This window comes from Lagenorhynchus albirostris, chromosome 14 (genome assembly GCF_949774975.1).
Source record: "Lagenorhynchus albirostris chromosome 14, mLagAlb1.1, whole genome shotgun sequence".
NCBI classification, from domain to species: Eukaryota; Metazoa; Chordata; class Mammalia; order Artiodactyla; family Delphinidae; genus Lagenorhynchus; species Lagenorhynchus albirostris.
Window position 1 is genome coordinate 76,363,733 of NC_083108.1, and position 496,132 is coordinate 76,859,864.

General features: G+C 47.4%; 5 protein-coding genes, 2 long non-coding RNA genes and 1 other non-coding gene across 24 annotated transcripts; 1 reads left to right on the forward strand and 7 right to left on the reverse strand.

Annotated features, from left to right (window-relative positions):
- Nucleotides 1-6,024: 6,024 nt before the first annotated feature.
- Nucleotides 6,025-23,950, reverse strand: HRK (harakiri, BCL2 interacting protein). 3 transcript variants are annotated; one of them, XM_060121238.1, is made up of 3 exons: nucleotides 23,619-23,950; nucleotides 7,219-7,697; nucleotides 6,025-6,524 (listed from the first exon to the last, which is right to left on the reverse strand). In XM_060121238.1, the coding sequence occupies exon 1, from the start codon at nucleotides 23,948-23,950 to the stop codon at nucleotides 23,675-23,677; it is 276 nt and encodes a 91-aa protein (XP_059977221.1). In that variant the 3' UTR covers nucleotides 6,025-6,524; nucleotides 7,219-7,697; nucleotides 23,619-23,674. The 3 variants fall into 3 exon arrangements, with proteins under 3 accessions (XP_059977221.1, XP_059977222.1, XP_059977220.1); XM_060121239.1 differs by lacking the exon at nucleotides 7,219-7,697; XM_060121237.1 differs by having other exon boundaries at nucleotides 6,025-7,697.
- Nucleotides 23,951-43,646: 19,696 nt separating this feature from the next.
- FBXW8 (F-box and WD repeat domain containing 8) lies at nucleotides 43,647-157,922 on the forward strand. The gene is made up of 11 exons (XM_060121993.1): nucleotides 43,647-44,041; nucleotides 58,665-58,769; nucleotides 71,275-71,439; nucleotides 75,174-75,262; nucleotides 88,374-88,531; nucleotides 109,489-109,685; nucleotides 112,854-113,060; nucleotides 138,371-138,498; nucleotides 151,596-151,769; nucleotides 154,150-154,260; nucleotides 154,993-157,922. Exons 1-11 carry the CDS (start codon nucleotides 43,721-43,723, stop codon nucleotides 155,135-155,137), a joined length of 1,800 nt encoding a protein of 599 aa, XP_059977976.1. The 5' UTR covers nucleotides 43,647-43,720; the 3' UTR covers nucleotides 155,138-157,922.
- On the reverse strand, nucleotides 53,833-53,939 carry LOC132504571 (U6 spliceosomal RNA). The gene has a single exon (XR_009534958.1). It is a non-coding gene; the product is annotated as a U6 spliceosomal RNA (small nuclear RNA).
- Nucleotides 143,431-156,016, reverse strand: LOC132504502 (uncharacterized). The gene is made up of 5 exons (XR_009534918.1): nucleotides 154,817-156,016; nucleotides 153,485-153,573; nucleotides 151,219-151,892; nucleotides 146,966-147,034; nucleotides 143,431-146,165 (listed from the first exon to the last, which is right to left on the reverse strand). It is a non-coding gene; the product is annotated as an uncharacterized LOC132504502 (long non-coding RNA).
- Nucleotides 157,923-162,868: 4,946 nt separating the features above from the next.
- TESC (tescalcin) lies at nucleotides 162,869-237,671 on the reverse strand. Its single transcript, XM_060170532.1, is given in 11 exon segments — nucleotides 162,869-163,128; nucleotides 165,396-165,443; nucleotides 169,251-169,358; nucleotides 169,455-169,516; nucleotides 171,147-171,286; nucleotides 177,070-177,150; nucleotides 198,798-198,867; nucleotides 225,552-225,704; nucleotides 225,707-225,958; nucleotides 226,785-226,925; nucleotides 237,503-237,671. Coding segments are annotated over 11 exon segments (1,302 nt in total). The 3' UTR covers nucleotides 162,869-163,050.
- FBXO21 (F-box protein 21) lies at nucleotides 233,372-286,204 on the reverse strand. 14 transcript variants are annotated; one of them, XR_009534868.1, is made up of 15 exons: nucleotides 285,930-286,204; nucleotides 284,916-285,051; nucleotides 282,916-283,010; nucleotides 276,369-276,490; nucleotides 273,355-273,501; nucleotides 272,918-273,054; nucleotides 271,816-271,952; nucleotides 268,026-268,205; nucleotides 266,813-266,945; nucleotides 260,028-260,239; nucleotides 258,585-258,742; nucleotides 240,281-240,429; nucleotides 239,379-240,185; nucleotides 237,503-237,902; nucleotides 233,372-235,947 (listed from the first exon to the last, which is right to left on the reverse strand). XR_009534868.1 is itself a non-coding variant. In XM_060121752.1 (14 exons), exons 1-14 carry the CDS (start codon nucleotides 286,166-286,168, stop codon nucleotides 240,176-240,178), a joined length of 1,980 nt encoding a protein of 659 aa, XP_059977735.1. In that variant the 5' UTR covers nucleotides 286,169-286,204; the 3' UTR covers nucleotides 240,044-240,175. The 14 variants fall into 14 exon arrangements, 9 of the variants coding, with proteins under 9 accessions (XP_059977735.1, XP_059977738.1, XP_059977740.1 ...); XR_009534869.1 differs by lacking the exon at nucleotides 233,372-235,947 and having other exon boundaries at nucleotides 236,893-237,902; nucleotides 260,028-260,218; XR_009534870.1 differs by lacking the exon at nucleotides 233,372-235,947 and having other exon boundaries at nucleotides 236,893-237,902; nucleotides 285,935-286,065.
- Nucleotides 286,205-293,201: 6,997 nt separating this feature from the next.
- Nucleotides 293,202-295,486, reverse strand: LOC132504317 (uncharacterized). Its single transcript, XR_009534832.1, has 3 exons — nucleotides 295,349-295,486; nucleotides 294,703-294,939; nucleotides 293,202-294,259 (listed from the first exon to the last, which is right to left on the reverse strand). It is a non-coding gene; the product is annotated as an uncharacterized LOC132504317 (long non-coding RNA).
- Nucleotides 295,487-301,035: 5,549 nt separating this feature from the next.
- Nucleotides 301,036-482,230, reverse strand: NOS1 (nitric oxide synthase 1). 2 transcript variants are annotated; one of them, XM_060170349.1, is made up of 30 exons: nucleotides 481,935-482,230; nucleotides 387,962-389,103; nucleotides 373,563-373,689; nucleotides 354,083-354,211; nucleotides 352,624-352,769; nucleotides 351,257-351,419; nucleotides 350,163-350,254; nucleotides 347,058-347,199; nucleotides 344,339-344,478; nucleotides 341,962-342,136; nucleotides 338,729-338,830; nucleotides 336,699-336,893; nucleotides 336,198-336,283; nucleotides 333,727-333,871; nucleotides 332,181-332,285; nucleotides 331,585-331,643; nucleotides 330,396-330,497; nucleotides 328,073-328,189; nucleotides 323,960-324,134; nucleotides 321,135-321,273; nucleotides 320,834-320,912; nucleotides 314,047-314,240; nucleotides 312,616-312,785; nucleotides 309,972-310,182; nucleotides 309,007-309,094; nucleotides 307,469-307,590; nucleotides 306,017-306,165; nucleotides 304,396-304,590; nucleotides 302,504-302,622; nucleotides 301,036-301,528 (listed from the first exon to the last, which is right to left on the reverse strand). In XM_060170349.1, the coding sequence occupies exons 2-30, from the start codon at nucleotides 388,663-388,665 to the stop codon at nucleotides 301,513-301,515; spliced, it is 4,386 nt and encodes a 1,461-aa protein (XP_060026332.1). In that variant the 5' UTR covers nucleotides 388,666-389,103; nucleotides 481,935-482,230; the 3' UTR covers nucleotides 301,036-301,512. The 2 variants fall into 2 exon arrangements, with proteins under 2 accessions (XP_060026332.1, XP_060026333.1); XM_060170350.1 differs by lacking the exon at nucleotides 330,396-330,497.
- Nucleotides 482,231-496,132: the final 13,902 nt, after the last annotated feature.

A 496,132-nucleotide genomic window follows, 5' to 3' on the forward strand; every position in this document is an offset into this window, starting at 1 on the left:
GCCAGTATTCACATGCCCATCCTGTCCCCAAGAGATTCAGAGCATTCACCCCTGTGTGCTGTCAAGCCAGGACCTTTTCCTTTGCCTGACATCCCTGGCTATTTCCTGATACCCAGCAAGACATCCCTTCCAGGGCAGCGTGGCATCTTTCAAGCTCTGTTACTATGGCAATGGCCGCGATGTTACAATCCCACTTGCCTGGATAATCAGCTCGGAAGGGGAAGTGGAGGGAAATGGGGCCAGGCAGATTCGGCTGCTCTGTACCCCCTGCCTCGAGGAAGAACTGAAGGGAAGCAACAGGAGCTTCTGCAACTGGTTTTTATCAGAAAGATCGCCCTGCCTGCAGATGCCATCAAAGAAGCATGAGAAATTGCAGCTGGAGAAGACTTACTTATTAAAGTGGCAGCATGTGACAGAGCAGATAGATCGGTCTGTGGGGAGTCAGGCCTGGAATTCTGATTCCAAACCCTGCACGACTTTGAGAAGTCACTTCACCTCCCTGGAGCCATCTCCAGGGTGACAAAGCCTAGTGTATTGTCTACTGGAACCAGGGAAACTAACAATGTAGATTACTGGTGAATACCCCAACGGTTTTGTCAATTACACTCATGCCACCAAAAAAAACCTCTCACATTCCACAAATAATGAGCCATGTCCCTGACACTCTAAAGAGTGTCCCATGTGGGGAACACTCGGGGGCAGGTGGGATGATTTAGTTTAGGATTTTATTTATTCATCCCCTACCCTCTGGGGGGAAAGTCATGTCTGGAGGTTTTCTTTTGGGTGGGAGGATTTAACTTCTGCTTTAGGGAGGAACAGTGGCCAGGGCAGAGGTTTCCAAACATAAAGCAGCATGTTTTCCCTAGCACGAGTTTTTAGTAGAAGCAGCCAAGAGCCACCGTTGGAAAGGAAGAACAATGCCACCCTCTTTTACCTGTCTCGCTCTGCAACTCATTTGTTAGAAGCAGGATTAATCGAGTGTCAGGTCGCAGGATCCTGTTCTTAATATTTTATGACTCACTGACTCAAGTTCCATTCAGTCTTTGTAAATGACCCTCCTAACGTAAAAGGTCTTGACCATAATAAATATGAGATGAAAAAAAGCAAGCTCTGGACCTGGATGTAATAGGTTCATTACCTTCCTTAGGGGAGTGTGTATTGGGAGCCTTCCAGGCTGCCAAGACTTGGGGTTGGAAAGAGAAAATGTAAAAAGGGAGTCCTGGAATCTTTTAGTACTTTTGCTCTGGCCCAAACAGAGCTGCCTTCAGTGTTTTTAATGTCCCCTTAAGTTCCATTCTGCCAATAAATATGATCTGTCGTTGAAAGTTACATCCACGGTCTTGAGTCTCCGTTTGCCCCTTAAAGCCAGGTGGACCTGTTTTAGGACAAATTCGAAGACACACTTCATGCAGGGGGTGGTCATCTGATGGCAGGTTTTCCCCAAAGTAGATCCCGTTGAGTTGGCGCTTGATTTATTAAGGAAGTGCTCCCAGGAGAAACTAGTAAGGGAATGAGTGAAACAGAAGAGGGAGGGGATGAAGCCCAGCAAGAGGGCGACTCTCAGAGAAGTCCCAGCTCAGCTTGGTCCTGCCGGGAGTTCCGGAGCATCAGCTGCATCTCAGAGTTTGTCCCACCCTGAGGTTTCTGTGCTCCCAGCTGTGGGCCAGTGTGGGGGGTGGGAGACCTCTCAGGCACTCCACTGAGGAGGCCCAGGCCTCTGAAGGTGTCGGGTGCCACAAAGCACACAAAGGTGCAGGATGGCACCCAGAACTGGTAGAAGGGATCTTGGGGTGGCAGCTACAGAGCCCACTGTGGCCATTAACTATAGGTTGATTGGACCCCAGATGCATGGGCTGATTCAAGAAGGGTTTTCTCAGATGACAATGGATATTTAAAACGTAAACAGCATTAGGTGACAATTGGTGCCTCTCAGGGCAACGTTATGAAGCCAGACACAAAAGCATCATCAAGCAGAACTTTTTGGTTGAAATTATTTGTGAACCAAGCCAAATACAGCTTAAGTAAAAGAAGGACTTTATTTGGTTCATGTAACAGTATGGGCTTTAGGTACAGCTGGATTCAAGGGCTCCAGGGATGATAGTAGAATCATGTCTTTCCATCCCTCAAGTGTTTTCCTTTGAGATGGTTTAGTCTTCAGGCAGTCGGATCCCACGTGGTGGGAAGAGAGCCTCCAGAAGCTCTTTGCTTATGTTCTACCAGCTTCACAACCCCAGCAAAGAGAGCCCCTGCTTCCCCAAAGCTCCAGCAGGAGTTTTGAGGTTGATTCTCATTAGTTTGCCCCCAAACCAATCCACTTTAGCCTTGGGGACTCAGAGCACTGGACAAGCTTCGGTCGGCTGTTGAGCTCTGGACGTGGGAACAGAGGTGGGTGGGAAATGAAGTCCATCCCTCCAAGTCGCATGGACTGAGAGTGGGAAAGGGGTGGGTCCCCAAAGAAGAAAAAAGGATCTTTTATCTAGAAAAACCACCTGTCCTCAACCTACCATTCTTAGGAATAAACTAGAACTTGGTCTCTTGGTACAACTCAGACCAGGTAAATGCAGGTGAAAGTACCCCACCCTGAGCGGTCCATTCACCCATAGTTGGAGACATCAGCCTGCAGGCTCACTTGCTTATCTGCGTCATGTCATGCATAAACGATGCTTTTGTGCACTGACCTTGAACTGTTGGACCAGTTCCCCCAACGTGTTGCTCAACCCAAGGGTACTGCTTAGGCCAACCCTCCCCTTGGGGTGTTCCCAGGAACACAACAGGGACAGGAGATGAGTGTGTGGCCTTCTGTCCCAGGGAAGGTTGGCGTGTGTAGCCAGATCCTCCCGTAGTCTTTGGAGACCAACCTTCCAAAAGGAAATGAAAACGCAGAGGCCTTTGGCTGGAAGCACACAACCAGTTTTGTTTTGTTTTTTTTTAATAAAGTCATTACAAATATGTACAAAGCGTCTCCAAGGTATGAAATTCCTCTTACAAAAGAGCACAGCGAGCCAGCAAGGGTAGAAACCAGAACGGAATGTCCCCAAGCGTATCGCCTCTCCAGCTGAGTCAGAGGGCTCACTGAGGTTCCAGACAGCCCCACAGCCATCTCCACCGCGCACAGGCGTTCCTGGGCGCTTAGAGTGCAGAAGACCTTGAGGGGAGGAAACGGGGGTTCGGGTGGGGGAGGGGACAGGAAGGAGATGAGAAAGACTTCCCGTGTCCTAGGAAGTAGGTCAAACAGGCCTCGTTTGCAAATGAGATGCTTGTCCCAGGGACCTTACAGAAGTCAGGAACACAAAGGGCAGGGAACAAATACATAAAATCTCCAACTGAACCATCCAGGCTGTGCTGGAGTGTCCCCGAATGCAACCTAAGTTAGGCTCCCCTGCTCCTTGCTGGGCCCCAGGCACGTGCTTGCCCTGGAACTAGCAATGCCAGTGGGAACAGCTCAGGAAGGAACCCGGTGGAGCAGGAAGCTTACCTGGGGGGCTTGGAGGGAAGTGGGGCCAGGGTGGGGGTGGGCTCCACGCACACCTGAGTCCACATCTCGGCTCAGCCACTTCTCTCTTCGCGTGCAACTTTGGCCAAGTTGCATAACCTCGCTGAGCCTCAGCTTCCTCAACTGTAAAATGGGAATAATCACAGCACTGTCTTCCAGAGTGGGCGTGAGGAATAGCTAAGGGGGAAACACGTAAAGCTCTTAGCACAGTGCTGCTTTACTGTGTGAAGTAGCAAGAACCAGCCTTTTCGTGCTGGGGATGAGTGGAGGTCGTCGGCTTCTGAATTGCCTTCACGATAGTGTAGAGCTCAGTACATACAAATTCTATAGAACGATCTGCCAGCAAGGCTTGGGGTCACAGTGATGACCCGACAAATCTGTGACCCATAATGGAAAGGGACATTTGAGCATCATCTGGTGGCAAGCAGGTCCACCCCTCCATGATCAATACGTAAGTCTCTTCCCAGAGGAGATTCTACAACCTGGAACATGGTAGGTGCTCGATAAGTAGGTGCTGAATGAATTAATTAAACTTTTAAAAATAAGCTTACGATTTATACTTCAAAATGACACTTTTGATATCAACTTCCTCCATCAGCTCCCGTGGGACTAGGCCCGCCCCCTCACCCCCCCCAAACCAGCGTCTGACCCTGTGATGGGCCCAGGTGGACTTAAGGGGACATTCAGAAAAGGAAATGGTATCCACACGGAAGAACAAAACCTGTATTCTGGTCACTGCAACTTCTAATACCAGGTGGACGCTCAACAAGTCCACAATGGCAAGCCAGTGTCCCCAAAAGACACTTGGGTAGCATCAGAGGAGGACTCCCTCAATTTCCCAAGCAAGGGGAAGGGGTATTTTGTCACTGTCAGAAACATGATAATAAAGCTAGGAGTACATGAGATCAGACATATAAATTGTGAAACCAAAGTCACAGCTCCATTGTACTGTGACCGTATTGTTTAAATCACCCTTTTCCCCCTCATCAAAATAGAAAAGAATTTAAAAATGAGATCACTGGAAGAAGTGGAAAAAACGTCTCCACGATCCCAATGAAAGAGGAACAAAATGGAAATTGGGTTCTAGGAGACGTACAGCCTAGGACCATGGACAGCAGCCAGAGAGGTGCAGGGCTCCTCCAAAGAAACCGTTAATCGAACTATGCTCAAGGGACTATGAAATGGAACCCAAAACTGAAAAGGGGAAAAGAGATCTTACTTGCTCGTGGGCATTGGGGTAAGGGAGAGAACCTTCCAGAAGGGAATGGATCTAATTTGGAATGTTGAGGTCCCAAGAGCTTCCAATCCCTGTGGCTCCCGTACCCTCACCCTCTGAGAGCAACCAGAAAGGAGGAGGCCCTTCTGTTTGCTTCTCACCTCATTATGCAGCAAGCTACCTAAACGATGATCTCAGAAGCCCCCCTCTGCTTTGCACACACACACACACACACACACTGCTGTCTGCTGAAACCTGATATGAGGTCTTTTTTAAAATTTATTTCAAAGCCTCCCTCCCTCCCTCTCTCTCTCTCTCTCTTCACAGACGCTCTGCAGTGAAGCTAATCAAAATCAATGACTCCTTGGCAGCCAGAGAAAAGCCAGGGAGGGGGGGAAATGGTGCCAGCACTTTGCACACTGTGGAAATATTTTTTTTAAAAAAAACCACCACCCCACTATCTCATGCAATCCAAGTAATGCAACAGGAGAGACGGTGGAGACAATATATACATATATATCATGCTTCAATTTCCTAATACAAATGTCCATCAAGAAGTCAAATCTCATATAAAAACAAGCATTAAAAACAACCCCTTGTCAAAAATCGGGGCATTTGAGAAATGCACTCAAATTAATGATGTGCAAGAAAAAGCCAGGGTTAGATAAATACACAGTTTCTAATAATATAAGAGAATATGTACAAGGGACTTGGCTGTAAAGCTCCATGAGGAGGGTCCTGGGTGCCCGGTTCTCTCAAGCGATGTGGCTTCATGGACATCAAAATTGCCTGAAACCCCAGCATTTGGAGTTTGGATCCTCCAGCGGGAATGTCATAAGCTAGTCAGGGTCGAAAAAAAGGGTCCTCTGACCTTTAACCTGTGTCTAGGTAGTCAGCACGTCCCCACTGTGGTCTTGAAGGTTCAGCCTTAAAGCAGCAGAGAGCTACGATCGCGTACAACTACAGTAGTGAAAACCCCCTCCCCAGAAAATGGGGTCAGCTGGAAAGTCTAGCGTCTGGCTAGGAAAGTGACTAAATAAAAGCAGAGATTGTATTTCATATCATTCTAATGAATTTGCCTTCTCTGAGTTCACGGCTTGGCGGGGATGTCACCTGCTGCTCCCTGACGACCTTGCCTACACACTCATCCCCTGTAAACATAACTGCAGGAAGGGCTCCAGCCATGAAGGGAAACAAATTCTCTATAAACAAGCTTTCTTTTTGGCTTTGCCGAGTTCCAAGCTGTCGGGGGGGGGCGGCCGTGGGGAGGGGGTGGGTGGGAAGCTGCCCTCACATTCAGCAGTTCTGGGTTGCATTTTTCTTTAAAGGGCTACTTAGGAAAACATAAGGCATGGATTTATTTTTCTTTTTAAACAAAGACAGCTCTCAGCTTGCAGCAGCCCTGAAAGCCCCTGCATTCTAAAGGACCTGGTAATTTTCAGCAACGCCCATGAGAAAGAATTGCCGTTTCAGACCCATGTCAACCTGAAAACGGCTGGTCCCTCTGCTGGTTTCTTAGGACTGGAAGAGTGTCTGCAGACCAGACCAGCAGACCCCCTCTCCACAGGTACCGCGTGGTGACCTGCAAATCCAGCCTTGTAGAATGACTGAACCTGCAGCCTCGTGCCTCACCATCTCAGCTTTGAAAAGGGCAGTGTGAGCCCTGCACAGAGGAATAATACCTGTTGTTGGATATTTTTTTTAATGAAAGCAAAACATAATCATCACTCCCTGAAGAGTCTTTGCAGCCAAGTCTCAGTCCAGCACACATCTTTTTTTAGCCCTTCTAGAAACTTCTGAAAATAGTAGCTTATCCTGGGGAAAAAGAAAAAAAATCAGACCCTCAGAAAGTGAGATGCTGGTGCATTTCATTGAAATGACCCTCTCCCTCCCCCAACGTCCCTGGCTTATAATTCACCCTTGACCAGAAGGTAGCCATTTCTTGGCTCTTCAATCCATAAAACCTACGCCCTGAAATCCCCTTGGGGAGTCGGGGAGGCTGTGGTCTGAACTCGCAGGGTACTTGCGGGCAGAGGAGGCAGCAAACAAGTCACACGTGAGGTCAGTTTTCCACCCCGTAACCAGCAAGCCACTCAGTGCCATCACCCACCCTTCCTCCCTCCCAGAGCCCAAGGTTTGCTCCAAAACACCTCCGTGTATTCATCCCCACATAGAGAAAGAGAAAAGACTCTCAAGTGGCACTTTTGTGACTGATTCCTTTAAAATAAGAATCTGAAACAGCAAAATAGAAACCTCTCTCGTCCCCTGGCCTTGCAGGTCTGGCAACAGCATACCATGACAGCACCAGCAAGAACACATGTAGCACCAGCAAAATTTAAGCGAAGCACCAGAGACACCAGATTGGTAGAGGGGGTGGGGAATGCCATTTGTCTTGATGACAGTGGGACTAGCCATCTATCTAGGTAGGTAGAGAGAGGCTAGGACTTGTCAAGACTTAGAAATGGAGGTGTCCCAGACTGCCCCTACAAAATTGGCCCTGAGTCCTCACTTTTTGTTTTCTATTTTGCTTTTTGCACTTTCACCTCCTCCTCCACCGGCATCCCTTCCCAGGCAGTTGGTCGCCTCTGAGGCTAATTCCCACCAGTCTTTGCAAAATTTCTAGGTACACAGTAAGCATCTCTCTTCCAGTGCCCCAGACATGAAAGAGCATCAAAGTTCACATCGGAAGGTGCAGAAAAGGGAGGGGACCACATCCTCGACAAGGCATGCACTGAAGAATAATATTCATATTTTCTTTTTCTATATATATATAGAGCTGTATGTAAATAGCGTTGGGGTGTCTGTTTCTGCAGCTGGATATCAAAGAGGGCTTCCCCAGTCCCATTCCGCGTTGCTACTATTGCTCCAGGCGCCGTCTTTATTCTCCACTTCCTTCTCGAAGTGCCAACTGCGGCCTTTCAAGCTCTGGGCTCCCCCCTCAGGAAAATGGGAACCGGCTTTCTCCAAGGACACAGGGTTTTCACCAACCTGCAGAAATAAAGATTTGTATTTCAGTCAGTAGGCACGTGCAGACAGCCACTGGGGATGACGTCAGCGCCTTGGGCCGCTGCACAGCCAGCTCCGCTTGTCGGGAGGGGGAGGGGGATAGGCGAGAGCTGCTAGATACCAAAGCTCTGATTTGGAAGGAAAGGTTCCCCCAAAGCTAGTCTTGGTGCTGCCCCTCCCCCCAAAGCTCTGTCCATATAGCAGCCTTCCTTAAACATATATGTGCACGTGCACGCACACACACACACACACACACACACACACACACACACACACACACCTCTTGTTTTCAGACCTACACGTTTACATAGGCATCTTCTGTGATTTAAAAAGACGATGTGGAGACACATTACATTTTTTGCTCCTCCGTGTCAGGAACGGGACCATCATCTATTCATTTCATAGATCCATATTCAAGGCAGACTTGTAGGACAGTCTCTGCTGTCATCCATCCACCCACCCATCCATCCATTCATTCATTGACGAACATGCCAAGCACCATACTAGGTGTTACAGATCCAATGACACAGTTCTTACCCTTAAGGGGCTCAAAAGCCAACAAAGGGAGATGAGATGAAATCAATAATGACAGTGTCATGGGAAGAGCCTGCAATCTGGGTAGACATGGCCTATGGGAGCCCACAGGAGAGGCAGCTCATGAGGGAGGAGGGGAAGTCAGAGAAAGAGGAAGGCCCCTGCTGAGTACTGAACGATGCCAGTGAATTAGCCAGGATAAGGGGAGGTATTCCGGGGAGGTATTCCGGCAGGGCAGAGAAAAACAGTGCATACCCAAGAGAATGGAAACTATATATCCATGCAAAAGCTTGTACACAAATGTTCAGAGCAGCATATCTATAATGGTTCCAAAGTGGAAACCACCCAAATGCCCATCACCTGATGAATGCATAAATAAATAGGGTATTTCCATACAATGGAACATTATTTGACCATAAAATGGAAGGAATCGCTGACACATGCTACAACACGGATGAACCTTGAAGACATGCTGCTAAATGAAAGAAGCCAGACACGAAAGGGACAAATGTTGTAGGATTCCATTTACAGGAAATGTCTAGAATAAACAAATCTATAAAGCAAGCAAGCAGATTTGTGGTTGCCCAGGGCTGGGGAGGAATGTAAGCAATTGGGGACTAAATGCTAATGGGCACGAGGCTTCTGTTGGGGAACTGAAAATGCTCTAAAATTGATTGCGGGGACGGCTGCACAACTCTGGAAATATAATAAACACCACTGACTTGTGCTTGGGCTTCTCCACAACATGGCAGCCTCACAGTAGATGGATTCTGACCTGGTATCTTAGAGCTCCAAAGGCAAGTGTCTCGGAGGGTCAGATGGAAGCTGCCTTGCCTTTTTTGACCCAGCTTCAGACATCACTTTGGTTCAAAGCAGATCACAGGCCAGCCCAGATTTAAGGGGAGTGGAATTAGACACTACCCCATGGGGGAGTGGCAAGGTTCTAGAATAGCCAATGGGAGAGAAGATATTGCCGTGGCCATCTTTGGATTATGCAGTCTAACACAGAATTTCAGAAAGTGTTCAGGGCTCTAAAGGTAACACACGAAGATAATGGAAAAGGATGTGAAGCATATCAGGAGGAGGAGAGGAAGAGGGAGAGAAGGAGAGGGAGGGAGTACAGGAAGGGGATGAAGAGAGGAGGGGAGGAAGGGAGAAGAAACAGGACACAGAGGAAGGACATACCATGACTAGGTCAGGGAGCTCGATGAGCCGCAAGCAAAGGCTGGGCCCTGGGGCCAGGCGGGAGATGAGGTTGGAGAGTCAGCAGAGGAGATAAACACAATTCGTACATTACTCTAAAGCAGGTGGTGGGAAAACTGCCATGTGCGTGATACAAACCACATGGTGTAGGAGAGAGATGACTTTATGACCTTCAAGTGGACAAAAGTCTGGGATATTGACTTGTATGAACTGCACCAACAGCCTCCCTTGGCCTCTGGCCTCCTCCGGGGTCTGGTTCACAGAAGGCGGCAATGGCACGGCAAGACAGGGCCACAGGTCGGCCGGAGTACCTGCCAGGAAGCTCTCTGGCGCAGCTCCAGGCCCCTCTCCAGGCTCTGGGTCCTGTCCCCTCGCCTCGCCTTTAGGCCAGGGGGGCTGCCAACCTGGGAGTGGGGCTGCAGGATCCCTCACTGATTTCCTAAACCCTGCACACACTTTGCCATCGAACCTTTACTAAATTCTCCTCTGATTACTCAGTTTGGAGGTGCTCTCTGCCTCTTACTTGGACCCTGACCGATACATACAACTGCGTCCATAATCACATGGACCCCACAATCGACCTTAGCTGCTGGTCACAAGGATCTGAATCAGCAACTTCAAACCTTTTGCTTTTGACCTGCTCAGGTGGAGGGAGAAGACCCCTGCAGCCCGCCAACCACCAACCCCCACCCCGTTCCCCTCCTGTCCCATCAGGGCACAAGCGAAGAAGGCATTCTGCTTTACTGTGTAGCTGCTAGATGTTTTCATGGAGTACTGACTCAGAGTCACCGTCAACTCAACTGAGAAGCACGCTCAATTTAGTTCATGGAAACCAGCTTCTGTAACCTCTAAAAATCTCACTTGGTTGGTGTCTAGTCATACTGACCTATAGAATCAAAGTCAGTGGAACCCTGCAGCATTAGCCTGAGGTGATTATGCTGCCTTAAGCATGGGTGCAAAAAAGGAACGATGGAGGGCGAGAAAGAAACCACGTTTATTAAGCACCTACTGTGTGCTATGGAGTGTGCTGACTTCATGCTAAGCATTGTTCTCTGCACAAGATAAAGCTCAGTGCCTGCCCTCAATTGGCCTCCAGTCTTACTGGGGAAGACATGAAATGCCAGAGGCCAGGACTGTAAAAGACCATTGTCTGCAGACAATGAGTGTGCAGACACATTGGTCTGGGTGTGTTTAGAGCCCAGAAGTCGATATGCGGTTACACTCACCAGGAAACCTTCAGAGAGGAAGCAGGATTTGAACTGGGCCTTGAAGATACACAGACATTTTTTTTTTAATTAAATGGTTTCTTTGTGTATTTAATTTTATTTATTTATTTATTTATTTTTGGCTGTGTTGGGTCTTCGTTTCTGTGCGTGGGCTTTCTCTAGTTGCGGCGAGCGGGGGCCACTCTTCATCGCAGTTCGTGGGCCTCTCACTATCGCGGCCTCTCTTGTTGTGGAGCACAAGCTCCAGACGCGCAGGCTCAGTAGTTGTGGCTCAAGGGCCTAGTTGCTCCGCGGCATGTGGGATCTTCCCAGACCAGGGCTCAAACCCGTGTCCCCTGCATTGGCAGGCGGATTCTCAACCACTGCGCCACCAGGGAAGCCCCAGACAATGTTTTTGCCATATTTGGAAGAAGGCAGGATCGTTTAGGTGGGGAAAGGGCCTAAGCAAGGCGCAAGGGCAGTGACAAGTATGGCTCAAACAGGGGACCCTGACGAGCAGGGAACTGCATCTGAAAGTTGTGACAATTGAGGCTGTGTCGATACCTGAGTTGAATGCAGATGATGAAGGGAAAATAACAGTGGCATCAGGCGGGAAACTGTATTGTTTCCTTGCAAAACTAGGACCAGCAACTGATTTTCACTTTTCCTACCTGTAAATCATTGAGCGTATAATGAGTCTTTCTAAGGGTTTCTCAGGGCTGCTAAATGGACAAATTCCTGTGCCCGTTTGTGTACTGATTACCGGCTGGCGTCCACAGTGAAGGATGAACATTAGAAGCGCACCTCTGCACGGCATCAACCAGCCAGTGGACACCATGACAGCACGCTCCACAGTCAGAGGGTGGGCCTCTGTATACACTTCTGGAGGATTTGTTTGTTCGTTTTTTAGTTAGCATTTTTTTCACTTCAGGATATGTTATGTCAGTAAGTATAACTCTTTTTTTTGTTTGTTTCTTCTGGGGGACTTTAAATTGGACACCCTCCACTAGCCCACAGAAGCAGTCAGATAAATGTGCTCAAGGATGTTCCCTCCAGCTTTATTTGTAATAAATTTGGAATTTATTACAAATCTGTAGTTTGGAAACAACCCATGTGTTTATTGACAGGAGACTGGATTAACAAATTAAGCCACCTGCCTATTAGAAAGAGGTAAATCTAAATGTACTGAGACAGAAAGATGGCTATGATTTTTAATTGAAAAGAGCAAATGCCCCAGATTTTTTTCCTTTAATGAATATGTGTGTGTGCGTACACAGATAGCTATATCTATCTATATATCCATATAAAAAGTATGGCAGAGAGGCAAAATAGTATAATGGTTAAGAGCCCAGACTCTGGAGCTCGACACCTGAGTTGGAATCCTGATTCAGACACTTAAAAGCTGTGTGACCTTGGGCCAGTTATTAACCTCTCTGGGTCTCAGTTTCCTTATACGGAAAAGGTGGGGGAGTATATCGAATCTTACTGTGTTGATGTAAGGACTGAAAGTATTAACATATGTGAGGACTTAGAAGTCCAGCACATAGTAAGGTCTGCATTTGTCGTTATTATTATTGTTATTGTTGTTATATACTCCAGCCTGAAAGTTACCCCAGGGGAGTGGCTTTGGGGGTGGAGTAAAAGAACAATTACAGCGCTCTACTTGGTATACTTTACTTCTGTACTGTTTATGTTATTTTTTTCTTTTCTTTTTTTGAAAGGAGTAAGGAGTCATTGTACAATTTTAAACTAGTTTAAAAACATAAAGTCCACAGCTCCCTATGAACCACTTGAACTGCCCCTGGGATGTTTTTCCTCAAACTTGGCTCATAAAGCACTCTCTCAAATGCTGACTCACAACCAAAGCTCACAACTGAAGAGATTCATGAAACGCCTGTTCTTAAATGTCCCTATTTCCACTTTGCGCCCACAGAGTGGAGGGGCGGGGACAGAGGGGGGGAAGCCTCGAGAGACCGGCTGCCTGGGCTGGGGCGCTGCAGGTGGAGAGCTGTGAGCTGTGAATCCCACTGCACCGTTAGAGCAGGAGCCTCACCCCCTTTTCCCTACATCTGAGAAGAGTTAGGACTCTTGGGTTCCCTCCTAAGAGGTCCCAATTTTTAGTTGAAAAAAATAACTTTTTTGCTCTTGCCGTTTGCATATGTGATAAGTTAGAAGTTCAAAGAGCAGAGAAGGATATAGAAATAAACGGAAAGCCGCCTTCACTCCACCCCTAAGCCCCCCAGAATACTTTCTGTGCATTTACACACACCTTGTCTCTCCCCTTGACCCACCATTTCATCCTCAGGGCTCAGCACCGTGCCCTGCACAGAGCAGGTGTTCAATTCAACCTGTTGAGTGACAATGGCTAAGTGAGCACGTGAACAATGGTGGGAACTTCCCCACTCTTCCATCTTTGTTTTTTTTTAATTAATTTTTATTGGAGTATAGTTGATTTACAATGTTGTGTTAGTTTCTGCTGTACAGCAAAGTGAATCAGTTACACATGTACATATATCCACTCTTTTTTATTCTATTCCCATATAGGTCATTACAGAGTATTGAGTAGAGTTTCCTGTGCTAGACAGTAGGTTCTTATTACCCACTCTTCCATCTTTGGTTTCAGCGGGTTGATTTTGACCATGGAGTTCAAACGGTACCAGTGGTCGGTCGTGATGTCTAAGAATCATGGGTACAAAGCTCTCCATTTGTGGAATCCTCCTAGAGGGAAGATGCTCTGGTCCATGTTAGCATTTTAATCTCTGTCCATGTAGCTCATGCTGGCCAGTTAGGACACTGGGCTCTGAGGAGACGGTGGCTGAGGGGACTAAAAGAGCAGAAGGCTAGGTGTGGGGTGTATGAGAAAGGAAGAGGCCATTGGCAGCTCCTGGAAGATGTGCTTCCTTCTCTCTGCCTATCTATCTATTGCCCCTGTTATCTGTGAATAGTTATCAATGCTATCAGTGAAGAGTTATTGATTATATGAAGTCTGTGGAGACAGCCCAGAGACCTCAGAACTCTGCCCACTATGAAGTTCTGGCAGGTGGGCCTTGAATGCCAAACTAACTTGATATCCAAAAGAATAAGCACTGAGAAGTTGGGGGTAGCACAGCACACAATCGACACCAAACCAAATGGACAGATCCTTCTTAAAGCAATCTCGCCTTATGCATCACATGTTACAACACACATATTCTTTCACCCAAAAAGTTCACCTCTAGGAACTTCAGGGTTTTATTTTTTTGGTTCTTTTTGTTTTATTTGCGGTACGCGGGCCTCTCACTGATGTGGCCTCTCCCGCCACGGAGCACAGGCTCCGGATGCGCAGGCCCAGCGGCCATAGCTCACGGGCCCAGCCGCTCCGCGGCATGTGGGATCTTTCCGGACCGGGGCATGAACCCACGTCCCCTGCATTGGCAGGCGGACTCTCAACCACTGTGCCACCAGGGAAGCCCGGAACTTCAGTTTTTTGTGGTTTTTTTTTTGCAAAGTTGTCCAAACAAGAATGTTCACTAAACCTCACTTACGAACTATCAGAAAATGGGGAACAGCGTAAATATCCCTGGGGATGTGACCAAATAAGGAAATCGTGGTCCATCCGAGCAACGGAACACCATGCAGCCATAAAAAAAAGATGATGAAAACCTCTGTTGACATGGGAACATCTCAGCAACCTATTTTTATTGGGGAAGAAACAGATTACAAAATAGCATGAACAGTATGATCTCATTTATTTAAAATAGCATACAAGTGTGGGTGTGTCTACGCATCAAGGGAAGTCTGGCAGGGTGGTCTCCAAAACCAGAGGTCATAAACTTAAATGCATTGGCCCCAGTAACATGTGCCCAGGAGGGGCCAGGGTCACTGAAGAGTTTGTGTCCCATCTAAAGAGGTTTCTGACACTCATCTCCAGCTTTTTGCTGCCACATGGGACTTGGTATTGTTAGATCTTTCTTTTTCTTTCCAGTTTTTTCAATAAAAACTGGAAACCTGGACTTCAATATGAAAGTGCCTAATTTTTTTGTTTGTTTGTTTGTTTGTTTGCGGTACGTGGGCCTCTCACTGTTGTGGCCTCTCCCGTTGCGGAGCACAGGCTCCGGACGCACAGGCCCAGCGGCCATGGCTCACGGGCCCAGCCACTCCGCAGCATGTGGGATCCTCCCGGACCGGGGCACGAACCCGCGTCCCCTGCATCGGCAGGCGGACGCTCAACCACTGCGCCACCAGGGAAGCCCAAAGTGCCTGATTTTTAAGCGTGTGGCGGAAGATATGCAAGTCAAATAAAGCTAAATGGCAGGCCAATTACAGCCAGGAAACTACCAGGTTTCGACTTCTGCCTAGACGCTAAGACATTCTTCGACAGAGACAGCTGGCATGTAAGCCCACCTCATTTTCACCTTCAGAAGCCATCTCTGTGCCTTGGTTTCCCCATCTATAAGGTGAGGGCGTTGCGTTAGGTGGTTTCTAAAGTCCTGTCTATTTCTGGCTGTGTTTTTAGAACAGTGATCTCTTTGGGTCATACTTTTGAGATCAAAGCAATGATTTCTCTCTGAAGTCGGGGGGCGGGGGCGGCGAATAGAGGGGTATGAAGTCAGCCAGTTTTATGTCTCATTTCTGGGGGGGTGTCCCCAATTCCCTGGGCCTCTCCCAAATTCATTCATTCATTTACTCATTCATCCCTCCATTCATTCAGTAGTTAGTGAATGCCCATTCTGCACTGGTCACCATGCCAGGTGCTGGGATACAGTGATGGACAAAAAGCCAGGACTGGGGCCCTCACGGGACCTGGAGGCTAGTGTCCCCCAGGCTGGGGAGTGCTGTCCTGGAGGTTCCCCCAGCCCCGGCGCAGTGGCTTAAGAAGGCTGTTGGTGATCCACAGAGTTGGGGGCGGGGGCAGGATTAGCAACTGCTTTGTACAAAAAGCTCAGAAAAGTCCCCTAAGAGTTGCCACCATACTCTGAATATGGGCCCGTGGACTGAAATTTACACCAAATAAGAACAACACATATCCTGCACTATCATTTACCCTTTTCTGAACAGCAGTGATATGCCTTATACTGCTCAGAAGGTAGAGGGACATGCCTAAGGTCACATAACTGGGAAATGGCCGATCAGGACCGGATCTGAAAGTCAGCCTGACTCCAAAGTTCATGTCACCGTCCACCAAGCTGTCCTACCTCGGCATAAAATCCGGGTGAATTAGATAAAGTTACCAGCAGTTAAATTTTCTGAGTCAAGAATGAGGCCCCATGGTGTGCCAACAGGCTGAAACATTATAAATCTGGGCTGTCTTTGAAAACGCTACCTCTTCTTAAATCTATCCCGTGGCCCTTGACACATTCCCACCCTCTGAAGATCCCTCCAAACTCACTTTGTCTAAGTTTCCCCACCATCAATATGTTAGCATCCTACAGTATTTATTAAGTACCATGCACCAGATCCAAGTACAGCCAGGCAGGCAGAGAAGCTCTTCAAACTCTTAGTGACACCGCTATGACTTGCAGCCTTTCCCTGAAGTTGGAATGGGCATGTCAGCAGTCATCTCACTCATGCACTCCAACAATGGCTAGAGATGCGGTCCATGAAGGATATTCCATAAAAAGATAACACAGATTTAGCTGGGGATAGTAACAGCCTGCTCCACAGACAAGCCAATAATCACATTATGGATGGTGGCCAGGGACGTAAATGAGAAAAGGGAACAAGCAGCAGAGTTTATCTAGAAACTACAAGATTTTGTACTCTTCTAGACAACCTTTATAATAAAAGAAGGTTTACCTACACTTTTGATATCAAAGTTCCACTTGCGGGCATTCTTAAGAAAATCATCTGTGGTGTATCCAGAGTTACACCCAAGGATGTTCTGCATCACACTGGAAACTGTCTAAATGTCCAATAATAGCTGCCTGAGAAGGTAAATGGTGGAAGAGCTAAACAGAAATACTAAGCAACCTCTAAGAAGCATGTTGTAGGGCTTCCCTGGTGGCGCAGTGGTTGAGAGTCCGCCTGCCGATGCAGGGGACACGGGTTCGTGCCCCGGTCCGGGAATATCCCACATGCCCGGAGCGGCTGGGCCCGTGAGCCTGTGCTCTGCAACGGGAGAGGCCACAACAGTGAGAGGCCCGCATACCGCCAAAAAAAAAAAAAAAAAAAAAGAAGCGTGTCGTAGAAAATACTATAAAGCATGGAGAAATGTCCATGATATAATGACAAAGTCAAATTACAGAGAATGCATTTAGAGGGATTCTGTTTGTTAAAGTACCTCTCAGTGCATTTTTTTTTTTAAATGGAAAGAAACCTCTCAAAATGTTAACAATGGGTAGTGAGATAAAAACAATCGATTAAATCTTTCTTTTTTTCAGTATTTTCCAAGTATTTGATAACGTGCTTGTAATATTTTTTGTAATCAAGAAAAAGCTATTTTTTCTTAAAAAAGGAATATTACATTATTATTAAGTTTCCCAAAACAATTTAATTCCATCTTGCCCAAGTCCATGGCCTGTGGGGCAAAAGTTCAAAGATGGCAACACCCTGTGGGGCAGCCAATTTTCTCTCCACAGGGCAGGGAAAGGAGCTTTCTCTCTTCCTGGGTATCCAGCAGTACTAAAAGGACACATCTCACTGATGTGGCCTAAAACAGAGATCCCTCACCCAACTGCAGGGCACCAGTTTAAAGCAGGAAGGAGGGAGGGGAGACGATACGGAGTTGAATGGAAATCCAGCCAGTATCCACAAACTTCTGAGGGCACTGAGGGCTGGGCAGAGCTGACACAGGGGCCAGAATCTCTCAGACCTTGGTGGGAGGTCTCCTCCAGTGAGAGTAGGCTGGAGTGGGGGTCAGAGCCGGGGTCTCCCGCTCCTGAGGTCTAGGAGCATCTGAGGCCAGGTTCTGGGACTTACTCATCTCTGCATCCCTGCATCCTGGTGCCTAGCCCTGAGCTGGTGCTCAATTCATATTTGCAAATGCATGAGGATGAGTAGTTCATTGCATCACATCTAATTCTCCTCTTATAAAGCACCTCTTCATGTACTGTCAGCACTTGTGAATCCCTTGACAACAAAACTCAACGTCCCTACCATGGCCTGATCTGGCCCCTGCCTGCCCTCTGTCTTCCTCTCCCCCAAGTTCATGTGGTCTTAGCCCACTGCTCGTTTTCCTCCTCCTCAAGCACACGGTGCAAAGTCTCACCTCCCCAGAACACCTTTCTTCCAGGTACTCACGTGGTTGGCTCCTTTTCGTCACTCACAGCATTGGTTCCTTGGTTCCTCCTCTAAGTGACCATCTCCAACCAGTGCAGGTAAGGAGCGCTCCAGGCTCTCGCTATGAAAGGCAGACCTCGGAGATGTTTGCATTTTTTACAAATCGAAGGTTTGTGGCAACCCTGTGTCGAGCAAGTCTATTGATGCCATCTTTCTTTCCAACAGCATTTGCTCACTTCGTGTCTCTGTGTCACATTGGGATAATTCTCACAATATTTCAAATCTTTCGTCATTATTATATTTGTTACGGTGATCTGTGATCTTTGATGTGATTGTTGCAAAAAGATTATGACTTATGGAAGGTTTAGATGATGGTTAGCATTTTTTAGCAATAAAGTATTTTTTAATGGAGGTGTGTACATTGTTTTTAAAGACGTAATACTACTGCACACTTAATAGACTACAGTATCATGTAAACATAACTTTTATATGCACTGGGAAACCAAAACATTTGTGACTCGCCGTATTGCAGTGGTCTGAACCAAACCCACAGTGTCTCCGAGGTGTGCCTGGACGTTATCTTCGTGTGTTACCTTTAGAGCCCTGAACACTTTCTGAAATTCTCTGTTAGACTGCATAATCCAAAGATGGCCACGACAATATCTTCTCTCCCATTGGCTATTCTAGAACCTTGCCACTCCCCCATGGGGTAGTGTCTAATTCCACTCCCCTTAAATCTGGGCTGAACCAAAGTGATGTCTGAAGCTGGGTCAAAAAAGGCAAAGCAGCTTCCATCTGACCCTCCGAGACACTTGCCTTCGGAGCTCTAAGATACCAGGTCAGAATCCATCTACTGTGAGGCTGCCATGCTGTGGGGAAGCCCAAGCCACAAGAGGAGACTGAGTGTAGATGCTCTGACTGGCAGTCCCAGCCGGCACCCAGCATCAACAGCCAGGCCTATAAATGAAGATCCCATCACCGTGACTCCAGCCCCCAGTCAGCCTGGAACTGAGACAAGTCACCCCTGCTATGCTTTGTCTGAATTTCTAACCCACAGAATGTATGAGCCTAATTGAATAGTTGTTTTAAGCCACTAAGTTTTGGAGTAATTGGTTACACAGCAGCTGTAACCAGAACAATCTTTACTGATTTATCATCTGTCTCTTCCCACTAAAATGTAGGCTCCACGAGAGCAGGGGCTTCTATGTCTTGGTCCTTCCTGTGTCCACCATGCCCTGCACACAGTAGGAACTCAATAATTAATAGGAGAAAAAGTGAAAGAAGCCGAATTTAGGAAACACTAATGCTCACCGTGCACAGTTTCTGAATGATTCATGTATTCATCATAGTTATTTTGTATCTACTATGTGACAAGCAAGTTGCCATGGGCTAGGGACAGTGTGGGGGCAGCTCACTGTTACCATGAAATCCTGTCACACACAGTGATGACCAGAAGGGCGACAGAAGCCCCCACTCCACTCCTCCCACCCCCAATGTAGGTCTGAAAAGCTGACTTTTCAAAACCCAGAGGTGCGGTTGCCAAATCCACGCAGCCCGTATCTGCGGGTGTATTTATTTCTTCCCAGGTGGGGCTGTTTTTACATCCACAGCTCAGTCACTTGAGTCCTGGCCTCTCAGTAGGCAAGAGAGTGACTCCAGACAGCGACCATGTGGCAGGAAGGCTGCCACCGTCCTGCACATCTGGCCGCTTCCTGGGGGGGCAGCGGTGGGGGTTTCCTCCCCAACAGCTGTCTCTTCCTCCGCTCACTCCTTTCCTTCCTTGCCTAGGCTTTCAAGCTCTAAAAGTAATCCTGGCAGGGGTGCAGCAGTCTGGGAAGGAGGCCTGAGGGATGCGCCTCCAGGTTTAACCACTTAATCCCCCAAATACCTTCCAAGAACCAGTTAGCATGTCTGGCGGGCAGGCCAGACCATCATTAACTCATTAAAGCAGGCTCCTGCTGGCCCATTATCTTCCTTGCTACTGACTACGTTGCCTCTTGGGTGCGCAGAGTACCCCTTTCTCCCCTCTCCTTAGTCCTAAGGCAAGGTTCTGCCCACCCCAGCCCGAATCCTCCTCCTTCTCTTTCCCTCCCCCCCACCCCCACCCAAGGCAAGTGACACTTCTCCCTCCCACGCTTCCACCAGCCAGCGCTCACCATAAAGCATCTTTTTTTCCCTCTCCTGTATCTTGGAGCAGTGACTGGTTAAATCACACTCATTCTCCGCCAGGCCTCCCCAGCCTCCAAGGAGCTTCCCCCAAGGCTCCCTCAGAAAGGGAATCTCTCTAGTGCAGGAATTCGAGGCTCACCACCCCTTCTGCTTGCCGCCCTGGTATCATCTCCTCCCCCGCATCCCTCAAGTCATCCGACGGGCTGTGTGCTGCAGGCCTTCAAAGGCAGAGACTCCAATGCCAGTTCTGACTTTGCCATTGATCGATCCATTGGGATGACTCAGGTGGACTCTCTCTGCCTCAGTTTCCCCTTTGAATGGCATTAACCATTTCATAGCATCCTCTGACAACTGAACTAAGTGCCAGGCACTGCACTGGGCACGTGAAATAGATGCTCTCCTATCAACCTCCCAACAATCCTGATAGAGATACAGCTCCGGTTTACAGATAAAGGCTCAGAGAGGTTACGGTTCTTACCCAAAGTCACACTGCCAGAAAGTTCTTGGGCTGGGACTTAAATCCAGTTTCATCTGATCCCTAAACCCATGCTCTTAACCCCTATACTATCCTGGCCCAGGTGGCCTTGATTCCCCAAAATGGCAAGTAAGAATAGTGTGGAATCACCAGCAATGACAATGGCAAAGTGTTGTCTGCTTTCGGAAAGAAAGATATTAAATGCACAATCATAGTCATGATAGCTCACATTTATATTCACTTCTTATGTGCCAGGCACTGTTCTAGAGCTCTCTGTAAATGACTTCATTTTACCCTCTTGACAATAGCTGTGCATTTAAGTACTATTATTGTCCCCATTTTACATATGGGAAAACTGAGTCTCAGAGGAGAGGCTGGATTTTTGTTTGTTTGTTTAATGATGACTTCTAAGAAAACTATTGCTGGCTCACAGTAGAGGCTCAAAACAAGCTTGTTGAAACTGCTGTCATGCATATAGCTAAGCTCACCTTTAACCTAAGAGAATGGTCTGCTCTAGATGGCTGATTCAGGCCTCCCTGAAACCAATAAGGCACCCTGTGAGCATTCCCATTTCTCTTCTGGGGTAGGAAATGTGGAGAGGACCACACACAACTCAACAAACTGTCTTTCTCCAGGGGATTTCCTTTCACGTCTTGCTAACTTACCGAAGGCTGGGGAAAGATGGGTTTCCCCCGGTTAAGCCCAAAGCACAAGAAAGCCCCAAGGTGGAGGTAGCAGCGAGAGAAGCCAAGTCCTTGTGATAGGGGCCGAGCCTGGGAGACCCAGCAAGGCGAACCCCGGGATGGTAGTGGTACACATTCTATTCAATACCATTCTACCGGCGATCCGAGGGAGTGAGGTGCAGCGCGGCAGGAAAGCCGTGCCGGGCATCCTGGGGTCAGGGCACCCGAGGCGGGAGGACCCTAGAGGGTGTGCCTGCTGGGGACGCCCGGACGGGACACAGCAGGATGGAGGAGAACCCAGGGGTAGTCTGAGGAGGTGGCCTGGAGTCGGGACGTAGCACGGGGCTCTGGGGCTGAAGCAGAGTCAGGAAGGGGAAATAAACTCTGCGACGACAATTATCCGCTGACGCCGCACCGGCGAAAACTCCTTCCCGTCCCCCTTCCTTGTCGCGTGAGTCCTTCCTCGCGCCCGAGCTCAGAGAGACGCGCTGCGTTCGCCCCGCGCGCCCTCGCGGAGGTTTCGGGCCACCTCCAGGGCGGCAGCCTACTCCTGAGGGCCCCGGGAGCACCCCCGGCCCCGACGCGCGCCAGTCGGGCTCTGGTGGGCGCTCTCCGCCCCCTAGGTGGGACGCCCAGCATCCTGCACCGTCTAGTCCCGAGAAGGCAGCGCCTCCCCAGCCTCGCCTGGTCTCCAAGACTGGAGGAAGCGGTGTCCTAGCCCTCCTCGCCCTTTCTACTGGATTCCCCTCGCTTCCCATCTTTCTAATCCACGTTCCCACTATCTTGTTCTCTAGGAACTCTCTCTTTCTCCAGCTCCCCCGCCTTTCTTTCCTCGTCTCGCCGCCCGTTTTTTCTTTGCCTCCTTTCCCACCTTCATTCCGCCTTTCCCTAAATTACACACTTTGGGCTTCGCGTCTCTTGCTTGGCTCCCTTTTTCTGCCCCACCTCCCCGTGCCCCATCCAAAATTCTGTTCCTGCCTCTAGGATTCGGCGGCCCCAGCCTGGGCTTCTGCGGTCGAGGGCAGCCCCGGGCCTCTCCTCCGGGAGAAGGAGAATCGGATGTGACCTCCGAGCCGGGCAGAGAGCGTCCCGAAGCGCGCACCTCTCTTCGCCAGCGCCCGGGCTGCGCCGGCCCACGAGACATCTGTCGCCCGCGCTCCCGGCTCACACCCCGCGCACCCCCGCATCTCCCCGGGCGCTGCCACCCCCCACGCTCCGACTGCCGCCTCTCCCTGCGGGCGCCGCGCCAGCTTCCCAGGGTGTTGGCGCACCGCGGGGTTCAGCCGCGACCCGAGAGCTCGGTTTCTGTGGGCCACGGCATCCCGAGGCTGGCTTTCTCACCTTCGACCTTCACCTTCCGGCCCTAGACCCACCTTTGGTAAGCTCAGCCTGATTCTCTCCACTCGCACTCACTGCAGCTCTCCTCTCTATTCCAGAATCTGAAAAGACGATCCTTACACGTTTGCTCCCCTAAAGCGCCTAGCACAGTGCCAGGCGCACAGCTGGTGCTCAGTAATTCCCCAATCCCAAGGGCCTAGCGCACAGTAGGTGCTCAGTACCTTTCTCCTACTGGTACCAGACACACTAGCTCCATACTCACTCCCCACCCCCGCCGCGCAGTGCCTAGCATACTGCAGGCTCTCAAACACCTCCTCCCTCAACAAGGCCTAGCGCCCAGATAGAGCTCAGCTGATGCTCTTTCATTAAGGCTTCCCCTTGGAGTTTCCCTGAGAGCCTCGGATCCCAGCTCACTTGGGGGCATCTCCTTCATCTCAGTTCCTCCGTTTGGTGAAGAGGAGGCCAAGCTCCTCAAACGGGACACCTCGCTGGAGGGGAGAAGAAGTTGCCAGAGCGGAGGAAAACTGCAAAGTTTTAGGTAGGGAGAAAGACGGAGCCGGCCAGAAACCAGGAGGGGGAGGAAGTCGCGAGAAGTGCTCGGGGCGCCGGGAGACGGGCAACAGAAACTGGAGAAGTGACACTTAAGGAGAAGGGGGTCTGGAGCGGCGGTGATGGAAACGGTGGCGACTCTGGAGTGGCAGGCGTCTGAAAGAGGACTGAGGGCTCGTCCTGAAACCGCGATAGATTATAATTCTTTGGCTTGGCCTATAACTGTTCTCAGAGCAAGCCCAGTTTTTACTTGCACTGTGTGTTTGCTTGAGCCGCTGGTGGGGCTTACGGAGGCTAAAGTCCTCCCAAAGCCACCCCGATGGAGAGAGTGGCAAGATGCGCTTAAGGACTCGGAGAGAAGGGGCAGAAACGGTGGAGCCGGTACTTGGAAGGAGAGATGGGGACTGCCTAGGAGGGGGACCGAGATCCTTGCGGAGGAAGAAGGAGATGGGAAGAGAAGAACGCCAAACTTGAGGCTCTCCCGCTCCCAAGCCAGCCGCAAGTCTCCAGTCCCCAGACACCGCGCGCTGGCGCTCGCTCGCTAGCGTACCTGTTGCTCGCTCCGGCTGGGTCTCGGCTTCGGCCCCACCAAGAAGCCCCGCGTTCCTACAAGTTCCGCCTGCCGAGCAGCCAGGCCGCCAGCGCCGCCACCTGCGCGGCCGCGCACAGCCAGGGCCAGTAGGTGGGGAGCGCGCTGGGCGCCGGCGCCCGCCGGCTCCGCGCGCGGCGCCGCCACATGGTGCGCTGGTGCAGCTCGTCGCCGAGCGCCTTGAGCCGGGCGGCCGTGAGCTGCGCGGCGGACGAGCGCAGACCCAGGCGGCCCGCGCTGCAGGCGCACACCGCCGGCGGGCCGCGGCCGCGGTGCAGGGGGCACGGGCACATGACCGCTCGCCTCGCTCCCTCCCCGCGTCGGGCCGCCCCTCGCCTCCTCTGCCTCGGCCTCTGCGCCTGCCTCCGCCGCGCTCCAGTCGCCGGGGGCCTCCCCTGGACACCAAGTTTCTCCTTGTGTTGTGCGTTTGTTGTGCTGACGGCGCTATTATTAATTAAAGTGTCACATGGTGGAGGGGGCGGGGAGGGCGCGGGGAGGGGGGTTACATCATCCGGCCCCGGGGGGGGTTGCAGGCAGAAGAAACCGAGAGGTAACTTTTAACCCTAGCGGCGCCGGCAGTGAGGGGGCGCGCGGGTTGGGAGCAGAGGAGCGCGGGGCGCTGGGACGCCTGAAGGCGACCGGCCGCTTGGGTCTCTGGCTTCAGGGGTCGCGGGAGACCCTCGCGGAGGCGTGGAGCGCCGGGGGAGGTTTTCTCCGTCTCTTTTTCCTGAATTCAGCTCCAATTCCTATTTGGCGAGGGGGGCAGGCTTAATTGCCGTTTTGGATGAAGCCGATATCGAATTCGGCTGCATTATTCAAAAAATGTTCTGAAGCTATTGTTTGGTTTGGGGGAGGTGGGTCGATTCAAAATCTCATGAGAGGGCCGGATTCAACCCAACTTGCCTACTTTCAGGTCTGACTCCGCACCTGTAAGCTGCGGATATGAGCACACCCGACGCACAACCCCACCCCCATCTGAGATAGGCCTCCAGACCCTTAAACGCCCACAGCGCCGCTAGAAACCTTGATGGAGGCGGGGAGAGGATTAGGGGGTCGGCCCTTAGTCTCGGCTGTTCCCGGCACACCGCGCCTCCGCCCGAAAGACCCTCACAAGGGGTTTTCCAGAAGGAAACTTATTTTTGTCTGCTTCCTTTGTCAAGATTACTTTCCTACAGGGGTTAGTTTCTAGCAGTGATCCCGATTTAACGCGCAATGGCGACGCTAAGGGGTCGGCGGGGTCGGGGATGCGGGCCGCCGGCAGGGAATTTTAGCTCCTTTTTTTTTTCCAATCCGAGAACTGCCCCTATGACCCTCCAGACTAGAAAATCTGGACCTGTCCATGCTGGTGAAGGTGCAGATGGGTGAAGGGACTCTCAGGATTCTTTGGAGGAGAATGAGACCTTCACCCATCTTGAATCCATGGGGATTCAGAAAACTGGGGGAGCCCGGAGGTGGCTCCAGGCTTCTAGGTCCTGATGAGGCAGCTCGGATCCTCTTCTTCCCACCGGCAGGGTGTTGCCAAGGCCTGAGGAGTCCTTTGGTCACTTGGAAAAGATTCTTCAAGACTATGAACTTAGTTTGGGTCTGGATTTATCATGGAGAGATTTCCCCTTGACCTGCAGCACGGTCAGGGCTCAGACCCCAGCTGTGCTCTGTGATCTTGGTGGTCCTTTAGATCCACCCAACCCCAATTCTCCTATTTAATAATGGTCAACATTTACTGAGTGCCTTCTGTGTAGGTTACTGGGCTAAGGCCCCTGTCTACACTGCCTAAAGAGAGTTTCCACGTTCTAGGGTGGTAAGAGTGTGCTGTTACTATCCTGTTTTACAGATGAGGAAACTGAGGCACAGGGAGGTAAGGTCTCTTGCCAGGAGATCACAGAGTTAATGAGGAATAAACCTGGATCTAAATTAGGGCAGTCTGCCGCAGGCTTTAAACTCTTAACCATGGTTTTATACTGCCCCCTGTAATCTGGGAATAATAATACCTCCCTCCTAGGATCGGGGCAGAGATTAAATGAGAGAAATGTATGCCAAGCACCTGGCATGCAGCGGGCCCTGGATAAACCTTGGTTCCCTTTGCTTCTGGCCAGAAACCACTTCCCCATTCTCCTGGGACTCACCTCCTTAATCCCCCCTAGTCTTTGCAGAGGGGACCTGATCCGTTGCCCAGGGTAGTGTTCCAAGAATGAAGATACAGTGTCTATTTAAAAAGCCCTTTGGATTTAAATTGAACAGTTCCCTCCCCCCCACCCCCGTTTTAATCTGCACGCTTTTAACGCCTCACTTCATGGACATTAATTTTAATGGGACGATTATTACCCTGTTTGGAAGCCTGCCCCTCAAAATGCTGGGCTCGTGAGGTGCCGCTGGGTCGGGTCCCGGCAGCTTGGATGTTTTCTGTAGCAGAGAGAGTGCAGCCTTGGCCGTGGGCACTGGGGATGTGTCCTTCAGCAGAGGGAGAACAGGGGGTGATGGAAAAGTGGGGGAGAAGAGAAGACCTCCTTCTCTCCCCCCAATACTCTGCAGGTGACAGTCAGTCCCTAAATTGGCTCACCTTAGAGTGGGCCCACCAAGTTCCTCATTCACTAACTGGGGAACTTGACCTTGAGATGAGGCGTTTTGGAGCCTCCATTTCCTCAACTGTAAATTGGGAATAATAGTACCTACTTCAATAGTACCTACCTCATAAATAAGATCATACCAGGAAGCCCTGAGCACGGTGCCCAGCACACCCGTGAGCATTTAATAAATGTTGGCTACTGTTACTATTTTATAGTAGATCATGTGCTCGCTAAGCAGTGCGTTTTGAAGAATGTTGGAAGGCCCGCACCCTCAAATATATATGGTTCCCCTATTGTGAAGTGGCGATTCTGTCACTGATGTTGAGTATTGTCTAGAAAAAGCAAATTTTTGGGGAGAGTGACATGTAACACTCTCCTAACGCTTTAGTAAAAATGCATTTTTGATTTTCACGTTGAATAAACGCTTACACGGTGCTTACTCTGTGCCAGGCACTGTTCTAAGTGCCTTAGATGTTTCAACTCATTTAACGACCCTATGTAATAGGACACGTGTGATTATTAGTCCTTTATTTTGGATGAGCAAACTGAGGCAGAGCATTTAAATAATTTTTTTAACATCTTTATTGGAGTATAATTGCTTTACAATGGTGTGTTAGTTTCTGCTTTATAACAAAGTGAATCAGTTATACATATACCTATGTTCCCATATCTCTTCCCTCTTGCGTCTCCCTCCCTCCCACCCTCCCTATCCCAGCATTTAAATAATTTGACCAAAGGTCATACAGCTGTCTGGCCCCAGAGTTAATGCTCTTTGGCATTATGTCACCACTGGGGACTTAGGAAGAGGGAGGGAGGGCGGCTGTTATGGGCTGAACTGCGTCCCCCTAAAATTCCTGTGCAGAAGTCCTAAGCCCCAGGACCTCAGAATGTGACTGTATTTGGAGACAAGGCCTTTAAAGAGGTAATTAAGTTAAAATGAGGTCATTAGAGCTGGGCCCCAATCCAATATGACTGGTCTTCTTATAAGAAGAGGGAGAGACACCACGGGTACATGGCGATGTGCAAGCCAAGAAGAGAGGCCTCAGATAAAACCCACCCTGCTGACACCTTGGTCTTGGACTTCTGGCCTTCAGAGCTGTGAGAAAATAACTTCTGATGTTTAGGCCCCCCAGTCTGTAGTGCTTTGTTATGGCAGCCCTAATACAGAGGGAGTGAGAGGGAAAAAATGCCCTAAAAGGGAAGCTAGAAGCAGATATTCATCAGACTATGGCCACTTTTTTTTTCTTTTCTTTTTCCTCGACATCCCCCATTATTTTTTCTCTTTCAGGTTGCTTTATTTGCTTTTAGGCCTTACTGATTCTGAAACTGTGCACCTCAGATTGGGACTTGAACCCACGTGCCAGGACTCAAACCCGGCCAAAACCCATGGTTTTCCAACTGAGATCACACACCTGGTTTCAGGACTTAATGAAGCTCATGTTCTTGATGTCTCATCGCAGAGAGAATTCAGTGAGATACAAAGTGATAGGTAAGAAGTGGATTTATATAGAGAGAAACACACTCCCCAGGCAGAGTGTGGGCCATCTCAGAAGGTGAGAAAGGCCTATGGCCACTTTTACTGCCGAGCACGTGCCTGGCTATTTTTCTAGGACTGTTCATCCGTTTCCCTTCCTCCTCCTTCATGTCCTGTTGGAGCTCTTTAAGGGAGGAGGAGTTTAAGGGGATTATTTTGAGAAATAGTTCATGAAATCCAGTTGATACATTTATTCAGAGAAAACTTTCCATACCAATTGCAAGGATGTGCAGCCTCTCTCTTATAAAGAAATAAGATAGATTTTTCAAGTCCATGAAAACTTCCTGTGGTGCCCCAGTGCTTAAAACTGGGCTTAACCCATGGTAAGTGTTCGGTAAATGTTTGTCAAAAGGAAGAAAGAAAGCAAGGAAGAAAGGAAGGGAGGAAGAAAGAAAGAGGGAGGGAAGAAAAGAAGGAAAGAATGAGTGAATGGTAAGCATCCTGATTTGTCTTTCCCACTTTCAGACATGCATGGTGACGTACATAGAATTGTTATTATCAATAACATTAAAAAAATTTTGCCACAAATCATTCCTTTACCTCTACAGAAATCAAAACTCAAGTGTTTCTATCAGGAAGTGTATGTGTATTGGGGGGGTGGGTAGTATTTCTTTTCTTTAATTAAATCAATAATAACCTATCCTGGTGTTGGAGACCAACTGAGCCTTACCTTACGGTGTTTTAATTCATGTGGCTTCGTGAAGTGATAAATGAATGAACAGCTGTTGCCTCCTCCAAACAGCTGTGTTTCCTGAAGCCATGTATTAATGCCAGGGCCAGATTTGATGCCAGGTGTTAGCCTGGTGAACAACAGAGTTCTTGAATCTAAATCAGAGTTATAGCACAGTGGTTTGACACTCTGTGCCAGAGAAACCTGGGTTTGAACTCTAGCCCCATCATGCAATGTTGGGCCCTGCCTTGGGCATAATTTTCATCTCTCTGAGCCCCCACTTTCCCATCTGTAAAATGGGAATAATAATCAAAACACCTACCTCATGGGGTTGTTGTGAGGATTAAAAGAAAGAATGTTATCAAGCGTTCAGCATAGTGCTTGGCACTCAATAAATATGTGTTATGGCCCTTGTTGATGTATCAGGATTATTAAGCATCCACTTAAGAAACAGAACAGGGACCATGACCCAAACCCACTGGGAAAACAAGAGGATTAATATTTCAGTGAGTCCAATATTCAATTACATCACAGTTATTCCTAGGAAAGTCCCTTGCATTCAATAGAGCCAGAACAGCACGGTGCTCATCTCTCACATTTATACTATTTAACCCTCTGATACCTGGAAAGATGGGGTAATTCCTCTAGGGCTCTCCTAATTATTCATTTGCTACTTCTCCCTTAAGGATATTTTTGTTGTAAGTAAAGAGAAAACAGCAGACGAATGTCCACAGCAGGAGAGAAAAGATTAACCAGCCCATAATTATAGTCTCATCAATACTTTAAGTGTAAAGGGTAAAGCTCACTTAAATAAAACCTAATTCCTTGATTACTGGAGTCACAGGAGATAGGGCTGATTAAACTCGTACTCGCATGGGGCTTCCCTAGTGGTGCAATAGTTAAGAATCTGCCTGCCAATGCAGGGGACATGGGCTCGAGCCCTGGTCCAGGAAGATCCCACATGCGGCAGAGCAACTAAGTCCGTGTGCCACGACTGCTGAGCCTGCGCTCTAGAGCCCATGAGCCACAACTATTGAGCCCGCGGGCCACAGCTACTGAAGCCCACATGCCTAGAACCTGTGCTCCGCAACAAAGAGAAGCCACCGCAATGAGAATCCCACACACCGCAACAAAGAGTAGCCCCCGCTCGCCTCAACTAGAGAAAGCCCACGCGCAGCAACGAAGACCCAACGCAGGCAAAAAACAAATAAAATATAAATTTAAACTTGTACTCCTGCTGTGAAAATTCAGACATATTGTCCTTTGCTCAGGCAATAATCACTTTATTGTAGGCAACTGAGCTTACTTTGAACAAGTGAATCACTAGACTTGAAATTATACTGATGAGAGGATAACTACTAGAGAACAATTTGGCAGACCTGGAAAAATTGGAAATTCACATGCCCTATGACCTGCTGATTACATTTCTAGCTATTTACTCTAGATCAGTGGTTCTCAACTAAGGACAGTTTTGCTCCCCAGGAGATATCTGGCAAAGTCTGGAGATGTTTTCTGGTTGTCAAAACTGAAGGGTGCTACTAGCATCTAATGGGTAGAAGCTTGATGCTACTTAACAGCCTACAATGCACAGACAGCAAAGAATTATTTAGTCCAAAACGTCAATAGGGCCAAGTGTGGGAAACCCTGTCCTAGATATAGCAGGTGGTATACATTTGGTAGAGGCTTAAATCATAAGAGTTTTTACTATTTACTTGACAATGAGTCCAGAGCAGAAATTGGCAAACTATGGTATGTGAGCCAATCGGTCTGCTGCCTGTTTTTGTAATAATTTTATTGGAATACAGTCATGCTCATTCATTTACATATTATTTCTGGCTGCATTTCTGCTGCAACAGCAGAGCTGAATAGTTGCAACAGAAATCATATGGCCTGCAAATGGTAAAATATTATTATCTTGCCCTTTATAGAAAATGTATGTCAACCCCTGGTGTGGAGGAAGACAAGCTCAGGGTTAGGTTTGTGGTACAATTATTTCATTAAGAATCAGGCTATGTCTTTGCTTCTGCTCCACAGTCCTCAGTATTTTGGTTTTGGTCCTCAGGCTTATTGCCTCATGGCTGCAAGATGGCTGCCACAGCTCCAGATATCACTTGTGTACTGGGTTGAATAGTGTCCTCCAAAGTTTGTCTCCATCTGGAAGCTGTGAATGTGACCTTATTTGAAGATAGAGTCTTTGCACATGTAAACAAGTTAAGACAAGGTCATACCGGATTAGGGTGTGTCCAAATCCAATGACTGATGTCCTCGTAAGAGGAGGAAAATTTGGACACAGACATAAACAGAGGGAAAATGACTAAGGTACAGAGCTGTCTGTCATGGGGACCACATCATAGTTCAACTTCTCCCTGTGCCCAGTCCTGCTTCTTTCTCCTCCCTTCCCTAGGTGGCAGTCCCAAGGGTGTCCCTAACAACCCCCTGTATGCTAATCTCCATCTCAGATTGGCTTCCTGGGAAACCCTACAATAACCATGTTAAATCTTCCACTTTTGTTGAAATGAAAGTCCTGACACATAGTAAAGACAGCTATACTATGGATGGATGGCTGAATGGGTAAACAAAATGTGGTCTGTCCATACAAAGAACTATTATTCAGCCTTGAAGAGGAAGGAAATTCTGATACATGCTGCAAAGTGAATGAGTCTTGAAAACGTGCTAAGTGAAATAAGCCAGACACAAAAGGACAAGTACTGTATGATTCCACTTATATGAGGTTTCTAGAGTAGTCAGACCCACAGAGGCAGACAGTAGAATGGTGGTTGCCAGGGGCTGGGGGGAGGGGAGATGGGTATTTAGTGTTTCATGGATACAGAGTTTCATTTGGGGATGATGAAAAAGTTCTGAAGATGCATGGTGGTCGTGGTTACAACAGTGTGAATGTACTTAATGCCACTAAATTGTACACTTAAAAATGGTTAAGATGGGGGAATTCCCTGGCGGTCCAGTGGTTAGGACTCGGCACTCTCACTGCTGGGGCCTGAGGTCCCCAGTCAGGAAATTAAGATCCTGCAAGCCATGTGGCTCAGCCAAAAAAAAATGGTTAAGATGGTAAATTTTATGTCATATATATATATATATAAAATTTTTTTTTTTTTGGCCTGTTTTGGGTCTTCGTTGCTGCGCGCAGGCTTTATCTACTTGTTGCGAGCTGGGGCTACTCTTCGTTGCGGTGCGTGGGCTTCTCATTGCGGTGGCTTCTCTTGTTGTGGAGCATGGGCTCTAGGCGCACGGACTTCAGTAGTTGCAGCATGCAGGTTCAGTAGTTGTGGCGCCCAGGCTTAGATGTTCCTCGGCATGTGGGATCTTCCCGGACCAGGGATCGAACCTGTGTCCCCTACAATGGCAGGCAGATTCTTAACCACTGCGCCACCAGGGAAGTCCCAATGTTATATATATTTTAGCACAGTAAAAAAAAAAATCAAATCAACAGCAACAAAACGCCCTCATACAATCATGATTCCAAATCTAAAAACCTTTCATCGTTCTTAATCTTTTCCTTTGCTTATCCCCATGGCTTTTAGATCCATAGAATCTCAGATTTGGAAAGTCCCCAGAAATCATCTCGAAGTGTGTGTCCCTGGACCAGCAGCAATAGGATCGTCTGAAAATTTATTGGCAGTGCAAATTCTCCAGGTTTAACTAGACCAGTCAGTCAGGCACTGTGGCGTAGGGTCCCACCCCCTGTGTTTCTGATGCTCGTTAAAGTGTGAAAACTGATGGCCTAGGTTATTTTTTATATTTTGCTGATGAGGAAAGTGGGAATGATAGAGGTCAGGTGACTTGCCCAAGATCACAGAGCTAGCTCCTGGATGTGTTAGAACAGCAGCCAACGTCTTTGGGCTTCTTCTTTCCTCAACACTCTGCCTACCAGTTGTCCCCAGATTCCATACTAGATGGAGTCAGGGATTGTAGTACATGTGTTAAGTTAATTCTCTTTCCTTTATGCCACCTGATGTTCCAGGAATGCTTATCCCCAACTGCAGTAGAAGAAAGTGAGCCCAACAGAGAAAAAGAGGGAGAGAGAAGGAGGAAGAAAGAGAGAGAGAAGGAGGAAGGTGGGGGAGGAAGGCGGGGGAGTAAGAGAGATCAGAAGCCTGAGTTTACTTTACCCTTGAACTTCCCAGAGCAAAAATAGATTCTCTTTTTAGCTAAAGTCATTTTAAGTTGGGTTTCTGTTTCTGTCAACCTAAGAATCTTCCAGTATGATGAAAAGGAGTGGTAAGAGGGGATATCTTTGCCTTGTTCCTAATCTTAGTTGGAAAGCTTCTAGTTTCTCACCATTAAGTATGATGTTAGCTATAGGTTCTTTTGGTAGATATTCTTTATCAACTTGAGGAAGTTCCCCTCTTTTCTTATTTTACTGAGAGGTTTTATCATGAATGGGTGCTGGATTTTGTCGAATGCCTTTTCTGCATCTATTGACATAATCATTAGATTTTTCTTTCTTAGCCTGCTGATGTGATAAATTGCCTTAATTGACTTTTGAGTATTGAACCAGCCTTGCATAGCTGGGATAAATCCTACTTGGTCATTCTTTTGGGTTCCTGGATCCAGTTCTAACATTGGTGGGGAGGGTTCCCCCCACCAACAAGCAATTATCCAGACACCAGCAGGGTGTCCTGCGATTCAAGTCAACTCTCATGCTCTCTACCTGGAGAGAGCATCAAAGTCTACAGGTTAAGGGTTCAGTCCTACAAGGCTGCCCCCCACCTTAGTTCAGATGCCAGTCGAAAGCCTGGGTTGTTACCTGTACTTCTGACCCACTGGGCTTTAAATCAGAGGTTCCCACGACCTCCTCCTCAGGTTTGATTAATTTGCTAGAGTGGCTCACGGAACTCAGAAACGTGTTACTGGTTTATTACGAAAGGATGTAACTCAGGACCAGCCAGATGGAAGAGATGCATAGGGCAAGGTATGAGGGGAGAGAGTGTGCCCTCTCCAGGCTCATCACTCTCCCCACATCTCCACATGTTCACCAATCCAGAAGCTCTCCAAACCCCATCCTTTTGGATTTTTATGGAGGCTTGATTACATAGTCATGATTGGTGAAATCATTGGCCATTGGTGATCGAATCAAATCTCCAGACCATCTCTCTAACCTAGAGGTCAGGGGGGTAGGACTGAAAGTTCCAACCCTCTAATCACATGGTTGGTTCTATGGGCAACCAGCCCATCCTTAGGTGCCTTCCAAAAGTCACCTCATTAGCATAACAAAAGGTAACTTGTCCATTCTCTAAACTTAGGAAATTCCAAAGGTTTCAGGAGCTGTGAGCCACGAACCAAAGAGGAAAACCAAGTACGTGTGAGAAATATATTTGGTCATCCGAATGACCAATTATATTGATATGTCCTTCTTAAAAGTCACAATATCACAGTCATGGTATGTAATTCTTTTTATTCATTGGCGGATTTGATTTGCTAATATTTTGCTAAGACTATTTGCATCTATGTTCATCTATCTTCATGAGAGATATTAGTCTGTAGTTTTCTGATAATGTCTTTGTTAGGGTACTAGGGTAATGCAGGCCTCATAGAATGAGTTAGGAAGTATTCCCTCTGCTTCTATCCTCTGAAATAGATTGTGGAGAATTTGTATAATTTATTCCTTAAATGCTTGATAGAAGTCACTAGTGAACCCATCTGGGCCTGGTGCTTTCTGTTTTAGAAGGTTATTAACTACTGATTCAATTTCTTCAGTAGATGTAAGCCTATTCAGATCATCTATTTCTTCTTGTGTGGGTTCTCATCCAAGTTATCAAATTTGTGGGCATAGAGTTGTTTATAATATTCTTTTATTATCCTTTTAATATCCATGGGATCTGTAGTGCTATCCCCTCTTTCATTTCTGATATTAGTAATTTACATCCTTTCTCTTTTTTTCCCTTCTCCCATGTGGAGGCTGGAGCTGCTGGATTTGGACATTTCCCTTCCTCCAAGTCAGTTAGGTTCTGAAAATACCCTAGCAGGTTACCCTCTGGTTAACTAGTTTCTCCTAAGGGCAGGCCTGGTTAAGAAGAACAGAATACTCTGGTGTATTTCAAAATGGTTCATTTCCTGTCTCCCTGCTGGAACTATTAGGGGACTTTTCTCTGATATTTACTGTGAGACCTTGGTGGAGCTTCTGAAGGAAAACCTCAGAAAAGTGTGGAGCCCCACCGTGACTGGATCCCCTGGAGCTTTTAACTCTCAGACTTGTGCACACTGAACCTCAGGCAATTCATCAACTACAGCTCCGATTTTCCTTCCCCAGCACCGTTCTGCTTGTGAGCCTCTGCTTCAGTAAGCTGGACTCCCTGTATTCACCTGTTTCCCAATCTTGGGGGCAGTGGTTTGCTCTGTCTTCACCTGTCTTATGGATCCGAGAAGAGTTGATGATTTTTCAGTCTGTTCAGCTTTTCACTTGTTGATAGGACAGAGTGGAGACTTCAAAGCTTTTTACATGCAGAATCAGAAGTCAACCTAAGAATCTTAACTAATACAGAATCTAACCCAGCCTGGAGAAGGAAAAAGGAAAGGAAGGCTTCTTGGAGGAGGTGACCTCTAAAATGAAACCTGGTAGGAGTTAGGCAGATGCAGGTGAGAGGGGATAGGAGCACGATGGGGCGGAAAGCTCTAAGAGATTGAGATGATTAGAGCTTAGAGACTGAGGGACAGTGTTGAGAAATCAGACTACGGAGGTGAGCTAGAGACAGACTTCAGAAAGTCTTACGTGGCATTGACCTTGGAGAAATATTGTGAAAATGGACATTAAGATTCACAGCACTGACATGTCACCAAGGAACTCAGGCACATTTTAGACATTCTCGACTTCATTCTCACGACAGCTTCTGTGATGTCCATCTGCAAAGTGCTTTGAGGAAATTCTGAGTGGCTTAGGGCATTTTTCTGCTATTAAGTGCCCATATAAATTGCAACTTATTGGCTCAATTGTTTGATTTCCTATTTTTCTTTCCATTTGTGTGTCACATGTAATTAGAGTTCCAAAGTGCTCAGTGCACCAAAGTGCCCAGAGTGATTTTTCTATAAAACAGAGAGGAGAGGAGATACATGTCTTCAGCAGATTGCAAAGTGGAATAGACCAAGCAACCCTTTCTATCTCCTATATGAGCACTCATGTTGAGATTTATGACTTTCAATGACATCCCTCACTTCTTTCTTAAAGGAGTGAATTCATCTTTCTCTTACGTTGTGTGTGTGTGTGTGTGTGTGTGTGTGTGTGTGTGTAGTTGTGCATATCTTTATTACTTGCAGCCTCATCAGTGACACAAATATTTATTGAGCATCTACTATGTGTGGTCACAAACCTCAGAAACACCTTCTTCCTTCTCTTAGCTTCATCACCCATGGATTCATTCATTTTGTCGTTCATTCATTCATTCATTCATCCAACCAACCAACCAACCAACTAACTAACAATTGTCTAGCACATCCTAGGAACCAAGCTGAGAACACAAGGGTGAACAAGACAGAGATGGTCCCACCCTCAGGGAGGCTACATTCTAATGGGGGAGACACACAAACAAGTAAATAATAATGAAAACAAGTTAACTGTTAAGGTAAGGGTCCGTTTCAGTGATGGAGAAAATGGGTGCATTACTTAGATGAGGCACTTAGGGATGGCTTGTCTGAGGAGGTCCCACGTAAGCCGATAACTAAAGGGTGGATAGGGTCAGCTGCACTGAGGAATGACGTGGGAAGAGTATTTTAGCACAACAGAAGTGTGTGCAAAGGCCCCCAAAGGTAGAAAACGGCTTGCTTCTTCAGACCACAGATAGGTTTGAATGGGAAGGTGTAAAATATACATTGGACCCTCATACACTGCTGGTGGGGATGTAAAGTGACACAGCCAATTAGAAGAAATCGTGTGGCAGTTCCTCAAATGATTCAGCATGAGTAAAAATGATGTAATCCAGCAATTCCACTCTTCAGTATATACCCCAGAGAAATAAAAGCACAACTACATAAAAACCTATACATGAATGTTCATAACAGTGTTATTCATAAGAGCCAAAAGGTGGAAACAACCCAAATGCCCATCAGTGGATGGATGGATAATCAAAATGTGTTCCATTCATACAATGGAATGTTATTCAGCCATAAAAACGAATGAGTACTGACACATGCTACAACATGAATGAACCTTTAAAACACTATGCTAAGTGAAAGAAGCCAGTCGCATATGACCATATATCATATTCCATTCCTATGAACTGTGCAGAATAGAGAAATCTACACAGAAAACAGAATTGTGGTTGCCCAGGAGAGGATTAGGGGTGATGGTTAAAGGGAGTGGGGTATTTTTTTTGGGTGGTGATGTTCTAAAATGTGGTGATGGTTACGTGTATCTGTGAATATTCTAAAAGCCATCAAATTGTGCACTTACTTTATTTTATTATTATTTTTTGGCCACGCCACTCAGCTTGTGGGATCTTAGTTCCCTGATCAGGGACAGAACCTGGGCCCCATCAGTGAAAGCACCGAGTCCTAACCATTGGACCATCAGGGAATTCCCGAATTGTGCATTTTAAATGCATGAATTGTACAGTATGTGAATTTTATCTCAATAAAGCTGTTTTTAAAAATGGATTTGTTATTTCAAGAACAGGTGAGGCACCTTGAGGTGTTTTCAACAGGGGAGTGTGCTGATCTGATTCACTTTTTCTTTTTATTTTTTTTGGCCTCACTGCAGGGCATGGGGGATCTTAGTTCTCCAACCAGGTATCAAACCCATGCCCCTGCATTGGAAGTATGGAGTCTTAAGCACTGGACCGCCAGGGAAATCCATGATTCACTTTTTCAAAAGCTCTCTGTCGGTTTTTATTCATTGCCAGGAGCTAGAGTGGAGGTAGGGAGACCAGTGAGGAGATACTCCAGGTGTGATGATGATGCCTTGGGCTTTGGGCTGTCAGATTTAACAAATAAAAACAAAGGGCACCTAGTTAAACTGGAATTTCAGATAAGCAAATAATTTTTTTTAAATATAAGTATGTCCCACAGATTGCATAGGACATATTTATACTAAAAATTTATTCTTTGCTTATCTGAAATTCAAATTTTGCTTAGGCATGCTTACACTAAAAAAAAAATAAATCATTGTCTATCTGAAATTCCAATTTAACTGGGCATCAGTATTTTATCTGGCAACCCTACTTGGACCAGGATGGTGGCAGGGGCGGTGGAGAGAAGCAGACAGATTCAAGATATATTGTGAAGGTAGAATTGTCAGGACTTGCTGATGTGAGAGGAAGGGGAGAGGGACAACCAGCTTCCTGGCTGCAACGTCAGGACAGCGGCGTCATTTGCTGAGATAGGAAACACTTGGTCGGGGTTGCAGAGAAACAAGTTGGGAGGGAGGATTTGGAATTGAAGAAACGATGTCAGCGTTCCTGTCTTAACGGAGTCAGGGTCAAAGTCATGCTAACAAGAATCTGTTCCTGTGAACCCAGACGGGGACGGCTCCAGGAAAAACCCAAGCTTGCCTTGGTGTGTTGCTTCTTAAGTAGGCAGGCAAGGAAATCAGCTCCTGGAGTCTCAGAGTCTAAGCAGGAGTGAGAGCCCCCAAACCATGGCCACCTCCATTAACAGAGCGTCTCTGATGAGCCTCAGGTGGAGCTGAACTTTCAAGACAAATAACAGGGACCCAGGGATAGAACCCTGGGGAGAGTAACACCTACGGAGGGGGTGGTTTTGGAACCGGGCTGGGGAGATGAAAGGGGTGAGGGCTTCAATAAAAACAAGAGGAGACTGAGGAGAGAGAAACAGATATGGGGACTGGTGTCCATATGGGACAACCTCCTTTTAAGTGATTAAGTCTGTAACTGGCAGCTGACACTGAATTCCGTCTGTGCAACATTTTTAAAAATGGAATTATTGATGGGAGAATTCTCAAGAACAAGCAAATTGTTTCTTGCTATAGATAGTTTTTCTTTAAGACCAGAGTTGTTCCCCAAGGAATTTTATATTTTGCTATTTATGAAGGCATAAAACAGCAACAAAGGGCAATAATGCCTATAGCAACGAATACACCAGGGTCATGTTGATATGCGAAATGGCTGCTTGTAAAATTCTGATGTTTTTGTTAATGTTTCTAAACACTATACTTTGAAGTCACAATTATTTCTTTCTATTAGTTTCATGTTAGTCTCCTGGTGTCCTTCACTCATTAGTGGCCCCAAATGAGGTGTCGTTTCTCAATCCTGCTCACAAGAGCTAAAGAGGTATCTTAATGGTAAGTGGAAGGGAGCTTTGTCCTAATTGATGGATTGCTCAAGAATGAACTACCTTTGGGGTTTGGAGGCTACTGAATGCAATTTACACTTTTAATAAAAATCTTTATTCTTTAAAAATCAAAATTTGTTGCTAGTCATTAAAAATCAAGATACTGGGATTTGGAAGATTCCGATTAAGATCCAACGGCGGCTGGAGCCGAGTTTCGGTTTCCCCTCTAGATGGGCGTCCACACTCCATTTGCCGCTGTCCACACCTGCTCTACTTGCCTCATTTTGATTTCGTGGAGTCACCTGAAGGCATTTGGCTCTGTGGTCGCTGAAGGCCTTCTGTGGTAGGCCCAACAATGGCCCCCAAAGATAGCCAGGTCCTAATCTCTGGCACCTTGGAATGCCACCTTAGATGGCAAAAAGGGTTTTGCTGATATGACTAAATTAAGGGTCTTGAGGGACTTCCCTGGGGGGCCAGTGGTTAAGACTCTTCGCTTCCACTGCAGGGGCACAGGTTCCATCCCTGGTTGGGGAACTAAGATCCTGCATGCTGCGCAGTGGCCAAAAAAAAAAAAAAAAAAAAGAGTAAATTAAGGATCTTGAGATGGGGAGAGGAGGAGCCTGGATTCCCCAGGTGGGCCTTATGTAATCACAGGAATCCTTATAAGAGGGAGGCAGAGGGAGATCTGAACACAGAGACGGAAGGCAGTGTGATGGCGGAAGGAAGACGCTACTCTGCCGGCTTTGAAGATGGAGCCACGAGCCAAGGAACGCAAGGAGTGCACGTTCTAGAAGCTGGAAAAGGTAAGAAAACAGATTCTCCTCTCAAGGCGCTGAGGAAGCAGGGCCCTGCCAGCACCTTGATTTCAGCCCCACGCAATGGATCTTGGACGTCTGGCTTCTAGAACTATAAAAGAATAATTGCGTGTTGTTTTTAAGTCACTTAGTTTGTTTGTGTGTTATGAATTTTTTACAGCGGCCATGGAAACTGATAAACCCTCTTACCTTGTACATGAGAGCATCTTTGCTCCTGTCTCCCGCTGTAACTACTTTTTTGAGACCTCCCTGACTCTGCAGTGAAGAAGTTCTTGAACCCTTGTAGTCCAGCATATGAGTGGTCTGAGGAGGAGGTGTGAGGCAGGAGGTACTTGGGGAAGGGTGATGGCCATTTTTCAGCCATCTTTCTGGGGCTCTGGCAGAGCTGGGGTTTGGAGGGGAGCGTACAACATCTCGACCATGGGCAGAGGAGGTGTGCAGGCATGGGAAGCACTAAGACTGACTTCCCAGAGCCTCCTTCCTATGACAGCCTTGCAGATGTTTTAGCCTGGTCCAGTATCCCTTCCCCCTTCTGCTGTTTTGGGGAACTCTGCTGCCTCACTTCATACGGTCCTGGAAATCCACCCCACTGTAGACCCCGCTCCTTAGTCAGGGCCTGGAATGTGACCCAAACTAGGCCATTCCAGTGATCCTCTGGGATGGTGGTTCTCAAACTTGATTGTGCATCAGAGTCACCTGGAGGGACTGTTAAAGCACGGGTTGCTAGGGTTGCATCAGAGTATCTTATTCAGTAGTCTGGCCTGAGGGTTTGCATTCCTAAGGAGTCCCCAGGTGATGCTGGTCCAAGGGCCATACTCTGAGAGCTCCTGCTCTGGGATTTTGAATCCCAGAATATGGAAGACAGGTGGTGAATGTAACCAAAATGGATGGTTCAGGATTTCCTATAATGACATCTCTGAATCTGATCTGGTTCTGGGCATTCCAAGGGCCTAGGCATTCCTCTTTTCCTTTATTTCTCCGAGTTCGATTACTTTACGCTTGAGGTATCGAGATTTGATATCTGTTGCTTGCAACCAAAGATCTCTAATGGATTGGACTTGCAAGGAACACTCTTGACAGGGGAAAAGGTGAGGCTCATGGAACACTAGACGTACAGAGGATAGGTTAGACATAATCTAACTGCCAAGACCGTATTAATGTGGATCATAACGGTTATTCACAGAACGCTTGCTGTGTGCCTTATGGATGCTAGCATATGGCACATCTTATGGCATCTTACCAGTCTTACTCTGAAGGGAAGATAGCTTTACCTTTATTGTTTTTTTAATAAAGTTATTTATTTTACTTATTTACTTTTGGCTGCGTTGGGTCTTCGTTGCTGCGTGTGGTCTTTCTCCAGTTGCGGTGAGCGGGGGCTACTCTTCGTTGCGGTGCGCGGGCTTCTCATTGCGGTGCCTTTGCTTGTTGCAGAGCGCGGGCTCTAGGCGCGCGGGCTTCAGTAGTTGTGGCACGTGGGCTCAGTAGTTGTGGGTTGCGGGCTCTAGAGCGCAGGCTCAGTAGTTGTGGCGCATGGGCTTAGTGGCTCCGCAGCATGTGGGATCTCCCCGGACCGGGGCTCGAACCCGTGTCCCCTGCATTGGCAGGAGGATTCTTAACCACTGCGTCACCAGGGAAGCCCTTTACCTTTATTTTTCATTTAAGGATATGGAGGCCCAGGAATTTGCTATTTTATTGGCAAGATATAAAATCAACATGATATTCTTAGTGAATGGTAGGTAATACTGAGAAAAGGACAGTATTTCCCTTCCTCTTAGCATTTTTCTCCCCTCTTTCTTCATTTTCCCTGGGTGACTAATTGCCCCATTAGCCTGCCCCCTCAGCCCCTTAAAATTCTTTCAAAGGGGCAAGAGGAAACTGACTTTTTGACCATCAAAATTAGGCATTTAAAACTTTTTCTAGTTTGCTTTTCAAGTATTAGATGCTCCATAAGAGCCTTATTTGCCTTCTGACCCACAAGCAGATAAATAAAAACAAGTTTGATCTTTGGAATTCATATGGAAAGCATCTAGAATGAAGTGGGATGTTAGCTGAGTGTTTTGGGGGGAAAATAACTCATTTTATCTTTATAACTAAAAATACTTATTGGGCACTTCTAATGCCCTACACTACATCCTCTTGATTTGCCATTTACTTTAGCCCTGGCTGTAGCAACTGACTTGTGCCTGACAGACCCTCCTGTTAGCTGTGTAGAGTATCTCTTGCTTTTTGCCCCAGCGTCTCTTCACTGCCTTGGTGTGGGACATCCATGGGAATCTGTTTACTTATATTCAACCTGGAAGTGAAAGATTATGTAAAACCCATGGTTTAACCTTTCTCTAACGGAGGATGAGCCAGTGGATAAATGTTCCCTTCCAGCTCTTACTTCTTGGGAGGACAATCTTCAAGGCTCCTTAGAAGGTCCCAGTGAGATTGAGTGTAAGTTGCCCAGAACAGGACCAGCTCAAGAATGTTGTTTGGATTAGCTGTCCCTCCTTCCCTGTTTCAGTCTTCTCAGTCCCCCACGCTTCTTCTCTGGAATCACTCCTACAAATAACTAGCTGCCTGCAAGCCTAGGTCTCGGGCTCTGCTTTCTGGAGGAACTCAGGCTGGGACAACATTTATTGTAGCAAATTATAATATACAGATAAAGAAAAAGAACACTAAAACACCCATAATTCTGTTCTCTCTAGAGATCTCTTTTGGTAAGATTTGGGTGTATATTCTTCTTAATGCATACACTCTCTATAAGAGACACCACTGGGATCATGCCATACCTACAGTTATGTATCCTGACTTTGCTGTATTGTGAATAACTTTCACATAGTTAAGTTTTCTTCTCCAATGTAATTTAATAGTTGCACAGTTTTTCAATAGCTGCACAGTTTTTCATTTACTCATTCATTATTTGTAGTACTATGTGCCAGACACTGTTTTGAGCACTGAAGACATAGCAAAGAACAAATAGATCAGGTCTCTGCCCTCATGAAGCTGACAAGCCAGTTAGGATCTTTCTTACATTCTAATGGAGCATAACTTAATTAACCAACGCCCTATTGTCAACTACTTAGATTGCTTCTGATATTTAGCACTATAAACAACGCTTCAGTGAACCTCCTTGAAGGTTCTGATAATTAATAGGTCAGGTATGGAGTAAGAAAGAGGATTAGAATCCTGGGTCTGCAAATTACCAGCTGCGTGATCTGTGGCTATTTATCTGTAAAGTGGAGACAGTAGTTCTCACTTTAAGGGTTGTTATTAAGTAAATATTTATTGAGCTCCTATTAATCACTGGCCTTCCAAGCTAAGAACTGACAGTCCAGTAGGGAAGGGAGATGTTAGTAAGACATCACACAGATATAAAATTACAAATTGTGTTCTGTGCTATAAGTATGGGATGCTGTTAAGAATGAATAGCAGGGAGACCTGATTTGAGGGGGCGGGGTTTGGGAGGAGAACTGAGATATGAAAGATGTGTAAGAGTTAACCAGGTCAAGGTGGGGATAAAAGTCCCTGAGGAGCGAACAACAGATACAAAGCCCTTAGAAGTTGGTATGCTATTGTATGCCTCTTTCTTTCCAATCTCATAGCCCTCTCACTTGCAGTTCCTTCCGGAAAGATCTCTTCTGAGATCTGATCTTCCCATGGCTGGTTTCTCTCATTTAGCTTTTAGTTCACATGACATATCAGACAGTCCATTCTCTGACCATCCTTCTAAAAGTAATTCTCCCATCCCCGTCCCTCGCCTTGTTTTATTACCTTACCTTGTTTTAGCTTCTTCATAACGCCTCCCACGGATTCAAACGTTCTTATTCGTTTGTTGAACGCCTCCTCCTTCCCACCCCCTCACTTGAATGCAAACCCCAAGAGGGAAGAGATTATTTTTGTTGCTGCAGATTCAAATACTGAATTCTCAGCATCTGACATAGTAGTTGCTCAATGCATGTTTGAATGAAAAAACAGGGCTTGGCGCACACTCTGCGCTTGGCAAAAGCCACAAGCGGAAAGTTGAAAAGCTGGGGGCGGGGGCAGGGCACAGACCTCGGCCTGGGTTGCCGCAAGCCAAAGCGCCAGGGACAGCCGGAGGGGAGCACTGGGGGCGGGGCGGGGCGGGGCCGGGCAGGCCACCCGGAACCCGAGCGCGGCAGCGGCGGCGGTTTCCGGTGGCGGCGGACACTTCCCGCGGAGGGACCGTCCCGTGGCACCTGGTGGGCCGAGGGGGACGCGGCGGGCCAGGAGCGGCGGCGATGGCCGACCACAGTCTGGACGAGTTCCGCCGGCACTGGCAGGAGGAGCTGGCGCAGGCCCAGGCGCTGAGGAAGCGGCGGCGGCCCGAGGCTGCCGAGCGACGGCCGTGGCGGCCCGAGGTGGTCCCTGGGCGCGGCGAGCAGCAGGCCTCGGGGTACCTGGCGCTGGCCCAGGGCCTTTTGGAGGGCGCGGGGCGGCCCCCGGCGGCGCGGGCGACCCGGGCCGAGAGGCAGGAGGCGGCGAGCCGTTCCCGCTCCCCTCCGGCCCGCGAGGCTGCCGGCGGCGGGGAGCAGCTGGTGGATCAGCTCATCCGGGACCTGGTGAGTGGCCGTCGCGTCCCGCCGAGGCACGGGCTGGCCGTCGCCCCGGTACAAATGGCCTAATGAGTTGGAAAGTAACTGTGTGCCACAGTGTGGGGGTGGGGAAATGAATAGAGGTACACACCGCTGTGTTTGTGCGTGCATTGAGTATCTCTGGAAGGTGTGGTTCCCAGCTGGGGGCGATTTTGTCCCCCGTTTTGGCAGTGTCTGCAGACATTTTTAGATGCCACAATTGGGGCGGGGGTGTGTTCGCTGCAGGCGTCTAGTGGGTAGAGGCCAGGAATGCTCATGAACATTCTACAATGCACAGGACAGCACCCACAAAAAATTATCTGGTCTAAAATGTCAGCAAGTATGAGACCGAGAAATCCTGATCTAGAAGGGTTCCTAAACTTTTAACAAGGTTGCCTTTGTGGAGGAGAACTCACGACGTGGATAGGAAGGAATTTTAACTTTTCTCTATATAGTGTTTGTACAGTTCAAGTTTTTCTAACTGTTCATGTATTACTTCAGTTAAAGCAGAAAAAAAACTTTTGATAAGAACCTCCATGCTAATCATAGTGCACATTTTGTGGGGCATGAATCCCTTCCAGAATCTGGAGTAAGCTAGGAACCCTTTCTCTTAAAAAAAAAAAAAAAAAAAGCCCCTTTCACAGAGTTGTCACAATCAAGATCACCTGAAACACATTCATGTTTAAGAGTTGGAAAAAGGCAGCAGGTTTTAGTGACTTAAATTGGGCTCAAAGGCAGCGTCTATGGCTTCTCAATAGGGAGTAATTCTGTAATTGCTAAGCTGTTTCCAGAAGAAATGGCTTATTCAACATAATATGTAGTTATATTCAAATAACATTAGTAGCTATAAGATTTCACAGAGTTTCTGGTTCTGTGCTCTGCCTATCTCTAAGGTTAGATAGCAACTTTGTGTGTGTGTGTTATAAGCGTTCTCATTTAATGTGTTAATTCTTATATATGAAAATTCATATTGGCGTCATGCGTGCTTGTGTAAGAAGCGGGTCATCACTGAAGAAGTCTGACATGTAAAAATTAAATTTGTCAATGCCTTGGGAAGGTGACTTAGCACCTGATAAGTCGTTCAGGCTAGTCCAGATCTACACACAAGTTATCCCCATAAAAGTAAACTTGTAGGCTGAGGCAAGACCAGCTTTGGGGGTAAAGAGAAACAGGAATGTGGATTATTAGGACAAAGGCACATTTGGGGCCGCGCAAATCCTCCGCACTGAATGTGGCATTGTATTCAGGAGTCACAACAATCCTGGGAGGTAGGTATTGTCAGTCTCATTTTACAAACGAGGAAATGCAGGTTTTCTGTAATTTGCCCAGGGTTACCCAGCTGCAAGTTCTTGGGATTGAATTTGGATTCAGATCTGTTGAACTTTAAATTTCACCAGGTAGGAGTTCCCTAAACTTGACTTGCTGTAACAGTCACATTAAGCCTTATTAAAATATAGGTTCTGGCCCTTCCCAGCCCTGCTGCATCAGTTTCCAGAGGAGGGGCCCAGAAACCTGGTGATTGGGATGATCAGGTGAGTTTGAGACATTGTTCTCAGCTGTAAGCTTATTTTGGTTTGAAGTCTGGATTCCCTAGTCTTTCTAGTCCTAACATTCCTGAGGCACAGGCATTGATACCAAAAATAGTGGAGCCCTAACTGAAGTATCCTAAAAATGGAAGCGGCCTGCCTGCTGGAGGATCCAAGGGACTTCAGAATCTGTTTCATTTATAGTTAGAAAAAGCCTGCCCTGGAGTATATGCCCTTGATCCCTTCTGCTCCCTTTGGAATCACCACATTAGGCTCTGCTAGGCTCTAGGCTACCGTGAGGAGCATCCACACTTTGGGGCACCGCTAGTGGTTTTGTTTTTTTGTTTGTTTTTTGTACTTAGCAATCATCAGTAACACTGCTATAAATAAAAAATAAAGTAATCATAATTCATTGCGTGCTTACTTGTTTGTCTCCTGGGTATTGTCTTGTCAGGGTTTAGAGACGTCTTCTTCAGTTCTCCCAATGCCCTCACCAGTGGACAGCATTAGCCCCATATGACAGATGAGGTTTAGGAAAGTAATTGTTTTATGGGACCCACCCAGTATCTTCAGTCTGAGAAATGATGGCCACCTTTATAGAAAAGGTATTTCAGGGGTTGTAAGTCCCAAAGCCCACAGAGGGCAGGGAGGAAATGCCAATGAGTGAAGTAGGCTACATGTTACTCATTTGATCCTTTTTTCCCTAGTTCATCAGGTGTTGTGTCTTCAGATTCCAGCCATACTTTTGTAATAATTTGTTTCATAACGGCTACCGTTCTTTTTGTCACATTAAGTAGTAAACATAACGGTGTAGATATTGTCTTCACAATACCCCTAAAGAAAAATACTTAACCATTTTTTCTTGAAGCACAGCCCTCCTCTTGGTCTTGTTTCCCCACTTTTTAAAAATTAAAAAGGCAACCTCTCTATTGAAGTGTACCAACCATAAATGTACATCTTGATGTATTTCCAAGAGTGTACACATCAATGTAAACAGCACCCAGGTTACAGAACAGCATTACCAGCTTTTCAGAACCCGTATGTGTGCCATTCCACCCAAGGGTAACCACTCACCTGACTTCTAACGTTTTATTAATTTTATCTGATTTTGAAGTATATAAGTAGAATCATACAACACATACTTTTGGGTTCTTGTGCACAGCATTATGTATGAGATTTATCCCTATGAATATGCCACATCTTACTAATTCTACTGTTGATGGGCATTATTATTTATTTATTTATTTTTGCTGTACGCAGGCCTCTCACTGTTGTGGCCTCTCCCGTTGTGGAGCACAGGCTCTGGACGCACAAGCTCAGCGGCCATGGCTCACAGGCCCAGCCGCTCCACGGCATGTGGGATCTTCCCGGACTGGGGCACGAACCCGCGTCCCCTGCATCGGCAGGCGGACTCTCAACCACTGCGCCACCAGGGAAGCCCTGATGGGCATTACTGATAACTAGTTTGTTAATAGCCAGTTTGGGGCTGTCAGGAATAGTGCTGCTGTGAACATTTTGTACATCTTTTGGAACATATGTACACACTCTTCTTGGGTATTTGCTTAGGAGTGGAATTGCTGGGTTACAAGATATGTGTATGTTCAGCCTTAGTAGATAATGACCATTTTCCAAAGTGGTTGTACTTTTTTTTTCACTTTTCATAGTAACTGGAGTATGTGGAATATAGTATTTCACTTTCTTCTTTGCCATAAATATACCACCACCCAACTGAGACGACATATGGCAACTGAACGTGACCCTAGCATGGGTGAGATGATAGTGATGAATTGGAAAATGTTAAGCTGTGGCTGGGCTAAAAGCGAGAGCCTCTGCCCAGGTCAGCTGCTTGTTGCTGTGTAGGAATGTGGTCCTGGTGTTGCAGAGTCTTTAGGGATTTTTCCCCCCAAATTGCGATTATGTATTTTTATGTGGGCTCTATCAGTTTTTGCTACCAAGAAACCCCGAAAACTTTGGTTTAAGACAACCAAGATTTATTTAGCTCACCATCTTGCAGAGTGACAGTTGAGCTGGGCGTGAGTGGGCTCATGTACCTGTCTGAGGTTAACTCCTGTCAGCGAGGCAGCTCCACTTCTGGTTGTGTGTGTGTGTGTGTGTGTCTGGATTATGTGTCTCATCTTCCAGCACATTAGCCCTGGGTGGACCTTACCAGAGTTATGAGAGCAGCAAAAAGGCAAGTCCCAACGCCCAAGTGCTTTTGAAGTCTCTGCCTAGGTCATGTTTGTTATTGTCTCATTGACCAATGCAATTCATATGGCCTCACCCAGAGTCAGATACCCAAATGATTGAACACAGAGAGGCGTGAACAAATTAGGGGACTAGTTAATATAACTATCTACCGCAAAAACTCTTCCCACTTTTAGTTTTTGTTAACATATGTACACGATAGAAAACGACGCCTTTCCTTTGACTAGATTTGCCTTGGGCCATGAGTTTGTGATCTTTGCCTTATGTCTTCCCAAGAATCCTTTGATCTGTGGGAGACTCCTGAAAAGGAAAATTTAGTTCATCTGGGACTCCCCAGAAACTCTGATAGGCTCATCCAGTTGACATGAAAGGGAAATAAAAAGCCGGTACCACCTCCTAACAGCCCCTCTCCCCTTTTTTCCCCACCTTTGGAGCACTCTGTTACACCAGCACATCCTGTTGTATTTTTGGTGCAGTCTCTTTCACTTCAGTTTTCAGTATCATCACTAGAGCAAGAACAACTAGAACGTTAGCAGTCAGGTGTGAAATTGCCTCTTGATGGGCACATGAACAGCATCACCTTACAGTGTCACATGGCTGGGTACAGGCAAGACCTTTGATGGACAAGCCCAGCTGAAACGAAAACTTAGAAACGACTCCCATTGAGCCTCATCTTCTCTTGTGAAGCTTTTAGTAATAGTGCTTAGAAACCATCTGTTTCAGGTGGTGAGTTAGGGACACCTAAATTGTCTTCTTGGTGTATGGTTGAGTTAGTGAAAGAAATGATACAGCCCTGCATAGAATTTTAGAGGCAGTAGGCACTTTGTCTTTTTTGTCTTTTTTCCCTTTCTCAGTAAATTCGGGCTTCTCACAGATAGTGGAATATAATTGCAAGTATGCTGCTGCTCTCTTCACTGTGGTGGTTATGAAATCCAGTTGCTCAGTCCCGTCTCTATTTAGGTGATGTGTCAGGACTCTGGGCTGCAAGCAGTCAGCACCCAACTCAAACTGGCTTAAAAAAAACCAAACTGGGGGCTTCCCTGGTGGCGCAGTGGTTGAGAGTCCGCCTGCCGATGCGGGGGACACGGGTTCGTGCCCCGGTCCGGGAAGATCCCACATGCCGCGGTGCAGCCGGGCCTGTGAGTCATGGCCGCTGAGCCTGCGCGTCCGGAGCCTGTGCTCCGCAACGGGAGAGGCCACAACAGTGAGAGGCCCGCGTACCGCAAAAAAAAAAAAAACCAAACTGGAATCTGTTGATTCATGTAACTGAAAATTCCAGGTGTGGTCCTCGTTCTGGGTGGTTTTATGATGTAACTAGCAGTCTCTCCATCTCTCTTTTATTTGTCCTCCCCCCACCCCAGTTTTCCTGAGATATAATTGACATAGAGCACTAACAGGTACAGCACAGTAACTTGACACGTGTATATGTTACAAGATGATTACCACAGTAAGTTTAGTTAACATCAGTTACCTCAATAGTTATAAATTGTTTTTCTCTGTAGAAATCTCTCCATCTCTCAGTCCTGCTTTCCTTTTGTTGGCTTTATTCATAGCCTTGGCTTTATTCATAGAATTGGCTTTATCCCAATTTGGGATAAAATGGCTGCCAGCAACTCCAGTCTTATATTCTGTCAGCTTATCAACCCGGGGGAAAGAGAGCATCTGTTTTATGCAGCAGAAGTTATGAACTTAAATTCCCATTGATCCAGACTGGGTCATGGAGCCATCCTCAAACCAGTCACTGACGCAAACTGGCCAGGCTCATATCCACTGCCCACTCCTGAAGGTAAGAGTGGGGTCAGCCCCACCTAAGGCATGTTGACCAAGAGTGGGGTGGTTTCCTAAAAGAAAAGAGGGGATGGATGTTGGGCAGAAACGACAGATGACCACTTTAAGTGGGTAACTGTTTGAAGCGGCACTAACTGTAGCAATGTAGGTGTTTTCTGTTCATCCAACACATTTATGGATCAGCTGGGTGCCGGGGAATCAGTAGTAAGCAGAATGGACACAGTCCCTGACCTCAGAAGCCTAGTGTTGCTTCTTTTAACTGAAAGGGTAACATTAATGGAGCAGGATGGCTTTGGTTACAAGTCCAGGCTCAGAATCGGGTGGACCTGAGTTCAGGTGCGGTCTCTGCTGCGGACTTGTTGTCTGACCTTGGGCAGGTCACTGACCCTGCCTTACTTATCAGATGAGGACCAGGCTAGTATGATCTTGTGTAGAGGCTGGGACATTCTTAGTGCACCAAGCTGGCTTACAATAAGCAGACAGTAAATTAAAGCTGGTGCTATTATTATCATTAGTATTGCAGAAAAGTTCATTATACTATCTCACTTCCTCTTTGTTAAAGCTTATCCCTGGTGAGCCTCTTGCTTCAGGCCGCCTCCTGGAATCCCTGGAGGGCGGCGTCTCTTGTCTTCCTCTTGTAACCCCGCCTATGGTACTCAGTGCAGTGGGGGCCCCGTCGGCATGTGTGGAATTGAAATAGCATGGGCAGAGCTGCTGCTTCCAGCAACAGCCTCACAAGGAGGCTCTGTGATGGTTAGAACCCCTGTGAACATTCAGAGCGTTACGATTTGGGTTTTCAGGCCTGATGAAAGTTTTAATACTGTTGGCCAGTATTTATTGCTCACTTTGTCGATATTTAATTTGTCAGAGCCTACATCTATGTTGTCAGCAGGTCAATTTGATGACTTGACGTTCCTCTTTTTTTAAAGTTAGAAACAAGTAGGGGAACTGACTAATACAAAATGAGAAGGCAACCGAGTCAAATGTGAGCTCATGCACTGGCTTACCTGGAGTGACTTTCCTTCCTCTTTCTGTCCTTTGCCTTCCTTCCTTTTAAGGCTTAACTTGATTCTTGTTCCTATGTTAACTCTCCCCTGATCCCTCCAGCCCAAGGTTCTCTGCCTTTTCCTTTACTCCAACTAAAATGTTTTCTTGTCAGTGCCATGTATTTTTTTCCTGTTACGAGTGAGCACATGTCTACTTGGACATGTTTTGTAATGGTCTCTGTGTACACTAGAACAACTTGTAACTTAGGACGTCTGTTTGTTGAAAGGTTCTGCTGCTTGAAGCAGCCTGGGCTCCATTCATTCACTCCTCAAGTACTCATTAGGTGGCTTCTTGGTACCAGGTACTCTTCTAGGCACTGAGGCTACAGCAGTGAACAAGTCAGAAAAAATTCATGCTCTTATAAAGCCCACATTCTGGGCAAGAGGGAGATGGACAATGAGCAAATAATTGTCAGGTAATAGATGCCCTGGAGAAGAAGAAAGCAGGTGGAAGGGACAGAGTGTGTATGTGTTGGGGATAGTGCTAGCCAAGAGGCCTTCCTAGGAAGGTCATGCTTATGGAAGAGGTGAGGGAGCAAGTGTGCAGAGATTGGGGGGGGGCATTCTAGGCAGAGAATGGCAAGTGCAAAGGTTCTGTGGTGGCCAGGGCCAGCTGGCCTCGTGGGCCCGTGTGACCTGTGTGGTCACATAGGGCCCCAGGCTTAGAAGCACCCTGTGCTCGGTTTAATGCTCTGTTGTTGCCATCTTGACATTCTTAATATTAAACAAGGGGCCCCGCATTTCCATTTTCCACTGGGCTCTACAAATTATATAGCCAATTTTGATGGTACGAATGTGTTTGGAGTATTTGGGACCCTTGACGTGAAACTCTTTCCACAAACAAACTATACCCACACAGGCCCCTCTGGGACCGGAAGCTTTTGATAAGGGAGCTCCCCCTCCCCCTCCCCTGCTGACTTCTTTCTGGAGAGAAAAACTGTATCCGACTAAAAGGGGGCTTTGAAAGCAGAGGTCGTGCGTCCTCTGCCTCCCTAGCTTTCTCCACTGCCCAGCCTCCTGGGGTTGCCCCAGCCCTCGCTGCCCAATCGTTTAGGTTGCTCTCTGTGTCCACCCCTTGCCAGAGTGCCCAGGGGAATCATACCAGTAGGTGGTGAATGATAATGGCTCTTGAAGTTGGGAAGCGCATTAAAAAAAATCAAATCCCATGGACGTTTAATGTGCATCTACTGTATGCCGTGCAATGTACCTGTTAGATGTTGTAGTGTTAAAGTTCAGCTATATCATCCACGTATGCTGTCAACAAAAATTTATTGAATACCTTTTGCTCTTTCTCATAGCAAGGCAAGGGATTAGGTTAAACGTTAAAAGATAAGTTGGCTTTTTGTGGACTGCTTGGGAGCTTAACCACTCTTCACAGCATTGTTGCGTCGGAGAAGTGATTTCCAGGTTCTAAATAGCTGGCTTCCTGATGAACTTGGGAATACCTTGGGGGGCTATCTCTATTGCCTTTTGTAGACTCCAGTTTTTATTCCATTTTATGTGACAGTGATTTAGCTCTATAAAAGATTTTAGCTCTTTGGGTGTTGATATCATTTCTTATACATTTGCTAACAGTACCTCCCTCCCCCCAGCACCTGGCATGGACCTGAATTCAGATAGTGTTTTGAACATAAAACACCTTATCTTACAAATGTATTGTTTTTCCTTGTGAAACATGGTTATTGTAAAAATATTGAGGAAATTCAGAAGAATAGAAAGACAAAAACAAAAATCTCTCGTAATGTTATTGCTCAGTGGCTACGGCTGTTAACATTTTGGTGGACTCCCGTCATTCTTTTTCTTTTGTATAAATAAGAGCGTGTTTTGAGACACATTTGGGAATGTAAATGAATGGCTGTTTATCTTGGCAGTGTTTCAGACCTTTTTTCCCCCTAATCAACGAATTTTATTTTTCTTAAAGAAAATGCGGGTGAAACTGGAACTCATCTGTTCCTTCTGATTGAGATTGTGTGCGTCTACTCCTTAGCAGTATGTAGAAAGTTGAGATAAATTCATGTAGAAAACAGTCTCCTTTCAGTGATAGATTTAGCAGAAATGCTATGTATCTATTGGTTGAACTCAGGTGCTTTTCTTAGTTTCTTAAAACACCATCTAGAGAGATCTTTCCTGTTGTTTGCCCTGGAGATTACACTGGGAACAAACTTTAAGTCAGTTTCTTCACTTTTTACTGATTTGGCTCTTAGTAATTATCCCTCCTTCTACTAAACAAGAGAAGACAGATTAAATTTCTAACAGTAAGGCACAAAACCAGTCCATTTACAGACTTAGTCTTACATTAGCACATAAGAGTACAAATCAGCCTCCCTGGGGATGGATCTATTTGCAATTTCTCTTAGCGTTTTTTGGAGTAAGTCCAGTAGACTTTGGGAAAATCTAGTATTCACTGACTTTGAATTAACAAAGTAACATGACCCCTTTGTGGTGGCTTTTTTTTTTTTTCTTTTGGCTTGATTGGGAAAGGATTGATTCTTAAGTCTTTTGGTAAGTTAGGGTTGTGGTTCTCAACTTTTGGTTTGTATGAGGATTCCTGAGGAAGAGTTGCTTGAGCCCCATCCCTGGGAATTTGGGACATTAGGTCTGAGTGAGACCCTGGGCTTTTGGTTTAAAACACACACACACACACACACACACACACACACACACACGCGCACACACACACACACACACACACACACACACACACACACCCTCCACAGATGATTTTGATGTATAATACACGACAAGAGTCACCAATATTGGAGAGAGAATCAATATCTCAACCATTAAAAAAAAATTAAAACCCAAGTTGTATGTTGTCCAAAGGGTGTCCTTCTTTAAATTTGAAGGAATGTTAATACTTTAAATTTACTGGTCTTCTGTATGGTCTTCTGTAGCATAAATTTGTCCATTCTAAATTATTCTCTAAACATTGTAGTCATACTGACTTTTTTATAGTACGACCACGTTTCCTATATTTCAAGTGTCTCTTTTCTTCTTGGAATATCTTAGTTTCTGAACTGCCAACTTGTCCATTTCCATATTTAAGTTACTATAGATATAGTTGGTTAATATGGCCCATAACTTTTAGGGTGGCTGTATGCTTCAAAATAGCCTAGATGGAAGTCTGATAGCACCTTTTATTATTAATTTTTTTCCTATTTAGAGACTGCAGTTAAATTCTTTTTTTTAACATCTTTATTGGAGTATAATTGCTAAAAATAGGGGACGCTTCACGAATTTGCGTGTCATCCTTGTGCAGGGGCCATGCTAATCTTCCCTGTATCGTTCCAATTTTAGTATATGTGCTGCTGAAGCGAGCACTGATAGCGCCTTTTAGATGGCAGGGTACTTCTCTGCACACTAGTAGCAAGTAGTAGTTTTTTGTTTGTTTTTTTTTTACTTTGTGAACCAGGGTAGTACCAAGTGAGAGTGCTTAGGACCTTCTTGCTGCTACTATTAAGGTACATGTGGTTACTGGGCTGCAGCCTCTGTCCAGGATGTGGCTCCACATCCTTGTCAAATTATGCTGTACCTGTAAAAGAATTGGATTTTTAACCACAGGATCCAGCATGCTCGTAACTCTCAGTCTTTTGTAAGGTGTTCCCCAGGTGATATGTTACTAATAATAAGAGAGAGAAGTTTATGAGTGATTTACTTAACCCTGAAGCTGCTCTAGTTTTTTGTTTTTCGGTATAATAACATCACTCTAACTTACCTGCATTCCACTGTTGCCTCCTTAGTAGAAAGGGAAGTAGGTTACCTAATGTCTCTGGAGTTGTGCATAAGAGCCCTTGTGAATGTGCTGAACACAGGACTATTTGGGAATAAAGATTAGAATTTCTGTGAAACAGTCTCCGAGATAGAGATTTGCATGCAGGTGGTTTCATGGGTTGGCCTTTCTGAGGGGTCCCACATAGAGGTCTTTATATTCAGCTGTTGAGTAGTCATTGGATGCACACTGCCGTTGAGGAGGGAGTGTAACCTGGAATGAGGCAGCTTTTTGGCCAAGGGCAGTGCCTGGGAAGGGACACAGCTATGAGCCAGTGGCAGGCAGCATTCTGGGCATCTGGGGGGAAGGTGTCATGGATCCAGAGGGGGAATCTGAGTGACCCACCACAGCCTCCACTACAAGAGCCAATGATAGAATGTCTTGCCAGAAGGATGCTAAGGGTGCAACATGAAACTTCAGCATTTGGTCTCCTGACCTTGTGGGTCTACATATTTCTTAAGATGTGGACCTTCCTTTAGTATGTTGGTTTCTTTTTTTTTTTCCTGCCATTCCCAGCCAGTGGTAGCAACAGGGAAGGTCATTTACATAAGAGTCTGGGACTTGATCTGTTTGGGATTGACCATCATTTTGCAGTTTAGATGCAATTCTAAGAGCACAGTGATTTTTTTTTTCCCCCACTCTTCACACCTTTTATTTTATTATTATTTTAAACATTTATTGGAGTATAATTGCTTTACATTGTTGTGTTAGTTGCTGCTGTATAACAAAGTGAATCAGCTATATGTATACATATATCCCCGTATCCCCTCCCTTTTGTGTCTCCCTCCCACCCTCCCTATCCCACCCCTCTAGGTGGTCACAGAGCACTGAGCTGATCTCCCTGTGCTATGCGGCTGCTTCCCACTAGCTATCTGTTTTACATTTGGTAGTGTATATATGTCCAGGCCACTCTCTCACTTCGTCCCAGCTTACCCTTCCCCCTCCCCGTGTCCTTAAGTCCACTCTCTACGTCTGCTTCTTTATTCCTATCTTGCCCCTAAGTTCTTCAGAACCTTTTTTTTTTTTAGATTCCATGTATATGTGTTAGCATACGGTATTTGTTTTTCTCTTACTTCACTCTGTATGACAGATTTTAGGTCCATCCACCTCACTACAAATAACTCAAATTCGTTTCTTTTTATGGCTGAGTAATATTCCATTGTATATATGTGCCACATCTTCTTTATCCATTCATCTGTCAGTGGACGTTTAGGTTGCTTCCATGTCCTGGCTATCGTAAATAGTGCTGCAGTGAACATTGTGGTACATGTGTCTTTTTGAATTATGGTTTTTGCAGGATGTATGCCCAGTAGTGGGATTGCTGGGTCATATGGTAATTCTATTTTTAGTTTTTGAAGGAACCACCATACCGTTCTCCATAGTGGCGGTATCCATTTACATTCCCACCAACAGTGTAGGAGAGTTCCCTTTTCTAAGAGCACAGTGATTTAAAAAAAAAGTTTGGCTTTGTGACGTTGGTGTTTATATAATTATAATTCAATGCTTTGAAGCAGTTGTTGCTCTCCAGAACTTATAAATGATCAAGAACCATAACACTGTGTGTTAGCAGTGAGACCAGCATGGAGTCTCTGACTGTTTGTTGGTGTGGGAGCCCTAATACCCCGGACTGGTCATTCACACCCTGCTGGCTACCTCCTTCTCATCCTCTGTGCACTAGAGCAGATCCGTCTGTAGTTATTACTGTGGTATAACCTTTTTAAATTGATGATTCTTTTTTTAAAGCCCTCTTGGAAAAGCCCTTGTTGTGTGGATACTTTCAGTATTCATACTTGTGAATGATAGCTTCTGCTGTACCACCCCCTTTCCACTGTCATCGACTATCATGTGCTTATCTCGTGACAAGGGGAGACAATTTTCTGTGTAAACAACAAGCTGACGTGGGGGCTACGCGGAATGTGGACCTAATCAAAAGTATGTGTTGAAGGAAAAAAAGGGACCTGGAATGCCACTCAAGGAAAGAAAATAGTACTATTAGCAATCAGTTATTGCATGCTGAGCCTGGGTACTTGTGCCAGGCCCTTTCCATGCATTATTTCATTTTTTCTCATAACTGCCCCATGAATAACGTATTAGGTGTGTTAATATCTGTTTCATAGCTGAGGAAGCTAAGAATCAGATGCATTTAGCCTGGTCTCGTGGCTAGTCAGATGCAGAACTAGGATGATCGGTTGGAATCTGTGCTCTAACCCTCCATGCTCTGCTGCATCCCAGAGGTCATGGGGGCTGGCATGAAGGAGGATGGTGGCAGAGTTTGGAGTATGCTAAGGCAGAGGCGGTATTTTCTAGGATGAGAATAGAGAACTGGCCAACTGAACAGGCAAAAGGGAGAAGGCACCTGCCACCAGAATTGTGACTTTTCTGCACCAGCAAAACTAAAAACAGAGATGACTTCTCATGCTTCATCGCAGTAGTGTCAAGTACAGACATCAGTTTATAGGGAGTCCCGAAGGGACCAATTGAAGAAAGCAATGCCTCTGGCAGGGGGGAGAAAAAAAAAAGCTAATTATGAGTTCAGTTTGCATGAGTGCAGACTTTTCTTTGCCTTTATTCTGCTTGTATGAGGATAGGGAACATTTTTCTCTTGTTTCTTTACTGAGTGGATGAGGTAGACTTCTCCACCACACCATAGTCAAAAACTCCAAAAGAGAAAGCAGAAGGAGGTCCAGGGCTGTGAAGGATAGTCTTGTACTGTGTGCACCTTTCCTCCATTCCCTCCATAGTTACGGTAAGGAGTCTCAAGTTGGATCTGGGCATAGAGAAAGTGATGCCTCTCTCTTGATGAGTAAAGCTGATTAGCTGTAGGAGGGGACCTAGCATGACATTAGACAAATGACTTTCCATTATTTTTTTAGGCAAGGACCCGTTTGTCTTCCAATTACACTTGCAGATTTTTTTCTGTTGTTTTCTGTAAAGCCAACACTTCTGTCCTGATTTAACATGCCGTTCCTTCTTTACCCGCCGAGAACTGTCAGCTCTTCCTCTTTTTTCCTCTAGAGATCCTTCTTGGCCTTCGTGCTTAGCCTTGCGCTGTTTTTGCAGTTGAATACATTACCTCCTTATGCCCTGGATTATCTTTTAGCCCTGAGACTCCTAGATGAATGGAAACATGATTCCAGAAAAATCTTCACCCTGAATCGTGGTAGGGTTTGAGTCGGTGCTCACACTCCCTTAAAAATGCTGAGATTCTTTTCATGAAGCCTTGCAATATACAACTGTTGTATTTGAGTGGTGGATTAATAATTTGCTTGCAACCAGTAAGTCACCGACGTCAGCCAAAGCTTATTAAACATGAATTTTATTAAGCGAGTTTTGTTGGGATGCAGAGCTCTGCTTTCCCCAGCTTTACAGGAGCACACACCAAAGTGAGCTTTGGCAGGTGGAGTCGGGAACAGGCAGAGGGATCCATGTGCACACTTGGCCTTTTTTCTGTTTCACCCTCGTATTTCTTTGTGCTACCAGGATCGTCATGACAGCCTTATCTCTCAAATAAAGCCTGTTACCTCATCCCTAATTGCTTATCCAAAGGCAGGCAAGCTCTAATTTCTCCACATTAATAAATGACACCGAAGAAGAACTGCTCTGTTTGCACTGGCTCACTCAGGTTAAGCAGCACAAGCCCCCGGGTGCATTAGGAAACCTTGTGCTTCTCCTGTGGCCACGGGGAGACGGACTCACCTTACTCAAGAGCAGCACTTCATTTGTTTACTTTTTGCTCACATTCACAGCCCTATCCCCCTCTTCCTGATGAAAACACTGCAGTGACCTAGGTCAGCATTTCTTCGCTGTGGGCATTCACCCCCCTCCAAGTTGGGGGCTAGTAGCAGTTGTCCTGGAAGGACCAGTGGCCTCCCTGATTCCAAGGCTCTTTCTTGACTGCCTACCACTCACCTTTCCTTAGAAGCTGAGAGGTTTTCCACAAACCTTTGCACTGATTCCTGTGGCACACACCAGGTTGTGAGATGGTACCCCTGCTTCTCCTTTCTGAAGCATTACGGGAAATGGTCTTGTGGAGTTTATAAGTGAATGTAAGGAGGGTAAGCTTGTGGGGGTTGGAGAATTGAGAGTAGCTGTCAAGCTCTGAATTAGTTCCATGACTCTGCTCTGCAGAATAGTGAGAACGCTTTGCTTCTCCTGGGAATCAGCATCGTCTCTCTTGTCACCACTTAAGGCTATTGCTGGTCATTAAAGGACCTGTAAATATGAACATTTTCATATCTCAGAATCTTAAGCTTGTTTCTTTTATTTTTCCTCCTCAGAATGAAATGGATGACGTGCCCTTCTTTGATATCCAACTGCCGTACGAGTTGGCAATCAATATATTTCAGTATCTGGACAGAAAAGAACTAGGAAGGTGTGCGCAGGTAAGCTGTCATTAATGGATGGTCAGGATTTACCTACATGTGTAATTCAAGTATGGGAAGCTCTTCCATAGCAGAAATTTACTTTACAGAATGACAAACTTTAAAGAAATAATGAGTTGGATAGCAGCTTTACTTGAAGGAAAGCAACCTTGAACATAAACGATTATGTTCCATATCACCATGTCATGTTTATCTTTTTGTGACCGTCTGTCCCAGAGCTGTGTTCCTCCTGCAGTCTGAGTTATGGCTGACCTGTGGCAGCGTGCTCAAGGCTGACAAGGTTGTACTTGCCTTTACTGAGATCGCCAGACCTGTTAATGTCCTCACCGTTTCTAATGCAAAGATGCAAGGCCTTGGTTCAGTCACGCCAGTCGTTAGGTTGGGAGCTGAGGGTCAGCCTGGGGACAAAACAGTGAAGTCGTGTTCCACTGTATGATCCAAATTACCCTTCAAACATCAGAATTCCACTTAGTGAGGCGAGAGGCATGTGAGAGCTGAGATCCACTGAGGGAACTGCAGATCGGCGTCACCCATCTCATGCCTACTCTGGGGCACGTGCCCATGGCGTGGAATGGTGGGAGATACAGTCTAGGCTGGACTTTATTGTGTGCATGAATCACAGGGGATCTTGATAAAATGCTAATTCGGATTCAGGAGGTCTGGGGTGTGGCCCAATTATCTGCATTTCTACCAGGTGATGCCAAGTGTGGCTTTGGCCGTGCTTTAAGAGGCAAGCATTTATATTATTAAAGTTAGTCTGTTGTTCTCTTCCTTTTGGTGAAGAATGTCTAATTTCTCATAAGTTAAATGTGTATGTGATTGACCATTTGGCTTTTCATGGACAGCTGTGTTCCCAGAAGGCACTGGAGTATCCATTGCCAAAGAAGTAATTTGTTTAGTGGTTACTGTTTCCCATCCCTGAATCCTATAATGCATTTGATACAAGTTTCTGTACCTTCAGGAGAAAGAGTTTGGTGAAATTGAGGGGTAGGAGAACTATACAATAAAAATCCGAAACACCACCATGAATATGCAGGTAAAAATATTAAGGCAGTTTGAGGGTGGTGAAAACTAGACAGACTCTAGAGCTGTCTAACTCCATGGCAGTTCAGTGAAATGACACAAAATACAGGACAATTTAGAGAGTTTCTGGTTTTACTTTATTCCCCTATTATGGTTTTACCCTATTGTGAAGCATTTTGCTTAATCAAAACTATTTTTCTACTTAAATATGAATTTGAGAAAGTGTTCAGTATTTTTGATTGCCACAGCATCAGTTAAGGGGGGGTATTGGCAAATATTTTTTGATGCAGGGTGTGGAAATCTTTCGGAAGAAACTATGCAGAGGCTAAAATTCACAAAATAAAAATGTTTGAAGTGTAAACCATGCTCAGAGCCTATCGACCGCATGAAGTAAGAGTACCTACATTGTCTTCTTCTTTGCCTTGGAAGTTGGATTTGTTATATTCTAACTTTACACATTGGCCCTGTTCCCAAGAGTTGAAAACAAGGGTGTAGCTAAGCGAGTCCAGCTCCTGGATTTCAGCCTGATGCTGTTAGCCAAAGTCTTGGAACAGGGTCTATCTAATAGCTAGCTTTCCACAAAGTCAGCCTTAGATGATAAAATCTTCATTCTTGATAGGGAGCTGCTGTTTAAGGAATCATTTCTTTTTATGTTGCTTTTGCTGTCCTGCTTTGTAGAGGGCCATGTGGCTTTCACATCTGCTGCTGGTTTTCTCATCCAAAGAGTTTATCAGTGAAAGATAGGATCTGGTGGAAGAAGAAATCCCCCTTTTGGTACCGTGGGGCTGCATTCCAGGGTAGATTGGTTATGCTGGTGAGATTATTCTGCAGGTGTGAACAGTTTAATTTGCAACATAGTAGTCCAATTGTGCACCAGAATTCTTCCCTCTTGGGCCAGTTGGATTTGGGTTTTTGTGGTTGAACCTAATTTTTAGAGCACATGTATAAGATTAGAAAATATACTTAAACAGAACCCCTGAGGTGGCTCTGATCTTCTAAGCCAGGATTTTTTTCGTAGAGCTTTTGCACAAAGATGACGATGGATGGCCAGTAGTTTGTGACTTGGCTTTGTTTTTTTCAAGCATTAAAAGAAAACCACAAAGTAATAAAAATAAGTAGCATTTTCATTTGTTTCTCGTGGTGTTTTTATTTTTGAAACAGGAAAAGGGCCTTCTGTTGAATGGAGTGTCCTGCTGCTTTATGATTTTATTTTAGAGGGGGCTCGCTCTCTCCGTCTCGCTCTTTCTCTCTGGTTCTCTTTTAATCTAGCCGCCTTGGGATTTCAGTGAAAGTGGTTGGGCCAGTTATGTGGAATTGGCACCATAAACTATATGTGTGCCCTTGGAGAAAACCTGTTTGCTTAGATCCTTATGCCAAATTGGTAACTGACTAACAGTAAGGAACCCTGATTGGGGCGGACTTCTGAGATTTCATTATGCCACAGACTGTACTGGGGAATCGATTTGGCTCTTGACTTTGTCTCCTTTCTGCATCCCCTCTCTTTTCTGCTTTGTGAGGCTTTACGCTTCAAAACTAAAGCCCCCTTACATTAGTTTGTGGTCCTGTGTACCCTGAATGCTGACCTCTGGCTCCTTGGTACCCATACTTGTCCCTTGAGGGATTTAGTATCTCTGTGGGAGAGTATCATGCTGGGATGTCTCAAACAGTGTGGGTTTTAGTAAGCAGTTATGCTTGGGGCGGTTCACTGAGCAGTTTATCATTTCGCTACTTAGAATTTTTTGTTCTTTTGTGTGTGTGTGTCCACAGGATTTCCAAACACTTTAAAGGGTAATATTTTAAAATGGACAACAATGACAAAATTGTCGATTTCGAAATTAAAAATTGTTTGGTTTTTATGAGAAAAGTGAGTGTGCTGTTATATTACAACATGAGTAATTCTAAGGAGTAAAGGTTTTTAAGTATTTACCAATGTTCATTTAAAAAACTTTAAAAGTAATTAGAAATTCATAAGTTGCAAAAAATAGTGCAGAGAAGTTCTGTGTACCCTTCCCCCAGTTTCCTCCATTGGTAATGTCCTGCAGACTGTAGCCCAATATCAAAACCAGGAATTGACATTTGCAAAGTCCATGGAGCTTACTCAGATTTCATCAGTTTAATACACTCTTATTTGTGTGTATTTAAGTCTACGCAGTTTTATCACGTGTGTAGATTTGAGTGACCACACGGTCAAGATACAGAATTTTCATCACAAGAGTCCTGCTACTTTTATAGCCATGCCCTTCCCTAACCCCTGGCAACCTCGAATTTGTTCTCCATCTCTATAACTTTATTTTTTCATTTTCAATTTTAGCATATATTTTAGTTATGTGTATTTCCTAATGTGTAAGTTTAGAAATAGAGTTGCAAAGGCAACAGGGCCATGATTTTCAAGTAAAAGGTAGAAAAACGTCCTTGAAGAATGTAATAAAGAAAAAGAAGGAAGATGGGAGAGGTTAAAAACTTAAGATTTATGTTAAAATTGGCAAGCAAGAAGTAGGTGTTACCAAAATAAATAAGTAGCTCTGGAACTAAAGCCCAGTGTATTAGATTATGATATTTCAAGTTTCAAGGCAAATGTGATCTTATGATCTTCCCATATGTCCAAATAGGAGAAACTAAAATTTGAGTTTTTCTAGCTACAGATCTTAATGACATTTTTAAAGGTTGGAAATTTAGAGCCAAGTGTGCCTGGTTGATTTTCAGAGCAGAAATTATTCTGAGGACCTGTAGTTGCTGGCAGGATTCCCTTAGTTCTTAATTTCCACCTTTGCCTCCAGACTTCTCTCAGGGAGATATGTGCATGCCTGACACCCAGGCATCCACAGGAATTTCCTTTTAATTCCCCAGGTTGCAGTGGCTGCTCCCTCTAAAAGGGGTTAGGGAGAACCAAAGCAACTCCAGAAAAAAAGATGGGGAACTAGATGAAACAAGAATGGCAAAATATTGATAGTCATTTCAACAGAGTGGGGGTGACTTGGGAGTTTATTACGCTGTTCACTTTACTTTTGTGTGGTTGAAATTTTTCATATTAAAACTTAAAAGAGAAAAAAATCAGAAAGCAAGAGATTATATTTGAATAAGAAAGTCAAAGCCTTCTGAGAGCAGCACATGCCAGGAGCTGACCTTTGAAAATAAAACCAATCCAGTTTTTTTCGTAATTTTTGAATTTTATTTTATTTTTTAATACAGCAGGTTCTTATTAGTTATCTATTTTATATATATTAGTGTATACATGTCAATCCCAACCTCCCAATTCATCACACCACCACCACCCCCCGCCACCGCTTTCCCCCCTTGGTGTCCATACATTTGTTCTCTACATCTGTGTCTCTATTTGTGCCTTGTAGACTGGTTCATCGGTACCATTTTTCTAGGTTCCACATATATGCGTTAATATGCGATATATGTTTTTCTATTTCTGACTTACTTCACTCTGTATGACAGTCTCTAGATCTATCCATGTCTCTACAAATGATCCAATTTCATTCCTTTTTATGGCTGAGTAACATTCCATTGTATATATGTACCACATCTTCTTTATCCATTTGTCTGTCGATGGGCATTTAGGTTGCATCCATGCATGACCTGGCTATTGTAAATAGTGCTGCAGTGAACATTGGGGTGCGTGTGTCTTCTTGAATTATGGTTTTCTCTAGGTATATGCCCAGCAATCCAGTTTTTTTAGGTGTTGAACTTAAAAAAAAAATTGGACTTATTCTTCTCATTCGGTTATTTACAGAGGGCCTACTATGTGCCATGTACCATTCTAGACGGTGAACAAAACATAAAAACCCCTGCCTTTTGGAAAGCTTTACATTATGTGCAGTAAATATATCTTTAAATATAGAATATATCTGATGGTGGTAAGTGCTATGGAGAAAAATGAGACGCAGAGATGATGTTGGGGGTTGCATCATCTGGGGTGGCCAGGGAAGACTTCATAGAGAAGGTGACCTTTCAGCAGAGACCTGAAGGAGGGAAGAAGGAAGCTGGGCTGGTCTCTGGCAGAGGGGAATAGCAGGTGCAGAGGCTTTGAGGTGAGTGTACCTGTTGTGTGAAGAACAGCAGGAAGGTCAGACTGGCTAGGCTGTGGCAACTGAGTAATGGCCTCCCTGAGATGTTCATGCCCTAATCCTCAGGCCTGTGACTACGTTATCTTTTATGGTAAAAAGACCTTTGCAGATGTAAGTTAAGGATCTTCACATGGAGTGATCTTGGATTATCCAGGTGGGTTCATTGTGACTACAGAGCTCCTTAGAGGGAGGCAGGAGGTCAGAGAGGAGAGGAGATGCTATGTTGCTGGCTTTGAAAATGGAGGAAGGGGCTGCAAGCGAAGGAATGTACGTGGCCCCTCAAAGCTGGAAAAGGTAAAGAAACAGATCGTCCCCTGAAGCCTCCAGGAGGAATGCAACCCTGCTACCAACACCTTGATTTTATTTTATTTTTTGGCCACGCTGTGCAGCTTATGGGGTCTTAGTTCCCCGACCTGGGATTGAACCCGTGCCTCCTGCAGTGGAAACGTGGACCACCAGGGAGTTCCCCCAACACCTTGATTTTAGACTTCTGGCCCCCAGAACTGTAAGAGAATAAATGTGTGTCATTTAAAGCCATAAGTTTGTGATAAGTTGTTAAAATATCAATAGGAAACTAACACAGGGATGTAGTGAGCAGACAGGGCTAAGAGAAGGAGAGATGGTCCAAATTCAGAAGGCACTTAATCTGTTAACAGAACTTGAACTTTTATTCTGAATGAGATGGGAAGCCATTGAAGTGTTTTAATCAGAGGAGTGACAAGGTCTGACTTACACGTTAAAAGGAATCATTTTCCCTGCCATGTGAAGAATATGCCGGGGAACAAGGCTGGCAGCAAGGAGACCAGTTTGAAGGCTACATGGTGGTTTGGACCAGGACTGTGCTGGTAGAAGTGGGTGGAGTCAGGGTTGCTGATGGGTTGGGTGTGGGGAGAGGAGGAAGAGTCAACAGGACTCCAGGTGTTTGGCCTGAGCAACTGGGTGGATGAGGTTACCATTACTAATGAGGGGAAAATGGTGGGATGAGCAAGTTTGGGGGGAAGATCAGTACTTGAATGTGAGGCTGCAGATGAGTTCTGGGTTGAACTCAGGGTTGAAGATGTCAATTTGGAAGCAGTCAGCACATGGGTGGTATTTAAAGCCAGGAAACTGAACGAGATCATCAGGAAAGTGAGTGTAGATAGAGGAGGAGATTAGGGGTTGGGCCCTGGCACAGACAGTGAGTAGACGATAAGCAGACTGAGAAGGCGGTACCTGTGAGCTGGGAAGAAACCTAGCGTGCACAGTCCTCTGAACCAAGGGAGGGCAATTTTCAAGGAGGTGAAATGAAAGTGATCGAAGGTAATAAGTGGTCAAGTGAGAGGAGGACTGAGAAGAGACTGCTGGGTTTAGCAATGGGAGGTCAGTGGTGTGTCCTCCCCAGGTAGACTTCATTATGTCATTGTGTGACTGGAACAGTGACACTTTTTCCCCTGTTGTGGGCCTCGCTGGTAACCTTAATCCAGGCAGAGTTAATAAAGCTAGTTTTTGAGTCAAGGGCTTTTTATTTTTTTTCTTTTAATGCTGCAATTCATAGTGGTGCTATAACGCAAAATGCTGGAGACACTTTTATTAGCAATTTCTTGCAGCTGAGGCTCACTCCGTGGGGCTTCTACTGGGCAGGGCCAGTCCAATCCTGGTGTATTAAAGAAAGACCATTAGGCCTTTGGAAAATTCAGGCTCGTAAACTTTCTAGATTTAATGTAATTTAAGAAATCAAAACAATTAGATTTCCTTTTGGTGAGACTCTTTAAAATTTACTTGTGAAAGTTTGACTAGGTGTTTTTCTTGTTGATTTTTTTCCCCCTTCAGGATTGAAAGAAATTCTTAAAGCCTATCATTTTTGTTCTCCTTTACAAGAAGAATAAAAAGGCAACCCTCTCTTTATCATTTGCTAAAAAATTGTTGGCACATTTCTGTGTTCAATACCTGATCGTAGATACAATCCTGATCCCTTTTTGGAAGTAATTCTCACCTCTAGCTTTTATAAATCCCTCAAAGAGCTTTATTGTTTGTTTTCCAGGATTAAACTTTATCCTGAATATTATTTTCTACAGAAGAGGCCCTGTGGTCTAGGGGTTAGTGGTGGGGATGATGCACCGAAGCATCAATGTTTTGTTCTCAGGTTTTTATCCCGTAACCCTGTTGTACAAATTTCAGACTGTGTTATTTAAGACAATTTGACATTTTCTTCGAAGCTGATATAAAAAAATGTTTTCGGCTTCCAAGATTTTTAAGGTCTGACATGTATTTGAGAGTTCTTGAAAGTCTCTGAAAAGTTTCTCTATTTTAAAGTGGTTGGAATTTGTACAGTTTAGTACTCATTAAAACTCATCCAGAATGTTTAATTGGGATATTCTACTTTGTAGTCACTGAGCATTGAATTTGGATTCTCCTGAAATGATGATGATTCACTGGCTTCATCTAACAAAGTGCAGCCTTGTAGCTAATTTTTGGACTGCAGAATTACAAAGATTACCCGCTGTTGGGGGCCAGTCTTGTGATCCAACTCGACTGTAAGGGCAGAGACCAGAACTTTTCCCTCTAGCTTCCCCAGCCATGGGCAGGTGGCCCCAATCTGGTCATGTCCGTGGGGTGTCACCCACCTGCAAAGGTGTCAGTTTGGCAGGTTGAGGTGGAAAGTAGATAAGAATTGCTGGCCTTAGTGCCCGCATACAGTTGGTGCCCAACATATGTTTTAATTGACTGACTGATACCCATATCAATGTTCTGTAAGGTGTCTTCTGGAGGACACTGGGCTTTTGAGACACTCCTTGTAAGAAGAGTTCAGGAGCCAGATAAGTTCGAGGAATGCAGCCTCTTATATTTCCTTCTTAGAGATATGCAACACGTGTCAGTCTGCTAAAAGCTCTGAGAAGTTCTGCAGTGAAGAGTCCTGCTTAGTTTTGTTTAAACCAGTGTTCTCCAAACTCGTGTGACCGTGGAATCCTTTTTAAAAATAACTTATTAATACCCTAAGGAGCTGCTATTCTATTGAATATGCTTTAGGAAGTGCTGGTCTGTGTAGTGAAATAATGAGTCTGGGTCTTTCATCTAGTAGTTACATTTCATAAATTCTACAAAATTTTACATTTTATAATTTTTACAAAAAAGGGCTGATGTATCCCAGGGATCAGAGTAAACTGCCGTGTGGTTAGCTAGCACTTTGTGCCTTTGAGAAGCCATGAGGGTGTCTGTGTGTTCACCCTTATACTTTATTTAACCCTGAATTGCAGGGGCCTGTGGCAGAAATACTCTGCTCTGGAGCTATTTGAGCTGTAGCCTGGCTCCATCACAGCTGATGTTGGTCTGTCCCTGTCTGTGCTTCATGATTGCCTAGTGCTGAGACTCACTTTGGCACAGACAGATGGACAGACACCACCCAGTGTCATGGACAGGCTCAGCTGTGGACCAAACATGCCAAAAATAAAACCATGGTGTTCTGTCTAGTCGAAACTGGAACTCCAGTGTTACCGAGTCATTATCCCATTCTTTATTTCCTGACCACTTGTGATCAGATGAGGGTTTGTTTCCCCGATGCCCTTATGGCTAAGATGGAGAAGTGTGGGATGACAGTGTGGTTAAGTGGATTTGTAACTGATGCTGTGGCCGTGCCTGGGGTGGGCTGCTTAATGGATCCATGGCAGCCTTGGGGGAGGGCGCTAGTGGTTTGCCACGGGCTCCGTCCTCAGCCCTATCCTGCTTAATTTTTTAAAATAATTAAGACATGAAGCCCCACAGACTGTATTTTGCTGATGACTTATGTAAAGGAAAAGTAGCATACCTACAATGGATGACAGAATTGAGATGCAAAAATGATATAAAATGCTGGGGGTGGGTATGTGTGATGAGCTGGGATTTAAAATGGATAGAAAGTTTAGAAAGTTAAGAATTTAAGTTTAAGACATAATAGTGTGAGAGTAAGAAATGGGGAATTTATTTTTCTTTAATTGCAACTTGTATTTAAAAAGACTCTGAAGATTGATAAATACCGAACTGAGGTTACTGTTGGTGAGAAAAGGATGTGGACACTGGGAGATGCACAGGAGTTTTAAGCTTATTGGTAATATTTCTTAAGCAGGGTGGTGTATCCATGGGTGTTTGTAATATATACCTATTTGTCTGCCTTAAATATGTAATAAAATAAACAGACTCCAGAAGCTCTGGACCATACGTTCTGTAACCATGAGGATGTATCTTTAAGTGAAGTAGCAAATTAGTATCTGATAAAATCCTTCTGTTCATGGCACTTGACAGTCTATATCTGGGGTATTGTTTAGTCCTGAGTATCACTTTTGAAGAGGGACACCAGAGGTGCATAAATACTAGGGTACATTTCAGAGATAATGGGTAGGGGAGCTAGTCCTATGACAATTAGTTGGAGAAAATGGGTGTGTTTAGACCAGTGAAGAAGTGACTAAGGGGAAATGTGATGGCTGCCTTCAGCCATTTAAGGAGCTGTCAGTATGTTTTTTTTGTTCCTCTTTTCCTATATTACTATCTTTTTTTTTTTTTTAAAGAAGTTTATTTATTTAAGTATGTTGGGTCTTCGTTGCTGCATGCAGGCTTTCTCTAGTTGTGGCGAGCGGGGGCTACTCTTTGTTGTGGTGCACGGGCTTCTCATTGTGGTGGCTTCTCTTGTGGAGCACGGGCTCTAGGTGTGTGGGCTTCAGTAGTTGTGGCTCGTGGGCTCTAGAGCGCAGGCTCAGTAGTTGTGGCACATGGGCTTAGTTGCTCCGTGGCATGTGGGATCTTCCCGGACCAGGCTCAAACCCGTGTTCCCTGCATTGGCAGGTGGATTCTTAACAACACTGTGCCATCAGGGAAGCCCTGTTTGGTTCTTTTAAAAAAAATAAAATATTGTTTCTTTGTCAATATTCTCTACTTTGTGAGACATTGTGCTCATAAGTTTATTTCTTTAGATATGCTTTCCTTTAGTATTTTGAATATATTTATAATGGGGTATCCCACTCCCCAGGTTTTCCTTTTAAGGCTTTCGATTAGCATTCTTTTAGCCCTACTTGGTAGTGCCATGTCAGGCAGCTGCACTGTTAAACAGTTGTCCCTTATTTTTTTCTGACAAATGCCCTGGATATAGGACAGAGTTAGATCTAAGTCAGATTAGATAAAGACAAGCCTCGAGAACAGAGCTTTCTAGCAAGCTGCCAGACAGGCCAAATAGTGACGGTTCTCTGGGGATGGTACTTTTGGAGAGCTATAAACCCATTTGGCCTCTCTGGGAGCTGCTAGACTGCTGGTTTTTTACAGCTGCTATAGTTGGAGGCTGTTGGTTTTCAAGGCTACCATGGAGCTAGAGGATGAGGATGGGATTAATGCAAGTGAAAACAATACAAAGGTTGCTATTCTTACCAAGATTCAGCCATTTTTCTTGAATAGATGCTTCCCAGAACGTTGCAAGCCTTTAGTTAATTTCTAGAGTTCTGAAAAAGTTGATTTTGACAATTTTTGGCAGTATTCTTGTTGGTTTTGTGGAGGAGCAGATTTTCGGAGATCTTCAACTCTGTAGTCCTGGAAGCTAACTCCCTATTGGTATTTCTCAGATGAGGCACCCTTGTGTAATGAGAGTCTGCCGTGCACATGCTGTGTGCTCTCTCTTTGTCTCATGTTCTCTCTTCTTGTCTGAGTATTTGATGTCTTGAAGTGGCCCCAAGGGAGTGTTAAGGAGCACAAGTTACCATGAACCACTGGTCATGACTCTTACTTTCTTAGAAGTGAGGCGCTCAGCCTTTGGGTGGACAGCAAGCAGAATGTGTTGCAGACCCCAGATCATGTTGATCTGCTGGATCAGTTTCTCATTTTGCGAGCAGAGTCCATCTTTTGCAGTCTGCCCAGCTTTGTACATTATCCCATGATGAAGTAAATCCATCCTTCCCCAAAGTTAGGGTTGGAAGACAAAGCACTAATAGCTAGGGTGTGGAGAAAAGGGAACACTGTTGCACTGCTGGTGGGAATGTGAATTGGTATAGCCACTATGGAGAACAGTATGGAGGTTCCTCAAAAAACTACAAATAGAAGTATCATATGACCCAGCAATCCCACTACTGGGCATATACCCTGAGAAAACCATAATTCAAAAAGAGTCATGTACCACAATGTTCATTGCAGCTCTATTTACAATAGCCCAGAGATGGAAACAACCTAAGTGTCCATCATCGGATGAATGGATAAAGAAGATGTGGCACATATATACAATGGAATATTACTCAGCCATAAAAAGAAACGAAATTGAGTTATTTGTAGTGAGGTGGATGGACCTAGAATCTGTCATACAGAGTGAAGTAAGTCAGAAAGAGAAAGACAAATACAGTATGCTAACACATATTGATGGAATCTAAGAAAAAAATGTCATGAAGAACCTAGGGGTAAGACAGGAATAAAGACACAGACCTACTAGAGAATGGACTTGAGGATATGGGGAGGGGGAAGGGTAAGCTGGGACAAAGTGAGAGAGTGGCATGGACATACATCTACTACAAAATGTCAAATAGGTAGCTAGTGGGAAGCAGCCGCATAGCACAGGGATATCAGCTCGGTGCTTTGTGATCACCTAGGGGGGTGGGATAGGGAGGGTGGGAGAGAGGGAGACGCAAGAGGGAAGAGATATGGGAACATATGTATAACTGATACACTGTGTTATAAAGCAGAAACTAACACACCATTGTAAAGCAATTATACTCCAAAAAAGATGTAAAAAAAAAGACATTGGTGGTAAAACAAACAAACAAACACTAATAACTAAAATGGCCATTTCCTCTGGATACTGTTGGGATTTGAAATTCAGTCCAGTCATAATATTAATTTCTCTATATCAGATCTTACCATCCTAGATAATTGCTTGAGTTTTCTGTTAAATAATTCTTTTAATCTACACATTTATAATCTAAGTTTTTGCACATAGTATAAATCTGAATTTCTCGTATGACCAGAAGTTTTGGGTTATGGATATTTTATTACAGCTCTTTACTTCAGAGGTCATTGGTCTGTAGCTCTATAAGATGGAAAGACAAGTGCTTATTGGTGAAAAGTAAAGAGATTCTGTTCTGAAAAGCTGTGTATGATTTTATATCTATTAACGTGTTACAGTGTATATTTTATGCTTTTTATGTATTTGTGTATTTTTTCTCTTTATATTTTATACATATATATATAAAATAATTTAACCAAGTAGTTTAAAATGTGATATTAGATGGTAGTACAACAATTTTGAAATCTTGAAAGATAAAACAGGAAACATTTGCTTGTATTTTTTTTCGCCTCAGAGTGTTTTGTTAATGAGACATTTTATACTGCCATAAACCCAGGGCAGTAATAAAGGTGTTGATTGATTTTTGGATGACAAGGGACTTCTCTAATTGGAGAATTTGACATTTGTGTCACTTCTGCTGTCTTAGGTGAGCAAGACGTGGAAGGTGATTGCGGAAGATGAAGTACTCTGGCACCGGCTGTGCCAGCAGGAAGGGCACCTTCCCGAGAGCAGCATCTCCGATTATTCTTGCTGGAAGCTCATCTTCCAAGAGTGCCGAGCCAAGGAACACATGTTAAGAACCAACTGGAAGGTAGGCAGTGGCCAATATCATTACCTGTAGGGGAATAGCCTGCAAGGACACAGGAATCCAAGCCTGGGATTAAACACCCGAGTCCTTCCAATTTCATCCTGAGATTAACTGCCAAAAACAAGGAGAGGAGGAGGATGGTGAGCGTCCCTTCAGCTGTTGGTGATTTGTTGCCCCTTTTGTTGCCCATGAGAGTATCTGCCCTTGTTTTCAAGCACACTCTTTGGGAGCGTGCTGTTGTCCTCTAGGAGAGGAGGGGCGAGACTGAGGATCCGGTCCCCTCGCCTCTGGTGCTTGGGGTCTTTAGGCTAGTGCTCAATGCAGCCCCTTTTCACTGCCACCGTCTCCCTGGATGGACCAAGAAAGCACCACCTGAATACAAAAGAGGGGCTGAAAATGCTGTCTCCAGTAAATTCTAAGAGGGAGATCATTAAGCATCTCTAAGTACTGTCTTCTCTTCCCTCACATAACCTATTGGCTTGCTTCCACAACATTTATCACTTCAAAATTTCTACAGAAATATTAGATCACAGCTATGAATTTGCACAGAACAGTGTTTCTGTAGAAAATAACTGTCAAGAACAGTGTTACATAAAGCTGTTTAAGGCATGACGAGACAGCAGTGTGGTGCCCGTTTCTTCCCACCTGGGTAGCTGGATATTCAGTTGGAAGGAAGGGACAGAACTGTATTCTTTCCCCTCCTGTAAAGGTCAATCCTAATAGACTTTGAGATTAACAAGCTTTTGCTCATTACTGATAGTGACATATTGCCTATGTGCATGTCTGTCCCAGTCACCTCATAACCTGATTAGTGACCGATACTCTTGATCTGGGCAGCGTCACAGTTCCTAGCAAAGCTAATAAGACGTAGTGTTCCTCTAACTCGGGTTTCTCAACCCCAGCACTAGTGCCATCTGGGACCAATACTTTGCGGTGAGGCCTGTCCTGGGCATTGCAGGATCTTCCGCAGCATGTCCAGCCTCTCCCCAGTATATGCCAGAAGCATTCTCTTCCTCCCCTCAGCTCTGACAACCAAAAAGTCTTCAGACCAGTCCGATGTCCCCTGAGGGCAAAATCAGCCCTGGGTGAGAACCATCCTTCTAAAGAGGATTAGCATAGCCATCCTCGGCCATGAAGACCCCCCACTAAGTACAGATCCCTCTGGGCCCGCTCTGTGTGTCCACTCCAGGTAATAAACTCGCGTGAGGGCCCCCCTCGCCCTCTTGCCCATTTGCTTGGTTATGTCTGTGTGAAGGACATAAGTGAGAGCAGGCGTTGGGTTTGCCAAAGCTGCTTAGACAGGCTGGGGGCCGGAAAGCAGAGGGTCTGACCCTGGCAGGAGGAGGCATAATTTAAGGAAAGCTTGAGAGTGAGGCGTTTACTAGGGCCTTTCTGTCTGGGAAGGAGGGATACTTTTGAGATTCGTGAGCATGAGAGCTGGAGATATTCCATGTACCCTGGCTTGAATTCATAAATGTCAGATTCTAAGAGAGAAAGCAGCAGCTGAGTTCTTTGTTTCCTCTTTGGTATTAGAAAGCTAGGGAGGGAAGCAGGTACCCCCTCCTCATCCAGGCTGGAGGGGGCCGAAGTGAAGGGGTTTAAAGACCCGCCGCATAGCATCTGGCACTTAATGCCAGTATACAGATTACGTACAATCCAACTGAATGTCTGTTCTGTTGTTCTTCTCCAACAAACCCAAAGCCATGTGTTTGTTAAGTGCTCAATAAGAGGTCGTTGCTTGAATGACCTGGAGTCAAACTGCAGGGAGACTGGAGGGAGGCTTCTCTGTGGAGTGTCTCGGGCCCATTTCCTGCACTGTTACACCTGTGAGGACTACAGAAGTAAAATGTCAAATGATGACTCTTGCATTAACTGTAGTGATGGGATTCTTGTGATTCTAGAAAGGAATTCTTATGAAAACATGAAAGGTAGTGCAGAGCAAGATGCTTTCCCTTTGTGTGCCTCTGATTTCTCATCTCTAGTGTGGAGCTGAGAGTAGCTGCGCTCTTTGCGCCGTCGTGAGGATGACTGTCTAATGATATATCTAACACTCCTCCCACAGCGCGTGGCCTGTGTCTGCTGCTCAGTTAGCATCGGCCTTGGCACGCAGATGCTGTGGTTTGGTGCTATTCATGGTCAACCTCAGGATGGGTTGGGAAGGTGATTTGGTTTGGCATCTCCTAGGTTGGTGTTGGAGGAAGCTGAGAAGGGACCCCAGGGTTCTCAGTACTTCCACACAGGGGATGACCTGTGAATGCAGGAACTTACCTGGACCTGCAGGAACTTAACTGGACCTGCAGTTCAGAGCCAGCATGCAAATGATGTTCCTTTCCCTGGTGTTTGCATACACTCATTTCACTGTAGCATTCTAGGATCTCTCTAATCCAGAATACCAGTGTGGGGTTGGAGCCCTTGATGGGGAGGAAGCCACGTGATGAAACTTAGTGGAGGACGTGAGCACACAGGCCCTCTCCTTTTCTTTCAATAGCTTGTCCCTCAAAAGAGCTTTGCTGTTCTTGTCATTTTGGCTGTGGCTCTCGAACAGATGATTCTCAAGTCCTTCCATCCCCATGTCTCCACTAGCAGGACAGCCCCACTTGGATGTGTCCAGTTGTGTCCCTCAGCCTTGGACTTGGTCCTCGAGTTCAGTGAGATCACCATGTAGGTCGTCTTGCACAGTGCCTGGAGTACAGCTGCTTAATAAACGTTGGTTTTAATGGAACGGATGTCATCATCTGTCTCCTAATAATATAAATAGTAACTACCATTTATTGAAAACCTGCTGTGTGCTAAGAACTGTGCTTGCCACTTACACACACTATTTCTAATCCTTGTGCTGGTACAGCAAAGTTGAAATTATGGATGGCTTGGTATTTTTTTTTAATTGAAGTATATAGTTGACTTGCAATATTGTTTCAGGTGTACAGCAAAGCAATTCCGTTATGTGTATATAGTTTTTGATGGCTTGGTATTCTTGAATACCTTTTATTCACGCTTGCTTTTTGGCTTAACTGTCCTGCCCTGCCCTTCCCAACATCCCACATGTAAATACTTTCTATTCTTCAAGATTCCCTTTATTTTAAAAATAATTATTTTATTTATACATATTTTGAATCAGTAAATAAACAATCGTGATGTGGTACATCAAAAGTCATAAAAGAGCATATACTGGAAAATACATCTCTTTCTCACCTCTCTCCACCTACCACCTAGTTCCCTCCTCAGGAGCAGCTGTGTTATGGGTTTTAGGGTTTCCTTTAAATACCCTTTCCATGAACCTCTGACCTCTCAGTCAGAAACAATGTCTTTTCTTTTCCCTATCCTGATTTTTATCTTGTTGTATATACTTTTTCATTTTATTCTGAGAGCATTTATAAGGGGTGTTAACAGGTAAAATACCATTAACTACTTTCTCTCATCTGAACTGGACTTTTTAAATACACTTTATACATTTCTTCACTAGCAGCCCACTGCGGAGTGGAGTGGTTAACATCCTGTAATCCCCTCAAGGACAGGGCCCTCGTCTCGTGCATCCCGTGCCCAGTTCATTCAGTGTGTTTGTAACTCATAAATACATAGCTTAACATATTAGTTGTCTCTGTCCTTTCGAATGTCTTGATAACTATGGACGCAGTCCATGCCGTAAAAAAACTGACATGAATGTAGTTGAGAGCGAAATGCTTTGTCTCCTGGCTATCCAGAGAGTAGTATAAACTGCACCCCCTTTTCTTATGCAGAATCGCAAAGGCGCCGTGAGTGAGCTGGAACACATTCCTGACGCGGTTTTATGTGATGTGCATTCTCACGATGGTGTTGTCATTGCTGGGTAAGCGAAAACAGTTTTTCAGTTAATATTCTTCATCCTAAGGTCTTTCACTTTTCATGGACCACCCTCTGCATCCCAGCCACCTTATTCTCCTTTGGGAGTGCGTGCCTTCCCACTTATAGCCCTCGTGGAGATGGGCCGTCTCCATGACTCTGTATCCTCCAGTAGTTGAGAGCTCTGAAGCTAGTGGTGTGGAGCGCCTCTGTAATCCATTTGTGTCCATGCATCTTTTGAGCTTTTAAATCATTCTTATGGCATGTTCTGTTAGATTTTCATTAAGGCAAACAGTTTGTATTTTATGAAGACATAAAAAAGTCAAGCAATAATAATAAGTGTTGGCAGAAACAGGTGCTATTCTTTTTTGCTTTTTTTTTTTTTGCGGTATGCGGGCCTCTCACTGCTGTGGCCTCTCCCGTTGTGGAACACAGGTTCCGGAAGCGCAGGCTCAACGGCCATGGCTCACAGGCCCAGCTGCCCCGCGGCATGTGGGATCTTCCCAGACCAGGGCACGAACCCATGTCCCCTGCATCGGCAGGCGGACTCTCAACCACTGCGCCACCAGGGAAGCCCCAGGTGCTATTCTTGATCTCTTGTTCTGAAGCCTTTATTATGAGGAAGGGCTGTGGCCACAGGTAATCTTCCTTCCCCACCACACCGTTCGTATTTGCAGTTAACTTGTCCTGAAATAAGCTTTTTGTTTGTCTCCATTGCCGAGAAATTTAATTCTAACTTCTGTGAATTCCTTTCGCTTCTGTTCCAAAAACCACTTTCATGAATTCTTCATATTTTATTAGAGAGATGTTTTTATGTGTTTCTTTAATGTATAATAAGAAGATAACTTTCTTCTTGGATTAACAAGATGTCTTGAACTAGAGTCTCACATTGTGTACTTAATGCCATAGAGACCAGGATACTTAAACTTCTGAGTCTGGATTGACTTCGCAGTGAGACACCCAAAAGAGCTTTCTACCTGGAGGAGCAAACAAAAACAAACCTTGGACTTAACAGCTTAGTAGTAGGAGAGCCTTTTTCTTTAAAGAAAACTCTTTCCTTCAGAAGCATTCCTTAACTGAAATTTCCAAGAGTCAGATTATTTTAATATTTTGTGGTCCGTAGTACCTATGTAAAAGTATTTTGCTTCAAACAAGATAAGCCTTAGGAGGAACACTTTCCATTACCTTGTGTTTTACTGGCCATGATTTCGAGGCCAGTAAATACCCTTCTTGGGAGTGCTATAGAACTATTACTTTTAGAAAAACTAATGGACCAGAAATCTAGAATTTTATCCCTTCAGTTATCAGTGTGGCTCTAGGCTTCTGCCCCTCATTGCTCAAGTATGGGCCTGAGAGCTCATGCTAGGTAAGATCCTTTTCACCTGCTAATTCTGAGATTCCTCAATAACTCCCAAAGGGACTGGGATCATTCTAGCTTAGAGAAGTCTCCTGGTGTGTCAGGGGCCTTTGAGGACAGACTATTGAGATTGAACTGAAAGAGTCATAAAAGGAATTAGAAATGAGACGATTCTTGAAAGCCAATTATGAATTTCTTATCTGGACACTAGTCCAGATGCCAGTCCTTCTTTTCCTGCCTCTCCGTTCCCTCGAGGCCTGCTCAACATTACAGATTATGCCAGCACAAAGCAAAGCGATGGCAGAGTTTAGTGGATCGATAAGATGAAACTTGATCTGTGGGTCAGAGAGGCTCCTCATGGCCCCTCTTTCTAAGCGAACCTTACGTTTATGGCCTAGCATCAGATACTTCAATCTTGCTTGTATATAGAGCATTTTGTGTTTATCATTAAAATTTTATCTGGTGGTTACGATGCTTGTTTTCTGGGTCAGATCTTGAATCCCTTTTCATTTGAGACAGCGGTGTTTGTGGTTACCTCATTCCCAATCAATGTTGTATTCACCAGGCTTTCTGCAGTTATGTATCTCCAAGGAGCTTCTTAAAGAGACAGTGGCCATCTCACCATTTCCTTCTCTTTTACTTCTCTTGCATTTCTCCTATTTTTCTTCTTCCCTTCCTTCTTCTCTATTTTTTGACACAAGTAGAATCTGTTCAGACGCTTAGTTTTTTTATATCTGCAGCTAACCGATGTGACATTTTTGCATTTAAACCTGTAAAATGTATTTTATATAATTGATGAAGATTATGTTGCAGAATCTTGCCCCAGCTTCTTCCCAGCTTTTCAGTCCTTTTGTGTAAATGTTCCTGGATTGGAACTGCATTGCTTAGGCTTAGACTAATTTGTGTCACACTTAAGCTTAGAGCGAACCCAGTCTCGGCTCTGCCTTACTCTTCTTTGCGCGCAGAACCAGGGCACCCTTCAGATGCGCATTCACTCGGAAACGCGGAGACACTCGAGTCCCTGTCCAGTGAAAGGACCGGGATGCCTCTTACCTGAGGCTTGTTTTTCCAGCAGAGGAAACAGACGTTATTCTCAAAGCTTTTGATCTTTCACTCTTGTCCATGAGTGTTTGCTTCCTTTCCTGTCTCATGGGTGATAGTTTTCCAGTTACCTTTTCCTGATGTTTGGAGCCTTTGAAATTTGTTTCCAACCTCCCTTTTTCCTCATTACTCTTCCCAGGGCACCTTTGGTTCCCTCCCCCCGCCCTGCCACACTGTCCTAGTCACCTCTGACCATGTCTTTTTTTTAACTTGAGATGCTGTTTCCGTACCATAAAATCCACCCTTTTAAATTGTGTAAGTCAGTGATTTTTAGTATATTCACAAAGTTGTGTAACTGCCCACCATTATCTAATTCTAGAACGTTTACATTACCCCCGAAAGAAACCCAGTCCCCGTTTTTTCGCGCCCAGCTCAAGCCTTGCCTCCTCCCACAGGTTCCATGGGGTGCTAGCCTATTAGCGCCCCACTGCCGCTCTGCCCCAGCGTCTACCCTCCTCACACCTCCGGAGGGGTGATTATCTGCAGCTTATAGGGCAGCTAATCACGCGGCCTTGAGGCTTCGCCTAAGCATTTTTGTCTTAACCTTACAGCCATGTATTTTTTTTCAGTTAATTTGTAAGCGTCTTTTAAAACTAGAGGTGATATATAATATTTCATTAAATGCTCTGTAGTACTAATACATTTTTTTAGTCTGAAAAAAAGCATTAACATTTGATAGACTCCCTTCCCCCCACCTGTATACTCCATGTTACGTGGGAAGCTGGAGGAATTCCTAATTTCTTTTGTCTGTTCTCCGATTTCTTAGTTTTTTTCAACTTAGAGTCATACAGCTTGAAACCCGGAAGGAACTTAGAGATTCTCTTCCGAAACGCTCGTTCCGGGTGAGGCAGCTGAGGCTCGGCAAGGTCCGGGGAGTGAGGCTGGCACCCGTGCCCTGCCGGCCCCGCTGTGCTTCTGCGGGGGGCGTGTGGAGAGCCGGGCCCCAGCGCTGCCTTCTGCAGCCCTCGCTCGCTACTCTGATGGCTTGGCTATTATAGCGTCACTTTGGTTTCTTTCATGGCATGTGTGGGCCTTTCCTTTCTGTTAAAAATGAAAACAGTAGTAAAACCACATTGTCTTTGCAAAACTATTAGAAAGTGGAGACGAGAAATCCACCTAAACCCCAGCATGCTGCCACAATTCCCGTTGTGGCTTTTGGTGTGTACCGTTTAGTTTTCTGCCTGTTTTTTAATATTTTAATTACTGGATTTAGGTGGATGGATTTTTATTTTTTCCAGATTAAGAAATTATTTTAGGGACTTCCCTGGCAGTCCAGTGGTTAAGACTCTGCACTTCCACTGCAGGGGGCACGGGTTCAATCCATGGGTGGGGAACTAGGATCCTGAATGCCGTGTGGCACAGCCAAAAAATTTTAAAAAAGAAATTATTTTAAAATGCCTTCATAATCCTCAACTTCTTTCCCATATAACTTTTGCCTTGAAGTCTCTAAACCATCCCTCAAACCCGGTCTCCTGAGTGCACCTTCCTTTTTTTCGGTCAGTGCCATAAATAAAGATAAAGATCAAGAGTTTTATCTTGTTGACTGTACCGTTTTCAAATGGTGGGGGCCATGTATAAAGCATGTTTGTAACCTCAGAGCCTAACACCAGTCCCAGCACCGAGGAAACTTTGGGGAAGGTATGTATAGAAGGAAAACTTGCACTTCTGAGACCCTGCACTCTCTGAGCCTCCTTACGGCATCTTTGACTTACCAAGCTCTTAACTCTGGCCCTTCCTCGTGCCTCTCTGTGGTGTCATGTGGCCACCTAGCAGTGATATGCACCACCCCAGAAAATATCAGAAGCAGTGGTTTTCTTTGCTGGTCAGGTAAGTGGAAGTTCCTTCAACGGTGACTAAGTATGTAATTCAAATACAACCTTTACTTTGATTTTTTCTGGCTAAAATTTCCCATTTCTTTAACCTGAGAATAATTTGTGCTGAGAAGCCACCAATCTCTGCGATAAGCCACCTGTCTCTTTCTCTCAGAGCTCAGCCTCTGGCTGTGTTTTCTTTGTGATCTGGTAGCGTTCCTGAAATGCGGTGGTGAGGTTTAGCGTGTGTCTTCCTTGGATTTAGAAGAAGAGATGTTATCTAGAAAGTTGGTTGATAATAAGTGATTAGGAAGCATGGTGTTTGTTTCTTTGTTTTTGTTTGTGGTGAGAACTCCGAGAATTTTAGAATGTCTCTCAAATTATACGTTTATCATTGAGGGAAAAGACTAGAAGGGACGAGACTATGACGGCATCCCAGTCCTGTTTTGTGAGGCCTAGACCGTCCTCTTTCTCCACAGTTGCACTCTGGGAGTTAAGGGTGTTGAAAACAGATGACATCATGAGTTCAGAAGGGTCACATTATAACCTGAGATGTAGGTCTAAGTATAATTTGCCAGGAATATATTCGCTTTACTGCCATCTAGTGAAGGAGAGCATCTCGGGTAAAACTTGCCGGAGAAAGTCAAGCGGGGGGCTCACCGGGAGCCTTGTGCCAGCTCTGCTAACCATTAAGCTATTAGCTCACGAGAAGCTTTTATCAGACGCCCAGGAGTATGGTGGTGTTTTGCAGTGACGTCCCTCCTCACTGTCACTTAAGATTCATAAGTCTGAAGCGCTTCAGTTTGCGTAAGAAAGCATACTATTCACATTAGAGGACCATTTCCCGCCCCCCCCCTTTTGGTTTTAAAAAACATCAAGCCCCCTCTTTGTGTCAAGGTTTTTCTCAGCACTCCTAAATGCCTCTTCTTCCGTTTTCTGCTGTGGTGATCTGCCTTTTTAGGGTGCAACTCCTGCCTTGACTGGAAGGAACAGTGACTGTGTATCCATGTTTCTTCTCTGTCAAGTGTGGTTGGAGGGAAAACTGGATCGTCTGATGTCACCAAGTGCTAGGTGTCTTCTTTCCCTGAAAAGTACTCAGTTGTCCTGTTTGGTCTCCTGCACTTCCTCCATCTCCATTCCCTCTGAGGCAAGTGACACCAAGCAAAACCACACACACGTCTCTAGCAGCCAAGTGACCTCTGGCTGTCGTTCTGGCTTTTATCCTTCCTAGAGCTCTGTCTGTCACAACCTGGACAGAGTCGAGAGGGTTGCCAGTCTTATGCAGACATGAAGCAACATTTTGAGCTTCCAGTTTATATATGTAAAATTTGGTGTCTGAATCTCTGGTTGGTTCACTTTGCCTATTGACACTTTATTGGAATGTTATCATTGTTTATAATTAAGAACTGTTGGAAAATAATAGTTCAGACATAGGCATGTGTCTAAGGTAACTTGAAATAGCTTGCTTTTAGCCATTTTTTCTCCACTTTTCCCAGTAATTAAAAATGTACCTTTGTATTGACCATGTACCATGCCAAAATATGGCTTTGATCTGAAATAGTGTGTATTTGCCCTGAATTTTACAACACTTGCTATTCAGGAGCTGAGGACCTCAAGGATGGTGTTTGTAATACTCTAGCTTCATGTGAATGTATAAAAATGGATAATACATAGGATTAGTTTGAGGCTCTTGAGATGATAACAGATGCTTTGTAAATACAGATTGGTGATAAAAATTGCATTAGATAAATGTCACCCCATATTTATACTTACTAAGGACTTGCTTTCTGTCTTTCTCCTTTTTAAAAAACTGTTTCTCTTGGCAGTTCCTTTCAACCTTGCATTATATAGACTTTGTGCTGCTGCTTATTATGACATTGGATTGTTTCCCATAAGGAATTCGATCATTACCCATTAGGGACCTCTTTTTATAAATACTTTTATTTATTTTCTGCTGTGAGGTATACATGCTTTTCTGGTAAGTAAGTCTGAGGTAAGATATTGATAAGAGACCAGAGGAGAGCTTTACATTTATTATACCCTTAATGAAGGAGCTCCAGAATATCCTTAGTAAATACTGGTGAACTCATGACTGCATTTATCCATCTCTGGTTCTCCAAGGAATAATGGGAAGGGCCACAGCTACAGTAGCTCTGCATAATCATCATTGGCTCTGACTCTATTGATTGTGATTAACCAAGATGTATGGAAAACAGTTTTAAGTGTGTAGTGCATGGATCTCGTAAGGTCCATTAAGATGTTCATTATTTTTCAATTGATGCATCTTAAGCTGCACTTGATGTTTGTAGTAGTGCATTTCCACAGAAAGACTGCACCGTGGGATTGAGTTCATTTTGTTAATTGCATAATACAACACAGTCATGTTTCATAGAAAACAGTAAATACTCTTGCTTTCATTGATTTGTAATCTTTGGTATTACTAAAGAAAGTATGGAGTATGTGTGACTAGCTCCTAAAACCTCTGCATGTTAAGGGCATAGTGAACATTTCTTGAAATGTGGGCACTGCACTCGTAGGGGCCTCTGCCTAATTGCTTTGTAGGCTTTAAACCACTTCCATCTTCTGAGTTTAAGTCAGAATCGTTCATTCAGTATGTACTAAGCACAGATGAATACTGCAGACACATTCCTTGCTGACGGGAGGGGTACACATCTCTTGCTTTCCTTGCTGAGGGGAGGGGTACACATCCCTTGCTCATAGGCCAAAGGGATACAGTTACAGGTGGTTACAGGACAGTGTGAGAGAGGTTAGGGTAGGGGAAGAGCGGGCACTCTAACACACTGGGGAGAGGCACCTAGTGTAGGCTCCAAGTCAGGCAGGGTTTCTCCTGAGAAGTGACTTCTGAGTTGAGTCTGGAAGGGATGACTAGGAGTTGGCCAGGCAGAGTTTTTATTTATTTATTTGGCTGCACCAGGTCTTAGTTGCGGCACGCAGGCTCCTTTAGTTGTGGCATTCGGCACCTGGTTCCCCGACCAGGGATCGAACCCGGGCCCCCTGCGTTGGGAGCGTGGAGTCTTAGCCACTGGGCCACCAGGGAAGTCCCCAGGCAGAGTTTTGTATGGAGTAAGGACGCAAGTAACTTGCATATATTCCATGGCTCCTCACTCCCAAACCAACGGTGGGCATGAAAAATCCGTTACAGCATTTATTTTTCTGGTGAGTTGGATGGAATACAGCTTCAGAATCCTTCTCAACACAGGGCTGTAGGCAGCCACTACTGATTTATTGGATTTGACACACAAATGAAACCATTTGCTGTTCCTGGCCTGAGGCCTCATGACAAGGCTCCTTTTGGCTGCTGTGAGTACTTGATCAGAATAGACTTGTGACTTTGGGGGTGGCTCTGTGACTATGGTCCTGTAGAGGGTGAAGTTTTACCAGCCATCCCACATGTGCTCCCACATCACCTGTAAAGCATGTGTAGGCGGCACCTTTGCATCTGCCCCTTGCCAGCATACTGAGCTTTTTTGTTGTTGCACGCCCCTTGCCAGCATACTGAGCTTTTTTGTTGTTGGCTTCTTGCCTTCCAGTTGAGCTGTAGTGGTAGAATTGATGAGTTAGGGTCAGGGGCTATGTCCGGCAAGCCTGAGTCACAGTATTGAAAACAGTAAATTCCTTATATTGCACTTAAATGGGGATGGTTCTTAAAAGCCGTATGTGTTTACAGACACTCATCGGAGGAGGCAGAGTGACTTGTTGGCTAGAGCAGCAGTTAGAGAAAAGCCTGGGGACCCGGTTTGACCCCAGCTGTGCCATTAAAATGTTTCTTGTGACCTTGGGTAAGTCACTTAACCTGACTACCAGATTCTTAAAACAGTGCCCCAGGTTGTTGTGAAGAGCCTTGAAAAAAATTTTTTTAGCAAATCACTGGCAGCTGGAAGCAAAATGGAACCATCCCCCCACAGCTCCCACCTGCTTGGCTCCTTAGAGGAGGAGAAAGGTTCAAGGTTGTTTGCAGCTGTACAGCACTTCTTCCATTTTCTTCAGGTCTCCTAGTCCAAATAAGCAGTCTGCTTATTGGAAATGTACTAGTTAATGAAAGCTCTTCCATGGTAAATCATTTTAAATTGGCAGTTGCTCTGGTGTGCCGAGCTTGAAAGAGGCTCTATTCCCATTCTTTCAACAAAAAATCAGCTGTGGTCTCTGACCTATTTATTTGGAGGTAAACTCAACGTTGCCAAGCATAAAAAAGGACTGGGAAAAGCATACAGCTTCACTGGTCCGTGCCGTGGGCCGGGACGTCCTTACTCGTTTGGAAAAGGCTTCTTTCTTCCTTAGTTTTTCTTTAGCGTTCTTACATCAGCTAATATATTAGTCGCAGTTGTACTTTGCACAGACACTAATTAGAGAGCCATCAACATTGGGGTCCAAAGGCTTACTGACAATGCAACTGTCATAGTGGTGTCTTAATTGGTTGAGTGTAATTGTCATTAGGCAGCCATAAAGACATCTGGAGCTCTGGAGAAGAATCAGCCCTTTTCCCTACCTCCCTTCCCTATCTGTTCTTGCTTCTCCTGGCCAACGTTATTAAGCGCTTTTAGATCACATTTAGAGTTTGGTCCAGGTCCCTCTACCCCAACCAGTGTTTTACCCTCATGAAAATGTCTGTTTCTTTAGCACGAGTTCATTAACACAGTCTGAGCACCACTGCTGTGGTTGCTTTCATGTGTTAGATTTTAGAGCCTATTGCTGAGTCATCGTGTAGTACCTGCTGAAATGGGATATTTATTCTCTTTTCCCATCATAAAGGAGACACCGAGTCTTTTATATTTGCCTTGTGAGTTGCTTTGCAGCATTTATGCTATTATCATGCTTTTTGGCCATGAAGAATGGAGTTGATTTAAACGGATATATATGGAAAATTTCATGTTTACCAAAATAATTTACTTATTCCGTGTTTTATAGAGAGGTTTTAATCAGTTTGGAAGTAAATGCAAGAAGTCTGACGCATCTCGATGCACGCATTCCGGGTGTTTCACTGATCATTAGCACTAGAAGGTGGGCAGCAGAAAGAAAAGGAGATGCCACTCAAAGCAGCTGGGGACCCCCTTCTTTCAGCTGTGTGTAAGGCACTGTGATGGAGGCTGTGGCATTGAGGTAGGGCGTTCACGAGGACTTCACGGTCAGGGTGAGGAGACGTGGGATGTAGCAGTGAACGCCATTTCTTCAGGTCCAAGGGCGCAGTAGTTGAGTCAGAGAGGCTTCATGGAGGAGGAGGGCCTGGGCTAGGCCTTGAGACGTTGGTGGGCTTGAGTGAGGTAGGTTGTTCTCAATCTTGGTGGCACGTTGGGAAACACTGTTGTCTGGTTCCACCCCCAGAGAGTCAGATTTCATTGATCTGGTGTGCCCTTGGGTATTGGGAGTTTTAAAAGCATCCCAGGTGACTCTAATGTGTAGCCAAGGTTGACCCACCCAGCTGGTTCATGGGGAGGGAAGGGGCTCCAGAAAGGTGGAGCCAAGGTGCAGAGACACCTATGGTGTGGAAGCCAGTGAACGGCAGGCCTGGCTAGAGGCCAGCTCATGCTAAGGAAGAGGAGAAAGTGAGGCTGGAAGAGGGGTGGAGGCCAGTTTGTGGAGAGTTCTCAGTGCCTGGCCGGTAGTTAAAGCTTCATTCAGTGTGGTGTTGAGGCCTCAGGATTTACAGAGGGCTTCCTAGGTGTCAAGTACTATCGTAGTTCTACTGTTCTGGTCACTGGATCAACATCAGTGAGCAAGACCCAACCCCTGACCTTAGAAGCTTGTGGGTTCGTAGGGGAGACGAACAGTCAGATGACTACACACGTACTCACACAGTTGCCACTCGAGGAAAGTCTAGGCCGCTGCCATCGTAGATGATAAGGCTCGGGGTCTAGTGTGGAGGGCGAGGGAGAGAGGGAGAGAGATCCGCGTAGTCAGGTATTTTTGAGGGCTTGGCTGGTGCGGGGCTGGCTGCAGGTGGGCGAGGCTCAGGAGTGAGGAGGCTGCCGTGGGCCGGGAGCTGATGCGGGAGCGGGACCTGGTGGCAGACGGGGAACGAGAAGGGCAGGAAGGGCGTGCTGACCGCATGTATAGCAGTGTGGGTGGCCGGGGAAGGAGGTATGGAGGAGCCCCTCGGTTTTGTACCAGTGACCTGGGATGGATGCTGTCACCGACAGAATCAGGAACTTGCAACAGGCCAGTCTGGTTGTGGGCTGAGGCTTTTTGAGGAGAGCACGTGTTTAATTCTAGGTGGGTGGAATTGCAGTGGGAAGGGGACAGCCGCATGGAAGAAGAGGCTGGTCAGGAGCCTTCTCGATGTTAAAAGATGCTCCTCTCTGGGTGACCTCTGCCCTCCGTCTCTCCTCTTCCCCAAAAGAGAGAGACACGTTGTATTTCATAGCTCACGGTTGTGTGGTTCAGCAGTTTTTCAAGTTTTGGTTTGGTTGTTGTTGCTTTACCTTGGAACTCCTTGTGTAAAGGGAGCTTGCGGATGGTGGCGCTCAGGCCACCCAAATCCTGTCCTCTGTATCCACTAAGGGGGCACCTCAGAGGACCACGTGAAGACGGCTGGTGTGGTCCCATATGCAGGCCATAAGAAACAGAGTGACCAAGACTGATGGAAAGTACATACGTTTTCCTGGTTTGTGTACTTCTTTCTCTCAAAGTTCCTGAGTCCTCTGATCTCCTGAGTTCCCTCTGTCTTTCACTTACCTTCTCCGTATTTCTGAAAGATGTTGCCATCCTTCTTACCCTTCTTTTCTGAATTGGCCGGCTCCTTTCACATAGAATTTAATCTTAAGAATCTAATAATCATACACAGCCTAGAAATTCAACCATGTTATCTCTGTTGAGTGTCTCTGTTGCTAAGCATGTGGCCTTATTGCAGGGAATGCTCGAGTCATTTTCAGGGTGTCAGGGTGAGCCTGGTAGCTTTGGTGCAGTGCAGTGTGTGTTCCTATGGAGGTTTCCTCATTGAAGGTGATATGGAGCTCTGCCTGGAGGGTCTGGGAGCCAGCGGCCGTGGCGATATCAATAGCCGCCTTTGCTTTTACACCTGGCATTGCCAGGTGTAATGACACTCATGGAGTGAGCGTTTCTGTTTACTGGAGGATCAGTGGTCAAACAGAGGCCCATCAGTCCAGTTTTAGAAAGCACGTCTCTCCTATTTGCCTCTTTACACTATGCATACACTCTCCAGTCACTGTCCTACAGGGAGAGAGTCCAGTGCTCCAACCTAGAGAATGTGTGTGACAGAATGGCCTTTGAATTCAATGTATGTATTTGCTGTCAACTAATAATTTGAGGGAAACACTGCTACATTTAGTAAATGAAGCATTCCTGAATCAGAATGTTCCCAGTTTCTTTATTAAGAAACCTCTCATGAGAAATTAATCTATAACCACTTCATAGATGCATCATGTCATAGACTTAAGTAATTAAATAAATCTTGGAGTTATCTTGTTCAATTCTACACTTGTAATGTGAGATCAAAGAAGGAACTATGGCTTGGCCTCAGGAAGACTGAACACCTTTACAGTTGTCTGCCTGTCTCTGTGTTTGTGTGGGTTCATCATGAGACTCTTACCCCGTTTCTTTTTTTTTTAATCTTTATTGGAGTATAATTGCTTCACAATGCTATGTTAGTTTCTGTTGTACAACAGAGTGAATCAGCCATATGCATACATATATCCCCATATCCCCTCCCTCTTGAGCCTCCCTCTAGGTCGTCACAAAGCACCGAGCTGATCTCCCTGTACTCAGCCATCAGAAGAAAGAAAATCGAGTTATTTGTAGTGAGGTGGATGGACCTAGAGTCTGTCATGCAGAGTGAAATAAGAGAAAGAGAAAAACAAATACCGTACGCTAACGCATATATATGAAATCTAAAAAAAAAAAAAAAAATGGTACTGATGAACCCAGTGGCAGGGCGGGAATAAAGACGTAGACATACAGAATGGACTTGAGGACACGGGGCCGGAGGGGAGAGGTCGAAGCTGGGGTGAAGTGAGAGGAGCATCGATATACATACATTACCCCGTTTCTAACGTGCTTTCCCACCGTTGCTTTACATGTTGAATCAAACCCCCTGTAGCAGATGTGAAGAACTTAGCGTAGACACCTCAGTGGCAGCCAGCGCACCACCTCATCATCTGGCCGTTCCATTATCTTTGGGGCCTGGTGTCTGCGCAGGTTCCGGCCCTGCCTTGACGTTGATGGAGTGAGGCATTTGCTGCAGTGGCAGGTGTAATCGGAGAGAGTGAGCGCTCCTGTCCTCTAAGCGGGCGAAACCGGGGTGTGTCATACATGTTGGCAAGAGCTTTTCATGAGAAGGCAGCACTGTCTGGCTGCTAAAGGCAAGATTTAATTGTTTCAGCAAATCAATTAGTCTTTAGGGACTTTAATCAGTCAAATCTGATGCATGGATGAAGTACTAGAAAGCTTGTGCCTGTAAGACCATTAGTCCTTAGCAGTTCCCTCTCTGTCTTTCGCGTGTGTGCGTCTGTGTATAAATAGCGTGGCTTCTACACATTTCTGCTAGTGATCCCTTTACTGGGAGGACTTAAGGTAACAGACTGGTTATAATAGTCAAAAAGGAAAAACAAGGAGATCTTGCTACCCAATTTTTTATTACAGTATTCTCACTTGAAATTGTCCCCATTGTGCTACGAGAACAGGAAACGTGCTCTTGGCCTTTCTGTTACAGAGTTGCCATTTCCTCTTGTTGGAGTGACTCGTGTAAACAGTGTTGCAGCAGTGGCTCCACACCGGCCAGATCTGACTCCTCTGTCGTTTTAAGGCTTCCACATTCTCTCCACGGTGGCCCTGCTCTTCACTCCCCATTTGGAACCAAGCGTGTCCTTCTTTTCCAGATATACATCAGGGGACGTGAGGGTGTGGGACACCCGCACCTGGGACTACACAGCCCCCTTCCTGGAATCGGACTACGAGGAGGATGAGCCTGGAATGCAGCCATATGTCTCCTTTGTGAGGATAAACAGCTCGCTGGCGGTAGCGGCTTATGAGGATGGTAAGTAACCACAAGCCTCCTCCCTGTTAAGGAAAAAAAAAAGCTTGACAAAAATTAAGCAGCTGTGGCCGGCTCCACCCATAATCCCTCCGTACATACATGTGGGCACACACATGTTCACACACACACCCTTATTCTTGCCTTTATGTGAAGAAGTTGGCCAATAACCCTCAATGCATTAGTAGGCATTGGAACACAGCGCCCTTTCAAACTGGTGTTTAATTCCTACTGGAACTGTAGGGCTAGGTTTTAGAGCCAGACAAGGCTGGCCAAGCCATCTTAAGCAAATAACTTGTTTGGTGTTAAATATACTTGGCCTACTTTTCCTTTCGTCTCTGCTTGATCCAAAGGAAAGAGTGAAAAGAGGATAGACATAGATAATCTATTGACAAATATGGAAATAGAAAAATAAAGGTAGGCAGGGCTTACCTTTTCCTGGCACTTACATACCATACGAGATAATTTATGGTAATACGTTGTCTCTCTGGGACCAACAGAATTCTTTTTGTGTGTGGGCAGCTGTGGATTTACAGAACTAGGTAAGAAGAGTCTAATAATTTTGATGGCTGTGATATTGTATACTACCTCTCATGCTCCTAACTTCCATTATGTTGTAAAGTTTGAGTCTCCAAAAGCTTTGTCTCCCCACTTGCCTGAAAGTTGGATCACAAGATATTGCAGAATGTTAGCGTTCCTGTCATGGCGTGGTTGCAAATCTTCAGAGGTAGCTCAGAGGGACAAGACTGTAGTAAAGGACCTAATGGGGAATTTTATATCCATATGCCATTTAAGAAATAAAAATTAGAGCTGAAATATTAAATATTTTCATTTTATTACTTTAACATGAACTCTGTTTTTTTGGTTTGACGTTAATTGGGCACCATTGATGGATTTTCCTTTCAGCCTCTAGAAATTCAGCTGAGCTGTCTCTGGGGTATGTCATAGTTCGTGTATGTTTGTTAACATCCTGGATAGATAACATAAGAGCAGCTTGAGTGTGATTCCTATGTGCCGAATTATCAATGAGGTTTTTTTCAAACAACTATGCAGAAGTTGTAATACTTTTAAGTTAGAATCATATACAGTTTTAGAACCATCCAGTAGCCTCTTCCTGCCACACACACATTCTTCTTCAGATCGGGAAACTGAGGTCCAGAGAAGCCGACTAAGTTATTTCTTTGAGATTGAATCATTCATCAGTCGCAAATCGAGAACTTTGGTTGTGTCTTCTGGGCCATGCCAGGGATGTAGTGCTGTTTATGTAATAACTCCACAGAGACACTTATAAAGAGGTGCATCTCAATTTTTTGCAACCTCACATCTCATATCTTGTGAGCTTGAAAATAGAGTTTTTGGTGATGTGCAAGTGTGCTGCCGGTTTTAGTTTGTTGGTTAGAATTGTAGTTGTCACCCTTATCCCTGTCGTTGCACAGAAATAATAGGAAACCTTGTAGATAGGCTAGGGAAACTTCTTTTTTCAGTAAATACTTGGCAAATAATTGTCATAATGCATTTTAAATACTTGGTTTAAAAAAATTTTGTAGTTAAAATTCAAAGCACAAAAGGATAATATATAAAAAAAGAAAATGTATACAAAAAGAAGTTGAAGTGTTCCTCCCTGCTCCCCTACTCCTAGTTCCTCTCACGTTTCACACGTATGTCCCACTCTGTGTACTCTTCTGCATGTTGATTTTTCACCTAATGACACATCTTGGGATCTTTCCATATTAGCACTTATAGGTAAACCCTGTTCTTTTTCAGCTTGTGTAGTATTGCATTATGTGGCTGTACTATAATTTACTTATTAGGGCCCTTAACGATGCACATCTGGATTGGTTTTTGTTGTTGTTGTTATTAAAAGCAGTGCTGCAAAACAATATCCTTGAACAAGTATCGTGATGGACTTATGCAAGTATAGTCACAGAGTAAATTACCAGTAATACCGGATTGGAGGCTACAGATGCTTTACGTTTTGATAAATGCTGCCAGATTGCCCTCCAAAAAGGTTTCACTAGTTTATAGTCTCACTAAAAGTATATGAGAATGACTGCTTCCTCATGCTTGTCTGATAGGTGGACATGGTATTTCACTGTTGTTTTTGTTTACCTTTCTTTATATAAGTATATATGAAAATCTTTTCATTGTGTTTTTAGGTGTTTGTATTTCTTTCTCTGCAAATTGTTTCCCCATTTTCTTTGGGTTGTTATCTTCTGCAGTTGAAAATAAAGGGCTAAGGAAATAACCCTTGTCATTGATTTTAAATATTTTTTCAATTTGACCTTTATTCTTCAATGGACTTTGTTTATGGTTTATTTTTCTAGACAGTAGTTATGTATGTATGTGAATATGTGATTTTAATTTTTTAATCCATAAATGAGTGGGTTTTATTTTGTAATTTAATGCATTTGACTAAGTAATACATTTTAAGGGATGTAAGGTCAAGCTAATATATAAAGTTATGCATTGCAAAGTCTTGCTTCTACCCATTTTTGTCCACTCCATTCTAAAGCAACCATATTTTTTAGTTTGTTTTCTATCCTTCTAGTATTTCTTTATTGTAAATACAAGTAAGTATTAGTATCTATTCACATTCTCTCCCCGCCCCCCTTTTCTTCTTTTTTTGGCTGCTTTGGGTCATCTTTGCTGCGCGTGGGCTTTCTCTAGTTTTGGTGAATGGGGGCTACTCTTCGTTGTGGTGTGCAGGCTTGTCATTGCGGTGGTTTCTCTTGTTGCAGAGCACGGGCTCTAGGGGCGTGGGTTTCAGTAGTTGTGGCGCACGGGCTTAGTTGCTCTGCAGCACGTGGGATCTTCCTGGACCAGGGAACGAACCTGTGTCCCCCGCATTGGCAGGCGGCTTCTTAACCACTTCGCCACCAGGGAAGTCCCTCCCCCCCCTTTTTAAACAAAAGATAGTGTACTACTTTATATCATTCCATACCTTGGTTTTTTTCACTTAATGGCGTATCTTTTTTTTAATTGGATAAATTTGACATGTAACATTATGTAAGTTTAAGGTGTACACTGTGTTACTTTGATACATTTATATACTGTAATATGACTGCCATTGTAGTGATATTTATCACATTACATAATTATAGTACAATATTGTTATCTGTATTCATTATACTATACATTAGAACCCTGTGGTTTATTCACCACTTGTTACAAGTTTGTACCTTTAAACACCATCAGTCTTATCCCGCCTGTTCCTCCCCCGCCCCACCCCGTAACCACCGTTTTACTCAGTTTTTTTTAAACAGGTTTGACTTTTTTAGATTTCACATGTAGGTGATACCATACAGTTCTTGTCTTTCTCTGTCTGACTTATCTCACTTAGTATAATATGCTCAAAGTCCATTCACGTTGTTGAAAATGGCAGGATTTCCTTCTTTCTCATGGCAGAATAATGTTTTATTGTGTCTGTATACCACGTCTTTTTTATCCATTCATCCACTGATGGGCATTTGGCTTGTATCCATATCTTGGCTATTGTAAATAATGCTGTAATAAACCTGGGAATGCTTACATCTTGTTAATGACACAGCTTGAAACGTTGTCCACGTCAGTGTATGGAGAAGATGCTCCTTTTTCATGGTATTCCATTGTGTACACGCACTGGTTTATTTACACAGTCCTTTATTGAGGAACAGTTGTGTTATGCTTTTGCTATTACAGTGTGATAGTGAAAAGCCTTGTACGTATGACATTTCATGTGAATGCAGGAAGGATTATTTCCTACAGAAATGTCTGGGTCAAAAGGTGGATGCGAATGGGCTTATATTATTTTGCACTTGAACCAGCAGGGTATGAAGTTGTGCCCATTTTCTCAGCAAAGTATGTTTCAAACTGTTCAGTATTTGTCACTTTGATAGATAAGAAATGGTATCCAAATGTTTCAACTTACATTTCTCTTAGTGTGAGAGAGGTTGAATTTTTTCACATGTGTACCTGCTACTTGTCATTCTTTTTTCTTCTGTTACTGTTTGGGCTTTAATAAAATTTTTTTTTTATTGAGATGATACTATATAAATTTCAGGTGTGCAACATAGTGATTCACAATTTTTAAAGGTTGTACTCCATTTATAGTTATTATAAAATATTGACTATATTCCCTGTGCTGTACAATATATCCTGGTAGCTTATTTATTTTATACATAGTAGTTTGTGCCTCTTAAACCCCTACTCCCGGTAGTAACCACTAGTTTATTCTCTGTATCTGTGAGTCTGCTTCTTTTTTGTTGTATTTGCTAGTTTGTTGTATTTTTAAGATTCCACGTATAAGTGAGATCATACAGTATCTGTCTTTCTCTGTCTGACTTATTTCACTTACCATAATGCCCTCTAAGTCCATCCGTGTTGTTGCAAATGGCAAAATTCCATTCTTTTTTATGGCTGAGAAGTATTCCAGTGTGTGTGTGTGTGTGTGTGTGTGTGTGTGTGTGTGTGTGTGTGTGTGTGTACACCACATCTTCTTTACCCATTCATCTGTTGATGGGCAATTAGGTTGCTTCCATATCTTGGCTATTGTAAATAATGCTGCTATGAAGATTGGAGTGCATGTATCTTTTCAAATTAATGTTTTCATTTTTTTCAAATATATACCCAGGAGTGGAATTGCTTAGTCATATGGTAGTTATAATTTTAGTTTTTTGAGGAACCTCCATACTGTTTTCCACAGTGGCTGCCCCAATTTACATTCCCACCAGCAGTGTATAATGGTTCCCTTTTCTCCACATCCTCACCAACATTTGTTATTTGTGTTCTTTTGGATGATAGTGTTATGGCTTATCTTTATATTTGAATCTTGACCAGTATAGAGTTCATCCTAGAATAGTATATGAATCTGATTATATCTTTCCAGCATCTCTTACTAGAAAGCCCATCTCTACCTCACTGGTTTGAGGTGCTGCCTTTACAAGTTTTTGCATATGAAACTCTTTTAGTATTTCGGTCTGTTTCTGGATGTTACATTCTGTTCAGTTGATCTGTCTGGTTGTTTACACTTACATCATCACGTTTGTCTGTCTTATTATTTTGGGTTTCATTTTGCCCTTCTGTGGGTAAAATCTATAGTACTTCCTTGGCTGCATCGTTTACACTGAAATCTTCGCTTTGTCTTGAATTCCTTTTGGTATTAGGATTGTTTCTTTGATAAAAGCTCTCGTGTTTTCTTGTTCCTCTCTCACTCAGCTTGTTTTACCAGTCTGATGGGAATTGTTACTTTCTGAGATAAGCAACAGCTTCTCATTCCCCCCTCCAACCTCACCCCAGACCTCAGGTAGCATTGTCTTTGGTCTTAACTTCAGTTTAACAGATTGTCATTGTGCTATTTGTACCAACATACTCCTGAGTAACTACTTCTGGCCAAAGACAGGTTGAAATAATCAAACACACATTTTGTATTGCTTCTTTCTAGGAGCGGGGAACACGCGCTTCTTAGGCAGTGCCATAGCTAGCACAAAGGAAATTCACCTCATGAGGTCTGAAATTCGGGACTGTGCCCCACAGAAAAGAAGAATAAGATAATAAAATGAGCCAGTGAACTTCAGCTCCCTGTTTGTGCCAAAGGGAAGCTCTGTAGCCATTGAGACCCCCTTGATGGTCTGTCTGTACACATATTCTCCGCAGAAGGAGTCAGGTCCAGAGGGGGAGATGGAAACTGCTTTGGGAAAAAGTTAGTCATCCCCACGTCCTGCTTAGCCTCCTGGCCCTGCAGGAACACTGTACCACCCACCTGGGGTGTTGAGATTTGGCAAGATGATCCACAGTTGTGATTTTTTGAATTCCAACCCACTGGCCTCATATTTCTTCTGCCTTGTTTCCGATTGTCAGCACTGGCCGTCCTCCAGTTTGATTTTACCACTAATTGTGTTGCACGTTACCGTACCGAAATGAATCAAATCAAAATGCTTTTCCTGGAGCATTAGATAAAGCAGGCGAAGGTTCTGAGTAATGAGCAGATGCTACTAATGCAGGGACAGTGCAGACCTTGCCAGGACTCCATCTGCTCCATGCTTGCCTGCCTTTGGCCTGGAGCCACAGCATTGGGGAATGGCAGCATACTCGAAACCCGCTCCCTGTTCAGAGTTTGTCACGAAAACTCACTCTTCGGTGAGAAATGAGATTACACACTTCTTAGGTGCAAAGAAGTTCTTATTTGTCCCCCTCAGTGGACAGAGGAGAGACAAGACCCAGTGCACATTAGCACGTGGAAGCCTAGATAGGACAGCCAACAGTCGTCTTTCTGTGGCGCCGTCAAGCAAGGCAGAGTGGCTTATCCACTCCTGCAGCACTCCTAGTGCAGTTGTCTGAATGCACGCATGCTCCATTGTCCAGGGCTGTGCCTGACCTGGGCCGAAGTGACTATGATTTCTCATTTACTCTCGTGCACACAATGGATGGAAGTGGGTCTCTCCAAGCTTCTTTTTAGCAGTGAACAGTAGGACCATATTTTAGACGGCTGTAGAGACTAGGTGCTTCTAAAGTTTTATTTGTAACTTTATGTTTAATAAAAAATCAGTTCTTCAATAGTTTTGTTTATGTCTCTCATTTGTATGTTGATGATGACATTTCAATTTAATAACATAACCTTTGAATGTAATATTCAATCTCCTCCTCTCCCCTGGTGTTTCAGAAGTGGATTATTAACATACTAATGCATTGCTTGGGAGATGGCTAGGACACCTGACTGTGGATTGTGGAGAATTTTGTGCTTTTTCAAGGCCTGCCTTTTCTGGTCATTTTTCTCTTAAAAGTTTCAATAAGTAATTCTTGCCTGAAACCATTGCCTACCCTTAGGTCTTAGGAGTCTTATTCAGACACTTGGTGGATAAAACAATATGAAACAACTTTCTGATAAAAACCAAAAAAATACCAGATGGAGTCCTTTTTTCTTAACAGTTAGAGTGCTCACATTTTAAAGATATTCAGAGTGGATTTAAAAATTGAAATGTAGAGTTTTGAACTGAGGTGGTTCTTTCAGTCCTGAGGAAGTATTTCTTAGGGCATTGAACTTTAAAGTTGACTGCCACCTGGAATGGTCTAGGGTGTTAGATTTTGTTTCATAGACAAGCCATAGAGACTATGTTTATGTGATGGAGGAAGTTGCTGAATAAAAATGCTTTTTTAAAGTTTTTCTATTCTTCAGTGAGGGGAGTTTGAAGTTATATTTGTTTTACACTTGCTTATATGTACTTTGGACTGAATATGCACTGTAACTAAATAATAGTTCAGTGTTCCTTAAATAGCATTCCACAGATAAAATCGTGGGTGGGAGTTGTGAGATCTCTAGGAAATTTTTTTTTTTTTAGTAGAGGGAAGGATTGATTATTTATTTAGTTAGTTAGTTTTGGCTGTGTTGGGTCTTCGTTTCGTGTGAGGGCTTTCTCCGTGGCAAGTGGGGGCCACTCTTCATCGCAGTGTGGGGGCCTTTCACTGTCGCGGCCTCTCTCGTTGCGGGGCACAGGCTCCAGACGCGCAGGCTCAGCAGTTGTGGCTCACGGGCCCAGTTGCTCTGCGGCATGTGGGATCTTCCCAGACCAGGGCTCGAACCCGTGTCCCCTGCATCGGCAGGCAGATTCTCAACCACTGCGCCACCAGGGAAGCCCAGAAAGTTTTTTTAAATCTGTGTATTTTTATGGTAATTTTAAAAAGGAATCTGGATCTTTTGACCTTGTAACTAAACCATACTGTGAGATCTCATTGTTTGAATTTGCATTTTATAGTCATAGGCTGTTGGCACCAAGTGATCACCTGTGTGCCTTGTAATGCTTTGTTTTTCACACTGACTGATTCATAGGTGAATTCTTAGAGGTCTGCAAACTCTCAAATTTAAGAAACGCTGGCGAGGGAAGTTCTCATGCTTTAGGCACACATTAGCAGATGATCAATTTCTAGGATAACTACAAAATTTGGAAGTTACTAGTGAAAATGATTTGAAATAGTTTTATCATGCAGGAAACAGTGGCACATTGCATTTATGATACAAGGTTTGGTGTTAATCCTTTGGTTAATTGGGGGGTGGTTTTACTGAACATTGATACATTTTTTTAATACATCTTTATTGGAGTATAATCGCTTTACAATGTTGTGTTAGTTTCTGCTGTACAAGAAAGTGAATCAGCTATATGCACACATATATCCCCATATCCCTCCCTCTTGAGCCTCCCTCCCACCCTCCCTATCCCACCCCTCTAGGCCATCACAAAGCACCGAGCTGATCTCCCTCTGCTATGCAGTAGCTTCCCACTAGGTATCTATTTTACATTTGGTAGTGTATATATGTCGGTGCTACTCTCTCGTTGTGTCCCAGCCTCCCCTTCCCCCACTGTATCCTCAAGTCGTTCTCAACGTCTGCATCTTTATTCCTGCCCTACCACTAGGTTCATCAGTACCAGTTTTCCAGATTCCATATATATGCGTTAGCATAAGGTATTTGTTTTTCTCTTTCTGACTTACTTCACTCTGTATGACAGACTCTAGGTCCATCCACCTCACTAAAAATAACTCATTTTCCTTCCTTTTTATGGCTAATATTCCATAGTGTATATTGAACGCTGATTTTTTTTTTAACATCTTTACTGGAGTATAATCGCTTTACAATGTTGTGTTTCTGCTGTATAACGAAGTGAATCAGCTATATGTATACATATGTCCCCATATCCCCTCCCTCTTGCATCTCCCTCCCACCCTCCTTATCCCACCCGTCTTGGTGGTCACACAGCACTGAGCTGATCTCCCTGTATGTTGCAGCTGCTTCCCACTAGCTATACATTTTACATTTGGTATTGTATATATGTCAGTGCTACTCTCTCACTTCGTCCCAGCTTACCCTTCCCCCTCCGTGTCCTCAAGTCCATTCTCTGCGTCTGCGTCTTTATTACTGTCCTGCCCCTAGGTTCATTAGAACCATTTTTTTAGATTCCGTATATATTGAACACTGATTTTTAATGACACAGCACGATGCATAAATTTTGAACTGAATGAAAATTAGAAACAGTATATCAGTATATGGGATGTAGCTAAGGCAATGCTTAGAGGGAAATTTATAGCATTAAGCGCTTATATTAGAAAAGAGAAAGTCTCAAATTAACAGTATAGCTTTTCACCTTAAACTAGAAAAAGAAGAGAAAGTTAAACAAAATAAGTGGAAGGAATAAAGTAATAAAGATAAGGGCAGAAATCAATGAAATAGAATAGAGAAAAAAACAATAAAGGAAAATCAATGAAATGGGCAACTGTTCCTTTGAAAATTTTGATCAAATTGACAAACCCTAACCAGATTGATCAGGACAAAAAGAGAAAAGAAATGAATTACCAACATCAGGAATGTAAGAGGGGACATCACTACAGATCCTGTAGATATTAAAAAGTTACAGTGAACTATTTTGAACAACTTTATGCCAGTAAATTCAACCAGTTAGATAAAATGGATAAATTGATTTTTTGAAAAACAAACTACCTAAGTTCACTTAATAAGAACTGTAAAACATGAATAGCTATATTTCCAGTAAAGAAATTGAATTTGTAATTTAGAAGTTTCCACAAAGAAGACTGCAAGCCAAATGGCTTTACTGGTGAATTCTACCAGACACTTAAGGAAGAAATAATACCAATTCTACACACTTCCATAAAATAGACTAAGAGGAACACTTCTCAACTCAGCTTGTGAGGCCAGCATTACCTATCAAGACTAAAGAAGAAAAAATAATAACTAATATATGATAACAAGTATACTACAGATTGATAGTCCTCATCAACATAGATGTAAAAATCCTCTAGTGTTACCATTAGAAGTTTCATTGTAAATCCATCCTAATTGAGAAGTCACTTAGTTTTCAGGGCAACTACTGAAAACATTTGTAAGATACAAGTTAATATGTTTTTACTTTTGTTAGGGATAGCCTTTCAAATTATTTTTTAAAACTGTTTTATTATGGAAAATTCAAAATATGCAAAAGTGGAAAGAACAGTCTGATGAGCCCCCATATCCCTGTCCCTCAGCTTCAGTAGTTACCAGCACTGCTTTTAAATTACACAGGTTTCTAAATATTATACAGTTATATCACTCAACATATGAGTGGAGCTATTTTTGAAGACAGACATATTTTCCTGTTAGCAGTAAACAGTAGTTTTAAAAAGAAAAAGAACAAGGAGGCTAAGACTTACTGAATGCTAGTCCTAGCCCAGGCCCTGTGCCGGCCTGATCCAGGAGAAGTGGTGGTGATGTTACGGATTCCTTTGGAGTTTTTGGGTTTTTTTTTTAGTTTATTTTATTTATTCATTTTTGGCTGCATTGGGTCTTCCCTGCTGCGCGTGGGCTCCCTTTAGTTGCGGCGAGCGGGGGCCACTCCTTGCGGCGGTGTGCGGGCTTCTCATCGTGGTGGGCTCTCCTGTTGCAGAACATGGGCTCTAGGCACACGGGCTTCAGTAGTTGTGGCATGCGGGCTCAGCAGTTGAGGCTCGCGGGCTCTAGAGAGCAGGCTCAGTAGTTGTGGCGCACAGGCTTAGTTGCTCCTTGGCATGTGAAATCTTCCAGGACCAGGGCTCGAACCTATGTCCCCTGCATTGGCAGGCGGACTCCTAACCGCTGCGCCACGAGGGAAGCCCTTTCCTTTGGAGTTTAATTCACTTTAACCCATCAATGAATCGGAAGTAGAATTTGAGTTTTTAATTTAATTTTGTATATCCGTGTTAAATATTAATTATAAAATGTGGATTGTGATTGGGAAAAATAATAAAGATATCTCATCACTGATAAAATTAATATTTATAAATATATAGGTACAAATTATAACAAATTGTTTGATGTAGTATTACATGTAGAAAAAACATGTAGTAAAAAAGTGTTCTTTCTCTCCCTACCACTACTGGGTCCTGGTTCCCCCCAGTCACCCCCTCTCTTCTCTAGAGACGTTGACCACTCCCAGTGTCTGATACAGTTTTCCAGATATACTCTATATTGTTTACATCACTTAGTTGTAGTGCAGGAGAAGATTGGCTGGAGTTAGTGGCTGTGTGCACAATGATGTCTTCCTTGCACTGTCTGCCTTCTCTGCACTTCCCCTTATAGAAGAGCTGGTCCAAATTCTTCCCCATCGATCTGTTTTTCCTTTGACTTTGCTAACTGTAAATGCTTCTATTTAGTCACATTGTCATATTCCTACACTATATCACTTGCCTCCTTTTTAATTTACTGTCTCTTTGTTTTTGATTCTTCTTTTTAGAATGTTCTTTCTTTCTGCTTTGAACTTGAGACCACTAAATATATTCATCTTTCCTCCTTCTTGACTCAGTTTCTGCTTTGGTGATCTTACGTCTTGTCGTTCCTTTGCTTATGCACTAACCAGTCACTTCATTGGTCCACAAGCCCATTCACATTCCCTTGTCAGTCTGGAATGCAGCTTCCAGAATACTTCATATGTATTGTTTTTCTGCCATAAGCAAGAGAGTTCAGCTTTAGAGCTCTGTTCAGCTGGGATGTTGAGGATGACATGCACAGTGGATGCAGCATCTAGGTGAGAGATAAATTTCATTTAGTTTTTTCTGTTTCAAGACCCTCCATGATTTAGCCCTTCTTTATGTCCCTTGTTTACACTGATTTTAATGTCTTGCTGGCCTCTTCTCCCATGAAAGCAGAACTTGTTTTGTCCTCTCAAACTTTACGCCGCTTACATCTCTGGCTTACATTTCATAGTGATGTTGTGTAGACTTAATGAGTGAAGAGGTACACGTTCAGTGAGTGCTATGGGTATATTTATTTATGTATTCTAAATGCCCGATTTAATACATGAATCAAACATGAAGAAGCCCAAAGAAATAACCCTTGAAGCATCCTTGAAAATCTCTTAACAACTGGTTTCTTCAGCACATGTCTCTTTAACACAGATTCTTTAACACGTGCCCATGATGCAGATATTTTACGCAGCTGGTTACAAGGAGCACCTTACGCTTAGACATGAGACATGCAAGAGGGAAAGCAGTCTTTCAGCTGTGGGTGAGAAGCTTCTATATCAATGAACCCCAGTCCCACCAAAAATGTTACTACTGGGACCTGTGCTTGGCTGCCTCCTGACTCTCCCCTCTCCCAGCTCTTCCCACTTTCCCAGCCTGGTCCAAGCTTCATCAGAGCGATGAAGCTATTTTTGGTTACTGCATCTCTCTCTCTCTCTCTCTCTCTCTCTCTCTCTCTCTCTCTCTCTCGGCCCCCCCCCCCCCACAGTAGGCACTCCCATGGCTGCCGTGGGCCAAGGAGAAACTCAGCAGGCAAACCTCCAAATATTTCGGCTGAGAGCAGTGCCTGAAGGGCAAATATCAGGGCCCCTGGACTGGGTGGGGCCCAACTCCATCCTCACCCCATCCTGGGTCAGAAGCATCCCCCCCGCACACACACGCACAGATGCACTTGGCCAGCCTCCTCAGGGCTGGGAGGTGGCCTGCCCTGGGCCCCTGTTTGCTCCAGGTTTACACTGTAGTAAAAATATGCCTTTTCTCTGTCGGCCAGAGATCTGCAGGATTGGCCTTCTTGCATGGCTCCTCCTCTGACATACAGGGAAGAGCAAGGAACTTTTACTGATCACCTATGACCTGTATGGGTGTATTTTAAATTTCTGTTAAGATGCTTTTTCTCATTGCAGAATTTCCTTTGACTCCTCCTTAATTTCTTATAGGCAAGTGTTTATTTACACTTGCCTTGGTGGAAATTGAGATTGCCAGCTGTCTTTATGAATAGTCAACGTCACTAAGCGTCTCTGAACTGCAGTTAGTTGATCTTGTCTACTTAGTTATTATGAAGCTGAGACCAAGCCTCAGAGTCAGGTGTTTATTGTGCAAGCTCAAGTGAACAGGAGCTCATGGCTAAAATAAGTTCCGATCAAGAAAGCGCGATGGGACTTCCCTGGTGGCCAGTGGTTAAGAATCCGCCTGCCAATGCAGGGGACATGGGTTTGAGCCCTGGTCCGGGAAGATCCCACATGCTGCAGAGCAACTAAGCCCGTGCGCCACAACTACTGAAGCCCGCGCACCTAGAGCCCGAGCTCCGCAACAAAGGAAGCCACGGCAATGAGAAGCCTGCGCACCGCAAGGAAGAGTAGCGCCCACTCGCCACAACTAGGGAAAGCCCGCGCACAGCAGGGAGGACCCAACTCAGCCAAAAATAAATAATTAATTTAAAAAAAGAAAAAAAGCACGGAAGACCACAAGACAAATTGTGCAGTTCAATAAGTGACCAGTCTATGACTTTCTGAACTGTTAACCTGTTTTAAATTTAATGGTGCATGAAAAAGATCAGAGGGGAGGGATAATACCAATTGTCTTTTTCCAAAACCAGTTCAGCAGTTATTTACCTTTCAAGCAATTAACATAATTACCATTATGCTAAAAAGCAATTTTGGGAAGTTCTGCCCTGAGCTCTTATGATTCCACTGGGACAGTTTTAGTTGGGACTTATCTTTTTGATGGAAGCCTAATTGCAGTTTTGGCTTTGTGCATGCAAACAGAAGCAGCTAATTGTTTAGGCAAATAGCAGATTAATTTAAATATGCATCCCTAATAAAACAAAAACGGTATCCATTATGGTCCTTGTTCCTATGATGAGGAATATAAATATTCTGTGCAAGTACCATTTGGTGGAGGTCTTAAGGATTGTTGACATTATTTCACAGTGGTAGCACTTTCCTGATATCGAGTAATCTTTACAAAAGCTAACATAAATCAGTTTAAACTCATTTAGATCCCATTTCCACTATGTGCAGTTTCATTACCACACTCTGGCTGGCCTCCTTTGGGAGGTGGAAGGGGCATGCTGCAAACTGGCATGGGTGCCCATCCACAGCTGCTGAGCAGACTTTATGTCTCCTCCAAAGACTGGCCATCGTTACTCATCTCCCCCTTAATGACTGTTCCTGGGCTAGGGTGAACTCAGAGGTCCTGCAGCCCTGGTGCTGCTTGTCAAGGTGGAGGGCCCTGAGCTCAGAGAGCAGTGGGACTGCCAAGCCCTACTCCTGTCTACTTTATTGGGCTGATGGCCCTCACTCATTGTGGTCTTCCGCAGTTTTTGAGAGACCCTTTTTTTTTTTTTTGCCTGTGTCCTTTTCATTTTCCTCATGAATGAAACAGTATTGTGATCCCAGCACTAGCTCAGAGGTCAGCATCTTTTATGCAGCCATTGAGGTTTTGTCATGGAGAAAGACAGACACCTGGTCTCCTTTCAGCTTTCCTGGTATGGGTGTCAGCTCCAGCTCTGAGGGTTATTTATGCCTGGTTCAGGGAATGATGGCAATGACCCGTTTACTAAGTCACTACTGAGGAGCCACACAGAAGCTCCCTTTGCATTTGCTGAGAAGTTTTCTCTTGTTTCACCTTGGCCTAGCATACAGGATAAGGGTGGTAGATACCTTTTGGAGTGTCTCCTTGCTCTGAAGCCCCTCTAGAGGTAGACATATTCATAGAATTTGAGTTGGTCTTTTGACATCAGCTGAGTAGACAAGGACGGGGACCCCAGGCCTGGGGGCAGCTGATTCATGTTCTTGGCTGAACAATTTGGGCTGCAGACTTTCAGTCTCAATTGTGTGCTTGGAGTAGAAGACCTTGTGAAGTGGGGAATAGAGAAAGCTGCTTTGTGTAGAGAGTGGGGGATGCACAGTTACAGAGAGAAGCAGAGGCAAGATGTATGGTGCAACGAGAAACATACTACCTTGATCTGAATGTTTTCCTACTTCCGGTTCTGACCCCTTTTACTGGCCAGCTGTATTCCCTGCCCTTGGGTTCCATGAAATAGCCTTGTTCCTTTTCAGCCTGTTTCCTTTTGTATTTAAACCAGTTTCAGTGGATTTGTTTCTTACAACCAGATGTTCCATTGCTAAAACATAAGACAAACATTCAGCAAACCTTTATTGATGTTCAGCCACTTTCAGTACTGTGAATTCACTCCGTAGGAAATGTAGCAGAAAAAGGACACAATCCTGCCACTTCAGAAATCCACCCAGTACCAGGAGCCAAATCCATATTAGTGCTGTGTCTGCAATATGATGAAACTTGGCCTTTCAAATGAATTTACATCAAATTTTTAAAATCATCACCTGTTTGGGAAGGAAATTTATTTGGCTCTGATAGGTATTGACTAATATTGTGCAATGTATGTGGACCCAGTTCAACTTGAAATGTCTGCGTAAGTTAGCTGCTCCTTTTTGGGAATCTTAAAATAGTTTGACAATAGGACTTATCCATTTTTAAGCTTAGCCATTGTCCCATTGCAGTTTGTGTATATATCTTTTATATTTTTGTTATATTTTCGTGACTATAACATGTCTTTCTGCAGTGAGAATTTTGTGAGAACAGAGATCATATCCCTCCTGTATGCCCCCAAACAAGATGCTTGGTGATGCCACTAGAATGTCAGCTCCATGCGGTCAGGGACTTTTTTGTTTTATTTTGTCTTGTTCACTGCAGTTTCCCCAGTGCTTAGAAAGGCAGGGGCTCAAATACGTGTTGAATGTATTGTTGCATTAACTCCTTTTTGGCTAAATGTTGGTTAACATGGATAATAATCCTCTACAATATCATAAAACATTCTTATAATTCAAGTATTCACTGTTCAAGCCCCTGCAGTTTTGAGGTTGTAAAAGTAGCATGATATAAACTATATTAACTAATAAAATGACCTTTTATAAAATTAGCTTTCACTCAAGCATCCATCCTGTTAGCTGCTGTGTCTGTTCCTGCTCACCTTGCCCATGTGTCTTGGGGTCAAATATCCAACAACACAGTTGCAAAGTGAAATTGCACATCTTGCAAAAGCTGCAGGATTTAATAATGTTAAAAGTGGTAAGGGGAAGAGCAGTAGAAGTGGTAATTACATGGGTAAATATAAATGGCTTTTTTTGTTATTTCTCTTTAAAAGACAATTGCCTGCTTATGCAAAAATAATAACAATGTATGTGGGGTTTATAACATACAGTAGAAATAAAAAGTGTGGCAACAATAGCAGAGAGGCTGGGAGGGAGGAAATGGAAGTGCGCTGCTTCACTGTATGTGAAGTGGTGTAATATCGCTTGAAGGTAGACTGGTAGTTACAGATGCGTGCTAAAGACCTAAAGCAACAACTAAAATAAACACAAAGAGTTTTGGCTAATAAACCAACAAAGGAATTAAAATGAAATAAACACATAATTAATCCAAATACTCAGTCCAAAAGAAGGCAGAAGAAGGGGGAAAGGAAGCAAAGAACAAATGGGACAGATAGAAAACAAGTGGCAAAATGGTAGATTAAACCCATCCTTACTGATAATCACATTAAAGATAAGTAGTCTAAATACCCCAGTTAAAAGCAAGATCAGTTAAATGCCATCTACAAGAAACCCACTTTAGATATAAAGACAACACAAAGTGAAAGGACAGAAAAACGCATAGTATGCTAACACTAACCGAAAGAAAATTGGAGTGACTGTAGCAATATCAAAGTGGATTTCAGAGCAAAGAACATAACACAAAGAGGGACATTTCATGTAATACAGGGTCACTTCATCAAGAGGACACAACAATCCTAAGTGTTAATGCACCTAAAAGTGATCTTGGAGGACTGTGCAAACGATAGTGGCACTGATGACAAGTGAGGATCTGGCCGAGTTACACACTTAATAGCTGCAGTAGAGAAAACAGACAAAGATCATGACACAACAGGCATTCAGAAGAGAAGGAGGTGACCATTAAATAGATGGCACCCAGAATATATTTTCTAAAAAGACCCTTCTTAGAATAGCTCTGCAACCTTGTGGTAAAGGAGATTTTGTTGCATACAATTCTGTTGGGGAAATGAAGCCAACAAAACCAGTACTTGATTAGTAATGAAAAATGTGTTTATAGATAAACTCCATGTGTGCTTCGAGTGAGCTGTGGTTGAATAACTTCCACACTTGGCAGAACACAGGTTAAGTTTATGTCAATTACTCATGGACTCATGGTTACTTCATGCACTTGTAAATGCAGCCGCTCATCCTGCACTTTCTTTCTTTTTTTTTTTTTTTTTTTTTTTTGCGGTACGCGGGCCTCTCACTGTTGTGGCCTCTCCCGTTGTGGAGCGCAGGCTCAGCGGCCATGGCTCACGGATGCAGCCGCTCCGCAGCACGTGGGATCTTCCCAGACCGGGGCGCGAACCTGTGTCCCCTGCATCGGCAGGCGGACTCTCAACCACTGTGCCACCAGGGAAGCCCTCATCCTGCACTTTCTAGCTAACTTCCAGCCCAGCCACTTCACGTACCAAGTGGCTTTGGACCAGTTGTTGAACCACTCAGAGCTTCTTGTTTCTTCTGTTTTGTCAAACGAAGATAATGATGCTCTTCCCAAGATGGAAGTTAGCGCTGAAGGAGAGGAGACAAGTGATTGAACAGTCAGAGGCTTCATGCAATAGTGGTTGCTTTACTGTTTTATTGTAATGTCTGCAAACAAATGCAGTGCAGGCCTATTTGGAAGAGGCACATCCTGGAATGTGCCTGTCTCCTATTTAATGTGTAGAGTCATTGGCATTTTTTGCAGTGTATCTGCTTCTTCTGAGTCAAAATGGAAAGAATTAGCTAAAATATTTGCCAGAGGAATGTGTTGTGGAGCCTTCTGCAATCTGCTTATCCCCCAAGTTTATCATAATTCTTAGAAGAGTGCACTGTTTTACGTCTGAAGCAACATTTAACTTGAAGAAAGCTCTGCTTTTGTTTGTAATCACCTACTTAGCCTACTGACAGTTTGAAAGGCTTGCAAAGCAACCCACAAGTATTGTTTTCTTCTGACTCGATGTATGTATTTAGTGATGAATGATACCTTATGGTAAGATCCTAAGTTCAAAGCATTTACTGTTTAAGGACAAAGTACAAGACAAGAAAAATGGGAAGAGGGATTGCAAAAAGATGAGAAGTGAAAGCTTTATTTTAGAAAGTTGTAGGAAATAGGACTGGATTTATGGATGGGCAGTAGAGGAGATTAGTGTTATTAATAGATTAAATATGTTCTGTAACATGGCAGGCACTATAGAATACATAAAAATGTAGAAATGCTTGGTCTGTCTCCAGTATTTTGTGTGGTTTATCTCCTTTAATCTGCCCAACAGTCCTGTGTAATGGGTAATGTTACCTTCAGTTTTACAGGTGAAAAAACAGGCTCTCAGCTTTAAGTAACTTGCCCAAGGCCTTCAGCTAGCAAGCAGCGGAGCTGGATTTGAACTCAAACAACCACAGACTGTGTTATCTGCACACAATTATTTTCAGTGATTTTTGAAAAATAAAATCAGTTGGAATTGGAACAAGACATTATCCAGCATGATGCAGAAAGTAATTATTTTCTTGAATAAAGCTTTGTGGGTAAAAAGGTAGCTTAGTGGATGGGAGTGGTAAAAAGAAATTATTTGGCAAGAAAAGAATAAGGGGCCCTCCAAATACAGAAAAATTTATATTTCTGATAGAAAAGTGTAAGTTCCTGCAGACAGCTGGTTCTCAAACTTGGGCATATATCCCAGAGTTTGCTGCCCGAGAACCTGCATTTCTAATAAGCCCCCAAGTGTTGCTGATGCTGCTTGTCCAGGGTCTACACTTGGATATCATTGCTGTAGACAGTTTGAGAAGGGTGGAGACACAGCCACTGTGTGGAAGAGGAATTCATCTGGGGAGCAGCATTCAGGGGGCTGGGGAGAAGGGTGTATAGTATGTGGGTAAATCGTGGTGTTTTTTGTTTTTTGTTTTTTTGTTTTTGACTGCTCCACCCATGCATCTTGCAGGATCTTAGTTCCCCGACCAGGGATTGAACCCGGGCCGCCGGCAGTGGAAGCGTGGAGTCCTAACCACTGGACTGCCAGGGAATTCCTTAAATCATGGTTTTTAATAAGTCTGGGATAGTCAAGCTCGTGTTTTAGACTATGCAAAATAAAACATCTCTGCTAACTGTGGCTAAAAGAAGGTGGTGGTGAGGAGGGATGTAAAATACTTATAAGAACCTCTTAGAATGTGGGTTAGTGGCTGTTTTCAGATGTTGCTAGTGTCTAGGTCAGTGCCTGGCATATAAAAAGTACTCAATAATAATTCCTTGCATGTTACTTTACCTCTTAGAATGGCTATCATCAAAGACAAGAGATAGCAAATGGTGAGGGTGTGGAGAAAAGGGAGCCCTCATGCAGTGTTAGTGGGCATGTAAACTGGTGCAGCCACTGTGGAAAACAGTATGGAGTTTCCTCAAAGAATTAACAATAGAACTACCATGTGATCCAGCGATTTGACTTCTGGGTATATATCTGAAAGAAATGAAATCATTATGTTGAAGAGATATCTGCACCCTCGTGTTCACTCACAATAGCCAAGACATGGAAACAACCTAAGTGTCCGTTGACAGATGAGTGGATAAGGAAGATGTGGTGTATGTATACAGCGGAACACTACTCAGCCATAACCAAGGAGGAAATCCTGCTATTTGCAGCAACATAGATGGATCTTGAGGGCATTATGCTAAGTGAGATAAGAGAAAAAAACAAATGCTGCATGATCTCATTTATATGTGGAATCTTAAAAAAAAGAAGAACCTCATAGAAACAGAGATCAGATTTGTGGTTGCCAGGGGTAGAGGAATTGGTTGAAGGTGGTCAAAAGGTACAAACTTCCAGTTATAAAATAAATAAGTTCTGGGGATGTAATGTACAGCATGATGACTATAGGTAATAATACTGTATTGTATATTTGAAAGTTGCTGAGAGAATAGATCTTAAAAGTTCTCATTATGAGGAAAAGGACATTTGTAACTATGTGAGGTGATATTAATTAAACTTATTGTGGTAATCATTTCACAGTATATACATATATCAAATCATTCTGTTGTACACCTTAAGCTTATATAATGTTCTGTGTCAATTATATTTTAACAAAACTAGAAAAAAATTATCTGTTGCATAGACAAATAAGGGAATGAATTAAGAACTCCATATGTTAAAACTACTGAACAATTATGTCCTCCCATTCTTCTTAGATCTCTCATAAAAGCATTTTTTAAAAATTTATCTTTTTGGCAAGGATAATTTTGGGGAAATTTTTCAGAATATACAAGGGGATGTTATAGTAAATTTCTCTCCTACTCTTGTCCCTTTTCCCTGGTTTCTTTCCTTAGAGGCCTTAACAATTCTTAACAATTTCTTTTTCATTGTTAAGTTTCTTAAGTATCCTTCCAGGATACTCTGTGTATACATTTGTGTGTATGTGTGCTTGTACATTTTTTAAAATGCAAAAGTAACATAGCATACTATACCACTATTCTGTCCTTCCTTTTTTCATTTAACAGTATATTTTGTTGATCATTTTATGTAGCTCATGTATAAGGCTGACTCTTTTAATTGCTCATTTTATTTAAATTCCAAACTATGGAGATACAATTATTTAAGTATTTCTCTATTGGTGGACATTTAGGTAGCTTCCAATCTTTTGACATAATTTAAAACGTAGTAACTATCTTATATACATTTGTGATTTGGTAGATATTATCAAATTGCCTCCAGAGTTAGTTGAAGTAGTTCACATTCCTATGAACAATTTAAGAGAAAGCCTGTTTCCCCATATCCTCAAAAACAAAACGTTTTATGAAATTTTTTGTCTTTGTCAATTTGATTGGTGAAAAATAGTATCCTATTTTAGTTTTTATTTTTCTAATTGTGAGTGAATTTTTATATTTTTTAAATGTTTATATGTCAACTGCATTTCTTTTTCTATGAACACCATAGCACACTCATGTCCTTTGCTCACTTTTCAGTTGCTTTTTTCTTATTGAATCTTAGAAGCTCTTTATATATTAAGGAAATAGGCTCTTTGTTATATGTAATGCAGATTTTTTTTACCAATTTATTATTTATCTTTTATATTTTCTTTATGTTGCATGATTATTTTATAATTGTGCATACTAAATGAATTTAAAATTGTTACCTGAATTTTTTTTCTACATAGGATTTCTTAATATTTGGGATCTAAGGACTGGAAGGTATCCTATTCATCGTTTTGAGCATGATGCAAGAATACAAGCACTAGCCCTCAGCCAGGAAGATGCAACTGTTGCCACAGCTTCTGCTTTTGATGTCGTAATGTTACGCCCCAATGAGGAGGGATATTGGCAAATAGCTGCAGAATTTGAAGTTCAGAAACTGGTGAGCTTTTAGTCTGGTCATTTTATTTTTCATTCTTAGAATCTCTGGGTCTGATATAAACAGATAGTAATGATGTTGGCAGTGCTCATTCACTCAGGGCTTTCTGTGGGCCTCATGTCCATAAATCTCACAACAGCCTTGCAAAATAAGTAGTTGTATTTTCCTCATTTACCAAGCAGCCAATAAAATCTTAGAGCAGTGAATTGACTTGCCCCTGATAAGAAGTTGTGATTCTGACCTCAAGGCTGACATCGGGGTTGCAGTTTCTCATCACTGTGGTCCTCAGCCTCCTTCACATTAACAGAACGTTCACCCCTGGAAATCTGAGATCAGGATCTGGCCTGATACTTAAGTGAAGATGAGTTCAGTGGTACCATCGCAGGCTATATGGGAAAGAAAGTTTCCATCCTACACTTTCTCCATCCGAAGATTTTCTCACTTGGCATTAAGGGTAACTCTTGAGTGAGTATAGATTCAAGTCGGTGTTAATCGGGTAGCCGTGTTCCATGACGTCATGTGTGAAGCTCAGTTAACTTTACTAGTTCATTACATAGAGCCTGTTTCTGAGTTCACTTGTACATGAGCCTCAACATTTGCATGGTGGGAGATGATTTGGTGGTAAGAAGGAAGAGCTGAAATCTGTCTATGCTGAATTTGGATTTAATTTAAAGCAAACTTGATTTTGGCACTGGTGGGGGAGTGAACAGAAAAGCCAATGCTGAATAATGAATTGATGGCCTGACCTGGAACAAATCCTGTTCCTCTCCCTTTTCCCCTGGTGAAAATCTTGTTAGACGTGAATAACTAAAAAGCCATGGCATCACTGCTTCACCTCTGTAAGCTGCTTGTGCCTTTAATGCTCAGCCTCTGCGGTTCTAGTGTAGTGTTCTCAAAACTGCCTGATGCTGTCTTCTTCTCTTGGGGTTTTATTAGAAAAATGTGAAAGTACCATATTTCTGTCTGTTCTCAAAACTACATAGTGCTTGTTATTTGGTTTCTGCCTAAAGAACACTGTAGATCAACAATAGCTATATGAACTCAGACAATTACTTGAGACGTGAGTCCCTTCAGAAAGTGCAAATCCGGCCTTGGCAATAAGGTGGCATCCTGGCATCGACCGGAGGCTTTCTGAAGTTGTTTACAGTTCCCAGAAGATGGCACAACCGCAGTCAGTCTGAGCCTCTTGGTCTATCACACATCCAGCATGAAGGTGAATTAAATGGCTAGACTGAGGATGTTGATTTTAGGAAAGCAAGAAGTGATTTTTAGGATGGGGGAGAGAGGAATGAAGCAGCCGTTGCTGGAGCCCTGTGTTACAATGCTCTTTATGCGTTATTTCTCACCCTGGATGAGGGCTGGCCACAGAATGTACTGTCTCTGGAAAAGGCAGCCCCTGGCCCGGGCTGCTGGGCCATCTTTGTCTTCCTCAGATAGGCTCCCTGAATCACAGTGGCAGTGTTCCCAGGTGGTAATACTGGCCTAGAACAGCTGTCCTTCGCGATGGGCCCTCGGCTGGGGATGTGGGGCCACTACTCACACTGTGGGTCCTCAGGGCTAGCAGAGCCACCCAGATGTTTACTCTCTCGAGCGCTTCTGGACATTTCTCGGGATTCAGGTCTTTGAACTCGTTTGGCTTCTTGTCAGGGACCATGGATTTTCATAATCACATAGGTGGCTTACCTTCTGCTTCTGTACTCTCAGAATTTACTCAGGGAGGTGAAAACCCGATGTAAACTGCACTCGGGGGAAGCATGCCACTTAACGAACATAGGAAAGCAAGTTACTCTTAAAGGCAGCTCCTCATACCTACGCAGATTAGAGAAAGTAGTAGCAGTGCGGCCGGAGGACTGTGTGGCATAAAAGTGCTTGCAGTGGCCTTCCTACCCTAGGATGGCACTGAAACCGGGAGAAAGTAGATAACTCGGGTGCTTTTTAACCTTTTAGGAACACATTTTTGCTATTTGCACAAATGTTAAAATGTGATTTCGGGGCTTCCCTGGTGGCGCAGTGGTTGAGAGTCCGTCTGCGGATGCAGGGGACGCGGGTTCGTGCCCCGGTCCGGGAAGATCCCACATGTCGCTGAGCGGCTAGGCCTGTAAGCCATGGCCGCTGAGCCTGCGCATCCAGAGCCTGTGCTCCGCAACGGGAGAGGCCACAACAGTGAGAGGCCCGCGTACCGCAAAAATAAATAAATAAAATGTGATTTTGGCTAATTTGGAACTGAGTGAATTTTATGTTATTCAGTTTCTTGTGAAAAAAATAAAAACTTTTATTTTTGAATAGTTATTCTAGCCTCGTGGTTCAGAATTTAAAAAACACGATAAGGTTTACAGTAAGAATCTCCTTTTCACTCTGTCCCACAACTCATTTCCCTCCCTGAAGGCAGCCGTTGTTAGTTAGATTTGTGCACGTATAAGACAAGTGTGTCACAGGCTTCCTCTGCCCCACCTTTACGCATAGTAGCACACTGTGAATCCTGTTGCCTTGGTTTTTTTCCCCCAAATTTATCTTAGAGATGACCCCGTTTGTATGAGTTTATAAAGGTTGTCTTCCTGCTTTTTTCTGTGACCACATGGTATTCCAATACATGGATGTACTATAAGTTATTTAATTAGTCCCTTAGTAAGGCATGTTTAGGGTTTTCTAGTTTTTAGCTATGACCAAATAGTGCTACAGCAAATAATGTTGTACACAGTCGTTTTGCATAAATGTGCGTTTATTTGTAAATAAATTCCTAGAAGTGAGTTGCTGTGTCAGAGCCTATGCTCATCTGACATTGTGTTAAGTGTTCCCAGATTTTGGACCAGATTACATCCCACCAACCTTAATGGGATCCATAAATGTGGTTGTCCCCTCTCCACTTCCAGCCCAATATCTTATCAGACTAATTGATCTTTACTGATATGACAGATGATAAATGCTATCTTGGTGAATTTTCACCTTTTATTTCTCTTGTTAGGAGTGTGTTGTGTTTCTTTTACGATGAGCATCTTTTCATTTGTGTAGGAGCTGTGTTTCACTTCCTGTGAACTGGCCCTTGGCCCGTCTTTTTCTGTTGGGTTGCTGGTCTTCTCATTGATGTGTAGGAGGAATTGTGTATTTTTGAGCAAGTCAGGATGAATTGTAGGCGAGACCTGAAGGACTAAAATGACTCTTATTCTTTAACAGGTTGACTACCTTGAAATAGTTCCAGATACTGGAAGGTATCCTGTGGCCGTAGCCACTGCTGGAGATCTGGTATACCTGCTAAAAGCCGAAGACTCTGCCAGAACCCTCCATTATGTCTACGGGCAGCCTGTCACATGTCTAGATGTCTCCTCCAACCAGGCTGCTTTTGGTGTGAAGAGTCTGGGATGGGTGTACGAAGGAAATAAGGTACAAAAATAGCAAGATGTGCAATTAACAAAAAAGATTTTGGATTTTATTTATTTAAAGGCAATTTAAAAATTAAAGATCTCTAATATATTTTTTAAAAGATGTGTTCAGGCAATATATATCAGCCTGGTTAAAAAAAATTCAGGTAGTTCAAAATGATATAAGTAATTGTTTTCTTTCTCTTCCCTTCCCCCAGCCCTACTCCACAGAAGAAACTATTAACAGTTTTTAGGTATCCATCTAGAAAATTTTAATGCATATATAGGTACATTTATACACTAAAAAACATACCTTTGTTGAAATGAGATCATAGTGTACATACTGTTCTGTGCCCAACGTTTTTATTCAGTAATGTACCCTGGAGAGCATTCCATGTGAGCTCCCTCTCCCTAGAATTCCAGCGATGCTTACAACCCGTAGTCTGCTTAACCAGTCTCCTCACTAGTGGGCATTTAGGTTGCTTTCTCTGTTTGGGCTGTTATAGACAGCGCTACAGTGTGTGTTGCAACTTGTAAATCTCTAGGATAAATTGCTAGCAATTATGTTGCTTGGTCAGAGGGTTGATGGACATTGCCAAGTTGCCTTCTAAAAAGGTTGCATCAAAATTTATATTCTTATCCACAGTTTGTAAAAGTGACTCTGATACTCTTTCAGCCAGAAACAAGGAGATAAGTTTTTAATTGAAATTCTTTGCATGATGACTCAATTTTATCACTGCTTAGTATTTTACCATCCTGACTGCAGGCCAAGTACTTAGTCTTAAAGCTGACTTACAGAACTCTTTCTCTTCCAGTGGAATCGGGGGAGAGGGATAAAGGTTCGTTTTATTTTGCTTTTCCTCCAGTTTGCTGGGTCTTGACCCTGCTGGCAGTGGGTGTAACCCTGGGAAGGAACTTCTCTGAGCCAGCAGCTCCTCTGACGACGTCCTTCTCCCAAGGAAGGAGGCCCTTTTCACGTAGCAGTGTTGTGAACTGGAAAAGAGCCAGTCTCTGGATGCACACCGTCTGCGTTCCAGCTGCAGGCCTACCACCTGCTACCCTGTGTGACCTTAAACAGGTTGCTTAACCCTCATTATGCCTCAGTTCCCTCATTTGTAAAAGGGAGTTCATAATGGTACCTACTTCACAGAATTGTAGGATTAAATGAAAACATGTGTAAAGCTTTAAGCATAGTACCTGGCATTGGAGTTAACGATCACTGTGTGCTTCCTGTTCTTTCTGGCTCTCATAGTTTGAGTCTAGCCTCTGGTTGTGATTTTTACATCTTGTTTCTCCTATGCAGCCACCTGTAAGGTCAAATCTCACCTATCTAGGTGTTCACTGGTTTTGCAACATGGACTCCAATTATGTGTGCTTCACCCAGGAAGCTAGATGAAGCCGTAGAAACTACATGTGGCTTAGTTTAGTCTCACTGTGAGAAGGGACCCCTTTGTGCTCAAGCTGGCCTGCTTCGCTGGAGCATAGTCAGCATATCTTAGCTGGAAAGTCTGTGATGAAGTCATTCCTGTGTTTTGTCTTCCCAGGACGTGGGGGGAAAGGGACAGCAGTTGGTTTCCTAAGGCAGTTTCCTTTCTTGGCCTTCGAAAACACTTTCTTTTCTGATCCCTGGTGAGCTCATTTGATGAGAGGAGAGAGACTGTTTGCTTTCTAATTTTTCATCCATCATGCTTTCAAGTTTCAGTTATCTCACTTATTTCTCGAGTTCTCAGTGTAGTGAGGTGATAGTTTATTTAATCCTAGCCTAGTTTAAATTTTTCATATTTTTAATAAACTTTTCACCTAACAGGTTCTATTTCTCTGACTTACCTGAGTGGATCTGTTTCTATAGTGATACAGTTGCAGTGGATATATTTGAGAAACCAGTTAAAGGGATAGCTCAGCACAAAATTAGATTGGAAAAAAAAAATAGACTGGGAGCATCCTTTAGGTGTTGATGTAAGTAAGCACTGTTTTGGATGCCTCTCAATATTTTCAACCCAATTAAAAAGCATTAATTATAAGAATTAGCTGATTCTTCTGTTAATTTGATAAAAATTCATTATTAAAAGTTTATAGTCCCTCTAATAACTTGCTAGCGGGTAGTTTTCATTGGTGTTTTAAAATTAAGAGTGGAAGTAAATTTGCTGCAAGAATGCGTTTAAGTGCCTTTGAAATCTGACAGTAGCATTTAGTCATGCAAGTATTTTGAGTACACCACCAAACCTTCAAACACTTGTGTGGGTGGATGGGTTGTTGTTAGTAGTGCTGGTGGGAACTGCATTGAGATGCTTTTCCAACATGAACGCCACCCACTTGAACGTGAGGGAAGCCAAGCTTTAACTGTGAAACTTTCCTTATTTTTGCAGAGGTAGGACTTTCTGTCTGATTATGTTTAATGGATTTTCTGCTTCCTCAGAAAAACCAACATTTCTGTGTGAATTAAGCCATGTAATGGGTGGCTCTGTGAGATTTTAGTAGCATCCTGCCACCCCATAATGTACTGTCATAATTCTTCAGTCTTATGTGCAGGCTCTGTGTCACCTTGCTTGTGAGCTCCACGCTTTGGTCCTGTCGGTCTCCATCCGGCCTGGCAGCACGTTTTACTAGGTTGGTATGAGACTGGGAGCAGTAGAGTTTGCCTGGAGCTGTGTCCATGTGAGGGTTTGTGTCTGTGCCTCTGGGCCTGTATGTTTACGATTCAGATGAAGGCTTTATGAGAACACAGAGTCTGGTTTATCTTCCTTTGTACCTGATACAGAACTGGGGGTTAGCTAGAGTCCACTGTTGATTAACTGTGATAAAAGCAGACATGAAGTTCAAATGTTGGTAATAGAATTTTAGTCAGGAACTGAAATTTCCCTGACCTGTAGGAGTATTTCAGCAGTGTTACTTTTGTTTACTTGGAAAATGTCTTTACACCATATGATGATCACATTAGCATTTTATAGACACCACAGCTGTCTGAGCATCAGTCATAATGGTTCAGACTCATCCATTCACATATCTACTAGCCAGCCTGTCATGTATTTATCACAGAGAGTTACAGAGCACCAGTTGTGTCCTGGCACCGGAGCATTAAAACAACATTGTGCACAGATTTCAGCAGACGGATATTTGTCAAGTAACTTAGCTCTGTTAGTAAACATACTTAGTTTTCTAAGGAAATGAAACCAAGTAACTTAGCAGAAGTTTATCCATTTAATCTTAAGAAAAGGCTTGTGAATACAGCTGGTTCAGTCATTTCCAGCTCTGGTAGGAAGGCTCAAAGAAGGTGTTAGTGCTCTAACATTAGGGGCCACGCTTGGGTTTGCCAGCATGTTCTTTCTTTGGCCACGTAAAGTTGTAGGAAAAAAAAAGGCTATTATCTATTTGCACTCTTTCTTAAAAGAGCAGATCTTTAAACATCTTTAAAAAAAAAAGTATTTTTTGACTAGGTAATGCATTCACCTGATTCAGAAATCAAAAGACATGAAAGGAAGGGTGTGCAGTGGGATGACTCCTTCCCACTCTTTTCAACCTGCCACCCAGTTTCTCTTCCTGGAGCAGCTAAATCAGTGTTGCCAGTGTCTTGCACATCCTTCCAGAGATTTTTTATGCATATGTAAGCAAATTGTCCATACATGCCCTCAATCCCCTCTTTCTAAAAAATATAGTAAAATACTCTATTTTTGTCCTGCCTCTTGCTTTTTTGTGCAACAGAATCTCTTAGAGATCATTTCATCATTTCTTATAACATAATAAAAAACTTTCTGGTAGGTTTTTTTATTTTTTGCAATTTTATGATATTGCACCTCGTAGTTGTACCTTAAGTAATTCTGCGACCCTACCCCCTATTGATGGATGTTAGCTTGCTCCCAGTCTTTTGCTGTTGTGAACAACACTTGGTCCACATGAATGTATTTGTAGGATTAGTTCCTCAAAGTAAAGACTTGCTGGGTCAGAGGGTGCTGTGCCTTCATGATTTTGATAGCTGTTGCCCTCTATAGTAGGTGTTCCTTGGAAAGTGGAGGATGGCAGTGCATCCCATTCTCCTAGCAGTTCCTTAACATCTTTCCTCTCACAGGCTTTACAGAAGGGTCACAACAAAATGAGGCCAGAAGGAGTAAACAGAGCTCTGTCTGGTCCTGCCTTCGTTTAAGTTATTTTGTAGCTCTCTGCTTTGAGGATGAATGACCTCATCTAGAATCACATGCTTTACCTAGAATCAGTGCAGTGGGACTGACAGCCTTATCAGACCACCATTAGGGTGGACAGAGCTACAGCACACACTGCTATGTGCCCCTTCTCGGCTTGTTTGCTACCATTTGAGGGAGAACCCATGGTTCTTTAAAGACAGTAGGCTCATCTGCCTCTTTTTTGTAAAATGAGGAGGGTTGGACATATGACTTTTGGTCTCCTGTCCAGCACCCACGTTCCTTGATTCTTTTTTTTTTAAATTAATTTATTTATTTATTGGCTGCGTTGGGTCTTCGTTGCTGTGTGCAGGCTTTCTCTAGTTGGGGTGAGCGGGGGCTACTCCTTGTTGTGGTGCGCGGGCTTCTCATTGTCATGGCTTCTCTTGCTGCGGAGCATGGGCTCTAGGCGCGTAGGCTTCAGTAGTTGTGGCACGTGGGCTCAGTAGTTGTGGCTTGCGGGTTCTAGAGCTCAGGCTCAGTGGTTGTGGCGCATGGGCTTAGTTGCTCCGTGGCATGTGGGATCTTCCTCAGGCCAGGGCTCGAACCTGTGTCCCTTGCATTGGCAGGCAGATTCTTAACCACTGCGCCACCAGGGAAGCCCCCTTGATTCTTTAAGCAGTTAGGTGGTTTAAACTTTTTCCTTTACCTGTGGAGTCGTGTTGAGCTGGTCTGTCCTTGGAGGCTGTTTGGGAGCTGAGGGTTTCTGAAATGGATTGAGGAACCCATTGCTCTCCTGTTACTTCTGTAACGGGATCTCCTAAGGGCCATGCTTATTGCTGGCAGGAATGATTGGGCAGGAAATTGTTTGGTACTTTTTCATCAATTCCTGCGTCTTTCTGGGCAAGGGGTATGTGGTGAGAAGGGCTGCTTGAATGTCTTTTACTTTTAGATGAAAATGGACTCTTAAGTGTTGACGTTGCATTCTTGGGTTCTCACACTTCAGTGGCATAAATGATCTTAAAGGTAGTCATTGCTAAGTGGCACATGATTGTAAAAGAAAACAAATGGAATAGCAGTTACTCTGGCCTCATCCCTTCATCATGTTGCAGGGCAAAGATCAGTGTCAACTCTCTTAATGTGGCCCTTTGTGCCCAAATAGCCCTTTAAAATTTGTTTTTAGTCTCATACTTCCTGAATCTGTCAAAAATACTTGCACCCATGAAAATGTTTTTATGATGCTAATCATCTTTATTAATTCTTTTACTGCCTGAATTAAATTTTGCTCTCAGAGGTGGAGGGTTAGGAGATAGAATTGCCTCATTTAAGAGCATTATGTTGACGATGAATCTCATGCCTCATAAAGGAAGAGAGAGACCCACTTACAGCTCTCAGCATCATTCTGTGTATTTGGACATATTTCCTAATTTAGTTCTGAAGTGCTTGGCATTCGGTGGCAGATTGTATTTAGCAGCACGCGGCACGCATCCTAATCAGGGTGACGTGAGTGAAGTAATCCAGGAGGCTGGGGTGTGTTTGACAAGGACACTGGCTTGGCGCTGCTGCCTCAGCTTACATCACGCTGGAAAATAATTGCTAACGTCTCTTAGGATAATCATTCCCTGTACGCGGACGTGAAAGGACTCTGGATTGGTTATTGCACTCGTCACAAGTTGAAATACCTGTCTGGAAGAGCCTTTGGGATCAAAGGCTCATGGATTCTGGCACCATTCTCCATACCTACACCAGAATATGAAATCCATCTTTCCTTTTGTTCAAGGTTCCATTCCAGAGGAGAACTAAAAACTGTATTTTACAAGCAGGATGAATAATTGGAAATTGAAAGTTCACAAAGTAAATAAGTATCTCATTTCCTCTTCACTTTCACCTTAAACCTTTAACATTTTTCATATTTATTTACTTTCTGCTTGGAAAAGTTTAAGAAAATAGCTCTTGGAGACCAGTTTTCTGGGTTGTTGAGTGATGTTGACTACCAAAGGGTCCACTTTTGTTGCTAACGTTGCTGTCATTGTGAACAACTGCTTACTGAACACACACTATTTGCTGGATATCTGACCGTGCTGCAAACAGGGATGTCTCAAACGTGACATCCACGTCGGGGCTTACCTCCTCGTGGGCTTTAACAGCAACTTAGTGATACAGAGGTGGTTTTCTCCATGTTGAGATGGACATGAGGTCGTAGGGAGACCTTCACGGTTAATTTGCTGAATTCCAAAGTACTGAAAAGTTATACAGGTAAATACGTAGATGAGGATTGAATATTCATATGCATTTTGTACATGTTTTAATATTAAAATGTATCAGTGGTAAGAGATTGGTTCAAGGTGGCAGAGTAGAAGGACGTGCGTTCACTCCCTCTTGGGAGAGCACCAGAATCACAACTAACTGCTGAAGAGTCATCGACGGGAAGACACTGGAACTCACCAAAAAGATACCCCACATCCAAAGACAAAGGAGAAGCCGCAATGAGATGGTAGGAGGGGCACAATCACAATAAAATCAAATCCCATAACTGCTGGGTGGGTGACTCACAAACTGGAGAACATTTATACCACAGAAGTCCACCCACTGGAGTGAAGGTTCTGAGGCCCACGTCAGGCTTCCCAACCTGGGGGTCTGGCAACGGGAGGAGGAATTCCCAGAGAATCAGACTGTGAAGGCTAGAGGGATTTGATTGCAGGACTTCGACATGACTGGGGGAAACAGAGACTGCACTCTTGGAGGGCACACACAAAATAGTGTGTGTGTCAGGACCCAGGGGGAAAGAGCAGTGACCCCCATAGGAGACTGAACCAGACCCACCTGCTGGTATTGGAGGGTCTCCTGCAGAGTTGGGGGGCGGCTGTGGCTCACCACGGGGACAAGGACACTGGCAGCAGAAGTTCTGGGAAGTACTCCTTGCGGTGAGCCCTCCTGCAGTCTGCCATTAACCCCACCAAAGAGCCTGTAGGCACCATTGCTGGGTCATCTCAGGCCGAACAACCAGCAGGGAGGGAACTCAGCCCCACCCATCCGCAAACAATCAGATTAAAGTTTTACTGAGCTCTTCCCACCAGAGCAACACCCAGCTCTACCCACCACCACTCTCTCCCATCAGGAAGCTGGCAGAAGCCTCTTAGACAGCCTCATCCACCAGAGGGCAGACAGCAGAAGCAAGAAGAACTACAATCCTGCAGCCTGTGGAACGAAAACTGCATTCACAGAAAGATAGACAAGATGAAAAGGCAGAGGGCTATGTACCAGATGAAGGAACAAGATAAAACCCCAGAAAAACAACTAAATGAAGTGGAGACAGGCAACCTTCCAGAAAAAGAAGTGAGAATAATGATAGTGAAGATGATCCAGGACCTCAGAAAAAGAATGGAGGCAAAGATCAAGAAGATGCAAGAAATGTTTAACAAAGACCTAGAAGAATTAAAGAACAAACAGAGATGGACAATACAATAATTGAAAAGAAAAATACATTGGAAGGAATCTGTAGCAGAATATCTGAGGCAGAAGAATGGATAAGTGACCTGGAAGATAGAATGGTGAAATTCACTGCCGTGAAACAGAATAAAGAGAAAAGAATGAAAAGACAGCCTAAGAGACCTCTGAGACAAAATTAAATACACCCACGTTCGCATTATAGGGGTTCCAGAAGGAGAAGAGAGAGAGAAAGGACTCGAGAAAGTATTTTAAGAGATTACAGTCGAAAACTTCCCTAACATGGGAAAGGAAATAGCCACCCAAGTCCAGGAAGCAAAACCCAAGGAGAAACACACCAAGACACATAGTGATCAAATTGACAAAAAGCCAAAGAAAAATTATTAAAAGCAACAAGGGAAAAATGACAAGTAACATACAAGGGAACTCCCATAAGGTTAACAGCTGATTTCTCAGCAGAAACTCTACAAGCCAGAAGGGAGTGGCATGACATATTTAAAGTGATGAAAGGGAAGAACCTAAAACCAAGATTACTCTACCCGGCAAGGATTTCATTCAAATTCGAGGGAGAAATCAAAAGCTTTACAGATAAGCAAAAGCTAAGAGAATTCAGCACCACCAAACCAGCTCTACAGCAAATGCTAAAGGAACTTCTCTAAGTGGGAAACACAAGAAGAAAAAGACCTACAAAAACAAACCCAAAACAATTAAGAAAATGGTCATAGGAACATACATATCGATAATTACCTTAAACGTGAATGGATTAAATGCTCCAACCAAAAGACACAGGCTTGCTGAATGGATACAAAACCAAGACCCATATATATGCTGTCTACAAGAGACCCACTTCAGACCTAGGGACACATACAGACTGAAAGTGAGGGGATGGGAAAACATATTCCATGCAAATGGAAATCACAAGAAAGCTGGAGTAGCAATGCTCATATCACATAAAATAGACTTTAAAATAAAGAATGTCACAAGAGACAAGGAAGGACACTACATAATGATCAAGGGATCAATCCAAGAAGAAGATATAACAATTATAAATATATATGCACCCAACATAGGTGCACCTCAATGCATAAGGCAACTGCTAACAGCTATAAAAGAGGAAATTGGCAGTAACACAATAATAGTGGGGGACTTTAACACCTCACTTTTACACCAATGGACAGATCATCCAGACAGAAAATTAATAAGGAAACACAGGCTTTAAATGACACAATAGACCAGATAGATTTAATTGGTATTTATAGGACATTCCCTCCGAAAACAGCAGATTACACTTTCTTCTCAAGTGCACACGGAACATTCTCCAGGATAGGTCACACCTTGGGTCACAAATCAAGCCTCAGTAAATTTAAGAAAATTGAAATCATATCAAGCATCTTTTCTGACTACAATGCTATGAGATTAAAAATCAATTACAGGGGGAAAAAATGTAGAAAACACAAACACATGGAGGCTAAACAATATGTTACTAAATAACCAAGAGGTCACTGAAGAAATCAAAGAGGAAATCAAAAGATACTGAGAGGCAAATGACAACAAAAACACAACGATCCAAAGCCTATGGGATGCAGCAAAAGCAGGTCTAAGAGGGAAGTTTATAGCAATACAACCTCACGAAAGAAGAAAAATGTCAAACAATCTCCACTCACACCTAAAGGAACTGGAGAAAGAAAAACAAACAAAACCCAAAGTTAGTAGGAGGAAAGAAATCGTAAAGATCAGAGCAGAAATAAATGAAATAGAGACAAAGAAAACAATAGCAAAGATCAATAAAACTAAAAGCTGGTTCTTTGAGAAGATAAACAAAATTGATAAAGCATTAGCCAGACTCATCAAGAAAAAGAGGGAGAGGACTCAAATCAACAAAATTAGAAATGAAAGTTACAACAGACACCGCAGAAATACAAAGCATCCTAAGAGCCTACTACAAGCAAGTCTATGCCAATAAAATGGACAACCTGGAAGAAATGGACAAATTCTTAGAAAGGTATAACCTTCCAAGGCTAAACTAGGAAGAAACAGAAAATATGAACAGACCAATCACAAGTAATGAAATTGAAACTGTGATTAAAAATCTTCCAGCAAACAAAAGTCCAGGACCAGATGGCTTCACAGGTGAATTCTATCAGACATTTAGAGAAGAACTAACACCCGTCCTCAAACTCTTCCAAAAAATTGCAGAGGAAGGAACACTCCCAAACTCATTCTATGAGGCCACCATCACCCTGATACCAAAACCAGAGATACTACAAAAAGAGAAAATTACAGACCAATACCACCGATGAATATAGATGCAAAAATCCTCAACAAAATCCTAGCAAACAGAATCCAACAACACATTAAAAGGATCATACATCATGATCAAGTGGGATTTATTCCAGGGATGCAAGGATTCTTCAACATACGCAAATCAGTGTGATACACCACATTAACAGATTGAAGAAGAAAAACCATGTGATCATCTCAATAGATGCAGAAAAGCTTTTGACAAAATTCAACACTCATTCATGATAGAAACTCTCCAGAAAGTGGGCGTAGAGGGAACCTACCTCAACATAATAAAGGCCATATACGACAAACCCACAGCAAACATCCTTCTCAATGGTGAAAAACTGAAATCATTTCCTCTAAGATCGGAAATAGGACAAGGATGTGCACTCTGGCCACTATTATTCAACATAGTTTTGGAAGTCCTAGCCATGGCAATCAGAGAAGAAAAATAAGAGGAATACAAATTGGAAAAGAAGTAAAACTGTCACTGTTTGCAGATGACATGATACTATACATAGAGAAGCCTAACGATGCCACCAGAGAACTACGAGAGCTAATCAATGAATTTGGTAAAGTAGTAGGATACAAAATTAATCCACAGAAATCTCTTGCATTCCTATATACTAACATGAAAGATCAGAAAGAGAAATTAAGGAAACAATCCCATTCGCCATTGCAACAAAAAGAATAAAATACCTAGGAATAAACCCACCTAAGGAGGTAAAAGACCTGTACTCAGAAAACTATAAGACACTGATGAAAGAAATCAAAGATGACACAAACAGATGGAGAGATGTACCATGTTCTTGGATTGGAACAATCAATATTGTGAAAATGACTATACTACCCAAAGCAATCTACAGATTCAATGCAATCCCTATCAAATTACCAATGGCAGTTTTTACAGAACTAGAACAAAAAAATCTTAAAATTTGTGTGGAGACACAAAAGACCCCAAATAGCCAAAGCAGTCTTGAGGGAAAAAAATGGAGCTGGAGGAATCAGACTCCCTGACTTTCTAGACTGTACTACAAAGCTACAATAATGAAGACAATATGGTCCTGGCACGAAAACAGAAATATAGATCAGTGGAACAGGATAGAAAGCCCAGAGATAAACCCACACACCTATAGTCAACTAATCTATGACACAAAGGAGGCAAGGATATACAATGGAGAAAAGACAGTGTCTTCAATAAGTGGTGCTGGGAAAACTGGACAGCTACGTGTAAAAGAATGAAATTAGAACACTCCCTAACACCATACACAAAAATAAACTCAGAATGGATTAAAGACCTAAATGTAAGGCCAGACACTATCAAACTCTTAGAGGAAAACATAGGCAGAACATTGTATGACATAAATCACAGCAAGATCCTTTTTAACCCACCTGCTAGAGAAATGGAAATAAAACCAAAAATAAACAAATGGGACCTAATGAAACTTAAAAGCTTTGCACAGCAAAGGAAACTATAAACAAGATGAAAAGAGAACCCTCAGAATGGGAGAAAATGTTTGCAAACGAATCAATGGACAAAGGACTAATCTCCAAAATATACAAACAGCTCATGAAGCTCAATATTAAAAAAAGAAACAACCCAATGAAAAAATGGGCAGAAGACCTAAATAGACATTTCTCCAAAGAAGACATACAGATGGCCAAGAGGCACATTGAAAACTGCTCAACATCACTAACTATTAGAGAAATGTAAATCAAAACTGCAATGAGGTATCTCGCTAACTATTAGAGAAATGTCAATCAAAACTGCAATGAGGTATCACCTCACACTGGTTAGAATGGGCATCTTCAGAAAATCTACAAACAAATGCTGGAGAGGGTTTGGAGAAAAGGGAACCCTCTTTCACTGTTAGTCGGAATGTAAATCGATAACAGCCACTATGGAGAACAGTCTGGAGGTTCCTTAAAAAAGTAAAAATAGAAGATACCATATGACCCAGCAGTCCCACTAGTGGGCATATACCCAGAGAAAACCATAATTCAAAAAGACACATGCACCCCAATGTTCACTGCAGCAGTGTTTACAATAGCTAGGTCATGGAAGCAACCTATATGCCCATTGACAGACAAATAGATAAAGAAGATGTGGTACATATATACAATGGAATATTACTCAGCCATTAAAAGGAACGAAATTGGATCATTTGTAGAGACATGGATGGACCTAGAGACTGCCATACAGACTGAAGTAAGTCAGAGAGAGAAACACACATGTCATATATTAATGCGTATATGTGGAATCTGGAAAAATGGTACAGATGAACCGGTTTGCAGGGCAGAAATAGAGACACAGATGTAGAGAACAAACGTACGGACACCAAAGGGGAAAGTGGAGGGGTGGCGGTGGTGGGATGATTTGGGAGGTTGGGATTGACATGTATACACTGACGTGTATAAAATGGATGACTAATAAGAACCTGCTGTATAAAAAAAATAAATAGAATGTATCAATAATTGATATAATTGTTAGTGTATTGTTGATAATGAATAGTTTTCACATGTTGTGAAAACCCTGAAATGCCTCCACAGAGCCCCAAGGGCTTCTCAAGACAATGTCTCTGACTTAGAGACCTTTGAGGACCCGACCACCTCTGATATTCTCTACAACCATGATGGGTGATTCCGCAAAAACTATTTCTTCGAACGCTGCCACTTCTTGTAGAAGTTAAGAGTGCTTCAGGATCTCCAGCGATCCTGAGCTACTCCTGGGAGGGAGTGATGGAAGTTATAGAAAGTGAATATAGGGAAAAGTATTTTCAGCTAAGTTGGGTAGTGGTATAACCATTGGGGACTTGGAGTCAGATAAGCCCTAGGCAAGCTGCTTACGTGCCTCAGGCTTCCCATTTGGAAGTGGGAGAATACCTGGGGAAAGGAGGTAATGTGCTTATGGCTGGTGCTCAAGACTTGTTAGGCGCCTCCTTCACCTCCCCATCCCCACCAGCTTTGGGGTCAGATCAGAGTTCATCAGGAAATCCTGGGCAAGGGAGCAGTCCAGGCAGAGGCACCAGGCCTGGAGGAGGGTTTCTGGGGGGCCAGGAAGTATTGCTGGGGTGGTCCAGGCGGGCTGGAGCACAGGTGCCGTGGGCTGGTGTGGGAGCTGTGCTAAAGCCATACCTGCTAGGAGTCATTTTCCTGAGAGTTGTTTTACAAGAATACATTTAGAATAGGAAGGGCTGGGGGAATTCAACTTTTTGCAGGATGAATGCAGTTAAATTAATGTGAATGCTGAGTCACTTCGTGTATGGTCACTTTGAGATGTGGAGCCTCATTGGAGAGGGCCGGCACTGTGTCTTAAGTATCTTTTGTCTTCGCTCACACTGGTGTAGTTTTTGTATATCATGACGCGTGTATCGTTTTCTAATTTCTAAAAACATTGATCAGAATTCTAGAAGCACTGAGCAAGTTTTTACAAGACCATTACATTGACATATATGATGATCATTTCCTTTTTTCTCATGTGCCTTTTAAAAAAATTTTAATTAATTTATTTTTGGCTGCATTGGGTCTTCGTTGCTGCACGCGGGCTTTCTCTAGTTGCGGCAAGCAGGGGCTACTCTTCGTTGCAGTGTGCAGGCTTCTCGTTGCGGTGGCTTCTCGTTGCGGAGCACAGGCTGTAGGTGCGTGGGCTTCAGTAGTTGTGGCACGACGGCTCAGTAGTTGTGGCTCGTGGGCTGCAGAGCGCAGGCTCAGTAGCTGTGGCGCCTGGGCTTAGTTGCTCCGTGGCAAGTGGGATCTTCCCGGACCAGTACTTGAACCCGTATTCCCTGAGTTGGCAGGTGGATTCTTAACCACCGTGCCACCAGGGAAGCCCTCATTTGTCTTTTGAATTAAGCTTAGAATTTTATATGGGGCCTAATTTTTCTAATGGCTTTCCTGATTACTTATGTGGGATTTCCATCCAGGTTTACCGTTCCATACCCGTGGGAGAGTGTGAACTTGGAGTTGATCTTGGCGTTTATTTCACTCTTTGACTAGGTGGCTTTGGCTTCTTTGTGCCAGATGAGCAGCAACTAGTTTGTTAGGGTTAAAAATCAGCTCATTTTTCAGTGAATGAAGATCACTGGGGCCTATTGGAAATGTTTACCTTTGCTCTATAATCAGTAACAGTAACACTGTAGAATAGGCTGCAGGCTTTCCATGTGTATAAATCCAGACAGTTGAGACAGATGGTGTTGGTTTGATAGAGGGTAGGAGAAGAGGGCACACAGAAAATGGCCTGAGTGAGTTTGAATTTCACAATATTTAAGACATTTTATTGTTTTCAAGTACACGTAGCAGCTTAAACTAACGAAAATATTACAAAGTAGAGGGCTTTTGCTTTTTATTCAATATGTAGATGAATATGATTTTTTAATTTACCCAGCACTTCAGTCTATAAGGCACTGTGTTAGAGAGTGGGTTTATAATTAACTTATCAGTTACTGAGTTGCAGATGAGTTCTTCTAATGGACGCAAAGTTAACTCTCTTAAGCATCCTCTCAGTGTGTTATTAATTTACAGGGTAAATCTAGTTTTGTAGATAGTCAAAGGAAAACCCCAGCTCAGTCCACATTTGAACAATCACATTCCAGATTAAGGGACTCAGGAGGTTTTCAGTGGGTCACAGTGAGGCCAGGAATCGTCTGAATGTGCCACGTAGGGGAAGCAGTTCTGCCGTGACCTGGGTTCTGACCGTCTCCTGCTGCAGGTGGTCCATTGATATGGGACTGACCAACTGGACCAGGACCAGATTCAATACCCACATTTCTTTGGATCTTTCTAGGTTAGGACCTCTGGCCCAGGCTCTGCCTGTTCCCCTGGGTGGCCTCTCTGGACTGCGGAGTTTCCTTAGGGTGTGAACTCCTATCTCATGTTCCACAATAAGTTTTAAAGCATATGTTGAAAATGACATGAGAATACTTCTTCCCCAGCACCCCCCTCCTTCACCTGCCCCTGCCCTTTCCCCACCTTTGGTCTCTTGTACCACCTGTCAGTGTCCCTCCTCATGGTCCCTTTCAGATTTTGTCGGAGGAGCAGTGGCTGCGTGCCAAGGACTGTGGGTGACTCGCTGGTGCGCACCTTCTGCCTGGCCTTCCAGACCCTGGAGAGTCAGCCTGCCACTCTCCACCCTGCACCTGCAAAAGGAGCCTGTGCAGTCCAGAATATGCCATGTTTATTCCGGACTAGCAGCAGCATTCCCTCTTCCCCTCCTGTCGCTCCGTGTCCTTTCAGGAAAGGTCCATGCAGGGTCCCACTTATCAGAAGAAGCCTTCTCAACTGTTGTGGCTCTCAGTGAACACCTCCCTTCCCTTACACTTACAGTACACAGGGTCTGCATCTCACCTTACTGTTACTGCCCAGCGCTATTCTTAAGCAGATTGCCGTCAGCTGGGAGGCAGGAAGTGAGCATTTAGAGCTGAGTACCACTGCTTTAATGTTTCCGATTCCTTTTTGGCTTGGGAGGCAGTCAGTGTCGGTATAGTGCGGGGGTTCTCAAACGCCAGGGAGTATCAGAAAAACACAGCTCTTGGGCCTCCACCCCAAAGGCTTCTGACTCACCGAGTCTGGGTTGGGGCCTGAGGGTCTGTTGTGCCCAGTGCTGCCGATGCTGCTGGTCCAGAGCCGCACTTTGAGCACCCCGGGGTAGTTGGAGGCCCCCCCACCCAGCTTTGAATTCCGGTTCCAAACCTTCAGTTCTGTGTAAGTGGTTTGGCCTCTCCACACCTCTGCTTCCTCATATATAAAGTGAGTGAAGTCATGATAGCCACTGTATGGCATGGCGGGGATCAGGTGAGAGGACGCGTAGTCGCAGTGTTTTGCACATAAGAGGACACTGTAAGTCTTAGGCATTACTAACCATTTTTGCCAGGACTCAGGACAAGGCTTGTCATATGGTGGCAAACGCTGACCTAGAAATGAGATTAGCTGGGCTCTGCCTAGTGCATCCTCAGCTGCTGTTGTTACCTGTGTAATTTGGAGTAAGTTATTTAAATTATTTTAAGCCTCAGTTTCTTTATGCATAAAATGTGTACGGTAGTGTTTGTCTTCCTTTGCTGGTTGTGAGAATCAGATGGAATGATATTCTGAAAGGATTTGTGTGAAAGGAATATCATGATGATTATTAACAGCTGCTATTTACAGTGTACTTCGTGTGCAAGACGCTGCTGATCACGTTTGTGCCGGCACTGTCGTGTACCACGTAGTACCATATAGTGAAAGGTTGTTATGCCCTTAAGCGTGTGAAGGGGACTGGGGTGGACTGTGTGCCCTACACCAAAGGCGCCAGTAGTTCACTGCAATTTTTCATGCTCCTGCATCAGCTGTCATTTGTCTCGGTGATCTGATTGTAGCCACATTCTGCCTGTCTACCCACTTCTAAGCCTTTGTCCAGTCTGACTTGGGGCCAAATGAGAAGTTGCCAGGCCGGTTGCAAACTGACGCGCAAGCACCGTAATATCCTGAATTGCGTATACAGTGTGAAGTCTACAGGCTCACGAGTGTTGTTACACGACCAGCTCTCACTTGCAATCTGCCCATGTAAAAAAATCATGTCCAGGTTGTCTTTAATTCTGAAGAATTCATTTCGTAGTTTGCAGCCTCAGTTTTCCTCCTTACATAACACAGATTTAATGATAACTTTCTTTCTCGTGGGGACTTTGGTTAGTTACATGTAGTTAATATTTGTGAAGTGCTCAAAACTGTCAGTGCTCTTTATTATGATGAGGCCTGCTGGGAACCTGAAAGGAGTATGTGAGGATTTTCAGCTTTGAGTTACATATTTGCATAATAATTATAATCTCTTCATTGTACTAAATGCTCTGACAGTGAGCGTTTCCTATTCATTTTATGTACCCCATCAACCCGTTCTTTGTTAGTCGTACCTCTTGTCCTTCTTCTAGCACTAGGACAGAGACTGTCTAAAGAGATCCCTGAAGCAAAGCAGAGAACCATATTCTGGTCACTACCTTCCTGCATTATTTCCAGCACCTATGGGTGTAGGGGGAGAGAGAGATTGGGTCATATTGGCCTGCATTTTCACCCAAGTGCACTCCTGCTCTCTGGGTTCTTTTCAGGCTTAGGTCACAATAGGTGTTGGTTTGGCCTGCTCTGGTCCTTTGTAGACATCTGCCCACATCACAAAGCCCCATGTTTGGCACAGTCTGCGGTGATTGGCAGTGCCTTCCCGGGCAGAGTCCAGTCCTGGAACAGCAGGGGTTGCAGGTGCATTGGCACGTGGTGGTGGGGAGTGCACACGGGCCTGCCTACCCGGTGCCTGGCGAGGCTCAGCAACACCGTCCCATCCCTGAAATATCCTGTCCTCGTGGGCTTGTCACTCTCATTAAAACTTAAACATGAAAGCAGTTCAGGCTGCTTCTCCCTTTGTGCCGCGTTTGAGGGTGGGCTGTGCCAGAAGCGTGTCATGGAGACGGTTGAGGGGCGGCTGTGTTTCAGGGAGCTGTGCTCATGTCAGGGGTCCATTTCTTCGGCTCTGCGTCTTGCTGTTTGCTGCTGCTAAAAGCACCTGAGAGGCAAGTTTTTGTTTGCCAGCAGAGTCACCTTTGGGATGGTGGTGAAAGTCATTTTCCACATGTTCACAGATACGCCGCGTTACCAAGCCTCTTGCACCGACTTATCTCTGGCAAGGACTTACAAAATAGTCTCTCTGGCTGATTGTCAAAAATTACATCATATCAGAGTAAACTGCTTTTAAATCAGACATCCATTATTCATGTATATTAACTGCTTTTTTATTTTTTTATTGGCTGTTTTTTGTATGATTTACTCTTTTCTCACTAGCTCGCCTTCCCTCCCCAACTGTCTTTCTCATCGTTTTTTACAATCTTAGCTCATCTGTGAATTTATAGAGACTGTTCACTTAGCTTTGTATGTGAACATCAATATGCAGACCCTGCATTTTTTGTAGTAAAATTTTTGAGCAAATTTTTTGAGGGTCATATTTATGTTGGGTCAGAAGAGCAGCTTGGGTCGTTTACATGAGTAAATTCTACCCCAAAGACTGAGAGGTCTTTTTCGTCTGTCTTTTTTTTTTTTTTTAAGTTGAGCATTACTAGTCTTGTACTTTAAGTTCTGTATGGAATAAAACTGTACCTCCCACTAACGAACCAGCTAAATACGCTGCTGTTGGTGGAAAGCAAATTGACTTAATGTGTTCATCTGTGGGGGGGGCATATCTTTAATGTAAGGCTGGTGTGTCGTTCACCTGTAATCGACACAGGCAGAGGTGTGCAGCACTTATTCATTCTTTCAGCAAATAGATACTGAGTCCTTCCTTTGTGCCAAACACGGTACAGGTATCCAAGAAAGTATCTGTTCACTCCCAACCATGATGCTGGAGTCCCCCGTGCACCTGGCATCTTTGTCCTCCTGGTACTTTGACCTGATGCATGGCACTTGACTGTTTGGAATAATAATGACTAGATAGAGTTTATTCTATTTATTTAACCCCAAATCAGCATTGTTGTTGTGTGTAGTCAACATTCGCATATATTCGTGCACATCTACCTGAATCTTCTCTCACTGTTCTTGCCAGCATTTCAGACCTTTTATTCTGGAATGATTTTATATCTTCCAAAAGTATATTGTGTAGTGAGGGTCTCTTGGCCACAAGTGCTCTCTGCGCTCGGTATTTTTATCCCAGAACATCTTTATTTCATACTCATTCTTGAAAGGTGGTTTTACTAGTCCTTTATCATTCCAGGATGACAGGTGTTTTCTCTCAGACCTTTGAAGAGGTGATTGGTTTGACTTCCACTGTTATTACTGAGAAGTTGTTTAACTGTCATTCCCATTTAGGACTTTTTCTCTTCTTTTGGCTGGTTTTTCCTTGTCTTTAATTTTCTATGGTTTCACTCTGCTGTCTCTAGGTGTGGATTTAGTTTTATTTTCCCTGTTTGGGGTTCTCTTGCACTTCTTTCCTTTCAGTTGCAGAAAGTCTCAGCCATTGCCTTGTTGAAATTTCCCCTCATTCTCTCTATTCTTTCTATCTAGAACTCAGGTTAGATGTGTGTTAGACCAACTTGTTCTCCCTTCTGTGCTCTTCCTCACTCACTCATCTTTTCCATCTTCATCTCTCTGTGTTGCGTCCTCAATAATTTCTTCATCTTTGTCTTCCAGTTCACAGATTCTCTCTTGGACTCCGTTTAACTCATCCATTGATTTTTTTTTTTTCCTTTGGTTGCACTGGGTCTTATTTGCAGCACGTGGGCTCCTTAGTTGCGGCACGCGGGCTCCTTAGTTGCGGCACGTGGGCTTCTTAGTTGCGGCATGCACGTGGGAGCTAGTTCCCTGACCAGGGATCAAACCAGGGCCCCCTGCATTGTGAGTGCAGAGTCTTATCCACTGCACCACCAGGGAAGTCCCCTGATTTTTTTTTTTAATTTCTAGAAATTCTATTTGTTTTGTTTTTCAAAGCTACTTAATCAGTTTTGCTGCTTTTGACCCCTCACCCTCTTTTATTTCTGTAAACATTTCCAGCATGCATATTTTTCTTCATCTGATAAACATCTGATATCCTTGGAAGCCTGTTTTCTGTCTCTCACTTGTGATGAGCTGTTTCTGTGTTGGGAAAAAACTTTAATTGTGAACTCACATTTGGCTGATCTTGATTTGTAGATCTCCTGTGGGGCCTGGGTTGAGAGGATCTTCCTCCTGAGAAGATTCTGCCAGGTACCAGGAAGCATGTCACCAGCATGAAAGTACTTTTATTACTAGACCTGGGGTCTTTTGGCCTTGCAGGTAGTATAACTTCAAACTCCCAACCTGCGTGAGGCTTGCAGGCCGAGGGCAAACATTTTCCATCCTGAGCTGAACCTGAGACAGGCAAGTTGCCACGTAGGCTCTCTTCACCAGTGGATAGATTTTTGTTCCTATCTTGCTTTTTGCTGAGTGTACATAGCTGTCCAAGGGGCCCAGCTTTAGGCAGACTTATCAGTTCTGGTTCCACCTGGCACTGGCTGGAAACCTTGCCTCCTATTTCCCCAGTTTTCCAGGCTCTGACGCTGGCAGACGCCCCCAGAGCAGCCCCTGATGTGAGTGCTACTTCCCTTTCGGGTTGTAGTGCTCTCTTCATTTTTGCCTCCTCGGACTTTCTCGGGTTTCGTAGGAGTTAAACAGAATGTTTACAGGAATGTTTACTAGACTGAATCTTCAGTGTTTTAAACAGGATGGTTTCCCAGACATTCTAGACATTCATAGTGTGCTGTGTTGTCAGAGGTGGAACCTTGGGCCTGGATACAGTTTGGGAGTTCTGGAATCTGGAGACTGTGGAGAGAGATCTGTGGAACCTTCTGTTTTGAGTACAAGGAAGTGGTTCCTTTGTACAAGCCGGCAGCAAGATTAGGCATCCAGAAATGGGGGAATGTGTTAAGCAAAACAAGGACTATCTGAGTACTTATTATGTACCAGACCATGGTAAGCCCTGGGTTTGCCTGATAAATGTGTACCAATCAGTTAATCTACAAGCACTTACTGAGTACCTGGCACGTGCTGGCCCTTGGTCAGTGCTGCAGGAATGAATGATAGGATTGCTGCCCCAAGGAACTTACAGTCTGAGTCTAGGACAGTGTTTTACAATATGTGGCATGGCGCTTGGTAACAGTGCCTTAGCTGGCTTGCTAAAATCACAGTCTCCTCGGTGACCCTCCTACCCTCCAGTGTTTGAGAACCATGGGTCTGGGGAAAAGTTGGAGGAAGCAAATGTACAGTTCAAGGTGGCCCCTTGGGGACACCAGATGGGGTGCGTAGATGGTGAATACCTTCAGCGCTGACAAGAGGGAATAAACTCTGCTAAGGGCTCAAAGAGAACCCACAGTAAGCTTAATTGGGATGGAAGAGGAGAGACCATGAGGATTATTTTCTTTACTCTCTAGAATTTGGCTTCTTATCATGACTTTACCCCCTCAGAAGGGCAAAATATATGTGGTAGTGATGGAGGTGGGTTGTTAGAGATCAGAAAAGAAAGTAGGTAGACTTTGTTATCTCCAGGAATTTCAGTCAAATCTTCCTCCCCATGCCTTTTTTAATCTTTTACTTCGCTGCAATCCAGCACAGCGTCTCCTAACCTTTTCTCTCTCTGTCGCTTCCCTTTTTTTTAGATGGTGGCAGACAAATTATCTTTAATTCACAACGCCTTTTGAAAAGCTATAGTCTTGTAAGGAAGCCTTCTGACAACTCCTCACCCCTTTGGAAAGGCAGTGCCTGGGGTCCTGAGGCGGTGAGCCCCGCTGCTCAGGTTGACGTTGGTGGTGGTGTAATGCCTTTGGCAGATGACACATAGGAGTGTGAGGAAGACTCACTATTGTGGTAAACTTAAAGAAAACACAAATGGAATTCCTTTTTTCAGTCATTAGCACACAGCCAAAAGTCTGGGACTGCAAGGCTCTGTAATCTCTTCATAGCTATTTCTGTATACAGTGGTTCCTGTTTCATTATGAGGCTAATAGCAGTCCCAGATTAGGAAATGTTTGTATTGCTAAGTCCAGTTCTTAATGGGTGAAGGAGGAAGTTGGCCTGCCTTGAGCTCACCCCACTGCAGGGGCAGTAGCCATTTCTTATCCCTTTCCTCATGGTTTGGTTGGAAAGCCAGTCCTAGGCACACTAAATGGTCCGGGTCACACCTGGGAGGGGCGGGGCCTGCCTGCACCGGGGCGTTGCCGATGTTTCCCAGATGTCAGGCCTGTGGCCACCACCTCCATCCTGACTCTACACTGCTGCCCCTACTGTTACACCACCACCTGCTAGGACATGGCTGTAAGGTGGGTCTCCTTAGAGAGGCGAGCCCCACAAATGGCGGACCAGGACAGTTGGTGGCTGTGCACTAGCTGGTGAAGAGGTGGATTGTTTCAGCTGGCAGCCAGCCAGGCTCCTGCACGTCATCCACCCTCCCTGTTCATTCCAGTGCCTGCTGCACAGAGAAGAGTCATAAACATTTGTGTACTGGCTGTTGAAAGAATTACAGCATTGTTTATTTTGTCTAAAATATTAGAAACAACCCCAATATACATCAATATGGAATCATATATCCATAGACAAGTTCTATGCAGCCTTTAAAAAGAACAAGATCTATGTATAGGTACTGACGAGGAAAGAACTCTCATGTTATTTAGTAGGAAAAACAAGTTGTAGAACGACAGTCCCATCGAGAGAAAAAAATAATTTTATACACAGAGAGAGAGAGTGCGCGCGCCACAGACAAGACAGACGTGTATAGAAAAAGTCTAGCGGTACATAGCCCTCCACATCCACAGGTTGCGAATCCACTGATTCAACCAACCTCGGCTCAAAAATATTCCCCCCAAAATTCTAGAAAGTTCCAAAAAGCAAAACTTGAATTTGCTGAGCACCAGCAACTATTTACATAGCATTTACATCATATTAGGTGTTGTAAGTAATCTAGAAATGATTTAAAGTAGATGAGAAGATGTAGGTTATATGCAAATAGTACACCATTTTATATAAGGGACTTACTTGAGCGTGGGCAGATTTTGGTATCCGGGGGGTCCCGGCAGTAAACCCCCATGGATACCAAGGGACAACTGTATACACTACACTGTTAAAGTGGTTATTCCTGAGAGATGGCTATCCAGAAGGTTACACAAGATATATTATGTTTGAAATCAGAAAAAAACACAGATTCTTTAGAAATTTCAGAGAAATCTGAATAATTGACAAAAATGAAAGTTAGGATTCTAAGACTAGGATTTGTGAAAATACCTTAACATCTCTAAGAAGGAAAAAACAGAAAGTTCTTTTTAAACAATGCTTGCTTCCACCAGGTGCCCTCTAGATCTCCCTGGAAGCCAAAGAGAAAGGAGTAGACCCTGCAGTGTCCGAGACTACACACTGCATCTCCTGCAGTTACCTTTGTAAAATATACAACATGGTTCAGTCAGTTTAGGTAATTCTTAAAGAAACATCCAACTTCTATACAAATTTGCACCTTTATCACTGATTAAACCCTTTTGTAATATACATGTGGTACTTAAGAAAAATATCCCCAGCAACATCTATTGATTTGGCGGTCACATTAGTGCAGAACATTTTCTCCAAGATTTTAGCTATGAGTTGTTTTTTCCTTCTTTCCAGCATATCCATACACTTCTGAGAGTGAGTCAAGTGGCCATGGGTTGAGACTCACCCAACTAGGGCAATAAAGAGAAAAATTAGTCTAATGCATGGTCTTAACAAGAGGGAGAGTGTGAGCATGAATAATTAATCTCACTAGTCTGTGGCAATCAGATAAAATGAAGTCCCATTTGCTCAACCTTATTAAAAGAGAGAGAGCGTGGAGGGGAGAGAGAGATGCTAAAGGTTGTTGAGGGACTCGTAACGTGGGAAGAACCGCCTCTGAGATGGGTAATGTGTTTTCTAATCTCTGCGGTCTTTAACTAAACGTAATGGTCAAGGTACTCTTTGGATAGTTCTGATTCATTGAATTATTAAACATTTTAGAAAATACTTGACTCCTGAGTACTAACTTATACGATGAATTTGCAGTCTTTTTGAAGAGGGATTAGATCCCACTGTTTCATTCAGAAATGATCTATCCTCTTGTCAAAAAAGAACTTCTAAAAAAAAGTATAAAGACACAGGAACAGACTCAATATCAGATTTTAATTCTTATATTTATCATGGAACATTTCTTCCTGCTATAGATGTTGAAGTATTTTAAAAAGAAGAAGAGATTGAGTCCAAAAGCCCTCTTGAAAGCTGTATAGTGATATATAAGTGCAGAATGTTACTTTCAGGGTAGACCATGACATTGCTGGTGTTTTTTTTTTTTTTTCTCCCTCCAGGAACCGATTTTCATGTAATTTTTAGGATATTTACTGTAGATGGAAGATTTGATTTATTTCTATGTCCATACTTGGAAGAAGAATCTTATTTTGGATATTTTACAGTTGAAATTTTCTCAGAAACTTTTATTTTCAACTGCATGAAAATAAAAATAAATTTAGCTTGTTCTCTATGGTCTTTAGGGATTAAGAAGGCATTTTACGGGCTTCCCTGGTGGCACAGTGGTTGAGAGTCCACCTGCCGATGCAGGGGACGCGGGTTCGTGCCCCGGTCCGGGAAGATCCCACATGCCGCGGAGCGGCTGGGCCCGTGAGCCATGGCCACTGAGCCTGCGCGTCCGGAGCCTGTGCTCCGCAACGGGAGAGGCCGCAGCGGTGAGAGGCCCGCGTAACGCAAAAAAAAAAAAAAAAAAAAAGGCATTTTACATTTTGAAATTGCTCTCTTTCCTTTCAGATACCGTGAGCAGTTTTACTTAATATTATAGTGTTGTTTTGACTATTAGGAATTTCCAAAGATTCAGTTGTTAGAAATATGTGTCAACAATGAGATCAATGGTTTTCAAGGTGGAGTCAATTTATTAACCTCTCAGTACTAAAATAGGAATCTGTACACTGATAATTGATAAATGTATAGGTTAATAAGAAAAAATAGCACATCATTTTCATGTGTGGGCTAAGAGAGGAGACTCTACAAAATATTAACATTAAAACTTTTGAGTTCAGTGATTAATTTTAACCACATGATCAACAGAATATAACGTATGCTCACGTGTGTGTGTGTTTAAATGAGGAGGATTTTGAACAGTGAATTTGGGTGCAAGGACTAACTATGTCTTCAGTACTTACAACAATTACTGACCCATGGCAAGCACTTAATGTTAATTGAATTACTAAGATCTTTTTAGTAAAAGACTTAAATAATCTTCAGAAAGATTCCTTATGAATCATCCTTGTTTCCCCATTTGCTGGAGAAAAGGCAGTGTTCAAATGTAATGAATACATTGTCTAGAGATCAAGGATACTCTCTTACTTGCCTCCATACCTTATGGAACAGAGCTTACTATAATTAGCTGGTGGAGAGTGACTGAAGAGAGATGTTGGGGAATATCAGTTATACCTCAATTAAAAAAATTTTTTTTTAACGTTTGGGAATAAGACTATGTTTTGGTTTGTAGTTTAATCTAAAGGAATCATCTAGTGGTTAACTGTACAAGCTTCATCATCCTGGATGCTTATACTGTTTGTTCTTTTTACCTTCTGTGGTATAAATACAGAGGGGGAAAAGAGAGAGAGAACCTGTACACAGACTTCTTGTTAGCCTCCCCCATTAACTAATCAGAAGCAGTCAGTGACCCTTAGTTTCCATGCTTCTTTTTCTGTGTTAAGAAATTGGGATACCGAATTTCCCCATTTGGCATTTTTTTGTGTCCTATGAGTTTGTTTGCACCTTGGCCTGGAATTCTTTGGATTTTCTTTTCTCTTGTGTTTCCTTTTGTTGTTCTAAGAGCCATCCTTATGCTGTCATTACCTGGAAGGGGTCAGGAAATGGAGTATTAGAGCCTCTCCTCTAATGGGAGTTGGTGCTGTGACCGTGCCCCGGGGCGACACTGGGTGGAAATTGTTTGTGCAGGCCTGCTGCCCCTAACGCACACCCACGTGTTTTTCCTCCTCCCCAGATCCTGGTGTATAGCCTGGAAGCAGAACGCTGCCTCTCGAAGCTGGGCAACGCGCTTGGCGACTTCACCTGCGTCAACCTCCGGGACAGCCCTCCCAATCTCATGGTCAGTGGCAACATGGACAGGAGGTAGGTGTCAGTAGAGTCGCATCTTAGAGCCACAGGCAGCTTCTCTTGAGGCCTGGCCGCTCGGCCTCCACTGAGCTCACTGATTTCCTCCCCGGCTCACCCTCCTCACTTCTCACTCACATCTCTGCCCACCTGAGTTCAGCCCTGATCCCATAAATACCATCCCTGTGAACTTGGAGAACAAAGTCTTGTATTAGGTAATAGTTGGATGGAGTTGCATCTCTGCCTCATTTCTGAAACACCATGGGAAGGTTGTCTTTTAGGCCATTTGGTGGACGCAGTTGGTGGAAGGTCCAGTGAGACCACTTGGAATATCTTTTGTCCCCCTGCTGTAAAATTTGTTTGGCATTTAAAAGCTCACTTTCTAATATTAAAAACAACAACCTAAGGGATGAATCATGTTCAGCAAAATAGGTTTGCCTGCCAAATGATGTCAAGAGTGTGTTTCAGACCACTATGGTGTCCCTCCGGTGATGGGGGAAAAAAAGAGACTTCATGTGAACAGATTCCAGTTTCTATTTAGCTGATTAGCAGTCTTCCCTTTAACGTATTGGCTTAGGGAGTTGGATTTTCCCGGTACAGGGTCCAGTGCCAGCTCCGGCCGCTCCAGGACCCATCAGCATGGAAGGATTAAAGTGTTTGAAAAGACTGTCTGAGTCCAAATTTTAGGCTTTTTTCCTTTCTCTTCCCTCTCCCCCTTGTCTTTTCCTTTTCTTTCTTCTTCTTCCTTTTTTTTTTTCCTTCTTTTTTTGACTGGTTATCTGTCATGCCTGATCCAGTGCCCTGAAGAGAGGTAGCATGGCTGGAGGCCAGGTTCAGCTGGCGCCCCCTCCCCTGGCCAGCCCCGGGCTGCAGGTGGCGGGCCACTTGGTGGGGTATCAGATCGTGAGGCGGGTCCTCCTTTGTGCCAAATCCCAGACCTCTGTCGTACCAGTGCAGCAGCTTGCAAAAATAATTATTTTGTCAGATAATATTTTCAACTTCTGACCTTCACTACTACTATCTCCCTCCCAGAGAGCAAAAAGATGTGAGTATGCTTTATTGAAAGAAAATACCTGATCTTATTTTCCTCGAGCCCTCCTAAAACAGCTGATACTTCTCATGCTTGAGAATTGAACTCCTCAGTGTATGTCCAGGCAGTTTTTCTCTTTAAAAAAAAAGAAAACAAACTAGGCTTGATAAGTGGCCCCACTTGTGGCACAGCAAATGAAACACATCAGTTTATAGTTTTACTCTCCCATTTTCAGTTCTGACTGAGCTGTACAAAGGCTCCAGGCTTATCTGATAGGATCTACCCGCAGGGACCTAACAGCTCTTCGCCTTCCAGGAGAGCAAATGCAGAGGGCTCTGTGGAGCATCCAGATGGAAGGGTTTGGGATTGTAGGTTATGCTTCAGAGTTTGTTGACAGCATGACCATTTAGGTGTTCAACCACAGCTAGGCTCCCAGGAAACCAAAATGGTGTTCCAGAGAAGAGACCTCTGCTTTCTATATAACGTAACCTCATTAGCTCCAGAAGCACAGTTACAGCCAGATTGTCATGACCATTGTCAGCTGCACGTCCTGCTGTCAGTGAGGAGGCCTGTACATACTCGGTAAAGCTGACGTTTTCCTCTGGAGCAGGGCTGCCTGACCATGCTCCCCGTTGCCAGAGGAGAAGCCAAATGCGCAGTGTAAAAGGGCTCTCTGGTCATTTTGAAGGCCAAATCTGACCATGTTAAAATCCATTTTATTAGTAAACCAAAGTTACGTTTTTTGTGGGGTTTTTTTACACCCTTTGTCTTTTTGGATGAAAAGAATAGACTTGGGACTTGGAGTTGGGGAGGGGGCTATCCAAAATGGCATTTAATCAGGGCCACTTGTAGATCTGTGTGCCGGCTATTTGACCACTACTGGTACCGCAGAGGCTTGCCATCATATATAAGATTGTTCTTTATGAATCACATTAACAGTGTTAGCAATATGAATTTCAAACATGGGGCTTAAAAGCACTATACATCTGGAAAAAGGAAGGAATAAGGACTCTAGACTTTTAAGTGATAGAGGTATGTCTTGTGGGGTTTTTCCCAGAGACTTAATAGCTATGAGTAGGAACTGATCAGAGATGCACACCCAGGCTTGTACAGCTTATGTTTTATTTCAGAAGTGGGACGGAGAGGGCAAATACTATGAAGAGAGCTAGGTGGCTATCACTTCATGACAGATGCAGTTTAAAAACCTTGGAACCTCCATTTTTATTTAAAAAACTGAACTTCTGTTGCATTCTCTTAGTACTTTATAAATAACTTGAGAATGAAATGGACTCGAAAGGTACATAAAACTGTCCAAGGTTAAAACAAAAATAATGTTTCTTTAAGGAAATCAGCTTGAGTAACTTTGCTAATAACATGGGTGGAATTTTCTAAGGAGTTGGTTTTTTTTGGGGGGGTGGGTATAAGCTGAAATTAAAAATGAAACAAATAGCTCACCTAGCTTGTCACTAGAGGTTAAGTAGAGTCTGATAAAGATTAAGAGAATGATCAGGGTGGGAACTGAGTTATGGTTGGATTGTACTTTTCCCTCGCTGGGAGGGAAGGGTTATAAAGTGGGGTTATATAAGGTGGGGCTCTGCACAAGAGTTTTAACACTACAGATCAATGAGGTTTTTTTAATGCGTATTTTGTCCTTTCCTGCTAAGCCAAGAAGAAAGAGTGGTAAGTAACATTAGAGGAGGGAGCGGTGTGCATTCGGTGTTAGGACAGGACGCTTGTGTCTTACCACAGTGTCTGTCTAGTGCTCAGAGAGGGCTTAACTGTGTATGTTTTGCATTTATTCTGAGATGCACTTTTTTTTCTTTACATTTTCACATCTATGAAAATCAAGATGTGTCTTTTATAATAACATCTTACAAATGGCAGCATGTTAAAATATTACATAAAGTAATGGTGCTTCTTGAATTGGATGGTGTTTTCAATTAAATAAAAGTCTGTATTTGTTCAATGAAGGCAAAAATAAATCTTAGGAATTAGAACAGTTATGAGAAACTTGAATGGGTTACCAAGATAAAGTCTGCCGGAAATAGACCACTGTGAGTTTTTTTGTTTTGTTTCTTTAGTTTAACCTTTGGGGTTCACTGAACATTTAGAATCTGTAAATTTATGTCTTCCACCAAATTTGGGATGTTTTTGGCCATTATTTCTTCAGATATTTTTTTCCACACTGATCCCTTTCTCCTCTCCTCTGGGACTTCAGTGATGTGAAGAACAGACTTTTTGATATTATCCCACAGGTCACTGAAGCTCTATTCATTTTCTTTCCTAAGCCTTACATTCTTCAAGTTGCACATATCTACTGATTTAACTTTGGGTTCATGAACTGTTTCCTCTGTCACCTCCATTCTGCTGTTGAACCCATCTAGTGAATTTTTATTTCAGATTTTATACTTTTTTGGTTCAAAATTTCCATTGTTTCTGTTTCTCTGCTCAGAATTTCATTCATTCTTATCATTGTACCTTAACCTCATGGAATATAGTTACAATAGCTGCTTTAAAGTCACTGATGATTCCAAAAGTCTGGGTTATTTTAGGGTTGACATTTTCCCTTGAGAATGGGTCACATTTTCCTGGGGCTTTTGGGGTGGGGGTATGTCAAGTAATTTTGGATGTATCCTGGACATTTTGTGTCCACTTTCGATCCTGTTACATAATCCTCTGGAGGATGTTGAGTTTTGTTTTTGTTTTAAACAGGCAGTCCCCCTGGTTAGGTTCAGACTGCAAGTTGTGTCTTCCCTTCTGTGGGTGGTGATTCCAGTGTCAGTTCAATTTCCAAAACCTTTGCTGTGCTTCACTGACTGCCCTGCACACGTGCCACCCAGAGGTTAGTCTGAGCTGGCAGTGGTTGAAATCTTACCTGAGCCTTTGCTGTACTGCTTTGGGTCTGCGCCTGGGCCACGCGCGGGGTCGCACGCGGTATCACGGGCTCCCCGTCTCCAGTTCCTCCCTCTCTTCATCCCTGTGATTCCTAGCTTTCAGGGCCCTTGTCCCCTGGGCCTCTGACGAGAAGATGGGGTTTCTCTCAGGGTTTCACCTGCTGGCATCCCTACCACCATGCAGCTCTGTGAATAGGGACTGTCTTGGGGCAAAACCAGACAGAAAAGAGATGGGGGAATCCCCAAAAATGCCACACCCACATTCTTTGGACTTAGGGGTTTCTCTCCTTCGTTCTTCAGAAAGAGGGTGTTTCTGTTAGCGTTTTAGCTACCACATAGCTGTGCTACAGTAGCTCACTCTCGGGGTGAGGCTGTGAGAGAGAAACTCCTTTCCCCACGGCCCCTTCCTCCGTGGCCACTTCCCCCACAATCCACTGTAGTGAGTCAACTCCCCAGGGTCCTCAGGTGTTTGCTTTTTGTGTTTTGTCCAGAGGTTTGGGTTGTAGCAGCAGAAGACAGAGGCAGTAATGGGCTTACTTTAGGTCAGATGCAGAACTCCTACTCTCTTTAAATAATTTAAATAAACTGTTTAGTTGGCAGTAGAGGGCTGTATTAAAGGGGGTCCCTTCCCATTCTGTTGCTCTCAGTCTTCTCATCTGGGATCTGCTCATTTCTAACGAATGAAATCAGGGATCTAGACCAGAGAATGCTCTGCTGGGGAGAATCAAAATAAGAGTTGGTGATAAGGGTGGGACTTCCCTGGCGGTCCAGTGGTTAGGACTCTGCGCTTTCACTGCCATGGCCCAGGTTCAATCCCTGGTCAGGGAACTAAGATCCTGCAGGCGGCACGGCGGGGCCAAAAAGAAGAGTTGGTGGTAAGGGCGTACATCAGGTTGTTAGTGGGCTGCCAAAGCAACATGCACTGAGCCAACAAATCCCACTGCTTTTCCTCCTGTAATCTTAAATTGATTTAAAAAATTTTTAGCTTTATTGAGATAGAATTCACATACCTACAATTCACTAATTTAAATTATACAATCCAGTGTAAAGTTCACAAGGTTGTGCAGTCATCACCAAGTCAGGTTTAGAACATTTTCATCACCCCAAATAGAAACCTTGTGCCCATTAGCAGTCACTCTCCATGTCCCCACAACTTCTCTAGCTCTAGGCAACCACTAATCACTTCCTGCCTCTACGGATCTGTTTTAGATACTTCATATAAATGGAATCATAGAACGTGTGACTTTTTGTGACTGGCTTCTTCCACTTAGCATAATGTTTCCAAGATAAACCTGTGTTGTAGCTTGAATCACCACTTAATTCCTTTTTATGGCCAAGTAATATTCCATTGTATGGGTATACCACATTTACTTATTCATTCATCAGTTAACATTTGGGTTGTTTCCATTTTTTGGTTATTATGAATAATGCTGCTGTTACCATTCAACTACAGATTTTTGTGTAGACATATATTTTCAGTTCTCTTGGATATATACCTAGGAGTGGCATTGCTGGCTTATATAACCCTATGTTTAACTGTTTGAGGAACTGCTAGACTCTTTTCCAAAGTGACTGTACCATCTTACAATTCCCACCAGCAGTGTATGGGGGTTCCAGTTTCTCCACATCCTTACCAGTACTTGCTATGGTCTCTGATTATAGCTGTCCTAAAGGTATGATGTTGTTGAACATCCTTTCATGTGCTTTTTGGCCTCTTTGGATAAATGTCTATTCAAATCCTTGGCCCATTTTTTAATTAGGTTGTCTTTTTATTTATTGAGTTGCAGGAGTTCTTTGTATAGTCTGGATACCAACCTCTTATCAGATATGACTTGTAAATATTTCTCCCCATTCTATGGGTTGTCTTTTCACACTTGATAATGTCCTTTGAAGCACAGAAGTTTTAAATTTTGATGAAATTCCATTTATCCAGTTTTTCTTTGTCATTTGTGCTATTGGTATCATATAGCAATATCATATCATATTGAAGAAGCCATTTCCTAGCCCAGAGTCACAAAGATTTACTCCTATGTTTACTTAAAAGAATTTTTACGCTTTTGGCTCCTACACTGAGGTCTATGATGCATTTGGAGTTAATTTTTGTATATGGTGTGAGGTGGGAGTCCAACCTCATTCTTTTTTACATGTAGATACCCATTGTCCTAGCATCATCTGTTGAAAAGACTATTTTTTCCCCATTGAGTTGTCTTGGCACCACTGTTGAAAATCAGTTGACCATAAAATAGAGAGCTTATTCTAGGTACACTCATCTGATTGAAATTTAAAAGGATTTATTAAAGTAAGCTGAATGTTTCTGTTTCCATACATCATTTTTGTCCACTGGTGGTGGTATGGGCTGGCTTGTAAGGGTTGCAGAATTTTCGGTCTAGCAGAGCTCTTTAAGACCATCTAATAGCTGGCCCAGCTAAGGAAACAGGTCCAGAAAGGTCGAGTGATCAGTCCAAGGGGCTTATTACTCTTTATGGGCAATAAACAAAGAACTCTAAACTTCAGAGATACAGCTTTACAATACATAGAGCTCTAACCATAGCCTACTTGGATTAAACTGGGCAGTTCTACCTGAAAATACATGTCTTTCTAGTTGCTATTAAAAATGAATCGTTCACCAAAGGCCATCATTGGTGCTGTATATATGTTATAGCTACTAATTTGGGCATATAACGTTGTTTTTAAAAATCCTCTTTAATATAGGTTCGATGAGACAAAACAATCATGTTATTGATTTCTTAAAAAAAAATGAGTTTTCTTGATTAATTTGGTCATTTAAAAAAAGAGAGACTGTTTTAATGCCGTCTTGCTTGTTCCCTTTATTTTCTGGATAGAAATACAGCTGAAGGTCAGGTCCTTCTTAATGAAACTGCTGAGCCAGAGCCTGAACAGGCTTCATCTTTGCCATCAAATACAGTTTGCCTTATTATTTTATGGGACTATTGTATCCAAACCAATGGGAAGCAAGCTCTGAGTTGTGACCCCTAATTAGAGAGTGTCGGAGCTTCTCGCCTTGACAAATGCAGAGTTGTGGTGGCTTCTGGTGCTGCTGCTGCCCGTTAGGGAGAGTGAGTGGGGCGTAAATGTTACATTTGCTCCATCTGCAAGTGTTGTAATAAGTTATTCAAAGCTCTCAGCACAGGACCAGCCAGCGCGTGCCTCCCTCTCAGTTCCAGCACGTTTTCCTGCCCATCTGATGGATGCTCCTCTGTTGGAGTCTTTGGAAGGTTCCGGTGTCTTTTGTTTTAATTGGCGGGCTTGAGCTGACTCCTATGGTGTGATTTTCATTAGAGAGGGGCTGGAGAGAGGGAGTGTTGGAACAGCCCTCCAAACCCAACCATGAATATTAAACATAATACAATTACAGCTTTCAGACCAATTATTTTTTTCTTTTCAACGGGCGAAGTTGATGAAACACACGCTGGATAGGGAGTCGCAGTGTCTACCATTGGCTTCTTTTTGTCCCTGGAATCAGTTGTCTTGGCATGTTTGTGCCCATTTGCTGTGCTACCTGTTTCCCCACGTCAGGAATTTGATTTGAGCGCTGAGGGTATGGGCTCTGCCAGGGAACGCTGCTGTGCACGCTGGGGCCGCGCCGTCAGGTGTGTGAAGCAGAGATGCATTTCATGATGTGAACTCGAAGAGTTCGCGTGGACTTCGCACCCCGCGCTGCGTGCTATCTCTTTCTGTCAGCCAGAAACCAGAGCAGTGCCTTCTTGAGGAGATGTCTTCTAAGTGCTTCTCCTTTTTCCCTGTGGGGAGAAGTTCGAGTCTGTTTTTTGGCCCATTTTTGTTTTCCTTAGTGATAAAATACACTAATGCTGTATCTTTTGGTGTATTTGTGTATTTTGTTTGGAGCCATCCATGCCGGTATCTAAATACAATAGGAAAACAGATGGCAAACTTTGAACTTCTGGACCAAATTTGTGTTTGCCTTTGTCTCCTTAACAGCCAAACTGTAAATTATGGAGTATAAATATTCAACAGAGGAGCTCTTTATGAAAATCACTAGAGCAAAATAGACCCTTATTAACCAAATATGCACTGAAAAGTACTCAAGCTAAAATCCCCCCCCTTCCTTTTCACGTTCCCATCAGTGAGCAGTGCAGCTGTAGCCTCCAGGCAGAGCTCCTTTCACGGCAACTGTACCTTTTCGCCCTTCTCGAACCCACAAATGCCTAAAGATTAGTGTCTGCAAATGCTGACTGCGGGAGCTCTGGAGCTCTTTGTCTTCTGTGTGCTTCCTGCTCGCTCGGCATCCCTCTGGTCACAGACCCCTCCCCGGGAAGAGGGGAGGCGGGGTGGGGGGGTGTTGATTGGCCTGCTGTACTAAGGGAGCTCTCAGTCAGCCTCGCCGCCAGCAGGGAAGAAGCCGTGGACCTCACTCACCCCCGTGTCATAAGACTATAGATTTCTAAAACCCTGTTTTATTTGAAACAAAACATCCACATGGGAGTGTATACAAGGTATGCTGTGCACAATTTAAAGAACGGAACACCTGAGCATTCCCACCACCCACCCACCCACTTAAGAAACAGAGTGTGACCAGTACTTGTGAAGGCCTCTGGGTGCCCCTCCCCGTCATGAACGAGTTCTTGTTCCTTAAACAACATGGCAGCGTCTAGAATAAAAAGTAAAAGCCGCATTTATTCCCCTCATTCTTCCATTGAGACTCTTCCCCAAGGTAACTGTTGTTACCAGCTCCAGTATGTCCTTCCAGAATTTTATCTTTAAATTTTTTTAACTTAAGCAGGTAACCTTTTGAATTCACGAGCACAAAAAAGTATATATAGGGAGAAGTTGTCTCCTGGGAGCTTCTCTTTCCTCAGCGGAGGCTGTGCTGCGGCGTTCTCTAGAGGGTGCCTGTGCACAGCTGCGCGCCTCCCTCCCCCGCCCCCCAGCTGCCGTCACGCAGCTGGGCCTGGTGCGCGGTGTGTGACTGTTCGGGCGACGGCTGTCCTCAGTGTGTGTAGCTCTGCCTCATTCTCTGATGCCCGTGCAGGTCTCCACTGTACCGGATGTACCGTCACGGCTTTACCTGGCATCTGCTGATGGAGCTAGGTTATGTGCCTTCCCCGCTGAGTCACTCAAATTCATGACAGTGTAAATACTGTTTCTCATTTTTCCTGTTGGTCTGATTATCAGAAGTCTTTTTGTCTCAGGTTGCTTTTGAGACCCCTTGTGTCTTTTGCGGTTCCCCCACTTTATTATGATACTCTGTAATACGTATTTCTTTTCATTTATTCTGATTAGAGCTCATGAGTGTGAGTACGCCTATCTTTCATTTTGGAAAAACATCGGCCATTAACACTTTGAATATCGCTTCTTTGCCACACACTAGATTTTTTTTTTCCTTCTGGGATTTCTTTCGGGCGTAAGCTGGAACCATCATCCCCTTCCATCCTTCCTGTCTCTTAACGCTTCATTTACGTTTTTCATCTGTTTCTCTCTTTGTGCTCCATTCTAGGTAACTTCAGATTTACTTTCTAATTTACAAATGCTTTGTCTAGTCTGTTTCTAGCCTATCTAATGAGTTTAATTGCAGGGATTATGTTTTCGTGTCTAGAAGTTCTATACTGCTTTTTTATAAAGCAAGGTCTCAATACTCCCCTTTGAGTGGACCCCAGTCTTACAGCTTTGCCCCCGTGGTACAGTAAGAGCCAGTCCTGTTGCTTCCTGAGACTGGCACCTGCCAATAGCCTCACCCGCACCGCACATGCATAGAGGCAACCAAAATTGCAACTCGAGCTCTCCAACCTGGTTTTCTGCGTGGGCCCTAGGGAGGTCGCTTACTCTGTGAGCTCAGCAGTGCACTTGAAAGGATGTAGTTAACGTCTTATCCAGCAGTATGAAGTGATTTTCAGTGGGAGGGCCAACAGGGTGCCTGAAACAGAAGCCTCATCTTTGCTACTGAAAAAGTACTGTGGCTAATGGCCTTGTATGTATATATGTGGATGTACATGTATGTTAGATATAGCCTATATAAAACCCTAGAAGCAGAACTGCTAAGTCAAAGTGAAGTATATTTTTTATTTTGTTGGATATTGCCAAGTCACTTTCTTTGGGCTTGTGCTCACATCAGCCGTATAGAAGGACCTCTCTATCCAGGGCTCACCAGCGTGGAAGGGGTCTCGGAGTACTACCAGACTTTACCTTTGCTGGGTAGGCAGGTTGAGTGGTATTACTGCATTGTAGTTTTAGTGCATTCTCATTACCAGTGAACTTGAACGTCTTACAGTGTTTAAAAGCCATTAGTACTTCTTTTCCTGTGAACTATTTTTTCTTTTCTTAAACTTTATTAAAGTTTAATCCTGGGTTATCAGTCTTTACTATAAATTTGAAGGAATTTTTTTTATAAGAAATTAGTCCTCTGGTGCAAACATTTTTCCCAGTTTACCATTTGCCTTGACTTTTTTTTTTTTTTTGGTAATGTTTAGAAAGGCCTTCCTATCCTGAATATTTGTTTTAACTCTCTGAGCCTCTGTTATTAATGTTGGTGTAATGCATATGGTAGAGCTCCAAGTTGAGAAAGTTGTTACAGGGTATTTTGCTTATAATTGCGAATTTAAGTGGGATCTTTTCTTCAATTACATTTTTAAAACTAGTGGTTGTACAAAGGATAGTTATTGATTTTGACATATTAAAATACATTTGATTCTGAATTACCTTGGATTGTCAACCCTAATGATAAATTTGTCCACTTCTCTTCTTTTATCTAATTGTATCTAATTTTTTTTAAAACAATGTGAAATAATATTGGTAAAAGTAGATTACTATTTTTTTAAGACTTTTCATTAGGAATAAGTGTTCTGTGTCATCAAATCTCTCTTCAGTGTCCACGGAAGTGACCCTCTCTATGGGTTTCTTGTTGTCAGAGAGGCATGGTGGGCCACAGGAATGGACATTCTAGACAGAGTCCACTTGCTGGTTAACGTGTTGCTGTGAGTTCTGTTAGTTGATATTTTATTCAGGTCTTAGCACTGGTGCAGATCTGTCGTCTCCGTCATGCTTGCGGTGTCAGGTTTTGCGTAATAACAACGCTGGCTCCATGTAAAGAGTCAGAGCTTTCCTCCCTTTGCTGTGCTATGGAACAGTAGATGTAGCCCGGGGTTTGGGGAATGCCGGGGGGCGGTCTGTTCCTTCCAGGTTGGACCCATTTTGCTTGTTCTTGTTTTGCAGGGACAGCTTGCTCCTCGACAGCTTTCCCAGCTTGCTCTGTGTTCCTTGATCTATTTGGATTTTCTGTCTCCTGGGGGTTAGTTTTGATAATTCTTATTTTCCTACAATGTCATTTATTCATCTAGGTCTTCAAATATGGAGATTCAAAAAATGAACTCAAGAAATAAAAAACCCAAATAGATTATAATGATGAAAGAAACTGAATTACTAAAAAGGGGGGAAAATCAACCTACAGAAATTAGGTCCATGTGTGGTTTTTTAATTGAAATATAGTTGATTTACAGTTTTATATTAGTTTCGGGTATCATGTGGGGTTTTTTGTTTCTTTCCTGGCACGTTTTATCAAACATTTAGTAAACTGTATCCTTCTCATCATTTTGAAGTACTCTCAGGCTAATGCTTTTTGCTCTGAAATCTACCTTTTCAGGTATTAAAATTGTCACCTCTTCCTTGTCACATGCAAATGTGCCCTTCGTGTGTAGCATATATTGAGGGGTTTTTTTAAAATCTTTTTCAAACCTGCTTTTTAAAATTATTTAATTTATTTATTTGGTTGTGCTGCGTCTTAGTTGTGGCAGGCAGGCACCTTAGTTGCGGCATGCATGTGGGATCTAGTTCCCTGACTAGAGTCTTAACCACTGTGCCACCAGGGAAGTCCCTATATTGAGTTTTGCTTTGTGACTTGAGGCTCTTAAGAGGTGGGTTTGTCCTGTGTGCGTCTGCCCACCCAGCTGACACAATAGGGCTTTCTAAGCTGTCTGCTAACATTCAGTGCTTGTTTCATATATCCCTCCGTGGCGTGTGTGTCGGCTCCTCATGGCCCTTCTACATCACTTTCTTTCAGAGAGTATCCATGGGTAGCTCACATTGAGTCCTTTTATGTTTAAAAAAAAGTCTTCATTATGCCCTCAAACTTGGTAGGTGAGCTAGGTATAGAATTTCCAGTTCAAATAATTTCCCCTCATGCAAAGATACTTTGTGTCTGTGTGTGCTCATGTACCTGTAAGAGTTTAGGACCTAGAACGTGTTCGAGATGATCCCTTTTCCCCACATTATTTGTGTCAGACATGTTTGTCCAGCTCCCCTGCTAGCTAGCTAGTGGCATCTTTTCAGGGCAGCGACTGTCTTTTCCTTTGTGACTTGCAGCATAGGGGCTGTTAATTTTACCTGTACTGAAATGTTGCCACATTCAGTTTTAGCTCTTGTGGCTTATTTCAGGAACTGTGTTGGTACTTCTAGTGGATAAGAGATTTCTGTCTCATCTAATTTATCCTTATGTGGAAATTCAGCATATACTTGTATAGAAAGTAGTTTTTAAAGATGTTCTTAAAGAAATTCAGATTATTACAAGGTAAGTAATTATCTCAAGACTTTAGATAAGTGACTGCCAAGTGTCCACATACTCTTATCACGATTCTGTTATGCTTAGTCAACTGTAGATGCATCGCCTTTCCAAATTCCAACAAGATGGTGATGAACTTAAAAGTTGAGTTAAATTACCCGAAAAGTGTTATTTTCCCAACCAGGTAAGGGTTCAGGTTTCAGACAAATGTAGCTGTTTTACAACTTGCTCTTAACAGACTTTTATATGAACAGCAAAACTGCCATGCTGGGCAGTATACTTACCCTCTGGACAGCCTTCTCAGGCCGACGTCCCCATGGCAGTCAGGTCAGCCTCCATCGCAATGGGCTTGTGCCCAGGGCAGGCGTCTCCCCTGAAGTGAGCAGCAGGGCAGCCAGTGTATCTGTTCTGAGTCCTCCTTATTCTGTGCTTTGAACGGTGGGGAGTGCTCTAAACTAGTTCATTTCTACTGCCTCTTGGCCTCCCCTGAGAGTACACTAAGGAGGTGGCGAAAGTTTAGTATCAGTATTTAGATGTTCGTAACTGAGGGGTTTCATACTCTGTTTTCATAGGGTTGCTGTACACAGACCAGGATGGCTGAGGAGGAATTCGTCATTTCAGGCTCTAATGCTAATCTCTGCGCTCATCTCTGGCCCTGCAGGGTGAGGATCCACGACCTCCGCACTGACACGATCGCCCTGTCCATCTCTGCCCACCAGCTCGGAGTCTCTTCAGTCCAGATGGACGACTGGAAGATTGTCAGCGGGGGCGAGGAGGGCCTGGTCTCCGTGTGGGATTATCGGATGAACCAGAAGCTGTGGGAGGTGCACTCCAGGTAAGGTGGGTCTTCAGGTGCTTCCAGTAACCACAGTAGCAGCAATGATGGCATCAGTCAGCCACTGAGCCAGGTACTGTGCGAGTGCTGTCCACACGTTACCACGTGGTCCTCACTGGAACCCTGCAAGTCAGCTGCTGTGAAATGGGCTCAGAAATGGCGCTGGTCACTGTTCAGACTGCCACAGCTCCCAGCTCGGGTAGAGACCACAGTGGGGCAGGCCAGACGGCGGGCGGGGGCACTGCAGGCAGCCCATCCGCCCCCAGGTGGGGCGGGCCCAGGCCCCCCCCATCCCCTCCACTCCAGGAAGTCTTGATCTTCCTTACTGTTTACAAGGGCGCTTCAGACTGAAAGTATTCAGGCTTCAACTAAGGAGGAATTTGTAACTTTAACCTTTAGCTCTAAAATTCAAGAGCTGTTCTCCCAAGCGCAGCAGAGGGCTGTATGGATGTAGGTAAATGAATACTAAGGTGGCCCAGCCGGTTAAACTTTGCGCGCTGGCGTCTGACCTTTAAAGCAGAGGCGGCCTTGCCTGGAGCAGGGGTCGGCTGGAGCGGACCCGAGGCTCTCCCCTGTTGCCCACATCCATCCAGCCCCCATGCCTGTGCGAGACGGGCACCGAGCTCCCCTGGCTGTCCCTCAGCACCTCTGGGATGAGACGTGTCCCCACTAACTGCAGAGAGTGATAAAATGAAGACTGCTCACAAGTCTAGCTTAAGTACGAGGTCAAAAGAGGAACTGGTTTCTTCCTTGGAGGGTGGCCGTAACCGGTGCTTGGGCCTGCATCTTTCTCAGACCACGGTGGCCTCCACGCTTCTTGGTTGGCTCTGTCCCTCCCTGCCTGCTGTGGTGATGCACTGAGTTGCCACCAGGTGGTGCCAAAAGGCAACTAAAACTCACGCTTGGGAAGCCCAGAACCGTCTGCCTTTAAGGACACCCTTCTGTTTTAAAGAGCTGGCTTGACCTGGCCTCCAGGACAGCCTCCTCAGCAGTCCAGGCCCCCAGGGACCGCCGCCAGCAGCTCCGTTTAGTTCACTAGGCCTGCACTCCAGCAGATCTCATTTCTCTCCCTGAAAAGCTGCACTCCCTCGGATGGGTCCTTCAGGGGAAGCCAGGCTAAGCGAGGTCGTGCCCAGAACTGTCGTCCTGTCCCAGCCTTCCTAACTCATTTGTAAGTGCACATGCGGTTCTCACCAGTGCTTAGTGGCTTGTCCCAGAGGCGGCCACCAAAGCAAGGCTCCCGCCCGGGTTCTCGTGCTCACGCGCGTCCTCGCGGCACAGCGTGCTGGTGGGCCTGATTCCCTCTCAAGCTCTGGTCCCGCTGTTGCTCGGTCTCCTGCCCTCCCCAGCCCACTCTCCCTTCCCTGTCCTCCTCACGGCTTTGTTTTCCATCCCTCCTGCCTGCCTCACTGGGCCCTGAGCGAAGTCCTCCAGCCACACTTTCTCCAGTTGGTGCTGCAAACCCTGGGCTCAGGCACCCCTCTCGAGAGAGTCCTCTGCTGTGGCCAAGACGCCTGTCCCTGCCTCTGGCACAGCCGTGGCTCAGCCTGAAGGGACTCCTCAGCCCCTCCGTGCCACCCTCCGCCCTTCTGCAGCGGCCTGGCTGCCTTTGCAGTCCGTGCTGCGGTCTCCTGTTCCTGCTGCCAAGTGCTGAATTCTGTGTCTCCTCTTGTGCTCTAGAAACACTGGTTATTTTTTGTGGGAATGGATCTCACCTTCTTAACAGTTGGGAATCCCTCTGATGGCAGGCATCTGCTTGCATTAGACATCTTTCTTATCCTGTGTCTCCTGGCTCAGTGCTCCGCTGGAAAAAAGTTTTTAGAATGAACAAAAGCCTTTGCTACATAGGTTTCAAGCCATTTTGTTCCAAAACTTTCTGAATGGCTTTCACAACCCAGAGTACACGTATCATTTGTAGCCTCTGACTTCAGGACTGGCGGGCCTGTGTAGGGCACCGCTCAACACAGCCTGCCGCTGGGGAACCTGGCTCAGAGAGCTGGAGTGACTCGCCCAGGGCCGGCCAGCCGGGGGGGCAGAAATGGCGCTGTTCTCCACTGCGTGTGTCCGAATTGTCTCAGGTTGTTTGTCCTCTGTGTCCCAACGCACCAAGGTGTTAGGGCATCAGCCAGTGAGCACAGGGATGTTGAGACGTGTTTACAGAGTAGGCTTGGCGTGGGGCCTTCTCCAGCTAGCTTTGGGAACTGAGGCAGACACTGCCCCTCTGGGGGCCCGGTTTCCTCCTCTGTAAAAGAAAAAGCTGGCTTAGGTGGTTCTAGAGTCCTTTGCAGCTCCAGACTTCCGAGACCAAAGCAGCAAAGGTGGGATGTGCTGAGTTCCAGTGGACTTAACCTTGACAAGCGTTCTCTCCCATCTGTTCCAGACACCCCGTGCGGCACATCTCCTTCAACTGCCACAGCCTCATCACGGCCCACGTGCCCTACGAGAGGGTGGTGCGCAACGCCGACCTGGACAACTTCGTCACCCACCGGAGGTCAGTGCTTGGGCTGGGTTGGTCCAGGTTTGTAGGAGTTCAGACGAGACACTCTTAGCTTGATTTTATTAATAGAACATCCCAGGCCCCATTGGTCCGTACAGGATGGTACCCTCAGGCTTAGCCGCTCTTTTCATAGAAGTCAGGAGCATACATGTACATGCGGGCAGGATGGTATCAGCCAACAACACGTGCTGGGTGCGTTTCAGGCACTTCAGCAGGACGCCACAGGGGGGTGGGATGGGAGCGGGAGGGACACAGTGGGAAGGAGGCCACACGTGCCAAGAGCCCAAGACAAAAGGCTTAGGGACCTGTGGTGTTGAATACCAGTGACAGAGGCAAAGCAGACCGGGGCACAAACCCGTGTCCCCTGCATCGGCAGGTGGGCTCTCAACTGCTGCGCCAACAGGGAAGCCCGGGACCCTTTCTGATTACTACTGGCCTGGCTTCCAAGCAGCCTCGTGTGAGGCCTTCCCTGAGGCTGACCCTTCCTGCCTCCCTGTTCAGACAGATGCCTCCCAGCACTCAGTTCCCTCCATCAAACTTGTCTGCTCACCTGTTGGTCTCTAGTCGCGGGATCTGAAGCATCCATAACACACTGTGGGGCCGAAGCAGACGTGTGTCACGATGACTCGCTCTCCTGTCTCCAGCACGTCCCTGCTGCAAAGACAGAAGTCACTGGGGGGCTGGGGACCAGGACTGACCCTGCCGCCGTCTCTGTGCTTTCTCTAGACACCGGGGGCTGATCCAGGCCTACGAGTTTGCAGTGGACCGGCTGGCCTTTCAGAGCACTGTGCCCATCTGCCGTTCGTCCTGCGGCACCATTCCGGGTTACAACTATGACCTGGTGCTTGCTTTTCCCTGTGACAACAGTTAGAGAACTGTCTCATTTGGGAGCTGGGAGAAACATGGGAAGAACCAATTCTGTGTATTTTAGAACTACAGAGGAGCACCTCACTAGGTTTTAAGTGTTGGGGGAAAAAAGCAACTGCAGGGCGTGCTTATGTGACCCCCACATCTTCCTCTACTGCCTTTGCTTTTCTCCTTTGCCAGTTCATTTTTCTCCAGCTGCGTTTGTCAGGGCTCGTTTCATCTTACTCTGTTCTCACTCTCACTCAGGGCTTTCAGTACCACACACTGATGGCTCAGATTTGTACCTCCTTCCCCCACGCTCCTCCACCGCAGCCCTGCATCTGCTCCCCACCTGTCTCAGGAGTGTCGCCCGGGCCCAAGCTGGGACCTCCCCACATCGTTCTGTACACTACACACAGCCCTTGCTCCAGCTCTGAGAAAGGCCCTTCTGCACCCCTGCTCATCCTCTTTCCTGTCTCCAAACCCTTGCTTCTTTGGGGGCCTTTGGACATGCTAGTCTCTGAGCCCTTGGATCTGGATCTGAGACCATCTCTGGGTCGTCTTCTCTGACACCATCACCCAACCTGGGAGAGCAGTGCTTTTTCCTGGTAGATTTTAACATGGTTATAATTATATATTTATACAACGACTTCATTAATAACTGTTTTGCTGACTATTGTGTCTGCAATGCACGATACAAAGTAGACACTTTCTACGTACCGTAAACACCCATCCTCCGCGTGGGGTGGAAGGTGATGGGTTCTGGAGTAGAGACTGAGAAGGGGAGAACGCGGAGGGACCATTACGTTCAACCACCGAGCTAACACGGGGCAGCACGAGAGGCCGCTTCCGTGTGATAACTAGCTTCCGTTTCCAAGGATTAAGAGGGCAAAGCCTTGCGTTACTCACGATTTAGACTGTTGTGAGCAGCAGCCGCCGTCTACTGTACCTTCAAAACAGCAAAGCAGAAAACTGACAACTACTCAGAGAAACAAAATCCATGCCCATGCTGGGTGATGCGGCGGATTTACTTAATTTATAAGCGTGACACGATGGATGTAGGTAGGATTCTGTCCCTTTTCAAATACCCACAAAACATGCATAAAAAATGACCATGTATGAAGGCCACAAGGAAGATCTCAGATTACACAAAGAGCAATACCAGACAGGTCCAATCCGGTGCCCCCAGTCCCAATGTGGTACGATTAGAAATCAACAAAAAGCTAAACAAAAACATACACCTGGAAGCCCCAGGCACTCCTGAATTAACTTGGTTTTAAACAGGGAAAGAAAAATGGAAAATAGAAACTCTCCAGCCCAGGGTGATAGTGGAAGCACTGAACACCAAGACCCAGGGGACGAGGCCCGAATGGGCGGGGAGACGTCATGACTTTATAGAAAATAAGACAGAAAAACAAAGTAGAAAGAAGGAGTTAAATCCTTCTTTAAAGGAGTTAAAAAAGGATAAAAATACTTTAATGAACTAGAAAACCAACAAATAGTGAAGTTGATCATAAAGCAAAGCGGAAAGCAGGTTTTTGGAAAGACAAAATATACGACTCTTGATAAAGGAAAAAAAAGGCACAAGGGACAAACCGAGTATTTTCAGCATGGGAATCACTTCCTCACTTCCCCCCGATCCAAGAGCGAAGTGAAGCTTTCCTGTTGTTCACAAGCGTACGCAGTTGGGAAATGCACCACTACGCAGAGTCCTACAACTTTTTGAGTCGTGAGGGTTTTGGAAGGTTTTTCAAATTAAGATCCTCAGTCATAAAAAAATCCACATCCAACTAGACAGAGCCACATAGAGAGCCGCGACCGGGAACCATCCCCTCAGTCCCGAGAGCACTGCTTTCCTTCAGGCTGCCTTCCCCGGAAGGCAGCTGTGTCAGGAGGGTTTTCTGCTTCCTTTCAGAAAATCCAGTTACTTCATAAACGAAGCCAACGTGCAGTGGGCAAATGGAGTACGTACTTTATTTACGCTCGCTGCCTTGTGCTGCTCTGACCCCCTAGTGACCTCGCTTTATACGGTTTTCACCTCTCACAGTCTTAATGCAACTGGACCACTGCGGAAAGTTTATTTTTCCTTTCAAGAAGTAGCCCCTTCCAGTCTCATTTCACAGTTCATTTTGCAGATACATTCTCCCTCCTGGCTTTGCAGGAATTAAGAGTAATGGAAGAGTTCAAAAGAAATTCGACCCAGAAAAATTTTACTGAAAGTAAAAACAGTTTTAAACTACTTTCATTCACTGCCAACTGCTGGTCCAGTGTAAATGTTACAAGCATGGGGTTTTTCCTCCCAGCCTGTTGATAACATCTCCCATTCACGGAAACCACCTGGGTTTTGTGAAGGAGGTTTATTGGACCCAAATAATCTCCAAGCACACCACGTTCAGTCAGTGTTTTTTGCTTTAAACCTTACATTCTGGAAGAAATAGCCTGATGGGCAAAGGATCAAAGTTCCTTTATGAACCAACATTTTACCAGTGGCTTAAAAAAATCTTGGCCCATGTCCACCCCCATCTGCTCATCCCATCTTACCTTGGTCTCCGTTGGCTATTTTGTGGGAGCTTCTTTGCAAGTTCTGACTTCTTAGTTGACTTATCGTCTCCTTTTCTTCTGTATCTCTTCTGCTTTTCAAACTCGGGCCCCATGTCTCCCCTAAAGACAGAAGAGACTCAGATATGCCGCTGGGGGAGCCAGAGGGCCAAACACCAGAAATCTCTGCCCTGTCTTAAAACATTGTATGACTTTGTTTTCTGCTTTATAACATGTGCATGTTGGTTCTAGTATTAAATTTTTTAAATGTATTTATTGCTGATATTACTTGTCACCCTGGCAAGGTGTGTGGTGACAGTCCCCTGGCATACCACTTTACCAGCTTCCCCCCACCCTGGAAATCTCACCTGACATGTTGAATAGTTTTTCCCAGAACCACTATTAGAGGGCCTCCTAGCCCAGGATCCAAGAAACCCACACAACCATATGTGAAATTGTGCATAAGGGCATTTTCTGGGAGGAAGTATGGCTCTGTCATCAGATTCTCCAAGCGGCCGCTAGGCTGTGCTTTGCAGTCTCAGCCGTGTGCTGCCACGGTGCTGCCACTGCCGCTGCCCAGGCAATAATCCATTTGCAGAGACACCCTAGGGCCAGCAACACCTCCCCTACCAAGGCTGCCCAGATTCAGCTGATTCGAGGAAAAACTGAATGTCCCCAACAGTGGAGTTTTGGTCCTTTCTGTGCAGGAGAGCTGACCACAGCAGGATGAAGTCCTCCGTACCCCTCCTGGGAACCAGAGGCCGCACGTTTGAGGGGATAGCGCGTCCCACTCTGCATTCAAATGACAAACGCTGGTCACTGCAAACCAACTTCGCTCAGCTCGGAGAGAAACGGTTTCCTGGTAGGGGCACAGCCTTCGCCTTAAGGCCGTCCACGGCCTGTCAGGACGGGCAGGTCTACGAGAGTGGCTGAGGCGGGGGCCGGCTGGCTCTCCCGACTCGGACCTTTGCTCTGGGCAGCAGCTGTGGCAGCCGGGAGCGTGTGGTGCTGGCCGCCCGTCTGCAGCGCCCTGAGCCTCGCAGACCTGCCCGCCTCACCAGCGGCCAGGCCAGATGGCTCCCTGGCTGCTGCAGTGGGCAATGCAGCGATTTGGACGGAGGCTGCCTGGGATGGGCAACGGCACAGCCCCTCTCGCTGGGCTCCGGCCTGTGCCATGCGGGTGCCAGCCTGCTCTCTGCCTCTGATGGTGGGCAAGGGCTTCCAGGCAGAAGCTCTGTGCCGGGGACCTTTTCATCCCCTAGGAAGGGAGGGCAGGCTCCCCCCCCGCCCCACCACTGTATCTCCTGTCCCCTCGCCCGGTGCTAGCACTAATGCAGCCGCCTCGTTTCTCTAAGATGGAGGCGGCCATAAACTGCCTCTCAGCACATCCTCCAGCCTTACTGCTGCCCCTTGGACCACTCCTGGGGTAAAGACCAGAAACCTAGCCCCTTGCTCACTTGGTCAACATGCAGATTAGAAGGAAGAGCAGCCGCCGTGTGCCCGTCAGAGTCCTCAGTCCTGCTGGGGCCAAGTTCATCCGCTACCGAATCCCTGCTGGTACTTGTTCACTGATTCCAGAAGAGCCTGGAGACAAAGGCAACACTGACGCCCTGGGAAGTCATGGTGAAAACCCCGGCCCCTCCCACGCAACTCTCCAAGGCCTTCCCAAGGTCGCTGTGTGGGAGGACAGCTTGCAAAGCAGGTGTTTGCAGAAGCCTTGCCAAGGCAACTTGTGTCTTTAACTCTCCATCAGCCTGCGTCAGTCACTGTGCCGCCTGCAGTTCAGCTCCGGCCTGGTGAACCACAGGCAGTGGAGACAGGTTCAGCTGCTCAGGGACAAGGATCCGATCCATACGTGACGCACATGGAGAACTTGCCAGTGCCTGGGATCAGAAAAAATGCAATGGTTTTGCTGAAGTCTAGCAGCAAGTCGTTCCCTCAGAGGATGCCTGGCCACAGTTGGGAGCTGCTGTCACCTTACTGCGTCCCCTTATCCATAATGCACGTTTAGCGTCGCAGCCGCCCCCTGAGCGCTCGTAGATTTCCATTACACAGCCCTTTTGTAAACCTGCCAAATTGGCGTGTTTGTGTCAAACTGCCGTATTCTTTTAACGGCCAAAAGCCCAGTTCTGGTAACTTTTCCCCTTGGTGATATGCTTTCAACCCAATTCCTGGGAAACGGGTGGAGAACATGGGGAGAGGTGACCTCACCCTCATCCCGCAGGCTGCACTGTCCCTGCTCCCCGTGTCCTCCACCCACACACACAGCCTGAGGCCCTCGAAGCACTGACTTCAGGTATTTGACTTAGCACTGATTAGTCACAGGGGTATAATTCCTAATAAAAGGAAAACCGGGGCTTCCCTGGTGGCGCAGTGGTTGAGAGTCCTCCTGCCGATGCAGGGGACGCGGGTTCATGCCCCGGTCCGGGAAGATCCCACATACCGTGGAGCGGCTGGGCCCGTGAGCCGTGGCCGCTGAGCCTGCGCATCCGGAGCCTGTGCTCCGCAACGGGAGAGGCCGCAACAGTGAGAGGCCCGCGTACCGCAAAAAAAAAAAAAAAAAAAAAAGGAAAGCTGTAAAACAAGTGCATTTGTTAATTTCTCAACTTTTAGAACAAACATCACCTGCTTCAGGCTGCTTCAGATGGGGGGAAGGTGCTACACTCCCTCAGGGTCTCTGCAGTCAGAAAGCCCCTCCTGGGCACGCCCACCAGTCCGGCCGGTAAGGGGCTGTTTCCGAGCTTCCAGCCTCCAGCCTCTGCAGACCGCACTGCCCAGACAGCCGTCCTGAGATGCGTACCCAGAGCAGTGACCCTCGTTCTTTCTAATCAAAGGCCAGCAGACTGGGGGGAATAACCACCCTTCCTAGGAGCAGGTCCGCACCAACTAATAGCTGACCCCATCACTCCCGGAACCACCAAATGAGTGAAAACACGTCACGCACACAGTGCCCTGGGAGCCGGCGGGGGAGCCCCAGGCGGACTCTGGCCCGCCCTCTGGTGGAAATGAGCCCCAACCCTGCCGATTAGATGACATCCTCAGTGACGGTGAACAAACAGTTTGGTTTTGAGCAGTATGGACTGGGCTCAGGCTGAATAAATCTCATTTTAATTAGTTTAGGTAAGCGGAGGCTCAAAGCTTCAAAGACACGAGGCCGGCCCTCGGTGGTCTGAACAAGGGCAAACGCTTGCCTGTGCCCACAGTGGCCATGTCTCCCAAACGCAGGCTCTGCAGGGGGCGCTGATAGAAGATCTATTACTTATAAAAACACTTTAATGAACTGCCTTTGTTGAGAAGAAAATGGAAGCAAATTGGGAGAATCCCAGAAAATCCAGCCTACGGTGGCCACACCAGCAGTCCGTGCTGCTCTGTAACTCCACGGGTCCCTGGCAGTAGTGCGGGGCAGGGGAGGGCACGGGGACGCACGCTTCTGCCAGGCTGCAGGGGTTTCACTGGAGACACGTCCTGGACGATAGCTAACTAGCACCTAAATAGGACCAGATCTCTCCACACCAGTCCTTTCTAGATTTCTTCTGTGGGCAGCCAGGCACCCAGGGGTGTGAGCAACTGATCCCAGCAGCAGGAGAAGGGGGGGAGTGGGGAGGGCGATCACATCCCACTTTCCCACTCCATTGCCGGCACCTGGAGGGTAAGAAGCACAGCCTTGGCCCTGACCTATTTGAAAATGTCAAAATATTTGTGGAATTAAGCACAAGTCTAAATAAGAAGCAGATTCTACTGTGTAGCACAGGGAACTACATCCAATCTCCTGGGATAAACCATAATGGAAAATATTAAAAAAGGAATATATATATATATATGTATAACTGAGTCACTTTGCTGTACAGCAGAAACTAGCACAACATTGTAAATCAACTATACTTCGATTTAAAACATAAAAATTTTTAAAAAGTTAAAAAAAGCAGAGCTCTAGAAGTGACTTCAGACCGCTCTACTTACCAGAGATGGGGCCGCGCTGTCCCTGGCCGCCTGTCAGGCGCATCATGGAGACTGGCGTTCCTCAGGCATGGCTGGGGTCGGAGGCCCAGCCTGGTCCACCGCAGGCTCACTAGGGAGGGATGCCCGCGCCAGCTCTGTCTAAATGATGAGGGTTTCTCAGCTCCACTGCCGCCCTCGGGACGCCTGCTGGCTTTTAAAAACTGACGTTAATCCCGTCCTAAGCAACGTGTGCACAACACAGCTGGGGGGTGGGGGCGGATGTCAGAGGAAGGACCATCATGACTGCCTCAGGGAAGGGAAGACCAGGCGCTGGGCATCGGATGAAGACTCCAGGGGGCGCCTGTTACATTCTGAACCCCACACCATGTGGGTATAAGATAGATAAAGCACACTTAATATCAAAACTGAATTACAAATTCAAGAATGCAAATAATAGCAATAGCTAATTATCAGGGGAACAATTATCAGGGGAACTTTTCTGGAAGGCTAGGAAGGTGCCTCCCAGCGAGTGTTGATGAAAGCAACGAGCCTGGAATGTAAACAGTGACCAGTGACCACGGTGATGGCAGCTCTCCCGAGTGAGTCAGCAGGTCACCAGGGCACCACCGACTGCCAGCCCTCTGCTGACTCATGGGCTACTGCCACCAACCGAGATGAATGACCTTTGTTTCTTCCTCCCCTCAAACCCCACTGCTGGAAGGTGACAACCGGAGTTGTGGGAGATGCTACCTGGGGCAGTCACCTCCCCTGCTGCTGCTGCGCTGGGGACAGTGGAGTGCAGACCATGCAGCCGGCCCCCATCCTGAGGAAGGGCCGCAGGACACACCCAGCCTGTTCCCGCCAGGCCCGGACCGCTGGCGGCCCCAGCACCGTGGGGCGAGCTTGGGCGCTCACTGCAGCTGGCCCAGGCTCAGCTCCACTTGTCTCCTCCTTGGGTCTGAATATCCGGTCGTGGCACCAAGGAAGCCCCCCCCCGCCCCCCCCAAGTCCCAGCCCCCATGGAGTGAGGAGCTGCTTCTCCTTACTTTCCTGCCTAGGCTTGCGAAGGCAGGTGAATTCCCAGCACTCATGCGGGGAAAACAGCAAATATTTAACCCACAATAAACCAGAAAGGAAGGGAAAAATTAATCCACTTGCAAACCAGCCTCTGAAGACTTGCTGCTGCTGCTTGCCCCTCGCTCCTCATATAGTCAGCCAGCCTCGGGCCGCCAAACGGCCAGGCCACGTGCATGGACGTGGGGAACAGACAGGAGCCAGGTTCATTAACAAACCCTTTTTCTATTTTATTGGAGATAAAAACAGCAAAGCCCCATGTACCATACCCTGCGGGAAAAAGAGATGAGCGAGGGATGTTGACTATTTACAAGAGCTGTAGCAAAAGGGCCCCCGTGGGCCTCGCTGCCCGGGTCCAAGTGCGCGTTCTCCATGGGGGAGGGGTGGTCAGTGGCACAGGGCGATGGTTTCCATGTTAAGGAAGCGGACGTGCATCTTTGTCTCGATGTCTATCCCCTGCCAGATCTGGAACAGACGGAGCAGTGTGAGCGGGCATCCCCACCGGAGTCCTCGGCCACCTTCCCACCCGCCCTCCTCCGCCACCCACTGAGAAGCTCCCGCAGGTGGAATCCAGTGCGAAGCGTGGAAGAGAAACTTCCATCTGCCTTTTTGCTGGTTAATTGGGCTGACATTTGGGTTCTTTATGGATTGTCACAGCAAGTTATTATTAAGTACTGAATCCAAGCTCTTAGCTGAAGTCACTTGAATCCCACCCACCACTTCAGGCTCTATGATTTTCATGCAAATTCCTTAAGCCCACTAAACCTCCTTTCCACCAGAAAAATGTCGAGACCACCACCTGTGCTGCCCGTTCACGGAATGTTTTGGGGGCTCCAGGGGAATCATGCACGGAAGCGGTTTATAAACTGTTAAGGGCTGTGCAATTATAAGGTTTCATTAAGCCATCATTATAAATTAAAAGGTCACAACAGTTAGGTCTTCACAACCTCCCAGGGATAGGAGGTCACCATGTTCCAGACAGACAAGGCTCATGCCCAGGAAAGGTAATTTCTGCCAAAGCCCACATCCATCACCACATACCTGCTACTGGCACTGCCATCACGGTCCATCCTGGCTAGGGCCCTAGCGGACACTCAGGCCACCAGACCCTGTATCTGCCACACTAGGAAGCCCCAGCGCGGGCAGGACTGTGCGCCCGCCAGCTCCTTGGCCACTCGGGGCCCAGGAGGACCACAGATGGAGAGATGGCGGGCAGGATGCAAACAGGAACGGAGGGACATGGTGGGCAGTGACTTGTCACTGTCTCCCTGCTTATGTAAGAACTTCAAACTCTCAAGCTGTCGCCCTCAACATCTCCAGGGACAGCCTTGAGGCTGGGGAAAGCAGAGCCCTGTGGGCACCCAAGTGGCAGGGAGGCCTCAGCACATTTCCTGCCACTGTCACATGCCTACGGTCCGCCAGGTGCTTTCCTTGTTAGGTGAACAAGATGTTCCCAGGAGAAGATACCTGGATGCCAGGGTGGGTGGTTTCTGCCAAAGGCCGGGTGATGCCAGGTGTCAAGAGGCTAGTGGTGGGGCTCAGAGAATGGGATGGGCCGGCTGGTCAGGAAAAACTCCCACGGTGCAGAGGCAACGGCCTTGGGAACACTAGAGGCGGGGCAGCGGCGGGGGCGGCCTTCTGGGGAAGAAGCTTGGTTTCTGAGGCCAAAATTGGATTTCATCCTATCTTCTGGCTTAAAGCAGCCATCCCTCCTCCCTAACCTTCCCTGGCCTCCCTGATCTTCTAACTCCTTATTCTGGTTCTTGCTTGGGTGTCATCACTTTTCTGGAGCGCAGACCTCAAAACAAGCCAAGGTGGCCTGTGCCACGAATGGCAACTCAGCCTCTCCCAGTCTGCCTGCCCTGCCCAGCCCTGGGGGCGGCAGAGGGTGGGGCGCCTGTCCTCCTCCGGCCCAGTAGGCCCTTCAGGTCTCTCCCTCAGGCCCAGGTCTGTGCCGCCCGCCCCCTTCCTCTTGCCATGACTGGCCAGGTTGGCGGCGCAGACTTTGGGGGAGCGCCCAGCCGAGCTGCCCCTCAGCTCACCAGAGTCCCCAGCCCCAACCCAGGGACAGGCCCGTTTCCCTCGGGGCCGCCCGGAGAGTCGGCGGCCGGCCAGGGGGCCACCCTGGGTATCGTCCCCCTGACTTCCCATCTTCCTCGCCTCCTGGAAGGGGCTCGGGGACACCGCTGTTGGGATGCTCAGGGCCAAAGCACGGGCAGAGCACGGGGGGCTCGACTCCTTGCCACAGGGATCTGCCTGTCAGAGCAGCGAGCGGCCCCAGTTCCCAGCCCGCGAGCAGGTTTGTAGCAGTGAAGGCTGGGGGAGGCCTGAATGTCCACTAACAAGGCTGGAAGGTGGGAAGCCAGACGAGCAGCATGGGCTGCGAGCCCCAGGGCAGAAGCACACGCAGTCAACACAGTGTGTGCTTCTGTGAAGGGCAGGTCTCAGAACATTCCAGAACCCTGGCTCCAACTGTCAACAGGGTGCTTCTGAGGAGGGGGGGACAAAAATGGAGTTTTCCTCACAGGCCCTTTTGCACTTGCTCAGTTGTTCTGAGCGTGTATACCTATCATCACCCTTCCAATAAAAATAAGTAAAACCAGTTTAAACTATTTTAAAAGCCACACCCAGGCTTGACCCCTTTCCACAGAGACGCCCATCTCCGGACCAGCAGGGGCCCCCTCAAGCCCCCAGCACAGCCCCCGTGCCCACCCCCACCCCCAGGTACCCACCTTCAGGAAGTCATCGAAAGTGATGCCCTCGTACACCTGATCAGGCTCCTGGGGACAGAGCACAGGGTGCAGTGAGGGGCTTCTGCCTGGAGACTCTCCATCTTCCCCCCACCCTGCAACACAGAAGGCTGGGGCCATTTAGGTAGAATCATGAGAATGGGGAGAACATTCTGGATTGTTCGCCTCCAGCTCGAGGCTGGTCGCCCTGAACTCCAGCGTCTCCTTCACTGGCTCGACGGTGGGACGGAAGGTGGTGCAGGCTCACCAGGGCCACCCCCCACCCCCCCCCAGGGAGGACAGGTTAGACGAGGGTGGGAAAGGAAGAGGGTGGGCACAGAGGCAGGGCTCGCTCCACCCGGCACAGCCGCCTCCCGCCACTTCCCAACAGTACGGCCACCAGCAGACACCTCCTGCCATTTCTAGGTCCTGCCTCCTCAAACCAGCCTTGGTAAGACCAGTTCTGGGCCGACCTGCACTCCAGACACTGGGGAAAGGGCCAAGTGAGTCACCCTGATAACATCCGGCCCAGGAGCCTCCCACCTGCCAAGTCACTGGCAGTGCCAGTCTCTGCACACACACGAGATGATAAATGGGGCTCCTGCCCATGGTGCTAAGACCAAGTCCCCACGGCGCCCTCTGTGACAGTGAAAGCTGGGCTGACACCCCACTGCCCGTCAATACAACAACAGCCAAATAAATCGTGGTCGCCCTGGCTACTGGTTACCACGAAGAAGGGGTCGATCTAGACCTGCTGATACGGAAAAGGCTCCAAGATACATACACGGGGGAAAAAAACAAACAAGGAGCAGAAAGATGGCTGCAGATTCTGTCCTACATCACTAAGCAGACGGCTGCCACCTGCTCTGCGGACCTGTGGGGTCAGCACGGGGGAGAGCGAGCAGTTCAGTGCCGCTTTGTGTGAGTCAGAACCGAAAGACACACGTGTACACGTCGGTCTGTGTCAGGAATAACACCATCAAGGGCAGTTCCCTTTAGGGAAAAGGACCAGGGCCGATGGGAGGAGGGCCAAGAAAGACGCACTTCTCCTTCTGTACCGCTTGGAGATTTGTTCCTACGTGTCTTTAAGAAAACATCGGCAGGCGCTCTCTGAGCACGTGCCGTGTGTACTTTACAAACGTTATTACCACGAACTGATGCAAACCTCACAACAGTTCCCAGAGGTGGGTTCTGTTCTTAATCTAATTTTGGATATACTTTTTTTTTTTTTTTTAGATGTGGACCATTTTTAAAGTCTTTATTGAATCTGTTACAACATTCCTTCTGTTTTATGTTTTAGTTTTTTGGCCGAGAGGCATGTGGGATCTTAGCTCCCCGAGCAGGGATCTAACCTGCACCCCCTGCACTGGAAGGCGAAGTCTTAACCACTGGACCGTCAGGGCTGAGTCCCCTGGATATACTTTTTAATTTTATGAAAAACACCAATTTTTTAGAAGGCCTGGGCCAGCCCTGTCCCTAGGGCTGTCGGCTCTTCCTGCCCAGGGGCACAGACAGAAGTGGCCGCCCACTCCCTGCCAGAGACTCCGGATTCCTAGGGCAGCGAGGGGAGCTAATTACAGATAAGGTCCCCCCGGCCCAAGACCCGGGCTGGAGGGCGGGCACCGGGTGGAGGGGCTGCAGGGTCAGGGCAGCACCCTAGGCTGAGACCCCAGCACAGCTGCCCCAGCCTCCAGCCACAACAAGGTTTCCAGGGAAACACCCTGGAAAGAGCTCACTGCCGCAGTTGACAGCCGGCTTCGGAGGTCCGTTACGGCGGGGCGATGCGTCATTTGTCTTTGGTGAGAGGTGCGGGCAGAAATGTTAAGCGTCCTCAGGGGCCACAGGGTGTGAACTGACTCGGGCACCCCTCACCCTGAGCCTCTGTGTGTATCTGGTCGACGAACACACAAGAAAACCCTCTAAGAGCACACAGAGGATCCGTACCTAAAGAGAGATGCACACGGTGAGCGGGACGCGCACCCGGGAAGCCGGCACGGACTCCCGGAAAGCCCCGGCTTCTGAGGCTGTGCAGCTCTTATGCAGATCAGCAGCTGACAGCAATTTTACTACAGCAAATTAAGAAAACTGCAGCCAATTGAAACTGGAGCGGGACGGGGAGCAATTTAACGAAGGAGAGTGTCATTAAATCAAGTGGGAATCTGGCTCGGGCAACCCGGCAGGGGAATCCCCGCGCTCCCCACCGAGGTCACCGGCCTTTTCCGCGGCAGTTAACTGTCTGAGTGGGGTGGCTTCGCCAAAGCCAGAAGCCTCTCCCTGGGTCCCCGAAGCAGACAAATGAAATACAGGCTGAGAAAGTGACCTCAGCCCCCTGCCCGCCATCTCCTGATGACAGGCCTGGGCACAGACAGCAGGTTTCAGCAGGAAAACACCCCTCCATCTGGGCTGGGGTCACCCCAAAGCCATGATGGTATCTGGGGCTGCAGCCACTATAAATACACAGGAGCCAGAGGGGACGGCCCCAGGGGGACCACCCGAAACCCTCAGGGAACAAAATCCATGGAGATGGTCACGTGCCTGCCCGCACGGCTCCCGGGGGGCTCTGAGCCCCTGCGTCAGGGGCTGTCTGGAGTGGACCCGGCCCTGCAAAAGCGAGTCCACCCAGCGCAGCAAAAAGGTCGCTGCCCCCAAAGTCCAGAAAATTCTTTCTGTCCCCACCAGTGAAGCAAGGTTACAAACCTATGAAGTGATGCACGTGAAGAAGCCAGCACAGTGCCCGCACACGCTGTGTGGTGACCTCCAGGTGACCCTGGGGCACCGGGCTGCCTGGAGCCTCCAGGGGGCGCCTGCCAGGGTCCGTGCCTCCCCACCCTGACGACGGCGCCATCAGAGCACGTAAAAGCCGGCAGTGACCGCTCATACGACGCGCCAGTTACCGCTGCCCTGACCGTTCGCTCCTGTGCCCCTCTGCGCCAACGGTTCTGCACTGGGGGGTGACTTCGCCCCCCGCCCCAGGGACGGTGGGCCGTGTCTGGAGACATGTTGGTTGTCACGACTTGGAGGGTGACTGGCATCTAGTGGGTGGAAGCCAGGGAGGCTGCTCAGGCCCCTGCAACCCCAGGACAACCCCACGTGTCAACAAGGCCGGGCGGAGAAACCCTGCTCTAACCCACCGACATCACCGGAGGCCCGACAGCACGGTTCCAAGAAACGATCCAGCCACTTCTACGCCAGTGGGACCCTGACAAGCCTCAGCTGTGTCCCAGCTCCTGATCACGTGGTCCACCCGCCTCCCTCCCCATCAGAGCTCGAGCCCGGCCCTCCGCCTGGGCCACCGTAGCAGCCTTGCAAGTGCCTCTGTCAGCACGGAGCCTCCCACCCTCATCAGCACACAAGCCCTGATGGCCCAGCCCCTCTCCTGTCTCATCTACACGTCACCCCCCGCTGCTCCCAGCTCCTCGCTGGACCCCAGATTGTGGGCCCTCAAGAGAGCTCCCTGCTGACCCCTGCCCTCCAGGCCACAAATCCCCTCATTAATAATTAAATGAGAGCAAGCCCGGGCTGTGCGCCAACCGGGCCTGGCACTGTGCCAGGCACTGCCTGTGGGCCCGAGGGAGCTACGTAGTGGGGTCTACGGCCCCCAAGGCCCAGACTCCCCTGCTTGGCCTGACCCCCCAGGGGTTGGGACATGGGGCCAGTCTTCTGGGGGGACAGGAAAGCAGCGAGAAGCCTGTGAGCAGTGGTCTGCGCCAGGCCCGGTTAGAGTGGCGAGCAGGACACGCACAATCTCTGCCCGCTGGGGCCTTCCACAAACACAGACTAGTACCAGGGCAGGGCACGGCACGGCGGGGTCAGCAGGGGCAGGGAGGGATCTGGGGGTCCGGCCCCGGCAGCTCTCACCATCCGCCCCACGCAGACGCTGGCCGCCTCCATCATGGCCCCGTCGGCAATGGAGCGCGCAGATTCCTTCTCGATGTGGGGGTTTCCGGAGAGCAGCTCCTCGACCACCTGCCGGTGGAGCAGAGACGCCGTGAACTTGGGCCTCCGTCCCGGCCGCAGGGCAGGGGAGGCGCTGGGGCCCGCCGGCGCGGGAGCATACTTTACATTTCGATACTCTTCCAGGGTGATGCGGCCGTCGCTGTCTGAGTCATACATGTGGAACAGAACTGGGGGGTGGCAGGGGGAGAGAGCGGCTGAGTCAGGCAAGGCGGAGGGGAGCCCGGGTCGCCCCGCCCCCCAACCTTCCCCTACCTCAAACTGAGCAAAAGACCCCAGTAACGGAAACCTGCCGAAGCCATAGAGGGCAAGGGCAAAGGCCATGGGGCCAGACCGACCACTTCCTGGTGGGTGACCTTGGGCAAGTGACCTAACTTTTCTGAGCCTCAGCTTCCCCATCTGTAAAATGGGAGTAAGCACACATCTGCCTCATGGTGTTGCCAGGTGAGCTAAGGCTGGTGGACCAGGGCCAGCGACCGCCTGGCACACTGTGAGTGCAGATGATGTGACAGTCTCATTAACAGGAAGCCAGCTCAGCGTTATTTCAAAGTGTCATTCCTGACAGACCCAGAGGGCGGCCGTCATCCCAGGCCTGTGGCAGATCACGGACCCGGCTGCCTACATCCTGCCCCTGGCTGACCTGAGCCGGCCCCCGATGGTACGAGGGGCATTCACACCCGCTCCGGTTATTTCACTCTTAGTGACATCACGTGGTCCCTTTACTGACATCACTCAGCATGCCACAGCCCAACAGAGCCAGGAGCTAAAGGGGAGGTGACCTCTCTGCCCCCTAGCTCAGCCTCAGGCTCATAAAAGTCCTCGGTCCTGGCATTTATCCAGCCCGACGCTGTGCAAACATCTCTTCCTCTCATCCTCACATGACCCCGTGAGGCCAGGGCTGCCCTGAGCCCATTTCACAGACTGGGCTGCCAAGCTCACAGAAGCTAAGGCATTTGCCCACAGCCACCCCATTAAGGGAGGGGCAGCCGGGGGTTTGAACCAGAGTCCGTCCCATCCCACAGCCCTCACACCCCTTGACCTGGTCCTTGGAACAGTGTGGAAGCCGGGCGGACACCAGGCATCACCGCCCTGCCCCCAACTACCCTCAGTACACAGCCCGAGCTAAGTATAGCCCAAGCCCCGTGTTTACATGTCCCTGCAGACGCTGCGCAGACGCTGCTGCTCGGGTGGGATAGAGAGGGATGCTGGAGTCGTGGGAAAGTGCATGGGGAAGGGAGGTGTGACGCAAGCCACCCTGGGACTCTGTGCCATCCCCCACCAAGGCCGATCCCAGCTAAACTTGCTCAGAGCCCAGGGCCAGCAGGGGCTCCTCTGGGACGGACGAGCCCCACAGAGGCCGCCCCGTGAAACTGCGTACAGTGGCCAGTCATGGGCCAGGGGAGGGAAGAAAGAAACTTTCAGGAAGCACCCGAGATACCACCCAGCCTCAGAATCACCCTTATGCTCAGTCCTCATCCCCACCGTCAAGTTCAGGGTCACACAGCTGCTTAGTGAAGGGGCTGGATTGAACCAGGTCTGTCCAAACCAAGGGCCTTAACCTTTTCCAATCACTGACACCTCTTTCTGTTCCCAGAAAACCACCAGCTGCTGAGAAGTGTCAACAAGGAGGCTGCCACGCAACAGCCTCGGAGGAGAGGGAGGTGCAAACGCCACCCTTTGCGTGTGAAAATCGGGACCAACCTCCCCAAGGCCTGGGCTGGTGCAACCTGACCCGACCCTCCCAAACCCCCCCTTGGGGGCGGCCAGGTGCGCACCGGGGAGGGGCCCCGGGACACCCACATCTTAGCTTCTCTTTCCGGCACAGCTGCACCCGCTCCTCATCCATGGTGGTGTCGATGGGCCGGAAGTAGGACATGATGGTCAGAAAGTCCTCGAAGTTGATCTCGTCAGCCAGGCCGCTGGGCCCCTTGCGCAGGTTCCTACGGGAGCCACGAGGGGGTGTCGGAAATGCATTAAGAACAGAATCTTGCCCTTCTGCTACCAACAGCCCTCGAGAACCCGGCCCTTCTGCGCACACACTTCACCTACGATGGCTGTCCCAGCCTTGGGTTCTGTTTCCCAACAACCTGCTCGTGGGGGCCCCGGGCCCCAGGGCAGTTTAGTCCAGCCCCTCCCCGGAGGCCCCCCCCCCCCCCCAGAAATCACCATCTGAGGGCCTGGGGGGAGACACGGGCAACTGCACAGCTGCTGGGATGGAGGGCTGCCCGGGCACACTGCGGTGCACAGAGCTGGGCACTTAAACACGGGGAAAGCGAGGCAGTAATTCTCCCAGGTACATCTCCTGACCCTTTAGATCGGGGTCAGTGAACTGCAGCCTGGGGACCAAATCCCACATGCTGCCTATTTTTATACAGCCCATGAACTAAGAGGGGTTTTTCTGTTTTAATATGGTTGAAAAAAATGCCGGGGAAAAAAAGAATAGCATCTCATGACAAGTGAAAACTCCATGAAATTCAAATTTCGGCGTCCATAAATAAAGTTTTATTGGCACACGGCCAGGCCCAGTGATTTGCATAGTATCCGTGGCTGCTTACAAGCTACAGAGGCAGAGTTGAGCAGCTGTGACAGAGACCATGTGGCCCGCAAAACCTAAAATATTTACTCTCTGGCCTTTTAGAGAAAGTTTGCCAATTCGTGCTATCAGCTGTTTAAAACTCCAGCACAACGATCAGTTGCCGGCAGCTCTGACTGACGTTTCCTACCAAAGTGCAAAATTCGCCGATGACGGCAGGTTTTCTGATAGATCACGGCACAGAGTCCCTGGGGGGCCTGCGTCACACACCCTTTCCCCGTGCACTTTCCCACCACTCCAACATCCCTATGGATGTGCTTTTCTGCAGGGGGCAAGAAAAGGGCTTGTGTTCCAGGCGGGGCTCAGGGAGCGAACCCAAGGCTGGGTCTGCCCTGTGCCTAGCACACGGCGGATACTCAGCAAATGCGTGAGTGCACTGAAAAGCCACTGGGTGAGGGTCCTGGCAGAGAAGAAGAGTTGAGAAAACAGCTTGGAGATGACGCCAACCAAACACAGGCTCCTGACCCACTGCTGCCAAACCCTCATCACTAACCGACTTCCGCTGGTGCAGGTGGCCATCGGGCTGATGGGCTGAGGGTCCCTCTGCCCTCACTGTGCATCCTTTCAAAGAGACAGTTCTCAGCTGGCCCGGGATAACAGTCAAGGGCTAGGGCTTGACAAATGCATTTGGGTCCCACCTGCGGTTAGGACCATATCTCGGTTTAAAGGAATACATTCGAGGTTCTCTCTCTAGGGGCCCATCTACTCCTTTTCAAATACTGCCCCTGAAGTACCACACTTCACAGTTTAGAGATCTCGCTATTCCCAATCTTCCATGCCAGGACATCTTCCAGAAAGAGGTGGCTCCCAAGCCTGGAACCGGGAAGGTGGATCATGAAACAACAAATCTGAGAGGTAAGGCGAGATCTTCTGGACTCAGGAAGCCTAGTCTTTGAGTAAAAACTCTCAATCTTCCCGGAAATCTTCTCTTACAAAGTTTTTCCACTGCTACTCCAGGCAGATTTTAATCATCTCAGAGTTCTTGCTGTCAGGGGCACAGTCCAAATTTACAGGGCGTAAAAATAGCCCCAGGATCTATCGGGTTCCTCGGAGGTCTTTCCACTGTGTTTGGGTTGCACGTCCCTCTCAAGGGGTTCAGGCTGCAGCGAGAGGGATGACAATGAGCTCGGGGGACACGTGGTCAACCCCGGAGCAGGCTGGCCACGAATGGGTCCTTCTCAGGGAAGGTCGAGACCTGGCTCCTTCAGCATCAGGACCTGATTCAGGGGCTAGGCCTCCCTTCTCCTCCTAGTGTCCCCAGGAGGTCCACACAGGCCAGCATCATGGTCTCTAAAGGTGACCACAATGCAGAGAGCGAGGAAACCCAGACGCAGCACCTAGAGCCAGACCCACGTGCACTCCAGTCCACTTCCACAACGGAGCACCCGAGACCTGGGTCGGGGGACAGAAGAACAGGGGCTACATCCAAATCTGCAACGCAGCACGAGAGCATTCTTTCTGCAAGGAGGCCTGATTTAGAGCAGTCTTTTCGCTTCCTTAACTCTCCGATGACCCTGTAAGGATCAGAGCCCTTGGAGGTGGGGACAAACCCAGCTCAAACTGCCCTCCAAGACCAGCTTCTTGGTTCAAAACGTCTTAGGAAGCAAGGTGGACGCTGGTATTTCTTGAAAGGAAAATCCCGTCTCCAGCCCCTCCTCTTGAGTCCTCCACCGCCTCCTTGCTGGGACAGGACGAGATGTGAAGGAGGCACAGGCGCCGAGCTGCTCTGGGTCCAGGCTAGGGAAGCCTTTCCTTAATCCTCCCTGATTTGGTGACTTCTGGGCTGCCCACCGACGCACCCGGGGCCTCCCTTTCTCCACACCGTATCTCTAAGCAACCGCCCCAGGCTGAGGCCCCAGGCCCCACAGGGGAGGCTCTCACCATCCCCTACTGGCCACTGCCCTCCCTCTCCTGCTGTCAGGCATCATCTTCTGATAGCAATTCCCTAGAGCAGGTGCCTAGTGAGCTGCCCGCACTGCAGACCTGCAGACCCGAGAATCCCTTGACTCCGTCCCCATCATATCCAGTCCATCTCCAGTTTCACTCCTCCGATCTCTCTGGGATCCCTCCTCGTCTCTCCTGAGATAGCCTGGTCCAGCCTCCACCATCTCAGCGGGCACACCACACGCAGACAGAATGAGCTTTGCAAAAAGCAAATCAGACTCTGTCGCTCCCCTGCTTGATGCCCTCTGGGAAGCTCCTCCGGCTCTTGGGGTGACCCCCAAGCCCCCAGCCTGGTCTCCCAGGCCCAAGAGGTTTGGTCCCAGCCGCCCAGCTCTCACCACCCTTTCCCACCACACTCCCCTCCCCAGGGGCCCCAAAGCTTGTTTCAATGCCCACCTTCTGGGCACTCAACGTTCCCTGATCGACTAAGGCCCCTTCCTCCACCCTTTAGGTGCCACTGCACCTGCGCTGCCCTTAAGAGCTCTGTCCTAACCTCAGATGCCCCAAGTACGGTAGCGGGTCTCTCCTGCCTCTGACTATGGACTGTGGACTCAGGGCACGCCTTCTTGTCCTCTGGCCCCTGCCCACGCACTGTCCCCTCAGCAGAGGCAGTGCTCATGGACAGAAGCCTGGCAACGCCTAAATTCCACTCTAAGAGCTGAAAACGCAACTCCTGGATCTGTTCTGGTTCCCACAGGGGACAGCTGAGCACCAAGCCACCTCGGGCCAGATTTGTTTTTTTTGTTTGTTTTATAAATTTTTTAATTTACTTTTCATTTATTTTTGGTTGCGTTGGGTCTTCGTTGCTACACGTGGGCTTTCTCTAGTTGTGGCGGGGGGGCTGCTCTTCGTTGCGGTGCGCGGGCTTCTCACTGCAGTGGCTTCTCTTGTCGTGGCGCACGGGCTCTAGGCGTGCGGGCTTCAGTAGTTACAGCACACAGGCTTAGTTGCTCCGCAGCATGTGGGATCTTCCCGGACCAGGGCTCGAACCCGTGTCCCCTGCATTGGTAGGTGGATTCTTAACCACTGCGCCACCAGCGAAGTCCCCAGATTTGTTTTAAGGAATAATTACATACAGTAAAAGGCACATATCTTACATTTGGACCAATGTGTGCACCTGAGAAACCCACCCCCCAATCAGGATACCAGAGGTTTCCCTCGGGCCCTTCTCCAGCCCAACCTGTCTCCTCCTGGGCTGGCGGTGAGGATGGAAGAACCAAGCCCTTGGCCCTGGGTGGGCTCCACAGGCTCGGGGGAAGCAGGGTTTGCCAGGACCTCTGGGGTGTCATCCTCTCTTCACCTTAGCACACCTAGGGCCAGGAGACACCAGCCCTTCTAGCTCCAACCCACAGAAGGCTGGGTCCCCGGGGCCCGGCCAACTTCACAACTGGCCCAGTCTCGTCCAGCCGTTTGGAAACAAGCCTCACAGACACATACATGCAGGCGTGTGTCTATACAGACACGTGTTAGGTGTCACTAGGCTCTGGTCACCCTGCGCCATCTTCTTGTGATGCCTCCAACTCTAGGCCCTGACAACCATGTTGTCTCCACGTTTGGGGGCCGCATCCCCGCTCCCCCTGCCACCTCCCCTCTCCACTAGCTGTCAGCCCCCCCCCCCCAATCCTGCTCTGCCTCACTGCCCACCCAGGCCTCCCTCTGGGATTCCGCAGTCAGAACGAGGATTAAAAAGGAGCTGAGGGCCCTGCCCACCCCACACCTCTCACCATGCTTGGCCTTCTGTGCTCCAGCCAGGCCCCCTCTGCCACTCGCACCACTCCCTGTGCCACAGGGTCTTTGCACGTGCAGTTCTGGTCTCTCTCTGCTTTGCCTAGTTAACTCCTGGGCACTCTCTCCTCAGGTCTCACCCCACAGGTCCGGGAGGAAGGCCTCTGCATTTTCTGGGGCAGCCTGAGGACCCCGTAGCCCCAAGCCATAAACAGGTGAGGCCCCGAGTCTTCCTCAGGGCCCTGCAGCCCTGGCAGAACCAGAGCTGGGCGGTTCAGGCTCGTACAACTTGAAACCCCTCCGGGAGTCCCCACCCATGATACGACCTCAAGGAAGGGACATGCCTATTCCCTCCCTTCCTCTTTCTGCCAGTTCTCTCTGCTTCTCAGCGATCTCTGCAGACACAGGGTGTCAGGCCTGGGCCCCTGGTGTGTTTGTCCACAGGTTCTGGCAGCCTGGAGAGGGCATGACCCCCTCACCCCCCCACCCCTGCACCTCTCCACCAAGCCTCAGACACAGTGATCTCCACGAGGATATGTGAGTCTTTCAACTCCGATGACACTAGACATTTGGGGACATGAACTCAGGTGTCAGCCTCAGCTTTGGGATACTGTCCATGGTGCCTCTCTCTGCCTCAGTCTGTAAGCCAGGGTGCTGTGCGTAACGACAGCTACCCTGGCTCTTTAACATACCTCATCTCAGCACAGCCTCACAGCAACCCTGAGAGGCAGGTGCTATTATCACCTCCGTTCTATATGTGAGAAAACCGAGGCAGCCTCCGAGAGGGGCCCCAGTGACCCTGCCTCCTGGTACTCATGCCCCATGTAGTCCCCTTTCCAAGTGCGAGGTGACCCAGTGACTTCTGACGAGGACAATACAGCAAAAGTCATGGCATGTTATCTGCAAGATGAAGTTACCAAAAGATGGTGTTTTCCATCTCAGGTGCCCAATCTCTCTCTCTCTCTCATTGGAACAGCTTACTCTGGAGGAAGCCAGCTGCCAGGTGTGGTAGCCCTGGTGACTGGTCCATGAGATGCCTCCAGCCAATAGCCAGGAGAGTGAGCTCGGAAGCAGAGCCTCCCCCAATCGAGCCTTCAGGTGAATGTAGCCCCAGCTGACCCACCCTGAGCCTGAGAACCCAGATCCCTGACTCTCAAAAATGGTTAGCCAATAAATATATATTGTTTCAAACTGCTAAGTTTGGGGGTAATTTGTTTCACAGCCATAGCTAACTAATACAGAGGCCTAGAGAGATTGAGTGAGCTGTTCCAAGGCACCCAGCCATGAATCCAGGACTGCCAGACCCTGGACCTGTGGCTTGTAGCTCCTACCTGACAAAGCCCCCTCTTCTCTGCGTCAGCTTAAGGGGCTGTTCCGAGCACACGAGTCATGCAAGAAGTTACAAGGGCAAATGCTCGCCCAAAGTCACCCACCATCGGCAGCTCCAGGAGAAAGGCCCACCTGTTGTCGAAGAAGGCACGGACGATTTTGGATCTGATCGGGTTGAGCTCCAGGTCAGGGATGTTGTTGAAGTTCTCCTTCCTGGGTACCAAGGAGGGGGCGCACCGGGGAAAGAGTGAGAAAAGAAAGCAGACGTCAGAGAGCGTGTTCATCACTTCTCAAGCTGTGTTTTTTTATCCTGAGCAGACTCCACATGAACAGTCCAGAATGAGACAGGACTGGAATATGCTGCACCGGTGTGTCTCCTCCTCTAACCTCTGGACTGGCAGGACCACAGAGGGTCTGGAGGCTCAGAGATGCCCTTGTGAATCTGATAAACGTCCTAGACACCCACCCCCAGGAAGATGCAGCAACACAAGATCTGCACCCCATTCCGAGGGGTCAGAGAACCCAGGTAGGGAAACCCTCAGTTGGCCCTTCTGGAATCAGAGAAGCAGGATGCTAGCTTGGAGCTTTGGAAGACAGTGTGGCAGGTCCTCAACAAGTGAGAAACATGGAGTTACCATGTGACCCAGGGATTCCACTCCTAGGTATATACCTGGGTATCTCCCTAGAGAAATGAAAACTCATCCACATAAAAATTTGCCCATGAATATTCATAGAAGCATTCTTCCTAACAGCCATAAAGTAGAAACGCCCCAAATGTCTACCAACAGATAACTGGATAAATACGGTCTATCCATATAAGAGAATAGTATTCAGCCATAGAAAGGAATGAAATACAGATACAGGCTACAACACGGACGGACCTTAAAGACACAGTGCTAAGTGAAAGAAGGCAGACACAAAAGACCACATAGTGTATGATTTCATTCATATGAAATGTTCAGAATAAATCAATCCATAGAGACAGAAAGTAGCTTAGTGACTGCCAGGGGCTGGGGGATTGGGAGTGATGAGGACTGGGGATGGTGTCTACAGGTATGGGGATGGTGTCTACAGGTCTGGGGATTCTTTTGCGGATGATGAAAATGTTGTAAAATTGACTGTGGTGATGGATGCATAACTCTGTAAACATACTAAAAGCCACTGCATTGCACATCTTAGTGGGTGAATTGTAGGATATGTGAATTGTATTTCAGCAAAGCTGTTTAAAAAAAGAGAGAGAGAGAGGGACCTCCCTCGTCATCCAGTGGTTAAGACTCCACGCTTCCACCGCAGGGAGCGTGGGTTCCATCCCTGGTCTCCCTGCTCGGGGAACAGGATCCTGCATGCCAAACAGTAGCGTGGCCAGAAAAAAGAGAGAGGGAGGAGAGATGCCTGCAGGAGAGGGTGAATTTCAAACACAGACACTCTGTTGCTGCTCACAGGTGTTGCTGGGTCCTAGAGGCTGTGGGTTTGCAGGCGTGGAGGCAGGCAAGTCCCTCATCTACCTGACCTTCCCGCATAAGGCCATCCTTTGTTCTCGGAATCTGCTTCCAGCTCCCTGCACTTCAACGGGCAGTGGCCTTGGAAGGGACCCAGGGCACAGGCTGGGAATTCCGGTGAACAAGGGGGCATGCCCAGTGGGGAGAGGAGGAAGGATATTAGCCACTTAAAACGAGGATGTCCAGGAGCCCTCAGATTCAGAACTTGAAACTAGATCCAACCCATGCTGGGAAGGAGGCAGTGTCACGTACACGGAGAATTCAGCACCGTCAGAGTTGGAAGGTTCTGTCGTGACACAGCTGACCCCTGTCCTGCCCTCACCTTACAGACGGGGACGCTGAGGCTCAGGGAGGAGAAGCAGGACCTGCCTGGGGCCCCGACGCCTCCGTGTTCTCTCCATCTCTGTGTGTCTCCGCCTCTCCCCATCCCCCAGCGCTCCCAGCTTGGCCTGCTCGCAGCACTTGGCCAAACTCAGGAGCCGGCGTCAGTGGACGCCAACATTTTAGATTCCTGATAGCCCAGCTCTAAAGGGGGCGACACAGAGCAGCTGGCCTGCAGCAATGGAATACTTATTTGGCCATAAAAAAGGAATGCAGTACTGACTCATGCTACAACACAGATGAACCTCACAAGCATGAACCTTATTTCCCCACTTAGCAGTGAAAGAAGACACACAAAAGGCCACACAGTGTATGATTCCATTTATATGAAATGGCCAGAATGAGCAAATCCATAGAGACAGAAAGCAGACTGGTGGGTGCCAGGGGCCAGGAGATAGTTAATGGCTCGTAGGCACAGGGTTTCTTTTGGGGGTGATGAAAACATTCTAAAATTGACTGTAGACTTCAAGTGGGCGAAGTGTGTCGCATGTGAATTATATCTCAATGAGGCTGTTTTAAAATATCCCTAAGCTATTTTTAAAAAGCAAAAAGCAAAGAACCACTGCACTATCGCTCCATCGATATAAAGAACAAAAAGTGAGGTGCTCACCTGTGCAGGTTGACAGTCAGCTACCGGGAATGCTGACTAGGAGGGAGCAGGAGGGAGCTCTTGGGGCTGACGATGTTCTGCCCTTGCTCTGGGTTTGGGGTCACGGGTGTGTTCAGTCTGTGAAAGATCATCTCACCGCCCCTGTCCCTTTTCCCCATGCACATGACAGTCGCCCCACAGTGGCACAGGCCCCCGTCCTCCCCTCCTTCCTCGTGAGTGGGAAGCAGCCACAGGAGGAAACAGAAAACCCAGAGCCCCCAGGATGGGAACAGGTCAAGTTAAAGGGGCCACGTGGAGCTTGAGAGGGGATGTGGGGAGAAGGGAAAGGAAGCGAGCAGCTGCTAGTTGGCAGGAGACCCCCAAGCCCTCTCTGGCTTTCACTGGCCAGGGGTCTTGGCTACTGCTAACTCTTCCTCAGCCTTAGTCTCCTCATCTGTGAAGTGGGCACAGCCTCTGGAGTCAGACTTGGGTTCTACCAGCTCTGCTACCTGGGACAAGTGACTTAGCCTCTCTGAGCCTCCGTTCGCTCCTCTACACATGGGAGCCTCGGGCGGCTGTCGCTCTCAGCACGGTGCCTGGCGAAGAGCAAGGGCTCCATGGATGGAGGCCTTCAGGCATCCGAGAGCACGGGGACAGGACTCCCGTCTCCACAGCACCACAGCCTCAAAGCCTCGCACAACTGAGGGCTGCGCAGGGGCTCAAAACACGGCGTGTGGACCGAACAGCTGAGCAGAAGGGACGGCGGGTGTGGGCAGGGCACCTGGCCCCCAGGCTCTGCTCCTTCCCCAGCCATCCACACCCTTTGGTGCCCCCAGGAGTCAGTCTGCAGATCCTTGGAGAGCATCACAACCCCTGCCTCGCCGAGTCCTGGATGGGGCTCTCAGAGGAGCTTTGTCCCAGGGCTGCTGGAAGGACCACATCTGGGGACACGCCTGGGAAGTAGATCTGATTAATTCCCCAGGAGGGAAGAGAGGCCAAAAATGGGGATGCTGCAGGTTCGGGGGGCACTGGGAGACACCCGGTCCCCATGCTTGTGAAGGTGGCAAGAAGGGCCCCCCGGCACTATGACATCCTACAAAGGGCCAGAGGGACCCTGGCTGACTTGGGAGGGAGAGCAGACAGCAAGGTCCCAGGAGGAGGATAGAGGCAGAAGAACCTCGAAGAGCCTGACTGTGTGTCTGGAGGAGAAAATTAACAACAAAGAAGAGGTCTGACCGCCCAGAGGTGAGGCAGGTGCCAGGAATCGAACTGGGGACACAGTGTCTTTGGGTCCTGGCCGCACAGCCCCTGGCAGGTCTGTGCAGGTGTCTTTGAAGCCTAGCTGCCTTTCTCCAGAAGCTAGAACCACACTGTCCCTCACCACGGGCACCTTACTGACTCTCCAAGCCTCAGTTTCCTCATCTGTGAATTGCGTACAGACCAAGCACCACCCCCCAATAGCAAAGGGGAAGTGAAGTCAAGTACACCTGGGGGCCGGTCCAGGCTCTGCTCCTGACCAGGCATGTGGCCCTGGGTGAGCCACTGCATGTCCCAGAGCCTTGATTTCTCATCTGTAAAATGGGGATTGTGGGAATATCCCAGCAGGACCATGGGGTTAATGAAATGATTGAATGAGATAAACACAGGTAAGGTGCTTAGCATAATGCCTGACACGTAGTGAGATTGTCATTTTAAAATGATGATGGTGATAATTATAGCAGCAGCAGCAGCTGACCTTCTATTTACTCCCAAGGTGTCAGGTACTGTTCTGAGAGCCCTACATTATTATCCTACAAGATAAGAACATATTTCCACCTTACAGATGAGGAAACCGAGGCAGAGAGGTGAAGAAATGTCTTACTGCTAAGAACAATACCCCTGACGTAGGTGGCACCCGGAAGCTCTAGCCCGGGAGCAGCTTCTCCTAAGGGGCGTGGGGAGGGGACCAGGACTTTCCTGCCAGGATTTTTTGTGCAAAGGCATGGGGATGGGAGAACCACCTGGTGCCAAGTAGGGAATTCTTGGGAATTCCCTGGCCGTCCAGTGGTTAGGACTCAGTGCTTTCACTGTCATGGCCCGGGTTCAATCCCTGGTTGAGGAACTAAGATCCTGCAAGCCATGTGGTACAGCCCCCCCCCCAAAAAAAAAAGCAGGGAGAGAGAGTAGACAGCAGAAGCAAGAAGAACTATAATCCTGCAGCCTGTGGAACAAAAACCACATTCACAGGAAGACAGACAAGATGCAAAGGCAGAGGACTATGTACCAGATGAAGGAACAAGATAAAACCCCAGAAAAACAGCTAAATGAAGTGGAGATAGGCAACCTTCCAGAAAAAGAATTCAGAGTAATGATAGTGAAAATGACCCAGGACCTCGGAAAAACAATGGAGGCAAAGATCGAGAATATGCAAGAGATGTTTAACAAAGACCTACAAGAAATAAAGAACAAACAAACAGAGATGAACAATACAATAACTGGAATGAAAACTACACTAGAAGGAATCAATAGCAGAAAAACTGAGGTAGAAGAACAGATAAGTGACCTGGAAGACAGAATGGTGGAATTCACTGCTGCAGAACAGAAAAAGAAAAAAAGAATGAAAAGAAATGAAGACAGCCTAAGAGACCTCTGGGACAACATTAAACGCAACAACATTCGCATTATAGGGGTCCCAGAAGGAGAAGAGAGAGAGAAAGGACCAGAGAAAATATTTGAAGAGATTATAGTCGAAAACTTCCCCAACATGGGAAAGTTTTTAGCCACCCAAGTCCAGGAAGTGCAGAGAGTCCCATACAGGATAAACCCAAGGAGAAACACACTGAGACATACAGTAATCAAATTTGCAAAAATAAAGACAAAGAAAAGTTATTGAAAGCAGCAAGGGAAAAATGACAAATAACATACAAGGGAACTCCCATAAGGTAAACAGCTGATTTATCAGCAGAAACTCTACAAGCCAGAAGGCAGTGGCATGATATACTTAAAGTGATGAAAGGGAAGAACCTACAACCAAGATTACTCTACCCGGCAAGGATTTCATTCAGATTTGATGGAGAAATCAAAAGCTTTACAGACAAGCGAAAGTTAAGAGAATTCAGCACCCCCAAACCAGCTCTACAACAAATGCTAAAGGAACTTCTCTAAGTGGGAAACACAGGAGAAGAAAAGGACCTACAAAAACAAACCCAAAACATTAAGAAAATGGTCATAGGAACATACATATCAATAATTACCTTAAACGTGAATGGATTAAATGCTCCAACCAAAAGACACTGAAGGCTCGCTGAATGGATACAAAAACAAGACCCATATATGTGCTGTCTACAAGAGACCCACTTCAGGCCTAGGGACACATACAGACTGAAAGTGAGGGGATGGAAAAATATATTCCATGCAAATGGAAATCACAAGAAAGCTGGAGTAGCAATGCTCATATCACATAAAATAGACTTTAAAATAAAGAATGTCACAAGAGACAAGGAAGGACACTACATAATGGTCAAGGGATCAATCCAAGAAGAAGATATAACAATTATAAATATATATGCACCCAACATAGGTGCACCTCAATGCATAAGGCAACTGCTAACAGCTATAAAAGAGGAAATCAACAGTAACACAGTAACAGTGGGGGACTTTAACACCTCACTTTTACACCAGTGGACAGATCATCCAGACAGAAAATTAAAAAGGAAACACAAGCTTTAAATGACACAATAGGCCAGATAGATTTAATTGATATTTATAGGACATTCCATCTGAAAACAGCAGATAACACTTCCTTCTCAAGTGCGCATGGAACATTCTCCAGGATAGATCACACCTTGGGTCACAAATCAAGCCTCAGTAAATTTAAGAAAATTGAAATCATATCAAGCATCTTTTCTGACCACAACATTATGAGATTAGAAATCAATTACAGGGAAAAAAATGTACAAAACACAAACACATGGAGGTGAAACAATGTTACTAAATAACCAAGAGATCACTGAAGAAATCAAAGAGGAAATCAAAAAATACCTAGAGACAAATTACAATGAAAACGTGATGATCCAAAGCCTATGGGATGCAGCAAAAGCAGTTCTAAGAGGGCAGTTTATAGCTATACAAGCCTACCTCAAGAAACAAGAAAAATCTCAAATAAACAATCTAACCTTACACCTAAAGGAACTAGAGAAAGAAGAACAAACAAAACCCAAAGTTAGCAGAAGGAAACAAATTATAAAGACCAGAGCAGAAATAAATGAAATAGAAACAAAGAAAACAATAGCAAAGATCAATAAAACTAAAAGCTGGTTCTTTGAGAAGATAAACAAGATTGATAAACCATTAGCCAGACTCATCAAGAAAAAGAGGGAGAGGACTCAAATCAACAAAATTAGAAATGAAAAAGGAGAAGTTACAACAGACACCACAGAAATACAAATCATCCTAAGAGACTACTACAAGCAACTCTATGCCAATAAAATGGACAACCTGGAAGAAATGGACAAATTCTTAGAAAGGGATAACCTTCCAAGACAGAACCAGGAAGAAATAGAAAATGTGAACAGACCAATCACAAGTAATGAAATTGAAACTGTGATTAAAAATCTTCCAAGAAACAAAAGTCTAGGACCAGATGCCTTCACAGGTGAATTCTATCAAACATTTAGAGAAGAGCTAACAGCCATCCTTCTCAAGCTCTTCCAAAAAATTGCAGAGGAAGGAACACTCCCAAACTCATTCTATGAGGCCACCATCACCCTAATACCAAAACCAGACAGATACTACAAAAAAAGAAAATTACAGACCAATATAACTGATGAATATATGCAAAAATCCTCAACAAAATCCTAGCAAACAGAATCCAACACCACATTAAAAGGATCATATGCCATGATCAAGTGGGATTTAACCCAGGAATGCAAGGATTCTTCAATATACACAAATCAATCAACGTAATACACCATATTAACAAATTGAAGGAGAAAAACCATATTATCATCTCAATAGATGCAGAAGAAGCTTTTGACAAAATTCAACACCCATTTATGATAAAAACTCTCCAGAAAGTGGGCATAGAGGGAACCTATCTCAACATAATAAAGGTCATATACAACAAAACCACAGCAAACACCCTGCTAAATGGTGAAAAACTGAAAGCATTTCCTCTAAGATCAGGAACAAGACAAGGATGTCCACTCTCACCACTATTACTCAACATAGTTTTGGAAGTCCTAGCCACGGCAATCAAGAAGAAAAATAAAAGGAATACAAATTGGAAAACAGGAAGTAAAACTGTCACTGTTTGCAGATGACATGATACTATACATAGAGAATCCTAAAGATGCCACCAGAAAACTACTAGAGCTAATCAATGAATCTGGTAAAGTTGCAGGATACAAAATTAATGCACAGAAAAGTTGCCAGATACAAAATTAATGCACAGAAATCTCTTGCATTCTTATACACTAATGATGAAAAATCTGAAAGAGGAATTAAGGAAACGCTCTCATTTACCACTGCAGCAAAAAGAATAAACTTCCTAGGAATAAACCTACCTAGGGAGACAAAAGACCTGTATGCAGAAAACTATAAGACACTGATGAAAGAAATTAAAGATGATACCAACAGATGGAGAGATATACCACGTTCTTGGATTGGAATAATCAATATTGTGAAAATGACTACCAAAATACTACCCAAAGCAATCTACAGATTCAATACAATCTCTATCAAATTACCAATAGCATTTTTTACAGAGCTAGAACAAAAAGTCTTAAAATTTGTATGGAGACACAAAAGACCAAGAATAGCCAAAACAGTCTTGAGGGAAAAAAACAGAGCTGGAGGAATCAGACTCCCTGACTTTAGACTATACTACAAAGCTACAGTAATCAAGACAATATGGTCCTGGCACAAAAACAGAAATATAGATCAGTGGAACAAGATAGAAAGCCCAGAGATAAACCCACGAATCTATGGTCAACTAATCTATGACAAAGGAGGCAAGGATATACAATGGCGAAAAGACAGTCTCTTCAATAAGTGGTGCTGGGAAAACTGGACAGCTACACGTAAAAGAATGAAATTAGAACACTCCCTAACACCATACACAAAAATAAACTCAAAATGGATTAAAGACCTAAAAATAGGACAGAACACTATAAAACTCTTAGAGGAAAACATAGGAAAAACACTCTGACATAAAACACAGCAAGATCTTTTCTGACCCACCTCCTACAGCAATGGAAATAAAAACAAAAGTAAACAAACGGGACCTAATAAAACTTAAAAGCTTTTGTACAGCAAAGGAAACCATAAACAAGATGAAAAGACAACCCTCAGAATGGGAGAAAATATTTGCAAACAATTCAATGGACAAAGGATTAATCTCCAAAGTATATAAACAGCTCATTCAGCTCAATATTTAAAAAAACAACCCAATCAAAAAATGGGTAGAAGACCTAAATAGACATTTCTCCAAAGAAGACACACAGATGGTGGAGAAGCACATGAAAAGCTGCTCAACATCACTAATTATTAGAGAAATGCAAATCAAAACTACAATGAGGTATCACCTCATACCAGTTAGAATGGGCGTCATCAGAAAATCCACAAACAACAAATGCTGGAGAGGGTGTGGAGAAAAGGGAACCCTCTTGCATTGTTGGTGGGAATGTAAATGATACAGCCACTATGGAGAACAGTATGGAGGTTCCTCCAAAAACTACAAATAGAACTACCATATGACCCAGCAATCCCACTACTGGGCATATACCCAGAGAAAACCATAATTCAAAAAGACACATGTGGGCTTCCCTGGTGGCACAGTGGTTGGGAGTCTGCCTGCTGATGCGGGGGACGCGGGTTCGTGCCCCGGTCCGGGAGGATCCCACGTGCCACGGAGCGGCTGGGTCCGTGGGCCATGGCCGCTGAGCCTGCGCGTCCGGAGCCTGTGCTCCACAATGGGAGGGGCCGCAGCAGTGAGAGGCCCGCATACCACAAAAAAAAAAGACACATGCACCCCAACATTTATTGCAGCCCTATTTACAATAACCAGGTCATGGAAGCAACCTAAATGTCCATCGACAGATGAATGGATAAAGAAGATGTGGTACATATATACAATGGAGTATTACTCAGCCATAAAAAGGAATGATATTGGGTCATTTGTAGAGACGTGAATGGATCTAGAGACTGTCATACAGAGTGAAGTCAGAAAGAGAAAAACAAATATCGTACATTAATGCATATATGTGAAACCTAAAAAATGGTACAGATGAACCAGTTTGCAAGGCAGAAATTGAGACACAGATGTAGAGAACAAACGTATGGACACCAAGGGGGGAACGTGGCGGGGGGGTGGGGATGGTGGTGTGATGAATTGGGTGATTGGGATTGACATGTATACACTAATATGTATAAAATGGATAACTATTAAGAACCTGCTGTATAAAGAAATAAATAAAAGAATACAAAAAGAAAGCAGGGAACGCTTGGCGATTCTCAAACATGAACTTGCGCACGAATCCTGGGGATCCTGGTAAAATGCAGGTTCTGATTCAATAGTCCTGTAAAGGCCAGTTTCAGTCTCATTTTTCCTTCTTCCCCTCCCACCCCCAGATGCCCATGCAGCTGGTTGAACCAACTCAGCCAAAGGCCTCCCTGCCACCCGTGGGAACAGCTCTGCTTCACCCTGAGCCCAGGGCTGGGGCCGGAGCTGATACACAGTGGCCAGTGGTCCAGCGATGCTGCCCCAGTGACCAGTGGGGAGGGGTCTACCCATGAGGGGTCCAGGGGCACACAACTCCTGTGGGTTTACAACTTTCCCCCTCGAGTCCCCCTCGTGTTTCCTGTGCCAGGCTGAGTACTCTGTGAGCTCAGCCATGTTTAATCACCCTCACATCCCAATGATGGGTGACGCCAATGACCCCCCATTTTACAGGCAAGAAAATGAGGCCCAGAGAGGTGAAGTGACTAAGCCATCGTCACACAGCTAGTAGAAGAGCTTTGAATCCGGCTCTCACCACCCCCATGCACTTCCTCACACTTGCTATTTCCTTCAAGTTGTGGTTTTTAATTTAAAGAGAGAGAACGAGAGAGATCTTCATGAGGCATCTGATCCCACCCAGCCCCGGGAGGCCCCATCGGGGACCCAGAAAGAGGGCAAGACAAGTGTCCAGCCCACAAAGGAAGGAAAGACGAAAAAACCACGAAGGAGGGTGGGCCGGGCACTTCCTCCTGCCTTGCGGTGTGGGTTGGTTTCCGGCGGCTTTGAGGCTCAGCTCAACTGCAAAGTTCTCTCTGCAAGTCTGGGGAGGATTCTCAGCCTGGAGCCCCGGCCTCCCTGCTCTCGGCTGGCCCAGGGCTTCACAGCTCAAGGAAAGACACGGGGCTCTCCCCTCTGCGGGCCGCATGCTCTACCCTCCCGGACCCCCTCCCTGCACTTAGTGTTGAGCTTGTGATGGTTAAACAGCAGGGCAACTGGGGGCCCACAGGGGCTCATGAAGGAAGGAGCACGTCTCATCTAGCCCGTGTCTTGGCGGGCAGTGCCGAGCCGCTCAGAGGGCAGCCTGGACAGCAGTGGCAGCAGCGCCAGGGAGCTTGTGAGAAGCGGAGCGTCTTGGCTGGGCCCAGCCAGCTGACTCAGAACCTGCATTTCACCTCGATCCCCAGGATCTGTACGCAAGTTTGTGTTTGAGAAGCTCTGAGAATTCCCTACTTGCACCAGGCGGTTCTCCCATCCACATGCCTTTGCACAACAGATTCCGGCAGGAAAGCCCCGGTCCCCCCGCCCCCGGACAAATGCCTCTTCCAAAAGCTGAGGCAGCATCAGCGACCTGATTCCTCCCCGCACGCGCTTCCTGCCCCGCCCCCCACTGCTGCTCCATGCCCGCCCGGCCGCACCCCAATACCGGTCATGTACTCATTACAGGGGGAGCGACAGGTATTGCAGCACCTTCCAGGTGGCAGACCCTGTTCTGCGTGCTGGCTTCAGCAGCGATGCGAAAGACATGATCCCTCCTGGGGTTCCAGTGGGGGAAATGATAGAGACAGAAAACGGAGGGACTTCCCCGGTGGTCCAGGGGTTAAGACTCTGCCTTCGGTCCCTGTTTGGGGAACTCAGATCCCACATGCCGTGGGGTGTGGCCAAAAACTTAAGAAAGAAAATGACACTTAAGAGTTAATGGTATCAAAGTCACACTGGCTAAAGAAGGAGAACAACACACTTTTTAAAAAAAGAAAAAAAAAGAAAAGAAAACGGAGCATCTCAGGCAGTGAGAAGCGCTTCGCAGATACAGCGAGCACGTCGGGGATGGATGAGACCGCAGGCAGCTGGTGCAAGTCTCCGTGGGCTGGTCTGGGAAAGGCCTCACGGTGAAGGTGACACGTGAGCACAGACCCGCAGGAGGCGAGTGCTCAACCCCAGGGGACACCTGGCAACGTCTGGAGACAGTTCTGGCTGTCGCACTGGGAAAAGTTGCTACAGGCAGCCAGGGATGCGGTTCCACATCCTACAACATACATGACAGGCGCCCCCCCCCCCAACAAGAGTGATCCAGCTCCAAGAGCCCGTGGAAAGCCTACGCCGGCTTCTAAAAGCATTTTAGAAAGAAGGAACGGTGCGTGCTAGAGCCCTGAGGCAGGAACAGGAAGAACGTCCACGCGGCTGGAACAGAAGGAGTAAAAGGCAGATGGTCAGGAGATCGGAGGGGTGGTGGGCACAGGGCTCTGCAGGACACGCAGTGACCAGGCGGCCCTGACTCCCTTCTCCTCGGCGAGACGGAGCAGCCTTAGCAGAGGAGTGCCATTTTCGGAGTCTCCCCCCACCATGCATCACTGTGGGTCTATACGAGGGCGGGGCAGGGAGAACAGGAGCAGGAGGTCTTGAGGGGGTGTGGCTGCTACGATAACTAACCCAGGTGAGAGCTGATGGCAGCCTGGATGGGAGGTCCGGGGTGGGGGGCGACGGGGGGCTTTGCCCTGGGATGTGTTAAGCGTGAGATGCCTTTGGGACATCAAGGGGACGGGCAGGGGCTAGGTGAGTCTGGAGTTCAGAGGAGATGGCCCGGCCGGAGATACAAATTAGACAGTTAATATCCAGGTGGTATGTTGAGCCAGCACTGAGTCTTTTATTTCGGGTCCTTCCTACGGCCAAGGCGGGCCTCCGAGATCTGCCCCCAACTCTCCCGTCCTCTCATCACTCGGGCTGATGGAGCTCAGTCCCACCTCCGCCTGGAGCATCCTTCCCTCTTCCCTCCACACACCAGCCCCTTCTTTCCATTCTGCTCTCAGCCTCAGGGCGGCCACCTCAGGGGGGCCTTCACGACCACCTGTCCCAAGGTCCTTCTCCACGTGGTGGTCCCAAGGGATGCACCCTCTCTGCCCCGTTTCCTTCGTCACTGTATATAACAAGCTGGCTTATATGCTAGTTACCTCGCTCACACTCACACGCACACACCTGAACAGAAGCCCCCCCCCCCCCGAGGGGCAGAGGGAGCCTCACTTCTCATTCGGTCTCCTCGGCACTAGAACCTGCCATGGAAGGTCTTAACACCTGCTTTTGTAAAGCAAGGACTGAGTCAAGTATTAATAGTCCTGGGAAAAGAATCTGTTAAAAAAAATTTTTGTATGTGAGTCCCTAAATCTAGGACCATTTAGGGAGCTTCTTCCTGATCTGGGGGACACCTGGGCACCCTTTCACACCAAACTGATGCCTTCATGGGTCCCCTTCTCACATCTGACCTCACACGGTCCCCTGAGCAGGTGTGAGAGCCCCGGGGCCACTCTCACCTGCTGTTTCCTGGGCAGTTTTACAAGTAACTGCGGGTTTTTCTTTTTAAGTGAATGTGTATCATCCTAGCTGAGGCTTTAAAGGGAGTCCTTGTAAACTCCTGGAATACGTTAAATACTGACAGTGAAACAGCCTCACCATCTAGGTGGGGCCTCAGTTCTTTCACTGTTGTGAGTACTTCTTATAAAAAGAAAAAGTAAATCCTCAGTTATTTGACAGGTTAAAAAACAAAGCGACTGGGTTAAAAAGTGACTTCACTTGGGGATAAGCCATGTGATCACAGTGGTTCAGGGCTCTGGCTATTCCAACAGCCAGCCCTGCTGTGGGACCTTAACCTTCTTAGCCTCAGTTTCTCCATCTGACAAATGGGGTAATGGTGTGAACTTCATACCGAGACCCTCAAGACCACACAGCTAACAGCTAACCTCTCACTGGATAAAGCCGTGAGAGGCACGGCCGAGGGATGCAAAACAAGCCCTGGAGTCAGGACTTTTGCTGACATCTGGCCCATCACAGTGCTGCTCGGCACTTTGGTGGCGCTGGACAGTGGGCAGCTGCGTCCTTTTTCTTCCCCGTGTACATCTGTGGTTGCGTTCATCCCGGGAATCACTCCACATGTGGTGGCTCGATGCAGCTAAAAATATTTTTGTAATGCAGCTCTATCTAATCAGGCACCCTCCTGGCCCCCATCACTAGATTTGAAGGATTCCATCGCATCTATTTCTGGGGGTTGGAGAGCCTGCCAGGGCACTATCAGGAAGTCAAAGGCTGCTGTTTAAAACATTTGATGCTCAAGGGACCCCATTAAAGAAAGGAGAAGTGCAAGAAACCAGTACTGTATTTTCTTCACTGTCTAAAATCAGCATAGTTTAACAAGCTTATTTATGGAAGGTCTTCCCTGTTAGAAGAAAAGCTTTTGAGGACAGAAGTCTCTGCATATTAGGTGCTCAATTAATGAGTCAGATGAACATTTTCTATCCAAGCATTTTTCATCACGAGGCCTCAGAACAGAGTGCTTTGTGATCAGGGTGGATTCAGGTTTGGGGGGTCCAGAAACACATGTAATCTGGGGGGCCCTCTTAAAGAAAAAGAATTCAGCATTAGGAATGCTTCAAAAAGTCAGTTGCTTTTGTAAGGAACCCATACAGAGTGGGGCCCTGACGCGCTGGCTTTGAAGCCTCAGGGTAAACTCACCCCTGGATGTCCTTACATGATTTTTCAGAAAAAGAGGGGACAGGACCAGATATGGGTAGGAAGTGGTGGGTTAAAATTAAAAACAATTTTCGCAATTTTTACCCCATAGGATTTTTTTAAAAGCTATATTCAACTTATTGAAGTCATAAGTTCAGAAACCTGGGCTTCCCTGGTGGCACAGTGGTTAAGAATCCACCTGCCAATGAAGGGGACACGGGTTCGAGCCCTGGTCCGGGAAGATCCCACATGCCATGGAGCAACTAAGCCCATGCGCCACAACTACTGAGCCTGTGCTCTAGAGCCCGTGAGCGACAACTACTGAGCCCACGTGCCACAACTACTGAAGCCCGTGTGCCTAGAGCCCGTGCTCTGCAACAAGAGAGGCCACTGCAGTGAGAAGCCCGCGCGCCACAACGAAGAGTAGCTCCCGCTCGCCGCAACTGGAGAAAGCCCACGTGCAGCAACGAAGACCCAACGCAGCCAAAAATAAATAAATAAAATAAATAAATTCAGAAACCCAATTCTTCATTAAACTTTTAAACACAACGTACAAGTCCTACTAGTCTATGTATAAATGCTGCAGGTGTAAATGGTCACTTTTAGGGGGCTTTCTGCACTGGAAGTATTCCAAAGTCCCCCCATGGGACCCTAGTAACCTCTTGGGCACCTTTGTTCTCTGAGAGGGAGGGGGGCAGAGGGGGCCACATCCCACACCCCTCCCAGACTGGGGTACTGGGGACCTTGCTCAGGGGACCCCAGTCAACGACTTTCACAAATCTTGACACTAGAGAAACAAAGCTCTTTTCTATGCTCCAAAACCCCAGCATGGCCCAGGGACTCCTGGATGTTCCCCTGGACATGCCCAGGGATCAGAGAGGTTGAAGGCCCAGCCTGGGGTCACACAGGAAACCCTTTGCAGAACGGGGACCAGATCACAGTCCAGGGCCGCTCATCCCTTCTGCCCAGGGAGAATGTGCAGGAAAGCCTAGGAGGACTGGAAAAACCGCCCCATTGCCCTTCTCCAGGCCCTGGAGGGTGGACTCGAATTAGGCAAAGCAGTTCCAGGGCACTGGGAAGAGGCCCTTCCTGCAGGCCTGTTTGCATAAGCGCTGCAGTCGAGTGGTGTTACCTCCTTCCTGCACGCTGGGCCGGGCCATCACTGTGTATAGCTGACACTACCCGCCCAGCAGAGACTGCAGCCACTGCAGCAGGCGCTGTGGTGTTGGGAATGATACCCCGCATCCCAGGACAGTAAGGGCGGAGGGTCCTCAGAGAGCAGAACGGGGAGACTGAGGCCCTCACGGGACACTCGCAAGTCAAAGCCATGCCCCCAGCTTCCTTACAGAGGGATCTCAGCACCGGCTTCAAATCAGCTCCTCCACTTATGAGCTGTGTGACCAGGAGCCAGGTACGTGACCTCCCCGAGCCTCACCTTCACATGTGTCCAACGGGGAGAATAGGTGTTCCTACCACTACCTGTGGGGTTGTATAAGGCGGAAGTAACAGGCTGTGCAGCATAAAACATGCTGAAACAATAGCTTCTACCTGTGAACAGTCCCCATGTGCCGGGCCCCCAGATAAATTCTTCTACCGGAATATATAAACCCTGTGAGGGAAAGACTATAAACAACAACAGGTCTCATCTATACCATGCTCGATGGACTACAGAGAACTCCTCCAGTCAATACGCTCACTCACTTGTTCCTCACTCCTTTGCTCTCTCATTCATTCATTCATTCAATCAATCAACTACTCCCAGAGCATCGACCCTGTTACAAGCCCTGGACTCAGCACTAGAGCCAGGGGAACAGACCCAGTTCCTGCCCCACAAGGGGCCGATAGTCTGTTGCAGGGGATGGGTGGCTGGAAGGGGAGCAGTTACAACTCTGGGCTGGGGCACCCCCAGGAGGAATCTGTGGGGGTTAGGAGGCAGGAGGGTGTCTTGGAGGAGGTGGTGTCCACACTGAGACCTCAGCAAAGCAAAACCCAGCAGCTGAAGACCCTGGTGGACCCCAGCTAAAGGGCACGGACATGACATTCACTGGGGAGCCCCCGAGGGCTCGGGAGCAGGGGCTGCTCCCTGGGTCCAGGTAGATATAATCAGGGCTTGCTTGAGGGCAGGGGTGGAAAGGGCAATGCATATGGTGCTCCCAGGGGTGGGTGTGCAGGAGATACGTAAGTGGGGTGCAGGGTGGCGGGCACAGTCACCAGCTCAAACCTTCCCAAGTCCTGGCTTGACCTACGAGGCATGGGAAATAGGAGGCTGCACATGGACCTCTCAGCACCTGGGGGTGGACAGCACCACCTATCCAAGCCTGGAGGGCAAACAGGGTGCCACCCCCAGATTCTAGGCACCTCACCAAGACTGCCCATGACAGGTAAAAATGCAGAGCCCCAGGCCCCACTACGGTCCCATGAATCAAAACCTGTGTTTTAGCAAGATACCCGGGTGATTTGCACGTACACGCATGCTGGGAAAGAACCAGTGTAGACTATTCACAATAGCAAGACATGGAAACAGCCTAAATGTCCATCAACAGATGAATGGATAAAGAAGATGTGGTATATACACAATGGAATACTACTCAGGCATAAAAATGAATGAAATAATGCCATTTGCAGCAACATGGGTGGACCTAGAGATTATCATATTAAGCGAAGTAAGTCAGAAAAAGACAAATACCATATGATATCACTTATACGTGGAATCTAAAACATGACACAAATATACCTATCTACGAAACAGAAACAGACACACAGACATAGAGCAGACTTGTGGTTGCCAAGGGGGAGGGGGTTGGGAGAGGGAGGGATTGGGAGTTTGGGATTAGCAGATGTAAACTATTATATACAGAATGATTGGAAGGGAAGAGGTAAAGCTGTCACTATATGCAGATGACATGATACTATATATAGAAAACCCTAAGGACTCCACACAAAAATTAGTAGATCTGATAAGTGAATTCAGCAAACTAGCAGGATACAAGATTAACATTCAGAAATCAGTTGCATTTCTTTACACTAACAATGAAATATCATTAGAAAGGGAATGTAAAAAAATAATACCTTTTAAAATCACACCAAAAACAACAAACAAAAAAAACCTAGGAATAAACCTGACCAAGGAGGTGGAAAGACTTATACGCTGAGAGCTATAAAACATTAATAAAAGAAATTAAAGAAGATTCAAAGAAATGGAAAGATAGTCCATGCTCTTGGAGTGGAAGAATTAATATTGTTAAAAGACCAATACTACCCAAAGCAATCTACAGGTTTAATGTAATCCCTATCAAATTACCCATGACATTTTTCACAGAACTAGAATAATCCAAAAATTTACTTGGAACCATAAAAGACACAGAATTGCCAAAGCAATCCTGAGAGAAAAAAAACAACAACCAGGAGGCATAACTCTCGCAGACTTCAGACAATACTACAAAGCTACAGTAATCAAAACTGTTTGGTATTGATACAAAAACAGACAAACAGATCAACAAAACAGAACAGAGAATCAGAAATAAACCCACACGCCTATGGTCAATTAATCTTCAACAAAGGATGCAAGAATATAAAATGGGAAAAAGTCTCTTCAGCAAGTGGTGCTGGAAAAGTTGGACAGCTGCATGTAAATCAATGAAGTTAGAACACACCCTCACACCATGCACAAAAATAAACTAAAAAATGGCCTGAAGACTTAAACATAAGACATGACACCATAAGACTAGAAGAGAGCATAGGCAAAACACTCTCTGACATAAATCATACTAATGTTTTCTTAGGTCAGTCTCCCAATGCAATAGAAATAAAACAAAAATAAACAAATAGGAACTAATCAAACTTACAAACTTTTGCACAGCAAAGAAAACCATTTAAAAAAAAATGAAAAGACAACCTACGGAATGGGAGAAAATACTTGCAAATGATGTGACCGACAAGGGCTTAATCTCCAAAATATACAAACAGCTCATACAACTCAACAACAAAAAACCAAACAACCCACTCCAAAAATGGGCAGAAGACCTAAATAGACATTTCTCCAAAGAAGACATACACATGGCTAGTAGTTACATGAAAAGCTGCTCAACATCACTAATTATTAGAGAATGCAAATCAAAAGTACAATGAGGTATCACCTCACACCAGTTAGAATGGGCATCCTCAGAAAATATACAAACAACAAATGCTGGACAGGGTGTGGAGAAAAGGGAACCCTCCTACACTGTTGGCAGGAATGTACGTTGGTGCAGCCACTATGGAAAACAGTATGGTGGTTTCTCAGAAAACTAAAAACAGAATTACAATATGATCCAGCAATCCCACTACTGGGCATGTACCTGGACAAAACTATAATTCAAAAAGATACATACACCCCTATGTTCATAGCAGCACTGTTCACAATAGCCAAGACATGGAAACAACCTAAATGTCCATCAACAGATGAATGGATAAAGAAGATGTGGTACATATATACACTGGGATATTACTCAGCCATATAAAAGAATGAAATGATGCCATTTGCAGCAACATGGATGGACCTAGAGATTACCATACTAAGTGAAGTCAGTCAGAAAAAGACAAATACCATGCGATATCACTTATATGTGGAATCTAAAATATGACACAAATGAACCTATCTACAAAACAGAAACTGACTCACAGACATAGAGAACAGACTTGTGGTTGCCGAGGGAGAGGGAAGGATTGGGAGTTTGGGGTTAGCAGATGCAAACTAGTATATACAGGATGGATAAACAACAAGATCCTACTGTATAGCACAGGGAACTATATCCAATCTCCTAGATAAACCATAATGGAAAAGAATATGAAAAAGAATGTAGGGACTTCCCTGGTGGCGCAGTGGTTAAGACTCCACGATCCCAATGCAGGGGGCCCAGGTCTGATCCTGGTCAGGGAACTAGATCCCATATATATGCTGCAACTAGGAGTTCGCATGCCACAACTAAGGAGCCCGTGGGCCGCAACTATGGATCCCTCCTGTGCAACCAAATAATAAAATAAAATTTTAAAAAGATCAGAAAATAACTTAAAAAAAAAGTCTGTATATATGTGTATAATTGGGTCACTTTGCCATACAGCAGAAATTAACACAACTTTGTAAATCAACTATACTTCAATTAAAAAAATAATGGATAAACAACAAGGTCCTACTGTATAGCACAGGGAACTATATTCAATACCCTGTAATAAACCATAATGAAAAAGAATATATATATGTACAGCTGAATCACTTTGCTGTACAGCAGAAATTAACAGAACATTGTAAATCAGCTATACTTCAATAACATTAAAAAAAAAAAAAACAGTGTAGAGCTCAACGTTTCAGTACATCCTTGCAAAAGCCCATGAGGGGCCGCTGGGCGACACAGTCAGGGCTCGGATGCTGGAATCTCAAAGTGGGAAGGGCCTCCACCAGCACTGCCACCTCCCGCTCACACAGCACCTGTGCTCCCCACCTCCACTCCAGCCCGATAATCAATGGCCACTGCTCGGACATCTCAAGGTGGGTCCTCACGACCTCACCAATGGTCGAATGATGACAGTCCTGTTTGCCAAATGCCAAGGAACCCAGCTCGGAGCAGAAGCATCCTGCATGTGCTCATCTTTAATGCTTAAATCAAATCCCAAATGACCACATTCACTTTACGGAGGAGACAGGCTCAGAGAAACAGAACAATTAACCCAAAGTCACACAGCCAGGGATATGGATGATCCAAATATGGTATGTTTCCCAAGTGTGGGTTTTGCCTCTGCTTCCCCCAAGTCTGAAAACACATGTGGAATTTGAACCTGAGACCTCTCACCAAGCCAAGACCCACGGACCCCAGACCCATAATAATGAGAAGCCCAAGGCAGCTTATGATAGGGCTGGGGGCACAGCTTGGTGGAAAATTATCTTGAGGAAGGGGGCCCCGCCTTCACCCCCCCCAATTGTGAGCTGCATGGTGGTCCTGCCAGCCAGCACAGATATTGCCCACCTGGCACAGAGCATGTGCCCATGAACTTCTAAAGGAATGAAGGCTGCCCCCGACACCATGTTCCAAAATCCAGGTGCACATGTGTCACCTCCCCTGAGACCTGCACCCATTCCTCAGCCCCTGGTCCAAGGAAGCCCTTGGAAATCACTCCACCCTCCACCCCTGCCCTTGGCAGAAGACCCAGCCCTGCTCACTCACAGCTCTGGGAAAAAAACAATTTGCATTTCCAACCCCTGGCTATGGTGATTGGCTCAGCGCTGGGCATGTGACCCCATCAGAGCCAATGAGAAGCCAGAGGAACTTTTGCTGGGCTCTTCACTGGGCTGAGTGAGTGAGATGTGTAGAATTCAAGAAGTCAGTCCTGATTTAATTTACTCCCGCCCTGGATATAATCAAATTGAGACCAGAGGCCATCAGAACCTTGAGCCCACCAGACTCTGAGCTTTGGAAACGGATGCTCTGAGAATATAACGCACTGGATTAACAACATGCCTTTGTTTAGACAGACGAGAGAAAGTGGATAGTTTTTACATGTTGCTTTCCATAAAAATTTGGTTAAATTTTAAGTCCATTTACTAAGAAAAAAACATGCTTCCCTGGACTATTTAAAGGTTTATTTTAAAGTTCCAAGACTGTAACCTTGAGACTCTGAATGTCTATTTTAGGAAACTACATCTGTTAGAAAGTGTGTGGTAGAACAGCACTCATTTTACATTGGAAACTGCTTGCTTTAGTTCAACTCAAAGCTTCCTCATCAACTTTGTGCTCGACTCATTGACTAGGACTTCTCACTAACTTAGTGCTAAATAACAACCACCACCTAAGACTGAACACACTCGTAGAAGGCGGCAAACAGTCCAAGGCGTTCCTCCTCACAGAAGGGTAACCCACCAGCTTCTACAAGATTCACATTAAATAACGCAATGTGAAATAGTGGTTTTCCCTGACAGAAATCTGAGGCTGGAACTACCAACCAGAGGAAGCGGGGTCAACAGCCGGGGCCTCGTGACAGCATTCAAGCCCCTGAACTGAGCCACACCACAACTGATCATCTTTGGGGTGCCCAGCACTGGGAGTGATCCTGGCACTAAACAGGCCCGTCATGTGTGTCTGGGGCTCCAGGGAAGGCAAGGTGAGGTAGGGGTGGCTGACCAGCTCTTTGTCCCCAACCCCTTGTTTTCACTCCAGTTATAATTTTCTGATCCCAGTAGAAACAGATGAGATTCTTTTCCTCCCGGCTGAGGACATCTTGTCTAGAAGGAACCAAAAGCATTACGACAACTACAACTTTGTCTCAGGAAATGGGGCTACCCAGGGGCTCTGGGAGAGCCAGCCAGCACTCAGGGGAAGAGATAAATGGAAAGGGACATCCCTGAAGGTCACGGCCCTGTCCGACACCCAAACCCAGCTGCTGATCTTACCGAATGGTGGGCTGGTCTCCACTCAGGTGCTTAAATCTCCGGTGGAGCTGCTCGATCTGGTCAGACGAGACTACGAAGTAGGAGAAAAAAAGAAAAAAAGGAAGTGAGAAAGGCATCATTGACCTTTGAACTCGGAGTTACGGGAGGGAGGCTGGAGTCTCACCCTCACCCTCCTGTTCCATTCATCCTCTCGCCATCTCCTACCAAGGCAAAACGAAGCTCAGGATGAAGAAGCAGAGAACGGGTTTGCCATTCCTCCTGGTAACACAGCTCTGGGGTTATTATTATTAGCTCTGCCCCTTTAGCAATAAGACAATTACTACTAATAACAGCTCGTGGGACAAGACAAACGTGAACCAGGTCACCCTCTCTTTCCTCAGCTCATTAAAGAGATGGTATCTGCTTGTCTGACTTCCTCCCCTCCCACTCCTGGAGATGGGCATTTTCCCCACTGAAAAAGGGGCTTCGTGTGTCACATTAAAAGAGACAGAGGAGGAGGGAGGGGGGAAAGTGGTTCAGGCTGGTGCCGGAAGTGATTTGGGAGACCCGTAGTAAGAAGTGTACAGAGAATCTGGTAAAGCAAGAGAAGTGGAAGGAAAAGAAATAGAATTTTGATCATTGCTGTTGTGGGCAATGTATTTAGATAACCTCAATTGTTTCATTTTCTTCCTTCCAGTTTGATTGAGATATAATTGATGTACAGCGCTGTATAAGTTTAAGGTGTACCACATAATGATTTGAGTCACATACATCGTGAAACGATGACCACAGTAAGTTTAGTGAATGTCCAACATCTCATATGCAAAATTTAATAAATCACTGAAGAAATCAAAGAGGAACCAAAAAAAATACCTAGAGGCAAATGACAATGAGAACACAATGATCCAAAACCTATGGGATGCAGCAAAAGCAGTTCTAAAAGGGAAGTTTATAGCAATACAATCTTACCTCAGGAAGCAAGAAAAATCTCAAATAAACAACCTAACCTTATACCTAAAGCAACAAGAGAAAGAAGAACAAACAGAACCCAATGTTAGTAGAATGAAAGAAATCATAATGATCAGAGCAGAAAAAAATGAAATAGAGATGAAGAAAACAACAGAAAAGATCAATGAAACTAAAAGCTGGTTCTTTGTAAAGATAAACAGAATTAATAAACCTTTAGCCAGACTCATCAAGAAAAAAAGGGAGAGGACTCGAATCAATCAAATTGGAAATGAAAAAAGGAGAAGTTAAACAGACACCACAGAAATATAAAGGATCATAAGAGACTACTACAAACAACGATACGTCAATAAAATGGAGAACCTAGGAGAAATGGACAAATTCTTAGAAAGGTACAACCTTCCAAGACTGAACCAGGAAGAAACAGAAAATATGAACACCAATTACAAGTACTGAAATTGAAACAGTGATTAAAAAACTTCCAACAAACAAAAGTCCAGGACCAGATAGCTTCACAGGTGAATTCTATCGAACATTTAGAGAAGAGTTATTAACACCTATTCTTCTTAAACTCTTCCAAAAATTGCAGAGAAAGGAACACTTTCAAACTCATTCTATGAGGCCACCATCACCCTGGTATGAAAACCAGACAAAGATACCACACAAAAAAAGAAAATTACAGACCAATAAAACTGATCAACATAGATGCAAAAATCCTAAACAAAATACTAGCAAACCAAATCCAACAATACATTAAAAGGATCATACACCATCATCAAGTGGGATTTATCCCCGGGATGCAAGGATTCTTCAATATCTGCAAATCAATCGGTGTGATAAACCATATTAACAAATTGAAGAATAAAAACCATATGATCATTTCAATAGATGCAGAAAAGCTTCTGACAAAATTCAACACCCATTTATGGTAAAAACTCTCCAGAAAGTGGGCATAGAGGGAACCTACCTCAACATAATAAAGGCCATATATGACAAGCCCACAGCAAACATCATTCTCAATGGTGAAAAGCTGAAAGTATTCCCTCTAAGATCAGGAACAAGACAAGGATGTCCAATGTCACCACTTATATGCAACACAGTTTTGGAAATTCTAGCCATGGCAAACAGAGAAGAAGAAGAAACAAAAGGAACCCAAATTGGAAAAGAAGTAAAACTGTCACTGTTTGCAGATGACATGACACTATACACAGAAAATCCTAAAGATGCTACCAGGAGACTACTAGAGCTCATCAGTGAATTCAGTAAAGTTGTAGGATACAAAATTAATACACAGAAATCTCTTCATTCCTATACACTAACAATGAAAGATCAGAAAGAGAAATCAAGGAAATAATCTCATTTACCATCGCAGCAAAAAGAATAAAACACCTAGGAATAAACCTACCTAAGGAGGCAAAAGACTTGTACTTAGGAAACTATAAGATATGATGAAATAAATAAAAGACACAAACAGATGGAGACATATACCACGTTATTGAACTGGAAGAATCAATACTGTCAAAAAGACTATACTACCCAAGGCAATCTACAGATTCAATGCAATCCCTATCAAGTTACCAATGGCGTTTTTCACAGAACTAGAACAAAAAAAAATTTTTTAATTTGTATGGAAGTACAAAAGACCCCAAATAGCCAAAGCAATCCTGAGAAAGAAAAATGGAGCTGGAGGAATCAGGCTCCCTGACTTCAGACTATACTACAAAGCTACAGTAATTGAAGCAGTATGGTACTGGCACAAAAACAGAAATATAGATCAATGGAACAGGATAGAAAGCCCAGAAATAAACCCACAAAGCTATGGTCAATGAATCTATGACAAAGGAGGCAAGAATATACAATGGAGAAAAGGCAGTTTCTTCAATAAGTGGTGCTGGGGAAAACTGGACAGCTACATGTAGAAGAATGAAATTAGAACACTAACATCATACACAAAAATAAACAAAATGGATTAATGGGGACTACGCTGGTGGTGCAGTGGTTAAGAATCTGCCTACCAATGCGGATTTGAGCCCTGGTCTGGGAAGATCCCACATGCTGTGGAGCAACTAAGCCCGTGCGCCACAACTACTGAGCCTGCGCTCTAGAGCCCGCGAGCCACAACTACTGAGTTTGCGTGCCTAGAGCCCGTGCTCCGCAACAAGAGAAGCCACTGCAATGAGAAGCCCGTGCCCCAGAACAAAGAGTATCCCCTGCTCGCCGCAACTAGAGAAAGCCTGCGCGCAGCAACGAAGACCCAATGCAGCCAAATAAATAAATTTTAAAAAATGGATTAATGACCTAAATGTAAGGCCAGACACTATAAAACTCTTAGAGGAAAACACAGGCAGAACACTCTCTGACATAAATTGCAGCAATAACTTCTTTGATCCACCTCCTAGAGTAATGAAAATAAAAACAAAAATAAACAAATGAGACCAAATTAAACTTAAAAGCTTCTGCACAGCAAAGAAAACCATAAACAAAACAAAAAGACAACCCACAGAATGGCAGAAAATGTTTGCAAAGGAAGCAATCAACAAGGGATTGATTAATCTCCAAAATATACAAACAGCTCATGCAGCTCTTATATCAAAAAACAAACAACCCAATCAAAAAAAGGGCAGAAGATCTAAGTAGACATTTCTCCAAAAAAGTCATAAAGATAGCCTAAAGCACATGAAAACATGCTTGACATCATTAATTATCAGAGAAATGCAAATCAAAAGTACAGTGAGGTATCACCTCACACCAGTCAGAATGGCCATCATCAAAAAGTCTACAAACAATAAATGCTGGAGAGGGTGTGGAGAAAAGGGAACTCTCCTACACTGTTGGTGGGAATGTAAATTGGTACAGCAGCTATAGAGATAGTATGGAGGTTCCTTAAAAAGCTAAAAACAGAACTACCATATGATCTAGCAATCCTACTCCTGGGCACATATCTGGAGAAAACTATAATTTAAAAAGATACATGCACCTCAATGTTCACTGCAGCGTTATTACAATAGCCAGGACATGGAAGCAACCTAAATGTCCACCGACAGAGGAATGGATAAAGAAGATGTGGTACATGTATACAATGGACTATTACTTAGCCATAAAAAAAGAAGAAAATCATGCCATTTGCAGCAACGTGGATGCAACTAGAAATTATACTAAGTGAAGTCAGACAAAGACAAATATATCATTCATATGTGGAATCTAATTTTAAAAAATGATACAAATGAACTTATTTACAAAACGGAAACAGACTTACAGATATCAAAAACAAACTTATGGTTACCAAGGGGGAAAAGCTGGGGGGAGGGATAAATCAGGAGTTTGGGATTGACACACACACCCTACTGTATCTAAGATAGATAACAAACAAGGACCTACTATACAGCTCAGGGAACTCTACTCAATACTCTGTGATAACCTATATGAGAAAAGGATCTGAAAACGAATGAAAATATGTATATGCATAACTGAATCTCTTTGCTGTACACCTGAAATGAACACAACATTGGAAATCAACTGTACTCCAATAAAAGTTAATAAAAAAAAAGAAAAAACTATTTTTTTCCATGTGATGAGAACTGTTAGGATTTACTTTCCTAACAACTTTCATGTATAACATATGGCAACGTTCGTTCTATTTATCATGTGGTACATCACATCCCTAGTACTGATTTATCTTATAAGTGCAAGATCGTAACCTCTGACTGCCGTCATCCAAGTCCCCCCTCTCCCCACCCCCAACTGTTTTAGAAAACCTACAGTTTTTTTTTTTTTTTATTACCATTTTTGGTGGGTAGACCCTGTTTATTCCACAGCTAAGACTGGGCCTGGTGGGTTCCAAGCTTTGGAAGGCTTCCACCACGTGTCGGTGCTTATTTTATGAAACGCACAATATTAAACCCTTATGTGTACCTTCTCACTTCCTCCTCAAAACAACCCTGTGAATAGATACTTTTTCCCTCTGTTGTATCACTGGAAAAGTGCAGCTCAGAGGGTGCTATGATCACACAACTGTGATTGGTGGAACTGGGATTCAACCTCACATCTCCCCAGCTGCACAGCCCACCCTTAACCGCTACACAACATCACCTCTCTTCCCAGAATATCCTAGTGTTTGAGGCCCTTAGGCCTGGTGCCTGGGGACTATGGACAGTTCCGGCAAAACTTTCTGAAATGGGGCTTCCCTGGTGGCACAGTGGTTAAGAATCCGCCTGCTAATGCAGGGGGCACAGGTTCGAGCCCTGGTCGGGGAAGATCACACATGCTGCAGAGCAACTAAGCCCGTGCATCACAACTACTGAGCCTGCACTCTAGAGCCCGCGAGCCACAACTACTGAAGCCCGCATGGCTAAGGCCCATGCTCCGCAACGAGAAGCCACTGCAATGAGAAGCCTGAGCACTGCAATGCAAAGTAGCCCCCGCTCGCCACAACTAGAGAAAGTCTGCGTGCAGCAACGAAGACCCAATGCACCCCCCAAAAAAAAAAAAAATTAACATAAAATAAATAAATTTAAAAAAACTTTCCGAAATGGTGGCTGGGCTGGGGAAGGGCTCTCTCCCCGCACCAGACTCTTGGCATTTCTCATCCCTTAAGCATCTTTTCTCTTCCTGTTCCAGAGGTAGCTAATTTCTGGGGCCAACTGGTCACCTTAATTTACTTCATGTTTTTTTTTAGCCTCAGGCTCGAGCTGTGATCTCTTCAAGAATCTGCAACTCAGGGGACTTCCCCGGTGGTCCAGTGGGTAAGACTCCACGCTACGAATGCAGGGGGCCTGGGTTCGATCCCTGGTCTGGGAACTAGATCCCACGTGTACGCCGCAACTAAGAAGTCCGCGTGCCACAACTAAAAGATCCCGCATGCCAGCAACTAAAAAAAAAAAGATCCCGCATACTGCAATGAAGATCCCGTGTGCAGCAACTAAGACCCGGTGCAGCCAAAGTAAGTAAATAAATAAATATTCGAAATAAAAAAGAATATGCAACTCAGAATTCTCAAGCCTTTCTAGAAGCTGTTGTTGGCTAGAAAATACTCTTTACAATGACCAACCCATCCCGAAGGCCTGCTATGTGCTGGGGGAATGGGGCTCATCTCCACACATTAGCTCATCTGTTCCTCATGACGCCCTGGCAGGAGGCTGCATCCCATATTACAGATGTAGAAACTGACACTCGGAAAGGTCAGGTAACCCTTGGGGACAGTTATCATCTTTCTGGAGGAAAATACAGCCATTTACATCATATGTATGTTAGCACGGACATTCGTGTATTCCATGGTCTGGCCATTCCACTCTTAAATTAAGTACATACCCAACAGAAATGCATATTTGCACACATCAGAAGATGTGTAGAAGGAGTTCATGGCAGTACGATCTGAAGAGCCCTAAGCTGGAAATTATCCAAACGCCCTGCAAGGGCAGAGTAAAGTGTCTGGTATATGCAAGTAATGGAATAGGATACAGCAGTGAAAACGAACAAACAGTACGGACAATAACTTGGGTGAGTTCCAAAACATAACAACAAGCAGAAGAAGCCAGACATGGAAGAGTACCTACTTTATGACTCCATTTACATAAAGCTCAAAAACGGGCAACACTCATCTGCAGTGTTAAGTCAGGATACGAAGGCTACATACGGTACGATTCCAACTACATGACATTCTGGAAGAGGCAAAACTACCGAGACGGCAACGAGGTCAGTGGTTACCAGGGGAGCGATGAGTTGGCGAAGCACAGAGGATTTTTAAGGCAGTGAACCTACTCTGTATGATGCTATAATTATGGAGACATGTCATTATACATTTGTCCAAACCCACAGGATGGAGGACGCCAAGAGGGAACCTCATGTAAACCGTGGACTCTGGGTGATGATGTATCAATGGAGGTCCATCAATTGTAACAAATGTCCTCTCTGGTGGGGGATGCTGACAGTGGGCGAGGCTGTGTGTGTGTGGGGGGCAGGGGCCATGAGTAATCTCTGTACCTTCCCCTGAATTTTGCGGTTAACCTAAAATGGCTCATAATAACGTCTTAATTTTTAAAAAAGTTAGGATAGAAGTTGCCCTTGATGGGGCAGTAATTTGAATCGGGCTTGAGAGGGTTTCTGGGAACTGGAAGCGTTTAATTCTTGATCCAGCTGCAGGTTACACAGATGTGTTCTCAGAAAGTTTTGGGATCTGCATGCTCCCTAGTGATGCACTCTTCTGTATATGATATCGCAATAAAACATTTACTTAAGAAGCTCAGCAATTCTACTCGGCGGGGATTTATCCTGAAAGAATAAATCCAACGGGTACAACAAGATGAGTAAATAACTGTTCACCGTTACATTCTCTACAACAGTGTAAAAACGACTCAACCTCAGGGCCCACCACGAGCAGATCAGTTAAATACTTTATGGTAGGTTCAGCCAATTTTTCAAAAAAGATGCTGTGTTTAAAAGTGACAGTTGTGTACTGAATGTGAACATACATTCCAACATAATGTTGTCTAAAAACAACTGCTATGAAAACAGCATGAACGCCCATTGGAAAACATCTAAATATATACAAATGTATATAAGTAAGGAAAGAAAATCAACCTGTTTTCCCCAAATAATAATAGCAATTATCTCTCAATGCTGGGATTAAAGACTATGTTTGTTTTGCTTTGATTCATCTATATTTTCCAAACCGTCTCTTATACAATATATATTTATTAGTCAGGTAATGAATATTTTAAGCACCCAATATGGTCCCATGTGGGACAGCCGAGGGATCTCAAAAATATTGTTAGTGGTGAATCATTCATTGGCAAGTACTGCATCCTGGGCACGTGTGTGCTTATTTAATCATCTCCGTGACCCAATGACCAAAAGACAGACGATGCCCATTTTACAGACACACAGATCAGTAACCTGCTCAAGGTCACTAAACTTCAAAGAGGCAGACCCAGGATTTTAACTTAGTTTGTCTGGCAGAACATGTGTGGTTTAGTTTAGGTTTTCTTTCTAACTGACACCCACACTGCCTCGCTTTAGGTGATCAGATTACGCTGGCCAATTAGAGTTCTCAGCTCTAACTCACAAATCAAAAAAACTTACACTGATGCCATTTGCAGCAACATGGATGGACCTAGAGATCACCATACTAAGTGAAGTAAGTCAGAGAAAGACAAATTATCATACGATATTGCTTATATGTGGAATCTTAAAAAATGATACAAATGAACTTATTTACAAAGCAGAAATAGACTTACAGACATAGAAAACAAACTTATGTTTACCAAAGGGGAAAGGGGGGAGGGAGGGATAAATGAGGCATTTGGGATTAACATACACACACTACTATATATAAAATAGATGAACAACAAGGTGCTACTGTATAGCAGAGAACTATACTCAATATCTTATAATGACCTATAATGGAAAAGAATCTAAAAAAGAATACATATATGTATAACTGAGTCATTTTGCTATATACCTGAAACTAACACATCGTAAATCAATTATATTTCAGTAATTTTTAAAAAATACACTGATGTGTTGCGAAATAATGATCAGAAATTAACGCCAACCACACGCTCCTAAACCACCTCCATGAAAAATAAGTGAGAGAGGCCCGTCACAAAGCCACGCCTGGCGGGTTTCCATTTATACGAAACACTCAGAGAGGCAAAGCCATAGAGACAGAAAGTAGACCAGTGGTTGCCTGGGGCTGTGGAAAGAGAGAGGGAATCACTGCTAATAGCAAAGGAGTTTCTTTGACGGGGATGAAAATGTTCCAAAATTAGACTTACACAACCCTGTGATTACATTACAAACTGAGGACACTTTATTTTTTTTATTTTTTGCGGTACACGGGCCTCTCACTGTTGTGGCCTCTCCCGTTGCAGAGCACAGGCTCCGGACGCGCAGGCTCGGCGGCCATGGCTCACGGGCCCAGCCGCTCCGCGGCACGTGGGATCCTCCCGGGGCGGGGCACGAACCCGTGTCCCCTGTATCGGCGGGCGGACTCTCAACCACTGCGCCACCAGGGAAGCCCTCAACTGTGGACACTTTAAATGGGTGAAATGCAGGGGATGTGAGTTATATCTCAATAAAGACATTAAGAAAGAAGTTAGTGCATAACCATGACAACAATAGGCATTAATTAAAAATAGGCATTCATCGAGCTGTGTCCTGGGCACTGTGTCCGACTTTACTCTCGACAAGCCTTGGCCCACGTAACTCTCAATCAATCCTATCAGGTAGGCACAGTTTTCTCCCCAACCTAGAGATGGGAACACTGAGACCTGCCCAAGGTCACACAGACGGGAAGCACTGTATAAACCATGAACCATCTCAGACCAGATTTCTCGAAGAGTTTCCAGCTAATTGCATCCAAAGTGCATGCACACGTGACACACGCACCTTTCTGTCCTGCTTGATTGAAAGCAGAGGAATTAGGAGGACAAACTCCCCAATTCTGGTTCCCTCTTTTTGGCACTCAAATCCTCAGAGCCAAGAGCTCAGCCCTCAGCTAAGCTCCTGTGCCCTCAACTCCGGCCCCCCAGGCTGACCCTGGGCCCCCTATAAGGTCTGTCCCGTGAGCGCCTGATACACATGTGCCCATGTCACACCCTGGAAGGCCCTGTCTGTTGTCCCCTCAAGGGTTCCCGGGACGGAAGCTTTTCCAGTTTCCCTGCTCCTCACTCTGAGCCCTCTCTCCAGGCCCCTGTGAGGTCACAGCTGCCATGGGAACGAGAGGCAGAGACACCTTGAGCCTGGCATCTCACCTCATTATTTTGGGTATCAGATTTCAACCTGAGGGAAATATACACCCTTCCATGGGGCTGGTGGGAGTTTAATCTGCCCAATTTTGCCGGGGGGGGGGGGGGGCAGGGCGGAGTGACTTGTCATTTTGTATCAAAAGTTTAAACAAAAAAGTATACGCCTGTTATACGCCTGTACTGTCCAATACAGAGCCACATGTGGCTACTGAAATGTGCTGAAGTGTAAAAAAAAATACTGGCTTTAAAAGATTTAGTACGAAAAAAACGTAAACTGTCTTAATAATTTTTATATTAATTATATTTGAAATAATATTTTAGTTATAATGGGTTAAATATATTATTAAACTAACTTCACCTGCTTCTTTACTTTTTTTTTTTTAATGTGGCTACTAGAAAATCGGGAATTACATTCCATCTATTGCTCGTTGAAAATTTAGAATTATTCCACCTTGCATTATATTTGTGCTGGAGAGTGCTTGGTATACGCGCTCTGAAGCAGGAACTTGATCCCTAGGAATGAATCCTGAGTAACCGAGACATATGTACAAAGATAAACAGATAAGAGTAATCATCGTTGCCTGTTTCAAACAGTAAAAAATGGGGGCAATGCCGGGCCACGGGAAACGGGTTAAATAAATCCTGGTGCCTCCTAGACGGCCTGAGAAAATATGTTTAAAATATCGTGGGGCATCAGAAAATGTTCATGGAATATCATGACATGGAAAAACCAACAGGCAACAAAGATCTCATTTACATCCAAGTTCATATTGTTATACAAGTGTGTGCACAAGAAAAATTACGAAAGGTTCACAACAAAACAGTAAATTGTTCCAGAAGGTAGAATGACAGGACATTTCCCTCCTCTAGCTCCTTATGTTTGCTTACCTGTCCTTTAACTTTTCTGCAATTAATAGGGATTACGTGTGTCATCTTATTTAAATTAAAAAATTTTTAACTTCAACAGCTATAATGAAAAGTAAAACAGAAAATACCTAGCGCTGGTGACACTGTGGAGAAACTGGACCCCTCAGACGTTGCTGGTGGGAATGGAAAATTGCGCAGCTGCTGTGGAAAAGAGTTTGGTGACTCCTCAATAAATTAAACATAGATTTACCACACAATCCAGAAATTCTGCTCCTAAGTATATAACCAAGATAAATGAAAACATACGCCCACAAAAAAACCCATAAATGAATGTTCACAGCACTACGATGCATGACAGCCAAAAGGTAGAAACAACCCAGATGTCCATCAACAGGTGAATGGATTAGGAAAGCAGCTCATGCAGCTCAGTATCAAAAAAACAACCCAATCAAAAAACGGGTGGAAGATCTAAACAGACATTTCTCCAAAGAAGACACACAGATGGTCAAAGAGCACATGAAAAGACACTCAACATCACTAATTAACAGAGAAATGCAAATCAAAACTACAATGAGGTATCACCTTACACTGGTCAGAATGGCCGTCATCAAAAAGTCGACAAACAGAGCTGCAATGAACATCTTGGTACATGACTCTTTTTGAATTATGGTTTTCTCAGGGTATATGCCCAGTAGTGGGATTGCTGGGTCGTATGGTAGTTCTATTTTTAGTTTTTGAAGGAACCTCCATACTGTTCTCCATAGTGGCTGTATCAATTTACATTCCCACCAACAGTGCAAGAGGGTTCCCTTTTCTCCACACCCTCTCCAGCATGTATTGTTTGTAGATTTTTTGATGATGGCCATTCTGACCGTGTGAGATGATACCTCATTGTAGTTTTGATTTGCATTTATCTAATGATTAATGATGTTGAGCATTCTTACATGGAAGTAACCTAAGTGTCCATCAACAGATGAATGGATAAAGAAGATGTGGCAGATATATACAATGGAATATTACTCAGCCATAAAAAGGAACGAAAACTGAGTTATTTGTAGTGAGGTGGATAGACCTAGAGTCTGTCATACAGAGTGAAGTAAGTCAGAAAAAGAAAAACAAATACTGTATGCTAACACATATATATGGAATCTAAAAAAAGAAGGAAAGAAAAAGGTCAGAAGAACCTAGGGGCAAGATGGGAATAAAGATGCAGACCTACTAGAGAATGGACTTGAGGATATGGGGAGGGGGAAGGGTAAGCTGGGACAAAGTAAGAGAGTGGCGTGGACATATACACACTACCAAACGTAAAACAGATAGCTAGTGGGAAGCAGCCGCATAGCCCAGGGAGATCAGCTCCGTGCTTTGTGACCACCTAGAGGGGTGGGATAGGGAGGGTGGGAGGGAGGAAGACGCAAGAGGGAAGAGATATGGGAACATATGTATATGTATAACTGATTCACTTTGCTATAAAGCAGAAACTAACACACCATTGTAAAGCAATTATACTCTAATAAAGATGTTCAAAAAAAAAGTCTACAAACAAATGCTGGGGAGGGTGTGGAGAAAAGGGGACCCTCTTGCACTGTTGGTGGAAATGTAAATGCATACAGCCACTGTGGAGAACAGTATGGAGGTTCCTTAAAAAACTAAAAATAGTACTACCATACGATCCAGCAATCCCACTACTGGGCATATATCTGGAGTAAACTAATTCGAAAGATACATGCACCCCAATGTTCACTGAAGCACTCTTACAATAGCCAGGACATGGAAGCAACCTAAACATCCACCGAAAGAGGTATGGATAAAGAAGATGGGGTACATATACACAATGGAATATTGCTCAGCCATAAAAAAGAATGAAATAATGCCATTTGCAGCAACATGGATGGACCTAGAGATTGTCATACTGAGTGAAGTAAGTCAGAAAGAGAAAGAGAAATATCATATGATATCACTTATAAGTGGAATTTTAAAAAATGATACAAATGGACTTATTTACAAAACAGAAACAGACTCACAGACTTCAAAAACAAACTTACGGTTACCAAAGGGGAAAGATGGAGGGGAGGGATAAATCAGGAGTTAGGGATGAACATAAACAAACTACTACATATAAAACTGATAATCAACAAGGACCTACTGTATAGCACAGGGAACTCTACTCAGTGTCTGTAATAACCTATATGGGAAAAGAATCTGAAAAAAAATGGATATAAGTATATGTATAACTGAATCACTTTGCTGTACACCTGAAACTAACACAACATTGTAAATCAACTATACTCCAATAGAAATTTAAAATTAAATTTAAAAAATAAGTACTAGGGGTGTAATGTACATGGTAAATATAATTAACACTGCCGTATGTTATATATGAAAGTTACTGAGAGAAAATCCTAAGAGTTCTCATCACAAGAAAAAAAGGTTTTTTTCTATTTCTTTAATTTTGTATCTATATGAAATGATGGATGTTCACTAAACTTACTGCGATCATCACTTCGTGATGTATGTACATCAACTCATTATGCTGCACACCTTAAACTTATATAGTGCTGTATGTCAATTATATCTCAGTAAAACTGGAAGAAGAAAAAAGGCCGGCAGCACAAATAGTTTTTTCCTCCCATATTCAGTTTGCTTGTTTACTAAAAACTACATATTTAAGGAAACAAAGAACAATATTTGATTAAAAATTGATTTAATAAAAAAGTGTTCTATCCATACAATGGAATATTATTTGGCCATAAAAAAGGATGGAGTAACTGACACCTGCTACGACGTGGATGAACCTGGAACACATTCTGCTGAGGCAAAGAAACCAGACACAAAAGGCCACATAGTGTGTGATTCCACTGATGTGAAATGCCCAGAACAGGCAAATCTACGGACACAGAAAGTGCGTGAGTGGGGTGCTAATGGATATGGGGTCTCTGCCTGGCCCTGGCCCCAACGGTCAGGCTGCTGCCCTGGTATGCTAAGCAAGGAGTCACTGGGGAAGGAGAGTCGTACAGACCAGGGGTCAGAGACAACACTCAGGAAGGAGGGCGGGAGGAGACTAGGCGCCCAAAATCTCCCACGAGGTCCAGCCTCCCTCACGTGACTTGCGAGGAAACCGAAGATCCCCATTTACCCACGTCCGCTGCGGGGCGGTCAGGACTATTTGAGCCTGGTGGTGAGGGGCATATAGAATACCACTTGCTTCTTCCTCCCAGGATCTGGGCTGCCCTCAGGGGTGTGAGGGCCTGACGGACTCCTCCGTGGCACACCTGTATCTGCTCAACCCTCTGATAGGTGCCCCCACCGCTCATTAAGAGATATTTACTGAGTGCCTCTGGTTTGCTGGGCACCTGCCAGATACCAAGGATGCAGACACAAGAGGCAGAGCCCTCACCTCGCTGGGATCCAGGGTCCTAAGTGCAGTGTCCGCTCGCCAAGGAGCACCAAGGTTGGAGTAGGGCTTCCAGTCCACGGGGATGGGGTGGGAGGCGATGCCCAGTGGGATCCCAGGGGCTGAGGGCTGGCGCAGGCAGAGCGGGAAGAACTCGGGGAGCTCCAAGCCCTTTAGCACGGGTGGGAGGCAGACTAGGAACAGGGGCACAGGAGTGGGGGGCGCACACATCACACTAAGGCACTGAGACTTCACCCTGAGTTTCCGGAGGGTGCTAAGCCACAGAACCACATCCCACGTGCCCGGTAACCGAACGGAGGGCTGATGCGGACGATGGGGCTGGGTACCCACTGAGAGGTGGGCAGCTGGAGCAGTCGAGGTAGGGAAGGGCGCTCAAGACACAGCTGAGAGAAGCGAGGGTGGTTGAGAGCATGCTGGCTGCTTACTCCAGGGGCACCCCAAAGCCACCCTGCCTCCCTCCGTTTCCCCCTGCAGTGCCAGCCTGGATGCAGGCTCTGGGACTCCAAGTGGCATCACTGGGAAGGGCTTGGTGGCTTCCAGGACCCCCAAAGCTCTCCTGCTGGCTGTGTCCCGAGAGACTGGCCAGTACTCAACCCAGGCATTGGCCGAGGTCCTGCAACACAGAGATGCGCCCAGCCAGACAGAAAGGTGAGCTAACCCCATCGCTTCCAAGAGCTGCAGGTTCAACCCCCAGCTTCTCGTCTTACTAAACCTTCTCCCCAAGACTGTTAACTTCCTCCTCCGTAATTCAGAGATAATAATAGCACTGCCTACACGTGGCTGTTCATACCACGAAAAACAATCAAATCACATAAACAACATGCATAATCGTCAAAACGTGGGAACCCAAATGTCCATCTACTTGTGAACAGATGAACAAAATGCGGCATCTCCATCCAATGGAACATTATTCCACCACGAGACAGAATGAAGCAGTGACGCTTGATACAACCTGGATGAACCTTGAAAACATGACATTAAGAAGCCAGACACGCAAGGCCACTACTGTATGCTTCCTTTTATATGAATCTCCCAAAGTAAGCAAGTCCATAGAGACAGAAAGTAGGTTAGTGGTTGCCAGGGGCTACGAGTTGGGAGATTAGAGTGACTGCTGAAGCTTCTTTGTGGGGTGATGAAGATGGTCGGGAAATACAGTGGCGACGGCGACACAGCATCGTGAATGTGCTTAATGACACTGAATTGTATGCTTCCCTGTCGGTCCAGTGGTTAGGACTCCATGCTTCCACGGTTGGGGGCCCAGGTTCAATCCCTGGCTGGGAAACTAAGATCCTGCAAGCCGCACGGTGCGGCCAAAATAAATAATAAAAATCAAATAAAATGGTTAGGATGGTAAATTTCATGTTATGTGAATTTTGCCCCCATTGAAAAAAAATGATATACACACTGAGCACTGAACCTGGCCGGAAGAGCGTAAGATCCTGGAGCCGCCATGCTTGCTAGTATTATGTCCCCAAAGCAATAATCTCATGGTACCTATGCGCTCTTCAGCTGCCTCCAGGATCCCAGGGGAGAGAGAACTTGTGCCCCTCCTAGAATTACAGCCCAAGCAATGACTAAGCCAGGGCCTGCGCAGGGAGAGCGAGGGACCGGCCTCCACAGCCTGGAAGGGACCCTCCCCCACATGCCTGGCACCCACACGATGCTTCACGGTGCCGGATGCCCTGTTCCTCTCCTCCACCTGCCTGCCCCTTGGAAGCCATGTGCCGGGCGTGTACACATGCCGGACCACACCTCACTGCTGGGAATTTAAAGTAATCCAAAGATGCACCTGGGTGCCCTCGGTCCTGAGAATGAAGTTATCAAACTCAATTCTATTCCAAAGCAGAAGCAACGACAAGAAGTTTAATTGCTGGCCTTCCTCCGGCAGCTTTCAACCCTTTGCTTGAAAACGTCAACCCGCTTTGTAAGTGCAAAAGCTGAGGGGTTCCCAGGAAGAGCTGCCCCAGGCCCATGCCGGCCTGAGGATGGCATTTATTTTAGGTACCGAGGGTCTTGTTAGGATATTTCCTTTTGTTTTGTTTTCTGCACAGAATGAATCCTCCAAATCTCAGGACTGGAGGGGACTCTGGGACAGGCTGAAGGGACATGATTTCAGAAAACATTCTCCCCTCATGAGCAACGAGACAACTCAGGAAGCTGTCAGAGTGGGTGAGCATGACTCAAAATCGCACAGACCATGCTCTGCTCATCCGCGCTCACCTTCCTACGGCTAGCCTCTGTTCTTTCCCATTTGCCTTAGAGCAGTAATAATAACCACCAAGTGTCAGCACTTACTCAGAGGCAGGAACTAAGCCAAACACTTGACACACATGATCTTATTTAGTCCTCGTCACAGTGCCTGCCTCTCCTGGGGGTTATCACACCCATTTTACAGATATGGAAACTGACTCTCAGAGAGGGTAAGTCACTCGCTGAAGGTCACACGGATATAAGTGGCAGAACCGGGATTTGAACCCAGGTCTGTGACTCCGGAATCTGTTCTCATGACCATCTGCTGTGCTGTCTGCCAAAACTAAGAAGCGACTGGGACAATGAATACATACCATTTACATCACTAAACAAAGAGAGATGTCTCCATTTTAATAAAAAGAGTAAGATGAGGAAGGGAGAAAAGCAACAGTTAATCAGCGGAGATCTGGGCACTTTTCAGAGTCTCTAGGAAACTGGTTTTCACATTCTTCCAGAACTATCTTCAGCTCCAGATTTACCAAAAGCATGAGGGCTTATTATGGTAGGACATTTAGGTAATGAACTCCAGTATCAGGATTTCCCTGGTGGTCCAGTGGTTAAGACTCCACGCTTCCAAAGCAGGGGGCGTGGGGTAGACCCCTGACTGGGGAACTAAGATCCCACATGCCACACAGCATGGCCAAAAAATATTAAAAAAACAAAAAAACCCTCCAGTTCCTTCTACAAGGAGCTAACACAGACTTTGCATTCCACTATGAACCTGTGAAGCACTGGACAAAATTAGAAAAAGAATTTAAGACATCACTAAGCTTGAAAGAAAGGGAAATCCCCAGGTTCCAGAAGCAAGGAGGGGACTCAGACCCAGCAAGTGAGGTGGCCCAGGGGTACCAGAGTATTTCCAGGCTCTCACAGCAAAGGTGTGGCTTCTAGCCCACTAAGTGACAGCAGTGGCCTTGGGTCCATACGAGTCAGAAGTGAGACTCCCATCAAAAGCTAGAGCACAAAGGACTGCCTCTCCATATAAGGTGGGACAGAAAAATGTTCCCTGCTGGCCCAGAGGATCAACAAGGAAGCTGACTCTGCAGAAGAGGTGGCAGGGTGCAGAGGAGAGGAGGGGGACTCCATGATGAATCAAAACTCCAGGCCTGTGTCATTCACAAGAGAAAAATCCAAACCTCTGTGGCACAGGAAAGCCAAATTGAGGAATTAATGTAAAAAGTGTTTCCAGACCAGCGAAAGCCCTAAGGTACCCAGAACAACAAATGCAAAGCACTGTGTGAGGTACTTCTATAGCCCAGGGCACAGGGTACTCTCATGGGAGAGGTACTTCAGCTAAGCCCACCTCTACTTGGTGTGGCCTCAGCATGAATCTGGAGATGACTGAAAACCAGGGGGGGAGCCAGCCCAAAGATGAGCTCAGAATCAAAACCCAAACTACACAGCAAATGACCACCATATGGGATAATCAGCAGACACCGTTAATAAATGGAATGGACCCCCAAGAAGATGAGACAGCAGAAACTATACAGTAAGCTTTAAATTATTACGAATAATATACGAACAGTGCCCTATGACAAAAGCAGTGAATCCGAAAACCTTATAGAACTTACAAAATGTTTTTTTTTAAGTCTATGGAATTTAAAAAACTAAGTTGGGTTAAGGCAGCAAAGCTGTAATAGCTAAAGAGAGAATTAGTGAATTGGAAGACAGACCTAAGGAAACAAATCAAAATACAGCACAGAGCAACAAAAAGATAGGAAATATGCAAGAAAAGTAAAGAGGCATTCAGGACAGAATGACACGGTTCATCCCCTTCCAAAGTAATTACTGAGGAAAAAGATTAGGAGAAAGGGGAGAGGTAATATCTTCATTATGGAAGATATCAGTCAATTTATAATAATACAGCATAAACCATTCCCAGGCAGGATAAATTAAATCCACACCTACACAAAGCACCTAAAAAAAACACCACCAACAAATATTTTTAAACAGAGGGGAAAAAGCAGATTTCTACAAAGAAATATCAATCAGACAAAAGAGATGACTTTTCCACAGCAAGAAGAGACCAAAAACTCAGTGCTGAGAGAAAACATGCAGCAACCTCAAATTTTATACCCAGCCAAATGATCATTCCTGTAGCCTGGCCAAATAAAGACATTTTCAGACCAAGCTGACAACTCACAGAGACTTGTTGCAAACTCCATGGAAAGGTGTGTTACATAAGAAGAAACTGAATTTGGGGACTTCCCTGGTGGTCCAGTGGGTAGGACTCTGTGCTCCCAAGGCAGGGGGCCTGGGTTCAATCCCTGGTTGGGGAACTAGATCCCGTATGCATGCTGTGACTAAGAGTTTGCATGCAACAACTAAGAAGCTCGCACGCCCCAACTAAAAAAGGATCCTGCATGCTGCAACAAAGATCCTGCATGCCACAACTAAGACCTCATACAGCCAAAATAAATAAATATTTAAAAAAACCTGAATCTGTAAGGAAGAATGGTTGCAAAAATTAATAGAGTCTGCATAAAACAAAAACCAATATGTAGGTTTTTAAATTAAAGAAAAAATACTACAGAGTGATACAAATTAAAGCATGCTAAGGTCCCTGATCATTAGCACAACATCAAGAAAATGACAAACTTGACGCATGTCAAAGATGGCAGGTGTGTCACAAGTGATATGAATTACTGAAGGAAGTTACAGGATACCCTTAAAAAGGAGATATATGGCCAGCTTCTGAAAGGTTTACAATCGAAACGATCTGTACCTGCCAACAACTATTGAACACTTATGACGTGTGAAGAGCTTTACTCAAATTCTCATTCAATCCTCACAGCAGCCCTGGGACACATTCCCATCATACAGATGAGGAAACTAAGACTCAGGGAGGCGAAGTTTCTTGCTTAGACAGTAAACAGCAGCGTCGTGATTCAAACCCACATCTACCTGCTGCTAAAGGTCAAGGTGGTGGAAGGCTAGTCTGTGTCCACATGGGACTCTGGCTGAGGCCTTGGAGATGCAGGAGAGGACAAGATAAGGGAACTCCTGAGAACTACCAGGTGGGTAAGGCCTGTGAAGTGCTGGGTGCTCACCTGGGGTTCTCTGATCACTGAGACCCTGGCATGGGTGCTCAGGAGCTGGGAAGGGCGCCCCCCACCCCCCCGCTTTCTCTTTCCATCGCTGTATAACTCAGTCACACCAACCGTGCTGCTGTCTCCTGCCTGGCCACCCGCCCTCCCTCCCAGAGGTACCTGGGCCCTGAGACCTAACTGCTCCCTTTCACCTCCCAGGGAGCTGTGCTGAGAACAGAAGGCCCACTTCTGACAGCCTGCCCGTCCACAAAGGTCACACTGTTGGGACAACAAAGGGCCTTTTTGTCCTCACGCTTAAGGTGATTTCCACCACTGGCAGAAATCACCCACTTGACCTTCTGGTTTTATGAATTAATAATAAAGATGGAGCCAGCGACAGGATGGCTGGCAGGACCAGGGTGCCAGGCTCCTCCTCGTCACCTTGCCCAGCCTCTCCAGGCTGGGAAAAGGAGGCCCTGCCTTATCTTCCCAAAGCAGTGGGCACTCCTGAGCCAAAAACGCCTTGTTCCCCGGGCCTGAGATAGCAGATACTAAAGTGCTTTGCAAAAGGAGAAGCATCTTATCGCGGCGTTTTTTCTGTAGGATTGGGCCGTATGGCATATCTGAGCAGTGATTAAATGCCATGCTGTATTCTGGGGACCATTAACTCACAGAAAAATTACCCTGCCAGCGTGGGGATGGGGGAGGCGAGAAAGAAAGATGCATGAGGGATCTAATTACTACTAATCCGTGGAGCTGAGAAGTCTTGGAGTGGATTGCCGGTTGCTTTCACGCAGAGAAAACATAACTTCTGAAACAGACGTGAGCCACACAGGCAGACCCAGGAAATGGAGGGGGTCTCTTCTTCTTAGCCCTCCCCACACCCCTCACAGTGCTCATCACCAAGCTTGCCCTCCCTGGGGGTTGGGGGGGCATAGCCCACACTTCTAGAACTTTCCACATCACCCAGAGCTAATCCTATCTGCCTTGAGGTCCGATTCTTCCCTTGCCAGCTGGGCAAACAAGTGTGTGGAACACTGTTAACAAGGTCATGGGGCAGCAGTGTTGACTCTCACAGATAATACGACTTGGGGTCACTCACACTCTCCACCTATGTTGTCACATGGGAGAGGCAGTTTCTCCTTGCACCCAAGAGTTTTTTTTTTTTTTTTACAGTGTATTTCTAAATTTATTTTTATTGAGTATGGTTGCTTTACAATGCTGTGTTAGCCTCCACTGCACAACAAGATGAATCCGCCATACGTACACATACAGATGCCCCCTCCCTTTTGGACTTCCCTCCCATTTAGGCCACCACAGGGCATTAGGTGAGTTCCCTGTCCTATACAGCACGTTCCCATCAGCTGTCCATTTTATACATAGTATCAATGATATATATGTGTCAATCCCAGTCTCCCAGTTCCTCCCACCCCACCCCTTTCCCCCTTGGCATCCATACATTTGTTCTCTACCCGTCTCTACTTCTGCTTTGCAAGTAAGATCATCTATACCATTAAAGAGGCCTTGTTTTGAATTTGGGTTCCACATACCACATCTAATTTTAATTTATTTTAATTATATTTTCTTTGTTTTTATTTTAGTTATTTTAAATTTTTTAATTTTAATTATATTATTTTAATTATATTTTCTTTGTTTTTATTGAAGTATAATTGATTTATAATATCAAAATCGTGTTAGCTGCAGGTGTACAGCAGTGATTCAGTTACACGTATGCATCTAAGTGACCCTGAGCAGTCACCCGCGTGTCTGAGCCTCAGTTTCCTCATCTGTAACCGAGTAACAAAAGTCCCACTGGGCTTTTAGGAGGATGAGATGATGGATGGAAAAGGCCCAAGAAAGAGCAGCTGTTACCTCATCCACAGCTCTAGACCGTCTCGTTGACTGCCACGTCTTCAAAGGGGTGGAGACGGCGGCTCAGAGAGGGCTGGGCCTGGAGCAGGCGTCCCAGCACTGCCGCGTGGGGCAAGCCCGATGATCGCCGGCCTCCGAGCCCTATTCTGCAGCTACTGCTAACACGGGACGACCGGATCCAGGTGCACAGAGTGCAAAACGGGCCAGGGCAGGGGGTGCTTCTGGGTGCCCAGGAATTAGTTCACTTGCTACCCAGCCCTTTCCCGCACGTTTCCACACTGGGAGCACCCAGGGAGTGGGCAGAGGTCTGGACAACCCACCCGACCAAGGCAGAAAAGGTTCCAGAGGGCTGGGGTCACTTGGCCCTCCCTGCTGTGGTCATGGGCCCCTGAGAGCTCAGCCTTTGGGGACCAGTCCTCCCAGATATGTTTGCTCCTCCCTCAGCAGGGAGCCACCATTATTCATTCTTCTCAAGAGCTTTAAGTGCTCTTATTATTACTTTCTATGTGGGATCTGATTTACATACTGTGGAATGCATCGTCACTGTTTTAAGAATCTCAGGAAAGTTGAGGGTCTACAGCTCCCAGGGCCCCACGGACACAATTCTGCACCCCACTTTATGGGTTTCAGAGACTCCCCAAGGACCCCAAGTTAAAACCACAGTCCACCCCAGAGGAAACGGAAAGGGAGCCAATAGGTCTTGCTGGCCATTTAGCCTCACAAGCCTTGGTGACAACAGGAATGAACACAGTGGTACCGGCCGGTCCGCCCTTACCCCTCAAGGCCCCGAGCTTCAGGAAGGCAGGGGAGGTGTCATGCCACCAGGGCATGTGGCATGTGGTGAAGGGGCTGAGGCTGTGGTCTGGGGCTGCTTGAAGACTTTATAACCCAGGAGTACCGCCCAGCCAGGAGATTCCAGTGGAAAATGCAGCCCAGGCCACACAGGCCTCCCGCATCTCTGGTTCCCTCCCCAAAGGATGAGGTCCGGGGGTCAGACCAGGACTTGAATCCCGCCTCTGCTTCTCAGTGGCCTGTGGCAGTCACGTCCTCTCTTCAACCTTGACTTCCCCATCTCTGGAATGGGAAGGCCACAGTGTTCCTGGGAGGATTCCATGAGCCACCGCGGGGAAACTTCAGAGCTCAGCACAGTGTTTGGCAGATGACAGGCGCCCGATAAACATTAGCTGTGGAGCTGTCCTGGAGCCCGAAGGAAAAAATAGACCCCTCCACTTTTCCCAGATTCCTCCTCGCATTCTTTCCTTTCCAATTCCAGAAGCAGACACAGGGTTGGGGGGACAGGAAGCGGGGGCCACCTCCAGGCCAGCTCAAAGTGGGGACAGGGAACACGCTACAGTGAGTGATTCCTTTCTTCCCGTCCAGCGTCCACGTCACACCTTGGGACACACATTGGGCTTGACACCACGCCTGCCACGGAGAAAGGCCAGCTCACCACTCGGACACACAACCAGAATGCCTTCGCTCGGGTTTTTAATGTGAATTTTAACAGCCTAGGTAGTCCGCTTTCCTGGCGCAGAAAAGATGTTTGGGAGTACTTGTCTATGTTTTAAATCAGTCGATGAGACTCTGACAGGCAAGGCGAGGTGGGCGTGCAGACCCAAGGATGCCCTGCGTGAGCGAGCTTGCGCTCAGGCCTATTTTTGGCAGGGCTGACGTGGCCAAGGCCAGCTGCTGCTGTGGCACTAGATTTTATACCGGACACTGGCTCCTGGGCAGTACTCCCTGGGTTATAAAGTCCCCAGGGCCTTCACCCCTTCAACGTGAACCTGTGTTCTCACTGAGTACAAAGGTACTGAGTACGCTCCCCACTCTCAGTGAGCTCCAAGTTTCAAGGGGGTGGCAGGCGACGAAGCTGACAATTATAACAGGGTGTGATGTGAGCTATTACGGGAGGGAATGCAGGGGCTGCAGGAGTGCTGACGACGGGCATTTAACACACAAAGGTAGGAAGGAGGGTAGCCAGGGATGGCTTTCTGGAAGGAAACAATAGCTAAGCTGAGCTCTGAACGAGGAAGAGCATGAGTTTCATAAAGAGACGAGGCAGGGCTTCCCTGGTGGCGCAGTGGTGGAGAGTCCGCCTGCCGATGCAGGGGACGTGGGTTCGTGCCCCGGTCCGGGAGGATCCCACGTGCTGCGGAGCGGCTGGGCCCGTGAGCCATGGCCGCTGAGACTGCGCGTCCGGAGCCTGTGCCCCGCAACGGGAGAGGCCACAGCAGTGAGAGGCCTGCGTACCGCAAAAAAAAAAAAAAAGAGAGAGAGAGAGATGGGGCAAAGAGGAAACGTGCGCGATCTTCACCTGGGTGGTGGTTACAGAAGTACGGCCATATGCAAACGCCGCATTATGTGAGATGGGAAGAGCGCTCCAGGCACAGGGAACCGATCGTACAAAGGCCTGGTGGTGAGAAAAATATACGGGCAGGCTGTTCCTACCCCTTCTGGGTTCCTAGAAATCTGAGGGGCAACGAAACACAGTGAAAGCACAGCAGTAGCAGGACAGTGAGCCTGGGGATCCTGAGATCCCTGCTCCTCCGCTTAGGAGCTGCAGGACGGGAGGCAAGTTGCTTTACTCCTCTGAGCCTCTGTAAAATGGCCACAGTACCACCTTCCCTGGAGGACTACCATGAGGATTCCAAGAGAGTGCATGCAAAGGGATCACCCTGGTCCTCAGAGAGGCGGGGGAAGCCTAGCAACCCTGTGGGCACAGCCTGTTCTCTGGCTGCCCTGGACCTAGGGCTCTTCCCCCTTCTCAGGGATGCTTCTCAAGGGTTCTTATAGGAACACTCCACCCAGCCCACAGGATGCTGGGAGCTGACGTTCCCATACCAAGTCAAGCACTGCCACACATACATACACCCTCTTGTTGAATCTATACCGCCACCCCACGATCCAGGTGGGAGCACTAACGCTCAGAGAGGTAAAACGACTTGCTTAAGGTCATGCAGCTGTGAAGAAGCGGCACCGACTTAACTCTTACTTGTGGCTCAGAGCAACCAGGACCTCTCGAGGTATTTAAAGCATGGCTGATAATACTAAACACTTGTGCCTGTTCTAAATACTTCAGGTGAATTCACTCACTTAATCCTTCCCAACAACTCAGAGGAAGGTACCACTTTTATCCCGATTTTATAGTGCATGAAACTGAGGCACTCAGGGCGTAAATGACTTGCCCAAGGCTGCATACCTATCAAGACCCCTTAAATCAGGTTCCCATCCCAACCTGAGCCCCATGTCCACGTCCTCATCTCATACAAACCTCATTCATTGTCCTCAACTTGTTCCTGCCAAAGGACCTTTGCATTCGCTGTGCCCTCTGCTCCAAATGCACTTCCGACTGGTCTTCACGCAGCTGGCTCCTTCTTACTTGGGTCTATTCCATTATCACCTCCCCCGAGAAGCCCTCCTGGTCCCCTCGAAAGAAATGTTTCCTTGCCCCTCCCCCAACTCTCATGCCATCGGATTGTATCTTCTTCACGGAACTTGACACCAGTGGGTTGATCTGTTTATGCTGTGCATCTCCCCTCAGGAAATCAACCTCTCTGGGTCTGAATAGATAAAAGTGCTCAGACTGTGCCAACCCCTTTCACAGAACTAGGGGGAAGTTTCCACCTACTTGAAGTTCAGATAACGGAAGGCATTATCCTCCCCTCTAGTCTGACCTCAGAACTCCTTCCCTGACCTCCTCTGTCTCCCCTCCCTCTTTGGGGTGTGAAATCTGAGTTCTGAGCAGCAAAAAGGGAAGTCACATCAGCCACCTCTAGGAAAGCAACAAAGCACGGAACCCTCAGCTTCTATCAACCGGGTCAGAGGCTGGGCCCAGGAAACTGACAAGATTCCCAGCATGCTCTGCAGCCCCGTCACCTGTCAAACCCACAGCCAGATGGAATTCCCCCAGACTGCCTGCCACGAGGGGCTGCCTGAGACTGTGGCCAGCCCACCCTTCCTACAGAGATACCAGCCTCAGAGAACCCCCATTTCTAACCAGCCAGATTTAAGGCAGCCAGAGGGCACTCAAGAAATAATAGAAACAGGGGAAATCCAAGAAACTCAGGTGACAGGAATCCTACCTCCTCTCTCACGTGCGCCTTGTTGAACTAGACGTTATAAAACTTTTTGAATAAGTGAAAGTCACACATGGTTCAAAATGAAAACATAAAAAAGTTAACAGTGAAAAGCTCACCCCCTTCATCTTTTCTACCAAATCCTCAATAAGTATTATTCTTAATTCCTTGATGCAAATAAAAGTTACAAAAATATACTCTTACTCCCCCTCTTTAAAAAAAAGGGGTTCCATATGATATATATGCACCACAACTTTTTTTTTCTCCAGTTGAAGATAGCTCTATATTTGTACACAGGAAGGTGTCCGCATACATGTCTGTGTATGTATGCATGTGTAGACGCAGACACCAATTATTAAGGGCTTTCTGTAATTTTCACCCAATTCTCCTGGAAAGAGGTGTTTAGATTGGGATCAGGTGTTTAGATTGGGAGGCAGGAGGGGTCATTTTTCAGCTCACGCACAAATGGCGGGGCCGCTCCCTCCAGCTGATCCACCATGGCCGCAGACTGTCTGCACTAAACTCGAAGCAGGCACCAGGAGCCAGCTCCTGACTGGAAATAACCGCTGCAAATACTGTTTTCTTGAGCATTTATCTACAAAATACTAGCAGAAATCCCATTCTAGAAGGAAGGAAACAGAGACAGAGAGAGGTAAAGTGACTAGCTCAAGGACACACAGCCAGGAAGTAGCGCTGGCGGGGTTGACACCCGGTCTGCCCATTGCCAAAGCCAGTCTGCCCACTCACCTGGCCTCTCTCGGTCTTCAGTCCACACCCCCCCTTCACAGCCCGTAACAGAACCGGGTGCCAGGGTCAAGTTCCCAGCCCGGCTGGACTTGGGCGGTCAGGCGCTTCCGCCATCACTTCCCTGCGGTCAGCTCGGCCCGCAGCCCGGCCTCCCGGTGCGGTGCGCCCTGCCCCAGGCGGATACGGGGAGCACAGCCTCTGCGGGCCCGGGAGTCCGGGCGAGCTCCACGAAGGTCGCCGGGCTCCAGCAAAGTGCTCTTCGGGCGCTGCCTCGCTTAATCCTCCCAGTTACCCATGGTGGGGTAGCGGGGGACCCGCCTGAAACCATTTTACAGACGGGAGGCTCAGAGACCCGCTCACCCGCGCTAAGGTCGCGGGGCCGGGCTCCCACCCCGCTCCCGCCGACTGAAAAACTTTCCTCCCCCTGCGTAATCCTGAATCCAAACGACTTTCAGGTGCGGGTCGAGTACAACAGCTGAGCGTCCATGGGCGCCAGCTCTCCCGGCCCGGGAGCCCGGACACTGCTCCCTCCCGGGTCCGCAGTCCCAGGTTCAGGGGTTCCCAGCCAACTCCGAGAGCACCGAGGCAGAGCTGCCGCGACACTTACTCAGCATCACCGCAGCCTGCAAAGTGGCCGGCGGGGACCCATTTGAAGGAGGGGGAGACTGAGGCGCAGAGAGAGCCAGCTACTAGTCCAAGGTCACACAGCGCGGTGGCCCGAAGCCCAGCGGGTGGCCGTGGGCTGGGAGCCCCCGTGCCAGCCGGCCGGCGGTCGCGGTCCCCGTCACCGTCCCCCGCGGGATACTCACAGCCTGTCTTGCTCTCGAGCTCCCGCACCTCCTCGGACGCGGAGTGGGTAGCGCCCATGGTGCCCGCGGCGGGGGCCCGGGGGCGCTCGTCCCTCCCAGGCCCTGGGCTGGCGTCGGCTGCGCAGCGGCGGGTCCGGCCTCGGGTCCGACACAGGTCGGGACGCCAGGAACTGGTCTGAGCCGCGGGTTCCGCGTGGGGTGCGAGCGCGGCCTCTTATAGCGGCGGCGGGCGGAGCGCCACGGTCCTAGTGCGCTCCGGCTTCGCGCATTGCCAGGAGTGGGGAGCGCCCCGCCCCGGGCCGGAAACGGCGGGGAGAGGGGTGAGGAGAGGAGGGGGACCCAGGTTCCCCATTCCCCACAACCGCGGCAGTGCTCGTCGCGCCTCACCCCTTCCGCACCCCTGCCGGCTGTGGGAAGAAGGTGTGAGCAGAGTTGGGGGTATAGGTAGGGGGCACCAGACCCCACGGAGGTTCCATGCCCTCCGCCACCCCTGTTTCACTACACACCCTCCCAGATGTCAGGAGGGAAACTCCCTGGGAACAATGGAGAAGGACAGCATTAATTATCTCTATGGTGAACAGCAATAAGGATAATATAATAATCATAATCCAACCTGAATGTGCAAGTGGGGGGCTTTCGTTGGTTTATTCCAGGAAAGCCCACCCTGATGAAGTGGGCACACCCACATACAAGACTGGCCTGTCCTAGCTACTCAGCCTAGTTGCTTAGGGTGGGGACGTTCTCAGTCTTTAGGTTCAGGGATTCTGACTCAGGCAGGGCCCAGGAGGCTGCATTTCAAACTACCAGAGAGAATGCCATCCTTCTGGGAGAAGTTTTGCCTGAAGCTGACTGAAGGAGTTGGGTTCCGTAACCGGGTTGGGTGACCCCGGCCAGTCCTGCCACCTATCTAACCATGATTCCTTCTCCTTAAGATGGGGATAATAATAGTTAATGAGACATAGATCAGAAAGGCCTGGCCTGGGACACAGCGCAAGACAGCCACTGTGGAAGCATGTCCACTTTACAACAGAGAAACTGGTTCTCAGAAGGGTCACGTAGCCAGGGCATCAATTCAAAGTCAACACTTTCCCTGTCTCAAGCCCAGGCCGTTGTGCTCCACGTGCCTGGTGACGTGGCCATCAAGGATTGGCATGTATTCAGGGTCTGTCCTGGGTGCCAGGCTCCGCTGACAGCGCTGGGGGGCGGCGGTCATGGAGACTTGATCCGGCTCACCTACATCCGCATCACAGAGCGCTGGGGAGGGAGTGCTGAGAACCAGGTGCCCATACCTGCAGGCCACAGGTCCAAGCTGAGGGTTATAGCCCTTTCCAGGGACAAGGATGCCGTTCAGAGTCACCAGGGGCCTCCTGAAACCTGCCAGAGCAGCAGAGTCAGCCCCCTCCTGGTTGAAAATCCAGCTCCCCTTTACACTCTGTCAGGACACTCACAGAGCTGGGGCGGCACCTGGAATGTGCATTTGCAAAGCTCGCGGGCGGTTCTGAGACCTAGCCAAGCCGGGGAAATGTTGGCTGTGGGGGCATCAGCTGGTCCAAGCAAACTGGAAAGCCGCCTGGGAGACTGCATGTCAGGTCAGAAGGACTCTAGAAACCCAAACTGGCCTCTGGATCAAGAAATGGGGCCCTGGGCCCCTTGGGAATTACCCACAACTGCTGGACACAATTTTGTTCCGACTTAAAGTATCTGTTCCTGGGATTTTATTATATTAAATTATCCAAGGATTAAATGCTGGGGCTTTTTGCTGGGGAGATAGAAAATGACGTTCTCACGGCTACATGTCCTCCCCTTTGGCATGGTTGCTCTCAGAGCTGGTACAGTACAGGTGGGCGGGGGTAAAAGCCCTGGGACAGTGCCCTGGGGCAGGCAGGGGGCACGTGGCCTGGCTCTGCCCCTCGGGTGATCGCGGAGAGACTCCCAGTGTATGGGGTGAAGGGAGGTGGTCTTTGCTCCATCGTCTGTCTACCCAGTCAACTTCATCTCAAGCTCCGCTGGCCACGGTCAGTTTCTAGACTAGCATTTGTGCTGGTCCCTTCTGCCAGGAACTCTGCTGCTCTCCATTTTCCCGTGATCGGGGCTCCTCAGATCTCAGCATAAACATCACCTCCTTGGAGAGTCCTTCTCAGGGCCCCCATCCGCTCTCCTGGGTCTGCTGCCGTACAGGCCGCCTTCTCCAGCCAGCGGGAGCTGGAAGGCTGGGTGTGATGAGCACAGGGAATTTGTTCCTGGCGGCAGGGCTTGGAGAAAGAAGCGGGAGCTCCTTGTGGCAGCAGGAATATGCGGGCTTGCTTGTTCATTCATTGATTCATCGCCCATTTATCGAAGGTCTGCTGTGTATGTACAGGGGCCTGCCTGGGGCCTGGAGCCACTCTTCTGCTCTTACGGGAGTCCCGGAGGAGTGGGAGACAGACACACAGGAGGTGACAACGCAGCGGGGTAAACAAGGCCCCGCAGAGATCTGGAATGTTCAAGCTGGAATGGCCGCTGGAGAGACTGTTCACCCCTAAGCTGAGCTTTGGGGAGTCCATGACTGTCCCAAACTGTGGTCCCAAAAGGACATGCCAGAGGCAACTACTGGCTGGACAGAAGTACCTGTGAGGTTTGGGGGCCCTGCGGTCACCCACCCTCTGCCTGGGCTTTGCCTCCTTCTCTGGCAATGATGCACACACACGGCAGGGCTCTCTGCACACAAAGCCTGCTGCCCCTGTTCCAGGACATCAGGCCTTTAATGCAATCCTGCTAATGGCGTCAGAGCACCAAGGAGGTCTGGAGCGCTGCGTGGGGTCTGGCTGGGCTGATTGGATCTGTTGTCTGGAGCCCTGGAAGAGGGGGCACCCTGTGTGGTGATCTTTATTCTCCCCCTCACTCAGTGTGACCTTCGGAGAGCTAGGGAACACTTTGGTCACCAGGCAACTGCCTCTCTTCTCCCAGAGGAGCTGATTACAAACAGTGGCTGCCGTGAGAATGGCTGGTACCTGTGAGGCCACCAAGGGCAGCTGAGCCCAGAGATGGTGAGGATGGTCTTCATTCGTCTAAGGGAAACAGACTACCGAACCACACTTGGGCAAGTGGCTTTGCCTCCCTGGGCCTCAGTTTCCCGTCTGTAAAGTGGGAATAACAATGGTGCCTTCTTCATGATGTTTATGAGGGTTAAATGTGGATTCATATATCTAAAGGGCTTAAAACAGTGCCTGACACAGGAAGTGCTATCCAGTGGGGTGCAGGTAAACAGGCCCTGAGAAAACAGAGGAAAAGCTCTACTTTGCAACATTGGCCATTTCCCTGTTGTAAATACTCCCACCATGGTCAATTTCAAGGTACCAATAATTGAACAATGGGCTTGCAAAATTCCTGAATGTTTAATAATTTGTTCTTGCAAGCTGGTCTGAGACAATTCAGCACACCACTACACAGTAGGCTGTTATTATGATTCATATGTTCATTTGTCCACTCATTCACTACTGAGTGCCAGGAATTCAGATACTACAGTGAGGTAGTCTCTGACCTCAGAGTCTGGAAGGAAAAAGATAGGAACAGACCATCATTAGTGCGTACACTACTGGGTACCCAATACATGCCCATTTTATATTTTTTTAATTTTTAAAATAAATTTATTTATTTATTTTTGGCTGCGTTGGGTCTTCGTTGCTGCACGTGGGCTTTCTCAAGTTGCAGTGAGCGGGGGCTACTCTTCGTTGCGGTGTGCAGGCTTCTCATTGCGGTGGATTCTCCTGCCGCGGAGCACAGGCTCCGGGCACGCGGACTTCAGTAGTTGTGACTCGCAGGCTCAGCAGTTGTGGCGCACGGGCCCAGCTGCTCTGCAGCATGTGGGATCCTCCAGGACCAGGGTTCGAACCTGTGTCACCCGCACTGGCAGGTGGACTCCTAACCACTGTGCCCTGGACCAGGGAAGTCCTGCCCATTTTATTGATGGGAAAACCAAGGTGTTCAGAATGGATGGTAAATCAGAATCAGAGTACACATATGCAGTTGTGTAAGTGGCAGTTCACCCGTATTGCTCTCCTGGCCCTCTGATCACTTAGCTTGGGGGGGGGGTCTCCAAAGGGTTGGCAATGTTCTGGGAGCAACAAAACACTTTTCTTAATTTGGGGACCACTGACCCTATGAAAGTTACAGGGATTCCAGTGCCATCTTGCTTGGCCTTTGACTTAGAGCAGACACACCTAACCACTTCAAACAGGCGAGGATCAGTGCTGCTCTTGTAAATAACGTCCAGGGAGGGAAGCCCCAGAAATAGCTACACCAGTGTCTTGACTCTGAAACAGCTTTTCTCTTAAGCTCACTTAAGCTCCTTATGCTGGTCTCATATGTCTTGGTCTCTTGGTTTCAGTGTGAATGGAATCAGAGAAGAATCATCCCCAATTTGAATTTTGAATTAAAGGTGTCCTTTTGCTTATCTTTTATTTATTTATTTTTTTGTTGCTAATATATTTTTTAACATCTTTATTGGAGTATAATTGCTTTACAATGTTGTGTTAGTTTCTGCTGTATAACAAATGGAATCAGCTATACGTATACATATATCCCCATATCCCCTCCCTCTTGCGTCTCCCTCCCACCCTCCCTATCCCACCCCTCTAGGCGGTCACAAAGCACCTCCCTGTGCTATGTGGCTGCTTCCCACTAGCTATCTGTTTTACATTTGGTAGTGTATATATGTCCATGCCACTCTCTCACTTCGTCCCAGTTTACCCTTCCCCCTCCCTGTGTCCTCAAGTCCATTCTCTACGTCTGTGTCTTTATTCCTGCCCTGCCCCTAGGTTCTTCAAAACCATTTTTTTTCACATTTCATATATATGTTAGCATACAGTATTTGTTGTTCTCTTTCTTACTTCACTCTGTACGACAGACTCTAGGTCTGTCCACCTCACTACAAATAACTCAGTTTCGTTTCTTTTTATGGCAGAGTAATATTCCATTGTATATATGTGCCACATCTTCTTTATCCATTCATCTGTCAATGGATACTTAGGTTGCGTCCATGTCCTGGCTATTGTAAATAGTGCTGCAGTGCACATTGTGGTACATGACTCTTTTTGAATTATGGTTTTCTCAGGGTATATGCCCAGTAGTGGGATTGCTGGGTCGTATGGTAGTTCTATTTTTAGTTTTTTAAGGAACCTCCATACTGTTCTCCATAGTGGCTGTATCAATGTACATTCCCACCAACAGTGCAAGAGGGTTCCCTTTTCTCCACACCCTCTCCAGCATTTATTGTTTGTAGATTTTTTTGATGATGGCCATTCTGACTGAGGTGAGGTGATACCTCATTGTAGTTTCGATTTACATTTCTCTAATGATTAGTGATGTTGAGCAACCTTTCATGTGTTTGTTGGCAATCTGTGTATCTTCTTTGGAGAAACGTCTATTTAGGTCTTCTGCCCATTTTTGGATTGGGTTGTTTTTTTGATATTGAGCTGCGTGAGCTGCTTGTATATTTTGGAGATTAATCCTTTGTCAGCTGCTTCATTTGCAAATATTTTCTCCCATTCTGAGGGCTGCCTTTTCGTCTTGTTTATGGTTTCCTTTGCTGTGCAAAAGCTTTTAGGTTTCATTAGGTCCCATTTGTTTATTTTTGTTATTTCCATTTCTCTAGGAGGTGGGTCAGAAAGGATCTTGCTGTGATTTATGTCAGAGTGTTCTGCCTATATTTTCCTCTAAGAGTTTGATAGTGTCTGGCCTTACATTTAGGTCTTTAGTCCATTTTGAGTTTATTTTTGTGTACGGTGTTAGGAGTGTTCTAATTTCATTCTTCTACATGTAGCTGTCCAGTCTTCCCAGAACCACTTATTGAAGAGACTGTCTTTTCTCCATTGTATATTCTTGCCTCCTTTATCAAAGATAAGGTGACCACATGTGTATGGGTTTATCTCTGGGTTTTCTATACTGCTTTTGGTTATCTTTTAAACAATCCTTTCTCACCCGAGGCACCCTGATCTTTGAAGCTAACCTTGGGTGATGGTGTGCTGCAGGAGATGGATTCAGATCTAAGTTGCATCCCAGCTCTGCCACTCCCCGGGTGGTGTGGCCTTGGGCTGGTTCCTTTGAATCTCTGAACCTTGATGTCCTCATCTGTATAATGGGTCCATAATCCCATCTTTACAGAGATGATTCAGCAAGGGTGAAATGGCTAGGAGGTGACAGGGCTGGGATTGGATGCTGAGCCGGCCACCTGCAGGACCATGAACTACCCAGCAGGGCAGTACCACTGGCTGGGATCCTGCCACCTGGTTCATCTTAGCACCTCCGCAGCCAGGGTGTGGGAGTGGGGGCAGGCACAGCCACCTCCTCCCTCCCTCCCTGCCTCCCCTCCCTCCTGGGATGGCTGCAAGTACCAGTGGGACCCGGCTGAGGGCCTGGGAGGCAGGGTGATAAATGTATGCTGGGGTTCAGAGTCAGCACAGCCGATAATTTGGGGCTTATTTGTGGCAGGATGCAGCAGGCATGTACCATCTGGGCCAGCTGGGGCAGACGGAGGGCAAAGGCAGGCTGGGGCGGGGTGGGGGTGAGGGCGGAGGTAAGAGGTGGGCCCAGGTGCCCCACCGCGCCCCCCCGAGGCTGTGCTGACTTGGCAGTGCCCGGGCCGCTCCCGCTGACTGGGCACGCTTCCCAGATGTCCACCCTCATCTGTCTCCGCAACCCTCCCAGGGCTGGCTGTGGACAGCCGAGATGGGAACCAGATCCAGCTCTACCCTTCATGGAGAAAGATGTGGATGTGAAGGAATGACAGGTTCCCAGCTGCTCTTTCAAGGCTCTTTACACAGAGGAAACATCTCCTCTGCCCAAGAGACTCCAGCATGGGGTGGGGGGAGAGAAAGGTGCTTTGGGGCTTCTGGGTCCTCCACTGCATGTAGAGGCAGGTGAAAATCCTGGACAGGGTTTAGTGTTTTGACCTGGCAGAGGGACTGCTGGGGGGAGAAACCGGGGAAGAGGAGCCCCCCTCCCTCCCCACATTGCAGTGGGCGGGAGCCAAGTTGGGGGGCTCGGGGGGGGATTAAAGAGCCCCTTGGAATTGGCAGGCTCGACCCTCTCATTTTCACCAGGGAGGAAGCTCAGAGGGTCAAGGTCACATAGGTCTAAACCCCAGAGGGAGGGAGCATAGAGAGGGCCCTGGACCTCAAGCCCAGCCACCAGATGTCACAGGGTGAGGGGAGGCCTGTGGATTTCTGGGGAGAGGGAGGCAGGTGGGGACAGGAGAGTCTGTGCTGGGGGCGGGGCTCAGGAGCAGGGGCTTCCAGAAGGAGGCATCCCTCCCAGGGGACCCGAGAGGCCAGGGCAGAAGGCGAGGGCACAAGTGAGACAGCACTGGGGCTGCCCTGAAATCCACGGGGAGCCGCGCGGGCTCAGCTCCTGCGCTGCGCACTCCAGGGCTGAGGAGTCAGGACCCTCGGGAGGTGCGTGGTGAGGCCTGAGGGTTGCCTGACAGCACAGGCCCCTCCCCTCTTGGGGGGCTGTCTCGTGGAGCCAGGGTGCAACGTCAACATCACGCGCAGCCACAGTCATCCTCAAAAATCCCCTAGTGACCATAAAGTCTGGTCCTTACAGGTTTATGCACACAACCCTGTGCAGGACACACGCATAACATCTAAAGATGCAAACGTCCAGTAACAAACCGCGCACGAGCGCCTGAGTATGGCAAGACATCATTTTAAAGAGTATTTTAAGTTTAAACTGTTCCTTTTCCTTTTCTTTCTCCTCCCTTCGCCCCAATCCCTCTAATACTTCCACTAAAAGCTCACAGCTCCTGGTGGGGAACCATAATTTAACCTTAGGTTGACCTAATCTTTGTACTTAATCTCTCCCCAGAATTTATTAATTTCAGAAAAAGTCAGCAGTTACCTGCCGGGACTCGGAGCAAGTTCTGGACCGGAGTTCTGCTTCCCTTAAACGGCAGGAGTTCCCACACTCGGGTGTGTATAAGAGTCCCCCAGAGCGACTGGTGCAGTGGGCTGGGGTCTGCATGTGTCAGAGGCCCCTCAGGTGCCGGTGAGGCCGGGGCCAGCAGGACAGAGGCACCTGTGCCCTCTCACTGCCCGGGAGCATCTAAATCCAGAGCTGGCCAGGGACCGTCCGCCCTCTCCCCTGCTGACCCCTGCTCTCTATCCCCATCTTACTGGTCCGGCGTCCAGCGTCCAGAAAACTGGGGGTGGTGAGGCGGTGGAGAAGTAACAGATCAGAAACCCCACCTTGGGGGTCACCTGGCCCCGTTCCTACACCTTCAACGAATTCCTTCGGCTCAGTGCATCCCTCTGAGGGGGAAAGGCGGTGACGCTGTACCGGCAGCTGTTACCGAGCTGGAGAAAACCCACATCCCCCCAAGCTACTCTGCTCTTATGTCACCAGAAAGCATCTCCCGTCAGGCCTCAGCAGCTATTCTTAGTCTGGAGAACACACCTCCGCCTGTTAGAAGTCTCTAGACTTCAGCAGGCTTTTTATAAATCACTTATAAACTCACAGCCTGCCGGACGCTGGTTAAATACTTCTTTCTTGTAGGCAGAATGTTCGAAGAGTCTCTGGGGTGGGCGCACCTTCCGCCCCAGGGAAAGTTGTAGATAATGTTGTAATATCAGCAATGATCACTTCCATCGATTGAACCTGCGCGCAGCCCTTCAGTACTAACAGCAAACAGGGGCGTGCATTGTGTGTGTCGAGCTGTGTGTGAGTGATTTCGGAGGCAGGTACAGTGCCGTGGTCACAGTGCAGCTGAAAGACCTGGGTTCAAATCCTGCCTCTGCCGCTTACAGGTCACGTGACCACGGGGAAGTCACTCTGCTTCTCTTTACCTCTGGGTAACCAGGATACCCACAGATTCGAGGATGCTGCGCTGCTGTGAAGGTGACTAGACCTTAAACAGGGTGTTGGAGCAGCGCAGATGAGCCTTCCAGGGTCTGCGCTTCTCCTGACGTAGTGATGAGCAGGCACGCTCCGCGGAGGTCCTCGTCTCTCCGTCCAACCACAGGAAACGGAGGCCCCCGCCTCCAGGCTAAATGACCAGCCCACGCTGGTTAGTAACAGAAGCTTAGCTTGAACCTGAGTCTGGTCCACTGCAAAGCGCGAGCAGTTATGACGCTCTGCTGCCCCCTAGGGCATGCGGGGGTGGAATCAGACACCATCCAGGCCCGTGGGGCTCCCAGCCTCTCTGAACCTGTGACCCAACGAAAATCAGCCCACTCCATCCCCCCCGGTGGGGGGGATGGCCATCTTCCTCTGCCATCTGTTTCTTGCCCCCTTGAGACCTGGAGTGCCCCGTCGCTGAGCCTCAGTTTCTTCATCTGTAAAGCGGGTTGATAATAACGGCATCCACTCTGAAGAGTAGCATGAGGATTAAATGACATGGCTTTTCGGAAGGCACGGTCCCTCACCTTCCCCTACTGGCCCCACCAGGGTGGGGGGCCACCTTCAGCCCCCTGGATGAGGCAGCCCCCTCCAAGACCAAGTGATGTCCAAGATGTGCCAAGGCTGGGAACGCTCACATCTTTTCCTGGGTCTCCCCACCGACCTCTTGGGGTATCATCTTCGGCACAGATCCTCTGGGGACTCATGCTGGTTGTTTGGTTGCATGAACGAGTCTCCCTCGGACGCTGAGGCTCGGCTGATGTCCTCACCAGGGGGAGGTGTCCAGGAGAATCAGAATACACTGACCTCCACCTACTCCCCTAGCCCCCAACCCCATACACATTATGGAATAACCCGAGTGTGGTGAAGCACCATCTGAGGACTGGATCCAGGCGTTTCCCACATGTTTTTCACATCTGCGAGGGGAGACCACACTCGGTTGAACTCACTGCAGGGCCAGTGCCTATTGCTGGCTCCAGGAGGGAGTGAGGACCAGAGAAAGCAGAGACACGACCCCCAGGGTGCAGCCTCTTCGCGGCCCCTCCAGTCTGGAGGTTCCCAGTTATCAAGGGGGCTCCTCACTCCATTTCTGGCCTCATCACACCCTGCAAAGATGATGGAAGCAGAGCGTCTCAAATGTGATGCTCCCAATAGGGGTTGAAGCTGCTCAGGGGGTTGAGGGAGAGGGAACAGTGTGCCCAGCTGCTAGTTTACTTGCTGGACTAGAATGAATTCCCCTCACCTCACAAGCTTTCCCATCTCATACTGGTGTATCATCCAGCGACCAGTCCTAAACTCTCCTTTCTGGGAAGTCCTCCCTCCCTGTCCTCACCTTGCACTGCCCACTTCCCTCTCTGGAAAGATACAGAGTGAGGGTAACAGGAGCCGGGATGCAGAACCAGTGGGGTGCGTTGAAAGTTCTCTGTAAGAGTCTTGAGCCTGGCAGGTAGCAAGAATTCAGCCAGGAAGGAAGCAGTGCAGACAGATGACACAGTTCAGTGTGCAGCTCTGGGAAAACCTGGGGCTGGAGATTCAAATTGGGGACGGAATAGGATATTTGTCATCAGACCCAGGGAATCTGGGCTTTGAGACCACTACCCAGTGTTGGGGCTGAAGGGGACTTGGAATCTTCCGTCAGCAGAGTGACTACAACTAGGGTTCAGCTGAGGTCCCCGGAAACATCAATTCCTGGCCGAAGAGCACTTTGCGGCATTCTGCACTTGGGGGTGGGGGAGCACAGGCTTGCTTGGGTGGCACAGTACTCACCCCAGAGGAGTTAGTATTTAGTACAGAGATGATGAAGTAAAGCAAAGTTATGTGTTTTTATCTGTTTTGATCCTGTATCATACTGGAAAGTAATCCACGTATAGTTTGTGTTTTAAGCCTTTGAAACGTTTGCAAGAATTTGAAATCATCTAAGAGAAAGGCTTCGTGATTCCATTTTATATGAACTGGGTAATCAGTTACTGCCAGATTATTTTTCCAATTGTGGTAAAATACACATAACATTAAAACTGACCATCTCTAAGCAGTTTCAAATGCACCGTTGAGTACAAGTGCATTCACGTTGCTGTATTGGATAGATCTTTACCTTGAAAGTTATAAGAGAATTTTACTGCATCTGCAAACAGTATGCTACTGTGAAGTTAAGACTTGCCATATTTTCTTTTTTTTTTTTTTTTTTTCTTTTTTTTGCGGTACGCGGGCCTCTCACTGTTGTGGCCTCTCCCGTTGCGGAGCACAGGCCCCGGACGCGCAGGCTCAGCGGCCATGGCTCACGGGCTCAGCCGCTCCGCGGCATATGGGATCTTCCCAGACCGGGGCACGAACCTGTGTCCCCTGCATCGGCAGGTGGACTCTCAACCACTGTGCCACCAGGGAAGCCCCAAGACTTGCCATATTTAAAAGTTCAACTTTGTAGATGTATGAGAATTTATGGTACACTTGGGAAGGTTTTGAAAAGTGCTTAAGGAGAAATCAAATTTATTAAATGCATTGGTGCACTTAAAATACCTAAGGGAATTTAACTGGTTTTTTACAAAAACAAAAGTTATTGTAAAATATAGTCAATTTATAAGCAAAATAGTAAGATTCAAAAATTCTACACAAAATCTTAAGAACTGGTGTTTCAGATCTGTACTTGTCACAGATAGAACATTAACTGGAAAAAAGCAACAGAGTTCCCTGAATAATCTTACACAAAAAGCCCTTTCAGGCACCAGAAAAACCCCTGCTGACAAATAAGTGCTTTACAGCCTTCAAACCATTTATACATAAAATACCTCACGACTCAGTGGTTCCCAAATTTGAAGCCTGGAGGACTTGTTCAAATATAGATCGTGGGCTCCTCCCCAGAGGTCCTGATTCAGCGGGTCTGGGGCCCAAGAGCCTGCATTTCGAATGAGTTCCCAGGTGATGCTGATGCTGGGGGACCGGGGACCAGACTTTGACACCCGCCGCACTAGACACACAGAGGCCAGGCATTACCATCGTCAGCTGTGTGGCCTTCGCTAGTTATCACTGTCCTTTGGACCTTAATTCGCCTGGCTCCAGCACGAGAATAACACAAGGGCACTTACCCTGCAGGGTTGCCGTGAGGGTCAGAGAGACGTGCACGCAGGGCTGGCCCACGGAGGGCTCGCAGTGTGTGGGAGAGATGATTGTATTATACTGCTCAAATCCTGACATGGCCTCATAGCCCGGGTGCCTTTTCTGGCCTCCATCCTCCCAGCATAGGGCCGTGCACATAGTAGGTGCTCAAGAAATACTGATGGCAACAACGGGGACTGCCCCTTCCCCATTTACTGCGGACAACCAAAGCTTGGTCGTTATTGCTCCAGGCAGCCTCACCAGAAGCACCTGGCTCTCGGGGTTTGCTTTCTCCACAAACGTGGGGCAACTGAAGATGCTCTGTGCTGCTGGTGCCCGCAGCTGTGGCTTGTAGGCATGTGAGATGCTCTCTGTTGAATTTGGAGTGAACTGAAAGGCAATGAGGGATTCAGAGCACAGCCGTTGGTGGGTTCAGAGCACCAGCCCCTGCTGCAGGATGGGGATAATCAGACCCACCGTACTGGGAGGCTGCAAGGGGCAACGAGATGGGCCATGTGTGCATGCCGGCCAGAGGGCCAATGTCAAGGCAACACTGGAGTTTTCTTCCCTGACTGTTCTTGTGCAAGAAGCTTCTGCCATTTCACCCCTCACTCATGCTGTACTGTATCCAGCTAGTTCCTGGGTCTAAAATGCAAAAGACAGCACATGGGCTTCTCTAAGATGGATGTGAGGAGACAGATGACGCTCCCCAGCTGGGGTTCCTCAGACCCCCGGTTCCCTGGAGTCTAGGTTTTTACCACAAAACTTCTCCTCGAGGATTCTGCACATTTGGTTGGAAAGCGAACAGGGAAGACTGGGAAGCCACAGCAGGAGGAAACGTATTAAGCTGCCTTCTCTTTGTGCTAATGAGCATTTATTTATATGATAATGCAATAATACAGCATTATTTAGGTTATTTAGGATCTGTTAGACTGTGAGTGAAGAATGCTTGTTGTAAATATCACAGACAGGTCCTCTCCCTTTCATCCAGAAGTTGGAGATGAGCATTTCCAAGGTTGGCACAGAAGCTCAGCAGAGTTGGAGTCTGGGCTGGCATTTCTATAATTCTTTGGGCCTTCCCCTCATGGCTGCAATGTCTTTTGATAGTATTCAGTATGCAGAGCTGAGTAGTTGCAACAGAGACTGGCCTGCAAAGCCCAAAATATTTACCATCTGGCTCTTTATAGAAAAAGTTTTTCTATCTCGTCCTTACCGTCATAAGCCCCACTATTTAAAAGACAGAGGGGGGTCTGCTCTCAGGTTGGCAATACCCTGGCTGGGAAGATGACAAGCACAAAAAAGAGAAAACAATAGATACACCCATGACTAGAGTCTGTATGTGTGGAAGTTTGGGGGTCAGCTCTGGAACTGGATGGCTAGTTCTTTTCCTTCTAAAATTATTTCTTCTACCCAGTGCTGCCTGAGGACACTTTCCATTGCGTTTGGCAAATGCCAGGCATCACGCTAGGTGCAGGAAGTACACACATCACGGAGATCCAGCCCCTGAATCTGCCCTTAAGTTGCTCGAAGTGTTCTGGGGGACACAGGCAAGAAATGAACAACCCAAGCGGCAAGTGCTCTGATAGGGTTAAGCTTAAGATGCTAAGGGAGCGGGGTCAGGCTGGCGGAAGTGAGGAGGTTGAAGCTGCCGAGGGCATGGCCGCCATGTGGGAGGTAGGGTGTCCCTGCAGAGGGAACAGCCCATGCGGTGGCCCAGAGGTGGGCGTGTGTGGAGAAATGAGGGAGCCTGTGATCCGGGGCTGACGCAGAGCCTGTGTGCTAGAGGGCGGAAAGCTGCCCTCAGGAGTGTGGGCTTTATCCTTGCAACTCCCATCAGGCAAGGGAGTAACTGGAAGGGATACGTACTTTAGAAAGATCACCTTGGACGCAGCTGAACTTTCAAGGCAGGAGGCAGCAGGGGCCTGGACCAGGCTGGTGGCAGCGGGGATGCACCCAGGTACCCTCTGCAGGACCTGGTGGTGGATGAAACATGAGGAGTAAAAGAAGGGGTGGTGAGCCCTTCATTCAATTTCGGGATTCAGCAGACCCCTCCCGAGGGGGGGGGTCCCCGTTTTCCTCCGGACACTTCCCCAGCACAGGGTGGGAGGCCACACAGCCGATTTCCCTCCTAAGACCCCTCTGATTCACCCATGAGTCTACTGTCTCCTCTTTGGCCTGACACTGCCACCAATGGGGAGATGGCAGGGCGTTCCCGAGACCTGGATGGTTCTAGGCCCAAGGGAGGCATAGCCTGTCCTGGTCTGTGCAGGCGAGGAACCATGTCCTCGTTCTCTGAGTCACTTACTGGAGCCAAGGAAGCCCAGGTTTGTTCAGCAAACACTATCCCAAAGAGAGCGTGTCGTAAGACACAGCCTCTCTCCTGTGACTTTCCCAGCCTGTTCTGTTCTGGTGGATTTGTGGCACATTCCACAAGGCAGCAATGTATGGCCGAATCCCAGCCGTCTGAACCCCGCCCATCCCTGGGCCACCGAGGGGGAGGGGCACTTCCATTTAAAATAAAACGATGACAGCGAGGCAGCGTCTCCAGGCGAACAAGCAGGTCCCCCGCAGATGCAAGGCTTCTGCAGGTGGAGAGAGAGCTGATCGCAGAAAGATCTCCAGATCAGGAGGTGCAGTGGGTGTGGACAGATCTCCCCCAGCCTTCAATCTGTGCTGCTCAGCAAGAGAAATGACAGTAGTAGTAAAACAAGCTGGGAATGGATTTTGCTTTCTTCTGAGTCACACGGGGGAGGAAAATGGAAAATTACCTCTCTCTCTCTTTCCCAAATGTGACACGAGTTCCTCGGAGGGGACAGCCGAGCCTGGGGCGTGCAGCCAGCTGGCAGGATCCCTGGGCCATCTTGCGCGGCGGCCGCTCTATTCTGGCTCTCTGCGTGCGCCCATTCTGCGTCGCCTCCTGGCAGGTCACACGGTGCCGGAGCCTAATGAGCTCTTAAGGCTAGTGATGCAGCTGGTTTTGGGGAGCTGTGCAGCCTGACCGGCGGTGACATGCTGAATGGACCTTGCCCAGACAGTGACACTTAGCAGAGTCTGTCACTCCCAGAGGAAACTACAGAATATTTGCCCCAGCCCCCTCACCCCAGAACCATCTGTTTGTCTCTATTACCACATGTCTATGCTACTGGGAAGGAGATTTCCGCCTCCCCTCCTACGGGGCTCAGAGTGGTGGAACTGCAGCTCCACACATCAGAATATGCATCTCAGCCCTGGAACCAGCCCTCTGTCCCCCCTTCCACCCCTGCCCCCCAGCTCCAAGCAGAGGGCAAAACCAAAGTAGAATAAGCAACAAATGATAAATGGTGCTTGGACGCTTTCTACTTAAGAGAAAAGTTAGGTGGAAGACTTAACACACATGGAGGAAATGGAGCCGTTGATAAATAACACATCCACATAAATGTGTGACCGAGTCACCATCCTGAGAAACCAAGGACTCAACAGGTGGTCCTCTGAACATCTCTGGCTGGCAGCTGCTAATCCCTGGAAAGGGAAAAGGATGATGAGCACACAAAGAAATCATGCTTTGCCAGGAGGTCACAGAGCGTGTGCCCTGAGTCTACCCTTCTGACTTTCACTAACTCCACCCACATGTTCTCACTGAAACTTTCTCACAAGCAACATCACTGAAAACTGTCAACATCTTTAATGGGAGGGGTGCCTTATTCTGTCTCCAGGAGGATAAGGAGGTAAACTCCACCAGGAGACTTGTTATCTTAGTTTGGGCTGCTTTAGCAAAAACACCGTAGACTGGGTGGCTTAAACAACAAATGCGTATTTCTCACTGTTCTGGAGGCTGGGAAGGCCAAGATCTGGTGCTGGCAGATCTGGTGTCTGGTGAAGGGCATGTGTCCTGGTTTGTAGGTAGCCAGCTTCTTGCTGTGTCCTCACATGATGGAGGGGGTGAGGGAACAGTCTGAGGTCTCTTTTATAAGGGCACTAATCCTATCACGAAGGCTCCACCCTCATGACCTAATCACCTCCCAAAGGCCCCACCTCCTAATACCATCACCTGGGGGTTAGGTTTCAACACATGAATTGTAGGGGCAGGGGTGGGGGGGTGACATGCCAACAGTCAGTCTATAGCGGCTATAAAGAGCAGCTTGGAGTCAGGCAGAGATGGGCTGGGATCTGGGCCCTGTTCCTTCGTAGCTGTGTCATCTTGGGCAAGCTACTCAACTTCTCTGAGCCTTAGTTTCCCCATGTAAAACTGGGAATATTCCTAATACCCCCAGGACTAGCAGAGAATAAAGGCTCAGCAGAGTGTGAGCTCTGACCCAGTGTGGAATGTTTGTGCTTTTTGGGAGCGTGTCCTATCACAGGAAGGTGCAGTGACTCCATCTAACATTCTAGAAGCATCTGTCTGCCTCTTCTGTGTCAGCCCCTGTGAACCCAGACAGGAGCAGGTGCGAGCACTGACCTTGTAAGGTCTCCCTGAAAGTGGAAGGAAAATCTGCCTTGTTGCACAACGGAACGGAAGATGCCAGCCAGCCTGGGGCACACGAGCTCCTGCTCACACCTGGGGCTAAAGAGCCACATTACACCTATGGCCGCCTCGGGTGTCAATCACCCACACAAGGAACTGGGCTATCCAAGGCTTGAGAGGACAGTCCCGTTTGGGTCTAAGTCTTGGCTGACTACATTTTCCATATTATGAGATCCAGGTCCTGAAAGCAGAGGGTGAACGGATTCGCCAGGATGGAGCACCTCAGCCCCAGGTGCTAACAGACAACCTGCCCAATGGGATTCAAATGTGTGTAACCGAGCAGGACACTATGGGGCCTTCCCGAGTCAGACCCCTCCCCCATCTCCTCTGCTGAAGCTCCTCTCAGAAGTACCTGGATAACAGTATCTGATGCACATTCCCTGAGCTGTTTTACAGATGCTAAAACTCCCACCAGATGGAAGATGTCAACTACTTGATGACCATGAGCACGGAGCCCCCAGGTCTCCTGGAGCCTAAGGACTGATAGTTAAAACTCCTGTGACATCGCCCCATTACCTCACCATCACCCAATCAGAGAACTGTGCATGAGCTGATCACAGACCCTGGGACGCCCCTCCATCACCTGGCCTTTATAAATAGTTTCCTGAACCCCATCAGAGAGTTTGGGGTTTGGGGGCATTAGCTGTCCTGAAGTCCTTGCTTGGTGCCTACAAATAAACACTGCGCTTTCCTTCACCACAACCTGCTGTCTGTAGATGGGCTTTACTGCGCGGGCGAGTGGACCCGAGTGTGGTTCAGTAACATGCATACGAGCAAAGCTGACGTTTTGGGGAACAAAAACCTAAAACCCCAAAGGGACACAGGGAAACTTTTAGAAATGGATACGTTTATCACCTGGATTGTGGTGAGGGGAACACAAGTCTATGCATATATCCAAACTCACCAAGTTGTATACATGAATTATACGCAGTTTTTATTTATTTTTATTTATTTATTTACTTTTGGCTGCACTGGGTCTTCACTGCTGCACGCGGGCTTTCTCTAGTTGCGGTGAGCAGGGGCTACTCTTCATTGTGGTGCACGGGCTTCTCACTGCGTTGTCTTCTCTTGTTGTGGAGCACAGGCTCTAGGCACGCAGGTTTCAGTAGCTGCAGCACGCAGGCTCAGCAGTTGTGGCTCGTGGGCTCTAGAGCACAGGCTCAGTAGTTGTGGCGCATGGGCTTAGTTGCTCCGTGGCATGTGGGACCTTCCTGGGCCAGGGCTTGAACCCGTGTCCCCTGCATTGGCAGGTGGATTCTTAACCACTGCGCCACCAGGGAAGCCCTATACGCAGTTTTTAATATATACCGATTATACCTCAATAAAGCTAGAGGAGGGAAAAGCAACTTCCTTTAAAAAGTCTTTGCAGCCTTCGGGCTTCCCTGGTGGCACAGTGGTTAAGAATCCACCTGCCAATGCAGGCGACACGGGTTCGACCCCTGGCCCGGGAAGATCCCACATGCTGTGGAGCAACTAAGCCTGTGAGCCACAACTACTGAGCCCGCATGCTGCAACTAATGAAGCCCACGTGCCTAGAGCCCGTGCTCCGCAACAAGAGAAGCCACCGCAATGAGAAGCCCGCACACCTCAATGAAGAGCAGCCCCTGCTCACTGCAGCTACAAAAAGCCCGCGCGTGCCAACGAAGACCCAACGCAGGCAAAAATAAATAAATAAAATAAATAAATTAAAAGTCTTTGCAGCCTTGGAATAGGGTTTCCCCAAACTTCAAGAGTGCAAACTGCTGGGATGGGGAGGGATAACACGTCCTCATTTTCCCTCAACAAAGTCAATGTGAGTGAAACAGAGTGGCTGAAGGTGGTCAGGTGGTTGTCACAGCACAGTCGGTGAAGAAATAACGTTCTAAATCCCAAATAATGAGGGATGATATTATTAGCAAGATACTTTCTGAGGTCAAGTCCAAAGGCTCAGGCTCTAGTCTCTGCTCTGAGACCCATGCCAGATCAAGTCACTTTAACCTCGATGAGCCTCATTATTTCTCTTTGTAAAATAACAGGAACCAGGGCTCTAGCAGCTGATTCTTAAGGGGTCTGTTAGCTTTCAAATTCTCTGTGGAAACGGTTTCATACGAAGGTAGCCACTACCCAGAAAGTCTTATAACCACACTTAAAAAAAAATCCTACTTTTATAAGAGGTAAGTAACTCTCTAATCAGGTTTTTTTTTTTCTTTAAAGGAACAGGTTCTAGGAGATTCTGGGGTCAAGTCAATTAAGGGAAGACAAAGCAACACCCATCTAAACAGGTCTCTGGAATAACATTTTAGCACCCGCAGGTGACAAAAGTGTACTTATGTATTCAGTACAGCTCCTGGCACAAAGGTGGCCACGTTAAAAGACACTCCAAGATAGGACAGCAGTGGGCAACCAGTAGGAAGGAAAAGACAGCATCTCTTTCCAAAGCTGCCTCCCAGGTGGGGCTTGAATTCTCAGCGGGGCAAAACTAATTGTTGGGGGGAGTGAAGAAACGATTACTCTTTTGATACGTAAGGCACAGATACACATACAATGCCTCAGTGGACATACAGTGAGGTATTAAAATTTCACGGCAGTTCGCAGCACCCCTATTCACAAGTGCTAAAAGGTGAAAACAACGCAAATGTCCATCAATAGCTGAATGGATAAACGAAATGTGGTCTATGCATAAATTATTACTTGGCCATAGAAAGGAATTAGGTGCTGATTCATACTACAAAGTGAATGGACCTTGAAAACATGATGCTAAGTGAAAGCAGCCAGTCCCCAAATGCCATATATTGTATGATTCCCTTTACATGAAATGTCTAGAATAGACAAACCCATAGAGACAGAAAGCAGACTGGGACGGGGGTGGGGGGAGGCTTGAAATGAGGAGCGACTGCTTCCTGCTTCATGGGGACAGAGTTTTATTTGGGGGCAGTAAAACGTTTTCATCTAGATAAAGGCGGTGGTTGCCCAATATTGTGAACGCGCTAAATGCCACTGACTGTACACTTTAAAATGATGAATTTTATGTTCTATGAATTTCACCTCAATTAAAAAAAAAGATCAAAACAATTTCATGGGGTGAGGGCTATTAGGAAAAAATTATCTTAAAAGGGTCCTGGAGTTGGGGGGGGGTGTTACTGGAAAAAAGGCTGAGAAGGACCGGGGTGGAGACAGGTAAAAGATACTGTGGGAAAAGCCTTCTGCACGGGAACAGCCAGGACAGACCATCAGCACATTGTGACGGTAGATTATGAAAGATTTCCACAACCCTGAGAAGATGGTGTTCTAGAAATAGGAGAAACTCAAAGCTCTCATTCAAAGTGCTCTCTTAATTTTCCCCAGATTCAACGACTTCAATAAGAACATTTCCATTAAGAATTCTGTCATTTTCACATAGTGTTTTGGGGCAGGAGCCCACTGTGGCCCCCTTTGCCTGGCAAAGCAATAAAGCTATTCTTTTCTACTTCTCTCAAAAAAAAAAAAAAAAAGAATTCTGTCATTTTAAGAGAAGTAGATGGAAATTCGATCTAACCACACAAGGAGTCTAGAACGAACTGGTTCTCCCCTCCACATTTTTCTTTATTCTGTACAACTTCTTTTCCTAAGTTCAGGAAACAACCTGCTTTAGCTCCTTCTACTCCCCAGAAGACACTGACATCACTGTCCCCAGTTTTTGTTTTGTTTTTTGCACAGCGAAACAGGAAATGGCGCTTCCTATGGAAAAATCAGCCCACTTTGAACTTAAAAACCAAACCAAAAAAAACCCCCAAAACGAAACAACCACCCCTGCAAGAACTGCTGTGACAAACCCTAAACTCTACGGTGTCAGCTTAGCAGGCGGGTGGCTAGGAGGTTGAAGGGTGTCTGGGGTTATACTTGGTTAAATTGCTGCTTATAATTTGCAAGGTGAGCCTCGGGCACCGTAGCGAGTCTAGAAGCTGTCAAAGATACAGAATACAGGGTACTGGCTGCTCTTTGCAGCAGCTGATAACAAGATACCTGAGAGATGGACGCTCAGGCAAAAACGTGCTGGTTTACAACTAAAACAGCAGAGTCAGAAATGCCAGGCTTCCTAAGTTGGGAAAGGCACTGCTTCTGGACACCACAGCAAGAGACAAGGATGGAAATAGTTTGAGCAACGAAGGCCCCTTAGACACTTGCCCGTTCAACAGCGAGACTTGGCTTTGACTAATAGCAGAGTCAGGCGGCCGCCACTAGGTCAGGAAGGGACACGCACCGGGCAGAGAAGCTAGGAAATAAAGTGGACTTGGGAGTTCCGGAAAAGAACTCTGGGTATGATTACCTGTGCAGGTAGTAGCCTGCTAAGTTTTTGAGGGAATTGTTGCCAGAGGGATCAGAAGCTTGAAAAACGAAACACAGTCTTGGATTGGCGCTGTGAAAGCTACACAGCTTGCAGGGAGGGTGCACCCGCAGCACCCACTTGTGAGGCGGCCAGAACGGGCCCTAGAGGGCCGGATGGGGGGCGAGGAGCAGTGGACAAGGGAGTCCCTCCCACAGAGCACACTCAACCTCCCCCATGCCCCACAGGGAGGCGGCTTCACGACGCCCACCTGCCCCGCAGTATTTCATCAGCCAGCGCCCAGGGCCTACTGTGTGTCTCGTTCTTTTTCCAAGTGGGAGTTTTCATTGCATTTCCCTGCCTCACCAGTGAGTGGGAACTGGGAGGGGGATTATGGACTGATGGGGAGGACGGCCCAGCTGGGCAGGAAGTGGGTGAGAGGCACAGACAAGGCGGGGACCCCAAACCTTTCACTTTCCCCACCTGGCACACAGGAGGCCACCGCCCAGCCTCCTCTGGAGTTAGGGTGCGAGCCGGTGACTTCAGTTCCGGCTACTGAGGCAGAAGTACCTACGGGTGCGGCTCACCCCTGTGAGGTCTCCACGCCCCCCCCACCCGCCAAGGCTATCTGTTGCGGGGAGAACCGGTTGCGGTGGCAGCGTGGCCTGCAGGGACCCCCGCTGCTGGTGGTCGTGCTGTGGCAGGAGCCAGCAAGACGTTTCTGGACTGAGCTGCCCACAGCCTGGTGCCTGGAAGCCCCGCCAGCCTGACTTCAGACGCCGGCTCCCTGGGAGGGAGCGTGCCCTGCAGGAGAAAGGCACACTGCCTGACCCCCTCTGCCCCCTCTCCTCCACCCTGGCCTCCCTGGAGGAAGGTGAGGGGAAGTGGGGAGCGCTGCCCCCAGCCCCAGAGCCCTCCAGACATGTCCCTCCACGCTCCCGCCCTCCTGCTGCACAGCAGGTGGCCCACAGTGCTCTGGGAAGCCACACCCGCTGGGCCTGGGTCTCCAGGTGACTGCATGAGGGCCGCCCGCCAGCCCACTCCCCTGCCCTGTGTTACGTGAACAAGAAAATTCTTCTGTGTTCAAGACATCATACATTTTCGGGTCTATTTATTACAGAACTAACATTACCCTAATACAATCATTGCTAAATGGCCGTAATACATTTCTTCTGTAATTGCACATAAGTTTTAGTCACCAAAGGAATGTTCTTTTCTCCCAAGACTCTATAAATTTTCAGAACTGAAACGCGAGAAGTTAAGGTTGCAGCCAGGCAAAGGGTAAAGACACTTGCGAGGTAGTTGCTGAGGTTGTCGGCAGTCTGGGTGCGGGGAGCTGGGGCTCAGAGGTCAGGTCCCTGGGTTCACATCCAGGCTCCCCACCTACGAGCAGTCCGCTCAGGGAACTAGGCAGGCCTACACCTCAGCAGGGGTCAGCAGACTGCAGCCCACGGGCCAGCCGGCCCCATCCAGCCTGTGGACTGTTTCTTCACAGCCCTCTAGCTAAGAATGTTTTTTACATTTTTCAAACCGAAGAAGAATACGTGACAGAGACCTTACACGGCCTGCAAACATATTCACCGCCCGGCCCGCGTCTTGCAGGGTTGCCGTGAGGATTCTAAGCAGTTGAGGCTGGTGCCTGGCTTAAAGTGAGCACGCAACGCAAGGTAATACCTGCAGTACAGCTGTTAATGTCTCCAAAACCAGACTGTCACAGAGCCAAATTCTGCATTCCTTCTAGGTGAACAGTCTCTCCTTCCCTCCAAAAATCAAACAAAAAACATGAAGAGCTACAGCTTGATTATTATGGCCACAAGACACTTTAGCATGAAAAGGCTGCTGGCAATCCAACTTCACTCCCTTGGAACGTGAACGAAGGGACAGACATGTCCCCCCCTTTACAGCAAAGGGGCCTGGTGGTAGCGGATGAGAGTCCAGGACATGAAAGCGTGACTCGGTTTAATACCTTAAGAAAGACTCAGACGTTTTAAACGTAGAACGAGACTTTAAGTGGATATTAGAAAATGTAAAACTGATTGAGCAAGAGTATTGATGCTGGTTTTTGAAATAACATGACTTTGCAATGTAAACGCACTTCTGACGGAGAGCTATTACGAGGCTCGGACAGAGACACCACGAAGCCAGCCTTTCAAAATCCGATTAGATGGATCATGTTTTCAAATGAGACGCTTCGCAAGACTGGTCTGCTGGTGACGCGGACTAGGTTTGGGCATAACTGACGTCTCGCTGAGACTGTGTTTCCCAAAGCAGCTCTGCAAACCCTGGGCCTCGGGGATGCTGTGCACATGCAGGTGTGCTGGGGGAGGAAAGTTCTAGGGCCTTAGAAGTTGGGAAGACACCACTACACTCCCCTCCTGGAAAGTCACAAAGTACAACAGCATGTGAAAGGCTCTGAGAAACACCGCAGTGCACGCAACTGGTGACGGCTCAGCTGTGACCATCCCTTTCCGTATCGTGTGTGACAGCACACGTGTGACAGCGCTGGGGAGCGGCGCTCAGCGGGACGCTGTGGAAATCGCCGCGTGCGTGCAGCTATCGGGTCAGCATTAACGACACACCAACTCTCACTGCAACTCTCACTTTACAACACGTAACTCGACATAATCAAAAGGCTGCAATCTTTGCGTTACAACCGGACACTCTCAAGATGACTAGCCAGCTCGAAAAATTAACGTTTGGCAGGGAAATCATAATATAAAGGTGCTCTGTCCGCTCACTGATGTAAAGAGAAATTCAGTAGAGCCAATTTTTGCATATTTCAATCAGAATGAGAACTGAGAGAGATTCTGCTGTTGTCACGGCTGGGCTTTCTGTTCTGGAACGAAACCCGGCAGGCCATTTGTGTGGTTTCTCTGGATAAGTTCCATTTATTAATCATTGTACAAAAAATTCTTGGCATTCATTTGAAGAGAAAAGAAGTTACTATATCCAAATATTTAATATTTCAACATTGTGAAAGTTCTACTTTTATAACAGGGGTTTTTAAAGTGGAGATAACGTTTCGAAAAATTTTAAAAAGAAACTTATGATTTATTAGAGTACAGGATCCAAAACACATTTTTAGAAAAATATAAAGTGCCCAAAGACCAACTCACACAGGTGACACAGGCTTCCTGGAGCCAAATGAAGCATTCATGAAGAAACACATTTAGAAACAGTCTAGATACATATTTACAGGGGGTCAGTAAAGGTAAAACCGTCTTTCTTGGCTTCGATGTTACTCTAAGAAAAAAGGAAATCAAACCAGAAAACCAACAACTGTAACTCTCAGCATGCCACAGATTCTTAGTAATGCAGCTCATTAATATTAATGCCACAGTATCTAATTTTCACCTTTAAATGAGAGTAGTGTAAACCCCCCAGCCTCAGACGGGCCGGGTGTTGTGAGTGGTCACAATTTCAAATGCAAGTCCAGATCATCTGACTTTGGATTGGACAGATGAGGAACACGGGTCCTGGACCGGAGCTGATGGGGGCTGGCTAGCCAAATCCCCATCTCTTTCCCATAACTGCTCAATAGCTGTCACTTGCTAGTAAGTGGTCTCAGGTGGCTTCCCCAAACCTTGGTCAACCCAGGGTTTCCAAAGGGTAAACGAGAGGCAGTCATCAAACATGGTGTGACAATACTGCATGCAAATGGTCAGACAGGCAGCGAGGCGTGGCTGGATCACAGCCCCCGAAAGTCTCATTCACTAGAGCAACTGGAATCTTTTAAACTTAGAGTAAAGTAACTAGGTCCTAACTCCAGAAGTTAGCTGCTACTGGTTAACTACAAGGTCAGCCCGCTGGAGAAGGGACAGGTCGAGAACGGTGGGAGTCCGGAGCCGAGTTAAGACTCGGTACCTTCACGCTCAGGTACCACGAACATGGGAAGGACAGGTGCCAGCAGAGCCTGGCTATGCAGCCGGACTCCCCAGCGGCTTGAGCACAGACTTCCTCCCGGTGCTTTCACAGCAACGGTAACTCGAGAACACGGGCCACACTCACGTCTCCTTTCCCACAGGGCACACGCTCTTAAAATTGGAAATATTCCGTTTATTTCTACCCCGCCACATTCAAAAAGGTCCTGAAGTGATTCTAAGGAAGGACAGGGAGCACGAAAACTCCCCTTTCCTTTTTAATTTCTAAGTTTCATTACCTCTTCTTTTTTCTGGTTATAAAAGTGAAACCTCATTTTCAGGCCTTTGGAGACCACGGAGTACGGTTTCTAAAAGCAGACATTTTAACAGCAGATTGTACTTCCTACTACAAAGAAAACTCATCACTGATTTAAGATCTACTTACAATACTGGAGTAGATTTTTTAAAAAACCCCACTTATTTTAAAGGGAGGAAGAGCAGATGAATGTGGAAAACCCCATTCACAAAGGCTATTATTAATTATGCATTTTCTCAAAGAATTTTATGTAATAAAATAGAAAACTAATAATTCGTAGAGATATGAGCGTAAATCCAAGAGACGAATCCGGAAGGCAAAACTGTGTCATTCTCTCAATTCAAATAAAGAAAAGGATAAATGCCTGAAATCTGTTTCAAGAATTAGAAAAAAATAAATTCCAATGCTTCTGATTACCATTAGTTTGTTAACGACTCCAGAGCTAAGATGCTGCCAAGATCACCTAGAGCTTCAGCCCTGGATCGGCACTAAATTCAGGGTAAAAAGACAGATGATCCTGACTGAGGAGTGCACATATTCCACAGAGAAATCAGAGAGAAATGACTGCAAACGGACAACCCCATCTGTCCAGCAAATGAAACGTTCTGAGACGATGTAGACAGACACAATGGGAAGTGAAGAAAAAGAACGGTTATAAGAGTGTCGACTGTGAGACGTCATGAAGACAGCATGTCACGAACTGTCACCACAGGACAAGCATACAAGCCATGCCACTGAACACAGTGCCTTTCAATGAATCACTAGTGTAGGCGGAGAGCAACATTGTCTTTGCAGCTGGAGGAGAGCACACGTGATTTAAACTTAGTAGGAGGCAATCAGCACTACTTGTTAAGTGGCTTTCCCGGTGGTGTGAATCCAGAGGGATCCGTGGAGACATCTCCGTCCGGAATCCTGTTCTCTTGGAAAATAGCAGCAGCAGCAAAGGTACAATGTCCCCCTAGACTTTACTCCACATTCTCTTTCTTTGCACTGTAAATATTCTGCACCGTTTCATAGACAGACTCCAGATCCTCTGGGTACCGGATTTCTAGCTCTGCGTTCGGGATGTAGTGAGTGCCCGTGAACTCGGAGAAATAGCGTCCGACGTCAGGGTGTGAGATCTCCTGAGGCTCCACATTGTACTCCAAGTTCTCTGTTGGCAGAGAGGCACACGGATATTCTCATTAAAGCTGATGTCTGCAGCATCTTTTATCCAGAGACCCTCCTATCACCCGTTCCGAGTGCATTTTTGAGGGGGGGGAAGAAAAGACAGACGTTTATAGAAGTCGGAGGAGGAAACAGGAAGAGGCGGCACGGCGAGGCCACTGGAGGATGGAGGGAGGGAGCTCGGGGTCCTCCTCCAGCTCCGCAAGGAACACAAGTGTTTTCCTTCTCTCAGAGCAAAACTCCAGCAGTCCCTCGGGGTCCGCACACTAGGAGCTCAGCAGGCTTCTCTGACCTGATCCGACACAAAGCCACACGTGTGGGCCGAGGGTGGCCTAGCCTGCTCGGTTCTTGCCAGCGGTGAAGCTGCTGAAGCCGCCTGAGCAGCGCTCGCACGTCTCTCCCTGTCGTCCTCCTCCTCCCAGTCTGCTACTGGGAACCGCCCTCCCACCACCCCAGCACCCTTCAGTGTTTCCAAGGGTGAGGACCCGGCTCACAGGGCTGGCTTGGGGTCCGAGAGGAGGAATGAAAAATGGCTCGTACCTCTAGACCCTACAGGGATATGGGCTGTGGCACCTCTATCATCTCTTAGGAAAACCACACTACCTCCCTTCCGTGTTCCCCGTTTTGCCACTAGAGAAAGCAATAGAAAATAAGACTCCTTTAAAACGGAATGAGAAAAAAAGGGGTGATAATACCTGGTATTATACCAGGTACTTTAAAGCCTGAAATCCTCTCAGATGGCCTCTCCCTCCCCAGGCTATTTGAAAAACGGCTCCTCCATGGGACCAAGGAAAGGACAGTGTCTCGTGGGCCCTTCCTCACTGGCCATAGAGCCCTGGTCCTAGATTGCGTGTGGCCCCCAGTCAGGAAAGGCCACCCCCACCCTCCATGTCCTGGACCAGAAAGGAGCTGCCCAGGCAGGCCTCCCCGCTCTGACTGTGTCCCAGATCCGTATGAACCGTACTTAGCGCCTACTGCCAAAATCAATTCAGGGAGTCTCTGCGCGAGCCTAGCTGATGGGCTAACTAACACCAACGGTGCAGCAGGTTATCTCTTCAACAGCTCGTTAAACATCCTGAAACGCTTGTTCAGGACCTTCAGTGCCCTCCACCCAGAGTACACAGGATAAACACAAGCGCCTTTCGGAAGCCTGCCTGTAACAGATGTTTGTCTTTCAAGAGAGGGGGAAAGACTTTGTAATCCAATCTGTAACTTTTTTACAAGATGGGAGGATTTAAAGAACTTCTGTGCTTGTAGTTGTTTTAGGCTGTTTATTCAGACTACAATTGGGGATGTATCAGTTTGAGAAAACAACACCTTTATGGACATCACATACCAATCACGAGCAAAGATGAACGTTCAGACATTACCTCAGTATCGCTTAGGAGAGCAAAAAATGTAGCAACAATCTAAATGTCCAACTGCAGGTCACTGTGTAAATAAATGACGGCACATTAATTCAGCAAAATCCTAGACAGCCAGGAAAACGAGCAACCTGTTTTCAAGACGCTATGGGGGAAGTGGGAGGAAAAACACATTATCACTTATAAAAAGCCAGGAAGGCCACATACCTGCGTTGCTACGTGACATGCACATACAGCTACACATTTTACGTGAACTCCTTTAAGCTGGGCACGTACAGCGCGCCAGGCACCGCGGGACGTGCACAGCCTCCAGCTCACAAGGCTCCACGAAGGGCTCTGGTCACACGCCCTCTTGCGGCCGACCTGACAGCAGCAGGAGTGAGGACCCTGCCCAAGGATTCAGCCGGGGCTCAAACCCAGACGGCCCAGTTCCAGGGCTAGGGAAGCAGCTGAAGAGAAGCGTCCCCGTGCACTGTCCCGCCAGCAGAGGTCAGGGAGGAGGGGCTGGGATAGACCAGAGGGGCGGGCCACGGCTGCCTCAGAAGGCAGGCTGTGGGGACGGTGCTCTCTGAGCTCTGACCTCTCCCTACTGTTACCACCAGAGCTCTGGGGATGGTTTACTTCCTTCCTTCCATTTATTTTCAACAAATGTTGAAAAACAAAAAAACCAGAAAGTTGGATGCTTTAAAATGCCACTGGCTGAGAAAATCCGCCGTCTTGCCCCCTCCCCCAGTGAGCGATGAGTCACGGGCATACCTGCCTTGGGGAGGCACAGGGGGATGCAACCACGGCCTGGGGCCTGAACCCGGCCAACTGCCTTCCCGTCGGCTGTTCTTGCCCCAGAGATGTTCGACGGAGGGCAAAGAACCTGGGATTACCCCCGAGAGATAAAAGTGTGTTTGGCCCTCATCCGGGGGCCATTCTGCTTCTGACAGGATGCTCGGCAACGTCTGAAGACATTTCTGGTTGTCATGATTGGGGGCTGCTGCCGGCATTGTGTGGGCAGGGGCCAGGGTGCCTCTAAATCAATGCACAGGACACCCCCCAACACACAGCTGTCTGAACCAAAATGTGCCCAGAGCCTGCTCTGAAGAAAGCCAGATACATGTTTCCGCATCACCTCTCTCCCTCTCTTTTTCTCTCTATGTATCCTTAAGCAGCAGCTTGGTGTCAGCTAATGCTTGGCACCTGAGTGTTGGTAGGAGGGCAGAAAGGTCACACTCAGGTCATGATCACGTGTCTGTAAGGACAGCACGACTGGGCAGCTGCTGCAGAGAATTCTGAACGTGGGTCCCAAACAAAGAGGCATGAAGAGTACGGAGAGAACGCTGGGGAAGCCAGGAAAGGGGTAGTGACAGTCTATGAGGGAGCTCACAGCCCCGCTCTTGGCTGTTAGCCAGGAACATGGACTGAATTCAGTGTTTATCTACCTGGACTCTCAGCAAAACAGGAAAAATGTACTCATAAAGGAAACTTTTTTAGGAAAAAATAAAACACTTTAGTTGACAACTAAGTATTATGAGGGGAAAATAATTCCCAATCCACTAAATAAGTTTAAAAAAATTTTGAAGAGGAATAAGAAATCTAAGTGATACACAACTTAATAAAGAGCAAAATATTAAACAGGGACTACTTAAAAGTCCTGGAAAAATCTTGGGAAGAATTTGATTCCCCTAAAATTTTCAGAGAAATGTGTCTGCTTATTTTATCTAAAAATTTCAGCTACCCCAAAATACACGAATACATTCCTGTAGAAGTCCGGAAACAGTACCCATGAGTCCTCTGGGGGCGCCTATCGGCCCCTCCCCAGAGGAAGCCACTATGACTGTGAGTTTTTCTAGTCCTTCTTTTATGAACATACACACAAGTAGCTAAATATAATTATGTGCACTCAAAGAGAATCCTGTGCTGCCTTACGTGTGCTTATTCCTATCAAACATACCGTAAGCATTTACCTGCAACTGGTTTATTAGGTTGCAGCTCAGCTTCCCGAAGTTTGCATATACCCCCACTTAACAGACAAGTCCCATGAATGACACTGCTTTGCTGTCATAATGAAGGGACCACAGGCCCCCTGTGTCAGTGCGTCTCCAGTGGAGGAACCGAGGGGAGAAGTGCCAGGTCAGAGGAGAAAGAGCACTTGAGATTTTGACAATTTAAGAAAGGGAGCCAAACTGCCCTCTGAGACGGCTGAAAATTTACACTGCAACCCTGACGCGGGGAGTCCTCACACCCTTGCCAGCACGTGCAGACCGCCACAGACTGTGTGTGCGCGTGCTGGGGGGGAGGGGGGGATGGTGGAAACTTAGTTTGGAAGTGGAAGACCAATTATGGAGAAGGAAACTGACACTGGGTGAGGGCACGCCACGGCCCAAGTGTTCAACCAGGTGCTTTACCATCATACACGGAAGACATGTAAAAGCCAGGTTTTCACACCACAGCTGAATTCCTGACCTTCCACTATGGGCAGCTGGCTTAAATTCAGAGCATCTGTGACAGTCGTTTTCTTCAGTACTAAGAAGTACGCAGGGAAGTTGAGACAGGAGTTTCTGGTACCAAGAAAATATTAATACTAAAGCACGCCCCCTAGTGGGAACAAAAATTACAAACATGCAAGATGCTGTATAGCCCGTTAACATATTGAGGGAAAACTGAATTGTGCAGACTCAAAGTATTTGAGGATGGCATGCAGGTGTGTGGTTTATAATTCACTCTTCAACTCTCTGTGGAGAGCGAAAAAACAGAAAAGCATTCATCAATGGGCTCTGCCCAGATTACTAGGATCACTGGAGCCAGAGGCTGAAAATTTAGATCACGAAATAGTTTAAAAGCAAAATAACTTAATGCAAATATGTTAACCCAGAAATGTTCAAAAACATATTTAAATTAGTGCTTTTAAAATTTACCCTCTCAAGGTCGCTCACTGGCTAAATGTGGGCTAATTTGAGAATAAAATTGTTCCAAATGATTGTAACACATTGACTAAATAAAAAATCCAGGAATCTATGGGAGGAGAGGGGAAGGAGAGAGGGGGAGAGAGCGAGGGAGAGAGGAGGAGAGGAGAGAGAGGCGAGGGTGGGGGAGGAGAAGAGAGAGAGGAAGAGGGGGAGGAAGAGGGGGAAGGAGGGCAAAGCTCTTGTCTGCAGAACTCGAGGGAATACCCGCAGTAGAAAACCACCATTTTGCAATTCTCACATCATGATTTAGGCAAGAAGAGCCAATAGGTGCTAAAACAAACATAAGGATAAAGGTTATTGGGGAACAGGGTATACCCAGGATGCCCCAGTTTGACCCCATGGATTTCCTGTTAACTTCAGAGGGAAAACTGTCCCTTACAGCAAGTCACCATCTTAGCCAATGACCACACTCTGCCTCACTAACAGTGGGACACGGAACCCCACGGTCTCTGGACGAGATGCAACGTGACGCACACAGCACCTGAGAGTAAGCGCGCCAGCCAAAACCAGCAACCTGATCTAACCAAACCCGGGCCTAACTTCCAGTTTACAGACAATACACAGACAAAGAAACAGTAAGACAAATGCAGAACGTTAGACAATTTACAGGACAACCAGCCCGGACTCTTCAAAAAGTCAGTCTTGTGAAAAAGGGAAAAAAAGATGAGAAATGAGGAACGGTTCTTTACTAAAAGAAACTACAGAGACATAATAACTAAACACAGTGCCTGAATCTTGTCTGGATCATGATTTAAAAATGAATAAACACGAACCTATAAAGTTACTCTTGTGAGAATTGAGAAATTTGAATATTGATTGAATGTTAGATATTATGAAATCATTTTTATTTGTTGGGTGTAATGTTGTACCTGTGGTAATGCAGAGAAATGTCCTTATTCTTAGAAGATGTATGATTAAGTATTTAGGTCATGTTATCTGCGATATTCTTTCAAATCAATTTTAGAGTGTGAAACTGACAAGCAGATTTTTCTTTTTTTTTTTTTTAAACAAAGTCATTACAGTATTCTGACTGTAAACCTTACAGCTCATGTTGACCTAAGGTAAGATTAGGATGAATTCCTGAATCTTCCACGCAGACACTGGACAAGTTCAGAACACCTTAAAACCAAATACCCAGCTTCACCTACTCTAAGAAGCCCATTTTAAAGTTAATATAAATGTTTCTAGAAACCCAAATATCAGATACTCAAAGTCTTGATATCAACTCCACGTAACGGGCGATGAGTGTACAAGGTGAAGGTGTAGACACGGACCCCAGTGTTGACAACAAGACAATTTCCTCTGTGCTCGTGACTTGCCCTGTGACGCGCAGTGGGAAATGTTCACTGAGTGATCAGTGGCGGGTGCAAACAGTCCGAGAATCACTCAGCAATTTCCAAATAACTTGATTTTTAAAATCTGTAGTATAATTTTTTTTTTATCTGACAAAGCTTTTTAAGTTAAATAAAATCCCTGTCAGTGCCTTCATCTGACGGGGGTACACATCGCCCCCTCTGATAACTCCCCTTGTACTGACGGAGGTTAGGTGAGCTGTGGTCTCAATAAAGGGAATTTCTCTTGTATACGATCCTCTCCCAGCTTCTAATGAATTAACAATAATTAATATGAAACTTTTTCTAGTCTTTTCGGTACTTCTGAGATGTTTATGCATCCAACATTTCTATTACTGGATTTACCAGAACACAATATCAACTTAGGCCAAACGTGATGCTTTAGGTGAGACGCAAAAAGGTGCAGCATGGTGGTTATGCGGAAGGCTCTTTGCCAAGCTGCCTGGCCGCATACTCTGGAAGTTAAAATTTAAACATCTCTATGTGCTTCAGTTTCCCTGGGTATCAAATGCGCACGATGATGATGATGATGATGGTAACTACAGTTCTCAAATGGAGCTAATGTACATTAGAAGGCTGCTGTCACAGAGCAGCACTATGTTAGCATTTTTATTAATAAAATGAACACTGTGAATGCCTTGACAGGCAGGCATGCGATAAATTCATCTCACTAAATGGAGGGACAAAGAAGAGGAGAGCCTGGGCGAGCACCTGTCAGGGCTGGCAGTGACCCCAAACACCTACCAAGCACCTACCTGTTGTTGCCTCTCCCAGGTGCCCTCAGAGCCAGTGCTGTGAACTGCAGTTCCCACAGTGGCCACTGGGGGCGTCTCTGGGGGGAGCACAGCTAACCGGCTGCCAGTCTCAGCGCTCGGGTGGCTCCCCCAACAGTGCCAATCGGTGCCCTCCAGTTCAGACAGGCAGTATGAGCAGGGCACAAGCTGACCCTCCTTGCCTGCAGGAAGCCAATGGCAGTGCCTGGGAAGCAGGACTTTGACTGGCAGAGGCAATGACCAATCAAAACAGAGGTCGGCAACAGCCTGGAACACGGTCCTGGCTGTGGTGGTGACTGAGGGGGAGACCCTGGGGTGGTGACTGGGTAACTCGTGGTACGGCCGCACCAATGCATACCCACCCTCGTTTAGCTGAGTACCAGCTCTGATGAGGTTAACAGCCATGGGACACCTGTCAACTCTGAACAGACTGACAGCCTGTGCCTGCAGAATCTGAGTGCTCAAATGTGCTTCAAGTACAGACAGTACCAGCTACTTACCTTGGGCAGCATACCTACAGGACCCGTCCTCCACCAGCACATTATAGAAAGGCTGATGATGGCCGTGAGGCAGGCTGTGGACGTTCATGTTTCGAATCCACTCATGTCCCATCATGCAGGTGGGGTCCCAGCCATAGATGACACAGTTATAGCCATACCTAATTAACATAAGAGCAGTGGCAGATCAGCTCCCTGGGGCCCTGGCATGGCAGCTATGAAATATAGAGACAATGGCTTGGTTTCTCTGAAACTTACATTCTTAGAGATACACCTGCTTTTACTCCATGATAAATCAATTTTACTCCTGCCTCTCTTTATAAACCCCTCTGATTATCTATCTATCTATCCATCCATCCATCCATCCATCCATGGTAGGACAATTGAGGAAACACAAACTCTCACCAGATATTTGATGAGGTTAACGAACTGATGATTTTCTTAGATATGACAACAGAATGGTAAAGGTGTCTTTCTTAAAAAGTGAGCCCTTACCGTTCAGTGTTACCTACCGAAATAGCTACAGAGGAAAAGGACCTCTGGTATTTGCTCCAGGGAGGAGGGGGAGGGGGTGAAACAAACTGTATGATAACTGTTGAAGCTGGACATGGGAACATCACCTGGTTCGTAATACTCCTCTCTCTACTCTTACATATGCTTGAAATTTCCACAACAAAGTTAAAAAAAAAAAAAGAATGTAATAAAAGAATGGAAAACACTAGCCAAAAACTGAGAAAAGATATTTGCAACTTATCTGCATATAGAGACTAATACACAGAATAAAGAAACTGCAAATCAGTAAGACTAACAACTCAAATGAAAAGCAAAAGGGCACTTAATCAGAGGAACCTGAATGGCTAGTAAATGCAGGGAAAGAACCTCAATCTGGGTGGTAACCAGGGAAATGCAAATTAAAACCACAATGAAATGCCATTTGCCATTTACCACATAAGTGCATTTTTAAAGGTCTGGCACTAACACAAGTTGGCGAGAATCAAACCTCTCAGGTCCTGGCCTGCTGGTGGGATGTAAATAGGTAGGTACAGCTGCTCTGGAGGCAGTTTAATTTTGCCTCATCAATCGGCCGTGTCCAAACCCCAGGACCCAGCAAGTCCCTACCACCCTCAGATCCAAGGAGAGCGAGACCACTGGAGAGAGTGAGGACGACGAAGAGAGAGGAAGAACGAGGCTGACAGGGCTTCCATCCCCCACGGAGAAGGGTCACTACACACAGTAGAAGAGCTCCCCGTCAGGAAAGCAAGTTGCTTCTTAAAAAACAAAAAGGTTAAAGATATGGTTCGGCCTTCGGTCCTCGCTGCGATGGGCCTCGGTCGCTGCTGCATCGGGTCAGGTCCCCTCCAGGTGCACCCCCGCTGCTCCGAGAAGCGGGGCTCACGGCGCTGTGTCCTCTGCAGCTGCGCCGGGGGCGGGCGCCGGGGCACTCACCTCTTATGCTTCATAATGAGCCCAATGGCATAGCAGACGTCTCTGTGCTTCTCGTGGGAGCGGAGCTTCACCTCCACGCCCACCTCCTCCTTCTTCCGCTCAATGTGCTCCAGCGTGTGCTGCACCAGATAGCCCACCGCCCCGTGCTGCCCGGGGTCTAGGGTTTGGATGTGCTGGAGGATGTCAAGCACCTTCAAGACAAGACAGAAAGACTAGGAGATAATATTTTCATTTAGGCCTTTTCTTTTTCCTGGCAAGGGATTTAGACCTACGTAACCTGAGGAAGGGCAGCGAGGCGAGGTGGGCTGACAGCCCGTTACTCCACAGGCTCTCACCCTGTCGGCGCTCTGTACGCCCAGAGTCACTTCACGTGCTGGGGACTGGCCCCGGCATCCAAATGGAGCCAGCGTGAGCGGGAGGAACTCTTTGGAAACACGGGGACCGGGGTCCGCACAGGATGGGGACGCGAGGGTCTGTCGGGCTAGGTGAACTCTAACAGCTTCCAACATTCTTGGTGAGTGGGGGGACTCAATTTCTTACATACGGACAGGAAACATTTTCAACCTGCCACTCATGAATTGAGAGGAAAGAGAAATGTGAAACTTTCAATCGAGGTCAAAAGGCTGAGTGACAGACTGGCCTCGGTGCTGCAGGAGAGGGGAAGGGGACACGGGGAGGGCACTGGAGTGATAGACGCAAATCAGCACAGTTCATTTATGATGCTATCTGTGAAGAATGAAGATGTGCGGGGCAGGGTTCTGAAATCCTACTGGTCGCTTCAGTGACTTTAACTCACAGTGGAATTCAGTTCAGGTGGACAGGGGGAAACCCCGTCTCCCCGCAACTAATGTGACTAGCTGGCAGAGAAGCACTGCCTGACCCCAAGGCTCTGCTCTTTCTACTGCACCCAGTGCCTCTACGGGAAAACACAAGCTCGAGGAAGGCTAACACACATGAACAATGAGCAAGCCCCGCTCGCTCACAGCTCGGCCGAGGGTCTGTGACACGGGTCTCCTCCCACTTACGGATGCTGAGCAGACAGAGCAGCCGGACTCTAGTCCCGGATCAGTCAAACTTGCTGTTTTTACCCTTGAATTAGTTTATTCACTTATCAAATAATGATTAGTAACTGCCCTATTTCCTGATACATTGTGAGCCTATAAAAGTGTCGTGAAGACTACAGCTTTCTGCAATGTAACGTATTATTTTAAAAGCCAATCTTGTCTTCCAGAATGAGATTTGCAGGATCTCAATATTTGCTGAATACTTATTCTCTGCTGGTCACTGTGCCAAGCCTGTCACATTTTTTACTTCATTTAATCCTCCCAACTTGAAGGTCAGCAGTCCAATCACTGCCAATTTCAAGAGGAATCAGACGCAAACAGAGCCGCTCTCCAGGCCAACCTATATAACCACATCAGGACACTGGATTTACATCAACAGCATGATTCCTATTCAACCTAAACACATGAGACCTGCAACAAATTTTTATCCTCGACTTAAATCACTCAAATCTCCCCCTTGAAAGACTCGTACTAGCTGTAGCCGGAAAATCTGCTCATTCTGGACTTCACCCTTGACCCCCTCCCCCTCAGCAATAGAAGGCCCTGCTCCTGTCTCAGCCTTACTCCACTCAAGCACAGTAGTGGTGGCAGGTATCTTCTTGCTTATTCGATTTTACCCTTTAACAGAAAACAATCAACTTATTCAAACAGTAGCACTATGCTTAGGAGCCCTTACCACCCTATTCACAGCAATATGTGCCCTCACCCAAAACGACATTAAAAAAATTGTCGCCTTCTCCACTTCCAGACAATTAGGCCTAATAATGGTAACAATTGGCATCAACCGACCCTATATAGCATTCTTGCACATGTTCACACATGCTTTTTTAAGGCCATACTATTCATATGCTCCGGATCTATCTATCTATCAGCCTGAACAACGAACAAGATATTCGAAAAATAGGAGGCCTATTCAAAGCTATACCTTTCACCACAACAGCCCTTATTATTGGAAGTTTAGCACTGACAGGAATGCCTTTCCTCACCGGCTCCTAAAGGCCTAATCACTGAAGCTGCTAACACATCTTATACCACTGCCTGAGCCCTGCTAATAACTCCAGTCGCCACCTCCCTCCCAGCCGTCCCAAGTGCTCGCATCCCCTTCTGCGCACTGCTAGGACCCCCTCACTTCTCTCCCTTAACCTTGATCAATGAAAACAGCCCACTCCTAATTAACTCCATCAAACTTCCTACTAATTGTGTTTTTGCTGGATTTATTATCTCCAACAACATCCCCCCAACAACGGTCCCCCTAATAACCACGCCCCCATACCTAAAATTAACTGCCTTTACAGTGACCATCCTGGGCTTTGTACTAGCACTTGCAATTAACCTTAACGCACAAGACTTAAACTTTATTTACCCCTCAAATATCCTCACGTTTTCTAGGCTTTTAGGGTACTTCCCCACTATCATGCACCGTTTACCTCCCTACCTAAACCTATCGTAAGCCAAAAATCAGCATCCTCCCTCTTAGACTTAATCTGACTAGAAAATATTTTACTGAAAACCACATCCCTTATTCAATTAAAGCCCTCCACACTAGTTAAGCAACTTGCCTGAGGTCATGGGGTTATGAAGACGTGCAGTGAGAATGTGGACCCAGGGCTGACTCGCAACCCCAGGTCTCAGTCACCTTCACATCAAAGCAGGAAGAGGAGTATTTTAATTGACTGTTAGGAAAATTTTCAAACACATAAAAAATGGACAGAGTGGTATAACCCCAAGTAGCAGACCCAGCTTCAACCAGTACCAGCCAGGAGCCAATCCCATCCACTTGCCACCCCCTGCAGTGGCCTTGTAATGTAGGGGACACTAACAACAGTTGTCCCTTGTAGCTAAAAGCATCTGATTTCACAGCAAGCTTCTTGTGTTCCCCTCTGCAGTTCCAACTAGTTATTGCTGACAACTTTTCTATAGACACAGCTTCCCCTTTGTTCCTGGCAGCCCCTTCCCACCAGATAAGTGAAAGAAACATAACGCGGAATCTTCAAAGCATAAAGGAAGTCTTGAACTCAGAGTATCAGAGGAGGAGATAAGGTTCAGGGATGATTACTCCCGTCTTTCCCTTGGTGTGTGGATGATAGGGTGAAGGGAGACGGCAGAAACGGAGAAGACACCATGAGATGTGCCCAGTGTGTTTCCAAAAGCCGTGCTGGCAGTGGGGCACCATGACGTCTACAGCTAAATGCCTAGGCCTAGAATCCCAAGAGCCCACAACCTTCAGAGTAGAGATCTTGGAACAGGGGCGACTACTGCACATGACTGGCAACTTGCTCTGTAAAGGGCCCGAAAGTAAATATTTTAGGCTTTGTGGGTCGGACGGTCTCTGACTCAACTACTCCCCTCTGCCGCTGTGGCTGAAAAGCAGCCAGAGACAGTCCGCAGACAAATGGACACAGCCGTGTGCTGACAAAACGTATTCACAAAGCCAGGCGGCTCTGGGCCCAGGGGCCAGAGTTTGCGGACCCTGCTCTGTCCTCTTAACTGCAGGTTTCCCCCGACATCTCTCTGAAGCTCTTGGCTCCAACCTCTGGACGTCCACTTCTGTGGGCTCTTCTACTTTTGGGACTTCAGCTACTAGATGCTGATGCCAAGAGCGCCCACCAACCACGGTACTCCATGGCTCCAGGTCATGCCAATCAAACTCAGCATATCCCAGACGGAACACTGTCTCCTACCCCGAAACAGGTCAGTTCCCCACACGCTTCAACTTTTAAAGTGGCCTCCCTTATTGGAAAATTGGGATATTCTCTTCGAGCCTCCTTCCTTGTTCACAGCTAACGAATTTCTGTCATTTCTTAATCATTCATTCAAATAAAATGTTGTACCTACTGGGTGGCAGGAATTGTGTTGAGAGCAAGGGGAATAGCTACAGTAAAGAACAAGACATGGTCCCTGACCTTAAAGAGCACGGTCTCGTGCGGAAGGATGGTTAAGCAGCTGCGAGACACTCCGCACAAGCTTTGCGGAAGGGCGAGCTCAGGGCCATCATGGTGCAGAGGGGCAGGGAGGGGTTTCAGAGGCAGGAGATCAGAGATTCGGGAGCCGCTGACCTACAGATGGTAACTGAGGTAAGGAGAGCTGGTGAGATCACTGAGGGGAACTGTGCACAGTAGAAAGAAGTCTAGAAACTACCCCACAGTGTAGAGCCTTAAAGGGAGACAAAGGACAGCAACTAGCGAGAGCCTGGGAAGAGGGGACCAGAATCAAAGGAACAGTGTTTTGAGTGGGGGGATGACCTCCAAGTGATCAAGAAAGATGAGGAAAGACAAGTGTCTACTGGATTTGGCAACAAAGAGAAAGGTTTAGCAAGAAGGCGTCATGGGCTTCCAGTTCACGTGGGGGAGGGCTGGGAATGGAGCCCCATGCTCTGCGCAGTGCGGGGGAGGCGAGGGGGAGGCCATCACAAGGACCCTGGCCAGGCTGGGAGAGAGAGGTAAGGTGGAGCCGTGGGCAAAGCCGGGGGCTGTCGTCGGAGGCTTCTCCTTCTCTTTTTTCAAAGATGAGGGAGACCTGAGTATGTTTAATGCTGACAGTAGAAGTAGAAACAGGGAGCTGCAGATACAGAAGAAGAAATAAAGGAAAACTTAGTAGTCCAAGGACAGGCAGCAGGTTGGATCCAGAGCACACGGAGTTTTGCCTTGGAAGACTGAGGGACATCTTTTCCACTGAATGTGGAAAATGGAGGGAAGGGATAACTACGGATCGGAACAAGGATGTAGGTTTAGCAGCAGGAGTAGAAAGTGCCCTTCTGTTGGCTTCTTCAGAAACAATCTCGCCTTGGCCCTGGTCCACAGGGGTGAAGCGCGTGGGTGTGCTGTGAATCTGAACGCCTGATGCCATCAACTTCTGTGCGGGAGACCTTGGCAAACTACTTAACTTTTCTCGGTGCCTCGGTTTCATTGTTTGTAAAAGGGCAAAAAACAAAACAAAAGTAGCCACCCCAAAGGGCTGGCAGAAGGTACTGGAGGTGTGCAGCACTGAGCTCTCCCAGCCGTCCCCACCACTGGAGGAACCTACTTCCCTGTGCTCTGAAATCGTTCCCCGGCCTTCTAGGGCCACCTCAAACCCTTTCTCCGGAAAGGACCCTTTTCTAACCGCTTCCGCATCCCCTGGAGCCTTCCTCGCTTTGGGCCCCAGCTCTCCTCCACTGTCATGGGGTCCTTCCTGCAGTTACAGCACAGTTCATGGAGGCGAGACAGTTGCCACACGTGGGGAAGGAGCCACTTTCCCTTCCTGAGCTTAGATGCAGGGAGTGTCTAGGTGCCTGACCCCAGCAGCCCATGAATGGTCATCATGGGGAAAAATGTTCTGCGTGTGACAATTTTGGAACTTGTTCCAGTGACATCTGCTTGGAAGGAAGGCAATCCTGACCATCTGAGGAGGATACCAAGGAAATTCCCCCAGAGGTAGCACAGGAGCCCTAAACTGAGCCTGTCATCAAAGGGAAGGATGCCAGGGCTTCTACAGACGTTCCTCCCAAAGGCGATGTCAACCCTACTCCTTCTAAGGCTGATGTGTAATTTAAGTACAGAATCTACTTATGAGGAACCATGCATTTTACAAATTATCATGAAATTCCTGAACTAATGTACAGTAAAAAGTGAAAGGAATTAGTTACGTATGTCCTGGTATCAAAAATAAATCAAGTAAAAAATAAAAGTAAACTATTCAATTCTGGACAAGGTCGTGGGAAGCAGGTGGTGACCTTCGTAGAGAGCCTAGTGTTCCAGTAACTCTTCTATCACATCACATGGGTGTCCTGGGAGGACAGCCACTGCCTGGGCTGTAGATGACATCTGAAGACAGGGGCTCAGGGATTTTCCTACGGACGCATCCTTTCCTAGAACTACGGTAGATCTTTGACACTGTGAATAAATGAGGCAATGTAAATCTAAGCAACGGTGAGTCACTGAGGTTGTTTACTTTCTCAAGGAAGATTTTACCACTCTCTAGTGACAGGGCTGATGATTTTATGGTGATGTTCCTGTGAGAGCTTAGAATTCAAGTCTATGACCCGGCTGTCTAAACAAAGTGGACTATTAACATATTCCCATGGCCAAGCAGGGGCATGATGGGGACGAGCAGCTGCTCCTGCACTGTGCTGCATGGCTGGAAGCATACATGTGCTACACCCGCAGCTCCTGAGCAGTGGTGCCGACCCCAAACATGGTGGCCTCTGACAGGGCTTTCTGCTGGCCAAAGGGGGCGTCACAAACCTGAGAGAGCCAAGTGGAACAGTAAAACCCAACAGTTTCCAAAGGCATAAGCAGTCCTAAAAGCATCCAGCAGCTGGACCTGAACACATCTAAGATCTCACTTTCCTACGCCATGCAGGGCTATTTACATGTGGTCAATTTAGTTGCTAACAGCACAGCTGGAGGATGAATATGGAAACTTCTGCTTCCCCTTGAGAAGGGTGGCTTTGGGAAAATACATCTTTGGGGCACCAGTGGGTGAGAGGTAGGGCCGAGGCCTTGTGGTTCTGGGAGTTTAAGGCACTGATCACAGAGAGAATGGGCAATTCCTGGCAGGATAACTAATTTTTAGTAGAATAAAAGGAGACAAAAAGTTAAATCGATGGGTCAACACCAGGAGACTGTGAATAAATCTGTGTTTATCCTCCAGGTTAATACAAGGATAAACTTGTAAGCGCTGCCTCTCAGCTAGGATTTCCCTCTCTAAGGCAGGTGCAAAGCATCAAAGTAAAATAATTACCTTCTCTGGCCAGATGCCCAGGTGGAAGTAGAGCCTGGCTTGGAGAAGGAGGAGCTGCACCTGGTCCGGGTACATCGCCAGGTACAGATCCAGGGAGTCCCTCAGGAGCTGGTACGACTGGTCGATGCCTTCCCTGTGGGGAAAGAAATCTGTGTTTTATCCTGTTTGCTTCCGAGCTAAGACCCTCTTTTTCAAGGCCCAGATCTTAAAAGTAATGGACACAAATCCCACACGTTCTCTGATTCTGATACTTCCTCTCTTCAGCAAAGTTACAACACTCTTAACAAAAAAAGATACACAAGAAATAGAAATTTCGTACTCCACTAAGTTAAAATCGTAACCGTTTTCCTTACAGAGCCACCTTGATAACACTGTACATAAATTAAAAATGGACTCTGAATAGGTGGAGGACTATTAGGTCAGTGAAACTCTTCTAGATGACCTACAGCGGTGGGTACACGTCATTACCTGCTTGTCAAAATCCACAGAATGTACACCATCAACAGCAAACCCAATGTAAACTATGGACTTGGAGTGATAATGACGTGCCAAGGCAGGTTCATCAACTGTAACAAACACCCTGCTCCCGGGAGGGGGGTTGTTGAAATGAGGGAGGCCGTGTGTGTCCAGAGGCAGGGGGTAAACGGGAACTCTCTGTACTTGCTGCTCAGTTTTGCTGTGAACCTAAAACTGTTCTTAAAAAAATAAAGTTTATTTAAAAAGAAATTCTGCCATTAGGCAGAAAACTAATACTCCAATCTATAAATTTCTATTTTCCCTGTAAGACAATTTTCCTTGGACTCAGAAGCAAGACTGTTTCATACTTCTGTTTGTCCTCTTACCTAAGTGATAGAAAGGTATAAATTCCAAGACAGCAAAGCACTAGGAGGTGAAAAATAATTGTTGCCAGTCTAAAATATTCTTGTTACCGGAGAATGCTTTCAGCATTTATAAAAGAGAACTCGCCCAAGTCCACTGCAAAGATCTCAAAGAAAAGTCACTCAGCACATCCTAAGTCTGGATAGCATTACATCAAGGGAACTAGTTTTTTCCCATGGTGGGTAGATAGCTGCAGCTGTCCCAACTGTGCCACAAAGCATCCGCTGCTTCTCTGTATCACAGGTAGGCTCATTAAATAAAATTCTCTGTAAGTAATTTGCACCTCCAAAGACGCACACGCCGCGGAAGTACTGGAAAACCAAGAAAACCTTACCGCTTTCCCAGGCTTAAAAGGTTTCCCACCATTCGCTGTAACACCTTCTTTACATTCACCACCCCATACAGCGCTGCAGTCACATGCTGGCCGATCAGGTATTCACATTCTTTCACTGTCAGCTGCTTGCCTTTCCCAAAGGCATCTATGTAGATGTAGTCAAAGATGTCCAGGGTTGCCCTATCCAAAGAGCACACGTAGTGAGTCGTATCTCAGATCAGAGCTGAACAAGTCAATATTTAAAACCCCATAATGAGTAGCTCAAATCAGAGAATGAGTGTTAACACAGTGGCATTTCTACTGAAAATATCAAGGCCTTGCCCAAAGTCTGAAATCTGACCTCTATACACACTCTGCTGTATTAAGACTGCAGTACACTGATACTTGAGAAATAGCACTGGTTTATGCCATTTAATATAGTTTTTTAGAGAGATTAACTCTAAAACTCACTGCCAGGCCTATCTATCAGAAGTCTGGTTGAGAGAAATATTTCTGGAATGCCTGAGCCAGTCTATTAATTTCAGAGAGTAGCAGCAGTTAACGTCTGCGGATTCCGGGCCCCTTGAGGCTGTGATGACAGTTATGGGGCCTGGGGCCACAAGGATTCTGGCCTCAGCTCTGCAGATGCGCTCGGGAGGCTCAGGCTGGGACCCTGCTCCAGACCCCGGAGAGCTGCGTCCCTGGCCTCCACCTCCCACTCCTCCCATGGAACCGCCCTCCACGACCCGAGCTCTCGCACGTAGGGGTGGCCCACGCCGAGCCGGGCTGGTAGGCGGTCACATAAGCAGGTTCTCACCTCAGGACCTCTAACGATACTGCATTCACCCTACGAGGACTCCTGAGGGATTGAGGTGGGACTTTGTTTCAGGGATAGCTGTGTTTTTTTTCTTTGAGCAACTGTTTCACTTTGATAGAGACTTTCTCTTCGGCAGCTAAAAAGCCCAGTCAGATTTCTTCTCAGTCGTATTAATAGCCTGCCTTTAGCAAGACATATATAATTGTTCCAGAAATAAGGAATGCTCTTCAACCCTTTTTTTGGGTCTAGGAGAACCACACAAATGCACACAAGTTTACAGGCAAAAATCCTAAACAAAATATGAGCAAATCAAACACAGCGAATGTATAAAAATCCACATGAGTAAGTCAGATGCTCCTTAAGAATGAAAGGAGGACTGAACGCTAAAACATTTCACCACATGCAGACTAAAGGAGAAAAACCACATCCTATCTGTAGACACAGAAAAGAAATTTGGGGGAAAAAATTCCTAGTTATTAATAAAACTCTTAGCAAATTACGACTTTATTATTGTTTTTTCCTTTTTTTTAAACCGCACCATGCGGCATGCAGGCTCTTAGTTCCCCGACCAGGGATGGAACCCGTGCCCCCTGCAGTGGAAGCGTGGAGTCCTAACCACTGGACCGCCAGGGAAGTCCCAAATTACAACTTCAGAAGGCAGCTTTGATCATCTCAATGGAAGGTACTGCTCCCAAACATCATGTTTGAGATGAAATTTTAAAGTCATACCCAAGGCAGAGTGCCTGCCATCACTGTTTCTATTCACTGTGTCCAAGAGGACCCAGCCAGCAGAATAAGTAAAAGAGACACAAACATACAACAGCTGGGAAAAAAAAGAGGAAATAAAACTGTCGCAATTCAGACAATATGACGGTCTACATAGAAAAGCTGAAAGACCTAGCAAATTATTAGCACTAATAATTGATCCAGCAGAGGTGCTGATAATCAGACCCAGATCTAAGTCATCAACCATGTCCCTGTGCACCACCAATACACAGACAGCGTAATTTAAACAATTACCATTTACAATAGCAACAAAAAGTTAAGGTACCCAGGAATAAATCTAGCAATATATCAAAGAGCTGGATGTAGAAAACAATAAAATATTTTTAAGGACATTAAAGATGACTTAAACGTGCAAGGAGATGTGTTTACAGACAGACAGACTGAGCAGGGAAGCGCAAGCAGGCCATACGCCTCACGTGAATCCACGAATCCAGAGGAGCTCTGGGCCCAGCTACCATACCAGAGCTTCGAGGCGCCTGACAAACGGATTCTAAAGCTGCACATGGACACCAGGCTAAGAGGAGCCAGGGCAATTCTAAAGGACCCCGTGGGGGCCTCGCCCCACCAGTCATTAGGACTAACGATAATGCCACAGTCAACGCGACACTATGGTCTTGGTGCAGACAGAGACCACGGGCCCGAGGAGCAGTCCAGTCAGGACGCAGAGGGCCTGCAGCCCAGCAGCTGTGCGCTCTCCCGCCAACCTCCCGGCCTCTCCCCAGCGGGCCAGCCCTTTATGGGTCTCAGTGTTTGTGTCTGCCAGGTGCTTGGGGTGCTACCAAACCACTTCACTGTTCATCTGCATTGTGGTGTATGCTCACTGTAGCCTAAAGAAGGAAAAACAATCCTGTTACCACACACAAATGTGCCCGGCAATAGGTCACTGTGGTAAGTAACATGGTAATTGGTGTTTTAAATGCTTTATATCACGCAGAAATCCTTGGTGGACCATTATATAAGCATTTAAGAATATTTTAGAGATATTGGGGGAAATTGGTTGGGTTATTCAGGGAGAGGGAATGAGCTGAAAAAGCACTTTTCTCATTTAAAATAATGGAAAATGGGTGCCTGCTATCCAAAAGAGAAACCATCCAATACATTTTAAGGAACAGATTATATCTGGGAAACAAGGGAAGCCTGTACTCGCTATTCAAGGAAGCATACACATGTAACGAAATATTAAAATTTGCATGGAAATAACAAATACTTTCAAACTAACTGGCGGTTACCTCTAGAGAGAAGAGGAGGGAAAGGGATAAGGAAGAATACCGAGGAGCCGCCAACTTACAGACAAGTTTTATTTCCTAAACCCGGAGGTGGAAATATAGAGACCAGCATGAGAAATTCCATCAGGCGTGTAAAGCACTGGGTTCTCTCATTTAACCCTCCAAACCACTTTATGAAAAACATTAGCCCCATTTTACACAGGAAGAAACTGAGGCTCAGAGGAAACCGAGGTCTAAATTCAAACTTCAAAGCTCAGCTACTTTCTATCATTCCACTCATCACTTCACCGAACAGTACCACAGCCAGTCATTAAGAAGTAGTTTGAAGTAACAGGATGTAATTAAATAACTATGTTTCTTTTCCCTCTAGATGGCACTTTTAAAGAGACCCGTCTCTCTAGACTATAGCTGAAAAGGAGCTTTATGTCCAGTAGGACACCAGGTCTCAAACAAGAGAACAAAACAGAACTCATTAACCTGGTCTGCAAAATGCGCATCAGGTCACCAAACTTGCCTAAAAGGAGTGCCACTGCTGAGAACCTGAATATCTGCTTTTGCACATGGATGAAGAACTTGGGCCCAGTTCCCTCTCCCTTGCTTCTCCCTCCCTCCTTCCCTCTCTTCTGGGGGGAGATTTTTACGGAAGACTGGGAAGTAACAGTTTCTTTAAGAACTCTTTGTACTGATTTGCTTCGGAACAAAGGGACTCTGAGATTCACATAAGATCCTGAACTCTTAGTCCTGTTCTTTAAAATTAAATGTTTTCTCTGAGGTAATTGGAGATTCACATGCAGTTCTGAGAAATAAGACAAAGATCCAGAGCGCACTTCTCCCACGAGCAGATCGCGGACGTGGATACAGTCAAGAGCAAACCAGTTCCATCACCACCCTAGGCCCCCTTTTAACCTCTGTTGTTACATCTCCTCTCAGCACAGTGGAAATGAATCCTCAGGGCAATCACGATGTGTCACGGATGGCTCACCCTTCTGCACCTTGGCACCACCTTAGTAAGAAGTGACTGGGGAAGTTGACAGGCTCCAGTGGGACCCCCAACTGCCGGGCAATGGTCAGGTAGAGCAGAGACATGCTGATTGGGATTCCAGTTCTGCGGATTAAAACCTAGCAGAGAAAAGAAGGCTTTAGCTTCACAGAGATGAATCACACCTTCTCACCCCTTCCCCACACCTTCTCAGTGGCCACCTACTGTGCATCAGGTGAGAGGACAGGTTTTCAGGCTTAAGTGGATGAATATTTCATTTACTTAGATCAGGGCTCTCGGACTACAGTCCATGGGCCGAATCGGGCCCACCAACTGTTTTTGGATGGCTTGCATAAGAAGAGTTTTAATATTTCTTTATGTTTAAAAAAGTCAAAAGAATACTATTTCATGAAACATGAGAACTGTATGAAATTCATATGTCCATGTCCACATACGACATTCTACTGGAACACAGCCACATGCCTTTGTTTCTGTATGGTTTGTGCCTTCTTTCGCTTGACCATGGCAGAACCGAGTGGTTAGGACAGAGGGTACGTGGCCTGCAGAGCCAAGGAGAATCACTGTCTGGCCCTTCACAGAAAAAGTGTGCAGACCTGTGATTTAGGCCCTCCTTCTTCTAGGAAGAACGTAAGGCCATTTCAGATAACGTGTGTAAGATATGACAAAAGAAAATACAAGTCTCATAGAGAGCAACAGAACAGATACGAAAACAGAGACAGGTAGGAAGCAAATAAAAAACAAGCATCAATGACGTAGCTGGTCATGTATTTCCTCCAGTCTTCCTGGAAGCCAGTGCAAAAAGGTTAGTTTCATAGTTTAGTGTTCACAAGATGCAAACTGATCACACTGAGTCGGAGAAGTCCTATTTCTAGTCAGGAATTTACTTCAAGGGTTTTCAGAGGATGCTCTGTGATGAAGCAGGTAAAAGCCACAGCAATATCCTCACAGTAGAGGCAAAAATGAGTTTCACTGGGCACTGAGAGATGAACAAAATCTATTACTTGCCCTCAGTAACTGTACAGTTTATCAGAGATAAGCTTAATATATATATAATTATTATATTTTCTATCATACACATATTTACCTGGTGCATATATAAGTTTAGGGCATTATAGTAATCCATTCGGTTCCCCTTGAACTTCAGTTGGTCATAAAGGACGTAGTTCATGGCATCCAGCACCTGGCTCTGGAGTTCTATTTCCATTATCATGGAGGATTCACCTGAAATACAGAGACCTACTCTGAGGACACAAGCACAAATAACATTGTGACCAGTGTCCCAAATAACCTTTAACATGCAGACGCTGGCAATGTCCTAAGAATATACATCAGGTGTTACCAACCCAGGGTGGAAAAGACAATACGTATTTGAGGTCTTTTACATCATCCAGGTGAACATGTGGTTGTATCATCAGTCGATTTTTTGGGACATAATGGGAATGCACTGCAGAATTCCCCAAATTAATCAATTACTCTACGTTTTCTTTTGCAAATACAGCTGTATTCAAAGCAGTTCCACACCTGCCTTGAAGGCCAAGCTGGGGTGGCGACTATTTATGCCCCGGAGGGTTTTGCAAACAAGCTCCACGATGCTGTCAATCTGGGCCTGAATGTCTCTGAGGCTGATGTCGGAGAGAGGATTGCAGTACTGGTCAATATACACTGCACCTGAAATGAACAAGAATTACCGAATAAATTCCTCCTTCCACCTTCTCTTATCAGTGGTCATTCACCCCAGACTCCTGGGGCCACAGCTCTTTACACCACTCCTCCAGATGTGGCTCCTATCGCGGATGTCAGGTCTGGCTGCTGCTAATACACTGAGAAGGAGCAACATTCTTACAACAAAGAAGATTACATTTCGTTATTATTTTTTTAATATACCAAAACTCTCTCAGAGGTCATGGACTCAAAAGAACTGTGTGATACATGCCGTATCTCCACAGTCTACTAGGAAGAGAAATAAATACCATAAAGGAGATCTTTTCAAGCTACTTCTCTGTCCCTAATTTTCTTACAGTTCAAAATCCAACAACTCTGAAAACTTATAAGACAGTTCATTGAGACTTAAAAAAAAATAGTTGAAAGCCCTCAATGTCAGATATACCATTTCAACAAATTATTCCTCTGAAAGGTGAGCCAGTAAATGGACTTTGGAGATAACTGGACTTTGAAATTAAATAGTTACACTCAGGAAACCCACAGCTAATAAGTTGTACAGAGCACACCAGAGATACTGTCTCTCAAAAATCACTACTCTTCACCACCTTAGGTTACTTTTTAACCCGAGACCCAGTGGGCTAACCTGCTCATCTGCTATAGGACGTTTTCACTCGGGAAGCTGTAGAGTCACTTTAAATTCAAGGTCTCAAACCAGCTCAGGACCTGGATCCCCTACTTACACCCCAGTGGGTATCAAGAGACCTGGACACCAGCCCCAGTTCTGCCACCAGCCAGGGAATGGCTCCTGGGTCTCCTCGGGACTCAGTTCCCCCACCTGTCGGCTGAAGGGCTTTATGCTGCACAGCTCCGCAGCCTGTTCTATCTGACTGCTGCTTCTTAGCCTTCGTCAACGGCATCAGATGGTTCTAGTTGGTCACCAAGAATCAAAACCCTGGAGCCAATTTCTATTCACTCAACTAGTTAAAAACCTTCAACAGCTACCCAATGTCCACAGCACTGATGTGAACGAGCTGCTGAAAATTATAATATTACTTAATATTTGAAAGATGAAAGAGAAGTAATTGTTTTCATAAATAAAGCTTGTCAAGTTATTCCTGACTGTGGAATAAACAGAAGATGCCTCTTAACTCCGGGATGCATATGTGAAGATTCCAGGGTGGTGAGGATATTTTATTTTAATGAACTGAAGCAGATACTTCATGTCCTTCTGGATGGTATAATCAACAAGATCAATCAGTAAGAATCTGCACTACACACTGTGGAGGACAAGGAACACAAGAAACACAGTGACTATTGAAGAAACAACCTGTACACACAGGAAACAGAGAGGATGGACAGGGCTTACTAGCCACCGCTACTGCAGGTCTGAGGCAGTAAAATCTGCAAGCGTTGCAGGTATCAGGGAAACTTCATGCAAGTGAAACCTGAAATGAACTCGGAGGGTGAGTAGGATTTAGGAGGGAATCCTAAGGAAGAGGGATACCACGAATGAGGAAGTGAAGCCAGGTGTATGTATATGGCGCCAGCGAGGATAGTGGCCTGGCTGGAGCAAATGGGACATTTTAGAGAGTGATGGGGAAAGGCCTGACTGAATTATGGAGGGCACTGAAAGCAGGCAGAGATTTAATTTCACAAAGGAAATCAGCTGGCCACGTCGCAGGCTCACATGGAGTGCTGAAAGGCTGGGTTTCAGACTAGGCCGGCACTGCACGCCGGCTGACTTGAGAGCAGGAGGGCGTGATGCCCATGAAAGCAAGTATTACTTAGAAAGCTGCTGCTGGGAGAGGTGGCAACAGCCTGCGTGAGACCAAGAACAGAACGGAGACACGACTATGAGAAACGCTGGAAAGGAAGAAGAATCAATGAATTGGGTAAGTCGCTGGGAGTAGGGAATGAAAGTGAAGGAAGAGTCATATCTGTATTTCATAACCATAATTTGTGGGAGTGTTTGTGTAATATGCTAGGAATTTAAAATAGTTTTTAAAAAATGAAGTCACATTTTGTTCTTGCTCAACTCAGTAGGAACAGAAAGTTCTTCCCTTCATCCTGCCTGTCCACTGGACTTCTTTCCACTCAGTTCTCATTACGGACAATGAGACTCACTGACACGCAAGAACATTTTGTCCTCATTAAACTCCAACCAGAGAGGTTAAGGGATTTGCTCGAGGTCACATGGAGACAAAACTGGACACATTTATTTCTGATTTGAAGTGAGGTTTCAAAGCTTAGAGAGACAGGGAATTAACCTCATTAGTTAAAATGTCAGCCTCATGCTTTGAACCGATGATGCATCTTTAAATTTATTTATTTATTTATTTATGGCTGCGTTGGGTCTTTGTTGCTGTGCACAGGCTTTCTCTAGTAGCGGCGAGTGGGGACTACTCTTCGTTGCGGTGCGTGGGCTTCTCATTGTGGTGGCTTCTCTTGTTGCAGAGCACGGGCTGTAGGCGCGTGGGCTTCAGTAGTTGTGGCTCACGGGCTCTAGAGCGCAGGCTCAGTAGGTGTGGTGCACGGGCTTAGCTGCTCCGCAGCATGTGGGATCTTCCCGGACCAGGGCTCGAACCCATGTCTCCTGCACTGGCAGGCGGATTCTTAACCACTGCGCCACCAGGGAAGCCCGATGGTGCATCTTTATAAACACTGTCTCTTTAGCTGAAGCTAAAGATTCTGACCAGATCTTAGCTCTGAATTTAATCGTTCTGCCTACCTAATTGATCAGACCATACAACCCAACCTCCAGAGGCCCATGTAGCACAGTTTACTTTTCCACTGCTTTTCCATCAGGGCCACTTTCACTGCTGCTCTTAAGGACAACTCAGCTGCCTATCAAAATATCAGTGTTAAAGTCTCACCTTCAAGATATGATTCATAGTCATCAGGCTGCTGAAGAAAAGCCTTAAGATTATTTAAAATTTTCTGTTGTCGTAGGTAATAAAGAATTTTTTTGGCGTAGTATTTCCAGGTCAAAGCTTTTCTGGAAAAAACAAATAAACAAACAAACAAGCAATGAGTCAATAAGAATTAACATATTAAAATTCTCAATTATCCATTTTTTTACTTCACACTAATCATACCACGTTAAGAGTCTACTTAACAAGAAAAGTATAATTGGCTCACAAGCATATAGTACTTATCATGGAAGCAGACAGCACAATTTAGGGTTTGGCATTTGTAATTTAACACTAAATTAGCTGTGCTGAAATTCAAGAAACAGTTATCCATTTGGCTTCAGATTTACTAACAGGAAATGAAAGAGAAACCTGAAAAGTCAGGGGAGCTGGGTGAGTCTCAGGAGACAGGAGAAAGGCATTTGGAAGCTTTCTGGCCGCTCGGACCTTGGGCTGCTGCTTTTCTCCTTTTACACTCACTGCCATCTCATCCAGTCTCAAGGTTTCAGACACCATCCATACTGACACCCCCCAATTTATTCTCCAGAACAGGTTTTTCCCCTAAACTCCACACCTGTATATCCAACTGCCACAACCACATCCCACTTCAGTATCTGATGAGACCTTAACTTTCTTCCCCTCCTAGAGTCATGCCCATCTCAGATAAAGGCAACTCCATCATCCAGTTAGGACACCCTCGGAGCCATCCTTGACTCCTTGCTTTCTCTCACAGCCATATTCAATCCATCCACCTATGCTCTTAGTCCTATCGTCAAAATATATCAGAAATGTGAGCACGTCCAACTCATCTAAACCACCGTCCTCTTTTGTCTGTATCATAGCAGCTTCCTGCTTTGATCCTTGCCCCTCACAGTCTACATTCGACATGGCAGCCAGAGGGCGCCAGGTGACATGTTAAGTCATAGCACAAAAATCCTCTGCCCCAAATTCTCCAATGGTTTTCCACCTCGATCAAAGTATATAAAAGCCCAAGTCCTAATGATGACCTAAAAGGTCCTTTAAACTCTCGCCCCGTTACCTGTCTGCCCTCAGTTCCTGTATCACCCTCCCCACACAGTCCAGCCGCCAGCAATGCTGGTTTCCCGGCCGTTCCTTCCTCACACCTGGCTGGAGTTCACCTTAGGCCTTAACACTCAATTCCTCCTGACTAGAACATTCCTTCCCTGGGGATCTGCAATCTGTGCCCTCATCTCCTTGCAGGTTTTGACTGAAATGTCGCTTTGAGTAAGGCTTTCTCCCCCCTTTCTATTTAAAATTGTACCCCCCCCATCGTTCCCTTACCCTCTCCCCTGGTTAATATTTCTCTATAGCACTTCTCATTTTCTAATATAATTAATATCTTAACTTTGTTAAGCATCTCTCTTCTCCACTAGACTGTGAGCTCCATGAAGGCAAGGTTTTTTTTTTTTTTTTAAGCGTTGCTCACTGCTGTATCCTCAGCTCCTAGAATGGTGTCTGACACACAGCAGATGCTCAATAAATACTTGCTGAATGAGTGAAACTCTTCATCAGATCTCCCAAATATGCACAGGGATTATGGGAAGTAGGAGGGAGACAATCAATGATTAACTTATTGGCCTGGCTTCATAAATAAAGGACTCTCCAATCTTCAGGGAGTAAGAGAAAATGAGCAGACCTAGGTTTTACTAGCTTTTTAACCTTTGAGCTGTAAAGTATACCAATCTAGAAAATCACATGAAACAAACGAATAGCCTAATGAATTATTATAAGGGAAACACCCTTGTATCCACCACTTAGGCCAGGAAATAGAACTCTGCAGAAAACCCAGAAGCTCCCCATGGGCCCTCTCCTCCCCCCGTGACAATGATCACAACCACACCTCAATGGTCATCACTACCTTGCTTTCCTCTAGAGTTTGCAAATGTGTATCCCTAAACACTCCAGACTAGTCTGTTCACATGCTTTTAAGTCTCTTAATTCACAGGATCCCCCTTCATCTTTTTTCCCCTTGTATTTTATTTGTTGAAGAAACCTGGTTGTTTGACCTGTACTTTCCCATAGTCTGGAATTTGTTGACTGCATCCACATGGTGTAGCATAACATGTTCTTCTGTCTTCTAAATTCCTGTAAATTGGACGTAGAGGCTTGATCAGATTCAGATTCCATTTACTTGGCAAGACGACTTCATAGGCGGTAGTGAGTTCCACAAGGAGGCAATCATGCCTTGGTTGTCTCTTTCTGTGATGTCAGCAGCCATTGCTACTCAAAGGCCCAGGTCTGTTAATTCATTAGAGGCCATGAAGTGGTGATGTTCTAATGCAGCCATCCCTTTTAATTATTAGCTGGAATACTTCTATAAAGAATAATTTCCCCTCACCTACTATTTGGTCCCCCAGTGGCATAGTATGTAGGAAAAGGCAGGATAAATATTCACTTCTTTCCCTTTATCGTTTTCCAAAATAATAATTTGGGTTGTTATTATCCTCCAAAGGTGACCAATTAGTTGTTGTTAAGTATTATTATGAACTCATGGAGCTAAACATATTTGCTGTATTTCCACCCATTCTAGTTACTGTCCACACTGATGCTCAAATCGCTACATCTTTGGCCAAAGGAAGCCTCTTCACGTTGGCCCCTGAATACTTCTGACATGAAATATTGTTACTTTTCTCACTACCTGGTTCTAGGCTTCCCAGATGCTTCCAGGGTCATCTTTTACATTTCCTGCTCTGGACCTAGAATCAGGCGTTTCTCCAAACACCCTGGCTGCTTTTGACGGGGAGTAGTATGAAGACCACAATCTGAGTGCTAGGGATGATCATTTCTACTAGGTTGGTTATTGTTTCTAGACCTTTTCAGTGGGCAGATACGAAGTCTAGTGTATAAGGGTGTGTACCCACACACACACACATATACCTACACGTATTTAAACATAAAATATCTCATGAATTCATACTGACACATCTAATTCAAATTCAGAACTATACAGTTTTTACCTTCTTCTGTTTTGTGTCTGTATCTTTTTTTCCTCCAGGAGAAGCCTGCTTCTTCAGGATGCCAGTGATGAGCTAGAATGCCACATCATCACTCATTGCTTTATTCTACCTCGCTCTCTTCTATACACACACACACACCAGCCTCAGAATAACAAGACCAATATTCTTATCACCTTGATGATTCCTGAAAACACCTAAATATTTTGTTCACGATCTCCCCCGTCCTCTGCTCATTTCTTCTGGACAGCTGTGTTGTATCTACACTGTCAGGGCTTACAGCCATCACATACAATACTTTTTCCCCTATCACCTGTCACTTGGATTTAATTCTACAAGTAAATATGTATTTAATGTTCACCACTCGTTCTTGCATCAGGGTCTCTTTAGTTATTTTGGTTGTCTGAAGCTCATTTTCTAGCATATTTTTCAGGTAGGGCTAAGAAGTCCCTGAGTTCTTTCAAGTGGATGAGTTTTTCCACAGCCCTTACACTTGGAAGTCAGTTTGGCTGGATATAAAAATACTTGGCGGACATTTTCCATCCTTGGGTATCTTAAATGTGTTACTCTTTTTTTTCTCTGGCAGAGAGTACTGCTGTTGAAAAGTTTAATGATTTCTGATTTGTTCTCCCTTATAAGTGGCTTTGTCTTTTTTGCCTGGATCCTCAAAGGACTTTTCTGCCTTTAAAATCTAGTAGTTTTACTGAAATATGTCTCAGTGCTGGTCATTCTGGGTCAATATTCCCAGATATAGTGTATGCCCTTTTAATATGTTGCTTCAAACCTTTATTTGTAGGATGTACTCTTCTTTTAAGACCACATAGAACACCATAAATGTAAACTGTTTTTAAATACCCAGGGACAGGTGCCTTAGCACCAACTACCCTTCTTCCTTCCTATGCTTTCCATATCCAAACAACAAACATTTGCCAGGAATGAATACAAAGAGGGTCCTTCATGAAAACCGTCATCCCCAAACACTTACAAACATGAGAGTATTCCTTATTATTAAAAAACAACCCCGTTTTAGGTTCAAAATACTTGTCAGGCCAAAGGGTAACATACTTATGATAATTTCTAAGACGACTATAACGATACACACTTTTAGTGGCTGTGCATATTTAGTCTATGTATATATATTTTTTACCAATCTGATAAGGAAAAATGCAATATTTCATTGTTATTTAACATTTCTTCGAAGAGTGAACTTAAAAGTCTTTTTACTTGACTGCCAGCCACTTGGACTTGCTCTTCTGAGAATGTTGTCCTCTTATCCTTTGTACATTTTTCAATTTCTTTTTAGAAATTTTAAGGATTCTATTGACTTTGTTTATGGTTTCTTTGGTCATACAAGTCTATTTGTTTAATTGCAAAATCATTTGTCGTTATTTTTTTTATTGCTTTTGCATTACCAGTCTTGGTTAAGGAGGTATCCCCAGATTGTACATGAAGTCTCCTATTTTCTTGAAGGATTTTCATTGTGACAGTTTTAAATTTTAGGTTGTTTAATCTCTTGGAATTTAATTTTTGTATATGATACAAGTTTTACTTTCTTCCAGATGGGTATTCAGTTATATCCAATACCATTCATTAAATAACCCAACTTCTCCCCTCTGAGTTTAAATATATTAAATTATCTGTTATGCTGAGACATGAATTTGAATTATCCTTTGCCACTGATGTAGCTATCTATTTTTATTCAAATATTGTATTGTTTGATAACAGGTAGTGTCATAATATGTTCTAATATCTAGTGATGCAAGTTTCCCATTGTGATTATTTAAAAATTGTTTTTTCTGGCTCCTGTGAATTTACTATTCTGTATATGTTTTATGACAATACTATCCATTCAAAACACACAGAACTCTCCCCTCCCAAAACTCTTGTTGGATCCTAACTGGAAAAGCACTAAGTTTATGTATTAATTTTGGAAGAATCAACATTTTCATGATGGTAAGTCTTATTATTCAAGGACATGTTATCTCTTATGCTTTTCAAACAACATTCTATAGTCTGACCTGGGAAACCCATCCCCAGGAATCTAATACTCAGAAATGAAAGCACTAGGAACACCACCCTCTCTAGTAACAAAATGGAGAAGAAAGTGGTCACCCATTAATGGGGGATGATTAAATAAGTTATGGTATACACTACAAAACAGTATGCAGCCATTAACAAAAGTGAATTTGATTTTTACCGTTGATTAGGATAGATTTCCACGGGGCAATGTTGAATGAGGAAAAAAAGATATTGAAAAGTACCTATTATTTGATCTCAGTTTTGTAAAGTGACGATCCCCCTCCATCCGCATGTATATCATATTAGCATGGAAGCAAACAACCTAGGTTGTCATCATAAATTACGGGAGTGGGGGCTGGGAAGGGCAGTGCAAACGGAGGGAGAAGGAAGGAAAAAAACAACATAAATAAGAAAAAAAATAAAAGTCTGCACTAAACATCAAACCAAACCCAAAACAACCAATAAACTGAGTATGTATAATATTTATGTATCTAAAAGTTTATGTGTATGTATGTAAAAAAGCCAGGTCGACTTTTATTTTTAAGGCTGCACAATACTGACTATTAGATCACACTTCAATTCATTTATAGATAAACCAAAATAGAAACAGAAAAATGACCTCTGCATCAGAACTCATCCAAGGCCTAGAATAGTGACACATCTTACCTCTCCCCACAGCTGTTCCACTGATAGATATTTCTCTCTCCTAAACCCCCTTGAAAACAACAAGAAAAATGTCTTGCTCCCTGTTTGTGAGACATTTCACAATAATCTCTCTTAAGGAATATGTTAAACTAGCACTCTTATCTTCCATCACTAGTAAAGTTTCTAGAACTTTTAGAGCAGAAAATCTTTTTCGTAGGTTAAGCTTAACTTTTTCCAGATAAGCTGGAAGCCAAGTCATCTTTCAGGTAAACTGGAAATTAACCTTCACAGCAGAAAATATAAGGCATAAAAAAATTTAAGCAACAACCAAGAGAGAATGGATTCTTCTTAATCAGGAGAGAAAAAAAGGCTCAACCAAATATCTATAATGTTCATCGCCAAAGTAAGATTACTGCTTACCAGAATTCAGAAATTGTAAAAAAAAAAAAATTATCCATTACATTAAGACATACGTAAGAAATTTTTTAAATTTTTTAAATTCAACTCATGACAGGCAAATTTGGTGGTAGTAGATGAAGAGATGACAACAAAGAAAAGATAATCTGTACTACCCAAATGATATACAGATACAAGTACCCAGAGCACAGTATTTGACCCATAGGAGGACTAAATATTAATTCTCCCAAAAGGATTTTTGCACCATTTCTTTAAACATCAATTGTCTTGGTGTATTTACCTTATATACACGGAATTTTTCAAAAATATAACTATGGCAACATGAATGTAACATGAAATATTTGGAAATACATGGACCACAGTTCAGTCACATACAAATTACAGCAATTAATTCTGGGGTTATTATTAAAACACACAAACAAACTAACAAAATCCCTGATAAATCTACAGCTTACCTTCCTTCCATATTTAGGATACACACCAGTTCATCCTCAAAAAATATCTCTGGTCCCTCAAGATTCTCAATGTCACTAAAACCGTTACAAGGGACCTATGAAGAAGAGACACAAAGAGGCCTCAGTAACGAGTAAGAATGTTGTTGTCACTCTCACACACAAATCTGAGTTGCAAACAAAGCTGCTCATTTCTATGGAAGTGGTTAACACCTCTCCCACACTACCTTGCACCACCCACCCACTAGAGGTGCAAAGGAACATGTGGAGTAACAATCATTTGTTCAGATCATAACTGTTAGCTGTAAATGAATTATATCTTCAAAGACTGGAATTTCTGAAAGCGATAACTTACATCAGAAATGAGAAGAAAAATAGCTCTGAAATGAGGACTAGAAATACAAAAATCTCCTAATTCACAACAACTATTCTGTGCAGTCTACGTTGTATTCAACTAGGAGTGTAGGGCCAGGGAGAGAAGTCCAGTGCTTTGGGCAACTCTTAACCGACTGGGCATGTTTCTCCTCTGTAAATTGAGGTGGTGGTACCAATGAGTTTTAAGTTCCCCTTGGTTTAAAATTCTATTACTTCTCCCACTTTTCTTTTTGAAAGTAGCCAGGAAATTTCTTGTCAACCTGTGTGCATGTTGAGAACACAGGAATACAAGGGTCCTGAGCCAAAGTAATCATCCACCCACAGATCAATCCTAAGTATACTCCTGTTATGTTCAAAGTCCTTGACACGCTTCTAATCAAGCAGAGGTACAGGGAAAGAGGGAGCTGGGGAAAAAACACAACAATGCATTATTATTAGACAAAGGCACAGGCTGTTAAGTATGCATACAAAACCAGCTGGACTGTAAGTAGAGACAGCAAACTAGCAGCCCATGTCCAAGTGCATTAAACACATCCAGCACCCACATATATGTATGTGCAAACACATGGAAACCAGAATGGAATACCTGTGATGATGAATGCTCTTAGCCAGCGTATGGCTTATCCAAAGTAGGACATAAATTCTGACCATTCTAACATGAACAAACATTTATAGAAATGAATTACACTAGGAAATAGTTCGTTTTATTCTCTATAGGGGAACAAGTTCAAATTTGTCCAAAGTTCAAATTTTCCCTTTCAAAACTTGAAAAGCCTTGAAAACATTTCAAAACGTATGAACTCCATTAAGCAATAGTAATTAAAATCAGAAATAGGAATTAATCTTTAGTAAACCAGGATAGTAAAATAAATCAGACTGGCTCCATTTCTAGACCTCTGATCAGAAATAAACTTAAAATATTAGCGTGGACTATTTTCCAGAATTTACAAAAAGTTAAGAATCAGGACCCGATACAGAAACTTCTGTGAGAGATTCTGTGGAAGGGAAACCAACCAACCAACCCATGCACTTCAGCAATATTAAAAAACAAACAAACAAAATAACTTTCCAGGGATAATGAATACAAGACGATTTAATTGAGGGAGTAATAATTCTTGATTTACAGGGATGTCTTGATTTTAGACATGTCTTAATCCTCTGTTACCTTAACAAATAATGCAGTTCACTACTGGTTAGAACCTGCAAAGCCAGAGAGAAGAACCATATTAATTTTGGCAACGCTTCTGGAAAATAACTGGGTGAAATCTGTAGTGTTTAATCATGGATAATACCCCCAATCATGTGGAGGTTGCAAAATATATATTTAACCCAATTAAAGAGAAACAATGCTGATCACTGCGCCGCGGGTCCCTCCTTCCCTCTCCCTCCCCCTCTCCCCCCATTCTCTCTGGCTTTAGAAAAGTAAAGCTGGCAGGGACAAATGGCTTCACGTTGCTGGATAGCAGGAAAAGGACACAATGACTCTTGCAGCCATCTAAGTGAGGAAGGGATTGTGAGAGCACTGAAAAGGGAGATAGCAAAAAGAGCTGGATGAGCTCATGCCTACAGACCCAGACGCAGACACCACTACCATGCAAATGCTTAGAGCTCCATCAACAGATCCTTACGTGCTCTGAAAAGAACCTCTTTGAGAAGGAGGCTACAATCTTCCGGGCCTCTAACCCAGCTTTTTGCCGAACTTTATACTCCTCCAACCAATTGACGTAGTCGGTGGGGCTGTAGTGTTTCATAAGGGAAGGCCACCTACAAGGAGAGAAACACCCCCTCAGCTTAAGAGAGCCTCAAAGGCAGACAAACACGAATCAAAGGCAGCCTTGGAAAACAGGGAAAGCGGTTGGGTTTAGGGGTCAGAGGGGCCCTGGCGATGGACCTAGTTCAAATCTCCACCCGGCACGCACGCACTCGCTTACGGCGTGACCTTGGCGTAGCAGTATGAATACCGTGTTTCCACTCCCCGTTTATAAAATGCGGACCGTGGGAGCAACAACAATCATAGTGATGACAATCACAGTTAACATTAATTGCGCGCCTCCGAAGAGCCGGGCCCTGTGTAAGTGCTCCCTATACATCAGCTCATCTAATCACCACAGTAAAAGCTAGATCTAATCAACACCGTTTAAAGTCGATGAATGAGGCTCAAAAAAGGGAAGTCGCTACCCCTAAGGTCGCACGGCGAGTACGCCAGGGCCAGATTGTATCCCGGGTCCCACACCGAAATCTGTGCTCTCAGCCAACAGCCAGGGGAGGATGCGCCCGCTTCCTCAAAGGGCTGTAAGCAGCACTGCATCACCCGGTCCGTGTAAACATTCTAGCACAGAGTCGGGCACAAAAGAAGCGCGCATGATGGATTAGCCGTGATACCACGGTCGTCATCCTTTATGGAGGGGCCGGCTGCTGGGCGCTTCCCAATGCGCAATCTGGACACCGGCGGGTCCGCCTGGCGTGGACCGAGGGGCCGGCGGCCTGGAGGCCTTTGTCTGTCTGTCCGCGGGAAGGGGTCCGGGGGTGGGATGCGGGGGTGGGGTCCGCGCGCGGGCAGGGAGGTGGCGGCTCCGGGCGGCCAGGCCCGGGCCCCGGGGGGCGCAGAGAGGGGGCGCGGGAGGCATGGGCGGCGGGCTCACCTCACCCGGAACTGCTCCTTCCACACCTTCCCGCTACTCTGGCACAGCTCGCGCAGCCGCCGGCAGGTGCTGGAGACGCGGCCGATGTCGGCGGCCGTCAGCGAGCCGCTGCACAGGATGTACTCCAGCACCTCGCCGGGCAGGTTGACGAGGCAGCTGAGGCCCGCTGCCTCAGGCGCGGCCTCCTCCGCCAGCGCCGGCACCACTTCCATCGCGCTGTCGACCGCTGCCGCCGCCATCTTGTCCGCGTACCTGGGGCCGCCGCGCGCGCGCGCGCGCGCGCGCGCGCGCCAGGGCGCCCCGCTTCGCCCCGCCCACCCGCCTTGAGGGGTGGGCGCCACGGTCGCCCCACCCACGCCCGTGGCCACACCCCCTCGGCCCCAGCTGCTTTCGAAGGGCTGAGCTGTGGCCAAGGAAAGGAAATGCGTTTTGGAAAATAACAGCGCGGTGGGGCCTGGAAGCTGTGAATGGACAATAATAGTGGCATCCATGTTTATTATGTGTGCGGAGCGTTTCCTGTCAATGAGCTCGTCGGCCCTTACAAATAACCCTATGAACTGTTCTTCTCCCCAAGTTACAGATGGGGAAACTGAGGTTCAGGGAGATAGATGGACTTGTTGGGAGTCCCTTGTCCTAGATTCTAATCCAGATCCGCTTGACTCTGCTTGACTGTATGCTAAAAAGTATGCTGTAATAATAACAAACTTAATATTCATGAGCGGGTGCCCTGCCCAGCACTCTAAATCCGTTCTTCAAGGACGCCTCACTTGAGCCCTCTGCCATAGGTACCACATTTTATATACGTTCTACAGATAAGGAAAACCTGGCTCATAAAGGTGGGAGTCACTAGTTGAAAGTCACAGAGACAAAAAGTGGTCGAACCTGGATTTGAATCCTCCAAACAGGAGTTCCCATTCACCTGTGGGTGGGCACTCTCTTACTTCCGTGCCTGCACCTATTTATTTATTTTTCCAACTCAGTTTAGTTTCGTGACAGGCCCTGGGCTGTGTGCCTTGGGGATACAGAGGTGAATAAGACAGTGTCCTTGCCTCCCAGGAGCTCAAAGTCCTCCCCCGCCTCTCTCCCATCCCCACCCCCTGTAATTTACCTTGTCCCCTCCCAAAGTTTCCTGCCTTGGAAAGGGCCAACCATCCCTCCCTTCCTGCAAAACTGGAACCTGCTGCCATCCTTGCGACCTCTCTTTTCCTCACCCTCTGTATCCCAATGCCCCATAGAGGATAACATATCCAAGCCTCCATTTCCACATCTATAAAATGGGGATAACAATAGATCTTCCTGTTAAATGAAACAATACATATACATCAGTTCCTGTTGCTGCATAAGAAATAAACCCAAAGCCTAGGAGCTGAAAACAACCTTGTTTTTGTGCTCTTGATTTTGTAGGTCGGGAAATGGGGAAGGGTTCAGCCGGGCAACTCTGAATTGGAATCAGGTGGTAGCTCCAGATTCTCTGCTTTCAAGCACTGCATGCTTTCAAGATCCCACAGGGCCTGGAAAAAGTGTTGAGATCTTAAAGTGTGCTAGGAAACACTACCTGTATTCAAATGCCCAACAGAGGTTAGGTTCTCTGTGCCTCAGTTTCTTCAGAGAAACTTTTTTGTGGGAACAGGAAAGCAATTCTCTTCTCTAAAAGATCACTCCTAATATTTCTCAAATCTATCTCCTTCTCTGTCTCCTCAGCCACTGTCCCAGTCCATGTGAATATCAGCCTTGGTGACACGCAGACCTCGGTAAGGTTTGCAGCCCGTTAAGTGGAAGGCAGACCCCCACAGCTGCACAGGTGGTTGGTAAGACATTCTTGTGAACGACTATGGATTTCTTTTCAATGACAAATTAAAATTAAACTCTCCTGCCGATCCAGAAAATCCTCTCCAAACCCTAGGAAAGGAGAACAGTTTTATTGTTGAACAAGCATTAAACTAGATGGTGATGCACATCGCAGGTAACCTGCTAATGAGATTACAAAGACAGAAAGAAATCCCACCCTTTTGTATACAGCCAAACATTTCATCGTGTACATGCTTCTGAGATTAATGGTGGCTTGTAAATTACCATTCACTTAAAAAGTAAGAGGACCTGATCACACTTTCCCTAGTTTATTCTTTCCAAGTTCATCCTAAGGTCACCTGGCAAATGGGGTACACATTGTACTACCTGCCTTTGTCTCAAGGAATAATAAAATTGCTCATCTTTGTGATAAGCTGGTGGTTACAGCCTGAAATGGAGTGCTTAGACTCCCACATCCAGGGAGAAAAGGACACTACCTTCCTTGATATTGACATTTCAAAGAGATGGTTCCCAGGCCCTTAAGAGAAACATTTCTGGGCAGTGACATTGGCAAGAGGCTTATTTAGCCTTTGAAAAGATTTGCAAAATGTACATACAGTGGAGTAGTATTCAGCCATAAAAAGGAGTGAAGCACTGACATGTGCTACAACATGGATGAACCTTGAGAACATGATGCTAAGTACAAGACGCCTCACACAAAAGGGCAAATACTGTATGATCCCACTTCTGTGAAACATCTAGAATAGGCAAATTCATAGAGACAGAATGTAGATGAGAGGTTTACCAGGGGCTGGGAGGGAGGAGGGAATGGGGGGTTATTGCTGAATGGGTACAGAGTTTCTGTTTAGGGTGATGAAAAAGTTCTGGAAAGAGATAGTGGTGACAGTTACACAAGAGGAATGCCCTTAATGCCATTGAATTGTATATTTAAAAATATTTAAATCGTAAATTTCCTGTTGTGTATAGTTTACCATAGTAAAAAAATAAAAATAGTACCCACAGAAAAGATTTACATCTGTATCAAAGAGACAGAGGAAAGATTTACACATACAGAATTTGTCAAGGAAATACTCTAAGAAAGGAAGGAGGGAATGTGTCTCTTTCCATTTTGGCAACAGGGAAAATTCTAAGTTTTTAATGTACCCTTTCGCTGAACTGCTGACTGTATTTAACACAGAGCTCGTCCCTGCTACCTGAGTTCCTGTTTAAAATCCCCTAGCAAAAGCCCAAATCCTTGACTCCCCAGAGTTCCTCCTGGGTGCCCTCTCCCTGCTGTAGCAAAAGAATAACCCTATCTTTGTGGACCATCGGTGTATTTCTGGTTATCTTTGGCTGGAGGACTTCAACGTTCCTCTCCCACGAGATCGCCACAGTCCAACTAGAGAGACCATTTCAATCCCCCTCAACATCTTCTACGGCTTTCCTCGTTCTCGAAATAAACAAACACATCCTTTCTCTTCTGATACAGCCCCTAGACTCTCCCTCCCACCTGCTAATCCAGGGCCACTTTCCTGGCGTGTCTGCAGCTCCTACTCATCCTTTAGGTCTAACTCAAGCTCTTGCCTGCAGAAACACACGTCTGCTGACCATAGACTAAGTCTGCTTCTGTCTCTGCCCTTGCAGAACCCCTTTTATTCATTCAGTACACAATCCCAAACTGTCATAATACACACCTTGGTGTGATTATCAGATTCACCCACCAGCACGGGCCAATTTTTCGGGGTGTGGACAAAGAATGTTGCCTCCCATTTCAGTAAACAAAGAATGCTGCAGCCAGCAGCGGCCCCCGATGGTGCACCCTGAGGGGGATTCAGGATGGAGAAAAACAGGGTACTGGCCCTACATAGTTAAGATGCTTATCAAAGGAATGATTTTTAATAAGCCCAGACCCTTGCATATTTTCATATATAGAAAAGCACTAAAATCATTAACTTGAGATGTCTGTTTTTTTTGTGATTAGCAGTAATCTTTTGATGTTCGACTACATGTTTTGTTTTTTCAGCAAAAACTCCTGTATGTCCTGGTTCCTCCCTTTCCACTTTGGAACAGTTCCCCAGAGCTATCTGAGAGGCTGCCTTCCCAGGCCAGAGTCCTCAGTAAGGTCCCCGAATAAAACATGACTTGAAACTTTTAGGTTGTGCTTCTTTTTACAGTCAGTAGGGGCCTGAAGCTTTACTGTTTGGAGGCCCTGTTTTATTTTATTTTTTTTGGCCATGTCCTGCAGCTTTCAGGGAACCGGGGATCAAACCTGGGCCCTCGGCAGTGCAAATTTGGAGTCCTAACAATTGGACTGCCAGGGAATTCCCTGGAGGCCCTGTTTTAGAAAAGGAACACACAGGATGAACTTGTAAGTCAACAGGAGGGCATTTATGTAGAATGAGGAAAGAAGGCGCCTTGGATGTGGGACCCAAAGTTTATCATTAATTCGAGGATAAACACATTTCTTCCTATAAAAGGTAACCTCCGTAAAAGCAGGGCCTCTGTCCCATTTTGCTCAAATATTTACTGAAGGTACTGCTAGGATGTATGAGAAGGTTTTGTGCTATCGTACAGACACAGCTCTGCCCGGTCACCCCTGGATGTGTGTGGCTTTTCCCCTCACCCGCCCAAGTCTTCTCAGTCACCTAATTGAGGAAGCCCTGCCTGGCCGCCTCATTTAAAACCCTCTGTCACTCTGCCCTGCTTCGTTTTTCTCTAAAATTTCTTATCACCATCTAACATACTCTTCAAGAAAACCACTTATGTCTCTCCTTCAGTAGAATGTGAACTCTACTGGTTGTTCTCCAATGTCTACAAAAGAGCTTGACACATACTAGGTCCTCCTTATATTTCTAATGAATGAGTGAATTAATCCTGTGAGCGCAGAGCAATTGAGCTGGATGTATTTTGCATACGGGGTGGAAGTGAATCTTTGAGGGCCAGAGAGTAGGCTACGGTAGGCTGAATAATGGCTCCCACAGACGTTCACATTCTAATCGCTAGAACCTGTGAATAGGTTACTACGATGTGTGGGTTTTTTCCCCCCGACGTTGCCAAGCTATTCTCCGACACCAGCTGGGTGTCCTACAATTCAACTCAGTGCTGACACCATCTACCTGATACTCTCGACCAGGAGACAGATCCCACAGGTTAAGGGTTCAGTCCTGCCAGACTGCTTCCCCCCGGCCCCGCCCACATCAGAAGCCACATTGCAAGTCCCTGTTGTCACCTGTGCTTCTGCCAGTCTGGCTACAGGTCGGAGCTCCCCATGACGCCCCTCCTTGTGTTTGATTAACTTGCTAGAGTGGCTCACGGAACTCAGAGAAACGTTTTGCTTACTAGATTCACCAGTTTACTATAAAAGGTATAACTCAGGAAGAGCCGGATGGAAGAGATGCACAGGGCAAGGTATGGGGAAAGGGTGTGGAGCTTCTGTGTTCCCTGAGCCCATCACTTTCCCTAAATATCCACATCTTCACCAACCTGAAAACTCTCCAAACCCCACCCTTTTGGGTTTTTACGGAGGCCTCATTCCATAGGAATGATTGATTAAATCACTGGGCATTGGCGATCGATTCAACCTCCAGCCCCTCTCCCCTCCGAGGAGGTCAGGGGCATAGGACTGAAAGTTCCAACCCTCTAATCACCTGGTTGGTTCCCCTGGCAACCAGCCCCTTCCTCAGGTGCTTTCCAAAAATCACTGCAGTGACATAAACTCAGGCGTGGCTGAAAGGGGTTTGTTAATAACAAGACACCTTTGTCACTCTTATCACAGGAGATTCCAAGAACTTTAGGAGTTCTGTGCCAGAAATAGGATCAAGACCAAATATATCTTTCTTATTATAAACCACAATATCACAGGTATCTTACATGGCAAAAGGGACTTTGCAGATGTAATTACGTTAGAAATCTTGAGATGCAGAGATTATCCTCTACAATCTTGTGGGCTCAATGTAATCACAAGGGTCCTTATAAGAGGGAAACAGGAGAGTCAAGGTCAGAGAGAGGGGATGTGACGATGGATACAGAGGTTGGAGTGATGCTGGGCCATAAGCCAAGAAATGTGGGCAGCGTCTAAAACCTGGAAAACATAAGGAAATGGATTCTTCCCTAGAGCAGCAGCAATAAGAAATCAACACAGATTAAACACAGATTTTACTTTTCTATTGCTGCCATAACAGATTACCACAATTTAGGGGCTTAAAACAACATAAATGTATGATCTTATGGCTCTGGATGTCAGAAGTCTCAAATGGGTCTTACGAGGCTAAGATCAAGACATCAGGAGAGCTGTGTTCCTTCTGGAGGCCCTGGGTGAAAATCAGTTCTTGGCCTTTCCCAGCTTGTAGAGGCTATTTGAATTGCTTGGCTCATAGCAGCATTACTCCAACCTCTGCAGCAATAAAGCAGTATGCCAGGGAGATTTTGTAACTGTTTGTTACTCAGCATTATTGTGGCAATAGGTTAACAGTTACATAGAAGCAGGTAAAATGCACACACACACACACACACACACACACACACACACACACACACAATTGCAAAGCAGTACCTCCATGATGCCAAGCGATTGGTACAGGCAGGAAGTATAGTTGGTGGGTAGAGGAGGGCTTCCCTGAAAGGGCAGTGCTTGAGTCCAGCTCTCAGCAACAGAGGTGGGATCCGCAGAGGTGAGAGGGCAAAGTGGGCTTTCTAGGTAGGGGGTATGCCGGAGGCAAAGGCCAGCCAGAAGGAAAATAAAAGCTGTGTTTAGAGACCTTGGGGCGAATCAGTGAAGCTTTGCGTGGAGCAGTGGCCGAAACAGAAACCCAAAGGCTGCTTGTGGCCAGAGCGGGCACTGAGTGTTGGCCGGAGGGGTTGGTCTTCCCCCTCTGGCCCCTGGTGGCCCCGAATGCCTTTGAGCGAAGGTGAGATGTTTCTGGAAAGGCAATCTGGGGGCAGTGTGTGTTTTTCAAGGAAGGCGATGCTATTAGCACCAGCTTGGAGGAACATGAAACAGGTGTCTCTCTTCCTGCCGATTTTGCTGGAGGCTTTTCTGCTAATAACTGCATTTCCATTAGCGACTCTTTAAAGCCTTCAAAATGAAAGTGATTCAATTACTCACTGCGTAATGTTTAATTAATGCCACAGATACTACACCTTGAGTTGACAGTCTGTCTCGGAGGATTTCTCGCATTTAATAGCTTCTTTTCCCCAACACATCCTTATGAGATGTGGGTCTCATCACCCTCGAAGATCTCAAAATTCTTGGAAACAGTAAATTAGTGAGGAGAGAGTGGGGCTTCCAATATCAACTTCCAACCTCGACTCTGAGTTCCAGCTGACAAAACCGAGATGCCGAGAAGCCAGGAGACCACCCACCCCTGTCCTCCCACCCTGTCCCCAGGTCTAGTAATACAAAAGATTTGAGACTTAAAAAAAAATCACTTTACTAATTACCTTGGTTTTAATCTTCTGCTATTTGATTAACTTAATCTTATTTTCCTCAAGAGGCTATTGCGAAAGTGATTTCCTTTTACTGATGTGGGTTAAGCTCTATATCGATTGTAAATACTTTCCCTGTTTTTGCTTCCTTGGCGATTTTGCCAAGGGTACAATGAAAAAAATAAGAAGTACATTTTTACTATTTAACTGACTGCAAAGCCCATATTCTGTAATGATCTGCAGTGATTCAGAAATCCTTTTTCCCTCCTCCCCTACTTGTTTTCCATCCCCTTCTCCTTTTTGATTTGTGGTTGGGAAGGTTCTGTTTTGGTGTAAACTTGGATTTTTTCACCTGGTTGCCAGGCAACAGAAGCCACCCCATTCGGGATGCATATAAATGTTAAATTGTCCCCAGCCACCTTTGAGGCTGGGCTTGTCAAAACTCCAGTGTGTGTATGAATCACGTCAGGGAGCTGGTTAAAAACGTGGGCGGTGTCAGACCTTATCCCCAGCGAGCGCTAATGAGCAGGTGTGGGGAGAGGCCAGGACCTGGCTTTTAAAACCAGTGGCCCCTGTGATGGCAGGTGGTCTGGGAAAGGCAGTGCCTAAGTATCAAATGACAAATGGCATCAAGATGGGGCTGTTTGAGCTTCAGTAAGAGAAAAGGGCTGAGAAAGTTGGAAGGAACCAGAGCTAGAACCTTAGTTTACTTGTGTATAGGACTCTTCGATTCTATCCTATTCTATTCCATTCCATTCCATTCCGTTCCATCATGTTATATGTGTGTTGCCTATATTAACTCATTTAATCCTATCGCAATGCAATGAAGTCAAAATGATCACAGCCTATTTTACAGTGAAGAAGTGAAGGTACAGAGAGGTTAGGCAACTTATCCGAAGTTGCACAGCTAGGAAGTAGAGGAGCCAGGATTCGAATTGTGACGGTCTCTTAGCAGCAGCACTGTGTCGACTGGAGAAAAATGCACAACCTAAAAGTTGAGAATTATGTTTTATGTGGAACCTTACTGAGCACTCTAGCCCGGGAAGGCACCTCTCGGATAGCTCTGAGGAACTGTTCCAAAGAAGTAAGGGAGGAGCCAGGATATATAGGCGTTTTTGCTGAAAAAAACCCAAACAAACATGTAGTCAAATATCAAAAGATTACTGCTAGTCACACACACACACAAACCTCCAGCTATCTCAAGTTAATGGTTTTAGTGCTTTTCTATGTATGGGAAGATGGAACAGTCTGGGCTTATGGAAATTATTCCTTGGATTTACATCTTAACTCTCAGGGCCAGCATCTTGTTTTTCTCCATCCGGACTCCCCTTGCAGGTATGCCATGGGGGAGGGGTGGGCTGCAGAGGCCGATGGCTTGATGGCAGGCAACATGAGTTGTTTACCAGAATGGCAGGGAACATTCTTTGTTTACTGAAATGGCAGACGACATTTTTTTTTTTGGTCCACAACAAGGTGGTGGTTAAAAATTCTGATTCTAGAGCCGGACAGTCTGGACTCAAACTCCACATCTAACATTTACTGGCTATGTTGACTTGCGGACCTGCTTTCGCCTTAGTTTCCCAGGTTTTAAATTGAGGAGAGCAATGGTAACGTGTCAAAGTATTTTTGTAGAGATTGGCGTTTGATGACTGTGAGCCATTATTTTCATTCATTTTTGCAGGAGAGCGTGGGTCCAGGTACTGAAGCATCCCTGCTTCCTCTCTGATCTGCAGCTCATGTTTGAACTCGGGCCTGAGGCTCAGGGATGGGGCAGAGGTGTCCAGGAACCATGTGTTTGCTGTTGGATAAATAACTCTGTCATTTAGAAGGTTGACTATCGAATGTTTTGTGCTTTCTGACCAGGAAATAGGTGTGAAGGTCAGAATGCCCCAGCGTCTAAATGCCCACGCCCAGAAGGGCAGGATAAAGCCCACCGCCCCACTCGATCCTTTTATAGTGGCCACTCTGTCAGGGTATTTGGGGTCGGTTCCTCTTCGTCTGTCCTTTTAGGGCTTTTGAAGTCTCTGCCTTTTGGAACCGGGTCTGTAGCCAGTCAGGAACTAGGTTCAGGATCTCAGGGTTGTCGTACAGGGAAGAAGGGCTGAGGGAGAAGGTGGTTCCGTCTCTTTGGGGGTCCTTTCTAGGGATGCAGCTGTGATGGGGGCAGAGGTGTCAGGGAGGAGGGTGGACAGGATGCTGAGAAGTACCCTCTAGATCCATGTCAGGAGTCAACAGGTCTTCTCTGGATGCTGGAAATGCCCTCATGCCCTTGGGGCTTGGCTTCTGTTGCAGAGAGCGAGGGCTTCTTGTCCCAAATCGGGACAGCTCTGAAAGGCCATTTTCAGAATTCCCTGCAGCGTTGGCTGAAGTTTCTGTTGAGACAACATTGCAGCTCAGGCTTCCCCTCCCGCCTTCCCAAGAGCGCCCCTCCGCCCCCCATTCAGCCTCCTGCTGCCTCTGTCTCAGACTGGGCTTCCTGGTACCCGGCCCACTGCAGTGGGCAAAGACAAGAGAAATCCCAAGCAAATCAAACAAAAGACCACGGTCAGTCGAGTCAAGTCCACTTTTTAATATTTTGACCATGATGCAAACAGGCATAAATAGACTTTTGTTGAATTCCATCAAATTAGAAGATAAGAATTATACAGAAGAGCATGCGGCGAGCACAGCCTGGACAACCTCGCAGAGAGCATGGGGCGGGTGTCAGTCCTTCGAGAAGGTGCTGGAGCGCATGGGACACTTGGCGGAGATTAGCAGCATTGAGAGCTCAGAGGTAGGGGGAGGTCCGAGCTTCTGGCAGCGCGTTCAGTGACAGGTGACACCGGCTTGGCCCACCTCCCTGGCTCCCCAGCCCCGGAAGGAACGGAAACCCACCACCACTGGTGCAGCCACACAGGGCGACCCCCTCCCCGCACCCTGCGCCCCCCAGGTAACCACTGCTGAGCCCGGAGTGGGTCTTACGATCACAACGATGACACGACAACACGGAAAACAGGGTGGAGATGGGGTGGGGGGGCACGGGAGGGCGCTGGGCCTCCGTGGGCCTTCATCAGAACTGGATGCCAAGGGCACAGTAGCTTATGCAATCGGCGCTGTCATCCTTCCGTCTTGGGCAGGAGTTGGCAGAACCACGCTTTTTCATTCCCTTTTGAAATCCTCCAAGTTCTTGGCGGCAGACAATGGAGAGAAAACCATCGGGCTGAGAAATGCTCTGCCTATTCCAGGAGGTGGATGGTGAGAAGGCCTGGGGCGACCGGTAGAGATTCCGTTGCCCCCAGGGGACATCTGGCAACGTCCGAAGACATAGTTGGTCGTCACGACTTGTGAGGGTGGGGTGGGACTGCTACTGACATCCAGTGGCTGGAGGCCAGGGGTGCCACTCAACACCCTACAATGCCCAGGACAGCCCTCACCACAAAGAATTCCCCAGCCCCAAATGCCAAGTGCTGAGGTTGATGGACCCTGGACCAGAGTCTCCTAGGAGCCGAGTCTGGGCACTTTGATGTCCTGGCGTCACTTTCTAGAAAACTATGGAAAGATGCATCTTCAGGCAGATCTGTTCCTGCCTGTCAGGGCCACTTGCTTTAAGAACGGGCTCTGCTCTGGACCAGACACGCATGCCCCGCTTGCTCAGACCGTTCAGACGTTCTAGGACACAACAAACTCAGAAACGTACCGAGGCGTATTTACTCCCGATCACCTCCCTTGCATGCGGCTCTGACAAGTATTAATAGAGAACAGACCCCACCCACACCCCCAAACAGCCCCTGCTTTCCTGGCGTGAAAGTTTACGTGGGTCTTTGCATCTGAGACATATCACTGTGTCTGTGCCACCAGGCGGGGACCGGCAGGTGGACCAAAGTTGGGGTGGCTGTGGAAGAGGAGAGGCCAGGCTGGCGTTAGTCCCCAAAGGCCAAATTCACGTGTGTGGGGACCATCTGTGTTGAGTCCCTGGGGGGCACGGTCACTCCCTCAGCCTCTCAGATCCTTTGTCCTCCATCCCAGCTCTTGGCCTGTAATTCTTGAGCCGAATGGCACATTTGGATGCAGGAGAGGGCTGGCAGAAGACAGGGAGTGTGGGCAGGTCCCAAGGGAAGCCCAGATTAATATTTCTTTTTCCTTGTCACCGGCAGGCAGTCTCAGATTAACGTGCCGATTCAGACAGAAGACTTCGAGGGTAAGGTGGGCACAGTGCCATGCTGGAGATCGGGGGCAGGGGCGATGGAAATATACAAGGAAACATGGCCGGCTTAAAATCTTAAGTCCATGCTTTCCCTAATGGCATGAATTAAAAGGGCCAGTGCTGTAGTGGTAAGGGGGTCCAGACATCAGCTTGCCCACTCTGGCAGGAGCCGTTTGCACCATGATCTGGGTCAGAGAATCTCACCTGTGGCAAACCTGACTTAGGGCAAAACCTGACCTCCTTTTGGAAGCCCAAAGCAGGGGGCTGCTGAGAGTGTGCTTGGCAAGAAAATCCCGTGTTCTAAGGCCGATGTCTATTGGCCCGGGGTCAGTTCTCTTTCTGCCCATCTAGGCGTGGCTGGACCTTGGAAGGACCCACCCTGTTGACTCGGGGAGAAGCTGGCTATCATGTCAGTTCTGAAAACTCAGCTTTACTTGGAGCCTGTTTTTTTTCTCCTGAGACCCATTTCTCAGCCTAGAGGCAACACTCTTGACTCTCCCTTTGTTCTCATCCTCCACAACAGGTCGGAGTCCAGGTCCTGGTAATTCAACCCCCGGAATGTCTTTATCCCTACATCTGCCCTTTCCCTCATTCAAGCCTTGGGTTTCTGCAATAACCAACCAATAGTTCAACAGGTCAGCCATCCAGGCTCTGTGCTGTAGCCAGAACATTCTTTTCCAAGCATAACCCAAATCACCTTATTTCCCCCTTTTAAAAGCACTCCTAAGGACTCTGTGTTGCCTACCAAATAAAGTCAAAATCCCTTGACAAAATTCTGTCTGTTCGCTGCCTATCTCCGCAGTGTACCCCTACCTTCCGCAGCCTTCCAAAGCTGGGCCATGTCTGAAGCCAGCCCCAATTTACCCTGCATGCTCCCTGTCTGTGTCTTTCCCCTCTCTCTTCCTACATCCTGGCAATCTCCTTTCCCCAAACCTGCTGGTGGAATTCCACCGATTGCTCAAACCCCAGACCTGCATGTAGATTCTAAGAATTGTAGCTCTGCATCCCAGATCCTAACCTTCTATAAGAGAGGAAACGTGTTTTGCTCTGTACACTCCACGGTGCCTTCTGCATACTGGAGAGGCAAGAAATGATATAGATTAAGTGAAACAAAATTTGATAGTTTATAATGGGCCAGGAACTGTAACTGGACATTTTATGGGCATTATCTCATTTAATCCACCTTGTGATACAGGTAGATGTGTAGGCTCAGAAAGGTTAGGTCACCAGCTCACAGCTGTCTACAGAAACAGGGGCAGAGTAAGCGTTTGGACTCAGGTCTGCTTCTAAAACTCCATTTTGGTGGGTCTGAAGCATTCCCCCAAAGCAAAGATACCTGGCTGTCTCACGCCATAGAAACCAAGGGAAAACCTGTATCCTCTCAGGGAGTTTAACGACTTCTGCTTCTTTTGCAACACAAGGTACAGGAACAGAATTCACAGTGACAATAGGAGAACATGACTGTTCCAGCTTTCCTGTGGCAGGGAATGTCTCATCCCTCCTGGCCAAACTCACCTTTGTTAAGCGGAGTTGGAGCTACTGCTGACCAATTCAAGAGAGCGCAAGAGAAATAAGAGGCCTGCAACTAAGGCGACCCCCAAGTGCCCAGGCAACCCTATTTTTGTTCACCTACTGTTACACCAAAATTGGCAGGCTACTGGGACTGAACTACAAACCACCACAAGAGGGCAGCATTTAGCCACCCTGGATCAGAGCTGAACCTGAAATCAGGGCTCCGCTCCCTCTGCCTCTTGATAGGTTCATTGCAGCGAGGCTTTTGGTATCAGAGATTCTGGCAAATGAGAGAAACACATCAGACCAATCTCCTGTCCTCCAGCCAGGAGTTATGAAGCAGCTTCTGTTGAGGGTTGAAAGGTGTTTACTTAAAAAAACACAAAATAGTCATTCTCGGGAAGAAAGATGAATCCTGGTGATATAATCATTTCTTTAGACTCCCTGATAAAGGAAGATGCTATTTTTCTCTGTCTGCCTGCTACTAGAAGGGCAGGGCTATATGAAGAAGGTGGCTGGCATGGAATAAGTGCTCGTAAGGATTTATTTGGCGATGCAAAAGCATTCATGCATAAAGCTTGATTTGGAAAGCGGAGCACTGATTAATCCCTCTATGGTGGAGGTTGGACACAGTGGTTCAGTCCCTGGGGAGCTAGTGACATCTGAGGAGGGTATCTCCAAAAGGCTCAAAGGGTTGGAAAGGAAGCCTCTGGGAGGAGAGCTACTGGCCAGAATCATGTTTGCAGGAAAGAAAGGGTTTAGAATGGGCTACCCTCCTGGTCAGAGAGGGTCGGCCAAGCATGCCAAGGGCTTGGTCTCTGTGCCATGGAAGCCTGACTCCATGGAGGAAACAGGATCAAAGGCAGGCAGGCGGGGAAATCATAACTGGCATGAAGGCAAACTCCGAGTGCCAGGGATGCGATGCCAGCAGGGGCTGCCGGGAAGGGTGGAAAGAGGCGACATAGAGTTTGCCCTTTGTCTTTCAGAGTCTCTAAGGTTGTCCCCTCCTGGGGACACCTCTTTGGCACCCCCTATCTAAGGCCCTTCCAGAGAGAGCCAGGGCTCTCTCCCTTTGGCAGGCCTCCAAACTGAGCATCAAGAAAGAAATGCCCGTGTGCTGTACAGAAAGAAAAAGCTGTCTTTCCATCAGACAAGACAAAACGAAACAAGACGGAAGATCAGAACTGGCTGATTGCCTTTCAACACCGGGAAGGCGGTTCCTGGGGGCGTCAGTGGAACTTCTTTGCTCCCTCTGGGCGCTGCTCACCATTGATTTTTAGCACTTAAGTGTAGAAAGGGACCCTTCCACCCCATTGCCTCTGAGAAGACGAACTCTCTCAGGTCTGCCTGGGAGAAACTGTACCTGCCCTGATTCCTACCAAAGACTTTCCTGCCTGTTTTTGATCTGAGTTGAGGATAATTTATTTGTCAGAATTATCTTATCAGGTTAAAAATTGGGGGGATCCCTTTTAGAAGACAAAATGCACGAAGGCAGGTACTCCGCACCCTGGCTGGGGTCCTGTAGAGGAAGCCGTGAGATACCTCATGACGGAGTCCCTCCCCAGCCTAATCTGCTTTCAGCGGCTTCCATTACTTTATCCCCAGGGGTGAAGCAGTAAGCCCCATTTGGGGGAATAAAAAAATAACAGTGATATTCTTCCTTGATACCGTTTTCAATCTACACAACTTTAAAGTTTGATCCATTCATACTTTTTGGCTTCATAACATTACAATTAGTGGAAACTAAGGACAAGTGATGTTGTCCAAAGTTAGCCAGTGGCAAAGACGGGAAGATTCTTATTTCCAGCTCATTCCCTTGGACAACATTACTTCTGGTCTTATGGGTGGGAGTGCCAAATCAGGCGATCCTGATTGGATCCTGGGGTGCGTGGGGTTGGGGAGCAGTTTGCCCAATCCATCAGATGGGTTAATTTCCCAGTAAGGGCTCCACTAACTGGGGCCAGCATCTAAATGCATCTAATTCAGTGATTTCCCCTTTCATTGGAGATTTCCCCCTTGATCATCACACCCCATCTCCGTGCCCTGACCCTATATAACCAGGACAGTTAGGATGCTTCCAAGCGTTTCAGGCGTGCTAGCACAGACCCTTAATTATGGATGTGTGAGGCCCCAGTAGGGGCTGGGGCACATTTCTTGGCACTGAGGGTCTGCAGGCGACATGCCTGCATGAGCAAGAGGACGGAGGGAGACCCAGGCCCAACACACGCTCACACATACACAACCAGAACGTCATCATAGAAAAGGACAAGGGGCATTTGAACGGCTGAGGGACTAGCTCAAAAAACTCCTCCGTCTGGTCCCTGCAGCCTCTCCAGGGCAAACCCCAGAAAACACCCTAACACGAACCACAGCCATGTTCCAGTGGTTTCATGCACTGGTGATTTGCCCTTGTCAGAAAGAGAGAGAGAGGGATACAGTTTTGTAAGAGCCACCGCGGATTATGAAGGCATTGCACTGCAGCAGGAAAACTCAAGGAGAAAACCCAAGAGGGCCAGGAAACCACTGAGAGGTGAGACAGGACAAGAGGCAGAGCGGGGGCCATGTGCGGGCCCCAAGGAAAGGTTCAGCAGTGTCCGTGCTTACAAAACCTGCAGCCATCCTGGCCGAGTGCAGTGGTGTGGTCACCCTGCCATCCACCTGGGCAAGAGGGTCCAGTTAGGAGCTGAAGACCCTGTAGGAGGAGAAGTGGGGAGGGAGTTAGTGCCAGAGGAGCAAAGGCTGCTCTGTTTCCTTACACAGACCCAGAGAAAAGCACGTGAGCTCTGGGCTTTGTCTCTTTCACTTCCTCGTCAGCCCCAGTGCCTTGGACAGGACCAGGCTCATCTTGAGTGAATGAATGAACAGATGAATGAACGCTTGCTCACCCACACAACAAACCAGGACGAGATGTGATCTTTGAGGCAATAATGTCAGCCTGCTGTACACCAAAGTATGTTTCTGAGACCGCTGTGTTGTCGTAAGGGGAAAAAAAATGGGGATGCTTAAGGAATGGAGTGTGTGTGCCCTAGGCTACTGAAAACGAAGCAGCTGAATTCCCACCTAATTTAAGGGGCACACGGTGGTGGTTTCGAGGTGCTCTGTGGCAGAGAATGGGGGGAGTGAGATCACAATCAAGGGTGACATGTCATGGCATTAATGTAAGGTTAAAATAGTGAGACTCAGTCCCAGTTTTGTGGTACCTCAGACCATTTCCAGCAATTTCTAGAGGACAAGTGGAATTGTCAAATTAATAGCAATCGGAATTTGTGTCAGTGAGAATGCTAGCGGCGCTCTGTGGGTGAGGGAGGTGGTGTAAATGCTAGGAACAGTGACTAGGAATACAAATGTTGCGGTGGTGAGAGCCATCACTCAACTGGGGGCACCCCGGCGGAAGTTAACATCCAAAGCTGGGGTCCCCACACTTGAGGGGAACTCAGAATCCCCCCCAGGGGTCATAAAAACACAAACCATTCGGTGCCCTGACCCCAGAGCTTCAGATTCATCAGGGCTGGGGCAGCCTGGGAATCTGCATTTCTAACACGTTCCCAGGAAGTGCTTATGCTGCTGGTCTGGGGACCCCACTGTGGGAAAGCCATGGTCAATGAAATCAGACATCCCTGCTTGTCAGGGCTCTGCCCACCCCGCCCATGGGGTGGAGACAGCTTACTCATCAGTGCCCTTTTTGCTCTCCTCAATGAAGGCAATGGATTCAGATCTAAGGCGGTTGGTCACTTCATATGTGCGCAGGGTGACCCCGAAAATATCCTCATGGTACCGGTTGTCATCCTAGGGGACAGAAACAACCAGGAAACAGACCTCAAATGCCAGCCAAGGGCACGGAGAAGGGCAGACACGTTGATACCCTGGAATGGAATATTCCTAGAGAAGACGGTTCCTTAAGAAACGAGGTGTAGGGAGTTCCCTGGTGGTCCAGTGGTTAGGGCTCGGTGCTTTAACTGCCGTAGCCCTGGGTTCAATCCCTGGTTGGGGGACTAAGAGATCCTGCAAGCCCTGCGGCACGGCCAGAAAAAGAAAGAAAGAAAAAAGAAACGAGGTGTAACGCAGGGCCCCCAGAGACCCCTTTGGTCTCCAAGACTCTGTTTCAGCAAGACCCTCTGCCTTCTAGGGCACAGGGCCTCTAAGCCCAGTTGGCAAAGAACCCTTTTGTTCCCATCCAGAACCATGCTGCTGCTTTGTGGATTCTCAGGATAGAAGAGCTGAGGGGGTCCAGTGGAAACTTCTCCATTTCCCCCTTTCCTCCCTCCTCCTTGTTCCTGCAAGTTCAGATCTGGGCATGGCTGGGTTTAGTGTAAACATCACAGCCTGTAGAGACCAGCAGAGATGGGAGAAAAGACAAAGTGCCCGCTTAGCACTCAGGGAATACCACGGTTGGCAAAGTGGAGACTTCTCTGAACAGAGGAGTTCTTCTGACGGCGAGCATCTTAGCTCAGCCTTTCCCAGAAACAGACAAACAAAAAAGACAACTCAAGAAACAGCACGAGTGAGGATGAACTTGTGGCATCTGGGAGTTTCTGGAGCCATTGGAGCTCCTGAGGCAGGACTGAGGGATGGGCATTAAGACTATCCCAGAGGGCAGTGTCGCTGAGCATTAAACAAGGGGAAAAGGTACCTCCCTGCTGAGGAGAGGCAGTGGCTGGGGAACACGCATGCAGAAGAGTTAAGTTCTGGCATCCTTGGTCCCAAAGGTTTTGAAGAAAGTTGCCCATCTGTAGAGTGGATTCATTTTAAGTTGGGGTGGTTTTCAACCTCATTCTGTAGAGTTTTGCAGAATCTATGAAAGCGTCTCTCAAGACTCATACCAAAGAGACAGAGTGGTGAGGGCTCTGCAGCTCTCCTTGGAGCTCTGGCGTTTCTACCAGAAAGTTGTTGTTGTTGTTTTTAACCTAGTAGGGTTTATTATCAGAATTAGAGCAAGGGCTTCTTCTGCAAACATGTTTGATTGCTGTTCATTTAGGGAAGCAGGGAGAAGAATGGGATCACCCCTGGAGCTCTGCGGAGGCCTGGGACTCAGTTTATTCTATTTGGGGCAGTTGGCCACAGTTAGGACTTTGCTTACTGGGCTGCTACTAGCCTTTGTGCAAATTAGGAAAAGGCAACCCTCCTCCCAAGGTGCACTGCTTGGGAAGCCAAGCATGGGGTGGCTTTCATCCCCCACTTGCCCACCTTGGACAAACCTTTTTGTGCAGTGCCCAACCTGCACAACTGCACAGAGCAGTGCTGCAGCTTGTTTCTGGGGACGGGAAAAGTTGGGTTAGGATGGTTTCCATCTAGCTACCCAGTGGTCCACCCACCTGTTATTTTCACACATCATAGCTCCCTACTATATTTAATACACACACCTGCATGTCCCACCATCCTTCCTTCTCTCTCAACTATGGTTTGGGACCACCTGTATCCTCTACCCCCAGTCATAAATGGGAAAATGGGAGCAGGAATGTCATCATGGGTCCCCTAGTCATTGAGACAGGAAGGGTGAGGAAGAGGAGACAGGAAGCTGGATGCCAGAAGAGGAATCCCAGGAGCTGGCCCATCACTCACCCTCAGCCTGCTGATGAACATGCCGGCGTCCTCCACCGAGAGCTTCCCCTGCTGGGTCATGATGCGCTGCATGGCTTTGAGGACATCGGCCGCCATGGTGACGTCCCCGCAGACGTAAATGTGGCCCCCTTGCTCCTTCAGGGCTCGGTACACGGGTTCTGCCAGCTGCTCCTGTAGGATGTCCTGCACGTACTTCTGCAGGGAGAAGGGGGACCAGTGAGAAGGAGCTGGGCTGCAGGACAATCCTGTGTAGCTCCCTCCCGGGCCCCACTACCCCAGGAGCCGAGTCAGACACAGGGGCTCGTGTGCAGGTCTATGTTTTGTGCAGTGACGCAGGGCACTGGGAAGAGTGAAGCAGGAGAGGAGGGAAAGCCGATCAGAGGGTGTGACGAGTTGCTCCCCACTCTGGAGCTCACCTCTGCTGAGAACCCTCTTTGGAATCATGCAGCACGCCCCCCAGAGCCATCCCCTGGAGGGGTGTAGAGGGGGGCATCGTCTCCCCGCTCCTCTCTTCGATGGCCTGTGGTCACCCAGGGGGTGTTAACTCCCGTACACTTCTAGGTGCGGGGCTGGTACTGCAGGCGTCCTATGCCGGGGTGCCAGAGAAGCCCCAGGACAGACAGCAAGAAATGGGGGTCAGGAAGGGGCTGTCAGGTTACACCTGGGCCAAGCCAGCTGCTGCAGGAATTGCTGGAATAACAGGGGGGCTAAGAGAATGTCAGGTGGACACAAGGAGTGTACAATGCAGCCTCCAGGGAATTTGGTTTGTCCAGGAAGCTTCCCCCCAGGCGAGCCCGACATTCAGCTGGTACGTTCAACAGCTGTACCTGCTACCGAAACACTGATGAACTTCCATGCCAGAGGTCACGTAGCTGCTGCCCAGACCCTCTGAGTGCCCCCCTCCCTGCTATCCTGGCTCCTTTCCTGGGACACCCCTGGGGGTCCAGTTGAGAACCCCAAGATCCAGCAGGGGCATGCTCCAGTCCTGCGGCCTGTGCCCATTCTGACTTGGAGTGCCTCTCATGGGCTGTTTAATTTTTTTTTTTTTTTTGGCTGCTCTACATGCCTTGTGGGATCTTAGTTCCCCGACCAGGGATTGAACCTGGGCCCTCGGCAATGGGAGTGCGGAGTCCTAACCACTGAACCGCCAGGGAATTCCCTGTTTAATTTTTAAAATCCTTTCTGTTGTGATAAAACACACATAACATAAAACAGATGCGTGTTTTCAAGTGTATAAGACGGCGCAGGGGCACCAAGCACATTCACGGTGCTGTGCAACCATCCCCTCTACCTGGTTCCAGCACCTTTTCATCACCCCCAGAAGGAACCCCGTACCCTCCGCATCCCCCCTTCCCACAGCCCCTGGCAACCACGCATCAGCTCTTCTGTCTCTATGGAGTTGGCTGTTGTGGCTATTTCATGGAAGTGGCATCATAGAACGTGGGCTGTTCAATATTTTAAGTCAAATGTTTAGGCTCCAGGCTTCCTGAAGTTCAGAGCAATGTCACGGAGGGGAATGCAGAAAGGGTGAGGGGTTTCTGGGAACGGGATTTGCATGGGTGGACGAGCGCGTGTGTGTGCTGGGCTGGGGTGGGGGGGCCATGAACAGGCTGGGGGTTACCTTTGGTTTGTCTGGCTCCCGGGAGTAGGCTGTGTACAGTTCTCTGAAGACCCCCTTGCTCTTGGCCTGTAGGGTCTCCTCCCTGTAGATGTGGTCTATCTTGGACTGCCGGCACCCGAAGACCAGGACCATGGGGCAGGGACTCATTCCTGGGGACCGGGAAGACCTCCTGTCACCGACAGCTCTGATGCCTGATTTCGGGGGTGGCTGGTGGTGCCAGGGGTGCTCAGAACCTTAGCACGTGCTACAGGGGTAGAGGTGCACGGACCCTGGGGCAGGCGGTATAGGTACTCGCACACACACACACGCACATGCGCACACGCTGAGGGGAGTAGGTGAAGTGTGTTCAGACTTCAGCAGACCTCTCTTCTCTGGGTCTCAGTCTTTCCTCTGGGAAAGCCCCCACCACTGGGTACTGCTAAACCCCCAAGCTCTGAAACTAGACTGCCTGGATTCAGATTCCAGCTTCTGTGTGAAGCTGAGGAACTTACATAACTTCTATGTCTCCGTGTCCCCAAGTACAAAATGGAAATAATAATAGCGTCTAACCTCATAGGGTTATTGTAAGAAGAAAATGGAAAACATTAGACCTGTGCCTGGTACACAGTGAGTACAGTTGTCCCTCGGTATCCTAGGGCATCAGTTCCAGGACCCGCCCTGGATACCAAAATCCACTGATGCTCGAGTCCTCTATAGTTGGCCCCCTGTATCCGCGAGTCCTCTGTATCCAAGGTTCCACATCTGCGGATTCTCAACCAGCCTCGGATGGTGTAGTACTATACATATGTATTTAATGAAAAAAGCTTGCGTATAAGTGGACCATGCAGTTCAAACCCATGTCGTTCAAGGGTCAACTGTACTTTGTAAATGTTAGCTATTCCACTAGAATGACAGTTCCACCGGAGCAAGTTTTTTTTAAAATTGTTTCTCTGTCTTGTTCATTGCTGCGCCTCTAGTGCCTACAATAGTGTTTGGCATTCATGAGATGCTCAGTAAATCCCTGTTAAATGCATGTCAGAAATGTGGGTTTCTTTCTCTCTCTCCTCCCAAAGCTGATCTGTTATGTTTCTCACACAGCAAACCCTGCTCCTGAATGACAGTCTTTGGAACCATCCCGTGAACACACAGCCATTGGATAAGGCTTAACGCTTACCCCTTCTAGGGCTGCTTACATTTTAAGATGGGGGTCTTATCTTAACAGTCCAAGAAATGTCTTCTGGGGATGGAATTCGGGCCTTGGAACAAGCTGTGTGGACGATTTGTTTGGACACGTCCTTTGAATTACACTGTAAACTTCACCCATGGGTCTGGTCACTACTATGCTCCCCCTCCGTCCCCGGGTAGTGACACAAAGCAGAGAAAACATCACCATGCCTCCGGGATGCTGGGACACAGGTGGGCCTCCCCAGGTCCAGGGGGTAGAAACCGTGTGCCTGCTAGACCATGACTCACCTTTGTGCTGGATATCGAATTGCCGTTGCTGCCAGAAGCTTCGGAAAGGGGCAATGCCTGTGCCCGGGCCGACCAGGATACAGGGCACTTGGGGATTTCGGGGCAGGTGGAAGCTGGGCGCTCTGGACAAGGAAGAGAGAGTCAGAAGCCTTGCTGAGTTCAAATCTGATCAAGAACTATTGGGTCTTAGGTAAACCAGATGGCCGTCTTGGGTAGAACTACAACGGGGCTTAAAGCTCTTCAGCTGGGGTCAGGCGGCCCTTATCAGGGTGGGAGGTCCCATTAATCTGGGTCCTCAGGGTCTGGCTATCACTCCATTTCCCAACTATCCCCATTGCTGAGCTAAGCCACAAAGGGTGTGGGGTTGATTTAACCCAGAGTTTCCCTGCCTCAGCACTCCTGACAGTGGGGGCAGCATACCTCTCGGTGATGAGGGCTGTCCTGTGCATTGCAGGATGCTGAGTAGTACCCAGGCCTCTATCTATTAGATGCCAGGAGCACCCTCCAGCTGTGACAACCAAAAATCTCCCCAGACATTGCCAAGGGCCCCTGGGGGGCAAAATCACCCCAGGTTGAGAACCACTGAATTAACCGTCCATGAGATCTTCCCAAATCAGGGAGTTGCAAACTTCAATGTACAAAAGAATCATGTGGGGACGTTCAAAGAGGGTGTAGATTCCTGGGCAATGCGGTAAGTCTAGGCTCAGGACTCGGCATTTTTGAAGCACCCCACGGGATTCTGATGCTGATGGTACGTGGACCATATCATGACCATTCTACCCTTAACAGCTGAGAAAAATGGCTGGCCGAGCCCACCGTTGAGGTAGGGAAGTTATCAGTTGATAAAGAAGGTAACTACAGTGGGCCTAAGCTCAGACATATCCCTTATTTTTTTATTTTTATGTTTTTAAAGCTATATTATTTTATTTGATTGACTGATTGAGGTAGGAACACTTAACACATATTGACCAGGGGATTTTTACACAAACTAACACCTCTGGCCGTAATACATCTCCGATTAAAAATGTGTTTAACGTGAAACCTATCCTCTTAACACGCTTTAAAGAGCACAATACGGTATTGTTAGCTATGGGCAGAAATATCCTTTAAAACTGAGTTTGGAAGGGGAAGATGGTTGACAGGGAAGGGAATTAAATCTTCCCGGTCTCTAAGAAACTGGGAACACATGGGGTGGCCAGCAGACTGTGGATAGAAGTTTCACTAGTCTGCAAATTCCATGAAGGCTGACACTGCATTTTGCCTGGTCGTCTACTGTAGCCCCATCTAGCACAGGACATGCACTTGATAAATATCTGATGCACTGACCTGAACTTGACTAGAGGACTTGCTTAGCTTCTGCTATGTTGCTCTGCCCCCACGATCCTGTTTCCTTAACAGCTTGGAGCGATGCTGAGCGTTGATCTCAATCCCATCGGACTCAGCCATCTCTCTAGAACCCTTCAGGCTGCTCCACCCGCCCCATCTCAGGACATGAGGATGCAGATCTGGGATGCTGCTTCTTTTCATGCGCCACTCACCCTCTCACGAAACAGGGTACCACTTCGTCAGCCTGGATCCGGTTGAGCCAGGAGGAGCACACGCCGTGGTGAATTGGTCCTTCTCCATCTAACAGGATAACCGAGGTGATCTGGCTCATTTACTGTCCCTCATGCTCCCCCGTCCCCGGCTTCCCCCCATCCTCCAGTGCAGAAGGCTCACAGCCCCCACACCAAGTTTCTGCCTTGGAGTTCCCCGTGTAGATCCCTTCCTCTGACGGGGAAGAGGAAATGGTAAAGCTGGGGTGGGCTCATGGCTGTGAAACTGGTGGTTAGGGGTGGCTGGTATTCCAATCGTGCCCACTGAAAGGGCCTTGATCGATGTGCTCTCGGTGGCCTGTCAGGACCGCGGTCTCAGAGCTCTTTCAGGCACCATGCGTTTTTTGTTTGTTTCTTTGTTTGTGTGTTTTTTTGGCCACACTGCACAGCTTGCAGGATCTTAGTTCCCCAATCAGGTATTGAACCCGGGCCCCAGCAGTGAGAGCACCAAGTCCTAGCCACTGGACCGCCTGGGAATACCCAGGCACCGTGCATTTTAATTGCTATAACCAAGGAAGAAAACACGGGTGCAGAGGTCAGGTTATCCGGCTGACCTATAGCCAGCTGGACATCAGGCAGCAGAGGGCTCCCCCCTCGGAGGGAAGGGGTGGTGGTGGCTTGTTCTAGCTGCTGCGTTGGGGGTATGAGGGGAGGAAGGGAGTAGAAGGAGGTCTCAGGCTTTTGGAGAGGTCTCCAAATGCACATCTCATTTCCTCCCTAATTCTGCACAGAGCTGGCTCTGCCTAAGGGGACGGTTTGCTGCTCTACTTCTTTTCCAAGTTTCCTGGTCTTGGGGGGTGGGTCACCTCCCCAGGATTTGGGACGTGGCAGAAGCTTAGGCAGGTGTGCAGAGGCCCCTGGAGGGGGGGAAACGCAGACCCGGGGGCTCTCCCAGCACCTCTGCCCACCTCGGGTGCGGTAGGAGACAACGGCCACGGTGAGGTGCACCTCGTCGGGGTACATGTCCGGGGAGGAGCTGATGGAATAGTAGCGAGGTTGCAGCAGCGACAGCTGGGTCAGGAGCAGGGTGGCGGGCATCTGGATGGATGGGAACTCCTCCAGCACCTCCACGATGTTCGGGTTCCTGCCCCATTTCCATTCCTCGTACTCCTGCAAACCCTGCACCAAGGAGAGGGGCAGAAAAGAACTCGCAGCCAGACCCTGGAGCAAACTTCCAAGGAACGCTTGAGGAGGTCCAGGGAAGAAGGCAAATTAAGAAATAATAACAGTTAACTCGTGCCTAGGAATTTCTCTGGGCCAGGTTTTCATTTTTGCAAGGACCTTATAAATCTGATTGTTATCCCTATTTTATTGATGAGGAAACTGAGGGATGTAGAGGTCCAATGGCTACAAGGTGGTGGCAGACTTCAGCCCGAAAACCAGATCTGGCTCACCACCTGCTCGTGCGGCCCGTGAGCTAAGAGTTGTTTTTACATGTTTAAATGGTTAGGGGTACGAGGGGGGCATCAAAAGGACAATACTATTTCATGACCCGAGGCTATGACATGAAATTCAAATTTTGGTGTCCACAAATAAAGTTTGATTGGAACCCAGCCACGCCCACTCATTTAAGGATTGTCTATGCTGTCGTGCTACAATGGCAGAGTTGAATGGTTGCAACAGAGACACACAGAGCATGAGTCTAAAATATTTACTACCTGGCCTTCTGCAGAAAAAGTTTGCCGACCCCTGTTCTAGGCAGTCTGGCTCCAGAATCTGTGGTCCTGGTATTAGACTCTCCTGCCATTTGCGAAGGTCAAGAGAAAGGCACTGTGGAGGGAGTCATGACTTGCAGGCGTGTGATTTGTGGGTCTGCAAGGCTGGAGGTGTATCCTCGGAGCGTATGGGTCACACGCAAGATGGTAAAAGACAGCCCCGAAGGAACAGGTTGGGGTGTGGAGGACCATGTTCAGGGGCATGTTGACAGCAAAGCCCGGGTGTTACTAGGGAGCACAGGAACTCTCTGGGGCTCTGGAGTTATTTTTCCTGCATCTTAGAAGCTGCCCTTAGCTTATAGGAGGCTCAGATTTTAAGGAGGGGTAAAGCCTATTACCAGTGCATTGTATAACCAAGCTTTTCCCCATGTTCCTAAAACCCATCCTTGCTCTACTGATAGGGTATGGCATTCTGCAGAACGTGCTTTCCAGACCCCCAGCCTCATTGTTGTCGAGCTGCTGGGGCTCAATTAACCAAAAGCCCCAGCAGCTGCTCACTGAAACTGACATCCCCTGAAAACTGACACGGATCTGATCCTACACGCTTCCATTCAAACTTTCTGCCCTCTCCTTCACTTGGGGTCAGGCTTGTTTTGAGGTCTGATGGTTCTCTCAGTCTTATCTGACTCTGTTTCCATTTTCTCTCACTCAGGTGTTTCCCCTAATAAAAAAAATCCTCGCTCTTTTAATGGAGTTTGCGCTTTTTGGAAGAAGCGGATTAATACATACAGCTACATCAAATTTTACTTTAAATAATCCTGTGCAAAGAGCGCAAGCTCTGTGCCCTCTTTAGATTATCCCCCTTCCGTTACTTAAAATTTTAAATCAAACTTATGTGTGTACAGAGTTTAAAAAGTTAAATAACTCTTCAAAACTTACGATGAAAGATAATGCTCTCCAACTCCCTAGAGGTAACCACGTACCGTTCTTTTAAGTGTTTTTTTCTGGTGCTTATTTTCATATTTCTAAGTAAGATGCACTCCCTGAATTAAAAACAGCACTTCCTGTGCCACCATTTGATGCCCTCTCCTGCACAGCACAAGAAAGCGAAACCATCATTTTCTGGTGGCTTGCTTACTGGGGAGGAGCCCCACTGGGAGAAATCTGAGTGGTCCTCCCAGGTAGGATTTTTTTTTTTTTTTTTTGCGGTACGCGGGCCTCTCACTGTTGTGGCCTCTCCCGTTGTGGAGCACAGGCTCCGGACGTGCAGGCTCAGCGGCCATGGCTCACGGACCCAGCCGCTCCACGGCATGTGGGATCCTCCCGGACCGGGGCACGAACCCGTGTCCCCTGCATCGGCAGGCGGACTCTCAACCACTGCACCACACAGGGAAGCCCCCCAGCTAGGATTGTTTTTGCAGCTTTGTGTCTAAGCGAGGGCGGTAGAAGCTGTGCTTTTTGGTTTACCTTACCATCAGAGGCCTCTTCTATCTTGAAGTCATACCTATAGCTCTTCAGCACTGAAAAAGCTGATTTTTAAAACAGGGCACTGGGGGATTCTCTCAAGTTCTTTTTCTTCTAAGCATGGGCTCTGATGGAACTAATGGAGGCTCAAGGGTTCCAAAGGCAGGAGGAAAAAGAGTTAGAACAGCAATTTCGACTGTAGCCAGAGAACTCTGAGATTCAACGGGGTCGCTCTCTCGTTCTGTTAGACCTTAGTTAGAAGGAAGGGAGATGGGCAAGATTAGCCAAAATGGACTAGCCAGTGTGGTGACCTGCAAACTAGACTATGGCAGCCCTCGCTCAAGACTGCCATCTGCTGGACAACTGTTGCAATAACTATACTATTCTCCAACGAGGAGGAGGTAAGGTTGTATGTATGTGGCCAGGGACCCACCTTGCTGAGGACCAGCAGACGCTGCTTCTCTTTCTCACTGGTGGCCAGAGAGGCAAACTGCTGCAGCTGCAGTGGCGTTGGAGGCGTGGTGATATCCAAGTAGTACTTGAAGGCCTGGAAGATGGTGCAGGGTGGGAGGCGATGCTCATCGGTCCAGTTACTGATAACCCCTGTGGAGGCACAGAGAAGGTGAGAGACGGGTCGGGGAGGAGAGTCTGGGCTCCGAGGGCTTAGGTCCAAGTTAGGGAGGCCAGACCTGCTTCTGGGACTGAGGATGGGGTCTGGAGAGCCGGACTGCCCCAGAGCCAAGTAACCCCTCGGCTGTCCACCTCCCATGTCCCTCATCTATACCCAGGGTCCTGGGGACCCTGTGATCACCTCCTGTATGCAAGGAGCTTGTCCAAAATCAATCGATATTATTAACTCATTTAATCCTCATCACAATCCTATGTGGTGGGCGCTATTATTATCTCCATTTTGCAGTTGAGAAAAATGGAAGCACAGAAAGGTTAAGGAATTTGCCCAAGGTCACACAGCACAAATGCATAAAGTCAGACAGTATTGCTCCAGACCATGTTTTAACTACTATGCAATACTGCTTCTATTTACTTTACTCCAGTACAGCCCCTACACACAAGCCTCTGCTTCAAGATAAAAAGTACTGTTCCAACATGGAGAAAGAACTGTCTGGGTTGGATTTATTAAGAGAAGGTATGTCTCTCTAAAGTGGTACCTTCCTAAGGGATTTTCAATAAGGCTTTGGCTACATACTGTTTTCACATTCTGCCCTGACTTTGTGTCCTAGCTCCCTGGCAGAGGGGATGTGTCACTGTAGCCCGGGCTACCATGTATGGTCACTGCAGTTCCTCGTACCTGAGTTCTGAGCTCACCTGCGGCTACTGAGATGAAGCACGGAGACCCATTTACCTTGGAAAGTTATTTAATAGGAATGTCAAGGATGGTCCCTGAAACAGGTTGGGACTTGATCTAATTTGGTCAGAAATATGGTTCAATCCCAACGGACCACTGAGCTTTATAGGGTGCCTTTGGATCCTAAGAGGAGGCATGGGCGGACTCCAGTTGCTCTTTACTTGGTGGCAGTGAGGCAGGGGTGATGAAGGAAGTTAGACGAGTAGCCTCTGCTAAGATCAGTGTCTAGCTGATGAAGGAAGGTAGAAGCCCCTTTGGCTCGAAGATGAACCATCAGCGTCCTGGCTTCATGGACATTCATTTGCTTAGCCAGTTGGGCCAAGGTTATTTAACCATGAGAAAGGAGGAGTCTTCAGTCTCGTAAGCTGGGGGTGACAGAGACCCACTCTCCTACCTGGAATGGTGATTGAGAAGACAAGTCTCCTCTTCCCCAGATACCCACTGCCTTTGGGACTCCCTGGAGAAGGGAAGCACCCTTGGGTGTAGCCCAGCCATAGTTACCCAAAGCCGTGTTTCGCTCCTCTAGCAGCTCCACCTTCACCAGCTGGTTGACCGGGGGTGCGTCCTCCAGCCGCTCGATCAGGGCATTCACGAGGTCCTCGTGGTTGCCGGGGAAGACGCCCAGGTGGTCCCCAGGCTGGTACTGCAGCTCCTGATTCCCGTTGGTGTGGAGACGCACGAAGATGGTTGATCGGCTGCAGGGTAGAGCAGTGGAACAGAGGGATGAGGGCCACCAGCTTCTGCCCACCTCCTCGGCTCCTTTGTCTGTCCTTGCGGCTGCAACTCCCCTCCTTCCATTCTCTTTGGGGCTCAGGCCAATCAGACTCCTGGCCCCATCACTGCACGCCGCGGCTTTCAGCAAGGTCACCCACGGGCTCCTCGTGGCAAATCCGAGCGCCAGCTCCCAGCGCTCACTGTGGTCATATCCGACCAGCACTGGACGCAGCTGCCCACTTCCTCCTCCTCAATACCCTTCTCTTGAGCATCCCAGGCTCTCCTGATCTTCTCTCTGGCTGCTCCTCTTCAGTCTCCTTTGCCAGTTCCTCCTCATCTCCCCTAACTGGAGCACCCCAGGGTTCAGTTCCCAGACATCTTTGCTTTCCTGGCTCCCTGCCCCTGCTTTTCTTTCCTCCATAGCACTTACCATCAACTGACCTCCAGCAGAGTTTACTCCTTTACATGCTTTGTGGTCTGTCCCCCCTGCCTGCCCCCTTGCCCCCAGGACAATGTAAACTCTAGAGGGCAAGGAATTTGTTTTTTTCCCCCACTGTTCTATTCTGGCACCTAGGACAGTGCATGGCACATAGTAGGTGTTCAAAAAACATTTGTTGTTTGTAGGAACCTCAGACCCTCAGGATTAACCAGCTACTGGAATAGGCTCTGTTCTCTGTACCAATCAGAGTTCTGCCAGGAACCACTAGCCCATTGGAGCCACAGGCAATGATGTCCCCATTCTGTGAAATTCCATCTCTCCCAGAAATCCCAAGCTCCACCCGCTTTTGCAACCAGGGTCCTCATCTTGTCATGGAAAAGGGAAAAGAACTTGGCCTTAAACTCACGTTCTCGTTGTGCACAAATCCCATGGTATTATAAAATTTACGGAACTAAGGAGAAAACCCAGAGAGAAACTCGTTGATGCCTGCCAGGTCATGCCGTTTCTTTTGATTTGTGGATTTCAAGTGCAGGAGCTCTGTGCTAAGAATGAATTCTCAGACTAGGATTATTCGGGTCCTCTTTAAAGTTTTAGTACAGATATACCACGTTTTTATACCTGAAAACTCTGGGATGGATGACCGCGCTTTGGTAAATCAAATCGTTTTTGTATTCTTTGAGTTACATTCGCATTTTCAGATCCGCTGTTTTCTTCCTTGCCAACTGGTTTTTGGTTGACAGAGACACTTGATATTCAACGTGAAGTTTCTACATTCTCCGCGGTATGTAAATCAGCACTTGAATAGACCAATGGGACTCGCTATTTAAAGGAGTTTTTGGCACAGCCAAGGGCCCTTTTGTGCTGCAAATAGCCGCCATTATTAAAAATAGTTGTGCTGGCATATTTTGCATGGCACCCCTGTCCTTAGTATGGGGGGGGGAACTTGGTAACTGAAATTGTGAATGATGGTGGTGGGGTGTGGGGTACCACTCTCCTTCCCCGGGGAAGATTTTGTTCTCTCTGGGGCACTGATCTTACCCATTAAATGCGCTTGCGCGACTGATTCTGTTCTGAGCTCATACCAATTTTTTGGTTCCTGGAGAGCAAGGCATCCATCATCACGCCCTGCCAGCTCCAGGAAGGGGAGCGGCAGAGGCTGACAACCAGCAGAGGGCGCTGTGGGGTTGCTAATTTGGGAGCCTCCGGCGCCTACCAGGGGAAGCCTTTGAAAGGCCCACAGATCAGTTCCTACTTTCTCCCAGATCATCATGATTTCTTTCAGAAGTATATTTGCCTCTGTTCCTTTGGCCAGCACAAAATAGAAATGCGGAGGACCCGAACTCGCTGAGCTGGCTCACACGCACAGCCATTTCCCCGAAGTCCTCTTGACCGTGGCCGAAGGTGGTCTGGCGGATAAGAGGCAGGGATGGGAATGGAGCTGGCAGGTGGGCCACAAGGTGGGCCCCGGCTCTGCTGGGAATTTGACCACGGACACTTTGCAAGCCGCTGACCAAGGCATGGCACGTGGAGAATCCCGGCAGTGAATGGCTGCATGGCCCTAGGACCATGTGGTGGGCAGCGGGCTGGTCCTTGAAGCTTTGCAGGAAGCTGATCCCCCAGTGGGTAGCAGTAGCCTGGAGACTAATTGTCCTACATCTCAGTTCTGCTGTGGGTTTCTAAGTATAGGATTTTCTAAGCCTTAAAAAAAAAAAAAAAAAGCTTGGGACACATACGGGCCATTGAAAAGTTTTAGGGGAGGGAAAAAGGGCAACATTGGGAAGGCAGAGCCATTTGAGCCCTTTCCCCCAGAGTATCCCCTGCCTGTGATGTATTTGTATTCACCTCCAGGAGCATAACACACACACACACACACACACACACACACACACTCACACACACACACACACACACACACACACACACACACACACACGGCAATGGTTCAATGACAGGTTCGCAGATGAAAGAACAGTCTGCTAACGTCCAGCATTAAACGGAAAAAAAAATTAGCTCATGTTCATTCTTCAAGGAAAAGAGTAAACAGTGTCTGTTGTGAGCAGTTTGAGTGAATAAGGTTCATACCTTCAACAAATTTGTATTGAGTGTCAGGCACTGTTCTAGGCACTGGTGAGAGAGGGATGGATAAAGATAACAAAGGGTCTGATTCTCATTGGGAGGTAACTTAAAAAGATCTCAGATGGGGCTGGGGATGAGGATGGGTGGAGGCTGATGGGTGGGGGCAGTGGGCTAAGTGCCTGGCAGATAAGTATGGTCAAGGAGGCCTCTCTGGTGATTTGACATTTAAGCAGAGATCTGAAGAATGAGAAGGAACGGACATGCAAAGATCTGGGGGAAGAGTGTTCCCGAAAGGGGAAGCAGCATGTGCAAAGGCCCTGAGGTTGGGAAAAGTGTGGCACGTTTGAGGAAGGGAAAGAAGACTGGAGTGTTTGGAAGAGGGGTCAACACAGGGGTGGGTGGTACAGAGGAGATGAGAGAGCTAGGCAGAGGCCAGATCATGAGGGTCTTGTCATGACCTGTCATGGCAAAGGAGTTTGAAGGTTTCCTAAGTCCAGTGGGAAGCTATTGGAGGATGTGAAGCTGTGGATGGACAGGCTTCTGTTTACGTTCTTAAAAGATCAGTCTGCCTGCTATTTGGAAAATGGATCTTTGAGAGAAATGTCAAGAAACAGGGAGACAAGTTAGGTATCTATGGCAGGCACTCAGATCACAGACGATCGTGGCCTTGCTTTAAGGTGGTGCATGCAGATCTGAGATGTAGTTGAAACACAAGACCCACAGGACCAGCTGAGAGTTGGATGGATGGTGGGAGGGAAAGCGAGGCGGCAGGGAGGATGCTTAAGTCTTGGGCTTAAGCCAAATGTTGATGTCTTCTGTTGAGATGGTGAAGGCTGGAGAGAAGCAATTTTATCAGAGGGTAGCTGGGAATTAAGAGTTCTCCCATCAAGAACTCTCTGTTATAATGTCCCATCTTTCTCTGAGATCCCAGCTCTCAGGGCCCCTTCAGCATCTTTGCTCCTATTCTCTCTTCCTAGATGTCCCCCCTCTATTCACTAGCCTATCTAAAGCCTACCAGGCGTTTCCCCTCCTCCTTCTGACTTCTAGGACCTATGATCCACACCCCACCCATTAGTGCTCCATTATACTCTTTTCTGTATTGTTTGCTAATTGCCGTGTGTAGAAAACTTATTTCCTGGCCAGGCAGTAACTGCAGTCACTTTTCTCTTTAGAGTTGCAAGGATCACCTTCAAAAGGTGGCTTATTTCCTCTTAAGCACTTTGCTTGCAATTCAGGGTCTCTTGTTGGGGGTGGGAGTGGTGGGTGTGTGATACATGATATCTTGCTATGGTCTCCCGGCTCAAACAGCTCGACTTTGGCCTTGGGCAGGGGAAAACAGGAGAGTCATGCTTTTTTGCTCAGTTATTCTTAAAAACAAAAACAAAAACAAAACAACAACCGTATAAAGCTGGAAATGGTAGTAAGCCTGAAAATAGGCAGTGCTATGGAGTGTGCTTTTAAAGAGTTAAACGCCTAGACACCATTTGGTCCTTTTTGAGCTAATCCATAACTGATGTTAATACTGTCTTCTGGTTCTTAACCTTGTTGAAATATCTTCTTGTAAGTCACTCAGAGTTAACTGTCCTTTCCAGAGGTAGATTGGGGGTTATTCTGGGACTTCAGTCCAACTCAGCATCAAAACATTTGCAAATTACCTTGCTTTTTATGTACTGTGGTTTGGGGAGTAATTTTTGTGATCTAGGCTTTCACGGTTTGTCACTGAAAGAAATTCCCAGTAGATTCTTAGTCCCTTCTCTTCCAATGCTACTGAAGTTGTAGTTTTCCACAGGATGGAAATGGGGAGTACGATGCATATTTCAAATGAGTCCCTTTCTGTATCAGAGATCACTATGCTCTGAATATTGCATTTAACTAATTATTCAAATGGATTAATTTCCCAATCCATTTCTTTAGTGTTTGAGGATCTGGGAGAGAACATGAGAGCCCTGGGGCTCCATCCTGTTGACCACTTTATCAAAAGTTTTACGTCCAGGCACAGAGAAACAGACTTGTGGTTGCCAAGGGGAAGGGGGGTGGGGGAGGGATGGAGTGGAGGTTGGGTTTGGCAGATGTAAGCTTTTATATATAGAATGGATAAACAATAAGGTCCTACTGTATAGCACAGGGAATTATATTCGATATCCTATGATAAACCACAATGGAAAAGAATATTAAAAAAAAGAATGTATGTATATGTATAACTGAATCACTTTGCTGTACAGCAGAAATTAACACCACAGTGTAAATCAATTATACTTCAATTTTAAAAAAAGGTTTTAAGTCCACGTAGAAAGCACACATACTAAATTTGCAGGTGTATGAAGCTGGGACGGGTAAGGAATAGTAACGGGAATGAGGGATACGCTAGTTGCTTTGTGTGTGTTGCTTCTAATACTCACAGCAGCCTTGTGATGCTGGTGAGGCCATAGGTATAGCCATTTGGCATTTTGACCTTGGAGTCAGAGAACTGAGCCTGTGTGGCCTTGAAAGGTCACTTGCATTTTCTAATTGTTATTTTTCATATTTAAAACGTGGATGATACTAGTACTCACTTCCTGGGCTGGTCAGAACTCTGGGAGATCCTGCACAGAGAGGACTCAAAACAGTGCTTGGAACACAGAAAGTACTAGATAAACACTGGCAATCTTTATAGCCATCGATCTCAGTTTAGGTAAGGAGACAGGGGTTCAGAAGACCCAGGGGACTTGCCCAAGGTCACACAGCTGACATATGGCAGCACTGGGGTCAGAACCCATGGCTGTCCAGCTGGAGAGCCCTCCCTTTGTACTGTACCAGGCAAAGAATCAAGATCTCAAGAGATCTTCATGGGCCCAAACTGCAAAGTGAAAACGATTCCATTCAACAGGGATCAATGCAAAGACTTTCTTCACTGCCAAAAAATTTACTTATACAAGTAGAGGGATGCAGAGACCTGGCCTGATCATTCTGAAAAGACTTCAAGTCCACGAGCAGCAAGGACGTAAGCTTAATGGGAGAGCAGCATGGCTGTTAGGACAACACCTGCAATCCTGGGCGGCATTAGAGCATCCTATCCAGATCGGGGATGGTAATAATAGCCCTAGTGCACTTGGTAGTGATCACAGGACCTCCACTGCACAGTGACCAGGGCTGGGAATGACATTTCCAGCAGGACAGAGTGTGTCCTTTTTTTTTTTTTTTTTTTTGCGGTACGCGGGCCTCTCACTGTTGTGGCCTCTCCCGTTGCGGAGCACAGGCTCCGGACGCGCAGGCTCAGCGGCCATGGCTCACGGGCGCAGCCGCTCCGCGGCATGTGGGATCTTCCCGGACCGGGGCACGAACCCGCGTCCCCTGCATCGGCAGGCGGACTCTCAGCCACTGCGCCACCAGGGAAGCCCCAGAGTGTGTCTTTTTACTAAAGCAAAAGGTTTGGGAAACCAGGTCTCAGGAAGAACAGTTGGAAGGAATGAGGACCAGGGAGAGACTGGTCACTGTCCTTGGCTATTGGCAGCTCTCTCATTTGGAAGAACTGACTCTGTTTTGGGTGTCACTGGGGAGTGCAATTTAGGATCAAAATGAAGTGCTAGGAACATTTGCTTTGGTTATAAGGAACAGGAAGATAATTTCTAACAATCAGGACCTCAAAACACAGAAGGGGCTGTTTTACAGGTTAATAAACCTCCCGTCATCCCAGAGGAATTTAAACAGAGACTGAGCAGGCATTTCTCAGGACAGCAGAGAAGAATTACCCACAGGGAGATGTCGGGACTAAGTGATTTCTGACTAAGATGCACATTACAATGAACATTAGTAGTCTGAAAAGGGTGTGATCTCTATTAAAAATTCCTCAAAAACCCTTTCTCTTTCCCCTTTCCACAAGGATTGTCACCATTTACTTTCTTCATCCCTGCAGGTTGGAGCTTGGCAAAGGGAAAGCAGGAAACCAAGATGCTCGTGGCAAGGGGGTCTCGAGGACCCTTAGAATGGTAATAGGAAGCCAGTCCTCGGAGTCCTCCTTCCTTGTTGTGGGTGGCATCTGGGGCACAGGTGGGGAACCCAAAGGGGCCAAGGTGTTCCTACCTGGATTTAGGACTCTGAAGGTTTTGACGGCTGAGGAGTCGAGCGGCTGAGACCCGCTTTTTGTGGACACTGGATAAACCTGGGGGGAGAAGAACAACGGTCTTCCTGTGATGGAGTTAAACAGCTGTCAGTAAAAGGTCTCCAGCTTCTCCTGACACTCTCTTTACCGGGAGGACTGAACTAAGGGAGACCAAAGCAGTGAAGCCCACCTTCTCTAAGGACCTTTCGGACGTGAGAACTCCTGTCCTCCTTTCCCCCCCCCCCGTCAGGAACGTCTCCCCAGGTGCGTGGTGGGAGGTACCTTGTGTGAGTTCTGGAGCTTCGGCCACGTAGGTGAGGCGGAACTTGTTCCTCTTCCAACTGCGGTCATTGCTGATGAGGGAGTTGTTTGCCTTCTCAATGTTGACGTCATCTCCCACGCAGAACACATCACAGGCTGCCTGTGGCACACACGGGGCTTTCAGTGACCTCTTTCAGCCAGCAGCGTGCCTCCCAACAGCTCCAAGTCATAGCATGTATCCATCCATCCATCCGTCCACCCATCAACCCATCCACCGACTCATCCACCCACCCTCCTCCTCCCTCCATTCCTTCCTTCCTTCCGTTCATCCACCTATCCATCCATCCCTCCACCCATTCACCCATCCACCCACCCATCAACCCATCCACCCACTCATCTACCCACCCTCCCTCCCTCCCTCCATTCCTCCCTTCCATCCATTCATCCACCTATCCATCCATCCATCCATCCATCCATCCATCCATCCTCCTTTCCTCCCTTCCTCCCTCTCTCCCTTCCTCCCTCTCTCCCTTCCTTCTTTCCTTCCCTCCCTCCTTCCATCCATCCATCTATCCTTCTGTTCATCCACCCATCCATCCATTCCTCCATCCATCTACCCGTCCTCCCTCCATCCTCTCTTCCTCCCTTCCTTCCCTCCCTCCTTCCTTCCTCCCATCCATCCATCCACCCATCCATCCTTCTCTCCATCCATTTATCCACTCATCAACCAATCCACCCTTTTTGAGTACCTTTGATGGGCTGGACATACCACATTTACTATTGACTTTGGGACCTAACCTCTATTTAATATGTAACTCTCTTATGTCATTTATTTCTAAAACCAACTTTTGCAGAGGCTTAACATTAAACAAGAAAGTAAAAACCTTAGAAATTTCCTATCTTCCTCTAAAGATTTAAAAATTATAGTGAAGGCAGAATATATTACATGTTTGGATACCTGCGTATAAAATTTTTCTTTTTCTTTTTTTGCCAAGTTCCTAAGTTCCCCAACAGTAAGAATTACTGTTCAGAATTCAGATTTTTGGAGGTTAAAAACCATGGATAATTCCAAAGGTTTTCAAAGGTAGGTTTTTTTAATACCATTGTTGGGCCTCATGTTGATTTTAAAATAATCCAAATGTCCATTTGCTGATGAGTGGAGAAATAAAATATGGTATATCTGTAAAATGGAATATTATTCTGGCTGTAAAAAGGAATGAAGTACTGATATATGCTATAATGTGGATGCACCAGGAAAGCATTAAGCTAAGTGAAAGAAGTCAGTTATAACAGACCACATACTATGATTCCATTCATATCAAGTGTCCAGAATAGGCAATTTCATAGAGACACAAAGCAGATTTAGTGGTTGGTAGGGCTGGGAGTTGGCTGGGAGGATGACGGATGCGATAGCTTAAAGGGTATGATAGCTTGTAACAGGCCCTGCTTCTGGGATGCCCAATGTCGCCCGATTGAAGTCAAGAACAACACAATTATCTCCAGGTATAAACAGAGCCAAGTTATCTTGGTTCTCTTTGCCTAGGAAGAAATGCTGGCACAAGTTTATCAACACAGCCTCCTCACTCACATACCTTATAGCCCAGGGGCCTCAGTTTCCCCTTTTGCTCCTTTGTGAGGATGCAAAGTGTCAACTGACTGACAGAAGGTTGCACAGTCCCCTTTCTTCTGGGGCTGCTGATAACAGTGCATTCCAGGGCCAAAGAAGGAGCAGGTAAAGGTGGGTCCACATTCACTGCTTTTTTGTCTTCCCCAGGATGGCCAATTGCACCACGCCCCACATGCACATGGAGACCATTGCTCGTTTATTCTCGACCTCATATCTAGAATAACGCTCTCCAATAGGATGTCCTATCATGATGGAAACATTCTAATTGTCTCATATGGTAGCCACTAGTCACTAGTGGCTATTGAGCACATGAAATGTGGCTTGTGCAGCCAAGGAGTGGAATTTTAAATTCTACTTAATGTACATCTAGTTGTATATATGTTATTTCCAAGGTTGTACAATCACCACCACTATCCAGTTTCAGAACATTTCCCTCAACCCAGAAGAAACCCTGTACCCGTTAGCAGCCACACCCATTTTCCACTCCCGCCACCAAACCCCTGGCAACCACTCATCTACTTTCTGTCTCTATGGATTTGCCTATGCTGGACACTTCATGTAAATGGAATCATACAGTAAGTGTCCCGTGCGTCTGGGGTCTTTCCCTTAGCGCGTGTTTTCAAGGTTCATCCTTGTAGCGTGCATCAGCACGTCATTCCTTGTTATGTCCAAATAATATTCCATTGTACGGACACACAACATTTAATGTATCCATTCATCATATTGAATGTTACTCAGTTTACACTGAAATTTAAATGATCACTTGTTGCTAGTGGCTACCGTATAGGTCATTGAAGGTCTAGCACAAGAGGAATAAGATTGTCGAAGCAGACAAACGGGTGAGATCTGAGATCCAGCCCGAGGCATGGCCCCCTGGTTTGGTTAACCAACACTATGTTTTTTTTGTTTACTTGTCTACCAAATGTGAGTGAGGGATGGATTCCTCCCAGCCCTGAAATTCCAAGACTCTATAATTTTTTATAGACCAACTCTTTACCCTTAATACAGGAGGTTGGATTCTGGTTGGAAATTGTGTATCTTAGGACCACCCAAACTCATCTGAATTGTTTGAAGCTGTCTCCTGGTTGGATACGTGAGGGAAGTACCAAGGATTTTCTCAAGTTTCTTCTATCTCTGATGGTTTAGGTACTCTGTCCTTGGGGGTCACTGGGAACATGATTTCTCCCCCTGGGTCTCTGAGATCTGGGTAGATGGTTACCTTGAAGACCTTCTTGGCCCATGTCCTGAAAGCCTCTTCCTGCCCACAGAGCTCATCCCCCTCCCTCATCTTCAGGATCCTCTCCCCACCCAGCTCTTCCAGGAGGGTGTCCACAGCGTGTCCAAAGGCGCAGAAGTGAGGGTACGCCCGCGAGCCAAGGCCAAACACGGAGAACCTGCCAAGAAGACAACAGAAGTTCCAGGCTAGGGGACTAGGGAGGTGTTGCGGGGGGGGTGTCTGGGGTTATGGACTGTTATGTCCCCCCAAATTCATATGTTGAAGCTTTCTCTCCCAATGTGACTATATTTGCAGATGGGGCCTTCAAGGAGGTAACTGAGGTCAAATGAGGTCATAAGGGTGGGGCCCTAATCCAATAGGACTGGTGTCCTTTAAGAAGAGGGAGAGGCACCAGAGAGCCCTCTCTTTTTCTCTCCCCCCACCACACGCTCACAGAGGAAAGGCCATGTGAGGACACAGCAAGAAGGTGGCTGTCTGCAAGCCAGGAAGAGATGGCTCACCAGAAAACAATCCTACTGGTACCTTGATCTTGGACTTTTAGCCTCCAGAACTGTGAGAAAATAAATTTCTACTGTTGAAGTCCCCCAGTGCATGGTATTTTGTTATGGCTGCCCAAGCAGACAAAGACCTCTGGTATCTCCAGAAGGATGGTGTTTAGCCCGTGATGGTCAGACTACCCCAAGCCCATCTGGGGAAGGCCGTCTTTAAGCCTGGGAGCCCCCAGCCCTGCTCTCCCTTCCTTCTGGTCTCTGCTAGGTGTTACTGTCCTCAGGAGAAAAGTCCCAGTTGGTCCTAAGGAGGATGAGTTGGGGACAGTGGTGACCCAGAACAATTGGCTGTTTCTTGTGTGTCCACTTCTAAGCTGGACTAATTGGGGAAATGAGTCTACATTAGAGGAAGACTTGACTCTACTCATGATCCAATCAGGTTAGCTTTAAGTACAAAGAGAATGAAAACCCTAGCATAGCAGTTCTAGGGGACCTGTGGTAACGGGGAGATCAGGACTTGTCATTAACTCATCCAGTGTTGGTGTGTAAACAGGTTCTTCTAAAAGGGATTGAAAGGTTTATAAATGTGCTGGCTCCACCCCTTGCAATATCTGTGAAATCGATTTGCTTCACAAAATCTCTTTGCATAGATACCACCAAGAAAGTGTCGGTGTTTGAATCAATGGGCGTCAAGTTAATGAGATTTTTCTGAAGTCTGGGCAGTGGAGGGCTGTGTCCCAGGTGGCTCCTCAGTCCTGCAGAGACTTGATGTCACATTTCCAGGACTTGGTCCTGGCTGTGGGTCTTGACCTCACTGGGACTGGATGGACAGGTTTATAAGTGGGATACGAACAACACCCCAACCTGCTTCTTTCCCGTGTTGGCGGGTTCCGTGGTGACTGCCAGTTCAGACAAGCCTACTCCTTACAGGGTCTGGCTCTGCTCTTGAATCTCTTTTTTAGAATGATGGAGCCAGGGTGGTGAAAGATTGCGATGGAGGATGAGGGAAGGAGGTGGGGCAAGTTGGGAAGGGACCCTCTGTTATTGGAGAATGAATTTGAGTTGGGGTCCAGGAGTCTCAGAAGTGAAGTGAAGGTTAACATAGGTTAATATCTACTCCTTTTAAATCTACATTTATGCTTTTCATCTCATTCTCCTCTCCTCTCCTGCCCTTCTTTCCCTGGGGTTCCAGAGCCTTTCCAAGGGAAGGATGTGGGATTAGGTAGCATGTTTCCCCAGCAGTCCTTCACCCACAATCCTCCTTTAGCTGGATTCCTCACCTTTTCCCCGCAGGGCAGTGGCCTGACAGGTGGAAAGAGCAGGTGGCCAGGAGAGGACTGGTTAAAGGATGCAGGAAGCAGCACTTCTGCCTCCCAGCCATCCCTTAGCCTAACACAGATTTGGAAACTCTTCGCGCTAAGTCATGCCTTGCGGTTAAGGCATTGTTCCCTGAACCTCCAATATTTATTATGTTCGAGACATCCGCCATACTTGACTACCACCCATACTATTATTTACTTAGTAGTGCTGTTTACTTTGCTTTTAATTTGTACTCACTGGCTATTCAAACCCACTGGCGTTCACTAAGAGTTGGTCTGGGTGATTCATTCATTAACAAGCTTCCTGATGCACCTGAAGGCCTGTGTCACAGCCACTTCCTAGGTTCACATTTCATCACAGTCTTCATCTTATGGTTTCAAAATTCCTATTTTAAGCTTCCAAAACAGAAGTTGGCAAACTTATTATACATGGGGCCAGACAGTAAATATTTTCAGGCTTGTAGGACAAGAAGGAAAATCAAAGCTATTATGTAGATACCCATATGACAAAAAAGAAAATATATTCCTGCATAATTTTGGACAAAATTAAAAATACAATAATAATAGTTGCTGGGTACAATTTTTTAGTTATATATGTCTACTAATGAGAAGAATGGAATTCTTTTTTGGGGGGATAGCATTTTGCTTAATTGGGGTTCAAAGGTAATGTTTTCTATCATCAAATAAATTGTAATTGTTCTTCTGTAAAAACCAGTCTGAGCTCATGGTCTGTACAAAAGTATACAGTGGCCAGGCTGAATTTGGCCCATGGGCTGTAGTTTGCCAACCCCTGCTCTAAGCCATGATAGATTTAGTAAGGGAAAAATAGGTCTGACCGTCAAACCATGGATGTTTCAACGTCGAGCTAAAGAAAATGAACTGATGTCAAAACCCATCAGTTCAAGGGTGAACCAAGGGTGAACCCTAATGTAAACTATGGGCCCTGGGTGACAATGGTGTGTCAGTGTAGCTTCATCAGTTGTGTAAATGCACCACCGTGGTGGGGGATGCTGATGGCAGAGGAGGCTGTGTGTGTGTGGGGGGGTGGGGTGAGGTGGGGGGGGGCAGGGAGTATATGGGAAATCTGTGCCTTCTCCTCAGTTTTGCTGTGAAGCTAAAACTACTTTAAATAAATAAAGTTTATTAACAAGCGTACTGATGGGCACTTTCCTGGTGGTCCAGTGGTTAGGACTCAGCACTTTCACTGCCATGGCCCCGGGTTCGATCCCTGGTCAGGGAGCTAAGATCCCGAAAGCCGCGTGACTCAGCAAAAAAAAAAAAAAAAAAAAAAAAAAAAAAAATAGGGTACTGATGAAAACAATACTTGAATATCTAGGAACCCTGTGATCTCTAGCGTCTGCTAAGCACTGTCCTGAGCCAGTGTGGAGAAGGTTCAGTTGGTGAAGGTCTAAGAGATTCGTGGCTGGGCCTGAGCAACACTGCTTACATCAAGCCTCATCTTGACCAATGTCTGTCAAACCAAGGGCTTGACATCCAGTTTTCTTTCTTTCCAAATACCCATTAAATCATATTCACAACCATTGAAATATAAAACCTCTGTCCATGTACCATCTAAAACGCTCTCATGGGACGTGACTATGCTTTAGGGTGACACGGGGTCAGGACAGTATTTTTTTGAATCTGACTGCACATTGGAGGCAATTAGGGAGATTTAAAAACAGAGAAAAAGCAATGCTTGGGTCCAATTTTAGACCAACTACATCAGAATCTCTGGAAGTGGGGCGTGGTTATCTGTATACTGCAAACACCTCCAGGTGATTTTGATGAGCACCCAAGGGTGGGAACCCCTGGGTCATGGTAGTGTGTCCCCAGAAGAGAGGAGAATGAGATGAAAAGCATGAATGTAGATTTAAGAGGAGTAGATATTAACCTGTGTTAACTTTCACTTGAACTCTGAGACTCCTGGACACCAACTCAAGTTCATTCTCCAGTAACAGCACTTACAAAGGGAGCTCGCTGAGTGACGTGCGGGGCACTAACATCCTTCAGCACAAATGATGTGAAATTTGTGTGATGGGGTGAAACTTGGGTGACAGGGGCTCTGAAGTAGTGTGATAGGAAGAGGTCACAGGAGGGGTCCAGGCAGTGTGCTTTAATGGGGGCAGGATGTCCCCAAAGAGCCAGAGTGCAGCTGGTTATTCAAGGGATAAACAGACATGGAAGGGAGACCCCCCCACCCCCGGCCTCCAGGAAAGAGCCCACTTTGTAACTCAGTCCAGCTCCGCAAGAGCCTTCGTCGTCCCTGACACCCTGGGCCCCTCGCTCACCTCACATTCGCCAGGGGTCCCGCGCTCTCAAAGTTGTCTCTGAGGTCCGGCCCATCGCCCGATGATTTGCGGGAGTCGGAGTAGGAGGAAACACTGTTGAAACGAACCTTGTAGCTCCTGCCAAGATGAAAGAGAGTCTGTGAGCTCTGGCTTGGAGCCCCCTCCTGGGGTCAACACCCGACGGCTCTCCAAATCACCAGTCCTGGTTCTAGCGCCTCCCTTTGGGTCTTGAGTGAGACCATAACACACCTATGGCTTTGTCTAGAATGTATCAACTCACCCTTGCCTGCCAAAAATGACACCTAGACATCGTTTGATGCTACCTGTTGGTGGTTGCCAAGGGGAGGGGGTGGGGGGAGGGATGGAGTGGGAGGTTGGGGGGAGCAGATGTAAACTTTTATATACGGAATTGATAAACCACAAGGTCCTACTGTATCAGCACAGAGAACTATATTCCATATCCTATGATAAACCATAATGGAAAAGAATATGAAAAATAATGTATATATATGTATAACTGAATCACTTTGCTGTATAGCAGAAATTAACACAACATTGTAAATCAACTATACTTCAATAAAAAAAAATTAAAACTGAAAAAAAAAGAGAAAAGTTTCGGACCACACTTGAAAGAAAGAACAGTCCATTCCTTAGCCCATCAGACCACGTTTCCTTGCTTCCCAAATTTTAATGAGTACAGGAATCATTCCGAGACCTTGTTAAGCAGCACATCCCAATTCAGTAGGTCCAGGGTAGGGCCTCAGATTCTGCACTTCTAACAGGAGATGCTGCTGGTCTCCTCTCCTCACACTGAGTAGCCAAGAACTACCCTCGTGCTGTCTACTACAGTAGCCATTGGCTGTGTGTGGCTGTTTAAAGTTAAATTCACTCAAATTCGATACAATGAACCATTCTGTTCCCCACGTGCTCTAGCCTCGTGTCAAGTTCTCAACGGCCATGAGTGGCTAGTGGCTGCCGTACAGGAGGGTACAGATATAGAACATTTATATGCCTGTAGAAAGGTTTATTGGATGGTGCAGGACTACCCCATTCAACATTCTCTTTCTTTTTAAAAATTTTTTTCCATTTTTAAAAAGTGAAGTATAGCTGATGTACGATATTAAGTTACAGGTGTGTAATATAGTGATTCACAATTTTTAAATGTTATATACTCCATTTATAATTATTATAAAATATTGACTATATTCTCTGTGTTGTACAATATAACATTGTAGCTTATTTCATACACAATAGTTTGTACCTCTTAATCCCCTATCCCTATCTTGCACCTCCCCCTTCCCTCTCCCCACTGGTAACCATCACAACATTCTCTTTCGATAAAGTTTTGGTCTTTAGACATTTCAAGGGTCTCTCACATTTCACATTTCAAGTAAACCGAAAAATGGTCAGCACGGACACAGCCTGAAAAGAGAATGGACTTTCTTATGAAGTTGTGTCAAAGGGGAAGAAAGATGTCATTGGGACCTCAGCACCAGAGGCTCAGGAGCCTCGAGATTTAAAAAAAACAACCACCATGAATGGTTTTCCAGTTTTCCTTTAAAAGTGGTAAGTCTTGCTCTCAGATAAGGCAAAGACCAAACCAAACCAGACCAAACCAAAAATGTCTCCAAGAGCAACAAAACAAAATAAACCCCCAAACTAAAAAACTCCATAAAACTCTCAAATCAAAACCCCAAACACGAAAGCTCAACACACAGATCTGAGTGCAAAAGACAAAAAAAGAAATTGCACGTTCTGGCAGCAGGGCTCCTAAGCTGGATGTTCTTCAAAGTTTTCGCTCCAGCCTCAGGAAAGTTCTAAATATATGTAAGTGTATTTGCTGCCCTAAAAATAGTGTCACATTGAGTCACTTCTCCAAATAAGTCCTGTAATATATCAGGGGGTGGCTGTGTTGTTAGTGTGGGAAGGATGGTTGACGGTTGTGGGGTAAAAATAACAGCACTTGTGTTTGTATGAGGCTTGAGGTTTTTCCAAATGCGTTCCTCTTTGTTATTATCCTTCGATCCTTGCAACAGCTCCCAGAGGTGGTTGGGGCAGAGGTAGTTTCTCCCCATTTGGCAGATGAGAAAGACGAGGCCCAGAGAGGTCAAGCAGCTTGCTCAAGGTTACTCAGCGTGTTAGTGTCACGGCCTGGGGAACTCAGGTCTCCTTGAGACCTGGGTGTGGCCTTGGATGCTGCAGCATTGGGCATGCACACAAGCGCTCACACCACTTATGCACACACGTGAACGCAAGGCATACACGTGCACACATTCGTGTGCACGCACACGCATAGGCGAGTGCGCGCACACACATGTTCTACCTGCGCTGGCTGTCACGGGCTGCAGCCAGACCGTGGACTTCTGTGTCACCTCGGGGGAGGGGAGGCCCTTTACGGGGAAATAAACGCAAGGGTTTCGGGTACCTAGAGGGGAGAATGGATGGTGCCCTATGTCTCCCTGAAGGAGGGGTGAGGGGGACCTACTGGAGGCCACCAGGATAGGGTGGGAAGGAGAGAGGCAGGGAGAGGGAGGACTGAGATGTTGGCCTTGAGCACTGAAGGAAGGCTGACCACCAGGGACTCAGCTGTCCCCTGGATATGGAATGTAGGCAAGTTTGGCAATGTGTGGTTGGCTGAAAGAAAACCAAGAGGGATGTTGTGCAGAACACAGCCTCTAACCACCAGCCAGCCATGGCATCCAATGCCCAACTTAAGACCTGTTCCGTGGTGGAGGAAACACTGAGATGCTCTCACAGAAAGGCAGCTCTGTATGCACATGCCTTATGTTCTCTACTTCGGGGGGATTTAAGGGTTTTTCAAGGGTAATTTTGGTTACGGGTGTTTGTCACCTTATGAAATATCTTTAGAACCGAACCCCATGTTAGATGCCGTTTTACCAGGAACATCTTTTGACCTCAGGCATTTTTCACCTTATGAGATATCCTTTTTTTTTTTTTTTTTGCCTGCACTGTGTAGCTTGTGGGATCCTATAGTTCCTAACCAGGGATTGAACCCAGGCCCTCAGCAGTGAAAGCGCCAAGTCCTAACCACTAGACAGCCAGGGAATTCCCGAGCTCTCTTTTGAGGTCAGCCTCCACGTTAGTGGATGCAACGCCATCAGATGGAAAAGTTCTAGGGAAACAAACTCACTGATTCTGAATGTACGTTTCCAAAGGGCGGCCATGGGAAGAACTGGTATTTACACAGTGCACAGCTTTTCATAGGATGCTGACATCTGTTTTCTAATTCGATTCTTACAGATTAGAAAATTCATGCAGGTGGAATAAACCCAGGGTGATGGAAAAAGAAACTGAGGCACAGGGCTGTGAAGTGACCAAAGACCAAATAATCCGCCCCAGAGGACGACAGACGCTCACCGGCTAAAATCAGTCACAAATGAACTTCAGGTCACAAAACTACCCAGAACTCAGATGTGAGCCCCAGATGCCAAAAGACAATTTTCAGTTACCCTCACAGGGTGTCATGGGACACTGGAGGGTCTTTCACTTACTTCCGTTCCTCGTGCACAGAGTTGGGGTGCCTCATTTCCATCAAGGCACAGCCAAATTTCTGGAGGCCGAAAGAGACAAGCAAAATGTGAGGCAGGCGTGATGAAATCTGGAACGGGGTCGGGGAGAGGCTCTGGGGACCTAACCGGCAAAAGGGGAGCCTGATGCCCGGGGGCCAGGGCGTCGGGGGCTCAGGCTGGGCAGCAGTGCTCCATGTGGAAGAGGGCTGTTTATAAAGGGCTACAGGTGTGGACTCCCCTCACCTCCCCCCAGCACACAAATCCCCTTCGTGGTTTTCTACAAAAATACTGTCCCTGCTTCTTTCATCTGGAGCAGGGGACACCAAGCTCTTGATCGCAGCATCCATTCCAAAGAGGTAGCTCACTCGGGTGACAGCGTTTTCACTAGGGATCGGCTAGTCAGTGGACCCCCATAGACCGAAGACTTGCAAGTGTCCAGTCTTGGCAGAACTTGGACCCAAACTGAGGTCACTGGCTTTGAGGCTTTGGAGGATCTGCTACTGAATAGCAGGTGTAACCGACGCCCCTCTTTTCTGCTGGTGGAAACACGTGCCAGAACAGGTAGAAGCTCATCTCACCTCCCCATTCTCAGGGGGGTCTCCGTTTCCAAAGGTGCTGGTAACCACCAGGGCCAGAGTTTCGTGCTCCAGGTGTACAATGTCATATTCTTCCATGGACATCACCTACGTGGCAGAATGAGGGGTGGGGAGAGGAAGGAAGAAGGTGATGAGAAGAGAGAAGGGGTAGGAGAGAACAAAGTGATGGGGGAAGAGAAGAGAGAGAGGAAGAAGATGAGTCATCTTGAGCCATCTCCTCTGGAAGGAGATCCAAAGGTTCTGGGTGCCACTATTTCCATGGGCTCAAGTGGGTAGAACTAATAGCTTGTTGGCAGTGTGGGACCTTTCTGTGGTCACCTGTGGCCTGAAGGACTATGGAGAGTCTGGGGCAATGGGTTGGCTGTCAGTAAAGACAGTTTTTTTTTTTTTTTTTTTGCGGTGCGAGGGCCTCTCACCGTTGTGGCCTCTCCCATTGCAGAGCACAGGCTCCGGATGCGCAGGCTCAGAGGCCACGGCTCACGGGCCCAGCCGCTCCGCGGCATGTGGGATCCTCCCGGACCGGGGCACGAACCCACGTCCCCTGCATCGGCAGGCGGACTCTCAACCACTGCACCACCAGGGAAGCCCCCGTAAATACAGATCTTGATTAAGACTCCTGGGCTTCTTACAACCAAAGGATGCTGGAATCTTCTTGATCACATTTAGGCTGGGAACGACCCAGCTGGATTTGACCAATTGTCTGCTCCGCTTCCTTTCTAATCCTCCGTCCAGCAGTGTGGAGGACCTGGCCCAAACAGGTCTGAGATCCCCGCCTTAGGGAAACATTGTTTTGCCCTATATCTTAGCATTACTTGAGCAACATTTCTCAAAGCAGGTTCTAGGCAAGGCTAGTCTCCTGAGATGCTCTTTAAAAATAAGTGATCCGGGCTTCCCTGGTGGTGCAGTGGTTGGGAGTCCGCCTGCTGATGCAGGGGACGCGGGTTCGTGTCCCGGTCCGGGAGGATCCCGCATGCCGCGGAGCGGCGGGGCCCGTGAGCCATGGCCGCTGGGCCTGCGCGTCCGGAGCCTGCGCGTCCGGAGCGTGCGCTCCGCGACGGGAGAGGCCACAGCGGCGAGAGGCCCGCGTACCGCAAAAAAAAAAAAAAAAAAAAAGTAAGTGATCCATAAGCAAAGATCTTTGGGAAACATTTATATTCTCTCCCCTCCTCTTTTGGGAATGATAACACGTACGTGCAGATTAAAGGCTCTGAGAATTCCTGCAGCAAGGAAACCCACTGAATTGTATTAAAGGCAGAGCTTCCCAAACTGACTCCAGAATTGTCTTTCATAAACTTTCTAGTATTTTGCTCTTGGGATGGGGGTTATGATTCCCGGACTCCTGGAGGGTTCCCGGGGAGAGAAGCATCAGAGTCCGCTGAAATACATGCAAATGTGCGTGAGTGAGTTGATGGGCATCTTCAGATGTGCTATCACCCATTCTCAAAGGATTCTTCTTTGCTGAATTCTTTCTCTCCCCTCCCCAACTTTACCATGAAGGGTCAGAGAGCTGGCACTGCCCCCTACCCACCTTGGCGTCAAAGGCATGTTTGAAGATCTCACACAGCGTTTTGGCATAAGCCTGCGATTTGCCCGTCTCTGTGGCGTACAGGATGGTAGCCTTGACCCTCTTGGCCATGGCTTGTCCCATCAGCTTGGCTGAGAACTTGACGGCTCTGGAGGGGAGAGGATGGAGAGGAAAATGGGAAATGCAGAAAGGAGGGAGGATGCCACGCTGGGACTTTTGGGCAAGAACCATGATCCATGAACTTTCTCTCCTAATCTTTGATGGCTTCAGGGATACTCAAAGTGCAAGTTTAGGTGCCATATGGATCCCTTTCTTAAGTCACTCCAGACCAACTGGTCATGAGCTAACATGGTTCGTTTTATTAGTTTGTTACTTGATTAATTGATCCCGGTCTTGAGAACCTTGGTTTGCCAAGCATTGCCCCAAAAGATGATGAGTCATTCCTTCAGTCATTTGTTCATTCATCAAGTGTTTGTTGGGTGCCTAGCTATGTGCCAGGCATTGTTATAGGAATGGAAACACAGAGAAATGGCTGTCATGGGGCTTACGTTCGTGTGTGTGTGCATGTGTGTGTGTGAGCGTGTGCGTGCGTGTGTGTGTGTGAGTGTGAGAGAGAGAGAGAGAGAGAGGGAGAGAGAGGGAGAGGGTGGGGAGAGAGAGAGAGAGAGAGAGAGAGAGAGAGAGAGAGAGAACGAATCACTAATAAATCAGCAGGTATTGAGCTAGAAGGGATTTTAGAGGTTCATAAATCCACAAAGGAAGGACCAAGTCTGGTTGAAGCAGCCATGCACATCCAGGGTCTTGCAGAGGCTGAAACTTACCAGGCACTAAATACGTATCAAAAGAAGGAATGGATTTTAAACATACGGCTACCACCAAAGCCCTGGGGAGTTTAAATGTCAAGTCGAGGCTCTTTCTAGTTAAATGGAGAATTCAGAACCGGTGTTTCTTCCTTCCCATCTGTGAATGCCTGGGCTCACCTTCCGAGCGAGCATCCCTGTTCTAACTAGGAATCTCTGAGTAGACAAATTGCTAGTTACCCCCACCTGGGGATTATCGGTGGTAAATTCCTCATTTTTTAGAATCAGGGAAACCACCCACGCTGCGGAGCTAAAGGGGGAGAAACAGAAGAGAATAAAAGGTGCCTGGAGGGTTCCCTTTGAATGATCGGATTGTAAAAAAGCACCTATAATTAACTCCCATTGTTTCTACCCCGAACTTAACAGCGCAATTAATTCTTTAGATTTTCCCCTCCCTTCGTCCCTCAGAAACAGTTTGAACTGAACTGAAGCCAAAGGCTGCTGTTCCTGAGAATTTGTGATGCTCTTGTTAGGGAAAGAATGGCTGCTGATGCATTCTTGCTTGGCCGCAGATAAAGTTAGGTGGAAGAAGAAAGGGGAGGGAGGGAGAGAAGGGAGAGATCCTGTGGACCATATTAGTGGAGCCAGGATCCAGGTTTCAGTCCCTGCAAGATCTACCAGTCACCTGTTGAGAGCTGGACCCAAGGGGCTGAGGAAAGTGACTAAGTAGCTCGGTGCATACTAGCCCTTCTGCCAAAAAGTGAGCTCCAAATAGAGGGTCTCTGCTGAGTGGATCAGGGAGTTCTCTATCTTTAGACAGAAAGCTGGCATCCCCATTAACCCATCTGTGAACCCCACCCCACTTGTCAGCCGGTCCCCTGGCTGACCACGAGTTCTTCAGGACAATTACTCTTCAAAAGCCTTGGTCCCTAACCCGCTTCCCTCCCTCCTTTTCTCAGTGAAGTCTTATTCATTTCATTCTTCAGCTCAATTGTCATCTCCTGCGGGAAGCCCCTTTTGACCTCCCAAACTGGCTGACGTCTATTTTATGGCCCCATGAATCGTTCCTTGGTGGTAGCTGTGAGCTTCATGAGGGCGGGACCACATTATCTGGCTCATCATGGCATCTCTGGAGCCCAGCACAGTGCCGGGCACCGAGTAGGCACTTAGTATCCATTTGTTGGCTGAATGAGTGAATGAGCGAGTGAAATGAGACCCAGCCCTGGGCGAGAGGCCTCTCTAGGCAGTGGTGGGCTGGAGCCAGCTTGTCCTAGCTCCTCCCGACTCTGGCTTCAGTGACTTCCTGTTGAGAGCTTGAAATTGGCCACAGTGGGAGTATTTACACCACGGAAATGGGCAAAGGTTACAAATCTATTATCATTGTTATGGCCAACTTTACTAATTGGAGAGCTGGTTTATCAACACAACTCTGTCTCCAGGACAAGAATTTAGGAGAGTGGGGGGAGGAAAGTGAGGTTGGGAAAGAGAAGAGTCATGGTGATGTTTGCATCCCAGACTCGGAGGCAAAGGAGGCACGAGGGGGTTGGAGAAAATGGAGAAATCATGTCACACAAGAGGGCAGGGGTGCAAGCATGTTTCCAGCCTTCTTTTCTGGGGCTCTCTGAATGCGGGGGCACATCCATCCCCCATCCCCACCTACTTTAGGAGACTTACTCTGCCAGCTTCTTGAAGCCAATGGCTCGCCGCTTTGTGGGGGTCCCGTTGGTACCTTTCCAGATGTGGGTGTTCCAAGGGTCAGGCTGGGAAGAGAGGACTATGGTCACTGCAGTGAGGGACCCTGGCTCCTCTTGGGAGTTGCTCAGGGCTCCCTGGGGGCTTGTGGCTGTCCAGCTACGTCCAACCCTTAGCCCCTGAAGGGAACGATTCTGTCAGTGGTGACCCCAGGGGTCCTGGCACAGAGTGGCTGGTCCAGCCTCCCTGCACTGTCCGGCTAGACCTTCCCGCTCATCCCTCAGAATCCCTCTCAAACACTCTCCTCGTGACCCCGGACTACTCATTTCATCTCCATTCGCCTTTCAGCTTGAGCTGTGCTGTTCAACATGGTGGCCACACTTGAGCATCCGAAATGCAAATTTGAGTTGAGACGTGCTCTAATCATAACACACACACCGGATATTGAAGACTTAGCACGAAAGAGGTGGGGAGGGGCAGGACCTGGTATTCGAAGGAGGGGGTGAGTCGGTAGTTGAGCATCTCTTGGTGGAAGACGGGGGTGATGCTGCCAGACATGGGGGGCACGATCCACACCCAGTCAGCGGGGCAGCCTCCCCGGCAGTGGTATTCATTCTCCATGTGCTTAATGAAGGACTCGGTGGCAGAGTGGTGGTCAACGATGGTCACTTTGTCACTCTGTGGGAGGAGAGGGGACAAGGAGTCAGGAGGAAAAAGCAGCTGGGGTATTTTGGGACTCCCCTGCCCATAGAGCAGTGTTTCCCAAAGGCTGGTCCTGGAGATGATTCTAGACAGGTGATCCTCTGCATTGTTCTTTCAATCCTGATTAGACCCAGGAGAAACACCTCTCTTGCCAATCTTCCTCTGTCCTTCCTCCTTCTCTTTTTTTTTTTTTTTTTAATGAGAGAGGACGCTCAGGCAACTAGAATCCAACAACTTTGTGTTGTTTCCCTGTGTGTATTTGTTTATATATTTATTTAAATTTACAATTCTCTTCTATTTATGGCAAATGGTACTGGCTCTCCATTTATGATGGTGACACAAAATCCTCTTAAAATAAACAATTTTAAGTAATAAGGATGAGTTTATTAAAATGAAAACAAGTCAATCACAGCAGAGCTGGGCGGACTGAATGTCTGCGTAACCCAGCTGCAGGGCCCGTTGTAGTCGGCTGGCTTGGATTCTCACCTTGCCCAGGCAGTGTCTTCCCTTTCTGCCCACAAAACTCTGTCCCTTTCCTGCACTTCTCTTTCCCAATCATTCATCTCACTCATACCTCTGCTGCCTCTGGCTCGCCAATCTTCGTACCAGTCCACCAAAGCCCTCCTTCATTTTCAACAATTCCTAAAACTTCACGCCTCCAAGGTAGAGAGGGAAGGGAGGGGGCCTCCTTCTCCCTCATCCCATCTCAACTGGTCTCTTCCCTGGGATATACATTCCCCAGTATACCCAGTCTCCCTATTCCTGACATGGGGACCTATGGTTTATATTCATGTCTATACATGATTTGATATGTTCATTCTACTGCCTGTGGAGGCCTCCCATGTATGTCTATGAGGGTCTAGCTTCCCAAACCATCACCCTCAGAGGACAGAGCTGGTCTCTGCTACAGAGAGTGACCTCTATTCTGTGGGCCTCCTGGTTTGCCCAGGAGAATCCCAGATTATGTCTTTGTACTGTTACAATGATTAGTGGTGCCCCCCATTTGCTCTCAAAAGTGTCATGGTTTAGCCGATAATTTTTAAAGCTATCATACTGTATGTAATAGCATTTATCACGGAGCCACATGCATTGGGGGACCTATGCTTCTGATGATGATGATGAGTATCTGTTTCTGTTAGGTGAAAGGCTGAATGCCTAAGAAGTGGCAAGACACAGATGATGCTTGCCATTTCTATTTTTTTTTTTTTTTTGGCCGCGCCACGCATCCTGCAGGATTTTAGTTTCCCTACCAGGGATGGAACCCATGGCCCCTGCGGTGGAAGTGTGGGGTCTTAGCCACTGGACCACCAGGGAAGTCCCAGATGTTTGTCATTTCAATTCTAAAAAATCATAAGCAGGGCTTCTCTGGTGGCGCAGTGGTTGAGAGTCCACCTGCCGATGCAGGGGACATGGGTTCGTGCCCCGGTCCGGGAGGATCCCGCGTGCCGCGGAGCGCCTGGGCCCGTGAGCCATGGCTGCTGAGCCTGCACATCCGGAGCCTGTGCTCCGCAACAGGAGAGGCCACAACAGTGAGAGGCCCGCGTACCACAAGAAAAGAATAAAAATAAAAAAAGAAATCATAAGCAACAAGTCACAAAACCCCTATCTTTTTGCCTCTTTCTCAAATGGTCCCCACCCAAGATGCATCCTGGGGAGAAAGGCGTGCATGATGGGAAGTACACCTCACTGGTAGGCAGATCCCTGCAAGGATGGTTCCTGGAAGCTGGGCTCTTGACCTTCTGCCCCGAGTCTCTGAAAGGTTTTAGTTCCCCTTTGAGGCTTGGTAGCCAGGAGGTGTGCCCTGGCGCTACCTGGAAGCTGTACAGCACTGCGATGTTGATCTCCACCAGCGCCTGGTCCTTCCACAGGGAGGATGTCTTCCTCATGTCCAAGTTCATCTTCTTGGCCACTTCCTGAAAGGGGAAGGAAACACAGACTCATAGGCTGGGGCACCTCTGGATTTCAGACTAAAGAGGGACAGGGCTAGTGTCACCAATGAAATTCTTAATTAATCCATCAACTCATATGCAGACTAATTCACTTACTCAAATTTTTTTTTTTTTTTAATTGAGGACCCACTGGTAGCATCAAAAGACTAGAGGGACTTGGCTGGCCCTTTTATTATTGAGCTTACCTTCTAGTGGGGGAGAGAAATAGTTAATATTGTGATGAGTGCTAATTCCTAGGAAGAAAATAAGGTGAGGAAATGGGATAAAGAGGGATATGCGGGCAAGATGAATTGAACCAGGATAGTCAGGGAAGGACCACTGCAGAGGTGGCATACAGGTGAGTCCCAAATGATGAGAAGAAGCAAGACATTTGTAAATCTTGGGAGGGAATGTTCTATGCAGAGAGAACAGCATATGCAAAGACCCTGGGGTGGGATCAGGCTTGCGCTGAGGTACAGAAAGAAGGTCAGTGTATTTGGAGGGTAGGGAGCCAGGGGGAGTTGGTGAGAGAGAGATGCAGGACTGGTTACGCTAGATGTGCTAAGGAGTGAGGATTTTATTCCAAATATGATGAGGAGGGTCTTTGGGGGACTTTAAGGAGAGATGTGGGTCTGGGAGTGACATGAGCTGCTTTCTAGTAGGAAAAGCTCTCCACCCGTCCTGTTCCACCTCCAGAGTGGCTACTGCCTGGAATCTAGATCATGGGTATTTTGAGTTCATGGGGATGCCTGCCTACTCCACTTGACAGATGAGGAAACTGAGGCTCAGAGAGCTGCAGAGACTTGCTCACAGGCCACAGAGCCAGTTGGCCTCGGGGCTGGAGCCCAGGGAGATGCCTAACGCCCAAGACCTGGGAGCGGCTCCCCAGCCAGAAGATTCCTTTCGCAAAACAACTTGGAGAAAACAACTCCTGACATTTAGGTTACAGCTCCAGATAAGCTGATGTCAGGAGTAGGGAAGACCCAATAGCACATCCATTAATTAGAGCCTGGCTTCTCACTTCCTCTGTCAATTCTAATCACTTGTGGGAACCTAGGTCTCATTATGGGGTTAGAATGTGACAATTTCTCAAGTTTGGGTAAATCGCTTCCCAGCCCCAGATGTCAACATTTGTACATAATGGCAGTTAGAACTGGAAGGCTGGGGTGGGAGCGTGTCTCATTTAAGTTACCCAGTGACTACTCTTTGCAATTGAAATGTAAGCAGGGATCACGAAAGCAGACATTAACTTACTCTTCTGAGGCTGAGGCGTTAGGGTCTGTTTGGGGTCTTTTAACGATGATACAAACACAGAGAGTAAGAAATTCGCTGCTTTACACAAATACATATAAAACTTGAGTTATTTTATAAAAGAAGAGCGTGTGTACAGCCAGTCATGCTGCTATTGTTACTTCTACAGCATTATTTTGGTTAAAAGAAGAGAAATTAGTTGCAAGAAAGTGCAAAAAAATATATATATGACTTTAAAAATTCCCAAATATTACTTGAGCCACAGTTCTGGAAATTGCCTGGAAATGCTTTTTCCTTTCCTGCCAGGAGTTTGTATAAATCACTGGCTTCCCAGTAGAATCTTCTGGGGAGCTTTGAAAATTACTGGTGCCCAGGCTCCACCCTGGAGCACTTTCATCCAAATTCTGGGGAGTGGGACCCCAGCATAATAAAACTCCCTAGGTTAATTCCAGTGTGTGGCGAGGCTGAGGACCCCTGGTTCTGTTTTCCAGGCCAGCACCCATGGAATTTTAAAAAATTGAGATAAAATTGACATATAACATTATGTGTATTTCAGGTGTGAGAGATATTGGTTTGATACATTTATATATTGCAATGTGATTACCGCTGTCGGGTTAGTTAACACCTTCATCCAATCGCATAATTACCATTTCTTTTTTGTGGTGAGAACAATTAAGATCTAGTCTCTTAGCAACTCTGAAATTTATAACAGTATCATTGTTGAGCATAATCACTGTGCTGTGCATTAAATCTCCAGGAATTATTTATCTGCTAGTTGCAGGTTTGTACACTTCCACAACATCTTCCCCAGTTCTCCTGCCCCGCCTCCCCAGCCCCTGGGAATCACCACTCTACTCTCTGTTTTGGGGACTTTGGCTTTTTTAGATTCCACATATACGTGAGATCACGTAGTATTTGTCTTTCTCTGTCTGATTTCTCTCACTTAGCATAATGCCCTTAAGGTCCACCCAGGTGAACACCCACGGATTTTAACAGTATAAACCTAATGCTTGTTTCCGAGTTCGAATTTTGCCCTGTGCTTTATTTACTGTGTGACGTAGGCTCAGCATTTAACTTCTGTTTCTCAGCGTCCTCTTTTGAAACAAGGCCAATCACAGCAGACTGTGGTTCCAGACAACATTTGCTGACAAAACCGCAGCAATCCTGACGCTTTCACCAAAGTGGAGCTCCAGGGAGCAGTCCGCCTCAGCACTCTTTTGTGGATCAGGATGACTCAGCCCTGGAGAGAATCAGAACCTCCACCCAGAAATGTACATGGTGGGGAATCACTGTCAAGCCTTGTTTTTTAAGAAAAGAGACCAAAAGTGTCCCATGTTCATGGGTCGTTCTCAAAACCTTCTAACAAGGCTTGACACTGACAGGCAGTGCTGTGGAATGCGTATGAACTCGGATCATAAAGCCAGACTGCCGGGGCGGGGGAGGGAGGGAAGAAAAAAAAGCCAGACTGGGTTCACATCCCAGCTCTGCCACTCCCTAGCTGTATGATCTTGAGCTCGTCCTCATTTTAACCCTCCCAAAGGCCTCAGTTTCCTCATCTGTGAAAGGGGAATTATCACACCTGGGTGTTGTGGTAAGGATTAAATGAGCACCTAATACACGCAAAGTTCTTGGAGTGCTGCCGAGCACATAGTACACGTACTCTTCTTTTTGTTTTTTTTTGTAGTACACATACTCTTAATGCCACGGAAGGCTTCAGAAAGGCCAGGGGGCATCCCCAGAATTGCAGATTCTGTTTTAACCTCTTCTAGTTTCCAAGCCCCAAAGCTCAGCTGTGGGAAAGGACAGCTGAGCCCATCCCCTTTGCCTTCTGCTTCTGCATCATGACGACCAAGAAGGGACTTCACCTCCAGGATGTTGTATCGGGAGCTGTCACAGTAGTCGCGGACGCCAATCTCTGTGCCCATGTACCAGCCGCTGAAGGGACAGGCGCTGAACTCCAGGCCGCCGATCTCCAGGAGCATGTTTGACACAGCGGGGAGGCCGTACCACTTCAGCCCAAGGTCCTTGAACCACTCCAACCTGCAGAGAGCAACACAGCCCAGCTCACCATGGGGCAGGAGCCTCATGGGAAGACACACAGGCGGGATATCCTTAGTCTGGGGATGCTGAAATGCCAGTGAGTGACTGGGACTTACTATGCCAGGATCTAATTCCTGGGCTCATGTGAGACCTGTGGGATCACAGCTTCCACAGCTGGGGCCTGAGAATATGCACTTTAACATGTTTCCCAGGTGATTTGGGTGGACATCCAGGCCTGGGAACCATTGCCTTGGGCTGCTGTTTATCTCCTAAACCCACCCTGAAGGTGAATCCAGGAGAAAGTGAGCATTGCTGAGCTCCTTCTGACCTCAGGACCTTTGCACAGCAGTTCCTTCCTTCTCCTTTCCTTCTGTGCCTGTTCAGCTCTTACCCACCTTTCATTCTCAGCTAAAATGCTATTGACTCTGGGAAGCCTTCCCTTATGCCTGATCTGGGTTGGGTCAGGAAGCTTTATGCCTCTAGGTACCATAAAATTTATTTTGCAGCACTTTATTGGAATTAAGTGGTTATTTGGGTAACTGATCTCCTCTTTGAGACTGAAAGCACCATGGAGGCAGGGACCAAGTCATCTACAAAACCCAGCACAATGCCTGGGAATAATAAATAGTATCGAATGAGTGAATGAATGAATGAAGGCCAAGTTTCACCAGGGAGACTGGGTAAGTTTCCAGATATTGGGCAGTGTCAGGAGCCTCAGGTCACTTGCTCCCTCTCCAGGGCCTGGACTAGGGTGAGGCAAGTAAGGCACTAGCCTTGGGTGCAAAATTTAAGGAGGCACCAACAAACCCAGGGATCAATATCAATATTATTAATTTATTTACACAATATTCCAAATTAATTCAATGTTTTTTTAAAAAAATCAAAATTAATGCAAAAAAAATCCATGACAAACAAAATATCAAAACTTTAAATAGGGCTTCCCTGGTGGCGCAGTGGTTGGGAGTCCGCTTGCCAATGCAAGGGACACGGGTTCGTGCCCTGGTCCGGGAAGATCCCACATGCCGCGGAGCGGCTGGCCCGTGAGCCATGGCTGCTGAGCCTGTGCGTCTATAGCCTGTGCTCCGCAACGGGAGAGGCCACAGCAGTGAGAGGCCCGCATATCGCAAAAAAACCCACAAAAATAAAAACTTTAGATAAAGACAAGCTCCTACCTTGCCCTAACTCGCCTCACTTGTTTCCCCCTAATTTCAGCCCTAACCTGGTCTTTGTTTAAAGTTTTGATATATTCAAAAAGTTAATTTTTATTTTAAAAAATATTACATTAAAATACTATTTATCTTGATGATTGATTTTTTTTTTTTTTTTGGTGCTTCTCCCATCAATTTTGCCCCTGAGGCCAGGGTCTTACTGTGGAGTTTCTTTACTCTCGAAAAGTGTAAATTCTATTTGTGCTGCTGGCCACAGCCCTCACAGCCCCATCCTGGACCCAAATTGCTTTTGACCTTGAGCTGCGTCAGGTCACATAGAGTTTTAAACGGCTCCCTCTATTTAAAATTTGTGCCCACAACGACACAGGAGGGGCTTCTGCTCTTTCAGCCCTTAGGGTTGGAAAAAGGGCAGGTCCAGGTTGATGGCTTAGGAGTGGGGTAAGGAGGGAGCTTTTTTTTTTAATTGACGTATAGTTGATGTACAATATTATATAAGTTACAGGTGTACAATATAGTGATTCACAATTTTTAAAGGTTATACTCCATTTATAGTTATTATAAAATACTGGTTATCTTCCCTATGTTTTACTATATCTCCTTGAGGTTTATTTATTTTATACATAATAGTTTGTACCTCTGAATCCCCTACCCCTATATTGCCCCTCTCCCCTCTGGAAACCACTAGTTTATTCTCTGTATCTGTGAGTCTGCTTCTTTTTTGTTATATTCACTAGTTTGTTGTATTTTTTAGAGTCTACAGATAAGTGATATCATACAGTATTTGTCTTTCTCTATCTGACTTATAAGGAGGGAGATTTTGATTCAGAGAAGATGGTGGTCCCTAGGCTGGTGAAGGAGGAATTATTGATGTTGAGGGAGCCCACCTTGCCCTGGCCCATGATGAGGGTAGGAACCAAGACCCCCTTTCAGCCTCTGTCTGGGCTGCAGAGAGAGTCGGGGGTGCAGGGTTGGGTAGAGAGGGGCACTGGGTAAATCCAACCATCTTCACCCACCCCATGCCAGTCCCTCTTACTTGGGGTGCCTGATGGGCACTTCCAGCACCAGCTCTGGAGGAATCTGGAAGAGCTCAGGGTCATTGCCGTTGGCCTGGAGCAGGAGTGGCAGGACATCGAAGCGGCTCCTTGGGGGTTTCCAGCCCTGCTGGATGCAGATCTGCAACCAGACCTGCCAGGTCAGGCCACCATGCCCCAGACCCTCCAGACACAACAGCAATGGGGGGAGGGGCAGAGGTCCCAGTGCAAGCCTGCCAGCAGCCCCCCTGGAGGCTCTGGGTCACAGCCACCTTCTTTATGAAGTTATCCCTGCCATCATCACGTAACTAGTATAACTGTCTGTGGTCCCGCGGGACAGAAAGCAAACGTGTCCTCCAGCCCCTCACTTGGTTATGTTTTCCAGGTCTTCCCTGCCAACTGGGAACTCCGGGAGCAAGGGCTGAACTGACTCTTGCATCTGTGGTGCCCTCGCACAGGGCTGGGCACGCCTACGCACTTGCTCCGGAAGTGTTTGCATCTGGTGCCTAAGACATGAAGAAAATCTACCAGATTTGATGAGGGCAGATGTCTCAGAATGACCACATAAAATGCATCTGTTAGAGCAGCTATCCTATCGAAATATAAAGCGAGCCACATAGTAATTTAAAATTTTCTAGCAGCCACATTTTAAAAATTAAAAAAAAACAAACCCAGAGCAAAGCCCAGTGAAAATAATTTAAGTAATATATCATTTACAAAAGTTTTAATTTCAATAATATTTAATTAAATTAAATAATTATGGGGCTTCCCTGGTGGCGCAGTGGTTGAGAGTCCGCCTGCTGATGCAGGGGACACGGGTTCGTGCCCCGATCCGGGAAGCTCCCACATGCCGCGGAGCGGCTGGGCCCGTGAGCCATGGCCGCTGAGCCTGCGCGTCCGGAGCCTGTGCTCCACAACGGGAGAGGCCGCAGCAGTGAGAGGCCCGCGTACCGCAAAAAAAAAAAAAAAATTAAATAATTATGAATTATAGCACGATATTAATTATAGTAATAGTAATTAATTATAGTAACAGTAATTTATTAATACTGTGCTAAAAGCATTACTATATCAAATGTTAATATCATTATGTATTAATATATTATTATATATGGCATATATATAATATATATGGCATATATTAATAGTAATAATATTAATATATTAATAGTATATTTGACATTAAAATTAAATATGTAATTCATTTATTAATCCAATAAAATATAAAAATTTATAATATATAACCTAATTAAACACCAACTGTTTAATAATAAATTATTAAAATTAATATATTTAAATTTAACATAAAATTAACTATACTTATTAATACAATACATGTATTAATTTATTAACAAATAGAAATAGATTAGCCCGATATTATCCACAATATTATTTTTCAATAGGTAATCAAGATACAAATTACTAATGAGATCTTTTCCACTCTTTTTTTGTTCTCTGTCTCTGAGACCGTGTTATTTACACTGAGGGCACGTCTCAGTTTGGACTCGCCACATTTCAAGTGGTCACTAGCTACATGCAGCCAGTGGCTGCCGTACTGGGTGAGGGGTTTTGAAAGTTACAATTCTGTGGTTATGTTTGGGGTGACTCTTTCTGCTGAGTTAGTAGACAGAGGAAGCACAGAAGCGTGGGTTTAGAACATGTTGTGTCAGTGAGGTTTCGGGAGACAGAAGGAGAGGGAGAGGCCATGGTGTTTCTGTTCCGGCGGCCACAAGGACAAGGTCAGCCAAGTATACAGTTAGAGGTCAGCCAAGTGGAGCAGAGAGTCTGGCTGAGGCTAGAAGACACAGGTCTGACTCCTGGTCGCCCTGGTTATAGCCCCCTCCCCAGGATAATAATATTTTAGTAAGAAAAGCCACTTGCAAATGAAGTCAGCAGCCATGAGGGTGTGCGGTAGCCCTTGGCCTAAGCAGCTCCCTCGTGGGGTGGAGTTTGAGGGGGGTTTGAGGAAAGAACGAAGATAAAGCAGAATGGCGGCTGAGTGGGTGACAAATAAAGGAGGTACCAGGTCTGTGTGTGTGAGATATTCCAGGCGTGGGCTCTGCCTATTATGTCTCCTGTGGGCATAGCTGGCGGAAGCTTCCAGGCCTTACCTGTGCTATCTGTCCACATCACCACCTGGAAGGAGCCCTAGATGGGGAGAAGGTGGTATTCGTGTTCCTAGTGGCTTTTATGAACTGACTTGGGCTGCCAGCAACTGTGGTGACACTGGAGAGTCCAGTCTGTCCAGAGAGGGGTTGGGTAGGTAGAAATGTTGTACAAGGAAATGAATGAATGAATGAAGGGTATGAGTCTGACATATTACCCAACTCAGAAAAGATGATGCCAGACATGGCTTCCACATGTCAGTTCCTCTCCTCCCAGGGGAAGGCAGGAGATTGGAACTGTACTTCTAGCTTTTCTTCTGCTCCTTTAGTGGCCTTGGATAATGTGTTTGGCCTTGGTGAGACTCAGTCTACTCATACGTGAAATGGGGCAATAGTTCCCATCATGAGGCTCGGGCAAGGTAATGGCCTGAAAATGACCAATGACCAGCTGTAGCAGAACAAGCAGGACTAGAGGCAAACAGAGCAGGAGCTCTGGAGATGAGTAAGCTGTACCTCACCGACCACTCTCCCTACGATAATATTAAACTAAGAAAAGTCTGTGGATAAAGACAGTTTGGGAGGATGAGAGACCAGCTGGGGGAGGAGAGGGGGCACGCACCTCTGTGAGCTCCACGCTGGCTGGATCTCCCAGGATGGAGCCGTCAGGCTGCTTGTAGCCAGCATAGCGGATGAGCTGGGAGTTCCAGACTCGAAAGTCATGCTTGCCGTCGGTCCTCTGGGGAAATATGGTGATGGCAGATCTGTGGCGGAGAGAGGGGGACGTTTGGCACCAGGGCTGGGCTTGCGCTTTGGGGACATACTGGAAAAAGTGTCGCCCAGGCCAATGAGTGCATAAGGCTCAGGGCCCACGGTGCAGCTGTTGGAAGGGGAGGGACCTTGCTCTGTCTCTCCACTGGACCACTGGGTGAGGAAGGGTGGAGGATAGGAGGCCTGGTGTCAGCTCACTGAAGGAAAGAGAATGCTTCGCTAACTGGAGACTTTCAAACAATCTTGACTTGCGCCAGTTTTCCAGAAAGTTCTTTTGCAGCAGGTAATCCTCAGGGAAAAAAACATCAGATCCTGTTTCCTTTTAAGAGCTCACCACTGATTCCCAGTTTTAGTCTTTCTTTTACCACCATCATTATTTATTGTCCCATTTGCTCACCCCCTGTACCACAGCAAAGTCTACAGACGTACGATGAATAAGAAATCAACTTCCATCTGTACTCATATTTATTTACTTTGAAAGAAAACTGAAGATCACCCCTGGCCTTGCCCACCTAAACAGGCAAGCGTGAGACCGTGTACTATTATTAAATTGTAGAAGGATGTGGTTGCCTACGGAAGGCACCTCACTGGAGCCCTGCTCCCTTTCTGTTAAAAGGGAAATCAGGGCTTCTCTGGTGGCACAGTGGTTGAGAGTCCGCTTGCCAATGCAGGGGACACGGGTTCGTGCCCCGGTCCGGGAAGATCCCACATGCCGCGGAGCGGCTGGGCCCGTGAGCCATGGCCGCCGAGCCTGCGCGTCAGGAGCCTGTGCTCCGCAACGGGAGAGGCCACAACAGTGAGAGGCCCGTGTACCGAAGGAAAAAAAAAAAACAAAAAAGGGAAATCGACGTTTTGGAGAGGTGTTATAATGATGCCTTACCCTCTTTGGTACCATCAGAAGGATTGGAACAAATGGAAAGGAGAGTAATTTTTTCACGAAGTGGTTTGATATTATCTCCTTCCAGGAGCTCCTGTTACCTGGACCCATCAGTTCCATCCACGGACCAAATCCTAGGCTATGGAAACCACATCCTGGCTTGTGTCAACACGGGGATGACATCATAGGTCCAACCCAAAGCTCACAGATCTGCTCCCATTCACATCCTGCCCCTGGAATCCTGCCCTGCTGCTCCCTTGGTTGGAGTCTGTTTCTGCTGTCATGTACCCAATTTCAAGGCCCGATTCAAATTTGCTTTCTCCACACAGCATCCCCTGTCTTATCTAGTTCCCAGGGCCTCCCTTTTAGCATTTAGGTCATACTGTCTGCACAAGACAATATTGCATTTAATACTGCAGGGAGTGGTGTGTCACACCTCGGGGTGAGTCTAGGACCCAGGCTGAAGGCGGAAGTCATATAGAGCCAAAGATGCTCTTAAACATCTCTTAGCGAAGGTGCCATATTGGAGATGAACACAGACTGAGTAAAATTGTGAGCATTTCCCTCCAGCATTAAACCACACGGCTGTTTCTCTGGTTGAGCAGCAGATAAAGCCTGTTTGTGTTTGTTTATATATATTTAAAAAGTGTGTTTAGAAACTCCAGGATGCTTACTCTGTGTGTGGGAATGAGCCCAATGGAAGACATGGAACAGGTTTACACCTCCCATCTCCCAATCCTGCTAAGCATAATGTCGCAAAATGGCAAGTCTACTGCCCTGTACTGTTTGAATTACATCTCTCTCCCTCCCTTCATCTCCCTTGTCCACCTTCCTCCTTTATGCTTAGATAGTTTCTATATATGGTATACATTCTCTTATGGCCTCTCATCATGTCCAGATGTGTAGTTTCAAACTTGTAAAAAAAAAAAAAATTAGCCAAACATTTCATCAATAGAATATCTCATTTAGACCCACTCCCCCAATACAGAATTGAAAAAAGTAAAGGTGCACTGCCTACCCTTTGGCGATCCCCGCCCCATATTACCCCATCACAGCACCATTTGAAAACTACCAAAATAACCCATAAACTCCTTGAGGCCAAGACCTTGACTGGGCCCTCCTTTAATGTTAGGATATGCAGGAGGGCTCTTTATTGTTTTCTGAGGGGTGAGGTCTTTTAGGAAAAAGATCTGAATACTAATTTCCCAAGCAGGCCCTGGGCTTAAATTACAGGGTCTTTTCCTATTGGTGGGCTCAGCTGGCAAACACCATTTCCTTCTCAAGGAAGAGACTTGTCCAAGAAAGCCCATGCTTAATGCCAATAGGTCACTTTGGGGATGAGCTCAGTGTAGCCTGAGGGCTTGTGGGAATATCCCTGCAGTGGTCCTGCATGGCCCCAAGATGGGGCTGGTCCTCAGCTGCTGGGAACAGATGCAGGGGCAGGACTGAGGGAGTAGGATTAACAACTGTCACCGCCTGTCTGCGGGGGGGCCCCAGCTGTTCCCTTCTAGCTGCTCCTCTCCCAGCTGAGACTTGCCAGTGTGGAAGCCAGCAGCTCACATTGGCGCCTTCCTGCCTTGGCCTGTATCCTGTGGCTTTGTTCTTCACGGGGGGCAAGAGGAGTCCCAGGTGCGGCTCAGCTTGGTTGGTGGAACCAGAAACGGTGGTCCCCACGGCAGCGTGGAGAGAAATTGCCTTTTAAACCCAGGGAGCCTCAGAGGCGGCTCCAGGCAACAGAGCAGGAGCTGTTAAAAGCAGGTCACCACCCCACCGGCAATGGGATTTTCCTGTTCCTGGGAATCTGAAACATCCCTTCCTGTTTCCTCCCTGGGTGATACCGAACTGTGGAATAAACATGATTCTGGTCGCTGTAGTCTTGCAAACCACATGGGAATCTGTTTCTCCCGGGAGAGAAGGCACATGCTGGTTAGAACGAGGATGCCAGGCTACCTCTCTTGGCTTGACACCTGTCCCCGGGAAAAGAGGGGGAGCATTTCCTTCACAGGGGGGTGAACGCCAGACCCAAGGGTCAACAATGGGGGTACATCGGACTCCGCTCCCCTAAGCGGGTCAGCTCACCTGAGGTTCCCTTTGTTGGTGGCATACTTGATATGGTTACAGATGTAGTTGAACATCCCGTGAGCCGTGGTACAGTCGCGGGCATCGAACACCTGCAAGGGGCATATCGTGGGAGTGATCACCTCCTCCTTCCCCATTCGTCACCCCCAGGGCAGCCCTCCCAATGGAGGAGCGCCCAGAGCCCACCCCGGCTGCTGCGCCCCTAGAGTAGTGAGCATCTCATTACTGAGCCCCGGGCTGGGTTTTATCTTTTTTTTCTACCCTAATAACTATGGCCAATCAAACCAGGAAAAATCCCCTAAAAGTAGGCATGGAGTGTAAGCGAATGTAGGAAAGAGATGCTGAGCAAAAGAGGGACTTTAAATGGGCTGCCTGTATCTCCTATGAGGTTCCTAGAGATTAGGGACTTAAACATAAAACAACCAGGGGCTTCCCTGGTGGCGCAGTGGTTGAGAGTCCGCCTGCCGATGCAGGGGACACGGGTTCGTGCCCCGGTCTGGGAAGATCCCACGTGCCGCGGAGCGGCTGGGCCCGTGAGCCATGGCTGCTGGGCCTGCGCGTCCGGAGCCTGTGCTCCGCAACAGGAGAGGCCACAACAGTGAGAGGCCCGCGTACCACAAAAAATATATAAAAAATAAAAAATAAATAAAACAACCACAAAAAAACCAGACACCCCACCCCCACGCCCCCCACCCCAAGATTGATAACTAATCTACTTCCAAAATGAAACTATTCCCTAGAGGAAAAGAAATCACACCAGGGGACGCAGAATCTAATGCTTTTGGGGAGTAGGCAGATAACGGAAATAAGGAGAGAGAGGAGACAAAAGGGGCAAGTGGGGTCTGCAGTAAACTGGAGAGTATAAGCCCTACCTAGAGACATCAGATTCAATTTTTCAAAAAGATTGTTTGGGCTAAATAAGATATAAGCCAGATACAGTCCTGATCTGAGAATTTGGGACCCCATGATCACCATCTGAGAGTTCACCACAGCCACCAAGTGCCCTTGCTAGGAGCTGACCCTTTTCAAAGCTCATTCCTCCCCCGGCAACCCCACCAAAGGGCTCTTCCTAGTATCTGAGCCTGACTGCTCACCTGCAGCTTGGACCACTGGATCCGGCCGACGCAGCGGGAGGCATTCCTCCAGGCGTGCTTGGCCCCGTAGATGAGCTCTGTGTCCTTGAGCTGGTAGGTGCTGGTGGTTTCGATCTCTTTGCTCACCTCTTCCAGCCTCTCCATATGAGCTTTGGAGCCGAATCTGAGGGAAGAGAAAAGAGACATGGGAGCATCACCCTCTCTACTAAATTAGAGGTTGGTGGAAGGAGTGAGCTATTACAGGAGGCCAGAAGCCACAGAGTCTGGACTGATATCTGGACACAACAGTTTCAACATAAAGCAGAGACTGGCAAACTCAAATGCCTACAAAGGCCCGGCAGTGTACATAGGACTGAACTGGCTGGATGGGGACTGCAGCAAACAGGTGAGCCTACGCCTGGTCCAAAGGGGGCAGCCCCAACTCTGCTCTAGCCTGCTGTTGCCTGATAGGAATGGGGGCCTGGTACTGCCAGATCTTCTTTCAAGAGAAACTGGAAATCTGATTTTTAAAGGCAACTCTTCTAATTTTTAAATGGTGGCAATAAACTGAATTTTAGAAAGTTAAAAAGTTCTTACGAAAAGGTTCAGGCTTACAAAAAGGTATAGAGAATAATGGGTAATGGGTAATGGATACCCATGTCCCAAGCCTAAGAGATGATAAATAAATAAGAAAATATATTATAGTTCCTTGGGGACTACTCTGCACCATAGCCCACTTTCTTTCCAGGAGTGCCTGCTGTTTTGAATGTGGCATTTAGCATTCTCATGCTTTTGTTTATATTTTTGCCACTTGTGTATCTATCCCCTCAACCACGTATAGTATTTTTCTGCATGTTTAGAAAGTTTATGTAAATGGGGCTGTCCTGAACGTATCCTACAGCCTGTCCTTTCCTTCCTTTGCTCAAAGTTATTTAGGAGCTTCATTTCCATGAGCATGCAGAGTTTTAACCTGTTCATGTTTATAGCTGTATAGTATTCCATTACAGAAAATGCCACAGTTTACTTACACATTCTCCTATCAATGGAGTTGAGATTGTTTCCAGTTGGCTCTTTAATTGTTTTTCCTATTCTAACAATGTTTCAGTGCACATTCTTATGCAGGCCTTCTTGTGAACAAGTGTGAGAGTTTCTTTAGGGAATATACCCAGGCATGGAATCGCTTGAAAAGTCTCAAATTTAAGCAACACTTTGCAGGCTAAACAAAAACACTTCTAGGGGCCAGATCTGGCCCTTGGGCCACCAGTTTTTGACCTCTGTGCATGGCAGGCAGAGGCCTTACGCTCAGGTCTTGGTTCAACTGTCTGCACATTTGGACCTGAAGTCTTTGTACCCAGTACCCGGTCTTCCCAGTGTAGACATGAACTTGCCTTTTAATTGATGAGAAGTACTGATCAATAAACTCTTTGGCAAGAGGGAAGAGCTGTTCTTTTGTGCGGACGTCTTCAGGCCTTCGTATTTGCTGAGAAGGAAGCATGATGGACCCCATACAGATGTGCTCAGTGCATCCCGTTCCCTGGAAGGAAGAGAGATTTGGGCTATTGCTTCATTTCACCCAACTGTGGCACGTGTAGGGTTGTGGACCTGGATCTGACATTCATGGTGGGGCTTCCCCGGCTTTAATTCCCAACGCGGATTTCTCACATACCAGCTTCTAATCACTGTTGGACCTGGTTATCAGCCCAGGTAAGGAAAGGGCAAGCATCACTTTAAGGTCCTGAATGTGTTTGCTCTACTTAACTGGGGGGAGAGGGGCTTTGTGACTGTCATTCCCTGGGAAGCAGAACCATTGGTGCTGAATCCCCCAATATGTTTTGATCCCATGTTGATCAAGAAGGAGCTAGTAGAGTGATTACAGTAACTTGTTAGAATGTGTCTGTGGGATGTTGATTGCAGAACATAGCCCTAATTCTTCCCCTCCCTGTATTCACAGCCTTTGCTATGTGACTGTACAGCAATTCTCATCGAGAGGTAAAGCCTCTTCCCTCTCCTTTTGAATCTGGGCTTGTTTGGGCCAATAGAATATGGCAGAAGTGACACTGTGCCCATTCTGAGTCTCGACCTCAAGAGATCTTACACATTTCTGCTCATTCTCTCAGGACACTGCAACCAGCATGTGAAGGAGACCAAGCTAGCTTGCTGGAAGATGAGAGGCCGCATGGAGCAGAGCTGAGTTATCCCAGCCAGGGCCATCCTAGACCAGCCTGCCGAGAGCTGACCCCTCAGATGATCGCAGAAGCATGAGATCAGCAGAACCACACAGCCCATCTGTAGGCTTTTGGAAAATAATAAGTGGTGGTTGTTTTAGGTCACTAATTTTGGGGGAAGTTTGTTACACTCCAATAGCTAACTGATACAACATTCCTCCAAGAGGCCCATTTTCCAGAACAACGTAAAACAACAGATTGGTTGATTGACTGAAAAATATATAAAATTTAGAGGACAGACTGAAAACCAAGAAGGGTTTGTCCAAAACTCCATCAGTGGTCGGACTGTGTGAGAGAAAAAGAATGTACTTAGAACCAGCAACTCCCCTTTTGAGTACAAGGGGACACAAATAAAAAGCATTTGCACAAGTAAGTATCCACCAGTGGTTCTCAAATGGGGGTGAATTTCCCACCCAGGGGACATCTGGTAATGTCTGAAGACATATTTGGTTGTCACAACTTGGTGTGGGGGGTGTACTGGCATCTGGCTGGCACAGGTCAGGGGTGATGCTCAACATCTTATAATGCACAGGTTGGTCCCCACGATAAGAATTACCCAGTCCCATGTGTGGATATCGCTGGGGCTGAGAAACCCTGGTCTCCCCCTTGCTGGGGTACTCACCAACGTGCTCTTAAGGTGGAGGGTGTCAGAGAGAACCACATCGGTCTCCCAGTTCTTGACCTTGAGGAAACGAGGGCACTTGGAGGGGCTGCCATTCTTTATGGGAGACTGTTTTCCCGAGGCAGGGGGCTGGAGGAGAGAATAAAGATGAGCTATTATGCATCTGAGGGCACTGGAAGATTGTTTCCATGGGGATGGGGAGAGGTGATGCTCTTCCTGGAATCTGTCGCCAGTCACCAACTGTCCGTGACTCTCTGGGATGGACACATACAAGGTAGCTGGGAACTTGGTCCCTCTACCTGTGCAGAAGGAGGCACCGTGGAAGCATGTTTCAGGTTCTGTTCTGGGGAGAGGGGTCAGGAACTCAAAGGTGGTCTCTCTGGAGTCTAGCACGGGGTCTGGCGCATTAGCAGGGACTTGATGAAAGTTTGTGGAATGAATAAGTGACTGAAAGAACACTGTCAGTGTCTTCAAATGATAACAGCCCTCAGGGCGGAGGAATCAAACCTGAGGCTGGGTCAAGTGACTTGGATTTCTGGGCCTTCCTGCCATAGCCCGAACTCACCATGCCGGGCAAGTACTGGGAAAACAAAAAGTTTATGTGAGAAAGGTTTGAAGCATAGAATACTTTCCCCCGATTTCAGATTTCTGCTTTTCAAAAAGGCCAAACATGTCCCTGCCTCAGGCCTTTGCACTTACTGTTCTCTCCATCTTTTTTTTTTTTTTTTGCGGTACGCGGGCCTCTCACCCCTGCGGCCTCTCCCGTAGCGGAGCACAGGCTCCGGCCGCGCAGGCTCAGCGGCCATGGCTCACGGGCCCAGCCGCGCCGCGGCATGTGGGATCTTCCCGGACCGGGGCACGAACCCGTGTCCCCTGCATCGGCAGGCGGACTCCCAACCACTGCGCCACCAGGGAAGCCCCTGTTCTCTCCATCTTGAATGTCTTCAGTGCTCCATTTATCTTCACCTCTGTAAGCAAACTGTCCAGTAGGTGAGCGGGGATAAGCCTGGGCTGACAAATCCCTTATGAACTTCATCGATAAGGATCATATTCTTGGGTGTTTCTGAGTGGTTGTCTACCTGCCTGGGCAGAGGTGTGCTCGTGCATCAGACAAGCATCAGCAGCTCTAAGGGACAGGCAACAGGCACACCCTGATGCAATGGCCGAGCAACGGAGGGGAGAAGATGAGACAATGTTGCGTCACTCAGGCCAAAGAGGCGAGCAGTGGGCAGTGACCTTGAGGCAGGGCATTCACACATTCAAATTGTATTTACTGAGCCCCTACTATGTGCTAGACACCGTTAGGCATTGGGGACACTGAGGTGAACAAGGCAGTCAGGATCCTTGTCCTTCTGGAGCATCGTTTTGGGAGAAGCAGAGGTAAATAATAAGTAAACTAATATGTGGATGATATAATTTCAGGTGGTGATAAGAATATAATATAGAGGGAGGTAATGGTGACAAAGTGGAGGGGAAAGAGGCAAGTGCAAAGACCCTGAGGTAGGGATGAGTTTGCTCAGTTCAAAGGACCAGCAAGGAGGCCAGTGTGGCTGGAGTGGATGAGTGAGGATGAGTACAAGGAGATGAAGTCAGAAAGGAGGCAGCCTGGAGGTGCTCAGGCTGGCAGGGAGCTGTGAATTAGGATTAAATCTGGTTAAGCCTAGGACAGAAATCACAGGGAACTCTGAAGGACAACTACTGAAAACCAGCATTCAATGAGCACTTGCTATGTTCCAAGCAACATCATCCCCATTTTACAGATGAGGAAACTGAGGCACAGATAGGTTAACTAAGTTATCTAAGACCACAGAGCTAGTAAGCTGGAGTCAGGAGTCAAAGCCTGGCCGTCTGGCCTTTGAAACCATGCCCTTAACTGTTTGACTATCCTGCCTCTTGACGATCACGCACAACTCACTCATTCATTCATTCAACACGTGTTTATTGAATATCTCCTATGTGCCAGGCAAGTCAGTAAGGGCCAGGGCGACAGTGACAAACATACAGATGTGATCTGTGCCCTCACGGAGTTCACAGTGCAATGGGGATGGGGATTTAATGAACCACTATAACTGAGTGAACTGGGTGCTATAACACGGGATGTTGGCAGCGGGTAGGGGGCTGCGGAAGCACACGGAAGAGGCGCCTGACCCAGAGTATTTGACTTCTAAGTCAAGACCCGAAGGATAAGTAGGTGTTCACCAGGCAAAGAAGTGGGAGCACAGTCTTGCTGGCAGGGAAGTGAGAGGCATGGCCACCTTTCCGGCCGAGGAAGAGGAGCTCTGTGCTAAAGCGTCCATGCTGCCATGTTGGAGTTTGGGGAACAGGAGGCAGGTGACAGCATGTCACTGTTAGAGATCATGCCAGAACAGTGCAGGGAGCCATGGCAGAGAACAACGGGAAGGTACTGTGACTCAGGATCTTCCACACCTCCCTGCCCTGGCCAGACCCAGTCATCCCCAGTGGCTCCCATCTCAGTGTTGGGCACCACCACCCATCCACCACCTGTGCATATGCCACAGGGAGGAGCTTCCTGGACATCATCCTCTTTATCTCCCACCCCCCCATCCATCCCCGACTCCCATCCATTTTAGCCTTCTAAATAACTCTAGAATCCATTTGGTCCCCTTTCTCTCCATCTACTGGCCAGCACCCTGTCCAAGCCTCCATCGTCTTTCACTGGGGTGATTGCAACAGCCTCCTAAATGGTGGCCATTCCTCATCACTATTGGTATCATTGTTCTGCTACTAGTAAAACTTGTAGTCCTGTTACAACGACTACTGCTATAGCGTTACTGCTGTAGTGCCACCCCGGGAGCAGGAGAATGATGTCGATGAACTCCCTGACAGGGAACAGGCAGATTCCCTACTTGCCCTTCTATCCTGCTAAACTCTTAAGCTATTTTACTCATGTCCCCATGTGAAGCCACGTCCAAACTCCACTTCCTTGGAAGGCCCGTCCAGACAACCTAAACTTCTTTACTTCGGATTCTATTTCCACTCCTGCGTCTTCCAGCAGATGTCCAGGTGATGGAGGGCACCGCTGGGCAGGCCTTTGTGGTGACAAATTCCTCTGATTGTGCCGATGACCTGCATCCTTGAGAAAATAAAATCCTACCTTTCCCGCGTGGGAGGCACCCCAGCCGTCCTCCCTAGGCAAGGGCGTCACTTAGCTCGTTTAGAAACTCTCTCTCTTAACACCCTGGAGGTTGAGGGGCAGCTGGAATCCCACAGTGGGGATAACAGACATGGTGTTGGTGGTGGGGTCGGGCCCAGGACCCGTGGAGGTGACAGGAGGGCAGGAGGGTGGGGAGCCTGACAAGGAGGGAGGAAGAGAGGGGTGGGGTGTGGCCGGTGGGCAGGCAGCCATCATTGGCAGGGTGGAGGGAGTGAGATAACAGGCAGTAAAAGAGGCCACGTGCTGAGGGTCCAGATGTGCGAGGGGTGGTCATTACGAGACAAGTAACGGGGGGCTCAGGCGCGAGGTGTGCCATTCCGCACCCTAGGCTGTGTGAACTGCCCACTTGAAACCAGGCATTAGGAGGCCTCTGGCAGGGCTGCTGTACTTGGGCTTTGATGTTTTAATTAGCCAGCAGTAATATTAGATGACGCAGGAGGGGACAAATGGGGAGATTAATATAGCAGTCAGGGGCCTGCATGGGGGATGCAAATGACTTTTCTGAGTGGGGACCTAAGCTAAAAATTCAGATTAGTGGCCCTTGTGGGTTGTTAAGCTGGGGATGGGGCACAAGTGGACTTTGGGCTGCGGCTGTGTGTTTGTTTCTGGATTTGTGTCTGGGGTAGACAATGGAAGCTTTTCAGGTTGCGGGAGACACTGACTCGATTTCAGTGGGTTCTATGGGAGGGCTCCTCCATGCCTGTTCCTAAATTTGCAAAGGAGGCTCTGAGCTCCTGGGCATTTCAAAGGCTTTGTCAACACCTCTTTGCTTGGGGAGCCTGCAGAGAGGCCCTGAGGAAATGGAAGGAAATGATCTTGCAACCCAAGAGGAGACAGCAGGTGAGGTCATGTCAGCCTGGGGCCCTGAGCCAGGAATTCAGCTTGTAGGAGCCCCGGCACCCTCATTCCTTGCCCCTTTCCTTCCCTCCCTGCTTTCTCTCTTTCAACAAATACACACTGAATACGTACTATGTGCCAGAGACTTGTGTTCTAGGCCCTACAGTGATCCCCATTCTATTGGGAGAAGCACCTTCTAGCTGCATGCTCTGAAGCAGGGGTTTGCAAACTATGGCCCCGTGGGCCAAATTTGGTCTACCATCTAATTTGGTACAGCCCATGGACTAAGAATGGGTTTCCCACTTTAAACTTGTTGAATAAAAAAGTCAAAAGAAGGATAATGCCCCATGACAGGTGAAAGTTACATGAAGTTTGAATTTCAGTGTCTGAATAAAGTTTTATTGGCACACAGCCAACCTTGTTTGTTTCCATATTGTCTATGGTTGCTTTTGCAATACAAGGGCAGAGTGGGGAAGTTGTGATGGAGACTAAGATGGGATGGCCCACAAAGCCAAAAATATGTCCTAGCCTCTCCTTTACAGAAAAAGTTTGCAGACTCCTGATTTGAAGGATTAAATTCCAGTGGCTGAAAGCTAACCTATCTTACTTATGTCTCCGTCCACTTAAACATTGCTGAGTCAGAGATCACTCCTGATCATTCTCTAAAACAGCGTCCCATCCTTGTTACTCTCTGCCCCTTTATCATGCTTTATTTTTATTCATAGCGCTTATCACTGCCTGTAGTTTATGAGTGTATATGTATTTGCACATGAATGTATGTAGTTATATCTCTTTATCTTATATAGATTTACATATATCTTTATAGATATTTAGATATAGATACAGTTTTTTGCCTACTCACCATCCACTTTGCTCTTTTGCCAGTCTCTAGACCGGTGCCCAGCACACACTACGTGTTCAACAACATGTTTATTTGAGGTCTGCTATGGACTGAATTGTATCCTCTCGAATTCATATGTTGAAGCTCTAATTCCCAGTGTGACATATTTGGAGATAGGGCTTTTAGAAGGTACTTAAGGTTAAATGAGGTTATAAGGGCAGGACCCTAATCTGATAGGATTAGTGGTCTCATAAGAAGAGGAAGAGAGATAGCTCGCTCTCTCTTTCCCTGTGTGCACAGGCTGTGTAAGGTGGCCGTCTGCAAGCCAGGAAGAGAGCCCTCACCAAATGCGACCATGCTGGCACCACCCTCCAGAACTGTGAGAAACAACTTTCTGTTGTTTACGCGGCTGAATCTGTGGCTGTTGTTTTGGCAGCTTGAGCTATTTAATATAAGGTCTAAATGCATTTCAAATTGTAAAGCAATTATTCTCCAATAAAGATGTTTAAATAAATAAATAAATGCAGTTCAAAACTGTGGAGTTCCTTAAATGCTAAGCCAAAGACTTCGGCCTGGATTTAGTAGACAGTGGAGAAGCTGCCTTATGGAGGGGGTGGCATTATCGAAGCTGAATTTTAGGAAGTATGTGACTGCTGGGACTACAGGAGGGAGAGGGTGAAGGCTCAGAGACCCAGGAGGGGGCTGCTGCACCAGTGCAGGGGAGGGGCCTGGAGGGTGGAAAATACAGCTGCAGGAGCAGACGACAGGAAGGCAGGAGATGGGAGCTGGGGTGCCAGAAGCCGGACAAGAGCCTTGTAGCATGAGAGGATGGGAGGGAAAAGAACAAAGTCAACAATGACTTGGAGGCTTCCGGTCTAGGTAAGTGGGAGGATGCAAGCCTTTTAGCAGACGCCGGGAAGTAAGGAGTGGAAGTGGGGGGAACGTGGAGGGAGGAATTTAAGGCAGGAAGATAGATGCTAGATGTCAGAATCTGGCAGATCTAGAAACAGAGGCCAGGCACCCTGCCCTCCTCCGATTGTGGGCTGTCACAGCCAGGAGTCTCACAGTGAAACTGGGACATATTAGGAACAGTTAGGAGCTGAACTGTGTTCTCCCAATTCATACCTTGATGCCCTAACCCCAGGACCTCAAAATGTGACCTTATTTGGAGTCTTTAAAGAGGAAATTAAGTTAAAATGAGGTCACTAAGGTGGCCTTAATCCAATATGACTGGTGACCTTACAAAAAGGGGAAATTAGGAGGCAGACACGTATACAGGGAGAACGCCATGTGAACACGAAGACCGTCATCTACAAGCCAAGGACAGGGGCCTGGAGCAGCTCCTTCCCTCACAGCCCTCAGAAGGAACTAACCCCGTAGCCACCTTGATCTCAGACTTTCGGTTTCCAGATTCTGAGCTAATAAATTCCTGTTGTTTAAGCCACCCAGTTTCTGGTGCTTCCTCCTGAAAACAGCTCTGGGAAACGAATCTAGGAGCTGAGGCCCAAACCTGTACAAAGCAAGTAAGTTCTCATTCTTTCACTGTTGGTGTCAGCGCCAGCTCCTCCCTCATAGGCCTTCAGCGACTTGCCCTGCTTGGCTTGCTGTAAAATGAGGGCAGCACGCTGGGGCTGAGCCGGGCAGCGGGCCATCCAAACCAGGGCCTGGATACCACACACCATGCTGCAGCCCCTTAGCTGCAGCCCCAGGCGGCACTGTTCCAATCTGTGGGTACCACCCCTCAGAGCAGCAGGTATAACCCGGTTGGGAGCTGTGGCAGCTCAGTTTCTAGAACCACGGGCCCGCAAACCAGCAAGTACGCACCCACCCGTGCAATTAAAAAATTGCTACTTATAAAACTTAACCAACAGCGTTAAGTACCTTGGAGTATAATTTCCCTGTAGTGTATTCAAAGCATGATTTCTAAAGTGATTCATTCTTTATAATAACTCCACAGAAGCTTGAAATGGCTTATTCTTTCCCCACTCTCTCTCTTTCCCCCTGATTCAATGGTCTGTGTTCTACAGTCTGTGGAGGATGATTACAGAAGGGGGTGCTTGGGAGTCAGACTCATCACAGTTTGGGTTCACAGACAAGGGCCTCTGGAGGTGAGGTTTTGTTTGGTTTTTTTTTGATCCTGCAGGGCTGCATGTGGGATCTTAGTTCCCCGACCAGGGATTGAACCCACGCCTCCTGCAGTGGAATCACGGAGTCCTAACCATTGGACCGCCAGGGAAGTCCCAAGGGGTTTTGAAGTTAGCTTGTTGTTGCTTTCTCCAAATGAGGTGATGCTTGTAGTCACAATGGTCTCACAAGATGATCAGCATATTAGACAACTTTAAACTTGGTCCCATTGTCAGACCAGAATGTATACTATGAATTAATTTTGAGAAACCCTGCAATTATCTTGTGGCCCATCCCTATTATATTGCATTGTACTGTGTGTGTTTCTTAAAAGCATCAACTTGCTAAATATAAATATTTAAAATGCACAACAAGCTTGGTGATCATGTTTTGGACTTTTTACCTCTTAAGCATCCTGGGACCCTCAGAAAATAGAAGTGGGGTGGGGCCCTGTGGACTTCCGAGAATCTCCATGTGAAGGTGGCTTTGGCAGCTCATATCCATTTGTAAACAGAGGAGGAAAAAATGACTTTGACCCAACTCGGCCTATCTGGGGAAAGAATCTGAATACGGTTTGATGCCATAAATGAGCATACAGATTGGAGTCACTGATTTCCTGAGCTAGAATGTCATTGTCCTACACGGACAACACTCAAACAGCTTGCATTGAATATGTTCACTATTAAAACAAACAGTTAACAAAATACGTGCAGGGCTTCCCTGGTGGCGCAGTGGTTGGGAATCCACCTGCCAACGCAGGGGACACGGGTTCGAGCCCTGGTCCAGGAAGATCCCGCATGCTGTGGAGCAAGTAAGCCCGGGCCCCACAACTACTGAGCCTGCGCTCTAGAGCTTTCAAGTCACAACTACTGAAGCCCGCGTGCCTAGAGCCTGTGCTCCGCAACAAGAACAGCCACTGCAAGGAGAAGCCCACGCACTGCAATGAAGAGTAGCCCCCGCTTGCCGCAACTAGGGAAAGCCTGCGTGCAGCAACGAAGACCCAACGCAGCCAAAAATAAATAAATACATTTATTTTTTAAAAAAATGTGGAAATTCCAGCAGGGCTGAACCTGAACACCCATCAATATAGGTCCCACTTCCTGGTTCCACCCTGGCTCAGACCACCTACAGCAGCAGGTCATAAAAAGCTGGTCCCTTGACTAAGTGACCTAGGAAGACCCTGGAGGTCACTGAGCAGGTGATGGTCTGGGTGGAGGAATGTGAAACATCAGCAAGATTTGGATTCCGCTGCCGCTGGGAACTCTGAGGGGCTCTGTTCAATATAAATTCCTGGAGAGCAACCTTTGCGCCCTGTTTGAGGGCAATCCAGGAACCCCTGGTAACTTGAGGAAGTGGGACGGGGGTATTGAAAATGCTTTGGGGAAAATCCAACCTGAGTGTCTCACTTTGGTCGTGAGCCATATCAGGGCAAAGGATACCTGGCCCGATAGAGTTGGGGGCAGAAATGGGTTTAACTGCAACTTATATTAGGGATTTGGGGGCACTTTCCCACAGAGAGAAACTAATCTCAAAACATAAGAGGTTTCTCAAGTGCTTAGAGACAGGCCCCCCCCAGGAAGATACCCTGAATGCAGCCAGTGGAATCTGCTAGAGCCAGCCAGGTGGGCTCTGCGGGGAACATCTGCTCATGAGTCTACGAAACCGCAACTATCACAGTGTGATAACTTATCACTGCTGTGTGTGTGTCTGTGTCTGGAGCTTGTCTTTAGACCGGTTGTTTCTGGGGGTTGAGGCAGATACTCGAGGAAAAGATGACTTCTAGGCTCTGAACTCAAGGGCCGTGATCATTTCAATTTCATTTCAAGTGACATTCAGTGAATGCCTGTTCTGTGCCTCACCCAAGCTAGGCCACTGCATATCCACTAGTGCGTGGACTCCTCATGGTAACCCATTTTTCAGATGAGGAAATGGAGGCTCTGAGAAGTAAACTGACTATCCCCAAATTAACAACTGATAGGCCGCAGAGCTGGGCCTGGAATCCAGGCCCTCGAAGTTTCCTTTTTTTCCATCTAGGTCTTACTAGCTCCTAGAGCTAGTAAGACCTAGATGGAAAAAAAGGAAACTTCGAGGGCCTGGATTCTTACTAGCTCCCTGCTCTGTGTATTCCTAGAGCTTGGCCCCAGGAGGTAAATGCCATACACATCATTGATTTGAACGACTGACAGGGATGACGATGCCGTCGTAAAGGGAAAGAGACGTGGCTTTGTCACCAAGACTCAGTGGGTGGTCGCGTTCCCTTTCTGGGCCACAAGGGTGTCATCTGCAAAATGGGGACAGGGCTTCTTGCCCTATCTGCCTCACATTAGCAATATAATCATTAGCAATACATCTTTACCTAAATTAGCAATATGATGCCTAGGTCAGCAATATAATATTAGCCAAATCACAACAACAACAATAATAATGACACTAATGAACTTTTTTGGAGCATTTATTCTGTGCCAGGCCTTGTAGAGTTAAGAGTGGCTCTAGGGCTCCATGGCCTGGGTTCAAGTCCCATCTTGCCCACTTACTAGTCAAGTGACCTTCTTCAAGCTATTCAACCCTTTGGGCCTCAGTTTATGCATCTGTAAAATGGGAACGATAACAGTACTTCATTTGGTTGGGCTGGGGATGAAATGAGACTGTGGATCTAAAGTGCTTGGCACAGTGCCTGCCTCTGCTCAACAAATGTTAGCTTTTATCGTGACAGCAGATGCTATCATTTCATACAGTATCTCATTTCTTCCTCCCCACTACTCCACGAGCCCATAAGCCACTATGAGCCTCAGCGCAGATGCTAATCAGTTGTCTGACCACGGTCACCAGGAGGAGGAAGCCAAACCTAGGCTGACCCCATGGCTGAGCTCTTGATCCCCGTTCTGTGCGTGAGTCCAGGGATTAGAATGACCACACCCCCTGCAGGGTAGTATTGTTATCAGCGTTATTGTTATTTTTATCCCGACATCATTACATGCAGTGAGTCAGGGCTGACTTAGAAGATTTCCCTGCAGCACGCTGGGCTGTCGCTGAGAGGCAGAGGACTGTGCTGGTTTGCCTTCACCCAGACACAGCCTGGCTGGGTCTGGCTGGCCCCTTTTGGTCATCAGCAAAGCCAGCAGCAGCTGGCCGGTTGGGGTGTTTACTCCCAGAGGGGCCCTGGACACCTCTGAAGATTGAGAGCCCATAAGCACTCCCCTTTTGCCTTATAATTTGGAGCTGTGCAGAGAGGCTGGGGTGATGCTGACACTTACCTGGAAATAGGGAAAAGCTTCTCAGCAGATTCTGACATTTTGAAAGCTAGCAAGCCCTATGTCCCCAGGGGTGAGGAAATGCCAGGTTCTTGAGGAGGTGGTGGGGATGGGGTGGGGAGGGAGATTTCAAAATAAGAATCATCTCTCTGACTACCTTGTTGCCTTTGTCAGTAAGAGGCTGGAGAGAGGGGCAGCGGGCTGAATAAGAAGGAAGAAACCCAAATGGAAATGCCACTTCCCCCAGGCCCAGGCCCCCCGTTGCACCCTCTAAGGATTGGATGGATGCTTAATTAGTATCTGAAAATAGACGTTCTGCTCCCAAGCAGGGCACGGTTCTACCCCTACCCCTTAGGAAAGCAAATCAGGCAGGCAAGAAAAATAGATGCTTAATAAGAAGGGAAGCAGAGAAGGGCTTGTTTCAAATCCTAAGGTTTTGCGGGGGAATGGACAAACAGCACTTTCTCATGGCCTTAATCTAGGGTAGCATTTCCACTTAGGAGGGTTATTACGTAAGGGGCTTTTAGAAAGTGTCAAAACTCAATATGTGTCTCAGATGGTATTAGCATCAAAGACAACCTCAGCAATCAAATAATAATCCTTAGCAAGAAAAAGAAACATAGTTTATCAGCCATCGCTGTTCCTTTTAAAACTGTAATGCTTTTCCCCACTTTCTTCTAGGCAAACTCCTACATGATCATCAAAACCCAGATCAAATGTCACCTCTTCCAGTAAACCTTTCCTGATACCGCCTGAGGTATTTATGTTCCCACAGTGTCTTGTATCCCTCTCTATTTTAGGATTAATTGCACTGTCCATGTGTCTGTCTCCCCACATTCACCCATGAAGGTCTCAAGGGCAGGGAGGGCGATGCTTGCTCACCTTTGCTTCCACCTCGAGCTGCGCAGGCGGCAGGTATTGGGTGACTATTTTTTGTGTGATGGGTGAACCGATTCATTCTATCCACCAGCCCAGGCCAGATACAATTTGCAAGGGGATGTTAAAGATAAGCATCACAGAGTCATTCACACACTGTGTTCTAGTGACCAGGGACTTGAGTCTCACTGGCTCTACCCATTGCTGACCCAAACTATTAGCAAGAGAAATAACCACTAGGTAAAGATTAACATCTCAGCCTTCTGAGGCTACTTTAAGAGAAGTTGCCTCTATGGCTCGATTTTCCTTGAGTCTGGACAAACAAGAGTATCAAAGAGGATAGGACAGACCACACTACTCCTTCAGGGACCTAACAGTCGTCTGAGTCAGGAAGTTCTTTCTCATGTCTAGCCTGCATCTGCCCTGCGTCACCTGGGCTCTGTTGCCTTTTGCCCAGTCCTTGGGGAAAAGGCAGACCAGCTGCTCCTCCACCAGCTCCTGTCTCTTTGTGACTCAGGAAGGCAGGTAGTGGCTGGGTCTCTCTTTGTGTTATTAACAACGCTACCCCCTCCACCGTTGCCTAAAAAGGCAGCAAATGTGGGTTACAACTGGGAGGAAGGAAGCTGATTCCAGGAGCTCCAGGTTAAGTGGCTTTGAGCAGGTAGAGAAGAGGCTAAGCATAGGAGCTGGTCTTTCAGGTCAGAAAGAAACACGTTGGGTTTTCTGTTAATTTGCTCAGCCTGGGAAACATTTCTGAGCCCTGTGGCTGTGAGGGTGTCTAGCAGGAGGTAGCTGGGCTGTTTCTTTAGCACTGGGACTCCAATATAACTGAGCGCTTGGGTCTCCAGCTCTTTTCAGCTCTATTTCTGAGAGGCATTTGGAAAATTGAGTCTTAGACAGCAGAGCCTGGATAATCTCACAGGCCAGTGATTTTGAACCTTTTTTGGGTCACGGACTACAGTGAGGACTTGATAATGATAAAGGAGTGAGTGTAAATCCAAGCACTGCTGGTCTGTATGTCATGCTTCCAGGAGCTCCCATGTCTAAAACTGTTTGGCTGTCTTAACCTCAGGAAGACTGTCTTTTCCCCTTTCTCCAGCACCCTTTCTCCTCCAAGGAAATGGAACTTCCATTTTAGAGGAGGCCTTAAGGCAGGTTCTCAGCACCTCCCCCTGATTGCTATAGACTGAATGTTCATGTCGCCTGCAAATTCATCTGTTGAAACCCAACCTCTGTGTAATGTTTTTGGAGGCGGGGCCTTTGGGAGGTGATGAGGTCATGAGGGTGGAGCCCTCATGAATGGAATTAGTGCCCTTATGAAAGAAACCCCAGAGAGGTCCCTTGCCCCTTCTGCCATGTGAGGACACAGCCATAGATGGCTGTCTATCAACCAAGAAGCAGGCCTGCACTAGACGTTGAATCTGCCAGTGCCTTGATCTTGGATTTCTCAGCCTCCAAAACTGTGGGAAATAAATTTCTGTTGTTTATAAGCCACCCAGTCTACGGTATTCTGTTATAGCAGCCCAAATAGACTAAGATACTGATCATTTCATCATGATGCCTCGCAAAGAAGGTCTCTGGTCCTTTTTTTAAAAAAAATTTAATTAATTAATTAATTTATTTTTGGCTGTGTTGGGTCTTCGTTTCTGTGTAAGGGCTTTCTCTAGCTGCGGCAAGCGGGGGCCACTCTTCATCACGGTGCGCGGGCCTCTCACTATCGCGGACTCTCTTGTTGGGAGCACAGGCTCCAGACGCGCAGGCTCAGTAGTTGTGGCTCACGGGCCTAGTTGCTCCGCGGCATGTGGGATCTTCCCAGACCAGGGCTCGGACCCGTGTCCCCTGCATTGGCAGGCAGACTCCCAACCACTGCACCACCAGGGAAGCCCCTCTCTGGTCCTATTAATCTCCCTGTCCTGTCCCCAGTATTGAACCCTACTCCTCTGGCTTGAAGTTCAAGTTTATGTTTTTCAAGCTGTCACTGTCTAACCAATATGGACCCTCTGAAATAGCCATAATCGTGCTATCACTCAAATTTCAGGAGGACTTTAAGGGTCTTTCTGGTGGGGTCAAGGCCTCCTCTGCTTCTTCCCTCTACCCCAGATCTCAGGGGTTACTGCAGACCAGCAATCCCAAACTCTGATACATAGAGGGGGCAGGTAGGTAAGGCAAATCAGTAAAGCCAGCTGGGTAATCTCAAGACAGAACACATGGTTGCATATTAAACACATAAGAATATTCTTCATTCTCACAAACATGAAATCTTTCGCATCTTTCCTGAAATGTGTGAACCTCTTGGTCAATCTCTACCTGCCACTTATAATAAAGACATGGATATGAAAAGATTTAACTTTCATCCTATTATAAGAAAGCCAACAGCACTAATGTTATGATAAATGACAATGAACAGTTGGCAGTAATGAGAGGGGCACAATAGAGAGTGGTGGGAATTGTGACAAACTGGAGAGCACACACCCTGTGTAGTGGGAACAGCTGTTACTCAGTCCAGGCAGATTATTGCCCCATAAGAATATAGGGTCAATGTAGCTAGACTGTCCACATTTGGAAGATAAGTTGTAAATGTGATAATTACATGAAAATTTGAAACACTGGCAATAAACTCAAAGTACAAACATAAATTGTCAACTAGGACAATATAGTACAGACTTAACAAATCATGTCTACAGCCTGGATCTGGCCTGAGGCTACCTCTTTCTGTCCTTTGTCTTGGGAGGGTTTGCATTATGGCAACACCCTTTCCTTTCAGTTAAGAAAGAAAATGTAAAGAAAATTTAAGCTCTATTTGTTCATTTAATCATTAATGGATAATAATAGTCCTTACACTCACAGTATGGCCTGGATTTTTGAGGACAGCATAAGAGAAGGCTACAGTTGTGCTTGTCCACCAAACATTCCCAGGTGTCCCTGCAAGAGGGGGTGTGCTTGGCCGGTGGCATCATGGATCTGACCTACTGTGGAATCCCTGATGTCTTTATCTTCCCAACCATCAGCAGCTAAAGAAAGCAATTCCCACTGAGACTCTGGAATGGCTCATCCTCCCCTGTGAAGCTACTTAGAGAGGCTATGAGTCATTGCTTATGCGGGCTAGTGGTGAAAGGTGCTGTCCATAGATTAAACATTCATTTAATCATGAATGAAAGAGCTTGGCAACCTGGCCTGTGCCATCCAGGGCTTGGGACAGGTGGAGGGAAGGAAGAGGATGACCTGCTGAGTGGCCATTCCACCCATACTTTGCTCTGGTGCAGCGGAGGGGTGGGAAATTCACATGCCAGGGTTGCTCTGGTCTGGTCTGTTAGGTGAGAAAAAGGCTCTGCTAATCTCTAGCCAGATCTAGCCACTCTCACCATATTGACTCAGCTGTTAAAACATTTCTCAGAAAATTGGCAGAGACTGAAGAGTTTAATAACACACCAAGCTGGTGAGGCTGTGGGGAAACAGTCATTCGCCTACTTAGCAGGTGGGAATGGTGCAACCCCTGTGGTGAGCAGTTTGGCCATATCTGTCCAAGTCACAAATGTATATGACCTTTGAGTCAACAATTCTGCTAGTAGGAATTTATTCTTTTGATAAGCCCACCCATCTGTGAATGAGGTATTTGCACAATGTCATGCATTATAGCAATGTCACGGCAAAATATTGGCAATGGACCACGTATCCACTTTGGAGGACTGGCTCAATAAACATGGCAGAGCCATATAATGGAATATTATGCAGCCATGAAAAAAGAACCAGGACTCTTTACCTACTAATGAGGACTAATCTCTAAGATACGTTGATAAGTGAAAGGACAAGGCACAAAACAATACAGTCATATGTTGGAGATATTGTGGGTTCATTTGCAGACCAATAATAATACAGCAAATACCACAATAAAGTACGTGCCACTAAAGTTTTGGTTTCCCAGTGCATACAAATGCTATATGTACTATACTACTATACTGTAGCCAACTAAGTGTGCAATAACCTTGTGTCTTAAAAAATGTACATAATTTAAATTAAAAATAATGCTACTGGAAACATGGCACCAATAGACTTGCTCAGTGCACGGTTGCCACAAACCTTCAATTTGTAAAAACAAACAAACAAACAAAAAAAGCAATGAAACAAGGTCTGCCTGTATGATGTGCTCTCATTTGTGTAAAAACACGTGAAAATAGCTCTCTGCACATGGCCCTGGGCTGCCATCTTGGATTGCAGTGTCACCCGACCCACTTCCGCACACGGCCCGCCTGAGCTGAGGTGCTGGCGGAAGCCATTCCGCGCTAGGAACTCCGGTCGGAAGAGATGGGTGTGAGGCCTCTGCACGTGGCCCCCTGTGAGCAAGTGAAACCTGACTAAGCACAAAGGAAAAAAAAAGCCATCTCAGAGCTGGGACTATTTTCAAGGCTACTGTATGTCTCTGTGGAACACTGCCTCTGGGGCAAAACAAGGAAGAAGCAGGTGATTCTAATGTGCAGCACAGAGGAGAGCCACTGCCGGCCAGCTTCTCCAACTCTGAAGGCACTCCGACCGTGTGGCTGACAGGGTCTTGGTGCTCCGGCCAGGCGTCAAGCCTGAGCCTCTGAGGTAGTAGAGCCGAGTTCAGGACATTGGACCACCAGAGACTACCCGGCCCCGTGTAATATCAATCAACAAGAGCTCTCCCAGAGATCTCTGTCTCAATGCTAAGACCCAGCTCCACTCAACGACCAGCAAGCTCCAATGCTGGGCACCCCATGCCAAACAACTAGCAAGACAGGAACACAGCCCCACCCATTAGCAGAGAGGCTGCCTAAAATCATAATAAGGGCACAGAAACCCCAAAACACACCACCAGATGTGGACCTGCCCACCAGAAAGACAAGATCCAGCCTCATCCACCAGGACACAGGCACTAGTCCCCTCTACCAGGAGGCCTACACAACCCACTGAACCAACCTTACCCACAGGGGGCAGACACCAAAAACAACGGGAACTATAAACCTGCAGCCTGTGAAAAGGAGACCCGAAACACAGTAAGTTAAGCAAAATGAGAAGACAGAGAAATACCCAGCAGATGAAGGAGCAAGGTAAAAACCCGCCAGACTAAACAAATGAAGAGGAAATAGGCAGTCTACCTGAAAAAGAATTCAGAGTAACGACAGTAAAGATGATCCAAAATCTTGGAAATAGAATGGAGAAAATACAAGAAACATTTAAGAAGGACCTAGAAGAACTAAAGAGCAAACGAACAATGATGAACAACACAATAAATGAAATTAAAAATTCTCTAGAAGGAATCAATAGCAGAATAACTGAGGCAGAAGAACAGATAAGTGACCTGGAAGATAAAATAGTGGAAATAACTACCACAGAGCAGAATAAAGAAAAAAGAATGAAAAGAATTGAGGACAGTCTCAGAGACCTCTGGGACAACATTAAATGTACCAACATTCAAATTATAGGGGTCCCAGAAGAAGAAGAGAAAAAGAAAGGGACTGAGAAAATATTTGAAGAGATTATAGTGGAAAACTTCCCTAATATGGAAAAGGAAATAGTCAATCAAGTCCAGGAAGTGCAGAGAGTCCCATACAGGATAAAACCAAGGAGAAACACGCCAAGACACATATTAATCAAATTATCAAAAATTACATACAAAGAAAAAATATTAAAAGCAGTAAGGGGAGGGCTTCCCTGGTGGCGCAGTGGTTGAGAGTCCACCTGCCGATGCAGGGGACACGGGTTCGTGCCCCGGTCTGGGAAGATCCCACATGCCGTGGAGTGGCTGGGGCTGTGAGCCATGGCCGCTGAGCCTGTGCATCCGGAGCCTGTGCTCCGCAACGGGAGAGGCCACAACAGTGAGAGGCCCGCGTATCGCAGGAAAAAAAAAAAAGGCAGCAAGGGGAAAGCAACAAATAACATACAAGGGAATCCCCATAAGGTTAACAGCTTTCCTTTCAGCAGAAACTCTGCAAGCCAGAAGGGAGTGGCAGGACATATTTAAAGTGATAAAAGGGAAAAACCTACAACCAAGATTACTCTACCCAGCAAGGATCTCATTCAGATTCAACAGAGAAATTAAAATCTTTACAGACAAGCAAAAGCTAAAAGAATTCAGCACCACTAAACCAGCTTTACAACAAATGCTAAAGGAACTTCTCTAGGCAGGAAGCACAAGAGAAGGAAAAGACGTACAATAACAAACCCAAAACAATTAAGAAAATGGTAATAGGAACATACATATCGATAATTACCTTAAATGTAAATGGATTAAATGCTCCCACCAAAAGACATAGACTGGCTGAATGGATACAAAAACAAGACCTCCCGTATATATTCTGTCTACAAGAGACCCACTTAAGACCTAGGGACACATACAGACTGAAAGTGAGGGGATGGAAAAAGATATTCCATGCAAATGGAAACCAAAAGAAAGCTAGAGTAGCAATTCTCATATCACACAAAATAGACTTTAAAATAAAGACTATTACAAGAGACAGAGAAGGACACTACATAATGATCAAGGGATCAATTCAAGAAGAAGATATGACAATTGTAAATATTTATGCACCCAACATAGGAGCACCTCAGTACATAAGGCAAATATTAACAGCCATAAAAGGGGAAATCGACAGTAACACAATCATAGTAGGGGACTTTAACACCCCATTTTCACCAAAGCTGGACTAATCAACTAAAATGAAAATAAATAAGGAAACACAAGCTTTAAATGATACATTAAACAAGATGGACTTGATATTTATAGGACAGTTCATCCAAAAACAACAGAATACACTGTCTTCTCAAGTGCTCATGGAACATTCTCCAGGATAGATCATATCTTGGGTCACAAATCAAGCCTTGGTAAATTTAGGAAAATTGAAATCATATCAAGTATCTTTTCTGACCACAACGCTATGAGACTAGATATCAATTACAGGAAAAAAACTGTAAAAAATGCAAACACATGGAGGCTAAACAATATGCTACTAAATAACCAAGAGATCACTGAAGAAATCAAAGAGGAAATCAAAAAAACTTAGAAACAAATGACAATGAAAACATGATGGCCCAAAACCTATGGATGCAGCAAAAGCAGTTCTAAGAGGGAAGTTTATAGCAATACAATCCTACCTCAAGAAACAAGAAAAATCTCAAATAAACAACCTAAGCTTACACCTAAAGCAATTAGATGGAGAAAAGGGAACCCTCTTGCACTGTTGGTGGGAATGTAAATTGATACAGCCACCATGGAGAACAGTATGGAGGTTCCTTAAAAAACTAAAAATAGTGCTACCATGACACAGCAATCCCACTACTGGGTGTATACCCTGAGAAAACCATAATTCAAAATGAGTCATGTACCACAATGTTCACTGCAGCTCTACTTACAATAGGCAGGACATGGAAGCAACCTAAGTGTCCATTGACAGATGAATGGATAAAGAAGATGTGGCACATATATACAATGGAAAATTACTCAGCCATAAAAAGCAACGAAATTGAGTTATTTGTAGTGAGGTGGATGGACCTGGAGTCTGTCATACAGAGTGAAGTAAGTCAGAAAGAGAAAGACAAATACAGTATGCTAACACATATTTATGGAATCTAAGAAAAAAAAATGTCATGAAGAACCTAAGGGTAAGACAGGAATAAAGACACAGACCTACTAGAGAATGGACTTGAGGATATGGGGAGGGGGAAGGGTAAGCTGGGACGTAGTGAGAGAGTGGCATGGACATACATACACTACCAAACGTAAAGTAGATAGCTAGTGGGAAGCAGCCGCATGGCACAGGGAGATCAGCTCGGTGCTTTGTGACCACCTAGAGGGGTGGGATAGGGAGGGTGGGAGGGAGATGCAAGAGGGAGGGGATATGAGGATACAGGTATATGTATAGCTGATTCAATTTGTTATACAGCAGCAACTAACACAACAATGTAAAGCAATTATACTCCAATAAAGATGTTAAAAAAAAACGTGAAAATAATGTTTGTGTATTTGTTTGTCTATGCATAAAATATTGCTAAAAGGACCCCTAAAATGATGATTTATGAATACTGCTCGCCTCTGGGGAGGGAAACTGTGTGGCTGGGATGACGGGAGAGAGAAAAAGGTTTCACCATGTATCTTCTATATCTTTTAAATTTAAAACCATGTGAATGTCTTTCCTGGTAGAAACAGAAGGAAAATTTGAAAACTAGCAAGGTCGCAAAGTAAACTCAACCATACCCAAGCCCAAATCCATAGCCCAGGATAAGCGCTCCTGGCCTCGGCTCCCCACCCCGGCTCTCCAGCTACACTGGCTGGTTTCCTCCCCCACGTGGTTTGGGATTTGTCTCCCCAAGAGGATTCAGGGAGCCATGGAGTGTGGGTGCCAGGCTGGCACCACCACTTACCTGCTCCTTCTCTGAATACGGGTTGTTGAGGACGACCGGCATGTTGCCCTTCCCCCATAGGTCATTGAAGACTCGGTCGTTCTCCACACCGAGGGGCAGCGGTCTGTGTGATTTGCCATCCAGATCCCTGAAATGCAAGGCAGGGGACGTGAGGAAGACTCGACGTCTGGAGTGACGGGCTGGCCACCCTGCTCTGAAAGTCCTGAGTCAGTGCAGAACCTTCAGGGCTCACCCACCTGACTCTACACGGAGACGGGGAGCTTTGGACCTGCAGCCTGCCCCTTCGTAGGATCAAGCGTGAAGGTGAGCTCATCCAGCTTGGCACTGACGGCTGGCCCACACCCATTTTGTGGACATCGTTTTAGAATGACCACGACATAGATTTTGTTCTTCCCTCCCTCTTCCCTCATTTCCTCATCTAGGAACACAGGGGCGCCCTTTTCCTAGCAGACTCCTATGCAGAACCCCTGGACAGCTTAACATCCCCGAAACTTAATGATGGAAGACACAGGAAGCAAGAGGGATAGGGTTGGAAACCAGTCCTGCGGGCCAAGGTGATGAGTCATACAAGCGCCGTCTAGAGCACTGATCACGACTAGTGATACCAGCCCAGGATCAACAGGAATGATTCTGAAAATAAGGGGAACATAGCAACAGAAATAATACTACTATTAATAACGACAGCATTTATTAAGTACTTACTATGTGTCAAGCACTTTTCATATGTCTTAGTGAGTTTAGTCCTTGGGAGAACCATAGGAGGTAGGTATGAATGTTAATGACTATTTTAAAGATGGCAGAAGTGAGACAGAAGCTAAGTCGCTCGAGGTCACGGTATCCCAGCCGACTCTCCACATTTATTCTGACGTGGAGGCTCTTACTGATACCATCACTTCTCATCATCGTTCCCACCCCCGTCACCATCCACCATCAGCTTTATGATTGTCATGATCTGCACCATCGTAATCATCACCATCCAACTTCTCCTTATCAGCATAACCCCCATGGTCACCATAGCAACCACCCCCATCCCCATCAGCACCAGTATCATTTGCCTCATTATCACCAACGCTATTGCCCAAATCATTCCCACCCTTCTCCTCATCATCACCTTCATCAGATCAGAATCTTCATCATCATCCTCCCCTTACATTATCACCATCATCATCATCTTCATCACCACCATCATCTTCCTTACAATCATTATCAGATGAGGAAACTGAGGCTCAGAGAGTTTAGATCACTAGCCTTAACCCTCACAGCTAGGGATGACGGAGTTGGGATTCAAACCCAGGCTTGTTCCTGACTCTGGAGGTTGACTTCTTAACAACGCAGCTTTCCTGGCTCTCTGCCCTTGAACTCTGATAGGTTCAAGAAGAGGCTATCTTGGCTAGATTCCACAGGCTGAACATCCTCAGAGATGGAGAGAAGTCATGGCTGAAATGGGACAGACTTTGCATCAAAACCCAGACCTCCCAATCAGTCCTGCCTCATCTCTGTTCTCCTGTCCCCTGAGCACTGCCCTCCGGCTTCCTAACCATCTGCCTCTTTTTAACCCTCCCGTCCAGTTTCACTCTATGGTATCTGTCTGTTCCCCAACTTTGGGTGATGTGGCTTGCTCTGTGGTCCATCTCAGTTTTGGTCCCAGGTGTCGAGGCTGGCCATATCCAGCCTTCTGTTCCATGTTCCCAGCTTTGGGGACTCCTGGTCCTAGCTCCGAAATCTCCAAACCCCAATCTGGTGCTGACAGTCACTTGGGATGAATCAGAAGCCAGGGCCCAAGCTCTGAGTACAAGGCCGTAAGTGGCCCCTCTGGCTGCTCACAAGGAGCGGGGGGCTAACCAGAACCCCCTCCTTGCTTTGTTTCACAGCATTCTGGTGGCCCGCGTCAAAGCCACTTCCGCTCACCTTGCTTGGAGAGGTCTGCAATCGTCAGAGGGAACGTTCTGTTTTACCCTCTTTAAAATGTCACCAAAACACACCAGGAGTGGTTCTTGATTACAGACATTTCCCAAGTCAATGGTTTACCTACACGGTGATAAACAGAGGAATTGTCTGCTGAGATGGCTGCTCTAAATGTCACTCCAGTCCCTCTCAGCTCTAAAACTCCCGATCCTAGGATATCACATGACCGTAAGTGGGGATTCAGCAGAGAAGAGAGGTTAGTACTGTCTGAGGGTCCGTAATGTACCAGGTGCCAGCACAGAAGTTACTTCACTTAATCTCAACAGATACTAAAAGGCCTATTTTACAGATGTAAAAACTGAGCTCAGAGAGATTATGTAAATTTCCCAAGGTCCAGCAGTAAGCACACAGCAGAGCTGGGATTTGAAACTAGGTCCAACTGATGCTCGGCTCAGATCCTTCTTTTTTTTTTTTTAAACAGAAACAGGAAAAAGGAGTCAGGATGCTTACGCTAAGCCAGGGGCTAAAGAGCAAGGAATCCAACATCTCTCACTGAATGAGGTCAGTCTGCAAAAATTACAGGGTTAAAATTACCTGGACAACTCTGAAACCGCTCACATGGCTTGTCTTGTGTGAATCTGCAGGGAGAATTCCTTTTATCAACCTTTTTTTTTTTTTTAAAAGCCTTTAACACCTCTGTTGAAATAACGCATTTGAAGTGTTCTGTCAACACAAACTTATTTGACAGTCCTGGGATGAGCAGGGGAAGAATATTTTTAATGTGGGACCATAGGGAACACCCATTAGCGTCTGACATGGAGGCATTTTGTTTCCTGCACCCGGGGACAAAATCAGAAGTAGATTTAGGTACATTCTCAGCTCCCACCCCCACCCCAAGTCTGTCCGTGATAACCAGGTCTGAGGGGAATATGGGGTTTATGGCCATGAATTTGCTCAGCCTGGGAGGTATCCGCTTGCTGGGTTCGTAAGGGCCGTCCAGCCTACTGGTTAAGACATGGGCTGTGGATTGGGTAGAGCTGGGTTCAGCTCTTAGCTTTGCTGGTCATAAGCTGTGTGAATTTGGATATTTTCGATACTTAACCTTTCTAATTCTCAGTATACTCATCTCCAAAGTAGGGTTAATAATAATACCCAGTTCACGGGGTTACTGCAGTGGTTAAATGAGGTAAAGCTTATGGCGCCTAGCCTGTGGCCTCTGCTATTGCTTTGACTACTAATTTGCTTACAGGCTGATCAGACAGAAAACAGAGAAAAGAAAATGCTAGTTCTTTATAAAAGTCAAGATTCCTCTAAGCCAGCATGGTCTAGGAGAACTTCCTGAGTCAATGGAAACATTCCGTGTCTGCCTGTGTTGTCGGTATTTTAGCCTCGGCCCACATGAGGCAACTGAATACTTGAAATGAGCCTACTGTCACTGAGGAATTGCATTTTTAATTTTATTTCACTTTATAGCTAGCGGCATAGCATTGGGCAGTGCTGGCTGAAGGCTTAATGTCTCTAAAGACTGAAGGGATATAAGGCTTCCACCTGAGAAAGGGGCGTCTTCCCCGGGGGCTTAAGGGGGCCCAGGCAGGAGGTCTGTACTCAGACATTTCCTTTTTTTTAACTGAAGTATAGTTAATTTACAATGTTGTGTTAGTTTCAAGTGTACAGCAAAGGGATTCAGTTATACATACATATATTCTTTTTCGGATTCCTTTCCATTATAGGTTGTTACAAGATATTGAGTATAGTTGCCTGTGCTATATAGCAGGACCTTGGTTTTTACCTATTTTATATACAGTAGTGTGTATATGTTAATCCCAAACTCTTAATTTATCTCCCCTCTCCCATTGTCCCCTTTGGTAGCCATAAGTTTTTTTTCTATGTCTGTGAGTCTATTTCTGGTTTGTAAATAAGTTCATTTGTATCATTTTTTTTAGATTCCACATATAAGTGATATCATATGATATGTGTCTTTCTCTGATTTAACTTCACTTAGTATGATAATCTCTAGGTCCGTCCATGTTGCTGCAAATGGCACTATTTCATTCTTTTTTTATGGCTGAGTAATATTCCATTGAGCTATTGCATATCATGTCTTGTTCACAGAGCCCAGAAATTTGGGAATTCTCTGCTTCCTTTCTAGACTCACACCTCCCATCACTCTTAGCCCTGATCTCCACTCTCCTCTCTTCCCAACGAGCACACTATGTCCACGCCTACATTTATCCTTGCCCTCCCCAGGATGCCCTTTCATTTCCCTCTGCTGAGAGCCAACTCCTATTCGTCCTTCAAGGGCCGTTTCACATGCCACCTCTCCTGGGGGTTACACAAGGTCATGCTTGTAAAATGCCTAGTACATAGTCAGCACTAACCAAACATGAACTAAATTTATCTTTATTTACAGCTAAGGCAGTTGAAGCCCAGAGAGATTAACTTGTAGAGATCACACCACCAGTGAGAAGGGGAGGAAGCTTCGAAATCAAATGTCTCCGTCTCGCTGTCCTCCCAGCTGAGACTCGCTGTGAACAGGGCTTATGGGGAAGGGGAGCCATTTGATTGGACCTCACACTCGTGAAGAACCTCAAATCTAGATAGCAAATATCCCCCCAAAATGAGGCGGAGGTGGTGAATGTATTTATCAGCTAAATGCAATTTTGGTCACTCCAATGTATCATTGCTTCATTTAAGTCAACACCCTGGGAGCCCACAGATGGAAGTGGATGGGGCCTGGCTTGACTTCTGAGAAGCCTGGGTGGTGACTCTCCTTTGCCAGTACTCTCGAGGCTCTGTCCTGCCCAGCTGCCTGAGGGGTCTTGATTTAGATCAGGGGTTCTCAGCCCGGAGCTCTTGATATTTGGGGTCTGATCATTCTTTGTGGCGAGGGCTGTCCTGTGCATTGTAGGACGTTTAGCAGCACCCCTGGTCTCTCCCCACTAGATGCCAGTAACATCCCCCATCACCCCACCACCAGTTGTGACAACCAAAAATGTCTAGACACTGCCCAATGTCCCCACGGGCAGGGGGAGAAATATACTCCTCCCTGTTGAGAAGCACAGCTTAGCTCCAGGCGAGGACCCCAATCCCATGCTTCCCAGTTCCTTGCTCCACGCCCACCCAAGGGTCTATGAGGACTTATTTACTAGTTGTCCCTTGTTTCCAGATGGGACTGAGGAACCTGCCTTCACTAAGTGGCTGCCACGTACTCTCAGTGTCCTTATCGCCCTGGAAGGGCCACCCTGCAGTGGACTTGGCATTCTGGTAGACCAGCGAGGACAGAGCCATCATGTGGTCATGTTTGGTGGTTCTCAAACTTCAGGGGGCATCAGAATCCATTGAAGGGCTTGTTAAAATTCCCCTGAGCCCACTCCCTGGAGAGTCTGGAATAGTGGGAAGCCTGAAATCTGCATCGTCAAAAGTACCCCATGGGCTTCCCTGGTGGCGCAGTGGTTGAGAGTCCGCCTGCCGATGCAGGGGACACGGGTTCGTGCCCCAGTCCGGGAAGATCCCACATGCCGCGGAGCGGCTGGGCCCGTGAGCCATGGCCACTGAGCCTGCGCATCCGGAGCCTGTGCTCCGCAACGGGAGAAGCCACGGCAGTGAGAGGCCCGCGTACCGCAAAAAAAAAAAGCACCCCACATCGGCCAGGGATACCCTTGAAGACCCTTTTTTCTTGGAGAGCTCTGAGCTAGACTCTTGTAGTGAGCAGCAAGGTCCCCTCCTGGTTAGAAATGTCACCCTCCCCCCAGCTCCTCTCTCCCGCCCCTTACCCTCCCCCCATAAGATCAGGTAGAATGCCCTCCCTCCTACCTGGTGAGTATTTTTTGTGCTTTTTGGCAAGGACTAAACTAAAGCCCTTTTCTTCCACTTGACTACCTGGATCATCATACTCAAGCCAAGAGTTGGTCTAGCATCTCTAAACCTTCCAAGGACCTTTGCCAGATCCTTCCAACTGAGGCTCCCCTGATCTCTCATGCAGGGGGCATGGGGGTCCTGGGTCTGACTCCACAGGGAGTTTGCACGTATGCTGGTCGGCCCCGCGCTGACCGCTAACCCGCCCCGAGGACCCAGGATGGGAAGCAGGTGGGCCCGGCCTGTGTGCGGGGCGCAGCCTGGAGGTGGGGACGGCCTGCTCCGGCCCAGGCAGGCGAGGAGGCCGCCAAGGAGCAGCTGGCCCTGGCAGGAAGCCCTGCCTGCATCTCTCGGCAGACACCACACTCTCCCGCAGCCCCCTTCTCGCCCTCCACACTCCAGCGGCCTTTGGCTTCCGCCTCTACCTGGTTGCGGATGATGGGAGCTGAGCTGAAGCTGGAAGACTTGGGGGCGGTGGAAGTGGGCGTGGGGTCGCTCTGCAGCTTTCCTGCTAGATTTCATCCCGCTGGAGTCGGGGGAAGTTCTTTTTTTAAAAAATTATTTTATTTTTGGCTGCGTTGGGTATTTGTTGGTGCGTGCAGGCTTTCTTTAGTTGCGGCGAGTGGGGGCTTCTCATTGTGGTGGCTTCTCTTGTTGAGGAGCATGGGCTATAGGCATGTAGGCTCAGTAGTTGTGGCTCACGGGCTCTAGAGCACAGGCTCAGTAGTTGTGGCCCACGGGCTTAGCTGCTCTGCAGCATGTGGGATCCTCCCGGACCAGGGCTCGAACCTGTGTCCCCTGCCTTGGCAGGCAGATTCTTAGCCACTGCGCTACCAGGGAAGCCCTGGGGTGGTGGTGGGGAAGTTCTTGATAAAGAGAAAGGTATGCTGTTCAGAGCAGGAATTCCATGGCAAGTGCTGTAGCTGAGAAGTGAGGCGAGGGCCTCTGAGCTCAGGAACAACCATGACTCTCATTCCTAATGTCACCAAAGCTGGGCAGGGACTTCCCCAGTGGCGCAGTGGTTAAGAATCCGCCTGCCAATGCAGGGGACACGGGTTTGAACCCTGGTCAGGGAAGATCCCACATGCCGTGGAACAACTAAACCCGAGCGCCACAACTACTGAGCCTGCGCTCTAGAGCCCGCGAGCCACAACTACTGAGCCCACGTGCCACAACTACTGAAGCCCGCGCACCTAGAGCCCGTGCTCTGCAGCAAGAGAAGCCACCGCAATGAAGAGTAGCCCCTGCTCGCTGCAACTAGAGAAAGCCCGCACACAGCAACGAAAACCCAACGCAGCCAAAATTAATAAATAAATAAATTTATTTAAAAAAAAAAAAAAAAAGCGGGGCACGATTCTCCAGCTTGTGTCTATAGGCTCCAGGCTGGGGGGTTGGGGCTGAGTTTGGATCCCAGCTCCCATGGCTGATTGGCTCGCCAGGATGTGGACCTCTTGCTAACAGCTCTTCTGATCTATTTTTTTGAGAGGCTCGAAATCGGTTTTAATGTAAAATCTCTTGATTTATCTATTTTGCCACAAATTCACTTTTTCAGTAAACTCTGCAGGCCAGATAAAACTCATGGGAGATCTACTCCTGACCTTCAACCCCCAGTATGTGACCTCTGACCTAAAGGGATGTCGCAGTTCCTCCTCCTGGAGTGGTAATCCAGAGAGGTCGAAGGCAGCAGTAAACCTTCCGGGTATGGCTGTACAGGAGGTGGACCGGTCGGGTACTTGGCCTGCAATAAGCATGGCTACCGTTGACCTTCAGGAAGAACCTGAACGGTTGTTCCGGAAGGAATCTTAGGGCTCGTCTTGTGCATGTACCATTTTTACTGATGGAGGAACTAAGTTAGGCCCAGAGAGGTCAAGGGGTTTTCCTAAAATATGTAGCTGGTGAGTGGCAAAGGGGGCGGGGTGGGGGGAGTGGCGGCGGGTGGATCTAGGAGCAAGGCCACTGAACCCAGTCCAGTGAGACTTGACGGTGATGGTGGCTGGGACAGCTATCGGCCAGTCCAGGGCCTGGCCACAGCACTGCTTGGGGAGGGGGCTTGGTGGATGAACATGGGAGGCTGAATAACAGCCTCCAAAGATATCCAGTTCTAGTCCCTGGAACCCATATGTTACCTCGCACGGACAAAGCATCTTTGCAGCTGTGCTTAAATTAAGGATCTTGAAAATAGGAAGATTATCCTGGATTATCTGGTTGGGTCCTAAAAGTTGTTACAACTATCTTTATAAGAAGGAAGCAGAGGGCTTCCCTGGTGGCGCAGTGGTTGAGAGTCCGCCTGCCGATGCAGGGGACACGGGTTCGTGCCCCGGTCTGGGAGGATCCCACATGCCGCGGAGCGGCTGGGCCTGTGGGCCATGGCCACTGGGCCTGCACGTCCGGAGCCTGTGCTCCGTGGTGGGAGAGGCCGCAGTGGTGAGAGGCCCGCGTACCGCAAGGAAAAGAAAAAAAAAAAAAAGAAGGAAGCAGAGGGAGATTTGACCACAGAAGAGGAAGGCCATGTGACCATGGAGCAAAATGGTAGGTGTGCTGCTGGCTTTGAAGATGGTGGAAGGGGCCATAAGCCAAGGGATGCAAGGGTTACAGCTCTAGAACCTGGGAAAGGCCAGGAAACATCATCTCCTCTAGAGCCTCCAGACTTAAGACCCCCAGAATGTAAGAGAATAAAGATGTGTTGTTTTAAGGCACCAGGTTTGTGGTCATTTGTTACAGTAGCCACAGGAATGAAGGCTGATACAATGAGTGGGGGGTGACAGGGACGGGGATGGGATGGGATGGCCGGTGGTGGGATGGTTGATGGCCCCTGCCCAGGTGTCTAACCTCACCGCCTACCACTCTCCTCCTATTGGCTGAACTCAAGCCCCACAGGCCTCCTCCTTTCAGTTCCTTGAACATATCAACCTCATCCCTGCCTCAGGACCTTTGCTCCTGCTGTACCCTCTGCCAGGAACACACTTCCCTAGATTTCACATGGTTCACACCTTCTGGCCTCGGTATAAATGCCTTCAGAGAAGCCTTCCCTGACCTTCCGATCTAATGTGCTACCCAACCCCAAGCCACTTCTCCTGAAGTCAATGTATTACTTCCTTCACATCATGTATCACTATCTAAAATGATTGCATGTGTCTATTTGTTTATTATTCATTTCTTGCCTATGATATGACTCTATAATGGATCATCAGTGGATCCCCAGCTCTTAGGACAGTATCTGAGGCGGAATAGTCGCTCCATAAATATCCAGCAACTGAGAGATGGAGAGAAGCCCTCTGGTTACATGCAGTTTGAGGTGGGCGGGCTTGTTTCCATAGCTCTGCCCCAGAATGAGGGTCTGGGTGCCCGCTGGGCCAGGTGGCAGGGATACAGACGGGAGGAGGGCACAGAACAAGAGCAATAACTGCTATAAATAGGACCTCGGTCCCCCGCCCAGGAAAGGATGGACTGGGGAAGCCACTCACACTCGAATGTTCAGGGTGAGAATGAAAAGTTGAACCCAGATTCAGCGTGATGACAAAGTCACCAGAGTCAATGCCTTAGTTGAAAAATGCCACCAGAGTGATTCAAAGCCATGAGGCATGTCAAGTGCAGCCTAGGAGGAGATTCTCTAATGCAGACAGTCCTGGAATCAATGCTGTCATTGGTCGGTCTGAGATCAGTGCTCCAGGGGCGCTGTCTTTAGTAGATGACAACCTCAGGGCCTCGGTTTCCCCTTCAGACTGAGAAAATATTCTGATGTCCTCAGAAATTTGATGGCTAGTGGTCAAGGGCACTGTGGCCAACAGTGCAATCTACAAAGTTAGTAGAGGTCAAGAGTATGGGTTTAGGGTCGAGTTCTGGCTTTGCCATGGGCTGGCTGTGTGACCTGGCACAAGTGACTGCACCTCTCTGAGTCTTGGTTTCCTTATCAGGAAAACGGGGTGCTATGCAGAGAAAGTGAATTACTTGATGTAAAGACCATAGCCTGGGGCCAGCCCCATCTGGAGTGCTCAGCAGAGGCTGACCAACATGATGATGATAAAACTCAGGCTTGTCATAGAAGGAGGCCACCTCCCCCGATTAAGCTGATTCTATAGGGTTGAAATTGACTTCCGTTCCTCCAGAATGGAAAATTGTCTTCCGTTTCTCCGTTCTCTTGTCTGGTTTCTCTTTAACTGTAGACGCTCACTGTAAGACGTCTAGGTAGAACCTGGATAGAACCCTGTGGCCAGTGCTGTGTTACCCTGGGCAAGCTGCTTCACCTCTCTGAGCTTTAGTTCCTTCTTATATAAACGGGGGCTAAAACTACAGGTGCTACTTAGGGAGCTGAATTCATGCAAGCTCGGAAGAGTTGACTATCGTGAAGGTACTCTTGTAAGTAACCAAGGGCCCTGTGAGTGGATGAGAAGTTATCAGGGCACAGGGCGAGGCTGACCAGCGAGTCCAGATGGATGCTGGACCGGAGACCTTGGCCTCTTTAGAACCCTCCTTCAGGGCAGCAAGCTGAGCAACCTGGATATCCTCTGACATGCAGCATTTTAAAGTGACCGCTCCCAAGCACAGAAGGTCCCCAAATCACCACCTTCCTTCCTGACCATCCCTCACCTGCTGCCACCGCCTGCCAGGGCCACCTCCCCCCTGGGATGAAGGGATGAGACTGTGTTTAAAGTAAATATCACTTCTCTCCATAGATAAGGGCCAGCACGCCACACAACAGGATTAGGGGTGCCCCGTGAGGGAAAGGGACTAGACAGAGCGGGGGAATCAGTCCACAGACAAGAGGAAAGAAGGACGGAGGAAGGAAATGAGGCCAAGAGGGCAGAAGAGTCAAGGTCGCTGCTGAGAACCAGTGACGGCCCAACCTCTGCTCGGACCCAGATGCCGCGGACACTGAGTGTGACCTGGATGTGGGGCTCTGGGCCTGGCAGGCAGCTGGCCTCATTGTCATCTAACATCTGGGATGCCAGTCTGACCCCACCCCGAAAAGCAGCCTGGAGGGAGAGGCCCCTGGGAGGACTGGGACACCGATTCGTAACGAGACACGTTTCAGCCGTGAGCAGACAGGGTGGCAACTTGTGGGAGCGCTTTTGTGGTCGTTACGGTGATGGCAAGTGCTCCTGGCATCACAGCGGGAGGGAGGTGGCATGGTGGGGGGTGGTGAGGGGCCTCCTGCAATACCAGCGACAAACCCACTCAAGGAAGAAGGATCCAGACTGCCACACAAACTTTGGACACCCACTAAGATAGAAAAGCATGCTTCAATTTCTCAGCCAAGATCTCAATTTGGGCTTCTGTATAAATTTGGCTTTAAATTACACTGAACTTTCCATGCACGCAACTGTTGGGTAAATCAAAGAAAGACAGGACATCGTTTTATCAGGAATCATTCACCATTTTGGAAAATCACATCACCAAGGTGACGCTGTAGGTGGCATTTGAGTTGCCAGCACAACACACCTGTGTCAATCTGCATTTGACGCCGTCGTGTTTGCAGCAAGTCTATCTTTAGGTGCAAACATGTGACACTCCGGTGGAGCCATGCCTGTGCACTGATATATTAAATTATAGGCTCTTTTATTATAAATGACTTTGATGCTCTATCTCCTTTGTTTTATAGTTAGGGCGTTATATCGATTTACAAAATGTAAAGTGCGGGTAGGTATTATGCTCCATGAATGAGCTTCTGGTTAGTGAAGGGGACATTTAAAAATATTTGTTAGAAAAAAGGCGGGGGAGCTTCGCATCTAGCCATTGAACTGGGGGCACACATGCTATTACACAGTATTACTCAACCTTAGAACCATTTGTCTTAGTGGGTTTCGTGGAGACATACGCTTGCCCTGGGTCACTTTCTCCCAAATCATACCTCCCCCAAAGCAGTTTTTTCGGCTACTTTTGGTCAATCACACTGCACGTGAGACTGATGTGGGCTCCCTGGATGCAGGACCCTGAATGGACGAGGGCAGCTGAGAGCTCAGATGTAACCTCCTGAGGTGGTAACATAGGTCTGGCGGGAGCAGGGCCCCGCAGCAGACCGCTGTGTCCCTCCCTCACTCTTGGGGACACAAGGCTGCTTCCCTGAGATGGTGTTTGGAGAAACCCCTTGGGGCTTGGCTACAAAGAGGGCTCCCATTAAAGTTCGTCACACTCGATGATCTCATCTCAGTCTGGTGTCCTGTCTCCGGCCTCTTGCAGCCGACAGTCCTGTCTTCGGATTGTCAGCTGGGAGAGGCGGTCACGTTGGCTCCTTGGATGGAGGGCCCAGCTCCCAGTGACAGGCGGGACTTCTCCACATCATACCTGGCGATTCAGGCCCCCGGGGCCAGGGTGGGACGGAAATAGAGCCCCCGGGGTTTCTGAGGCTCACACCTCACGCCCACCCTGTGCCCAGCTGAGAATCAGAAGCAAGTACATGGGACATTGGTACAGGGGCTCAGCTGCCCCATGCGGTGCGATGGCCCCATTCACTGCCCTGCTGCCCCTCCTGGGAGAGGTGGTGCTGAGGATGGGGCGCATGTATAGGATTAGGGGGGCAAGGCCGTGCCCAGGAGCCTCTGAGGACAGACACTTCCAATGCCTCCTGGAAAACAAGGCCAGTGATTGCTTCTGGGCCATACAGCTGCCTTAGAATTTAAGTCCACGGAGCGAGACCTTGGGGAGCCTGCTGGCTGCCCAGAAGCTATCTCAAGGCTCAGCACGTCATCTCCACTGGGTGTGTTGCTGTGGGGCCCCCTGGGAGGTGGCTGCTCTGAGGGCTGGATTCTAGCCTGGGGGACCTCCCTAGTTGAGGGAGAATCAGGCACCAGGTCCCTGCCACCAGGAGAACCCTGAGGACTGATCCTGGCCCCCAGCTCTGGAAATGGACAGCAGGGCACTGGGGGCGCCCAACTCTGCCCACACCGTGGCCTGTGTTTTGGGCCCAAGACGCGCTGTCTCTTGTGGAGACAGGACCCAAGGTGTGGGAAAGGCTCCAGGGTGTGTGCAGGGGACTCACAGGAGTGAGAAGGGGCGGCTGGGAGGGCGGGGGCTGGGCGGGCAGCAGGTGCCCTTTGTCTCCCCTCTGCCCAAGCCTTCTGACAGAGCCTCCACCTTCCTACTTGGGGTCTCGCTGGCACTGGTTCAGTTTTTGCCCTGGTATCAGATGCTGGAAAAGCCCCAGGATGCAATGGTGGCCGGGGTGGGCTCCACGGACTGAGGCGCCCACCAATGGGTAGTTTGGGGGCCACCCCACCAGGAAGGAGGACTGGATCCCATGCAGTTCCTCAAATGTGTCAGGCACACCTGACCACAGGACCTTGGCACCGGCCGCTCCCTCTGCCTGGAACACCCCTCCCCCATGAAGCTGCAAGCCTCCCCTCTCCCCCTTCCTCTGGGTCCTCCCGTGTTGCCTTCCTAGTGAGACCCACCAGCTTCCGATCTGAAAAGTCACCCTCCCCAACACTTCCTAACCCCTTCCCCGCTCTATTTATCTACTTAGCACGTATGACGAACGGTCTACGTAGTTTACATCTTCATCTTCCCCACTGTACTGTAAGCTTCCAAAGGTCAGGGGTTTTGTCAATTTCATTCACTCTCAAGGTCAGAGGACTTGTCTATTCATTGCTCTATCCCAGTGCCATAACAGTGCGGCACACAGTAGGTCCTCAACAAACATTTGTTAAACGAATACATTCAGGGGCTTGGGGAGCTGCTTTAATCCAGGCCCCCAAGGGACTTCCTGGTGACCTCTACATGCTCTTGGGACACTCAGGGGTCCTTGAGGAGGGAGCTGGGAAATCTCGGCCTGGATTTCTCGGGGGGGGGGGGGCTCAGACCTGAGCCTCCCTCTGTAAGTAAGAAGGGTCCGCCTAGTAACACCGCGGGTTGTAGGGTCATCGCTAGACCTTAGATGGGAGTGGAAGAAGGCGGAGAGAAACTTTTCTCTCTCTCCTGACTAGTTCCCGACCACCTGGTCCAGCTGCTGACTCCTCGCCAGAGAAGGAGCTAGAATCACCCACTGTGTTGCCAGCTCTCCTTCCCCAGAGACTCAGAAAATGGCAATCTGGCAAATACAGAGGGGCTGGTACCCAGCTCTTCAAGTGCTAGCCTTGGCTCCCATATAACCTGAGCAACTCCAGTGTTTGGGGGGCGTCAGGGCCAATTCTCTACTTTGCCTCCATTCCCTCCTTTTCAAAGCTTCCTTGCACTGGACCGGCCATTACCAGGAGAGAGCTAGTCTGGGCTGGGGGTTACCCAGCTCTCAGCTCTCTGTGCTTCCTCTCTCTCCCCAGAGCCTCGGCATCCACCCACGCCCAAGCCTGCTGTGTACACGTGCCTGTCATCACCGGGTGACCTCGGGAAAGGCCCCTCCTCTCTGACCCTCTGTCTTCCCACTCGTGAAATGTGGATTGCAAAAATCCCCACCTTGTGGGGTTGCTGGAAGACAGGACCTCAGCTACCAGGATTCTGAACTCTGGGTTTCACGGCAAGAGATACGTGCCAGCCATCACGCCCACTGCGTTCCTGCAACAGCAATTTTCAGGGCGAGAGGCAAGCGTGGTTGAGTGGATGTACGTGTGCAGAAGACTGAGACACTCAGGTTAGCTTCCGGGCTGTGACAGTCGCAATACCTGCTCGCGTACAACACACGTACACACACATGCACCTGTGGAGCTTACCTGTCCACCTGGATTTCTGCGTCCTTTGTCTCCGCTTTGGCAGGTCCCCCTCCATTGACCCCTTTGCCCCCACTGGTGAGAAGACTCAGCACAGGCTCTATCTCTTTGAGCAGTTTATTGCTCTCCCCAGAACTTTTCTTGGCAGGGTCCTGGCTTGGGGGCCTGGGAGCCAGGCCATTGGTGTGGGAGAGCAAGCCAGCTTCCTGCCCCTGGTCTGGTACGTGCTGCGGCCCATTGCCAGGACCCGTGGCCCCGTCCACTGCCAGGGTCTGCTCTTTGCTGGCTGACGACTGGTGGGACAGATCGACGGCTGTGGTTGGCGGACCCAAGGGCCGTGTCACCCGGATGGTCTTGGGGGTCCCGTCCCCAGTGAAAGTGGTCTCCAGGTGCGTAGTGAAGCCCTCGGGACCCCTCAGAATGAGGACCACATGGGTCTCGGAGGCAATACCTCTGAGCACCTCCAGGGCGCTGTCATAGCTCAGGTCCACCAAGGGCTGGCCATTGACGGCAAGAATGATGTCCCCGGCCTGGATGAGGCCGCTCTGCTCCGCGGCACCCCCTCGAATCAGGTCGGAGATGATCACAGGTGGCTTGCTCACCCTCTCCTTCACCAGGAACCCCAGGCCCCCCACTTTGCGCTTGAAGAGGCGGACAGAGATGACATTGGGTTGGATCTGCTTAACGCTGAACATGTGATTCTCCATGGTGTCTAGTGTCCAAGGGTCGGAAGACCTCAAAATGTGTCAAGCCGAGACGATGTCGCCGGGAGCGGCCAGGCTTCTGGCTGTGACGAGAGGAGGAGCTGGGGGCCGGCGCTGCAGGGGCCAAGGCGAGTCTGGAGAGCGAGCTGCTCTTGGTCTTGGTTTTCTCTGCCTTTGACGTCAACTCAGCGTCACTCACTCATTGTCGTTGGGCTGTCGGTGGCATGATTTCCTGTGTCTGCCTCCTTCCTTATTCTCCAAGGAAGCGATGGTTGATCAGGCAGACGTCAGGGGAAGCAGCGGGACGTGTCCCTAAGCAACAGGTCAGGCAGACCGGGGAGCAAACGTGTCTGGTGGATGTGTCTAGAGGTGACGCAGGCTAGCGGGCACTATCCTCTGGGCATCGCCATCCCGTCAGACGCAGATCCAATCTGGGGCTTCCTGAGGTCAAGAGGAGGAAAAAGGGAGGGGAAGAAAAGAATTAAAAGAGAGAGATGCATGTGGAGTGTCCAACACCGCCTTCAAAACTAACATGGGAAACGCAGCCAACTGAGAAGTCTAGCCATAAGATGCTCTGGAGTTCTGAAGCCAACCTAGAAATGAAATCCTTCTTCCTCGAGGGGCATACCTTTGCAGGTAGCTTCATATTGCCTGGTTCCAACCTCAGGATCGAAGCCCTATGAGACCGAGGGGCTCCTTGGGGGAAACCACTGACAGTCAGCCCCAGAAATCAAATGGCAAGAACCAGAAGACCTCTCTTATCTCTTTCCCGCCGCAAGAAGTCACCACTCCAACCCGTCATGCAGCCTTTGGCTCTCCGAGTTTTGCAGCGTTTTCCATCCTCAGGTCAGGAGCTCGGCCGACAGAGATCACTGGGCTCTCCATTCTGGCTGCTCTCAAAGCCCGCCCACAACAAACCCACAGGACAGGGAATGACGCCACCTTCTATGCAACCACCGATGAGGGATGTCAACTGGATTTTATGACCATTTTTGTAATGATCGACAATCCAGGTTCAAAAGGACAGACGTGGCCACATTCCATACCGTGATAAGCCAAAATTGGTCTAATAAATACCAAAGACAGGGGTCCACACCAAACTCTGAAGAGCATTTGTGTACCACAGACCGTCTGAAACCCTAACGGAGAAACATTAGGAAGCGTGGACTGTTAGATAAACACACAGCTGGTGCTCAACGAATATTTGTGGAATGAAGAAGAAAAAGCCCCAAAGACTACAGACAGTGGGCACTTGCTGCGCACGTACATTCTTAATTTTTTTTCTCCTTTGATTTTCACAGTAACCCTTCAACCGATGAGAAAACTGAAACTTGGGCAGGTTCAGTGACTTGTCCAAGGTCATGTGCAGAATGACGGTGAAGGGAGGATTTGAACTCAAATCTGCCCCACTCTTGAGCATGAGCTTTTAAGTTTATACTCTAGTTTAAAAAAGTTTATAATCTAGTGATTTTTGCAACTCCCACCAGCTCCCCCAGGCTCAGAGAAGTAAATGGGATATCAAAGGCCCATAGGGAGGCCAGCTGGAGAGGCTGTGGCCCAGGTGAGGTGTGTGCACCTGTGGCACGTGCACAGCGGGCAGCTGTGGAAGCGTGTCTTACGTGTCTGGGGGTGGGCAGGTGATCTGTGGTTTGTGGGTGGGGTTGGGGGGTAGGGGTGGAAGAGAATCTCTCCATCTCATTTCCTGTCCCCCAGCCCGAGCCCCAGTCTCCTCTCTACCCTGGCAGCCCTTGCTGCCAGCATCCTCAAAATGCCTTCGCACAAGGAGGGAGCCCCCACCTGCCACTATAACAGAGTGACACTCCCTTATTTTCCTTTTAGCGACTTCCCGGGGTCGCCCCAGGGCTGGGGCAGCTGATAAACTCCTGCTGCCTCTGAGAGTAGGGGGTGGGTGCAGACGCCACCCTGAGAAGGAGGCACTGCCTCCTGGATCGCCCTCAAGGTGGGTGGTGGTTAGCAAGTTCAACCTGCCCCTTTTGCAGCTTGCGTTATGCAACACCGCCAGCCCCTCTCTGTGGGTGAGCAGATCATGAACACCCAGACCCAGCCCGGCTGCCTCCTCCATCTGGTGTCGCCGTGTGTGTGTGTTTCTCTCTTTGTATATTCATGCATCGCCCTCGTGCTGTGTCACTTCTCTGCTGTGTGTGTGAGCGTGTGCGGCCCATGTGTTGACAGGCGGAGTGTCTTTCAGCATCTTGCCGCCGGGGTTCTGGTTTGCAGAGAAAACCATCCAGAACCGCTATGTCATTCCCAACTGGGGAGGACTGGTCCACCTCCCTACCTGGGCCCCAGCCCCCGCCCCGGCTGTTGCTTCCTTAACTCTCCCGGAGCCCCATTTTTCTGGGTACCAAACCCAGGATGCTCATTGTTTAGTTGCAGGCAGAGGAAGCTGGAACCTCCAGATCTCTCCTGAGTGTCCCAAGTTTGGCATTTGGGCTCCGTTCTTTAATTCAAGAAGGGACTTGAAGGTGAGCTCTTGGGGAGGCGGGGCCCCCCCAGTTCTCTTCTTCCCCACACTGGCTTGGCCAGAATTTACCAAAAGACAGAGCCAGGACTTGGCTTAAGAAAAAAGACATAGGGACTTCCCTGGTGGTGCAGTGGTTAAGAATCTGCCTGCCAACGTAGGGGACACGGGTTCCGGCTCTGGTCCGGGAAGATCCCACACGCTGCGGAGCAACTAGGCCCATGAGCCACAACAACTGAGCCCGTGTGCACTTAGAGCCCGTGCTCCACAACAAGGGAAGCGACCGCAACGAGAAGCCCGCGCACCGCAACGAAGAGGAGTCCCCGCTCACCGCAACTAGAGAAAGCCCGCGCGCAGCAACAAAGACCCAGTGTGGCCAAAAATAAATAAATTAATTTAAAAAAAAAAAAGAAAAAAGAAATAAAGCAACCCACAAGCCTCCCTGGCCACGCCCAGCTTTTCCTCTCTTTCTCAGCCGCTTTCTAAATCAGAGGAGGCTGTTGGCTGCTGCTTGGGAAACTGAAGTGCTGTTTCTCAGACTTTGGCCCTAGAAAGACAGCTTGATCTTTGGAAGGAACTGGAGAGAGGCAGGGCTTAGGAGAGGCAGTGATATTCAGCGTCTGCTGAGAGACAGGGTGGGGCTGAACAAGCTCTCTGCCTAAGCAAGTGGCTTCTGAACCTTCACCAGGGGCAAAGTCCTAATCTTAATAATAATCCCTCGACACTATCCCTCTTCCCCCACCCCAAACACACCTTCATCTGCTGCCCTGTGTTCATCCTCATGCTGACCGTGATCAGGTTCGATATCCCCAAAGAATACACTACGCTGCTGGAAGGAGAGCCTCTTGTCCTTCTTTGCAAATGTCCAGTATCCAGGAGCCGCCTCAATCCTGGGCCGCCCGGGGTGGTTGTCCCCCCTTCTGCCACAGGGAAGATTTTTAAGGTCCTTTCTGGCTCTATCTGTGTGTTTCTGGGGGAGTTCTTTATTTTCTCGGAAGCTCTGCTTCCTTATCTGTAAAATGGGTCAAGTAATTCCTCCCTCCCTGGGTAACTGGGAGGATTAAATAAAATAGTAAGTGCAAGGCTTTCAGTAACTTCACAGAGCAAATGCTCAGAAGAAATGGCTTCCTGTTATCGTTACATAATATGTAGTGATTCGGGTTTCCTGGTTGTTAATTCAGTGCACGTTCTCCTCCGTCACAGCCTCTCCAAATGTACGTCATGTGCCATGTAGAAGGGGGCCCTATGCTTGAAAGCACACAGCGGAATCTCACGCCAGTCATGGTATGAGGCACTGGATACAGGAAGACGGGTACTGGGTATCCCGCCAACCTAGCTCAGACCTTTGGAGCCGTGATTTTAAACACATCACATGCATGTGCGCGCCACAGCACATACCATGGAAACAGTACTTGGACCCAGGCTTACTGGAGTAGTTCAGTGGTTTCAGGTGTATTTATTTCATTTATCTTGCTGCGAAGAGATTCACGGCTGACTTTTGGGGACGCCCGCCAGGGAGGAGGGAGCCACAATAGACCAGCATCTGCTACTACCGTCTCGCTGTGTGACTTTGGGTGTGGCACTCCCCACCCTGGGTCCACGTCTGCACCTGGAGGGATGGTAACAGTAGCAGTTTCTAGTGATGGAGAGTTTATTGTGTGCTAGGCACAGTGCTGAACCCTCTGCATGGGTGTCTTATTTCATCCTGACAGCGACTCTGTAAAGCACGTGTCATTTTTATCCCCACTTTACAGAAGGACAAGGTGACTGAGGTTCAGAGGAGGAAACTAGAGGGCAGCCCTGGCTCTAAGCGAGTGGGTGCTGGGCACTCACCAGGGTTGATCCTAATCCTAAAGACAATCCCCTAAGATGATACCTCCCCCCAAACACATCCGCATCAGCTGCCCTACTTGTCATCCTCGCCCTGACTCATCACGTTCAATCATCCCCATTTTACAGATGTGGACATTGAGCTACAATAGGGAGAACCGCTTGTCCTGGCTTGCCCATGGCTTTTCATTCTTAGCGCTGAAAGTCGGCCCATGTTAGGATGATGAGCAGCCATTAAAATCCAAAAGATTGCCCAGCTCCCCTACTCAAAGATAAAGAAACAGAGGCCTGGAGAAGCGAGGGGGAGGGTGCTCATCCAACGTGGATCAGCCAGAGCTGGGGGTGTCTAGAGCTGTCTGTCCAATAGGGCAGCCACTGGCCACATGTGGCCATGGAGCCCCTGAATTGTGACTGGTTCCTTGAGATGTGACATAAGAGTGAAATCTCGACTTCCCTGGTGGTGCAGTGGTTAAGAATCCGCCTGCCAATGCAGGGGACACGGCTTTGAGCCCTGGTCCGGGAAGATCCCAGGCCACGGAGCAACTAAGCCCATGTGCCGCAACTACTGAGCCTGAGCTCTAGAGCCCGCAAGCCACAACTACTGAGCCTGCATGCCACAACTACTGAAGCCCGTGCGCCTAGAGCCCGTGCTCTACAACAAGAGAAGCCACCACAATGAGAAGCCCACGCACTGCAACGAAGAGTAGCCCCCGCTCGCCGCAACTAGAGAAAGCCCACACGCAGCAACGAAGACCCAACACAGCCAAAAATAAATAAATAAATAAATTTTAAAAAGAGTGAAATCTACATGGGGTCTCAAAGACTAGGAGGAAAAAAAGAATGTCAGATATCTCAATAATTTCCAATGTTGACTACATGTTGAAAGGATCATGTTTTCGGTATACTGGATTAAGCACAATTATGAAAATTAATTTCACCTGTTGCTTTTGCTGCTTTTAAATGCAATTACTATACAGTTAAAAACCACACACGTGCTCACACTGCACTGCCATTGGGCAATGGAGGTCTCGAGTCTGACTGTCGGGGCTCCTGGACCAGAGCTCCTCCCTGCCACCCCACTGTCCCTGAGGTCCCCTCGAGCATCTACTAATAACCTAGGCAGGCAGAAGATACTCCTGCTTTCTAAAGAAGCCAGAAAAATGACACAGACAGTGAGCAAACGTCTCGTCACTTTTTGAGGTTGACCACTGGGAATTTTAGGTGTGATGGGGGTAGGAGTGGGGGAGAGAGAAGACCCACCTCAAACCATGTGAAGAGAGAGGTCATAGTAGGGGATCACCTAGGCTAATAGTCCAGGACCTAACATCTTGTTGTTCGAATGTCGTTTGAAAATCTAACCCATCTGTATAGTGAATGTTTCATTTAAAAAACGATGCAGGTCTCTATTTACAGGTAGGAAATGAGCTCCAAGATATATCATTAGGTGAAAAAAGAAAGGTGCAAATGCATACATTCTGCACATGTAAATGTAGAGAATATTCTGGAAGGAACGGGTAGCACTGGCTGCATCTTAGGAGGAATATTGGACATCAGTAGTAGGACGGAGACAGACTTTGCACTACCTTTTTTCCCTATTTGAATATCATTTAAATTATTATTTTAAAATCACAGGTATTACCATTTTAATGTGTATTACCACTAAATATTAAAGAAAACAACATCCAGCCCGTGAAGAACTCCCGGCTGTTTTCAGTTCGAACACCCACAAAATCTCTAATGGAGTCACGACCCTGTTTCCCATCTCCCTCCAACCTCATTTAAAAACAAATCCCAAGCCCTCCATGTCTTAAAAAACAAAATATCACCACCCCCAATAAAAACAAAAGACCAAAACTGTAACCCAACTGTGCTCTTTAAAAAAAACCAAACAACAAAACACAGCAAAACAACCAACTTCCTTACATCCCCGGAACTGCTAATTTGCAGTCTTTCCCCAGAGAGAGCGCCACCTGGGAATCAAACTGACGTGCTTTCTCCCACTCCAGCAAATCACAGCTACAAACCCGCCAACCTCTCTAAGCCAGGGGGTTAAGTTGGCGCTCTGTGTCTTGGGGATCCCAGAGACACGGGCGCCCTGGTGCCAGGGGGTCTCCCCAGCCACATAATTCCCCCAGTTTCATGGCTACAGTTTGTCCGTGATCTTCCCAGATCTAATAATGCCCACACCTCAGGGGCAGGAAGGAGCATCAGAGTCAGGAGGGCGAGGATGAAGGACTGTTCAGCGTTTGACAGCACTCCCTGAGAGGAGGCTTTGGGAAATCCCCACTCTCCTCGATCGCTGCTTTGTACAGCCTCTTTGAATGGCAGTTTGACAATATCCACATCAAAATTGAAAATGCACAGGTCCCCGGTACGCGGGCCTCTCACTGTTGTGGCCTCTCCCGCTGCGGAGTACAGGCTCCGGACGCGCAGGCTCAGCGGCCATGGCTCACGGGTCCAGCCGCTCCACGACATGTGGGATCTTCCTGGACCGGGGCACGAACCCGTGTCCCCTGCATCAGCAGGCGGACTCTCAACCACTGCGCCACCAGGGAAGCCCTGCACAGATCTTTGACCTGGCAATTCAATTTTTAGGACTTTCCCCTACAGAGAAACTGGAAAAACATTCTTACACACACACACACACACACACACACACACACACACACACACACACACACACACACACCTCTTCCTTGCAGGTTGTTCAGAATATCAAGAGATTAAGAAAATCTGAGTATCCATTAATAGAGAACTGCTACATAAACTATGGTACATCCGTGCAATGGAAAACAGTGCAGGCATTAAATGGGGGGATTAGATCTAAAAGGACCAGTGGGGAATGATCTTTCAAGACACACTGTTAATTTTAAAAAGCAAGGTGGAGAACACCAATATATAAATATATTTGCATACCCATTGTATGTATTCATTTATATTTCCATGGAAGCTTGGAGATCCACTGAATATCTTTGGAAAAACACCCAAGATATTGGTAACAGAAGTTGCTTCTGGGAAAGGGGACTGGGAGGCTAAGGGTGGGGTTGGAGGAAGAAGCTCACTTTTATTACATATTCTTTCATATTGTTCATTTATTTTGTACTATGTTTTTGTATCACCTTTAAAAAAAGAACAAGGTCTTTGAAGTCAGACTATCTTGGATTTGAACCCTAGCTTCTCCATGTGGCTTTGTGATGGTGGTCAAGTCACTTAGCGTCTCTGAGTCATAGTTTTTGCATCTATAAAGTGGGAATGATAATAGTATCTCCTCAGGTGTGTGTGTGAGGATGGAATGAGATAATAATTAGTATTTCCTGAGTTCTCACTATGCACCATATGCAATGGTAAGTGCTCAATAAATGGTACTCTCCCCACTCCTGTTACTAATAATTAAAACGCAAGCAGCCATTATCCTACTGGCCGTCTGTAGTGCCCAATGGACATATGTTGCTTCAAGTACTTTGTGCAGAAGGACCAGGTAAGAGCTGTGGACACACAGATCGGTCCTGCTTTCCAGTGGAATGGGAGCCTGTCACCGGCTCCTCCTCAGAATCCTGAAAGAACAGAATTTGGTGTGTCGGAACGTACTCAACAGAAGCAGCCAGAAACTCAGACACTGCAAGTTGGTGATGAGTCAATACCACTAGGGTGGGGTGGGGGTATTACTGGTCCAGTCCATCAGCAGGAGAGAGCTACAGGGCTCTCATCCCTATGTTGGAATAGATCTGGGGAATTATGAAAACTTCATTTCATCTTCATTTTGCAAAGCTCATTTCTATGAACTAGTTCAGCTAGCTGTACAGCACTATATCCATCCCACAGACAGAAAATTCCAGGGTTTGGGGTGAAGGTTCTTAAGTTCTTTCCATCCACGGACCCCCTCAGTGGCACAAAAATCCTCACAGATGTACCTTTGCCCCCACTCTTGACAGACACACCACATCACCTTAAGTGTCATGTAGGGGTTGAAGGCATGTGCATTGAAGCTGGAAAGACAAGGGTTTGTGACCCTCCTCTACCATTTATTAGCCTCAGACTCCGTATCTGTCAAGCAGAAGCAATAAGTTACAGGGGCTAAGTGAATGGGAAAACATTTGATGGGATAATCCATGTAAAGTGCATGGTGCTCCTATTACTTTTAGATGACACCTCGAGGAAAATGAAGTATCTCAGCCCAGATATGTGAACATAATCATGACCAAGAGGGTGGCCTCCTTACTATAAAAAGGAAACATATTACCAGCGGTCTCTGAAACAGTTCTTAAGAGTCATTACAAGGAGATGGCACATATATTCTACCCCTGATAAAACTTACCCTCTTTTACTTTCTTTTTCTTTCCCCTTTTCTCTCCTTCCCTTCCTCTCTTCTTTCCTTTTTTTTTTTCATTCACATCACCTATTCATTCATTAACCCTTACATAGCTCCCAGCTGGGTCGGCAAGGAGCTTGGCACTGGGAAGTAAGAATAGACAATACAGACAGCATTCCTACCCTCAGATCTCCCAAGCCAGGGGTGAAGCAGGGAGTAGAGAGAGATATTAGTGACAAGTATAGTGAGTAGGACAAAGTGGAAATACAGGGTGCTAATGGGAGCATGGACAGAACACTTAACATAGTCTGAGAGGTGGTGGTCAAGGAAGGCTTCCTGGAAGAAGAGTTAGGATATAGAGTTGGCCAGATGAAGGGGTGCAAGAGGTGGAGGAGAGAAGGCACTAGAGGTGGGAGGGAGCAGGTTCGAGGCACTGGGCAAAGTCCACTGTGGTTGGAGAAGAAAGTCAACATCTTTCAAAGCTGGAGAGATCTTCAGGAGCTAGATCATGAAATTCTCTTGAGAGTCAAGTTAAAGATTTTGGACTTTATTCTTATAGCAATGGCAAATGCTGGAGGGATTTGAGAAAAGAAGTTCTGTGGTTAGATTTAGATTTTATTAAGATGCTGGATGGAAAATGGATGGAAAAGCAAGGCTGGCTATTGGCAGCTCAGTTAGGAGGCTGCTGCAGGCCAGAGATGAGAGATGATGGTGGTTAGAATTAGGGTAGTGAAAGGGAGGAAGGAGGAAAGTGGGTAGATTTAAGAGATATTTAGGAGGTTGCGTCAACAAAATTTGGTGACTGATGTCTGGGGTTAGAAAGAAGGAAAAGTCCAGAAGGAATTTCCAGCTCTGGTTTCTACAAGCAGATAGAACATGATGGGATGAAAGAAAGGATAAGAATGAATGAAACTCACTTGATAGAATTGTCCTTCTTGAGTAGTAATAAATAATTTAGTTTAGTATATTTCAAGAGTCAACATTTCCTGATGCCATTACTTCCTTAATTCTGAGAATTAAGGGGGATTACAGCAAATAGACTTGACTTGGCTCATTTCCCCAGCTGTGCCATTTACTGGGTATTTGATCTGGGGCAGGTCATTTTTAATATTTTGAATCTCAATTTCATTTTGTGAAATTGAAAAGGTAATAACAAGTGCTTCCAAGATTTTTGTGAAGATTAAATAAGACGGATGCTGGAAAGAGTGCTTTGTAAACTGTAAATGTCAACTGCAATGGTAATGTTGAGTCTTTATTTTTAGGAGGACATCAAGAACAGTATCCTCCAAATAGCAACTCACTGGTAATGGACACTCAACCAAGTTTCTCCTCATGCCTGGCATCCTTGGGTGCCTCTGGTGCAGGGAAGCTGGGTCAAGAGGATGGCAAAAGGTGCTCATGGAAGGAAGAAGAAGTAAGAATGATTATTTTAAGGGAGGAGTGATAATATCCACTCCCTTAACTCAAAAGTTCCTTGTAAATAGATCACAGCATCCACACAGGCTTGAATCAATTAAAAATGAATTTCAGCAAAGGGAGAATACATTAAGTAGAAAACACAAACTTACAATAGCAGGAATAACTCACATATGTTGGATACATCAGTAATAACAATAAATGTAAATGGTTTAAACTTAAGTAAAAGATCAAGACCCTCAGATTGGCTAATGCATTTGCAGTTACCCTGTATTAGCATGGACATAGGGCCAAGGGTCAAGGACAGGAGGGAAAACAATTCACCAAAGGAGGTATGAGCTTGGTATACATCTGCTGGTCACTTAACTCTAAGGCAGATAGGTGTGCTTTGAATTGAAAGGTAATTGACTCTCTTCTTAGAATATGTTAGCACCTAGTAAACACAGAAAAAATATTTACTGAATAAATGATCAGCTATCAAAGCGATATCTTTTACTAAATTTTTATTAATTAGGTTGAAATATATGGAATTAGCAGTTTTGTAAATGATCAAATTCTCCACTTTCCTAGAGTTCAACCTAATATTTTGAACATTTTTATATGTAAGAACTTTATTGAACTATCTAATTTCATTCTTGCAACAACCATATGAAGGACATGATATTATTATTCCCATTTTATAGGTGTTGAAACTGAGGCTCAGAGATGTTAATTAAGTCACAGAAGTTTATCCAGCTAGTGTCAATGGTAGGGATTCAAACCAAGTGTGTGGGAACTCAAAATCTTTGCTTTAAAAGAAATATTAAACTCTATTTTAGCCACAAGAATGTTCAGTTTCAGAGTTTTTAAGCAATCACTTCACCTACAAATAACGACAACTCAAAGTCTTTGCTTTTATCACTTTCCAGGTACTACTGTGTATTTTTATTTCAACTGGCCTGATCACCAGCTATAACTTTAGTAATTGGAAGTTGAAAGGGACTCTAGGAGTTTTCCATTCCAATGATTCATAATATGGAGTCTATGGGCCCCCTACAGGGCTCAGGAATCCCTGAAAATCCTGGAATTGTGTGCAAAACTTTTAGTGCACACAATTAGTGCATATGTGAATTTATATGGGGAGGGGGCCCATAGCATTAATACGATTTTCTAAGCACTCCTTGACCCAATAAGCAATAAGAGTAGAAGTTACTGGATTAATCTTAATTTTACAGATGAGGAGTTTGAGGCTCATAGATGGGGAAGAACTTGCCAAAAGTTCTTAGAGTCAGAACTAGGATTCAGGTCTCTTGCATGATTTCTTCTCAAACTCAGGTTACATGCTCATTTTCCTTGCCTTCCCTGTGAAATTAGGAAAGTTTCTCAGGGACCTGTTTTCAACAGCAGTGCTAATCTCAGGATGTCAGCTGCAGCCTTCTTGGTACATGCCCTTTATGTCTGGCTATACCGTTTCTTGATTATTCAAAATAAGCCCAAGGAGTCAACTCTCTCCTCATCTGTCCCCTCCTGGTGAACCGTCCCCAATTACTATTCACCTCTTCAGGATTGATAACGGGGGGTCTGAGGATACCCCGATAGGTGGGGGTTAGGGGCAAATTGTCATAAAAGATGTGCATATAATTCTAGGATTTTCAGATATCCCAGAGACCTGTAGGGGTCCACAGACCCCATACTAGTTGCTTGTCAAGGTAAATATTATAGATCAATTTCATCATTAGGATAAAAAGCTAGTTTATTTAGTGTTGCTTAAAGGCAGCCATAAGTGATAATGTAGTTCTTAAAATAAAATAAAACTTAAGACTATCATACTAGAGACCCCTGCTACAACTCCTTCATTTACCCAGCTTTTATCGAGTAACAACTTTGTTCTCAGAAAGGATTATTCTAATGAACTATGAGAATGTACGCACCTTGAAGACAGAGATCACAGTTCCCTGGTTTACTGTTGGACCCTCAATGCACAGCAAACTGCTGGGCACATAGTAGGTGCTCAAGATGTCAAAGTCTCAATCTCCAAGTCTAGAGCTATTGAATGAAGTAGCCCAGGCGGGAGGTGAGAGGGACTGGTGGAGACGGTGGGGAACTGGAGAGCCCATGCCATATCTAGAGGGCCATTCCAGCTGGTGGTTGCCAGGAAGAAAGGCAGGGCTGGGATTGGTTCACTTCTTATCTGTTGCAGAGAAGTGATAAATAGCCCACTACAAATGAAAGAAGAAATAAATGAGACTTCACATATTTGGGTAACAGCACTTGGATTTAGGAAAAGGAGAGCTGAAGAGGGGGGATCTCAGTGGAGCTTCTAAAATCACCAATGATGGCCATGGTCTAATGCCTTGCTATGTAAGGTGTGGTCATGGACCACAGACATCACCTAAGAGCTGGTTAGAAATGCAGAGTCTCAGTCCCCACCCCAGACCTACAAATCAGAATCTGCATTTTTAAGAAGACCTCCGAGTGAAACACTGGTCCGGTTTGCCGCTAAATGCCTGTGTTACATTTTTGCAGTCGAATGAAGCTTCAACCAGAATACTTCAGTCTAGGGAGTGTGGTAATATCAGGTTGAACCATGTACAACTGCAGATATTGAACCATTCTGTGACCTACAAAAATGGCAATTTCAAATGAAATTTCAATTTCCACCCAACTATAAACCGTTCTGCACAAGATTGTCTACTTCAGAGCCAGGATATCACTTGCTTCAAAAAGGCTCTGGTCAGATTTTACAAACAACAGCCCACAGGCATACAGATGACTGTAAGTTTCACACGAAAGACAAATTTCTGGCTTTCTTAGGTTATTGGAAGGTGCATTCATACATGGTCTGCATTCCTCAATGTCAGCAAACAGCTGGAGTGAGAGGTGATGCCCCCTTTCCATAGGGCATGAGCTCTCTAGTTCCCCCCAGCCCCCATGCAGCCCCCTCACTCATTTGTTTCTTGCCAGGACCCTGTAGGTATTTGTGGGACCCTAAATACCTGTGGGACCCTGCTAGATAGTGAGTTTTAAAGAGGGACAAGGAAGGTCACATTTAGAAGCTGCTCAATGAAGGGGCAGATGTGCTCAGTGATTTGGGTCCTGTCACGGGTGCTCCCAGTTGGTCCAGGTGTCTGATGGGATACCCACCTTCCTGAGAGCTCTCTGCATCTGTCCCAGCCTTTGCCCTCTGGCTGACGCTTACCCTGTCTTCATTTCCCCGGGTTAAAGCTACTGAGCTTCACACAACAGTCATCTTTAACTCCGTATCTGCTTCTTCTCTTAACCTGGTATTTTTACAAAAACCCTTCCTGGAGTGACACCTTTTCCTCTAAATGGAGCTTTTAATGTCAAGCCAGTCTGTGCCTACTCATTCCAACAAGATCTGAGTGGAGACCAGCCTCCTTCCTCCAATTGGAGGGAATACACAGTCCCAGATCCTACAGGTTTTCCTTAGTGACTCCACCTCGGTTACCTGAGCTGGCTGGGTCTTTATCTCCTGTTGTCCCAGTACACCTGGTAAGCCCCTAGAAGGCATCCCTTCCTCGTCACTGAGTGACACATTCCCACCTGCTTCAGCCTTACCCCACCTGATGCAGCCTTACTGGACAGAGCTCTGCAAATTTTCTCCTGAAATAAAATCACAGAGAAAAAGAGAATGATGTCACCGTGAACAGCATCTTAGCTGGCATCACAGAGGTGGGAAGAAAGGCTTATGGGGGAATGTCATGGTTAAGATTGTAGGTCCTGGGTTCAAATCCTGACTCTGCCAGTGATTGACTGTGGCTTTGGGCATGACATTTAGCATCTCTGCACCTCTATTTCTTCATATGGAAAATGGCAAATATTAATAGTATCTACTTGCAGGGCTCTCGTGACGATTCCATGAAATAATATCATGTTCCGCCAACCAGTCTTGCCACCTTCATATCTTTGTGCCGTACCCCGGTCTCATACTGTGCAATTATTTATTTACTATTTTTCCTTAAAGTTGACTCATTTTTCCCTTAAGTACATACCATGGCTTCACCCGAAGGAAGAGCACCCATGAAATCATGGTACGAAGGTGCCAGCTACATTTTTCTATTACCAAGACAATATTTAATGAGCAAATTTGAAAAATGGATACCGCTCTGCTCCAATCATGAGAAAACACTGAACAAACTCCAATTTAGGGACATTCTAGAAAGTAACTGACCAGTAATCTTTTCTAGTCTCAAATGCATGACAGGCAAGGAGAGAGTCACAAACTCTCACAGATCAGAGAAGATGAAAGAGAAATAACGCACTAAAAGCGGCATGGAATCCTGGATAAGGCCCAGGAACAGACAAAGGTCATTAGTGGAAAAAGTGGTGAAATTCAAATAACGTCTGTTGTTTAGTTAATACTCTTATTCCATTGTCAGTTTCCTGCTCTTGATAACTGCATTATGGCTACGAATGATGATAACATTAGGGGATGCTGGATAAGGGATAATAAAGAAAATCATTGTACTATTTTGCAATTTTTCTATCTATAAGTCTAAAATTACTTCCAAATAAAACGTTTAAAAAACTGGGTACCAGTGAAGCGGTCTCTCTCTTTCGCCCCCTCTCTTCAGTGCCTGGCAACTACCTATCTGCTTTCTGTCTCTATGGATTTGCCTGTTCCAGGCATTTCATATAAATGGAAGCCTACAATAGGTGGCCTTTTGTGTCTAGCTTCTTCCACTTAGCACAATGTTTTCAAGGTTCATCTGTGTGGTCGCAGGTATCAGTACTTCATTCCTTTTTACAGTTGAATAATATTCCATTGTATGCATGGACCACATTTTGTTTATCCATTCATCCGTTGATGGACATTTGGGTGGTTTCCACCTTTTGACTACTGTGAACAACGTTGCTTTGAACATGTGTGTTCAAGCTTTGTTTGAACAATTGTTTTCAATTCTTAATGGGTACGGCGTTTCCTATTGGGATGATGAAATGTTTTGGAACTAGATAGAGGTGATGGTTGTAAAATATTGTGAATATACTAACTGCCACTGAATTGTATATTTTAAAACGGTGAATTTTATGTTACATAAATTTTACCTCAATAAATACATGGGTACCACCAGTGGAGTATCTACCACGTTTTGGAAAATCTGTGCTTCTGTGACCCCAGCACTTAACATAGTACCTGGTCCTCAACAAATGTGTGAAGAACGCTGGCCAGGGTTAGTATCTTTGCTGGAGCGGCCTGACACTCCCAGCTCTCACCCCAGGACTCTTTCAACAACAGCACATTACTTTCACCAAGAAAGTTCCTCCGTGTTTAATCTACTACAGTCCTTGAAGGTGCAAAAAAATCTCAGGGTCCCTGGGGTACCACCACTAGAATGCCTTGCTTGGTATTCATAAACTTCTCCTATTTTCACAATATGTACATCTGGCTGATATGACACAGCCGCCCACTGCCCCCAGACATGCGCTCAGAACAACACAGAATGAAAGTTCACCAGACACTAAACCAGTTACTTGTTGACTGAACACTGAACCTATTTCAGCAGCTTATTCAACAAGTCTCCTCGATAGACCGGATGCTGTATTGAGCCAGGACTCTACCCTACAATTTGCTGGTTCAGTCTCAGTGCCCTGGCACTGTTCATTTGATTTTCTAATGCTCAGTCCCATTTCCTCAAAGTACCTAGGGATATATCTCAATGTTTGAAATGAAAGCAAACGCCTGATTCATTTTGAGGATTTCATAAGGATCCTACAGAAAACTGAAGACACTCCAGCACAACCCAGATCAGAGAAGCATCTTTCTGTTCAGAGCTAATGAACTGAGCTTGTTTTTTTTTTTGCGGTACGTGGGCCTCTCACTGTTGTGGCCTCTCCCGTTGCGGAGCACAGGCTCCGGACGCGCAGGCTCAGCGGCCATGGCTCACGGGCCCAGCCGCTCCGCGGCATGTGGGATCTTCCCGGACCGGGGCACGAACACGCGTCCCCTGCATCGGCAGGCGGACTCTCAACCACTGTGCCACCAGGGAAGCCCTTGAGCTTGGTTTTATTGACGATTATCAGCAAGCTCTTCCTCTTTGCCTTGTCTGTGCTGCTTGTTCTCCATCCTTTGTCCCCAGATCTATTCTCCATCCTTCTCCAAACTTATCTGGGCTCCAGGAGGAGGCTGGCCCCTATGGGTATCAATAGGTTCCTTGCCCTCTGGCTTTCGATTGGAGGCCTCCAATTTGAGGCACCGGCAAGATGGGACAGAAGGAGGAGAGGGAGGCTGCTCCCTCCCGTCTTAGTGCTGTGGTCCGGAGAGGTCTGCAGTTCTGAGCACAGCTGCTGCTGGGACACCCCTCGCCCCCGCAGCGTCTGCAACCCCATCCCACGGTCCAAAGGGCTTCAGGAACACTGTACCCTCCCCCCACTTCATCAGGCCTGGGGTGGTCCTCACTCCTCTTGTTGCTAGTTTCTGGACACTTCACCCTCCCTTCTTGGGGCCTAAAACCATGTCCTTAAGTAATTCCTTTATTAAATTCTCTTGGAATAAAGTATCACTGCTGCAGGTACCTTCTGTTTCCTGTTACCCTGTCTGATAAATCTTCATCCCCACTGCTCTAGGGATGAGGAATATCAGAAGCGATGCTACGGTCAAGGGCATAGCAGGTCTAAAGTGAATTACCCCACTGGCCGTCCTCATCCTTACTAATAAACGTACAGAGCACCCAGTATGAGTCAAGCATTGAATGTTTCCAAGAACCCAGTGAAGTGGAGTCATACTCCTGTTTACAGAAGAGGAAAAGGACATTTCGAGAGAGATTAAATACCTTGCCCAAGGTTACAGGGCGAGTGCTAGGGGTTGGATTCGAATCCAGCTTGGCCAGCATCCTGCCTCCTCTGCATCCCCTCACGTCCAGAGGCAGCTGATACGTTCAAGAGCTGATGTCATGGCAAGTCAGACCCCCGTGCCTGGGAGGAAAGTTTGCTGACACTAAGAAGGATGCCAAAGCTGCAGGTCTGAGTCACCCTTCGGAGCTCAGACACCTTCAGGTGTGCCCCGGCTGCAAAGCCAGTGGTGGAAAAGGCAACTTTGGAAGATATTCCAGGGACAAACCCTCAAGCTCATTTCTCAGTTCCTCAAGAGGCCTGGAGCCTGCTCTGCTGATGACAGAGGGAACTGTCACCTGCTCACTGCTCACTGCCCCTGATGTAATGAGCACCGTGGAAGAGGGCTCGACTGGGATGCTAAACAGCTGTAAATGACATTGTCACCAGCCTTCATAAAGCACAGTGACTCACAGCTCTAATTGAAATGCTGAGGGGAAAATGTAAAGAAAGGCTGCCGTGGAAAACAGTGACATTCTGCTAAACTGCTGGATTATTTCTTCCAGGAAAAGAGGTGCTTATGAGTGTGTGGGTGGGTGTGTACGTGTGCATGTGTGTATATGTGTGTGGGGGGAGGGGGGATAGAGATGGGGAGGCTGAATATTATTCTCTTAAGAAACGTGGGAAATTTTAATACAGAAGAAAGTCTAACTAAAGCTATCCTTGCCACCCAACTTTTTATTTTGAAATATTTAAATACAGAAAATTTAACAGAATAATGCAATCACATCTATAAACTTCCAACTATATTCAACAGTTATTAGCATTTGCCATATCTGCCCTGTCTGTTGTACCCATCCACCCATCCATCATTCCATCCATCATTCCATCCATCATTCCATCCATCCACCCATCCATCCATCCATCCATCCATCCATCCATCCATCCATCAACTCATCCATCATTCCATCCATCCATCCATCCATCCATCCACAATCTCTCTCTTTGACTCTATCTACCTGTCTATCTATCTATCTATCCATCTATCCAACTACCCACCTACCTATATATTTACCTCTGTTATCTCTCATCTCTCTATGACTCTATCTATCTATCTATTTATCTATCTATCTATCATCTTTGCACTGAACCATTTGAAAATAATTTGCAGACATCATAATGCTTCAGCCCTAAATTCTTAAGCATGCATGTCCTAAACAAAACTCACAGCACCATCATTACACCTAAGATTCTTGCACATTTCACCAACTATTCAGCTAAGGTTGTGTTTTGCACAATGGCAACTGAAGTAGTAAATCTAATCCCCACCGCTCAGGAGAGAAAATTCAATCTACTGCACAGAAACAGGCTGTCAGGGGGTTCTTGAACGGGAAGATTTTTGGCTTTGTGGCTGGTTCCCGTCATAAGACTTCCAAGATGAAATGCAGAAGGCTGCTTGACTTAGATACCGGTTTAGAACCAGACAAGAAATCCAGTCTGATTCCACAATATTGTTCTTAAAAGGGGCCCTCCTCCGAACAAAATCACCACGTGATTTCATTCAACGTAACCTCCAGTTTTAACCATAAAATGTGGCTCCCAATGCCTTCTTGCTGTTTCTGAAAAGCCAATGAACTCTTAAAAGTCCAATGAAATAGCACCAGTAGGGAGATTCAGAAAGAAATATAATCTCTGAAGGCAAGTCTTAAAGAAGATACCCCCAAGAAACCCTGGGCATTGAAAACAGCAGTTAAAGAAACAACATTTTTGTGCACGTAGGAGTTCTGCATGTTTGTTTAAAAATAATCAACAAAAACAAAACTATCAGACCCCAAAATCCAACCAGTCTCATCCTTTAAGAGCACACACTGTGAGAAATCAAGGGATTTCAGTTCAGTGACCACCGTGATATTCGGGGAGAAATGACAAATGAAGGTCTTTTCGACTAAGACTTAACTTAATAAACTAGCGCAGAGATGTTATTGACTCTTTTCATTACCTGAATCTTGGTACATGAATATAATTGGTTTTCATTTTCCTTACCAAATATTCCAGAGCGAAGAGACTGCTTCAAACAAATCAAAGAGAAAAACCTGCCCAAAATATGTCAGTGGCTACAGGGTACTATTCTGATTTATCCATATTCTGGTTTATCTGGTTACATTTTTATGCTTAAAATTCCTGGAATGAAATACAGCACAACGCGATCCACATGGCTGTTTCAATGACCAAATAGGATGGGTTGCTCACACCACCTGCCCGTTGCATTCTACTCATGGCAAGTTGATCCCTTTCTTGGACGCCAGGAACTGCTTGAGGGTAAGGACTGTGTCTTCCACTTCTTTCTGCCCCACCCTGTCCTATGGGCTCTGGCCCAGAGCTAGGAGATCTTGTTAGATGAAGAAGCAGCTGCCCTGACTCTTTTTTTGTTTGCGGTACGCAGGCCTCTCACTGTTATGGCCTCTCCTGTTGCGGAGCACAGGCTCCGGACGCGCAGGCTCAGTGGCCATGGCTCGCGGGCCCAGCCGCTCCGCGGCATGTGGGATCTTCCCGGACCGGGACACGAACCCGTGTCCCCTGTATAGGCAGGCGCACTCTCAACCACTGTGCCACCAGGGAAGCCCTGCCCTGACTCTTGTTCATGACAAGAAATCCTTTAGCTGAGAAACACTGTCTGCTCAATACTATCTGCAGTTGGGCAAGCTTTTTGAGTTCACAAGCTCCCTTCCTCATGTCAACCTGCAAACGGGTCCCAGAAAGGCTCACTTCTTTAATCCCCACGGTAGCAATTTAGCTGTCAGGCTTTGAATAAATAAGAAATTCCTGAGTGTTATTTAATGCTGGTGGGCAAAGGTTCCTGGCAGAAGCTGAGGCACTTTTTAGGAACCCCTGAAAATCTATGGAATTTCTTTCAGGTGCCTTTAGCCCAGGACTCCAGAAGCATCTTGCATGACCAAAAAGAAGGTCTGTGTTTTCTGGGGATCCCATTTGAGAAGAGGTGGTCTAATGATGGTAGGTGAGAGAATATGCAAACCAGAGGTGAGGAGAAAGAAAACATTGCCCAGGCTGGAAATGGAGACTGTGCCCCTGCAAAGGGCATCTGTTTTCAATCCTAACAGAGCAACTTTTTTTTTTTTTTTCTTTAGGAACTGTCGGCAGAAATCACGAATGCCGCTGATGGACAAGAATGGGGCGAATGTTTTTCTCTGGCGAGGCATAGAATGTAAGGTGGAAAAAACCTTGGAGGGAAGCGAGTCCAGGGGTTGTAAACTGAAATGTCTCAAAGTAGGCAAGTGACAAACAGTATTTAATGGTGGGGACCTGTGACCTAAAGACAAGAAAAACGACCAAACCAAACCAAACCAAACTGAAACGCAAACCCTGTACCAGCGAGATAGAACATATCTGCACATTTCTGAATGGAGTTGCCCTTGAATGCCAGCTCCTTCATTTCACAGATAGAAAATCAGGGCTGAGTGAGGGGAAGGGGCATGGCCCACATGAGCTGGCTAACTAACGGGTCTCTCTTTTTTTGCATTTCTTTTCTTTGTTCTGATCACTGACACGGGCCTGATGCTGTCTGTCTCCTTTCCAGAATCACATTTCCACTATCTCACTGAATCCTTCTAGCAACCCCATGCAGCAGTTATAATCTCTGTTTAGTGGATGACATGCCTGAGGTTCAGAGAGGTTCACTCACTCACCCCGAGTCACAGAATCCACAAGTGCCCGAGCCTGGCGTCAGATGCTTCCCCAGAGGACATCCTCGTTTGATTTCCGGTGCGTGCTCTGCCTTTCAACCTGGCTGCACTTGACCCAGTTCAGCCTCGGAGACCTTGTCACTGAGAGGGTGTTACAAATCAGAAGGCTACCAGTTCTGATGCCACCTCCTCCGTGAAGTCTTCCCTGATACCTCCAGTCACCCATCCGCAGCAACATTTCGCCTCTACCTCTCTTGTCGAGACTTCAAGCCTGTATAGGGTCTGTTCGGTGCCCACCACCCGACCAGGCTGCAGGCTTTGTCAGAGCAGGGCTCACACTTTAATCCGAGCACCTGCCCTGGGGGCCCGGCACTGGGTCTGCCATTTAACACTCACCATCACACATTTGACAAATGCGCTGACGTCTGCTGCAGAACCACACGTAACTGCTGCTCATCTTTGGCTCATCATTGGTAAATACAACTATGCCGAGACCCATGTCTGCTGAACCCTGTCAGCTACACTTTTATTGCGGACTCAGGGGCATTTTCTGTCGATAGATCCTTTTCGTTTGATCGACTCATGTGGATTCAATTTTCCAGCATTGCAGGGTCCTGCTCATCATTCTACTTCCCTAGGAATGGACATGAGAGCAGCATAAACATACGTAGGGCTTGCAAAGGTTGGGAGGGGGCTGACTTGGCTGCTGAAATGAGCCCAAACCAATGGCTTTGGTGAAATCAATGATAAGTAGACAGGGTTTATTAGCCCCTGTGATTACCTGGTTCCTAAAGTTATACCCATTAGGTCAATTTAAAAAGGAATTTCCTCTCTGAAAGGACAGACGGATCAATCAAAGGGGCTAATGCCCAACATTAGATGAGGACTCGGGTCTTAATGCGCGGCAAGGTGAAGGTGGGTGGAATCACGCTCAGTCTTTCCTGAACAGTTTCTCCAACCTATGATAACAACCAGGAAAGAGATGGAATTAAATTTCCTTTCAGTACAGAATCTATGGGGATTCTTTACACTGAAGTAAATGTGGCGTTATCATAAACAGGCACTGGGCAAAGAGCCAGGACACTGAGGTTCTGTCCTAGCATTGACAATACCGTGCTGCGTGACTTTCTGCAAGTCATGTACCTTTTCTGGGCTTTGGGTTCTCCTGCTGTAAACTAAGGGTACTGGACAAGAGCTGAGGGCATTAGAATCTCATGCAGAAGTCTTGTTAAAAATACAGAAACTTCAAGTCTCCCCTGGGGACACTGATTCATTAGCCCTAGGGTAGGACCTGGTGTCTCTGCTTTTGACCAGTTCTTTGTGGATTCTGACGTTGATGGTCCACTGGGCTGATGTTTGGCATCTGCCAGATTAGATATACCCCAAAGCTATCCTGTATTAGAATGAGGGCAATGGTCATGTTGATGGTGGTTGCAGCTTTTGTGTTGTTAACTACATAAACCCACACTGACCGGGGGTGGGAAGCATGCCCCTTTACGCAAACTGACCCGATGAAAATTGCTCTCGGAACGCCAGATTCAACTGCTGAGTATTCTGACTGCTCACAGGAAAAAGCCCCAGTTCTAATGGTCATGATTGCTGCCCGCCCCTCTCAACCACATTCCAAGGCTCACCAAGGTATGCACAGACCGAAGAACCTGAGTGACAGGCAACCTAGTGAGTCTTGTCATAAGACATTCCAGAACATACACCCAAGAAGGCAACACAGCCAGACCTGTGTGTGTTCACAACAGGCAGATGAACTGACCCCCAAGTCTTCCTGCAGCCTAGGAAATTAACACCCCCACCAGTGGGTGGGAAAGTTTTTGGATAACTCTCCAGTTGGTACCTTGGACAGCTCCCTGTGGCTCAGCTGCAGAGACCCTCAGACAGCAGCCTACCCAACTATACCACCCCTAGCCTCTCAGCCTTTCTGGTGAGGTCCTTCCCCAGGGAAGACAGAGCCTTTGCGGGGGCTGGGGGTGGGTAGGGAGGGCTGGCTTTGGCCATTTGGGGAAAACAAAGAGGCAGGAAGAGCAAGCAAACGGCAGGCTGATCTAGAAACCACGTCCACACTACCGGCCCCAAATGGTACCACAGAAGACTTCCCTTCTGGGTTCTCTTTCTTCTATAATCACCCATCTTGGCATAAAAGTATTGTTCCCAGACCACCTTTCACATACGTTATCACAAAATCTTCAAAACAACCCCTTGTGGAAGTTATTGTTCTCATTTCGCAGATAATGGAACTGAAGCTCAGATAGGTTAAGTGATCAGCCAGGGGTCACACAGCCAATGGAGCGAGCTAAGCTTGGCTTCAAGCAGGGGTCCTTACCAGATCTCTCTACCATGATGCTGCCTGCTCTTTCCCTACATGGCTGGGCCTTTGGGGGAACTCACAATTTCTGGAGACACAGTCATGTCCCTGACTGTTGGCGTGGCCTCCAGCCGTGCAGACGTAGCAGGAAATGAGGCTGTGGGTGCTGAAGCAGGAGCACAGACTGCTTCTGTGCCCAGATGTGGCAAAACCCCCCACATTAAGAAACTAAAAACTGGGACTGAGGTCTCCAGTTGCGCCACTTACCAGGTAGGTGGCTATGAGTGGGTCGCTTGGCTTGCCCTGCCTCAGTTTCCAAAGTTGCAAAATGGGATTCAGATTGCTGTGCTGGTGACCTGGGGAGGTTTGAAAGTATTCCTGGGGGTGTTCCAAGGACACCTTGTGTGTAACAGCACCTTGGAGGTGGCACGAAGTTGTGCACTCTTTCGGGGGCTCCCAGAAACTGGATTGGTGGAAAGGATTGGGGTGGAAAGGACTGGGATGGTGGTGGTGGAGATGGTGGGACAGAACGACTCCCAAGGCTTCTCAAGGTTACATGCCAAGGCTTCTTTGGTTACATGCCAAGGCTTCTCAAATCTGAGATCCTGAGGGCAGAGGAGAATGGACATGACTGCTTCGGGCTGGGGCACAAGAGGCCCCTTCCTTGTTTTATCTTAAGTTCAAAATAACAATGGGAGAGGGGTAGGATAGGGAGGGTGGGAGGGAGACGCAAGAGGGAGGAGAAATGGGGATATACATATATGTATAGCTGATTCACTTTGTTATACAGCAGAAACTAACACACCATTGTAAAGCAATTATACTCCAATAAAGATGTTAATAAAAAAAAATAACAATGAGGAAAATCAATGCTCCCTTGCACCTTTGTGAACACAATATGTTTGCCCCAATACCAATTAGAGAAACGTGGAAGAAAGAGGGAAGTTTTCCCTCATTCCTCTGGGGGACCAGCCTGAGGGGCAGCTGCTTCCTTCTCTCTTCCAAGGTTCTGGATCACCAGAGGCCAGATGATGCGTCCTGGGTGCCCTCCCAGCGCCACACGCATCTCTGCCCAGGGATGCTGTCTCTCACAGTCGTGTGCTCTTCTGGGGCCCGAAGTTGGGGTTTGAGCTGGGCTATGGGAGTACTTTCACATTTGTGATTTTTTGAGGTCCCCATGACAGTCACACTAGAAAGGTATTGTTTCCCCCATTTTACAGACAAGAGAACTGAGGCTTAGAGAAGTAAAGGGACTAACTTAAGACCACATAGCAAGTAAACGGTAAATCTAGGATTAGAACCCAGTGGTATCACTCCAAAGCTGCCTTCCCTCGCTCTACTGCCTTCGGGGCGCGCGCCTCTCCTTTCTGCGTGCCGCCCGAGACGGCGCAGTCTGAGGGAGCCCTCCGGCCGCAGTGCCCTGGGGATGGAGGCGAGGGTCTCGAGGTCTCTAGAGCACAGTTCGGAGAACCCTGTCCGGACTCCCGGGCCCAAGGACCCCTCGGGTGGCTCTGGAAGTTGGATCTCACGGGGACCCTGTTCCGCCCCTTGGCCACCTGGCGGTAAACCCACCGCTCGTGGCGCACTGTCCGGCCCCGAATCCCAGCAGAGTGTGCCCCTTGCCCGTCCGGGAGCTCTAGAGCCTCCTTCGAGCAGCAGGCATAACTTTCCCAGGTTCTAGGAGCCAGCGCTCTTGCACCCCAATCCCGCCCGGACGCAATAAGTAAGAGGTGCAGGCGGTCCCGCCATTACCGGGAGCGTAGTAAGAGCCCTAGCAAAGTTGGAAACCAGGCGGGAGCAGCAACGTTTCCCAGGAGCGGAGCCCTCCCGGCCTCGGGCCCCCCACCGAGGGTGGCGAGCGATGCCAGAGTCCGCCATTACCGCGGGCTCGCGGTGGCAGTGCCTCAGGAGAGCCGGGCACGGAGGAAAGCTGAAAGTTGAGGTTGGGCAGGTGCAACGATCCCCCGGGACTGGCGTCCCCCAGCCTCCGGCTGCCCGCGGGGGGTAGCGCGGGGTGCCCAAAGGGGCCGCCATTACCGCAGCTCCGAGCCGAGCGCGCGGCGTAAGAGGGACACTGGTCCCTGCAAAGTTGGAGCGCGGCGGGCGCGACAACGGCCGGGAGCGGAGCCCCCGGCCTGGGGCTGCCTGCTGGGAGGAGATCGAGGCCGCCGGGACCAAGTTGGGACGCGCGCAAAGCCTGCGCCTCCCCGCGAGCACGGGGGGATCCCTAGCGGCCAGCGAGGGCATGCGGGACGCCTGGGCCGAGAACTCACCTGCTGCCGAGCCGGGCAGCGCCGAGGCTGCCTCTTGCGCTGCGCACCCGCCCGCCTGCCGCCTCCTCCTCCTTTCCCCGGGCGTCCGCAGCCACCGCGCTCCCGGTTCCAGATCCTCCCGGTCGGCCGCCCCGCGCGGCTGGAAGGCGCCAGTCGCACCCACTCACCTCTGGGTAGGAGACGCGCGCTTCCCTCCCCCTTCCCCTCCGCTTTGTGCCTCTCTGATCCCTTCCCGCCCCCTCTCCCCGAGCCCCACCCCTCCCAGGTCCCCTCCCCTCCCTCCGCCCCAGCGAACCCAAGTTCGGGACGGAGGCCCTGGGCTTCCCCGGCGCAGTGCCGGGCGCCCTGCGCGCGCCCCTGGCTCACCCCGTCCGCCCGGCAGCCGCTTGCCGCCTGGCTGCCCCGAGGAGCCGCGGGGCTAAGTAGCTCCTCGCCCAGCGGCCGGAAACGCGGCATAAATATGTAGGGGCAGAGCCGTGAGCTCAGCGAGGGTCGCGAGGGGGAATTTATTTCTTAATGTCCCTCCTTTATCCTATCATCGCTGAAACAAATTAGCAGTGACGTCCAACCCGGCTGGTTTATGGGTGTGGGGAGGGAGACGTCTCAACCCTCATTAAAAGAGCCGCTCTGAGCTCCAAAGCACACATCTTTTATATAACCCAATTTCCATTTTTTTTCTATCAGGAAACACACACACACACACACACACACACACACACACCCCGTGACAATTTCTGGGAGCCTGGAGGGGGCAGCTCCCTTTGGGCAGAGAGGGCCCCACAGGAGGCAGGGATGGTTATTTCTGCCTCTACATCAGTGCTGGGATAACATTCCCTAATGGGACAGTGGGACACGCTCGGCGCTGCTGGAAGCCCCAATGAGCCTGAGATCTCAGCCCGGCTCTTGGGTGGGCAGACAGGGAGAGAGGCGGCCGGTTCTGGGAATGTTGCCTCGTTCTGTCCTTCCCTGGGAGCTGCGCTTAGGCCTGGCAGCTGGAGAGGGGCAAGGATGGAGGGGACAGGCTCACCTGTGGCCTGATAAACCCGCAGGTGAGAGAGGCCTAGGGCTGGGCTGGGAGGAGGGGAAGATGCAGGGAAGCAAGATCTCCTTCCTTTCTTAGGGGCCCTAACATATGGGTAACCATATAAACCCGGCTCAAAAGCTGTCTTTTCCTGGGCAGATTGCAAAGGATTTTGCATTTCACTGTTGCTGCTGCTCACACACTCTTGGGGAAGTGGGGGAAAACCAAGGAAAGAGAGGAGAATTCAGACACACACACACACACACACACACACACACACACACGCACGCACGCACGCACGCACGCACGCACACAGCACCTGGCTCTGGGTGGCTTGATCTTCCCCCTCCCAGCCCTGCTGAGTGCAGCAACAAGCCCACTCAGGTGCTGAGTAGTGCAGAGAAGAGGCAAAGAGGAATCCCCCCTCCTGTCACTAATAAATGCTTTTCTAATTGTCTTTCACACCAAGCACCGGGAGAAGGGGGTGTGACTTCGGGGGCAGGAAGAGGGGTGGGGGGATGAGGTGGGAGAGGAAAGAATGAAGACGCTGTTGGAGCAGTGGGCGTGCCGCGGTCTGTTTGTCTTCAACACGCTGAAAGGAAGACGAGAGAAATTCCCTCTCAGCCCCAGGGCTCTGCCACCTCCTGACTGTGACACGCGGTGCAAGGTTCAGAGCCTCAGTTTCCCCAGCAGTGAAATGGACCTGGGATCGTTATGAAGATGCCAACGATGAGGTGAAGCTGGTGAAGCTCTTGGCATAGTGCCTGGCATATAGTAAATGCTCAGTAAACAGTAGCCCCAAGTAACAATAACCATGATGAGAATAAGTACAGGGACATACATGCTGGATGGGGCGTCCCAGGGAAGCGTCCAGCTTGGGCGCGGCTTCCCCTGCCTGAAACATTTCAAAGTTGAGCGCTGGGCTTCAGTGGTATCAGAGTCAGACTCAGAGCACTGCTCCCCTCAATTACCATGGCAACTGGGGAAAATCAGGAAGCCAGAAGAAGAGAATCTGCTCTTCCACTGGGCTGGCCGTTCACCTGCTCCAAACAGCTCCTGTGCGTGCCTGCCCATGTGTGGCTCAGGGCCAGAGGCGGCCCCAGGTCAGGGCGCCTTCTATCCCAAAGCTCTTAATGGGGAGAAGGGTGGCTCGTAGGGGGTGGGCAGCCACAGGATGGTGGGATCAGGGCCAAGGCTGGACTGTGCCCACAGAAGGCAGAGTTGGCTTGGGTTTGGGGAGAGGGGGACAGAAACCCCACTCCCCCAGTCCTGTCTTCGCCATCAGGTGTCCTGGCGCCATTGAGGGCAAAGCACGGTAATGCAGCTCTCCAGAGGCAGAGATTTGGGAAGACGGGCTTCTGAGACCAGGGAAGGAGCCAGTTACAACCGGAGTCCTGTGTGTGTGTGTGTGTGTGTGTGTGTGTGTGTGTGTGTGTGTGTGTGTGTGTGTGTGTGTGTGTGTGTGTGTGTGTGTGTGTGTGTGTGTGTGTGTGTGTCAGAGAGAGAGAGAGACAGAGAGAGAGAGAGAGAGAGAGACATCAGCAGAGAGAGATGAAGAGAGAGGCAGAAAGAGAGGGGAAAGGAAGAGGGAAAGACAGATAGAGACTCCCCTTCGCTTCCTCTGGTTCTTTCGTTAGCATTAAGGGGACTAGTAACCATACTAGTTGTCGCAGCGGAAAGGATAACGGCTATCTTGTATTGAGTACCTTTCATTTTGCCAGTCTTGAGCCAAGGATTTTATAGGTATACCGCACTGACTCAGCACAGAAATTGTAAGGGATGATTGCTTTTACTTATTCCCATTTTACAGACGGGAAAGTGGAGGCTCTGAGGGGCAAAGTGACTTGCTCCAGTTAATTGGTGGTAAAAACAGCTATTAGAACTCGGTCCTACTGACCCCAAAGTGGGGCTCTTCCCGACTCCCCTTTTGCCTTGTGGAGAAAGAGTGAAGATGTCGTTGCTGTCTTTCAGGGAGGGTAGGGGAGTGTCTGGGGTTTGGGAGCCCTCCTCGCTTGTGCCAGAGGGCTTCGAAAACTGGTGCTAAAAGACCAGAGCCTCATAGCTATGTGGTGGCCCTCGGACTATGCGGAGGGATGGTCCCCCGAAAGCTCCTCGGGCGTGGTACCCTCTGAAGTCTCTCCAGCTTAAAGGCTGCTCGGGCTTTGCCTCTAACCTGATTCCACCAGGACCTCCTTGGTGTTCAGGGGAGATGTTGATAATGCCCCCCCCCCCCCACAAAGTGCTGTTGAGCTCAACCAGCCGAGACCCATCCAGGGGTCAGCCCAGAATAAGCTCTCCATAAACGGTCACCATGATAACAATCATTCTTGGATCTTCTCTCGGGCCCACACCCTCCATCCCTGTGTGGACGGCGGGTGCGTAAAAGGCTTCTCCCAGCTGAAGAGAGGCGGTCCCCTCTCCCCGCTCTCTGCCACCCTGGACCCTAACCAGTCCCCACCCAGCAGCTTAGAGGTGGGCCCAGGGGAGCAGAGGGCTCTGGTGCAGCCGAGGGGAGGGGAGGAAAGGAGGAGGTTGGCCGATGTGCTGCCACCGAGGGGGTAATACATTATCCAGGGCTAATGAAAACATAATTATCTTCTTTTGGCTGCAGAGAGGGGCTAATTCAATAGGCTGCGATCGAAAGGCATCTGCTGAATTCACCCAGCAGTGAAAACACTTGAAGGGCTTGGGCAGGGTGAGTGGGCAGAAGGCGGCTGGCCGGGCCCTGCAGCTGAGTCAAGGTGGGGGCTCCCCCAGGGGAGGGGGGCATGGGGTGCGGGGCAGAAGCTGAAGAGGGGGTGTGGCAGCTGACAGGTGTCCTCTGAACAGACAGACTGGGGCTACTTTCTCGCCATTAACTTGGGCCGGTCCTTTGCCTGTCTGAGCCTCAACTTCCTCATCTGTCAAATGGGGTTAATACTGCCTCCCTCCCATTGACTGGGAGGAATAGATGAGAAATGGGAGACGGGTCCTGGCACGTACTCAGTAAGTGTTTAACAAAACCTCACCACTCCCCCGCCAGTTCTACTCAGCCTTCAGGTCTTAGCATAAACATCCCCTCTTTGGAGATGCCCCTGCTCTGAGCTCCCACAGCACCCTGCCCACACACCCTGTTGTGTTTCATAACACAACACACTTTGGAATATTTACTGTTTCAGCTGGACTGTTAAGAGCTCCACAAAGGCATGGCGGGTCTGTCTCATTTGTCACTGGAAGCCAGTGCTTCTCAGAGCGTGTCCCCTGGACCAGAGGCCTCAGCATCGCCCTGAGAATGTATTCAACGTGCCACTTCTTGGGTCCTGCCCCAGACCTGCTGAGCCAGACACTCAGACTGGGGCCCAGCGATCTGTGTTTTGCACAAACTCTCTAGGTGGTCCTGATTCACACTCAAGTGTGAGAACCTCTGCTCCAGCCCCAAACCCCAAAAATGTTTGGTGAATAAATGGATGAAGAGCTTACTGGGGTCCAGCTATGTGATGACTTTAACTCCCTTATTAGCCATCAGCTGTACACCGAACTGTGCATTATGTCATTAAACCCTCCTGGCCATATGCCCTTGTCCACCCCTTGTCATCCCACACACAGCTCCATCCCCAAGCAATGCCCCTTGGTCTACTGTTCCGTCCTGAGTTGAAGGCTCACAGGGGTGCTGGAAGACCCAGGGGTGCCTCTTCTGTGTCCCCCCTGCTCCCACTGCACATGGCTCCCCTTCCCCCAAGTAGTCCCTCACCCCTCTCCACCCTAGCCCACACTACCCACCCAGGGCTCCTGATTCTGGAAAAGAATTCAGCTTTCGATCCTGCCCCTGGGTTCTTGGCTGGGGAAGTCAGTCAGATGTGCTTGTGAAGGATTGAGCCCGTGGGTCAGTCTTGAAAAGTTAGAGAGGCCCAGCACTGTGGCAGGGCCCTTGGAGATGGCTGTCCCCAACCCCGGCGTTTTACACATAGGAAGGTCAAGGTCCAGGGAGGTTTGGCAATTCATCCAAGGGCAACAGCCTGTCAGAGGCCCATCAGATCCCTGTCATGGCTCCCAGTTCAGGAGTCACCATTGCGGCCCTGGGGAGGGGGGTTGTCTGGGAGATGGCAGGCCAGCAGGGCCAGGGCACAGAGACAGGATTATCTGAGAGCCTGGAACCCCCGGGAGGCATGGGGGGTGTCACAGCCCCCGGGATGGCTGCCGAGTGGTCAAACATCTCGTAGACATTTGCAGGATTCTGACGGAGAAGAAATAAGGAGCAGCCCTTTAAGGCTTAAAGAGGTAGCCTGAGCAGAAGAAGCACTAGATTTGAAACCGGAACATCTACCTCTCAGACCTGGCTTTGCCACTAACGGGCAGTGTGAGCTTGGGCAAACCTCCTGGCATCTCGGGGTCTCAGAAGGTGATTTTAAACCCAAGGATAGTCAACTCCCTGGCATTAAATGCAAAATCAAGTGCAAGTGTATTTTTCTGGGGTAGAGGATATGTAGTATTCGGTGGCTATTTAAAGCCTGAGACCTGGAAAAGGTTAAGAGCAACAGAACCAAATGGTCTCTCAGGGCGCTTTAGTGGCCAAAAAGGAGGCAACTTCTTGCCTGAGAAACCCCGCGGGCACGTTTGTTGGCGCCTTGGCCCTGCACAGCCTATTTGGCAAAACGGCAGTTCCCCGAAATGCCGACAGATGGCGCTAAACCTTCACTGTAGCTTTCCTGTTTTCCGGAGACCTGCCAGATAGGTCCGTGCTTCTGTTTACTCAGCTTTGGGGACCTGGGGCCTGGGTCCCTGATAGGTGAGTACGTGAGGCTGACTTGAGTGGGATGAGAGCGCTGGGCCACCCCTGGGACTGCTTGTATCTTCTGGTTGCCACCCTACCTTGCAGCGTCTGTCCACAGAGGAGGCATCTAAAAGGACGTGAGGGTAGGGGCATTAGGGGGTGGGGAGAGCAGAGGGGTGGATGTCTCCAGCACCTGAGGGCACCAACTGAAAAACAGGCAGGAACCTTAAGTTTGCTGTTCATATCTCCTGCACTGCCAATATAGGACCTCCTACCTGTGCTTCCCCCATCCCAACTCAAGGCACCATATCTCAGAATCCTCTAAACCTGGAGTGTCTGATGGCCTGTCACACCTGGGGTGTAAGGGGCCAATTAAAATATCCGCATCTTGAAGCAATGGCAGGGAGAAGCCAGTGCTACCAGGGAACCGATGAAGTGGGCTGGGTCAGGCAGCAGGGAGTAGTGGGGCCTGGGGCTAACTGGAGTGAGTGCCCCAACTAAAGGCATTCACACACAAATGTTTTCAAAGCGACCTTCCACCAAAATAAACTGCTATGGCCAGCAGCGTGAGAACTCTGACCAAGAATATGGACTTTAGCACCTGAGTGGAGGTGTTTCAGCGCAAGGGAGGTCTTAATCAGAACAAAAAAAGCAGAGCTCCTTAAGCTGTCAGGTACATAAAAATCGCCTGAGCAGAGGACTACTGCTTCCTGGATTCTGCCTCCACAGCTTTTGAATCTGTAGGTCTTGGGTGGTGGTAATTTTTTAGCACGCTCCTGGGGGAAGCTGAGGCAGGCAGTCTTCTGGTCCCAAGATGGCAACTCTGTGCCTGTCCGTCCGCTCTGGTGAGCTGGGTAGGGGCCTCATCCCAGCCTGCAGATGCTTGGAGTTCAATGACACAGCATCTCAGCAACAGTGACACCCCTCCCCCACCGAAGCAGCCCTCTCTCACAATTCTGCCCCTCCGCACCATACTGCAGACATGCACAGAAAAGATGACACACCTGGGCTTATTTCTAAGAACGAAGGAAAATTCTGAGAGCAGTCCCTGGGAGAGGGTAACGGGGAGGTGGTAGGGAGAGGAGCAGGTACAGTTCCAGCTCGGTATTCCAGAGAGCTACCAAAACTGGGGTCAAGGTGTGTGACCTCTCATCTGACTCTGTCCTCATCCCCTGTGTGTGACCTTGGGCAAGGCCCCTCCCCTCTCTGGGGCGCTGTTTCCCCTTGTATAAAATTAAAGGGGTTGGACTGGCGCAGAGCTCCCTCCTCTGTCCTCTGACCCCCGTGGGGTTCTGCAGCAGTGTCTTGGGGGCTGCCAGTTGTGCAGGTGGAGGGGGAAGGGTGCTGTGGACTCCCCTTCCATTCCCAGTTGATCTGTTTCTAATCTATGTATCTACCTTCCTTATTTAGCTTTCATTTGAAAAAGAAATGTGAGCGATGGGTCTGGACGCTTTCCATGGCATCTTCTATGGTCCATTTAATAGACATTCCCTGCCCCCTCTGTTTTGGTGGGCCGGGGGCTGGGGCAACTGAGACCCCCAGGGAGGATTTCTGGCCCCTGGAACACTCAGTCCAGTGGGGAAATCAGACAAGCTCCCAGGCCATGAGCGGTGACAACCCAGCCTGCTGACAACCCACTGCGCTGTCTATACCTCCCCGAACCCCAGAAAGGGATCCCGCTGGCCTCACTCTGACTTTTAAAGCCATAATGAGAGAACCCACTTCCTTCTCCCTAGCCTGACAGCCCAGAGTTTCATTAGTGTCATGTGTTTTGGCATTTGATTTATTCAAACTGACACTCGAGCAAACTGTCTGATACTCTTCTCTAATTGTGGGGAAACGAGGAGTGTGCAAGTTTATGGTGTGATTTCAAAGCTTCAGAGTCAGTCTTGGGTTTTGCTGCTTCCTGGTTGTGTGACCTTAGGCAGGTTAATTACCCTTTCGGAGCCTCTGCTCTCTTAGCTGTTAAAACTGGGTATGATGATGGTCCCTACCTGACAGGCTTGTGCTGATTAAATGAGATCATGCTTGTGAAGCCCTTACTTAGCACAGTCTTTGGCACACAGTACATGCTCAATTAATGGTAGCTCCTCCTCCTTTTACAGTTATTATTATCTTTGGTATTATTATTATTAATTGTGTGGGGTTCTCGTCTCTGTTTTTTGTTTTGTTTTGTTTTTGCGGTACGCGGGCCTCTCACCGCTGTGGCCTCTCCCGTTGCGGAGCACAGGCTCCGGACGCGCAGGCTCAGCGGCCGTGGCTCACGGGCCCAGCCGCTCCACGGCATGTGGGATCCTCCCGGACCGGGGCACGAACCCGCGTCCCCTGCATCGGCAGGCGGACTCTCAACCACTGCGCCACCAGGGAAGCCCTCGTCTCCGTTTTGAGATCAGAAGCTCTTGGAGGGATAGGGGCCATGTCTGAATCTAGTTTTGATGTTCTCCAATATGCCTACAGTTGGCTGACACATCTCAGGCGCTCAGTAGCTAGATTTAATTGCATGGAGAAATCAGGATAGATTCTGTTACAGTGGTTCTCAAAGTCTGGTCCTCAGACCAGCAGCATCAGCATCACCTGGGAGTTAGAAATGGAGATTTTCTGGACCCACCCCAGACTTCCTGACTCAGCAGCTCTGGGGGTGTGGTCTGGCAACTTGGGTTTCCACAAGTTTGAGAATCACTTCTCTAGACTGATGATTTTCAAACTTGTTTTGAAACTTAGCAATATTAAAAACAAAAATTCCAAATGGAATTGTATGCAGAAGCCAAGATATAAAATAGATGAAAGAGAAGCTACTTAGGAATCACGGGATGAGGGCGAGACCCCTGCCCACCTGTCCTCCTCCTGGGAGCCCCCAAGCACTTAGGACTTCTGGAAATAGAGTTTAAACAGCACAGCCTTACAAGTTTTCATCCTCCTACCCATCACCCACCCACCCATCTAGCCACCCACTCATCCACGCATCCACACACTCAGTAGCTCTTAGCACTTACTACATTTCAGCACTTCACGTATATTACGTCTCACCCACTTGGTAAGTGGCAGAGCCAGGATTTGAACCCAGGAAGACTGGCTCCAGGGTCTATGTAATTAACACGATGGTCGCTGATATTGAGAAGCAAGTGGGGAGAGGGAGCAGTTTGGGGCTTAGAAAGATGGGGTAGCAACTGAAAAATAAGCTGAGCATCACTTCTTCAAGATCACCATGGTTACCATTTCTAGAGCACTTCCTATGGGCCATGTTAACCCTCCTTAATCTTCACAGTCACTCTGCAAATACTGGCCTACTTTCTGGGAAAACTGAGTCACAGAGAGGTAGAATTACTTGCTCAAGGACACACAGCTAAGCAGTGGCAGCTCCAGAATTTGAACCTAGGTTTGTTGGACTTCAAAGCCCATTAATCTTAAGGGGAAATTCTGGCTCAAGTGAAGCCTTAGAGGGTTGGAGTGACCTCAGGGCAAGGCGGTGTGTTGACTAGACTTGGGGACAGGGTTGGGCTGACCCAGCCTTGGAGCCAAAGAGAAGACAGAGAGACAAAGAGGGTGAATGAGAAAATCTGGGCCCCTCCTAAACTTTCTAGCCCAGAGTATCCCCGTCATTGTTGTATCCCACCAGCAGACATTATGAAAAAGAGAGAGAGCGTGGGCACTGGAGCCAAGCAAGACTGGGCCAAATCCTGGCTTTGCCTCTTGCTGGCTGTGTGACCTTGGGCAAGTTACCTAATGTCTCTGAGCCCCAGTAACTACCTGCCTTCCAAAAGCTTTGAAAATCACGTTAACAAACAGCTACAAGGCACCTGGCGGGTAGTAGGCGTTCAACCAATGTCCTACTACAAATGCCATTCATTCAACAAATATTGACCGTAGTACCTTCTGGCAGTGCGGCAGCTGTGTCACCCCGGCACCTATCATGCCCACACGCGCCTAACCAACTTCCAGCTGGCAGCACCTCCAGCTCTTTCGCAGAAGAAATATCAGGAAATTAACATCTCCCCCTTGAAGTACCTTCAACCAATGCCTGACAGGAGCTGGAGGGCCCCAACTCCCTTGACCCCTGAGTAGGGTGACTTTGAGATGCACGGTCTACACTGGCTCCCAGGCCACTCCCACAGGCTTCAGCTGCAACTTGCTGGATATCGCACCCTCTTCTGGCCCCTCCCCTTCCCTGTCTCAGCCCCACACTCTCCTCTAGGTGTTTCCTGGGGTTACCTCCGGAAGAAATTCCTTGCATTCCAGCACCTCAGGTTCTAGTTCCAGGAAACTCAAACTAAACTGAGACAGTGACTAAACTACTATGTGCCCCCCACCGGATGCCATCCTGTGCCTAGATTAACTGGACAGACAGGGTCCCTGCTGTTACCACAGGACATATGGCCAGGCCACTGGAGAAACAGAAAACAAGGAAGCCTGTAAAGCTTTAACTGCAATCAGTGCGTGAGCCTCCAGAATGTTAAGGCCTCTTTCTTAGAACACATCCAAGAATCACAATTATTTTTCTCAAGTCTTTCCTTAATCACCCAATGCATAAGCATTTTGAGGCCAGAATCCACGCATTCCTTTTTTTTTTTTTTTTGGCCACTCCATGTAGCTTGTGGGATCTCAGTTCCCCTACCAGGGGTTAAACCTCGGCCAGGACAGTGAAAGTGGGGAATCCCAACCAGTAAACCACCAGGGAACTCCTCGGAATCCACATCTTCTTGTTCATTTCTTCCCCCCTGCAAAATGCCTAGCCCAGTGCTTGGCGTTCATTTACCCAATAAATACTCAATGAGCGCTCAGGGTATGTTCTAGGCTGTGCGGACACGGCCAGCAGTGAGCAAAAGGGTCCTGACATTCTGGTTGGGGAGGCTGACCCCAAAACAAGTAAAGACATACGTAATATAAAAATCCACAAGTAAACAGATAAATAATATAACAGCGAACTGCAATAAACACAATGACAAAGACAGCAGGGCAATGGGGCAGAGAGGACTCTGGGGCAGGGGGTACTTTCAGATAATGTGGCAGGGAGAGTGTCTTGGAGGATGTGCAGACCGTTGGTGTTCAGGAAACGGTTGTTGATCGCAGGAAGTAAAATCTTTAGCTTTGCAGCCGATGACTAATACCACAATGAGAATAGCATCTTCAACACAGAAAACTTTTCCAAGCACTTCAAACCCCGCTGACCCCTGTCTGAGTCGATGCCACAGGAAAGATTTCAACGACTTCGTTCAGAAATCTGTTAGGTGCCCAACGCACACAGTACTTGGGCCAATCAACACCCCTGAGAGGAAGGGCAGCCTTGATATTTGATCAATACGAACAGGGGTGCGGCCAGAATCAAAGAGGGGGTCTCTGAGGTCTTGGGAAATCACACGGCACTGGAAAAGCAAGGTCTGGAGCAGATTCTGCAGTAAGTCTCATGACCAAGAAGTGGCTAAAACCAAGACGTGACAAAGCAGGTAGTGGCTGCCCGATTCCTCCGTGCTGGGCACCATGCTAAGGGCGTTATATGGGCCACAGCCACTGAAGGCTCACAATGACCCTATGAGGCGGCTACTATTATAACCCCATTTTCCAGGGGGAGGAAACGCAGGCTCAGAGAAGGTTAAGTATCAATACTTCACTTGCTCAAGGACACGCAATGACAATGCAGTACGTTAAGGGGGATAATAGGGGCGGGGATGGTGGGAGCACAAAGGAGGCACGCCTACCCAGCCTGGGGCAAAGGAACTCCTATCCCTTTGGGTATAATTTCTGTGTTGAGGTCTGGAGAAGGTTGGAGAGGGTCCGGGAAAGGTGGGCATGGAGGAGGGAGAGGAAAGCCTTCCAGAAATATGCAAAGCCCCGGAAGTGAGGGCACATTCAGGAACCCCCGGGAGGCTGTATTTTGCCAAAGGTGGAATTAACCCCTCGCCTCATTTTGAGTGGCTCGGGGTTTAGCTGGATGGAGGTCACACTTCCGGAGCCCCAGTGTAATTCTGGGCGGGCGGGTACTCTCCAGAAACGCTGTGTGGATGGGGAGGGAACCTTCGGGGTGACTGTGGGTGATGTCCTCTTTCAGGAGGCAAGGTTATCCCTGTGCCCATCTCCCTGGGCCAACAGAACGGAAGATCTCTGGGGTCAGTGACTGGACTCCAACATCCTGGCAAGTAGAGGGCTATTCGTGTTGGTTCACGGGGTTAGCCTGGGGAGGCCACAGCTGCGACGAGTGATTAGGCGTGACCGCAGCATCTGATGAGTTTGTCAGCATGTGCTGCTACTGATACCCAGGGCTGCAGCCCCCACCCCAGGCCCTCCGAGGGGGCTGTGAGCTACGTTTAGCAGCTTGACCAACAGTCACGTGTGTAGAGTCTCAAAGGTTCTGACCGTGCCCGCAGCCCCCAAATTGCCTGACGTAACCCTATCTTCCCTTCTCTACGACCACTCTCTAGTCTGAGCTGCCATCTTCCTCACCTGGGACACTCCATCAGCCCCAAGAGGCTTCCTGCCCCCTGCAACTCAGTCTTCCCACCCAAATCAGACTCACCTTTCCAAAATGCAAATCTGACCACGTCACCTCTGGAGTTTGACGCGCGTCCAAGTCTCTAGTGCCCTCTGGATGAAGCCCAGATTCTCTAGCGTTCCTGGGTTCATTAATTCTTCCAACCCGCAAATGGTGACTGAGCACCAATGGGTGATCCTTCTGAGGTCTGGTGAGGCATCAGCTTCTCCACTGACTAGGCCGTATTTCCCTTTGGTAGGAGTGAGTCTTGTGAGGACATCTCTTGTTTTTGTGGGTCCGGCATTTGCATCCCTTCTTCTGGCGACGGCACCACTGTTTTCTCCGGGGAGCCCCCCCTTTTACATGCAGTCCTGGAACTCTGGTTCCTCCCTGAGGCTCAGTAGTTCAGCTTTTCCTTGAAATCTTGGAGCTACTCTGCATCCCTCCAATACATCCCTCGTTTTGCGGGAGTTTTGCCAGAGTCAGTTTATGGTGCTTGAAACCAAAGAAACCCTGATGGATGGGACCACCTCTCAGCTTTCAGCCTGAAAGGGGTGTGAGCTGACTATTGTCTCCCCAGGCCCACTTGGACCCTCCTGCCCCTTGGAGGCTGACCCAATTAGCCGAGTCCCTTGTATCCAGCTTCCAGTGGGATTCAGCCAATGGAAAGCATTGGCACAGCAATGGGGATGGAAGGCCTGGGACAGGACAAAGAGAAATCTCCTAAAGTACCCCCAAAATGGGAGTGCTAAGAAGAGACCCAGCTAGAACGAGCTCTGAGCTGTAGGTTCACCACTTCCTTGCTGTGTGATCTTGAGAAAAACCACTGCCTGTCTCTGAGCCTCATCTTCTCATCTGTAAAATGGGAATGATAATAGAACCTACTGCATCGGGTTGTGCTGGGGAGTCCATGACATCATGTTATTCATCCATTCATTCGTTCACTCACTCAGCAAATATGTATTGAGCCCCTACTATGTGCCAAGCAATGTGCTAGGTTGCCAGGACACCAGTAAAGAGAGCAGATACTGTTTCTTACCCTCCAGGAGCTCACAGCCTATGTGGGAAAAGGCACATAAACAAGGAACCATACAAATAGATATCCAGTTATTCACTGTGAAAGCCCTCCTACGAAGGGCCCTGATTGGATTGAAAAGTCTTCTCTGAGGAAACGGCTAGTGTTTAAGTTGAGTCTCGGAGGATGAGGTAGACCAGCTGAAAGGTTAGCCAAGACAACAGGACACGTCAGGGATGGAGGTAGTTATTGGAGGAGCTGCAAGTGATGGGGGAAGCAGACAATGGCGGAAGAGGTGGCAGGGGCCAGGCTAATCAGAGCTTTGCATCCCTTAGTGACGGGTTTGTATTTCATTCTGAGCATGAGAAGGAACATGGGTGGTCTGATTTATGGTTTGAAGGACCACTCTGGCTGTGGTGTGAAGAACAGACTAGAGAAGGGCCAGGAATGGAGTCAAGGAAACCAGAAAGGGACTGTTGCAGTCGCCCAAGTGAGACGGGACACTGGCTCAGACTGGGGAAGTGGCAGTGAAGGTGGAAGAAATGAACTGAGGCAGAGATGGCCTGCTGTCCACCAAAGCTCCACTTCCACAGTGTATCGCTGTGGCTGGGAAGCAGCTGCCCCGCCAGAGACTACACTTCCCAGTGCCCTTTGTGGCTGGATGAGGTCATGTGACTTGTTCTCACCAATGAAGTGAGAGCAGAAGTGATGGTGTCACTTCTGGGCAGAAGCAGTTAAGAGCAGGTGTGTCTTCCCTGCCTTCTCTTTTCCTTTCCATTGTTTGGAAGCAAAAGCCCTATGGCAGGACCAGGCCACAGCCGGTACTGGTACATGGCCTGTTAGGGACTGGGCTGCACAGCAGGACGTGAGCGGCAGGTGAGCGAGTGAAGCTTCATCTGCTGCTCCCCGTCGCTCCCCATCACTCGCATTACCGCCTGAACCATCCCCCCTCCCTGCCCCGTCTGTGGAAAAATTGTCTTCCATGAAACTGGTCCCTGGTGCCCAAAAAATGTTGGGGACCGCTGCCCTATGGCATGGTGGAGTCATAAGATGGGAGCCCCTTGGGTCCCTGAATCACCCTCTAGATCCCTAATTAGACTTTATTTGACCCAAGAAGACATTTCTGTTCTACTGAGCCACTGAGGTTATAGGGTCTAACTGTTACAGCAGCTAGCACTACCTCAACTAAGCACTGGGGGCAGCAGTTACAAGAAAGAACCAACAGGACTCGCTGGTGGATTGGCTGTTGTGGATGAGCAAGGAGGTGGTCAAGAATAACTGTTGTGTTTTAGCTTGAACAATTGTGGAGATGAAGTTGATGTTTCCTGAGCTGGGGAAGATGGAGAGAGTTCTTTTTTTCTTTCTTCCTTCCCTATTTTTGTGGGAGTGAAGAGTTGAGTTTAGAACAGGATGTTTGCAATGTCTGGGACACATTTGAATGGAGACGTTAAGTAGAAAGTTAAATACAAGAATTCAGAAGAGGTCTGAGCTGGTGACATAGTTTGGGATTTGCTGTCTTGTAGACAGGGTTTGAAGTACATAGTAGGTCCTCAATAAACGTTCTCTGAATCAGAATGTGAGTCATTTCTTCTTCATTTCTACTCAGCTCTTGGAAGTCAGTGAGCGCAAATCATCCAAAAGTGATGAATGACCCCCCCCCTCAACTCCCCACCACAGCAGCAAGGTGAAGAACTACCTACTCCTTGCTTGGCTCTCCTATGCCCATTGAAGAATCTCTCTGAGCTCAGAGAAGCTTGAGAATCAAGCTATTCAAAGCCTGAATGAAGGTAATTCTTATGATGCTTAAAACTGCCTTCATGCCATGTCGAGGAAAACACTCATCTTTGATGCAATAAAAACCACTTGTATCTGTTTTTTATTCCCTCAAGCAGCTTCACCTAATGGGCTAGGATGTGAAAACAGAGTGTGAAAAAGCAAGGCTGGGCTTCACCTCCCTCTGATTGAGGCCACTTGTCTCTCTCCCTGGGCTATAGGTCTTTTTCTCCATGGGGTTCGGGAGGGGCTGCTGCATAGGGAAGGTCTTCTGGGCAGACTGGGGAGGCAGCTTGGAAGAAACCCCTTGGCAAGCTGACATTTTCACCCAATGGCCTCTAACCCAAGGGTAGCAAAAGCAAATACCGTCGCCCCTCAGCATCCATGGGGGATTGGTTCCAGGACCTCCCCAGTGATACCAGAATCAGCAGGTGCTCAAGTCCCTGATATAAAATGGTGTAGTACGGTCAGCCCTGAGTATCTGTGCAGCCGTGGGTTCCACCAACCACAGACGGAAAAATGCGGAACAGGTGGATATGAAGGGCCTGGATTGGCAGTTGGTTGAATCCACAGATGCAGAACCGGACATGGAGGGCTGACTGGACCTGCAGGAACCAGCCAGTTAATGACTCAAAGAAGTGGGTCACGTAGGGACTTGGAGAATCGAAGAGAACAGGTCCTGTCTAAAGGGTTGGATACAGCGTGGTTCCAGCCAATCCTTGCCATGTGGAATGCAAGTCCAGTATCACTGGGTCTTCTCTTCTCAAGAGAAGCCCATCAGTGGCCTTCCATTGCCCTCGAAATAGAATGAGCTACCGGCCCCTACCTGATGCAGCCCCCGCCCACTCCTCCTTCCCTGCCTCTCCCCTCCCCCACCTCATGATCTAGACTCCAGCTGAACACAGAGACTCACAGCTGTTAGCATGCGCTCACCCCAGGGCCTTTGCACAAGTGCTTCTTTATGCCTGGAATACCTTCCCACCCCCTCTTTTATTTTTTCATAAATTTATTTATGGCTACGTTGGGTCTTCGTTGCTGTGCGCAGGTTTTCTCTAGTTGTGGCGAGCGGGGGCTACTCTTCGTTGCGGTGCGCGGGCTTCTCATTGCAGTGGCTCCTCTTGTTGCGGAGCACGGGCTCTAGGCAGGCGGGCTTCAGTAGTTGTGAGACACAGGCTCAGTAGTTGTGGCTCACGGGCTCTAGCGCACAGGCTCAGTAGTCGTGGCGCATGGGCTCAGCTGCTCCGCGGCATGTGGGATCTTCCCGGACCAGGAATCGAACCCTTGTCCCCTGCTTGGGCAGGTGGATTCTTAACCACTGCGCCACCAGGGAAGTCCCCCACCCCCCTCTTTACCTGGCTATAATCCTACTTCTCCTTCACATCTCAGCTGAGACCTCCCCACCCCCAGGAATCCTCTCCTACCTCCTGAGACTGGGTCAAGTCCCCCAGTCTGTGTTTCCTGAGTCCCCTGGGCTCACGTCCAACCCGGCACAGATCACACTGCTCTTGGCTCCCTGCCTGTCTCTGTCTCCGTGTCATGTTCAGCACCGGCTGGCTCTCTGATACCTAACGGAATTGCAGTAAAGACTTTTGAATGAATACCACCTCTCCTTTCCCGTCTTCCCCCATCCCTCAGGGCCCTGTGAATTACAGAGAGAGTTCATGGTCCTCCACAAGGTAGGGAGTGAGAGGCTGTGGAAGGGACCCCACGTCCCCACAGCTCTAATCAACCACAGAGCAGGAACCACCACCACGAGCAAGTCACGATCAAATGTAAGCATTGCCCCCTTCTCGGGGGTCCTCAGGTAGAGACCCCACAAAAGTGTGCGACACTTTTGGTGTCAGGGGAGCATCCTATGGGACAAAAGACCCAGAAAGGTGTGTGTGTGTGTGTGTGTGTGTGTGTGTGTGTGTGTGTCTGTGTTCATTACACACCCCAGTACTTTGCAAGGGTCTCAAAGTCAGACCTGTCAGCAGCATTGCCACCGGGTGCTGGGTAAGAGGCTGTTCCTATGAGGCTGTGTGGTGCAGTGGTTACTTCCCGACTGTGGTGTCCAACTTCCTGGGATTGAATCTTGACTCTGCTATTACCCAGCTACGTGCCCTTGGCCAAGCCATTTAACTTCTCTGCGCTTCAGTTTCCCCCTCTTTCCTTTTGAGAAGAAAAGTATTAACTTTTGGGCTCAGGATGGGCATTCAGTGCTGTGAGGCCAGTCAAGTATTCAGTGCTGGGCTGGGGTGTAGGAAGAGCTGGATAAACCTCGGTTGTTGTTTTTTTTTTTTTTAATCATTATTCGGCTTTAAATAGAAATGGAAATTATTCTGCTTATCCAGAAGACCTGGCCTGGGACTTCTGGTCACCCTGGCACTGCAGACATCCCCTGGACAGGATCATAACACTTCCGGGATAATGAGGTTGAGAAAGAACGGGATGTGGCTACTGGAGGCGCAGGATGGGCTACGCTACGCACCTGGCGCTGCTGGTCTCGGGCAGAGGAGCAGCTCTCAGCACCCCGGGGGCAGGCAGGGGGAGGGCGCTGCTGTTTCTCTTTTTGCACAACTTCCCCCCAAATGTCAGACAGCCTATAAAATGAAAGCTGAGACTTTGCCAGCCGCAGGCCTGTTCGGGCTGTACCCTCTGGCTGGACCTCCCTCCCTCCCCTCCTTTCCTTAAAAGAAATCCTCCTCATGGCTCAACAACCAGCTCAACTCTCAGCCCCTGTTTCTTGACCTGCCGGCTGGGCGGCCGCGCTCCGGGAAGAGCAGCAGTAACCCCTCCCAGCACACAACCCCTCCAGGACCCCGTGGAAATCCCTCCATCGTGTTGCTGGTGCCCACAGGCAAGTTCCTGAGATGCCTCTGTCTCCTTGTCCACACAACAGGAGCATAAGAGAAGCGACCTTTTAGGGTTACCAGGACAATCCCCCCTTGTCCCCTGGTCCCTCTCTCTCACCTACTTAAGAACTGGGCCCACAGAATGTAAATTGGTGCAGCCAGTATGGAGGTTCCTCAGAAAACTAAAAATAGAGTTACCATATGATCCCGCGGTCCCACTCCTGGGCATACATCTGGACAAAACTATAATTCAAAAAGATACATGCACCCCATGTTCATAGCAGCACTACTTATGACAGCCAAGACATGGAAACAACCTAAATGTCCATCGACAGATGAATGGATAAAGAAGATGTGATACATGTATACAAAGGAATACTACTCAGCCATGAAAAAGAATGAAATAATGCCATTTGCAGCAATGTGGATGGACCTAGAGATTATCATACTAAGCGAAGTACGTCAGAAAAAGGCAAATACAATATGATATCACTTACATTTGGAATCTAAAATATGACACAAATGAACTTATCTGTGAAACAGAAACAGACTCACAGACATAGAGAACAGTCGTGTGGTTGCCAAGGGGGAGGGGGGTAGGGGAGGGATGGATTGGGAGTATGGGATTAACAGATGCAAACTATTATATATATAATGGATACACAACAAGGTCCTACTGTACAGCACAGGGAACTATATTCAATATCCTATAATAAATCATAATGGAAAAGAATATGAAAAGGAATGTATGTATCTGTATAACCAAATCACTTTGCTGTACGGCAGAAATTAGCACAACATTGTAAATCAACCAGACTTCAATAAAACAAATTGAAGAAAAAAAAAGACCTGGGCCCACATATGTATCTATCGCAAGCTGGCCTATAGTTCTCCGTACATGCGTGGTGTATGACTGTCGAACCACAGATTTCACAACCTCCTTTCAAAGGCGTCAAAAGGGCCTTTGGCCAGACAACCACAAGCGCCGTGAACATCTGAGTGCTTACTGCGCATCCTGCCGTGTTCTGAGCTGCCACCGCTCTGAGCTCAGACAGCAGCTACTGGTCTGATGCAGCCTCTGTCTGTCAAGTGTTGACCACGTGTCAGGCATGGCGCAGAGCACTCCACACCAGCGATTCTCGGCAGGGGTGGTGGGGAAGCCGGACCTCCATGGGACGCGTGGCAACTTTTGTTGTCACAACTAGGGGACGGGTGCCACTGGCATCTAGTGGGTGGAGGTCAAGGACGGTGCCTATTGCCCTGCAGGGCAACCCCCCACCACGAAGAATTATCCAGACCAATATATAAACAGGGCCAGCCAAGGTCAAGAGACGCTGCTCTACCTGTGTGACCTCCTACTTCATCCGCCCAATGGCCCTGGGATGCAGGAAAAACAGAGGAGGCAATGGAGGCTCAGGTCCTGGAAAATGCCCAGAGGAGCCAGGACGTGACCCCTGGTAGACGTGATGCCCCATCCTGTGTTCTTTCAGCCCCAGCTCTGGGGAAGCAGACTTGGAGGGGAGATCAGAGGCGGCTACCTTGGCAGGAGATGAGGGGATGCTCGGCTGGAGGTGGAGGACCCCTCTGATTAGCTGGGCACAGCCCTGTATAAGGGTCACCGGAGGGTCGGCTTGGGGCAGAGTGGCTTACCAGAGCGCAGAGCTGGCCCTCAGGGAATTCTCCCGGCCGGCCAGAGCCACCACCAGACGGGAGGCCGAGTGGAATTTAATATCTGACCATCTGCAGCCAGCAGCCCCCAAACTCTGCAGGCAGCCCTCCCGGTGGATGGGAAGTGTCTTCCGGCAACCCTGTGTACTTCACTGCTGGTTCTAGAAGACCCGACCGCCGAAGATACAGTGTCTCACACGCCATGTGTGCGCGCACACACACACACACACACACACACACACACACACACACACACACACACACCCCTTCTGTCCCTCGGGTGCCAGGAGCCCTGGTGGGCACTGAAGCCATGCATCTCTCTGTCACATGCGTGCCCCCCCTCTCCTTAGGACCCTGGTGGACACTGGGCTATGATGGAGGTGGTCTTTTTCCCCTGTGCCAAGCTGAAGGGAAAACACCAAGATTTCCGGTTGCATCCAAGGGGGACATTCGTGAGTGGCAAGGCGGCGGTGTCCCTCACCTGTCCCAGGCCCACCCTAAGCCTTCAGAGAGGCCGGGTCCCCTCTCCCTCCTGTGAGCTGTCAGCCAGCACTCTGCTCCCTTGATCCGTTTCTGGGAAGATACAACCAGCTTCACTCCTTGGGACTCACGGGTCCTGAGACGAGTCATTCTAAAGAGGGACACCCCTTAAGAGCAGTGGGGACTCCCAATGATGGAGGGTTTATATCAGGCACCAGGCGCTGCGATTCGTGTGTCACCTTCAAGTCCTCAGGACGGCTCTGATATGAACCCTGTTATCTGAAGCTCAGAGGGGTTAGGTCTCTCTCCCAAGATCACAGAGCATGTACATCATTTCACGGTTTTCTAGTAAGTCGAGAATTGCCACAGATCATGCAGAAGGGTCCAGGGTAGAGCTGGCATACGGCAGAGACCGCAGATCAATCCACGTCCCCGTGGGGTCTTAGGAAGCCCTCTGCAATGAGTGACAAGCACTGCTCCCCATCTGCCTTGCACCTGGCTACCTCCCAGGTGTCGGGGGCACTCTGTTCTTTTGAGGTGTTGAAACAGACCCAGTTGCCATCAATAACTCTTTGGACCAAAGCTTTCTTTAGAAATAGCGCCATGACCCACTTCGTAGTGACTCCATGATTGAGCATGTTTCCAATTCCTGGATTTGCATCTTTCGAGCCCTCACCCTGTCCAGAAGTTGCATTCTTCCTTGCTGGTCTAACTGATTAGCCAAGTCTGTGCCCAGCACGAGGAAGAGAAGCACAACGATGACATGCCTCTGTCTGGCACGTCCCACATGCCGAGAAGAGCCAGCGTGGGCTCGGCACCCACGCTCTGAGGGGTGTTTTGCAGGTCTTACGCCTTCTCATCCTCTCCGTGGTCCCGCGAGTTTGGATCACCATCGCTTCCAGTCCTGGCAGTTGGGGCTTACAGGTGTCTGTGGCTTGCTCAGGGCCCTACAGTCAGATGGTGGCCGAGCTGGGACAGGGAACCAGGCCCGGCTGGGGCTCAAGTCCCCATCCCTCCTGGGTATGAGCTCTGGAAGGCTGTCCTGCTGGCTTGCTGGGGTCAGGGAGGGATAAGACCATTCTCTTGGCCTCCTAGGTTCTGCTCCTGTGCTTTGCCACCTTTGGGAGTTCAAGGCAGTTTCTTTCCAGTGGGATCAGCTCTGCTCTCCCAATTTTAACCTGAGCAAGCGGTGCTGGCTGGCTACAATTCTCCAGTAACTTTCAAGTCTCCAATGCGCCAAGCCAGATGAGCTAAGGAGTTTGCTTCTGCTGGCCCAGAACACTCAGTCTGCCCCAGGCAAGGAAATAACATTACTGGATTACAGTTCATTTGCAAAGTTCCCTTGACCGGCCAGTAGGCCAGTTTCCTGACCCCATTAATCAGATATTCAACTTCCCAAGTTCAGGGTGGCCCAGCCAGTCTGTGACTGGATCCCAAAGGACAGTGGCCTGACCTTTGTGGAGTGAGAGGCCAACGATAAAAACATGGTTCGAATTCCAGTAGCTCCTCCCAATTTCTGGGCAAGTTACCTAACTCCTTTGAGCCTCAACCTTCTCACCCATAAAGTAGGGATGGTAACAGTATTTGGCAGACTTCTTTTTTTGCCTCTTAGGATGTATTTTCCTTTCCTACCAGCATCTTTTAAGGGGTCAATTTGTCTTTCTCTGTTGGATGATCATTTGTTCTGCTCAGCCCTTGCTGAGGGGTGGGTAACACTTAGCCCACGGGGCCATAGTGGGGACTGAATAGGTGATGGCCACAAAGCATTTAATCCAGTGCCTGGCACTCAGTAATGATGCTAACTGTCCCTTCGGGGTAGGCAGCCTCCACTGTGCCCCCAGTGACCCCTGCCTCCCGGAGTCATCCCTGTATCCCTGTGAACCCTCCCCCCAAGAGTGTGGCTGGGACCTAGTGATTTCTTCTAACGAAGAGAATACAGCTCAAGTGATGGAGGTCACTTCCGAGATTTGGTTCCAATAGAGATGGAGGCTTCTGTCTTCTTGCCTTCTCCTGCGGTTGCCTTAGTGAGGGTCAGATAAGATGATGCCTGCAAAGTGTTTAACCCTGGCAGTCTCTTGGACCCCTCGCCCTGGGGAAAGCTGGGGAGAAAGCTGGGAGCTGACTGTGGAGAGGCCCACGTGGTGAGAAGCTGATGTCTCCTGGCAACAGGCAGCGAGACCCGTGCTGCAGAGAGCCAGTGACTTGCTGGGAAGTGGATCCTCCCGCGGTGGAGTCTCGAGATGACTGGGCTACTGCCTTTCCCCACCCTTCAGGGGGATCCGTGGGGACTGTGGTTTTAAGGTGTTCTGGAAGCTCTGAAGCCCTCTAAGGGATTTGCTGTTTCTCTGTTAACTATTACTCCAGCAGCTACCAACAGAAACCTCCAGTGACCAAAGTACAGGGCTTGAACCCATTTGCCCACTTGATTTTTTAAATCCCCATTTTGCAGATGTTAAAACTGAGGCTTGGAGAGGTTAAGAGACGTGTACATGGTCACACAGCCAATCTGTGGCCAAGCTGGGACTAAAGCCAGAGTTGGCCTCACCTCTGAGCCCTTGCTTCCCGACATATTTGGGTTGGGCCTTCGGAGAAATGGGCCTGGGGAGCCCCTTCTCCCTCCAGGCACTGCCCTTGGCCTGAGGTGGGGTCAGTGAAGGGCATCTGTGTTGTCTTCCTCAAGGGTTCCCCAAAGCTGAGACTGTTCCCAAGAGGCCGAGAGATCAGTGGGTTTGCAGCATCTTTCTCTCAGGTTGAAGAGGTGCCGGGGCAGCCTGCGTGGAGGCAGGGGGATGGCCGAGGTAGACTGTCTGAGTCCTGGATGACCAGGACCTGAGCTCAGAGGCCCTGGCCACAGACCTCTGACTCTGGGTCCCTGGAGGCCTCTGGTGGGGAGTGGCCCACACCTGTAAAATTGAAGGGGGAAGGATCCCCACTGTCAGCCCCCTTCCGCGGGAATCTCATCTGAGCCAGAGGTTTACGGTTGCTGTGACCTCAACCCCCTGTGTCCGTCCCTGCTTCCCCATAAATTATGTTCACGTCCACATTAACTGATGCTGCAGAGGCCGTGAACTGGGCTAATTGTTTGCAAATAGTGGATTGCGAGGTTTCTTGGCCGATTACTGGGCATTAGAGTGGGAAGCAGCAAGGTTCTGCTGTAGGATAATTAGTGAAGGACCCGGGGGACACCATCTGCCCGGATGGGATTCAGAAGCCTCCACATGGCGTGGTCACCCAGTGGCCTTGGACGTCCTCCAGCCCCAGACCGCAGGAAGGGTGCATCTCCTGGGCGGAGCTGGAGGAATTCTCCTCTGGGGTGATTGCTTCAACATCCCCCATTATCATGTGGTAATGATGTGACAGAAAGAAAGAAGCCTAGTGATAAGGCTTCCAGGCTCCAGAGGAACCTTGTCTACTTGCTAGACAATAATAATAAAAATAATTCTAATAGTATTTACTATGTGCTAGGCACTGTGACAGTACTTTCTTTCCTTAGGTCTTACCTAATTGACATCTCAACCTGGGGGAAGGGGCTCTCAGCACTCCCATTCTACAGATGAGAAAACTGAGACACGAGAGGTGATATCACACAATCAGTAGGAGGAAGAGCTGGGCTTTAACCCGTGTGGTCGGGCTCAAACTACCACTCCCAACAGCCTCTCCAGGAAGCAGTGGACCAGCCGGACAAGCTTGTACCTCTAGTGGAAGCTTTGGGGTTGGTTTTTTAAACTTCCCATTGCTCCTTAATTATTCCAATTTTAGTTCATTTCCAGGTTAGCCCCTCTGCACATTCCTTAGCCGGTTATGCCAGGAGGTCTTCTGCCTCCCCTTTCTGACTTCTCACCTCCTTGGTATGGATGGCCACAGGAGGAGAGGATGGAAACAGGGAAATAGGGCTTATTGAATCATATTGCATATGTGATCCCATTTGATCTTTAAAAACTCCTATGTGATAGGAGTGATGTTATTGCTATAATAATGAGAAGAGGAAACTGAGGTTCAGAGAGGTAGATAACTGGCCCGAGGTCACACAGTATACAAGTGGTGGAACCAGGAGTGGTCTGACCTCAGACTCTGCTCTTTACTGTGACACGGGACCTTGGGACAATGCCTGTTATCACCCTGCCTCTATTTCTAGTGGGACATTTTTCTCTAGGAAGCACAATGTTGTCCATTTGATCAGGTGTGGTAAATATCTGGCATGTGTGCACAACCCACTCTTCCTATATCCCTGGCAGACATTACTAGTGGATCATGGCACACTTTCCTGCTGAGCCTGTATCTGTGCTCAACATGATGGTCCAGGCAGTCATTACCGACCCCTTTGAGATGACATTTGAGATGAAAGCCAGGTGTTACTCCTGCCTGAGACAGTCATCTTGAGGACAAGGCAACATTTCTAATCCCTTGGACACTAATCTCAGGGCCTCAGATGACTTCCCAATAACATGGAGGCAACCTGAAACCCCTTCCAAGATTGTTGAAAACGAACCCGACCCGAAGCTTGGCCTCTTCCCCAGACACAAGTGTTTCTGGAAGTTACCCTTTCTGGAGAAAATATTACCCCAGTCCCACTAAATTGCAATTCTCAGCTCTCACTTTCTGAGACCCACAAAACAGATGAGACAGTGCACTCTCATGGGCATACCTGATCTTAAGGCCAGAGAAACATTTTGCAGAGAAGGAAAGCAGTGCAATAGCCAATGACCACCAGGACCACCGACCCCCAACCAGTCAGGGGCTCGTGGTGTCAGGCATGGTGTGGCTCAAATGGGGTGGAGAATGGGGGCCGAGCCTCATGCATCCGTGGTACCTCCAGATCTTTCTCTCCTGCTTGTGAAAGTTTCTCAGGGACCTCCTAGAGTCTGCTCTGATTTGAGTCAGACATTGACACGCTCAGGTGCTCCAGGGTCCCTTGCTTGATCCCGACACACCACTGTCCCACCCTGGAGGTGAGAAGCTACAAGGCCAGAAATGACCTCTCTCCACCAGTGCCTAGAGTGTCTTCCACAGTGCCTGGCACAGAGGGGTACATACCATGAGACTTGGTGTAGGGTCAGCAATCCTGGGTCCTGAGTCCCTGAGTCTATTCCCTCCATGGTCTGAGGAGGACACCTCCTGGGTTTGCCTGACTGTCTCCATCCCACCCTTTTCTGGAAATATCTCATGATTTTCCTTTGGGACAATCCTCCCCTTGCTCTCATTGCCATGAGATCGGTTGAGGAGCAGGCACCTGCAGCCGGGGCAGTCAGAGGTCCCACACATCAGCTGAATTCTCACCTGTCCACCTCCTGCCCGTTACTCTCCAACCCCCTCCCGGTTATCATTGGTTGAAGGGGCTCATCATCCCGACTTGTTTATTGTCTGTCTCCCCCACTAGAATGTAAACCCCAAGAGGACAAGGACTCCACTTGTTTACTGATGACTCTTTGATTTTTAGAATAGTGCCTGAAACATAGTTAAGTGCTCACTCAATAGAGAAAGACTTGTCCAGTGAATAAATGGTAACTTAACTCTGGCTGAAACGATTTGAAAGGAGAGCCTCCTTTCCCACTGGAGTTGCTAAAGCCTGCCCCAAGGAGACCTCGCCTGAGAATGAAGGCAGCACAGAGGAGAGCAGATCTAGGTAAACAGAGAAAGATTCCTGATGACAATGATCACCTAGATCCAGCTGTGCCTGAAGCCAGAACTGGAATCATTGCATAAGATGGCTTTCTCATTTCTTTTACTACATGTAGTTCATTGTGTGCGATTCTGAGTTATACATTGGTAAATAAAACATCCACAGTCCCTGGCTTCATAGTCCAGAGGAGGAGCTAGACAACATAAAAGCAAGCAAATAAAAGCTATCATTACAAGCCATGATAAGGGCTATGAAGAAATGCCACAGGGTGTAGTGAAAGAGAATGACTGGGGAGACTTCCTTCAGCTAGGTATTCTGCAACATTTATTCTGACATGAAGTTAAACTTGAATGGGTCCCTCTGCGCCTCATGTGAAGGCGGGGTATTTCCAGTAAAGGAGAGAGTATGTGCAAAGGCCCTGAGGTTGGAACAAATGTGATATGTTTGAGGATGCCAGAATCCTGATGTGGACAGGGTGAGGGCCCACCTGGCTTGAGATGAGGCTGGACAGGTAGACATCAGCTCACCACTTAGATTAGAACTTGCAGATCAAGGCGAGACATTGAGATTTTCTCTGATAAGCACTGAGAAGCTACAGAAGGATCTGGAACAAGGGAATGGCAGTCACCTTGTCTCTAGACAGATTCCTCTTGTTCCTGAGATGAATGGATTGGGAGAGAGGCAGAGAGAGGAAGGAAGGGCACCAGCAAGGTGGTCATTTCTGGGTTCCAGGGAGAGAGGTCAGGGGATTGGATCAGCGTGGAGGAGCTGGACATGACAAGGAGTGGGCAGATTTGAGGCTGGTGGTCTGGCTGGACTTTCTGAGCCCCTCTCATCTGTACCAACTCTTTAGAATCATTCCGGTGGCTCCTCTATGGGACACCCACCCCCAGTCTGGCCCTGAGACACACTTAGTCATTTCCAGGCATGGCCTTCAGGGATCCTTCCCTCACCCGCTTTTCTCTCTGTTTTTTAAGCTCTTCATTACTTCCTAATTGTTCTGGCTTCAGTTCTTTCTTGTTCTTGTCAAATACCAATTTAAAATATGAGTCATCATTAACTTCACGCCACTCATTTATAATTAGGCCCATTTCCCCCCTCTTCCTCTCTCTCTTTCTTTTTATCCACTTTGAAAAATTAGGGAAGAAAAAAGCTATCCATTTATGACACCTTTTTTGTATCTCTTTTGCTAGCACAAAGGCTATCGGCTGTTCAACTGTCTCGAGGTTGCCTTCTGCGGTTTAATAGAGCAGTCGTGCTTCTGGCTGGTATAAATGCCACACAAGGACCACAGCTGGGGACCCTGAAAGGTGCCAGGATGCTTCAAGAGAGGCAGTGCAGTCGACTTTGGCGTTTGATGGCTCCGGGGGGCATGTCTCACTGAGCCCAACCTCCAGGTCCCGGGGCTCAGCCTCCCAAACTGGCCAGCTCAGTTTTGAGTCAGGCTGAGGCTAGACCACTGGGGATGTGAATCCACTGTTCACCCCGCGAGCAAAGCTAGCCTGACTTTGAGCCCTGGGAAGTGATCCTAGGCTGCTTTTTAATGTAGCAACTCCAAAGATCAGCAGAACAGCTGCTTTGGGGGTGGGACGGTCACTTTATCACTCCGTTCAGTCAATCAACAAACACTGACATGCATGTCTACTGGGTCATCAGGCTCCACTGGGAGGGAGGCAGGATGGTCTCATGGTTAAAGGCAGGCTCTGGATTCAAACTACCTGAGGCTGCTTCTTATAGGCTATGGGATTTGCGGCAAATGTCTTAACCTCTCTGAACCTCATAAAATGGCAGGAATATGAACACCTTCCTTACAGTGCTGTTTTGAGAACTGAAAAGAAGTAGGAGGATCTCGAGGAAAACGCGCCTTACACAGAGGAAGAGGCACAGGGGAGTATTCATGGATGTAGTCACTTGCAGTTTCTGGACTGAATGTTTGGAGTGAGTGAGGAATAAAAAATAAACCTGTCAACTATCGAGAAGGGGCCTCTGGTACAAAGAGAGCTCACTGTGTGATTGCATCTCATGAAGTTCAAGAGGAAGGACCCCGTTCCTCCCTAGAACACCTCTAGGTGTGGGTTACTGATTATGGGGACACATGAGGAAGACTGCTAGGTGCACTGGAAATGTTCTGCATCTTGGTCCAGGTGTGGACACACAGGTGTACATCCATGTAAATATCCATCCAGTGTGTGCCTTTAAGGTGCGTGCACTTTACTGGGTGTACTCATACTTCCATTCAAAAAGAGAGCTGTAGATAAACAGAGGGTCGGGGGAGTTTGCAGAAAGGACTGAGCGAGGGGAGAAAAGAAGAAAAGCTCAGGGACCTGGCTGAGCACCTTGAACCCAGGCTAATGTTCCCTCCTCTTACAAAAGCTGGCCCTCTGGAATGTGGACGAGGTGAATGGACGTCAAGTGGGAACATGTTAGAAATGCAAATTCCTGCCCCCCTCTGCCCCCGTCCCCTGCCCCAGACCTACTGACTTAGAGACTCAGGAGCGGGGCACAAGGACCTGAGTTTCATAAGCCCTGTGGGTAATTCTGACGCCCCCTCCATATGGGACCTCCAGAGGGTCCCCACCATATGGGACCAGCAACTCTATGTCGAGCCCCTGCCAGAGGAAGTTTGGCCTTTGAGGATCCCCATCCTTTGGAAGAACCTCCTTTGGTTTTCACCCACTGCCCTGTCCCATCCCCTCTGTGGATGCCTCTTCTGGTGTCATCCTGCACATGTTTCTTTGCTCAGGGTTTTCCCTCAGTCCTTCTTCTTTTCTCCATCCTGAGCTGCCTCTTCCCCACTCCAGTAGCTTCAACCGTCACCTACAGGCTGTCACGTCCCCAAGGTCTCCCATCAGCTCGCACCTCCATCCTGGGCTCCCAGCAGGTCCTTAGACCCCTGCCTGGGCTGAGTCTTTGTTCTACTGTACCTGAGTGTGGTGGAAGGGAGCCTGCCTCTCAGCTTTACTCTCTGGGGCCTCAGTTGTTTTAACTTCAAGTAGAAATAATGATGTCTACCTCATCAGTCTGCTCTGAGAATTAAAGGAGATAAACATGGATTCAAATCCCAGCTCTGCCTATCACTAGCTGTGTGGCCCTCCCTGGACCATTCTGAGCCTCAGTTTCCTCATCTGTAGGATGGGACATTCGATGCACGTACTCGATGGAGCTGTTGGGAACACTTGTCAAAGCCTGGAAGGAGATCAGTGTTGGCTGGTCTTGTGATCTATGCTTTTGCTAAAGCCTGGGCTGCTCACGTAGCTGGGGGGGACTCAGCATTCACTTCGAGGTGCTCAGGGAAGAAGGAAACTATTTCTGAGGTAGAGGCCGGCCCCAGACCGCCCCCCCTCCTTTATAAACAAAAACCCTTCCAAGGCTTTGGGTTTTTGTGTAACTCCTCTTCCCTTTTCTCAAAACCTGAAAGTACCTTGGTTTCAGCAGCAAAACAGGCCCTGGGCCATGACTACACCTCTACAGCACACTTAGCTATGTGTGCAATTTACAGTTAATAAGAAGGTTCTCGGACTGTGTAATGAAATACAAGGAGTGTGTTAGCAGGTGAGGTCTGACTGATCTCTATTTAATTAGATGCTGGCTTCATATGGCTTCAGGGAATGGTGAAAAGACTTCCGGGCAGAGGACGCCTTTGGCAGGCAAGTCTCTCTGTGTTTCTCTCTGGGATGTCTGTTGAAATTACCAATGGCATAGAAAAACCAGGGAAAAGCCTTTATTGGATCTAGAAACTAGGGACGGTTGGCATCCACGTTGCCCCAAACTTCAGATAATTATGCAAAATAGTGTGGAGATGGGATTAGATTGGAGGAATATCTGAACAGATTCATGGACGGTCATGCGTGAAAGTCTGGGGAAAAGACCCCAGAGCATACCTGTCAGGGGTGGGGAGTAACAAGCAGTTCATTTATATCCAGCTGGTGCCTCTGGGAAGGGTGTAGTATGGGCTGCCATGCTGTGGGGAACCCCAAGGGGAAGCTAGTCATCTGAGAGCATTGCCGCGGCTGGCTGTCACTGAGCGAAGCCAGGCTTAGCAGAGAGTTAAGGGCATTGCCTTTGCTATTCCCCTGATTCCACAATTATCAGAGACAAGACACTATTTGACCCGAAGCTGAGCTTCCTGATGAAGTTGGCCATGGTGCAAATCTCTACTCTGCTCTCCTAGGTGCCTGGAATTCCAAACCAGAAATGCTGCTCTGTAACAACCTCTGTTTTCTCCTTCTCACTTCCACTGGGCCTGAAAGGACCAATAGTATGCATAATCTTAGAAAAGCCCAACTCAATACCCTACATTGTACCAGCAGAAAGCTCCCTTAGGAAGAATAAGCAGAGGAACAATATTAATCATGAGATCGTGCATCCAAGAGCATGGGATGACGCGTCCTCATGGGAGGGAGGGATTAAAAGAAATCAGAAGAAACTTTGTCAAATTTCTAGTTCAGGTTCCTGATACAGTTCTAACGGATGCTACACCTAAGAAACGAGGGGAAGCTTTCACAGAAGAGGCATATCTGAGATTAGGGAAGACCGTGAGGAGATGAAAACATAATTGCCAAATTAAAAACTGCAGTGGAATGGGCTTCCCTGGTGGCGCAGTGGTTGAGAGTCCGCCTGCCGATGCAGGGGACACGGGTTCGTGCCCCAGTCCCAGAAGATCCCACAGGCCACAGAGCAACTAAACCCATGCCCCACAACTACTGAGCCTGCGATCTAGAGCCCACGAGCCACAACTACTGAGTCCCTGTGCTGCAACTACTGAAGCCTGCGTGCCTAGAGCCCATGCTTCACAACAAGAAAAGCCACCGCAATGCGAAGCCCGCGCACCGCAACGAAGAGTAGGCCCCGCTCTGTGCAACTAAAGAAAGCCAGCATGCAGCAACGAAGACCCAACACAGCCAAAAATAAATAAATAAATTTATATAAAAAAGAAGGGGATCCCCCTGGGATCCTTTAAAAAAATAATAATAATAATGGAAAACTGCCTTGAGCTTTCCTGTATAATTGGCTGGACTGAGTTTCAGTTAAATCTAAATCTAGCAGATATCAACGTCAGGACATTTCAGAGATAAGAAAAAAATCTATAAGTATTTAAGAAAAAGTGAAGCAAAATGAACCAAAAAAACTCTAAGCAACAACCCAGGTGATCTTTGTAAAGGAAAAAAAATCAGGTTGCCTCAGATTTCTGACAATCAAAACCAAAAGTCAAAGTCGTCAATGGACCACAGAGTTGAACAGGCATTTCGCAAAAGAAGGCATCGAAACGAGCAATAAGCGCATGGAAAGGTGCTCAGCACTAGTCATCACAGAAATGCAACTTAAAACCACAAGATCTCTCTCCACACCCAGCATAGTGGTTAAAACAAAGCAAAACATCGACACAACCTTTTTTTTTTTTTTTTTTTTTTTTGCGGTACGCGGGCCTCTCACTGCTGTGGCCTCTCCTGTTGCGGAGCACAGGCTCCGGACGCGCAGGCTCAGCGGCCATGGCTCACGGGCCCCGCCGCTCCGCGGCACGTGGGATCCTCCCGGACCGGGGCACGAACCCGCGTCCCCTGCATCGGCAGGCGGACTCTCAACCACTGCACCACCAGGGAAGCCCAACACAACAATTTTTAAAACCTTGGCAATTTCAAGTGCTGTTCAGGATGTGGAACAAGTATTAAAAATGGTCCAACCACATTGGAAAATTGTTTGATATACTCTTACAAAGCTAAACACCATCTCCATGATCCAGCAATTCCCCTCCTACATACACACCCAAGGGAAGTAAACGCAATGTTCACAAAAAGACCTGTGTGACAATATTAGTCCCAACTGGAGACCACTCTGTGTATCTAGAGGAAAATGGATAAACCAACTATGGTACATTCATTCAATGTAATACCACTCAGATGAAAACAAGCAAAAAGGAACTAATGATACACGTGACAATATGGATAATCGCAAACACATTATGTTGAGTGAACTAAGCCAGACGTGAGTCCATACAGTAGGATTCCATTTATACGAACTTCAAGAGCAGACCAAACTAAGCTATGGCATTATCAGAACATATCATCTGGTGGGTGGAAGAATGATGGAAAGGAGCCCAAGGGAACACTCTGTGCTGATGGAAATATTTTATATCTTGATCTGGTTGAGGGCTGTATGGGTGAATTTCTTGTCAAAATTTTATTGAGCTACACACTAAAAATTTCTGCATGTTACTGTATGTTTATGATAGCTCAATAAAATACTTCTGCACGCGCACACACACACACACACACACACACACACAAACACCCTATATACCCAATCCTGGCTAATGGATTGTGGCCCAAGAATTCTACTCCCTTCAAATCTCCTTTCATGGGCTAAGATGCCAGAAATACGTTCCTAGACGTGCAAAGACTTAGAAAGTTTGCCACTTACATGTCCATAAAAAAAAACCTACTCAAATATAAGCCCCAGTTGACCAAATGAGAAATCAAAATAAATAATCCCCAAATGGAGAGATCATGTTTTTTTGGGTTTTTTTTTTGTAGAGATCATGTTTTTTAATCACTGACACTTAGTGACAAAAGCAGGAAAACAAAAAGATTAAGTTTTTAGAAAGGTTTATAGAAAAATAATTATCTAAAGCAAGACCTTTTCAATAAAACTATTTTATAATAATAATAATTAGACTCTAAGCCCCCAGAATATGGTAACAGAAACGGGAGAGAAGGGGAGAAATAAAATCTTAAGGAAATAGATATAGGAAAAAAGACGAATGTACAAGGAGGGTCATCAAGTTATTGATTAGAGAGAAGAAACAATAAAAATGTTTGAAAACAGAAGACTGGATAACAGAAGGTTATGCAGTTCATAAAGCGATGTTCTCTTCCTCATCTGGAGTTGTCTACTTATGGGGTAGGAAACCTCAGGTGAGTCCCTTAAACTTTCTGAACCTCAGATTCTTCATCTGTAAAATAGCGTCATTCATTCCAATCTAAAGGGTCATTCGTTCAGCCAACCAATGCTTTTTGAGCATCTACCAAGTACCAGGCACTGTGCTAGGCCCCAGAGACACAGAATGAACACACCAGGTCCCTATACACATGGAGGTGACATTCTCGTGCGTCGGGGGGTAACGATGCCTTGGAGAAAACCACAACAGGGAAGGGAGATGGAAAGGGACAGGGGATTCTAGGATAGTCAGTAATGCCCTCTTTGATGAGGTATCACTTCATCAGCACCTGATGAAGATGAAGGAATGGGATGTGGGGATACCTGGGAAAGAGGTTTCCAGGCAGAGGGCACAGCCAGTGCAAAGGCCCTGAGGCATAAGCATGCTTGATGTGCTGGAGAAATAGCGGTATGGCTGGGGTGGAGTCAGCGAGAGGGGAGGGCAGTAGGAAAAGAGACCCCAGAAATAACAGGGTAGGGGAAAAGCCTTGTGGACCATGGTGAAGGATTTGGACCTCATTCTAAGGGACTGGGGAGCCTCCGAAAGGCTTTGAGGAGGGGGGTGATGTCATCCGACTCATATTTGAATAGAATCCCTCTATGTGGGAGAATAAACATAGGGTCACTTAAGGATAGGATGGACTACTGGGGTCCAGGAGCACACACAGAGCTTGGCACACCAGCCACTCAGTAATGTTTTTAAAACCCTACTTCCTCTTGCACCCAGGAGAAAGCAGGATTCTTTTTTGTGGGGAAAGAGGAGGTGCCTTAAATGTCCATTTGGTCCCTTGTTGTTCTAACTGTGCTCCTTCCAGAGGGCCCTGGCTGGGCAGTGACTGTTTATAAGGCCCGATGGACAAGGCATGCCGTGCACCTCTGGCTGCGGCTTCTGCCAAGCTCTGTGCAGCTCGACCGGTAGAAATGGAATCCTGCCCTCCGCAGGGACTGAGGGGTCACTGCCAAGTTCTCATTAACATAGCGTGTGGTGACCGTTCCACAGGCAGAGGATGATGGCCTTCCTCCAAAGTCCCCTTCTCTTCCCTGTCCAGCCAGGAGAGGTGTCAGCGCCCCAGGAACACTGGTCAGCAGAGACCCCTCCCCAGGGGCTTTGTAAGAAGATGATGCTTTCGCAGTGAACATCTCCCAGGGTTCCTCCAGCAGTCCCACCCCATTCTCCACCTTTGCAACCAGCTGCTCCAGAGCTAAGACTTAACGGAGACCCCCTTCCCTCCCGTCTCTGGTCACTGGGGGCGGGTGTGCCTGGAAGTGCTCCCTTTTATTCACGCACTCATTCTTTAATCTATTCCCTCAATGTTATGTAATATGCATAGTCAACAGGTTCAACGCCCACAGCGGGAGTGATGAAGCCCAACGTGTAAGACCATGGCCTCCAGTCTTAGCTCTGGGTGGATCCCGGCTCTGCCATTTACTGTCGTGATCTGGGGGAAGTGACTTCACTTCTCTGTAACTCAGTTTCTTCTGCACGCTGGAGATCATAAAGAACCCTACCTCAGAGAGTGGACGTGAGGATCTGTGCACATAAAATGCTTAGCCTGTGCTTGGCATATGGTGAGAAGTCAAAATGGTAAATGCGATACTGTTGATGATGATGATGATGATGAAATCTGCTGGGCTTTGAATCCCAGCGACACCACTCGCTTTTTGATCACTTTGGAGGGTTGCAGAATCTTCCTAGTGTTGAGGCTGGAATTAACTAAGGCAGGGGAAGTGCATGGAACAGTGCCTGGTACAAGTAAGGATGTAAAAAGTGTCAAATCAGTACAAAAAGGCCAAACCGGTCCTCTTGGCGACGTGCCTGGCACCAGGAGAGAAGGGCGGGGTGCTTTTGACTGGGGGAGGGTGGAGAGAACAGTGGCTCGGGCTACAGGAAGAAACTTCGGGGTCATCTGTGTGCTTTGCATGTTTTTGTTTGTACCCCTCCCGCATCCCGCCCACAGGTCTAGACTCTTTGGAGCCAGCAGAGTTGAAGGGGCCGCTGTGTAGCTGTGAGTGTGTGCACTGCAGAGCCAGATAGGATCGGTCTGAGTCTTGACTCTGCCACCTCCTAGCTGTGTGACTTGGACAAATTCTTTCCACGCCCAGGGCCCCAGTCTTCTCATCTGCAAAATGGGGATGGTAATAATGGTACCTGCTTGGTATTAAATGAGATCATGCCACAAATCCCCGCATCTCCTGGACTGGGCTCAACGCCAGGCATGGGGGTATAACAGTGAATGGGACAGGAATGGTCCCCAGTCTTCAGCAGGGGACATGTCACAAAGTCAGCATTCAATAACTGGGGTTAATCAGTTTTAATAACTATATGACAGTGTTCATTCTCTCCTCTGCCCCAAACAACCCAAAGGCCCTTTATCCCAGCTGGGATAATCACACTCTCCTTTTCAAACCGCTGGTCTCAGTTTCCCCAGCCTTGTGGGGTGTTTGGTGGCGGATCCCTGGGGTCCCTTGCAGGAGGGTAACCATGGACTGAGCAGGCCTGATACTCTTCCACAGAGCTGGCCTCATCCAGGAGGCCACAGTTCTTTTCTGCCATCTCAGAACCTGAGGTCTATGAGATGTCTCAGAGCACACAGGCTGTATTTCTTGAATAACAGAGAGCCTTTTCTGGTGAGAGGGGTTAACAGAGAGCAGGGCAGGCCAAGGAATCTCCACGTTTGCTCTTAGACCAAACAACGCAATCATAAAAGGGGCTCTTGGTCAATGCTTAAGGGTTGAACTTGAGTGAAAAAAATTCTGAGTGTTTCTGGCAAAACCACTTGGGTTTTCCTTGGAAAAAGAGACAGGAGGATTGATGGGGAATCCACCAGGAGCTTGTCAGGCTTTGGCTACTGATAAATTGCAGGAGACTTGGCTCAGGGAGGGGAGAGGCACGTGTCTGGTGTGAGCAGCCGGGCCTCCTTCTGTTTCAAGGACAGGTAATAGAATAATAGCCCTTCTCCCTCCACTATCTTGTTTGAGCTTTATGACAACCTGTGAGGTAGGCAGGAAGAGTATACTTTGTCCTATAATATAAATGAAGCAACTGAGGCCCAGAGAAGTTAAGTAACTGACCAAGGCCGCAGAGCTGAGTAATTGACAGCTTTGTGGAGCCAGGTTAAGTGCTGGCACCACCAACCATAAAGACTACATGAACAGGTGGCCTCAGCCTGGGCGGAAAATGCCGATGGAGGAAACTGCACGCTGATAATACTTTGGGTGGAATCTACTTCCCCACCCCTTGGGTCTGGGCTGCTCCTGTAACTTGCTTTGATCAACAGAATGCAGCAGAACTGACACTTCCCGGTTCCCAGAAAAGGCTCTGAGAGTTGTCATCGCTCCTCTCACTTAAAATCCTGCCACTGCCACGTATAAAAGCTCAGACTAGTCTGCTAGAGGTTGAGTGACCGGGTGTAACAGAGATGAGTCATCCAGCTAAAGGCCTTCTAGATCAGCCAGCCCCCAGCCAACCTGGCAGCTGACCACAGATCCGAACTGCTGACTTGCACAATTGTGAACTTCAATAGTGACTTAAAATAACAGGTGTTTGCTTTGGGGGTGGACTGTTACACAGCCAAAGCTGACCGATACAAGGAGAGACAGTTTCAAAGGGCCATCACTGGCCCGACATCTGTCAGACTTAAGCACCCATGGAGATAGGACCTTACTCCCTCATGAGGCCAGGGCCTCCATCCATGCTGTCTCATGATCTGTCCTCTTGGGGACTCCAACGACGGGAACACAGGTGCCTCTTGCACAATGAACATATGTAGCTGTGTCCCATGGGAAGTACCCATTTTATGAGCCGCCAGTTAGTTGACAGCATCTAGCATAGTGTTTAAGAGCGTGGGCTTTGGAGAAAATCCCAGGTTCAAAGGGGATGGATACTCAGCAGTTGCTCTCCCTCTCCAAGCCTCATTTTCTTCACCTGTAAAATGGGGAGTTTTAAAAACCTCATAGGATTGCTAATAACATAAGCAGCTTGTTACAGACCTAGCATGGCGTACACATCAACATGTATTAGTTATTATCACTTCTGGACCTTTCTCTGATTGCAGGCTCCAGAGAGCAGGCAACATAGCATCTTGGCTGCCTGGTATTTACAAGAGGAGGATGTGATATCCTGAGACGAACAAGAAGTTAAAAGCAGTAGAGAAACACAAAGCCCAGGGTTTCTCCACCTCAGCACTACTGACATTTGGGATCATTCTTTGCGGTGGCGGGCAGGGGGGCTATCCTGCATGTTGTAGGATGTTTAGCAGCACTCCTGGTCCCTACCCACTAGACGCCAGTTGTGACAGCCCAAAATATCTCCCGACACTGCCAAATGTCCCTCGGGGGACAAAATTGTCTCCAGCGGAAAACCACTGACATAGCCCCCCTCTGATGCCCAAGAAACAGGGCTGAACTTCCTCTATCCTGGAGGACAGCAGAAGGTGGAGGGAGACAGCTAAAAATAACAACTGCCCAATCAAGGATCATACATCACTGTGAAGGGAGCTCTCTTGCCCAGATGATGCCATCTGCTTCCAAGGTGGTGGTGGAGGTGGCTGAGTGAGCCGTCCAGGAGCGGAAGGCAGAGCAGGGAGGACCAATGGGGAGAGTGAGGAAGAAATGCAACCAGGATGGGAGGGAGGGGCACCTGGGAGGCTGAGATGAAAAGAGATCCCGTCTTTGGTTGGGTTCCCCAGAAGCAGACCCTGAGAAGAGGATTTGGGTGGCAGTGATTTATGGGGAAATGTCTCCATGGAGAATGCTGGGGAGAGAGGGAAGGAGGACCAGGAAGGGAAGGTGACCAAGAGAGGATGTGCTATCAGTCAAGTCCCCAGAGGCCCCGTCCTGTAGGGAAGCGCTGCAGACAGTGTAGATAATACCCCAGAGTTGCCCCCGTTAGGACGTGAGGGTACCACACCCGCCAATCGCTGGGTAGGTGTCACCCCCAGGAAGATGTCAATTCCTGGGCCCTCAGATTCTCTCCCAGGCAAAGCGGGTTCTGGTTGTTGGGAGTGAATGTACATGGAGAGTAGCTGGGCCCAAACATGGTGAAGAAATATTAATAAATGTGCACAGGGCATGGAGCACATCCGCTGCAGACACTCAGAGAAAGAACGGGATGGAGGAAAGAAGAATGCGCGGACACAGTTGTCTTTTACTGAGTAGAGTGCCAGGTACTGTGCCTGCCACTTGACCCCATCTCATCCCCGCAGTAACCCCACGATGTGGATGCCATGAGTGTTCTCGCTAAGGGGAAGTGACTGCCCAAGTCACACCACTGTTAAGTGCCAGAAGCAGGATTTGAAGTCAGCTCTTCCTGACACCAAATTCTGAGTTGTACTAGACTCTGGGGAAGACAGGGAGAGATGTCGATGAGTAAGTGGATCAGAGACAAGTGTCTCAGAAGAGGAGAAAAGAGGTGCTGGGGCTTGGTGGGGGTCCCAGCCTTTTCTCTCCACTCCCGCATTCTCCTTTCCCTGCTTCCCTCTGCCTGGCCAAGGTAGCACTGCCTTGAACCCTACTCAGCCAGCCTTGCCCGTGGAGAGCCGCTCAGATCAGCCCCTCTAGGCACGGGGGCTAGAAGGGGTGGCTGAGAGGTTAGGACCCTCTAGATGATCACCTTTGATGCCCAGTTGCACCCAAGGGGTGCTGGACGAGCATTCCAGGTGGCAGGAGATAGGGTGACTCGTGGGTTATGTTGGAACTCTGAGATGGAGGGTCCCAAAGCAGGGACACCAGTCACCGAGGCTTCCTGGAGCCAGGCTGGGTGTATATAAATGAGGCCGTGGGCTGAGAGAGAGGGGCAGATGGAACTGGAAAACCCATCGCCCCATCTCCTGGAGCACCCATCACTGTCCTACAGCTGCGGCTGACTGTTCCAGGTGGGATGTGGAAGCCCCAGCGTGGTCAGATTATCTGATCTTTCACAAGAAGCTGGAAATATGGAATCTTTTAATGTTAAATCTCCTAAATATTACATCTGGCAACCGAGCTCCAACAGCAAACCCAATAAAATCTAACACTGCAGTGTCAACAGGACGTGTCCGCCTGAGAGCTGCTCGTGGGTGACAACTGGCTTATAGGGACGAGGACAGAAGGCTGTGAAAATGGTGAGGCCATGATGGTATGCCCTACTTTATAGGATCCTAACTTAAAAAAAAAAAAAAAGAACAAAAATATCTCTCTTTTTCTCATCTATTCTTTTTTCTGTCTACTCTCTACTTCTACTGCTTCTTTTCACCAAAACTGTACACATGATGAACTTTCCAGCTTGCCCCAAATGTGCCATTGCCATTTTGCACCTCTGTGCCTTTGCATATGCTGTTCCCCTGCCTGGAATGCCCTCCCTCACCCCTTCTCCTCAGGCTTATCTTCTACTCATTCGAAGAAAGGTAACTCGATTGTTAATTTCTCTAGACTTACACGAGGCAGAGTTGGGCCAGTCCCCATCACATTGAATACAGAATATAACTCCCATGCTTGTAATCTGCCCTTTACTTGATTTCTATCCCTTGGTTTTCCCCATACACAACGCCAGGAGGGTAGAAACACTGTATTTCTTGGGCAATATAGTGTCTGCCAGTATGGTAGGCGTGCACCCAAAGTGTGTGGAGTGAATGAATGAATGAATGAGACTGTATTCCCCCTCAGGTATGGCTGGTTGGCCTAGTGGCTAATCACACATCAAGAAAGCCAAGGTAAGGGGTCATTTCTACGTGACACGGTCAGGGACCCACACTGGGGCAGCCAAAACCCCGGGCAAGCCTGGGACTTGTGATGGAGGCTGGCACTCCAAATCCAGTCAGAATCCTTCCTTCAATAACTGAAGCCCCCAAACACTCAGAAACAGTCCAGAGTGAGAGATTTGGAGGAGATGGGACGAGGAGGCAGTAAGGGGTGATGGAGACGAAGAGTTGCTGAGAAGATAGTGGTGGGCACTCTGCAAACATCAATTATTATTTTAATACTGGGTACATACCCCATGTCACCTCTGGTTGGGGTGATCTCTGTAGGACCCTGCTCTGTGCGACCCTCAATTGTGCAAGCTCCATGCAGGTGGGGGATGTTCTCTGCTCAGTGCAACCCTCTGCACACAGTATGCACTTTCTATGTACTTCTTGCTCAGCAAGGCTGCTGTAGGGACTTGACACCATATGACATCTAAGAGCACCTACCCAGGGCCTGGCACACAGCAGGTGCTCAATAAATGTATGCTGCATGAATGAAGGAGGGAATCAATGAATGAAAGAATGTTGGTGCCTACCCAGGCAGAACAAACCATCTCATGCTTCTGAAGCCACAGCTTCTTAATGTTACAAAATGGCTCAGAACTTCACTCAAGTGCCACCCCTTCCAGGAAGCCTTCCTTGATCTCCTCCCTGCCCTCAATACAATGAATTATTCCCTTCTCTATAAGACCATCTGCTTGGGCATATTTTGACTAATCACCTACTAAGTTGAAGTGAAATTAACTTTTTTTATGTCCTTCTTTGCCCTCCAGTACACTGGAGGCTCCTTGAACACAGGCACCTTGATTTAATTATTCCTATATATCCTAGTGCCTAGTATTGTGCTTCGTGTATTGTAGACTCTGAACTGGTGGATGTTAAATAAATTTTCAGAGCTTATTGATAAGGAATAAGATTTGGATGTACATGGGAAGTCATCCTGGCAGCTTCCTCTCCTTCTTCTCTGTGTCTCAGTTTCCTCTTTTGCAAAGTGGGGATATGGAGAGAGACCACTTGGAACCGTTATGGGAACTTGTGGTGGACAGACTCTAGGATGGCCTCCGATGGTTTCCATCACCTGTGTCCACACCCTTGTGTAATCCATTCCCCTCAAGTGTGGGCAGGACCTGTGATGTGCTTTCAACTAATAGAATACAGCAAATGTGATGGGCCGCCAGTTCTGTGATTTGCTTTCAAAAGAGTGTGACTTCCATCCTGCTAGCAGACTCTACTTCCTTCTCGGCATACACACTTTGATGAAGCCAACAGCCAAGCTGGAGAATCCCACATGACAAGGAATTGAGGCACTCAGTCCGCCAACCCTCAAGGAACTCACTTCTGTCAACAAACACAGGAGCCTGGAAATAGATCCTTCCCGAGTAGAGCCTTTAGATGAGACCCCAGACCCAGTCAACACCCTAATTGCAGTCTTGTGAGAGACCATGAAGCAGAGGACCCAGCTAAGCTATGCTGAGATTCCTGACCAACAGAAACAGAGATCATAGCTGTGTATTGTTTTAAGCCACTAAGTTTGTGGTGACTTATTTATATAGCAGTAGACAACTTATATAATAGATAACTTATATATATATATAATATATATATATATATATATATATAAAATATACAGTCCTGATGCTCTCAATTAATGGCAGCCATGATTTTTAACATTATTTGGGGGCGGGGGGGAGGAAAAAGCCACAAGTTGCCCATCCCAACACCTGTGTACTTTCACACTCCTGATGACAAACCTTCCTGCTCATTTTACTTTTCTGTACTTACCGATTTGTCTACAAGGAACATAGATATATGCAAATTTTAAAAACCACACTGACAATATCTACAAGTAAAGAAAGTCTGCTAAACTGACTGTAGGAATTAAAGTTCCAATTCCTGAATATGCCTGAGAGGGCTTCCTTGTCTGCCCCTGCCTACTCACCTCTCCATCCTCAGTTCTCATACCAAGGGCTCCAGCTGCCTCTGGCCAGTTCCTGCTATTCTTTCCTCCTGGTAACCCACTTCTTGCCCTTCTTCATCTCACTCATGCTTACTCATCCTTCAGGTCCCAGGTTAGAGCCACCTCCTCCAGGAAGTCCCCCTGGCTTCCCCCAGTTGGTCGAGATGCTTCCTCCATCCTCCCATGGTGCCCTGCCTCATCCAACCACATCTCCCAGGTCTCCCCACCAGAATCCCATATGTCTCCCTAATGACCCCCCCACAGCTTTTTTCCGTAGGGAGCAGGAGCCCCAAACTCAGTCACCTGACATGGCCTCTGAATATGCTTGTTTATACAGTCACCAAGACTCAGCGATAGGATCTCAGGTAGACGACATTCAGCGAGTAACTTTTAACTTCTCCCCCACCACTCCCCCCAGGCTGTGGGCTACTATGAATTTATATTTAAAACCAATCCTGTCCTCTTCTTCTGACCAGTGTACCTGCATTGCCCTGTTGTGGGTGGGTATTAACTGTAGCTTCATTAATTCATTGCAAGCGTTAAAAATACAGCAGTGAGGTTCTGAATCTCGATTTGGAAATCTCCTCATTTTTCCAATACTGGGAGTCTCAGGAAATGAGGGTGGTCTGGATCCTTCTCAGACGCCCTGTTCCTGCCTCCTGCTGTGGTCACCACCAGGAACGCCTTGCCCATTCTTTTCTGTCCATTCAAACCTGCCCCGGCCCCTCCAGTGCGCACAATGGGCACTTCCTTCACCGAACCTGGACGCGGCCCAGGACTGTAAGGGTGGCTGGTACCAGGGCGGGGCCTCACTGGGGGCGGAGCGGGGTCTTGGCAGAAGGGCTCCCCTACCAGGCAGACCAGCCAGGCTCCTCCCTGCCCGGGCTTTGTACCTGCTGAGGCCGCTGAGACCCTCCAAGTCTCCTTTCTACCTCGTCCTCTTCCTCCTTCTCCTCGGAGCCGGCGGGTCCCGAGGGCACCTCTGTCCTTGCTGTCCCAGACACCGGGCTTCCGCAGGCTCCTGGCAGCCTGGCGCTGACCAGCTCTGACCCCGGGCCTCAGGGAGCCCTCCCCCCAGAGCCCTGGGCTGTGAGAACCAGCCCAGGTGCGTCGCCGGGGCCCAGCTGTTCCCGTGAGGCTGGGGCTGCATGGGAGGCTGCGGGGCTGCAGCTGAGACACAGCTCACTCACCCGGGCAGCACCCACCGGCTCGTCTGCCATCAAAACAGGGTTCCAGGTCCCGCAAGGGTATCTCCAGAAGGGTTCTAGAAATCTCTATTTCTAACAGGTGCACCAGCGATTCTCATGATTGGCCAAGTTGAGGCAAGAGTCAAGGAAAGTTCTGGGAGGAAACCTCTGGTGAAGCAGGACCCCAAGGGGCTGGCCCCAAGCTGTTTGCAGGACCGATGGAGAAGTGTAAGGCCAGGGGGGAGCCCTGGCAGTCGGATGGCCAGCCACACGGACAGACAGGCAGCAGCGTCAAGACCCCCGGAGTCTTCGCCCAGCTAGCGATTATATATTCGGCTGTTTGTTTACTTGCTATTGCCGTGTCCCCCACTAGAATGTCAGCCCCGGGAGGGCAGGGACTGTGTCTGCCCCATTCATGGCGATGTCCCAGGCCTAGCATAGTACCGGGCACACAGTCGGTGCTCAATAAATATTTGTGGAATAAATGAATGAATGAAATGGATGCTTGAGAGGAGGAACTGTTGGACAGGCAGCTAGAAAGGCAGGTGGATGGATGAATAAATGAATGGATGGATGGATGGACAGAGGGACAGAGAGGAGGATGGACAGGCACCAGTGTCGGTGCTCCAGGCAGGCTCCTGCCCAGTCTCCATCCCTATCTCTCCATCTGGAGACCTTCCAAACCTTGAAGCTTCTCCCTATCCCTCTGCCAACCTGGCCTAAGACCCTCCTAAACTCCTAGCAGCTGGGCTTCTCCCTGTGTCCATCCCAAGACAAAGAAAATCTACTCAGAGAGAAAGACTGCCTCTTGGGTCACGCCACAAATTTTCATAGGCCAGGCCAGAGCTGTTCTGAGCAGACCTGGAAGCATCAGACCCAAAGGAGAAGGGTATGCTGAGGGGCTGGACCCTGTTTCAGCCCCTGAGGCCTCAGAGAGACCCCCTCCGGGCCTTCCAGCCTGAAGGTAGGGGGGTGTGTAATAATTTTTTAAAAATACAAAGAATAAAATAACTATCCCACATGGTACTGAGCATTAATCTTAGTTAACATTTCAGCATTGTGGCCTTTCTTCTAGACGTGCGCTTTAAACTTTGATTTTAGGTTAACTTTGAACAGAAAGTACCGAGTTCCCATATGCCTCCTGCCACCCCCTGTTCCCCAGCACACACAGTCTCCCCCACCAGAGTGGGATATTCGTCAGATCGATGAACCTACACTGACGCGTCATTATCACCCAGAGTCCCCGGTTTACGTTAGGGTTCACTCTTGCCGTTGGACATTCTGTGGGTTTGGACAAACGTATAATGGCGTGTATCCACCAGGACAGTATCCTACAGAGCAGTTCCACGGCCTTCAAAATCCCCTGTGCCCCACCTATTCATCCCACCTCCTCCCTAATCTCTGGAAACCACTGACCTTTTTACTGTCTCTACATTCTTATCTTTTCCAGAATGTCATTCAACTGGAATCAGACAGTATGCAGCCTTTGCAGATTGGCTTCTTTCTCTTAGCAACATGCATTTCAGTTTCCTCCTTGTCTTTTCATGGCTTGATAGCTCATTGCTTCTTAGTGCTGAATAATATTCCATAATCTGGATAGATCTCAGTTTATCCACTCACCTACTGAAAGGCGTTTTGGTTGCTTCCAAATTTTGGCAATTATGAATAAAGCTGCTATGAAATCTGTTTGCAGGTTTTTGTGTGGACCTAAGATTTCAACTCGTTTCAGTAGATATCAAGGAGTGTGATTGCTGGATCCTATAGTAAGAGTATATTTAGGAACACACTTAAAAAATTACATGGTAATATACGAACACATTGTCCTCCAGAAACATGGTCAACATTTATTGAGCACGTACCATATGCCAGAATTTTATACAAATTATCTCGTAACATCCTCACTGCCACTCTATGACGTAGGCATTATTGGCTCCCTATTTCCTCCAGATGAGGAAAACAAGACCAGAGAGATTAAGTAACTTGCCCAGGGTCACACAACCTTGGGGCCAAGATTCGAACCCAGGCAGTCTGACTTCAGGGCTCATGTTCTTAGCCACTATGCTGGAAAAATTAGAATATTATAGGTAGAGCTAAAGTCCCCTTTGATAGCCCCATCCCTGACCCTGGTCCCTACCAGCCCTCCCTAGCAATGGGGAACCAAGGGTGGGGCTGAGGGGCTGGCCCAGCTTGAAAGCAGGCAGTAACGAGCTGAGCTGTCTGTAGGAAAGTTTACGATATAACAAAACTAAGTCGGTCTGCTTTTTATTATTACTATGCGCTGTGTCTTCTAACCAAAGTCGGTGACCAGATACCAACTTTGAGAAAGTGTTTCTAAGTTCTAAACCATTGCTGCATTACTGCTAAGTTTTAATAATAAGCTTCAGATTGGCCCATTTTTTATTACTTATTTCTTTAATGAGCATAGTATTCTATGGAAGCTAATTCAGAGAACCCCCAATTATACACTGGCCCCTGACACAGGCAGACTCAGCTACACAGGGCTGTTTTGAAAGTTCAAACGTTCACAACAGTTTGGAATTGTTCAAAGTCACTTTGGGCCCAATTTGTGTCTCCATCCTCTGGGATAATATATATTCCTATGTTTAAATAGTAGATTCAGAATAAAGAGTGATTATAGACACTTCTGTCATTCTTTACTTCCATGTGGAGTAGTGTTTGAAATTAATTTGTGTTTAAAATGTAAAATAGTGAAATGGAGTACAAATCTCTAGATGTAAAATTTTGGGTTTTTTGTTAAAGACAAATTTTTAGTTTATTCATGATTTATTTTACTGAATTTGAATATATCTTTTACATTGAAATTTATTCTTTAAAAATGTTTGGTTTAAAAACTAAAGAACAAGGGCTTCCCTGCACCACCAGGGAATGCAGGGGACACAGGTTTGAGCCCTGGTCCGGGAAGATCCCACATGCCGCAGAGCGACTAAGCCCGTGTGCCACAACTACTGAGCCCACGTGCCACAACTACTGAGCCCACATGCCACAACTACTGAAACCCATGCGCCTAGAGCCCGTGCTCCGTAACGAGAAGCCACCGCAATGAGAAGCCCGCGCACCGCAACGAAGAGTAGCCCTTGCTCGCCGCAACTAGAGAAAGCCCACACACAGCAGCGAAGACCCAATGCAGCCCAAAATAAAATAAAATAAATAAATAAATGAATTGTATCATTAAACAAATAAAGAAAGGAAGAACAAGCCCTGAAGATAATGCTTATTATTACAGAAAATAATTTTGCCCTGTAGAGGTGGGTAGTGTTAAAAAAAATGACCCACTCTAGGTATCAAATAACCTCAACCTTCTTGTTCCTAGAGGAATTCTTTGCTGTGAGTTTCGCGTGTATTTTTCCAGACTTGCTTTATACTTATACATACATATACACATATCGATAATAACGTGATTTTGTATATGTACACACATTTAAATATATGGGAATATTATCACCTTTTGTACCTTGTTCTATAAATTTCTCTCACTCTGCAGGATGTGTTTGAGGTCTTGTCATGTGAATGCTTTTCTTTTCTAGACTAGTTCTTTTTTTTAAATCGCCGTATCCATTAAAGAGAATGCATTTTACTCATGCACGTTCCTTCTGACATTTCTTTAGTCTATTTCCAGTTTTTTACTGTTATAAACAATGTGCCCTGGGCTAGAGTTTCTCTAGAGGTGAGAAGGTCAGAGGCAAGTGGAGCTCTCAGTTTAAAAGACCCCATCAGGTGCCCTCCTGAAGGCCGTCCCAGCCTCTGCAACTTCTGATGGTCCAGGGCTATTTTTGCTCTTGCCCTTTCCCCGATGGCCCAGGGCCAGGCGAGGCCCGGGATGCCTTTCTCGTCTCAGGTGGCACCTCCTGCGTGGATCCTGGTGACCCTGTGGTTGTCACAAACCTCGAGCCTTGTGATCTGGGCTATTTAGGCAACCTCCCCTGCCGCATTACACACACACACACACACACACACACACACACACACACACACACACACACACACACACACACACACACACACACACACACACACACACACACACACACACACACACACACACACACACACACCTTCCCTTGGTCTCTTCAAGCCAAGGAGAGATTTCCAGCCCCGATCATGTTACTCTGCTCTGTGTTCCCGTGCTGGCAGCTGGGACTGGGGATCCCAAGGGCTGTTCTCATTGCCTGTCTACACCCATAGCTTTTTCCTCTTCCCCCAAACATCCCCCTGGTGTCCCTTGCCCATGCCTGCAAGGGACACCAGGCACGGCTGCCTCCTCTCTGGCTTTTCTGTAACTGTCTGCCTCGCCAGCTAGTTTGTGACACGAGGGTAGGGATAGCGTCTTGCTCACTGGGTCCCCAGAACCTGGCACGAAGCAGGTGCTGGATCACTGGAGAATTAACAATTGATAAATGAAACAATTACAGCCAGTCTGTGTTAGGTCCTTACTCTGTTGGGCACCGTTCTTTATGTGTATTTTCTCATTTAATCCTCATGTGGCCATACATATGATTAGAAGCTGCTATTATTCTTGTGAGGCAGGCAATTATCCTTATTTTATGGCTGGGAAAATCAAGGCTCAGAGAGCTTAAGTGTGTTGCCCAAGGCCACACAGCAAGTTCCTCCATGGCCAGGACTTAAACTGGGGTGCTGACCTCTGCTGGTGTTACAGACTAGGTCAAGTTTGGGAGTTCAGAGTGGAACAGGGCCATGTTTGCCCTCAGCTCCTTAGTCATATTAGCAAGCCTTAGACCACAAGCATCTCTTGCCAGGATTACTGTGAACATCTCCAGTCTGGCGTCTTGCCCACTCTTCATTCCCATCCAGCCAGCGTGATCTTCCTGAGGTACAAATCGGAATATATTTGCTTTCTTCCTCTTGTTCAGATCCTTTCCTTGCCTGTGCATTGGCCAAACTGTTGAAGACTCTGCTAGGCCCTCCTTGATCCAGACTTGCTTTTTGTCTCCAGCCTCCACGCCCCAGCCACACCCTGCTGCCTTCTGTTCTGTGGTTGGACCTCCCTCTTCCTCACCCCAGGGTCTTTGCACATGCCACTCCCTCTGCCTGGAGCACACTTCCTGCCGTCTCCCTCCCTCTGCTGACTCAACCTGCAAGATCCCAGCTTGGAGAACTCTTCCTCTAAGAAGCCCTTTCCTGGTCTCCCCTAGACCGACATCAGTGCCCCCCATGCCTCAAGCACAGCCCCGATCACATTAGACTGTAATATCCCGCTGTAGTTAGGAGCTGTCTGAAGGCTGGGCTGAGATGATCATCGTCACGGGTCCTGGCACCTAGTACATATTCAATTAATGATTGGTAAATGAGAGTAAAACATGAAACTCCTGGGCCAGGTGGGTGGTGACTGGGTGAGTGAGTTTGGGTGGCTCAGTTCAGCCCCCTCCAACCCCCCAACTCCTAGAAATGCTACTCCAAGCCCTTACTCTCAGGGTCCCAGTGATGGTGGGGCAAAACCCTCTTCCCTCCTCCTTTTCCCAGTTCACAGACTCGACCATGTTATTGCCTCTCCCTGCCCCACAGATGCTGCTGTTTTTCTCATTGGAGGGAGGGTCTGGCCCTTGTTATCAAGTTGCAGCCCTGACCTGGGGTTGGCATCACCCAAATCTCTACCCTGGGGACAGCTCTTGTGGACCCGTAGCAGAGCAGAAGGAGGAGAAAGAGGAAGAAAGCCATGATTGGCAGCCGAGGTGGTCCCTGCTGGGAGGCTGAACCCTATCCCATCTTCAGACAGTGATTTCTTCTGTGCCTGATTGGAAGGACCTTCCTCAGGAACTGCCCTGCAGTGGCCCTGGAATAGTAGAAAAAGCCAGTGTTCCATTTGCCAAATGCTGGGAGAAAAGAGCTTCTTGCCCACAGGAGGGACAGAGAGAGGGCCAGGCGGGAGAGAGCACGTCCGGTCCTGGACCTGTCTCGTTTGACCTTCAGAACATCCCTCCAGGATAAGCAGTCCTGGTCCCATGTTATAGATGAAGAATCAGAGGCTCAGGAAACAGCAAACAGCTTATTGTTAAAAGTCAGAAATCCCATTAAAAATTTTTTTCTTAAAAAGAGGAGCGGGGCAAAGATGCTCCCGATGGAGGCGTCTCAAAATCGCAGGTACCCCCAGGCGCCCTGGGGATCTTGCTAAAATGCAGGTGCTCATTCAGCAAGTCTGAGGAAGGGTCTGAAGGTTTGCATTTCTGTCTTATTTATTTATTTTTATGTCTTATTTATTTATTTTTTTATTTATTTTTAAACTCGTGTAACATCATGCGAGTGTCCGGTGTATGTACTGATTTGATATATTTATATGTCATAATATGATTACCACCAGGTGCATTAGCCAATACCTTCATCACTTGACATAATTATCATTTCTTTTTTGTGGTAGAAACAGTTAAGATCTAGCCTTTTAGCAACTTTGAAGTTTATAACATGGTGTTGTTACTATACAGGTTCCAGACCTCCACGATAAAGCGAGTATTGAGATAAAGCGAGTCACACACATTTTTTTTTGGTTTCCCAGCGCATATGAAAGTTACGTTTACACTATATGGTAGCCTATTAAGTAGGCAATAGCATTATGTATCAAAACAATGTACGTACCTTAATTAAAAAAATCCCTTATGGCTAAAACAGTGCTAACCATCACCTGGGCCTTCAATAAGTCATAGTAGTGACAGAAACCACTGATCACAGATCACCATAACAAATAGAATAATAATGGAAAAGACTGAAATATGAGAATTACCAAAATGTGACACAGAGACACAAAAGCGAAAAATGTCGCCGGTAGACTTGCTCGACGCAGGGTTGCCACAAACCTTCAATTTGTAAAAAAACACAGTATCTGTGAAGCACAATAAAACGAGCTCTGCCTGTAACCATTAGATCCTACATTTCTCACCAGTCCCGCTGACCACAGTTTGGGAAGGAAAGTGCTCCAGAGTGCTTTTCAAATTTAGCAACGAAACTCCTCTTTTCAAAAGCGCTCTTACGTCCTAAATTTCCTAAGAATGCTGATTGTTCTGATCTTAAGAGCCCTTATAACCTTGTTTAAAAGTCAGTGTAACGAAAAGCAACTTCCTAAAATGAACACGTGTTTATTGAGAAGTTACTGTGTGCTGGGTCCAGCCAGGCGGGCCTGTGTCCATTACATCTGCACGAGTTTCTTGGGGCTGCCGTAACTAATTGCTACAAACTTGGTGGTTCAGGGCAGCAGCATTTATTCTCTCTGGAGCATTTATTCTCTCTGGAGTTTTGGAGACCAGAAGCCCCAAAACCCTTGATCAGCCCGGCCCACATCCTATGAAGTTTCCAGAGGAGAATTAATTCCATGCCTCTCTCTTTCTCTTTGTCTTTTTAAAATGACCACATTTAATTAAATGTTTTTCTTTTAAAAACATTTTAATTTTGAAATATTATAGATGCTTATGAAGTTGCAAATCAATTACATGAGGGGTCGTGGGCACCCTTCACCCTTTGGGTGGTTGCCGGCAATCTTTAGTGCTCCTTGTCTTATAAGTGCACCACTCTAATCTCTGTCTTCATTCTCACACCCTCTTCTTCTCTGTGTCTCAAATCTCTCCCTTCTCCTTTCTCTTATAAGGACACTAGTCAATGGATACCAGTCAGGGCCTACTCTAAATCCAGGATGCTTTCATCAAGAAATCCTTAACTTAATTGCATCTGCGAAGACTCTATTTCCAAATGAGGTCACAGTCAGGGGTAATGGGGTTAGGGCTCAGACAAATCTTTTTTGGGGGGACACTGTTCAACTCTCAGCAAGAGGTGAGGATAGGAAAGAGAATTTAAAGGATCCAACTCAATTCTGAATCCCGCTGATGTGGTTACTGTAGCGGGGTGCTGGCAGGTGCCCAAAAGACCAACGCCACCTTCTCCGGGATCCCTCATAATGGGTCCAGCTTGCACCAACCTTCCTTCCCCCTCCTGAACCCTCAGGGCTTTATGGCACTGTCTCGTTCTCTAGCTACTCCCTACAGAATCTAATAACACCAGCTGGACTACAGGCTCCCGGAGCACTGCGGCTGGGACCTTGCAATAATTTGGTATTGCAAATTATTTAGATAATAATTTAGAACTTCTCTTGGTCCAGAACCAGGTCAGGGAGAACTAGCTTGGCCCCCGTGGGTGCAGCCACGTACTGAGAAGTTCCTGGGATCAGGTCTGGGGGCTGGGGGGTGGAGTGTGGGTGCATGCCGTCCCACCTGGGGAGCACTCAGCGTGTGCACACTTCCAGGGTCAGCAGTCCGTATGGGAGGAGACCGGCCAGATGATGCACCACTGCCCAAAGCCTCCTCCAGATCTGATGCCTCTTCATTTCTTTGGCACTGAGTTGGGGGGCTGCTGGTGACTTTTAGCAGGTAAAGACCCTAGGGAAGTGTCCCTTGTCTGTCCGTCTTTACATTTTCTTTATTCTTTCATGTCCCTAATGTTAAGTAATTAACCATCCCCCTCAGTGAGCCAGGCACTGGGATAGATCTGACACCAACCACGGGCTCAGAGAGGGGACGGGCAATGCCAGACCCCATCTCAGGCATGTCCTCTCTTGAAACCCCAGGGAGTTCTCTCCTTGGAGCTCTCTGGTCTGGTTCCTCTAAAAATGTGCTGGGGATGCCACGTGCCACCTGGGAACGCTGGCTGACCTGACTTCGGGGGGAATGCCAGCACTTGTCTTCTTTCACAGGAAAACTGCAAAGTCCAGCTCAAACTTCCTGATATCCTTTTGGGGTGAACCTCGGTCAAAGCCACCCACAAATTGTCATGAGAGGCTTAGAGACCAGGGCACAAACATGTGTCCTTTGGCCTCTGCAGAGTCCTCTCCAGAGGTGGGAGAGGCAGAGGGCCAAGCCTAGGAAGGGTTCCCCTTCCCCCAACTCCCTCTAGAGTGTTCCCCCAACTCACACTCAGAGGGGCCCTGAGCTGCTGCTGTCCTTGAATTTCTCATTAAATTTTTTCTTTTTTAGTTTTTCTTTCTTTTTATTGAAGTGTAGTTGATTTATTTTCTTTTTATTGAAGTATAGTTGATTTACATATGTTAGTTTCTGGTGTGCAGCAAGGTGATTCAGTTACACATGTATACATTCTTTTTCCGTGATGGTTTATTACAGGATATTGAATATAGTTCCCTGTGCCATACAGTAGGACCTTGTTTATCCATCCTCTATATAATAGTTTGCATTCTTATTAAATTTTGAACAAGGGGTCCCAGCATTTCATTTGGCATGGGGCCCTGCAAATCGTATAGTCTGTCCTGAACAGAATCCCTGGAAGTGGGACCCAGGAATCTCCTTTTTCTTTTTAACCCGGTCCCTGGGCGGGGTAGACGGACGGGTGCTGAAGTGTGAGAGCTGCAGCTCTAGGGAAGCTAAAGTGGGAGCAGGAAAAGTGGTCTCAATCCCCTCATTTAAAAAGGCAAAATACATCGAACGCCATTTCTTTTCCAAACTCCCAACAGCTTCCCCTTGCCCACCTGGCCCCCGGCACTCAAGTCCCTTGTCCCTGGTCTTCTTCCATAAAGAGGAATCAGCCTCCAAATGCCGAAGTACCTCACGCTTCGCTTATTTGAAGGAGGGGGAGGGGGAGGGGGAGGGGGAGGGGCAAGTGGAAGACCTGCAACCCGGTTCTGGAGTCAGGCCTGTGCCCTCCACCCTCAGGTCCTGTGCCTTCAGTGATAACCACGACCTCTCCCCCGTCTCCTCCCACCACCCTTCTTTCGCCTCATCTGTGCATCTCTCTGTTGGTTACTCGTCGAAGGGACAGCAGATCCCAAGCTGTTCTCACGCAGTCCTGAGTTGCTATGAAGCCCCCTCTTGTCATGACTGAATTATGCTCCCCAAACCCCACCATCTCCAATTCATAGATTGACGTCCTAACCCCCGGCACCCCAGAATGTGACTTTCTTTGGAAATAGGGTCGTCGCAGATGTAATTAGTTAAGATGAGGTCCTACACTGGAGTAGGGGCGGGGATTCAATATGACAGGTGTCCTTATAAGACTAACTCCACATGAAGAGACAGACAGGCACAGAGGGAAGACGGTGTGAAGACCGGGCAATGCCACTTACCCGTCGAGGAGCCCTGAGGCAGCCAGAGCTAAGAGAGGCATGCTACAGATACTCGTCCGCAGCCCTCAGAAGGAGTCCCCGCTGCAGACAGCTTGGTCTTGGACCTGTAGCCTCCAGGACTGTGAGACGATACATTTCTATCGTCGAAGCCATCCAGCCTGTGGGCGTTTGTTACGGCGGCCCTCGCAAACTAACACAGCTCTTACTCAAGATGGTGAATACCCCACTGTCCGACTGCAGAGTGGACTGCCATGCCCCCTCACATTTCAAAAGTGGGTGCCCAGAGATGTCAATAATACACCTGGTGTCCCCCAGCACTTCCGGGCCTGAGCAACGTTTGGACTCGGAACATCTCCAGGCTGCCTCTTCCCTCCTTTCTGCTTTGATGTGTCTCCCACATTCCGTGGGTGGAGACCGACAGAGGGAGATGACGGCTGGCAAGAGCTCTAACTGGCACGAGCTGGTCATTCAGGGGAACCCCTGTGGATGGCGGCCAAGTCCCTGGGAGGGGCCCGGGACTGAAGCCACCCACTTGAGTGGGTCTTGCGGCCCTCTGTGGGGGAGGACATCGCCATCAGGCTGCCAGCCTGGTGCTTCCCTGTCTATCAAAATCATGGGGGAGAAGAACCCGCTACCGTATCCCTTCCAGGAGACAAAGCTGCTGGGCAACCAGCTTCCGATGACTCCATGGCCTACTGGTTGCTCCTCTTATAGACAGTCTCAGAATTCTAGGAATGACACTGACCATCCGATGACAGGAAAGAACACCCATGTGCTGTCATGAATGGAGCTGCCCTGCTGCTCTGTGTCACTGTGAGAAGAGCAGCCCACATCCTGCCCTGGAAACTTCAGGGGGCTTCGGGAGGGATGGGCTCAGCAAGCAGCCCGCCCAGTGTGCCCCAAGGCTGGGAGCAGAGCACACTGCAGTCAGGGTGACGGACATCTCCAAGGTCTTACTGGGGTGTCCCGCCGCATCCACTCTGCCGCTGATCTACGCGCATGAGCTCTGGTCCAACAAAGACCCCATCTTACTATATTTAAGGGCGTGTGTAATAAAATCCTCTCACGTTAGGAGCTCGACTGTTAGAATTAAATGGACCCACGTTCAAATCCTGGCTCTGCCACTTACTGAATGATCCTGGGCAACTTCTGTGCCTCAGCGCCTTCATCTGCAAAATGGGGCTTATTATATGTGGGATTGCTTTGTTTGGTCAAAAAAGCGCTAATGCATGTAAAAGGCTTCATGCCATGCTCAGAACATGGGAAATGTCCAAACGATGGTGGTGGTGGTTGATTTTGTCAATTCACAGATGCTTTAGAGAATTTTCTTCCTTGTCCACAGAGAGGCTCTCAAACTGGATTATCTATGGTTCTTTGGGTTTCCAAAATCTGAGATCACCAAAATGCTAATGGGAGCAACTGCATGGCTTACCCCTGGGCCCTGAGACCAGGAGGTCTGACTCTGGGCCCAGAGCCGTGCACGAGCCTCCTGAGATGGCACGCGCAGTGCAGGGTGTATGTGTATTTTCCTCCAGAGGCACCAGCTGTTATCAGATTTTCAGAGGGGTACCCTGGCCACAAAGGGGTCACCTCTGAGAATGGTCTGAGCAGGTTGTCTGCGCCCAAGGGCCGGCAAAAGTGACCCACCGCTTACTGAGCCCTACTGTGTGCCAGGCTGACATACGTTATCCGAATACCAACAACTGGGCACAGTAGGCACCATCACTCCCATTTTTCAGATGAGGAAACAGAGGCTCAGGGAGCTCAATCTGGGAGCCAGGCACTGGGCTCGGCCGCTCGCCTGTCCCACGGCTGGCACCGGCCTGGGATTCCAGCGCAGGACTCCCTGATCCTAAGCTGTGTCCTGCTCTTGGCACTGTGCTGCCTTGGGGAAACCCAGCAAGGTACCCCAGCCAGGAAGTGCCCTTGGCCAGAGCCTCAGCTCAAGCTCCACCCCACGGATCTCACCAGGCATGGAGGCATCAGAGACCACAGGACAATGGCCCTCAAGTCCATGGAGACTCCACGTACCCTCCAGGAAGAAAGAGTTCACTTCCCTCTCCGCCTTGGCCCCTGGCCCCTGGCTTACCCACTCTTGGTCCTTCTCTGGTGCTCCGCTGTGTGCTACAGAACCCGGCCAAGCAGTTGTTAGAAGCCTGGGACCTGGAGGCAGGGAGAACTCTGGCTCCGCCCCTTATCAGCTGTGTGACCTGGAGTGACTCAGCCAATCCCCGTGAGCCTCACTTTCTACATTCACACAATGAAGCTAATAGTCCCTGCTTCCCAGGACAGGCTATTCTATTTTTCTTGTACTTTCTCCTATCAGGGCCACCCTCTTTCCTTTCTCCATCTCCACCTATTCTCCTATGAGCATGAACTCAATAAATGGTAGCCACATTGACTGCTGGTGTTATTGTGTTCTTATCAGCTGAGTACGTGTTTACATCCACTGCTTTCCCCACATTTTAAGCTCCAGGGAGGCAATGATTGTTTATCTCCGCATCCCTGGCACCTACCATAGTTGCTGGAGCATAATATACCATCAGGAAATGTTTGTGCTGAACAATAAATTCAAAGAAAGTTCTGCTTCCACCATTGATAGCTAATATCGAAAATTCAGAGCCCCAAAAGCACTTCATAAAAGTACAGTTTCCAGGAAGTTTCACAGACATTTTTGAGTGAAATATCCACCCTGGGTTACTGGGGAGAGCTGGGGAAAGTAGGGACATGAACTTAACCTCAAGGCTACGTACAATAGGACCAATCAAGTCATCTCAGGGCACATGTTTTGAGGTCTCCATCAATGATGGAGTTTTAGGATGAAAGAAATATGAAGATTGTTCCCTGTGATAGTTCTTATTATACACACCTTTATCAGGGATTTAACAGTCATCTACCTTCCATCCTGCCAACCATGAACGTTTTTACCTATTTATGTATCCATCCCATCCTTCCAGTTATCCATCCATCCATCCATCCAAGCATTCATCTGTCCATCTATTCATCCATCCATCCATCTATCCATTCATCCATTTGTACATCTATTAGTACATCTATCAACCCATGCACCCATCATAAATGTATTTATCGAACACTTTGTAGCTTCCAGGCACTGGGTTAAACATTGTTGTGACCTAACACTGAATAACCTATGGATTCTACCTTCAAGGAATTTACATTCTAGAGAGAGACGAACAAGTAAATAGGTGGTCTCAGTTCAGCATGATATGGGATATGGTGGGGTGTGTATAATAAGAGTCTGTGGGAGGACACAAGACCTAGGAGGGTCCAGCAAGACTTCCTGGCAGAGGTGATGTCTAAGTCGAGGCAGGAAGGATGGATAGGGTATACTTTGCGGGGCTTTTGTGGGGAGATGGGCCTTCCATTCAGAATGAACAGCAGGTGCAAAGGCAAGGGCAGGAGGAAGTGTGCTAACTTGGGGGAACAGTAAGTGGTTCTATCTGGATGGACTATGGGACGTGAAGCTGAGAGGAATGAGAGAGTTGGCGAGAGTCCAGGGCCTTGGGTTGAGTTTGGATTTTGTCCCAAGAAACTGGGAAGCCTTGGATGGATGTGAAGAGGCTTGAGTGAAGGGGGAGGCTTTATAAAGTTCTCTCTCACAGGAAATGGATTCCCTTTTTGAATAGGAACGGCACATGGGAAGCAAGTCACCAAACTTGGGAAGGATACGAAAAAGACTTCTTCCTTCTGAAATTTGCCGTCTCCTTTCCCAGAGCACAGGACACAGACTTACTGCTACCTGCTATGTGCCAAGAACTGTGCTGGGACACACGAGAAACCAAACCAGGTCCCTGCTTTCCAGAAGCTTATCACTATATTGGTAGATAGGACTTGTACATAGAAAGAATCAGTGATAGGCATCGATCAGGCAAGAAAAGGGGGAGAAGAAAGGAAGGTTGAACATCAACACCTCATCTGAAATAGTTGTGGAGTCAAGATACCCCACCTGTGGTTGATGGAATAAGAAATGAAAGTGGAAGGCATTTCTTAAAGTTGCCAAGGTAACCAATGTGGAACTAAAAATAGTGATAGACATATTGGGAGGACAGGGAAGGAAATGTCAATAGATAAGGTCTAAGGTCCGGAAATCAATAAATATCAAGTATACGTATGGTATTTAGAGATTTGGAGATAACCACAGAGGAGACTGCTAGAAAATGTAAGAGCAGGAGTCCTTGGGAAGCAGGCTAAGAGTAGGGAGGGGCGGGATGGGGAGCTGCTTCCCACTGTAAGGCTTTCTCTCTTACGTGATTATTTTTTAACTAGGTGTATGTTCTTAGATAAGAGATTTTGAACATTCAAATAGAGAGAAATCTTAGCTTACTAGAGTTAGTGGTAAAAGCTGCATGCAGTTAACACCATTGGCTTTGGAGCAAAGGCTCTCTGGATACAATTCAGAGGGGCCGTGAACTTGGATGGGAAAAATAATTACATCTTTATTTTATTAACCTCTAGCTGAAATTTAGGATTAGCTTTCCTTACGAATACAGAGAAGCCCACATTGGTATTATCAGACCTGTGACTTTATCACGGATAGAAATCGCAAGTATTTTCATACCACCTTACAACTGTTGCAAATATCTCGAACTGTGTATGCTCCTCACTCCTTCAAAATCACAGCGTGTTAGGCTCACAGCTACTCTTTTAGTTAATGCATAAATAAAGAAACACACCTACTCCCATATCATATTTGTTTTTTGAAATACATTTTTGGTAACTATGTCTCGATATAATTGGTTCCTTTGCAAACTTGGGTTTTTGGTTTTTTTTTAAAGAAAATGTTGGGGGTAGGAGTTTATTAATTTATTAATTTATTTTTGCTGTGTTGGGTCTTCGTTTCTGTGCGTGGGCTTTCTCTAGTTGCGGCGAGCGGGGGCCACTCTTCATCGCGGTGCGCGGGCCTCTCACTATCGCGGCCTCTCTTGTTGCGGAGCACAGGCTCCAGACGCGCAGGCTCAGTAGCTGTGGCTCACGGGCCTAGTTGCTCCGCGGCATGTGGGATCCTCCCAGACCAGGGCTCGAACCCCTGTCCCCTGCATTGGCAGGCAGATTCTCAACCACTGTGCCACCAGGGAAGCCCTTGGGTGTTATTTTTTACGCATTGAAAAACATTCTTCTGCAAAGGGGTCTGTGGGCTTCACCAGATGGCCAAGGGATGTGTGGCATGAGACAGGTTGAAAACCTTCTTTAGAGGAAGGAGGAGAGCAGCTGGGTGTGAAGGCTTTTGATACAGTCTTCACAGGTGGGGAGCAGGATATATCAGTACATGTTGAGGGGAGCTGGGACCCGGGTTGATGGAGAGGCAGATCGAGGGCGCTGATGAAGGGATGCCGCCCAACACACAGTGGTACAATCACAGTGACAGCAGTGGCAGAAGCTGTAAACTACTGAGCATACAAGCTTCCAGTCCTTGCGTCCGACCTTGACAACAAACGTAGGAGGGTACTAATGCAACTTCCCTTTTATAGCAAGGAAACCCAGTTGCCGACGTGCTCAGGGGCTAGTCTGAGGTTCCACAGCTGGTAAATCATAGAGCTAGAATTCAGACTCCAATCAGCTTGTCCCCTGACTCACTTGTCTATACTGCCATGTATGGTGGAAGGTCTTGTTTAACCGACCAAGAAGTCGAGGACGGGACAAGTGAAGCCAAGTCCAGGATCCCAGTGTGCTTGGGAAAAACCAGCTGAGGCTTTTTCCTTGCCCAGCTTACTGCTAATTCCTTCCTCCTGGCACCCCACAGATCTGGGAGGCTCCAGGAACCCTGTGCAGTTCTCTGGGCATCACCATCAAAACACAAATCCTACCTAACCTTCCTTTAGCCCATCACTCAGACCTTCCTTCCCATTTTGGCCTTTGGAGCCCTCCCGGCATTAAATCTTAATGCCCCCATAACCTCCTAGTTGGACCCCCTAACTTGAACGTACATTCCCCGCCCCCGCTAGATGCCTCTGAACTTGAGTTCCTGAACTTGAGGTCTCCTTGGGGGTTCATAAGACACTCTGATCGTGTTAGAAGTGTTATCGTTGTGTTTTTATTTGGAGGACGTTACCATCAGCCTTTCCTGGATTTGCTGATAACTGTCTTATCACTAAGAATTGCCACGTGGTCCAGGGACTGTTCTGTGAGGACGGAAATGGGCTGAGCTGTCCTGCTTTAATTACTGCACAATAGCAAGAAAAGGCCATGGGTGTGATACAGAAATGATCCTTTCCGTGTCTGGTGAAGGCCAAAGGCTGGAACGCCACGCTATACAGACAGGATTCAAAGCAGTGTGAGGAGAGAGTGAGGGAGAACCAAGTCCTCACGGGGCCCGTTGGGGCAGAGGCTGGGGGATCCCAGGGGACCCTCTGGGCCCTGCGTCATCTACTCACATTGCGAACAGAACTTCACTCCAGCCATCACGTACATGTTTGAATTTGAATTTGATTTGTTTTGAAAATCGGACGGTGTTCAACGTGTGGATTTGTTTTGGTTTTACAGGGATATAAGCATGAAGAAGTCATGTCCGCTTTTCTGCTGGTACACAGTTAAGCAGCATCATAATAGAAGTATTTTATGACAACACTGAGAGGGTGCATTTGTGAGAACATGTGCCCTTTAAAAGTGTTCCACGTTTGAGAGACACTGATCTATATGCCATCTTTTATTTTCAGTTTTCCCTTTCCATTTATTATTTTTACATTTTAATTTTATTTATTTTTTGATACAGCAGGTTCTTATTAGTCATCCATTTTATACACATCATTGTATACATGTCCATCCCAATCTCCCAGTTCATCCCACCCCCCCCACCCCCCCCGCCGCTTTCCCCCCCTTGGTGTCCATACGTTTGTTCTCTACTTCTGTGTATTTATTTATTTTTACTGAAGTATAGTTGACTTACAATGATGTGCTAGTTTCAGGTGTGCAGCGAAGTGGTTCAGCCATATATATATATGAGACAGGCTGGGACCTGGGCCCCTCTGCTGCAGTGCTTGCACCTGGACACATCTCTCCTCCAGCAACAAACAGACAAGGAAACTATACGGGACTAAAAATAACTGCGTGCATGCGCAGTTGGGACAAATTCTGGACAAAAGATACAAAGAGACCAAAAAACCCAATTGCCACTTTTGAAGAGCCGGGAGCAGAAGCAGGGGCTGAGCACGCCCCCTGCACACAGCACCACCTAAGGGGTGGGCAAAACACCTAAGCCAGCCCTCCGTCCCGACCCCTGGACACACCTCTACCCTCACCCCCTATAAGGAACAAGCTTGCCCCACCTCAGGGAGCTGACCAGGCAAGGGAACCTGTCGTTTGTTCTCGCTCCCCCCTGCTGCAGCAGGGGCCCCATAAAGCCTTGCCTGAATTTCTTGCCTGGCCTCTGATCAATTTCTACTGACTAAGGAGGCCAAGACCCCTGGTTGGTTATATTTATACACACACACAGATTCTTTTTCAGATTCTTTTCCATTGTAAGTTATTATGAGATACTGAACATAGTTCCCTGTACTATACAGCAGGTCCTTGTTGTTTATCTCTTCTGTATATAGTAATGTGTATCTGTTAATTCCAAACTCCTGATTTATTCCTCCCCCTCACTTTCTACTTTGAGAACCATAAGCTTGTTTTCTATGTCTGTGAGTCTGTTTCTCTTTAGTTAATAAGTTCATTTGTATCCATTTTTTAGACTCCACATATAAGTGAAATCATAGGATATTTGTCTTTCTCTGTGTGACTTAACTTCACTTCGTATAATAATCTCTAGGTCCATCCATGTCGCTGTAAATGACATTATTTCATTCTTTTTTATTATATGCCATCATTTCACAGGCTACACCCACTGCTCAAAAATTGTTGCTCACTTGGAATTAATATCCCAAATGCCTAGCGTGGCCCTGTACCATGCCAGTCCTCATGGACAGGCCTTTCACTCCAGCCAAATAGGTCGATTTAATATTCTTCCACTAGTCTGCGCCAGTTGCCAGCCATGGCAGGTAGGGGTGGGGTGTGCCAATGGCTGAAACCAGCATGTAAAACACTGATCAGTACCTGATAGATGGTAACCGCTACGAATACCAGCATCATTGCTACCTCATGGGGCTGATGGAAGAGACATCCAGTGGTATAAAAACATCCTCTCCCGACATTCCTGTCTGTATCTTACAACCTGGTCAAGAGAATACAAGGGAAATCGAGGTAAAGGTGTCAACCGGAGTGGAGAAACACCTGGGAAGGAGACATGGGAGCCTCCGTGATGCCGTGGGAAAGAACATTCTGGACGGGAGAACACAGTCTTGGGAGGAAGGTCCAGCTCTGCATGACCTTGGACAAGCTACCTAACCTCTCTGAGCGTCTGGCTCTCAACATACGAACAAGGACAAAGGATCATTCCAGGCTTGCTCACCGCACAGAGCAGGTGGGAGGTTGGCGAGGGCAGGGATGTGGAAGATGGCAGTGACAGTGAAAGGCTACCGTTATGATCGCTAGGGTGGCTGTGACATGGCAGAGCCAGAGGGATGCGCAGAAAGCCGGTGAGGGAGGGAGAGACAGAGAGAGACGGAGAAGGAGAGTACCTTCACTGCCTTGACCGTCTGTCCCCTCCCCAAGGCTAATGCAGGCACCGTCCGGAGGGATTTCACTCCCAGCTCCCGCCCTCAGCTGGGTTCAGCTCACACAGGCTCCCTGGGGCTGCCTCGCTGGCAGCTGAGGTCCCAGTCAGGAGGCTGGAGGGTCAGGTCACAGGCCCCTTGGAAGAGGAACCTGGTGGGGACAGAGCGTTGGCTGCCCGGAGCGGGGATGCCCAAGGCTGGGCTGCACTAAGCTCAGACCACACTGCGGTGTGGGGGTCTGGAGCTTAGCACTGACCCTCAGTTCCTCAGAATATAATAGCGTCACCTCTTCTTCTATCTTCCTGTGGGCATGTGGAGGGCCCCGAGTCCCCGACGCTGAGTAGGAAGGTCCTTTGGGGTCATTAGCTAATACGCAGGATCCAGTGGGCAGAAGAATGCATTTTGTTTCCTGAATCTGTGGGAATTGCTGGCCAATGCACGATCGGCTTCCTAAAGACTGAATTTGTTTTCTCTGCTTTGGGGTTTGAGTCTTTCAAAATATTTGGTCTTTATTTGAGATCATTTGTTTTTCTTTCCAAGCAGCGAATGTCTCTATATAAGGCATTGTTCCGGGGGAATCCTGGTGAGCATTTGCAAACCCATCTTTTTCCCTAGCGGAATTTTCTTGAATAATGAGCTCCACTTTGATTTAAACATTTTTTTAATAAGAAGTTTCCTCTTAATTGCAGAGTGATTTTGTAAAAGGTATTTGGCAGAGGGGGTGAGGGATGTGTTAACGTTACAGGCTCATTCATTGCTAATGAAGTGGAAGGGAAGTGGAACCAGGGGAGAAATAGGATAAAAAAAGAAAGTAATAGAATCAAAGGAGAAAAGAAATAGTCTAATGGATGTGTGTGGGCTTTGAATAGGCATCTTGTTACGAGGGTAAGCGCTTGAGCTGGAAGAGATACAGGGCGGAGGAGTCCGAGCCGGGATCTGGCCAGACACCAAGTCCTAGGACTTAAAGGCACTGCCCCCATCTCCCTCCGGGCCCAGGGCCTCAGTTGCCACATCTGTCAAATGGGATGGAGCCATCTTCCCAGGGCTGCTGCTGGAGGGGGGCATCCCAGGGAACAATGGATGAATGGGAAAGTGTGAGCTCTAGAGTGCTGTGCACATGTAATGTGGGCTTGTTATTGGGGACGGGGGTGGGTGTGGACTGAAGGGGCTTCCAGACTGTCTCTAGCTCTCCGAATGCAGAATTTGATGAAAATACACAGATACACACTCGTAGGTACAGACCCAGACACACCTGTGCACAGGGACAGATGCACACACACTCACAGATACACACGCACACCTCCACACCCCGTATCCTCTCACACATTGGTTCTCACACGGCCACATATACTTCATTACACACCCTCACACGCCCATATACACACCATTCAGTACACACACCCTCACACGTGTATCTCCCCTCAACTCCTCACACACACACCCTCACACACACACATGCTCATGCACATGCCCTCATGTACACACACTTCCAAAACACATCCTCTCACACACTCACAAACCCTCATACATACCCTCACACACACGCCCTCAGTCATGCCCCCCATTCTTGCACGTAGCTTCTCACAACCCCTCACACACACACAGACCCACACAACCGTCTCATGTATATACACCCCACACCCTCACAAATGCCCCCCCGACACCCCGATACACACCCTCACATCCACGTGTCCACCCACTGCTTCCCGCGATCCTCCATACACAGCCACGCACGCACGTCCGCACGCACGCGCTCACGCACGCACGTACGCACGCAGGTCCTCACGCACGCACGTGCTCTTCAGTCAGACAGTCATTCCTGGCCTCCACGCCGCCGCCCCTTCCCCACCGAGGTCTGGTTGAAAGTGAGGCAGGAGCTTGATGGGCCCCAGGCGGCACAGCTGGAGCTCGTCCCCTGGGGACAGATACTCCCAGATGAACAGGGGGAGGAGCTGAGACCCGCCCAGATAAGAGAACACATGTTTCTCCTCGAGGCCAAGGAGACCTTCCCAACTACACGTGAGCAGAAAGGCTCCTCAGAGGTCAAAAGGGAGGGGCCGTCACGTCATAGTAAGTCATGTCAACCTACCCATAGGCTTCTTCGCCAGAATCCATCTTGGCTAAGAGATGTGCACGCATACAGAGATATACCTGAGATATACCAAATACGGACTCAGAACCAGGCAAAGCAAGATGATTGGCCAAAGGAAACCCGGAAGAAATGCCCCATAAAAGTGATTCAAACTACCAGGAGGGTGCGACTCTCTCTGAGTCTGCCCGTGTGTCTATCCCCACATATTCTTTTTCCTCCTAATAAACACTTTGTTTCACTACTTTCTGTCTCTGTGGGAATTCTTTTCTGCAAAGCCAAAGGGCCAGGGCCTTGTCACTGGCCACTGGTCCAGTGGCCAGGAATCAGTGCTCTCATTGCAACTGCCCGACCTCAGTCTCTGGCCGGGAACCGAAACCCCGCTTCAAGCCCTGCAGGCCGAGCCCACTCAGATCAAAAGTAGAGCAGATCCTCCATCCTCTCCCCTGCTGAGCTCACGCCTCACAGCCCCGCCACCAGGCCTCTGGCCCACGACACCCAGAAACTGCTCAAAACTTTCATCTTCTCAACTCCTCGGCCACGTCCCTCTTTTTGTCCTCTGTCCTTGGCATTTGATGACCCCCGACCATGAACTAGGGATCCTTTCTTACTCACAAACGCATCTTCAGACCCTGGCATGTAGTTGGAGTTCAAGAAATATTTGTTAACTATATGGATGGATGGATGGGTGGATGGATGGATGAAGGTATGGTACTTGGGGAAAGAGAGGGTCTGCTCAGACCCGGGCTTTGGGAGTGAGGCGTGGGGAGAGTATGGGGGGCCTGGCCCCTCTCGGTCCATTCCAGGGCCCTGCTCCCTCCTGAGCTGACTCTGCTTTGCCCAGTCCACACACACCCCATCTTTGCCTCCGCCTGACGGACCCAAAGTACTGATGACACCCAGGACCTGCCACTGGCAGCCATTTCGGGCTCACCCCCCGGGGCTCCCTGGTCCCTCTGGAGTTTGCAGGAAAGGCCCCAGATTCCACAGGCACACAGCGCTCTATGAGCCGACCCTGCTTCCATCTACCAACTCTGCCATGTGCAGTTCCCAGCACTTGCCATGAAAGGCCTTGTGCAGGGAATTCCCTGGCGGTCCAGGAGTTAGGACGCGGCGCTTTCACTGGTGGGCCTGGGTTCAATCCCCGGTCGGGGAACTAAGATCCACGGGGCTACTCGAATCACGTAGAAATCTTACCAACCATTCCAGAAGGGGGCTCCAAGGAGCACCTACAGCCTAGAACTGACCAAGCAGAGGCTCTAGGAGGGAAGCAACTGGCCCAAGGCCAACACCTGGCAAGTGGCAGGGCTAGGATTTGAACCCAGGCCTCAAGATCGACGGCACCTCCCCCTGACTTCCCGCACTGGGTCTGGCGCCCCCTCCTGGGCTCCCCAACCCCTCTGCGCTTCTCCACTGGGGCAAGGCACCCTCCCGACTGCCCTCGTCTGTCCACTGCCTGCCTCGCCCCCCGGACCAGGAGCTACTCAGGGGCAGCGTCGGGGGCAATTCTGGGGCCTTGTCCGGGTGTCCTTTGTCCGGCATCGCACGCACTCCCCAGCTGCTGACCTTTATTCCCGGAGAACTGCCTTCCGTAGGGAAGCTGGCTTGTTGGGGAAATGACGACACCCCTCGCCCCAGCTGGGGACCAGTGACTGGCTGACACGGGGGTCCCAAAGGCTCACCCCCTTACCTCACGGTGGGATCCACTTCGCGGTGCAACTCATGATAAAGAGCCTCCCACAGGGTCAGCGGAGCCCCCAGGCTCGTTAAGCCCCTCCCTCTCCCTTTCTAGAAAGCACTCCCTCCACCTGTTAATCGTTGTAACCCCAGTGCCCAGGCCAAGGCCAGGTGGACAGTGGGAGCTTCCCGTGCTACCGAAGGAACGAGCCATTTCTCCTGCCCTCCACGCCAAGGCTCTGCGCTGATCCCGTGGGCCTCCTCGGTCAGGCCGTGCAGAGAATCAGCTCTCGGCCAAGGGAAGAAGCGTGATCTATCATCATCCCCACTCGAATTCTTGTACCTTGACCAGTGCCTGGCCCAGAGTAGGAGCTTAGTATTTGCTGAGTGGGTGAATCAATGGATGAATCAATGAATGACTGCCTCATCTTCTCTCTGCCCAGACGTCTGGCTTTGCCACCTTCAAGGTCACCTCAGCCCTCGCCTGCCAGGTATCCTCACGGGCCATGGTCACACTGGCTGGCTTTTACCTCATACCAAAGCGCTTTGCCAGCTACCCGCACACCTCAGGGTTTCACTGAGGGACCACGGGCCCCCCCTCAAGGGCAGGGGAGCAGAGGGGAGCCTGCGCTGTGCTGGGTCAGACCCCTACCCTTGATTCACCCAGGACAGCTCTGCTCTGCGCTACTTCCATGAGGTTTTGTTTGGACAAAAGCGCTCTGTGGTTACAAAGACGAGGAAGCCCTTTGCTGTCTGGCATTTTCTAACTGCCCCGCCCCCTTGAGTGGGGCACATCCTCTCTCACGCGGACCCACTCAAGTTTTGTTTGTAGACGTTCTACTCACGTCCCCATCTAGACGGGAACTCCTTAAGGGCTCTAGCCGAGAGGTTGAAAGCTCAGGCTTTGGTGTCGGAAAGGCCTTGTGCAGGGAATTCCCTGGCGGTCCAGGAGTTAGGACGCGGCGCTTTCACTGGTGGGCCTGGGTTCAATCCCCGGTCGGGGAACTAAGATCCTGGAAGCTGCATGGCGCAGCCAGAAAAAAAGAAAAGCAAAGAAAAGAAAGGCCTTGGGCAGGTTATGAAGCCCCTCGTACCCTCAGTTTCTGTGGCGGTAAAATGGGGACGTGACAGGGCTACCATCAGACTGGGGCAAGAATTCCAAAAGATGAATCGTGTCTATGCTAAGCCCTGTGCCTGGCTCACGGCAAATACGTTGCACCTTCTAGTATTTATTAATGACCGGAGCAAGTGCCTTAGGCACACTTGGTAATTAATCGTCAGCATCATCACCATTTCCTTTGGAAAAGGAAGCAAACCATGGATGTGTGTACGGCTCATCCTGTCCTGGTGTGGCTATTTCCCAGAGACCTAAGAGGGCACGTCATTGTCGTGACTGGGCTCCAGTGAAAGTCACTAATTCCAGGTAGACGCTGGGGACGTTCCAAGCGGCAGCCGCGTGGCTAAATGGGGCCCTTACGCCTTGCTGCAAAGGGACCAGAGGAGGACCCCGGTGTTCTTCTGCTTCCTAGGCATCTGGCTTTCTGCCACATCCAGGCTCACTGTGTACAGACAGCAAGGAAAGTTGGAAGAGACGATGATTTCTCATTTCCCAGATTTGCCGCTGTAACTGCAGCCGCTAACACGGCGCTGGGTACCTAGTGGATGCTGCATAAATAGTGCGGGATGCGTGAAGGAATAAAGGAAGGAATGGATTTGAAACCTACCATGAAATTTCAGCACCTAGTATAGGTGTCTATCAATCAATATATCTGAGTGAATGAATGAATTCTAGGGTCACTCTCACAGTCCCGGTGCTGAGCTCAGGTTCTAGCCTGGAGGAGGCCCGTGATAAATATTTATGGAGGAAATGAACTAGATCCAGTATTTCCCAGAAAGCAACTGAGCTTCGGCTGTGGTTGCCCCACCCCCTTCCCCACTCACCCCGGACCCACAGACAACGTTCCAGCCTGGCTTGGCCTCAGCTTGGTGGGAATGGGGTCTGAGAAACAGCAGGTTCAGCTCCCTGGGGTGCACAATAGGGGAGACCATGTAGCTGGCTGGCCAGGGAGCTCGTGGGTGCTGCCCTCAGGAAACATCCCCTACGTCCCCTAAGACGGACTGCGCTGGCAAAAGAGACTGCAACGACCCAGGGACACTGCCAAGGAGCCCCCGTCTACACAGCCGCGACATCAATACAACCACGCACGCAGACACAGATGGGGACATGTGACCGTGCCCCGCTGACCACAGGGCTCTCTGCCCACAACTCATGCTTCCTCCCAAGCCTACGTGCTGGAGCCCGTGTCCAGGACAGGCTCCAGTGATTCACACAGGTGATCCTGCCCGTCTCCTAAATGCACCCCACGTGGCACGAGCACGTGGACACGCACGCAGCATCGCTCTATCCCTCCAGGGCCCGCCATCCTGTCTCAAAGACACGTTGCCTCCGCCCCAAGCCGCGGTTGCCACAGACCACTCAGTGGTCCCACCCAGAGATTACGCCATCTGTCACAAGGGACCCCTTTCATGGATAACAGAACACCTCTTAGCCAGGAACTGGGGCCCACAGTTCATAGCGTGGGCTCAGAGACAAGTCACACGTCACCACGTTGCTTGCAGGTACTAGAGCTGTGCCTCTCTCTGACCCCCAGTCTGTGCCATGGGTAGGCAGCTGCCCCCTCCTTTGCCGCTACTGGGACTGACTCCCCACTGGGAACCAGGGGGTGGCTCAGACCCTGCAGAGCAGCGCGGCCTGCACGCTGGACGGGCATCCGCGGGTCCTAGACCAGGGCCCTGCTTGCCGCCAGCCGTGCTCCAGGCCATGTGGCACTCCGAAGCCAGAGGCTCCCCCCGAGCTCCGGCACTGGCTGCAGCAGGCTCCCCATGCTGGCTTCCTGCAGGGGTCTCGTGCCCGCCAAGCAAACGGGGCCTCCCGGGAGCACGAGCGGGCAGTTAGGCGGAAGGTGGCCTTAGGTGCCCAGACGGGCCGGCACAGAGAGCCAGTTTTTCCGGGGTGACGAGCAGAGCGCTGGGACCCTAAAGTCTCCGTCTGGGCCACCTGGCCCTTCGTTCACCTGTCAGGTCCCCTTCAGCCTTAGCCCGGGGGTGGCCCCTGCAGCTGCATGACCCGGGAGGAAGGACACCAGGCCGGCATTTGGTCCCCTGGGCTACCCGGCAGGTCAGACCGAGGCGAGAGAGCAAAGCCCGCGGCGAGCCCCCTCCCCACCACGGCCACGCCGGGCTCCCCAGGCCCGCCTGCCCGGGGAGCAGAGCCCCCGCCCGGGTACTCACCAGCTCTGGCGAGGCCTCCCCCTGGCGTGGTGGCAGGCGCCCCTCTCAGGCCGGGCTCCCCATCTGGAGAGGCCAGCGGCACTAATCAGCCGCCTGGCGTGGTGCGAGCCGCGTGGCTGGGCCTTAATTGACACCAGGTGGCCCCTCCCCAGGGGCAGGCTGGGAGGCTGAAGCCAGGGCAGGGGGGCTGCACCCAGGCCCGGCCGGTTCAGGCCTCCCCTGGAGAGACCGGGGCGGTCAGGCAGCCGCCGGCCACCCCTCCCCTCCTCTCGGGCCGGCCGCCTCCATTGCACACCCAGCCCCGCTCCCCTAGGCTCTGACCTCTCTTTCATTTCAGAGGCGGCAGCAGCAGTGACAGCGTCTGTCCAGGAGGAGGGTGGCTCAGGTTTCCCCCCAGCTGGCTGGGGGCAGCCGGGAGTGTGTGTGCTGGGTCTGCAGTGGCCAGGCTGGGTCCGCAGGATCCTGAGGAGGGTCACCCACTGTGCTCCCAAAGGACCCCCACCCCCCGAAACATTTTTATTGAACACTTTGTACGTGCCAGGCCCTGCACAGTGCCCTCGCGGTACCCTGTGAACTCTCTCGGGCCCTGAGAGATGGATATGTATTAACTCCACCTAGTAGGTGAAAAAACCGAGGCTCAGAGAAGCTAAGTTTCTTTCCTAAGATCACACAGCAGGAGAGACACCACGTCAGGGATTTTAACCACTCCCTGCAAAGTAAGGCATCATTTCTTAGACAGGGAAATTGAGGCTCAGAGACAGGCAGCCAGATCTCAAGGTCATACAGCAAAGTGTGCAATTTGGATTTGCCACCAGTCGTATTGGGCCAGGCTGCCTGGAAAAACAAAGTCTGTGTTTATGCTGAAACATAAGCTTTCTCTCCTATACCGCGTGCGTCCCTGCTTATATTAGGGCTCTGAGTTTGAGCCATAACTGGGGTTTAGGGGAAAGAACATTGGACATAGACTCAGAAGACCTGTGCTGAACTTGCTGTGTGACCTTGAGCAAGTTACTCTTCCTCTCTGGGCTTTGCTGAAGCTGCAGTGAACACCGAATGAGACGCCATGTTGAAAGGGCTTTGTGACTGGGACACACAAGGCAGGATTGGGGAGTGCTGAAGTGGTCCTTATTCTGCCTCAGTACCCCTTCTCAGAGGCCCCCACCCCTGCCCTCTCCCCTCACTGCCAGGGGCAGCAGGACCCAGCAGTTAAGAGCACACACAGTCTCTGCCAACTCACAGATGTGGGTTCAAACCCTGGCTCTTCCTCACCAACTGGGTGACCTTCAGAGGTCCTTTCCCTGCTCCAGGGCTCAATTTCTCATCTCGAAGATGTGCTAAAGAGCACTGCCTCCCTGCCTGGGCTGAGTGACATTAAATGAGAAAACGCCCAGCACCTGCCTCTTTACTCAATAACATTTATTGAGCAACTACTATGTGTGTGTCATCGTGCTGGGCACATAATGGTGGACAAAATAGAGTCAGTCTGTGTCCTGGTGATGGACACAGACAGTAAATTAAAAAACAAATATATATGTAATTCCTTGTAGAACGTCCTCCAAAAATAGAAGTAGTTATTATTGTCCACGCACTTATTTAACAAAAGAAATTGAGCACCTACTATGTGCCACGTACTGTTACAGGCACTGAGCATATAGCAGTGAACGGTGCACACGGGTCCCTGTCCACATGGACCTGACAATTTCTAATAATTAACCATGACAATCCATAGCAATAATAATTATTATAATACCATTTTCAGGCAGGACAGGTTCACCGCCCCCGACCACTGTGTGCCTCGGTTTCTTCACTGGTAGAATAACATGCCTGTCTTCTGGGTCTGCCCCTCAGGGAGCTCCAAGGTGGAGCATGCCATTCCAGAATGTTAGGTCTAATCCTCAGTGAGGCTCATGGGCTCATTTTGGTCTGACTTATGGGCACTCTGGCAGGGAGCTGATCCCCTTGGCCCAGGCCCAGATCCCACATGGGTTGGGAGAAGCTGAGCCCGTGACTCAGCCGGCCTGGCTTGTCAGGCTGGGAAGAAAGCAGGCAGCTGGCTGGGCTGTCAGCCATGGGGCCCTCCTGAGCCAGACATGGGACAGGTGCCTGGGGTACAGACTGGGGCCTCAAGATGACAAAGGAAGGGCTCTGAGGTCAGGTGACTGCACCCTAGCCCCTGGTGGTGAGAATATTCTAGTAAGAAGCAGTGAGAAATCACAGAGTGGGCTGCCTTGTGAGGGAATGAGCTCCCCGTCAGTCAAAGGATTCCAGCAGGATGCTGTAAAGGGGACTCCACAAATGGGGAGAGTGTTCTAAAAAAGCTAGTTGATTTTTCCTCCTCCTCCAGGCCTAATGTTGGACATCACCTTCCCTTGGAAGCTTTTTCTGAGTCCCTCTTCCACCCTAGGCAGGTGCTTCCTCTGAGCTCCCCAGCCCTGGGGCTCACCCCTGCCCCAGCACTTACCACTCGGTGCCAGAATGACCTGTTCATTTGTCCAACTTGCCCATAAGACTGAGCTCCACCTCCTCTGTTCCATCCATACCATTAAACCCCCAGTACCCAAGCACAGAGCATGGCACACAGTAGGTGCTCAGCAAACGTTTCTTATATTAATAAAAGTACAGATCGCAATGATCATCTACAATGCCCTTTCTTACTTTGAGCATTTGAGCCTTTGACGATGAGGAGCCCTGCCATTTCATTCATTCTTCATTCAACAACTATTTCCTGAGCACCTACTATGTGCCAGGCACTGCTCTAGGTACTGGAGATAAAACGATGACCAAAATATCCCTGCCTTCATGGAGTCTACCATCTCGTGACTGTACCTTTAATTAGGTAATTTTCACAGGTGTTTCTATTAATAGCAATGACAGCCATTGCTATATACCAGGGTTTCTCAACCTCACCGCTATTGGGTAATTCTTTGGGGTGGGGGTGACGGCTCTCCTGTGCACGGTTGGAGGTTTAGCAACATGTCTGGACTCTACCCATTAAACACCAATAGCAACCTCCCCCCTCTAGATGTGATACCCCAAATGTTTCCAGACATCGCCAAATGCCCTGGGGGAACAACAACTGGGGAACTAACCCCTAGCTGCTAACCGCAGTCATATATTAAGCAGCTGCTATGGGACATGCACTTTGCATTCATTAATTTACTTCATCTCTAAAATAACTCCAGGAGGCAGGGGTAATTATTTTCATTTTACACATGAGGAAACAGAAAAGGTTAGTTGCTTGCTTACGGCCCCAGGTCTGCGCACGCAGCCCTGGGTGTGCAGGTTTTCAGCGTCCCTGTGCAGAAGGCAGGGCTGGCGGACACTCAGAGCTTGGGCACTGGCTGCGGAGACCAGTCTCAGAGCCGCATGTTCCTCGTCTGCGCTCCCACAGGCATCTGCTGTCAGCCTGGAGCTGAATTCTCTTCTGGTTCCACCCTGCGGCCATTGGCAGAGCGCAGGGACTGACACCCAGTAGGCCTTCGAGAGCAGCAACAGCTGGGAGAAATACGCTGAGAGCCACAGAACTAATTATAAGTTTTCTAATAGCCACGTTAAAAAGGTGAAAAGAAACAGGTGAAATTAATTACAGTAATTATTTTGTTTAACTCAGTCTAGTCGAAAAGGATCATGTCAAGACGTAATCATGATACAAAATTATTAAGCAGGTAGCTTACACTCTTTCTGGGTGTTTTTTTGGAACATCTTAGAAATTCAGTGTGTATTTTACACATACATCTCCATTCAGACTCATCCCATTTCAAGGGCTCAAATAACTAAACGTAGCCTGTGGCTTCTGTATTGGGCAACGCCATTCTGGGAAGTTTTGCTGATGGAGGGAATGAAGACAGGAGATGGATATTCTCAGCTCAGTGGGTAAGGCATCCCTGGGCCCACAGATCCTGTGGGCTGCCACATGGTACTGTTTTTCATTACTCATCTCTCTGTCCTCCAAGTTCATCCGTCTTTTGTCCTTGGAGCCCAGCCCCAGTGCCAGGCACTGGTAGGAGAAGTGGTGCAGTCTGGTGGCTTGGAGTCAGAGGCCTGGCGTAAATCCTGGCTTAACTACACAGCTGCATGACTCTGAGCCTCAGTTTTGTCATCTGTCTGGAAAGTGGGGGTGATGACAGTTTCACCTGGTGCAGCACTGCTCAGTGGAACTTTCTGCCATGATGGCCATGTGGGCACTAAGGTGGTAACCTCTACCCACACGTGGCTATCAAGCACGTGAAATGTGGCAGGTCCGATGTCGGAATTGATTTTCAAATTTTAATTTTAACTCAATTTAAATTTAAATAACCACACGTGGCTAGCGGCTACGGTATCAGATAGCACAGCTTCCCAGCGTTATTGCGGGCATGAAGTCTAAGCTCCCGGCCAGGGGCAAGGCCTACACCGTCTGGTGCCTAATTTACCAGGCTGGAGGGGCTGTAAAGATAGTGTGTGGAGGTCCCTCTAGAGTATTCAGGGTACTGATGTGGGTGTGAGGAAACTGCCCCAAGGCTCAGGAAAGAAGCCTCTGAGGGGATTAGGGTGGGGCCATTTGAAGTGCAAATATCTTGATACAATTTACTGGGATGAGGAGGGCCCTGAAAGTCTCAACCCTCAGAAGGAGCCTGCTCTTTCAGAGGTGCTGGAAGGCTGCAAACTCATTCCAGCAAAAGCCTTTCATCTTGAAAGTCAACCTTTGATGGGAAGATGAAAAGGAAAGTGAAGGGTAGATAGAACCAGGCAGACCACAGACTTGAGTTGGGGGCAGGGGGAGGTGGAGCCCACAGGATTGTCTAAACTGTGAGAAATGGGGATGAAGGGTGCCTGCTACCTTGAAATAGCATTGACCTTTCTCTGGGTGATCTATCATAAAACTGGTAATAGTAGCTATCAGTTATTGAGGGCTAACTATGTGCCTGGCCCAGTGTTAAATGGCTTAACCTGTATTATATCTTTTAATCCTCACAATAACTCTATGGCACAGAGACTAGTATTGTCTCCATTATATGAATGGTGAAACTGAGGCTCAGAGAGGTTGAGCAACCTGCCCAAGATCACACAGCAACAGAGCTAGGATTCCAACGCAAGTCTGGCTGACTGTGAAGCCCTTGCTCTTTTCTCCACTGTTCCCTCGATACTGTTCCCTCGTGCAACTCCCTTTATGTTTCCATAGCTTCTCAGTAATCTTACATCAATCTTGACATTAGTTTTATAAGGTCATGCCATACTGCCATTTGGTGATGATGAAAAAACTTGGCCACCAATAGGTTCAACAACTTATCTAATAAAATTTTAGTGTTAAGAACATTGTTAATGAAATTGATTCTGAAATTGGTTTATACAATGTTTTTACATTTAAAAATAAAGCCTATCATCTTTTCTCACTCAGATCTTTCTAATTTACTTAGAAGGTCACTGTCTTCATCCTCATATCTCTGGATGTTTTGTAATGCCCCTCTGCAAGAAGAAATAACATTAAGACCTGACATTGTATCACGTAAATGATGAGCAGAGATCTGGGCTAGAGAACAGGTCTTCAGGTTTGTTTGGTTTGCAAGTAACAAAAAAAAAAAAATTCTAACTGAGCTTTGGGGAGAAGAGGAGGAAGGGGGAAGAACTGATTAGAATACACAGCACCTGGAGAAACCAAGGAGTCTGAGGAAATGCAAAAACCAAGTCTGCTCTGGGGATGTCAGCAGTAGAAATTCTTGAACCTTCTTTGAGTCACATAAGTAGTAGTATTAGCTCCTAATACTATTCAATTCCTCCCTGCAAGCCCCAGTTCAGAATTCTAAATTCCCAGGGAAGGACATCTGATTGGCCAAGTCTAGGTCAGGTGTCTATCCCTAAACCAATCAGCTATGGGTGGGCAGGGCCAAATCATACAGTCATGGAGCAGAAAGGACTGCTGGGATATATACATCCAAATGGAGAAGAGAGGGGTGGGCAGCCAGAAAAGAGAGGGACCCTTACCTTTGGCAAAGAACCTTCTTCCCAAACCCAATCCAATGTGGCTGGATGTCCTCTCACTGTCCTACTCCAAACAGACCTGTCTCCTCCTTCCCTAGAGAGTGCTGACAATTCTGTAATGCAGAAGTCAGCAAACAATTTCTGTAAAGGACCAGATAGTAAATATTTTTAGCCTCACAGACCATACAGTGTGTGTCTGTGTTCCAATAAAACATTATTTATGGACACTGAAATTTGAATTCCATGTAATTTTCCTGTCACAGAATCTTCTGATTTTTTCAGCCATTTAAAAATATAAGAATCAGGGCTTCCCTGGTGGCGCAGTGGTTGAGAGTCCACCTGCCGATGCAGGGGACACGGGTTCGTGCCCTGGTCCGGGAAGATCCCACATGCCGTGGAGCGGCTAGGCCCATAAGCCATGGCCGCTGAGCCAGCACGTCCGGAGCCTGTGCTCTGCAACGAGAGAGGCCATGACAGTGAGAGGCCCACATAACGCAAAAAAAAAAAAAAAAAAAAAAAAAATATATAAGAATCATTCTTGTGGGCTGTGCAAAACTAGGTGGCTGGTCAGATGGGGTTTGGGGGCTGGAGGTTGCAGATCCCCTGCTGTAATGAAAGTAACATTAAGTCCTTTGATCTGAATTTTTACTTCAAGATAGAGAAAGCAGCAATGGAACCAAACATCACTTCAAATATGTTGCAAGTGAAAACTAAATCAGCCTTAAGAGGACTGAATTTAATATGTAATAAAACAATTGCAAATCTGGCCTCAGTGAGTGATGCTGGCCAATTCACCTCTTCCCCCAGTTCAATGTCTAGGGGACATCACTTAGCTGTTTCACATCTGCCTCCGTGTCAAGGTGGTATTAGCAATTTCTTGTTTCTTAAAGAACTTCTAGCCATTATTCTTTAAGTGGGATCTGATTTTCCTTAAAAAAAAAAAATCTCATTGAGATTGGAAAATGTCACATAGAACACGGAATCCGGACGGCGCTGAACAAGAAAATCACAGACCTGCTCCCTACCCTTCCCCCCGAAGCCTTGCCCCATAGTCATGACGGCTGCTGGTGTGGAGTCGGATATAAAAAAAAAAGAGGAAGCAATCAAAAAATTGAAATCCTCAGAGGTCTGGTTAGAGGCATTGAAGCTTCGTTCTTTCTGGATGAAAAGTCTGAGGGGAAGGAGCCCAGTGCTAGAGGGGACCTCATGCCAGAGCTTCACGCTCCAGCCCGTGTTCTGGGAGTACCTCCTGACAGGGGGTGGGGTCGGGGGAGGTGCTGGGTCTGCAGCTTCCAGGTGAGGACATCACAGGTGGGCCATTGCTCAACAGCCAGTCTTTCTTGTAGAGAATGATCTCTTGGGTTCGTGGGCTAGAGAGAGCTGCTGCAAACCCCGAAGACACATACGTTCCAATAATAACCTAACAACAATGGCAAGTATCAGCCTTTCTTGAGTTACGAGCTAGCCTCCGTGCTAAATCACTCCACATGTCATCTCCCTGGATGCGATTCCATCCCTATATGATGCCTGAGGAAACTGAGGCTCAGACAGTGGCACAGGTGACTGTCTTAGTTTGGGTTCTCCCAGAAGCAGGCCCTAAGGAGCCACACGCAACGCACTTATTAAAGATGTGATGGGTGAGGGGGTGGGTTGGGGAAAAGGCAGGCAAGGAGCCATTTCAGGCTAGGTTCCAGCCTCAGCCTGGTCCTGCGGGGGACTCTGGAGTGTAAGGTACACCTTGGAGGTCATCTTCCTTCAAGGCAGGGGCTGCTTGGTTTGGTACTTCTGCACCAGTCAGTCAAGGCTAACAGCTGAAGTTGGAGAGACCTTATTTGGATTTTGTTTTGTTTTTTCACAAAACAAAATAAAAAGCCAAGACGATATATCAGTTTCCCTAATTTTTTTTTTTTCCTTTTCATCTGATGGTCTGGGAAACATGGACTCTGAAACTACATGGTCTGTAAGGGGTCCAAGAATATATTTCAAATTTTTCCCATGGCTGAGAGCAATGTTTCTCAAAGCATCCCATGGAATATGAATCCTCTAAGAAACAGTGAACAAAGGGTTCTGGGGCCAAATAAGTTGGGAAACCTACACACTCTAGCCCACTCTGGGAGAGTTTATGAGGTACATGAGCATATTAAAGGCTATGACAAGTCCTGCAGCAAAGAAACAACACCTAACTTAGTTTCATGCAGTGCTCCTTTGCTTTTTGACCACACTCAATAGCCTGCCATGAGCACATTTCAGGAAAACTCTGGGCACTGGCTGAAGCCACTGTTACGTGTCTAAGAACGCATTTACCCTCGTTTAGCTTGTTAGAGGCACTGTGCCTAGGAACAGGCTGATGGGAGATGGGAGATAAGGGTCTCAGTTTGGGCAAAGGTGAGGAGGACCCCAGGGGTCAGAAGGGATTGAGAGACCTTGTCCCTGCCGCTGGGGCAGCTGGGTGACCTCCTCTGTGGTTGTTTCTCACTCCCAGCCGCTTTCCCTGCAGCCTGTGCACGGAGGTTAATGAGCTGTTCAGTTCCGTTGACTTGCAAGGCCTCCCTTACTCAGCTCAACACCTGCTCTGCCTGATTGATGGTGGCCCTGCGGCCACAGAGTACCACAAGCCAGAACCGGGACAGTCAGTTAGTTCCAGTCCCCAGGGAAAACTCTGTCCCCTTCTCTTCTGCTTGAAATAGAAGAGGTGAGGATGGAAGTTTCTGGTCTGTCTCACACTTTCTTCCCACGTCAACACTATCCCAGGGCTAAATGGCAGATCTGGGCTTGAAATATCTAACGTTTATTGGTTGTTTATGTCAGGAAATGTGTTAAGTATTTTACTTGCTTTTAATCCTGATCACAGCTCTCGGAAGTGAGAGCAATTAGTATCCCAGTTTCACAGTTAAAGAATTTGAGGCTCTGACAGTTGACATCACTGTCTAGCCAGGTCACATAGCTGGTCTAAGTAACACAGTCCAGGACTGAAATTCAGACGCTATGGGAGACTTTCGCTTCTCAGAACCTTAGTTTCCCCCTCTGTAAAATGGGGCAGCTTGGACCACCCACCACATTGGATCGTGATGAGAGGGAAGAAATCATGCTCGTGAAGGTAGGTGAGCAAATTTATAGCATTATATCCAGGTGATATTCTCTGAGACAGACGATGGCGGTGGGCTGGGGCCTGAGTCGCCTCCCCGCAGAGATGGGGCAACTCTGGGGCGCAGAAACTCAGAGTGCAGCTTGTTCTTGACTCACTAAGGCTGGCCCCACACCACAGCTGTACTAGTAACAAATACTAACACTAGCAACTAACATCCATAGCGCATTTACTAGAGGCGGGCACTGCTCCAAGTTAATCCACGTAAGCCTCATGACACTGGGAGCTCGGTGCTAGAGGGACAATAATTACGCCTATTCTACAGATACGGAAATGAAGGCTCAGGGAAGCTAGGCGACTTGCCCAAGGCCACACAGCTTGCGTGTGGTAGAGCTAGAATTTGACTCCAGGTCCATCAACGTGCCCTTGCTCCTGGAGTGTGTGCTAGGAAGAACTTAGTGGGACAGAGAGGGCCAGCTCTTCTATCTTCCTGCAAAACGGTCTCCAGGGAGGGAGCTGGGAATCTGAGTCGGAGTTACCCTGTAGTTTGTTTCCCCAGCTCTCAGTCCCTCCTGCTTTGAATGAGTTGAAGCGTCCCTGCCTCGTTGGCTGGTTTTCCTGACGAGATGTGATCTTATTTCATAAGAGCACTTTGTAAAGTGGGCGTTGGTAATCCACGTGACTGAGGAGCCCCTCACGCTGTGTATGCGCCCAAGAGAGTGTGGGCTTTGGCTTTTCACCTTGGGTTGGGCCGGTTACGTCATCCCTCTGCAGCAGCTTCATCTGTCACATGGAATTGGGTGGTTGTGGGGATTAATGACAATGCTTAATACTTTCTGGGCCAGACACAGAGCAGGTGCTCAACGTGTAGAGTCATATTTGTGTGTGTGTACAGTGTGTGTGTGTACACAGTGTGTGCATACCTGTGTATGCACTTGTGCATTCCCACCATCTTCATCCCTAGGGAGAAAACATCGATGTCTGGCAAGATGGAAGAATACTCGACCAGGTTATGATAGTTTGCACTCCTGTTCAGCAAACATTCACTTTCCTCCCCCCTCCCACTCTGGGTGGAGCTTACAGCCTCTTCCTACTGAAAGGCTGGGTCACGTGACTTGCTTTGGCCACTGGAATGTTAGTGGATGTGGTTTGAGAAGATGCCTTGAAAGTGTTCAAGCAGCTTGTCTTAGCTCTTCTGTTCTGGTGACCTGCCATAGGAAGAGCATGCCCCAGGGAGCTTCTTCTTCAGCCTGCGCCCTGAAACAGGGAGGCAGGTGGAGCAGACTTGATCTTGACCTGAAGCCTAAAAAGGACCCTTATTTAAGCCAGCGTAGGCCTGCAGACCCAGGAGCATGAGAATAAATGCTAGTTGTTGTCAGCCACGGAGTTTGGGGGAAAATTTGTTATGCAGCATTACTGTGTCAATAGCTGACTGAGACACTGGCTGATGGCGCATCTCAAGATTCCTTCTATACAACAGACAACAACAGAATTCAGACCTGTTTTGGCGGCAGTGTGATGCAGTGATTCTCAAATTCTTTATTGGCATAAATAATTCAGACATTGGATTCTCACTAAACATTGCACTAAACACAGGAAACAATAGGCTTGCCGGCTCAGAGGCTCACAACCTGTCCAAAAGCCCAAGTTAGAAATACCTTTTTGAGAAGTGTAGAAAACTTTATAAATGATTCTGTACAAATATACACAGTGGACCCGCCATCCAGCTGGCCTTCCTTTCTTGGATGGCGTCTGAATCGACTGTTCTTTCCCAGCAATGAGACATTGGCAATGAGAGACAGACAGACAGAGACTAAGACAGACAAAGACAGAGAGATCAAGGAAAGGAAAGAAGCGGCCCCAAAAGGAAAACATGAAGCCAACTTCGTACATGAACTCATTCTGCGACAGTCAGAACAAACATGAAGAAATATGGGCCATCGGTCCATGTCGGTCTGTACAAGAGTTAGACTTTATATATATATATAATATATATATATATGTATAATATTTATAGGTATATATACTTTGGGTATAGAAAAAGTAACAGCATAATTTACATAGAGAAAGCTTTTTTTACAATTGAGAATTTTCCTAAGGTCAGTAATCAACCAGATGAATCATGCGGTAAGTGCGTGGAGTGGACCCCAGTGCAAGATCAAAGCCCAGGGAGATGGAAATGAAAGGCTGAGGGTGGGACTTGACCGCCCAAGTGGGATGTTCTCAGCCTGGCCGAGCCATGGGCAAGGGCACTCACCTGGTGTGACCAGACTCATCTGGCCCCAGTGCACACCCTTGGCTTCTGTCTTGGGGCCTTGGAGGGTGCTGGTATTGCCGGAGGCTCTCCAGCTCCCTAAGGTTGAGCTTCTGCCCTATGGATGCTAACCCCCACAGCAGCGGTGGGGCGGGTGTGCCCTTATGAGATGTGGGCATCCCTCCCCATGTCCACCAGGGCACCAACATCTAAGAAAATGGGTAACACCTACCATCTCTCTATTCCAGTCCTTCATCTTTTCAGGAACAACCCCCTGGAGGTGGAATTCCTGGGAAAGCTACAGTTGGGTCATGGAGAAGAGAAACCACATTTACTGAGCACCTACAGTGTGCCAGGTATTGTGTGATGCTACTGGCATTCCTTACTTCATGTACTCTCTCCAATACCCTTGAAGGTTAGGGATATACTAAGCGCTCGTGGGCTGCACGAAGCTAAGAAAATCCAAGGAATGCTTGGGGGAACCACTGGCACTGAGAAATTGATGGTGAGGTCATTATTCACGATCGAGTGCGGCTTATGAAATACATGTGAGTCACAATGAAGCAGGTGAACAAGCCCTGCTAATGTACAGCAACACACACACACGCACACGCACACACACACACACACACCCCTGGGAGTCCTATGGTCGGCAAAGATACTATGTTCCCCATCCTTCAAGCCCTGACACATATTTATAGCGACAATGGCACACACCATCCCACCAAGAGGGTTGATACATTTTCTCCACACTTTAGGCTGCATTGCAGACTTGGCCCATGGCCCACTATGACCTCTACATCTTCTTAAGCCACTTGGTAACAAACCAGTATTTTGCCCATCACACCTGTCATGTTTAGTTGGAGACCCTTAGAGTAGGGTCTTTCCATCAATAAATTTCCATGTTTATGCATGTCCTTGACCTCAACAGTCCAGTGACCTATGAACAGGGGGACATAAACTCTCCAGAAAAGAGGCCATGGTGAGACAGCCGAGGGAGGTTTTCTGGTGTGGCAAGACAGACATGTGGGCCTCAGAGAGCAGAGACACAGGTCGCAAGAGGAGGTAGAGGGAGAGTGAAGCAGAAGCAAAGACAGGGAGGAAAATGCCTTAAAGAGAAGGGCTGATGGCCAATCCATCTATAGAAGTGATATCCATGAGTCCTACCCAATGCAAGGGCACTAAGAAACAGAGACAGTGTGTGGAGGCAGGCAGCAACAGAGCCCGAGAGAGAGAGAGAGAGAGATGCAGACAGAGTCCGAGGCAGCCTAAGTACTGGCCTGATCCAGCAAGCACAAACCCACCTGAGACATCTTCTTTCCCAGGACAAGGCCAATAAGCTGGACCAGGCATGATGTTGGGGGAGAAGTCAAGGTCTCCACATCTGAGCCAGGGCACCTTCTGTTTGGGGGTGGAATTTCCCAGGGTCTCGCATCAGGGTTGGGGGAAATCAAGGGAGGGCCGAGCTAGTGCCCAGGGGCAGGCTTTCAATATATCATCACCTTGCCTCTGAGCCTGCACATGGGCTATTCCTTCCACTTGGCACACTGTTCCCTACCACTCACTCCCATTTGACTCAAATCTCAAGACAAGGTTCTGGAGTCCCCTCCTCTGAGAAACTTCTCCTGAGGGCTCTTGTCGGGGATGGGTGGTCCTCTGGGGCTTCAGGACACCTGTCAGAACTTCTCTATCTCATCCACTGGACTCAGGCCCCCTGAAGGTAGGGGGCACTTTTCTTCCTCATTTTTTCCCAGAAGCACAGGAAGAACTGACTAAATATTTATTGGATGAGTATATGAGCTGAAGTCTTGGGGAATGAAGGGGTACATGTTGCCTGAGCTCTGCTGGGGGTGTAGCAGGTGTGGTTGGGGACATGAGCTTTTTTTTTTTTAATAGATCTTTATTGGAGTGTAATTGCTTCACAATGCTGTGTTAGTTTCTGTTGCACAACAAAGCGAATCAGCCATAGGCATACACATGTCCCCATATCCCTTCCCTCTTGTGTCTCCCTCCCACCCTCCCTACCTCACCCCTCTAGGTGGACACAAAGCACCGAGCTCGAATGGATAAAGAAGATGTGGCACATATATACAATGGAATATTACTCAGCCATAAAAAGAAACAAAATTGAGCTATTTGTAATGAGGTGGATAGACCTAGAGTCTGTCATACAGAGTGAAGTAAGTCAGAAAGAGAAAGACAAATACCGTATGCTAACTCATATATATGAAATCTAAGAAAAAAAAATGTCATGAAGAACCCAGGGGTAAGATGGGAATAAAGACACAGACCTACTAGAGAATGGACTTGAGGACACGGGAAGGGGGAAGGGTGAGCTTTGACAAAGCGAGAGAGTGGCATGGACATATATACACTACCAAACATAAGGTAGATAGCTAGTGGGAAGCAGCCGCATAGCACAGGGAGATCAGCTCGGTGCTTTGTGACCACCTAGAGGGGTGGGATAGGGAGGGTGGGAGAGAGGGAGACGCAAGAGGGAAGAGATATGGGGATATATGTATATGTATAACTGACTCACTTTGTTATAAAGCAGAAACTAACACACCATTGTAAAGCAATTATACCCCAATAAAGATGTTAAAAAAAAACAACAAAAAACAAAGCACGGAGCTCATCTCCCTGTGCTCTGTGGCTGCTTCCCACCAGCTATCTGTTTTACATTCTGTAGTGTATATATGTCGATGCTGCCCTCACTTGCCCCAGCTTCCCCCTCCCCACTCACTCGTGTCCTCAAGTCCATTCTCTACGGCTACCTCTTTATTCCTGTCCTGCCCCTAGGTTCATTAGAACTTTTTTTTTTTTTTGATTCCATATATATGGGTTAGCATATGGTATTTGTTTCTCTCTTTCTGACTTCCTTCACTCTGTATGACAGACTCT

Coding starts and splice junctions, on each gene's coding strand:
- HRK (XM_060121239.1), bottom strand. CDS start 23,950: ATGTGCCCGTGCCCCCTGCACCGCGGCCGCGGCCCGCCGGCGGTGTGC.
- FBXW8 (XM_060121993.1), top strand. CDS start 43,721: ATGGCCGACCACAGTCTGGACGAGTTCCGCCGGCACTGGCAGGAGGAG. Junction 88,532..109,488: donor GGTAGCGGCTTATGAGGATG/GTAAGTAACCAC, acceptor TTTTCTACATAG/GATTTCTTAATATTTGGGAT. Junction 154,261..154,992: donor AACTTCGTCACCCACCGGAG/GTCAGTGCTTGG, acceptor TGCTTTCTCTAG/ACACCGGGGGCTGATCCAGG.
- FBXO21 (XM_060121752.1), bottom strand. CDS start 286,168: ATGGCGGCGGCAGCGGTCGACAGCGCGATGGAAGTGGTGCCGGCGCTG. Junction 271,953..272,917: donor TAAACTTATATATGCACCAG/GTAAATATGTGT, acceptor TTTCTCTGCTAG/GTTTTAATCCGCAGAACTGG. Junction 240,430..240,885: donor AACGGCTCCATTTCCTCCAT/GTGTGTTAAGTC, acceptor GTGACCTGCCAG/GAGGCGACGCAGAATGGGCG.
- NOS1 (XM_060170349.1), bottom strand. CDS start 388,665: ATGGAGAATCACATGTTCAGCGTTAAGCAGATCCAACCCAATGTCATC. Junction 332,286..333,726: donor AACATGCCTTTGACGCCAAG/GTGGGTAGGGGG, acceptor TCTGCCACGTAG/GTGATGTCCATGGAAGAATA. Junction 310,183..312,615: donor GTCTGCTGGTCCTCAGCAAG/GTGGGTCCCTGG, acceptor TCCTTGGTGCAG/GGTTTGCAGGAGTACGAGGA.